The sequence below is a fragment of the Thalassophryne amazonica genome, chromosome 10, assembly GCF_902500255.1.
Source record: "Thalassophryne amazonica chromosome 10, fThaAma1.1, whole genome shotgun sequence".
Taxonomy (NCBI): Eukaryota; Metazoa; Chordata; class Actinopteri; order Batrachoidiformes; family Batrachoididae; genus Thalassophryne; species Thalassophryne amazonica.
Genome location: NC_047112.1, coordinates 35405463 through 35953328, shown reverse-complemented (window position 1 = coordinate 35953328; position 547866 = coordinate 35405463). Strand labels below are relative to the sequence as shown.

The 547866-nt window shown below is 42.1% G+C and overlaps 2 protein-coding genes and 3 long non-coding RNA genes across 13 annotated transcripts; 2 read left to right on the top strand and 3 right to left on the bottom strand.

The window, feature by feature from the left end:
• The first annotated feature begins 80622 nt into the window (after window positions 1–80622).
• Window positions 80623–228434, top strand: tle2a (TLE family member 2, transcriptional corepressor a). 5 transcript variants are annotated; one of them, XM_034179779.1, is made up of 20 exons: window positions 80623–81115; window positions 139436–139599; window positions 202350–202413; window positions 209384–209428; window positions 217943–218005; window positions 218294–218335; window positions 218779–218989; window positions 219297–219313; window positions 221014–221109; window positions 221370–221414; window positions 222167–222328; window positions 222558–222684; window positions 223600–223796; window positions 224042–224121; window positions 224684–224933; window positions 225035–225282; window positions 225422–225569; window positions 226938–227088; window positions 227291–227367; window positions 227529–228434. In XM_034179779.1, exons 1-20 carry the CDS (start codon window positions 81092–81094, stop codon window positions 227634–227636), a joined length of 2319 nt encoding a protein of 772 aa, XP_034035670.1. In that variant the 5' UTR covers window positions 80623–81091; the 3' UTR covers window positions 227637–228434. The 5 variants fall into 5 exon arrangements, with proteins under 5 accessions (XP_034035670.1, XP_034035669.1, XP_034035668.1 ...); XM_034179778.1 differs by having other exon boundaries at window positions 218776–218989; XM_034179777.1 differs by having other exon boundaries at window positions 218294–218368.
• On the bottom strand, window positions 225781–245833 carry LOC117518603. The gene is made up of 3 exons (XR_004563028.1): window positions 245723–245833; window positions 232759–232767; window positions 225781–225800 (listed from the first exon to the last, which is right to left on the bottom strand). It is a non-coding gene; the product is annotated as an uncharacterized LOC117518603 (long non-coding RNA).
• LOC117518604 lies at window positions 236214–253472 on the top strand. The gene is made up of 3 exons (XR_004563029.1): window positions 236214–236225; window positions 244424–244426; window positions 252679–253472. It is a non-coding gene; the product is annotated as an uncharacterized LOC117518604 (long non-coding RNA).
• Window positions 253473–253511: 39 nt separating this feature from the next.
• Window positions 253512–523968, bottom strand: tle2b (TLE family member 2, transcriptional corepressor b). 5 transcript variants are annotated; one of them, XM_034179780.1, is made up of 20 exons: window positions 523649–523968; window positions 465087–465184; window positions 449109–449172; window positions 405637–405681; window positions 337408–337470; window positions 334207–334281; window positions 330465–330645; window positions 324815–324831; window positions 319860–320000; window positions 311745–311798; window positions 300204–300371; window positions 299526–299664; window positions 292285–292454; window positions 278266–278342; window positions 277028–277277; window positions 265521–265768; window positions 264384–264531; window positions 263918–264068; window positions 263726–263802; window positions 253512–255000 (listed from the first exon to the last, which is right to left on the bottom strand). In XM_034179780.1, the coding sequence occupies exons 1-20, from the start codon at window positions 523670–523672 to the stop codon at window positions 254893–254895; spliced, it is 2298 nt and encodes a 765-aa protein (XP_034035671.1). In that variant the 5' UTR covers window positions 523673–523968; the 3' UTR covers window positions 253512–254892. The 5 variants fall into 5 exon arrangements, with proteins under 5 accessions (XP_034035671.1, XP_034035672.1, XP_034035675.1 ...); XM_034179781.1 differs by having other exon boundaries at window positions 330465–330642; XM_034179784.1 differs by lacking the exons at window positions 405637–405681; window positions 449109–449172; window positions 465087–465184; window positions 523649–523968 and adding exons at window positions 383553–383597; window positions 387267–387395.
• On the bottom strand, window positions 469405–481989 carry LOC117518602. Its single transcript, XR_004563027.1, has 4 exons — window positions 481901–481989; window positions 472940–472945; window positions 469674–469680; window positions 469405–469416 (listed from the first exon to the last, which is right to left on the bottom strand). It is a non-coding gene; the product is annotated as an uncharacterized LOC117518602 (long non-coding RNA).
• Window positions 523969–547866: the final 23898 nt, after the last annotated feature.

Sequence of the window (547866 nt, the reverse complement as noted above, 5' to 3'; positions counted from 1 at the left end):
ATAATGACAACATGAAGAAAGTTTTTTTTGAAATTTTTCCAAATTTATTAAAAATAAAAAAAAAAACTAAAATCACGTGTACGTAAGTTTTCACACCCTTTGTTCAATACTTTGTTGATGCATCTTTGACAACAATTACAGCCTCAAGTATTCTTTAATATGATGCCACAACCTTAGCACACCTATCTTTGGGCAGTTTTGCCCATTCCTCCTTGCAACACTTCTCAAGCTCCATCAGGTTGGATGGGGAGGCGTCGGTACACAGGCATTTCCAGATCTCTCCAGAGATCCTCAATCAGATTCTGGTCTGGGCTCTGGCTGGACCACTCAAGAACATTCACAGAGTTGTCCTGAAGCCACTCCTTTGATATCTTGGCTGTGTGCTTAGGGTCATTGGCCTGCTGATCTTCCATTGGCCTGCCAGAACAGTCACCCCAGTCTGACGTCAAGAGTGCTCTGGAGCAGGTTTTCATCCAGGATGTCTCTGTACATTAGATTAGATAGAACTTTATTAATTCCTTGGGAAGACTCCCTCAAGGAAATTAAGGTTTCAGCAGCATTGTATAGCATTGCTACATTCATCTTTCCCTCAATCCTGACTAGTCTCCCAGTTTCTGCCTCTGAAAAACATCCCCACAGCATGATGCTGCCACCACCATGCTTCACTGTCGGGATGATGCCTAGTTTCCTCCAAACATGACACCTGGCATTCACACCAGAGTTCAATCTTTCTGTCATCAAACCAGAGAATTTTGTTTCTCATGGTCTGAGAATCCTTCAGGTGCCTTTTGGTAAACTCCAGATGGGCTGCCATGTGCCTTTTACTAAGGAGTGGCTTCCATCTGGCCACTCTACCATACAGGCCTGATTGGTGGATTGCTGCAGAGATGGTTATCCTTCAGGAAGGTTCTCTGCTCTCCACAGAGGAATGCTGGAGCTCTGACAGAGTGACCACCGGGTTCTTGGTCGCCTCTCTGACTAAGGCCCTTCTCCCCTGATCGCTCAGTTTAGATGGGCAGTCAGCTCTAAGAAGAGTCCTGGTGGGTCAGAACTTCTTCGATTTACGGGTGATACAACCCACTGTGCTCATTTGGACCTTCAAAGCAACAGAAATGTTTCTGTACACTTCCCCAGATTTATGCCTTGAGACAATCCTGTCTCGGAGGTCTACAGACAATACTTTTGACTTGGTGCTTGGTTTTTGCTCTAACATGCACTGTTAACTGGGACCTTGTATGTAAGCAAGTGTGTGCCTTTCCAAATCATGTCCAGTCAACTGAATGTACCCCAAGTTGACTCCAATTAAGCTGTAGAAAGATCCCAAGGATAACCAGTGGTGTTTTTAATAAATTTGCAAAAATCTAAAAAAAAAAAAAAAAAAAAAAAAAAAAACTATTCACATTGTCATTATGGAGTATTTTGTGTAGAGTATTGAGGAAATAAAATGAATTTCATCCATTGTAGAATAAGGCTGTAACATAACAATGTGGAAAAGGTGAAGCGTGCGCACACACACACACACATACATATATATGTATATATGTATATGTGTGTATATATATGTGTGTGTGTATATATATATGTACAACCCCTGGCAAAAATTATGGAGTCACCGGCCTCGGAGGATGTTCATTCAGTTGTTTAATTTTGTAGAAAAGCAGATCACAGACATGACACAAAACTAAAGTAACTTTCAAATGGCAACTTTCTGGCTTTAAGAAACACTATAAGAAATCAGGAAAAAAAAATTGTGGCAGTCAGTAACGGTTACTTTTTTAGACCAAGCAGAGGGACAAAAATATGGAATCACTCAATTTTGAAGAAAAAATTATGGAATCATGAAAAACAAAAGAACGCTCCAACACATCACTAGTATTTTGTTGCACCACCTCTGGCCTTTATAACAGCTTGCATTCTCTGAGGCATGGACTTAATGAGTGACAAACAGTACTCTTCATCAATCTGGCTCCAACTTTCTCTGATTGCTGTTGCCAGATCAGCTTTGCAGGTTGGAGCCTTGTCATGGACCATTTTCTTCTATTCCACCAAAGATTTTCAATTGGATTAAGATCTGGACTATTTGCAGGCCATGACGTTGACCCTGTGTGTCTTTTTGCAAGGAATGTTTTCACAGTTTTTACTCTATGGCAAGATGCATTATCATCTTGAAAAATGATTTCATCATCCCCAAACATCATTTGAATTGATGGGATAAGAAAAGTGTCCAAAATATCAACGTAAACTTCTGCATTTATTGATGATGTAATGACAGCCATCTCCCCAGTGCCTTTACCTGACATGCAGCCCCATATCATCAATGACTGTGGAAATTTACATGTTCTTTTCAAGCAGTCATCTTTATAAATCTCATTGGAACGGCACCAAACAAAAGTTCCAGCATCATCACCTTGCCCAATGCAGATTCAAGATTCATCACTGAATATGACTTCCATCCAGTCATCCACAGTCCACGATTGCTTTTCCTTAGCCCATTGTAACCTTGTTTTTTTCTGTTTAGGTGTTAATGATGGCTTTCGTTTAGCTTTTCTGTATGGAAATCCCATTTCCTTTAGGCAGTTTCTTACAGTTCGGTCACAGACGTTGACTCCAGTTTCCTCCCATTCGTTCATTTGTTTTGTTGTGCATTTTTGATTTTTGAGACATATTGCTTTAAGTTTTCTGTCTTGACGCTTTGATGTCTTCCTTGGTCTACCAGTATGTTTGCCTTTAACAACCTTCCCATGTTGTTTATATTTGGTCCAGAGTTTAGACACAGCTGACTGTGAACAACCAACATCTTTTGCAACATTGCGTGATGATTTACCCTCTTTTAAGAGTTTGATAATCCTCTCTTTTGTTTCAATTGACATCTCTCCTGTTGAAGCCATGATTCATGTCAGTCCACTTGGTGCAACAGCTCTCCAAGGTGTGATCACTCCTTTTTAGATGCAGACTAACGAGCAGATCTGATTTGATGCAGGTGTTAGTTTTGGGGATGAAAATTTACAGGGTGATTCCATAATTTATTCCTCAGAATTGAGTGAGTCCATATTTTTTCCCTCTGCTTGGTCTAAAAAAGTAACCGTTACTGACTGCCACAGTTTTTTTTCTTGATTTCTTATAGTGCTTCTTAAAGCCAGAAAGTTGCCATTTGAAATGACTTTAGTTTTGTGTCATGTCTGTGATCTTTTTTTCTACAAAATTAAACAACTGAACATCCTCCGAGGCTGGTAATTCCATAATTATTGCCAGGGGTTGTATATATATGTGTGTGTGTGTGTGTATATGTATGTGTGAGAGAGCTGAAGCAACCTGCTAAAGATGGGCAGAGTGTCAGAGGCACAGTCTGATAAAAAGTAGAGTGGTCAACAACTGTGGTCTGACATTGTGGTGAGTGGGCACCTCCATCAGCGTGAACGTAGCTGCTGAGTTCCTCAGGTCACACCTCTGCAGCCCATCCAGTCCACAGCCAGTTCAGTGCAGGAGCGGGATAAATTTATTTCCTCCAACTTTACATTTGACTAGCTTTGTGTCCCAGTGACTCAGCTACAGAAGGACACTTTGGCCCTGCAGACCGAGAAGAAACAAGCCATGAAAGAAATTCACAGAATAAATAACGACAGAGGGGGACATGCACATGAACGAGCTTGAGGAAGAAAAATAATTATTTCAGAAGGTGATAAATGCTGTGAAGAGAGTTTAGCATCAGATCAAAGAAGTCTTCAGGAATGAGATGGCTCCTTCAAAGGAAAGAAGTGACCGGCTCCAGAGGACAGTCCAACCAAAGAGCCAACCACAGGGGAGGATGGTGCCTTCAAAAAACTGTTAGAAAACAAAAAGTGCCTCGAATCTCCAAACGGGGAGCTACAGGTTTGTTGAAGATCAGGAATAATAAATCAAAACATTTCTTTCTGTATTACGTAAAATGAGGTTTTACAAATGAAATAACTCTTTTCAGGAGCTTATCTTACAAAAAGTCAAGGGGCAGTTTGAGAATTTCCTGGATGGAGGACTTTGTAACACAGATCGCATCTTGGCTCGACTCTCCCTTGTTTCTTCGAGCAAACTTGCAGATGTTTCCATGCCACCATGAAGCTGCATAACTGCTGAGGTAACAGACAAACATTACACAAGGCACAGGACAGGAGCTTAAATACCGAGAGACACTAATCAGGCGAGTGTGCATATTCAAAATGAACACCACCAGCCAAGAGTGAGAGGACCACACACACAAATATACAGGAACACACTGAGTGGAAAATTCACAGAAGTGCATATCCCCTCTTTCAGTGAGTAAATGTCCTACCTATCAAGCGTGGTGGACAGAAATGGTTGGACACAACTGCAGGACTCAAAACACAGCTGTCTCGAGTAAAACGGTTTAAGAACTTAACTGGGGTCGGTACACAGTAAGGCAGTCCACAAGAAGCAACAGTACAGAAATCATCAGGCAAGGGTGTGGTCAAACAAACAGGATGAGACTGGAAGAACGAGAAAACACGAGACCAGAGCTGGAGAGAAGGCACAAGGCGTATTAATCTGGCGAGAGAGTGCAACCAGTGGAGCTTATATACATCCAGGTGATGAGTTACAGATTAGGAAGAGGTGTGTGGAAAGCATCAGAACAAGAGTGTAACCCAACAGCGTGAGATGCCAAGCACCAAGATTAGATAGGAACAGAGAAAGCCCAAGCAGGAAAAAGATCAGCAAGAGAATTAACATACACATAAAATAACTAAAAACAAGCACATACCAAATCCTGACACTACCACATATTTGTTCCATTTTAATTAGTTCAACTCTTCAGGCAGGTAGGTGTTAATTAGTAAACTAACCCATTTTAAGTGCACAGGTAGAAGCAATCCATGGTAGGACTTTTATTCACTGAAGCTGGGATTACCCACCTCTGATCACTGACCGAAAATCTTTTATGATGAAATACCTGAATTATGAAATTGAAAACCTCTGTACTGAAACTCCCAACAGGTCTCGTTATAGAGGTACACGATATAACAAGATAAATCTCTGTGTCAGTTTAAGTCGGTGAATGATTTACCATATTAAATGTATGTGCAAAGATGATGATACATAAATATATAATATTTCCAGTGTTCCATCATGTTGGCAACACAGTGCCTCACAAGAAGGCTTAGGGTTCGATTCCACCCATACCCAATTTCTTTTTCTTTCTGTGTGGAAATTGCACATTCTTCCTGCATATGCATGTGTTTCCTCCCACCATCAACAGTTATGCACATTAGGAGCAGCTCCTTAAACACCATTGACCAAGACAGCGACTCAGCATCTGGACTTACTCCCCAGGTGACAAACTGTGGGTGCCCACTGTTGTATCTAACTGTAATTAAAATTGGTTAAATGCAGAGGACAAATTTCATTGGCTGTACAATGACAATAAAGGCCTATCTCTGTTCTTCAAGCAAGTACACTGTGAAATGCTGATACATCCCATCTACTTGACTTTGACCGGTCAAACTATGTGGCAAGAATAAATCAGGAAGTGCAGTAGATTAGTAAGGATGAAGTGAGGAGAGTCATAAAGAAGAAAGAGTGGAAAGGCAGTTGGTCCAGATGACATAGCAACAGAGGCATGGAAATGTTTAGGGGAGATGGAAGGGAGTTTTATCCAGAACATTTAATAAAGTCTTGGAAAGTGAGATGATGCCTGAGTAGTGAAGAAGTGTGCTGATTCCAATTTTTTAAGAACAAGGGTGATGTGCAGAGCAGCAGTAACTACAGCGTCATAACGTTGTTCAGCCACAGCATGAAGTTATGGGATAAAAGTCATAGAAGCAAGGCTTAGAATAGAGGTGATCTGTGAGCAGCAAAATGATTTCATGCTGAGACAGATCACTACAGATGCAATGTTTGTGCTGAGTTTACTGGTGAAATGTAGAGAAGACTAGAAAGAGTCATATTGTGTGTTTGTGGATTTCGATAAAGGTTATGACAGGGTGCCAAAAGCAGAGTTGTGGTATGAGACATCTGGAGTGCCAGAGAAGTATGTGAGTGTAGTGCAGGACATGTATAAGGACAGTATGACCCCGGTGAGATATGCAGTAGGAATTACATGTATTCAAGGTGGAGCAGGGATTACATCAAGGATCGGCTCTTAGTCCTGTCTTATTCACAATGGTGATGGACAGGTTGACAGATGAGATCAGACACAAGTCTCCATGGACTTTGATATTTTCATATAACATTGTGATTTGTAGTGAGACTACAGGACAGGTTGAAACTAATGGAGAGGTGGCGATATGCTCTGGAGAGGAGGAGAAAGAGAGTCAATAGGAGCAAGACTGAGTGCATGTGTGTAAATAAGAGGAAGGCCTGGTGGAATAGAGTGGTAGTAGGGAGTAGAGGTGGTTAAGGTAAATGGGTTTGAATACTTGAGGTCAACTATCCAAAGTAATGGAGAGTGTAGTAGAGAGCTGAAGAAGAGAGTGCAGGCAGGGTGTAGTGAGTGGAGTAAGGTGGCAGGAGTGATTTGTGATAGGATATCTGCAAGAGTGAAGGGGAAAGTTGTACAGCTTAAAAGCAGTGGCACTAACAAAAAGACAAGCAGCAGACCTGGAGGTGGCAGAGCTGAAGATGTTTAAATTAACATATGAATTAACATATCAGAGGAGCAGCACAGGTAGAACAATTTGGAGACAAAGTCAGAGAGGTAAGATTGAGATGGTTTGGACATGTTCAGAGGAGGGACCCAGAGTATACAGGGAGAAAGATGCTGAGGATGGAGCCACCAGGTGAGAGTCTAAAGGCCTAGTTCAAAAATAAGGAAGCCGAACTGCAGATTTGCATTGCATTTGTCATGAACAAGACATTATCTTATTTAGCACCATCTAGATTTATCTGTGAGTTGCCTATAGTCTCTTTGACAGGTACTGAAAATTTCATGGAAAAATTCCACACAGTTCCAAAAAAAAAAAATCACTTTTTTCATCAATTTTGTGTGACAGTGATATTTAGCATTATCATTTAAAGTTGAATGTTAAAGAAATAACCTTGTATGTTGTCAGTTTGTTTGTTTTGTGCTTCATACTAACACATGGTAATATATTTTTGTAAAGGTAGAAATGTCATTTCCTAGAAAAAACATCATGTTTCTAAAGCAAGGTAAAACTGTCGCAAGCGTAACGCTAAGAATAAGTCCTTGATTTATTTGTGTCAAAACGTTAGCTATATCTCCTACTCTGCTTCAATAGAATAATTATATTACTTGTTCAATAATACCAGGAACTAATGGACAGAATGTCTTTGTTTCAGGCTTCTGCAGACTAAAGAAGATACCTCCAACTGCTGTCGCTAGCATTACGCTCTAGCACGTTATAGTATATGTGCACTGATAATTTCTAGCAATGACTGAACCGAGACCAACAGAAATATTGAAACTCTGATATATAACCATACCAAAAATGATAACATTTCACAAAAAAGACCACTTTTAAATTTTGATGGTTATGTCACACTTTGGCTTCATTATTTTTGAACTAGGCCTAAAGAGGATGACTATGGATGTTTTTGATAATCCGTCATTATGCCCAACAGTGAATTGTAAAGATGAGAAGCTCATACAGAACCAATACACACATGTCATCAGTTAAAAGGTTTATTTTATAATGATCGCTTTTTTTTTTTCTTTTTTTTTACTGCTTTAATATTATTCTCATGTATGGTTGCTGCAATAAAAACAGCAAAGAAAGAAGGAGGAGTCACTTAAAGAATTTGACCAAATAAAACCAAGCAATGAGGATTCAGGAAAGTTAATAATGACTCCCATGTGGTCTCAAGCCTCAGAATGGACAGTGGCACAAAAATAAATGCACTCGTATAACTAAATAAACACGAGTGGCATTTGTGGAAAATTCTTTGGCATGTGTTTTGGAAACCGCTGTCATCCCTCATTTAAAACAATATTCATAACTTTGTACATTGTGAAATGTGTGTATGTGAACTGGAGGAAAACAAGTGGAAAACTTGGAGCCATTTTTAAGTTTGCATTCTCTCTGATCTGTGGTAAATGCCTGGTGTGTCTCGAGAGATGGATACTATTGCTCCAAAATGTCACCCTGATCCTTGGTGGTAAAAACAGCCAATTATATCATGAGAGACTGTAATTTGGAACCAATTTACTTACAATTGGTCGTGGCTTTGGATTAAAAAATGTCCGTCAAATACATGTTGGATCAGATGTGCTGAATGTAACGCTGCAGCATCCTGTGGATTCATTTGAAATCTTAGTTATCAAAACATTAAATGCAACACAATCATAAATTATTTCTGGGATGTGGATGAATACCACCAAAACCCCAGACAGCCATAAGGCGCTGTGGTTTTGGAGCTGAGGGTCTGAGAGAAAACACCAAGATCACACTGCTGGTAGAAAATAAAAGTTAAAACAATAAGAATAAATGAAGGTAAAAGTGAAACAGACAAAAATTGAGCCAGGTGTCATCTCCAAGTTGTCAGATACCACGTTGTTATAAGAGTTTGAAATGGACAAAGTGGTGATTTCAGTCTGGTTTAGTTAAGAAATGTAACAGGCATAGACTCATTCTGGATTAAATTTAACTTATTTCATGGTTTTCACTTTGCTGGAACTCTGTTTATAGCTGCCTTTCAAAACGTCACAATAGAGTCGTACAACTCTGAGAAAAACATGTATTTGTACCTCCAGAACCAAACGAACCATTCAGTTCAAATCAGTGAGTGAACTGTGGCTGACATTTTTGGCAAATGTTCTCTCCCTCTCTCCAAAATGTTGAAATTTTTTGATAAAGAAGTCCATTCACAGTATAATCCAATTTAATTCATTCATTTTATTTATGTTTTGTGGTTAGGGCGGGGATATGAAAAAATGGTGATACTGACAAATAGATAAATAAATCACCCCACAGATGTGAGGGAATAATAATTCCAATAATCAATTCTCAGTAAAGTGGTGATTGCTTCGAGAGCGCTGCTGAAACCCAATCAGGCTCACATTCAAAGTGCTCTTGAGATACACTCATTTGGGATGTTCAGTTCAAATTTGGTGAAAATCTGATACGTTTTGTTGAAGTTATCACGAGCACAAGAAAGTGTGAATGACGCATGTCGGATGCACTTACAGCCAGCAGGGGGTAATAAGCAGAAATTTATTTAATGTCATATATTCACTCCTCCGGAGTCAAAAGTCATCTTCTACTCATCTTCTCTTTTATTTTCATTACTTCTAAATAACATACAGTTAATGCACAAACAGACCGAAGGAATAGAAAGCTACAAACTCATAAGTGAGACATTACTGTGCGCAACAGTAATTATGGAAACAAAACAGTTCTTTTTAAATGTATTCCACTTGTGCAGATTTGAAGGCGTCACACTAAGTAAAGTCTCGTACTTTCTCATGTAGGAGGACAGAGGAGACGTTTTTAGCTTGGCACTAATTTCTAGTAATTAAAATGCCTTCAGAAAGGAGCAGCCACTCTTGTTTTCTTCTTCCTGTTATAGACCCTGTGCTACTGTGGGTATATGAAAAAAAACAGCCCCTTACACACACACACACACACACACACACACACACACACACACACACACACTGCAGGTTCATCAGCCAGTACAGGGCAATTTGGAATAACGGTACAAACATTTTGTATTTCATAACAAGAATGTCGAGCATCCATTTGGCTTCACTTCATTTGATCAATTAGGAGATATTCACGAAGAATCACTTTCAGGTTTCAATGCTGTGTTTTGAAATAAAAACACTGAGCTGTGTTGCAGACCTAAAGCTCTGCTTTCAACACTTAAATCTATAAGTGGGCACTGGGCAGCCCTTAGAGGGTCTTCGTGAAATATATTGAGGCTCCAATTCCAACTCATCTGGGATGTCCAACACAAATTTGGTGAAAATCTGATACACTTTGTTCAAGGTATCATGGGTACAAGAAACAATATATTATTCAGTATTAAGTGGGTGGTCCTGAGAGGCTCTTGGTAAAACACAAAAATGGTTGAATTTGAGCTCATGTGACAATACACAAAGTTGTAATGTCCACAGTAAATTTGATGAAATTCAAATGAATGCTTGTTCATGTTATCGTGGATACTCAAAATCAATACCTTGTTCTTCAATAAAGTGGCTGGTTCTTAGAGAATCACGGTGAAACCCAATCATGATCAATTTTGCGCTCATCTGAAATACACTAATTTGGACTGTCCACTGTAAATTTGGTGAAAATAAGATGAATTTTGTTCCAGTTATCATGGGCACTCAAAGTCAATACTGTGTTCAATAAAATGGGCCGTCTTTAGAGGATCTTGGTCGAATGAGATCGTGCTTATATTCAAACTTGTCCAAGATACCTCAGGCATGTACAGTAGTGTTCAGAATAATACTAGTGCTATGTGACTAAAAAGATTAATCCAGGTTTTGAGTATATTTCTTATTGTTACATGGGAAACAAGGTACCAGTAGATTCAGTAGATTCTCACAAATCCAACAAGACCAAGCATTCATGATATGCACACTCTTAAGGCTATGAAATTGGGCTATTAGTAAAAAAAAAAGTAGAAAAGGGGGTGTTCACAATAATAGTAGTGTGGCATTCAGTCAGTGAGTTCATCAATTTTGTGGAACAAACAGGTGTGAATCAGGTGTCCCCTATTTAAGGATGAAGCCAGCACCTGTTGAACATGCTTTTCTCTTTGAAAGCCTGAGGAAAATGGGACGTTCAAGACACTGTTCAGAAGAACAGCGTAGTTTGATTAAAAAGTTGATTGGAGAGGGGAAAACGTATACGCAGGTGCAAAACATTATAGGCTGTTCATCTACAATGATCTCCAATGCTTTAAAATGGACCAAAAAAAAAAACAGAGACGCATGGAAGAAAATGGAAAACAACCATCAAAATGGATAGAAGAATAACCAGAATGGCAAAGGTTCACCCATTGATCAGCTCCAGGATGATCAAAGACAGTCTGGAGTTACCTGAAAGTGCTGTGACAGTTAGAAGACGCCTGTGTGAAGCTAATTTATTTGCAAGAAGTCCCTCTGTTAAATAAAAGACATGTGCATAAGAGGTTACAATTTGCCAAAGAACACATTAACTGGCCAAAAGAGAAATGGAGGAATATTTTGTGGACTGATGAGAGTAAAATTGTTCTTTTTGGGTCCAAGGGCCGCAGACAGTTTGTGAGATGACCCCCAAACTCTGAATTCAAGCCACAGTTCACAGTGAAGACAGTGAAGCATGGTGGTGCAAGCATCATGATATGGGCATGTTTCTCCTACTATGGTGTTGGGCCTATATATCGCATACCAGGTATCATGGATCAGTTTGGATATGTCAAAATACTTGAAGAGGTTATGTTGCCTTATGCTGAAGAGGACATGCCCTTGAAATGGGTGTTTCAACAAGACAATGACCCCAAGCACACAAGTAAACGAGCAAAATCTTGGTTCCAAACCAACAAAATTAATGCCTTGCAGATGTGAAGAAATCATGAAAAACTGTGGTTATACAACTAAATACTAGTTTAGTGATTCACAGGATTACTAAAAAAGCAGTTTGAACATAATAGTTTTGAGTTTGTAATGTCAACAGCAGATGCTACTATTATTGTGAACACCCCCTTTTCTACTTTTTGTTACTACTAGCCCTATTTCATAGCCTTAAGAGTGTGCATATCATGAATGCTTGGTCTTGTTGGATTTGTGAGAATCTACTGAATCTACTGGTACCTTGTTTCCCATGTAACAATAAGAAATGTACTCAAAACCTGGATTAATCTTTTTAGTCACATAGCACTACTATTATTATGAACACTACTGTACTGCAGACCTTCTCCTCTAAAGTGAGGGGGAGGATCATCGGTTCAAATGTCCACTTCCACTGTCACTGACACGGCTGACCACGCCTCTTTTCCTCCCGACTACATCCCTATTGTGACCATTTTTGCCGTGTCGGCCTGCTTTCTGCACATTCTGGCTATGTGTGACGGGGGCTTAAAGGCCCACAAGACTCAAATGTGATTAACTGTATGTTGTGGCTGAACAAATTAATTTGTGATCGCAGTTTTTGCATTTCAACTATGAAAACTTGGGAAGGCTAAATACATGCTTCATCTAACAAAAAATTTAATCTTTTTGTTTTTAATCTGAACTGATCTGATCTTCGACTGATGTAACACCAGAAACAGGACATAGAAATGCACTCTGTCAGTGTATCTTTGAGTCACTCACACATTCTCTGTCACTTGAACAAAATGCATAATTTTTCAACAAATTTAAACTGGACATCACAAAGGTCCACCCCCCAGAATTGATAGTTTATTTGTTGTTTGTTTGTTTTTTGTTTTTGTTTTTTTGTATCAGCTGACTCTTTTTCATATCCCCAACTTGACAAATCAACCACCAAAAATGTTGATATTTGGTCTTTATAAATTATAAACCTTACAGCTTCATAAGTGAAAGTAGAACTACCAATATTCTATTTGTCCAAATCCCAGTGTAGTAACTTGGTTATGCCAAATTCATAACTGGCTTTTTTTTGTTGTTCTTGTTGTTTGTTTTGCAAATACAGTATCAAAACACAAAAAAACATAATCTGGTGAATATCTCTTAATTTGTCTGCCAAAGTGATGAAGTCAACACAAAATCAATTGAATGCCATAGAAACGAATTACCAGCAGGGACACTTGCCACACAACCCTGAAAAAAAAAATAAAATAAAAATAGGAGTGATATTTACTTGGAAAAAAAAAAATCTAGGAAAGTTTTTTTTCACTAAGAAATTCCAAATCAATTTTACTTGTATATATTAGATTCTCTAAAAGAATAACTCAAGTAACATTTACTAGCAATCATCAATCCAACATTTTCATTGAATTTTACTCTCTTTATTAGTAAAAAAGTAAATTGCTTCGGCTGCTCCCTTGTTTTCACTCAGCAGATCTGCTGTGGCGAAAGTGAAATGTACTTGGAATTTCTGAGTGAAAAACTTTCCTAGGTTTATTCAATTAAATATCACTCCAAATTTTTTTCAGTGTATTAAAGCTAATACAGAGTTCTAGTTCTCAGGTTTGTTTAGTAAAATGTACTACATTTTAACAGTTTTACCCCTAAACTGAGTAAATCTCACCTGATAATGTCATTTACAGCTACAGTGTAAAAGGCTGGAAAAACAAAAATTACAGATAATTACAAAGTAGCACATTATAAAAATATGTATTTTTTAAAAGTAAATGTGGAGAATTAAAAACAATTGTCAATATAATTATGAAATCAAAGTGATATTTACAGAGCCAAAAAATAAATTCAGTATGTGTGTGTGTTCTTGTTTTCTTACAGGGACATTTCAAATTCTGTCCAAATGAACCTTAAATCGAGTACAGTGACTGAACTAAATGGCGGGTGGACATCTGGAATATCTTTTCTGTCAGCAAAGACAACAGTGGCTCACTGTTGTTCAGGCAGCTCGGAAAGCGCCTCCTTGTACTGTCAGTTGTCTTTGTGGTCCACAGACCTGGAAGTGACCAGACCTCAGTGGGAGGGTACAACTACTTTTGGTCTGGTCACTGCGCGGTCAGCGTGGTGAGGGAGTGGCTCTCGCTGTGGCGGACCAGCTCTTTCCAATGATGTCACTTATCACCCCGTCAATGAGTGTATTATGAAGCTCAGACGTACAGTGGATGTAAATTTACACACACCTTGAATAAAAAGTTTCAGGGATAGTTTTACCCTCCTGCAAATATTCCAATTATATTAAAGAATATATAAGCCAGTTCAAATATCTACTTTATTTAACTTAATGTTATGAATAAATACAAGTTCTAAAACAGATTTATTTCAGTTTTTCTTCACTATATCAGATTTCCGGTGGGTCACTAGATTCGGCTACACACACACAAAATCCTCCCCGCAGGTAGCCTGGGTGGTTGGCAGTTTTAGACCCAGTGTGGATTGGGGTGGTGGATGTGGTTCCAGGTCATGATCCCAGAACTGACAGAACCTGAGGAACTTAATTAACATCACTCCACTGTGGACCTGAACTTTTATCCAGCTTTACACTGAATCCTACACATTTGCAGATAATATGGTAACTGTGCATGAATTTTCTTCAGACATTAAACGTAATGTTTCTCAAAATATATAAAAAAAAATGTATTTTAAAAAAATGATCTTACCTCATAAAGGCAAAGAGAGTGAGTGTGTGTGTGTGTGTGTGTGTGTGTGTGTGTGTGTGTGTGTGTGTGGGTGGGTGTGGGTGGGATTCCGTCATCCCACTTATTTGTGTAATCTTGCTGACAGTCATAAAAAACAACAAATCGTACTGAACAAATAACCTCGTGCTACAATTCCAAGTTTTTTCACAGTGTTTAAATTCTTTTTTCTTTTCATTTTGACCAGAAAACTTTGTTCTTAGTCTTTAAATTAACAATGAATTTATCATGACTGAAAGCATTCTGTTTCGGATTTAAAAGTATTGAATTTTTTTTAATGTGTAAGAAATATCAAAAAATGGGTGGAAGGATTAAAAAAAAGATCCCATCCAATATTACAATGCATGATTTGATATTGACACCATTTTGCCTGAAAACAGAACAAGAGATTTGAGGGACACCCCTTTCAGTCTGGTCTGCTTGAGGTTTCTTCCTCAAATCATCAGAGGGAGTTTTTCCTTACCACTGTCACCAGTGTGCTGCTCTGGGGGTTAGTAAGGTTAGACCTTACTTGTGTGAAGCACCTTAAGTTAACTTTGTTGCGATCTGGCACGAAATAGATGAAAATAAATTGAAAAAAGTTTAGTGTATTTTCCTTGTTCTTTTTTTTTAAATTTGTGTTAACATTTTTGTCAATGATTCTTGTAAAGTTGCATTTGCATGTTGTGCTTCTTCAGATTTTTTCAGGAATGTAAAGCATGAAAACTTCCAACCTCATACTGGTGGAAATGATGACGAACGACTGAGTTTTCTATAAACACATGATCACATCAGACTTTGTGTGATTTATACCAAATTACTAGACTGATACGTTTTCTTTCTTAACTAATGCCGCGAACAGTCTGAGTAATACTTTATCCTCTGAGGGTCGGTTGAGGACAAATATTATTTGTGCCAGACATCATCTGTCATCGGTGCAGAGAGGGAGTCTTTATTAAAGGGATGGAGACAAACTGCAGCGAAGCAGCCTGTGTGTGCTCTTGTCTTGTTGGCAGCGTGTTACTGGAAAGAAGGAAGTAGTGAGGAAAAGAGCGAGGAGAAGCTTTTGGCTGTTATGCAGGTGAATGCAAACAGTCTGAGGAGGTATCTGAGTTCCCTCGTCTCAGGTTTTCTGGCCCCTGTGTGTTGGACAGCAGCTCTGTGCCGGGGGCCCTAAGTTCAGGGGTGTCACTGTATACTGGTGCATTTCTTTAAAGGTAGCTAAGGAGAGAAAGACAGTGAGAGAGACAGGACACAAGTAAATGATCTGGGCAGCACGGTGGATCAGTGGTGAGCACGCTTGCATCACATTAAGGTCTGGGGTTTGATTCCACTCTTTACCCAGTTAGTTCCTTTGTGTGTGGAGTTTGTATGTTGTCCGTGTGAGTTTTCTCCCATGCTCACAAATATGCACATTATGCTCCTTTCTCTGCGCTTGACTAAAGGGCAGAGAAAGGAAATTGGAGTTTGTTCCCGAAGACTCAACTGTCCCAGTACCCCTAGTGGTTGGATTGTGTCTAACTGATGGGTTAAATGCAGAGAGCACATGTCCTTTATGTATCCATGTTTGTACAAAGACAAGAACGGGTCTTTGCCTTATATGTTATCTATATTTGCACACACACACATATGCATATGCATGTGAACCAGAATGTGCGTGTGTGTGTGTGCACTTGCCCTGATCTGACTTATAGTATTTAACACTGAGTATCTGCCTGTATTAATCCTTGGTCCAATATGTCCTATATTCCAGCTGCGCAGGGCACACTGCATTAAATTTAATCCAGTGTATATGCTTGACAACTGATCGTCTCTGCAATGCACTTAGCTAAAATTTCCATAAAAAATTGCTCATTTTGTGATAAAAGCATGGAATTTGGCACACATATTCTAAATTAACTAATGGTTATTTTCAGATATGGATCCATCCTGGAGCTGACCTCTAATGAGCTACAGGTGTCAACAATTACACAGTGGTCAAAATATAAAAATGCTCCAGTCATGTTGAAAATATATACCACATTATTTGTCTGATCATAATGATTCCAAAAAGGTATAGTTTGGACTATCTATGACTGAATTCCATGGAGTTATGGGGTAAAAACAGCAAAAATGGTGACAAATGTTTCCGTTTGTAGAGGGGTCAAAAGTTAAAGTTGCTCCAATTTTGGTAAAAAGTGATGTAAAAACATCCAGGAGGTGAATTAATTTCAGTGGCCATCATGATTTTATGTTTTGGGCTTTGTTTTTTTATGTTTTATCATTTTATTTTTAAATGTTTGTGTGTGTTTGTGTGTATTTTGATTTTATTTTTTAATTTGTTGCCATGTATTTTATGCTTATGTATCGAGGGCACTGTTTCCATATCCAGAACTCTCGTGATCCTCCAGCCCACAGATGATCATTTTTCAGGGGTTGGTGGTGGGATTAGCTCTTTCATCCCTATAAAAAACACTTTGCACAGCTAAAAGATGAAAAAGAATTCTTTTTCCACTCTCACTGCCTTCCACTGGAAAGTAGTGAGCACTATGAAGGCAGATGGGGGAAAAGCCATTTGGAGCCTCATCTCCCTACAAGAAGAAACCACAGGAGTTTAAATTTAAGTTTAAGTTTAATTAGCTTATAATGCATCAAATCACAGCAAAAGCCGTCTCAAGGCGCCTTACATAAAACAAGTCAACATAAAATTGAATAAATAATTAAAAATGAATAAAAAAAATTCAAATACATAAATAAAAACAGAAGTAAAAGAATAAAACAAATAAAAATAAAAACTATTCATAAGAAAGAGAATAAAAATAGGTTTTGAGTCTTGACCTAAAAATGTCCACAGACTCAGACTGCCTCAGGAGAGCACCAAAGGTGTTGTCTTTGTGGGATGACGGCTAGTGCGGTGCTGAGGAGTCATCGACTGAGGAAGCTCATGAGGTTGGGCACCTGGAACATAATTTGAAGCAAAGCAGAGCATAAATATGCTTTTAAAGTGTGTATTGCGATGGTGCTGTTGACCTAGACACAAGCATCAATAGAGTGGTGACTGGTAGTTCCTTTGGCATGGATCTTATGAAGCTGAGCAGGTGGAACACATAACAAAAAACACCTTAACTGACTTTGGACAGCCATAGATGTAAAATTCTGGATGGATGTCTTATCTTCTAGTTCCTGTCAAGCCTTCCCCTGCAATATCTCACACACACACACACACGCACGCACGCACGCACGCACACACGCACGCACACACACACACACACACACACAGATGTGAGGGTGCTGTCATGGAAGGTGGTCACTACACACCAGGAGCAACTTGGGGATTAAGGACCTTGCTCAAGGGCCCTTAGTGATTTTCTGGCCAGACTGGGGTTTGAACAGAGGATCCTGTGGTCTCAAACCCAGCGCTTAACCAATAGACCATCACCTCCCTCAGATAAAAAGAGCACATGATGAGGTAGTTAGTTTGAGTAAACGGACTGCATTTATATCGCACTTTTCCATCTGCATCAGACGCTCAAAGCACTTTACAAATGATCCCTCACATTCACCCCGATGTCAGGGTGCTGCCATACAAGGCGCTCACTACACACCAGGAGTGATAGGGGATTAAAGATCTTGCCCAAGGGCCCTTAATGATTTTCCAGTCAGGCTGGGATTTGAAACGAGGATCTTCTGGTCTCAAGCCCAACGCCTTAACCACTAGACCATCACCTCCCCAATGATGCATTGTCACTCTGAAGTATTTTTGTCACAAGTGCCTGTGCCTTGGATAATAGACACCCTCGCTTTTGCCCCCACCTATTGTGTCTTGGCTACCTGCATCCTGGGGTCCAGTCTCGATTCTCCTTGGCTCGAACCACAACAGTTTGGTGCATTTTCAAAACTTTGTAAGACCAGTGCGCTGTGCTAAATGAGGCCTTAGTGTGTCAATTTTTTTTGAAACGTAGTTGATTTGCACCCTCTGGTGTTAAAACACAAAACACAAGTGAATGAACTGGGATGGTAGTGCTTTGATTCATAACCAATATTTATGTAACAATGAAAGGATAAGGAAAATATGAAATATTTATGGAATAGTCAAGGCAGGATTTTTTTTGTGCATGAGTATACATCACAAAACTCCACAGGGTTTTTTTTTTTGTTTGGTTTTTTTTTTTTGGCCTTCTGATGTTGCCAAATTCTTTGCTCATGAGGTAGGATGGGTGTCCAACTTGCTGTGTAGTGTGTAGTGCCTCGGGGTGGGGGTGGGGTGGGGGCGTTATGTCGTGATTTGTGGTCGTTTAAATCATCTGAAATGAAATGATTTACGTTGCTTGTCTTATTCAAGATTCCACCTTTACAAAGTTAAAGAACTCCTGAAAAGCATTAAATTAACACTGATGATTTAGAACAATTTCAACTGAGAAACAACTCCAGGACTTTGAAATGCTCAACACCAAGAATGTTAAATTAACACTTTAAGCATTAAAAACAAGTCTGTCAAGTTTTTAACACTCCAGCTTTGGCTGTGTAACGCAGTGAGGTTATTGTGGGCCAGTCCTGTAAGGGTCCCGTCTGTAATCAGGTTTTAGTTGGTTTGTTCTGCCCTTTGTCTCACTGTCTGTTTAGTCTTATTTCCTCTATCTTGTCTCAGTATTTTCTTGTCATTTCTTCTCAGTCACTCCCAGCTTCCTTTTCTGGTTCCACATCTTGTCATTTTCACATTACATCTTTTTTTTTCTCCTTCAGCCTGTCAGTTATTCTCGCTTGCATTCTGTTATGTTCCCTACACATCCCTAGTCTTTTGTCTTTGTGTTACGTCCCTCTGGTGGTCATGTTTATTCCTACATGTTGTTAGTCTTTAATAGTCCCCACCTTGGTTTCTCAGCAGCTGGAACTGATTAGTTAGACTATTTATAGTGACTCCAGTTTGGCTTCAGTGTGGGTCCATTGTCTCTCTATGGTTGTCTGTATGTGTATGTTTACTCATGGTGTGTTTGCTCATTGTAGCCTGGCTGCTTCATAGCTTCTGTGTTTCCTGTGGCCACTTTGATATTGTAAGTATTGAGTGACTATTTCACCTTGGAGTTGAACTCACTTTACGGCCCCTTCACACACAGTACGAATAAGTACACATCAGGGCAAATCACGGCGGAACAGCTCGTATGAGCAAACCATGAAAACATCGAGCCAACAGGCAGGCGTGAACAATCCTGCTGTGACGGTTTTGTGCATGCGACGGTGTTGTGTAACCACATTGTGCAGCTGCTGTGAAAAAAATAAATAAATAAATACCACTCCCGGGATTCCAACCTGCAATTCACAAAAGTTCAGATTACCAGTGGCATATTTGTCGCACTGTTGGCTTGTCATATAATCCTGCAGCGCACCACTCACATGGCATGCGTGTCGGGCCAGGCCCACGCATTCTGTCAGACAGATGTGACATTCAGATCACCTGCTGCGTGTCCACATGAACTGATAGTCTGTTTCAGCTGGGACAGCCTGTCAATGTGCGCGCTCTCCAGCCCGTCGCAAAAGCGATATATGTTTTTATGTATTTCCACATGAGGACAGCAAGCACACACACGCGTGTGTCCATCAAAACACGGTACGTGTTCTGTGGCTGTGACATCCAGGACCACAGATGTCAACAGTTGCTACTGTTGGCAGCCAGCCACAACCCCCTGTCTGGTCAGTGCACAGACCAAGGTATCACTCTGTGATCAGATGAGTGGCGCCACACCTGCGGGGGACGACAACCACATGCATGCCATGTTTTGGGGGGAGTGGGAGAGCGCATGGAACACACACACACACACACACACATGTTGTGGGGGGAGCCAACACTCTGGCATGCCACATGTGTGCTTGGCAACTTCACAGCCGTGGGGGCACTTTGACAAATTTCACCGCCAGTTTGAAAGTGATCGTCTACTGACTGTTTTCATGCTAACAGCGCGAAATGGCCACACATTTTCTAAGTACCAAGCAAGTGCTGTTAGATGTTTGTGTGTGTCACCTGGAATTTGGCCGACACCTGCCACGAGAGGGATCGAATGAGCTCTCACAGCATGCACTCTGTCTTTCAGCCACTGGTGTGCACATTTGTAGCAACAGGTGTACGAGGTGTTGGAGGCAGCTCAGATTTTTTACAATTGGCATGCAATTCCTCCTTCGTGTGCTAGTCGACGTAGATCGTGTTATGTGTGAAGGGGCCCTTAAGAAAGACTTTTGATTGAATCCTGTTTTTGAGAAAGAAGAAAGACTTTTGATTCTAATCCAATTACATTTTTTCTGCAAATCTAATTGGTTAATCGTGTGAGATTTCAGATCATAAAATATCGAGTAGACGGTGGCAAAATATTTGACCATTTCACATTTGATGTATAACTCTCCTGACCATGTTGTTGCGCAGGTGTCAACAATGGTGCTGTCAGCTGAATGCGACAGAAACTAGTGCAGCGACGATGACGACATGCATGGATTTAATGGATTTAACTGGATTGATTGATGGATTTAACTCAATGCAACTAACGAGATGAAGAAATCTGTTGGTCTGCTCACATAATTTCCAGTTTGGCATGAAGACACTGTTGCTAAGGTAAGCTTTCACGAGGCGACCACACCCTTTCATGATTCACCGACCAAATTACTTACAGAAATATAAACCGTGCAAACGATGGAAATTAGAATGGGAATAATCCTGTTGTCTGATGATTTACGGACGTTCATGCTGGATTTTTATGGTCGTAAATTGATTATGGATATTTGCAGCTGTAATCCAGCATGAAAGTCCGCAAATCATCAGACACTACAGGGTTATTCCCTAACTGAATCCTGTTTTTGAGCAAGAAGACAGACTTCTGATTGAATCTTGTGTTTTGTTTTGTATTACTCTTCAAGAAGCAAAGACATTGCTTGGCTTAGTCTAATCTCTGTTTGGTACTCACCTGTTTATGAAAGGACTTTTCACTCTCCTTTTTAGAAGGATTTCTCGCTGGTCTCACCTTCTATGAAGAGACTTCCTCAGGTAAAACTCTCTGTTATGATGAAGGATTCCTCAGTTGATATCACGTTTTGAGAAGAAGATATCCTCAGTTTTCCCAGCCACCTTATTGTCTGCGTTTTGACTCACCTTCTATGATGAAAGGAAATTCCCTGGTTAACCCTGTCTGCGTTGATGTTCACCAGTTCAGTCAAAGGTTCACTGGGGCTCTCACCAGGTTTTGGAAGAGGTCTTCCTACTCCTGATCTTGTGGACATGTTTTGACTGTGCCAACTCTCATTTGTCACTTGAGGTTCCCCTTATCCCTTGGTTCACCTCCCGACTGTAACAGAGGTGCTGTTAAAAAAATAACACTGTTAAAGAGCTAAAAAACAAAAAGTTCAGAAAACCTGCTTAAGTTAACAAATTAACTCGATGTTAAATTTTGCAACCTTATAACTGCAGTTAAGATCATCTCAGTATTAATTTCAGTGGAATTAAATCACTGTTTATTGTAGAATAAATACTTGTGCTGTGTAATGTTGAACACAATCTGACTGAGTTTTGTCAGGATTTGAACAGTTTAGGGTTCATTGTCTTGTTCAAGGTCAACTTCACAAACAACACAATTAAGAATCAATCAAACAAAAGTTGCTACCTTTTTGAAGTATGAATAACCTGCACTACTCCACAGCTCCAAGGTAAGAAGCAGGAAATGGATAGAAGGACAAATTGTATGTGTCTGAAGTTGTAGAGCAGGTTGTTCAAACAGCAGCAGGGTGCTGGATTGTTGCCTGACTACTCTGGCAGTGTTGTCCAAGTAACTTTGAAATGTTACTTTTTTTTAGCAGCTTTATGCAATTACTTTATTAGGATCTGCCGAAAACTTGAAACTAATGAGTAATGTAACTAATAAGGTAACTAGTAATCTAACTTGATTACTCTTAAGATTGAGCATTCACCAAAGTAACTAATAGTTACTTTTCTGAATACTAAATCTTAAAAATAACCAAGTTAGATTGAGTTACTTTATTAAACCTCATGTGATCAAAATAAGGACATATTAATGTGAGGAAATACCTAATGAAATATTCCAAGGGTTTGGAAAATCCAAAGCATGTACCCTGTAAGGTGTAGCTATTGGATAAATAAATAAATAAATTACTTTATTCCCTCCTGTTTGCTAACGTGATAACTCAGAAACATTAAACTGTATAATCTTATAGAGCACCTTGTTAAAAGGTCATATAATGATAACAAACTCATTAAAATTTGGTAAACTTTGATGCAAAAATCAATCCAAAAAGAAACTTTTTGAGAAGAGGATTTTCTTGAAATTGAAGACTTGAGATTTCAGACATACAGTTTGCACATGATGAAATTATCCTATGATCCACAAAAAAAATAATAAAATGAAATAATGTGAAAATACTCAGTTTTGCCTCCGTGTGGAATGGAGACAATGCACGACACCGTGCACGTATGCTCATCAATATAAGTGTTCCACCTGCCAATAAAGGGTTCTGCTGGCCAGACTTAACCGTTCTGACACATATAATACCGTGCAGCACTGACCTGAACCACTCGGTGGAAACGGGGCTGTCAGTAGCCTGTAACAATCCATAAATTTGCCCGATCATTGTTTAAGCCACAGTGTTCAGAGTGTGGGGGAAAAAGTGCCACTGGTCCACAATTCACGCACGTGATCCTTAGGAAACTGAAACCAGCTGACTCCACCTGCAAGTGCTTTAATAAAAACTTGCAGAAAACTCATCCAGGCGGCATAACTCCAGAAATAAAGCACTTAAACACAGAAATACGTCAGATCACCATCCAAGCAAATGGGGCAGTTAAGTAAATGGTTCTCCCGCTGTGATCACTTCCTCCTCCTTCTCCAATGTCGTGACTCGCTGGAGGTTCCTGGTTTTTAGTGGCGCGCAGTTCAAAATCTGAATATTTATTTCTGCAGTAACAACACACTGGGAAAGTATTCATTTCAAACTGTTGTTTAATTTTAGTCTTAAATACTCAAAAAAAAAAAAAACATTGCATATCATATCACCTACACTTTCAAACATCACCAAAATATGAAATCAGTACCATTAATTAATGGTGTTTTCATTTCATTTTCATTTATTTATACAGCGCCAAATCACAAGAAGCTGCCTCAAGGTGCTTCAGACAAGTAAAGTCTAACCTTACCTACCCCCAGAGCAAGCACACAGGTGACAGTGGTAAGGAAAAACACCCTCTGATGATAATAAGGAAGAAACCTCAAGCAGACCAGACTCAAAGAGGTAAACCTCTGCTTAGGTCATACTAAGACTTACAAGTTTTGCAAAGCTGAAGAAACAGAAAACAGAAAAACAACATAATAATTATGGCAATTATAGTTACTTATGGACAAATGATGACTAAGTATCTCAAGTCAGTAATGTTCTGTTAAGATCACAAGTGGGCTGATTAGAGGATTATCTCCAACAGGGTCATGCTTAGTCATGCATGAATGCAGGCTCTGTCTGTCACTGTGTCTGATGATAAGACGGAAGCCTGAAAGTTGCAGCCTGAACATTGTATATGGCTAACTAAGTACCAAATGGGACTAAAATGCTTTCAAATATTGAACAATAACATTTTCCAAACTGAGAATTTCCATTCAGATAATGGGACATGTTAGTTGTAGTCATTATATTTAGCATGGAATAGCCTAGTACATGGCCTAATGTGGACTTTTATGTTTTGACATGTCAATAAAGATTTTAAGTCATGATATTAATGTATCATCTCATTTAAAAGAGTGAAATAAATAAAAATGAAAAAGTACATTTTAATCAATAAAGGTCAATTTAAATAAAAAAAAAATCACAACTTCTTTCTTTATCAGCCCTGTATTGAAGTCTTTCTCTGTTTCACTTCACCCTGAGGCAACTGCTTATGCAACAGACAAAAATGATATCATCCACAGGTTATGCAGTCCCATCCACAGAAGCCTACAACTCCTTTAGATTTCTCATAGATGTCTTGATGGCTTTCCTCACTCGTCTCCTTGTATAATCACTATGTTTTTGAGAATTGCCTATTTCAGACAGATTTGCCACACAGTACCAATCTGTTTGTATTTCACAGTGATGAATATAAATGAAGTTCAATGGCCATGCATCCATCCTCTGAGTTTTCTTTTTATTATTATTTTATTTTATTAATTTATTTTTCATTTATATAGCACCAAATCACAACAGAGTTGCCTCAAGGCGCTTCACACAAGTAAGGTCTAACCTTACTAACTCCCAGAGCAACAGTGGTAAGGAAAAACTCCCTCTGAGGAAGAAACCTCAAGCAGACCAGACTCAAAGGGGTGACCCTCTGCTTGGGCCATGCTACAAACATAAATTACAAAACAATTCACAAAACAAACATACAAGAAATGCTGTTGGTGCACAGGACAGGAGGGTTTTCAGCACAATTACCACACCCATCTCTGGATGGAGCTGCACCTTAAACAGAGAGAAAAAACTGAATCAGGCATCAGAAAGATAAGAAATACTGTATAATTTATACAGTATAAAAAACAGGATACTAAGGTGATCGCCGGCCACTAGCCCTAAGCTTCACTAAAAGATCCAGAATTTAGGTAAAGTTGAGGCCGCGGCACGCTCCGTTTACTAATAAAATGAATTAAAAGAATAAAAAGCGCAGAACTATGCTATGACAGTATGCTAGCCATACAAAAAGGAAAATAAGTGCGTCTTAAGTCTGGACTTGAAAGTCTCCACAGAAACAAAGACTGTTTTATTGACGTGGGGAGATCATAGAACGGGGGCAAGATAAGAGAAAGCTCTATGACCCATAGACTTCTTATTCACCCTAGGGACACAAAGTAGTCCTGCACCCTGAGAATGCAGAGCCCGGGCCAGTATGTGAGGTTTAATTAGGTCAGCTAGACAGGGAGGTGCCAGTCCACGAACAATTTTATAGACTAGTAGCAGAACCTTAAAATCTGGTCTCACTGGGACAGGAAGCCAGTGAAGAGATGCCAAAATGGGTGTAATGTGGTCGAACCTTCTGCTTTGTGTCAAAAGTCTGGCTGCAGCATTTTGAACCAATTGGAGAGCCCTAATGCTAGACTGCGGTAAACCAGAAAATAGAACATTGCAGTAGTGCAATCTAGAAGAGATAAACGCATGGATCAGGGTCTCAGCATCAGCCATAGAAAGGATGGGATGAATCTTCGCTATATTTTGCAGGTGGAAGAAAGCAGTCCTAGTAATATTTCTAATGTGGATATCAAAGGACAATGTAGGATCAAAAATTACCCCAAGATTCCTCACTTTGTCATCACATGTGTGTCATACATCACACAAAGTGTGATGTATGACACACAAGCCTAGGCTAAGTGTTAACTGGTCAAATTGATGCCGATGTCTCACTGGAGCAAGAACCTTAATTTCAGTCTTATCAGAATTTAAAAGTAGGAAGTTTCTAGACATCCAACTTTTCACTGATGCAAGGCAATCTTCTAAAGATTTTATGTGAATTAGATTACCAGCAGTTATCGGCATGTATAAGTATCATCAGCATAGCAGTGAAAGGTAATCACAAAACACTGCAATATGTGCCCAAGGGGTGCTATATAAATGGAGAAAAGCAGGAGCCTAAGACGGACGGTGGAACCCCAAATTTCATGTCACTAAGGTTAGAGGTAGTGTTACTGTACAAAACACAGTGAGAATGACTGGTCAAGTATGACAGCAGCCATGCAAGGGCACTCCCAGTAATCCCAAAGTGATTTTCCAGCCTATCAAGTAGAATATGATGATCCACGGTATCAAATGCAGCACTGAGATCTAACAGCGCCAGAACCGTAGTGGTGTCCGAATCCATTGTAAGCAGGAGATCATTCATCACTTTAGTGAGAGCCGTCTCTGTGGAATGATATTTTCTAGACTGCAGTCGCTCAAAGAGATTATTCTCAGTAAGATAGTCCACGAGTTGCCGTGACACCACTTTTTCCAGAATTTTAGAGCAAAATGATAGATTTGATATCAGCCAATAGTTTTTCAATACACTAGGGTCAATATTAGGTTTCTTAAGTAATGGTTTTATCACTCCAGATTTGCAACATTTAGGAACAGATCCAGAAGTTAAAGAAAGATTAATAAGTTCCAGCACAGCCGGCCCAAGAGTGGGCCACAGGTCCTTAAACAGTTTTGTTAGTATAGGATAAAATAAACAGGTTGTGCTTTTTGTTGACGTTACGAGCTTCATCACCATGCCGAGAGAGATATTCTCAAATTCTATAAATCTAGGTAATACCTCAGTAATGGCGCCCACCTCAATAGCAGGGTGTAGTGGCTGGATTGAGGCATGTTGGGATATGTTTAACCTAATGTCTTCTATTTTCTTCTCAAAGTAATCCAGGAAATCTTGTGCTATAAAAGGAGAGCGAACTACAGGTGGTTGTCCATGAATAAGTGTTGCCACCGTGTCGAAAAGAACTTTGAGTTATGCTTGTTACTGTTGATCAAATCAGAGTAATAGGTCCGCTTTGTAGCCAACAATACATGCTTATAGTCTAAGATAGCATCATGCCACGCAAGGTGGAATACTTCTAATTTTGAACTATGCCATTTCTGTTCTAGACCTCTAGCCTTATGCTTGAGGTCACGGAGGTAATCATTGAACCAAGGTGACTGTGTTTTGGGGGAGTGCAGTTTTAACACAGGTGGCATAATCATGTCGAGTGTCGTTTTGAGCACTGAGTTTAAACTATCCACAAGACTGTCTACTAACTGGGTATTTGCCGAATGTGAAGCTAAGATATCCGGCAGTCTAGCTTCGAGTTCAGTCTTAGTTGAGGAGTTGATGCATCACCGTAGTGAAAAATAAGATTGTTGTTCCACTAAACACGGCAGTGAAACTGTAAACTTAATAAGTGAGTGATCAGAGACCACTGATGTAAGAGGCATGATGCCAATATTCGTGACAGCACTACCACGTGCGAGAACCAAATCCAGGGTATTTCCATTAATGTGCGTCGAGTTCTGAATGCATTGCTGAAATCCTAATGCATCCACAATTTCCATAAATGATTTGCAGAGGGGAGCACAAGGGGATCACTTATTTATAGGAACGTTAAAGTCACCAATGATCAGAATGTTATCTGCACTAGTTGACAAGTTAGAGATGAATGCACCAAATTCATCTAAGAATTCAGAATATGGGCCAGGAGGCCTATATACAGTGACAAAGTAATACGGCTAATTTTTATTCTTCTGACCTTGGCAATGCGTAATATCCTGAGCAGAGCGGAGAATAAGATGCTCAAACAAGTTATATTTGTGACCCCCAACAGCTAATAAGCTAAACCTAGATTTATAATGTGTTTGAAAAAACTGTTCAAGTTCAAGTACTTTCTCTAAATGGTAAACACAGCACACACAGTCACACAACCTAATTTGTTAAAATAGCACAACAATGGGATAAAATCACCAGGAAAGCAGCAAAAATAATTAAAATGCCAATGGTTTAATGACCAGCACAGGTTGAGGGAAATGTGCATTGAATAAGAGCAGCATAGTATGTGTTAGTTATTCAATAATTTTACAGATAGAAGCTGATTGTTTCTGTTTTCATAACTCTGGAATATTTGCCTGATACTTGAGATGACTTATATGGGAAAAAGCCCTTATATTTGCTTGTCCAGTTTCTTGTGGCCTCTGAAAATGAAGGGTTTGATAATAAATGGCTGTAATTCCTAAATGGTTAATGTGATATTTTTGTGTTTTTGGCCCCTTGAAATAAAGCTGATGGTTTTCACTACAAACACATCGTTGCATAATTTCCAATGGTGGCGCATAGATGCAAACTTAAAAAATTCTGTCACCGTTCAAATATTTAATATTTACCAAAATCTAGACGTGGTGAAGACAACTTGCTCAAGTTCAAACAAAGCATCAGAAGGGGGAAGAAATGGTATTTAAGTGACTTTGAACATAACATGATTGCTGGTGTCAGACGGGCTGATCTGAATATTTCAGAAACTGCTGATCTACTCTGTAAACCATCTCTAGGCTTTACAGAGAATGGTCCGAAAAAGAAATGATATCCCGTGAGCGGCAGCTGTGTGGATGAAAATGCCTTGTTGATGTTAGAGGTCAGAGGTGAATGGGCAGACTGGTTGATTGGGCGACTGCGTGATGCTGTCATGTCAATATGGACTATGAGGAATGTTTCCAACACCTTGTTGAATCTATACCATCTATATATTAATAGCCAAGTGGCCTCTCTGTGCGTGTATGTGTCTGTGCGTGTGTAGGGCTTCAACACAGACAAACTGGGGAGAGCTGACATTTGCTGTTTGGTATGCTTATGTGTTTTGAGTCAAAGATGAACGCTGCGAAAATGGAAAGTTGATAGGACTAATATTTTTTGGAGAAATTAGAGATACTAGCCAACAACAGAACAATGGACATTGTGCTGCAATGCACCATGGGAGTTCAGGTTTTGGGGTTTAAAATTATGTTATTGTGGTTTATGTTAGTTTAACAGTGATATTAGTATTATTGATTTATTGTGTCTGTAGTTCAGTTGGTTTAGTCACGTTATTAAGTGTCATGTTGGCATTACCATGAGTGAGAAGTGTAATGTGTTTCATGTCTTCCACCACTGTCTCTGTTTGTGGGTGCGTAAAAATGAAAGCACCTGCTTAGGACAGAATGCAGAAAAGACAAAAACCTGTGGCTCGGTTTTCTTTCTTCTGTGCAGCTCACCACAATATATTCAAAGCAAAGTGATGTCTGTGTACATGTATGGGTGCATGTGTGTGTATAACTTCGACCACTGACAAACTGGGGAGAGCTGACATTTGCCGTTTTGTATGTTGATGTATTTTGGGTCAAGGATGAACACCGCAAAAACGGAACGTTGATAGGACTAATATTTTTTGAGAAACTATGGATATTAACTAACATTTATGAACAATGGACTTCAATAATTACATTCTAGACTCACACGCCATTCCAACATGGGGCAGTAAATCATCTATATATTAAAAGCAAAGTAGTGTCTGTGTACGTGTATGCGTGTGTGCATGATTTTATTCAGTAAGTTCAATGTAAGTACATAATATAATTGTAAATATGTTAAAAATACATGAATGACACAAGAAAGTGAAAACACTTATTTCCATTGTGGTCCATTTAAAAATCAAATCAAATAGAAGTAATAATGAAGTAAAATATGAATAATAATGCTGATAATAACAATAATAATAGTGTGTATATGATAACAAGTACCTAAGCAATTCATAAATACATTAAGACAGGAAATTAACATTAAAAAATTATGTAATTAACAGGAAATAAAAGGGTTGAGTTCTTCCTCTAAAAACAGTTGAGGTCTACGGTTCTAAAAACATTCAGATTCACACTCCATTCCAACTCATTATAGAAACTTTGCATAATACATTACTACCCTTGAAAAATGTCAGTTACCTATTTTATAAACACTATCCAATCTAGAGCCCGTGGATCCCCACGGGCAACGCGCTAGTGAAGAATTAAGGCAGTTCTGAAGGCAAAAAGGTGAGCCGACCCAGTACTAGCAAAGTGTCCCTAATAAAGTGGCCGGTGATTGTATGTTATAGTATTTGTGAAACATAAAATAATTAATTTTCGTGAATCGCTGTCAGACGTGTAAGGTGCAGGTGTTAAACTCTGTAAAACCCTTCTAGTGGGCTGTGTCGGCATTTACACCCATAATTATTGCCATGTGATCAATTCTTGTGTTTAGAATAAAATATATAGATTTTTGTATTCTTCTGCTTTTAGCTCAGTTTTAGAATTCTAACATTTCTCTCTTCTCACATCAGAACACCATCTGACTGGAGGTTCTCAGGCGTGACACCTGATCACATCCTTCCTCTAAATTACACCAAATCTAATTTCACCTCCGTAGGCAGCCAGGAATGGAAGATATGGATCTGTAATCTTAAGCAAACCATCAACTAAAAATTTAATTTGGCTTTGTTTTGTTTTGTTTTGTTTTGCTGGTCCAGCAGGGAGAGGAGGATAGCAAGGAGAACTGGGAGTTGTGGGTCTGCTAAAAAGCCAGCTGGTCTCTCCTGGATATATCGAAGATACCTTTCTGTGCCAGAAAGCTGCAAAGAAAAACTGGCCAGTGAGTACAAGAAGGGAAAATGTTAGTGCTGATGCTGCCGGCCAAGAAGGAGAGTGGGATGGTTCATTTTTCTCAAGTAATCTTTTGTGACAAGTGGAAATGCTGGCAAGCGAGGGGTGGAAACAAAACATAGATGATTTTCCTTAACTACACTATTCAGGATCCAGACTTTTCACCGCCTAGATAATTACTGTGCTCTATAATTTATTGTGCTCTTCAAGAAAAATTAACATAATTATGTGAGTCGAAGACAAAAACTTTATTATGTAGTTTTTTGGTTGATGGTATTTAAAGCAAGACTTTAAAGGAACAAGAAACAACTACTATGTCACTAGGAATAAAAACTAAAGCAGAAACTTTATATTTTTTTATTATTCCAGAAGAAAAATGTTTATTTAAAATTATGGTAACCAGTTAATAACATTATGATTTTCCTTTTTTTATTACAAATGAAAATATTTTCTTCTTGCAACCTTCTGGTGTTGCGTTCACTTCCCGTCTACCTCTGAACATCACACACGTCTTTAAATACCAGCAGCAGGCGATTAAAGTAAAATGTGGTGTGGCCTCCCTGTTTCCAGATATGGTAAATATTCTGCTGTGTACCTTTATAAATCTTAATTTTAGACATTGACTTCATTGTTTGATGAAAATTCTAACATGCAAAGAAAAATTATGTTGGAAATGGCTAACTAGCTCTAATCAGGCTAAACAATGTGTCCAGTATTGTATGGGCGGGGTTGGGTAGGATTACTTTGAAATGTAATCAGATTACAAGTAATCCAAATGTATGTACATACATACATGTAATCCACATGTATTCTTTCAAAGTAATCCTACCCAACCTTGTGTATGGGTGTAAATCTCGAGGCACCTCATGATTCAATTCAATTACAATTCAGAGGGATTCGAATCTCTTATAAATCAGTTATTGGGGCATCTTTTTTCTGTACAGGATTTCTTTTTTCTTGCTGTGTAAAACACTTTTTAAACAAAGTATTTGTTGTGATTCACAATGAATTTACTGACAACACATTTTTTAACAAAAGCAATCAGAGATTTCTGACATCCGCCAATCCGGATCCGGATCAACTCCATGGCCTAATATCTATCTGCGGTGCAAAATTGGTAACAATCTGTGGAGTAGTTTTGACATAATCCTTCAAAGCGTATATAAAGTGAAATCTTGATCCAAAATCTGAATCTGAATCCGGATCACCTCCAAAATTTAATGGAGTCTTCCATGGCCTAATATCTACAGTGAGGAAAATAAGTATTTGAACACCCTGTGATTTTGCAAATTCTCCCACTTAGAAATCATGGAGGGGTCTGAAATTTTCATCTTAGGTGCATGTCCACTGTGAGAGACATATTCTAAAAAAAAAAAAATCCAGAAATCACAATGTATGATTTTTTTTTTTTTTTTTTTGTTCCGAGCACGTCCCATCAGGAGGAGGCCCCGGGGAATTCCCAGGACACTCTGGAGGGACTACGTCTCGCAACTGTATTGGGAACGCTTCTGGGTTCCCATGGAGGAGCTGGGGGAGGTGTGTGTGCATCGGGAGGACTGCATTTATTTTGCGCTTTTCCATCTGCATCAGATGCCCAAAGTGCTTTACAATAATGCCTCACATTCACCCCCATGTCAGGGTGCTGCCATGACAAGGCACTCACTACACACCGGGAGCAACTAGGGGATTAAGGACCTTGCCCAAGGTGATTTTCCGGTCAGGCTGGGATTTGTACCAAGGATCCTCTGGTCTCAAGCTCAACGCTTTAACCACTAGACCATCACCTCCCCTGTAGCTGAAATAGAAACACTGTCGGATGAAGAGCTCAACAAATTTCTGTCTTGATTTCTCACTGAACTGAGAAAAACAGACGGAAGTCGGTACAGGAAGAAGTCAGTGCACTGCATCAGGTACGGACTACATCTACAGGATTGTTTTTGAACTGTCTGTTTTTGCAAGTGGACTGAGAACAATTTCGGATTGGATTGGATTATCTTTAACGTTCGTGTTGGACTGTTTGGAATCTCTTGACCTCAAAGGCCCAGCGACACACACCAAAATGTAAGGGTCTTTTCTCTTGATTATAAATTAATAAAACATCAAATGACAAGGATTTATTTTAGGTGTTATATAAAACATGTTTTTTCATTTGTGCAATGGAACTTCTCGCTGAATGGAACAATCCATCTTTCACCTCATGAAATATTCTTACCATTGCACTCACAAACATTAATTATTTATATATTGTTATATATATTTGTGGAAATCAATCAATCAATCAATCAATCAACTTTTTTCTTATATAGCGCCAAATCACAACAAACAGTTGCCCCAAGGCGCTCCACATTGTAAGGCAAGGCCATACAATAATTATGAAAAACCCCAACGGTCAAAACGACCCCCTATGAGCAAGCACTTGGCCACAGTGGGAAGGAAAAACTCCCTTTTAACAGGAAGAAACCTCCAGCAGAACCAGGCTCAGGGAGGGGCAGTCTTCTGCTGAGACTGGTTGGGGCTGAGGGAAAGAACCAGGAAAAAGACATGCCGAGAAGGGGGGCAGAGATCGATCACTAATGATTAAATGCAGAGTGATGCATACGTAGCAAAAAGAGAAAGAAACAGTGCATCATGGGAACCCCCCACAGTCTACGTCTAAAGCAACATAACTAAGGGATGGTCCAGGGTCACCCGATCCAGCCCTAACTATAAGCCTTAGCGAAAAGGAAAGTTTTAAGCCTAATCTTAAAAGTAGAGAGGGTATCTGTCTCCCTGATCTGAATTGGGAGCTGGTTCCACAGGAGAGGAGCCTGAAAGCTGAAGGCTCTGCCTCCCATTCTACTCTTACAAACCCTAGGAACCACAAGTAAGCCCGCAGTCTGAGAGCGAAGCGCTCTAATGGGGTAATATGGTACTACGAGGTCCCTAAGATAAGATGGGACCTGATTATTCAAAACCTTATAAGTAAGAAGAATTTTAAATTCTATTCTAGAATTAACAGGAAGCCAATGAAGAGAGGCCAACACGGGTGAGATATGCTCTCTCCTGCTAGTCTCCGTCAGTACTCTAGCTGCAGCATTCTGAACCAACTGAAGGCTTTTTAGGGAACTTTTAGGACAACCTGATAATAATGAATTACAATAGTCCAGCCTAGAGGAAATAAATGCATGAATTAGTTTTTCAGCATCACTCTGAGACAAGACCTTTCTGATTTTAGAGATATTGAGTAAATGCAAAAAGGCAGTCCTACATATTTGTTTAATATGCGCTTTGAATGACATATCCTGATCAAAAATGACTCCAAGATTTCTCACAGTATTACTAGAGATCAGGGAAATGCCATCCAGAGTAACGATCTGGTTAGACACCATGCTTCTAAGATTTGTGGGGCCAAGTACAATAACTTCAGTTTTATCTGAGTTTAAAAGCAGGAAATTAGAGGTCATCCATGTCTTTATGTCTGTAAGACAATCCTGCAGTTTAGCTAATTGGTGTGTATCCTCTGGCTTCATGGATAGATAAAGCTGGGTATCATCTGCGTAACAATGAAAATTTAAGCAATACCGTCTAATAATACTGCCCAAGGGAAGCATGTACAAAGTGAACAAAATTGGTCCTAGCACAGAACCTTGTGGAACTCCATAATTAACTTCAGTCTGTGAAGAAGATTCCCCATTTACATGAACAAACTGTAATCTATTAGACAAATATGATTCAAACCACCGCAGCGCAGTGCCCTTAATACCTATGACATGCTCTAATCTCTGTAATAAAATTTTATGGTCAACAGTATCAAAAGCAGCACTGAGGTCCAACAGAACAAGCACAGAGATAAGTCCACTGTCCGAAGCCATAAGAAGATCATTTGTAACCTTCACTAATGCTGTTTCTGTACTATGATGAATTCTAAAACCTGACTGAAACTCTTCAAATAGACCATTCCTCTGCAGGTGATCAGTTAGCTGTTTTACAACTACCCTCTCAAGAATCTTTGAGAGAAAAGGAAGGTTGGAGATTGGCCTATAATTAGCTAAGATAGCTGGGTCAAGTGATGGCTTTTTAAGTAATGGTTTAATTACTGCCACCCTAAAGGCCTGTGGTACATAACCAACTAACAAAGATAGATTGATCATATTTAAGATTGAAGCATTAAATAATGGTAGGACTTCCTTGAGCAGCCTGGCAGGAATGGGGTCTAATAAACATGTTGATGGTTTGGATGAAGTAACTAATGAAAATAACTCAGACAGAACAATCGGAGAGAAAGAGTCTAACCAAATACCGGCATCACTGAAAGCAGCCAAAGATAACGATACATCTTTGGGATGGTTATGAGTAATTTTTTCTCTAATAGTCAAAATTTTGTTAGCAAAGAAAGTCATCAAGTCATTACTAGTTAAAGTTAATGGAATACTCAGCTCAATAGAGCTCTGACTCTTTGTCAGCCTGGCTACAGTGCTGAAAAGAAACCTGGGGTTGTTCTTATTTTCTTCAATTAGTGATGAGTAGAAAGATGTCCTAGCTTTACGGAGGGCTTTTTTATAGAGCAACAAACTCTTTTTCCAGGCTAAGTGAAGATCTTCTAAATTAGTGAGACGCCATTTCCTCTCCAACTTACGGGTTATCTGCTTTAAGCTACGAGTTTGTGAGTTATACCACGGAGTCAGACACTTCTGATTTAAAGCTCTCTTTTTCAGAGGAGCTACAGCATCCAAAGTTGTCTTCAATGAGGATGTAAAACTATTGACGAGATACTCTAACTCCCTTACAGAGTTTAGGTAGCTACTCTGCTCTGTGTTGGTATATGACATTAGGGAACATAAAGAAGGAATCATATCCTTAAACCTAGTTACAGCGCTTTCTGAAAGACTTCTAGTGTAATGAAACTTATTCCCCACTGCAGGGTAGTCCAACAGGGTAAATGTAAATGTTATTAAAAAATGATCAGACAGAAGGGAGTTTTCAGGGAATACTGTTAAGTCTTCTATTTCCATACCATAAGTCAGAACAAGATCTAAAATATGATTAAAGTGGTGGGTGGACTCATTTACTTTTTGAGCAAAGCCGATAGAGTCTAATAATAGATTAAATGCAGTGTTGAGGCTGTCATTCTCAGCATCTGTGTGGATGTTAAAATCGCCCACTATAATTATCTTATCTGAGCTAAGCACTAAGTCAGACAAAAGGTCTGAAAATTCACAGAGAAACTCACAGTAACGACCAGGTGGACGATAGATAATAACAAATAAAACTGGTTTTTGGGACTTCCAATTTGGATGGACAAGACTAAGAGACAAGCTTTCAAATGAATTAAAGCTCTGTCTGGGTTTTGGATTAATTAATAAGCTGGAATGGAAGATTGCTGCTAATCCTCCGCCCCGGCCCGTGCTACGAGCATTCTGACAGTTAGTGTGACTCAGGGGTGTTGACTCATTTAAACTAACATATTCATCCTGCTGTAACCAGGTTTCTGTAAGGCAGAATAAATCAATACGTTGATCAATTATTATATCATTTACCAACAGGGACTTAGAAGAGAGAGACCTAATGTTTAATAAACCACATTTAACTGTTTTAGTCTGTGGTGCAATTGAAGGTGCTATATTATTTTTTCTTTTTGAATTTTTATGCTTAAATAAATTTTTGCTGGTTATTGGTGGTCTGGGAGCAGGCACAGTCTCCACGGGGACGGGGCAATGAGGGGATGGCAGGGGGAGAGAAGCTGCAGAGAGGTGTATAAGACCACAGCTCTGCCTCCTGGTCCCAACGCTTGACAGTCACAGTTTGGAGGATCCAAAAAAATTGGCCAGATTTCTAGAAATGAGAGCTGCTCCCTCTAAAGTGGGATGGATGCCGTCTCTCCTAACAAGACCAGGTTTTCCCCAGAAGCTTTGCCAATTATCAATGAAGCCCACCTCATTTTTTGGACACCACTCAGACAGCCAGCAATTCAAGGAGAACATGCGGCTAAACATGTCACTCCCGGTCTGATTGGGGAGGGGCCCAGAGAAAACAACAGAGTCCGACATTGTTTTTGCAAAGTTACACACCGATTTAATGTTAATTTTAGTGACCTCCGATTGGCGTAACCGAGTGTCATTGCTGCCGACGTGAATTACAATCTTACCAAATTTACGCTTAGCCTTAGCCAGCAATGTGTCAAGGACCTATCTTCCTCCTGATGTGCTTGTAATGTGGCCCTGAATGCGTTGATCCTGACTTGTATTATTGGTTGTCTGTGGGCTGTGACCTCATTGTGCCCAGAAAATAAAGTGATCCTGACTCACCAGAACACAGCGGGTCAGGCTGATGCAGTCTTGGTTGGAGTTATGCTCCCCTGATGGCTACCGTGTTGATCTTGTGTACAGATCATCTGCCCACTCGGTTGCAGGAATGACTGCCCTCACTGTTGGAAGATATCCTCATCCAAATTCTATTTTGGGTAACAGAAAGTCATTCCATTTGTCCGCACAAATCATCAGTGCAAAGTCTGAAATCAACCCAGGAAAAGTAAACCAAACACAAAGAATTGTCGCAAACTACAGGCCCTGTGTTGGTCTCTGTGTTTTTCACCACATCCCTGGCATGTGTGTGTAATTATCACGTGTCATATGCAACTATCACATTTTGTCACACAAAACAACCTCGTACCTCAAATCACATGCTGGTGAGCGAAGGGTTTTCTCCCAAAGACATAGAAATCAGTTTGAAGCATAGTATTTGTCCCACCAACAGCCCCAAAGTGAATTAATTACAAGCTATATATATATGTGTGTGTGTGTGTGTGTGTGTGTGTGTGTGTGTGTGTGTGTGTGTGTGTGTGTGTGTGTGTGTGTGTGTGTGTGTGTGTGTGTGTGTGTGTGTGTGTGTGTGTGTGTGTGTGTGTGTGTGTGAAAATTCAGTAAGGTGTATACTAAGGTATATCTAAATAAAGAAAGTAGAATAGAGTAGAGCCATTTAGGTGCCTGGTCTGTATATATTGTGCTCAGTGTTGATTTTAAATCCGATTACACCTTGCACACCGCCTACGTGAGGGAAGCTTCCCAGACACGTGCCTCGCATCACACCTGCCATGTCCCTCTAGAGAACAGAGCTGGCATCAGTCGACAGGCACTGTGACGTCAAACCAACAACATGAAATAATTAACTCTTTTTATTGGAGTTTCTAAGACTAGGGAAGAAGTCACAAACATGAAAAATATAAATACATTTTGTCTTTAAAAAGCCTTTTTATGTTTGAAAATTTAAATTCATCTCCACATTGGATGACAGACAGCTCGACATTTGTGGTGAAATGGTGACACCTTGTGGTGTTGTCGACAACTATCTGAATGTGTTACTTTGTCTCTTATTTATTGACCTACTCCAATCAAGTTATTGGTGGGACAGTCCCACCCATTCTTAAAGTTTTATTTTCAAAGTACTGTTTTTTTTGTTTTTTTTTTTTTTTTTCCATTTTATTCCATTTTAAACAAACAACAAACACAGTTGCTCAGACAGAACAAGTGGGACTTCAACAATACAGTGTAAACAGAGTGTACTATGTCAAATGACAAACCATCTAATAATGAGAGGATAGACCTTTCATGATAAGAGAGGCCAAGTCTGGACCAATAAATTTTAAGTATGGGATCCAGGTAGAATAAAATGTATCTGAAGAACCACTGAGCATGTACAAAATATATTCACTCAGGATGCAGTTTAATTGCAGATTAAATTGTGCCCTGACCTCTTTGTGGGAGCAAAGTCCTTGATCCAGAAATGTAAAATGTTCTTTCTTGCAATAAGCGTCAAAAGACTGAATAGTCGATTACCCTTGGAATTTATATGTGGATATGAGAGACCGAGCAGAAAATACTTGGGATCCAAGGGTATGGCTGTTTTAAAAATAGAGAATAAGTCCTTAGCAACATCAAACCAATAATTTTGTATCTTCGAACATGACCACATACAATGAAAATAATCACCGATTTCGGTCTTACATTTCCAACAAAGTGAAGAGAGGGATGACTCCATCCTATTTTTCAGTAAAGGTGTAACATGTATCCGATGCAAGGTTCTAAATTGAATTGACTTGGTTCGATTACAGATGGAAATTCTAGCAGCCTTTTTCCATATTTCACACCAGAGTTCAGGATCTATCAAAAATGCCCATATCCCTTTCCCATGCCTGTTTTTACCAAAACTGACGTAGAGGGAATAGACGAAAGTATAGCTTTGTAAAATACAGAGATAGATTTTTTACCACCATGAAGAAGTATTGCATTCTCAACAGTAGACATCTTATTACTTAATAGTGCTGTGTCTCGAGTGATAAAATGTCTAACTTGCAAGTATCTAAAAAAATCTGATCTGTGTAGTCCAAATTTTAGCTGGGCTTGATTAAAAGGCGATAAGTATTGATTCTCAAAAAGGTCCCCTAGTTTTATGATGCCTTTCTCAGTACAAAGTTTGAAACCCAGATCCCTACAGCCTGGTACAAAATCAGGATTATCCAGAATTGGAGTGAGAGGAGAGGTACGCTCATGACTACCCTCTATTTTGCGGACCATTTTCCAAGCTTTAACAGTATTTAATGAAATGGGATTAGTACATATATTTCTGATAGGACTGTTTATAAAAAGGAGATTCCAGAGAGGACAACTACACTGAGAAGATTCAACATCAATCCATACTGATGTGGGACTATTCTTAAACTAATGTGTAATTGCATGCAAGTGCACTGCTAACTGATAATGTCTAAAATTAGGCATATCAAGACCTCCATCTGAACATGGTTTTTGGAGTTTAGACATTTTTAATCTAGGTTTTACTCCAGATAAAAGAGCTCAGCCAACCTTCAAGCAATTTAATTACCTTTTTTGTTAATAATAGAGGTATCATCTGCATAGGGTAAAGTAACCTGGGTAAAATATACATTTTAATAAGGGAAATCCTGCCAAGCCAAGATAAGGGTAGAGGAGCCCACCTATCTAAATCTACTTTTATGGCATCCAGGAGACATGGGTAATTAGCTTTATATAACAAATCAAATAATGGTGTTATAGTTATACCCAGGTAAACAAATCCAGACGGTGACCAGCGGAAAGGAAAATGACAAGACAGTTGTTGAACTGATGATAAAGATCCAAGAGGCATGGCTTCTGATTTAGAAAAATTAATTTTATAACCTGAAAACTCACTAAACAAAACTATGGTGTCAATTAGATTCAGAATAGAAAGCTGAGGATTAGACATAAAAATCAGCACATCATCTGCGTAGAGTGAGATTTTGTGTTCCCGGTCACTCACAGAGATGCCTGAAATTAGTTTATTCTGTCTGATTGCTTGTGCTAATGGCTCAGTGGCCAGATTGAAAAGCAGAGGACTTAAAGGATCGCCCTGCCTGTTTCCTCGGAAAAGAAGAAAACTATTAGATTTTAAACCATTTGTAATGACAGCTGCAGACGGGGAATTATACAGAATCTGAATCCAATGAAGAAAATTATTACCCAAGCCAAACCTAGTGAGGACAAAAAATAAATATGACCATTCTACACGATCAAACGCTTTTTCAGCATCTAAAGAAATCACTAAAGCTGGGTCAGTAGAGTAGAGCCTCTGAATAGATGAATGATATTAAGTAGACGTCTCATATTATCACAGGAGTGACGTCCTTTGATAAAGCCAGTCTGATCTTCACAAACAATATCAGGAAGCACCTTTTCCAAACGTAATGCCAAAATTTTAGAAAGTAATTTTAAATCTGAATTAAGTAAAGAAATTGGTCTGTAGGAAGTACATTTTTCAGGGTCTTTACCCTTCTTAAGAATAAGAGAGATGTTTGCCTCTCTTAAAGAAGGAGGAAGGATACCTGTTGTGAATGAGTGGTCCAACATGGCTAATAAGGGGTCTATAATAGTATCAGCAAATGTCTTATAATAGTCATAACCATATCCATCTGGCCCTGGGGCTTTCCCTGACGGCATTGATTTCAGTGCTGCAAGAGCCTCCTCTCTTGTGATTGGGGCATTCAGACTCTGTTTCTGGGCCTCAGTAATCTGTGGAAGTATAATATCCGAAAAAAAAAGAATGCATGAGATCTAACGCATTATGAGGTTACTCAGATAGATACAAATTTGAATAAAAAGAAGCAAATTCTGCATGAATAGATTTTGTATCTAAATACCTAGACCCATCTAAACCGCTGACAGAGACAATAATCTGAGCTGCTGATTGTTTTTTAACAAGACTTGCAAGGTATTTACCAGGTTTATCTCCAGATTCATAGAGCTTTTCCTTCGCAAGTTTCAGAGAATATCCTGCTTTTTCAATTAACAGAGTATTCAGTGCAGCCCTTGAAGCTAAAATTTCTTGTAATAGGTCAGGGCTAGGAGAAGATATATATCTCCTCTCCATATCAGTCAATCTACATTGGAGATGGTTAATATGTTAATTTCTTTGTTGCTTCCTGGATGCCGTAAATAAATAATGAGTCCCCTACAGTAGGCCTTACAGGTCTCCCAAAGAATTGAGGGGTCTTCAGCAGACTTGGAATTAATGTCCAAGAAAATCTTTAATTCGGAAGTTAGATAAGAAATAAAACGGTCATCTTTCAGAAAAAAAGAGGGAAATCTCCTAAATTTGGACATGGGAAAGTTATTGGCGATATTGTAAGTCATAAATACAGGAGCATGATCAGAAAGTATAATATTTCCGATGGAGCATGCCACAACTCGACCAATATTTACAGAAGGAACAAAAAAGTAATCAAGTCTAGAATAACTTTTATGAGGGGAAGAGAAGAATGTAAACTCCAAGTCTGTAGGATGTAAGCATCTCCAAACATCAGAGTAACCCATATTTCGACTTAAAGAGAAAAGCATCTTGGCCTGTTTGGACAGAGACAACTCATTCACTGGGAGCCTATCAATGTAGGGATCAAGAATGCAATTAAAATCACCAGCAATTATTAAATGATCAGATGTCAGAGTTACAAAGTCAGAAAAAACTTTTGAAAGAAAGTCAGCTGAATATCCAGGAGGACAATATAAATTTAAAAGTGAAATACTCTGACCAAAAAGTGTCCCTGTGACCCTTACAAAGCGTCCTAAATTATCTTTTATACAATCTGAAGCAGTGAAAGGTAATTTTTTGCTGACTAAAATAGCGGCCCCTCTAGAGTAAGAAGAATAAGAAGTAGCAAAAATCTGACCAACCCAGCTTTTACAAAATATAGCTGTATCCTTATTTTTAAAATGAGTTTCTTGAAGAAATGCAATAGAGATATCCTCCCTCCTTAGAAAAGAATAAACCGCTGCTCTCTTGGCAGATTTCTGTAAGCCTCTCACATTCCAAGAACAAAATTTTACATTTATATTTGACCTGGTCATGAATAAAAAATAAAAAGCACCAATATTGACATAACACACATGTCAAAAATAGGAAGATACTAAATGAACCAAATGAAAAATGTCCCACAGCTGAGCAACAATCAGATAAAAAGAACAAACACAAATGAACCATAGACAATAGACAAACAAGAGATAGTGGGGTCTTTCCCTAAAATAATAGGGTAACACTACCATAACTTACCATTAATCTCAAGCAGAATATAGCGTTGTTTACAAATGTAGCTAGCTACGTCACATGGCTTAAGCAATAGAATGTAGACAATCACTATATAGAACCTAAACACAAACTATACGGCACATAAATACTTTTATCCGTCAGTCAGAGAGTTTAGGAATGCCACAACCTCCTCCAGGGACGTACATTTTTTCTTCGTGTTGTTATGAGAGACTTGTAACGTGGCTGGAAAGTACATACCATAGGATATTCCTCACTCTCGTAGCTTACGTTTGACCACATCAAATGCCTTTTGCTTCTTCATGATGGATGAGGAGAAATCATTATAGAAGAAAAGACGAGACCCGTTGAAAACAAGAGCGCCACGCTGGCTCACCCTGCGTGCTGCCTCCATCACTTGTTGTTTATCTTGAAATATGTGAAAGCATAGCAGTAATGACCGGGGACGGTTTCCAGCTGGTGGGTCTGGCCCAGGTGCCCGGTGAGCTCTCTCCAGCCGAATCCGTCCTGTATCTGTTAGTATGTTGAGAAACTGGGGTAGCCAGGACTCCAGGAAATCATCCGGTTGACTCGTCTCGGTGCCTTCAGCCAGACCAACCAGTCTAATATTCAGACGTCTGCTGTAGTTTTCGGCCATATCTGCCTTCTCAGACAAAACACAGACTTGCCTATCCAAAGCTCCAATCCTCGCTTCATATGTCAACACCGTATCTTCAGATGCTAATATCCTAGCCTCCGCTTCATCAAGCCGTGTGTTTGCGGCTTTAATATCTTCGGAATGCTGACGAACAGTTTCCGACAATGGACCAAGCTTATCGTCAATTACTTTAGTTATGTTTGCAGTCATAATCTCAAAGGCCTTGGCCATGGCAGGGTCGAGGTTAGCATCGGCTGTGCTAGCATCGGAGTGAGAAGGTCCTTCGCCATGTTGAGTTGAGTCATCCCGCGAGGGCGCATTGTTTGCATCTTTTGCCCTCCTAGGTTTCCCCATATCGTCAAAGGATTGTGGCCAAAATGTTTCCAAGGACATAACCCGTGTTATCCAGAAAAAACAACCGGGAGATAGCTGAACGGATTGTCAGGATATTAGAAAAAATGTAGCCATGTGGCAGGGAGCCTCCACCGGAACGCTGCTTTCACCTCGCTGTCATCACGTGACCCCCCTTCAAAGTACTGTTTAAAAAAATCTTTCCAGTGTCATCTCTCACTGCAAACAACATGCATGTGTGATTTCACCAACCCGGTTACCAACATATCACAATACCAGCATATACTTTTGTCAACCCTGTCACCAACATATAGACAATATCGGTATATATAGTGTCCTCCAAAAGTATTGGAACACTTGGTATTTCACACATTTTAATTTGTTCATGTGATTTCAAATACAAAAAAAATTTAAATTTCTAAAATTATCTTCCTTACACTCAAACTGAAAGCAAATCTCTACAACTTGATATAAATTAATTAAAAATATAAAAGCCAAGATGACTGATTGCATAAGTAATAGACCGCTTTGGAATAACACCTGTAAATAATCAGGATTTTCTTAAAAGAAGACCTGAAAGTTCAGCTACAATTTGCCAGAAGGTACATCTGAGATGCAAGCCTAGATCTGATGTTTTGGTTAAAGAAAACCCTCCTCTGTACCACTTCATCGTGAAGCTGTATAACTGGGGATACAAAATGTAAAACATGCACTTTGCACATTTTCTCTAATCACAGCTAGAGAATCCTATAACTTCTTCTAGGTTGTCTAAGTGGCTTCCCTTACTCTTCTCCTTCTTGCACAGTCACTCAGTTTTTTGAGAACTGTCTACTCCACATAGTTTTACCATAGAGTGTCATGCTATTTGTATTTCTTCATAACTGATGTAAATATAGTCCAAGACATATTCAGTGACTTGGAAATGTTTATGTATCCATCCCATGACTTGTCTGAAGAAAACTGGAACTAAAACAGATTATTTACACTTATTAGACTAAAGCATTCCATTACGTATGCAACCCATCATATTGGGTTTTAGATTTTTAAGTAAATTATATCAAGTTGTAGAGATTTGCTTTGTGTTTGAGTTTAAGGAAGACAGTTTTAGAAATTTTTGTTTTTTGTATTTCTTTGTATTTGAAATGGCATAAACAAATTAAAATATGTGAAATACCAAACGTTCCAATACTTTTGGAGTGCACAATACCTTTGTCAACCTCGTTACCCACAAATTAATAATATCAGCATATACTTTTTTCAACCCTGTTACCCACATATTAACAATATCATCATATATTTTTGTCAACCTCGTTACTCACATATTAACAATATCATCATATATTTTTGTCAACCTCGTTACTCACATATTAACAATATCATCATATATTTTTGTCAACCTTGTTACCCACATATTAATAATATCAGCATATACTTTTTTCAACCCTGTTACCCACATATTAACAATATCATCATATATTTTTGTCAACGTCGTTACCCACATATTAACAATATCATCATATATTTTTGTCAACTCCGTTACCCACATATTAATAATATCAGCATATACTTTTTTCAACCCTGTTACCCACATATTAACAATATCATCATATATTTTTGTCAACCTTGTTACCCACATATTAATAATATCAGCATATACTTTTTTCAACCCTGTTACCCACATATTAACAATATCATCATATATTTTTGTCAACTCCGTTAACCACATATTAACAATATCAGCATATATTTTTGTCAACCTCGTTACCCACATATTAACAATATCATCATATACTTTTGTCAACCCTGTTATCCACATATTAACAATATCATCATATATTTTTGTCAACTCCGTTACCCACATATTAATAATATCAGCATATACTTTTTTCAACCCTGTTACCCACATATTAACAATATCATCATATACTTTTTTCAACCCTGTTACCCACATATTAACAATATCATCATATACTTTTTTCAACCCTGTTACCCACATATTAACAATATCAGCATATATTTTTGTCAACCTCGTTACCCACATATTAACAATATCATCATATACTTTTGTCAACCCTGTTATCCACATATTAACAATATCATCATATATTTTTGTCAACTCCGTTACCCACATATTAATAATATCAGCATATACTTTTTTCAACCCTGTTACCCACATATTAACAATATCATCATATACTTTTTTCAACCCTGTTACCCACATATTAACAATATCATCATATATTTTTGTCAACCTTGTTACCCACATATTAACAATATCAGCATATATTTTTGTCAACCTCGTTACCCACATATTAATAATATCAGCATATACTTTTGTCAACCCTGTTACCCACATATTAACAATATCATCATATACTCGTATTTTTGTCAACCCTGTTACCCACATATTAACAATATCATCATATATTTTTGTCAACCTCGTTAACCACCTCAACCGGCAACTTAGCCCCGCGACTGGACAGCAACAACGTCCGAGGCCCAACGTGGTGAATTCACTGAGGCCGCGCGCTGCGTTATTAAAGCCGCGCGTCACGAGTGCCGCTTCCCCGAGGCCTCGTGCAGCCACCGCGGATCCATCAGCGCGGAAACACCGAGGCCGCGCGGCACCAGCGCAGTGCAGATCCATCCCGGTGACAAACAACGCAGGCTGTTAACGTCGGCGATCGACAAGCTGCTCATAAGCCGACCATGGGGCCTAAGAAGGTTCTGACGGCGGAGGAAGGTGACGATATTAAAAAATCTCTGGACTTTCTATCAGAGGAGATTTCTGTTGTGAAGCAGCAACAGAAATCAATCATGGATCTGGTGGAGGAGGTGAAGGCACTACGGCTCCAGAACGCTGAGAAAGACCGGCATCTGGTGCAGCTGGAAAATAGAGTGGCTGAATTGGAGCAGTACACCAGAATTAACGACGTCATCATCACAGGTCTTCATATCAAACCACGGTCCTACGCACGGGCGGTAACAGATGAGAGCGGAGGGGAGCCCAGTGAACAGGAGGTCAGCTCTGTGGAAAAACAGGTTGCTGATTTCCTCCTATCTAAAGGTATAGAAATGGATTTAAATAACATTGAAGCGTGCCACCCTCTGCCCCGGAGAAATGACGGTGATAAACGAACCGTCATCATGAGATTCATCAACAGAAAACACAAAACAGCACTGTTAAAACAAGGAAGAAAACTGAAAGGGACAAACGTATTCATCAATGAACATCTCACCAAACGGAATGCCGACATCGCCAGGAAAGCACGCTTCTTGAAGAAACAGGGAAAAATCCAGCACACATGGACTTCAAACTGTAAAATATTCATCAAACTGAACGGATCACCAGAACAAGCAAAAGTCATGGCAATAAGGAACATCGAGGAGCTGGACAAATATGAACAATAGTGTTTCTTAAAGCGACGATCTGGACAAATATGACCAATAAGGTATGAGGACACAAACACATCACAACACCATGACACAGACCAGAAGAACCTATTCATCTACTACCTATTCATCTACATCTGGAGACAAGAAGGATATAACTCAAAAGGATTGCTGATCATGGAAAAGTAGAACTGAGAACATTTAAATACACAGACCACAATGTACTGGACTTGGAGCACGATATAGACCCGGACAATAATTTCTTCTCAAATATCAATGACAGTTGTTGCTATTATACAGATGAACAGTTTAATCGGATCATTAAAACGGATAACAAATTATCAATAATCCATTTCAACAGCAGAAGTCTATATGCAAACTTTAACAACATTAAAGAATATTTAAGTCAGTTTAAAAAAATATTTAACATAATTGCTATATCAGAAACATGGATCAATGAAGATAAAGGAATGGATTTTGAACTGGATGGATATGAATTTAATTGTGTAAACAGAAAAAATAAGAGTGGAGGAGGAGTGGCTGTGTATGTGGATAAGAACATGGATTATAAAATAGTAGACAATATGACAACTGTGATTGATAACTTATTAGAATGTATAACTATTGAAATATGTGAAGAAAAAAGCAAAAATGTATTAGTCAGCTGTATATATAGAGCACCAGGATCTAGTATTGAAACATTCACTGACTGTATGGGAAAAATGTTCTCAAAAACTAATCAAAAAACTGTGTTCATTTGTGGTGACTTAAATATTGATCTGCTCAATCCAAATAAGCATAAAATAACAGATGAATTTATCAGTATAATGTACAGTATGAGTTTATATCCAAAAATCACCAGGCCAAGCAGAATTACATCCCATAGTGCCACCTTAATTGATAATATATTCAGCAATGATATTGAGAATAACACTGAGTGGATTATTAATCAATGACATTAGTGATCATCTACCAGTTTTCATCGTTTATAATAGAAACCATCGGCGGAATCAGCCAGAGGAGAAAATAAAATACAGGCGAGTGCGGACAGAGGAAAACATGAACACACTAAAGAAGGATTTACAGGAGCAAAACTGGGAAAAGGTATACAGTGAAAGTGATGTTGATAGTGCATATGAAACTTTTTTACAAATATTTACATCATTATATGATAAAAATTGTCCAATTAAACAAGACTACAGAAAACAAAAAATCCAAGCTCGACCATGGATGACGAAAGGGTTACGAAATGCATGTAATAAGAAAAATACACTGTATAGAGAATTCATAAAACTAAAGACTAAAGAGGCAGAAAATAGATATAAGAAATACAAAAATAGATTAACTAATATTATACGGGTATGTAGGAAGGAATATTATAGTAACATATTATATAATAACAAAAACAATATTAAAGGAATATGGGATATATTAAATAGCATTATCAAAAATGGTAATAAAAAACAGAGTTACCCTCAGTATTTCATTGATAATAATGTCAAGAAGGAAAATAAGGATGAGGTAGTCAACGGTTTTAATAATTTTTTTGTAAATATTGGACCAAGCTTGGCAGAAAAAATTCCCGATTCCCAATCTGAGGATTGGGATAATAATCTTATAGAAAGAAATTCCTGTTCAATGTTCCTCACAGCAGTGGATGGAAATGAAATTATAGACATTGTGAATAATTGTAAATATAAAACATCTACCGATTTAAATGAAATTGATATGGTGGTGGTAAAACAGGTCATTGAATGGATTGTGGAACCATTAACATACATCTGTAACTTATCATTTCAAACCGGTAAATTTCCCAATCAAATGAAAATAGCTAAGGTTGTGCCGCTGTATAAGACTGGGGATAGACACCACTTCACAAATTATAGACCTGTTTCTTTGCTTCCACAATTTTCCAAATTATTAGAAAAGTTATTCAATAATAGATTAGACAAATTCATAAATAAACATAAATTACTTACTGATAGTCAATATGGATTCAGAGCACATAGTTCAACATCACTTGCATTAATAGAATCAGTTGAGGAGATTACAAACGCCATAGACCACAAATTACATTCAGTTGGAATATTTATAGACCTTAAAAGGCTTTGATACAATTAATCATGACATATTAATCAATAAACTTGAACAGTATGGGATTAGGGGGTTGGTGTTGCACTGGGTGAGAAGCTACTTAAGTAACAAAAAACAGTTTGTGAAGTTGGGGGAATATACATCATCATGCTTGGACAATGCTTGTGGCGTCCCACAGGGGTCAGTATTGGGTCCAAAACTGTTTCTAATTTATATAAATGATATTGTCAATGTTTCCAAAATATTAAAATTAGTATTATTTGCAGATGACACAAGCATTTTTTGTTCAGGGGGGGATTTGCAGGAGTTACTGAGGAGGATCAGTATAGAAATGGGAAAATTGAAAATATGGTTTGACAGAAACAAATTATCATTAAACTTAAGTAAAACAAAATACATGTTATTTGGCTATTGTAATACAGACATACAGGTTCAGTTACAAGTCGAGGGGGTAGATATTGAAAGGGTACATGAAAATAAGTTTCTGGGGGTGATAATAGATGATAAGATAAACTGGAAGACTCATATAAAACATATACAAAGTAAACTGTCAAGAAGCATTTCAGTTCTAAACAAAGCAAAACATATTCTGGACCACAACTCACTCCGCATTCTTTACTGCTCACTGGTTTTACCATATTTACAGTACTGTGCAGAGGTATGGGGTAATACTTATAAAGGTACAACACAATCACTATCAGTAATGCAGAAAAGAGCTATAAGAATTATTCATAATACTGGCTATAGAGATCATACAAATCCACTATTTTTACAATCCAAATTCTTATAATTCACAGACTTGGTTCATTTTCAAACAGTACAAATTGTGTATAAAGCAATAAACAATTTACTTCCAGCAAATATTAAAAATATGTTTTTTAACAGATCAGGGGATTACAGTCTGAGGGGGAAATTTAATTTAAAGCATCAGTGGGCACGAACAACATTAAAAGGTTTCTGTATTTCTGTCTGTGGGGTGAGGATGTGGAACAGATTGGGAGTGGGGCTCAAGCAATGTCCAAGCATGAACCAGTTCAAACAGCGGTACAAAAATATGGTTTTTTCTGGGTATAGGGAGGAGGAAGGGTAATGAGGGTTAGGGTGTTTTTGTTTTTTGCTTCGGCTTGTAAATATATAGTATTTTGTATGTAAGTAGGTATGTGTAGGTGTATATTTATGTTTGTGTATATATATGTGTATATATGTATATGTGTATATATGTGTATGTATATGTGTATGTATGTTGATGTGTGTATGTATATATATATGTGTATGTGTATGTATATATATATATATATTGATATCGGTTTAGGTGTGTAGGAATCTATGTGTATATGTGGCAAAGGGTATTACTGGTTGTGGGGAAGAAGGGGTAGGGATAAATAAGCTGATGCTTCACCCTACCCCTTTTCGGACATGTTGGGTACACAGTAGGAACTTTTTTGTTGTTGTCTTTACTGATCTATCTTGTAATTGTTGTTGTATCAAATGTTCGAAATAAACAGTTTTCATTTTCAAACCACATATTAACAATATCAGCATATATTTTTGTCAACCTCGTTACCCACATATTAATAATATCAGCATATACTTTTGTCAACCCTGTTATCCACATATTAACAATATCATCATATATTTTTGTCAACCTTGTTACCCACATATTAATAATATCAGCATATACTTTTTTCAACCCTGTTACCCACATATTAACAATATCATCATATATTTTTGTCAACCTCGTTAACCACATATTAACAATATCAGCATATATTTTTGTCAGCCTCGTTACCCACATATTAATAATATCAGCATATACTTTTGTCAACCCTGTTATCTACATATTAACAATATCATCATATATTTTTGTCAACTCCGTTACCCACATATTAACAATATCATCATATATTTTTGTTAACTCCGTTACCCACATATTAACAATATCATCATATATTTTTGTCAACCTCGTTACCCACATATTAATAATATTTTTGTCAACCCCGTTCCCCACATATTAACAATATCATCAAATATTTTTGTTAACTCCGTTACCCACATATTAACAATATCATCATATATTTTTGTCAACCCCGTTACCCACATATTAACAATATCATCATATATTTTTGTCAACCTCGTTACCCACATATTAATAATATTTTTGTCAACCCCGTTCCCCACATATTAACAATATCATCAAATATTTTTGTTAACTCCGTTACCCACATATTAACAATATCGTCATATATTTTTGTCAACCTCCGTTACCCACATATTAACAATATCATCATATATTTTTGTCAACCCCGTTACCCACATATTAACAATATCATCATATATTTTTGTCAACCTCGTTACCCACATATTAACAATATCATCATATATTTTTGTCAACCTTGTTACCCACATATTAATAATATCAGCATATACTTTTGTCAACCCTGTTATCCACATATTAACAATATCATCATATATTTTTGTCAACTCCGTTACCCACATATTAACAATATCATCATATATTTTTGTCAACTCCGTTACCCACATATTAATAATATCAGCATATACTTTTTTCAACCCTGTTACCCACATATTAACAATATCATCATATATTTTTGTCAACCTTGTTACCCACATATTAATAATATCAGCATATACTTTTTTCAACCCTGTTACCCACATATTAACAATATCATCATATACTCGTATTTTTGTCAACCCTGTTACCCACATATTAACAATATCATCATATATTTTTGTCAACCTCGTTAACCACATATTAACAATATCAGCATATATTTTTGTCAACCTCGTTACCCACATATTAATAATATCAGCATATACTTTTGTCAACCCTGTTATCCACATATTAACAATATCATCATATATTTTTGTCAACTCCGTTACCCACATATTAACAATATCATCATATATTTTTGTCAACTCCGTTACCCACATATTAACAATATCATCATATATTTTTGTCAACCCTGTTACCCACATATTAACAATATCATCATATATTTTTGTCAACTCCGTTACCCACATATTAACAATATCATCATATATTTTTGTCAACTCCGTTACCCACATATTAACAATATCATCATATATTTTTGTCAACCCTGTTACCCACATATTAACAATATCATCATATATTTTTGTCAACCTCGTTACCCACATATTAACAATATCATCATATATTTTTGTCAACCTTGTTACCCACATATTAATAATATCAGCATATACTTTTTTCAACCCTGTTACCCACATATTAACAATATCATCATATATTTTTGTCAACCTCGTTAACCACATATTAACAATATCAGCATATATTTTTGTCAGCCTCGTTACCCACATATTAATAATATCAGCATATACTTTTGTCAACCCTGTTATCTACATATTAACAATATCATCATATATTTTTGTCAACCTCGTTAACCACATATTAACAATATCAGCATATATTTTTGTCAGCCTCGTTACCCACATATTAATAATATCAGCATATACTTTTGTCAACCCTGTTATCTACATATTAACAATATCATCATATATTTTTGTCAACTCCGTTACCCACATATTAACAATATCATCATATATTTTTGTTAACTCCGTTACCCACATATTAACAATATCATCATATATTTTTGTCAACCTCGTTACCCACATATTAATAATATTTTTGTCAACCCCGTTCCCCACATATTAACAATATCATCAAATATTTTTGTTAACTCCGTTACCCACATATTAACAATATCATTATATATTTTTGTCAACCTCCGTTACCCACATATTAACAATATCATCATATATTTTTGTCAACCCCGTTACCCACATATTAACAATATCATCATATATTTTTGTCAACCTTGTTACCCACATATTAATAATATCAGCATATACTTTTTTCAACCCTGTTACCCACATATTAACAATATCATCATATATTTTTGTCAACCTCGTTAACCACATATTAACAATATCAGCATATATTTTTGTCAGCCTCGTTACCCACATATTAATAATATCAGCATATACTTTTGTCAACCCTGTTATCCACATATTAACAATATCAGCAAATACACAGTAAAATCACCAGTGTTATGTACTTTTGTCAATCCTGTTACCAACAAATGAGCACGTCAACCCTGGTAGGCAATGTACACCCTGGACAATACACCAGACTGTCACAGGGCCACATACAGACGAACCCATTCACACTTGCAGTCAAGTTAAAGTTTCCGGTTCACCTAACCTGCAGGTCTTTGCAGGTGGGACGAAGTCGGAGCACCCAGAGGGAACACACTCAAACACGGGAAGAACATGCAAACTCCACACATAGATCAATCAATCAATCAATTTTTTTTTATATAGCGCCAAATCACAACAAACAGTTGCCCCAAGGCGCCTTATATTGTAAGGCAAGGCCATACAATAATGATGTAAAACCCCAACGGTCAAAACGACCCCCTGTGAGCAAGCACTTGGCTACAGTGGGAAGGAAAAACTCCCTTTTAACAGGAAGAAACCTCCAGCAGAACCAGGCTCAGGGAGGGGCAGTCTTCTGCTGGGACTGGTTGGGGCTGAGGGAGAGAACCAGGAAAAAGATATGCTGTGGAGGGGAGCAGAGATCGATCACTAATGATTAAATGCAGAGTGGTGCATACAGAGCAAAAAGAGAAAGAAACAGTGCATCATGGGAACCCCCCAGCAGTCTACGTCTATAGCAGCATAACTAAGGGATGGTTCAGGGTCACCTGATCCAGCCCTAACTATAAGCTTTAGCAAAAAGGAAAGTTTTAAGCCTAATCTTAAAAGTAGAGAGGGTGTCTGTCTCCCTGATCTGAATTGGGAGCTGGTTCCACAGGAGAGGAGCCTGAAAGCTGAAGGCTCTGCCTCCCATTCTACTCTTACAAACCCTAGGAACTACAAGTAAGCCTGCAGTCTGAGAGCGAAGCGCTCTATTGGGGTGATATAGATAGAACCAGGTGGGAAGCGATCCCAGGACCTTCTTGCTGTGAGGCAACAGTGCTAACCACTAAGCCACCTGCCACACCAGATGTTATACACATGCATTTAAATGTTCAAATAAGCAACGTTTTACATTGTGCTTTTGTGGTAACCTCTGAAGAGGCAACAAGTTTGATGACAACATGGGGACACAACTACAGTAAATTGTTGGGGATTTGAACATTTTACACATATTAAAGCAGCATTTTGTGTGATTTAGTGCCATCTAAGGGTGAGGTTGCAGATTGCACTACACAGTCATCGTGATTTTGTTTTCCTTCACATTTTCGCTTCTTTGGCAAAGGGGATTCAGGCGCCTTTGTCTTCTCTTATGATTAAGTTTATTATGAAATCTGTATTCAGTTTCTGCTAAGAATGAAGCCTATTTATAAGTAATGAAACAACACTTGAGGCTTTCCGGAAGTTTAAAGAGTAAAACTAGAATAATCATACTGGGGAACGGGTGTTTATTTATTTATTTATTTATTTACAGGATATGTCATAATATGTATTTGTAAGATATGTGAAATGGGGCTTAAAACCCAAGCTAAAATCCACAAAATGGCATGTTTTCATGCAACCACCAATCTGTTTTCCTTCTTGGAGACGTTTACTTTGAAAACATTTGAAAATGTTTGAAAAGCAAGCGCTTGAAAAGGCTGCTATACCCCATTGTACCAGTAGGTGGTAGTATAATGCTGTGTTGCCTGCAGCTGCACACTTTGCAACAACACTGTGCAGCTGCAGAAGCATCAGTGAAATATGAAGTCACTGTGGTGCAAGAACAATCAAAATTCTGGGAAAGTAGTCCTGGGTTTGAATCCCAATCATGTCAAAGATACAGGCTAAAATCCACATAATTAAAATTGTCAACCAAAACTCAATATACATAAGGAAAGACTGACATTTTTGAAGAAGTACAATAGATTGTAAAATTAAACTTTTTTTGAGCACTTCCACAGTTCTAAGCGTTCTTGTCTCTGCAGGCTGACTCATATTTCTGCGTCATGAAGTCAGAGTCGGTCATGTCGAGCTCATGTGCAGCTGTCCAAAGATGTATCTTCCTCCACTCACATCTTGTTCACTTGTTGTTGTTGGCTGCATGCAGCAGATTACAAATAAAACATGCATGAGATAGCAGAGGATGTGAAAGAAGATAAGAAGTATAAGACCGATATAGGCCCTGAGGCCCATTGGAATGCTGCTTATCCCCAGATTCCATAATGTGAAGCAGATGGGAATCCGTGACGTTCCCTGGACTGAACAGACCAACGCAGGTAATTTCCACAGTCAAAGATGGTGTCCATTTATCCATTTATAGCTGGGTGGACTGAGATAATGCACATGAGGTGTTTTGTCCATAGACAGGTAGCATGACTTATGTACTCAATAAGTGCTCTGAGAGCACAATATTCCCCACTGGCCAATACTGCTTTGGTACAAGTTCTGATAACATTTCAAGGTATGTGATAGTTGATTTCAGAATGTAGACACTAACACATGAAACTGGTAGTATCTAGGTTTGTTAATCAAGAGCCATAACTACCAAAATGTTTCAGTCCTCTACACTCACTCATCTTCAACCATTTAGTCCAGTTAAGGATTGCCGGGTCTGGGGCCTATCCCAGCAGTCACGGCGTGAAGCAGGGTTCACCCTGGACAGGACGCCAGTCTGTTGCAGGGCCACATATGGACAAATAAACATACGCACACCAACAGACAGTTTAAAGTTTCCAGTTCACCTAACCTGCAAGTCTTTGGATGTGGGAGGAAGGCGGAGTACATGGAGAGAACCCACGCAAACATGGGGAGAACATGCAAACTCAACACAGAAAGGCCACAGGTGGGAATCAAACCCATGACTTTCTTGCTGTGAGGCTATAGTGCTAACCACTAAGCCACCATGCTGCTCCAATGCTGTACAATATTACAATATGTGTATTCCCCATGTAATCCCCCTTCGGGTCTTCGGCTTGTGGGTGATATAAAATCATGTTAGTTTGTCATAATAATAATTTTATATAACGGATGAGTGGATCCTTGTCATTTGATTGATGCTTTGTATGTCACATGACATGGATTATTCAGCCCATTTGTGGTGCATTGCATTGGTTCCATTTAGAGTGCAAATTTGGTTTGGTGCTGATTGGCTGAGAGCTGTTAGCTGTTGGACAAATAGGGTGATAGGGTGGACTTTTAGGAAAAGACTTATTTTGGCCATAGAAAAAGTAAAAATTCTGATTCAAATAACATAATGTTTAAAGGGGAGGTGATGGTCTCGTGGTTAAAGCGTTGGGCTTGAGACCAGAGGATCCTTGGTTCAAATCCCAGCTTGACCGGAAAATCACTAAGGGCCCTTGGGCAAGTTCCTTAATCCCCTATGTGCTCCTGGTGTGTAGTGAGCGCCTTGCATGGCAGCAGCCTCACATCGGTGTGAATGTGAGGCATTGATGTATCAAGCGCTTTGAGCGTCTGATGCAAATGAAAAAGTGCTATATAAATACAGTCCAATTAAACAAAAAGGTGAATGTTTTAAGTTATTGATGAAAAAGCTGTGTTTCTGGCAGACTACAGCGCACTCTGGTGGTCACAATCAAAATACATGTTTATGATCTGACGTGATGGAAGAATTTCTCACAGAGAAAAGCTTGACGGTTTATCTCTTGGTTCTTGCAGAACAGCTGTTCACACTGATTTTTTTGTGTCACTTCTTTTTAATTTTTCCTCTGTGCTCTCTCTCACTCTCTTGCTCTATCTAGTGCAACATTTAGCTCTTGCATGGACACAAAGTTATTTTTTTAACTCAAACCCCACTGACTCTTGTTGTCTTATGTTATTATTCATCTCTGTCAGCTGGAGTTTATTTTCATTCCTGACCTTCTCGATCAGTTTCAACATGTGCAGAGAAACAGTGAAGAGCTGCTTTTTTTCTCTCTTCACATTTTACTGAATTCCATTTAATCAGTTCACCTCCTCATTTTTCTTCTGGACGTTCTGAGTTCTTTGACAGCGTTCATCCACCTGACAGCAGTGGTTTATCAGCCTTTATAACCACTCATAAAGTCTTACTCCCCCACCAGATTGTCCAGCTTCATACCGGAGCTCTCACTGTGTTTCTCTGTATTTGTCTCTGTGTTACCAACCCACGCTGCCCTACATCCTCCCTGAGCCTTACCTGCTGATTCCTGATTCGGTTGCTTTGTATGACAGATCTGTGTGCATTGAACCTTTGTGTTTTTGAATACGGTGCATCCAGAAAGTATTCACAACACTTCAACTTTTCCACATTCTCTTATGCTACAGCCCAGTGGCGGTCCTAGAGTGATTTACTCCCCGGGCGAAACCCCCTGCGTGCCCCCCCCCGTGCACACTAACATGGCCACCACCTCCGCCCCACCACCCATGAAAACACTAACTTTGTCCAGAACACCCACAATCCCACAAATTAATTCACAACAGCTATTTTCAAGAACAAATTTCCGGTTTTAATGACTACTGCAATAACAAACACAAAGAAATTGGAACAGTCTAATGTGTCATCATCCATGGACTTATCTGCAGTGATCATCTCAAAAGTTTGCAGGAGGGCATCATAATTGTTTGCCACAGTGCTCACTGTCCATGATGTGAAATTTCATCAAGTAGGAGCATTTCTGGGCAACCTTGAGCAGCCTGCAGACTCAAGAAGACATCCTCTTTGTGGATTTTGAGAAAAATGTGGCAAACCCAGAGAGTGATGCAAAAAATATTCTGCACTCAGATAAGCATTTAGTCCCCTGAGACAGAACCAGATTCAGTCTGTGTGCATAGCAATGCACAAACATTGCACTGGGGGCTATTGCTTTAACTTTGCCCTGCAAACCATTGAGAGCTGAAGCCATGACAGCAGCCATGGCTTCTTCATAAGGAAGACTATCAAATGGCTTCACCAAAATCCGGTCCACAACATTCAAATTGTCTGCTATTATGTGCAGTTTGGGACTGGAGCGAGGCTAATGTGAAGTTTGTCCGCCTGTGAGTGCTTTGTGACGGTGAAGGAGCTCAGCAGCACCCGCTGCTCGGTAGGGACAGAAACTGCGATAGAAGTCAGAAAAAGTGATAGAAGTCAGTCTCCAAACACAAGCAGCTACAAAAAAAAACACCAGAAATAGAAGCTCGATTTGTCGCTAGTCGTTTTTAACAAAGAAAACGCCGCTAAGAGAATTAAGAAAATCTCCGGTTCAACTCAGAACAGAATGAAAATTAAAAAATGCTCCCACGGATGTTTACACCAAAAGATCGCTGATTCGCTCATTTCGCTGTCAATCAAAAAGGGATTCAGCCTCAGTCAGATCATCCAATCATCATGCAGAAGCTGAGCATCCGGGCCAGCCGAGGCCAGCCCACTGCCCCATAGACCCCCAGACACGCTGAGCGTCCGATGGGCGGGACAAAGCCCAGCATTTATCCAATGACTCGTCTCGTTTCGCTACATGCTTTGTGTCGCTATTGAAGTCTGTGGACTGTTTAAAGCACTGTGAAGCTGCGGGAATGAGTGAGGGGAAAGCCGCGTCATTACCAGTGATAAGAAGCTGATTCTGAACAAAAGTTGAGCGCGTTGTAACCACGGACCCCCCCCCCCCGGTCAGGACAACCCCCCACCCCGTTTTTTTGTTTTGTTTTGTTTTTATCCCCCCACGGTCGTGCTGCCCCCACCCCCATGATGCCGCCCCGGGCAGCTGCCCGGTCGGCCCGCCTGCAGGACCGCCCCTGCTACAGCCGTATTCCAAAATGAATGAAATATATCTTTGTATCTTGGAGGCTTCCCTCACTCATCTCCTTCCAGCATCGCCATTTAGTTTTTGAGAACTGCCTGCTTGACACAGATTTTTACCACACAGTACCACACTGTTAGTATTTCTGAATGATTGATGTAAATGATGTTCTTGTATCCATCCCCTGACATTTCTCAAGAAAACTGGCTGTAAAAGTGATTATTTCTTACATTTAGAATAAACTGCCCTGTCCCAACATTTTTTTTTTTGAATGTGTTGCAAACCTTAACTGTAGGAATGGGTGTATATTAACAAATAAAATAGAGCTGATGCCACAAAATATGAAATATGTTGGTACTGTCTGCAGTTACGTAAATAGAAGTCAAAGAAACCATCAGAATCATTATTGGCAAAAGCCTAGGCATTTACCCTGTAAACTGAAGTGACTGAATAGATAAAAGAGCCAATTCCCACCAAGTAATTCATATAAATGCTCAAAAATAACAAATACTATCATCTTTTAATTCTCCACATTAAAAGGACATTTGATGAAGATAATCAAATTAAAATTTAGTTAGAGTTGGTGCACAAGATCAATAAAAAAAGCCAGTTTATTTATCTTATTTAATTTACCATATACCTGTGAGCTGCGTGGACATAGTATTTTGTTGCAGAGAATAATCTTATCACCACATGCTTCTTCTTTCTATTTGTTTTTACTTTTCTTTTTTAAATCAATGTAATTGTGGTTGAAATGGATTCAGCACGTCAGAAAACGACAATTTTGTGTTTATGACATATACATTAAAAGAGAGCATTTTGAAGATAATCTGGAATAACACAGCTACCGTCTTGGATTTTGCCATTTATTATATATACTGGATATAAATCTCATTACATTTTCTTTGCAGCTGGGTACAATGCAGTTTTGTCCATCATAGTGTGTTGTGATGGTAACAGTGGGAATTTTCTCTCTGCTGCATCTTTTCCTTCCTTACAGCCAACAATTCCTTTACATTATTAGTGCATAAATGCACAAATTAGCAAATGACCTACACTTGACCTGCACTTGTGTAAAACGGAAGCCTATACTTCAAGACTACATACTACAAGAGCGCTTTGCTCCACAGAGTGAAGGCAGTGATGGCACAAGCAGTGTAAATACTGTCAGCATAACTGTCAAGTCGATTCTCACATTTAAAGGTCCTACAAATGGCATGTTTAACATTAATCTAGTAGCAGCAATTGCTTTCTATGTAAAAAATTTTGTGGCAATATGGCATCCTGCAGGGAGACTGATGCAACATTCCCTGTGTGTGTGTTGTAATCTGAGCTTTGTTTTCATAGCCACAGCTGCACGTGCACATTTAGTGCATGTGAGTCCCACCCTGTAAAACAGTTGCCCCTCCCCTTATTTATAAAGAGACAGTAGTGATAATCCACATAGCATTATGCATTCAAGATGGCAAATAGTAGCAAGTTTCCAAAAATTCTTCTCCTCCAGCAAACCATTTTAATAGACTAAAAATGCATCTGACCAAAGAATATGGTTGAGAGCCCATTGAACTGCTGAAAGGCTCCAACTTGCATTCCTTGTCCTTGGTGCAGAGGAGGGAGGGGGTACAGGATGGAGGGTTAGGGAGGAGCGGATGAAGGGAAGCCAATGTTTTGGTCAGAGCTGCAGGTGCTAGTATATCTAGTGGCACTAAATTGTTTGTGACATCCCTGCTGTGTGAATTTGTGAATCCACTGATTCTCTGCAATGAGAAACCATGAGGAAACACCATGCAAAAGCATGTATGGGTATTGTTTTCAGGCTCATGTGTCCATCTGTCCACGTGGGAACAAAATACCGTAGATTAATAAAATACTTTTACCCGATTTGGATCAAACCTGGTGGAAAGATTAAGGGTCAGTCAAGGAAAAAGCGATTTTATTTTGGGGGAAAAGTGGTCAAAAGTCAAGGTCACAGGGTAGAAGATGAAGATATTGGCCCATTGCCAATCAGTGCATATTTAGAATGGCTACTTCAAGAGATTCATTTTTTTTAAAAAGGACCAATGGATGCTATTTAACACTATATACATCACCTTTGTTGATCACATGCCCTTTGATGTTGAGTTCATGTAAAATGTCCAAATTTAGAGTAGAAATAAACATGTTTGCAGTCTGGTCCATGGAAAGGTTTTGGTCCATGTAGATAGTTTCCTCCTCCGTGTCAACTGTATGAGGCTGATTTTTTTTTCTAACTTCTTAGTTTAAGACATTTTAAGCCATAACGTTTTGTATAATTGTGGGCATGGTCACTTTGAGTAACAGCTGCTGAGCTCCACCTGTCACTGTCACTGTCGTTTGGAGTATTTTATTATAACTTGTGTGGTGAAACATCCCCATAGATCATCTGCTGCAATAGTCATACAAGTGAAATTGTCATATTTAATGTTATGTGCTAATGGCGTTAACAGTTGTAACAGCTGTCGATAGCGTCATCTCTGATGTCCACTTAATGCACAATTACTGAGAAAATAAGCGGCTAATAACTTTTAATGTCCACACCAAAGCAAATCGTTAGGAGAACCACAACACAGTCCCCAAAAATATGATTTAGTCTGCAACCTTTACTTTCAAAAGAGCCATGAGCCATTTGTTGTCTCTTCTTCCACAAACAGCTTATTAATGGTGCCTTGACACTTGCACGCATTTTGGCCCTGCACTCCTGCGCACTTCATCGTGACAATGCCACCTGCTGTGTTCCCAGCTGGATGCCGCGCTTTGTGCCGCTGGATGCTGGGTATATAAGGGCCCGGTCACACGGCATATGGCGATAGTGGAATGAAGGAAAAAAGTCACAAATCATCGAGAAAAATTGGAAGAATGAGCCTGCACTTCACCCATCACTGAAAAGCTTGCGAGTCCAGAGCGCATAAAGGAATTAAACAAAACCAAAACTAACAAAAGAAAAACGAAGTAAACGGTGACCTTGACGCTTTAAACAGAACATTCATGATGACGTGACTTGACAGCAGGAATCAGACTGAGCGCCAGCCTGTGATCAAGTCTGCAGCCAGTGTGCGCTCTCCATAGCACCTGCAGGTGTGAGAGTTGTCTTGAACACAGGTCTGTCTTCACAAAAACAATGGGACGAAATGGGACAAAAAGCAGCGTTGTCATACAGAAACAATAGTGGCAAGAACGTTTTATCAACTACTGTAACTATTTACGCATGTTGCAGTCGTCTGTGGCTGGAACGTTCCATGCAAATGTGCACACAGCCATTTGTGGCGCACAGCCATTTGTGTGTGTGTGCAGTCTCTCGAGCCACAGACGGCATGCGAATGTGTGTAAATACAGTAGTTGATAAAACGTTGTTGTCGCTAATGTTTCTATATAACTTTGCTTTTTGTCCCACACATGGACGAGTCATGTTCAGCTTATCGGATCTTTAGTTATTGATCCCTTCAGATATCGTCAATGTTTGTGCAAGATGTCAGACTTGGGAGGTTGGACAAAGTTGGACGACAGTCAAACGGAATGCTGACAGTACGGGAACTACGCAAATGATGGGGTACTGTGAAGACAGAAAGCAAAACGGAATATGGATGAATTGAGGTTGTCGTCAGATTCATTTACATTTTTCTACAGTTTGAAAATTCTGACGAAGTGCTAGCTGCAGGAATGAAGCTGGACGATGGTTAAACTGTCTCCAAAAGACAACATAAGTCCAGATTTCTTGTTTGGTTTTGGCTTTGGTGTCCTTCGTTAGTGCCGTGTGACTGGGGCTTAAAATAATTATTTCGTAGCGGATTAATTTTACTAAAGTCTTGTAATATTATTTATATTGTAATTGCTTGGTAAAATAGTTGCATGTTAATTCCTTCTTATGAGCAGCTGTAAAGGTATAAATCTTATGATAAGATTTAACATGTTGTTATAATCGTTCAGATGAGCTGCGCTGTGATGCGGTGCACTGATGCAATCACTCGCACGCATGTTTTTAAAAGTTTGCACAATGTTTACCTGAAGTTCACATAATTAATGCATCACAGAGATTTTAAACATTTCAAAATTTTCTTTGTGCACTTGTATGATGCCGCTCACAGTTTACAATGGTTTACAACGAGTTTACTCTCCCGCACTGTAGACTGTGTGCAAGTGCATGGGTCAAATTTGTGCTAGTGTCAAGGCACCTTTAAGCACAGCGTACTCGGCTCCTTAATGTGATTTCTGCTTCTGAACACCACTGCAAAGTTTCTCCACAACAGGTTTTTTAATGCACATGCATGATTTTTATTCAGTGTGTTCATATATATTCCCGTTTTTTAAAGGAATTTTGACCATTTCTTTTGTCTGTAATGACGCTGAATGCATTGAACCACATTTCCTCTTGTAATTTGTGTTATTAACAACGGAACATGTCTCAGCCTCATTATCTAAATTCTGGGATTGTTAGTGAAGCATGGGGTTAACTCTGGATGATCACATTAGTTCCCTTCTGCTTCTCTGTTGATCTACTGTTAGTGAAACTAATGCCTTAGTTGCTGGTAGTTCTGCCTGATTGATCTTGTTCTCTTTCTCAGAGAACAAGATCTGCAACGCTCGGACGGCGGTGTGATCTGGAATAACAAACTATTCCACTGGACTAGTATGAAGACTTGGACTTCGTTGGGACATTCACTAACTTGATAACGCCACTTGCACCCTATTCTGTTTGCTTTCTCTTGTCTGTTATTTGGTAGAATGGTCTAAGCAGTGGGAATATTTGGAATACCAAGGAAAGGTCTTATTCTGCTTTGCTTCATAAAAACAAAATCATTCTTACATTCTGCAGAGAGAAGAGGTGCATGTTGCCTGTTCCAAGTTTGCAACAGGTTATGCTGAAAATAGTGTCCTATTTACAAGAAGAAAGAACTATTTAGGTGCTTTGTATTGATCTCTTTGGTATCATGTATGTGTTCCGAGAATGGAGGAGACCCTGGAGTGAGGAAATACAACGTTAGAGCACAAAGCTGGAATGGCGTACACATGCCTGTGGGCGTGAATGTGTCCGTGTCTGTTTTATGTGTGCATATGTGGGCCACACGGGGTATTTATTTGTATCTGCCTGTGAGGAGAAGAGGTGGAGAGTTTGTGTGTGTGTGTGTGTGTGTGTGTGTGTGTGTGTGTGTGTGTGTGTGTGTGTGTGTGTGTGTGTGTGTGTGTGTGTGTGTGTGTGTGTTTGTGTGCATGTCAGCGTTGCTGCTGCTGATGTGGGTCATTACCTCTTCTTTTCCCCCGGGGGCCATGCAGCAGGAGAGTGTAGAGGAGGAGGGGGAGACAGGGCATGGAGGGGGGTGTATGGGAAAAATGGGAAGGGAATTCAAGGAGGTGGGGGTTGCTGGTGTGTGTGGGAGGGGGTGTTGGGGGGTGGGGGGGTGTCCACCAGAGGAGTAGAGACCAATAAATCACCATCCCGTCTCTCTGCACTGACACCCAGCCTGTCTGCTGAGGAACAAGGAGGTGGCAGGGAGTGAAGTGAGGCGGTACAGGAAGTTGAGGTTTTGGGGAGGTGGGGGCAACACAGGAACAATGCTCTGGCCTTGTCTTCCTGTCACTCAAGCTCATGATGGGCAACAGCCAATCTCCTCCACACAGCACCCCAAAGGGATTGGAAAACTGTGGAGTCACGGAGGAACCGGGAGGGACAAAGTTTATGACCCGATTCCAAACATGTTCTTCTAATCTCATCCCTTTTCCCTTGGGATGCAGTTTTCTGACAAATAAATTCTCTCTGCAGCTGACTGTGGCCTCACCACATCTTTGAGGTAGTTTAAAAAAGATTAGTGGTCTAGCACAGTTTGATCCTGCTGGTGTGCACGTCACCGCTATTTTCTTATGACATGTATTTGTTATTTTTGCATTAATATTTTACTTTTTTATGTCCCATAGAAGCATTTAAACATTACAAGAAAAGCAGAACGCACTTGTTGTATTCCGATGATATCAAACTGGAATTACACGAGCCTCTCGGGAGGCTCCTGAGGTCTCTTTGAAAGAGGGGTGGGGAGGGACTGGTTGTCTGCTTGAATCAATGTGGTTCCAGCAGCGTGTGCTCCTAGACCTTATGTGACCTCTCGTGGGGAGGGGCACATAATGCACATTAGAAAAACAAGTCCAGCGTTGCTGATACTTCACATATGGAATAAGTAGTACTTGGGTTCAACTTTGGTTTCCTTCGGTTTCCAATGGGACATTTTGGTGTCAGTGTGCAGCTCACTAATATGTGTTTGGAAGCCATTTACTTGTTTCTTGCCAATTACTGAATGTGAAATGAAATTTTTGTTTTTGTAACCTGATTTTGTAGCCTGTCTAGGAAATCAAACAATTACCATAAAATAAAAGCATATGTTGGGGAAAATATTTAATCATAAACTCTAAAAGTAAGACTAGTGCAGCAGATTGTTGTGTGTGGGCCGCCAGAAGAGGAGGTACTGCTGGCCCACCACCAGTGGGCGCCCTGCCTGAAGTGCGGGCTTCAGGCACGAGAGGGCGCTGCCGCCACGGACACAGCCGGGGGTGACAGCTGTCACTCATTATCTCTTGACAGCTGTCACCCATCTACTCAACATCATCTCACTCCATAAAGACCAGACGTCATCTCCACCTCGTTGCCGAGATATCGTACTTCATTGGAGGTAATATACTCAGCCGTTTGTGTTTTACACATCAATCTGTATACTGTGAGTCTTTGCAGGAGTACCTGTTATCCTCTGTCTGCGGGAGCTGATTGAGTGCTGGACTGCACTCTTTTCCCCTGAGGAATCACTGCGGTACTCTGCAGCATATTGAGTGAGAGGTGGAGGTGGCATTCCCACCGTTGTTGTTACGGGGTGTACACACACCCACACTTGACTGTCTTTGTTCTCGCCAGCAGTACCAGATCCGACAGTCGGGGACGGTGATCACCTGGGAATTTGGGACTTGGCGGCTCCAATATTCACCAGGTTCGGTGGCGGTGGAAATCGTGTGGTTCCGGCTCTTCTCGGGACAGACGTCTTCTATCCTCGAGCCTGCCCACACGTCACCTTTGTGGATTGACTGTAATCATATTCTGAGATTGTCTGTATGTTCGTTGTGCTCCTTCACAACATTAAATTGTTAATTTTTGGCTCATCTATTGACCGTTCATTTGCGCCCCCTGTTGTGGGTCCGTGTCACTACACTTTCACAACAGGATATCTCGGCCAGCGTCATGGACTCCGAGGGGCGTCACCCGGCTGTTGAACGACCAATGGAAGAGCAGGGAGCGCAGGCGTCTGCAGGAGGCGTGATTGGTGAGCTGCAGCACATTCTCACCGCCTTTACGGCTCGGTTGGATCAAATGACCGAGCAAAACATCCTCCTGAACCGCAGGGTGGAGGCTCTCTCCACGCAGGTGGCGGCGAGCGCTCAGGGTGCTGCTGCAGCTCCTCCTCCTGCCGACCCTGTGCAGGATATGAATGTTCCAGTGGTGGTTCAACAACCCCTCTCACCATCCCCTGAAGCATACATAAGCCCTCTTGAGCCGTACGGAGGTTGTGTGGAGACGTGCGCGGACTTTCTCATGCAGTGTTCGCTCGTCTTCGCACAACGTCCCGTCATGTACGCGTCAGATGCTAGTAAAATAGCTTATGTGATTGCTCTGCTTTGGGGTAAGGCACGCGCCTGGGCTACGGCGCTCTGGGAACAGAACTCACGGTTGTTATCAGCATACACTGGGTTTGTGGGGGAGTTCAGAACAGTGTTTGATCACCCTAACAGAGGAGAGACCACTTCAACAATGCTGCTGTCAATGCGACAGGGGCGCCGGTGCGCAGCCGAATATGCAGTCGACTTCCGCATCGCGGCTGCGAGGTCCGGCTGGAATAACGTTGCGCTCCGCGCCGCCTTCATACACGGACTGTCATTGGTCCTGAAGGAGCATCTGGTAGCTAAGGAGGAACCGCGGGATTTAGATGGGCTTATCGATCTCGTTATACGGTTAGACAATCGGTTGGAGGAACGCCGTCGGGAGCGAGGCGAAGGACATGGCTGGATACGCGCCACCCCTCTCCCTTCTGGGTTCGAAAAGGGGCCGCCCTCCCCACGCTCCACAGCCGCAGCGCTCCGTGGGGCAACAGGTCCCCCTGCTGGCGTTGTTAGGGAAACGCACAGGGCCAGAATGAGGAGGCTGGTCCGCGGGGAGTGTTTTCTCTGCAGCTCTAAGGAGCACACACAGAAAAACTGCCCCAAACGGCCACAACAACAACCGCCCTCAGAGACTGGGCTAAGGGGAGGTCAAAACATTCACGTGGGACACACACAGATTGCCACACGACTCCCAGTTACAATCCTGAGCGGGGATTTAACCCTTCAAGCCCCAGCACTGGTGGACACGGGGTCAGAAGGGAATTTGCTAGACAGCAGATGGGCAAGGGAGGCAGGGCTCCCTCTGGTGGCGCTTCCTTCGCCATTGCAGGTGCGGGCACTAGATGGCACCTTCCTCCCTTTAATCACACACAAGACACAACCAGTAACTCTGGTGGTGTCTGGAAACCATCGGGAGGAGATTGAGTTTTTTGTAACTCCTTCTACCTCCCGTGTGATTTTGGGCTTCCCTTGGATGTTGAAGCACAATCCCGGGATTGATTGGCCGTCTGGGGTGGTGGTTCAGTGGAGCGAAACCTGCCATCGGGTGTGTTTAGGATCCTCGGTCCCTCCCGGTTTACAGGCTAAGGAGGAGGTCAAAGTCCCGCCCAATCTGACGGCAGTGCCGGTTGAGTACCACGATCTTGCTGACGTCTTCAGCAAGGATCTGGCACTCACCCTTCCCCCGCACCATCCGTACGATTGTGCCATTGATTTGGTTCCAGGCGCTGAGTTCCCGTCCAGCAGGCTGTACAACCTCTCACGACCTGAGCGCGAATCAATGGAGACCTACATCCGGGACTCATTAGCTGCCGGGCTGATCCGGAACTCCACCTCCCCGATGGGGGCAGGTTTCTTTTTTGTGGGCAAGAAAGATGGCGGACTCCGTCCATGCATTGATTACAGGGGGCTGAATGAGATTACGGTTCGCAACCGATACCCGTTGCCATTGTTGGATTCCGTGTTCACCCCCCTGCATGGAGCCAAAATCTTTACTAAGCTGGATCTTAGAAATGCGTATCACCTGGTTCGGATCCGGAAGGGAGACGAATGGAAGACGGCATTTAACACCCCGTTAGGTCACTTTGAGTACCTGATCATGCCGTTCGGCCTCACCAACGCCCCCGCGATGTTCCAAGCCTTGGTTAACGACGTCTTGCGGGACTTCCTGCACCGATTCGTCTTCGTATATCTGGACGATATTCTCATCTTTTCTCCGGATCCTGAGACCCATGTCCAGCGTGTACGTCAGGTCCTGCAGCGGTTGTTAGAGAACCGACTGTTTGTGAAGGGCGAGAAGTGCGAGTTTCACCGTACGTCTTTGTCCTTCCTGGGGTTTATCATCTCCTCTAACTCCGTCGCCCCTGATCCGGCCAAGGTTGCGGTGGTGAGAGATTGGCCCCAACCAACAAGCCGTAGGAAGCTGCAACAGTTCCTCGGCTTTGCTAATTTCTATAGGAGGTTCATTAAGGGCTACAGTCAGGTAGTTAGCCCCCTGACAGCCCTGACCTCTCCAAAAGTCCCCTTCACCTGGTCGGATCAGTGCGAAGCCGCATTCAAGGAGTTGAAACGACGGTTCTCTACTGCGCCAGTTTTGGTGCAGCCCGACCCTAGCCGCCAGTTCGTGGTTGAAGTGGACGCCTCTGACTCAGGGATAGGAGCCGTGCTATCCCAGAGCAGAGAGACCGATAAGGTTCTTCACCCGTGTGCCTACTTTTCACACAGGTTGACCCCGGCTGAACGGAACTATGACGTCGGCAATCGAGAACTCCTTGCGGTGAAAGAGGCTCTTGAGGAGTAGTGGAGACACCTGTTGGAGGGAGCGTCTGTGCCGTTCACGGTTTTCACTGACCATCGGAACCTGGAGTATATCAGGACCGCCAAGCGGCTGAACCCCAGGCAAGCCCGCTGGTCACTGTTCTTCGGGCGTTTTGACTTTGCGAAGGACCGTGGCAGTTGTCCGGCAGCGCTTCTGGTGGGCGTCTATGGAGGCCGACGTCTGGGAGTACATCCAGGCCTGCACCACCTGTGCCAGGGGCAAGGCAGACCATAAAAGGTCCCAAGGACTTCTCCAGCCGTTACCTGTGCCTCATTGCCCCTGGTCCCACATCGGCCTGGATTTCATCACAGGCCTCCCGCCGTCCCAGGGCAACACCACCATCTTCACGATAGTGGACCGATTCTCCAAGGCGGCCCACTTCGTGGCCTCCCGAAGCTCCCAACAGCCCAGGAGACAGCAGACCTCCTGGTCCACCACGTCGTCCGTCTGCATGGGATACCCACCGACATCGTCTCAGATCGTGGTCCCCAGTTCTCCTCACATGTCTGGAGGAGCTTCTGCCGGGAACTGGGGGCTACTGTGAGCCTCTCGTCCGGGTATCATCCGCAGACCAATGGACAGGCAGAACGGGCCAATCAGGAATTGGAGCAAGCTCTACGCTGTGTGACGTCCGCACACCCGACGGCCTGGAGTAAACATCTGGCCTGGATCGAGTATGCGCATAACAGCCAGGTGTCCTCTGCCACCGGCCTCTCCCCATTTGAGGTGTGTTTGGGGTATCAGCCCCCGTTGTTTTCCGTGGTGGAGGGAGAGGTCGGTGTGCCCTCGGTCCAGGCCCACCTGCGGAAGTGCCGTCGGGTGTGGCGCTCCGCCCATTCTGCCTTGTTGAAGGCCCGGACGAGGGCGAAGACCCATGCAGACCGCCGGCGATCCCCGGCCCCTGCTTACCAGCCCGGGCAGGAGGTGTGGCTTTCCACAAAGGACATCCCCCTCCAGGTGGACTCTCCGAAACTTCAGGACAGATATATCGGACCATTCAAGATCCTCAAAGTCCTCAGTCCTGCCGCAGTGAAGCTCCAACTCCCGGCTTCACTGCGGATCCATCCGGTTTTTCACGTGTCATGAATCAAGCCTCACCACACCTCACCCCTCTGTGCTCCCGGACTGGCGCCGCCTCCTGCTCGGATCATCAACGGGGAGCCGGCTTGGACGGTGCGCCGGCTCCTGGACGTCCGTCAGATGGGCCGGGGGTTCCAGTACTTGGTGGACTGGGAGGGGTATGGACCCGAAGAACGCTCCTGGGTGAAGAGGAGCTTCATCCTGGATCCGGCCCTCCTGGCCGACTTCTACCACCATCACCCGAACAAGCCTGGTCGGGCGCCAGGAGGCGCCCGTTGAGGGGGGGTCCTGTTGTGTGTGGGCCACCAGAAGAGGAGGTACTGCTGGCCCACCACCAGTGGGCGCCCTGCCTGAAGTGCGGGCTTCAGGCACGAGAGGGCGCTGCCGCCACGGACACAGCCGGGGGTGACAGCTGTCACTCATTATCTTGTAGAAGAATTTTTAGGTCCATATTTGAACTGTGATGAACTATCAAGTGTCCTGATCCGAACTGTATGTCCTCTGGTTGAACTAGCAGGTGTTCAACCCAAAAAAAGGGCTCTATTAGTCATTTAGTCTGTCAGGGGCTTTCCAAGGCCTTTTAGGTGCTTTCCCGCAGGCCGCGTGCAGGGGCCTCAGGCCAGCTGCACGTGTGGCTGAGGCCACGTGCGGAGGGGGCCTCAGGCCAGCTGAGCTTTGTGTCGAAGGCTTAAATAAACTTAAAAGCTCTGTGCATTTTATCTTGCTTAAGGCTGAATTATTCTAAAGTGTTGTGTCATTTTCTAGCATATCACTTGCAATTAGTTTGTGTTATCTAAAAGACGACATCCTGAGAAGACTAAAGACGAGCCGCGACAATCTCTTGACAGCTGTCACCCATCTACTCAACATCATCTCACTCCATAAAGACCAGACGTCATCTCCACCTCGTTGCCGAGATATCGTACTTCATTGGAGGTAATATACTCAGCCGTTTGTGTTTTACACATCAATCTGTATATTGTGAGTCTTTGCAGGAGTACCTGTTATCCTCTGTCTGCAGGAGCTGATTGAGTGCTGGACTGCACTCTTTTCCCCTGAGGAATCACTGCGGTACTCAGTAAGATATTGAGTGAGAGGTGGAGGTGGCATTCCCACCGTTGTTGTTACGGGGTGTACACACACCCACACTTGACTGTCTTTGTTCTCGCCAGCAGTACCAGATCCGACAGTCGGGGACGGTGATCACCTGGGAATTCGGGACTTGGCGGCTCCAGTATTCACCAGGTTCGGTGGCGGCGGAAATCGTGTGGTTCTGGCTCTTCTCAGGACAGACGTCTTCTATCCTCGAGCCTGCCCACACGTCACCTTTGTGGATTGACTGTAATCATATTCTGAGATTGTCTGTATGTTCGTTGTGCTCCTTCACAACATTAAATTGTTAATTTTTGGCTCATCTATTGACCATTCATTTGCGCCCCCTGTTGTGGGTCCGTGTCACTACACTTTCACAACACAGATAACTGAAACAATCATGCAAATGGTGATAAAAGCATCAAATTTGGCAGAAATACTCCTTAGACACTCCTCTTTTGAAACAACCGATTGGCCACTTGACTTTTCAATCGGTGGTCAGGTAGAGGTCAATTGAAGAATTACACAGAGGTCAAAATTAAAAGATGATCCAATCATATTGACAAATATTCCACATTATTTGCCTGATAATAAAGATTCCAAAAAGGTATAGTTTGGACTATCTGTGACTGAATTCTATGGAGTTATGGGATAAAAACAGCAAGAATGGTGACAAAGGTCAGTTTAATTTTGTACAGGGGTCTAAAGTTAAAGTTACTCCAGTTTTGGGAAAAGTGATGCAAATTATTGGTTGACCTAATAGGATTAATAAATGTAATAGTTTTGACAGTGTTGAATGCTTGGTCTCCAAAGTAAAAGTCAAACAAGGTCTACGTCTATTGGATTCTATGACATGTGACATATGTTACCCTGTAACGGTGATAACTAAGGATGCTACATGGTCCAAAGTTCCTTTTTGGAATCTTTGTGATCAGGCAAAGGTGCTAGGCTTGAAGGTGGGTGCTAAAGGGTTAAAATATGATGCGTATGATGCAATAATCCTACATACAGGGACAGCCATCGTATGTCCCCATCAGAAACATGCCACTTTCTCTGAGTTTTGGGGCAAATTAAATGCCAGACAAACTGAAAATGCAAAGAAATGTGAGGATGCGGTGAAAAGTGGACATTGAGAACCATGCCTGGTTTTCAAGACCAGGCACCTAAGTGGCTCTACTTTACTCTATTCTACTCTTCCTTTTTTAGATATTTCTTAGTATACACTAGTAGAGTTCTACCTTAGAAATGGAATATATTCTAGAAGACATATCTTACAACATCAAGTGCAGTTGCAATGGCATACTCCTCTTAAGAGTGTCATAAGCAGAGGAGATGGCAGAAAAGACTGCGAGGAAGCAGAAATATTCTCTGTATGTAGGACTAGAAAAGTACCAGTCCTTCGGATGGTAAAGAAAGAGTGTACAAATCGTGAGTCACTGACCTGGGAAAGTGTGCAGCAGTATACTGAGACGACGTATTAGCTTCCAAAAGAAAGTTTTCAAAGCATTTTGAAGTAGTAGCTATGAGGTCTGTCCATAAAGTATAGGTCCTTTTTATTTTTTTCAAAAACTATATAGATTTCATTCATATGTTTTTACGTCAGACATGCTTGAACCCTCGTGCGCATGCGTGAGTTTTTCCACGCCTGTCGGTGACGTCATTCGCCTGTGAGCACTCCTTGTGGGAGGAGTCGTCCAGCCCCTCGTCGGAATTCCTTTGTCTGAGAAGTTGCTGAGAGACTGGCGCTTTGTTTGATCAAAATTTTTTCTAAACCTGTGAGACACATCGAAGTGGACACGGTTCAAAAAATGAAGCTGGTTTTCGGTGAAAATCTTAACGGCTGATGAGAGATTTTGAGGTGATACTGTCGCTTTAAGGACTTCCCACGGTGCAAGACGTCGTGCAGCACTCCCAGGCGCCGTCGTCAGCCTGTTTCAAGCTGAAAACCTCCACATTTCAGGCTCTATTGATCCAGGACGTCGTGAGAGAACAGAGAAGTTTCAGAAGAAGTCGGTTTCAGCATTTTATCTGGATATTCCACTGTTAAAGGAGATTTTTTTAATGAAAGACGTGCGGACGGGTCCGTGCGTCGGGACGCAGCCGGCGTGTTGATAACCATTTGTAAAATCCAGGCGGCTTTTGATGGCTTTCAGTGGAGTGAGTATATGAGAAATTGTTTAACAGCTGGACATGTTCCAACTTGTCCTTAAGGCTTCCAACAAAGGTGTTTTTCCTGTGGCGGAGCGTCGTGGCGGCTGCGAGCCGACGCTGCAATCCAGTCAGGCGGGGATTTGAACCCATGATCTTCTGGACTCAAGCCCAGCACCTTAACCACTAGACCATCACCTCCCCCCACTATTCTTATACTAAAACTAGTTAACACTATTTATCTTATAATAAATATAAGCCCATATTAATTTAAGTACAAAGCTTAGTAAATAATAATGATGACGTTTCCTCATCGTCCCCTTTAAAGTGTCTGATGAGCCCTTCTGGATCATCAGATCGAAGTGAAAAACATTTACGTTGGTGGTCATCTTGATGCAATTTACAACAGGAACAGTGGCTTTTTCTGAATTAATTTGTCCCTCAATGAGATCCACTTTTTTAGACCATCATCAACCTCCCTCTATGAATTGCAGGTCATTTGAGCATCTTTTTCAAACTCTGTGTTGTAAAGTTGGTCATATTTGCAGAATTTTCTGCCAGACTTCCCTCTATTTGATCCATGATGGAAATATAATCACCAGGGGCACTGCAAAAACTTTCAAAGTATGACAGGAGAGGAAGGAGTGAATCCAGAAAAATGACCAATCACAGCCCTTGCAGTCTTTGTCATTGATCTTTGGCTCTGATCTAAAGTGGTTTTCTTTGGTTTGCCACACTCAGGAAAATGTGTGAAGCACATACACCATATTACAGTGCAGCATTTTGTTTATAAATCACCAGCCTTGAATTGAAATTGAAATTGAAAAAACTGGTATTTCATTAAATTCCCATCTTTCAAGTGGTGTAACATTCAGTACCATCAAGTCCACAGCCATTTTTTAACAAAATTTGCAGGAGTGGATAAACCAGCATCTCTACTTTATATAACAGTTGGCAGAATTTTGGGGACTCCGCTTATACTGGTTTGATGCTCCTTTTTAATCAGGCCATTGAACATATGCTCGTGAACCAAATTGCATGAATTACCACATGGATGCATGTATGATCTGATGATATTTTCTTTTGATTCTCCTTCTCAAATGTACAGTCAATTAAAAAAAGGCTGATGGCGCGGGCCACCAGGTGGCACTAAACTTCCTCAAAATTGGGCAAGTCGACTACTTTAGCGCCCCCTGGTGGTCAGCGCCATCAAGACCCCAATGTTTTTCAGTTGCATTTGATAGAGTAGGGCCTATATTTGTTGATAACATTGAAATCTGGTTGGGGTCTTGATGGTGCAGAGGGTTATGTACCTTTAAATATAGTCAGTTTTGCAAAATGACCAGACTTTGAGCACCCCCTATATTCAGCGCCATTGATCCCCCAACCAAATATGTATATAAGATGATAGAGTTTGCCTGCCTATGTCATTTGATAGTTAAACTAGCTTGGGGAATTGATGGCACTGAATGTTACACCACTTGAAAGATGGGAATTTAATGAAATATCATTTTTTTTGCGTATTTTTGCCTTGAACTTTGATGACCCTTGGCAAGGGCACCATTTGGTTTTCGGTTGAGAAATTTTGGGAAAGTTCGTTTCTTGGTGGGTTCCATCTCTGTTTCATTGAAATCTGAGTCGGCTTGAATCACACCCTAATGTAAACCTGCCTGAACTTTAACAATATTGGCTTTTAATGTGTTTGCTTTAGAGATAAGTTAATAAGTGATTTATTTATCTCTGCAGTGACATACATGTCTCTGGGTCCTCTGTCTTTGAGACTGAGACATACCTGGGAAGAGCTGATGGAGTCATGAGGTCACTGGACAGAGGCATTTGGCCATTCCGAGAACGGAGCTCTTTAGGGTCCTGGTACTTCCTGTCTTACTGGATGGTTGTGACATTTGGACATGAACTAATAACGTGAGGTGATGACTAGATGTCTTTGGTACTGGGTCTCTCTGGGTACTGCTGGAATGAATGTCAAATGAAAGGTTAATTAAGGAGACTATCACTTGCATTGTGAGTGAGCATCAGCTTCGGCATTTTGGCCATGTCGCACGTTTCTCTGATTCAGCCTGCAGGTGCCTCAGTGGATGGACCACAGTGGCTGCAGAAGGCCAAGGAGAGACGTTTATTTCATCTGGCTGCCGTGGGGAAGTTGGGATGGCCCTGATGTCTGTCCTGCTGGTTGCTATGCAGGATCCAGGGTTTTGGATGTGGTGACGTGTAGCACCTGTGCATGCTCTCTGACCTGACCTTTTCTTTACAGTTACCTCTGCTTCTTTCTCATTGATTGAATGCAGCCCAATCATTTTTTGCCCTCTTTGTCAGCTTTGTGGTTGCGCTGCCAGCACTCATTTACCACTGCACGCCATCACCATGGTGGTACAGTGGTAATGTCCTCCTGCCTTACAGCAAGAAGGTCTGGTTTTCAACTCACACTACAATCTACTTGTACATTTACAATTGTGTCAGGAAGGACCTCTGACATAAAACTTATGCCAAATCAACATGCCGATCCACTTGGAAAGGTCAAAGCTTGACCCTTTGCCTCCTGAAATGGGAATAGACAAAAGAATCACATATTTTTGTAAATTCAGAGAACTTCCATGGAACTGTTGAATTAACAACAAATAAAAAATAAAATATAATGCAATGCTAAAATACCCTCAGCCTTATAAGCATTGTGTTCTTTATAATCTGCAGTTGTTTAACTGGCATCCCAGTGCAATATATATATATATATATATATATATATATATATATATATATATATATATATATAATGAATTATACACTTATTGTTATTTACATCAATTATTAAGATCATATTGTCTTATATACAATTTGTACATGTTCAATAAAGCCACTATGATTGACTGATTGGTTAATCAGTCAATCATAAACAATATTTACGTTTTAACGGTGTGTGCAGGAGGGCGTATGTGTGTGCATACATGAGCTTTTGACAAGAGTGGAAGCTAGCTTTGAGTTAGCGGAAGTTATCGTGCACACTAACGTTCAGTGTTTTCAGTTTTAGAAGTGTTTATTTCTCATTAGCTTTTATATACAAGGTAGTATATGACAAAGAGGTTATATTTACACACAAATGAAACAGAGTTTGCGGCTAGCTAGACCAGACACTGATGTCACCACACTAACGTCTGCAAAATGTCTTGAAAATCACTTCAGAGGTGTTATCAGGTTCCAAAAACAGTGTTTTCAGTTTTAGAAATGTTTATTTCTTGCTACCTTTCACATAATATATGACAAAGATGTTATATTTACAGACAAATGAAACAGAGTTTGTGGCTAGCTAGACCAGACACTGACGTCACCACGCTAACATCTGCAAAATGTCTTGAAAAACACTTCAGAGGTGTTATCAGGTTCTAAAAACAATGTTTTCACTTTTAGAAATGTTTATTTCTCGCTAGCTTCTACACAATATATGACAAAGTGGTTATATTTACACACAAAGAAAACAGAGTTTGCAGCTACCTAGACCAGCTACTGGCATCATGGTGCTGCTCTACTCTGACTGGCTGTAACCCCTGCCCCTACAAAAAACGGAACAGAATGAAACAGAATGGGACTTTTTGACCTCTTCAAATATCTCAAGGTTAGCCATCTTTGAACTTGTTCAAGGTTTGTGTCCCAAGAAAGTTCCCTGTGAATTTGAATATCCTGGCAGTAATAGGACTGGACTTATACTGAGCACAGACGGACGGACAGATGCAAAGTCTTTGCAATATCCGATATTTGATGGCCTTGAATAAAAATCAGCTACAGTGTGCAAAATGATGGAGTTCACCAAACAAATTATTTTAATTCGGCTGAAATTACTTTGCAGGTTAGGAGAATTAACAAAGAAGTTCAATTAAATAAGCCATCTTAATAAACTAAATGACGAGTTTATTCAAGCTTGAGATTGTTATTCAAAATAACACTATGTGGTGTGGGAAGAACAAACTGTCTTTGTAGACCTAACGTAAAAATTTTAAAGGCAGTTCTTTAAGGCAAGTCTAGGAGCCTGCTGCATGTGACCATGTCCACAACATTATGGAGTCACCTGTGGTACTGGATGGCAACCACCCAGGTATATAGAAACATGGTGTCTAACCAGATCCTTACTCTGGATGGCATTACCCTGACCTCTAGTAATACTGTGAGAAATCTTGGAGTCATTTTTGATCAGGATATGTCATTCAAAGCGCATATTAAACAAATATGTAGGACTGCTTTTTTGCATTTACGCAATATCTCTAAAATCAGAAAGGTCTTGTCTCAGAGTGATGCTGAAAAACTAATTCATGCATTTATTTCCTCTAGGCTGGACTATTGTAATTCATTATTATCAGGTTGTCCTAAAAGTTCCCTAAAAAGCCTTCAGTTAATTCAAAATGCTGCAGCTAGAGTACTGACGGGGACTAGAAGGAGAGAGCATATCTCACCCATATTGGCCTCTCTTCATTGGCTTCCTGTTAATTCTAGAATAGAATTTAAAATTCTTCTTCTTACTTATAAGGTTTTGAATAATCAGGTCCCATCTTATCTTATGGACCTCGTAGTACCATATCACCCCAATAAAGCGCTTCGCTCTCAGACTGCAGGCTTACTTGTAGTTCCTAGGGTTTGTAAGAGTAGAATGGGAGGCAGAGCCTTCAGCTTTCAGGCTCCTCTCCTGTGGAACCAGCTCCCAATTCAGATCAGGGAGACAGACACCCTCTCTACTTTTAAGATTAGGCTTAAAACTTTCCTTTTTGCTAAAGCTTATAGTTAGGGCTGGATCAGGTGACCCTGAACCATCCCTTAGTTATGCTGCTATAGACGTAGACTGCTGGGGGGTTCCCATGATGCACTGTTTCTTTCTCTTTTTGCTCTGTATGCACCACTCTGCATTTAATCATTAGTGATCGATCTCTGCTCCCCTCCACAGCATGTCTTTTTCCTGGTTCTCTCCCTCAGCCCCAACCAGTCCCAGCAGAAGACTGCCCCTCCCTGAGCCTGGTTCTGCTGGAGGTTTCTTCCTGTTAAAAGGGAGTTTTTCCTTCCCACTGTAGCCAAGTGCTTGCTCACAGGGGGTCGTTTTGACCGTTGGGGTTTTACATAATTATTGTATGGCCTTGCCTTACAATATAAAGCGCCTTGGGGCAACTGTTTTTTGTGATTTGGCGCTATATAAAAAAATTGATTGAATTGATTGATTGATTTCCACAAAAGTACAGTCATCTATCTGTCAGAGCCAGATAAAACATGGGTATTCCATTGGCCTTTTCTAGTTGTTGGGTTCTCAATAGTGAGGGACGTGTGTGCTAGAGAACAGAGAAATGCATATATTTAACCTTTATTTAACCAGGTTAGTCCCATTTAGATTGAGATCGCTTTTGCAAGGGAGACCTGGGCAATTATAAAGCTTACAATTCACCTAACCTACATGTCTTTAAATGTGGTGAGGAAACCAGAGCAGGAAACCCACGCAGAGTTGGGGATGGACTGGTTGTTTACCTGGGTGGTTGCCATCCAGGACCCAAGGTGATTTGGTGGTGTGTTGGATGCAGCAATGCATGGCACCTGCACATAGTTGACATACCCAATTTTTATGTCATATGTGGGCAGCACAGTGGCTTAGCGGATAGCACTGTTGTCTCACAGCACGAAGGTCATGGGATTGATTCCCACCTGTGGCCTTTCTGTGTGGAATTTGTATGTTCTGTGTGTGTCTGGGGGTTTCCTCCGGGTACTCTGGTTTCCTCCCACATTTAAGGACATGCAGGTTAGGTGAATTGGAAACTTTACAATTGCCCAGGTCTCCCTTGCAAAAGAGATCTTGATCTCAATGGGGCTAACCTGGTTAAATACGCTATTGGCAACCACCTATGAAAAAATTATATTCAATGAAAATTAATTTTTACATGGCACAATAGCTTGGTGGTCAGCACTACTGCCTCCCAGCAAGAAGGATCGCTTCCCACTTGGACCCTTCTGTGTAGAGCTTGCATGTTCTCCCTGTGTTCATGTGGTTTTATCTCCAGGTGCTCCAGCTTCGCCCTACTTCCAAAGGCATGACCTTACGGTGAATTGGAAACTTTAAATGGAGTGTAGGCGTGAACGTGTTTATCCGTCCCGTCCTGAGTGTACCCTGCCTCACGCCCTATGACTGCTGGGATAGGCTCCAGTGACCCTTGATTGGTGTAAGCAGGTACAGGGAATGAATGAAAACCTCTTTTCAGCACCTCGTTCCAATCCACTCCCACTATTTGGATAAGGTATTTCCTCATGGTTACAAGTGGATCCTGCTCCTCCAGGTGCTTCCCACCACTTTGCAGGATTGTCTTTTTACAACCTCACACATCCAAGCTAAAAAGGCAAAAAGCTCCTGCAGCATTGTCCTCTCATATGACAGCCGCCACACTTTGATGTGCTGTTGCTCCGAGCTTCTGTGAAGGAGTGAGGCTGGAAGGGCACCATGAACTATTTAATTACTGGAGCTGGGCTAGCACCCACACCTTGCACCCTCCTTCATCCGACCTGCCCATAGCTATAATAATGTCCTTCCCTCATCATGTCCGATCGTGTGTATTACTCCTCCACCCCTCAAAAGCACAGTGCGGCTGAACTTCATGCATCCTGTTCTCCCCCCCACACACACACACACCCGTGCAGCAGCAAACTGCAAACCATTCCTCATGACTTCTTCTTCTTTTTTTTTTTTCCAATAAATGTGATCCCAGAATTCGGGAGGGAGACCAGTGCTGTGCATTAAAATTCATGGGAAAAATGGCAATAAAATCTCTCTCTCTCTCTTATCTCTCTCTCTCTCTCTTTCTGTCTCCATCTCCGCCACTCTTTTTCATTCCGTCACTTGGTTGTGTGCAACACACATGCACCCTCACGCACCCACCCACTCACACGCACATCTTTTTCCCATCGCTCACGTGCACTCTCCCCCCCCCCCCCCATCCCCCGCCTTCTCTCGTTCATTCCTACTGGCTCCTCTTTCTCTGCATCCCCCCTGCTGTCCTTCATCTTTATTCTCTTCCCCCCCCCCTGCCTTTCCTCTTTCTGACTTTTTTCTCTCTCTCACACACACACGCGCGCGCGCACACACATGCATATACTCACACAAATGCACACGTCTATATTTTCCAACCCCACCTCTGGCAGGTTGTGATTTCCACTGACAGAAATTGCTTTTTCAATATCTCTCCCTCTAATTATGAGCCCCGCTAAAGGAGTCGTGCCACCAGAATACCAATTTTTCTACCATTTCTACCTTCTGCACAATAATTCACCTGTTCGTTTTTTTTTTTTTTTTTAAATGGCACAGAAATCCAAGTGTTGCAATCTGCGCTTGTTACCTAAATTTCTACTTTGAGGTGTCCTCTGATTATTTGCGACAGCGTGTGTGCAGAAGTTATGGAATAGTCTGATTTATACCCACACACCAACGTGCTCTAAATAAAAGAAATGCACCATTTTTATTTTTTTTCAGGGCACTGAGCAGGGTTTTGCGGCGAAAAAAAGGAAAACCACTGGATTTCATTGCAACCACCACACAAGCTCCTCACATCCTCAATCACTCCACTCCACGCACCCAGAAAGGGTTAACCGCACACAACACACACACACACACACACATGCATACAAAAAGAAGAAGAAAAAAAAAAGAAAAAAAACAAAACAAAACGTTGTAGAGACTGTGACTGACGTGCGAGACAACGTGTACTAACGCGCTCCAATCAGCAAACGGTCAGCTCGACCCCACGTGGGTCCTTCTCGCTTCTCATTGGTTCATTTTCAGCAGCGTTTACTGCGTCGAGGCTGAGCCCCACGTGGAGAGATTTCATTCAATCACCCAACAATTGTTTTTTCAAAAAACAAAAAACAAATGTTCGCCACTTTTTTAACGACAAACATATAAAATTAAAACTCTTCTATTTTAGCGACGCGAACTGTGCAGCACTAAAACGTGACAGCAGCACGCGGTGTGCATGTTTTTACTGTGAAGGACACGGAGGAGAAATTACATTTCATGAGCACTTATCGATAGAATTCTCACATTTGTGTGTGTGTATTTAATGGGGGGGTGTTTTTTTTTTTTTTTTTAGTCTCCCCCCTTCCTTCTCTCTCACACACACAACTCGGGAGGAGACGTGAGAGACTGAGCAGAAACAAAAGAGGCTGCTGGTGTCTCTGCCACATTCACTCCTCCTGTGGCCTTTTACGACGCAAAATACACCAGCAGACCGCCGCAGCGTAACCGCTGGGAGAGAGAGCCGCAAGTTTTGGAAGCTGGACGAGGAGCTCTGCTGTCCTCCTCCTCCTCCACCTCCTTCTTCTTCTTCTTCTTCTTCTTCGTCGTCTTCTTCTTCTTCTTCTTCTTCTTCTTCTTCTTCTTGTCCTCTTCCGTCGTCGAGCGCGCGGCGCGGCGACGTGTGGGAGCCAGAACAAAGGAGTCTCGGAGCGGGGAATGAGCGAGCGGAGACTAGCCCCGCTATTACACTTGAAACTGGGCCAAATGCCTCTCTGAAAGTAACAATAGTACACCGGCTGCTCGTATTTCTCCACCAAGCTTTCCGCCCCAAAAGGAAGAAGAAGAAGAAGAAGAAACAGACGCGCTCACGCAAGTCGGTGGCTACGATGTTTCCTCAGAACCGACCACCGGTAAGCAGACTGTTGTTTTTTTTTTCCTCGTCTTACGGGACTATTGTCTTCTTACTATTATTTATGTGCACTTTTCTTCCGGATTTGTTGGCCTGCTGTAAACTTTCGTGCTGGCTCCCATCATCTTTACTCACGTCGACGTCCTGTTATGTGTGTTTTTTTTTTATCTGATCTATTATCCTTCCTGGTCGGTGGGGCTTTATTAAGGTCAGCCGTCCTCATTGTTGACCAACTTTATAATGTGTGTGTGTGTGTGTGTGTTTTTAATGTGTGAATGGGGTGACACCATCCTCAGGTTGCAAACATGGAGCCCCCTTCTTCTTCCATCGTTGACCCAGATGATGAAATGTGCTGAGGGAAGAACTGAGTCAGCTTGTTTCTGTCAGTGATCTGTCCTCCTTGTTTTTGTTTTTTAATTTAAACTGTTTTTAACGTCCACGTTATCACCTGAAGTGACCTGAATGTCTTTTATCGCCTGTATAAGATCTGATGTCTTCTTGGAGTGTGAACATCTCAAGGCAGCGTAAATTTAGTTCACTTGTATACATGATTCTAGGTTTGATTTGTATGAACCCTCTTTCTATGTGATTGCAGTGATATTGGTCAGATTGCAACCAAATGATGGGTCTACAGTTAAAATGTTATATATATGCGTGTATAAGGTGTAACAGGAAGACAGAGGTCGGGAAGGAGAGGGACAGTAGTAGCTAGCCAGTAGCGGGCAGTATTTCTGGTATTTATGTTTGTATAGGTGTCAATCTGAGTAGAAAGGGCAAAGAGGGTGCTGGTTTCTTTGTAACCACCAACTCCACCAGGTGATTTCACTGATTAACAACAGGCGGGATCAGCAAATGGGATTTAATTTAATTTAACCTTTATTTAACCAAGTTAGTCCTATTGAGATCAAGATCTCTTTTGCAAGGAAGACCTGGACAATTCTAAAGTTTCCAATTCACCTAACCTGTATGTCTTTAAATTGGGAGGAGTGACAAAGAAACCTGCACCCTCTTTGCCCTTTCTGGACTCAGGTTGACACCCATGTATTTGTATTTACATTTTGCAAATTGTTTGTTACTTTCACTTTTGATACCCTGTGTGCAAAAAACAATGCAAAATACAATGCTACTGGAACCTCAATTTCCCTGAAGGAGTCTTCCCAGGGGATTAATAAAGATCTGAAATGGGTAGTGGCTATCTGTACTAGTAGGTATTATGCTGCATTCGAAACCCTCAGAAGGTGGGAGATTCTGACCTCTAGCTCTGGGAAAAATGTCTTGAACGCGCCATCAGGCAGGTAATTTTCATTCAGAAGCTTGTGAGGAAATTGAGCGACCCAAGGTATCAGAGTTGACGTCACAACCATGGCAGTGGCGTTTGTGACTAGTGAGACAACAATGTTGCTAATGTTGAAAATGCACCTTCTGAAATGAATTTTTAACATTACTGCTATATGTAATATATTCACATTCTATGTACAATTATTTATCAGCGCTACACATCAGCATAAACATCTTTGACGATTTCATTGAACCCAAAAGATAATGTTAGTGTGTGTGTGTGTGTGTGTGTGTGTATATATATATATATATATATATATATATATATATATATATATATAAAACCCAGTATCTCCAAAACCATAAACTTTTAGTTGAGGCCAACATGTACTTGGTTGTCAAGGGGACCATCAGTGTGCAAAATATGAAAGAATTTGAACAAACTGTTTTCATTTTATTGGTGAAAGTCTGTGCATTTCCGAATATGGTTACCTTTAAATCTCCATTTTCAACTGCATTTTCTCCATTAAAAATTAAAAAATTATTGTGATTATGGTATGCACTTTTTATTTTTCTAACCATATGGTAGGCCAAACGTACACTTGAAGTGATGATCTTAAACACTTTCTGTGTTTCTAAAAGATTTGTAATTATCTATCTAACTTTACCACAGTCATTTAATACTTGAAGTGGGAAAAAAAATGATTGGGGGGTGAACCTGTGCCACTGACTCAAAATTTAACACCCTACCAGTTAGGCCACAGTGTCTCACACTTTGCAACATGTCACAGTGTGAAGTCATCAACATACATACCAACGAGAAACGTTCATCTTAATTTGAAACCTAACCTTAAACCTAAACCTAACTCCTAGCCATAATCCCAAACCATAACTCCTAACCACAACCCCTAACACAGCTGTGCTGTGCATGAATGGAATTTTGTATTATTAACACAGCTACGTTGGGATAACCACATTGTATGAAATAAAACATCTTTGTGTAAACTTCACAGCTGGTATCAAAATTGTGTATCAAAATTGAAATAGACAGTACTTCATGTTTCTGATATTGTACAGCTGTGATCTCTGTGGAAACCATTACAACACACAAGGGCAAATTAAAGGATAAATTCAATTGTGTTTTTTATGTTCTGTCTTTTTTTTTTTTTTTTTTTTTTTACAACCTTTATCATATTAAGACATTGTTAGCAATAAAAGCTGTGATTGCTGTACCCAGATTTGACAACTGCTTTGATTGGGAGAAATCCTTTTTGTAAAATTTAGTTTAGGAAAATAGTCCTCAGACAGTCCATTAAGCAGCTATATAGGAATTATGATAATTCACCTCATATTCTAAAAGGCAAAGGAAATGGCACCAAGCAACCCACTTTTGTAATTGTTGGAACAGTAGTTGTACAAAATGTGTTAGTTATTTTTTTTTTTCCCTGACATACTTGTTTGTATTAATTCTACTTTGGTGTTTAGAAGAAAGTTCTTGTTATTTTTCGTTGAATAAATAGTCCCTATTAATCTAATAATATTAAAAGAAATCTGTGTTGTAAATCTTTAGAAAATTAACAGAAATGTTAACTGCACCATTTTAAGGTTTGAGAAAATGCACTTCAGAGTTAATTTAGAGCTGCGCTGCTGGTGCCCTATTGACACTCATTTATTTTATTTTAAGCAATATTTTTGAAAACCCGGTTTCTCAAATACAGTACAGTTATTAAAGGTGAATAAAGCACTCACAGCTTGATTTATTACAATAAATATGATGTGAAAAAGTGAACCTATCCATCTGTTCAGATAAGCCATGATCTGGATTGAAAAAAGACAATTCAGAATCCATTAGTGTACATTGTGAACATGGCCTAAATCACATCAAGGTTGTTACATAACCTTGATTTACTCGAGCGGCAGGTGTATATTAAAAAAGGCCTTCTGTAACAGATGTGACTTTAGCTGTAAGAACACTGAACAAAAGTGCTGTACAGTCCGCTTTTTGAGTTGTGTCTCTACAAGGTTAGATGCGAAATTCATGTTGTATGACTTTAATTTGTTTTATCTGAGTTTGGTAGAGAGCAGTTGAGTGTACTGAAATGCATAAACACGGGTCCTCCAGCACTGTGAAGTATCAATTAAGACCTGCTCATTTGCCTAACCCTCATCTGCCTCCCTCAGTAACGGCACCATGCACCCCGCTCCTGACACTGTTTTGACGTTCATGTCACGTGAACTGAAACCATATTACACACTGAAGTGCGTGTCTGTCTGTCTGTCTGTCTGAGAGTGAGTTGGATATAGCAAAGTTAGAGGGCGGAGTCACGACTGACCATGTGCCATCAAGGAGCATGCGCTGCCATTACCAAAGAGGGCAAAAAGCCACACAGTTCAGTGCTACAAGTGACACGGTATGATTGTGCTGTTGTGTTTTCAGACAGAAGATATCACCCAAAATGCCGTTTCATGTACCTGCATCAACCGTTGCAACCGCCGGAAACCAGGGATTAACATTTGCTCAATGAGAAAATTGCAATCATCCATGTTATACTCTGTGGGGATTTTGCTTGAATGCATGTATCCTTTCACTCTATTTAATCCCACGGTCAACTCCAGAGTGTGCAGTGAGCGTTATTTTGTGCCAAGCTGGAAATTTCATGTTATTAGGGTCTTGGAACAACTATATCACGAGAATTTATCTGTGGTTTATTTATGTTGCATGATGCACCGTGCTGTGTTTAGTGATAATCGAGTTGTGAGTGTGTTTTCACGTCAGTGATATGCCCGGTTGTTACAATCCCGAAAGTCCTTTGGTAATGGCAGCCGCGCCCTCATGTAGGCAATGTAATCTTAGCAGTATAGGGAGCACACACTCTAACTTCGCTATATCCATGTCTGTCTGTCTATCTATCTAATTGTGTGTGTGTGTGTGTGTATATGTGTGTGTATATATATATATATATATATATATATATATATATATATATATATATATATATATAATATGTAGTGTGTGTGTGTGTGTATAAATACTTAATATTTGATATTTTAGAAAATGAAAGCAGAAATGCTTAAAAACATTTCATCTTGAGTGACTTCACTATCAGAATAGTTTGATGAATTAAAATCAGTTAGTAATTGCAATTTAAAGTGAAAGCATTAATTTATTTGCAGCAGGACTGTGGTGTAGTAAGCTAATCTTTTTTTTTCTGATGTGTTCAATGTATAAAATGTTGAAAATAGTGAAAAATTTTGCCGCACGTTGACAGTTGAATGATTCCTTCATGTCTTACAACAGTCAGCTAACAGTTCTGAACCCAAAAATCTTTGTTTTCCAATGGAACAAAACAGAGAAAGCAACAAATCACACTTGGGAACCTTTATTCTTGTCAACATTTTGGTATTTTTGTTTGATTTATTAGTAAATGTTTGTCAGTCAGTAGAAACATTTTCAGCACTAACTCGCACCATCTACAGTTTGGCCTGTATGGCTTTTGAGTAACAGCAATGGTTGGATGGAGTGAGTGAGTACCTCCTCGTATTTACAAGATCACATGCACACAAGCAGCTGTGTATGTAGTGTAGCTGGATGCAGGAGTCAGTCTGTGGGTCTGTGGTTTGCACTGTAAACCTAATCCCTCTCATCCAGTCTCTCCTCACTGTGTTCGTGTGAGAGCTCCAAACCACATCTTAATGTATGGACAGGCTTCCCAGGGTGCAAGGAGAAGACTGCGGCAGGTCTAGATGGAATGTTTAGGCCGGCGGCTCTGTTTCATTTCAGCCCTCCACAGTGCTCCACAGTACAACATGAGGTACCCGTCCCCTAGAAGTCACCAGCCATGGTCAGCCCTCGGAGTGAAGGGCCACTCAGTGTTGTTAACGTTTAATCTCTGAAACGTTACACTGTCACCAATCTGTTGTTAGTTATTCATCTACAGATCTCTACCATGTTTAATAAATCATATATTGTCTTTAAAGTGTTAAAAAAAATTAGAATGAGTTTTTAATTATTGTGGACAGTTTGACTTCAGTGTTTCAAGATTCCATTGTCTTTTTTATGCTACACATAAAAATGACAGTTTCACATATCCACCACCAGTCAGTAGTTAGCACAAAAAAGCCTGTAAAATTATAAGTTGTAAATAAAAACATTAATAAATAAACAAACCAAGATGATGCTAAAATAGAATACAGTGAAATAATTAGTTTTACTAAAGTTTTTTTTTTTTTTTTTTTTAAGGAGCAGTCTCTTCTGTGCAGTTCACATTCTCTGGTTAAACAGTCTGATTGCTGTGGGAAAGAAGCTGTATAACAGCTGAGTAGTCCTTGATCTGATGCTTCTTTAGCTTTTCCCAGACTGCATGAGTGTGAACACGCCATGATAGGGATGAGTGAAGTCCTTTATGATGTTGTTTGCTCTATAGCTCTTGTGTGGATGTCCTGCATGTGGAGCATGAGGCACCAATTTTTTTGTCTTTTCTTTCTTTTTCTGTTCAGTTTGTGTCTCCTCTGCTGTGCTGTTGCCAGATCAGGAAAAGATACAGTAGGTGAGAATGCTCTCAATGGTGCCTCTTTAAAGCATGGTCATGGTTGGGATGGGATGGTCTATCCTCTGCAGCGTGCGATGGGAGCAAAGATGCTATTTAGCCATTTTGATGATAGCTGTGGCATTGTCCTTAGAGGTCAGCTTGTCTGTCAGATGGATCCCCAGGAACTTGGTGCTGTGAACCCTCCACCTCAAAGCCACTGATGGTCAGTGGGAGATGGTGCCATTGACCAGTCCTCCTGAAGTCAAATTGCCATCTCCTTCTCCTTGGTCTTATTGGTATTCAGTCAATCAATTCAATCAATTTTTTTTTTTATATAGCGCCAAATCACAACAAACAGTTGCCCCAAGGCGCTTTATATTGTAAGGCAAGGCCATACAATAATTATGTAAAACCCCAACGGTCAAAACGACCCCCTGTGAGCAAGCACTTGGCTACAGTGGGAAGGAAAAACTCCCTTTTAACAGGAAGAAACCTCCAGCAGAACCAGGCTCAGGGAGGGGCAGTCTTCTGCTGGGACTGGTTGGGGCTGAGGGAGAGAACCAGGAAAAAGACATGCTGTGGAGGGGAGCAGAGATCGATCACTAATGATTAAATGCAGAGTGGTGCATACAGAGCAAAAAGAGAAAGAAACAGTGCATCATGGGAACCCCCCAGCAGTCTACGTCTGTAGCAGCATAACTAAGGGATGGTTCAGGGTCACCTGATCCAGCCCTAACTATAAGCTTTAGCAAAAAGGAAAGTTTTAAGCCTAATCTTAAAAGTAGAGAGGGTGTCTGTCTCCCTGATCTGAATTGGGAGCTGGTTCCACAGGAGAGGAGCCTGAAAGCTGAAGGCTCTGCCTCCCATTCTACTCTTACAAACCCTAGGAACTACAAGTAAGCCTGCAGTCTGAGAGCGAAGTGCTCTATTGGGGTGATATGGTACTACGAGGTCCCTAAGATAAGATGGGACCTGATTATTCAAAACCTTATAAGTAAGAAGAAGAATTTTAAATTCTATTCTAGAATTAACAGGAAGCAAATGAAGAAAGGCCAATATGGGTGAGATATGCTCTCTCCTTCTAGTCCCCGTTAGTACTCTAGCTGCAACATTTTGAATTAACTGAAGGCTTTTTAGGGAACTTTTAGGACAACCTGATAATGAATTACAATAGTCCAGCCTAGAGGAAATAAATGCATGAATTAGTTTTTCAGCATCACTCTGAGACAAGACCTTTCTAATTTTAGAGATATTGCGTAAATGCAAAAAAGTGGTCCTACATATTTGTTTAATATGCGCTTTGAATGACATATCCTGATCAAAAATGACTCCAAGATTTCTCACAGTATTACTAGAGGTCAGGGTAATGCCATCCAGAGTAAGGATCTGGTTAGACACCATGTTTCTAAGATTTGTGGGGCCAAGTACAATAACTTCAGTTTTATCTGAGTTTAAAAGCAGGAAATTAGAGGTCATCCATGTCTTTATGTCTGTAAGACAATCCTGCAGTTTAGCTAATTGGTGTGTGTCCTCTGGCTTCATGGATAGATAAAGCTGGGTATCATCTGCGTAACAATGAAAATTTAAGCAATACCGTCTAATAATACTGCCTAAGGGAAGCATGTATAAAGTGAATAAAATTGGTCCTAGCACAGAACCTTGTGGAACTCCATAATTAACTTTAGTCTGTGAAGAAGATTCCCCATTTACATGAACAAATTGTAATCTATTAGACAAATATGATTCAAACCACCGCAGCGCAGTGCCTTTAATACCTATGGCATGCTCTAATCTCTGTAATAAAATTTTTAGCCAGCAATTCAAGGAGAACATGCGACTAAACATGTCACTCCCGGTCCGATTGGGGAGGGGCCCAGAGAAAACTACAGAGTCCGACATTGTATTAAGGGTAATATTGTGTTTTACGCACCAGGCTGTCAGTTGCTCCAACTCTTTTCTGTAGGTCAGCTCTCATTGTTGGTAATGAGGCCAACAACTGTGATGTCATTGGCAAACCTTCTAATATGGTTGGAGATGAAACTAGCAGAACAGTGATGTCAGCAGTGTAAACGGTAAAGGGTGCAGTACACATCCATGTGGTGATCCTGTGGTTGTTTTAGATGTTATGCTTTCTACTCTGGTTTTCATTGAGCTGTTGTGGCAGTATTATGTAAAATATATTGACTTCAGTAACACCATTCAATTGCACCGTTGTATCATCATTCTTATCCAGTTACGTTTTTTACACAAATCTGATTGGTTAAGTATAATACGTATTGGGATAATGGTGGCAAAATATTCAACCATTTCACATTTGGATGTATTACTCTGTGCCCTGTGTTCTGACAAGACTTCATACCTGTCGAATGTCAATCCTGTCCTCTGTGTAACTGCGCATGCGCAATATTGTCGGGACGTGGGACTGTCGATTTATGCGACAAGACGCACAATTCGACAGAACACCGGCTGCTCATGCTGCTAGCTGTTAGCCCTCTTCGCTGAGAGCGAGAGAAAGTCGCTTACTGCCGCCACTGCTAAAATGATAGATACTGTATTAATACTGTATTAAGATACTGTATTAATGTGGATTCTGATACAGAATTGCCGTTTCACATTTGATGGATTACTGCGCGCCCTGACTGCTGTTGGAACAATGCTGCCTCGGCTCAACGGTAAGCCTCGCAGACCGAATTACCTACAGAAAAATAAACCGTGCATACGATAGAATTGAATCAGAATGGGAATAACCCCCCGTGTCTGATTTGTGGATGTTCACGCTGTTATACGGTCACAAATAGCCATTTTACCGGCTCCGCTTACGTGTTGCTGGTAAAGCTCAATGTTCGACTGTATAATTACCATGAATGTCCACAAAACATCAGACACAACAGGGTTAATCCCTAATTCTAAGTCCCTATCAGCTGTATCATTATTATTTATTTGCATCTGGGTTGTGGCCTCAATTAACAATTTTCTACAGTGCCTTTGGGCCATATTGGCATTCCTGCCAACCGAGTCAAGATGGCATAAATACAGTGACAAAAGTTAGTCCACTAGGAAGTTATGTGTACACAGCATTTCATTTACAATCAAAAGATAAGTATGTTATCCTTCAAAACTATATTCAAACTCTGAACAACTTTTGTAAACAGTTTGGGAATTGTTCTGGTAGAGGACTATTTTACTTCAAGGGATGTTGCCAGTGGGTTTTACAGTTTTATTGGAATATTAAATAATTTAAATATAGTACTTAATATTGCTTTTAATAATGAACATATTTTCCTTTGATTTTGTTAAAATAAAACTTTGTAATATATGTTATTTAAAGTGCCTCAGATATAATTACACAGAACTTGGAGACTATTTTTAAAAGGTCCGTTTCCGCTGCAGGCACCTCACTTGCACCCCAGATTTCACGAATGTTTGAAGGAATGGCCTTCTCGGCCATGATGCCTCCACTGCTGTGAAGAACCACTGGGTTTGCAGTGACAGTAAGCAAGTTTAACCTTATTGCTAGACACAAGGCATTATAAAATAGTTTATTTGCAAGCTATTTTTAGTATCCAACATTAGCACGCAAGTCAGAAGGCAAAAGTGGGGAGTAATTTGTGTGTTTTTTTTTTTTCTTGTGGCACAGTATTCCACTGCTTTTGTGATTTGAGCCAGTTTTACTGTTGTGGTCATTCAGATGCTTGTTGTCCCTTTTTGTCAGCACTTTTTTTGCAATGTGTTCAGATGCTTGTAGTCTTCAGCTTTTCTCATTATTCTTTTCTCTTTGTACTGTTTTGCGGTGTGTAAATTCCACTGGCATCCAGGTAGGCTGACATAGATTTTTGCTTTCCTCCTTGAGGATTGGAATCCTCGTTAGACCTTGTCCATTGCTTGTACCTTCTCCTTAGTCCATGTGTTACTTTTTCTCTCCATTGTGGTTTTTCTGCGCATTTCTGTTTCCTTTCACTTTTACAAATGCTGCTTGATGTTGTTGCTTTCTCATGCGCGAGTCAGAAAAATCACTTTTCAGCAGTGGTCACTGCTGTGGAGACATGCACAAAGGTGTGTGACTTCCAAATGGCATGCAAGTTCCTGTGGTAGAAACAAGCCTAAACTTTGAGGGTGCACTCACACTAGGCAATCCATACCATGCACAGGTTGGTCCCCCCACCACCTAACTCCAGTTTGTTTGAATGCTCCCTTCCGTAGCTGGGCCTACTTGAACAGGTGGTCTTTGGTGTGGTTCAGTTGAACTCTGGCACAATACACCTGTAGTGTGATCGCTAACTGTGCTGGAGTATGGATCTTGGCTGTCACATCACCGGGGCAGCTGTTACATTTCATTTAATTAATATTGTTATCACTACTTGGATAGTACAGTCTTCAATTCTTTCACCAAGTTTTGGATTAAAAGTGATGCTGGTTTCTCATCTTATTGATGAGTTTGAATCGTGGTCAGTAATAGGGTTGTAAATAGAGCGACTTTGTCAGCAGCATTTTGCCAGAAGGTACATGTGAGACTGAAGCCTAGATTTAAGTTTCTTGTTTAAAAACTCTTTCTTTGGCCCATGAAGAACACCATGATATATTTAGGTGTACCTTAGTATACACTAGTAGGGTTCCGCCTTAGATTTGGAATGTATAATAGAGGATATACCGTACTGAATTTTCATGAAGCTGTAACTGGTGATACAACAGTCAACAGTTGCACTACTATGCATAGCTTCTCCAATCACAACCAGGGCTGAAACGAGTAGTTGAGTAACTCGAATAATTCGATTAAAAAAAATGTTTGAGGCAAATTCTGTGCCTCGAAGCTTCGTTTAACGTTGTAGTACATATGCCCGGCCTGTTTGTGGCGCTGTAATGTCCCCAGAAAAAAACACAAGAAGACTAGAGCATGCCCATAAACCGTGTAAAGGCTAATCCAAAAACTACCGCTTTTCCAAGTACTTTTTATCTGATTACTCGATTAATCACCAGAATAATCAATAGAATACTCGATTACAAAAATAATCGATAACTGCAGCCATAATCACAACCATATATGTGATTAGGGCTGAGTTGTCATGGGTGTTTTGGTGGGTTCCCTCACTTGTCTTCTTCTTGCACTGTTACTGTGTTTTGGAGAATTGCATACTCCAGACAGATTTATCATACAGGGCCATACTGTTTGCCTTTTTTAATGACTGATGTGAATGAAGTCCAAGACACAAAATGATTTGGAAATGTTATTGTAGCTATCCTCTGACTTGTGTAAAGAGAATCTAATGCAAGAGTGATGATTTACTGTAAATTCATCAAAAGCTGGCAACAACAGTTTCTTGCATACATTACATGTATATTTTTTATTTCACCTTTTTAAAACATTGTTTTATTGTTTCTGTTTAATAACTTTGGAGCTTAAAAAAGTATTGTACAAAATTAGTTATTTTCTAAGAGTGTTGGAAAAAATCCATTTATGTCAGAATGAAAATTTTTATCCATAACGAGTAACTATTGATTCAAAGCTTTCAAACATCGATTTTTAAAATAATGTCTCCGTTTTTATTCAGATGTAGAGTTGCTGTTGCGCTCCCTTCTCAGCTTCAACACAACTGTTTGCGGTGTGTTAGCAAGGTAGCTTGGAGCATCAACGCATTCAGCACACTTGTATGCATTTGTTTTCTGTATAATAATTAATGGCTCAGCGTTTGTTTTCGTAAAAGAGTCAAATGTATTACAAATTGTAATTTTTTTAAATTTATTTTTGTTTATATATTAATAATAATCATAATAGCAACAACAACAATAATAGTAATAATAACTAATAATCAGTGGTGGGCACAGCTAACCAAAACGTTAGCTTCGATAACGGGTAATCAGCTAACTGAAAAGTTATCTTTTTAAATGCTAAACCGATAAACTGCCTAAAAACTTATCGGAAGCTACAGATAACTGATAACTTTCAATTTTCAGTTTTGCCTACCATACGCTGGGGTCCGAGGGCATTTTTGTGGACAGTTCACTCGCCTGGCATAAATGTTTTATTATTGCTGTTAACAGCTCCCCCTGCATCCCACAATCAAGTTTTATGTCTCTTTTTTCAGGACAACCTATGCTTTCAGAATATATATATTTTTGTTGTGATTTATAAGTGTAATAAAGGTTTACAGTCAAAAATAGGCAAGTAAAAAATAAAGCGAAAAATAATTTTCCACACACATTTATTCAAAACACACAGCAAACTATAATAAACAACTTGTTGGGAAAGTGTAAGACACGGACCCACACAGGGGGCGTAAATGAACGGACAATGGAGATGCCAATGAATACAATTTAATATTGCAAAATGTGCACTACAGGTCAAATACTGCAGGTCAAATACTGCTTTAATCTGTCAATCAAAAGTTCCACAAGAAGGTGACGTGTGGGCAGGCCCGAGGATAGGAGACGCCTTATCCAGAGAAGAGCCGGGACCCACAAGGTTCCACCACCAACGGAGACCTGCACACACCGGAGCCGCCAAATCCCGAGTCTCCAGGTGGCCACTGCTCCCAGCTGTCAGATCTGGTACTGCTGGCAGGAAAAACAAAGAGGTTACGGTGGGTGTGTGTACACCCAGCAATAGTCAGCAAAATCACAGTTCCTTCCTGAGGGGAAAAATCCACCACTCCCAGAAAACAGGAACACTGAGAACGTGCAGTACCAACAGTATACTTAAAGATAAGTGAAGTGAGGAGTGGAAATGCCAACTCCCTCCAACTTCCACAAACCCAGCTCCAAGCTGCGAGTATACAACGGTTACGACTGCAAAAATCAGTAGCAATAATTGTGCGAACGGCACAAAACGGCTGAGTAGGTTACCTGTGTGGTAAGCTGATAACTCCGCTCGAAAGTCTGCGAGTTACCTTTTCAGCAAAAAATTAGTAAGTTTTTATCTCATATCATTCAAAAGTTATTTATAATTTAGTAAAGCTTGGTCTTAGCCATCGTATAAGACGGCGTTGGCCCCAGAGGGTTAATGACAATTTGTTTCGGTCAAACCATGTTTTCAATTTAATTTCTTCAGTGATTTCCTCCAGTACTATCTGCCAAGCTAGAAAACCGCTGCATCCTAGTAAGAGTAGAATAGTACTGGAATGAATTTGAATAAGGAAAGTTGGGTTTTTTCTCACCAAAATGAATGCTGCACTCACTGCAGTTTATTGTCTGGAATAGTCCCAGATTGCATTTCAGAGCTTCTAGAATTCAAACATTTTTGTGCCGGTGGTGTTGGGGGACAGTTTTGGGTTACAGCTTTTTTGTTTTTCACCACTTTCATCCCTGACTATGTCAATCGTGAGTCACTTTTGTGCGGATTAAAGTCACTAACTGGGACTCCTGTCTTGTTGCGAGAAAGAAACGAGAATTGTCCTCCTTTCTGTTCATACAGCTCCAAACACTGCGGAGTCAAGTTAGAACGATAGAGTCCAGTCAGAATTAATAAATTCAAAGGGAAATGCCATTGAAATCAGTTGACACCTCTTTTCAAATGTTATAATACAAAGAAACTGCAATCGATCAAAATGTTTTTTTTTTCTCCCAAAATGAGACATTCTGCACTGATGTGCAGCAGCCGGCTGAGTTCAGCTCAGAGGTACAGAGAGACATTCATGCCAAAATGTCTGAAAGAAAATGCTTTTGACAAAAACTACAGATTTTGTTTATTTTTATTTATGTCCAGAGATCAAGGATCCAGTGACCAATTTAAAATGTTGTTGACACAGAAAACCTGTAAAGCCTACTTTTAGTACACAGAAAATTCACAAGAGGTATCGATAAGGGAATTGATAAGGAATCGAATCGATAATAGCATTGATATCGATAAAATCTTATCAATACCCATCACTATTAGCCACTGTGGCTAATTAATGGCAATTTCGATTAGCCACCTGAAAAGTTAATTACCCACACATTGATTCAAAATATAAAATGTCAATATGCAAAAGTGCAAATTTAAAGCAACGTTTTAGACAACTCGTGAACTTTAATAGAAACTGGTCTTCAATAATAATGACAAAAACAAAAAAATTCAACAGCATTACAGCTTAAGGCCTGGTCCCACTGGGGAGGGGATTAATTGCACATGAATTGAGTATACAAATGTTGTGCGTTCGTTGTCGTCCGCAACAAAAGTGGCCAAAAATGACAGATGTCTCAGTATGAATTACAGATATATTAATAATAATACAGTAACATGCTTTTGGAGGGCGGTATGCATTTTCAGAGGCCCGACGTCCATGCCCAGTCGCCCAAAATGCCAGATATTCGGGCGAATATCTGTTTCTGGATCTGGATCTGTAGTCTCTGGACCTGTTGCCAGACAGGGGCGTGGTGCCGGAGTTGGCCGCAGCTCCACACAGCTGACAGGGGGCGGGGGGAGTGACTCGGTAAGCACATCTGAGGCAAAATATCTTGAGACTGGCATAAAATAGTCCCAAATACTTACGCATTTTTATCAAGTTCTGTTAACTTAAATAAATATTTGTGTGTTAGCTCACTGTGTGGGACCATGGTATCAGATGTTTGTCAGACTGCATGGCTGATATAAAGCTGTGGCTACAGCAAAATTTTCTCCATTTGAACGAGGACAAAACTGATTACATTTTGTTTGGTGACCCTGCTCTTCTAGGTTCTGGTTTGTTGTCTGCGTCTTTGAAACCTATAGTAAGAAATCTTGGGGTGGTATTAGACAATTCTTTTAGATTTGACAAACAAGTTTTTATCAGTTGCGTCTTTTATCTAAGGTTAAACCATTTTTAAATCACACTGACCTTGAAAAAACTATCCACGCTTTTATCAGCTCTACAATTGACTATTATAATGCCCTTTATGTTGGAGTTCCTCAGACATCTCTGAGTCGTCTCCAGCTGGTGCAAAATGCTGCAGCCCGATTTTTAACAAACATATCAAGACGTCAGCAAATCACCCCAGTTCTTTTTAATTTGCACTGGCTTCCAGTCTCTTTTAGGGTTGATTTTAAAATTTTTATGTTTGTCTTTAAAGCCCTTAATGGCCTGGCCCCTCCTTATTTGACTGAGCTTTTGCATCCTCGTGTCTCAAACAGGTCTTTGAGGTCTGTAAATCAGCTTTTACTGGAGGTGCCCAGGTCCAGGTCTAAACGCTGGGGTGATCGGGCCTTCTCTGTTGCTGGGCCCAAACTTTGGAATAAATTGCCCCCTGAAATGAGAATCATCTCTGACTTGGAGCTTTTTAAGTCCAGGCTCAAGACGTATTTGTTCAGGCTGGCTTTTAACACTCAGTAGCATGATGGCGCTTTATTTTATGTTATTAAATGTTTTTATGCATATTTTATTTAATTGTTTTTGTAATGGTTTTACTGCTGGATATTTGTTTTTATCATGTTTTGTTTTTAAATTTTGTTGTAAAGCACTTTGGTCACTTTGAGTGTTGTAAAGGGCTCTAGAAATAAACTTGATTGATGGTATAAGCGGATTAAACAACTCAAAGCCGTGCATTATACTGTTTGAATGCACGATGCGGAGTCTAAAACACCATGACGCGAAGCAGAGTGGTGTTACTCCGCAAAGTGCATTCAAACCGTATAATGCACGGGAGCTGTTTCGATGGCGAATTTGCAGAAAACATGATTAATCTGCCATGAAATAATTATTTGTATACGCAGCGTCCAGCACAGAGCGCGTGGCAGCCGTTAGAACAAAGAACGGCGTCCAGCTGTGAACACAGCGGGTGAGATCGTCACAACACAGGTCGTGCTGCTGCATGAAGTAAAACATGCTCGTGTCAGTGCACCTTTATGTTGTTGGATGGCATTTTTGGGGATCCATAACTACATCTGTACATTTCCACAGCTGGACTGGCACTGACTGGCAGGTATGTTGATGTCTGCCATGGTACTTTGGGTTTAAGTGGAGTGTTTGTTGTGCATTCGCAAATTGTCTGCAAATCAGATGCAAAGCTGATGTAATACAACGGCTTTATTCGCGGCCACTCTGTATGCATTCGCTACATCTTATCTTAGTTTGTGATGTGGACGTGATAGGCACACAATATATCCATTTTACATACTGTCCCAATCCTCTGCCAAGCCGCAAATCTCCGTCAGTTGCGGATAACGGCAGATATACTGCGCATAGATTGAGTATGTATTGAGTATGTAAGGCGGATGTCATCTGCAGCCAAAATTTTGTGCAGCTCAAAAAACCTGACAACGGAAAAACGTGCCTCTGCAGATAATTGTGGACGTGTGTGGGTGTCGGCCGACTCATACAAGCATGGATCACGGATATTGCAGACATTTAGGGAATATGAACCAATTCTGTCCGCAATTCATACGCAAATTATCCTAAACGCCAGTGGGACCGGGCCTTTAGACATGTCTATTTTGATTTCAGTTCACACCATACTGCTCTTTAGTGTAGAGGCTCCTTTGTGCCTCCCTCAGACTGTCTGTCTGAACTGTTACTCCTCGATACAGTCTGTGCGACAGTTGGCCGTATATGACATGGCAAGCGTGGATGCTTATCTAAAAAAACCCCAAAAAACTTAGATTTCTTTTAAATGTACTGCATTGTCAGAAAGAGGCAACATTGTGCAGGAGAGAGAAAGGAGTGGCTAAGTTAGAAGTAAACATGATGTCCAAGTAGTTTATCCCATGTGTGTGTTTTCTGTGAGAGAATGTCGTTTTTAAGAGCTTTCCTTTAATAGGTCAGCTCCTTAGGGAAATCTTTTGAAATCATGAGTAATTATTCCACAGTCACGAGGTTAACATGCAAGATCTACTGATATTCTCTGCAAATTTCATTCATGGCTCCATGCTTGCATGTGGCTCTCAAAGTGAGGTCCAATTTGGTCCATGATGAGTTTTATAACTGCTGACATAAATCCATTCACATAATTACTGGCAAGAGCATGCACACGATTACAACGAATTTTAATGCATCGTGCCTGAACCAGTCAGTGGAAAAGAAATTCTGTGTGCCTTTGCATTCAATTTTCACCCAGCCACAGCAGATACGCCACAGGGTAGTAAACGATTTTATTTTTTTGTGTGTGTGTGTGTGTGTATTATTTATAACTTCCTGCATTTGCAAGTGCTGCCCAGCAGATTGCAAAGCTGGCGTAATATTAATGTCCTTTCCATAAATGTTCTGCCATCTGAAGCGTCAATAAGGTGATTTTTGTTGTTTCAGAATCAAAATTCAGTTGTTTATGCTTGATGTGGGTTTAAGCTGTTAAACCTGTCTGGATGTCTTGAAGGTAAAAACAGCAGTTTGTATTTCTAAGACTTTTTCACCACCATTTTCTTTTTCTTAACAACAGCCCAGCCTGGGGGATGGTTTAAAGAGTTGCTCTGCTGAGGCTGATCAGTTAATGGTTTTCTTCAATTTTTGTTCCAGTGTATAATTTTTTATATTTTTAGAGATTTGCAGATGCATTGAATGGGTTTTGTTGAAGTCCCAACAACAATGAGCTGGATGAATGCTGAGATTTGGTGTTCTTGCAGCACATTCAGACATCATGTAGTAATGTCAAATTGAGGCCAGGAACACTGTTTAAAACATATTACCAAGTCTTCATCTACTCAAAACCCCATCCTAAGCTCCACACGAAGACATTCTTCACAAATTAATAGATGATTACTCTGTTGTGGAAGTAGTGACTGACTGAGGCGAGACCTTTTTGGCTCTTCCCATTCACAGCTTCCACTTCTCACATCCTGGCATGCTTTTAGCTCTTTATCACCACTGTTGTCCAGTGGCGAGCGTGTGGTTATCGATCAGCGGCTCCACAGCTTTTCCTCAGGCAGTGATTAGTAGGAGTGAAAAGGCGGGGGGAGCCTGGAAAAAAGAAACGGCGGCTGAAGGGATTTCAAGTTTACACAAGCTGTTGTGGGGGGTGCATCTTGTTGGAGGGAACAAACGAGCTGAGGGGGTAACCCTTATAAAAGGAGGCACCTCCAGCAATTAAGCCAGCTGACAAGCAAACTGTGGCGGTTCGCTAATGTGAGCTGACAGCAGGGAAATTTGAATAACGAGGCTTGCGGGAGGAAGAAGAGAGGAATGAGGAGGAGGCGGGACGGGGGGGGGGGGGTCTTGAGAAGGATTTGTGGGGCTAATGAAACAGGTGCCGCGGAGCCCTTTGCCTTATATGTGCAGGAATCATTGATGGATCACTAGCATGTTTCTGGAGCACAGAGTTCAGCAGATAGATATTTGATTTGCAGGATTTCAAATTCTTTAGAGGAAAGACTGAGTGTAGCTCTCTTTTTTTCTCTCTTTAATCTTTTACATTAGGAGGTGTGTTGGGTCTTTGTGGGAAGACATTCAGAAATGCTGTTCTGGTTTAGACATACTGTCACCATGTCCTTGGTAACAGTCAGAAGAGAGAAGGCGAGGGAGCTTGGCGGGTGTTTACTCTGATGATCGACTCTGTGGGTAAGCAGTGTAATTAGTGGCCTGACTAATGGTCAAACTATATGAAAGGAGGCAGCAGCACAGCATCTTCCCTGCTAAAGGGGAGAAAAAAAAAAGCCAATGACCAAGCTGGAAACACACACACAATGAACGCACGCTTTTGGCTTTGGGGAAGTCTGCAGCGAAAATGTATTTCTGTCATATAAATGGGTGTAATTCTATTTTTCATTTTAAATTTGTGCCCACACCAGTGGAATTGTGGTATAATGTAGTGTTTTTGTTTTTTTTTTTTTCTAGCCAGTTGAATACAATGGTGTTCAACATTTGTCCTGAACAAATGTACCTGGTTGTCTGGACGATCCTGTGCAAATGTTTTAAGCACATTTCGGTGTGTTCCCTAATGGTGGCAGCTGACAGGGTCGGTGTGTACACAGGGTGATTGTAGCACAGAGTGCTCTTTGATGCCTTGATTCAACATACTGTTGTAGGCTGAATTCAAAACAAGAAGCCATCCAGATTTTGTATCCAGAAATCTGCTGTCTTTAGCGAAGCATGACACTGTTTTAGCCCAATTTTAACTGGCTATGTGAATGCGCAGCTGGAACTCCGCACAAGGCTGTTTTTACAGGCTGCCTGAATGTGCAACTGCATTTCTTCCTCTCACACATTCCACTATTACTGCATCTACGACGGACACTTATGAGCATTGACCAACAGGCGGCGGTCATGACTGAGCAACGTGGACACACAGCGGCAGCCCCTCTTCTCACAGTGAACAGAGACTGCTCTTTTACTGTGACTGCATCTCTAGGGATGCACCGATCCCGATACCAGTATCGGGTATCGGCCCGATCCTGTATGAATTTACTTGTACTTGTAATCATAAAACTGCTCCAATACCAGAAACCCGATACTCCTTTACAGCAGCGTGACTTCAACCTCTCAATGCAGCCCGTGGGCAGGCGGAGGTCGTGGTTCAACTGATCTGCCCACTTCGCCCACAAAGTGTTTGATGCTGCGAGCTTTATATCTGTTTTCTGCAGTGCAGCTCAGAGTTGAGAACAGTTGTCGTCTCTGAAAGTGCGGTGATGGCAGCACACTTGCACTGAACTTTACAGACATTTTTACGCTTTTTTTCCTTTAAAACTCTGTGCCGCTCTGTGTGGGTCTTCGCTAAAAACAGCTCATCCGCACTCATTAACAAATGCTAACACTTGTTTTGTCCACCCAGATGCGCCTAAAGTCTCTTTCTGAGGATGACATGAAGTAAAATAAAAATGCTGAAAAACGTTAAAAAAAACAAACAAACAAACAAACAAAAAAAACACCTGTCAATCTGGTTGTGCTCTTTCCATAAATACATTGTCAATTCTTCCTGCTCAGACGGCCATCCAGGGGTGAATCCAGACGGAAAGGGGGGGTGGGCAGGCTTCCCCCTCCACACTCCGAGATTAAAGGTCCACTTTTGAAGACAATTTTTCATACTACTACTACTACGATAATAATAATAATTTTAGCAATTAAAATGTTGAGAAAGAATTTAAATGTTAGAAAGAATTTAGTATTTACATTTATAAACAATGTAGATTATAAATTGTAAGTTTTGCTGTTACAGTGCTGTCAGCATTTAAATATGAGGTCAAGAAAGATGTCATTTTATTTTTATAAAACAAGTATTTATGTTTATTGAAGTCAAGAAAGGGTGACAAAACTGGTTATCATTTTCATGTTGAGGTGGTGGGGGAGGTGTTGTCAGCAGCTGCTGAAAGTAACTAGTAATCTAACTTTTAAGTTTTTTAAGTTTTTAACTTTTCGGTTACTTTTAAAACTGAGTAATCTGTAAAGTAACAAAGTTACTTTTTCAAGGAGTAATCAGTAATTGGATTAGTTTCTCAAAGTAACTGTGGTAACACTGGTGCTCACAGACATAAATAAAGTTATTGATGAACAGTTTCAGTTCTGTTATTGGTGTTGTATATTTTGTAGTGCTGAAGTCCACAGGTTACCTTTCAGTGAGATGTCTGGCAGTGTCATGTTTGTTAAGGAACACCTGGTTAATGTTAAAGCACAATTTGTTGTAGTCAAAAAGTGAAGTTACATAATTTAAGTGAAATTATTGTAAATAAAAACAAAGCTAATGATATTGGTAGCAGTTATAGTCAAAAAGTAAGGAACAACTGATGAATAAAACACTTTCAAAGTCATCATAAAACTGTAATGGTATCTATCATTAAGTATTTGTATTGGTACTCGGAATTGACGAATATCCAAATGTAAGTACTCGTACTTGTACTCGGTCTGGGAAAAAGTGGTATCGTTGCATCCCTTGTTGTCACTTTAAAATGAGTCGGCGGGAAACAAAATCAGACTTATGTAATCTTTGCAATTAATGCACAGCTTTGAACCGTGGAGGATAGTACGTGTGGCTCATGTTTGATCCATGATCTGTTACACCAGTAAATGCGTGCTGTCCCCAAAAGCGCGCGTCGCATCAGACATGTCAGACACGTAATCTGAGCCCCAATTACCGTTATGATGTCAAAAGCAGCTAAATATTAAAGGAATCCTTTTTCCACATTTCTGTACATTCAGTTTGGATTGTGTGTGTGTGTGTGTCCCCTGCCATACGTCTGACAGCACCTGCCTGAAACACCTTGTGTGGAATGTTTTAATATATTAGTAGGTACATTAAGTTCATTGTTCATTTTCCCCAAAGAATTGTATAGTCCAGAGTTTGATTCGGAATGCCATGTGAAGAATACAAAAATGTGAGTTTTCTGAAGAGGACAACAGTCACGTGTCTTCTTTCAGTCCCTGTAATGGGTTTTTAAAAAGATCTGTTTTTTTTTTCATGGCTGTCAATTGTTTCTCAGCCATAGAAAGTCCAGCGAAAGGTGTCATTTGTCCAGTGATGTAATTTGTTTGGCATATTTAGCTGACGCTGCCTGTGAATGATGGGGAAATGCATGCACACACCTGCGTGCACCCACACAAGATTAATCCAAATTGACAACCATGAAAAATTAACCATTTAATATTTCTCATTTTGTTTTCTCTCTCTCTCCTCTCTCTCTCTCTCTCTCTCTGTGCGCATGAACAGTGAGAAAATATGAGGCAAACCGCTCAAAATCCAGCATACATGTCAAAAAAGTGGCAGATCTCTGTGGAAATGTGACATCATTTGTACCACACAAAGTCCACATGAGATGCCAACAGTGCACAAGTGCCTCTGAAACTGTTCCATAGAAAGGTGTTTTCGCGTCACCTCTGCGGATCAGGTGCGTTTTAAGCCGCACGGCAGATTCACAACTGCCGCTGTCCTGTGTAAAGGGAGTCTTATGTAATTTGTGTAACACCCTGACATCAAATATTTCTACAGTTTTTTTTCTACAGTGAAAAACTGCTATATATATTATTCATAAAGAGGCATGCACATAACAGTTTATAGTGCTTGTGTGTGGGCAAAAATAAATGATGTGCAGCAGAACACAAGGGGGGGAGCGCTTCTCAAGAGGAGCGATGATGACAAAATGTACTGGATAAGTGCATCGTTTATTTTCAGAATATAGGGGGCAATATGTGCATGCCTGTTTATAAACAACTAGAGCGCCATGCTCGTAGAGCGCAACCCTCCGCCAACACTTCCACAAATTCCACAATTTTTTACCTTGGACATAATTTTCAAGGTCAAAGTCCTGTTAGAAGTGGCTTTTCATAAGATAAAATATAATACAAAATATAGATCAAAAGGGCTTTTCAATGTTAAAATCAAATGTTTACTAAATCCGCAATACGGATTAGATCCAGATCAAGCTTTGCTAGTCGATAAAGGATACCATCCTACATAATGGTGTCAAATATGAAAGAAAGTTTATGTTTTTGGCTAGAATTATGAAGTTTTGAAAATTAATTCAACATTAAAGGATAGGGATTTTTTTTAATATTCCAAGATTTTTCCTGACTTTGACTTTTGTCCTATGATCCTGAAAATTGAATCAGTTTTTGCCTATCAGGATATGAATCCTGATGGACAGTATATGAAGAATTGTGGGTTACAGGCTGCTCACCAACTGACAAACAAACAAGTGAAAACATAATCTCTGCCCAACTTCATTGGTGGAGGTAATAATAGTCTCCATCCAGGAGGTAGTGTTTTCGGTGTTGTCTACTAAATCAGTTTTACTGAAATGTGGAAGGGTGGGGTATGCCTGATTATTTTTATTTTTTTAACAAAGATATTTGCATTATCTGTTGGAATTCCCACAATATGAGAAGCAGTAGTAGTCTTTCTTTGTAATCACGCAGCCGTTATGACTTGTACTGAATAGTGTTTGTTTTTTGTTGTAGTTTCTTTTTTAAATTTCAAAAATGAAGTTTGCATCTTGATAAATGAGTAGTTTCTTTGACTACGTAAAAGTTTATTTTCAAGAAATGTTTCTTTTTTTGGGGGTGGAGGGGACTAATATTTTGTAATTTTACAGTTCATCTTCTATAGACTTAAGGAAAAAAGGAGGAAAAAAAAACATGCACTACATTTTTATTATCAAAACTGTAAGGTGCACAAAATGTTTTCACAGCACTGCATGTTATAACTTGGTGAGTATCTTGTTCTTTGTTAAATGTGAGGAACAATTTTCTGCAATTGAAAATATGAGATGTAAGTAGGAAACATGTCAGCTGATGCAGGATAACTCTGTCTGTCCCATCACCCCCTGCATCAGCATGAAGAACATATACGGGACGGTTCTTTTAAGTGAACTTAATATTCTTACGGCCACACAACCACATAATAGCATTGATGGCTCAACTTCAAGTGCATTAGGAAATCCTGTATCAGTGTGGGTAGTGAGGACTGAGGCATGCCTTGTGGATTCCCATTAATACACTCAACAAAAATATAAACGCAACACTTTTGGTTTTGCTCCCATTTTGTATGAGATGAACTCAAAGATCTAAAACTTTTTCCACATACACAATATCACCATTTCCCTCAAATATTGTTCACAAACCAGTCTAAATCTGTGATAGTGAGCACTTCTCCTTTGCTGAGATAATCCATCCCACCTCACAGGTGTGCCATATCAAGATGCTGATTAGACACCATGATTAGTGCACAGGTGTGCCTTAGACTGCTCACAATAAAAGGCCACTCTGAAAGGTGCAGTTTTATCACACAGCACAATGCCACAGATGTCGCAAGATTTGAGGGAGCGTGCAATTGGCATGCTGACAGCAGGAATGTCAACCAGAGCTGTTGCTCGTGTATTGAATGTTCATTTCTCTACCATAAGCCGTCTCCAAAGGCGTTTCAGAGAATTTGGCAGTACATCCAACCAGCCTCACAACCGCAGACCACGTGTAACCACACCAGCCCAGGACCTCCACATCCAGCATGTTCACCTCCAACATTGTCTGAGACCAGCCACTCGGACAGCTGCTGAAACAGTTGGTTTGCATAACCAAAGAATTTCTGCACAAACTGTCAGAAACCGTCTCAGGGAAACTCATCTGCATGCTCGTCATCCTCATCGGGGTCTCGACCTGACTCCAGTTCGTCGTCATAACCGACTTGAGTGGGCAAATGCTCACATTCGCTGGCGTTTGTCACGTTGGAGAGGTGTTCTCTTCACGGATACATCCCGGTTCACACTGTCCAGGGCAGATGGCAGACAGCGTGTGTGGCGTCGTGTGGGTGAGCGGTTTTCTGATGACAATGTTGTGGATCGAGTGGCCCATGGTGGCGGTGGGGTTATGGTATGGGCAGGTGTCTGTTATGGACGAAGAACACAGGTGCATTTTATTGATGGCATTTTGAATGCACAGAGATACCGTTACGAGATCCTGAGGCCCATTGTTGTGCCATACATCCAAGAACATCACCTCATGTTGCAGCAGGATAATGCACGGCCCCATGTTGCAAGGATCTGTACACAATTCTTGGAAGCTGAAAATGTCCCAGTTCTTGCATGGCCGGCATACTCACCGGACATGTCACCCATTGAGCATGTTTGGGATGCTCTGGACCGGTGTATACGATAGCGTGTACCAGTTCCTGCCAATATCCAGCAACTTTGCACAGCCATTGAAGAGGAGTGGACCAACATTCCACAGGCCACAATTGACAACCTGATCAACTCTATGCGAAGGAGATGTGTTGCACTGCATGAGGCAAATGGTGGTCACACCAGATACTGACTGGTATCCCCCCCCCAATAAAACAAAACTGCACCTTTCAGAGTGGCCTTTTATTGTGGGCAGTCTAAGGCACACCTGTGCACTAATCATGGTGTCTAATCAGCATCTTGGTATGGCACAGCTGTGAGGTGGGATGGATTATCTCAGCAAAAGAGAAGTGCTCACTATCACAGATTTAGACTGGTTTGTGAACAATATTTGAGGGAAATGGTGATATTGTGTATGTGGAAAAATTTTTAGATCTAGATTAGATGTCAAAAGTGTTGCGTTTATATTTTTGTAGAGTGTATTTATGTAGAGGCTAAAGCCATGTGGAGACAATAATGTGCATGTGTGCTTGTAAATACTTGTGTAAAACTGCATGCACACATCCTTTTTTTAAGGGGTGGGATGAGGTTTAGAGCGGGATGTGAGGTCATTGTGGTTTTCTGCATGTGGTATAATTAAGAGGTACCTCAAATGAAAACAGCAACAATTTCATTCAGAGATTGCAGCACTTAGCAGTCACCTCACATCAGTGTGTGTCTGTGTATACTATTTATGCACTCGCAAACATTTTTTTTCTTCCTGCATAACTGTGTTGTAACCTTTACATAAATGGGTTTTTTTTACATGAGGTTTTGTTGCTATTACTATACAGTTATCTGCCACATGCAGTCCTGCTGGTATAGCTCTGTGGTTTTAGAAAACATCTTTGTTGGATTGTTTCTGCTGTTGTATTTGAAGGACATAGGGACTGATAAGTCATGGCTTTTGATTAGTGATTGCGTTCTCTGACTGTCTCTCATCGCACATTGTCAGGTCCTCATTTAATCACTGCAATTGCCATAGCCTGTCCTGCACCACAAGAGAGATTAGTGCAAATATGTACTCGTATTCTACACTTGCACCTCTGAGGTAGGGCAGATCAATTTTTAGAAAGTGTAATTTCAGTTTTTTTAAGAAAACATTTCCGCTAATATTTGGATTGCAATTTAATTTGTGATTAAAAATATATATCCTGTTTGCATGCTGTTTATAGCATAATCATACATTTATATTGTTCTTAGATGAGAGGTGATAGTTCAGTGCAGCGCTCAATGTGGTGACCTACTGGTTGCCAATTTCTCCTGGTAAATATGTTCCCACAACAGATTGCCAGTCAATGACTAGTATTTTTCATTTTACCAGGTCACACCACTTTTTTGTGTGCTTGTGTGTGGCCGCACTGAGGTCTGTAAGTTGAAAATATTTTCATAAAGGCACTGTGTCATTACTGATGTAGATGTAGCAATATTGTCACTCTCAAGGAAGGAAAATGTTTTTTTTTTTTTTTATGGCTGTACAGTCTGTTGATATCTCAAATAAGCTCCCACTGCTGCCCGCATTGGCAGCTGCAGCTTTCAACAGAAGACACTAGATGTCAGAATCTTACATCTGCTCCACAGATTATTTTCGATTTACTCCGATCAACATATAATAATAATAATAATAATTTATTAATTTATATAGCGCCAAATCACGACTAATCGCCTCAAGGCGCTTCACAAACATCATTTAAAAGCAGAATAAAATGAAATAAGATTAAAACACAATAAAAAAATTTAACCGTAAAAGGTAAAAGAAGTAAAATAAATAAAAGGAATAAAAAAAGACACACAATCATATAAAATACTAATGATAAAACAGGGAGAACAAATGTGTCTTCAGCCTGGCTTTAAAAGTCTCCACAGAGTCCGACAAATGTATCTGCGCAGGCAGATCATTCCACAGAGCTGGGGCGCGGTGATAGAAAGCTCTGTAACCGGCTGACTTTTTCTTCACCCTCGGGACACACAATAGTCCTGCACCCTGTGAACGCAGAGCCCTTGCCGGCACATAGAACTCAACCAGGCCGGCCAGATAGGGGTTTGCCAGTCCGTGAACAATTTTGTAGGCCAATAGTAATACAACCCCTGACAAAAATTATGGAATCACCGGCCTCGGAGGATGTTCATTCAGTTGTTTAATTTTGTAGAAAAAAAAAGCAGATCACAGACATGACACAAAACTAAAGTCATTTCAAATGGCAACTTTCTGGCTTTAAGAAACACTATAAGAAATCAGGAAAAAAATTGTGGCAGTCAGTAACGGTTATTTTTTTAGACCAAGCAGAGGGAAAAAAATATGGAATCACTCAATTCTGAGGAAAAAACTATGGAATCATGAAAAACAAAAGAATGCTCCAACACATCACTAGTATTTTGTTGCACCACCTCTGGCTTTTATAACAGCTTGCAGTCTCTGAGGCATGGACTTAATGAGTGACAAACAGTACTCTTCATCAATCTTGCTCCAACGTTCTCTGATTGCTGTTGCCAGATCAGCTTTGCAGTTTGGAGCCTTGTCATGGACCATTTTCTTCAACTTCCACCAAAGATTTTCAATTGGATTAAGATCCGGACTATTTGCAGGCCATGACATTGACCCTATGTGTCTTTTTGCAAGGAATGTTTTCACAGTTTTCGCTCTATGGCAAGATGCATTATCATCTTGAAAAATGATTTCATCATCCCCAAACATCCTTTCAATTGATGGGATAAGAAAAGTGTCCAAAATATCAATGTGAACTTGTGCATTTATTGATGATGTAATGACAGCCATCTCCCCAGTGCCTTTACCTGACATGCAGCCCCATATCATCAATGACTGTGGAAATTTACATGTTCTCTTCAGGCAGTCATCTTTATAAATCTCATTGGAACGGCACCAAACAAAAGTTCCAGCATCATCACCTTGCCAAATGCAGATTCGAGATTCATCACTGAATATGACTTTCATCCAGTCATCCACAGTCCACGATGGCTTTTCTTAGCTCATTGTAACCTTGTTTTTTTCTGTTTAGGTGTTAATGATGGCTTTCGTTTAGCTTTTCTGTATGTAAATCCCATTTCCTTTAGGCGGTTTCTTACAGTTCGGTCACAGACATTGACTCCAGTTTCCTCCCATTCGTTCCTCATTTGTTTTGTTGTGCATTTTTGAGACATATTGCTTTAAGTTTTCTGTCTTGACGCTTTGATGTCTTCCTTGGTCTACCAGTATGTTTGCCTTTAACAACCTTCCCATGTTGTTTGTATTTGGTCCAGAGTTTAGACACAGCTGACTGTGAACAACCAACATCTTTTGCAACATTGCATGATGATTTACCCTCTTTTAAGAGTTTGATAATCCTCTCCTTTGTTTCAATTGGCATCTCTCGTGTTGGAGCCATGATTCATGTCAGTCCACTTGGTGCAACAGCTCTCCAAGGTGTGATCACTCCTTTTTAGATGCAGACTAAGGAGCAGATCTGATTTGATGCAGGTGTTAGTTTTGGGAATGAAAATTTACAGGATGATTCCATAATTTATTCCTCAGAATTGAGTGAGTCCATATTTTTTTCCATCTGCTTGGTCTAAAAAAGTAACCGTTACTGACTGCCACAATTTTTTTTTCCTGATTTCTTATAGTGTTTCTTAAAGCCAGAAAGTTGCCATTTGAAATGACTTTAGTTTTGTGTCATGTCTGTGATCTGCTTTTATTCTACAAAATTAAACAACTGAATGAACATCCTCTGAGGCCGGTGATTCCATAATTATTGCCAGGGGTTGTACTTTAAAATCCGATCTCAAAGAGACTGGAAGCCAGTGAAGGGATGCCAGAACTGATGTAATATGGTCAAACCTTCTGCTTCGTGTCACGAGTCTGGCAGCAACATTTTGAACCAGTTGAAGATCCCTGATGCTGGACTGTGGTAAACCAGAAAACAAAGCATTACAATAGTCCAATCTAGAAGAGACAAATGCATGAATCAGAGTCTCAGCATCAGCCATAGACAAGATGGGACAAATCTTTGTAATATTTCTTAGATGGAAGAAAGCAGTCCTCGTAATGTCCCTAATGTGTCCCAAAATATGATCTGTCCGCTGGAAGATCATATTTTGAGGCTTTACATATGCACGTAAAGCCTCAAAATATGTTTTTGCTTTGCAGACATTTGTTCATGAAACACTCTCTGTTCACGCAGCGTGTTGGTGCTGGCTTACACGGTCTCAATCAGTCCTGTTCACACCAGACATCTGTACTGCTGAATCCAAAAGTATAATTTAAAAAAAGTCTAAAACTTTGTGATTCTTAATGTGGTTTGCGGGATGTTTTTTCAGACAGCAACAGCTTATTAACTCTGCTGTGCCGTACCTGAAGCAGGTTTGCCAGCTATCACCCGAGGAGCCACATCTCATTTTATGTGGACATGCCTTACCAGGGTGTCTGGAGTTACATTTTGGAGAAGCAAAACATGGTTGCACATGCACCCTAAGTGACACGGAGTGAGTACAAATTTAATTAATTGAAAATTGGTGTCTGGTTTTTCTATTTGAAATGAAAGAATAATGTTTTATACTAATTTTCATGGAATGTATTGCAGCCTTCATGTGTAAGTGACTCGTATACCCAATCATGATACTCACAATTAGTGTCCTCAGTTCCCAAATGCTTACTGAGTGTTGTTAGAAGGAAAGGTGATGTAACACAGTGGTAAACATACCACTGTCCCAGCTTTTTTGAAACGTGTTGCAGGCATCCATTTCAAAATGAGCAAATATTTGCACAAAAACAAAGTTTATCAGTTTGAACATTAAATATCTTGTCTTTGTGGTGTATTCAATTGAATATAGGTTAAAGAGGATTTGCAAATCATTGTATTCTGTTTTTATTTACATTTTACACAACATCCCAACTTCATTGGAATTGGGGTTGTACAATGTAACATGCCTACAATGTCTCCAGAAAAAGCATCCGTTTTAACATTCAAGCAAGTACCTTCATCAGACCAACAATAGAAAGTGTTTTCTAATAAAATTTTGGTGTTTGGGTAAGGATGTTCTTTGATGTAGTAATTTACATTTCAGTGTAAAAAAACAAACAAAACAAAAAAAAAAACATGATTTGGAATGAATAATGAAAGCACGAGACTGAGTTAGCACTCTCGCCTCATGGCAGGAAGGAGTGGAGTTTTTTTTCGCCTGTACCCAGTTACTTTCTGTGTGGAGTCTGCATGTTCTCCCCGTGTCTGTGTGGGTTACCTCTGGGCACTTCGGTTTCTTCCCACTGTCAAAAACCTGCTCATTAGAGTCTGCTCCTTTCACCGCCGCTGAAGGCAGTGCCTCTATGTATGTAGTTCCCTTGGAGCTGCACTGTGGCTGCCCAATGCTCCCAGTGGATGGATTGTGTCTAACTGTAATTGGGATGGGTTAAATGGAGAGAACACATTTTGTTGTATGTACAGTGACAATAAAAGGCTGCTTTATAAGTTGCTTAGCAGCTCTTTGAAATTTTGACTGGCTCCTGAAGTTTTTTAACTTAATGGCCAGCTAACCTCTAGCAAGAAATTTAGGAATCGATGACTGGAGTCGGTTAGAGCAGTGGTTTTCAACCTTTTTTGAGCCGCGGCACCCTTTTTATATTTACAAAATCCTGCGGCACACCACCAACCAAAATAATATTATAATGCTATTACCTCTGGTTTTGCGCAAAACCCAAATATCATTATTATTATTATTATTAATAGAAAATCGATACAGAAAACACTGCATTTCGAAAATCCTGAAGCATTTTGCGCTCTGATCTCAAGTAGGGCTGTCACGATTAGGAATTTCTGGAGACGATTAATTGTCAGACAAATAATTGCGATTGACGAATATATTGTCTATTTTTTTCCCCTTCTTTATATTCTACTATTGTAGTATAATTACACAACTCTGGAAGAACGTTTGGCTTCTGTGAGTGGAGAAACTGGGAATGGTGCAACATTTTTATTTTATCTTCATTTTACATACAGTCCCAACTTTTTCTGATTTGTGGTTGTTTCTGTTGCATTTCTGAAATTGTTTCTCCTCATCAGTCACGTTTTGTGCTTAAACACTGCATTAAGCTCAAGATTGAACAAATAAATACCTTTGGAAAGTAACAGCTGTTAAAGTTCAGAGTTTTCTTTTTTTGTTTGTTTGTTTGTTTGTTTTTTTGTGGCTCAGTTCATTCATATATTCTCATTTTTTAAATATGTTTTTAAAGATATTTGACCGTTTATTTCATCTCATGATCTCATAAATTCAGCATACAACGCGCACATGGTGTGAACAGGACGGTAACGGCAGAGTCACACCTTTAGAGAAAGTTCAGAGAGAAGTAAAAGCAGCTTCACTTTTCCGTTTTGTTAACGTTCACTCGGGTTTACAATCCTCTCTCTGCTCCGCTCGCTGCGCACTGAACGTGTCGTGCCTGCATTCAGGAATCTCCCTCACCCACCCCCTCCCTCGCTGTCTGCAGCCTGTTAACTCCGCGCGCGCACACACACAGGCACGGACACACACACCGACAGCTCCGCATTTTAGACAGCTTTTGAAGATGGCACTGTTTTAATCGGCCGTCAGCCTCCTTGTTATTGTCCCGCCTTAAGACGAGAGCGAGACTGCAGCACGTTTGACGTCAGATTCTGAGTCGTTTTATGCTTTGTGGATAAAATAAATAATTCACGGTAATCGCGAATATGAAAAATAATCGCGAATATGAAAAATACCCACGGCACCCCGTGGCACCCCGGTTGAGAATCACTGGGTTAGAGTTTAGTTCCTGGTCACGCTACTGGCTTGTGTCCTTGGGAAAGACACATCTGCAGTGTCTCAGTTCACTCAGTTGCAAACAGATGTTGGAATTGGCTGGGGAAGTAACTTTTGTCAGACTGGTGTTCCATCCTGGAGGAGTCATAGACTCATTCACTTCATGCAGTGGATCCAATGATAAGCACCAACACCAAATAATTTACCTACACAGTAGAGGCTGAGTTTTCTTGGCAATCCCACGGGATGGGAGTCAACTTTACTATTCATCACGTGATTGGGAAGGTACAGGATTAAAGTTACCGGGAGCAGACAAGACCAGGAACTGACTAATCGGGGGAAAAAAAGGAAAACAAAGGACCGGTGCCGCCATTCTGTAGTTTTTTTTCAGTAAGCCTACACTGTAACGCAAGTCAAAAGAACTAAACGGCTCAGAAGTAAGCAGTGTTTCTGGCTGCTACTTTCTGCCGGAATTCAAAGAAAAAGAGCAATGGAGGGAGCAAACACCAGCAAAGAAACCAGTATGTTAATAAATGATTTTCAACACAAAGTCAGAAATAACGACTTGTCTGTTAAGCTCACAGAAATGGTAGGGACATTGCAAATACGAGGTCTGTCCAAAAAGTATCGGACCTTTTTATTTTTTGCAAAAACCATATGGATTTGAATCACGTGTGATTGCATCAGCCAAGCTTAAACCTTTGTGCGCATGCATGAGTTTTTTCACGCCTGTCGGTTGCGTCATTCACCTGTGAGCAGGCTTTGTGTGAGCAGTGGTCCACCCATCTCGTCGGATTTTTATTGCGAATAAATGTCTGAACGATTTGGAGCTTTGTTGCATCAAATTTTTCCAGAAACTGAGAGAGACCTCCAGCTGGACACCATTCAGAAAATTTAGATGGCTTTCAGCGACGATTTTATGGGGATTATACAGATTAAGGAGTGCTCCAGCCGGTTTAAAGACCGCCCACAGCGTCTGAGAGCGCGGCGCGCTCCGAGCGCCGATCGACAGGCTCAAACCCCGCTCAAACAACCAAATCATTTCCAACGTGAAGGCTTTGTTGATCTGGGACATCGTCTAACTTTCACAAAAAAGGCAGAAGGCGTGGACATCAGCACTTTTTCGGCACATTCTACTGTTACAGGAGTTTTTTTTCATGAAAAGAGAAGTGGAGGATTGCGCCACCATACCGCTCATGGCGCGGGACAAAACCACCTCCGTGTTGGTCTCACAGGATGGCTTTCAGGTGGCTTTCAGACGGCTTCCGGTTGCTTTTCAGTCGTATGAGTATCCGAGAAATTGTGCATGAGCTGGACATGCCCCAACATGTCCTGTGAGGCTTCATCACGGCAGTGCTTTGCGCCATGCAGGTCTGCCACGACGCGTGGAGTTCCTCCGCACGTCTGTCTCAGTGTGCCGAAAAAGTGCTGATGTCCACGTCTTCCGCAATTCCTATGCTAGTCAGACGACATACCGGATCAAGACAGCATCCAGTTTAGAAATGAACGGTACATTCCACTGTTACAGGAGTTTTTGTCATGGAAAGAGGAGCGGAGGAACTCCGAGCGTCGTGGCGGAGCCGCATGGCGCAAAGCAACGCCGTGATGAAACCTCACAGGACATGTTGGGGCATGTCAAGCTCATACACAATTTCTCGGATACTCACACAACTGAAAAGCAACCGGAAGCCGTCTAAGCCATCTGAAAGCCGTCCTGTGAGACCAACACGGAGGTGGTTTTGTCCTGCGCCATGAGCGGCATGGTGGCGCAATCCTCTGCTTCTCTTTCCATGAAAAAAAAACTCCTGTAACAGTGGAATGTGCCGAAAAAGTGCTGATGTCCACGCCTTCTGCCTTTTCTGTGAAAGTTAGACGACGTCCCGGATCAACAAAGCCTTCACGTTGGAAATGATCTGGTTGCTTGAGTGGGGTTTGAGCCTGTCGATCGGCGCTCAGAGCGCGCCGCGCTCTCAGATGCTGTGAGCGGTCTTTAAACCGGCTGGAGCACTCTTTAATCTGTGTAATCCCCATAAACTCGTTGCTGAAAGCCATCTAAATTTTCTGAATGGTCTCCACCTGGAGGCCTCTCACAGTTTCTGGAAAAATTTGATGCCGCAAAGCTCCAAATCGTTCAGACATTTGTTCGCAAGAAAAATCCGACGAGATGGGTGGACCACTGCTCACACAAAGCCTGCTCACAGGCGAATGACGCAACCGACAGGCGTGAAAAAACTCACACATGCGCACGAAGGTTCAAGCTTGGCTGATGCAATCACATGTGATTCAAATCCATATGGTTTTTGCAAAAAATAAAAAGGTATGATACTTTTTGGACAGACCTCGTATTACCGAACTTCAGGAGAATAGAGTGTGACGGTGTTAACATGCTGCTTGTGAAACGTGAAGAGAGGCGCGCCACCCTCAGTCCAGAAAATGTAGATGCCCTTTTTTCCTACATAGCAACAGTTGAATGTGATGATTCTGATAGTTAGTAGGCCTAATTAGTTTCTGGGCAGTGTTTTCTTGCAAATAGACAAATATTCAAGTGTGCTCAAGAGTGTGAAAGTAGACTGATATGGTTGTTGCATTTTTTATTTAATATTTGCATCATATGCACTTTTGTTTTCTAAAACTCAGGTACAGTATGTGAATAGTGAAGGTAATGATGCCTTTATGCACTTTTGTTCATTGAGGACACTTCTCGTGCTTGTTAAAGTTTGTTGTTGTTTTAGCAATTTAAAACATAAAAGTAATGCCACTGTTTTAATGGAAACCATTGCTCAATAAATTAGTAGAATGCAACTTTATATGTTATGTTTGGGTTTATTCAACTTAGGTAGGCATGGTGTGACCTGTGTTTTCTTTTTTATTATTTTTTGCTGTAACTGACCTCCAAAAGAGCTAGAAACAGGCACTTAGCAGCTGGTCCTCCATTGAAAAGCTATAAGATCACAGGCCATGCATTATTTATGTTTTGTGCCTAGTGACTTTTAGGTTTTGTTTTTTTTTTGGATTTAGGCAATACGTGCCTCCCTATATCACGACAGACAAACTGTCCCTTTGTCATATCTTTTGAAATAAAACTGCAGAACACAAAGTAATCTAAAAATGAATGGAGAGAAGATCAAATCAAATTCGGTGTTGTTGTGAAAGTGTAGGAACACGGACCCACAACAGGGGGCGCAAATGAACGGACCGGAACCAACCCGATTTCCTCTGCCACCGAACCCCGGGAATACTGGAGCCGCCAAGTCCCGAACTCCCAGGTGGCCACTGCCTCCGCTCGTCGGATCCGGTACTGCTGGCGAGGAACAGAAACAGTCAGGTGTGGGTGCGGCTGCACCCAGCAACACGGAGGGTGGAGACACCACCTCCACCTCTCGTCAAAAACAATATGGAAATGTAGGAAGGTGAGTACTTATCCAAATATGTCCAGTCCAGTAGTCAGCTGTCCTACAAACAAGCAACAAGTATTACGGCTTCAGTTAATAGCACGTTTGGCTGAGATCGTTACCTCTTTGATAGAGCGATATCTCGGCAATGAGGTGGAGATGCCGTCCAGCTGATATACCCCTCCGCTGATGGATGTCAGCTGTTTTGGTTAATGGGTGACAGCTGTCACCTTGGCTGCTCCTGTGAGGCGGCAGCGCCCTCTGGTGCCTGGAGCCCGCACTCCAGGCAGGGCGCCCTCTGGTGGTGGTGGGCCAGCAGTACCTCCTCTTCAGCGGCCCACACAACAGGTGTATTACATAAAATCTAAAAGAAGGAAAAAATGGGAGTTGTACAGGAGCGGGAGTCATTTTACCAGGAGTGGGATGGGACAGGAATTTTTCTATATGAGTGGAATGGGATATTAGTGAAAATCTACTCCCATGTCACCCTCTGCTACACAGGATTTAGTTCCTCTTATTCTTCCTGCATGAAAATAATCAGATAAAATGGTGCTTTAGGAATAGCTTGGAGCAAAAACTCCACTTTTAAACTTTTTTTTAAATTAAAGGAATTATTTTAACTCACTCAGTGGTAGTTGTGACTTTCCAGTTATAATTACAGCATTTTATTGTTCTTCATCTGATGGTGTGTTAGCAGCAGCACTGGTCTTAATCTGCAAGACTGGATGTTAGTGTCACACACCAGCTGGATGGCCTTAACGTTGGCGTCACACACTGGCTGGACAAACTGCTGGAGATTCAATCATTCATTCATTTAGCCGGGTCCAAGTCGCGGTGGCTGCAGAGCAAGCAACTCCAGACTTACTTATCATCTGCGAAGTCCTGTAACTCTTTCCAGGGGATCTCCAGGGGATCCCAAGGCATTCCCAAGCTTGGGTGTGCCTAGAAGTCCTTCCTTGGGAGATGACCGGGGGCATTCCTCCACCTCAGCTGGCTACTTTCGATGTAAATAAGCAGCGGCTCTGCTTCAAGTCAAACAATTAGGGATGGAGTCACCTCGCCCAGATTAGGGATACCGGGGCCTCCTCCTGGTGGTAAACAGGAGGATGTGGTGTGTGCAGAATCTTCAGTGTCTCACTCAGGTTGCTGGATTGAGTTGTGTCATGATAAATCTCATTTATTGACAGTAGAGACTTTGCTGCTCCTTTTAAAACAACTTTTCTTCTCACACATTGGTGTAAAACCATTAGCTACCAATTTAATATCCTGTAGTAACAGACACACCCAGTTATGTTCTGTAATACTCTGAACACATTAAACACAACTGGCCCGAGTTCAACCAGGAAAAGTGAGGAAAGGTTGACAGGTGCTTTCACACATACCTTATTTGATTTGAACATTTTGACTTTTCAGTTTTGCATCATACCATGGTCTGAACCTAAATTTGGTCGAACCAAAAGAGGTGGCCTGAGTCCCCATCAAACTGAAACATGGTCTGGTGTGTTTGCAGTGTAGGGCAAATTACAGGAAGGAGGCAGGTTATCCTCACCCATTATACAGTAGAAGAAGGAACGAAACTGAAAACCATTTGATACATTTATCTGATAAAAGTGGATGACTGTGCTCGTTTCTGTCTTTTCTCCAAGTTAAAGATGAAACATCAGTTTTGGGTGTTGCTGCGGCATACAGTAAGAGTTGAAAAGTATTTGAGCTTTGATGGTAAGTGCAAGTGCTGCTGGTAAAAATAAGTGTCACCACTGCAGGGTTTGAGCAGAACATCTGAATTAAATGAGGACTTTGCAGTTATACACATCCAGGACTGCAAGATCAGAGTTAAAGTGTGATGTTGACTGCTGGGCTCATTGACTGGACTCAGTTTATATGTATGGATGCTCATAGCACATTTATCCAAATGATCAACATCATCCATTGATTATTTTTTTTCACCATTCAAATGAACTTTTGTGTATGTTCAAATGAAACTATGCACCAAATTGACAGCAAGTCGACATCAAACACACACAAAAGCCAGTCGATGTCAAGAATGGGGAGATGTAGCCTACATTGACGATTATGTCAGGACTTAAATAGAAAAGTTCTTTGGTGTGATGGCAGCATAGCAGTGGGACACCAAACTAAACAGACCAAGCATATACCAACATGAACCTTGGTTTGTACCTTGTTCTGGCTTTTCATGTGTGAAAATCAAGGCTTTGAACTGCTTTGTGGATGTGTGAACTACAAAGGCAAAAACCAGAACCTTTAGATTTTTTTATGTTCCAGAACAGAACCATTTATTTAAAATGATGGTAACTGGCTAATACCATTATGTATTTTGTCCTTGAAAAGGTTTCCATTTACAATGACTGTGAGGACGTCAGACTGCATTAATGCTCTACACCAAAACAGCTTGTGGCAGAAATGCACCCTGTCAGTTTGCAAACTGTCGGTAAGGTCGACAGAAGAAGGCGAAGACACAGTGAGGTTCACTTCCACCTGTCATTTATTTTGGATGATGTTGGCAGGACAAAGCACTGCCATCCTGTGTTTCATGCTGAGAAACACACCCGGAGCAGAGAAACATTGAGGGATTTCTTTTAAAAATGCTGTGTTTCTTCTGTAATTTCCACAATAAAGAATTAAAGTATTTCCCAGATGTCACATTCCAAAACAAGAGCGTCTTCTCATCAGGCTGTGATGATGAATCCAAGTGAAATTATGTAACAGGTCAAATTAAGACTTTATATTTACTCAGTCATATTAATAACATTCATACACAGCGCAGCCTGGTTATGGTTATGGTTAGGGATTACTCTTATGTTTATGGTTGTGTGAGGACTGTAGTTTTTGCTGCTGAGCCAGTCAGTGGCCAGCAGTGGATTTGCACAGGTTTCCCTGCGAGGCTGAGAGCAACACAGCACCGTGTCTTTTAAAAATACAAAAAACACACTGCTTTAAATACACAATAAGTCTATATCAGGTGATCAGCACAGACCCTATTTCTCTTAAAAGGCTTTATTTTACACAGTGTCTGTTTTGAAAAGTTCTAGCTTCTGCTGCCTGCTACTATGCTGTATTGTTTTTTTTTTTTTTCCATTTTTTGCAGGAGCATTATAGCGCCACATACAGATCTGGCATATACAGTGTTTTCAGTGTGTCACAGCAGACATGGAATGTTGTCAACTGATTCAGGAACAATATAGGGAACGTCAATTTTGATGTGGAACCCAAAACACCTTTGTATAATTTCAAAGTAGCGCTTTTTTCTTATGGTAAAATATTAAATGTTGGGCAGTGCTGTGTGGTGACTGTGTTATATCTGGGTTTTCCTCCTAGTGTTTGTGCAAGTAGTGGTTTTAAATGTCTAACTTTGGCTTTCTTAGCTGGCCTTCTGAACCAAAATAGGTAAGTGCTGCACTTGTAACCAAACGTTGCTGCCTAAGGCCTGTAATCACCTTCCCAGTGATTTCTGTAAACAGTTGAGTCATGAGATGATCTCTAATCATATCAGGGAAAATCTTCCTTGTCTTACCTCATGCCACCTCACGTAATCCGCCTCATGACTGAAGAATTGTGTCACAGCTCTAGAGAAATCTTTATTTTCTTTGTTTAAACACAGATATCACGATTGTTGTTTGGACTTGGACATAGATGAGAGGGAGGGAATAAATGGGCAGTGTGATACGTTACATCGATTCTCGGAGGACAACGTGAACTTTCTTACCCGACTCTCATTTTAAAGCCTGCTTAGCTGTTGGATGGAGCAGCTGCAGTGTTCAATAAGAGGTGTAAACATCTACTGAAGAAGGATAGAGACAATGCGTATGGGAGTAGAACCTACGCTTCACATGAATTTCAGGAGCTTCATCTTTGCCCTGCACTACTCTGACCTGGTCTCACGATATTATTTTTTGAGCGCAATTTATATTGTGATGTGGAAAAAATAGAGGCATTTTCACACATAGCTCTATTTGGGAAAGAATGACTCTGAAATGATTAGGGTGATTTTGTAGGAGAATTTAAATTAAAAGAAAAATTGGAACACTGCATGTATCTCCAGAAAAAGTTTTTTGTCAACATAATCCTTTTTGTACTCGACCTAACTGATGTTGATTTTGTTTTTGTGCTCCATTTCTGTATTTTTTTTTTCCAGTTTTTGCTCATTTTCAGCACAATTCTGACCAAAGATGAGTTATGCTAAGCTAAAGCACCTATCACACTGTGACAGATCAAGGAGGAACTAAAGATTAGATAACGGTTTGTGGCCATTTTTGTTATGTAGGAATCCTTATTCACTAAATGCATTCCTTGTCAGCTAATATACAGCTAGACCATCGGAAAGTTTGTGTGTGCTCAAAACCTTGGAGCAAACATCACGTAGAGGGCTTTCCCTGGGATTGCACATTTGCTTACCGTTTTGTCCTGTACTTGTTTGCTACTTTTATGATTTTTTCCTTGTGACTTCTGCATTCATATCCTGTGGCTGTCAAATGCTTCCTACTGGTCTTCTGATTGCCCAAAGTGCTGGCGTGGGGTGTGAATCCAGCGTAAGGGGAGAGAGGGCTGTTCCCGACAGCAACATGCAGCATGGCTGTGTGCGTTTTTTATCTTTACGTGCACTAGGCAAATTTCTCTTGGTGAGAAAATGCCTTAAAGAAGGTCCTTTATGGTCCTCGCTGTTGCACCCGCATTGGCTGCCAGCACAATGGAGAAGACACCGTCAGCACATGCACGTAGTGAGAATGTATGATCCCTGACTGAGCACGATTCTGGCTACATTTGTGTTCAGACTTCTGGGAACCCCGTTCAAATCCGGCTCCCCCCGCCAGCGTGCATACATGTCTTAACTTCTGCTGTGTCACCACTGAGCTTCATTCATAGCTGGATATAAGATTGGGTGTGCCCTGTGTGTCTGTATCTATTTAATACAACCCCTGGCAAAAATTATGGAATCACCGGCCTCAGAGGATGTTCATTCAGTTGTTTAATTTTGTAGAAAAAAGCAGATCACAGGCATGTCACAAAATTAAAGTCATTTCAAATGGCAACTTTCTGGCTTTAAGAAACCCTATAAGAAATCAGGAAAAAAAAATTGTAGCCGTCAGTAACGGTTACTTTTTTAGACCAAGCAGAGAGAAAAAAATATGGAATCACTCAATTCTGAGGAAAAAATTATGGAATCATGAAAAACAAAAGAACGCTCCAACACATCACTAGTATTTTGTTGCACCACCTCTGGCTTTTATAACAGCTTGCAGTCTCTGAGGCATGGACTTAATGAGTGACAAATAGTACTCTTCATCAATCTGGCTCCAACTTTGTCTGATTGCTGTTACCAGATCAGCTTTGCAGGTTGGAGCCTTGTCATGGACCATTTTCTTCAACTTCCACCAAAGATTTTCAGTTGGATTAAGATCCGGACTATTTGCAGGCCATGACATTGACCCTATGTGTCTTTTTGCAAGGAATGTTTTCACAGTTTTTGTTCTATGGTAAGATGCATTATCATCTTGAAAAATGATTTCATCATCCCCAAACATCCTTTCAATTGATGGGATAAGAAAAGTGTCCAAAATATCAACGTAAACTTGTGCATTTATTGATGATGTAATGACAGCCATCTCCCCGGTGCCTTTACCTGACATGCAGCCCATATCATCAATGACTGTGGAAATTTACATGTTCTCTTCAGGCAGTCATCTTTATAAATCTCATTGGAACGGCACCAAACAAAAGTTCCAGCATCATCACCTTGCCCAATGCAGATTCGAGATTCATCACTGAATATGACTTTCATCCAGTCATCCACAGTCCACGATTGCTTTTCCTTAGCCCATTGTAACCTTGTTTTTTTCTGTTTAGGTGTTAATGATGGCTTTCGTTTAGCTTTTCTGTATGTAAATCCCATTCCTTTAGGCGGTTTCTTACAGTTCGGTCACAGATGTTGACTCCAGTTTCCTCCCATTCGTTCCTCATTTGTTTTGTTGTGCATTTTCGATTTTTGAGACATATTGCTTTAAGTTTTCTGTCTTGACGCTTTGATGTCTTCCTTGGTCTACCAGTATGTTTCAATTGACATCTCTCCTGTTGGAGCCATGATTCATGTCAGTCCACTTGGTGCAACAGCTCTCCAAGGTGTGTTCACTCCTTTTTAGATGCAGACTAAGGAGCAGATCTGATTTGATGCAGGTGTTAGTTTTGGGGATGAAAATTGACAGGGTGATTCCATAATTTATTCCTCAGAATTGAGTGAGTCTAAAAAAGTAACCGTTACTGACTGCCACAAATTTTTTTCCCTGATTTCTTATAGTATTTTTTAAAGCCAGAAAGTTGCCATTTGAAATGGCTTTAGTTTTGTGTCATGTCTGTGATCTGCTTTTTTTCTACAAAATTAAACAACTGAATGAACATCCTCTGAGGCCGGTGATTCCATAATTTTTGCCAGGGGTTGTACATCAGAGTTCCCAAAGGTGGCACAGGGCTGCTGAAGTTGGGGGGGGTGAGCTGAGATGGTACTACACTGGGTTCATTGTACTGCAAGGTGTAGTTAAAGATGATCCTGCAGTGTGATTATTACACATGTGCACATATGTTGAATAGTCATGTTGTGCATGCCTAGAGTCAGTTCCTCCATCATAAAATATTTTCTCCTTAAGCATAAAAAAAACTCACAAAATCGTAGCCTCCACTGCCTCCAGGCTGAGATGATAGAATAGCTACCAACTTCCTCACTGCCTTCTCATCTGAGAAGGATGCTGTCTGTTGTATTGTCTGTCCTTTACAAATGTGCCACTGCAGAAAAGTCTTGAAATATTTGTGAAAAGAGGCTGACTGAAAAAGATTGGCTGCTCTTACTTCCTCCTCGTCTTCCTAAACCAGCCTTGGTGCTCATTTACCCCCATGAACAGTAATTGCTGTGTGCGTTGTGTGGAGACAAAAAAAAAAAATAGGGGCGAGAGAGTGTTTTTATTGTGGGTTTTTGTGCGAAAGGGGAGTGTATGTTTGAGCTGGACTGACAAAATGGGTCCGTGTGTATTTGTCTGTAATTGTGGTTGGCTGTCTGAGCTCTTGGAGTGGAATCTGGCCGACAGATTGAGAGCAGCTTGTTAGAGAGAGGAACAATAAGGCCACAGCCCCTCTCTCTTCCTTTTTTCCTTTTTTACTCCTTCTCTATTTGTATCTTCTTGGAAGGGATCCTGTTTTCTCCTCCTCTGCATTCTCTCAGTCTCCAGTTTCATTTGTCTTATCTGTCAATATTCACGTTCCATTCATCTTATCTTTTTTCCTTCACCCTCACTTCCCGATCCCACTGTCCTCTTTGTCTCTTTCACTCACCTTTTCTCGTCTTTCCTCAGTATGGGTTGTTTTCATTTTCTGGAATACACCTACTCCATTTCCAGTGTCATTTTCTCCCACGTTATAACTTGCTCCATCACATGCTGAACATATTGTTTTCTTTACATACTGTTGCTGAGATTTCTGCTCCTCTCATCACTTCAGTGGTTATATACCATCCATATCGCATTCCTTCAGAATTACAGCTGAGTGATGTTGTGATTAGGAGTTAATTAATCATTATTAATGTGGAAAATAATCTCTGATGTGAGCACATCCAGATGTGTTTTTAAGGCAACTAAAAGACTGCTCTAACACAATGTATTTACATACAGTACTGTGAACAACCTACAACAAGTATGTCTGTATAATGGCTCTTTCACACAGAATGAGGCTTGCACTGAACTTCGCTCTGATGCCCATTATTTTCAATACTTTGCGTCATGCAACAGTGCTGTTTAGCAATACAGCAGGTGCAACATGCCACTCTGCACTTTGTGACGAATACTCATGCAACCAATAGAAACAAAGCGTCCAGCCCAACACAGACGACAACAACATGAAGAAGCTGAATTGGTTTGTGTGTTCTTGCCAACTTTTACAATATGTGAGAAACGATGTCAAACATATTACAGTTTTACAGAAATACAGCTGTTTCAGAGTTTATTTGCCATCTTGGATTAATGTGTTTGAGTAACAAACCAGCTGACGTCATACTTCCTTCACTTGGGTTGGCAGTCGCCGTGTTGCATCTCTTAGTATTTACGTGTAATAGACTTTTCATCTGTTTTGGTCCCCTTAGCTAGTGGAATAGCGACCGTTGTCTCTTGTCTCTCCAAAGTACTCGCTCTGATTGAAAATTAGGGGCAGCTCGTTGCTTGCTGTCGCTTACTGTCGCTTGTAGATAATCTGACCGTAGTGTTAAAGTAGTGATTCATGATGAATTTAATCAGTGACATGTCATGAAAATGATGTCATAACAGGCTGCTACCAGGATAGAATTGGCATGTGGTGAGTACCTGTGTGTAGGGCTGTGGGATGTGACTGTACGTATGTATTGTATGGTGATAGCAAAAACGTTTTGTGGTTTCATATTATGCTCGGTTGTTTATTTTGTGGTGTGCATTGTTTTGCAAAATGCTCTGATTTTGCCTGGTGAGAAAACAAGACAAGATGATGGGTTGTTCCAGGAAAAAGAAAAGTTTCCCGAATGGCTTTGCAGAGATGGCTCTGTACTTAAACACTGTAAAACATTCAGAGATTAAACTGTTTTTGATTCCATCACACACTTTATCTCACTCAGTCATTCACTCACACACACACACAGTCCCTTGAGGTGTGTGTGTGTGTGTGTGTGTGTGTGTGGTGTGTGTGTGGGTGTGTGTGTGTGTGTGTGTGTGTGTGTGTGTGTGTGTGTGTGTGTGTGTGTGTGTCGGTGATGGTATCACCATATCAGTTGGAGCTGTTTAAATTTTAGTGTATTTGTATTGTATATTTTTACTTAGTTATGTTTCAAGAAATTCCACTGTTGAAATTGGGGATGGGTATTGATAAGATTTTATCGATATCGATACCATTATCGATTCTGCTTATCGATCCGATTCCTTATTGATTCCCTTATCGATACGTCTTGTGAATTTTGTACTACAAGTAGGCTTTACAGGTTTTCTATGCATTTTATTGAGTCTTAAAGTAAATAAATATGAAATTGGTCACTGTATCCTTGATCTCTGGACATAAATAAAAATAAACAAAATGGTGTTTCAACTTGAAGTTATTAATTTCGACTGGACTCTATCGTTCTAACTTGACTCGTCAGAGAGCCGCGCAGCGTTTGGAGCTGTGTGAACAGAACGGAGGCCGATTCTCGTTTCTTTCTCGCAACAATACAGGAGTCCCAGTTAGCAACTTTAATCCGCACAAAAGTGACTCACAATTTCACATATTCAGGGATGAAAGTGGTGAAAAACAAAAAAAAGCTGAAACCCAAAATTACCCCCAACACTACCTGCACGAAAATGTTTGAATTCTACAAGCTCTGAAATGCAATCTGGGACTATTCCAGACAATAAACTGCAGTGAGTGCATCATCCATTTAGTGAGAAAAAAAACAACTTTCCTTATTCAAATTCATTCTAGTAGTATTCTGCTCTTACTAGGATGCAGCAGTTTTCTACTTTGGCAGATAGTTCTGGAGGAAATCACTGAAGAAATTAACAAATTGAAAATATGGTTTGACCCAAACAAACTGTCGTTAAACTTAAATAAGACAGGGATGAAATGGAGGTGTAAGAGTCACTAGGTGTTCACAGGAAACACTTATTTATTTCTGTATGTATTTATTTATTTATGTTCATTGTTGGTTTTATATTTTCTGTTGTGTTTCTATTCAGGTTATTTTTGCCTCTTTCTCTAAAATTGTATATAATAATCATTAGATTATTAATATATAAACAGAAACAAATTTAAAAAATATTACAATTTGAAAACAAATGCACCCGAACGTGATGACAGCTGCAACTGCTTAATGCTAACTTTTAACATTGAAAATGCCATAGACATGCTAACGTGTTAGCATCGCTCCCGTTTTTAAGTTATAAAATACATCTATCAACTGTTTCAGAAGACCATAACAGGTCAGTTAACATAAAAAGGTAAATAATACTCACAGACGTATGCTCTTTAGGGTTTTAGTGGGGGAAAATTAAGCGAAAGAAAGAATAAACAAAGCAATAGATCGACGCACTGAAGATCGACTGCTTCAGTCTGCGAACCACTACTTCGATTGGTTCAAGGTTCAAAGCAAAGCCGCGCTGCAGAAAAGTTGATTACGGACCCGCTGCAGGGTCTGTAATCAATGTAGAGAAATGATCATTTTCCTGACAAACACCCCCCAAAACAACGGCCACTCTGAACCAATAACAGAATCGTTAAGCAAAAAACATTGATGTCGGTGGATCGAATCATTTCTTAACGATACCGAAAGGAACCGGTTCTTGATACCCATCCCTAGTTGAAATGCAAGTTAAAAACTTAAGTAAACACAGGATATTTCCAAGTAAATTTGTGACATCAATATTTGCTCAAAGATTTGAAATGACAGAAAAAAATAATCACTCTGCTTTTAGAAAATATCATTCCACAGAGATGGCTGTCACTAAAGCGGTGAATGATCTTCTGCTTACAATGGATTCGGACACCACTACGGTTCTGTTGCTGTTAGATCTCAGTGCTGCATTTGATACAGTGGATCATCACATCCTACTTGATAGGCTGGAAAATCATTTTGGGATTACTGGGAGTGCCCTTGCATGGCTGACGTCATACTTGACCAGTTGTTCCAGTGTTTTGTACAGTAACACTACCTCTAACCTTATTGACATGAAATTTGGGGTTCCACAGAGGTCTGTCTTAGGCCCCCTGCTTTTCTCCCTTTATATAGCACCCCTTGGGCACATATTGCGGCGTTTTTGGGGATACCTTCACTGCTATGCAGATGATACTAAGTTTATATGCCGATAACTGCTGGTAATCTCGTTCACATAAAATCCAAAGAAGATTGCCTTGCAGCAGTGAGAAATTGGATGTCTAGAAACTTCCTACTTTTAAACTCTGATAAGACTGAAATGGTGGTTCTTGGTCCAGTGAGACATTGGCATCAATTTGACCAGTTTACATTCAGCCTAGGCTTGTGTGTCATACATCACACTGACAAAGTGTAGAAACCTTGGGGTAATTTTTGATCCTTCGTTGTCTCTTTGGCCTCCATATTAGAAATATTACTAGGACTGCTTTCTTCCACCTGCAAAATATAGCGAAGATTCGTCCTATCCTGTCTATGGCTGATGCTGAGACCCTGATCCATGCGTTCATCTCTTCTAGATTGGACTGCTGCAATGTTCTGTTTTCTGGTTTACTGCAGTCTAGCATTAGGGCTCTCCAATTGGTTCCAAAATGCTGCAGCCAGACTTTTGACATGAAGCAGATAAGTTTCGACCACATTCATGGCTTCCTGTCCCAGTGAGATCAGATTTTAAGGTTCTGCTACTAACCTATAAAATTATTCATGGACTGGCACCTCCCTACCTAGCTGACCTAATTAAACCTTACGTACCGGCCCAGGCTTTACGTTTTCAGGGTGCAGGACTACTTTGTGTCCTAGTGTTGTGAAAGTGTAGTGACACGGACCCACAACAGGGGGCGCAAAATGAACGGCCAATAGATGAGCCAAAAGTAACAATTAATGTTGTGAAACATGCACAACGAAATGCAGACCATCTCAGAAATATAATTACAGTCAAATCACAAAGGTGACGTGTGGGCAGGCTCGAGGATTAGAAGACGTCTGTCCTGAGAAGAGCCGGAACCACACGATTTCCGCTGCACAGAACCTGGTGAATACTGGAGCCGCCAAGTCCGAATTCCCAGGTGATCACCGTACCCGACTGTCGGATCTGGTACGCTGGCGCGAACAAAGGACAGTCAAGTGTGGGTGTGTGTACACCCAGTAACAACAACGGTGGGTAATGCCACCTCCACCTCTCACTCAATATTCAGTAGAGTACCGCAGTGATTCCTCAGAGGAAAAGACTGCCGTCCTGCACTCACTCAGCTTCCACAGAAAAAAGGAACCAGTTACTCCTGCAAAACACTCACAATATACAGATAATTGCCAAAGAACGGCTTGAGGATATTACCTCCAAGGAAGTACGATATCTCGCAACGATGGGTGGAGATGACGTCTGGTCTTTATGGAGTGCGATGATGAAGAATGTGTGACAGCTGTCAGGAATTACTGAGTGACAGCTGTCACTCCCCGGCTGTGTCCGTGGCCGGCAGACGTCCTCTCGTGCCTGAAGCCGCACTTTCAGGCAGGGCGCCTTTGGTGGTGGGCCAGCAGTACATCCTCGCTGGCGGCCCACACAACTCCTAGGGTGAATAAAAGTCTGCGGTCATAAAGCTTTCTCTTATCGTGCCCCTGTTCTGTGGAATGGTCTCCCATGCATCAATAAAACAATCAGATCTGTGGAGACTTTCAGTCCAGACTTAAGATGCACTTCTTTTCCCTTTCATATGACTAGCATACTGGTACAGTTTTGTTTTACGCTTTTTACTCTTTTAATTCATGTTATTAGTAATTGGAGCAGGCCATGGCCTCAACTTTACCTAAATTCTGGGTCTTTTAGTGAAGCTTAAGGCTAGCGGCCGCCGATCACCTTAGTATTTCTCTGTTTTTCTTGTTGTTTAATGCTGGCAAATTATAAAGTATTTTTTGTCTTTCTGATGCCTGATTCTGTTTTTTCTCTGTTTAAGGTTCAGCTCCATCCAAAGATGGGAGTTGTATTTGTTGTTGGCGACCCTCCTGCCCTGTGCACCAACAGCAATTCTTGTATATTCGTCCGTAAATTGTTCTGTGAATTGTTTCTGTAATTTATGTTTGTAGCATGGCCCAAGCAGAGCGTCACGCCTTTGAGTCTGGTCTGCTTGAGGTTTCTTCCTCAGAGGGAGTTTTTCCTTACCACTGTTGCTCTGGGGGTTGGTAAGGTTAGACCTTACCTGTGTGAAGCGCCTTGAGGCAACTCTGTTGTGATTTGCCGCTATATAAAGGAAAATAAATTGAAAATTGAAAAATCAAATATGAATGTGTACCGTTTACTTTTGTAGAAAAAACTTAAAATGTCATAGGAAATGCATAGATTTTTTTTCCATGTGGTCATTACATATAGCCTATAAATTCATTGAAATTATGGAAAAAGTACTTTAACATTTCATCAGGATATGAAATGAGTTATATTGGCCCTACCTATGTGTACATGTGCCTTCAGAGCGCTAATTGTCATGTGAGATGCAGAGAAACCAGTTTGATTCTGAAAATGCAGACGGTGCTATTTTTGTGTAGAGGCCCGGGCATACGTCGATAGCTGAGCGAAAGAAAAAAAAAGTCAGAAATCTTCAAGAAAGAGTAGACAAATGAGCCTGCACTTCTCCCATCACCAAAAAGCCTGCGAGTCCAGAGCGCACAAAAGAACAAAACTAAACCGAAACTAACAAAAGAAAAAACGAAGCGAACGGCAACGTTGACGCTTCAAACAAAATCAAAACGAAACATTCATGATGACATGACTTGACAGCAGGTATCAGACCAAGTGCCAGCCTGTGATCAAGTCTGCAGCCAACGTGCGCTCTCCACAGCACCTGCAGGCGTGAGTTCTGGTTGTCTTGACAACAGGTTTGTCTTCACAAAAACGTGTGCGTAAATGGTTAGAGTTCTTGCCGCTATTGTTTCTGTATGACAACGTTGCTTTTCATCTCACACATGGACAAGTCATGTTCAGCTCTTCAGATCTTTAGTTATTGATCCGTTCAAATATCATCAATGTTCCTAAAAGACGTCGGACTTGGGAGATTGGACGAAATCCAACGGAATGCCAATGTAGGGAACTACGCAAACGATGAGGAAACCCTCAAGACAGAAAAAAAAAAACAAAACAAGACAGGCAAATGAAGTGTCTTCGGGATTCATTCACATTTTTCAGCAGTTTGAAAATAAATTGTGATGAAGCGTCAGCTACAGGAACGAAGATGGATGACAGTTAAACGCTGTCGCTGAAAGCAATTAAGTCAGGTTCTTGTTTCGTTTTGGCTTCGTAGTTTCGTGTGATCGGGGCTTTGGAAAAACCTACGTGCTTAAAAACAAAGCAACAAACAATAGAAAAACAGTTGAAGTATTTGCTGGCGTCATTAGCTCAAAATGATAAATGCAATGTGTGCAAATAACACCACATATACATGAAATCTTGGAATGATTTGAATTTACTCAGAATTTAGAAAATACAGTTGAGGCAAATAAGTATTTGACACACTGTCAATTTTGCAAGTTTCCCACCTACAAAGAATGCAGAGGTCTGTAATTTTTATTGTAGTTATATTTCAATTGTAAGAGATGAAAATCTAAAAATAAAAATTCCAATAAATCCCATTGTATGACTTTAAATAATCATTTGCATTTTATGCCATCACCTACCAACCACCAAGAATATCCTGCTCTCACAGCCCTGTTAGTTTTCTTTAGAAGCCTCTTATTCTGCACTCTTTACCTGTATTAATTGCACCTGTTTGAACTCGTTACCTGTATAAGATACCTGTCCACACACTCAATCAATCACACAGTCGGGGCTGTGAAAACTCAGCGGAATTCCTTGGATTTCGTCATGCTGAGGGGGCTGGAGTTAAGCCCTGGTCCCATCAAGAGCCACGCAGCATGTTTTTTTGGTATGAGAGGAGGTATTCAGCAAACGTGGGAGAATAATGGCTTTGAGAGGGTCTTAGAGGCAGGCTATTCGGCTAACGAGGCTCATCTCTGAGCGTGGCGCTAATTTCAAGAAGTTCAACAGCATGGTGCAGTTTGTGTGCGAGTTACTACAAGGACAAATGAGGATTTTAGAGGCATGTTTGTGGTGAGTACGAGGCTGTAAATGCCCATTATCCGAGTGCCTGGCCTCTACGAAGGACTGGAGAGGCTATTTTTGGACAGGCTCAGCCGTCTTGTGCACACAATTCCACCTGGTTTGCGCTCCGGACGCTGTATATAAAATAGTTATTTTGTAGCGGATTAAGCATTTTCTGTTAGTGCTTGGATCTTGAAAACACCTCTAATCGCTTCTGGAATCACAGAGGACTGTTTCATCTGGACCTTTTTTTCCTCTCTCATGCACTGATGTGGAGAATGGATTTGAAACGGCTTAAAAGGTAATTATTTGGAATATTTTTTTATTGTAGTAGCTTGGTAAAACAGTTGCATGTTCATTCCTGCTATATAATAAGCTGTAAAAGTATGTCTATGATAGATTTAATATCTTGTTAACGGATCAGGACCTCCACTTTGTGTGCGCACTGACTCAATGACTTGCACTCAAAACGAGCATTTACGCAGAACGCCAGCTCACAAAAGAGTGATTTTTGCACTCAGTAATGGATGAACACAAGTTAAAAGTTGGACCTCAGTGTCAAAAGAAATAAAGCCAGTTAGAGTTAGCACAGAGGTGACTGTCCAGGAACGCAGAACGGCCGCACGTGCCCAAAAGAGCATTTTTGCAGACATCGATGGACGAACACAAAGTAAAGTTGGATCACGGTGTCAAATGTGTATTTAAAGGTGCGGAAGAAATAAAGCTAGCGAAGGAGCACAAAGCCGGCTGTCCAGGAACGCAGAATGGCAGCGCATGCAAAAGAGCAATTGTACAGACATTAACGGACGAACACAAAATTAAAAGTTGGGTCACAGTGTCAAAAGAAATAAAGCCAGTGAGAGGAAGTGCAGAGGCGACTGTCCAGGAACGCCTGGTTCGATTCTAGCTTGTCTGGTGCATTTAATGACTCTGGAACATAGGTGAACAGCTGCCTGATGTACAGAGCAGACCCCATACAAATTTTTCCTCACATTTCCCAATTTAATTTCACAACCCTGCACACTCCAACCTATCCACCATGGTAAAGACCAAAGAGCTCTCTAAGGACACCAGGGCCAAAATTGTAGACCTGCACAAGGCTGGGATGGGCTACACGACAATAGGCAAGCAGCCTGGTGAGACGGCAACAACTGTTGGTGTAATTATTAGAAAATGGAACAACCACAAGATGACTGTCAATCTTCCTTGGTCTGGGGCTCAATGAAATTTCAATTTATTTTCATTTATATAGCACCAAGTCACAACAAGGTTGCATCAAGGCGCTTCACACAAGTAAGGTCTAACCTTACCAATCTCCAGAGCAACAGTGGTAAGGAAAAACTCCCTCTGAGGAAGAAACCTCAAGCATACCAGACTCAAAGGGGTGACCCCGTGCTTGGGCCATGCTACAGACACAAATTACAAAACAATTCACAAAACTTACATTCAGGAAATGTTGCCGGTGCACAGGACAGTTTCTGAAACGGATACCACACCCATCTGTGGATGGAGTCGCACCTGAAACGGAGAGAATAGGAAAAAAAGCAGAATCGAGCATAAAAAACAACAAATACTGTATAATTTGCCAGCATTAAACAACAAGAAAAACAGAGAGGTACTAAGGTGATCAAAGCATAGAAACATACTATGCCAGTATGCTAGCCATACGAAAGGGAAAATAAGTGCGTCTTAAGTCTGGACTTGAAGTCTCTACAGAGTCTGACTGCTTTATTGACGCAGGGAGATCATTCCACAGAACAGGGGCACAATAAGCAAAGCTCTGTGACCCACAGATTTTTTTATTCATCCCAGGGACACAAAGTAGTCCTGCACCCTGAGAACACAATGCTCGTGCTGGTACGTAGGGTTTAATTAGTTCAGCTAGGTAGGGAGGTGCCAGTCCATGAACAATTTTACAGGCTAGTAGCAGAACCTTAAAATCTGATCTCATTGGGACAGGAAGCCAGTGAAGAGATGCAAAAATGGGTGTAATGTGGTAAAACTTTGTGCTTCCTCTGGTCATGACCAGAGGAAGATCCAGTGGGATTGAAATGTTGTCACATTAAAGGCAGTAACAAAGGAGTAAGTGTGCAGATATCCTTATGTCACAAATCACTCCTGCCACCTTTCTTCGCCCACTCCCCCCTGTCTGCACTCTCTTCTTCTCCTCGCTACCCCACTCTCCATTAGCTACTTTGGATAGTTGAACCCAAGTATTAAAACTCATCTACCTTCACAACCAGTCTATTCCATTTGGCTCCCTCTCATTCACACACATGCACTCAGTCTTGCTCCTACTGACTTTCATTCCAGTTCTCTCCAGAGCGTATCTCCACAATACATCTCCAGGCTAGTCTCAACCTGCTCTCTACTCTCATGACAGATCACAGTGTCATCTGCAAACATCATAGTCCATGGAGACTTATGTCTGACCTCGTCTGTCAACCTAACCATCAGCATTGCAAACAAGAAAGAGTTCAGAGCCGATCCTTGGTGTAATCCCATCTCCACCTTGAATGCATCTGTCATTCTTACTGTGCATCTCACTGCTGTCACACTGTCCTTGTACATATCTTGTACCACCCTCACATACTTCTCTGACTTCGGCATACAGTACCACAGCTCTTCTCTTATTATCCTATCATAAACTTTCTCTAAATCCACAAACACACAAAGCAACTCCTGGCCTTCTTAAGAGTTCTTCATCATCACTTTTAGAACAAACATTGCACCTGTAGTGCTCTGTTTGGACGTGAGTAGGGCTGCAGCTATTGAATGTTTTTGGAATCGAGTATTCTATCGATTATTTTATCGATTAATCGAGTAATTGGATAAAAAAGTACTTTTGTATTTTTAAACAATATCAGTCGTGGCAGGGCTTTCCCTAAGCAATGGCACAATGTCGCTGTGCTATCATGCAGATTTTTAAGTTTAGGATGTTCCCTCTCTCTCTGTTTTCCCAGGTAATTATTTATTTTTTCACATTATTAAGAGTTTTGGAGCTTTGCCAAACCATAAGCCCAGGCGCTCTGTGAACTCTTCAGTCTGCGGACAGGATATTCTTTTTTTTTTTTTCTTATTGCACATTTCATTTGCACTTTTTATTATTGTGATTTATTCAGTGCTTAGTGTATATTTCTACATGCCGTACAGAGTGAGTGCAGCTCAAACCGAAGTCAAATTCCTTGTTTTTTGTGGATACTTGGCGAATAACAAAGCCTTTGAAAAAACGGCTATGGAGTGCAACATTTCCACAACAGCCGCACTGATAAATGAACTTTACAGCCTGTTGATAAAACTCTTATCAGATCTCAATATAGGCATTATTTTAAATACTTAAACATGATTAATTTAAAGTGCGCTTCCTTTCGCTTCATCTGCGGAGGTGGAGAGCAGCCAGTGGAGCAAATCACGTTTTAAAAAATATATATAAACACACTGCTTCACTTTAAATGCATAATAAGTCCATTTCAGATGATCAGCACAGACTCTTTCTCTTAAAAGGCTTTATTTTACTTAGCATGTGGCTTTGTAAACTTGTAGCATCTCCTGCTACATTAATTAGCGCTTACATTAGTTATGGGCATGCTCTACGGTCTTCTTCGCAGTTTTTTGTGGGAGCATTACAGTGCCACCTACAGGCCTGGCATATGTACTACAGGTTTAACAAAGCTTTGAGGCAAAGAATTTGCCTCCAACATTTTTTGTAATCAAATTATTCGAATTACTCGATTAATCGTTTCAACCCTAGATGTGAGCAGCCTTTTCTCTCTCTGATTTTATTCATTCATCAGCTCCTCAAAATATTTCCTCCACCTTCTTTATATACTATCCTTTTCTGTCAGACATTACCATCTGCATCCTTTATCACTTTAACCTGCTGCACATCCGTCTTAGTCCCTTTGATCAATCGGTACAAGTCCTTTTTTCCTCCTTTCGTGTTTAATGTCTTGTACAGCTCAGTATATGCCTTTTGCTTAGCCTTTGTCGCTTCTCTTTTCACCTTACACTGGATTTCTTTGTACTCCTGTCTATTTTCTGCATCTCTCTGACTATCCATATTCTTTTTTGCCAACTACTTTCTCCTTATAGAAAGCAGTTGTATCTGTCCAGCTGAAAAACAAGCTCGCTCACATCCATAAAACAGCCATGAAAGTTGTAGGGCTAAAAGATTACCTGCCTATTCAAGCCTTATATGAAGAGGCAGTGGTAGGAAGAGGGAAAATTATTTCAAAGGACCCAGAGCATCCTCTTCACAGCGAGTATGTCCTGCTGCCTTTGGGACGGAGACTGAGGGTGCTATAGTGTAGGACTAACAGATTCAAGTTGTCTTTTCTCCCGTCTTCTATTAAACTGCTGAACTCTAGATCTTCATGTACAGCAGATTCTCTGCACAGCACTTAATCTGCAGTTTACTAACTCTGTGGCCAAATGTGTGTTGTTTGTATTTGTTTTATTGTTTTCTGTATGTTTTTAAGCAACATGTAGCACTGTGCCCAGGACAAATTTCCCTTTGGGGACAGTCAAGTTTTTTTCTGTTCTATTCTGTACCTTCCTGAACATCTTCGTTCCAACACCAAGTCTACTGGTCTTTCTTCCACTGACAGTCATCTCACCTGGCACTTTCCTAGGTGTCTTCCTCACGACATCTGTGGTCCTTTTCCAATTTTCCAAAATCACTTCGCCTCCATTTAGTGCCCTTCACATCTCCCTGGATTTCACACAAGGTTTCCTCTTTTAGCCTCCACCATCTAATCCTTGGTTGAGCTCTCACTCTTTAACTCTTCTCCCTACAAACCACCACTCGATGCTGTCTAGCTACACTCTTTCCTGTCACCACTTTGCAGTCTCGAGTTTCTTTTAGGTTGTATTGCCAACAAAGAATGTAGTCCACCTCTGGACAGTACACCTTCCTCCACTCTTATATATGTCACCCTGTGTTCCTCCTTTTTCCAAAACTAAATATTGACCACTGTCATTTCCATCATTTGTGCAAAATCTACTACCAGGTGCCCTTCCACACTCCTCTCCTTAACACCATACTTAACCATTACTTCCTCATCACCTCTGCTCCCTTCACCAACGTGCCTATTGAAGTCTCTCATGCTTGTGTACACTCACCACCTCATCTAACGTAGGGCTGAAACGATTACTCGAATAACTCGAATAATTCGATTACAAAAAATGATCGAGGCAAATTCTGTGCCTCAAAGCTTCGTTTAAATGTTGTAGTACATATGCCAGGCCTGTGTGTGGTGCTGTAATGTCTCCAGAAAAACAACAGAAGAAGACTAGAGCATGCGCTCAGGCCGTGTAACAGCTAATAATTTAGCCCTTAAAGCTACTGCTTTCCAATGCCACACAGAGTAAAATAAAGCCTTTTAAGAGAAAGAGGTTCCACACTTATCATCTGAAATAGACTTACTGTGCATTTAAAGTGAAGCAGTGTGTTTGTCTATTATTAAAAAACACACGGTCTGCTCGACATGGTGAGTGACTGTTGACCCGACGGCCGGGTACCCACAGTCGAAGCCGGCTGCTGTTCAGACTCGCACTAAGTGTTTCGCTTTTTCTGGGCAACACACAGTGCTTCACAAACACGGTAACTGAAAACAAAAAACAAAAGTAACTGCGATGCAAAAAAAAAAAAAAAAAAAAACAGTAACTGCGAGGCTGCATGTTCAACCTCTTGCTGAAATTCTTCTGCTGAATCACAGAGAAACAAGGATAAAAATTTAAAAAAAATCACGTAGGGATGCAGTCCACCAACCTTAAAAAAAAATCTCAAAATGGTTACATTTTACAAGTTGGGGAAAAAACAGAACAGAAAGCCACATCCCATCTCCATTTCAGCAAAACATTTTGGCACAGGGACATTGTGCCATTGCTTAGGGAGAGTCCTGGACTATTAATGTTGTTTAAAAACGTACTTTTTATCCAATTACTCGATTAATCGCCAGAATAATCGATAGAATACTCGATTACAAAAATAATCGATAGCTGCAGCACTAATCTAACTCACTCCAGGACTCGTCTTTCTCCTTCATCTCACAACCTACCTGTGGGACATATGCACTGATGATGTTCATTATTGCCCCTTCAATTTCCAACTTCATACTTTAACCTTGTCAGACACTCACTTATCCTCCAACACTTGCTTATCCTTAATATGGCCCCAACATCATTTCTCCTACCATCCACACCATGTTACAACAACTTGAAACCACCTCCTGGCCTTAATTCCCTTCCAGTTGGCATCTTGTATGCACAATATGTTTACCTACTCTCTCCCTTTACCTGTCATACTACCACCATTCAAAATCCAGACTCACTTCCACCCTTCTGGTTTTCCTCCTCTCCTGCTGTCTCTGGACATGTTGTCCTCCTGCCCAGCAGTAACCCAATGTCCACCAGCACCCTGTTGGGCAACAGCATGGGTGGCAGTCACTGGTAACCTGGGCCTCGACTGATCCTGTATGGAATTTCGATTTCTGACCTAGATTAGATGAAGTAAATTCTTTCTTACCCAGGTGGCCAATTAGGTCAGAGTTTATTTCTGATTCCTGTAACATGAATCAAATGAAAGTCTGTGAACCTCCCATGGATGGGATGCTGGCCAGTACCCATTTACAGCTGGGCAAACATTGTCTTTCCAAGGACATTAGCACGTGGATTCATAAAACATCACAAGGTTTATGCTGTTGAATTTTGAAATGGCTGGAATACTCAGTCGTGTCATCCTCCCTGCAGCTCCATGTTGTAAAGGCATCCTGTTTCAGTCTGCTTTTGTGTGTGTTAAAGTTTAATTTTGGGCAGTTGGACGTCATGTATATGAAAGATGGATATTCGGCATAGTTCATAAGTGACACAGATCAAGATTTAACAAATGACAGCCATTACAGTTTCACAATACGGATGTGCTCTCAACAGCTCCTGCTTGACCTGTAATAAAAACTAAATTTGTTCTCCATATGCACAAAAATATGGCTGCTTCCTATTAGATATACTTCAACACCATTTGCATCAGGTTATGTGGCTTAATATAAAACAATATCTTTTTGTCTTTACTAATTAAGAAATGTAAGCTTTATCACTCACTCACTCACTCACACACACACACACACACACACACACACACACACACCACACACACACACACACACACACACACACACCAACACACAAAGGAATACATTTTCCAATACTAAATAAACACCTCTTTTGTATTTTGCTAAATATTGTGTAATATGAGATCCTTTTGTCACCCGTGGTTTTACACAAGCTCTGGGAGTGTGCCTTGGTGCCATGTGCAGACCCACCTTTGGTCCTGGATGGCAAGCAGACAGGCACCAATCCAATCCAGTTTATTTATAGAGCACATTTAAAAACAACAAAGTTGACCAAAGTGCTGTACAATGACATAAAATAAATAAATCAATAAATCAATAAATAGATTGGCAACAGTAAAAGTTTTTAAAAACAATAAAATCATCAACCCTCTAGTCAAAAGCCAAAGAAAACAAGTATGTTTTAAGACGAGATTTAAAAACTAGAGGTGACTCCGCCTGTCTGATACAGAGAGGCAGGTCATTCCACAATCTGGGCCCAACAACAGAAAAAGCTCTATCACCTCTACGTTTGAGCTTTGTCTGAGGAACTACAAGCAAAGCTTGATCTTGTGACCTAAGAGAATGTGGTGAGGAATAAGACACCAGGATCCAGGAAGCCATTGAAGGCCTGGATCTTCTGTTGATCCAGGGCAATTGCAAAGCCACACACTTTGAGCTAATTGCATGGAAAAAATGCCAGAATGCATACACTCACTTGCTGTGAATCCACTATTCGCACATGGGCTCAGTTTGACAGTATACAGACTTTGTACTCGAAAGGTGGCAGTTTAAATTCTGTTTAATGTCTTTCTTGCTTACAGCTGGTCTGGGTAATGTCTACTCAAGTTCAGGGTTGCTTTGTGTTTGTAAAAGTAGATGTGCACAAGAAAATGAGGTACATTCAAATAAATCTTTCAAGGAAGGGCGGAGCTATACAAGAACCATAGTTTGGGGGTGGGTGAGGATATAGATTTGGATTTTTTTTATCCATCGCCAGTTTACTGTGGCACGAATTTGCTGGATTTCATTGAATGGAATTATGTAGCGTTTGGATATTTGTAGGGCTTTCTTTCTGTCTGTCTGTGATCTTGCTGTTTTTGGAATTTAATCTAAATATATCTACTACTTCCTTTTTGTTTTCTTTTTAAAAATACCTTCCATCAGAGGAAAGATTATCCAAAACAATAATGAAAATTTTTGACCTTAGTATTGCACCTCTTCTGACAATTTTATCCTCATAATGAACTAAGAAAATCATATAAAAGCCTTCGGGTATGAAAATTGTTCATTTGTCACTAAACCTCACCTTTATATCATATTTGACCATCGGCTATCACAGAAGCAGCCATCTCTGGCCATGTCAGCAAATGCACCCTTCTAGTTTGACAGAGAGACAAAGCTGTCAGACAAACGGACAGCCTCTACCACCCTCTAGTCCAATTCTCAGCTGCCTTTGTCTGCCTGTCCTGCAGCATTACTTCTCTAGTTGTACTCTCCTAATTGTGCTGAACCCTGCAGAGAAGGAAGACTAAGCACAGGGGTGGGGAAGGATTCTCAGCCAAGACGGGGACGTGTTCCCCCCCCCCCCTTTTCTAACCCCTGCTGTTCTATTTAATTCTGTATTTCCTCATTTTACTCAGACTTGTAATTAAAGTATGTTCATTTGGATCAGACACTCAGGTAGTCTCCACCCTCTTCTTTGTCTGGCAAAAGACCGCGCCAACAGTACTTGGGTATGCATGTACTTGCACAGATCTGCTGTGTAAGTGTTTTTGATGGTTTGTAATGTTTTGTGTACACCAAAAGACTGATAAGTCGTTAGTTTAAATGCTCACTGTCCAGGTGGGGTTGTTCCTTTGCCAAATAATATTAGTCATGTACAAAAAAATTGACTGTTCTTATTTCATAATAAAGTTCTGAAATTCTTAACTTTTGATGGCTGAAATGTGTTCATGAATATTCAAAACGTCATATACAGATCTTTAAAGTGAGCCATCTGTTGTCTCGTCAGGCACCTCTGCAGCCGCCTCCAGGGCCCTCGGCCTCAGTCGTGGCAGCTGCCGCAGCGGCAGCGGCAGCAGCATCGGGGACATCTCAGTCGCTGAAGCTAACCTACTCAGAAACACTGGACCGTATCAAGGAGGAATTCCAGTTCCTTCAAACCCAGTACCACAGGTGGGTGTCTATCTTTTTTTTTTTTTTAAATATGCTCCTCCCCAAAGTCCTCAGTTGTTCCAGGTCATGCTTGTTTGTAGATGTTTGTTTATGCTTTACATGGTAAAAAGGTTTCTTTTCAGCACTGTAGCCAGGCTGACAAAGAGTCAGAGCTCTATTGGGCTGAGTATTCCATTAACTTTAACTAGTAATGACTTCATGACTTTCTTTGCTAACAAAATTTTATCTATTAGAGAAAAAATTACTCATAACCATCCCAAAGACGTATCGTTATCTTTGGCTGCTTTCAGTGATGCCGGTATTTGGTTAGACTCTTTCTCTCAGATTGTTTTGTCTGAGTTATTTTCATTAGTTACTTCATCCAAACCATCAACATGTCTATTAGACCCCATTCCTACCAGGCTGCTCAAGGAAGCCCTACCATTATTTAATGCTTCGATCTTAAATATGATCAATCTATCTTTGTTAGTTGGCTATGTACCACAGGCTTTTAAGGTGGCAGTAATTAAACCATTACTTAAAAGCCATCACTTGACCCAGCTATCTTAGCTAATTATAGGCCAATCTCCAACCTTCCTTTTCTCTCAAAAATTCTTGAAAGGGTAGTTGTAAAACAGCTAACTGATCATCTGCAGAGGAATGGTCTATTTGAAGAGTTTCAGTCAGGTTTTAGAATTCATCATAGCACAGAAACAGCATTAGTGAAGGTTACAAATGATCTTCTTATGGCCTCGGACAGTGGACTCATCTCTGTGCTTGTTCTGTTAGACCTCAGTGCTGCTTTTGATACTGTTGACCATAAAATTTTATTACAGAGATTAGAGCATGCCATAGGTATTAAAGGCACTGCGCTGCGGTGGTTTGAATCATATTTGTCTAATAGATTACAATTTGTTCATGTAAATGGGGAATCTTCTTCACAGACTAAAGTTAATTATGGAGTTCCACAAGGTTCTGTGCTAGGACCAATTTTATTCACTTTATACATGCTTCCCTTAGGCAGTATTATTAGACGGTATTGCTTAAATTTTCATTGTTACGCAGATGATACCCAGCTTTATCTATCCATGAAGCCAGAGGACACACACCAATTAGCTAAACTGCAGGATTGTCTTACAGACATAAAGACATGGATGACCTCTAATTTCCTGCTTTTAAACTCAGATAAAACTGGTTATTGTACTTGGCCCCACAAATCTTAGAAACATGGTGTCTAACCAGATCCTTACTTTGGATGGCATTACCCTGACCTCTAGTAATACTGTGAGAAATCTTGGAGTCATTTTTGATCAGGATATGTCATTCAAAGCGCATATTAAACAAATATGTAGGACTGCTTTTTTGCAGTTACGCAATATCTCTAAAATTAGAAAGGTCTTGTCTCAGAGTGATGCTGAAAAACTAATTCATGCATGTATTTCTTCTAGGCTGGACTATTGTAATTCATTATTATCAGGTTGTCCTAAAAGTCCTCTAAAAAGCCTTCAGTTAATTCAAAATGCTGCAGCTAGAGTACTAACGGGGACTAGAATGAGAGAGCATATCTCACCCATATTGGCCTCTCTTCATTGGCTTCCTGTTAATTCTAGAATAGAATTTAAAATTCTTCTTCTTACTTATAAGGTTTTGAATAATCAGGTCCCATCTTATCTTAGGGACCTCGTAGTACCATATCACCCCAATAGAGCGCTTCGCTCTCAGACTGCAGGCTTACTTGTAGTTTCTAGGGTTTGTAAGAGTAGAATGGGAGGCAGAGCCTTCAGCTTTCAGGCTCCTCTCCTGTGGAACCAGCTCCCAATTCAGATCAGGAGACAGACACCCTCTCTACTTTTAAGATTAGGCTTAAAACTTTCCTTTTGCTAAAGCTTATAGTTAGGGCTGGATCAGGTGACCCTGAACCATCCCTTAGTTATGCTGCTATAGACGTAGACTGCTGGGGGGTTCCCATGATGCACTGTTTCTTTCTCTTTTTGCTCTGTATGCACCACTCTGCATTTAATCATTAGTGATCGATCTCTGCTCCCCTCCACAGCATGTCTTTTTCCTGGTTCTCTCCCTCAGCCCCAACCAGTCCCAGCAGAAGACTGCCCCTCCCTGAGCCTGGTTCTGCTGGAGGTTTCTTCCTGTTAAAGGGAGTTTTTCCTTCCCACTGTAGCCAAGTGCTTGCTCACAGGGGGTCGTTTTGACCGTTGGGGTTTTACATAATTATTGTATGGCCTTGCCTTACAATATAAAGCGCCTTGGGGCAACTGTTTGTTGTGATTTGGCGCTATATAAAAAAAATTGAATTGAATTGAATTGAAAAAGTAAGTTCCTTTGGCAGCTCCCTTGTTTGCACCACAGCAAATCCCACGTGGCTCTGCATGTTGAATTGGCACAAATTTTGCACCGAATGCCCTTTCTGAGGCAGCTCCACGTGAGATGGAGAAATGTTGCAGCGGTGGGGTTTGAACTGGGAACCTTCCACACTGAAACCAAGTGCACTAACCACTTGTGCACCACCTCCGCCTAGCTTATGTTTTACATGGTGTTTGCATTTGTTTTTGTTCTGTCTGATGCAAATTTCAACAGAACTGTATTGGACTGTGTGTCTGTGTGCTGCTGGATTAGCAGGAATGTGCCTGGAATGCTTTTGAATGTGGGATTTGGGCTTCTCTTACCCTGTCTTTGTGCTGGCACACCTTCACAGGATCTCCATCCTTCATGCTCCTCCTATCATCCTGCTTTGATTTATCCAGACAGAAACGCTCCTCCCTTCTGCCCTACTTCAAACTTCTGTTTGCCCCCCACCCTTGTCCACAGCACCTCTAAACCCTGTGTTTACTTGCTTCCCATGTGCACCCAAACTCATTGGTGTGTTTCTGGATGTATGTTTTTGTACATGTTCTTTCTACTGTCTTTGTCACAAACTCAAAAAAAAAAACAAAAACAACAAAAACAACATAGAACTGTTTTAGCACAGTTGAATCCACATATACTGGTAGATCTTTGTGTGGACCAGAAACCATGCCACATCTTTATATGCACACATGGTAAATTAAGTGACATTAAGAAGACATACACTTGAGGTGCACTGATACTTGCATGACTTTGATTCACGCACTTGGACGACCTGTTTCATGCAGGAGAGTAAACTTGTCTTTAACGGGTGTAGACTGAAGGTGAGATGGGCGCCAGCACGTGCAGTTGTGCAAAGAGAATTTTGAAATGTTCAAAAAATCCTTCATGCGTAAATGTCATGCTACGTGACGTGATCTGCTCGCCAACACGACGTGCAGTTTGTCAAGTGAGTAAAGAAGTGAACAGAGCGAGTGGTTGCGTCAGCTGATCGCATCACAGTGCAGCTTGTCTGAAGGGTTATAAGCAGATGTTAAATCAATCATAAACATACTTTAACAGCTGCACACAAGAAGGAAGGAACATGCAACTGTTTTACCAAGCCATGACCATGTAAACATGACAAATAATTACCTTTTTAGACTGCTCCAAATGCTTTGGGGGACATTTATGGGACATTCTTTTTTCAAAAATCCATATTACCAGCTGGCATCGGTGTTGTCTTGTAGACCATGTGCAATCACAGGACTTAGGTTGGGAAAATTAATCACACTGAATCAATCAACTGAATTTACCCCAGGTGGACTCCAATTAAGCTGTTGTAACATCTCAAGGATGAACTTTGGAAACAGGATGCACTTGAGCTTTTCAGCTTCCTGGCGAAGGCTGTGAACACTTAATCTACATGTGATTTCTTAGGGTTTTTTTTTTTAATAAATTTGCAAAAAAAAAAAAAAACTTTTTTCACATTGTCATTATGTATAGAATTGTGAGGGAAAAATGAATTTCATCCATTTAGAATAAGGCTGTAACGTAAAATGTGGACACAGTTAAACCCAGATCACTGCCGATTACAAGTAGCATTGAATGCAGCACCAAGTGCTCACGGTACTGTCTGCATATACACTAATGTCTGTGGTTATAACAAGTTACAAATCTAAAATAAGTCAGTTAACAAATACCCCAAACATCCTATGTGCAAAGCTCCACATTGCTCTTCTTTTTTTCTTCAAGATGCAGTAACGAAATATCAACCAAAGCAGTCTGTAAAATATGCATATCATCTCTTGTTCACACAATTTACAATCTGATTAATCACACACATGGATCACAAAGGGTCACAGTTCAAATTTTTGTGATTTGTCATAACATTTTGCCATGCCATTATGAGCATCCGTTGCACAATTACATGCCCCAGTTGGGTATCTGAATCCCCCCCCCCATCACTATAGTAACCAACCTGGTGCCAGAAATCAGCAATGGGAGACTGGTGTTACAGTGTATACACAAAAGCTTGCTGTTTCAGCAGGTGTGAGCTTGTAAGTTGGAAGAGCAGGTTTGCTGTCATAGACTTTTGAATTCAGCGTAAAATTTATGTTTTCATTGTGACATAATTTCAGACACTACCAACTACTTTTGGCACATTAAAGTTCAGTGTGTGGATTTAAATGATGCTTTGTGCATTAGTAGCCAATGCTTTGCTGTGCATAGTTGACTAGTCCTCACTAGGCAGTCCAGTCATGCACACCAGCTTTTCTTCAGGCATACGATATGGGTCATAAAAACCACCATTATGTCATAACAAGTGGAGCTTGCCCTTTGACGTCTGAGGACACACACTTAACATTTTCCATGACACTGCTTCTTGGAAACTCCTGGATGCTAGTTTCCTAAAATCAAAATGGGTCCACCACTAATTACCTCTGCCAGCAAAGTTTGAGGAGGTTATGTCATCGCCCCATTTGCTTGTCTGTTTGTGAACAGCCTGGAGACCACAGTTTAAGAACTGATTCAGTTTGCAAGGTGCAGCTCAAAGGGCAAAGTCAGGAAAAACCTTGGAAATCTTGAAAAATCCCTATCTTTAACATTGAACAAATTTTCACAAATTCATAACATGTCAAAAAAGATCAAATCTATTGGTTTTCAAACTGAGAGACCCTGCAGCGGGTCTGTAATTGCAGCTTGAAGCAATGAAGCAGTGCTCCAACCCACTGCTTCGTTGTTCATTGCTTTGCCCCTTTTCAGAACTGACAAGTCCGCTTCTTAACCCCCCCTCAAAGCCATTTAAAAATGTCGATCGTGATTCACTTTTGTGTGGATTAAAGTCACTAACTGGGACTCTTGTCTTGTTACGAGCAAGAAACGAGAATCGTCCTCCGTTCCGTTTGTACCGCTCCAGATGCTGCACCACTCTCTGCCAGTCAAAGTTGAGTCCGGGGTTGAGAAATTGAGTAACTTCAAAGCGAATCACTGTTTTAAATCAAATGACACCTCTTTCCAAACGTTGTAACAGACAAAAACTACAACAGACTAAAATGTTTTTTTTTTCCTCCCAAAATGAGACGTCCTGCATTCTTTATGAATTACATTGATGTTGACATGCAGTACAGCCAGTTGCACGAGCTCAGCTCAGAGGTATGGAGTGACATTTTTGCCATTAATGTCTGAAAGGAAATGCTTTTGAGAAAAACTACAGCTTTTGTTTAATTTTATTTATGTCTAGAGATCAAAGATCCAGTGACCCGTTTCATATTTATTTACTTTGACTCAATAAAATGTTATTGACATAGAAAACCTGTAAAGCCTACTTTTAGTACACAGAAAATTCACAGAAGGTATTGATAAGGGAATCAATAAGGAATAAGATCAATAAGCAGAATTGATAATGTCATCTATCGATAAAATCTTAGCAATACCCATCGCTAATATGTGTTAGTTATGCCAAAGACATTTAAAAACACACAGATGTTTAAATGCGCCTTGTATGGCAGCACCCTGACATTGGGGTGAATGTGAGGCGTTATTTGTAAATTGCTTTGAGCGTCTGACTCAGATGTTTTTTAAAAATGTTTAAAATATGACAAAAGGTAAAAATAGAAGAATAGAAAGTTCTTTAAAAACATGTTTAAAATGTTTACAGAGGCTTTAAAATGTGTAAATACAGACAGTTCCTTAAAAACGCACAAATACTTTTAAAATGTGTTTAAGATGCGTAAAAGAATGAAAAGAAATACACGAAGGTGTTGAAATTTTGTGCATGTGTGTTGTTGGGGGGGGGGGGGGCACAGCTGTTCATTTGTTCTCTGAGGGGGAGCTCACTCTCCCACATTTTGAAAACCCCTGATCTCATTTCTTTCATATTTGAGAGGATTATGTAGGATGGTATCCTTTATCGACTGATAAAGTTTGATCTGGATCTGATCCACAGATTAGCATTTAAATTTAACATTAAAAACCCCATTTAATGTATATTTTACATTATATCTTAATCTAACATGCCCCAATCACTCTCATATTTGAAAGTGAGATGCAGACTGCCACTCACTCTCGCCTGACAAAGTTTGATCCAGATCTGATCCGGATTGTAGAGTTTGTGGACATTGTAATTTAATATTGAAAAGCCCATTTGATGTACATTTTTCATTATATCTCAATCAAAAGTGCCTCAATCACTCTAATATGCGTCAGTAAGGTACAAAATGGCACTCTCAATGAATACACAAAGTTTGATCTGCATCTGATCCGTATTGTGGATTTAGCGGATATTTGCTTCCTTTTAACACTGAAAAGCCCTTTTGATCTATATTTTTTATGTTTTAGTTTATGAAAAGCCACTTCTAACAGGACTTTGGCCTTGAAAATTTTTTCCAAGGTAAAAATATGTGGAATTGGAAACTAGTGTTGGCGGAGGTTTGCGCTCTACATGCACGATGCTTTAGTTTTATTTTTGTCATGCAGGCAGAGTTTTCAGCAGGATTAGCAGTGACCTTGTTGAGGGGAGCAGCAGGTGGGTCAGTTCACAGGTCCACACCTGATTAAAGTCTACTCTTGGAGTTAGTTGAGCCCTCCTCACACAGCACAACACCACCAAAACAGACACGCATTCAGATACACTCACTTTGAGATGCATGAGATTAACATACGGTTGCACACGCGCATGGGCTTCCCCAGAACTGTGCACACAAATAGATGTTGTCTAGAAATAGCAGGGCTTAGTTGTGTATTTTGGCTGCAGAGAAGGTGTCTGGATTGTGATAGATGTTGGATTAGATGGCAGGAAAGATGGCGCATGAGGATTAGCGCTAAAGAGCATGTGTGGGCGGTTGGTGGGTGGCACGGTGCATTTCTAAATTTGCATGTGGCTTGTTGGTGTTGAGGCTGTCAGTTTTTTAACGCTGTGTGGTTTGTATGGGGGATGGTAATTACTGGGAAGACTAAATAAAGAGAAGGGTAGATTAATTAAAGGGTCACTGGATGGTCATCCACTCTGATTTGGCGTTAGCTATCTGAACAGGCTGTAATCAGCAGACTGGGGGAGATGGGAGGAGGTGCTGACACAGAGCTCTCATTACTGTGAATTCTCTCTCTCTCTGCAAACTCTTGCTCACACACAAGTTGCTTGTGGCGGATGCAGACATGCCTACTGTATGACTGATATATGCCTGTGCGTGTGTGTGGTCTCCAGAGTAAGACAGGCTCTCCACTTACCACTAACATGCTGCCACTCAGCACTTGAGAGCTGCACACTCATTTCTACCAAATGGTGATTGCCACACACACACAGATGTATAATGTATGTCACATGATCACCACAATAGATTTTGGAACACACCCTGACACATCTTTTTTTCATGATGCACCTCAATACATTTGTCTCCTCGATGTTTATCCTAATTAGGTGGCAGTGTGTTGGGAAGCTTACAAAAACGGCACCATGGATACAACACAAATTCATGAGAGATGGCACTAGTGCCCAAAGATCAGGTTTTTAATAATTTAATTAGCCCCCCCCCCAAAAAAAATGCTTGAGTGCCTTGCGTTTTGCGCAAGCTTGGCTGTGATTGGCCCAGCTTGCAGAGGTGTGCTGTAGCATGGTACAGCTTGGACCATGCACAAGACAAATAAAATACTGACAAAACACCCCCCACCGGAGTGCTCATTTAAAGAGATTTTCCTTGGTGCCATCTAGCTGACTGTTGCCTGCATGTGTACATGAGCACCTGTCACTGACAGCTGTTTGAATTTAACAGTTGCAACTAATATTATTAATACTACTTTGATAATACAGTTTTCAATTAGTTTATTTTGCGCTACTTACGGCAGTGGCAGTAGACCAAGCATCTCACCCCACACCTCACTATCCTCAGCCAAGTCCTCTAGCTCTTCCTGTGGGATCCCAAGGCATTCACAAGCCCGCTGGGAAATACAATCCCTCCAGCATGTTGTGGGTCTTTCTCTGGGCTTCCTTCCCAGTTGGATGTGCTTGAAAGACATCCCTGGGGAGACAGCCACGAAGCATCCTCACCTGTCCTGGAATGTAAGCCCAGATACTCAATGAAGTAATCTCAAATTTCATTGCTTGTATTCACGGCCTTGTTCTTTCAGTCAATACCCAAATTCATGACCATAGGTGAGGATAGGAGAGTAAATCAACATAAAATGAGTCTTTCCTTCTGGCTCAGCTCTTTCTTCACCATAACAGCATGGTAGAATGTTTGCAAAACATCAGACACAGCCCAAATTCATCCATCAATGTCGTACTTCATCTTACTTGTACTGGTGAACAAGACCTTGAGATACTTGAACTGCTCCATGTGGGGCAATAACTCTTCTCCTGACCCAAAGGGAACAATCCCCCCATTTGTGACAGAGGGCCATGGTCTCAGACTTGGAGGTGTTGGTCCTCATCACAGTTGCTTCGTACCCTGCTTCAAACTTGCTGAGTGCACATTGGAAGTTACTGTCTGATGGAGCCAATAGAACCACATCATCTGCAATACGCAGAGATATAATTCTGAGGTCACCAAACTGGACACCTTCTCGACTGTGACCCTTGAGATCCTGTCCTTGAATGTTTTTAACAGCCTTTCTTTCACCAACTTGAAAAACAGGTGTCGTTTCTCATCTTATTATGAATGTGAGTCATGGCCGGTGCACAGAGCCACAAAAAATTAAATTTTCCCTCTATGAAAACCTTTTGAGTGCCGCGTGATTGATCCACAAATCCCTTATTTATTTGTGCAGGACATGATGTATATGGCTTTATATGGGGAGGTGGACAAAAATCCTCAGTAATTTGTAGCATCTGGATGAGTGTGCATCTCCAAGACAAGGATTATATCGAAATTACCTCAGGTTGTATTAACCTTGTGTGAACACAAATATTTGTGTAAAAATTTTTGTTGTTGTTTGAGCCATGCGGCACAAAGAAAATCACTGTGCCTCTTTCTGCATGCAAAATAGTCCACGGTGCAGATAAAAACATCCAAACAAGCCTTTTATGTATGTATGACATATGAGCTTGTTCTGTGTACAGAATCATTGAATGATTGATTGACAAATACCGTATTGCATAATTTATTCAGGCGAGACATGCGGAAGTGGCAGAGTGTGTGCATCTAGTTGCGTCTTTTCCCTTTGCCTTAAAAAAGAATACTGATGGATGGAGTGGCAGACAAACCAACTGCCCTAAGAAATGGCGGGTTCCCAACACATCTGGCATGTTTTTTTGTTGCAGACCTCCTTAGAGTAAAATCCACTTTTTCTGCACCTACATAGTAATAATGATGATAGAGCATACATCTGGAGCTGCTTGGAAACCTCATCAGTGATGGTACTCGTACCTGGAGTCCTCGGGGGTTTTGAGTTTTTCAACTTCAGACCCCCTCACTCTAGCGACCCGACAAAGAGTGATCAATTCCCAGCTTGTGTCCAAGTAGCATTAGTCCACGGCTTATCCCTCTTGATCCACAGCCATTGTCAAGCTTTCTCTGAAGCCTTTGCTGTTCTGATGATGGCTCATCTTCTGCATGCCCCAGTGATGCCCACGAGGTTACAGGCCCTGCACACTGATTTCCCTGCAAAGCCCCTCACACCCACTTAAATGGGTATACACCTCCTTGTTCACCCCCTCCTGTGGCCTTCCTCCTCCAGTTCAGCATATTTTTTCCCTTTTCACTCACTGTTTTCCCCCAGCCAATTCTCCCAAGACACCATGAGTTCCAGCATAATCACTTGTTTTGATGTTTTTGAGAGTAGCACACTGTCCAGCCCAAAGACACCTTGACACTTGCACAAATTTTGGCTCTGCACTGCCATGCAATTCATCGTGCCAATGCATGTCATTAGATGGTATGCACTTTGACACTTAAATGAATTTGATCCCCGCACTGACACAGAATCTTGTGTGCATAGTTCACTGATAGTTTACAGTGACTTTACTCATTGGCATGTTAAATTATGTACCAGTGCGGGGATCAAATTTGTGAAAGTGTCAAGGCACCTTTAGACTGGTCTTCAAGATGTCCTCATGGAATTGAAGTTGGTTCCCTAGTTCTGCCCTCATTTACTGTTACCAAGAGGCCTCCCTGTGCTTTTGTACCAGTGTTTGGATTTTCCCCTGCACTCACAAATATTATATTGGAAATTGGTAATCAGAGATTGATTATCTTTAGCACCTGGCTGTTGTGCCAACAGTAGCAACCCTCCTCTGCATGTACTGTCGGACATCTGCTAAAGATGTAGTCCAGCATTTGACTTCCCTGGCACAAGGGACATGCTGCTGTTTTAGGCTTGCCACAATAGATGAGGTTTGATGGACTGGGCAGAACATCATACACTGACTGGAGAAGGAACTTAATGCCAAAGGGTTCTTTCTACCTTCCACAGCTCAGACCATGAGATTTTCCAGCCTGTTGCTTGTTTCCATCTTGTCCATGCACTCTGGTGCCACTGGCCCACAGTCCTGCTTGTGTGCAGGTTTTTGACCTCTGTTCTCAGTTACCTCTCTGTACCAGGTCCCTTCTCTTGTCTTTATAGTGGATCATTGGTATACTGCTCAGACCAGCTGGGCCAATTGCCACAACTCTCACCAACACAGTGTTACAACTGGGATTCCGCCTGGTTGATTGGCACTTGTGCCCTCCACTTCCTTCCAGTTCTCACTAGGATGCCAGCCTTGGAGACTTTTGGGTCATTGAAGTCTTTGTATTGCAGCACCTCTCTCCCTTGGCTGAACACGTACTCTTCACTAATTTTGTTAAATGGGAGTATTAATTTATTCATGCTGCCGTAGAAGGTAGTGATGTAACTGATCACAGGTTACAGCTTGCACACCATCTGCATAAGGGAAAGGTCCCAGTCACATGTCTTGCGATGTAGCTGCCGCACCTCTTTGGAGATTTTGACCAGCACCTAATTTTCATATATGCTGCAAACAGTACTCAGCAAAAGTAAACAGTGACATGAACTGTACGCAGTCATATTTGCATCATGCCTGCAACATTAAGTCACACCTTCTACTGTAGTTTCTGTTAGTGGTGTAATAGATCATAGCTGATCCATGGTCCATATGGCCCGGACCCCATGCATGTGAACCGCAGATTATTTGCAGCGTTTACATAAGCATGATTTTCTGTCATGGTGACTTGCTTTTAAATTGATAACTGTGTTTATCTCTATGCGTTTGTGGTAAAGCACAGTCCTGAGTGGAGGAGCTGCAGCTGCATGTGCACATCGTGAACGTAGTCTGTTAAAAACAGCCTTGTGTGGGGCTGTGGAGTGCAGCTTTTCTAAGTCACTTATCCACGTTAATTTCCTCAAAAGCCACATTGATAAATCCGCCATGCACCCTGTTGACGAATGGATCAAGACTGTGATCAAATCTGATAATCAACCTGATAAAGGCATTTTTTGATTCGTTGAAGCCTGGGCGTCCTCTCATTGCATCTGTGAGGTGCAGTGAGCAGCCAGTGTTTGCTGAAATGAATCATTACCCGCATTGTCAAAATCTCAGTTACATTTTTTAATGCTTGTACATATGTAAATAAATCTGTAAATATTACGCCAGTTGTTGTCGCGTGTCCAGTTGAAGAGACATGTTTAATCAATCGTATCCAGAACTTAATAACTTTCAGATCAAAGACTGATTAATATAAATCATAACATAATCAAGTTCCTGCAGTATGCAAGTGATGCCCCTTTTGAGGTATTTACACAATTCATATTTGACTAAATATTGTTTTAACTTATTTCCACTACAGTGTTCACGCTGCCAGTTAAAATTGGGCTGAAACAGCCTTGTGCTCCACTACAGACTGCATGCTCTGCACACATGTACGAGGTCTATTAGAAAAGTATTCAACCTTATTATTTTTTTCAAAAACCATATGGATTTGAATCACGTGTGATTACATCAGACATGCTTGAACCAGTATCCATCCATCACGTCATCATGTAGGATTACATTGAATGAATGAATGAATGAATGAAAACTGTTTATTTCAAACATTTGATACAACAACAATTACAAGATAGATCAGTAAAGACAACAACAAAAAAGTTCCTACTGTGTACCCAACATGTCCGAAAAGGGGTAGGGTGAAGCATCAGCTTATTTATCCCTACCCCTTCTTCCCCACAACCAGTAATACCCTTTGCCACATATACACATAGATTCCTACACACCTAAACCGATATCAATATATATATACATATATATACACATACATATATACATACACACATCAACATACATACACATATACATACACATATATACACATATACATATATACACATATATATACACAAACATAAATATACACCTACACATACCTACTTACATACAAATACTATATATTTACAAGCCGAAGCAAAAAACAAAAACACCCTAACCCTCATTACCCTTCCTCCTCCCTATACCCAGAAAAAAACATATTTTTGTACCGCTGTTTGAACTGGTTCATGCTTGGACATTGCTTGAGCCCCACTCCCAATCTGTTCCACATCCTCACCCCACAGACAGAAATACAGAAACCTTTTAATGTTGTTCGTGCCCACTGATGCTTTAAATTAAATTTCCCCCTCAGACTGTAATCCCCTGATCTGTTAAAAAACATATTTTTAATATTTGCTGGAAGTAAATTGTTTATTGCTTTATACACAATTTGTACTGTTTGAAAATGAACCAAGTCTGTGAATTTTAAGAATTTGGATTGTAAAAATAGTGGATTTGTATGATCTCTATAGCCAGTATTATGAATAATTCTTATAGCTCTTTTCTGCATTACTGATAGTGATTGTGTTGTACCTTTATAAGTATTACCCCATACCTCTGCACAGTACTGTAAATATGGTAAAACCAGTGAGCAGTAAAGAATGCGGAGTGAGTTGTGGTCCAGAATATGTTTCGCTTTGTTTAGAACTGAAATGCTTCTTGACAGTTTACTTTGTATATGTTTATATGAGTCTTCCAGTTTATCTTATCATCTATTATCACCCCCAGAAACTTATTTTCATGTACCCTTTCAATATCTACCCCCTCGACTTGTAACTGAACCTGTATGTCTGTATTACAATAGCCAAATAACATGTATTTTGTTTTACTTAAGTTTAATGATAATTTGTTTCTGTCAAACCATATTTTCAATTTTCCCATTTCTATACTGATCCTCCTCAGTAACTCCTGCAAATCCCCCCCTGAACAAAAATGCTTGTGTCATCTGCAAATAATACTAATTTTAATATTTTGGAAACATTGACAATATCATTTATATAAATTAGAAACAGTTTTGGACCCAATACTGACCCCTGTGGGACGCCACAAGCATTGTCCAAGCATGATGATGTATATTCCCCCAACTTCACAAACTGTTTTCTGTTACTTAAGTAGCTTCTCACCCAGTGCAACACCAACCCCCTAATCCCATACTGTTCAAGTTTATTGATTAATATGTCATGATTAATTGTATCAAAAGCCTTTTTAAGGTCTATAAATATTCCAACTGAATGTAATTTGTGGTCTATGGCGTTTGTAATCTCCTCAACTGATTCTATTAATGCAAGTGATGTTGAACTATGTGCTCTGAATCCATATTGACTATCAGTAAGTAATTTATGTTTATTTATGAATTTGTCTAATCTATTATTGAATAACTTTTCTAATAATTTGGAAAATTGTGGAAGCAAAGAAACAGGTCTATAATTTGTGAAGTGGTGTCTATCCCCAGTCTTATACAGCGGCACAACCTTAGCTATTTTCATTTGATTGGGAAATTTACCGGTTTGAAATGATAAGTTACAGATGTATGTTAATGGTTCTACAATCCATTCAATGACCTGTTTTACCACCACCATATCAATTTCATTTAAATCGGTAGATGTTTTATATTTACAATTATTCACAATGTCTATAATTTCATTTCCATCCACTGCTGTGAGGAACATTGAACAGGGATTTCTTTCTATGAGATTATTATCCCAATCCTCAGGTTGGGAATCGGGAATTTTTTCTGCCAAGCTTGGTCCAATATTTACAAATAAATGATTAAAACCGTTGACTACCTCATCCTTATTTTCCTTCTTGACATTATTATCAATGAAATACTGAGGGTAACTCTGTTTTTTATTACCATTTTTGATAATGCTATTTAATATATCCCATATTCCTTTAATATTGTTTTTGTTATTATATAATATGTTACTATAATATTCCTTCCTACATACCCGTATAATATTAGTTAATCTATTTTTGTATTTCTTATATCTATTTTCTGCCTCTTTAGTCTTTAGTTTTATGAATTCTCTATACAGTGTATTTTTCTTATTACATGCATTTCGTAACCCTTTCGTCATCCATGGTCGAGCTTGGATTTTTTGTTTTCTGTAGTCTTGTTTAATTGGACAATTTTTATCATATAATGATGTAAATATTTGTAAAAAAGTTTCATATGCACTATCAACATCACTTTCACTGTATACCTTTTCCCAGTTTTGCTCCTGTAAATCCTTCTTTAGTGTGTTCATGTTTTCCTCTGTCCGCACTCGCCTGTATTTTATTTTCTCCTCTGGCTGATTCCGCCGATGGTTTCTATTATAAACGATGAAAACTGGTAGATGATCACTAATGTCATTGATTAATAATCCACTCACAGTGTTATTCTCAATATCATTGCTGAATATATTATCAATTAAGGTAGCACTATGGGATGTAATTCTGCTTGGCCTGGTGATTTTTGGATATAAACTCATACTGTACATTATACTGATAAATTCATCTGTTATTTTATGCTTATTTGGATTGAGCAGATCAATATTTAAGTCACCACAAATGAACACAGTTTTTTGATTAGTTTTTGAGAACATTTTTCCCATACAGTCAGTGAATGTTTCAATACTAGATCCTGGTGCTCTATATATACAGCTGACTAATACATTTTTGCTTTTTTCTTCACATATTTCAATAGTTATACATTCTAATAAGTTATCAATCACAGTTGTCATATTGTCTACTATTTTATAATCCATGTTCTTATCCACATACACAGCCACTCCTCCTCCACTCTTATTCTTTCTGTTTACACAATTAAATTCATATCCATCCAGTTCAAAATCCATTCCTTTATCTTCATTGATCCATGTTTCTGATATAGCAATTATGTTAAATATTTTTTTAAACTGACTTAAATATTCTTTAATGTTGTTAAAGTTTGCATATAGACTTCTGCTGTTGAAATGGATTATTGATAATTTGTTATCTGTTTTAATGATCCGATTAAACTGTTCATCTGTATAATAGCAACAACTGTCATTGATATTTGAGAAGAAATTATTGTCCGGGTCTATATCGTGCTCTAAGTCCAGTACATTGTGGTCTGTGTATTTAAATGTTCTCAGTTCTACTTTTCCATGATCAGCAATCCTTTGAGTTATATCCTTCTTGTCTCCAGATGTAGATGAATAGGTTCCTGTGGTCTGTGTCATGGTGTTGTGATGTGTTTGTGTCCTCATACCTTATTGGTCATATTTGTCCAGATCCTCGCTTTAATAAACACTATTGTTCATATTTGTCCAGCTCCTCGATGTTCCTTATTGCCATGACTTTTGCTTGTTCTGGTGATCCGTTCAGTTTGATGAATATTTTACAGTTTGAAGTCCATGTGTGCTGGATTTTTCCCTGTTTCGTCAAGAAGTGTGCTTTCCTGGCGATGTCGGCATTCCGTTTGGTGAGATGTTCATTGATGAATACGTTTGTCCCTTTCAGTTTTCTTCCTTGTTTTAACAGTGCTGTTTTGTGTTTTCTGTTGATGAATCTCATGATGACGGTTCGTTTATCACCGTCATTTTTCCCAAAGCAGTTTGCAAAATGCTGCACCAGCTTCAGCCAGGGCATCTTGTGGTCGGTCCAGTGGCCTGTGGCGCGCAGCCGTCAACCTTGCGTGATGTCATCCATGTCTCGGATAGAGAGAAAAACAGTAGAATCAGTTGGCCAGAAATTACTACACCTAAGGTATGAGTTCACCAGCAGGAAATCGACAGGGAAACAGAAAGGATATTAAGGTGATCGATGGCAGCTGGCTCTGAGCTTCACTAACACACCTAGGATTTCAGTGAAGTGAGGCCGAGACCTTGCTCTGTTGCTAATGTTCCATTGCTGATGAGATGAGTTAAAGGGATAGGAAGCATAGTACCATACCATGCCACTGTGCTAGCCTTACGAGAGGGAGAATAGATGCGTCTTCTGTCTGGACTTGAATGTCTCTGGAGATTGTGTTTGTTTTATCTCCGCAGTGAGATCATTCCACAAAACGGACATGATGAGAGAAGACTCTGTGGCCTGCAGACTTTTTATTCACCCTAGGGACACAAAGTAGTCCTGTCCCCTAAGAACGCAGAGCCTGGGCCAGTACATAGGATGTAATTAGGTCAGCTAGTTAGGGAGGTGCTAATCCGTGAATAATTTTATAGCTTAGTAATGGAACCTTAAAATCTGAACTCTAATGTGTAGGTCAAAGGACAGCGTGGGATCAGAAATCATCCCAAGGTTTCTCATGTTGTCCGTGTGATATATGATACATGAGCCTAGGTTATGGTCAAACCTGGTCAAACTGATGTTGATGTCTTGCTGGATCAAGGACCATCATTTCAGTCTTGTCTGAGTTTAAAAGTAAGAAGTTGCCGGGCATCCATCTTTTTACCGAGGCAAGCCAGTCCTCTAAAGACTTTATGTATGAGATTAACAGCAGTTATCAGCATGTACACCTGAGTGTCATCAGCATAGCAATGAAAAGTAATCGTAACATATATAGCTGTGTGAATGCTGTTAAGTGGTGGTAGGACTAAAGCCCCTTTCACACCGGGGCTGCTTCTAGTTGCTTCCTGTGGTGTCATGTCTGCGTCAGGTGCACGCAGCAGGGGGCAGAGAAAAGGTGAGGATGCAGCCTGCAGGTTCTCTGCACAGAGGAATCAGAGTGCACAGTTTGGCTGCAGCTAGACTGTGCACTCTGATTTCTCTTCTACTTTATATGTTTTTATGTGCAGGCTGCAGGTCTGTGGTCTGAGTTCTTTTATAGTTTATCTTTCCTCCTTTGACCACAAGATGCGCGAGCGAACCGTCCGTGAGTAAATGTGGAGATGTCTGGAGTTATACTTGATGTGGACATGTCCTGTCTCTGGCAATCAGTCTGTAAGCAGGACTTATGTCCTTTATTTAACACATGTGCACGCGTGAATGAATCGTCCGTGAGTGAACTGTAGATGTGTGGACTTTTTACTGGATGTGGACATGTCCTGTCTCTGGCAATCAGTCTGTGAGCAGGACTTTTATGGACTTTATTTAAACACATTTGTGAGATAAGAGCGAGCAGCTGCAGCATTTTTTTCTGTGCTCTTTGAACGTGTAGTTTTTACTGCATTAAGTACACGGTATAAAAACAATCCTGCATGATTTATACTTCGGGAACAATGGAACACAGCAGGAATCATACATTGGTATCAGGTAACATTGTATTGTGAGGGTGTGGCTTCCAGTCACATTGAGTACCGTCACGTTGCTCTGACTTGCGCTGAAACCACTTAATTTCTGCATCGACACAGGATGCAAAAGAAATGAAACGTTTAATTTTTGGTGTCCGATTTGCTTAGTCCTTTGCGTCCCTCGCGCTGTTGTGGTGTTGAGCTGCATCGTCACTGGGTTGCTTCCACGCGGCGGCGTCATGACACCGCACGACGCCCCTTTCACACTGGACCCACTTCGAGTTGCGTCGATGAACTATAACAGAACTCAGAGCACAGCCCTGCAGCCCTGCACAAGAACGCATGACGCAACACAAAACAACTTGAAGCAGCACCGGTGTGAAAGGGGCTTAATAAATAACATTATTGTGCTCCTCTCACCAGACAGTGTGGACATCCTCATCATTTTGAAAAAGAATTTGAAGTTTATGTTTACAACTTCAAATTTGCTTTGCTCCATTTCTTCATATTCATTTTTTTTACTTTTTATGATTTTGACAAAACTATTTTTATTCACTATTTACTGTTCATTTTGGAAGTTAATATAACAATGAAGTATTTATATTTTGAAATATTATGTAAAACATTGGACACCTTGTTTTCCTTCAGGACCACAGACAAAAGTTTCTTGTTTTCTTTGCCCATTAAGTTCTTTTTAAAAATGCAAAGCAAAGTAGTATTTGTCTGGGTGTTTTGCTTATTTTTTTGCTGATTTGAAAAATGGTCCAATCTGTGGCTTAAAAATTGTATCTGATCCGAACTGTGGCTTTTGTGGTACGTGACACCCCTGTTAAAGGGTGATGTTGCTCAACTCCATCCACCTTCGGAGGCTATTGCAGATTCCTCTCTCAAAGCCCTTCACAGTGCAGAGTGTGAACTCGTACACCAGCAGTGGTCAGTCCAGGGCAGGATGCCATGCTGGTATATCCAGGCTCTTAATTTCCCCCGGAGACTTGATTTATCTGTAGCTGTCAACCACCCTTCCAGTTTTGGTTTCTTGCCCTGTTTGAAGCAGTGTCCTTCAGACTGCAGTCATATGTTTTACTGAGGCTCTTTATGGGTTTCTCTGTGACTGATGGAATGCGGGTACCACCAAGAGAGAAGTGTAATCGATCTATCACGTTCCCTCTTTTCAGAACCAAGGGCCTGGATTTTGCAGGTTTGAAACAGATCCATGCCCATGTGATTAGCCTCTCTAGCCCCTAGAGGATCCGTCTGCTTTCTGGGACTAATGATATAGTTACTGTCAAGTCTTCCATAAAAGCGCTGATGGAGGGTTGCCGGACTCCAGATTTAGTTAATGGGCCTCTGCAGTCTACTATAGCCAAGTTGATCAGCATGTTCATGGCCGGATGATTCAGCTGTTAGTGGAACTGAGGAGCCAAAAAAAAAAAAAAAAAAAAAAAAAAATCTGTCTAAATCAAAATGCAAAACTTGAGCTGTGCACAGTTTCTCCAATCACAGCCACATAAGCCTTTAACTTCTTCTGGGTTGTCTCTGTGTCTTGATGGCTTTGCTCACTTGTCTCCTTGTACAGTCAGTTTTTGAGAACTGCCTCCTTCAGAACGAGTTACCATACAGTACGATACTGTATTTCTTAAAGACTGATGCAAATTAAATCAAATCAAATCAATTTTATTTATATAGCAATCACAACAAATCACAACAAACAGTTGCCCCAAGGCGCTTTATATTGTAAGGCAAGGCCATACAATAATTACGGAAAAACCCCAACGGTCAAAACGACCCCCTGTGAGCAAGCACTTGGCGACAGTGGGAAGGAAAATCTCCCTTTTAACAGGAAGAAACCTCCAGCAGAACCAGGCTCAGGGAGGGGCAGTCTTCTGCTGGGACTGGTTGGGGCTGAGGGAGAGAACCAGGAAAAAGACATGCTGTGGAGGGGAGCAGAGATCAATCACTAATGATTAAATGCAGAGTGGTGCATACAGAGCAAAAAGAGAAAGAAACACTCCAGCAGTCTAAGTCTATAGCAGCATAACTAAGGGATGGTTCAGGGTCACCTGATCCAGCCCTAACTATAAGCTTTAGCAAAAAGGAAAGTTTTAAGCCTAATCTTAAAAGTAGAGAGGGTGTCTGTCCCCCTGATCCGAATTGGGAGCTGGTTCCAGAGGAGAGGAGCCTGAAAGCTGAAGGCTCTGCCTCCCATTCTACTCTTACAAACCCTAGGAACTACAAGTAAGCCTGCAGTCTGAGAGCGAAGCGCTCTATTGGGGTGATATGGTACTATGAGGTCCCTAAGATAAGATGGGACATGATTATTCAAAACCTTATAAGTAAGAAGAAGAATTTTAAATTCTATTCTAGAATTAACTGAAGGCTTTTCAGGGAACTTTTAGGACAACCTGATAATAATGAATTACAATAATCCAGCCTAGAGGGAATAAATGTACAAATTAGTTTTTCAGCATCACTCTGAGACAAGTCCTTTCTAATTTTAGAGATAATGCGCAAATGTAAAAAAGCATTCCTACATATTCGTTTAATATGCGCATTGAATGACATATCCTGATCAAAAATGACTCCAAGATTTCTCACAGTATTACTAGAGGTCAGGGTAATGCCATCCAGAGTAAGGATCTGGTTAGACACCATGTTTCTAAGATTTGTGGGGCCAGGTACAATAACTTCAGTTTTATCTGTGTTTAAAAGCAGGAAATTAGAGGTCATCCATGTCTTTATGACTGTAAGACAATCCTGCAGTTTAGCTAATTGGTGTGTGTCCTCTGGCTTCATGGATAGATAAAGCTGGGTATCATCTGCGTAACAATGAAAATTTAAGCAATGCTGTCTAATAATACTGCCTAAGGGAAGCATGTATAAAGTGAATAAAATTGGTCCTAGCACAGAACCTTGTGGAACTCCATAATTAACCTTAGTCTGTGAAGAAGATTCCCCATTTACATGAACAAATTGTAATATATTAGATAAATATGATTCAAACCACCGCAGCGCAGTGCCTTTATGGTCAGTATCAAAAGCATCACTGAGGTCTAACAGAACAAGCACAGAGATGAGTCCACTGTCTGAGGCCATAAGAAGATCATTTGTAACTTTCACTAATGCTGTTTCTGTACTATGATGAATTCTAAAACCTGACTGAAACTCTTCAAATAGACCATTCCTCTGCAGATGATCAGATAGCTGTTTTACAACTACCCTTTCAAGAATTTTTGAGAGAAAGGGAAGGTTGGAGATTGGCCTATAATTAGCTAAGATAGCTGGGTCAAGTGATGGCTTTTTGAGTAATGGTTTAATTACTGCCACCTTAAAAGCCTGTGGAACATAGCCAACTAATAAAGATAGATTGATCATATTTAAGATCATGAAGTCATTACTAGTTAAAGTTAAAGGAATACTCAGCTCAATAGAGCTCTCACTCTTTGTCAGCCTGGCTACAGTGCTGAAAAGAAACCTGGGGTTGTTCTTATTTTCTTCAATTAGTGATGAGTAGTAACATGTCCTAGCTTTACGGAGGGCTTTTTTATAGAGCAACAGACTCTTTTTCCAGGCTAAGTGAAGATCTTCTAAATTAGTGAGACGCCATTTCCTCTCCAACTTACGGGTTATCTGCTTTAAGCTGCGAGTTTGTGAGTTATACCACGGAGTCAGGCACTTCTGATTTAAGGCTCTCTTTTTCAGAGGAGCTACAGCATCCAAGGTTGTCTTCAATGAGGATGTAAAACTATTGACGAGATACTCTATCTCACTCACAGAGTTTAGGTAGCTACTCTGCACTGTGTTGGTATATGGCATTAGAGAACATAAAGAAGGAATCATATCCTTAAACCTAGTTACAGTGCTTTCTGAAAGACTTCTAGTGTAATGAAACTTATTCCCCACTGCTGGGTAGTCCATCAGAGTAAATTTAAATGTTATTAAGAAATGATCAGACAGAAGGGAGTTTTCAGGGAATACTGTTAAGTCTTCTATTTCCATACCATAAGTCAGAACAAGATCTAAGATATGATTAAAGTGGTGGGTGGACTCATTTACATTTTGAGCAAAGCCAATTGAGTCTAATAATAGATTAAATTCAGTGTTGAGGCTGTCATTCTCAGCATCTGTGTGGATGTTAAAATCGCCCACTATAATTATCTTATCTGAGCTAAGCACTAAGTCAGACAAAAGGTCTGAAAATTCACAGAGAAACTCACAGTAACGACCAGGTGGACGATAGATAATAACAAATAAAACTGGTTTTTGGTACTTCCAATTTGGATGGACAAGACTAAGAGTCAAGCTTTCTAATGAATTAAAGCTGTGTCTGGGTTTTGGATTAATTAATATGCTGGAATGGAAGATTGCTGCTAATCCTCCACCTCGGCCCGTGCTACGAGCATTCTGGCAGTTAGTGTGACTCGGGGGTGTTGACTCATTTAAACGAACATATTCATCCTGCTGTAACCAGGTTTCTGTAAGGCAGAATAAATCAATATGTTGATCAATTATTATATCATTTACTAACAAGGACTTAGAAGAGAGAGACCTAATGTTTAATAGACCACATTTAACTGTTTTAGTCTGTGGTGCAGTTGAAGGTGCTATATTATTTTTTCTTTTTGAATTTTTATGCTTAAATAGATTTTTACTGGTTATTGGTGGCAGGGGGAGAGAAGCTGCAGAGAGGTGTGTAAAACTACAACTCTGCTTCCTGGTCCCAACCCTGGATAGTCACGGTTTGGAGGATTTAAGAAAATTGGCCAGATTTCTAGAAATGAGAGCTGCTCCATCCAAAGTGGGATGGATGCCGTCTCTCCTAACAAGACCAGGTTTTCCCCAGAAGCTTTGCCAATTATCTATGAAGCCCACCTCATTTTTTGGACACCACTCAGACAGACAGCAATTCAAGGAGAACATGCGGCTAAACATGTCACTCCCGGTCCGATTGGGGAGGGGCCCAGAGAAAACTACAGAGTCCGACATTGTTTTTGCAAAGTTACACACCGATTCAATGTTAATTTTAGTGACCTCCGATTGGCGTAACCGGGTGTCATTACTGCCGACGTGAATTACAATCTTACCAAATTTATGCTTAGCCTTAGCCAGCAGTTTCAAATTTCCTTCAGTGTCGCCTGCTCTGGCCCCCGGAAGACACTTAACTATGGTTGCTGGTGTCGCTAACTTCACATTTCTCAAAACAGAGTCGCCAATAACCAGAGTTTGATCCTCGGCGGGTGTGTCGCCGAGTGGGGGAAAAACGGTTAGAAATGTGAACGGGTTGGCGGTGTACACGGGGCTTCTGTTTAGGGCTACGCTTCCTCCTCACAGTCACCCAGTCGGCCTGCTTTCCCGGCTGCTCGGGATCTGCTGGAAGGGAACTAACAGTGGCTAAGCTACCTTGGTCCACACCGACTACAGGGGCCTGGCTAGCTGTAGAATTTTCCACGGTGCGGAGCCGAGTCTCCAGTTCGCCCAGCCTGGCCTCCAAAGCTACGAATAAGCTACACTTATTACAAGTACCATTACTGCTAAAGGAGGCCGATGAATAACTAAACATTTCACACCCAGAGCAGAAAAGTGCGGGAGAGACAGGAGAAGCCGCCATGCTAAACCGGCTAAGAGCTAGTAGCTGCGCTAAGCTAGCGGATTCCTAAAAACACACAAAGTGAATAATAACTACGCAGATTAAACAGCTAACAGATACAGCAAAACACCGCTGTGCTCCGGAACAGGAAGTGATACAATACCGCAGTGAGAGCCAACCACCAGTAGAGGTAAGCCAAATTACATCTAAAGTATATTCAATGACTTGGAAATGTACATGTATCCATACCCTGACTTGTCTGCAGAAAACTGTCAATAAAACTCATCATTTTCATGTGTTATACCAAAGGGGACCATTACTTATGCAACCCATCATCTTGGCTTTGATATTTTTATTTAATTTATATCAATTTGTAGAGATTTGCCTTGAGTTTGAGTTTAAGGAGGATAATTTTAGAAATCTTCATATCGAGAAACCCGAGTTGCGTTTTGTATTTGAAATGGTATAAGCAAATTCAAATATGTAAAATCCCAAAGGACTGAAGTTTTTCTAGTTTTTCAAGGCACTGTATTTCCTCTGTTATTTTGTGATCCTCAAAGGTATTCAAAATGTTGACCATGGTGCTTCTGGATGTCTTTGGAACCTTCGATGGTCAAATCAGTTTTGTCCTTGGTCACTTGGGTTAAGCACATGTCTGGCAGACATCACAATGTGGAGCTGCCATCATGATGTCATGCGCCAGACCTTGCCACACTAAATCCACTGTCCCTGCTACAATATATAAAATATTTATTTGTTAGTGCTGAGAATTTTCTCCAGACATCAATTTGAGCACCAGTGTATTTTGCAGCATGTCAACTAAAGTGTGCAAAAATGTGAGCTGTGGACATGCCTTTATTTTATGTGAAACAGTGGAAATTTTGCCGGGACTGGGACAGTCGGTCAAGAGTCCAGTACAGGGTGGCTGAAGGCAGGGAATCAGAGCATCCGGGTGCTCCGGGGAAGGTACTGTGACAGACTCTACAGCGTTGGGCAACTCTGGGTCCAATTTTTAAGGAAGAGAATACTTAAAATTAAACAAAGGAAATTTTCTGCTGTGTGACAGTTTGGCCTTTTAGGGGGAAAAAGGCCTTCCTTTGTCATCTATTAGCAACAAAGTGGATGTCTGTTCTGTATTAAATGAAATATTATGTTACAAATTTAGGTCCAATAAAGATTTGATCTTGGCTATCCAAAGGGATAAATGGCACCATGAAACCACTGTTTTAGAAGGCCGGCAGGACATATATTCCATAATGTTTAGCTTCCAGGCTTGACATCCGCCTAATGGACAATCATTCACAGAGAACACAATAGTTATACAGTTACATTACCTGTGGTCAACATCAAGATTAGCAGAATATTAGCAAAAGAAGTTAATAAAGTTGAAGACATGCAGTGGAAGGTAAACATTTTTTTATAATTCTTTCCTGATCCTGCACAGTTGTCCAGTTACTACAAATCAAAGCTTGAGAATAATACAGGAATACTGCCTACTGGTGTCACTTCTCCCTGGTGCAGTGAAAAGAATTATGTGTAAACCGTTCATGTAGAGGCTTTTTGATGGAATGATGTGCACTCCTCTGCACGCTCAACCTCGTGTTGTCAAGCTGCGTGGAGAAAGAGGTTGATTGGTTTAATTGGTAAAGTTAGACCATACCTGAGTGAAGCACTTTGAGGCAACTCTGTTGTGATTTGGTGCTATATAAATGAAAAAAAAATTTCCAGCTGTGGTCCGGTGACATGTCATCAAAATTCTTATTCATTAAATTCTTACAGGCTGAAAACTGTTTACACTTCAGGCTTCTGTTGTGTATGTTGTGGTGGAACATGTCACTGTCCATAGTAACGAGGTATATGTTGATCAAGATTGCGCTGGCATGCAGCATTGCTGCACTCTCCCCAGGCCTTTACACTTCACACACATTTAAGAGATTTGTCAGGTATTCCCCTTTTTCATCAAAATGAGGCCTCCATCTCTTTTTGATGATTTGAAAAGTCTGGTAGATGAAGTGTGTCACTGCCTCCAGCCTACATGTTGGTCTGAAAGGGTTATTGGCTTTGCACCACATTAGGGATGCACCGATACCAGTATCGGGTATCAGCCTGATCCTGTATTAATTTACTGATACTTGTAATCATAAAATGTCTCAGATACTCCGTGACCTGGTACGTCTTTACAGCAACGTGATGTCAACCTCTCAATGTGGGATTTTCATGCTCTGTAATTTCCAGACGATAACCCGCTACTTTTCTCATACGTTTTGAACATTGCAGCTTAAACAGTGATGTGGCTAATGTATGGATTTTTACAGGCATTCATGTAATTTACTCATAAGTTGAAATACGTCCATCAGTGCTGTCAATCATGCTGTCAGCATGAGGACTGTGGCTGAAAGCGGCTGTCCATCATGTGGAGTAAATTCACACACACTGTAAATAAAAGTCTTACCTGTTTGTTTCAGTGGAATTCATTATCAGAAAAATCCACACAAAGCCTCCTAAGTTTCGAAAGCGACAACTGAAAATTCCTTGTGTGGCTGAAAAAAGTTCCTCTGTGACTTCAGCACTTTGCGCTGCAGTTCCTCCATCAGAACTCAGATCAGGGTTTCAGCGGCAGAGGTTGTCCATCAGGTTGTTGAGTTTCAGCCCTTGGTGTGGGTGTTCAGGCCGATGGGAGACCTGCTTGGTCCACTACAGGTGTAATCCATTTGCGGAATGTCTGTGGCACTGTGTTCGGACCCTCCGCGAGCTGCAGTTTGGGCAAGAAGTTGAGTCACTGCACGTCTCATTCATTAACGACTCAGTTACCACAGGCAAAGGGCCATTCTGTCTGAACATGAGGAAATTATCCCATCCACAAAGAAAAAAATAAAATAATGCTAAAATTACTCAGTTTTGCCTCCGTGCGTGTGTTGCAGAGATACCGCCTGACGTATGTGTGTGTGGGTGTGCGTGCGTGACGCCATGCTCATCAGTATTACATGTTCCACTTTTGGGGGGAAAAACATTTATGGTTTGTATTTGTGTATGTTATGTACGTATTTAATTAAAAGTTAAAAAATTAGTGTGGAGAGTGAAAGGCTGTTTAGCTCAATGTCTCACACATTGTAGATAAAAACACAAACAGGCTCACAGCTGATAACACAGAGAAGCTTCTTTTTATCAAAAAGAATCCATCCCCCATGTTTCCAAAAAGGCTTTTAGTCGTCACAGACATAAAGTTAATGATGGACAGTTTCAGTTCAGTTATTGGTGTTGTGAGATGTCTGGCAGTGTCATGTTTGTTAAGAAACACACAATTAATGTTAAAGGACAATTTGTTGAAGTCAAAAAGTGATGTTACATGATTTAAGCGAAATGTTTGTAAAGCAAAACAAAGCTAATTATATTGGTAGCAGTTACAGTCAACTGATGAATTAAACATGTTTTTAGTCATTATTATAAAACTGTAATGGTATCATTAAGTATTCATATCTGTACTCTGTATCAACGAGTAAAATATATGTACTCGTACTTGTGCTCAGTCTGGAAAAAAGTGGTATCAGTGCATCCCGACACCACATGTAGTTTGATAAGTTTTGCGTTTACAGACATAACTGGATGAAATAGTCCAGAATTCACAGCATGCTGCGTTTTGCTGCCTGTCACTCACCAAATAATGAAATTATATTTGCTGTAGGGAGGGCTGAGGTTTTGTGGTTTGTTTATAGATGTGTGCATTATATTTGTGGATTGGTGTGTGTGTGATACAGCTGCTCTGTTCTGCATGTGTGTGGCAGCATATGGAATGTTCAGGTTGTTATTGTGCGACAGCATCACAGTTTGGTTTAGTGCATGTGTGCTTTTGTACATTCCCTTGAGAGTTGACAGACGACACAGGCAAGATAGATGGGAGGTGTGTGTGTTTTTGAGTGTCTGTGGAATATACAGTGTTTTAGTGTAGCAGAGGAAAGGCTGATCAGTAGTTAATGAAATGTAAAGTGAAGAGTTAAGTCACCTTGATACTTGCACAAAATTGATCCCCGCACTGCTGCGCAATTCGTGGTGCCAATGCGCATTGTCCCGCTGGATGCCATGTTATATAAAGTAATAATTTTGTTGCCGGTGATGCATTTGCTCTCAGAACTTGGCTGGTGAAACCATTCTCTCATCGCTCCCAGAATCACAGAGAAATGATCTGCAGCTTCAGCTTTTCTCATGCGCTTTGTGTGGGGGAGAATGCATTTGGGATCGTCTGAAAGGTAATTCTTTATAATATATATATATATATATATATATATATATATATATATATATATTGTAATGGATTGGTGAAACTGTTGTATTTTCATTCCTTCTTATGAGTTTGATAATTATCTGTAAAATTATGTTTGTTATAGATCTTGTCTATAATCGTTCACATGTGCTGTGGCAATGAGATGTTTTTGAATAGGTTGGGCAATGTTCACAACTCGTTCACAAAATGAATGCGTGCCAGAAGTTTTCTTTCCACACTGGCTCACAGCCGCGCACAGTTCACGCACGGTATACAACAGTTTACAATGAGTTTACTCACTGGCATGCCATATTGTGTGCCAGTTCGGGAATCAAATTTTTGCAAGTGTCAAGGTGCCTTTACCCACCTGTAGATTTCAGCCCCTTTCACATCAGGCCAACATAGAGTTGTGTCATGCGGCGTCATGACAATGCCGGGTTTTGAAGCCTAATAAGGAGAAAGATCAACTAGAACAGAAATCAGAGTGCACACCTGCTCATTACAACTGGAGGTTTAAAAGTTTAACGAGTGCAGCGTTTCATTCAGGGCAGCCTTTACCACAGCCAGACTCAGCAGCATCTGGACACAAAGAAAGTGATCCACCAAGACAAAAAAAAAAAAAAAATTAGTAATAATAATGTTAAATGACTGTTTTTGAGCCGCACCACACCTGCAGTAGAGAACAGAGCGCACTTCCACAGAGGCAGAAAATAGCACTGAACTGGTATAATAGCGGCAAGGTACACGTGACGTGTGTGCACACATTAAAGCGAACACATGCAGCTGCAAGTATGAAACGAACACAGAAAAAGGCTGAGTATGCGCGCATTTCGGGCGTATTTAAATGAAACTCAATGCCGCAATCCGCAGCTCTACATACGCCAATGTGAAAGGGGCTTAAGGGTGTGTGTGTGTGTGGGGGGGTGCTCTTTACTGACTGGTGTATATTTGCATACAGGCAACATTGCACTTTGTTTGTCTGTTTGCAAATGCAAGGTTGACTTGCACAGACTCAAGACTTTAAATTCAAAAGTGGCAATGGTGGAGCCAAATGGTGAAGGTGGCATGTTAGTACTATGTATGTAACTTGATCTTGGAGCCAGGTAATCTGTAAAATAACTTATTAAAGGAATTAAGTTATCCTATGGATTGTTCAGAAGTATCAGACATTTAGAGAAAATGTTACATGGGCTTTTAACCCTCCTGTGGTCGATGGACGTGGCCGCATGTTCAACTTTGTTATTAATCATGTTTCTATTAGTAGATCAGTGACACAAGGTCACAGATACTTTGAGACCACTTCTGAAAGTACAAACTATAAGCTTTAAAATGGACCCTCCCAGTAGACAATATGTGGGACACAGCCGATCCGAGGTCGTCACATGGGCATGTCTCCTCAACTTCCTCCTCCTCCTCTGCTTTCAGCAGACTGACTGTGCTTAGTCTGTTGCTACAGAAATTCCTCATTTTCCAGACCGAACATGGGAACAAATGCTTGTAATTTTAACAAAAAAAAGAAGAGCCTTTTCAACTGGAATTGGAAAGCACTTTAATTTTTATTCATTCATTCACCAAAGGAAATTGTTGTGGAAAAACGTGTGGGGGAATTGTTTTTGTTTTTGTTTTTTTTTTTGTTTTTGTTTTTTCTTAAGGATAGAGTGCACAGAGCAGCTTTAGATTCATGCTGGCATGTCTGTGAACCATGGGCTCATTCTTCTTGTGGCCTTATTAATTCTTACAGACTTATTTTACACCCGGTTGATCTGGTAAGTGGTTCATTTTTACCCAAAGCCATCAAAATATGGCCATCGGGTATTGCAAAGGCTTTGCGTCAGTCTCTCTGTGCTCAACGCAAATCCAGTCCTACTCCCAGAGTCTTCAGATTCACAGGGAACAGAAAATTGATTAACCTTGACCAATTGTAAGAGGTCAAAAGATCACATTCTGTTTCCTATTTTTATGCTGTGAATCATGTAAATCTGCTTTTTTTGGGGGGGGGGGGAGCAGCTAATCAGAGTAGAGAGGCACTGATGTCAATGGCTGGTCTCCCTAGCTGCTAATTCCGCTGCGTTTCTGGGTAAATCTAACATCTTTCTTATATGCAAAAGCTAGCAACAAATAAACGCTTCTAAAACTGAAAAGGCTATTTTTGTAACCTGATAAAACCTCTGAAGTGATTTACAAGCCTTCTTGCGGATGTCAGCATGGTGACGGCACTCGATGGTCTCACTAGCTGCTAATTCCGCTGTTTCTGGGTAAATCTAACATGTTTCTCATATATTATGTAAACATTAGCGAGAAATAAACACTTCAAAAACTGAAAACCCTGTTTTTGTAACCCGATAACACCTCTGGAGTGCTTTACAAGACATCTCGCAGATGTCAACGTGCATGCACATCACACGCGGTCAAAGGTAACTTACGCTCTTTTCAAAAGCTCATGTATGCACACACGCATGCCCTCCCACAGATGCCGTTAAAAAGTAAATAAAATATTGTTTATTATTGATTGAGTTTGTTCTGCAACATCAATATATAAACATACAGAGGTGAATATATCAGTGTTACACACATGACACAATACAGCATAAACGCTTTATTCCATTGTAGCAGTGTAGACAAACTGTGCAGCCAAAACTGAGTTGAAAACAAAATTAAGGCAATGACAATTTGATTGGTTGAATTAATGTTATGCCTGTGATAAATTAACATAGTAAATGCAACCCCTTTGTGCCCTGCTCCTTACTTTACGCTTACACTTATCGTGTAAATTGCAAAGTGGAGTTGGATATGCTCCAAATGGTTTTGGGCTGTACGTTTTAGACCGTGCAATTTAGATCAAGACAGGGTCCTCAGTGTTTTTTGTGGATTGAAAAATGGTATGTAGCAGAACTAACAAATGCAAAATTTCAGAATTTCGCACTGTTTAAATCCAGTTAGGTTCCTGTCGATAAGTTTAAGCAGACACCCTGGGATTATGGTCTAGGTTATTTTTAGAAAAAAGAACTTGCCCAGGCTCAACAGTGATATTCAGATGGCTTGATGTGTTTTAAGACAAATCATATTGAAGTTGCAGTTATAAGAAACAAGTAAAAGGTGCAGTATACTGTTATAAATTCCCTCAAAGATTATCTCAATATTCTTTCTTTGGCATCCTTCCGTCTCGGGAGATGACAGATGCGCACTGAAGAGAATCACTTGGGTGCAGCATTTCCTTCTATGGCTGTATCAGCCAATGTAGGAATTGCAGTCTTTGAAGAAGGCTGGACAGACGTAGGCTGTGGCTGTTGGGTCCACAGAGCTGGACTTGCATGTGGCTCTTTTACTCTTCAGAGTGTCCATATGTTCTGTTTTTGGCCTGCTCCACTCTGCTCCGGACGCCAGCTTTCCAGGGTCGACGGTCCGCTACGAGTCGCTTCCATGTCTGGACATTGATGCCTGTGCTTTTTAGGCCACGCTTGCAGGTGTCCTTGTAGTGAACTTGGGACCTGGCTCCCTCAGCCATCTCTCCATAGAGCAAGTTCTTAGGGATGCGGCCGTCGTCCATGCGGTGTACTCTTCCCAGCCAGTGGAGGCGCTGTTGGCTCAGGAAAGCAAAAACAGATAGAAGCCCTGCTCACTCCAGCACTTCGGTATTGCCAATCTTCTCCTGCCATTGAATACCAAGCATACCAAGCAGAGGTGGAAACTGTTGAGTCTCTTCTCCTGGGCGGTGTATGTTGTTCATGTTTCACTGGAGTAGAGCATGGTGCTGAGAACACAAGTTCTGTACACCTGCATCTTGGTGTTCTCCAAGTTCTTGGTGGACCAAACCCTCTTGTGGAGCTTGGACATCACCCTCGCAGCCTTGGTGATCCTCGCGTTGATCTCATGCTCAAGGAAAAGGTTGGATGAGATTGTCAACTCCAGGTACTGGAAGTGGCTGACAGGGTTGAGTTTGTAGTTGGGGGGAGTCGGTGCCCTGTGCTATCACTTCAGTCTTCTTAAGGCTGATGGTGAGGTCAAAGTCGCAGCATGTGTGCACAAGGCGATATCTCAATATTGGTTTGTTGATAAAGTAATTGATTAATGGTGAATGGACTGCATTTATATAGCGCTTTTCCATCTGCATCAGACACTCAAAGCACTTTACAATTATGCCTCACATTCACCCATTTACACAGACACACTCCCATGTCATGCACACCGATGTCAGGGTGCTGCCATGCAAGGTGGTCACTACGCACCGGGAGCAACTCGGGGGTTAAGAACCTTGCCCAAGGGCCCTTAGTGATTTTCTGGTCAGGCTGCATTTTGAACTGATCCTCAAACGGATCCTCTTGTCTGAAGCCCAACGCTTAACCACTAAACTATCAACTCCCAATGATCACATTTTTTTGTTTGTTTTACAATAGCTAATGTTTTATCAGCTGGTGGTGGATGTCTTGTTTAGAAATGCTGTTTTAATCCAAGTTTAATATTTAGTTTTTAGTTTTAGTTTTTCTACATGCATAACCAAGAAAAAATTTGAAAATGTCCCATTTTTCGCAAAGTAACCGAATAGTGAACTACAATTAAAATATCATCTTGTAAGGACAGAGTTCGAATTTTACAGTAGCTGTAAGACAGTATTAATTAAACAAAAACTAAATATAAAACTTATGTGTTTGTGCAACATACAGACATGTTTTTGTGGATGTGCTCATGTCCATGTCTTGTGTGCCAGCATAGTCGACTGTGCATTGGCTACACATCATGCGCTCACTATTTAGTTAAATAGTTATAGTTATTTGAGTTATTCTCTACTGGCCTCTACTGGTGGTTGGCTCTCACTGCGGTATTGTATCTCTGTTCCGGAGCACATCTGTGTTTTGCTGTATCTGTTAGCTGTTTAATCTGTGCAGTTAGATTGATCTAGTTAACTAGATAACGATTTGTTTCACAGTGTAATCTTCACGTGCCTTAACTAAAGCACTCCCTCTGCTGAATCACCTCTAAATTATTTACACATTATTCACTTTGTGTGTTTTTAGGAATCCGCTAGCTTAGCGCAGCTACTAGCTCTTAGCCGGTTTAGCATGGGGGCTTCTCCTGTCTCTCCTGCACTTTTCTGCTCTGGGTGTGAAATGTTTAGTTATTCCTCGGCCTCCTTTAGCAGTAATGGTACTTGTAATAAGTGTAGCTTATTCGTAGCTTATTCGGAGGCCAGGCTGGGCGAATTGGAGACTCGGCTCCGCACCTTGGAAAATCCTACAGCTAGCCAGGCCCCTGTAGTCGGTGCGGACCAAGGTAGCTTAGCCGCCGTTAGTTCCCCTCCAGCAGATCCCGAGCAGCCGGGAAAGCAGGCCGACTGGGTGACTGTGAGGAGGAAGCGTAGCCCTAAACAGAAGCCCTGTGTACACCGCCAACCCGTTCACATCTCTAACCGTTTTTCCCCACTCGGCGACACACCCGCCGACGAACAAACTCTGGTTATTGGCGACTCTGTTTTGAGAAATGTGAAGTTAGCGACACCAGCAACCATAGTCAATTGTCTTCCGGGGGCCAGAGCAGGCGACATTGAAGGAAATTTGAAACTGCTGGCTAAGGCTAAGCGTAAATTTGGTAAGATTGTAATTCACGTTGGCAGTAATGACACCCGGTTACGCCAATTGGAGGTCACTAAAATTAACATTGAATCGGTGTGTAACTTTGCAAAAACAATGTCGGACTCTGTAGTTTTCTCTGGGCCCCTCCCCAATCGGACCGGGAGTGACATGTTTAGCCGCATGTTCTCCCTGAATTGCTGGCTGTCTGAGTGGTGTCCAAGAAATGAGGTGGGCTTCATAGATAATTGGCAAAGCTTCTGGGGAAAACCTGGTCTTGTTAGGAGAGACGGCATCCATCCCACTTTGGATGGAGCAGCTCTCATTTCTAGAAATCTGGCCAATTTTCTTAAATCCACCAAACCGTGACTATCCAGGGTTGGGACCAGGAAGCAGAGTTGTAGTCTTACACACCTCTCTGCAGCTTCTCTCACACTGCCATCCCCTCATTACCCCATCCCCGTAGAGATGGTGCCTCCTCCCAGACCAACAATAACCAGCAAAAATCTATTTAAGCATAAAAATTCAAAAAGAAAAAATAATATAGCACCTTCAACTGCACCACAGACTAAAACAGTTAAATGTGGTCTATTAAACGTTAGATCTCTCTCTTCTAAGTCCCTGTTAGTAAATGATATAATAATTGATCAACATATTGATTTATTCTGCCTTACAGAAACCTGGTTACAGCAGGATGAATATGTTAGTTTAAATGAGTCAACACCCCCGAGTCACACTAACTGCCAGAACGCTCGTAGCACGGGCCGAGGCGGAGGATTAGCAGCAATCTTCCACTCCAGCTTATTAATTAATCAAAAACCCAGACAGAGCTTTAATTCATTTGAAAGCTTGTCTCTTAGTCTTGTCCATCCAAATTGGAAGTCCCAAAAAACAGTTTTATTTGTTATCTATCATCCACCTGGTCGTTACTGTGAGTTTCTCTGTGAATTTTCGGACCTTTTGTCTGACTTAGTGCTTAGCTCAGATAAGATAATTATAGTGGGTGATTTTAACATCCACACAGATGCTGAGAATGACAGCCTCAACACTGCATTTAATCTATTGTTAGACTCAGTTGGCTTTGCTCAAAATGTAAATGAGTCCACCCACCACTTTAATCATACCTTAGATCTTGTTCTGACTTATGGTATGGAAATTGAAGACTTAACAGTATCCCCTGAAAACCCCCTTCTGTCTGATCATTTCTTAATAACATTTACATTTACTCTGATGGACTACCCAGCAGTGGGGAATAAGTTTCATTACAGTAGAAGTCTTTCAGAAAGCGCTGTAACTAGGTTTAAGGATATGATTCCTTCTTTATGTTCTCCAATGCCATATACCAACACAGGGCAGAGTAGCTACCTAAACTCTGTGAGTGAGATAGATTATCTCGTCAATAGTTTTATATCCTCATTGAGGACAACGTTGGATGCTGTAGCTCCTCTGAAAAAGAGAGCTTAATCAGAAGTACCTGACTCCGTGGTATAACTCACAAACTTGCAGCTTAAAGCAGATAACCCATAGCTAGGACATCTTACTACTCATCACTAATTGAAGTAAATAAGAACAACCCCAGGTTTCTTTTCAGCACTGTAGCCAGGCTGACAAAGAGTCAGAGCTCTATTGAGCCGAGTATTCCTTTAACTTTAACTAGTAATGACTTTATGACTTTCTTTGCTAATAAAATTTTAACTATTAGAGAAAAAATTACTCATAACCATCCCAAAGACATATCGTTCTCTTTGGCTGCTTTCAGTGATGCCGGTATTTGTTTAGACTCTTTCTCTCCGATTGTTCTGTCAAAGTTATTTTAATTAGTTATTTCCACCAAACCATCAACATGTCTATTAGACCCCATTCCTACCAGGCTGCTCAAGGAAGCCCTACCATTAATTAATGCTTCGATCTTAAATATGATCAATCTGTCTTTATTAGTTGGCTATGTACCACAGGCTTTTAAGGTGGCAGTAATTAAACCATTACTTAAAAAGCCATCACTTGACCCAGCTATCTTAGCTAATTATAGGCCAATCTCCAACCTTCCTTTTCTCTCAAAAATTCTTGAAAGGGTAGTTGTAAAACAGCTAACTGATCATCTGCAGAGGAATGGTCTATTTGAAGAGTTTCAGTCAGGGTTTAGAATTCATCATAGTACAGAAACAGCATTAGTGAAGGTTACAAATGATCTTCTTATGGCCTCAGACAGTGGACTCATCTCTGTGCTTGTTCTGTTAGACCTCAGTGCTGCTTTTGATACTGTTGACCATAAAATTTTATTACAGAGATTAGAGCATGCCATAGGTATTAAAGGCACTGCGCTGCGGTGGTTTGAATCATATTTATCTAATATATTACAAGAAGCATGGTGTCTAACCAGATCTTTACTCTGGATGGCATTTCCCTGATCTCTAGTAATACTGTGAGAAATCTTGGAGTCATTTTTTATCAGGATATGTCATTCAATGCGCATATTAAACAAATATGTAGGACTGCTTTTTTACATTTGCGCAATATCTCTAAAATTAGAAAGGTCTTGTCTCAGAGTGATGCTGAAAAACTAATTCGTACATTTATTTCCTCTAGGCTGGATTATTGTAATTCATTATTATCAGGTTGTCCTAAAGGTTCCCTGAAAAGCCTTCAGTTAATTCAAAATGCTGCAGCTAGAGTACTGACAGGGACCAGAAGGAGAGAGCATATCTCACCCATATTGGCCTCTCTTCATTGGCTTCCTGTTAATTCTAGAATAGAATTTAAAATTCTTCTTCTTACTTATAAGGTTTTGAATAATCAGGTCCCATCTTATCTTAGGGACCTCATAGTACCATATCACCCCAATAGAGTGCTTCCCTCTCAGACTGCAGGCTTACTTGTAGTTCCTAGGGTTTGTAAGAGTAGAATGGGAGGCAGAGCCTTCAGCTTTCAGGCTCCTCTCCTCTGGAACCAGCTCCCAATTCGGATCAGGGAGACAGACACCCTCTCTACTTTTAAGATTAGGCTTAAAACTTTCCTTTTTGCTAAAGCTTATAGTTAGGGCTGGATCAGGTGACCCTGAACCATCCCTTAGTTATGCTGCTATAGACTTAGACTGCTGGGGGGTTCCCATGATGCACTGAGTGTTTCTTTCTCTTTTTGCTCTGTATGAACCACTCTGCATGTAATCATTAGTGATTGATCTCTGCTCCCCTCCACAGCATGTCTTTTTCCTGATTCTCTCCCCTCAGCCCCAACCAGTCCCAGCAGAAGACTGCCCCTCCCTGAGCCTGGTTCTGCTGGAGGTTTCTTCCTGTTAAAAGGGAGTTTTCCTTCCCACTGTCGCCAAGTGCTTGCTCACAGGGGGTCGTTTTGACTGTTGGGTTTTTTCCGTAATTATTGTATGGCTTTGCCTTACAATATAAAGCGCCTTGGGGCAACTGTTTGTTGTGATTTGGCGCTATATAAATAAAATTGATTTGATTTTGATTTGATTTATGCTGGTTTATCTATTCACATGCATTCACCTACACTTCTATGCTGCGTGCGTGCATTTGTATGTGCACTGACTCTCGGTGCAGCTCCGACAGAGCTGTCTGAACGCTGGCAGCCTGTAGATTTGTAGTGCATTCAGCTGATCATCTTATCTCCTGTCACTGCCAGTGAAAGATTGGAGGAACCGAGCCCACCATCACACACAGACACACATGCACACACACTCTGGCTCTCTCTCTCTTGCTCACTCATTCAGGCTTGTTTTCCACTCTGTATTGCTGTGGCTTTCTCTTCACCCTCTCCTTTTCTTCCCCTCCCTCTCCTCCATCTTTCTCAGTAAATGGTGCTGAGCCAAAGACTAATTATTACAGGCAATCATTTCGACATTAAATACCCACTTCCTGCTCATCCTCCTACCCCCCCCCCCCCCGCCCCCACCCAGCTCTTCTTCATTTTCTTCCCCCCACCTTTTTTGTACTCCTACATAATGGTCCACACACACACGCACGTGTGCACACGCGCATGCACAGTAATTTCATTCCTTGAAGTCCATTTTGTGGGGAGCGGTTATTGCTTTCTGAGTGTGACCTTGGGGTCTTTGCTGTAAGCACAAGAAGTGGCTGTTTTCACCCTCGTGTGTCTACGTTTACTCGTGTGCAGCACGGTGCTGCCATTGAGTGTTGTGACAAGAACAGGGGATTTATTAAATTCATGTTTTATTTATTTATTTTGTTTTCAAATGTATGGAAGCGTATTGCATTCACTGGATAAAAAATTTTGACCACTGATCTCGTAATTATGAGATCTTTTCTCGTAATTATGAGAAAAGCCTCCGCTCCTCTTTCCATGACAAAAACTCCTGTAACAGTGGAATGTGCCGTTCATTTCCAAACTGGATGCTGTATTTTATCCGGGACATCGTCTGACTAGCACAGGAATTGTGAAAAGACGTGGACATCAGCACTTTTTCGGCACATTGAGACAGACGTGCGGAGGAATTCCACGCGTCGTGACGGTGCCGCATGGCGCAAAGCAACGCCGTGATGAAGCCTCACGGGACATGTTCTGGCATGTCCAGGCGCATCCACAATTTCTCGGATAATCACTTGATGGAAAAACCACCGACAGCTGTCTGAACGCTATCTCAAAGCCATCCTGTGAGACCAAAACGGAGGTGTTCCTTTGTCTCGCTCCATCAGCAAATCGGTCGTGACACGCTAAGCCTCCGCTCGGCTTTCCATGTCAAAATCTCTTGTTAAAAGTGAAATCTGACGGAAAATGGCTGATGTCCAGCTCTTGTGATAACCAGAGAAAGTGCACACGACGGTGCCGGCTCCACAGAGCTATCCGTTGAGAAATGATCCGGTGGTTTGTGGCTCTCGATGGCGGCACGGAGCGCGACGCGCCGAGCGTCCTTAAAGCTGTACTAACAGTCCTTATTCTCTGTAAAGCCCGTAAAATTTTCACCGAAAGCCAGATACATTTTTCTAATGGTTTCCAGCTGCCAGTCTCTAACAGTTTCTGAAAATTCTGATGGAAAAAAAGCCCAAATCATTCCGCCATTTCCTGACAATGAAAATCCGCCGAGGGGGTGGACCACTCCTCACTCAAAGCCTGCTCACAGGCGAATGACGCAACTGACAGTCGTGGAAAAACTCACGCATGCGCACGAGGGTTCAAGCTTGTCTGACACAATCACACGTGATTCAAATCCATATGGTTTTTGAAAAAAATAATAAGGTCGGATACTTTTCTAATAGACCTCGTAATTTGCAGAACAATATCAGGAAAGAAAATATTCATTTTAGATCCAAATTGAATCTTTGCTGACTTCTTTTTCCTCCTAATTTTACTGTTGCATTTGATATTTCTTTTCCATGTTTGCCTTTTGAATGAGTCTGCTGTGGCACATTTTTGTTGTTGTTTAAATTGGTGTATATCTGCTGATTTTGTTCTCTTTTTGTGTTTTTTTGTCTTTGAGGAGCAAAGTACTTTTGAAATGTGTTTTGAAAGGTGCTACATAAATAAAATTGGTACTTCTCCTTCATCTCAAATGCAGCAGGTCTCTCTGACCCACAGAAGATGCTCTAGGGATGACCTAATATTATTGTCAACACACATCTTAGCAAGCGCAGGAAAAACACAAAGTATTCTACTACAATCACTCTCATTATCTCGACATCCATTCATAACAACACTGGTGTGTGTGCGTGTCTGTAATCATGGCTGTGATTTTCCAGGCTTTTCCAAGCTCATCTAGTTATGAAGGCACACACACACAAATACACACAATGGCAGTTCTATGCTGTGAGTGACTTGTGCTTGGAGGCAATTTCAGTGTAATAAAATCTATAGGGTGGAGGGTTTAATCCTCAGCCACTAACAGGCTCTCCCACTGTTCGTCTCCCTCCTCTCCCTCATCTTTCCTCTTCTCAACTGGCTGGCAATGATAAATGAGTCAATTACGTGTGTGTGTGTGTGTGTGTGTGTGTGTGTGTGTGTGTGTGTGTGTGTGTGTGTGTGTGTGTGTGTGTGTGTGTGTGTGTGTGTGTGTGTGTGTGTGTGTGTGTGTGTGCGTACACACGGGGTGCTGGAGAACATGAGCGGATAGGGCTGTTATTACCTGTTGCAGCTGCAGGTAATGTTGCGGTATTAATCATATTCTAATTTTCCTTCCACCAAACGACCCCCCCCAAACCATCCAACCTTCACCCTTCCAATCACTCTATCTCCTGCCCACAAACAAGTCTGCATAAACTGCCAAGGGTCTAAAATATACTACTTCTCTGGGGAGCAGCAGCCAGGGTGAAGTAGGAGGTAAGGTGGGGGTGTGTAGTATTTGTGTGTGAATTTTGGGGGGGGGGGGGCGTTGGAGGGGAAAAAGCTGTGAGGTAACAAGGGAGGTGTTTTGGGTGCCTAAACCTGATTGAGAGAGATGGACAAAAATATAGGACACATGGGAGAGGTGATTGGGAGTGGCTGAAATGAGTTTTCGCAGCTGGTGTGGCTCGGCGCCGTGCGGAAGAGGCAAGATGCTGTGACTTTTGAAAGAAAGTTAGAGTCGAACACATTTAATTCCTGGTGAATATAACCAGCTGCGATGATTTGAGCAGTTGATTAGGCGTTTTATGGACATGCCTGTTTGAGAGGAGACATGGGAGTAGACCCAGAATCTCTTCCATGCTTGAGGGTTTATATATCCCATTTGGACCGCACCAGTACCAGCATCGATATCTGCGCCACATCTAATATCATTTGCTGCTCAGTCCTCAGTGATAGGACAGTGACAGGATTTTCAGGCACAGTTTGTTTAACTGTGAAAATGGGAAATGCACTGAAACTTTGAAACAACTGCTACTCAAACCTTCCATCCATCCATCCATTTTCTTCCGCTTTATCCGGAGTCGGGTCGCGGGGGCAGCAGCTCAAGCAAAGCTGCCCAGACCTCCCGATCCACACACACCTCCCCCAGCTCCTCCGGGGGAACCCCAAGGCGTTCCCAAGCCAACCAAGAGATGTAGTCCCTCCAGCGTATCCTGGGTCTTCCCCGGGGCCTCCTCCCAGTGGGACGTGCCCGGAACACCTCTCCAGCGAGGCGTCCAGGGGGCATCCGGAAAAGATGCCCGAGCCACCTCAACTGGCTCCTTTCGACGTGGAGGAGCAGCGGCTCGACTCCGAGCTCCTCCCGAGTGACTCCTCCCGAGTGCTACTCAAACCTGTTCTGTTTTAAAAACTGATGCAAGTTTTCCCTGCACATCTTGTTGTAACACTTTGAAATGCTGCATAGCCGAAGCAGATTGCTTGTGTGACAAAGCAGGAAAGAATCAAAACAAAGGACTGGTGTATTATTTTAAATGCCAATTACTGCTAATGTTTACCAGTCAGAGCTCATTGAGAATAGACAGTACTGTATTCTGACAAAGGTTTGTTTTGCTGATTAAAAAATAGAAAACTTAACATTGATACATAGAAATGCACAATATTTTTGTAGTCTGTGAAGTTTTTAGCCTGTAATGAAGTTGGGGTAGGTTAGATTGTAACCAGTAGGTTATAGTTTCCCGATCAGACAGGAAAATCACTCAAACCCTGTATTTCAGCTGCCCCAGATGAAAGACTGGCATTCTGAAAGAAATGTGGCATGATTGTTGTCTTGGCTCTGAAAGGGTGGTCCCACGTCACACTGTGTGACAGGGTCAAGGAGAGCAGTTGAAATTGCATATCCAACATCTACAAATGCAGCTTGAAATAACACTAATCATTTTGCCTGTCTACAGCCTTTTTCCCCCAACTTCTTTCTGGTAAAAAAAAAAAAAAAAAAAGTGTGGTCAAGGTGTCGAGCCATGTTTTCATTTTAAAATAAATTAAAGTGCACATGGAATGTGTTAACAGTTGATGAAAGTAGACGCAAACTATTACAAATAATCTGTAGTAGTATGGCTTGTTGTGTGGTTAAATATCCAAGATCATCTGAGACATCTGTGCATTAGTATTTGTCTCAAGTGAAATTATTGTGCGATTTAATTTTGGGTGCTTACGGTGTTAACATTTTTAGCAGACTGATTTTTTTGGGGGGGCATTTGACCGGCTTCAACTGGGGAAATAGCCTCTCTAGGGGGAGTCGTAGACACTAATGGACTTGATGCTATGGGATCTGGAGATAAGTGCTAGCACCAATGCACCTTAGGGCCTATATAGGACTTACACGAAAGCAAATAGTCATGTGAGCCACCACTCAGTCCCCAAAAATATGATTTAATAAACATCCAAACTGAGTTTAGCCTGTTAGCTTAATGTGTCAGTATTTCTTTATATGGGGGTTGTGTTTGGGCTTCATTCATGTCACCCAGGTCATGCATGGTGTCACCTATGCTCTGCCTGTTTATCCAAATATGAGTTGGCCCTGATGTAGGCAGAGTCAGCACTGCCATCAGGGTGACACCCAGAGCAGCAACTTTTGGTCTTCGAAATGGCTTTTCCGTGTCTCTATAAACAACCTATGGGTGACATCACAGGGTCCAACCTGCTATCAAAAATGAGCTTTATTCTCTCTATTGTGACAGATTTTGTGTGACATTTCAGCAAACACAAGATTCTTCCTCCGTTGTCTTGGTTGTCAGGGTGACAAGATGGCATTTCATCCCACGATTCTGTGTTGCATTGTACAGTCTGCATGCATTAAATTTGGATTTAAAAAAAAAAATCTCTTGTGCAGTGTGTTGTTCAGTGAACTTTATAAGACTGTGGGAATGTCAGTGTATAGTGGGCTTTTAAGATATTCTTGAGCAAAGTCCTTAATCTCCAAGTTGCTCCTGCTGTATCACTCTTAAAGGACTTTGAGCATCAGCATCAAGTGCAAAAGTGCTATAGAAATTAGAGCTGCAGCGATTAATCAATTCTGAGTCAAGTATTAAATTAATTGACATTGATCATTTGAGCCATTTTTATTTCCAAATTCTCTGATTTCAGCTTCTTAAATGTTATTTTTTTCCCCTCCCTTTTTTGTTTCTTCGCACCTCTGACAGTAAAGTAAATATTGTTGGGCTGTGAATAAAACAAGACATTTGAAGGCATCATCTATTCTCTGGAAAGCATTGAGTGACATTTTACACAGACATTTTATGTACCTAACAGTTAATTGATTGAGAAAATAATCTGCCAATGAACTGTTCATGCAAATAATTGTGAGTTGTGAGTAGAAATGCAGTCCAGTTACCATTTATGTTACCTCATTTCTATGAATATGCGCATCACCATCTGTTGCTGGAAAGCATTCATTCATTCATTCATTCATTCATTCATCTTCAACCGCTTTTCCGGGTTCGGGTCACGGGAGCAACAGCTCCAGCAGGGGACCCCAGACTTTCCTTTCCCGTTCCACATTGACCACCTCTGACTGGGGGATCCCGAGGTGTTCCCAGGCCCGTGTGGAGATATAATCTCTCCACCTAGTCCTGGGTCTTCCCCAGGGTCTCCTCCCAGATGGACACCTCCCTAGGGAGGTGCCCAGGAGACATCCTTACCAGATGCCTGAACCACCTCAGCTGGCTCCTTTCAACATGAAGGAGCATTGACTCTACTCCGAACTCCCCAGGGTTGACTGAACTTCTCACCCTATCTCTAAGGGAGGCACCAGCCACCCTCCTGAGGAAGTCCAGTTTGGCCGCTTGTACCTGCGATCTAGTTCTTTCGGTCATGACCCAACCCTCATGACTATAGGTGAGAGTAGGAACGAAGATTGACCAGTAGATTGAGAGCTTTGCCTTTTGGATCAGCTCCCTTTTCATCAATCAATCAATCAATCAATCAATCAAACTTTTTTTTTATATAGCGCCAAATCACAACAAACAGTTGCCCCAAGGCGCTCTGTATTGTAAGGCAAGGCCATACAATAATTATGAAAAACCCCAACGGTCAAAACGACCCCCTATGAGCAAGCACTTGGCTACAGTGGGAAGGAAAAACTCCCTTTTAACAGGAAGAAACCTCCACAACCAACTAACAAAGATAGATTGATCATATTTAAGATTGAAACATTAAATAATGGTAGGACTTCCTTGAGCAGCCTGGCAGGAATGGGGTCTAATAAACATGTTGATGGTTTGGATGAAGTAACTAATGAAAATAACTCAGACAGAACAATCGGAGAGAAAGAGTCTAACCAAATACCGGCATCACTGAAAGCAGCCAAAGATAATGATACATCTTTGGGATGGTTATGAGTAATTTTTTCTCTAATAGTCAAAATTTTGTTAGCAAAGAAAGTCATGAAGTCATTACTAGTTAAAGTTAATGGAATACTCAGCTCAATAGAGCTCTGACTCTTTGTCAGCCTGGCTACAGTGCTGAAAAGAAACCTGGGGTTGTTCTTATTCTCCTCAATTAGTGATGAGTAGAAAGATGTCCTAGCTTTACGGAGGGCTTTTTTATAGAGCAACAAACTCTTTTTCCAGGCTAAGTGAAGATCTTCTAAATTAGTGAGACGCCATTTCCTCTCCAACTTACGGGTTATCTGCTTTAAGCTACGAGTTTGTGAGTTATACCACGGAGTCAGACACTTCTGATTTAAAGCTCTCTTTTTCAGAGGAGCTACAGCATCCAAAGTTGTCTTCAATGAGGATGTAAAACTATTGACGAGATACTCTAACTCCCTTACAGAGTTTAGGTAGCTACTCTGCTCTGTGTTGGTATATGACATTAGAGAACATAAAGAAGGAATCATATCCTTAAACCTAGTTACAGCGCTTTCTGAAAGACTTCCAGTGTAATGAAACTTATTCCCCACTGCAGGGTAGTCCATCAGAGTAAATGTAAATGTTATTAAAAAATGATCAGACAAAAGGGAGTTTTCAGGGAATACTGTTAAGTCTTCTATTTCCATACCATAAGTCAGAACAAGATCTAAGATATGATTAAAGTGGTGGGTGGACTCATTTACTTTTTGAGCAAAGCCAATAGAGTCTAATAATAGATTAAATGCAGTGTTGAGGCTGTCATTCTCAGCATCTGTGTGGATGTTAAAATCGCCCACTATAATTATCTTATCTGAGCTAAGCACTAAGTCAGACAAAAGGTCTGAAAATTCACAGAGAAACTCACAGTAACGACCAGGTGGACGATAGATAATAACAAATAAAACTGGTTTTTGGGACTTCCAATTTGGATGGACAAGACTAAGAGACAAGCTTTCAAATGAATTTAAGCTCTGTCTGGGTTTTTGATTAATTAATAAGCTGGAATGGAAGATTGCTGCTAATCCTCCGCCTCGGCCCGTGCTACGGGCATTCTGACAGTTAGTGTGACTCGGGGGTGTTGACTCATTTAAACTAATATATTCATCCTGCTGTAACCAGGTTTCTGTTAGGCAGAATAAATCAATACGTTGATCAATTATTATATTTTTTCATCACAACAGTATGGTAAAGCGAATGCAATACCGCCCTGCTGCACCGATTCTCCGGCCAGTCTCACACTCCATCGTCCCCTCACTTGTGAACAAGACCCCGAGGTACCTGAACTCCTTCACTTGGAGCAAGGCCGTATTCCCTACCCAGAGTAGGCAATCCATCGCCTTCCTGCTGAGAACCATGGCCTCAGATTTAGCGGTGCTGATCCTCATCTCAGCCGCTTCACACTCGGGTGCGAACCGATCCAGTGAGTGTTGGAAGTCACCTCTGCAAGAAGCAGTGATGAGACCCTGAGCCCACCAAACCGGAAACCTTCCTACCCCTGACTACGCCTCGATATCCTGTCCATGAATATCACAAACAGGATTGGTGACAAGGCACAGCCCTGGCGGAGGCCAACCTCCACCGGAAACGAGTCTGACTTACTGGCGATCACCCGGACACAGCTCTCACTTTGTGAGTACAGAGATTGGATGGCCCTGAGAAGGGACTCCATACTCCCGCAGCACCTCCCACAGTATCTCCCAGGGTACCTGTTTATACGCCTTCTCCAAGTCCACAAAACACATGTAGACTGGTACACATGTAGACTCTTCAATCAGAGGTTCGACTATCGGCTGAGCCCTCCTTTCCAGCACCCTGGAGTAGACTTTACGAGGGAGGCTGAGTAGTGTGATGCCCCTGTAGTTGGCACACACTCTCTTGTCCCCCTTTTTAAATATGGGGACCACCACCGCAGTTTGCCACTCCTTGGGCACTGTCCCAGACCTCAACGCAATGTTGAAGAGACTCATCCAAGACAATCCCTCCACACCCAGAGCCTTCAGCATTTCTGGATGGATCTCATCAACCCCTGGGGCCTTGCCACTGCGAAGTTGTTTGACTGCCTCAGTGATTTCCACCAGAGAAATTGATGAAAATCCTCCATCAGCTTCCAGCTCTGCCCCTACTATAGAGTGCGCTCCGGTCTGATGCAGGAGTTCCTCAAAGTGTTCCTTCCAGCGCCGGATTAGATCCTCAGTTCAGGTCAACAGAGTCCCATCTTTACTGTAGACAGCTTGGATGGTTTCCCGTTTTCCCCTCCTGAGGTGCCTCATGGTCCGCCAGAAGCACCTTCGTGCCGACCGAAGGTCCTTCTCCATGGTTGCTCCAAACGTCTCCCACACCTGCTGCTTTGCCTCCCCCACAGCAGAGGCTGCTGCCCTTCAGGCCTGTCGGTACCTTGCAACTGCCTTTGGAGTCTTCCGAGATAACATATCTCGGAAGGACTCCTTCTTCAGTCGGACGGCTTCCCTGACCACCGGTGTCCACCACGGTGTTCGAGGGTTGCCACCCCTTGAGGCACCTAAGACATTCAGGCCACAGCTCCCCGCTGCAGCTTCAGCAATGGAAGCTTTGAACATTGCCGATTCTGGTTCAATGTCCCCAACCTCCACAGGGGTGCTAGAGAAGCTCTGCAAGAGTTGTGAGTTGAAGATCTGTCGGACAGTGGGCTCCTCCAGATGTTCGCAGTTCACCCGCACTATCAGTTTTGGCTTACCAGGTCTGGCCAAAGTCCTCCCCCACCCTCTGAACCAACTCACCACCAGATGGTGATCAGTTGACAGCTCTTCCCCTCTTTTCACCCGAGTGTCCAGAACATGTGGCCTCAAATCAGGTGATACGATCACAAAATCGATCATCGATCTTCGGCCTAGGGTGCTCTGGTACCATGTACACTTATGAGCATCCTTATGTTCGAACATGGTGTTCGTTATGGACAGTCCGTGACTAGCACAGAAGTCCAATAGCAAACCACCATTCATGTTTAGATCAGAGAGGCCGTTCCTCCCAGTCAGACCTCTCCAGGTGTCTCTGTCATTGCCCACGTGTGCGTTGAAGTTCTCCAGCAGAACAGTGGACTGGAGCCCCATACAGGACTCCATTCAGGGACTCCAAGAAGGCAGAATATTCCAAAATGCTGTTCAGTGCATACGCACAATCAACAGTCAGAGTCCCCTCCCCCACCACCACCACCACCCAAAGATGCAGGGAGGCGACCCTCTTGTCTACTGGAGTAAACTCCAACATAGCGGTGCTCAGCCAGGGACTCGTGAGTATCCCCACACACGCCTGGTGCCTCACCCCCTGGGCAGCTCCAGAGAACAATGAGGTCCAGCCCCTATCAAGGAGAGTGGTTCCGGAGCTGAGGCTGTGCGTGGAGACAGAGCCCACCAGATCTAATGGTATCGCTCCACCTCCCGCACCAGCTCTGGCTCCTTCTCTCACAGCGAAGTGATGTTTCACACCCCCCAGAGCCAGCCCCTGCTACTCGGGTGTGGTCCGTTGAGACCCTCGACTTTCACTGCCACCCATGAGACAGTGCACCCTGCACCAGCGCTTCCCCCTGCGGGTTGTGAGCACACAGGAACAGAAGAAAACAAAGAAAGCAAAAAATGAAACAATTTCCCAGATTCGTACAGCTGAAAGGGTGTAGGCTGAAGCAAAAGCTTATAAACACCCCCACCAGTTGCTATATACACATATATGTACACTCATGACAATAAATACCAAAAAAGACAAGAAAGACAAGCAGAGACAATATAGATTAATTAGTAAACTAAAATATCTGTACACAGCAAAACAAACAGCAGTATAACGCACAAATAAAACAGAAGAACAGTAACAAAGTCAGTTAACCTAATAATCGTACTATAATAAGTAAGTATATTATAGTACGATAGATTAGGTTAACTGGATGAACCTTCTAATACTTTCTGGATGAGCCTATATATAAACTGCATGTAATGTATGAAAACTCTGTATGTAATAAACAATATCAACAAATTTCAGTTGAGTGTTTTTGGTCTTGTCTGCTCCCAAACTCTGTGTCTAAAAAATTATGGCAGTGGAGGAGTCCACTTACGGCAGCTAAAATAAGTATTGAATACATCACAGTAAACATATTTGTAAAGATGCTGTTGACATAAAATTTTCCCCAGGTGTTGGTAATAACCCAAGTAATCCACACATACAACAAAATCAAAACAAATAAGTACAAAAATTAAGTTATGTGTAAATAAAATGGAATGACACAGGGAAAAGTACTGAACACGCTTACTGAAATTTTTTTTATATATCCATTGTCGCGGCTCGTCTTTAGTCTTCTCAGGATGTCGTCTTTTAGATAACACAAACTAATTGCAAGTGATATGCTAGAAAATGACACAACACTTTAGAATAATTCAGCCTTAAGCAAGATAAAATGCACAGAGTTTTTAAGTTTATTTAAGCCTTCGACACAAAGCTTAGACAAACTGAGTCCTCTAGAGAGACTGAATATGACAACCGCGCTCGTCTATTTATTGGAGACCCGCGGGCATCGCTCCTCCTTCGACTTTTTTATTTATTTCATTCCCAAGACATGGTTTTCTATTGGAAGCGTCCTCTAGTGAACCCTAAGCAGGTGTTAGGCCATTATTTCAATGTGACAAACGCTCCCATTAAAACATGAAGGATTTACAACTGATTTTTTTAAAAGACCTTCAGCCACAGGTGCAGCTGGCCTGAGGCCCCCTCCGCACGTGGCCTCAGCCACACGTGCAGCTGGCCTGAGGCCCCTGCACGCGGCCTGCGGGAAAGCACCTAAAAGGCCTTGGAAAGCCCCTGACAGACTAAATGACTAATAGAGCCCTTTTTTTGGGTTGAACACCTGCTAGTTCAACCAGAGGACATACAGTTCGGATCAGGACACTTGATAGTTCATCACAGTTCAAATATGGACCTAAAAATTCTTCTACAGTCCCTCCTCTGGGACTCGAAAGAGTCCCATTACATCAACTATACTCTTGGGTTGTTTACTGACAAGACATCCTCATTTGTGCATTGCAATAAAAAAGAAAAACACATCACTCGACTTACTGATAACTCTGGTGCGGATATGAATATCAGTGATACTTCACACGGTAAATATATTGCAGTGCAGGTGAACCTACATACTAAGGCACAAGGTGAGCAATTAGCCGGATCATATCAACGCAAGGTGACATTCAAACAATGAGTTTTGGTGTAATTCAAGGCACTTAAAATGGCCACATAAAACAAGTTACAGCAACTTCTTAATCATGGCAAAGTAAAGGCTTTACATTGACATCAGTGCAACCAATCATCTTCTGGCATCTATTGACTCACTCAACCAGAGGCTCCAACCCATTATACTTGGTTCTACATATTATTTTGTTAAAGAGTCACACATGTATTACTTAAATGCATCAAATAACGCCTACGTTACCACTATTTAGTCGACCAATCAAGAAACTATTCTAAGGTTAGCGCAGCTATGTCTAATTAAATGATAAAACACAATAAATGGTTTCCCTTCATGTCCGTCCTTAAGTCATTTGCCTTAGTCAATCATATAATGGTTTTCATTATAGGCCATTTCTCAACATTTTCCACTTTGTTTTTCTTCTTTTTCAGCTTGTTTTCTAATGCCCTTTTTGGCTAGACGCCAAATTTAGGCGATGCATGTCTCTTGAGGCATGCTATAATTTAAGAAAAAAGGGGTCCCTATGGTGCATCTTTACTACTAAATCTACAAACACACCGTGTAAGGGTCCCCTTTTTATAACTTTGCAGTGTGATATCTATGTGTATGCATTTAGCTTTATCTGTGTTACGCAGATGATGGTAAGGACAGACATTTACCCAACCTTCGTTACTAACATATATCCTTCTTTGTTTTATTTACACTCAGATTTCTGAAACCAGTCCGCAATTCAAACTCAAGAACCAAGATCATAGTCCGTGTTCAGTGCCATTACGTCAGTCCGCGCTCCTCAGCATTTACTCAGCATCTGAAGTTTTGGGAGAAGTTGGGGAACATGGGGAGGTTGGCCTTTCAGGGGTAGTGGGGGGAGGATCAGGAATTCTGGCTTTCAGACAGTCGTGCAGTTCTTTGATGGATCTTTCCAGCTCCTTGTGCTGCTTGGCCAGGTTGTACAGGGCCCCCAGAGAATTCTTGCCCACATTCAGGGTGGTGGTGGCCAGTCCTAGCTGCTCCCTTTCCATATGCTCCATCATGCTGGCTAGCATGTCCATACTAGACTGAAGACCACACAGTTGAGTATGGAGGCCCTCCTGAGCACAAGAGATGTTGGCATTGTCACGGTGTATCCTGAACAGGTATGCAGCTGTCTGACTTAGTTGTGGCATGATTTCCTCAAATAGCTCATGGGGAATGTGATTTGTGAGGGGCAGGAGCTGCTCCAAGGTTTTTGGAACAGACTCTTGTGGAAGACGAAGCTCTCGAACCAAGATTGCCATGTCCAGTGGGGTGACCATGACCAGATTAAGGTTGTGCAGTCCAGGGGACAGGAAGTACAAGGGGGAAGGCATTTCGTGTGTGGGGGGAGTATTGTTGATGTCGCACAGGCAAGTGGTTGGGACACTCTGGGCATTTAGTAGCCTGTACAAAGCTCCCCTCTGTCCTGGTGGGTGAGTTCACTAAGGTCCACCCCTGCTGATCCTCCTCCAGAGGTACTGGGCTGATCAGAATATCTCTCCTGCCTTGGGGGTGGAAAGCTGGGGACAGGTCCTAGCAGTGAATTGGGTCTAGGATGCACTCGGGCAGTTGCTGCATATGGCCGACCTTGGCTGCCTCCCCTGGAGGGTATCGTTGCCACTGGCACATGTGACTGTCTCCATGGCATCTGCGGAAGGGGTGTGTTCCTGAGTCCAAAGGGTCCTTCAGGTGATGGTGGAGTCCTCGGGCCGACTCTTGCTGCAGGCAGATTTTGTGAAGCCGTCATCGCCAGGTGCTGGAACGATGAAGATCCTTCTGTTGCCAACTGGTTTAGCTGCTGGATGGATGGCGGCTGTGGCGACCAATCATGTCTCGACCATCCCTCCTGCATATCCTCTTCTCCAAACAGTTCTGAGAGTCCAATCAGACTTGATAGAGGCAGATCAGGCATAGGTCCCTGATCAGGGGAGTCTGGTCTCTCAGCCATACTCCTGTGTCCTAGTAATATACATATACGTTCATTATTACAGCTCCATGTCATTCTTTCAGATATTGTCTATCCTATCCCTCATTTTTGTGGGTGCATGTGTGTGAATGTAAATGTGCGTGCATGTCTTCTTCCTCGTCTACAATATCACCAAGCACGGTCCATCCCAGTCCTCCCTTTCTGGGGTGTACGCCACAATATTAGGGAGCTGGGGGCTGTCGGGGAGGATAATTGGTATTTCATCCATTTCCATATATTCTGGTTCTCTGTCTGTTTCGTTTGTGCTTTCTTCTAGGGCTCGGATGGCTAACAGTGGGAGCTGTCCTACTGTGGATGAAATCAATTTATTGACCAGAAATTTTATCAAGGGAATACCACAACATATTACCAGCAAGACCGCCACCCCTGTTAGTGCCAAGATTACACCTATCTGGTATAACCAGTCTTTCCATGATATCCACCCTCTCCTTAGAGTCCCAAACAGTGAAAACAGTGGGCCAATATTCATTCCATTCCCTACAATGTATCCAGAATCGTCAGTTTCATTTCTCCCTCCTATGGAGTTACTTAATAGTTCCTGTTGCATCTCTTCAAGTGTGATTAAGAGCTCTGTCAAATTTCCGTCTTCCCCTGTACGCATGGGAATAGCTGTGCAACATTCGGTGGCTTTGATCATAATACAAACTCCTTGTTCATCAGCCATCATCATCTCAATAGCTAATCTATTTTGCATTGTCATTAGCGAGGTGGCGTGCAGTTGTTCGGTTAAGGCTCCTACAGCTGCCAATGTCCAGTTCAAATATCTTTGTTGATTATACCACAAGTAATTAATCCACTGCACCTCCTGGAACCTAGAACGGATTTTTGGAGTAACCCCGAACAGAGCCAATGCCCATCCCCATTTATCCGCATCTTCATCTGCTTTAACTCTGCTACTGTCTATGGCTTCTAACTGTCGGGGTATCCCTTCTGGTATCCTGTTTCTTACTGTGATGTTGTAGTCTGTTTTAAACGTCATTATTCCTCTTTTCTTACGAAGTTTCTGTGGCATGGGTTGTATTGAATTTGGCATTTCAATTACTGTTATTGCTCCTGTGAGCATCACAGGAGCACAAAGGCCTTTCCAATTCGGGGACAGCGATGACAGGAGTTTCCATTTTTGTCCGCATATCCAAAAGATGTCAGCTAAGGGTACCGTTCCCTTAGCTAAATTTGGAGTAGATACCCATGAAGCATGGGTGAGATTCAGTCCAATTACAGACCCCCCTGTGGCCGGTACTATTTGTTCACACTGTATGCCTGCTGCTGGCAGGGTGTGACAGACGGTAATGTTCCATGCTGTTTTGGCCGGTTTGTATTCTTGCTGCTTTTGCATACACTGTATGTGGTGTTTTGGCTGGGTCGTCCCTACCTGCCAATCGCTTATGCATTGTGCTACTAAGCCTTTAGCTATACAGAATGGGTGTATCATCCCTTTCTCTATTTTAATCATAGGTGGAACGGTTCCTTCTGTACTTAGGGGCACTGGACAAAGTTTACTGTCGGCAGCATATTTTTCATCACCTACTGCCATTTTCATAACACATTGTGTATAGCATTCTGCTTGGTCTGAGTTATGTTGGGGACTCCTATAACAGTTGTTGATATCAGGTAGGGGTTTAGCCTGAGGTATCACACCTTTCCGGTGACAGGCTATGCAAGGCTTTTCACTGATCTGCCTAGCCGAAAATTTCAACCATTGGTAAAATAAATTGGTCTTCAACCCTTGTGTGCGGGCTAGGTCTGTACTGGGATCCCATCTCCCTAAGTGACTGCTTGTTTCTAGGCTTCTAATTGTCCTCTTTTTCCTTGGTTTGATTTTTACCCATTTTGTGGCTTCATGTACTGTAACAGTTACGTCTTGCTTGGTTTCCCTGCATCCTCTTTTATCACAAATTACCTCTATGTTGAGTGTTCCCTCCTCTTCACATTTGATGCTAATGGCTTCGCCTAATATGTAATCCCCCAGCTTTCCCTGTATTCCTATGTTCTTGTAGGCTTTTGATTTAATGTATACCAAATTATATGTTTTTCCTGTGTTTAGAATGCCTTGTTTAGCTGCTATTGCGGCCATGGCCACGGCACAGTCCGTTGTATGTTTTGGATGTCTATTTTCTCCCATACTGACCACCAGTAGTATTGTCAATCCCTTGAATAATTCCTTAATCATTGCTCTGATGACTGTTGAGATGTGCTACTAGATGTGCTACTGAGTGAGCCGTCACTAGATGAGCTGTCACTAGGGATGTGTGGTGTATCTGTGCTTTGTCTGGGTTGTACTTCCTGTGGTTCTTCTGTCGGTAAATCTACTGAGTTGCTGTCCGAGTCTGATGTCTCCTGTGGCCTGTCTATGTGTCGGTCTGTATTTCTGTCTGTCTGTTGGCCTGCGTCTCCAGTTGTCTCTGAGTCTGCATCTGAGTCTGTCGCTGCTCTATCTGGCAGGGATCCACTACTCTCTGAAGCTGTGTGTCGTCTTTGTTCAATCAGTCTCTGTGAGCGCCTTGGCCAGTGTTCGCCTGGCTGCAGGGAGGCGTGGCCTTCCCTCGGTGCTTCTTCTGGCTGCAGGGAGGCGTGGCCGTCCCTCGGTGCTGCTGTAGGGTCTCTGGCTTCTCCTGCTTCCCCCCTTGGCCCGGCGGCTCTGCCAAGACGAGCTTGCCGAGGCCGCAGGGGCGCTGGGCCACCAACCCTACAGCAGTGGTTTAAATGAAACCAAGTGTCCTTACCGTCTACTTTGACTGCTGTACGTGAGGCAAGAATAACTTTAAAAGGACCTTCTCGGCGGGGCCTGTCCCACTTATTTTTGAACACCTTGACATAAACCAGATCACCAGGCTGGATGCTCTGATTTTCGAGTGGAATCTCTGCTTCTCTGTCTTCTGTAGCACCTTTGACCTGCAAAAAGATAGTTTTGTGTATTTGGGTTAACTGTCTCAGATAATTATGCCATTCGTCTTGTAGCTGCTCCAGCGATGGTCCTTCGTAGGGTCCTCTCAGGTATGGAATAGGCATCGGCCGACCTGTAAGAGCTTCAAATGGTGTCAAATGGGTTAGTCGGTTAGTTTGTGAGCGCATTGACAATAAAGCAAGCGGCAACGCATCCAGCCAGGTTAGTTTGCCATTGCTGTCTGCTATGATTTTTGCTAGTTTGTTCTTTAAAATGCCATTAGCCCGTTCCACCACCCCATTTGATTGGGGGTGATAAACACATCCAAACTTCTGTTTGATACCCAATTGTTTGAATGTTTCTTGTGTAACCTTGGGTACAAAAGCCCTACCGTTGTCAGATGAGATAGTATCTGGAATGCCAAATCTTGGAAAGACGTCTCGGCACAAGAATTTGCCTACCGTTTTATGGTCTTGATTTGCAGAGGCTACTGCCTCAATCCATCGGCTGAATCTGCATATCACTACCAAAACATATCTCATTCGTTTAACTCGGTTTTCAGCTCCCATGTCTATGAAATCCATCATAAGATGTCTGAATGGCCCATCAGGGACCGGAATGTGGGCTAAAGGGGCTGTGAATGATTTCCGGACATTGTACTGTGCACATACCTCACACTCATTCAACAAACGGTCCACTGTTGCTGCCATATATGGTGACCACCAGACAGCTTTTAGTTTGTTCATAATTTGGACTCGCGAACAATGATCGGGTCCATGGGCCCAAATGATTGCATGTCGTAATAAATTGGTGGGTAACACAAAATGTCCATGACTACTGTGCCACAGCTTGTCCGCTGGCCCCTGACTGCGTGTCTCAATAGCGCCTCGTTTAACCCACATTCGTTTTTCTTCTCCACTGGCCCTACTTTGAGCCACTATCAGTGCGTCAAGTGAAACCAGTGGGGCACAATCTTGGATGGTTAGCAGGGGAAACATATTTTCTCCTTGTGCTCCTTTGCGCGCTGCGTCATCTGCTAGGTTGTTACCTTGAGCTATGATGTTATTATTCTTTTGATGACCTACACATTTAATGATGGCTACCTCAGACGGTAATTGGAGAGCTTGTAACAGTTGGGAAATCGCTTCTCCATGAGTGACAGGGGTGCCATCTGCTCTCAGGAATCCCCTTTGTTTCCAAATGTTTGCATGTACATGACATACGCCATAAGCGTAGGCTGAGTCTGTGTAGATATTAACACGTTGATCTTTAGCTATCTGGCAAGCCATAGTTAAGGCTTTGATTTCTGCCAGTTGGGCTGAACAAGGCTGATCAATTCCTTGGGACTCCAGTAATTCAAAGGTCTCGCCATCCGTGTTTAGTTTAACAATCCCCATACCCGCATGCAATCCCGCGGCATCCCGAAAGCATGAGCCATCCACGAACAGGGTTAGATCTGCATCTATGGCGTGATTATACAAATGTTCTCTGGCTCTCAAAAATTTCTCTGTCTCTGCCACACAGTTATGTGGAGTACCATCTAACGGTGTGGTCAATTTGGTGGCGGGATTCACCGTGTGACAACGTTGTATTGTTATTTCTGGAGCGGACAACACAACTTCATATCCAGTGCGTCTAGCTTGTGTTAAGACAAAACGTTGACTGGTTAGCAGGGCATGTAACTGATGCGACGTGTACAACGTTACTGCATGTCCCATGATTATGGATGATGCTTTTTGAAATGCAAAGGCAGCTGCTGCTAGACCCTGATAGCATGGTGGCAATCCTGTTTCAATGTTGTCAAGCTTTGTACTATAATAGGCCAATGGTTGTTTTCCTTCATTTGTTTCCTGCATTAGTACAGCACAAGCATATCCAGCTTTTTCAGTAACATACAAATGGAAAGGTTTCCCATAATCTGGGTTACCTAACGCGGGAGCAGATTGCATGTCTGTTTTTAGGGCCTCAAAAGCTCCCGTTGCCTGATCTGTCCAGACGAGGAGAGCTGCATTGCTTGTTTGCCCCACTGCTCTAATCATGGCACGCAAAGGTGCAGTTTTTATTGCATAATCACAAATCCACGGCCGACTGTACCCTGCCATCCCAAGGAATGAAAGCATCTGTCCCACTGTTTGGGGTTTGGGAGCCTTGACTATAGCCTCCACTTGGCTTGGGGCTATACATCGCGTGGTCCCACACAACTGTCTTCCCAAGTATTCTACTTGTTGTTTGCAGAACTGCAATTTGTCCTTACTTACTTTATGACCTCCATCTGCCAATGCATGCAATACAATTAATGAATCTTTTTCACACTGTTCTTGAGTCTCTGATGCAATAAGGAGATCATCCATATATTGCACCAATGTACTGGGTATGTCAAGGTGTTGTAAATCTTCAGCCAGGACTTTGTTAAAGATGGCTGGGGACAGGTTCAGTCCCTGAGGTAGCCGTGTATACGTTAGCTGTTGTCCCAGAAATGTGAATGCAAACAAATGTTGTGAGTCTGGGTGCACAGGCACACTGAAATAGGCTGAACACAGATCGATTACTGTGTACCATTTTGCTCCAGCAGGGATGCTTGATAGTATAGTATGCGGATCAGGTACTATAGGTGCATCCATTTCTATTATTGCATTGATAGGACGCAAATCATGTACCAGCCGATACTCTTTGGTATTGTTTTTAGGGATAGGATAGATAGGAGTATTGCATGGGCTTGCAGTTTTTATTAAAACTCCAGCTGCCATTAGTCCCTTAATTACTGGTTTTATGCCTTCAATAGCCTGAGGTTTTAATGGATACTGCCTTTGGTGAGGCAGTTTTGCTCCCGGTTTTACTTTTATTTTTACTGGTAAGGCTGTTTTTACTAGTCCTACATCTGTTTTGCTTTTGGACCACACCACTGGTGGTATTTTCTCTAACAATTTCTCTTGTTGGGTCGATAACACCATCTGTCCCTCTGATCTAGGATTGAGCTCCACTTTTTGAGCTATAGCCTCATCATTTACTTTTAAATTAATTCGTATAAACTGCTGGTCTTTTGACAGATGTACTTGTGGACTTTCCATGTTTTGCCATTCTTCAACTTCTGAGGCTGTCTTTACCATTGGACCTAGGTCATGGGATTCATACTTTTCTGAGACTAAAAGGGTCACATGAGGTGTGGCATTCGGCACTTGATACCATTGTTGTTCAGCTGAAGTTAGCTTGACAGAAGCTGCGGCCCCTTGGGGGCCTAAATAAATTTCTGTAGTGGTTATGTGAAGCAGCCGTTGATTCATCAATGCATCCCAGCAGCATGCATAGTCAGTTTGTTCTTGTTTGGCATCGAACATCAGGGTGACATGTAAAGGTAAACTAGGTGTATATACTGCTTCATAGTGTTGTTCGGCCCAGGGCTTCCATTTTTCCCATTGCAGTTGAAGATTTGAATTTTCTGGTTGTAACTTCAGCCAGTATACCATGGGTTGCACAGGTCGGCATGACGTTTATATGGGGGTGGCTCTGCTTCCCAGCTCGGTGCACTGGCTTTAGTCTCTTTGGATCTTTCCTCTGTCATTTTTTCTCTTTTCTGCTGTAGCCTCTGTGCTTCCTGCTTGAACAAGGCCAAAACTTCTTTTTCTTCAGTGCGTTTTTTGTTGTTATTTACGTTCTTCTGCTGATCTTTAATTTCTTTTTTCTGTATTTCTACCGCAACTGCTTCACACATCACCGGATCAAATGATCCCTCCAAAGGCCATTGCCTGCCCCCATGTGACCTTTTGTGCCACTTTCTCATACATTGGTTGGCCTTAGTGCGTTTTCCTGGATATTTTCTTAGTACTAAGTCTAGCGGGGTACTTTCCCGACCTTGACCTTGAGAGTTACCCATGTAACCCTGACAAACGCTATGTGAGGTGTTTCTATGGTGTTCTGGTAGTCCCTCAGGGGCTGTCCTGATCCAGACCAATAACTTGCTGGCTGTAACACCTGTTTTGTATTTTAAACCCTTAAAAGGATTAAATTTCCAACTGCTTTGCCCGTCTTCTTTTTCTTTAACTAAATATGAAAATTTACCTGTTTCCCACTGAACCTTCCTTGGGACCACAGTCAGAGTCAACCTAGGAAACAGTTCTTCACCTGGATCGGTTGGTAGTGTTACTAAATGATTTAATGGTATGCTAAGTTCTTTATTAGGGTCAGCACAAAGCAGCTCCAGCCACGGGGTTAAACCCTGATGCCACAGACGTCTTATCAGCAGCTCCCAATTAATTAGAGGGAATTGTTCTTTCTTTTGCTTCAGATTGATTACCTTAGTAATCTGCCATAATTTCTGATTGATCTCTTGTTCGTCCTGCCAATGTTCTGCTCCTACCCTGTCAAAATAGGTCCTTTCCAGCCAAAAATGTGTCCTGATTCCCTGGGTTTCGATGTCTCCGTCAGTCAAGTAATGTTCTGGGAGTATTATTTCATCATCACTTAAGTCTCCCATCAATGACTGTCCCAAGCATTGATCAGTCTGTCAGCTTTTTCACTATAATCTAAGCTTTATCTCTTTTGATTTATAACCAACTTTATTTATTTAATCCTCTTACAACCCTAACACCTCCTAATGTCTTTGCTCCCGACTTTCTATTTCCCTTCTAATTTAATTTTTTTTTTTTTTAACTTTCTGCTTCTCGTCTTTTTCTGCTATGTTTGTTTATTAGTTTTCTCTCTTTGAAATAATATCTACCTTCTCTGTATTTACATAGCACTCTTCTCCTGTCTTTTTCTTCACTGTCTGTTTCACACTTTCCTCTCTGCCTGTCATGCACCTCCCAAGTCCTCCTGTTGGGTCTAAATACCTCCCCCTCGTACTCTTTCACATTAATCTTGTATGTCAGCCAGCCTGCAAGTTCTCACAGCTTTACACAGATTACTCTCCACTCTCCCACACACCAATCTTCAAAAGCTTTATACACAAAAATTATTAAAAACAACTTTCTATATATCTCTCTCTAGACTTCTGCCACTTTTCACTCCGCGGCTTTAAACAACCTTTTTATTCACTTAACACCAATGTGTTCTGTTTAAGCATGTATCTCTTCTTCACGTTAGACAGCTTCTCCGGCGCTGTCAGCAACTTCATATATTACTTTTTCAAGCCCTCTTTGAGCGTACAATATTTCATTTACTTCTACGCCTTACCGCGCCTCGCGTGCGTATCCTGTGCTTAATATATTATTTTCCACCAGCTCCTTTCTGAGCATACAATATTTCATTTACTTCTACGCCTTACCGCGCCTCGCGTGCGTATCCTGTGCTTAATATATTATTTTCACAAGCTCCTTTCTGAGCATACAATATTTCATTTATTTCTACGCCTTACCGCGCCTCGCGTGCGTATCCTGTGCCTTTCTGCACTTTCTTCTGCCTTTTTTTTTTTTCACTTACTGAGCTCCTCGTGAGCTTAATGTGCCTTTGCACTGAAAATATTCTCTTTTTCTTTTCTTATAAAAAAACTCATATTACTGTGTACTTAATTACTTATTCTTCTCCCACGCCCCACAAGCGTGTATTTGGTGCCTTACTGCACTATTTTCTGCTTCATTAATTCTCATGTATTCTGCACTAACTCTCTATTTATTTTATTATTTTTTTATAGTTTTTCTCTTTTCTTAAAAAATGACGTCCTTTATTGAGCTCTTTTACTTACTGTCAGCTGTGCTTCTTTGCACTTTTCTCTTTAAATCTCTTTATCACGTACGGTATTTCTACTGCGCCCCCTCAGGCGCTTATCTTGTGCTTTCTCTGCACGTATTCTCTTGTTAAACTCTTTTTTCTCACTTATTTCACTTCAGTCTCTGTTAAACTCTTTAAATAACCTTGTATTACCTTGTATCTATTTGTCAGTATACTCCCCTAAATTAACCCCTACAGCGCATGCTATCAGCCGGCACGTTAGTAACGAATTTCAACACCAATTATTCCCCAAGCATCCAGGTTAGTTCTTCACGCACTCTTTTTCCGCACCAGAGTTCATGAACATTCCTGACCTTTCACTCACATAGACATTCTTTTTCCCGGGAACACACACACCTTCTGAGCATTTTATCTACAAGGCCTGATAATTTTCAATCTTATCTTTTTTTAGTCTCTTATCAATTTTCTTAGTCCAGGTTCTTTTGGGTAAGAGGCAATTAAAAAATATCACCTGTCAACTTGGGCGGAAATCCCGACTCACTCCTCCAGATCGTGCAGAAATTATAAAAGGTTTCTGCTTACCTTTTAGTCGTGATCACTGTTATTTACGGTCTGGAGGGATGAGCTGGACTGCCCCAGGCTGCCGGAATGCCCCTGGACCCTCCTGAAGCTGGCTCGCCAAGTTCTGTCGCGGCTCGTCTTTAGTCTTCTCAGGATGTCGTCTTTTAGATAACACAAACTAATTGCAAGTGATATGCTAGAAAATGACACAACACTTTAGAATAATTCAGCCTTAAGCAAGATAAAATGCACAGAGTTTTTAAGTTTATTTAAGCCTTCGACACAAAGCTTAGACAAACTGAGTCCTCTAGAGAGACTGAATATGACAACCGCGCTCGTCTATTTATTGGAGACCCGCGGGCATCGCTCCTCCTTCGACTTTTTTATTTATTTCATTCCCAAGACATGGTTTTCTATTGGAAGCGTCCTCTAGTGAACCCTAAGCAGGTGTTAGGCCATTATTTCAATGTGACAAACGCTCCCATTAAAACATGAAGGATTTACAACTGATTTTTTTAAAAGACCTTCAGCCACAGGTGCAGCTGGCCTGAGGCCCCCTCCGCACGTGGCCTCAGCCACACGTGCAGCTGGCCTGAGGCCCCTGCACACGGCCTGCGGGAAAGCACCTAAAAGGCCTTGGAAAGCCCCTGACAGACTAAATGACTAATAGAGCCCTTTTTTTGGGTTGAACACCTGCTAGTTCAACCAGAGGACATACAGTTCGGATCAGGACACTTGATAGTTCATCACAGTTCAAATATGGACCTAAAAATTCTTCTACACCATCCATCCATTTTCTTCCGCTTCATCCGAAATCGGGTCACGGGGGCAGCAGCTCAAAGACATTTGTTGGTAATGACAGCTTCAAGATGCCTGCTGTATGGAGAAACTAGTCGCATCTATTGCTCAGGTGTGATTTTGGCCCATTCTTCCACACAAACAGTCCTCAAATGTGGAAGGTTCTGTGGACTTCTTCTATGAACTCTGATCTTTGGTTGTTTCCATAGGTTTTCTGTTTGATTCGAGTCAGATGATTGGCTGGGACATTCTAGCAGCTTTATTTTCATGAAAGGAAACCAATTGTATTTCCTTGGCTTTGTGTTTGCGATCCTGGTCTTACTGAAATATCCACTCTTGTTTCATTTTCATCATCCTAGTAGATTTTTTTTATCAAGAATGTCTTGGTACATTTTTACATTTTCCATTTTGCCAGTGCCATATGCTGCAAAACAGCCCCACACCATGATGTTCCCACCTTCAAACTTCATTGTTGGTATGGTGTTTTTAGGGTGATGGGCAGTGCCATTTGACCACCAAACATTGCATCCAAAGAGTTCAGTTTTGATCTCATTTGACAAGACTATGTTGTCCCACTATTTCACAGGCTTGTCTACATGTTGTGCAGCAAACTTTAAATGAGGGTCAGCAAGCTTTTTCTTCAGCGATGAAGTGAGTGTGCATAGAGACCATGGCAGTTGAGTGCATTACTTATTGTTTTCTTTGGAACAATTGATAACTTTCTCTCCATAAGTGCTCCTTGGATCTTGGACAAGTCTTCTGATAATTCTTTTCAGTCCTCTGTCAGAAATCTTGCAAGGAGCACCTGGTCGTGGCTAGTTTTTGGTGAAATGATGTTCTTTGCCCGTCCTGATTATAGCCCCAACAGTGCTCACTGGAACATTCCGAAGTTTAGAAATCCTTCTGGAACCACTGCCATGCATATTTGGCAACAATAAGGTTGCAAAGATATTGAGAGAGCTCTTTGCTTTTATCAATCACAAGATGTTTCTTGTGTGACACCTTGGTATTGAGACCCTTATTTATAGGCCATCAATTTAATTAATCTTGCTGATATTAATTTGCACTGACAAGGGGTAGGATTGCTTTCTAATTACTGATAGATTTCACCTGGTGTCTTGTCTTTCCATGTCTTTTTGCATCCCCTTTCTTCAGTTGTTGAATTCTTTTATCCTGTGTAATTTCACATTATTGCACATAACTTAATTTGTGGACATCTATGGTTTGACTTCTTTGTATGTGTGGATTACTTGGGTTGTTATCCACATCTGGTGAAAATTTCATGTCAGTTGTATCTGTACAAATATATTTACTGAAAAAAATGGTGTTCAATACTTATTTTGCTCACTGGATATTTAAAGACTCATCTGTAGTTACACCCTTCTTCTCAGATTGATATCAGTTGATACTATGAGTTTCAGGATTTGTGCATCCCTGAACTGACCTCGGACCATGTTTTAAGATCCCCAAGAAGTAGCTGTGGCTTTGGTAAAAGGGAACTGGGCTGCCTTACCTTACCTGCTGCCACCACAACCTGTGCAAGAAGTGAACAATTGACAGATACATTTAAGAGGGGAATCGACTTTGTGCCAGGCCTCACAGTACCTGTGAATCACATTCTTGTGGCAGTCTGACATGCACATACATAGAGGATCAGAGAAAGGAGTGATGGTTAAACAGTGAAAAGACAGTTATTCCTTTCAGCATATCAGCACATTTGACCTAATGCAGCCAAAGCTTCAACTAGTTCACTGAAACTTGGCAGTGAGTCCTGCTGAAGGTTGAAGTAGAAGCGGACAGACGCTGAGACAGACAGAAGAATGGGCTGGTAATTGGAGAGAAAGAAGCAACAGATTGAGGAGGAGTAGAGGGCAAATAGATAGATTGAAAATTATTGTGATAGGAAAAGAGAGAGACACCTTGGATGTGCCCGCCTGCAGTCTTGGCTGGATTTCAGGCTCCAAACGTGACTTTGTCTATTTCTGCTCTGCTCTGAGGTGATAATGGGCTGTCAGCACCCCAGTCACCCTTCTCCACCTCTCCACTCTGTATGGGAGGGAGAGGGAGAGCGAGGGAGAGAGAGAGAGGCAATTTCTTGTCATGTTGCTAATTGCATTATGCTCTTTTAATTGGAATGTGACACAAAGCAAACCCACTAGTTCTGTACACCCCCCACCCCACTAATTTCTCTCATTTCTGCTCATCCTCTTGTTCTGTTGCAGTTTGAAACTGGAATGTGAGAAACTGGCCACAGAAAAGACTGAGATCCAGAGACACTATGTTATGGTGAGAGACGTGTAAACACATACACACACACACACACACACACACACACACACACACACACACACACACACACACACACAGCCCTGTATCTCGGCACACACTGAAAGTTGTTGCCAAGACCACTGAATCCCTTTCATCTTCGAACAGCTGCCAAACACCACCCACCAAAATACACACACACACACACACACACACACACACACACACACACACACACACACACACACACACACACACACACACACACACACACACACACACACCACAACTGCAGAATAAACAGCATTTAGCTGGCCCTTCAATCTTGTGCTTGGTTTTCAGTATATCTTTCTGTGAGTTTGATTATGTGATTGGCTGTTTTAGTTGGGTGATCACGTGCATGCATTTGTCTAATGCTAATGATCAGCATACTGTCAACTCACTGCTGTTAAAGAGGTCATATTATCCATGTTTTATTGTTCCATTGTTTTGGAATTCATATTAAATAGTACGGTAGCTAAATCCCACAATTCTAAATTCTGTACATGCAGAATTCCTCCTGCCATAAACAAAATTCAGGGTTGAAATGACTTTTTTTTAATAAAGATAAGGCGGCTATCATCATCACCGATTAAACAGTAAACACAGAAAAGAAATTGACAATAATTGAATCAATTTGCCTGATTAAAACCGGGTGACTATCTGCACTGCTGCCCATTTTTTTCTCTTTGTTAAAGATAAAAAAAACCCTTGGACTGGGAAAGATGGATCTGGAGATTGGAGAAAGTCGCATGACAATGACGTCAGTTTGAAAGTTTGGCATTTGAAAGTTGCAGCATGCACAGTTAGGGATGGGTATTGATAAGATTTTATCGATATCGATGCCATTATCGATTCTGCTTATCAATCCGATTCCTTGAAATGGATGTTTCAATGACCCCGAACACACTAACAAGGGCACAGCATCTTGGTTCCAGACCAACGAGACTAATGTTATGGAGGGGCCAGCCCAATCCCAGGACCTTAATACAATAGAAAACTTGTGGGGTGACTTAACAAATGCTGTTTCTGAGGCAAAACCAAGAAATGCAGAGAAACTGTGGAATGTAGTCCAATGGTCCTGAGCTGGAATACCTGTTCACAGGTGTCAGTAGTTGGTCTAATCCATGAAACACAGATATGAAGCAGTTCTCAGAAACGGTGGTTATACAACTAAATATTAGTTCAGTGAAAGCTAAATCAAACATTAGTGCGCTACTCAGCTGTCAAAGGTAGGAGTCACTTATGCTTATTTTTAAAATTTGGCTTCCCACTGTGTTGTTAACGTGGTATAGTGTGAGGTAATGCAAACTCTTAAAGCATCTGTGTCCTCAGTTGCAGCGTCTGTGGTCAAAGCAAACGCAGTGAGTCTTTGGTCCCCACGTTGCTGGTGTGCATGGCAGTGAGCCACTTGTATTTCTACAAATCCTTCTCATCTGTGTTGTGCTGTGGTGTGTTTATTTCTAAGGCCATCCATGTGTGCTGACATGCCATGTAGATTTTCTTATTCCTCCTCGAGGACTCAAATCCTCGGTGGAACTCGTCTGTTGAGAAGAAAGCCAAACAGTGCCTGTACTTCATACTTTGCTTTCATTTATTCTGTTGACTTTTACAAAATGTGCTTTTTGCTTCTTGTTGTCTCCTCGACAATCGGCGTCAAGCCCCGCCAAGTGATTCTTCTTCTTTTCTTAATTTTTTTATTTTTTCCCCACGGGCTGCTGAGAAGTAGCTATACCACTGCAGAGAATTATTTTGCTCCCAAATAAGGCCCAGGAAATCACCTTTCAGGGGTGGTCGCTGTGATGGAGACACATATCAAGGTGTCGGATCCACTAAAATGGCCTGCGAGGTCCTATCCTGGAAACAGAGATAATCGGAACTCTTTTGGTGCCTCTTTTGGTTTTCTGCCTTCAGCATGGCTGCAGAAGAAACCAGATTTCCACAGATCTGGAGAACTTCTGCTGTGACTGTTCTTAAATAAATGGACTGCATTTATATAGCGCTTTTCCATCTGCATCAGATGCTCAAACCGCTATACACACTAATGCCTCACATTTATCCCGATGTGAGGGTGCTGCCATACAAGGTACTCACTACACACCGGGAGCAACTAGGGGATTAAGGACCTTGCCCAAGGGCCCTTTGTGATTGAACTGGGAATTGAACCGAGGACCCTCTGGCCTCAAGCCCAACACTTAACCACTAGACCATCACCTCCCCTAAATTCTTAATTTGCTTTTCCCCTACCTACACCTGCTTATTTAATTTGGGTGTGTTTATTGTAGTTGGTAAATGTAGGTTTCTACCAGGTCTTAATTGACTGTGCACATCTGACAGTTCATTAGGCACGAACCGCAGGATCTAGATTGAGAAGCTCTGATACAGGAAACCATAAATCCGTAGAATGCTGACAAACCTTTGTTCTTGTTTGGTTTTTTTATGTGGAAATATTGTCATCACATGTATTCCACGTTTTCATCTTTTAGATGATGCCACTGTTATCAAAACAGGGATTGCACAGTTTCCAAATCAAATGCAGGTTAGAAACTCAGTTATTGTCATTATGAGATATCAACCCAAATTTACCACTACTTATTCAGTTCCTGCACATAACAAACACACAAAAAAAATTCCTTCTGGCTATTACTTTGTTCTTGAGCAGTCTCTCTGTTTCTGCTGTAGTCGACGTACTGCCATCACCTTTATTTTATTTTTAACACACACTTTTGGCATAGTGTGCACATTTAATGTGGCTGGCTCCCGTATGCATCAAACTTTCCAACAGTTGCCATATTCCACCCACTGAACTGTGCAGACCTCTGATGTTTTACCGCTGTCTTACAGTTATTTCCTCCTACACGTCCCCATTAGTGCGTGCACATGCTTGTGCGTCTGATCCTGGGGTTTAATTTGCCTTCTTACTGCAGATAGTCATCCGTGTTTTAAGAGAAAAAAAAAAGGCTCAGTGTCCCTCTGGGTTTTTTCTCTTCATTTTTTGTACCTGTAGCCTTGATTTACCTGTCATCAGAGCCACACAAAACCACAGCTGACGGTGTGTGTTTGCGCTGCTCAGAACCCGCTGCTCCACAAAAGAGCTATGTGGCAATCTTGGCACAGAGTGAGGTCTTGTGGGGGATTGATGATTGGGATGCGGTGTGTGTGTGTGTGTGTGTGTGTGTGTGTGTGTGTGTGTGTGTGTGTGTGTGTGTGTGTGTGTGTGTGTGTGTGTGTGTGTGTTGGGGGGGGTGGAGTGGGTAGCTGGCACAGAGTACAGGCCAGGTCTTCTTTCCTGGCTGCTGATTTGGGGGAGTTTGGATGTTGCTAAGCAACAGGCAAAACTTGGCAGAGCTGCCAGGAAAGACGTCTTTTATGGAGGCACACAGACAAACACACAAAGACGAGCACACACACACACAGACGCGCACGTGCTAACTGCCAGAAAAGCTGTCTGGAGAGAGAGGACCCCTGCCTTCTTCTCTCCCATCCTGCCAGGATATTCTGGCTGCCCAACTGCCAATCTCTTCTTTCCACAACCAGCCACACTGAAAGCAAATGTCAGCCTGTCACTTTTCAAAGCATCTGACTTTAAAATGCTCTCCTGTGGTCCATGTCGGAAGGTAGAGAGAGCAGAAGAGAGATGTTCACCTACTTCTTTCTGGTGTAAATCTCCTCCTGTGTTCCTCACAGACCCCTGTACTTTCAGATAAAAGCCAGGGACAAATAGCCCACATTAGACATGATTATTGCCTTTTTCTCTGTCCGCTAACATTTTGCCACCTCTTTTGACATATTAAATGTGCCTCTGGGTCATTTAAGTGTCACTGAATTTCAGTGAAGTTGAAATGGAATTGGTGATGTAATTTTATTCCTATTAAAGTGTCAGCATCATCTGAAAATGGAAATAAAATTGGACGTTTTGTTTCGTGGCGTTTGTCATTATATCCAAATTTTGTCTTCTTATAAATGTAATTATTTTTATGAACCTATATTTATATAATAAATAGCTCATATTTATAAATTGATTTTAAATTGTTGGAGGTATTTGAGCTCTATTTCAAGATTTTTTTTTTTTTTTTTTGTCTGAAATTTTTTGGATCAGAAGGCAAAGAAAATAATGTCCCGATGTAAAATTCTCTTAGCAGCTATTTTTCCTCTTTGTAGTGCTGGAAATTCACTGTCTCACTTGACAGTTGACAGTATGGAAAAATGTTGTTCTGTGGGGCCATTATTGTAGCAAAAGCATTTGCAAATGTGTATTTTGATCCACACGTGTAAAATAAATGACTAAATCTGTGCATGTATAACTGTGTGTCTGTGAAAATTGGGCCACTCGATTGGATGTGTTCTTAAACATGACTTTTGTGACAGCTGTGCAATGTGTAGTTCAAAATGAAACAATACCAGTTTGTCCTTGTAGTGGCAAGTGGAAAAAGTTGAAAATTTTAAACTTTTCATGACAAGTGCCATTGCGGTACATTGACACTGTGGTCACAGCCAGCGGTGGCAGAATATTCTGTTGTTGTCCTCTCATTGAAAACAACAGAACATCCGGTTTACCATCTGCCTCTTTGCACCAACTCTCACTCTTCCTTTCAATCAACATGCTAATTAATTACTAATTAATAGCAGAGAATCCACAATGACAATCAACAGCAATGTACGGCAAACACATAGTATTAACAAATACGAGGTCTGTTAGAAAAGTATCTGACCTTATTATTTTTTTCAAAAACCATATGGATTTGAATCACGTGTGATTGCGTCAGCCAAGCTTGAACCCTCGTGCGCATGCGTGAGTTTTTTCATGCCTGTCGGTTGCTTCATTCACCTGTGAGCAGGCTTTGAGTGAGGTGTGGTCTACCCCTCTCGTCTATTTTTTATTGCGAATAAATGTCTGAACGATTTGGATCTTTGCTGCATCAGTTTTTTTCCAGAAACTGTAAGAGACCTCCAGGTGGACACCATTTGAAAAATTAATATGGCTTTCAGCGATGATTTTATGGGGATTAAACAGATTACAGGGTGTTACTGCCCCTTTAAGGACAGTGGCTTTTTAAAAGCTTGTTTTACATTTTAAATTAAAAGACCTGAGATGGAAACATGAAGTCACAGGTGCAGCAGCTCAGAGACGGGACAGTTTGTGTAACTGTTATCCCACATTATGAGATTAACTAGTTTCTTCGAAAGCTGCTGGACTACTTACTTAGTCTTCAGCATGTTTCGCAACTCATCCAAGTGAGTTTTTCCGTTTTAAAACAAGTTCCTGTGGCCGCCCCAATATGTACTGAACTACACAGACCCTCGTAAGAGTTCCAAACCAAGTTCATTGCTTGATGAGCAGCTGGCAGCAGGCAGCACGGTGGGAGCAGTGGTTAGTTAGCACCCTTGCTTCATCGCAAGAAGGTCCTGGGTTCAGACCTGCCCATTCTGCTTGTAAATCTGGAGTCGCGGCTCTGCTGTGGTGACCCTAAGTGAACTGGAACAGCTACAAGAACCGCATCCCACCCACCATGAGTGACTGACTTCACCAGCTGAGGTTTGCTGCCTCAGGCATCACAGCACTCAAATTTTAACTTCAAATGGACCTTATATGTTGTAAATTAGGAAGGAAGACAAGAATCCATTTGTAAGTGATGTATTGTCTAGTGTAATAGTGTGACATGGGTACAGTTAAATATGGTGTGGGCGGTGACTAGGGCACAAGCACAACACACTTTGTTTCTTTTCTGCCTGCTGTGTATGAGCGAATATGCCCGTAGTCACACGTTACCATGCTTAGCTGCTGGATTATTTCTTTTTCCACAGTCGGCACATGGGCATCACAGGGTTAATAGATTAAATCTGGTCAGACTGCTTTGGTGAAGGGCCAGACACGACCATGGTCTTTGTAATGGGCCTTGTATGGTTTGCTTGTTCTACATCTGGAGTGTGATTACAGTTTTCACATCAGTCCAAGAAAATCTCAAGGTGTTACTAATCACATTGGATCATTAACAAGGTCATAGTTGCCCAGGGGAAGTGCATCAAAATTCATCTGGGACTTTGATGTGGTCGTTTTTTTGGATAAGTTGTCTTCCAGTGATCAACAAGATGTAAACATGAATACGTCATGAAACTGAAGCTATAGCCCCGTGTACACATAGACGGTAAGAGCTCCCGGAAGCGTCCCGGAAGAGTTTTTGGCTCCTCCGGGCCGTCTTAGGAATCAAACGGCGTTGTTAACGCCGGCGCTAGGGTGCGTGGCTTAGTTCCGGCTTCACCGGGAATCGTCGAAAAAATTATTCAACATGTCGAATAATTCCGGGAGTGCTCCCGGAGAATTCGCGTGACGACAGAGACAACGCGAACAACGGCGTTTGATACTTTTTAATCGCTGTTTCATCCTGTCCCTTCCTGTAGTGCCGCAGTTTACACTGCCGTTATTCGGCAGCCGGCGTTGTATCCCTAATCAATGGCGCATAAAATGGAGATAGAGCCCACATCGGCGTACACAACAGTGTTTTAACCGGCGACAGAGGCAGACAAAACGGCGGCGCTAGTGGACAGTACGCCGTTCTGGTTCAGGTGTTGTGATTGCTTGAGTTGCCCCGTTTTACTTTGAACTCACTGTTTTTTGTTTCATCAGGTCTAATGACTCCTGTAAAATTTCCATTTCTTTAAGAATGCAGTACTTGAAAGCACAGACCATAATTTATGCTTTTATTGTACACTATGTATTGAGTTTGGATTAATAAGTCATTATCATTGAGTTTTTGTTTTGCTTCACAATGAGTTTCTTTTTCAGACTTATTCAGTCAAAATATGACAGTCTGTAGATAAGCGCATTCCTAATAATTAAAAACTGTTCTAGCGTTACCTTGTTTCTCACAAAGCTTCTGTCTGTCATTTAGTTTTCTCATTCTTGTCTGTGTACACTTTTGTGTAATGACTGATGTCCTCCTGTGTGTTTCAGTATTACGAGATGTCGTACGGACTCAACATTGAAATGCACAAACAGGTCAGTGAATTCTCTCTCTCTCTCTCTCTCTCTCTCGCTCGCTCTCTGTCTCTCTCTGTGTGTGTGTCTCTGTCTGTCCCTCCTAAAATCTTGTTTTAATCTCTGCCACATTGGGTTGAAAGATGTTGACTTGGTTCGAAAATCACGACGTCTACAGCAAAACATCACAATGGACAATGAACGTAGGATGGGGGTTGTATTTATACAGTACTTACTTTTTTAATGCTCAAACTGTCTACTTATAAATTAAATGATTAATTATTATGTATTTCCTTATTTAGTACTGCTAATGTACTAATTTACTTTAACATGTCTGGGGGGGCCATGGTTAACGTTTGGGGAGGGCACACACAATGCTATGGTTATGGTTAGAGTTAGGAGAAGCGGAAGATTATAAATAGTAACATTAAAAAAAAACGTCTCAGGAAAAGCGGATGCTTTCCGTGAAGTGGGAAAGGGAAAAAAAAACCTGAGACCCTGCCGGGTGGCTCCACATTGCAATGTCTATCAGCCATTGGCGATGACCAATGGAATCGTCCAGCTGCCCGACCCCACTGGCACATTATTAACCCATTCAGCTGTAGTCTAAATAACTAATACTTCTCAGGGAAGTTTCTGTCTCTTTAACATTGCAATGGAAAGCTTGTCTTTGAGAGACATGTATAGTAAGTTCTTTTGGCTTCTCCATTTTTCACCACATGTATGTTTATTTGCACAGGCTTTACACCGGTTGCCCTTCTTGATGTAACTCCACATTAAATGGAGAGTGGGCAGGTGTGGCCTTGAACCAGGAACCTTCTGCTCTTGGGAACAAGCACGCTTACCCGGTTGGCCACCACCCTGCCTATATAGCACAAACATTAACAGCAGACATATTGATGAAAACCACAAACAAAAATGATGATCACACACAAATGGGTGAGAATATTGTCTGTGTAGGTTCTCAGTCATCCAGGTGATAGTCGTCTCTTGAAAAAGGGCGACTGGGTGAGAATATTCTACTTGTCCCTGACCCTCCAGAACACCTTCTCCAGTCCATCATAAATCCTCACTGTTCCTTCCACTGCACTCTCACTCCCCGAGTCCAACTCATCACTTGCTCTTTCCTCTTATCCTATGAGTGCTGTATTTTTTTTTTTTTTCCGTCCATGTAAAATTTTTAACCATTCTGTCTGTTTCTATTGATTTCTTTCTCTCTTAATTGCACGCCCTCCGTCTCCTCTGTCTCCTTGCAGACATGCAGTCCATGCTGAATTTCACTTTAAATCAGGTCACTGCCTTCTCTGTGTCGACTGTCTCTTCCTTTTGCTCTCTCAATTTTGCCATAACAAATGCTCCGCTTTTTGACATGACCCCCGCCAGTCACCCCCACCCTCACCCCAGCTTGCTTTTTTCCTCTGCCTTCCTTCTGTCGCTTCCTGTCTTTCTTAATTCCGTTCTCTGTATCTCTTCTCTTCCTCTCACATCCCTCAGTCATGGGCTGTCATTTCCTCAAACCAATCTGGCCCTTTGCTCCTTTTCTTCCTCTCCTCCCTTCGCTCGTTCTTTTCATTTCCTCTCTCCCATTTCCTCCTCCATCTTTATCTTCATTCTCATGTTCTCCTACTCTCTCTGTCCTGAAGATGTCATTTAGTAGTTGGAGTTCTCTAACAAAAAATCATTGTGTCTCCCTTGGAGCCGGGAGTGATGGATTCAGAGAATGGAGTAAAGGAGGGGGTGCACGCAGCCTGGCAGAAAAATAGAGATTGAAAGAGTGAAACGAGGGAGGGATGTGGGCAAGCAAGAAGAATGAGAAAGAGTGCATGAGGGAGGAAGAGCGAAGAAAAAGGAGGGGGTGGAAGTTCAATCCGGCATCAATAAATCACTTGGGAAAGAGAATGGGGTGGGGAGGGTGCATGTGTGTGTGTGTGTGTGTGTGTGTGCGCGCACGCATGTGCACAAACATGTTCTCACGTATGCTAGCACACACAGCAAAATATAGCAGTAGGCAAGCAGCCTGTGGCCATAATGATGTTGTCATGATCTCTGCATGCATATCATTACTGGTCCTAACAGCCCTGTTGGGTCTGCTGCTAAACATGTTTCAATTTTTTTTTTTTTTTTTCGATTTTTTTTTCATTTATATAGCGCCAAATCACAACTGATTTGCCTCAAGGCACTTCACACAGGTAAGGTCTAACCTTACCAACCCCCAGAGCAACAGTGGTAAGGAAAAACTTCCTCTGAGGAAGAAACCTCAAGCAGACCAGACTCAAAGGGGTGACCCTCTGCTTGGGCCATGCTACACACATAAATTACAGAACAATTCACAAAACGAATATACAGGAAATGCTGTTGTTGGTGCACAGGACAGGAGGGTAGCCAGCACAAATACAACTCCCATCTCTGGATGGAGTTGCACCTTAAACAGAGAGAAAAAACAGAATCAGGCATCAGAAAGACAAGAAATACTGTATAATTGGCCAGCATAAATCAACAAGAAAAACAGAAGAAATACTAAGGTGATTGCCGGCCACTAGCCCTAAGCTTCACTAAAAGACCTTATAAAAATGAATTAAGAGTAAAAAGCGTAAAACAAAACTGTACCAGTATGCTAGCCATATGAAAGGGAAAATAACTTCGTCTTAAGTCTGGACTTGAAAGTCTCCTCAGAATCTGACTTGTTTTATTGACGCAGGGAGATCATTCCACAGAACAGGGGCACGATAAGAGAAAGCTCTATGACCTGCAGACTTTTTATTCACCCTAGGGACACAAAGTAGGGACACAAACCCTGAGAACGCAAAGCCTGGGCTGGTACGTAAGGTGTATTTAGGTCAGCTAGGTAGGGAGGTACCAGTCCGTGAACAATTTTATAGACTACAACCCCTGGCAAAAATTATGGAATCACCGGCCTCGGAGGATGTTCATTCAGTTGTTTAATTTTGTAGAAAAAAAGCAGATCACAGACATGACACAAAACTAAAGTCATTTCAAATGGCAACTTTCTGGCTTTAAGAAACACTATAAAAAAATCAGGAAAAAAAATTGTGGCAGTCAGTAACAGTTACTTTTTTAGACCAAGCAGAGGGAAAAAAATATGGAATCACTCAATTCTGAGGAAAAAATTATGGAATCATGAAAAACAAAAGAACGCTCCAACACATCACTAGTATTTTGTTGCACCACCTCTGGCTTTTATAACAGCTTGCAGTCTCTGAGGCATGGACTTAATGAGTGACAAACAGTACTCTTCATCAATCTGGCTCCAACTTTGTCTGATTGCTGTTGCCAGATCAGCTTTGCAGGTTGGAGCCTTGTCATGGACCTTTTTCTTCAACTTCCACCAAAGATTTTCAATTGGATTAAGATCCGGACTATTTGCAGGCCATGACATTGACCCTATGTGACTTTTTGCAAGGAATGTTTTCACAGTTTTTGCTCTATGGCAAGATGCATTATCATCTTGAAAAATGATTTCATCATCCCCAAACATCCTTTCAATTGATGGGATAAGAAAAGTGTCCAAAATATCAACGTAAACTTGTGCATTTATTGATGATTTAATGACAGCCATCTCCCCAGTGCCTTTACCTGACATGCAGCCCCATATCATCAATGATTGTGGAAATTTACATGTTCTCTTCAGGCAGTCATCTTTATAAATCTCATTGGAACGGCACCAAACAAAAGTTCCAGCATCATCACCTTGCCCAATGCAGATTCGAGATTCATCACTGAATATGACTTTCATCCAGTCACCCACAGTCCACAATTGCTTTTCCTTAGCCCATTGTAACCTTGTTTTCTTCTGTTTAGGTGTTAATGATGGTTTTCATTTAGCTTTTCTGTATGTAAATCCCATTTCCTTTAGGCGGTTTCTTACAGTTCGGTCACAGACGTTGACTCCAGTTTCCTCCCATTCGTTCCTTATTTGTTTTGTTGTGCATTTTCGATTTTTGAGACATATTGCTTTAAGTTTTCTGTCTTGACACTTTGATGTCTTCCTTGGTCTACCAGTATGTTTGCCTTTAACAACCTTCCCATGTTGTTTGTATTTGGTCCAGAGTTTAGACACAGCTGACTGTGAACAACCAGCATCTTTTGCAACATTGCGTGATGATTTACCCTCTTTTAAGAGTTTGATAATCCTCTCCTTTGTTTCAATTGACATCTCTCCTGTTGGAGCCATGATTCATTGTCAGTCCACTTGGTGCAACAGCTCTCCAAGGTGTGATCACTCCTTTTTAGATGCAGACTAACGAGCAGATCTGATTTGATGCAGGTGTTAGTTTTGGGGATGAAAATTTACAGGGTGATTGCATAATTTATTCCTCAGAATTGAGTGAGTCCATATTTTTTTCCCTCTGCTTGGTCTACAAAAGTAACCGTTACTGACTGCCACAATTTTTTTTTCTTGATTTCTTATAGTGTTTCTTAAAGCCAGGAAGTTGCCATTTGAAATGACTTTAGTTTTGTGTCATGTCTGTGATCTGCTTTTTTTCTACAAAATTAATCAACTGAATGAACATCCTCCAAGGCCGGTGATTCCATAATTATTGCCAGGGGTTGTAGTAGCAGAACCTTAAAATCTGATCTCACTGGGACAGGAAGCCAGTGAAGGGATGCCAAAATGGATGTAATGTGGTCAAACTTTCTGCTTCGTGTCAAAAGTCTGACTGCAGTATTTTGAACCAATTGGAGAGCCCTAATGCTAGACTGCGGTAAACCAGAAAATAGAACATTGCAGTAGTCCAATCTAGAAGAGATAAAAGCATTGGGTCAGGGTCTCAGCATCAGCCATAGACAGGATGGGACAAATCTTCGCTATATTTCGTAGGTGGAAGAAAGCAGTCCTCGTAATATTTCTAATGTGGAGGTCAAAGGACAATGTAGGATAAAAATTACACCAAGGTCCCTCACCTTGTCAGTGTGATGTATATGACACACAAGCCTAGGCTGAGCGTTAGCTGGTCAAATCGATGCCTATGTCTCACTGGACCAAGAACCATCATTTCAGTCTTATCAGAGTTTAAAAGTAGGAAGTTTCTAGACATCTAACGTCTCACTGATGCAAGGCAGTCTTGTAAGGATTTTATGTGAATGAGATTACCAGCAGTTATCGGCATGTATAACTGAGTATCATCTGCATAGCAGTGAAAGGTAATCCCAAAACGCCGCAATATGTGCCCAAGAGGTGCTATATAAAGGGAGAAAAGCAGGGGGCCTAACATGGACCCCTGTGGAACCCCGAATTTCATGTCACTAAGGTTAGAGGTAGTGTTACTGTACAAAACGCAGTGAGAACGACTGGTCAAGTATGACGTCAGCCATGCAAGGGTACTCCCAGTAATCCCAAAATTATTTTCCAGCCTATCAAGTAGGATATGATGATCCACTGTATCAAATGCAGCACTGACCTCTAACAGCACCAGAACCATAGTCATGTCTGAATCCATTGTAAGCAGAAGATCATTCACCACTTTAGTGAGAGCCGTCTCTGTGGAATGATATTTTCTAAAGGCAGACTGCAGTGGCTCAAAGAGATTATTCTCAGTAAGATAGTCCACAAGCTGCCGTGACACCACCTTTTCCAGAATTTTAGAGCAAAATGATATATTTGATATATTGGCTGGTAGTTTTTCAAGACACTAGGGTCAAAATTACGTTTCTTAAGTAATGGTTTAATCACTGCAGATTTGAAATATTTAGGAACAGATCCAGAAGTTAAAGAAAGATTAATAATTTCCAGCACAGTCAGCCCAAGAGTGGGCCACAGGTCCTTAAACAGTTTTGTTGGTATAGCATCAACTAAGCAGGTTGTGCTTTTTGTTGACGTTATGAGCTTCGTCAGCATGCCTAGTGAGATGCTATCAAATTCTGTAGATCTAGGTAAGCATCCCAAATGACGCCCACCTCAATAACAGGGTGTAGTGGCTGGGTTAAGGCATGCTGGGATATGTTTAACCTAATTTCTTCTATTTTCTTCTCAAAGTAGTCCAGGAAATCTTGTGCTGTAAAAGGAGAGCGAACTACAGGTGGTTGTCCATGAATAAGTTTTGCCACCGTGTCGAACAAGAACTTTGAGTTATGCTTGTTTTTGTTGATCAAATCAGAGTAATAGGTCCGCTTTGTTAGCAATAATGCATGCTTATAGTCTAAGATAGCATCACACCACGCAAAGTGGAATACTTCTAATTTTGAACGACGCCATTTCCACTCTAGACCTCATGTTTGTGTGCACGACTGCATGTGCGAATTAGACAGTAACACTGTGAAGGAAGAAATAGAACTATAGATGGTAACTGTGCTCATGGACAAGGCAAGAAAATTGACAAGAGGCCAGAGGTCAGGTTGCTTCATCCACTCTATAGACCTGTCTTGGGTCCTGATGCCACTCACAGTGATCAGCACTCCACCCCCCACCCCCCAAAAAGGTACCCATCTATCAGCTAAGTGATATGCGAGCATCCACCTGGCATCTTCCAGCTGGGGGGCAGGGGATCCTCGGTATAGAGGTGCCTCTGTACTGAAACACTATGAAATTACATGGCCATGAAGTCAAAACTGATCTTCCCTTTTAATGGAATTGTTATCATGACCATACAGTAAGGCTTGAAGTACCAGAAACCTCAAAATGTAGTCTTTCCAGATATTTGCATTTCCAAACATGCTCATCCAGTGACCTCACATCACGACTCCGTAATCTTTTCTCAGACATCTCTCGAGCCCATAGGCCACGCTGCACAGATAAGTGAATCTCTCCGGTTTGACACTTACAAATAAGACTTCCAATGGCTCAGTCCAGGAAGTAAGTGAAAGTCTGGATCTTTATCTTGATCCAGGACAAAACCAAGCCCGGACATTCCATTTCCTCGCTCACTCGATATAGCCTACAAATAAGACCAATCGGTATTTACACTTTACATTTAGGGAGTGCTTGCTGAGCTAGGATGTGGTTGATGGTTAACCTTGATAGTTGACTTTCTGGGTGTGAAACCAGACTGCTCTTGTCGCTGAGCAGCATACAGCAGGCACTGATGTCTATTGAGAAGAAACCGTTGCAAGTCTTGCCCTGCACAGACAGCAGACACCGCTGGAATTGTTGTAATTCATGTGATCACCCTTTCCTTTGCAGGGAGGGACATCAATTTATATACCTGTGCAGTAAAGTAGGGTCATCTGTTTGGACCGTGATGAGATAGGGTGTAGATTTGATTTGACGTAACGTAGTGCTTTGTTCTTCTGTAAGAAGGCTGAAGGCGATTAGACCACACATGGTGTGTTACTTGCTCACAGATTCCTCTAACAAATTTCCCCTCATTGCTGCCTGTTTTCTTAGCATAATATACAGCCAGAAATTTGTTACCGTGGGTAACTCAGTGGATAGAAGTTGGGTTACCAATATGCACACTTGGGTTCGATTACCAGTCATGCCATATGTAGTATTTTTTGTTTCACTTAATGAAAGCATTTTGTTTTGTTGTTGTTGCCAAATAACTAGACATTTTTAAAAATATTTTTGATTAAACAAAGTTGCTTTGTTTGCATTTATTTCCTACCATATATTGAAATTGGTACATAAAATATAAGGGTACCAACAATTTTGTCCACATGTGTATAAGAAGTAGGGTGATGATTCAGGTTTGGATTTCTTTTAAAAGGGAGTTTTTGATTATATTGTAATGCCCTGTTCTGCTGACAGTAGCTATAATGTGAACAACAATAAAAAAAATTGAAAATAACACAGTCCAACCAATAATACACTGTCCAGACATTTTTGGCAGCCTCTAAATGTAGTAACAACAGTAATAATAGTAATGACACATTGTAATGTTGTCTTCTGCTGACACAAGATATCTCATCGCATTGATTTCACAATACGTCAAGTGATTAAAAAAAAAATCCCCAAACAAACACAAATTAGTGCAATATGAGTATTTTAGAGGGAGAATTCATTCTTTGCCGGCAACTAACGACAGGTTCACAAAAAATGAATGCAGATGGGGAAAGCCCATTTCTTTGCTTCTCACAGGCACACAAGGACACTTCATGCACACACATTCTGATGGCACGGTGCTCTGAGGAAGTGTGGCTGTTTAACATTGTGAGGATGAGTCTGGGTGGGAGGGAGGAAGAACTGTTGTTGGTGTAGTGGAGCTGATCAAGACTCACACACACACGAGATACACTTACACATTTGGAAACTGTGTGCATGGACACAGACACACTCTGTGTGGGCCGTCTGCGGCCACAGCAGATGCTGTCCATGAATATTTTAGCCAAACTCGCTGGCAGAGTTTCCATTTGCATGGAGCAGATGTAAGCAGCTGAAATATTTACCACAGCCCCAGTGTGTGTGTGTGTGTGTGTTTGTGTGTGTGTGTGTGTGTGTGTGTGTGTGCGCGCACGCGCGCACTTGTGCCTGACCTTTTGAGAGTGTCCGCTGTCTTCTAGTTCATCCTCGATCTTGGCTATGTGTGCGTTTATTCATCATAGTGAGTGACGGTTTATTTCTCGCCTTCTTTCTTTCAGACGGAGATCGCCAAACGGTTGAACGTGATCTGCGCTCAGCTCATCCCATTCCTGTCACAGGAGGTGAAACGTGCACTCACACGCGCGCATACACACACACTCTGTTGTAAATGAACAGAACTTCAAAGCACATTAATTTTCTTCAAAGGCCAAATGGCTGCGACTGTTCGCGTGATTTAAAAAAAAATCTAAATTTCAAATAAAGTCATTACATCAAAACAGTGATATGCAACACGTTATTAGTATTTAATTGCATTTTCCAAAAAAGAATGCTTTAGAATCTCGAACCATTATAACCTCTTCAATGTGTACTTGTTTGTTAATCCCTCTATTTGTTTATTTTTGGCACAGCACCAGCAGCAGGTGGTCCAGGCGATGGAGCGCGCCAAACAGGTGACCATGGGGGAGTTAAATGCATCCATAGGGGTACGTGGACTCCCACCTCTGCCTCATACCGTGTGTACCTTATCCTCCCATACATTTATTTTCCTCCGTTAGTGTTCTTTTGTTTCGGCTCTCTTTTGCTGTTGTACAGGATTCACTTCATATGTCTGGTTTCTCAGTGTGATTTAAATGATTGAAGTTCAGATGGCATTGCTTGTTGTGTCACAACGATCAGACCTTTCTGTCACTTCATTTTCCAATCATTTTGTTTTGGCTGCAGTGTTTCCTGCAGAGCCGCTGTATCGATTCCCACATTCCTCCTCTGAGCACTTCACAGCACTTAGTTGTTCTTTCTTTCCTTCTCCTCCTGATTACTTGCTGTGAAACGGCTTCCTGTGCTGCCCGTAAGTCACCCCAGTATCTTTCTTCTGTTCTGCTCCTCTCTACAGCAGCAGCTTCAGGCCCAGCACCTCTCCCATCATGCCCAGGGATTGCCAGTAGGTCCACACCCATCAGGATTGCCCCACCCAAGCTTGGCGCTTGGAGGAGGGTCTGGACTGCTGGCCCTGTCTGGAGCTCTAGGGGCCCAGCTGGCTGCCAAAGATGAGAGAGCCCATCTTGAAGCAGCAGCAGCCGCCGCCGCCGCTGCAGAACACCACAGAGGTTTGTGAAGAAGGGCATGATGGGAAAGAGCAAATAAAAAGGAGTGGTGGGGCTAGAGAGGGTATTTGATTTCAGATTTCAAAGCAAACCATGTAAAATTGTAGTTGAATTTAAGTGTGGGTCTGGATTCTGATAATCGGGGTTTTTGGCAGAGTGTCCTGAACAATAACTCTCTTCATGGGGACGTTTTTCCACTCATCTGTACAGTGACATAAACTTACAACATGATGTTTGTGTCTCTGTCTACATGCGCTGTCCTCTGGCCTGATCCCTGGATGCGGGGCGTCACTGCACGGACTGAACACAGATCGTGAAGCAGGACCAGTGAGTACAAAGCTGCAGCACATCGCGCTTAATCAGACACCCAGAACCCCTCACGTTCAGTGTTGCTTCACTTGACAAAGTAAACCTCCCCCTCCCCACCTTGATGCCCCAAGCGCGTGTTGCAGATTTTACTCAGGATGGGGCAACAGCAACAACTGTTTGATACCAAAAAAGAATGGCACATTTTTCCGGAGGTGGATACAGTGATCGGTGATGTAATGCCGAGTTGCTGATTTCAGTGTGTTGTGAGAGAGAAGTCTAATGATGTGCAAAATATTTCACCACTATTACACTGAGAAATAACAAAACCTTCGACTGGTGCGGCCAGGTGTTGGTGCGGCCGGCCTGGCGGGTGGTCCGTCAGCCGACACACAGACCATGTCTGGATTAGATTTTTTGTTATGGCTGTTGATGAGAATCTACAGAATTTTTCCATGGGCATTCACCGTAGCATGAAACTTTGCAGACGTGCCATTTGTGGTTTGGCCTTTGATCTTAATGTAGTAAGCAGAACTTTACCAATTTTTTTTTTTGTGTGAAATATATACACCCTTGATTGGGCTGGTTCCATCTGGCTATTGGTGGCAGCCTTTTAAAAATGTTTCTTGTGCATATATGTGCAGTACCTTGGCCTGCAACTGTGCCTGAGCATACTATATTTCCAATTTGACCTTTGACCTTGGTGCAGTAAGCAGAGATTTGCCAGTGGCTGCTGAGTTTTCTTTTGGAAAAAAAAACCACAAACAAAAAACAATCTGAATATTGAATTTTTTAAAGTCACAAAAAGAGATTCTGGGGTTTAATTAAATGTATCATTCAGCAATATTACATTGTGGTAAATCTTACTCAAAGTCAGAGTAAGTGTGCATGTCTACTGTGTTTGGAGACTTCGGCCTGTTGATTCACTCGTTGCAGAAGTGCAGACATGTACACATTAAGATGTCTATTTATCCCAACTTTAATCCCAATGGTATGTTTATTTTTTTAGATGAGGGAATTGTTACGCAGCCCATTATTTTGGTTTGATAGCTTTTATTTGGTTTTAGATTAGGTTGTTGAAATTTATGTAAAATCTTGATTTCCAGATTCCAGATCTCTATTTTACTTATGCTATAAATTGTGGAAAAGGTAAATGCCAAAGGGATTGATCTTCTTTTTATAGGCTGTGTAATTTTAGTGTTTCTGTCTGTACATTCTCACAAGCTTAGATGAACCATGGTTTTTGTTGTTGTTGTTGTTTCCTTCCACATAATGTGGTTTAATAAGTGGAACTATCAGGTCTATATGATGTTCTGTCTTTTGTAAGATGTTCCAGTTTTGTTTGGATTTAAGAACATACATTTGGTGTTTCAGCACCATTCATAAATTAATAAAACAACAAATCCTTATGAATGTAGTCTATTCTCCTGCTGTGAATAAAACCAGGAGCACTTCTTTTCCTCTCACTCGTACACGGAGTTGACTGATGGATGCCGGCTGATATTCTTTCGCATTTGTCTCCCACAGCTCATGAGGCTGGCATGATTTATGCAGTCCCTCTCACCTCATTATCACCCTCTTCCTTCCTCACTGCCCTCATTGCATCTCTTCACTCCTCTCTTTCTCTCTCGCCGCGCCTCCCGAGACACTTGCCTCCTCTTTTGGTCTTTGGCTCCTCTCCTCCCCTTCTGAACTGGTCCTCTCGTCTCTGTTCTCTGCAGAGCTCCCTGTCCAACGGGGATAAGGGTCGGCCAGCAGACTACCTCAGCAACGGCAAGAAGCGGAAAGCTGATGAGAAAGAGTTCATGACAGACTATGTAAGGATATTCCCCCCGCCCCCCAAAAAAATCATGTAACTATGTGAATGAAACCAGAATCATAAACAAAGTAATCAACAAAAACATTAAAAAGTTTTCAAAGCTGCGAGGGAGAAAAAAATGCAAAAGAAAAGTTTTGCAAATTTCACTCCTTTTGTTGGCACGCGCGCACACACACACAGCTGGAGTTTAAATGTTTATGTGTTGTATATTTCTACATGTAATCTCCATGCATCAGCCAGCTTTCTCTCTCTTCACAGGGCAGCGATGCAGATAAGAGCGATGATAATTTGGTGGTGGATGAGGTTAGTAGGCAGCCGCTGGCCTCTGTTGGCCTGACTTTCCATCTTTCATCAGCATAAATCATGTAACGCGCTCAGCACCATCATCTGAATAACAATAATGTCCACCTCTGCCTGCGCCACCTTTCCCAACATGCACCATCATAAACACACGTCTGAGTGTAAATCCTGCTGTCTGCATTTTTATGCACATTTTTTTCCCCTAGTGGTGTTTTTGGATGTTTTAAGTAAATGGAGGCAAAATTTGTATAAATGTGAAGAGCAACAGCCGCAGTTGTTGTGTGACAATCCATCTTTATGCCGGAAGTCAAGGGTCACCAGCTCTGCTCCTGGAGATCACGACCCTGCATGTTTTCCAACTTTTCTGTGCTCCACCCACTGCTAATTAACTAAGTCAGATGTGCTCAACCAATTGAGAGTGAGGAAATGCCAGATGTGATGAATCACCTGTGGCTGCAGCAGGTGGGCGTGGAGACCACACATTGTGGGTGACCTCCAGGAGCAGCGTCCTGACTCCTGCTCTGCTTCTTCATATTTGTTGCATTGCTCGGGGGTGTTGTGCTGACTTATCTGGTGCCACGACGTGTTGCTAATGTTCAGATTGTTTTGAGTCGGTACTGAAAAAATCAAAATAGAAATGCAACTAAAAGCAGTGCTGTAGTCTGCACTTATTCCCAGATGATCTGTGGTGAGCGCAGATGAATCATCACCTTTTATTTCTGCTGTAGTTTTGAAGTTTTATGATCTCAATTCAGGACCCGTCGTCACCCCGCAGTGTGCAGTCCTACTCGTCCAGGGAGAACGGCCTGGACAAGATGCCCCCCTCCCGAAAAGACGTCCCCCTGCAGGCCAGCCCCACCTCCCTGGCCTCTTCCAGCAGCGCTGCCTCCCCCTCCCGCAGCAAGGAGCCCCCACAGGTAGAACAAACACACGCTGATGCTCTTCTGTCCTGATTGGTGATGGTGTCGTGATGCTGAATCGTTCAGCATCCAGATCAGTTTATTGGTGGCTGCTGACGGGTTTTTCAGGCATCTTTGTCCTCTCTTTTTAGATATTTAGATCATTTTCATGTATTAATTCAAAAGATGTTCTCATTTCAGTTGTTCCAAATTTTTGTTCACTGTTTTTTCTTTCTTGCCTTTTCAGAGGGAGAAGTCCACCACTCCAGGGATGAAACCAGGGACCCCAATGTCTCAAGAGTCAAACACTCCAGGACCTAGCGGGCCACCTCAGTTTCGCCCTGTTCTGGGAAAGCCAGGAGTCGACCCCCTCAGTAAGAGCTTCCCTAAAAGTTGTCTGTCCAAGATTCATCTCATCGGACACATTTTCAAACGTCCGTCAGTTATAAAGGTTGTCCATATGAGAGGGATGCAAATGTTGTTTGTAGCTGCTCTGCAGTGTGTCTCATGAGGTTAAAAAAGACACACGTTGTCCTGCACCCGTCTGAAGTATTCCGTGCACACAGAGGAGCAGTTTAAAATATGAAAGTCCATGTGTTGAGAAGGAGCTAATCGTGCACTCGCTTTGTTACATGAAGTGTAACAGTCTATCAACATCAGAACCACTAGTTGTTATGGATACGGGCCAGCTTCCCACCACCGAGCGCCATCTGGACTTCATAAGCAGCTGTTGGCAAAAATATTCAGCACACCTCCATTTATTTATTTATTTTTTAAGGAAAGATTAGCAGAGGTGATGGACTGTGACTATGAGCTGGTTCATAATGAGCCTTGTTTTTTTTTATAACTCTGATCACCTGTTAGCTGCTGCCCCCCCTCCACACACACACACACACACACACACACACAAACACACCATTGTGCAGGCAGTGTCTCATAGATGCACGTGTGTAGAATGTCATTACATGTATGCTCGCATGCAGCATACACTGCACGTGTATGCATTTACTGCAGGAAGCCATGCTGACCAGTAGGGGTCAGTAGTGGTCCAGTACTGCAGCATTGTCCTGATTTTATTTATTTTTAATTTTTTCCATTTCTCAAACACTGAAGTCTGCAGAGGGAATCACCCTCACACGTGGAGGGTTTTTTTAAAGCCTCTGCTAAGATAAAACTCTTTCAATGTCACATTGTGTTCTTGACCTTTGTCAACAGTTTGTCCAATTAAATAATCCTGAACAAATTAACTCGCTGTCACCTGTCTTCCTCTTGTTCTTGTCCTTGTGTAGCTTTGGGGCTGAGGAACCCCCTGTCGGTACAGGGAGCGTACACTGCAGGTGCTTTTGGCCTGCCCCCTCCAGGGGTGAACGGTGAGCTGCCTGCGGCTGCGGGATATGGTGCCGGTCTCCATTTGGTTTCTCCTCAGATGAACGGCGCTGCGGCTGCTGCAGCGGCAGCAGCTGCTGGCTACGGACGGTCCCCTGTGGTGAGACTCTGAACATTTCAGTGTCACTGTGTCCTCGCTTTATAACCCTGTCAGAGCAGCAGAGACTAGCTCTGATTAGAGAAGAGGACGCTCCTAATTTAGAGCGCCACGGCAGTCATTTATCATCGAGAATTTGTCAGTTTGGCAGATGATCATATTTCTCTCTGTTGCTGCTCTTTGTGTATTTGTATATGTATTACCTAAAGTTATTGGTGATTTTTTTAAGGTGTTTCTGTCTCTTCCAGGTGGGCTATGAGTCTCCACACCCACACATGAGGGTCCCAGGTTTACCTGCCAGCCTGCAATCAGCCGCCTCAGGGAAACCGTGAGTCTGCTTTTCCTCTCACCTGTTCACTGCTGATATCCACTCAAAGTTTAAGATTGTGGGGTACTCAGTTGAGCTCATACCTCCAGATCTTTTGTTGGAACGTTTGAGCCCCAACACATGGTCCAACTCACTGACCAAATAATTATTGCTATTGAAGTCCACACATTATACCATGTGTCTGTTGTTTTCAGTATTTCATAGTAGACTGGGAGCTGAGATAGCCTACCATGCACCCCCTCCCCCCACAACAAAACGGCACTTGATTTTTTTCAACCTCTAAATGTCCTTAGTGGAAATTTGAGTGGTAACAGGAAAATAACTCATTTCGATGTACCTTTTGGCGCAATATTCACCTAAAGGTTAAAAGCTACTCATGAGTGCTGTACGTGGGCCGTATTTTTGCACTTTTTCATTTATATTCATTGTTTGAACAGTTTGTCAAAGTCTTCTTAAAAACAATAAAATCTTCGCCGTCTCTCCTCTCCAGCTATTTGTTCCATCTGGTTGTTTTTGCTGCAGCTTTGAATTATTCATCTGTTTTTCGTTGGCTTCACTCCAGCGCCTACTCGTTCCATGTGAGCGCAGACGGCCAGATGCAGCCGGTGCCTTTCCCCCCTGACGCCCTGCTGGGCCCTGGTATCCCACGGCACGCCCGTCAGATCCACACCCTGAGCCATGGAGAGGTGGTGTGCGCCGTCACCATCAGCACCTCGACACGCCACGTCTACACCGGTGGCAAGGGCTGTGTCAAGGTGTGGGACATTAGCCAGCCAGGTAGCAAGAGTCCCATGGCCCAGCTGGACTGTCTGGTGAGGCACAGGGTGGGGGTTGAATCACTGTTCCTAAGTAACCCTCTAGTGTCTCCATTTGTTTGATTGACACCATTTCTCCTTTTATTGTGACCAATCAGAACAGAGATAACTACATCCGTTCATGCAAGCTGCTTTCTGACGGGCGAACTTTGATTGTTGGCGGGGAGGCCAGCACATTGTCTATCTGGGATTTAGCCACACCCACTCCTCGCATCAAGGCGGAGCTGACGTCATCAGCTCCTGCGTGTTACGCTCTGGCCATCTCCCCCGACAACAAAGTCTGCTTCTCCTGCTGCAGCGACGGGAACATCGTGGTCTGGGACCTTCACAACCAGACGCTGGTCAGGTGAGAGGGAGGAGGGGGCGAGAACGCCAAAATTACAGGACATATTTGTTTGCTTATTTGAAGAAAATGCATTGCCGGTAGAGATCTGTATGTGTGTATTTGTCCATCTCTGAAGCTCTTCTGTGCCTTGTCCCTGCAGGCAGTTTCAGGGCCACACGGACGGAGCCAGCTGCATTGACATCTCCAACGACGGCACCAAGCTGTGGACGGGGGGGCTGGACAACACGGTCCGCTGCTGGGACCTCAGAGAGGGACGACAGCTGCAGCAGCACGACTTCACCTCACAGGTAAAGTCGTGCCCAGAAGGTGCACTTTAGAATGTGTTACAGAGTTAAAAGTCAGTCACATTTGTCTATTTGTCTGTGCATTCATACTCTGATGTACAACCCCAATTCAGTAAAAGTTGGGACCAAATAGATAATGCAAAAAAAAAAAAAAAAAACCTGCAGTGATTCTTACATTTACTTTGCCTTCTGTTTCATTTGCAGATGGCATGAACCAAAAATATTTCATATTAACTTAATTGTATTTGTTCCTATACATCCATTCTTGCATTCGAGGCCTGCAAATCATTTCAGATAAAATTGAGTTGGGGCAATTTATTCTGAGGATTAAAGCATCCCTTTTACAGCCAGTTATCTTGCTACAAGTCAGGGGATGGATACATGAACATTTCCAAGTCACTATTTGTCTTGGACTTAATTTGCATCTGCCATTAAGAAATACATACAATATGGTACTGTACACTAAACCTTTGTTAAGAAAGTAGTTCTCAAAAATTGAGTGACCGTGCTGGAAGGAGACTACTGAGGGAAGACACCCATGATAGCTCTGAAAGAATTCTAGGCTTCTGTGGTTGTGGCTGGAGAGTGTATGTATAATTACTTTATTCTTCTGATTTGGAGTTATATTAATTCGAGCCTGACTAATATGGATTTTTGGGGAGCCAGTATGACACCAGTATTAGAGAGTAAAAAAAATTACAGTACTGATACATATTTCAATATATACACAAAAATGGCAGTGATTCCTTATGTTTTGTTATCAAACCCTTATGATAAAAAAATGTCATTGAGTCTTGATGTTTCACAGTTTAAACATGAACTTCACTGTGAATAAATACAAGTATAACCAACAACCAACCACTGTACATCACACTGCTTTTTCTCTGATTGGCAGTCACATTTGCACTAAATAGACCTCGTCTGTTTTGGGCCCCACCGAGCTGAAAGCAAAGTAACCACTTGTGTCTTTTCACTGTAATATACCCACTCTGATTGAAAATGAATGTCAGTTTGTCGCTTTTCTTCTGTGTTGTGGCTCATGTGACCAAAGGGTGATGGAGGTCCTGGCCATGCTTGACACCATTGTAAACAATGCCATCAGACCGGCCTCTGCTGGAGAAACTACATAATGACACCATTTCTAACAGTCTGCGTTTTTTGGCGGGTGGGGAGGGGGTTTGCATTGTTTATTCTGTTAACTAAGTTTTCATATCAGTAAAAATAACTCAGATACCGATATGTTGATGAAAGGCATATCAGCCGATATTACCAACCAATATATCATTTGGAGCCCTGGTACCGTATTCACAGCAGTTTCTTCTGTATCTGTTTTGCTTGATTAAAACCTTTTTTCCCCCTCTGCCTCTCCAGATCTTCTCTCTGGGTTACTGTCCGACAGGCGAGTGGCTGGCTGTGGGGATGGAGAGCAGTAACGTGGAAGTCCTGCACGTCTCTAAACCCGACAAATACCAGCTGCACCTCCACGAGAGCTGCGTTCTCTCTCTTAAGTTCGCTTACTGTGGTATGCATGCACACGTGCACACGTAGGAGATTGATGGTTTGGTTACATCACGCAGCCTGAGGGCGTTTAATCTGCAGGCAGCTGAACAAATCTATAGTTCTCTCATTATTCAGGAGCAGTTCAGCGCTTTTCACCTCATTCTTTATAAAAGCTTCTTCATATCTCTGCTAAGCAGACTTTTATCTGCTGTTTCGTCCTGTAGGTAAATGGTTCGTGAGCACAGGCAAAGATAACCTCCTGAATGCGTGGCGGACACCTTATGGCTCCAGCATATTCCAGGTAGGCCAAAAAAAAAAATGCTGTGTTCATATGAGCAATATATGAGCAAATATGAATCTCCAAACAAATCCTACAAGCTAAAATATTTCCAAGAATACATCAGCGACTGTGTCTCCTTTTTTGTGACTCGCTAATGTGGCTGCCTTTGTGTCCATGTTCAGTCGAAAGAGTCGTCGTCTGTTCTGAGCTGTGATATCTCTCCCGACGACCAGTTCATCGTCACTGGCTCAGGGGACAAAAAGGCCACCGTCTATGAAGTGATCTACTGAGAAAGACGCGTAAGCGGCTCAGACAGGTGTCACCGGCGGAAACAAAGAGACACTCAACATGTACTTTGTTGTTTTGTTAACGTTTGTGAAAGAAACGCGAGGCAGCGAGAAATGCAAAGAGGCACAAAGTCACATCTCTGGAAAAAAAGCAAACAAACTGAACTTTGTTTTTTATGCTTTGTGAACGCAGGTTAGTCTGTAGCTGCACAGTTGTGAGATTTCTCCAAAGAACTTTTTTGTTTTTTCTCCTTTTTAAAAAAAATAAATAACAAAACCTCTGTAGTGAACAAAAATTAGCAAGAAAACATATTTTTTTAGCTTTGGGATTTTTCAGTCAGATGCGATCGAGTGGATGGCAGAGATGAAGAGACAAAAGACAGAGATGACAGGATACGAGCTCCAGCAGGTGGGGACTGAAGGTCCCCAGTTGGACTGGCCCGGTCCGGCACAGGCCACGCTGGGTTAGGAGGCGCAGTGCTTCAGCAGCTACATGATTGTATTATTTCCAAACACGACAGAACAGACCTCTGAACTGTCCCCAGAGCGATGCAGATGCTTTTAGTGGAAACCATTTTGGAACAGAACACAACAACCACAAAGACAGAAAACTTCAGACTCACAACAGGAACCTCTGCAGCTTTCAGGGGATGTGATTTATCTTCGTTCTCAATATGATTTTTTTTCTTCTGTTTTATTTGTTGGGCCACACAGGCAAAGAGGTATTTTCACAACTGCATCATCAAACCTGACAATGCTACTATATATATGGACATGTAAATAAAGTTCTTTAAAGACAAACATTGTATCTGTCAGATTTGCTTTGTGAAAACATGGCAGGAGGATGGAAGTGTCTTGGATTTACATACATTTTGACACACCCACCCACAAAGGTACAAAGAATCAAGTATTTAGAGTCAAGTCTCTAAACAGGTTAAGGTGCAGCACATCACCACATCCACCACACTATAGAGCCACCCTAGTTCACCCAGACAGACAACTGGTCCATCCTCACCTCAAAAATAATCCTCGATCTGCCACAGTCAGGTGAACTGTAGGTGTCCCTAGTCCTTCTCCAGCCACGTGGGTCCTCGACACTGAAGCGTTAACGGTACATGTTGGATTGTGTACAGAGAAACGAGCCACATGGCCAAAATGTTGTAGCCGATGCTTCCTCACAATGTACGTGATACTCCTCAGCTGACTCTCCCAAAGTAGCAGATTATTTGATGCAAAGTCATTCCAGTGATGCCCAAGGACAAGTTGAAGAGACCTACTTATCACCTTAAGCCACTAGTTGGTGTACAACTGTCTCAACTATATAGTAAAGCCACCTTGACACTTGTACTAATTTGATCTCCGCACTGGTACGCCAATGAGTAAATTCGTCATAAACTGTGTGCGGCTGTGTGCCAGTGCGCAAAGAAAATTTTTAAATGTTCAAAATTTGTGACACTCATTAATTTCATGCCACTTGCATGAACTAGTCGTGAACATTACGCAACCTATTCAGAAACACTGCATGTCACTGCACGCAGCACATCTGAACGATTATGAGATGTTACATCTACAATAAACATAACTTTACAGATACATTATCTAACTCATAAGAAGGAATGAAAATGCAACTGTTTTACCAATCCATTTACAATATAAATTAGTATATAATTACCTTTGAGACAAGATTCCAAATGCGTTCTACACAATGTGACGTGCGCGAGAAAACCTGTAGCTGTAGATCATTTCTCTGTGATTCTGGGAGCAATGAGAGAAGAGGGACGCATTGGCACAATGGATTGTGCAGCAATGCAGGGATCAAATTTGTGCAAGTGTCAAGATGACTTAAGGTGGGAAGTATGAGCATCCTAAAGACTTTAATCTTTGTTCTCTTGCAAGGAGATCTGCATTGCCGAACACCTCTGTCCAGCGACCTCATGACTTTGTGAGCTTATTTGTCCAAGTGTCTATGAATCTCAAAGGGCAAGGACCCATAGGCATGAATATCACTGCAGATGTCTCTACAAGTTAAACATTTTCACCGTATATACAACCCCTGGCAAAAATTATGGAATCACCGGCCTCGGAGGATGTTCATTCAGTTGTTTAATTTTGTAGAAAAAAAGCAGATCACAGACATGACACAAAACTAAAGTCATTTCAAATGGCAACTTTCTGGCTTTAAGAAACACTATAAGAAATTAGGAAAAAAAAATTGTGGCAGTCAGTAACGGTTACTTTTTTAGACCAAGCAGATGGAAAAAAATATGGAATCACTCAATTCTGAGGAAAAAAATATGGAATCATGAAAAACAAAAGAACGCTCCAACACATGACTAGTATTTTGTTGCACCACCTCTGGCTTTTATAACAGCTTGCAGTCTCTGAGGCATGGACTTGAGTGACAAACAGTACTCTTCATCAATCTGGCTCCAACTTTCTCTGATTGCTGTTGCCAGATCAGCTTTGCAGGTTGGAGCCTTGTCATGGACCATTTTCTTCAACTTCCACCAAAGAATTTCAATTGGATTAAGATCCGGACTATTTGTAGGCCATGATATTGACCCTCTGTGTCTTTTTGCAAGGAATGTTTTCACAGTTTTTGCTCTATGGCAAGATGCATTATCATCTTGAAAAATGATTTCATCATCCCCAAACATCCTTTCAATTGATGGGATAAGAAAAGTGTCCAAAATATCAACGTAAACTTGTGCATTTATTGATGATGTAATGACAGCCATCTCCCCAGTGCCTTTACCTGACATGCAGCCCCATATCATCAATGACTGTGGAAATTTACATGTTCTCTTCAGGCAGTCATCTTTATAAATCTCATTGGAATGGCACCAAACAAAAGTTCCAGCATCATCACCTTGCCCAATGCAGAGTCGAGATTCATCACTGAATATGACTTTCATCCAGTCATCCACAGTCCACGATTGCTTTTCCTTAGCCCATTGTAACCTTGTTTTTTTCTGTTTAGGTGTTAATGATGGCTTTCTTTTAGCTTTTCTGTATGTAAATCCCATTTCCTTTAGGCGGTTTTTTACAGTTCGGTCACAGACGTTGACTCCAGTTTCCTCCCATTCGTTCCTCATTTGTTTTGTTGTGCATTTTCGATTTTTGAGACATACTGCTTTAAGTTTTCTGTCTTGACACTTTGATGTCTTCCTTGGTCTACCAGTGTGTTTGCCTTTAACAACCTTCCCATGTTGTTTGTATTTGGTCCAGAGTTTAGACACAGCTGACTGTGAACAACCAACATCTTTTGCAACACTGCGTGATGATTTACCCTCTTTTAAGAGTTTGATAATCCTCTCCTTTGTTTCAATTGACATCTCTCATGTTGGAGCCATGATTCATGTCAGTCCACTTGGTGTAACAGGTGTGATCACTCCTTTTTAGATGCAGACTAACGAGCAGATCTGATTTGATGCAGGTGTTAGTTTTGGGGATGAAAATTTACAGGGTGATTCCATAATTTATTCCTCAGAATTGAGTGAGTCCATATTTTTTTTCCCTCTGCTTGGTCTAAAAAAGTAACCGTTACTGACTGCCACAATTATTTTTCCTGATTTGTTATAGTGTTCCTTAAAGCCAGAAAGTTGCCATTTGAAATGACTGTAGTTTTGTCATGTCTGTGATCTGCTTTTTTTCTACAAAATTAAACAACTGAATGAACATCCTCCGAGGCCGGTGATTCCATAATTTTTGCCAGGGGTTGTAGATGTCCTTCTGTAGCCTGAGTGTAGGAAGTCATGGAAACCCTGGATCGTGATTCGGGCCAATTGTAAACAAGGCACTCCCATCTCCTTATTCAGCTTCTCAAGCACCGCAATCAGAGTATCCACTGTTTCTACAAAGATCACAGCGTTGTCGTCGAAGTTGAGGTCAGTAAACCTTTTATCGCCAACAAAAGCACCTACACAGCAAAATCACCAGTGTTAAATTAACACTGACAGTGTGATTTTGCTGTGTAAGTCGTTGGTCTCCACAATCTTGCTCCACACCCAGTCCATGGATACATGAACACATCCCTGAGGAATGCCCACACTTTTTTCCGTGCTCTTGTCGCGAAAATGGGACGCTTTTCTCCTAACCATAACTTAAGTGCTTCCTGGTCACCCACATTTTGTGGCCCTGTTGCTCAATATATTGTTGATGCACCTTTGGCAGCAGTTAAATCAAGTCTTGAATATGAACAAGCTTGGGGCATGCATCTTTGGGCATTTTTACCCATTCCTCTTTGTAGCACCTCTCAAGCTCCATCAGGTTGGATGGGGAGCATCGGTGCGCAGCCATTTTCAGATCTTTCCCGAGATGTTCACTCAGATTTAGGTCTGGGCTCTGGCTGGGCCACTCAAGGACATTCACAGAGTTGTCCTGAAGCCACTCCTTCCATATCTTGGCTGTGCTTAGGGTCATTGTCCTGCTGAAAGATGAACCATCGCCCCAGTCTGAGGTCAAGAGCACTCTGGAGGTTTTCATCCAGGATGTCTCTGTAGATTACTGCATTCATCTTCCCTCAATCCTGACTAGTCTCCCAGTTCCTGCCGCTAAAAAGCATCCCCACAGCATGATGCTGCCACCACACTTCACTGTAGGGATGGTGCCTGCTTGCCTCCAAATATGATGCCTGGCATTCACACCAAAAAGTTCAATCTTTGTCTCATCAGACAAGAGAATTTTGTTTCTCATGGTCTGAGAGTCCTTCAGGTGCCTTTTGGCAAACTCCAGGCGGGCTGCCATGTGCCTTTAACTAAGGAATGGCATCAGTCTGGCCACTCGACCATAGAGGCTTGATTAGTGGATTGCTGCAGAGATGGTTGTCCTTCTGGAAGGTTCTCCTCTGTCCACAGAGGAATGCTGGAACTCTGACAGAATGACCATCGGGTTCTTGGTCACCTCCCTGACTAACGCCCTTCCCCAGGTTTGTCCCTTGAGACAATCCTGTCTTGGAGGTCTACAGACAATTCTTTTGACTTCCTGCTTGGTTTGTGCTCTGACATGCACTGTTAACTGTGGGACCTTTTATGTAGACAGGTGTGTGCCTTTCCAAGTCATGTCCAGTCAACTGAATTGACCCCAGGTGGACTCCAATTAAGCTGTAGAAACATCTCAAGGAAACAAGATGCACCTGAGCTCAATTTTGAACTTCAAGGCGAAAGCTGTGAATACTTATGTACATGTGATTTCTTAGTTTTTTGTTGTTTCTTTTGAATGAATTTGCAAAAAGCTCAAACTTTTTTCACATTGTCATTATGAATTGAATTGTAGAATTTAGAGAAAAAAATTCATCCATTTTCGAACAAGGCTGTAACATAAAATATGGAAAAAATGAAGCGCTGTGAATAGTTTCTGGATGCACTGTAAGTAATGGTCCACTTTGATATAATGCATAAATAATGAGCGAAGCAACGCGTAGCGGCACAAAGCTTGCTCATGGTGCAGGGAGTCTCAAACAGGAAGTGCCACATTTTTAGTCCACAGTGAAACAGGAGTGTTGAACACTTCCTGGATCGACAGATGAGATCTCATGGAATCTCACAGGAACTCAGTGGCAAGTTCACACTGAAACAGGAAGTGCCAAATTTTGAGTCCACAGTGAAACAGGAAATGTCAAATGTTGAACACTTCCTGACATGGGTGGAGCTAGAGCGGAGGCTGGAGTTGCGCTGAACTCCCCTGAAATCTGATTGGACACCGATGACTGACATGTCACGGCATATGCAAAAGAAAAGCTGCATTTTGAAATCGGTGACACATATTGACTGCTAGGTCTCTCCTGTCCAGTAGTTGGCGATGTGTAAAACAAGAAGTTGTAATTCACATTATTAGAAGAAGAAAAATTTTTCACCCAGATTTGAACCTGAATTCGCCGATTTCCCAACCCAAATCACACGCCTCGCGAGATTTCACTCAGACAGGTTCTGGTCCAACACTGCATTAAGATCTCGGTTCACCATCAGTTGTTTGCTTTGTGATTTCTCTCACATTTCCTTGAAGATGAGTATGTAACTTGGGTATAATATCCACCTTATTCCCAGCCCTCATGGGGCTTTGCGTGAATTATGGGTGAGACTTACAGTATGACCTGGAACCGGCGTTTGTTTACATGTAAACTGTTCACGCGAATCCACTTTCTATGAGATTTAGAGACATAAACAGCAGCTGTCGCAGCTCAAACGAGACAACATTACAATCATGCTGTCTACAAATATAAAGAGGTGGGAGGACGACATGAAGAAGTGACCTAAGATAACATACGGTAGGTAGCATTTTTAGCTCTTAGCTCTTGCTTCCAACGGGCAGGCAGTGAACAATCTGAAAAGCTCTGAGGTGCATCAGGACCTGCACTGTAATAAAGTCAGTCCCGTTCTGCTAAAAGATGTTTTAGGGCACAACGTATTTACCTGAAGGCAGACGTAGAGTCCAGCAGAAGCCTTAAAGTCCCGGATCACTGAGCCTGGATTTGAGTTTCAGCATCAGGTGAAATAAACAGCAGGGTGTTTATGCAGCACTGGTCAGAGCAGATCTCCAGGTGGGTCACTTTAATTAATTATAATGTATGAACTAATGTGATAGAATACATGAGCCTTCATTAAAATAAACTCTAAGACATATTTTTACATCCCTCTAGGTCCAGCTGACAGTGATATGTCTTTCTGCAGCTGGTTATCTGGACACCAACTGAGCACCTGGAGTTGGACATCATTTCATTTGACAAATTCTTTACAGACACATGAAATACCTGCAGAATTTCTACTTTTCTCATATGCTTCCAACATTAGTGGGTTAATTTGTTGCAAAGAAGGTTCTGCTCTGCCCCAAATATCTGAATCTTTTAAAAATGCAGTCATCACTTAAGAGGTGTAATGTGTGTTACAGGCAACAAAAGAGCACTGTAATAAGGAAACTATAGGATGGAAATACGACACTTTTATCCATCCATCCATTTTCTTCTGCTTTATCTGGAGTCGGGTCGTGGGGGCAGCAGCTCAAGCAAAGCTGCCCAGACCTCCCGATCCACACACACTTCCCCCAGCTCCTCCGGGGGAACCGAGCCAACCGAGAGATGTAGTGCCTCCAGTGTGTCCTGGGTCTTCCCCGGGGCCTCCTCCCAATGGGACGTGCCCGGAACACCTCTCCAGCGAGGCATCCGGAAAAGATGCCCGAGCCACCTCAACTGACTCCTTTCGACGTGAAGGAGCAGCGGCTCAACTCCGAGCTCCTCCCGAGTGACCGAGCTCCTCACCCTATCTCTAAGGGAGCGCCTAGCCACCCTGCGGAGGAAACTCATCTCGGCCGCTTGTACTCGCGATCTCGTTCTTTCGGTCATGAGCCAAATCTCATGACCATAGGTGAGGATCGGAACGTAGCTCGATCGGTAAATCGAGAGCTTTGCCCCCCTTTTATCTGTTTTTTTTTTTATTATTATTATTATAGGAAAACAGTGTTTAATACATTTTCAAGGTAACCGGACAATTCATAGACACAGATCATTCATAGACAAAAAAATAAATAAATAAAAAAGACTATTCATAGACACAATGTGCAAAATTCAGACAAAAAAAGACCATTCATAGACACCAAAACTATAAAAATAAAATTATTTACTGATCAAATGTGTCAGTGGAAGTGTGAAGATGTCAACTCAAACTTCTGAGAGATCACACCTGTGTGATCTCCACCACATATAAAAAGAGCTGCCATCTGCCATATAGTGCAGCAGATAAGAGAATATTTAAAGCAGAATCCTGCAAATGGTGATAAAAGCATCAAATTTGGCAGAAATAGTCCTCAGACAATACTCTTGAAAAAACCGATTGGCCACTTGAATTTTCAGTTGGCGTTCAGGTAGAGGTCAATTGAAGAATAACACAGGAGTCAAAATTAAAAGATGCTCCAATCATACTAAAACCTATGCCACATTATTTGCCTGATCATAATATGGTTATCGGTTACACAGGTGTGCCTTAGACTGCCCACAATAAAAGGCCACGCTGAAAGGTGCAGTTTTATCACACAGCACAATGCCACAGATGTCGCAAGATTTGAGGGAGCGTGCAATTGGCATGCTGACAGCCGGAATGTCAACCAGAGCTGTTGCTCGTGTATTGAATGTTCATTTCTCTACCATAAGCCGTCTCCAAAGGGGTTTCAGAGAATTTGGCAGTACATCCAACCAGCCTCACAACCGCAGACCACGTGTAACCACACCAGCCCAGGATCTCCACATCCAGCATGTTCACCTCCAAGATCATCTGAGACCAGCCGCTCGGACAGCTGCTGAAACAATTGGTTTGCATAACCAAAGAATTTCTGCACAAACTGTCAGAAACCGTCTCAGGGAAGCTCATCTGCATGCTCGTCGTCCTCATCGGGGTCTCGACCTGACTCCCGCTCGTCGTCGTAACCGACTTGAGTGGGCAAATGCTCACATTCGCTGGCGTTTGGCACGTTGGAGAGGTGTTCTCTTCACGGACGAATCCCGGTTCACACTGTTAAAGGCAGATGGCAGACAGCGTGTGTGGCGTCGTGTGGGTGAGCGGTTTTCTGATGTCAATGTTGTGGATCGAGTGGCCCATGGTGGCGGTGGGGTTATGGTATGGGCAGGCGTCTGTTATGGACGAAGAACACAGGTGCATTTTATTGATGGCATTTTGAATGCACAGAGATACCGTTACGAGATCCTGAGGCCCATTGTTGTGCCATACATCCAAGAACATCACCTCATGTTGCAGCAGGATAATGCACGGCCCCATGTTGCAAGGATCTGTAGACAATTCTTGGAAGCTGAAAATGTCCCAGTTCTTGCATGGCCGGCATACTCACCGGACATGTCACCCATTGAGCATGTTTGGGATGCTCTGGACCGGCGTATACGACAGCGTATACCAGTTCCTGCCAATATCCAGCAACTTTGCACAGCCATTGAAGAGGAGTGGACCAACATTCCACAGGCCACAATTGACAACCTGATCAACTCTATGCGAAGGAGATGTGTTGCACTGCATGAGGCAAATGGTGGTCACACCAGATACTGACTGGTATCCTCTCCCCCCCCCCCCCCCCCCCAATAAAACAAAACTGCACCTTTCAGAGTGGCCTTTTATTGTGGGCAGTCTAAGGCACACCTGTGCACTAATCATGGTGTCTAATCAGCATCTTGATATGGCACACCTGTGAGGTGGGATGGATTATCTCAGCAAAGGAGAAGTGCTCACTATCACAGATTTAGACTGGTTTGTGAACAATATTTGAGGGAAATGGTGATATTGTGTATGTGGAAAAAGTTTTAGATCTTTGAGTTCATCTCGTACAAAATGGGAGCAAAACCAAAAGTGTTGCATTTATATTTTTGTTGAGTGTAATATAAATCAACTTCAGCTCCAAGGGACAAAAATAGTTAATCACACCTGTCTCTCCTTTGAAAGTAGTTCAACACACCTGTCTCTGCTTTGAGATTAATATTTCCGTCAATAAGAAGCCCAAAATGAAAATGCAAACATCATTGGTGGCGCCTGTATTTCTGAAGAAGACAGGTGAGTGGGGTGACAGTGAGACTATACTGTGCAAATTGGCCACAAAACTGAGAGTACTAAACCCATAATGCTGAAGAACGGTCTGGTAGACCGTAAATTCACGGGATGGCTGAAAAAAATCGGTTAGAGAGAGGTATTGGGCAGTGATGGGCCCCAGCAGTCCAGTGCTAAAAAAATCGTCCATGTAAACAAACATTTCCGTGACTTTTTTTTCCATTTTGTAAGCACGTAAACAGTTTTAAAAGACATAAAATGTTAGGAGAGAAGATACTACTTACATTGCAGTACTTCTGATCTTTTGCTTGCTAAAACTTCCACAGTTGAGTCGGCGGCGAACGAAACCGGAACCTGTCTGACGCCGCAAAGGATTATGGGATATGGGAAAGGGGCGAATACATCATCTGAACTGTGGACTCCTAAAGACACATCTGGTCTATTGGTGAGTCAATGGCCGTATTTTATGCTACAGATGAGGTCCAGGTTGTTAAAAGCAGCATTTTCCCTTTATTTCAGGTTTCCTTATATACGAGGTCTGTGAGAAAAGTAACGGACCTTTTTATTTTTTTTCAAAAACTATATGGATTTGATTCATATGTTTTTACGTCAGCCAAGCTTGAACCTTTGTGCGCATGCGTGAGTTTTTCCACGCCTGTCGGTTGCATCATTCGCCTGTGGGCAGGCTTTGAGTGAGCACTGGTCCACCTCTCTCATCGTTGTTTCATTGCGAGGAAATGGCGGAATGATTTGGGCTTTTTTTCCATCAGAATGTTTTCAGAAACTGTTAGAGACAGGCAGCTGGAAACCATTCGAAAAATTTATCTGGCTTTCGGTGAAAATTTTACAGGCTTCACAGAGAATAAGGACTGTTACTACAGCTTTAAGGACGCCCCACAATGGTGCATGGCGCGGCGCGCTCCAAGCCGCCATCGAGAGGCAGAAACCACCACATCATTTCTAAACGGATGGCTGTGTGGAGCCGGGACCGTCGTGTGCAATTTCTCTGGTTATCACAAGAGCTGGACATCAGAACATTTTCCGGCAGATTTCACTTTTAACAAGAGATTTTGTCATAGAAAGCCGCGCGGAGGCTTCGTGTATCACGACAGAGCTGCTGATGGAGCGAGACAAAGGAACACCTCCGTTTCGGAGTGTTAGAGCACAAGTTGGGACATGTCTATCTCGGCTTTCAGTGCTTACCAGTCAAGTGAGTATAAGAGAAATTGTGGAGAGCTGGACATGTCCCAACTTGTCGTCTGGCACTCCGAAACGGAGGTGTTCCTTTGTCTTGCTCCATCAGCGGCTCTGTTGTGACGCGCGAAGCCTCTGCGCGGCTTTCCATGACAAAATCTCTTGTTAAAAGTGAAATCTGCTGGAAAATGGCTGATGTCCAGCTCTTATTATAACCAGAGAAATTGTAGACGACGGTCCCGGCTCCACACAGCCATCCGTTTAGAAATGATGTGGTGGTTTCTGCCTCTCGATGGTGGCTCGGAACGCGGCGCCCCGTGCGCCATTGTGGGCCGTCCTTAAAGCTGTAGTAACACTCCTTATTCTCTGTGAAGACCGTAAAATTTTCACCGAAAGCCAGATAAATTTTTCGAATGGTTTCCAGCTGCCTGTCTCTAACAGTTTCTGAAAAAATTCTGATGGAAAAAAAGCCCAAATCATTCCGCCATTTCCTCGCAATGAAACAATGACGAGAGGGGTGGACCACTGCTCACTCAAAGCCTGCCCACAGGCGAATGACGCAACCGACAGGCGTGGAAAAACTCACGCATGCGCACGAAGGTTCAAGCTTGGCTGACGTAAAAACATATGAATCAAATCCATATAGTTTTTGAAAAAAATAAAAAGGTACGATACTTTTCTCACAGACCTCGTATACATGTTTCTCCAGTGATTTTAATGAATGAAACGAGGCAGCAGCTGATTCATGTTCTGTTTGCTGATATGAGATATAACTTGAAGATGCTCAGGCTGACAGAAATACAGGTAATTTACTCCTCTGTTCTGTATAAAATGTGTAACCTCTTAATTTTGCTCTCTGAAGGACTTTTTAAATGACCTCTTAATTTTGCCCCCTGTGTGACACACAGTGACACAACTTTAGATAAACAAATCTAAAGTTATCTTCCTTAAACTCAAACTGAAAGCAAATCTCTACAACTTGATATAAATTAAATAAAAATATAAAATCCAGCTTCCTGATGAAGTGGTGTAGAGGAGGAGTTTCTTAAAAACAAGACCCCATAGTTCAGGTACAATTAGCCAGAAAGTACATTTGAGATGAAAGCCTAGATTTGATGTTTTGGTGAAAGAAACTTTTGTATTCCTTCATAATTGATGTAAATAAAGTCCAAGACATATTCAGTGTCTTGGAAATGTACATATATCCGTATATCCTGAGTTGTCTGAAGAAAACTGGCAATAAAACTGATTATTTACAATTACTTATGCAACTCATTGTCTTGGCTTTGATATTTTTATTTAATTTATAACGTTATAGAGATTTGCTTTGAGTTTGAGGATAATTTTAGAAATTTTAATATCGAGAAGCCTGAATTACTTTTGTATTTGAAATGGCATAAACAAATTAAATTTGTAAAATCCCAAAACATCCATCCATCCATCCATCCATTTTCTTCCGCTTTATCCGGAGTCGGGTCGCGGGGGCAGCTGCTCAAGCAAAGCTGCCCAGACCTCCCGATCCACACACACCTCCTCCAGCTCCTCCGGGGGAACCCCAAGGCGTTCCCAAGCCAGCTGAGAGATGTAGTCCCTCCAGCGTGTCCTGGGTCTTCCCCGGGGCCTCCTCCCAGTGGGACGTGCCCGGAACACCTCTCCAGCGAGGCGTCCAGGGGGCATCTGGAAAAGATGCCCGAGCCACCTCAACTGACTCCTTTCGACGTGGAGGAGCAGCGGCTCCACTCCGAGCCCTCCTGTGGGTTCACCACCTGCAGAGGGGGCCATGGGGGTCGGGTGCAGAGAGGATTGGGTGGCGGTCGAGGGCGGGTGGCCCGGCGGCCCGGTCCATGCTCACAGCCCCTGGCTGTTGGGACGTGGAAATCCCAAAACACTCAGTACTTTTTCAAGGCACTATGTGTGTGTATTGGAATACAAGTGTTTGGACATTTCAGGTTTTTATCAACATACTGTGCCTGATACGTTTGCATTGTATGATACTTATGCATGTTGTGTTTCTACTTTAGGATTCTCTGTAATTAACCATTTGTTAGATAGAAAGTCATCTTTCAGGTACCTTCCATTCCCTCATACAGTATCATCAGACACAATATGTGGAAGAAAACAATTCTGGAATTCAAGTCCAGGTTATAATCTGGTTGGCAGTGTTTGTTTCCTGCTGACTTGGCCATCCTGCTGTGAGAAAGAGATGAATCGTTACAGCAATAATACCCATGAGGCACTTCTTTAGTCATTATGGGCGAACCGGTGATTCTCCCCCTGTCAAGAAAGATTTAACAAAGAGGAGTGAACCTCTCTTGGCTGGAACAAATGATTATTGGTGTTCGGGTAGACAAAATAATGCAGCTTTGTTTTTAGTATAATGTTCATGTGATCAGATTTAAGTTAATGTGTGAAAAGTAACCAGCAATGTTATGGCGCCATTCTCTTACATTCAAATGCAGCGACACTGAGCGGTTCATGGACTCTGTGCTGCTGCAGAACAGCTCAGCTGATTGCATGCTTCAGCCTCCCTGATTAAATGTCCTTACCAGCGTGTTACCCGTGGGGATCCATGGGCTCTAGATTGAGTAGTGTTTATAAACTAGGTAGCTGACATTTTTCAAGGGTAGTAATAAATTAAGCAAAGTTTCTATGAGTTGGAAGGGCACTCTACAACTGACACCATAGTCCTCCCCTGAAACCTTTTTCTGCACCATGTTTTTAGAACCTTAGACCTCAACAGTTTTTAGAAGAACCCTTTTATTTCCTGTTAATTATGTGGTTTTTTTTAAATGTTAATTTCCTGTCTTAATGTATTTACAAATTGTTTAGGTTCTTGTTATCATATACACACTAATTATTATTATTACCTGAGGCCAAAATATGGCCATCGGGTATTGCGAAGACTTTGCGTCCGCACATCTGTCGATCTGTGCTCATCATAAGTCCAGTCCAATGGGGGATTTTCAAGTTGCGATAGAGCAGCGCCTACACACATGTGGGATAACGTCACAACTCTATCCGGTTAGGGAGACGTGGTTTTGTTCAACAACAAGAACTGTCAAGAAACTTTCTGGTCTCTGTTTGGAGTTGTGTGAAGGTAGGAATAGCCTTCCAAATGCTTGAATAGCGATGTCAGTCACACAAAGAAATCAAATAATAGTGAAAACATGCTCATTGCGCCCAGAATGTTGGTATTTTGGTCGTTGAACTTTCCTAGCAACGAATGTAAAGCCCCGGTCACACGGCACTAACAAAGGACACCAAAGCCAAAACGAAACAAGAAATCTGGACTTACGTTGACCTTCGGAGACATCGTTTAACCGGCATCCAGCTTCAATCAGTCAGCTGCTCCGTGAGGCGTCATAACACCGGATCGGTTAGCACCTTCGTGAGGCGTCACAACAACGGATTTGTTAGCAGCTCCGTGAGGTGTCATAACACCCAATCAGCCAGCCGCTCCGTGAGGCGTCATAACAACTGGGAGTAACTATTGACCCGACGGGCACCCGCAGTCGAAGTTTGTTATTCGCCCGGGTGCTGTCTCTATGGCCGGTGTGAGGGGTTCAGCACTCTCCTCACACCGGGACCACACTGATGAACAGTCTCTGAAAGAAGCTCCTGTCAGCAGAAGTCCGTCACTCTCTGTTTTTTGCTCAGACTCGCAGGCTGAGTGTTTCGCTTTTTAATTTTCGCCTTTTTGGAGAACACACAATGCTTCACAAACACGGCAAGTGGCCCATAACAACCGATCGGTTAGCTGCGAGGTGTCACAACAAGCTGTTGTTGCCAAACACACAAGCGAGAGGCTCACTAACCAGAAGTCTTGGCAACGCAACTTGAAAATTTTTCTTTACTGCCAGGATCTTCAAATTCACAGGGAGCATTCTTGGGACACAGACCTTGGACAAGTTCAAAGATGGCTAAGGAGTCTATGAGTCTTCTAAGGAGTCAAATGCTCACATTCTGTTTCCTATTTTTATGCTCATATGGCCGAGGGTATTTTAGCGTTGCGTTATGTATTTTTTTTTATTAATATGCATATATGTCACGGACATATATGCATATCTTCAGCATCTCACCATTTAGGTCCTTCAGACTTTTTTTTTTTTCAGTAAATGCTTCTCGGGAGCATTATCATGGCTAAAAATCTTCAGCTTCTGGGGGGCTTTGGCCCCCAGACACCAGCTGCGGTCCTCTAACCACCATTTTAAATATTTTTCTTTATTTGCCTCTCACATGTCTGGAAAGTGCTCACCATCTAAATGAGGTCCTTCATACTTTATTTTCAGTAAATGCTTCTGGGGAGCATTAGCATAGCTAAAAATCTTAATGCAATTAGGGCAGTGCAGTATTGTTTGAAGCTTTGCATGATATCGCGGGATTTTACCACTTATTAGGACAGCCGCTCCCATTGCCCAATACAAACACAGCATAATTTCACATAGAAAAATGGTGTACTGTTTTCTTTTTGGCTGCAATCACCAAAGCAGTTGCATTTTTTTTTCAGTTCTCAGTGAAGAAGGGAAGATGAGGCAAATGGGAGAGGCCGTGTCGCTAAGTGTTAGCCTACACAGCTGACCAGAGTAGCTGCGTTGTCTCACCTGCTCAACCACCTCAACATGTTTGAGCTCCAGGTCATAAACAAACCGCAACACGTCCACTTTCCACCACATCATCACATTTTCTTTGCATTTGCACTTTGCCCAAAAACTCCTGAGAGGGCTGTTCCCTGTATGTAGGATTATTGTGTCATAGGTGTCCTATTTTAACCCTTTCACGCCAAACTAGCTCAATTTACACACTAGTCACCAACTTGTGCTGTCACGGTGCACACTGTCTCTCACTTTAGCGTTCCCAGATTCATTGTCGACTCGACATTTAGCATTTCATGTTTCCAATTCCAGCAAGATCTCTTCTATTCATGTGATATCTCCTGTTTCTTTTTTACATTTTATTTTCTTTTTTTTTTTTTTAGACAAAAAAAGTTACACAAAAAACTTACAGAGGATAAACATAAAGACTGCAGGATGAAGAACACACCGAGTTTTATTACAGCTGTACACCTATTCTCGCTCACTCTCATGCTCCACCAACCACTTTCCCTTGCTGCAGTCAACCAGCCTCTTTTATATTAGAGGAGCAAGCTCCACCTGCTGGTCTCCTTCAGACACCATAGTCCTCCCCTGAAACCTTTTTCTGCACCATTTATTTTTTTTATTTTACACACACTGGTGCATTAACCTGGTTTACCTCACAAGTTCAGTCTATCCGGAGGTTTTGTTGCCCTTTTGGGTCTTGCGCCAGTCTATGCTGCTGGAACAGTTTCCACGACCTGCAAAGGTACTGTGTCTCTGCAACCTCAGAATTCTTAGATTCCCTTTGAAGGGGATACCCTCAGCATCGACCATATGCCCCAAATATGTCACACTGTGCTGAAAAAAGTCACACTTGTCACTGTTTACTTTCAGAGTGTGAGTTTTCAGCCATTTTAGCTCTTCTTCCAAATTTTTCATGTGCTCCTTTCCCATAATCAATATGTCATCCACATAACATGTGACTCTGTCTAACCCGTGCACAGTGTTGCCACAGTTACTTTGAAAAAGTAATCCAATTACTGATTACACCTTGAAAAAGTAACTTAGTTACTTTACTGATTCTCAATTGTAAAAGTAGCAAAGTTAGATTACTAGTTACTTTTTTAGTTACTTTTCCCAGCTGCCGACAACCCTCTGCCACCTCAACATGACAATGATACTTGTTTTGCCAAAACTCACTTTATAGTCACCCTTTCTTGACTTCAATGAAAATAAATACTTGTTTTATAAAAAATAAAATAAAGACCTCTTTCTTGACCTCATATTTAACTGTTGACAGCACTGTAACAGTAAAACTTGCCATTTCTAACCTACATTGTTTATAAATGTAACTATTCAATTCTTTTTAACATTTTTTCTAACATTTAAATTCTCTCTAAACATTTTACTTGTCGAAATTATTATTTTTATAAGTAGTATTATTTGTAGTAAAAAAAAGGCTTCAAAACTGGACCTTTAATCTAAGGGTGTTGTGGGGGGGCACATCCTTGTCCCACGCCCCCATTCCATCTGGATTCACCCCTGCTTTGGCGTTTGAGCACAAAGAATGGATAACATTTATTTATGCAGAAAACATGACCAGATTTTCAGGTAAGAAAGTTTTATTGTGTTTTCACATCATGTGGTCCTCAGAAAGAGAGTTTAGGTGCATTTGAGTGGAAAATAGTGTTAGTTGTTGACGCCTCGCGGAGGATCAGCTGTTTTTAATGAGCAGATACGGAGCGGCTCAGCTCAGAATTCTAAATAAAGGAGAAAAAAGCATAAAAATGTCTTTGTAAAGCTCAGTGTAGGTGTGCTGTTGTCACCGCGCTTTAAGAGGTGAGGATGAGTTGTAGCTGCTGCAGAAAACTGTGGATGAAAAGCTCACAGCTCGCTTAAAGTGGGCAGTTCAGTCAAACCCCGACCCCCTGCCCACGGACCAAGTTTAATGCTGCTATCGACCCACAATGCAAAAATAATAGTAGCGTACAGTGACTTGGAGAAATAACTTTAATCTGATTACTGATTTGGAAAGATTAACGTGTTAGATTATTCGTTACTAAAAAAGTGATTAGATTACTCGTTACTAAAAAAAGTGGTTAGAGTAATGCGTTACTAAGTAACGCGTTACCGGCATCACTGCCCGTGTAACACTTGATCCATTAGCTTTTGGAATATAGCAGGTGTGCTTGCAACCCCATAAGGAAACCTATTTACTTTGTGTAAGCTTTTATCAGTGTTTATGGTCAAGAACTGTTTTGAATCATCGTCCAATTTCACATGTTGATACGCTTGAAACAGGTCTGACTTCGATAATCTGTCACCACCTGCTAGTTTTTTGAAGAAATCCTGTGGTTTGGGAATGGGATAGTGATTGACTTCCAACCATGGGTTAATTGATACCTTGCAATCCCCACAAATCCTAACAAAATTATTCTCTTTGGGAATGTTAATGGTGGGTGAGGCCCACTCACTGTAACTTACTGCGGTTATGACCTCTTTCCATTTTATTCAACTGGACTTCCACAGCATCCTTCGTGGCACAGGGCACAGATCGAGGTTTCAAAACTTTGGAATGACCCCAGGTGCAACTTGCAGTTTGATTTTGACTTTCCCCAGGTTCTCACGAAACTCCCCAGACTACCTCTCACAGAGTTCGTCAACACTTTCAGGTGGCACTCACCGTCTAACTGGTCTGTGAACCCAATATCTTCTCATTTTGCACTCATCATAAGGTTATGATACAGTGCCCTCCAAAAGTATTGGAACACTTGGTATTTCACACATCATCGTTCCATGCGCAAGCCATAACCAAAAGCTGAGGCCAATCTGACAAACGGTCAGAGAGACATGCAAGCCACATACTCGCACTCACACAGATGTTTCTTGCTTTATAGATAGACTATCTGAGTTACTCATTCTATGCACGGGTAATAAAGAAGAATTTTAGCCATGTCATTGTGTATTTCATATCGCTTTAGTTAACGTAAGGTAAGTTGCATTGCATTGTGTATGTTGTCATCAATTTTCATACAGCAATTTGTGACATTCATGCGACATGATAAAACGGTGATGGCATGTCATGTCACGGCAATGCTGCGGGATATATAATGTTCTTAGTGTCTCTGCAAATGTTTTCCCAGCTCTATTACATTTCATATGTTTAGCACTTAGGGTTTTACGACCTAACGCCCCCTGCTTCTTGGGAGGTATATTGACAGTCTGCATGCTGTACACAGCAGGTACATTTTAAGTCAAAAATGCACATCTTAACTTGCATGCAGTGCGTACGGGCCCATTCGGATTCTAATTAAAGTCCATCCTCACCGGCCACTACTACGTAGTAAGTAAAGTGTGATGCTGCTACCTGACCTGAGTACCATGTGAACTGTGAAAATAAGGTCTCCAGTGAGCGGGTTGTGATCTAATATATAAGGCTGACTGTGTGTGTATGTGTGTTTGCACACATGCATTTTCAACCTAAGGGCCCCAGTGACCATACTAAGTTTGGTGTTGATTGTTTAATTACTGTGGCTGTGCACAGCGAACACAAACCGTGCCACATACATAATTGCCTTTTATATATATAGATGAACATGATTTTACAGTATTGTTTATTTTACTTAAAAATGTACATTTAAAGCTCAAGGAAAAGACAAGTGATGTCTCAAAGGATGAACACACTTTGTTTATTTTTCCCCACACGTTTTTGTACATTATATGGGAAAAGCATTGAGGGAAGACACAGTGCATGAAAAAAATACTTCCTTGGCTTTTTTCCCAACTAAACATTAGCTTGTACAACAGTAAAGCCTTTTTTACTGCTGAGAGAGAGAGAATACTGACAATATGATCCAAATATTCAGGCTTTAACACCGAGTGCATAGCCATTACACAGCGTTGTTCTCATCGTACACAAGCTTCTGTGGGTGACAATGAGCTGCCTGTGGCAGTGAGGCAGTGGGGGGGAAAGCGGGTAAAGGCATTACAACATACAGATTAACCTCCTCGCTGGTACAGTAGCCATTTTTCAAGGCCCAACCCATGTTTTTCTTTAATAAACACTGTAGTGGTGCTACGAATGTGGCTAAAAATTTACACAAACTAAATTCCTCCTCCAAAGAAAACTTTCTTAAAATCAGAATTATCTTCTATTGGGTGGAAAATAAGTGCAACAAGCATGCATTGAAAAGTCCTCGTGTCCCAGCTGACACCTGCTGCTGTACAAGAACAAAAAAAGTATTTTTGATTTTTAAACAGGAGTTAAAAAAAAAACAAAACAATCCAGGGATGCTTCTCCTAAATGGACGGTCTTTTTTATTTCTCTTTCTTTTTATGCACAGGTAAAAGCCAGTTTTCACTTTTTCTACTCCACATTGCTGCACGTCGGCGTCTTCTTGACCAACATGCACATGTCGATCAAACACTAAAATTATGGGCCGAAACTGGATTGCATACAAATTGGAGTGTGCAGTGAAGTATTCAGGATGTCACTGATGGCAGCTGTGCAGGCAGGAGGAGAAACACCGCTGAGGTGAAGGATATGACTGTGTTGGAAAAAATGTGACCGAACATCCTGACCCTGACTCCACAGAACACATACTGTGGGATTGGACTGGACAAAAACTGGCACAGGTACTGGCTTTGACTTTAGGGATGTTTAGCAAACCAAGTGGTCAGTTATTTCAATTCAGTGTCTGTATAGGCACCTTCTCTATGCATGAGCCAGCACATAGGTGTCTGAGTGTTGAAGATCCCAAGTGACTGGAGAAGCCCAAGGAGACACCCAAACTTCAGCAGATAGATGGTGGCTACTTTTGAGATGAAATCAAATCAAATCAATTTTATTTATATAGCGCCAAATCACAACAAACAGTTGCCCCAAGGCGCTTCATATTTCAAGGCAAAAGCCATACAATAATTACAGAAAAACCCCAAAGGTCAAAACGACCCCCTATGAGCAAGCACTTGGCGACAGTGGGAAGGAAAAACTCCCCCTTAACAGGAAGAAACCTCCAGCAGAACCAGGCCCAGGGACGGGCAGTCCTCCGCTGGGACTGGTTGGGACTGAGGGGAGAGAATCAGGAAAAAGACATGCTGTGGAAGAGAGCAGAGATTAATCACTAATGATTAAATGCAGAGTGCTGCATACAGATGGGGAATAGAGCAGTTGTCTACCTGTGTGGTATCCAAGACCCAAGGTGGCTAAGTGGTGCCATGCATGCGCAGTACATGCTCCCAGACTTGACATGTTGGAACTGGTGACACCAAGGAGGCAGGCAAAATGGTTAAGCAAGTGTTTCACAGAGATGGCAGTGGGTGTGTTCACGAGACAAAGAAATTTATATACATATACAACAACCAACAGGGGTAATACTTGCCCTACCCTGCATTGCAGAACCTATCCCCAAACTTGTGCAAGATGCTAACGAGGTATAATTTGCAGGAGTAAGACTGGTCATGAGCCATGAAGTCTTTGTGTTATTGTGTACACTGGGTTTCAGAGACTTAACTCAATGGTGTCCACAATTATCAATCAATCAATCAATTTTTTTTATATAGCGCCAAATCACAACAAACAGTTGCCCCAAGGCGCTTTATATTGTAAGGCAAGGCCATACAATAATTATGTAAAACCCCAACGGTCAAAACGACCCCCTGTGAGCAAGCACTTGGCTACAGTGGGAAGGAAAAACTCCCTTTTAACAGGAAGAAACCTCCAGCAGAACCAGGCTCAGGGAGGGGCAGTCTTCTGCTGGGACTGGTTGGGGCTGAGGGAGAGAACCAGGAAAAAGACATGCTGTGGAGGGGAGCAGAGATCGATCACTAATGATTAAATGCAGAGTGGTGCATACAGAGCAAAAAGAGAAAGAAACAGTGCATCATGGGAACCCCCCAGCAGTCTACGTCTATAGCAGCATAACTAAGGGATGGTTCAGGGTCACCTGATCCAGCCCTAACTATAAGCTTTAGCAAAAAGGAAAGTTTTAAGCCTAATCTTAAAAGTAGAGAGGGTGTCTGTCTCCCTGATCTGAATTGGGAGCTGGTTCCACAGGAGAGGAGCCTGAAAGCTGAAGGCTCTGCCTCCCATTCTACTCTTACAAACCCTAGGAACTACAAGTAAGCCTGCAGTCTGAGAGCGAAGCGCTCTATTGGGGTGATATGGTACTACGAGGTCCCTAAGATAAGATGGGACCTGATTATTCAAAACCTTATAAGTAAGAAGAAGAATTTGAAATTCTGTTCTAGAATTATCAGGAAGCCAATGAAGAGAGGCCAATATGGGTGAGATATGCTCTCTCCTTCTAGTCCCCGTCAGTACTCTAGCTGCAGCATTTTGAATTAACTGAAGGCTTTTTAGGGAACTTTTAGGACAACCTGATAATAATGAATTACAATAGTCCAGCCTAGAGGAAATAAATGCATGAATTAGTTTTTCAGCATCACTCTGAGACAAGACCTTTCTGATTTTAGAGATATTGCGTAAATGCAAAAAAGCAGTCCTACATATTTGTTTAAAATGCGCTTTGAATGACTCCAAGATTTCTCACAGTATTACTAGAGGTCAGGGTAATGCCATCCAGAGTAAGGATCTGGTTAGACACCATGTTTCTAAGATTTGTGGGGCCAAGTACAATAACTTCAGTTTTATCTGAGTTTAAAAGCAGGAAATTAGAGGTCATCCATGTCTTTATGTCTGTAAGACAATCCTGCAGTTTAGCTAATTGGTGTGTGTCCTCTGGCTTCATGGATAGATAAAGCTGGGTATCATCTGCGTAACAATGAAAATTTAAGCAATACCGTCTAATAATACTGCCTAAGGGAAGCATGTATAAAGTGAATAAAATTGGTCCTAGCACAGAACCTTGTGGAACTCCATAATTAACTTTAGTCTGTGAAGAAGATTCCCCATTTACATGAACAAATTGTAATCTATTAGACAAATATGATTCAAACCACCGCAGCGCAGTGCCTTTAATACCTATGGCATGCTCTAATCTCTGTAATAAAATTTTATGGTCAACAGTATCAAAAACAGCACTGAGGTCTAACAGAACAAGCACAGAGATGAGTCCACTGTCCGAGGCCATAAGAAGATCATTTGTAACCTTCACTAATGCTGTTTCTGTACTATGATGAATTCTGAAACCTGACTGAAACTCTTCAAATAGACCATTCCTCTGCAGATGATCAGTTAGCTGTTTTACAACTACCCTTTCAAGAATTTTTGAGAGAAAAGGAAGGTTGGAGATTGGCCTATAATTAGCTAAGATAGCTGGGTCAAGTGATGGCTTTTTAAGTAATGGTTTAATTACTGCCACCTTAAAAGCCTGTGGTACATAGCCAACTAACAAAGATAGATTGATCATATTTAAGATCGAAGCATTAAATAATGGTAGGGCTTCCTTGAGCAGCCTGGTAGGAATGGGGTCTAATAAACATGTTGATGGTTTGGATGAAGTAACTAATGAAAATAACTCAGACAGAACAATCGGAGAGAAAGAGTCTAACCAAATACCGGCATCACTGAAAACAGCCAAAGATAACGATACGTCTTTGGGATGGTTATGAGTAATTTTTTCTCTAATAGTTAAAATTTTGTTAGCAAAGAAAGTCATGAAGTCATTACTAGTTAAAGTTAATGGAATACTCAGCTCAATAGAGCTCTGACTCTTTGTCAGCCTGGCTACAGTGCTGAAAAGAAACCTGGGGTTGTTCTTATTTTCTTCAATTAGTGATGAGTAGAAAGATGTCCTAGCTTTACGGAGGGCTTTTTTATAGAGCAACAGACTCTTTTTCCAGGCTAAGTGAAGATCTTCTAAATTAGTGAGACGCCATTTCCTCTCCAACTTACGGGTTATCTGCTTTAAGCTACGAGTTTGTGAGTTATACCACGGAGTCAGGCACTTCTGATTTAAAGCTCTCTTTTTTAGAGGAGCTACAGCATCCAAAGTTGTCTTCAATGAGGATGTAAAACTATTGACGAGATACTCTATCTCACTTACAGAGTTTAGGTAGCTACTCTGCACTGTGTTGGTATATGGCATTAGAGAACATAAAGAAGGAATCATATCCTTAAACCTAGTTACAGTGCTTTCTGAAAGACTTCTAGTGTAATGAAACGTATTCCCCACTGCTGGGTAGTCCATCAGAGTAAATGTAAATGTTATTAAGAAATGATCAGACAGAAGGGAGTTTTCAGGGAATATTGTTAAGTCTTCTATTTCCATACCATAAGTCAGAACAAGATCTAAGATATGATTAAAGTGGTGGGTGGACTCATTTACTTTTTGAGCAAAGCCAATAGAGTCTAATAATAGATTAAATGTAATGTTGAGGCTGTCATTCTCAGCATCTGTGTGGATGTTAAAATCGCCTACTATTATCTGAGCTAAGCACTAAGTCAGACAAAAGGTCTGAAAATTCACAGAGATACTCACAGTAACGACCAGGTGGACGATAGATAATAACAAATAAAACTGGTTTTTGGGACTTCCAATTTGGATGGACAAGACTAAGAGTCAAGCTTTCAAATGAATTAAAGCTCTGTCTGGGTTTTTGATTAATTAATAAGCTGGAATGGAAGATTGTTGCTAATCCTCCGCCCCGGCCCGTGCTACGAGCATTCTGACAGTTAGTGTGACTCGGGGGTGTTGACTCATTTAAACTAACATATTCATCCTGCTGTAACCAGGTTTCTGTAAGGCAGAATAAATCAATATGTTGATCAATTATTATATCATTTACCAACAGGGACTTAGAAGAGAGAGACCTAATGTTTAATAGACCACATTTAACTGTTTTAGTCTGTGGTGCAGTTGAAGGTGCTATATTATTTTTTTCTTTTTGAATTTTTATGCTTAAATAGATTTTTGCTGGTTATTGGTAGTCTGGGAGCAGGCACCGTCTCTACGGGGATGGGGTAATGAGGGGATGGCAGGGGGAGAGAAGCTGCAGAGAGGTGTGTAAGACTACAACTCTGCTTCCTGGTCCCAACCCTGGATAGTCACGGTTTGGAGGATTCAAGAAAATTGGCCAGATTTCTAGAAATGAGAGCTGCTCCATCCAAAGTGGGATGGATGCCGTCTCTCCTAACAAGACCAGGTTTTCCCCAGAAGCTTTGCCAATTATCTATGAAGCCCACCTCATGAAATTAAATGCGTCCAACGTCACACTTGTACAAGGTCTTCATGAAATGACCTGAAATGATGAGAAGCAGATCTTATGTAGAGTGGAAGATTAGAGTGTGCGGTCAGGTTCATGTGGAACAGCTAATCGTAATCATACTCAAGTTAAGTAGGTGGAAGTAGTAGAGCTACAAGCTTTTGGTTGACCACCTGTAAGACAAGAAGGAAGTGACTGCATATCTGCCTGACCGCTTCCCTCCCTCGTTCCACAAGGTTCCATGTTGCCAGTGGGGGCAGTGCACTGCAGCAAAGAAGAAACCTGGAGCATAAACTATTTAAATCTGAACATCAGGCGTTGACTGGACATTCTCGGAGAAGATTATTTTGGACCCTTTCCAGGTGACTGCAGCTCCCTCTGGTGGCCAGAATCTTTTCGCCAGTCTGTTATCTTGGCAGAATCGGTGGCTACACTCAGCTCTTGATAAGGTAAGTTTCTGGGTTCGTAAATGTTCTGGACCAAACATTAGAGCCAGGCTTTTAATGACTTATCTAAGCAGTGACGTTCATGTCTCTGGGTCCTTGGTCTTTAAAAGTCAGAAATGCCTGGGAAGAGCTCATAGACAGAGGGTAAAGCATGTGCGTAGCAAACATTGGCGAGCTATATTTACCACTACTCGCTGCCAATCCTGGCAACCACAGCATGCACGTGGTTTCAGTGATGTTTAACATAGCATATAGAACCTGGGCATTGTCTGCTGCTTCCTGGTCATTGTTTTATCAACTTTGACTGCCCCCCCACCACCACCACCACCATTTTATTATGGATGCAGAGTTCGTCAGTGACCTAGTGCGTTCCAGCCTCTCACACAGAAGGTGTGTGTGGGCCCAGTTAGTGGCATGTAAGGGGCAACCGCACGACAAGTGAAAGCAAGTGAACATGTTCAAAACCCTCCTCACAACCTGCCAAGTGCAGTAAACCATGTGGTGTTTTTGTGAGTAGTGGCGTGTTTGTGGTGGATAGTGATAAGTTGGGTGCTACATTCACCACTAAATGCCACAAACCAAAGTGGTTAATTGAACCAATCAGCTTCTTTCCACATGCAGCACGACAGCGTGACATTGAGGGCTGTACATCATCCACTGAAAAAGGGTAAATCTCCATGGAAACCATTAAACCAACCATTCTGTAGAGTAAGTCTTTGTAGAAAACATAGAGTTCAACTTTTTTGGTGAAAACCTCACTTTTTACATGATTTATACAAATACAATTTAAAAGAGGAAAAACTGTCCGACCAAACATGACGCTGGCGTGCAGCCATGCTGTATAGTGAAAACCGGCCTTGAGGATACGAGCCCAGTTCCTGCCACCATCACCAAGGATACAGGTACACTGATTAAAAAAAAAAATAATGCAAAACTTTCCCCCTGTGTCTTAATTGATTTTCTGAGCCTGCATTTGCGAAACCCAAAACCCATTTGCAGTTAAAGCCCCCAGTACATAAACATATCAATACATAAGACGAGCAGTCACTATTCATAAAAAATACAGAGATAAATGGTTAATGAAGCTGGAAATGTGCCTCTAACTGTACAGGTTGGTTCTACATAGAGCTTTGATATACAAGAGCTGTCAGAGTGGATACATGAAGGACTGAAAATAGCATTTTGATATCAATCAATAGCTTATCAAAAGAGGTTTATCCGGCGCGGTGATGGAGATAAAGACTCTGATGAACAGGTGATCTCATCTGCTTTCTAAATGGAACACCAACTGGTTGCATAAGATGACTTGGCTGCTGACGGCGTAATTGCGTGGCGTTTATTTGCCCTCGCTGTGCCTTACAGTGAAGTTGGCGTGCTGCTACTTCATCTCGCTGACAGCGCCTTTAATGAGAGTGAGTGCAGTGCCCGGTGTCAGGAGAACAATCCGGAGGAATTAGAGGGAACAGCTCGGCTAATGTTCTGTTTGTGTGTCTGGGCCCGCCAAGAATCCCGTCGACTCGGCTGCTCATTAGACGCCGCCTTTGTCAGACCAAAATAAAACAGATATTAAGCGGTGAGACAGCGAGCGCGCCCGTGAATGTATAATTGGGGTGCTCTGTGTGTTTCTCACTCCGTGCGATTACCTCAAGGGGGGGACCATCTGAGTGTGTGCGCATTTAAGTGTTTGTGTATGTGGACATCTAAAGCGGCCTTGTCTCGGTGTGCCGTCGCTCCCGGGCTCCTGACACCTTTCACTGGGGAGCGGGAGCTGCGGCGTCAGCCTCATTAAGGCCTTCACTGTCTGGCTAATGAATCGATTGTGTGGTATCAGTGCTCCTGGCTGGCACTCCCACAGCGCCGCGCTACGCCTCCTCTGGGGGCCTCCCTTCCGCTGAGCTCTTAATCAGGAAACAACCCTAATTACCCTCCCTCCCTTCTCCTCTATTTCCTTTCCCCCGTATTCTCACGTTCTCCGCTCCTTCTTGTCTTTCTCTTTCTCATCCTGACGTTATCTTTACGCTCCACCACCCTTTCCTTTGTCCTTCTTATCTGCTTGCTTCTCTCGCTCTCCTATCAGGCCTCTTCCTTTGGCTAAAAGTCGGCGAGAGGAGGGAGGGGGCATTTGGGCGCTTCCGCAGTAGCTTATGTCACAGAAGGGGGGGGGGGGGGGGTGATGCATTCAGGGTTTAAGGTTCAGGAGGACTCCATCGTGTGGAAGGAGTGCAGGAGTGAGGAGGAGGAGCCAATGTACAGCGGACTGGGAGCGGTTGGCAGGGCAACTGGTTGCCTCCTTTAACAACCCCCCATCCCCGCCCCACTCCCACAGTCTCCATGCGCTCTCCTCTCAGTACACCACCTCGTACACCGTGGCCTTCTTGTCCCCGGAGCCCGTCACGATGTACTTGTCATCCGGCGAAACGTCGCAACTCAGCACAGACGAGGACTCCTTAGACTGGATATGAGAGAGAGAGAGAGAGAAGGAGAGTGGGGGGGGAGAGCAATTACAAAGTCAGAGCTGTTAGAAGACTCATCACTTAATTCTCAATCACACAAGAGAAATTTGCATTTGGAAACAGTCATTAACTGCATGTTTAAGCCTCACTAAGAACAAAAATCAGATTGTCTGACAAAAAGCACAGCCGGACACTGCGTCTACTCCTCTACTGCGATCATCGTTTATCTTCTTCAACTCCGTCCTCCTCTCCATCCTTATCGGCTCTGCTTTCACTCCTCCTCCTCCTCCTCTCTGAACCTCATCCCCTCCCTCCCTGCAACAGGCACAGCAGAGCTGTCAATCATCGAGCCACCGGTGAGAGGCCATTTCACACGGGATCCCTCACGCCCCACCAAGACAGCAGCAGGGAGGAGAGGAAGAGACACAGCCAGAGGAGGAACCATGTGAAAGAGAGGAGAAGCGAGGGCTTAGCGATAGAAGATAGAAAGAGGCAGATACAACAAACCAGCCAAAGGGTTGGAAAAAATGCCAACAAGAGGGAGGAAAGTAAAGACGTATGTGAGACGGAGTGAAAAAATATACAGGGGACAGAGAAGAAGAAAGACAGCAAAAGGAGACTGAAGGGACAGGAATAATCAGAGAGTCAAGGACGGAGGAGAAGACGGAGCGGAACAGGTGCCGAGAGATCGGAAGAGACAGATAAAAAGGAGTAAATGAGCTGAGGGAGAACAGGCTACAAGAAAAACAGCAGCAAGTGAGAGAGAAAGATGGAGAGGTGAAAAGGAGAGTGATAAACAGAAAGACTGTGTTAAACAGGAGGGAGACATTTGGCAGCAGGAACGTTTGGCATTTGGATAACAAAGCTTTCAGTCCGCAGAGCCGCCAAACCTTCATCTCCCCCGAACTAGTTTCACTCGCACCTGGACACAAACTGGCTGAGCTGAAAATGTTCCTTCTCTGCACTTTCATGTCTTGACATCACGTTTGTTGTGTGTTCCGGATGTTTGGCAGTCAGCAAACTGTGATAAACTTCAGATAGTCACCTTGAATCGACAAATTTGTTTAGATTTCTCCCTGTGTGAAAACACCCCAGTCTCTTTATTCTGTCCACAGAGCTCAGAGCCGCTGTGATCCAGAGAAACTGCAGAGATAACTTGAAAAACATTATCAGACCCAACACAAACACACACTGTGTGTACTCTGCAAGATATAACAGTAAATCCTCCTCCGCTAAAATCCCTCCGGTTAAATCTGTGCTGATGGCTCCTGCCATGCACTTCCCCCATCACCCCATTACCCTCAGGTTATTAGATTTCTAGTTTATATATATGGACATTTAAGATGTACTTCCTTTAAAAGTTTTATTGTTGACTCATGGTCTAGCTTCCTCAATGCTGGAAGATCTTGTTAATAAACCCTATGTGCCATCTCGTACTCTGTGTTCTCTGAATTTGGATTACTCTGTGTCCCAAAGATAAAGAAGAGGTCTGTGTGCCACAAAGACTTTTCATATCATCTGTCTGTTCTATAATTTGGGAGGCACAGTCCGTCTACACATTAAAGAGCACTTTTTTTTTTACATTTACTTCCTGAACCATCCCTTAGGGTACTATCTCACTGTGCTGCGACAGAATGCGAACGGAAATTGTGAGACAAATCTCTTGATTTCACACGGCGTTCGCTGGGTGGCGCTCTTCCCTCACTTGCCTCGCAGGGTGTTGCAGGTGTCACATGTGCCATTGCAGGATTTTGAACTGTTCAAAGTTGGTGAGACGATAAGGGTCCTTCCAATATGCTCCCAGAGCCATCACTGGTATTGCGCGACCCTCTGAATGCACTCGCTGGGACTCTGAATGTGAGTGATTCGAGAGAGAACTGAGAGGGGTGGGTGACACGTGTGAGCTGGCTTGGGAACACCCCAAAATAGTGGAGATGATACGTGTGGAACTGCCATTTCTGGAAGTGGCTGAGCTGCTGCCGGCCTGGCTGCAGTTACAGCAGGCTTTGGGATTCCCATTTGAGCTTTCTAGACTTATGCACATAATGTTTTTTTTTTTGAGGAGCACAATGCTGCTGAAATTGAGCTCACCAACCAACAGTGTTCCAGGTCAGACAGCGCTGTCAACAAGGGAACAGCCAAAGGAACTTGCAATGTTTTTGATAAATAATTCAAATCAATGGATGGACACCCCCGAAGCACTGCTGGACATCGCAGCATCACGGAGGAGAGGCTAGTGCACGGACACTCACTGTGCGTGGATCTCGGAGCTGAGAACGAAAGGATCATATAAGTGGGGGATTATATACTGGACATGTAGGAGAAGACCAGCAGAGACATCTTCCAGCAGGGACATCATTCTGCAAGTTGGTGAGTGCACTGTACACACTTTCGTTCCAATCCCCACCTCTGTGGAGCTTTATTGTTATTATTTATGTATGGACTTAATTTATTTTGTCCTTACTGGGTACAGTGGGTACAGCATTTCCACAATGTCTATTGACATGGATAATACCAGGATAATAAGAGCTGAACACATTTTCTGCAGAATTGTCATCATTTCAGCCGCTAGTGGCATTAGACATCTGTAAGTGCTGCATGGCATTCACAGGCAAATCAGCAGATCATTGCATCTGCAAGGACTGCACGAGAGTGCCGTGCAGCATTCATGTGGCCAACTTCGCCGCAACTCTGTGCAATATTCCACTGACATTCGGCCGACATACCCTGACATGTAGTTTTTACCTCTTCAGTGAAATAGCAACTGCGAAATTGTCACTTGTTCACATGTTTGGTCTCTAATTCACATCTCCAACTGCTCTCCAACAGTTGCAGCCCAGTGAGATAGTACCCTTAGTGAGGCTGCCAGAGACTGAGGCTGCTGCAGGACTTCCCATGATGCACCAAGCACCTTTTTACCTTCCTCCCTGCCTTCTCTCTTCTTCTCCCTCTTCATGTAATGTAATCACCCTATGTAATGCACCAGGTAAATGCATGTCATTAACTCTCCTTCTTCTTTCTACTGCAGCTGCGTTCTCTCTGCCCCCCTCTTTCTGCAACATACTGCAGTATTTACGCCTCCAAAGCTGCATGATCCAAATCAGTGCTAACAGTCCTCCTACAGTCCACACACAACATTATTATTGTTGCTACTGTTCTCTGTTCTTGTTTCTCCTGCTCTCGTGGATCCCTGCACAATGTTTTAATTTTTTATGGATGCAGCTATTTTATATATATATATATATATATATATATATATATATATATATATATATATATATATATATATATATAAAACCCCAATTCCAATGAAGTTGGGACGTTGTGTAAAATGTTAATAAAAACAGAATACAACAATTTGCAAATCCTCGTCAACCAATATTCAGTTGAATACACCACAAAGACAAGATAGTTGATGTTCAAACTGATAAACTGTTGTTTTTGTGCAAATATTTGCTCATTTTGGAATGAATGCCTGCAACACATTTCAAAAAAGTTGGGAGGGGGCAACAAAAGACTGGGAAAGTTGATGAATGCTCAAAGAACACCTAATTGGAAACAGGTGAGTGTCATGATTGGGTATAGAAGGAGTATCAGCCATTCACAAGCAAAGATGGGGCGAGGATCACCACTTTGTGAACAACTGAGTGAAAAAATAGTCCAACAGTTTAAGAACAATGTTTCTCAATGTTCAATTACAAGGAATTTAGGGATTCCATCATCTACAGTCCATAATATAATCAGAAGATTCAGAGAATCTGGAGAACTTTCTACATGTAAGCAGCAAGGCCAAAACCAACATTGAATGCCCGTGACCGTCGATCCCCTCAGGCGGTACTGCATTAAAAACCATCATCGTTGTGTGGGCCGCTGAAGAGGAGGTACTGCTGGCCCACCACCACCACCAGATGGCGCCCTGCTTGGAGTGCGGGCTCCAAGCACGAGAGGGCGTCGGAGCCGCTGGAGGTGACAGCTGTCATCTATCAACACCAGCTGTCACCCATCACCACCACTATAAAGACCGGACTGCAGCTCCACCTCCTCGCCGAGAAATCTTCTATCATACAGGTAATTTTCTCTGCTGAACAAAACCTTGTGTAATAGTCTGAACTTCTTTTGCAGCCGTTTTCCTGTGGTGATTGCCTTATCTGTGGGATTGGCGTTTGGTGTGATCAGCGACGGCTTCGCTTCACACCCCAACCAGATAAGTGGTTAGACAGGAGCTGCACGAGTGTGTGATTGGAGGTGGAGGTTCTCCCTCCTTACTGAACACAGACTGTGGGATTACTGAGTGTGCGAACTCACACTCATCCAGAACTGTTTCTGTTTTCTGCCAGCAGTACCGGGTCTGACTGCTGAAGACAGTGGCCACCTGGGGCGCAGGGCTTGGCGGCTCCAGTGTTCTTCAGGTCCGTTGGTGGTGAGGCTTGTGTGGGTTCCGGCTTTTCTCTCACCGGACGTTTCCTATCTTCGAGCCTGCCACACGTCACCTTTTTATATCCGGATAAAATGCTGAAACCGACTTCTTCTGAAACTTCTCTGTTCTCTCACGACGTCCTGGATCAATAGAGCCTGAAATGTGGAGGTTTTCAGCTTGAACAGGCTGATGACGCCACCTGAGAGCGCTGCGCGACGTCTCGCACCGTGAAAAGTCCTTAAAGCGACAGAATCACCTCAAAATCTCTCATCAGCCGTTAAAATTTTCACTGAAAACCAGCTTAATTTTTCGAACCATGTCCACTTCGATGTGTCTCACAGGTTTAGAAAAAATTTTGATCAAACAACGCGCCAGTCTCTCAGCAACTTCTCAGACAAAGGAATTCCGACGAGGGGCTGGACGACTCCTCCCACAAGGAGTGCTCACAGGTGAATGATGTCACCGACAGGCGTGGAAAAACTCACGCATGCGCACGAGGGTTCAAGCATGTCTGACGTAAAAACATATGAATGAAATCCATATAGTTTTTGAAAAAAATAAAAAGGACCGTGACTTTATTGACAGCCCTCGTATTTACATATACGAGGTCTATTAGAAAAGAAACCGACAGTTTTATTTTTTAAAAAACTATATGGATTTGAATCACGTGTGATTACATCAGCCAAGCTTGAACCCTCGTGCGCATGCGTGAGTTTTTTCACGCCTGTCGGTGACGTCATTCGCCTGTGAGCATGGTCCAGCCCCCTCGTCGGATTTTCATTGTCTGAGAAGTTGCTGAGAGACTGGCACTGTGCTTGATCAAAATTTTTTCAAGAACTGTGAGGCACATCCGAGTGGAGACCATTCGAGAAATTCAGCTGGTTTTCGGTGTAAATTTTAACGGCTGATGAGAGATTTTGGATTGTTTCTATCGCTGTAAGGACTTCCCACAGAGCGGGACATCGCGCAGCACTCCGAGGCGACGTCGTCATCCTGTTTCAAGCTGAAAACCTCCAAATTTAAGCCTCTGTTGACCCAGGATGTCGTGAGAGAACAGAGAACTTTCAGAAGAGGTCGGAATCAGCAGTTTATCCGGACATTCCACTGTTAAAGGAGATTTTTTTAATGAAAGACGTGCGGACGGATTGGCGCGTCGGCTCGCAGCCGGCGCGCGCCCGCCACAGGAAAAACACCTCCATGTTGATAACCATTTGTAAAATCCAGGCGGCTTTTGGTGGCTTTCAGTTGAGTGAGTATCTGAGAAATTGTTTAACAGCAGGGCATGTTCCAACTTGTCCTTAAGGCTTCCAACGGAGGTTCGAACGCCAATCCGTCCACACGTCTTTCATTAAAAAAATCTCCTTTAACAGTGGAATGTCCAGATAAACTGCTGATTCCGACCTCTTCTGAAAGTTCTCTGTTCTCTCACGACATCCTGGGTCAACAGAGGCTTAAATTTGGAGGTTTTCAGCTTGAAACAGGATGATGACGTCGCCTCGGAGCGCTGCGCGATGTCCCGCTCCGTGGTAAGTCCTTACAGCGATAGAAACAATCCAAAATCTCTCATCAGCCGTTACAATTTTCACCGAAAACCAGCTGAATTTCTCGAATGGTGTCCACTAGGATGTGCCTCACAGTTTTTGAAAAAAGTTTGATCAAGCACAGCGCCAGTCTCTCAGCAACTTCTCAGACAAAGGAATTCCGACAAGGGATCAGTGAGAAGTTGGATGTCTAGAAACTTCCTACTTTTAAACTCTGAAAAGACTGAAATGATGGTTCTTGGTCCAGTGAGACATCGGCATCAATTTGACCAGTTAACACTCAGCCTAGGCTCGTGTGTCATACATCACACTGACAAAGTGAGGAACCTTGGGGTAATTTTTGATCCTTCGTTGTCCTTTGGTCTCCATATTAGAAATATTACTAGGACTGCTTTCTTCCACCTGCGAAATATAGCGAAGATTCATCCCATCCTGTCTATGGCTGATGCTGAGACCCTGATCCATGCGTTCATCTCTTCTAGATTGGACTACTGCAATATTCTATTTTCTGATTTACCGCAGTCTAGCATTAGGGGTCTCCAATTGGTTCAGAATGCTGCAGCCAGACTTTTGACACGAAACAGAAAGTTTGACCACATTACACCCATTTTGGCGTCTCTTCACTGGCTTCCTGTCCCAGTGAGATCAGATTTTAAGGTTCTGCTACTAACCTATAAAATTATTCATGGACTGGCACCTCCCTACCTAGCTGATCTAATTAAACCTTACGTACCGGCCCGGGCTTTACGTTCTCAGGGTGCAGGACTACTTTGTGTCCCTAAGGTGAATAAGAAGTCTGCGGGTCACAGAGCTTTCTCTTATCTTGCCCCTGTTCTGTGAAATGATCTCTCTGCGTCAATAAAACAATCAGCTTCTGTGGAGACTTTCAAGTCCAGACTTCAGACACACTTATTTTCCCTTTGATATGGCTAGCATACTGGTGCAGTTTTGTTTTATGCTTTTTACTCTTTTAATTCATGTTATTAGTAATTGAAGGGGGCCGCGGCCTCAACTTCACCTAAATTCTGGGTCTTTTAGTGAAGCTTAGGGCTAGCGGCCGGCGATCACCTTAGTATTTCTTCTGTTTTTCTTGTTGATTAATGCTGGCAAATTATACAGTATTTTTTGTCTTTCTGATGCCTGATTCTGTTTTTTCTCTGTTTAAGGTGCAGCTCCATCCAGAGATGGGAGTTGTGTTTGTGTTGGTGATCGTCCTGTGCACCAACAGCAATTCTTGTATATTCGTCCGTGAACTGTTCTGTGAATTATTTCTGTAATTTATGTTTGGAGCATGGCCCAAGCATTGGGTCACCCCTTTGAGTCTGGTCTGCTTGAGGTTTCTTCCTCAGAAGGAGTTTTTCCTTACCACTGTTGCTCTGGGGGTTGGTAAGGTTAGACCCTACCTGTGTGAAGCGCCTTGAGGCAACTCTGTTGTGATTTGGCGCTATATAAAGGAAATAAATTGAAATTGAATTGAAATTGATATATATATATATAAAAATACCGTATCTGCACATCTGAAGGCCCAGGGTCGTACATAAGCCTAACCCCTTTTTTGAAAAAAGTTGGTTAAACAACCACCCAAACTTTATTATTTTTAAATTAATGTTTATTAAACAGCTACCTAAAATGAATTAATTCTGTGACCCCCAACACATTGTAAAAAGCAAAAAATAATGAGTTTCCACAATGTTTTTCTCATCTCTTCCACGTCTGACTTGTAATGATGTCATCTGTTTGACCTGTGCTCTTATAGTGAAAGGTTTGTGCAAGAAACAAGAAGTGTTCTGTGACAATGTGGCTAGCTTTATACAAGCCCCAGTCACACGGTGAAGGAGCTAGTATCAGTTTGTGTTAGTTTTTGTCTGACAAAAGTCCCCTTTGCATCCAGCAAAATGAGGTCCTTGTCTGCAAAGTTGGTCAGAAAGTTTTGTGCGTGTTCAGAACTTTTTGGGGAGCTGAGATGGAGATCTTTCCTGTTGCCTGGACGTTTGTTTGCCGTTTTGAGTGTGACAGAGTGGGATACAGGGACACACGCAGCACTTGTAGATGCGAACACGGAGAAACCTGAGTTCACATGTTGACAGCGACAGACTGAATGTTCCACTGTTTTCAGTGAGAAGCTAACAGGAAAAATTATGGCCGTTTTATCTTCATGAGCAGGAATCACGGACAGCAACAAATGGATTATTTAACTGCAGAGTCACCCGGATTTAAACGGTTAGGAACTTCTTGAAGCTTCCACGGGTTTTCTGCTTTAATATAAAGGCTGTGCAAAATGTTTCAGTGAAGTAAATTATTGTCCACGTGGTTACTATTGAAAACTGACTGCGCACATCACTTTTTTTCTGCCAAGATGAAGAAGCAGTTTAAGAGCTAGAGACATCAGCTGACAAGTAACACATTTAATAAATGACAAAAGGATAGGACAAAAACAAACAGGCAGGTGATTTACTCATTATTTGTGAGGAAATCAGACATTTTATTTAATTTGGCGATACAACAAACGCAATATTTGGTTGAGCCCATGGAACCCTCAGGAAGCTCAAACTCTGCCATTAGTTTAGTTTTGCCTTTAGCAAAACATTAAAGCCCCATTTATTTATGTGTACGTGCTTATCTTTGACTCCAAGAGTTGACAAGCTTTGCATTTTCACAGTAATTCATTGTGTTGACTAGATTATAAAAGAAGATGCATTCATGTATCCCACACTAATAAATTAGAGAGAATGTAAACATTGCGACAGCATGGATGTGGTCTCTCACCTGGAAAATGCTCGCTCCGTACGGCGTCCTCCATGCATTCAACAGATTGTCTTTCCCTGTGCTCACAAACCACTTGCCTGCAGTAACAGACACACACGTCATTTTTAACAGGAGTGTAGAGATTAACAGCAAAGAGAAGAATGAGAGATGTAGAAATAGTTTTTGGGTTGAGTCATTCCGGTTTGTGCATACCGCAGTAAGCAAACTTGAGGGAGAGAACGCAGCTCTCATGGAGGTGCAGCTGGTATTTATCGGGTTTGGAGACGTGCAGGACTTCCACGTTACTGCTCTCCATCCCCACAGCCAGCCACTCGCCCGTCGGACAGTAACCCAGAGAGAAGATCTGGACACGAGGGGCGGTGGAGAGAGATATTGACATGAATAAGTGACAGATTCAATTTGAAAGACATGTCAAAACAGGAAACTGAGGTAAATCTAGAGTGAATAAAGAGACAGGAAGTCATTACGTGGTAAATCGAACCTCATCTGAAACAGTGGGTCGATTCTGAGTGAATGGTGTAAAGTCATGCTGATGTATGTGTGTGTGTGTTCATGTGCGTCTCTTTACTCTGCAGAGCATCACTTTTTGTGTCCCCTTGAGGTACCTCTGATAACTTGTTCCTCTGGGCGTGCATGACTACGTATGTGGCGTGCGTACCTGTGAGGTGAAGTCGTGCTGTTGCAGCTGTCGTCCCTCTCTGAGGTCCCAGCAGCGGACCGTGTTGTCCAGCCCCCCCGTCCACAGCTTGGTGCCGTCGTTGGAGATGTCAATGCAGCTGGCTCCATCCGTGTGGCCCTGAAACTGCCTGCAGCCACAGAAGAGATGAATCTCTGTGCGTCTTTTCCTCAGAAATTAGTTGTGGAGTTGTCACACCACATTTATTTTAATTGCTCCTTCCTTCCTCCTTCACCTGACACACCTGAATCTCTCCGTTCCTCTTTACTGAACCACAATCGTTCCTCTCCTCCTCCCTTACCAGAGTGTTCTTGTGGAAGTTCACACTGTGCTATTTTATCCCTCCTCCCTTTGTTTCTCGGCTCCTGATCACAGGGTTGGGTGAGCAGGATGCACACTACAATTACCTTTCTCCTTCCTCCCTTTTGCCTTGTTTTATTTCCTCCACTTCTGAAGGTCCTGAAATATTACTCCATAATCCAGGCTCTCTTCTTCTCTGAGTTTAGAAGCCATCCAAATGTTTTTCCACCACTAAAAAAATTTATTTGCGTGCTCAACATATTGCTGGCGTGGCGATGTCATCACTGCAACAGCATCAAACACACTATAAATACATTACATTACATTACACTTATCTGAAGCTGCTCCTATTACGAAGGATGTGCAAATAGATGTGGACACATACAAATAGACAGGAAAAAAACAAACCCTAAAATATGGCCAGAGTTTTCTGACATTTTATTACGTTAGCGTAGAATTGCACGACTTTGCCGCCAAAGCTGTGGAGCTCTTAAACTCAAACCTCAGTCTGACTACTGTTCAGTGTCCACTCACACTTCATCACTCCAGACCAGTGCAACATTTGGCTTCGTGCAATATTTCCCCCCAAAACACATTCAATTTTTATTTATTTATTTTGGCTTGTTATGGCACTAAACTAAAATGAGGGAAGGAGTTGTTTGTAATGTGCGACTTCTACATGCTACACCACTGAGAATTACACAAATGCTATTTTATTGTCTGTACATTGACAATAAAGTTCTTGCATGTTGCCTCCAGAAGAAGCTTGTGGATGGTTTACGCCTCAGAGGACATTTGCACCAGAATGAGTCCTCTCACCTGACCAGCGTCTGGTTGTGAAGGTCCCAGACCACGATGTTCCCGTCGCTGCAGCAGGAGAAGCAGACCTTGTTGTCGGGAGAGATGGCCAGAGCGTAACAGGCAGGAGCCGACGACGTCAGCTCCGCCTTGATGCGAGGAGTGGGTGTGGCCAAATCCCAGATAGACAGCGTGCTGGCTTCTCCACCAACGATTAAGGTTCGTCCATCTGGCAGGATTTTACAGGAACGGATGTAGTTATCCCTGTTCTGATTGGACAAGACAAAGTAGTTAAGGTGACGCCTGTAATAATACAGAGGAGACAATGATGTGGACACTTTGATGATGTAATCAAAATAATGCACAAAGTCCACTCTGAAAATTCTGTATGAACATGAAAACATGCATGTGTTTATATTTTATTTTATTTATTTTTATTTTCATTTTTGTTGCGTTGCTATAAATCAACCATCAGTTTTAGCCTGAAAGCTAACTACACTTCCTGTACGAATCGGTGAATATGACATCAATTCTTAGTTGGAAGCTTAATTTGTTGGTTTGTTGTTTCCAATAATTCCTCAGTGCAGTGGGCGGGATTTGTGCCAATGAAAGTTTAATTCTTGGTCAAACCTGGTTTTGTTTTCTTGCAGTATTTGCTTTCAAGTAGAATCCATACCTCATGTTTTCCCAGGACGTTCTTTTTTTTCTTTCTTTCTGAAAATTCCTCCATTCTTCCAAAATTCCACCAGCACGCGCAAGATCTATCTCAGGTTAATGTTCGGGTCTGCGTAGTCTCTGCTGTTATTTTATGTGTGGCACATGCAGTGGTGGGCACAGGTAACCAAAAAGTTAGCTTCAATAACAGATAATCAGCTAAGTGAAAAGTTATCTTTTATAAAGCAAAACTGATAAACCACCCAAAAATTTATCGGAAGCTACAGCTAACTGTGAACTGTGGCTTGAATTCAGAGTTTGGGGGTCATGTCACAAACTGTCTGCGGCCCTTGGACCCAAAAAGAACAATTTTACTCTCATCAGTCCACAAAATATTCCTCCATTTCTCTTTAGGCCAGTTGATGTGTTCTTTGGCAAATTGTAACCTCTTCTGCACGTCTTTTATTTAACAGAGGGACTTTGCAGGGGATTCTTGCAAATAAATTAGCTTCACACAGGCGTCTTCTAACTGTCACAGCACTTACAGGTAACTCCAGACTGTCTTTGATCATCCTGGAGCTGATCAATGGGTGAGCCTATTGCCATTCTGGTTATTCTTCTATCCATTTTGATGGTTGTTTTCCATTTTCTTCCACACGTCTCTTGTCTTTTTTGTCCTTTTTAAAGCACTGAAGATCATTTTAGATGAACAGCCTATAATTTTTTGCACCTGCATATAAATTTTCCCCTCTCCAATCAACTTTTTAATCAAACTGCGCTGTTCTTCTGAACAATGTCTTGAACGTCCCATTTTCCTCAGGCTTTCAAACAGAAAAGCATTCAACAGGTGCTGGCTTCATCCTTACATAGGGGACACCTGATTCACACCTGTTTTTGCCACAAAATTGGCAAACTCACTGACTGAATGCCACACTACTATTATTGTGAACACCCCCTTTTCTACTTTTTTACTAATAGCCCAATTTCATTAAGAGTGTGCATATCATGAATGCTTGGTCTTGTTGGATTTGTGAGAATCTACTGAATCTACTGGTACCTTGTTTCCCATGTAACAATAAGAAATATACTCAAAACCTGGATTAATCTTTTTACTCACATAGCACTACTATTATTCTGAACACTACTGTATGTGTATATATATACGAGGTCTGTTAGAAAAGTATCGTACCTTTTTATTTTTTTCAAAAACTATATGGATTTGATTCATATGTTTTTACGTCAGCCAAGCTTGAACCTTCGTGCGCATACGTCAGTTTTTCCATGCCTGTCGGTTGCGTCATTCACCTGTGGGCAGGCTTTGAGTGAGCACTGGTCCACCCCTGTCGTCGTCGTTTCATTGCGAGGAAATGGCGGAATGATTTGGGCTTTTTTTCCCATCAGAATTTTTTCAGAAACTGTTAAAGACAGGCAGCTGGAAACCATTCGAAAAATTTATCTGGTTTTTGGTGAAAATTTTACGGGCTTCACAGAGAATAAGGAGTGTTACTACAGCTTTAAGGACGGCCCACAATGGCGCACGGCGCGCCGCGCTCCGAGCCACCATCGAGAGGCAGAAACCACCACATCATTTCTAAATGGATCGCTGTGTGGAGCCGGGACCGTCGTGTGCAATTTCTCTGGTTATCACAAGAGCTGGACATCAGCCATTTTCCTGCAGATTTCACTTTTAACAAGAGATTTTGTCATGGAAAGCCGCGCGGAGGCTTCGTGCGTCATGACTGATTCGCTGATGAAGCGAGACAAAGGAACACCTCCGTTTCAGAGTGTTAGAGGACAAGTTGGGACATGCCCAGCTCTCCACAATTTCTCTTATACTCACTCGACTGGTAAGCACTGAAAGCCGAGATAGGCAAAAATTCTGATGGAAAAAAAGCCCAAGTCATTCCGCCATTTCCTCGCAATGAAACAACGACGAGAGGGGTGGAGCAGTGCTCACTCAAAGCCTGCCCACAGGCGAATGACGCAACCGACAGGCGTGGAAAAATTCACGCATGCGCACGAAGGTTCAAGCTTGGCTGACGTAAAAACATATGAATCAAATCCATATAGTTTTCGAAAAAAGGTACGATACTTTTCCAACAGACCTCGTATATACGAGGTGTATTAGATAAGAAACCGACACTTTTATTTTTTTTTTAACTATATGGATTTGAATGACGTGCGATTACACCAATCATGCTTGAACCCTCGTGCACATGCATGAGTTTTTTCACGCGTGTCGGTGACGTCATTTCCCTGTGGGCAGGCCTTGAGTGAGATGCGGTTCAGCCCTCTTGGCTGAATTCCTTTGTTTCATACGCTGCTCGAGACGGCATGCGTTGCTTTATCAAAATTTTTTCTGGACCTGTGAGGGATATCCAAGTGGACACTATTCGAGAAATTTAGCTGGTTTTCGGTGAAAAGTTTAACGGCTGATGAGAGATTATGGGGTGTTTCTGTCGCTGTAAGAACTTCCCACGGAGCGGGAAGTCACGCAGCGCTTCCAGGCGCCGTCGTCGGCCTGTTTCGACCTGAAAACATCCTAATTTAAGGCTTAATTCACCCAGGACGTTGTGAGAGAACAGAGAAGATTCAGAAGAGGCCAGCATGATGACTTTATGCGGACATTCCACTGTTTAAGGACATTTTGTAACGAAAGACGTGTGCACAAATTCGCCGAGTTGTCACGGAAACGACTCGGCGTGTGCGCCACGACAGGAAAAACACCTCCGTGTTGAAAACCATTTGTAAAATTCAGGCGGCTTTTGATGGCTTTCAACAAGTGAGTAACTGAGAAATTGTTTAACAGCTTGGGCATGTTCCAACTTGCCCATTAAGGTTTCCAACGGAGGTGTTTTTCCTGTCGCGACCCCCCGCGGTCGGGTCCGGCCCGACATGCGACTCTGCCCGCACGTTCTTTCATTACAAAATGTCCATTAACAATGGAATGTCCGAATAAACTCCTCATGCCGACTTCTTCTGAAAGATCATTGTTCTCTGACAACTTCCTGGGTCAACAGAGCCTGAAATGTGGAAGTTTTCAACTTGAAACAGCGAGACGCTGCCGCCTCGAAGGGCAGATCGCCGTCAGGCGCCGTGGGCCGTCCTTAAAGCGACACTACCAGACCAAAATCTCTCATCAGCCGTTAAAATTTTTACCGAAAACCAGCTGAATTTATCGAATGGTGTCCACTCAGTTGTGCCTTACAGTTTTGAAAAAATTTTGATCAAACAAAGCAGCAGTCTCTGAACCATTCCTAAACAATGAAAAAATCGACGAGAGGGTGGGCCACTCCACACTCAAAGACTGCCCACAGGTGAATGACGTAACCGACAGGCGTGAAAAAACTCTCACATGCCCACGAGGGTTCAAGCATGTCTGATGTAATCACACGTGATCCAAATCCATATGGTTTTTGAAAAAAATAATAAGGTCGGATACTTTTCTAATAGACCTCGTGTATGTATATATATATATATATATATATATATATATATATATATATATATATATATATAAAAATAAATAAGATGGAACAAAGACAACAGACAGTGTTTGACATAAGCAGAACTCTAAATTGCAAAGAGGAATCGATTGCAATGATTCCAATTGAAAATAATTGAAGAAGCAACCTGAGCTTCTTCTGGCATTTTTACATAAAACAAACACAATAACAATGTCTATAAACCCAGAGAATATACTGACAAGAGTTTTAGGCACAATACACAAAGAGTTTAATGCTGTTGTCTCTGTGGAGCCTGATCAGAGTGTCTCAAATGCATTTCTTCTGTCGTGAATGTACTGAGATTTCCCATAGTGCACTGGGCACAGCATGTCCACACTAAAACCTTCAAAATTAGTGCATTACTTTAAAACTAAAACATCTGATATCATATCTGATATTTTCACTTTATAAAACTTCAGACGTGATGTTAATTTAAATAACTTGTCCGAAATTAGTTTGGTTAAAATTTTAACCATAAGTTGAAATGTTCCTTACAGGTGTTGAAAGACATGAGTTTTTTTTTTTTTTTTTTTATATATCTTTTCTGTGACCAGTTCTCCTTTGCCTGCAGAGGATAAAGCGGTTCCTTTGAGAACCAGCTCTCTTCTGTTTGCAGAGGATAGAACTGCACAACTGATTTTAGACTTCATAAATGTTTATAACTATTAAACTTTGTTTACCACGTCTGCAAAAATATGTTGGCAGTCTAAAAATGATTGGACCAAAACTTATCAAAAGATAATTAGTCCGATAATGGTTTTCAGAGTTATCTGAAAAGCTAATCCGATAATGAAAAACAGTTAGCGGAATAACGGAACTGTGCCCACCACTGGGCACATGTGAGAAGTACAACTAGCTCTCAAGCTAAGCTTCCATAAAACAGTTACGCAGCTCTCTTACACCTGGTTGAGCTTGGCGCACCTCGGCTGTTTTCCCAAAGCAACTTGATAAACATATTCTCAGGTCTTACTATCTCTATTTTACATTTCTGTGTACAACTTTAAAACTGCATTGTGCCGAGGCTGCATGGACCAAAGCTTCAGTTAAAACCAATACGTCTGAGAGTGGTAGGCGGTATCATAGACATTATATACATAGACGCCTCATAACGTGCTGCAACGTAATCCAATGTGCATATTGGATGGGTTTCCTCACAATAGGCTTGCACCAGAGTCAACTGGAGTGAATGGAGAGTGAACAAATTTGCTGGTATTTTGTACTGCTTACAGTTGCAATAACCGGCGCAGTGTAGAAACCAGATCAATAACAATAATTTTGGTTATTTTACCATTTGTAATATTATGTCATCATAACAAATGATACTTACATGTAACATTATTACAAAAGGAACTCATATTCTCCCTCATTAGCTGTGTCTCCATCCAACTAGTATCTTAACTCTTAAGCAAATTTTCGTTAATGTGGCAAAAGGAAGAGTGTATTTGTGCACATTTCCATCCACTTGTTGTGCGCTTTTGTTTCACAGTTCTTTGGAATTGAGAACCATCGTTTCATGCCTCAGTCATCACAAAGTAAGGCTGCACCACATCGCAAAATTAACTACATTGGTGTTACAGAGTGCCAGCACACACAAGAAGCTGTGCAAAACAGTTATTTTTCAAGGGTTTTAACTCTCCAGCCCCAGTTGCAGTTCCAGCCTAACAAGGTAGTTTAAGACCCTGGACTGACCTGGAAATTTCTTTTCCTGGCACTGAAAAAAATGTTAATCTTTGTAACAAAACCTGGTGAGCGAAGCAGAGAAAATTAAAGTGATGTCCTCTGTGTGTGTGTGAGAGAGAGAAATAAATTCAAATGAACAATCCAAACTTGTTTCTTTACTAAATTATAAATTCATTTATACATTTATCTATATGCCATAGAATATGTCTTTGTTAAAGAGCATAATTCAAAGTCTTTTAGCATGAAAGTACGTATTTTTAATGTGTGACAGCATCCTGTATCGTAACTGAATCTGTGCTGTTTCTAACAAACCAAACCGTGGGAAAATCAGGTCAAAATTTGGGGAGTTATGGATTATTGTAGTTGCGGAAACACCTTCCACAATACAGATAAATGCACTGGGTGCGAAACAGTGACCCATCCAAGAGGCAGCGGCAGTCCATCAGGCATCTACGTATATAATATATGAGGTGGGCTTCATAGATAATTGGCAAAGCTTCTGGGGAAAACCTGGTCTTGTTAGGAGAGACGGCATCCATCCCACTTTGGATGGAGCAGCTCTCATTTCTAGAAATCTGGCCAATTTTATTAAACCCTCCAGACCGTGACTATCCAGGGTTGGGACCAGGAAGCAGAGTTGTAGTCTTACACACCTCTCTGCAGCTTCTCTCCCCCTGCCATCCCCCCAATACCCCATCCCCGTAGAGATGGTGCCTGCTCCCAGACCACCAACAACCAGTAAAAATCTATTTAAGCATAAAAATTCAAAAAGAAAAAATAATATAGCACCTTCAACTGCACCACAGACTAAAACAGTTAAATGTGGTCTATTAAACATTAGATCTCTCTCTTCTAAGTCCCTGTTAGTAAATGATATAATAATTGATCAACATATTGATTTATTCTGCCCAATGCCGCGTTCACACCGGGCGCGATCAGACGCTACAAATTCGCTGGTGTCGTGTGGCGACGGACGCGCCTCCTTCGCCCAGTGTGTCGTTCTGCTTGGGTGGACTTTCGCTGCGAAAATTCACCCCGGTGTGTCATCAAATAGGAGGAGCTTCCATTCCACTCGGCGTCAAGTCATCATGACGGACCTTGATCACACGGAGCGTGTTGTTGTGAAAAGCTCCCAATACAGAGAGTATCATTATTTGCAGCAGGAGCTGCGTCTGGATGACGGCCGCTTTCAGTGGTCCTTCCGCCTCTGAGGGATCCAGTTTGAGGACCAACTGTCCAGTTCACGCGCACATGTAAACAATTAAAAAAAAAAAAAAGAAACTCCGCTGCTTGCTGCAGCTCGCTCCTCCCCCCAAAAACTCTGTCATAATTGTGTTTAGAAACCAGTCACCATTTGTTTGATTATACATCTGTGTAGTTAATTAATAAAATATTCTCCACACAGATGATTCGCTCGCGTGCGCACGTAGAAAAAAAAAGAAAGAAAGAAAGAAACTCCGCAGCTTGCTGTGAGGCTGCTCCTCGCTCTTTCCCCCCCAAAAAAACTCTGTCATAATTGTCTTTAGAAACCAGTCACCATTTGCTTTATTATACATCTGTGTAGTTAATAAGTAAAATAATCTCCATGGATGATTCTCTCGCGCGCACGTAAAATAAAAAAGAAAAACTCCGCTCCCCCTGCTGTGGGGCTGCTACTCGCTCCAAAAACTCTCTCATAATTGTGAAATAAAGGACAAAAGAGACATAAGTCCTGCTCACAGGCTGCTACCAGAGACAGGACATGTTCACATCCTCAGTCAAACTCCAGACATCTCCACGTCACTACATATTCAGTCCCTGATTGGTCATCACGGCGCGAAGAGACGAAAAAGTTCAGATTTTTCAAATTGGGGAGGAGGGCAACACGATGTGATGCGACGCAATATCGCGCCACAAACGCGCAAAATGCTCAAAATCGCTTCACTCGCGTCGCGCTGCGCAGTTTGGCGCCAAAACGCGTGGTTACAGCAGGATAAATATGTTAGTTTAAATGAGTCAACACCCCCGAGTCACACTAACTGTCAGAATGCTCGTAGCACAGGCCGAGGGGGAGGATTAGCAGCAATCTTCCACTCCAGCTTATTAATTAATCAAAAACCCAGACAGAGCTTTAATTCATTTGAAAGCTTGACTCTTAGTCTTGTCCATCCAAATTGGAAGTCCCAAAAACTAGTTTTATTTGTTGTTATCTATCGTCTACCTGGTCGTTATTGTGAGTTTCTCTGTGAATTTTCAGACCTTTTGTCTGACTTAGTGCTTAGCTCAGATAAGATAATTATAGTGGGCGATTTTAACATCCACATAGATGCTGAGAATGACAGCCTCAACACTGCATTTAATCTATTATTAGACTCAATTGACTTTGCTCAAAATGTAAATGAGTCCACCCACCACTTTAATCATACTTTAGATCTTGTTTTGACTTACGTTATGGAAATTGAAGACTTAACAGTATTCCCTGAAAACCCCCTTCTGTCTGATCATTCCTTAATAACATTTACATTTACTTTAATGGACTACCCAGCAGTGGGGAATAAGTTTCATTACAGTAGAAGTCTTTCGAAAAGCACTGTAACTAGGTTTAAGGATATGATTCCTTCTTTGTTATGTTCTCCAATGCCATATACCAACACAGTGCAGAGTAGCTACCTAAACTTTGTGAGTGAGATAGATTATCTCGTCAATAGTTTTACATCCTCATTGAGCACAACCTTGGATGCTGTAGCTCCTCTGAAAAAGAGAGCCTTAAATCAGAAGTGCCTGACTCCATGGTATAACTCACAAACTCGCAGCTTAAAGCAGATAACCCATAGGATGGAGAGGAAATGGCATCTCACTAATTTAGAAGATCTTCACTTAGCCTGGAAAAAGAGTCTGTTGCTCTATAAAAAAGCCCTCCGTAAAGCTAGGACATCTTACTACTAATCACTAATTGAAGAAAATAAGAACAACCCCAGGTTTCTTTTCAGCACTGTAGCCAGGCTGACAAAGAGTGAGAGCTCTATTGAGCCGAGTATTCCTTTAACTTTAACTAGTAATGACTTCATAACTTTCTTTGTTAATAGAATTTTAACTATTAGAGAAAAAATTACTCATAACCATCCCAAAGACATATTGTTATCTTTGGCTGCTTTCAGTAATGCTGGTATTTGGTTAGACTCTTTCTCTGCGATTGTTCTGTGTGAGTTATTTTCATTAGTCACTTCCTCCAAACCATCAACATGTCTATTAGACCCCATTCCTACCAGGCTGCTCAAGGAAGCCCTATCATTAATTAATGCTTCGATCTTAAATATGATCAGTCTTTCTTTATTAGTTGGCTATGTACCACAGGCTTTTAAGGTGGCAGTAATTAAACCATTACTTAAAAAGCCATCACTTGACCCAGCTATCTTAGCTAATTATAGGCCAATCTCCAACCTTCCTTTTCTCTCAAAAATTCTTGAAAGGGTAGTTGTAAAACAGCTAACTGATCATCTGCAGAGGAATGGTCTATTTGAAGAGTTTCAGTCAGGTTTCAGAATTCATCATAGTACAGAAACAGCATTAGTGAAGGTTACAAATGATCTTCTTATGGCCTCAGACAGTGGACTCATCTCTGTGCTTGTCCTGTTAGACCTCAGTGCTGCTTTTGATACTGTTGACCATAAAATTTTATTACAGAGAGTAGAGCATGCCATAGGTATTAAAGGCACTGCGCTGCGGTGGTTTGAATCATATTTATCTAATAGATTACAATTTGTTCATGTAATTTGTTCTTCACAGACTAAGGTTAATTATGGAGTTCCACAAGGTTCTGATCTAGGACCAATTTTATTCACTTTATACATGCTTCCCTTAGGCAGTATTATTAGAAAGCATTGCTTAAATTTTCATTGTTACGCAGATGATACCCAGCTTTATCTATCCATGAAGCCAGAGGACAGACACCAATTAGTTAAACTGCAGGAATGTCTTACAGACATAAAGACATGGATGACCTCTAATTTCCTGCTTTTAAATTCAGATAAAACTGAAGTTATTGTACTTGGCCCCACAAATCTTAGAAACATGGTGTCTAACCAGATCCTTACTCTGGATGGCATTACCCTGACCTCTAGTAATACTGTGAGAAATCTTGGAGTCATTTTTGATCAGGATATGTCCTTCAATGCGCATATTAAGCAAATATGTAGGACTGCTTTTTTACATTTGCGCAATATCTCTAAAATTAGAAAGGTCTTGTCTCAGAGTGATGCTGAAAAACTAATTCATACATTTATTTCCTCTAGGCTGGAGTATTGTAATTCATTATTATCAGGTTGTCCTAAAAGTTCCCTGAAAAGCCTTCAGTTAATTCAAAATGTTGCAGCTAGAGTACTGACGGGGACTAGAAGGAGAGAGCATATTTCACCCATATTGGCCTCTCTTTCTTTGGCTTCCTGTTAATTCTAGAATAGAATTTAAAATTCTTCTTCTTACTTATAAGGTTCTGAATAATCAGGTCCCATCTTATCTTAGGGACCTCTTAGTACCATATCACCCCAATAGAGCGCTTCGCTCTCAGACTGCGGGCTTACCTGTAGTTCCTAGGGTTTTTAAGAGTAGAATGGGAGGCAGAGCCTTCAGCTTTCAGACTCCTCTCCTGTGGAACCAGCTCCCAATTCGGATCAGGGAGACAGACACCCTCTCTACTTTTAAGATTAGGCTTAAAACTTTCCTTTTTGCTAAAGCTTATAGTTAGGGCTGGATCAGGTGACCCTGAACCATCCCTTAGTTATGCTGCTATAGACTTAGACTGCTGGGGGGTTCCCATGATGCACTGAGTGTTTCTTTCTCTTTTTGCTCTGTATGCACCACTCTGCATTTAATCATTAGTGATTGATCTCTGCTGTCTTCCACAGCATGTCTTTTTCCTGATTCTCTCCCCTCAGCCCCAACCAGTCCCAGCAGAAGACTGCCCCTCCCTGAGCCTGGTTCTGCTGGAGGTTTTTTCCTGTTAAAAGGGAGTTTTTCCTTCCCACTGTCGGCAAGTGCTTGCTCATAGGGGGTCATTTTGACCGTTGAGGTTTTTCTGTGATTATTGTATGGCTTTTGCCTTGCAATATAAAGCGCCTTGGGGCAACTGTTGTTGTGATTTGGCGCTATATAAATAAAACTGATTTGATTTGAAATTGATAATGTCTATAGGCGGTATAACCCATTTTGAACTTTCCATTCAGTTCACTATTAGTTAATACTAACATACTGGTTCAGAATAGGAAAGTTATGCTTTGCAATTTATGTTATGCTAACAGGCTACAAACCGGTGGCCACTCCTTCTGTGCCTTGTTTTCTACCACTGTATGGGATGTGATCCCCAGTTGAACAAAAGGTGAGTGGAGGCAGCCCCAACGTGCCGCAGCACAGTAGTAAAAACCAGAAGGTCCCGGTCTTTCATTTGAAGTGAAGCAATGCCACTTTTGGCTTAATTGAATTAGTCAAGGAAAATGAATGTCTACATTAAACAAGGAATTGCACCGGATTGCATCATACGGCACCAAATCGAATCATTCCATCATAAAAGCTATCATCCCTGAATTGTGTCTTAGCCCAGATATGCTCTCGATATGTATCAGCTTGTCTTATAAGGGAAAAATGCACACCCCTGTATATTAGCTTGCTGAAATAGTGTATAATGTGAGGCCTCTAATTTTTCCCATGTCTCACCAGACAGTCCAGCTGCGCCATGGGACTCTTGCTGCTGGGTTGGCTGATGTCCCACACCTTAACACAGCCCTTGCCACCAGTGTAGACGTGGCGTGTTGAGGAGCTGATGGTGACGGCACACACAACCTCTCCATGGCTCAGGGTGTGGATCTGTCGGGCATGCCGTGGGATTCCTGGGCCCAGCAGGGCGTCAGGAGGGAAAGGCACTGGCTGCATCTGGCCGTCTGCGCTGACATGGAACGAGTAGGCGCTGGATTGAAGTCAAAGACAGAGAAAAGAAATAAATCAATACTTCAGAAGTACAGCTAAATTTAAAGTACGACAGAAGCAGTAGGTACTGCAAAGAAGATTGAAAGGGTGGAGGGATGCGGGCCAGAAACATAAGGGAGGAGGTGGAACAAATCAATGAACAAGTGAGTGAAACTGGACAGGTTAGAGGTAAACACAAAACTATGCCAGTGTGCAAGTTGTAAAGACTGACAATATCATAATGGCCTTGGAAATCCAGTAATATTCGTGCAAATTCCTGCAATTACTTGGCTCACTGTAGCTGTAGGCAGAATGCATTAAGGCAGATTGTGTTACAGGGCAGCCTCAGTGTTTCCGTCACTAATGGCTGATCAATACTGTAGCAGTTGGAAGTCATGGCTGTTTGATGATTCCAAATTAGCACTGGAAAAAATGAACAGCTAGTCTGTGGCAAACAACAACAACAAAAACAATTCAGACACCAAAGAAAGAAATGCATGCAGGGTAGACAGTATACAGGCGAGAAGGAGCTGTTATTGTTCCTGATCGCTGTATGGATTATTTTAATTACATTTTTGAAAAAATAATTCATCATTTCCATAGTAGTTTCAAAATGTTGTCTTGTTTAGTTTTTAATTAGTGTTGTTAGAGGGTGGAAATGTTAAAATACTCAGTTTACTTCAAAAGTCAGAGGACAATAAGGGTGTACATTAACCGTCCATATTATGAATGTACATAATGTGACTTTAATATTCATTCATTTTATGCCATTTATCCCTTGCCTATGAATATATACCCACAAAATGTAACAAAGGTCTATAGAATCAGTCCAAGCTCAGCATTTTGAAGACAGCTTTGCCGTGTAATTTGGTAGAAAGTAACAAGTTGCTGTAATACAAATTAAGTGAATGATGATATCTGTGTGTTAACATTTTGTTTCATGTTGGATATCTTTTTGTGTTGCAATCATGTTGGAGTAGAGAACTTACGGCTTGCCACCGGAGGAGCCGGGCAGAGAGGACGACAGTCCCGGAGCTCTTAAGTGAGCCCGAGAGTCATACGCCACCTGGTCAAGGAAGCGGACAAGAACCAACTTCAGTGTGACACAACTGAGCTCCAAATCATTTTCATTAGAAGGAACAACAAAACCACACAAAATGTCTGTATATGTATTCAAGCCTAATCACATTTATAAAAGAAGCCACATTTTAGCATGACGACGGCAGAATACACCAGTGACGTGGAAATCATCTTGACTGCTTTCTTCCACCTTCGTAACATAGCGAATATTCTTCCTGTCCTGTCTGTGGCTGATGCAGAGACTCTGATTCATACATTTGTCTCTTCTAGACTGAATTACTGCAATGTCCTATTCTCTGCTTTACTGCACTCCAACATTAGGGGTCTCCAACTGGTTCAAAATACTGCTGCCAGAATTTTGACAAGAAGCAGAAAGTTTGACCACATTACACCGATTTTGGCGTCTCTTCACTGGCTTCCTGTCTCTGTGAGGTCAGATTTTAAGGTTCTGTTCCTCTCATAAAATTATTCACAGACTAGCACCTCCCTACCTAGCTGACCTAACTGCACCCTACCTACTGGCCCATGCTCTGCGTTCTCAGGGTGTAGGACTACTCTGTGTCCCTAAGATTAAAAAAAAAGTCAGCAGGCCAAAGAACCTTCTCTTATCATGTTCCTGTGTTGGGGAATGAACTCCCTGCAGAGATAAAACAGACAGATTCTGTAGAGACATTCAAGCTCAGAATAAAGACAGATCTATTCTTCCTCTTGTATCGCTAGCATACCGGTGTAGTATGGAACTATGCTTCCTCTCCTTTTAATTCATAGCAACGGAACAGATCTCAGCCTCATTACATCTAAATTCTGGGTCTGTTAGTAAAGCACACAGCTAGCTGCCGTTGACCACCTTAGTATTCTCTCTGCTTCCCTGTCAGTCTGCTGCCGGTGAATTAATGCCTCAGGTGCAATTATTTCCAGCCAACTCTGCTCTTTTTCTCTCTGTCTAAGGCACTGATGATACCCATGATGGATGCTGGCCCTACACCCCAGGGCTCCAGACTGACCTGCATTTCCTGCTGCGCTAATGATTGGCGATCACAACTCTGGAGCCTACTGGTGCTGAACGTGGATTAGAGACCCAAGATGGACTCTATTTTAGTTTCAATTTTTAAGGACTGTTTTTGCTGTTCTTCAGTTTTTTTCTGTTTCCTGTTTCTTCTGTTTAAGAAATTCTTGTACAATCTGTAAAAACCTTGGCACCTCCCTACCTAGCTGACCTAATTAAACCTTACGTACCGGCCCGGGCTTTACGTTCTCAGCGTGCAGGACTATTTTGTGTCCCTAAGGTGAATAAGAAGTCTGTGGGTCACAGAGCTTTCTCTTATCATGCCCCTGTTCTGTGGAATGATCTCCTTGCGTCAATAAAACAGTCAGATTCTGTGGAGATTTTCAAGCCCAGACTTAAGACGCACTTATTTTCCCTTTCATATGGCTAGAATACTGGTACAGTTTTGTTTTACGCTTTTTACTCTTTTAATTCATGTTATTAGTAATTGGAGCGGGCTGCGGCCTCAACTTTACCTAAATTCTGGGTCTTTTAGTGAAGTTTAGGGCTAGTGGCCAGCGATCACCTTAGTATTTAAATTATACAGTATTTTTTGTCTTTCTGATGCCTGATTCTGTTTTTTCTCTCTGTTTAAGGTGCAGCTCCATCCAGCGATGGGAGTTGTATTTGTGTTGGCGACCCTCCTGTCCTGTGTGCCAATAGCATTTCTTGTATATTCGTCCGTGAATTGTTCTGTGAATTGTTCTGTAATTTATGTTTGTAGCATTGCCCAAGCAGAGGGTCACCCCTTTGAGTCTGGTCTGCTTGAGGTTTCTTCCTCAGAGGGAGTTTTTCCTTACCACTGTTGCTCTGGGGGTTAAGGTTAGACCTTACCCGTGTGAAGCGCTTTCAGGCAACTCTGTTGTGATTTGACGCTATATAAATGAAAATAAATTGAAAATTGAAATTGAAAAGTGTAGAATGCCCTAAGCAATAGGTCATCACTCTGGGTCTGGTCTGCTTGAGGTTTCTTCCTCATTATCACCAGAGGGAGTTTTTCCTTACCACTGTCATCTGTGTGCTTGCTCAGGGGGGTTGGTGAGGTTAGACATTACTCATGTTAAGTGCCTTGAGGCAGCATTGTTGTGATTTGGCACTATACAAATAAAATAAATTGAATTGAATTGAAATTGAAGCTACGTGAGGCAGATAAACACAGCTAATTAATGGGTCCTGCCACAGTTAACGGCCTTTCAGATTGCGGCGTGCTGTGAATGCTGCAAGTGGATACAGAAAATGGGCGGAGTACTGTTTGTGTTCTGGAGGCTGAACAAGATCAAGCGGACACACTCAGTCTGACATTTTTCACTTTTGGTCACATACACAAACCCAGTTTGAGCAACAGAGGTTCTGCAAATGTACGTACGTAAGTAATCTGAAAATAAAATGTTATATTGGTGCACCACTGGCAGTTTTATCAGCTAACATTAGCTTAGCTTTTAGCTGCAGTATGCTAAATCAATCAATCACTCAGTCGAGTGCAAGCTTTGCATTTTGTATCACCACTTATCCATCTTCATGATGAAGTGATATAGAGGAGGATTTTCTTAAAAAGAAGACCTGAAAGTTTAGCTACAAATTGCCAGAAGGTACATCTGGATTTGATCTGTTTTGGTGAAAGAAAACCCTTCTCTGCTCTACTCCACTATGAAGCTAAGAGTAGTAATGCAAAATGCAAAGCTTGCACTGTGCACAATTTCTCCAATCACAGCCACATAAGCCCATAACTTCTCCTGGGCTGTCTGGATGTCTTGGTGGCTTTCCTCACTCTTCTCCTTCTTGCACAATCACTCAGTTTTTGAGAACTGTCTACTCCATGCAGATTTACCATAAAGTGCCATACTGTTTGTATTTCTTTGTAATTAATGTAAATAAAGTCCAAGACATATCCAGTGGCAGCTTTACCATCAGAGAGCCTCGTCCACAACCACCACAAAAGACTCCAAGCTGTCATTGATGTTAAAGGGGGCAATACACAGGATTAAGAACAGGGGTATGTAAACTTTTGATCAGGTTCATTTGGGTAGTTCTCTTGTCATTTTGATTTAAGAGGAAACACAGTTGTTTGACAATAAATGGCTTCACCCAACCACTAACCACGAGTGAAAAAAAAGTTTGTGTTGTCATTCATATTCTCTTAAAAATGTCCAAAAAGCAAAAATTCTGCCAGGGTATGTAAACTTTTGAGGACAACTGTATTTGCTGTGCAGGGAATCTTACAAATACAGATGCGTTTCAAAACTTCCAGTGATGGAGCTGAACACCAAAACCTGAAGTCCAGAAGGAAGAAGAGAACATCTCTGCTCCTCAAAATGTGAGGAAAGTGTCTCCAAAAACTCCACCAAGAGGTTGAAGCTGCAGAGAACACCATCTATATTAAAATAGCCAAGTGGCCTCTGTGTGCATGTATGCATGTGTGTATATGGCTTTGATCATGGACAAACTGGGGAGAGCTGACATTTGCCGTTTGGTGTGCCTATGTAATTTGGGTCAAGGATGAATGCAGCCAAAACGGAATGTTGATAGGACTAATATTTTTGGAGAAACTATGGATATTATCTAACAACACTGAACAATGGATGTTGATAATTACATTCTGGACTCACATGCCATTCAAACAGGGGACAATAAATCATCTATATATTAAAAGTGCGCATGTGTGATTTTATTTAGTAAGTTCAATGTAAGTATATAATATTACTTGTAAATATGTTAAAAATACATGAATGACACAAGACAGTGAAAACACTTTGTGGTCCATTTAAAAATCAAATGACAAAATACAAGTAATAAAATATAATAATACTGATGATAATAATAAATAATAATGTGTATATGATAACAAGAACCTAAACAATTTATAAATACATTAAGACATAAAAGGATTGAGTTCTTCCTCTAAAAACTCACTCACACTGTTACAAATCAGAGACTTTGCATAATTTATTACCACACTTAAAAATGTCAGCTACCTATTTTATAAACACTACCTAAATTAGAGCCCATGGATCCCCACAGGCAAATGTGCTAGTCAACTGGTTAAATGTCCTGAGAGTCCAGCTCACCTGTCGTCTCTGCAAACTCACACTTGCTAATATGCTTATAAATAAAACAAAGGCTCTTTAAAGAGCAACTTTTATTATTTGAAAAAGCTGTTTCCTTTTATATTTTAACATTAAATGAATGACTCATTAAACATGTCCAGGAAGTCAAAGGTCAGTCAAAAAGACACTTGCACAGGTAGAAGAAACTCTGGCCCTATTGTGCACAATTTCAAAGCATTCACAATCACTACAATAGTCAAATTCATATTTTAGAAAGTCCTGATTACAACATTAAAAACAATCACATAGTCAATATGAACGTAATTAAATGTTGAAATGGCTAAATTAAAAAATTATTTCATCATGAGGTTTGTCTCACGTGTTGACAAATCGCCATCAAGAGTAAACGAAATGCGACCGTAGAAAATATACATTAATCTTTAACAGACACACTGCAGTCATTGATACATCATCTCCTTTTTTTTATTTATAATGAATTTTTAGATTTATTTACAGTGTTTTTTTCCTGGTTGAAATGCAGATATGAATCTACCAGACTTCAAAATGTACACATTACTTTTCATCCTAGTTTAGTTGTCTAAAAATAAATGTCCAAGGTTCATTCTTATTTTAATTAACCAATCAGCTCATCTGAAACAACAACAACAGATAAGTTATGGTTTTAATTTACAGAGAAACATTAAAAATTTCTAAAGAAACTTTTTTTAAACTGTATTAATTACATTTTTAAAAACATTTAAAAACATTTTTAACTTCAAAATGTACAGTAATCAGAAAATAATCTTGAGGTTAAAAAACATTTGTAAGGATTTTCTTTAGAAAACTGCTGTGTAGAAATGAACAGTTCTCATGTTCCTCTGAAACACATTTCTGCACTCTGTTGTCTTCCGTATTTTGGTCTGATGCCTCGTTTCTATTGGATGCATGAAGCTATGTCACAACACACAATGGTGAAAGTTGGACTGAGTTAAACTTTGACCACGGTGATTTGACATCAGGTGGCAGTGCGCTCTCCCGACGGAACGTCATGCAAGCTTGGTTTTTTCGCGCCTCAGTGCTATGCGCCCTTTTGTGTGATGCTTCTTGTTGAAAAAAAATTAGTTTTAGAGTCGGTGTGAAAGGCCCTTTAATCTTCAAAGAAATAATTCTTCAAAACTCCTAGACACTGTAAAGGTGTGTTCACATTATTAGGGTCCTATGGTCTGTGTGCTGTATTGGTACACACAAATCATTACCACCCCAAAGCTATTGGTGGTTCTATATATTTCTTCTGCTTTGATTCCACTGGTAAACACGAGTAGCATAAGAGACGTCATTAGCTTGACTACATTAGCTGCACTTATTTCAAGCTTCAAACTTTTTAAAATAACAAACCAACCTGCTACATTTAAAAGCTGATATTTCCACATGCATATTTGTTTTGAAAAATAACTTGTTGATGCACAACAATACAAATTACAACACTTTTGTTATTAACATTAGCTTATCCTTCTTTTTGAGTACAGTCTGGCAATAAATCCAAAAGACACAACACATTATTTTAATAATTTAGTCAAGAATTTTTGGGTTTGATGTGGAAGATTTTATTTTTGTTTTGTTTTGTTTTGTCAAGAACACTTGAAACATTAAAGCTGGTAGTTCAGAAGGATAAGTTTCCAATATGTAAACCTTAGTTTGATTCCTGGTCATGCTAACAGTCTGTGTCCTTGGAAAAGACGCTTCATCTGCACCGTCTCAGGCTCTCCAGCTGCAAATGGGTAGTGGTCTTATCTAGGAAAGTAACCAGTGTTGGACTGGCGTCCTATACAGGGAGAATCACAGACTACACTCCACGCTATGGAATCTGGAGATAAACTCCGGAACCGATGGGCCTGTATAGGATCCACTTCTTCAGTGACACTTGAAATATCTGTGCCTTTTAAATGTGCTCAGACTTTAAATTTAATGCAACTCTTCCACCGTGTTTGATTGATACTGGCTGTGAACTGCTTGACTTTAACAGTTCTGAGTTTGAGTTTGACCCTTCAAGGTCATCCAAGATCAAAGGTCTTGAGACCAACAGAAAAATAATATGACTTCAGGTTAGAGTTTAGTCGTAACCACACTGCCACCGAATATTATTGTGTATATAAATATTAGGCCAAAATGTTTGACCTTTGCCTGCGACAGCTTTTAAGTGACTTATTATATCCGCCAAGGACATAATAAAATCATCTGTTGTGTGGGCCGCCAGAAGAGGTACTGCTGGCCCACCACCAAAGGGCGCCCTGCCTGAAGTGCGGGCTTCAGGCACGAGAGGGCGCTGCCGCCACGGACAGAGCCGGGAGTGACAGCTGTCACTCATTAATTCCTGACAGCTGTCACACATTCTTCATCATCACACTCCATAAAGACCAGACGTCATCTCCACCTCGTTGCCGAGATATCGTACTTCATTGTAGGTAATATCCTCAGCCTTTTTGTGTTTATCTGTAATCTGTACATTGTGAGTGTTTGCAGGCGTACCGGTCCCTTGTTTTGTGGAAGCTGAGTGAGTGCAGGACGGCACTCTTTTTCTCTGAGGGATCACTGCAAACACATCAGCATATTGAGTGAGAGGTGGAGGTGGCATTCCCACCGCTGTTGTTACTGGGTGTACACACACCCACACTTGACTGTCTTTGTTCTCGCCAGCAGTACCAGATCCGACAGTCGGGGACGGTGATCACCTGGGAATTCGGGACTTGGCGGCTCCAGTATTCTCTGGGTTCGGTGGCGGAGGAAATCGTGTGGTTCCGGTTCATCTCAGGACAGACGTCTTCTATCCTCGAGCCTGCCCAAACGTCACCTTTGTGATTTGACTGTAATTATATTCTGAGATTGTCTGTATATTCGTTGTGCACGTTTCACAACATTAAATTGTTACTTTTTGGCTCATCTATTGGCCGTTCATTTGCGCCCTCTGTTGTGGGTCTGTGTCACTACACTTTCACAACAGGATATCTCGGCCAGCGTCATGGACTCCGAGGGGCGTCACCCGGTTGTTGAACGACCAATGGGAGAGCAGGGAGCGCAGGCGTCTGCAGGAGACGTGATTGGTGAGCTGCAGCACATTCTCACCGCCTTTACGGCTCGGTTAGATCAGATGACTGAGCAAAACATCCTCCTGAACCGCAGGGTGGAGGCTCTCTCCGCACAGATGGCGGCGAGCGCTCAGGGCGCTGCTGCAGCTCGTCCTCCTGCCGACCCTGTGCAGGATATGAACGTTCCAGTGGTGGTTCAACAACCCCTCCCACCTTCCCCTGAAGCATACATAAGCCCTCCTGAGCCGTACGGAGGTTGTGTGGAGACGTGCGCGGACTTTCTTATGCAGTGTTCGCTCGTGTTCGCACAACGTCCCGTCATGTACGCGTCAGATGCTAGTAAAATAGCTTATGTGATTGCTCTGCTTCGGGGTAAAGCACGCGCCTGGGCTACGGTGCTCTGGGAACAGAACTCACGGTTGTTATCAGCATACACTGGGTTTGTGGGGGAGTTCAGAACAGTGTTTGATCACCCTAACAGAGGAGAGACCGCTTCAACAGTGCTACTGTCAATGAGACAGGGACGCGAGAGCGCAGCCACTTATGCAGTCAACTTCCGCATCGTGGCTGCGAGGTCTGGCTGGAATAACGTTGCGCTCCGCGCCGCCTTCATAAACGGACTGTCGTTGGTTCTGAAGGAGCAGCTGGTAGCTAAGGAGGAACCGCGGGATTTAGATGGGCTTATCGATCTCATTATACGGTTAGACAATCGGTTGGAGGAACGCCGTCGGGAGCGAGGCGAAGGACGTGACCGGATATGCGCCGCCCCTCTCCCTTCCGGGTTCGAAAAGGCGCCGCCCTCCCCACGCTCCACAGCCACAGCGCTCCGTGGGGCAACAGCTCCCCCTGCTGACGTTGTTAGAGAAACGCACAGGGCCAAAATGAGGAGGCTGATCCGTGGAGAGTGTTTTCTCTGCAGCTCAACTGAGCACACACAGAAAAACTGCCCCAAACGGACAAAACAACAACACTCGCCCTTAGAGACTGGGCTAAGGGGGGGTCAAAACATTCAAGTGAGACACACACAGATTGCCACACGACTCCCAGTTACAATCCTGAGCGGGGATTTAACCCTTCAAGCCCCAGCACTGGTGGACACGGGGTCAGAAGGGAGTCTGCTAGACAGCAGATGGGCAAGGGAGGTAGGGCTCCCTCTGGTGGCGCTTCCTTCGCCAGTGCAGGTGCGGGCACTAGATGGCACCCTCCTCCCTTTAATCACACACAAGACACAACCAGTAACTCTGGTGGTGTCTGGAAACCATCGGGAGGAGATTGAGTTTTTTGTAACTCCTTCTACCTCCCGCGTGATTTTGGGCTTCCCATGGATGGTGAAGCACAATCCCCGGATTGATTGGCCGTCTGGGGTGGTGGTTCAGTGGAGCGAAACCTGCCATCGGGTGTGTTTAGGATCCTCGGTTCCCCCCGGTTTACGGGCTAAGGAGGAGGTCAAAGTCCCTCCCAATCTGACGGCAGTGCCGGTTGAGTACCACGATCTTGCTGACGTCTTCAGCAAGGATCTGGCACTCACCCTTCCCCCGCACTGTCCGTACGATTGTGCCATTGATTTGGTTCCAGGCACTGAGTTTCCGTCCAGCAGGCTGTACAACCTCTCACGACCTGAGCGCGAATCAATGGAGACCTACATCCGGGACTCATTAGCTGCCGGGCTGATCCGGAACTCCACCTCCCCGATGGGGGCAGGTTTCTTTTTTGTGGGCAAGAAAGATGGCGGACTCCGTCCATGCATTGATTTCAGGGGGCTGAATGAGATTACGGTTCGCAACCGATACCGGTTGCCATTGTTGGATTCCGTGTTCACCCCCCTGCATGGAGCCAAAATCTTTACTAAGCTGGATCTTAGAAATGCGTATCACCTGGTTCGGATCCGGAAGGGAGACGAATGGAAGACGGCATTTAACACCCCGTTAGGTCACTTTGAGTACCTGGTCATGCCGTTTGGCCTCACCAACGCCCCCGCGACGTTCCAAGCCTTGGTTAACGACGTCTTGCGGGACTTCCTGCACTGATTCGTCTTCGTATATCTGGACGATATTCTCATCTTTTCTCCGGATCCTGAGACCCATGTCCAGCATGTACATCAGGTCCTGCAGCAGTTATTACAGTACCGACTGTTTGTGAAGGGCGAGAAGTGCGAGTTTCACCGCACGTTTTTGTCCTTCCTGGGGTTTATCATCTCCTCTAACTCCGTTGCCCCTGATCCGGCCAAGGTTGCGGCGGTGAGAGATTGGCCCCAACCAACAAGCCGTAGGAAGCTGCAACAGTTCCTCGGCTTCGCTAATTTCTATAGGAGGTTCATTAAGGGCTACAGTCAGGTAGTTAGCCCCCTGACAGCCCTGACCTCTCCAAAAGTCCCCTTCACCTGGTCAAATCGGTGCGAAGCCGCGTTCAAGGAGTTGAAACGACGGTTCTCTACTGCGCCAGTTTTGGTGCAGCCCGACCCTAGCTGCCAGTTCGTGGTTGAAGTGGACGCCTCTGACTCAGGGATAGGAGCCGTGCTATCCCAGAGCGGAGAGACCGATAAGGTTCTTCACCCGTGTGCCTACTTTTCTCGCAGGTTGACCCCAGCTGAACGGAACTATGACGTCGGCAATCGAGAACTCCTTGCAGTGAAAGAGGCTCTTGAGGAGTGGAGACACCTGTTGGAGGGAGCATCTGTGCCATTCACGGTTTTCACTGACCATCGGAACCTGGAGTATATCAGGACCGCCAAGCGGCTGAACCCCAGGCAAGCCCGCTGGTCACTGTTCTTCGGACGTTTTGATTCCGGATCACCTATCGCCCCGGGACCAAGAACCAGAGATCGGATGCCTTGTCCCGGGTACACGAAGACGAAGTCAAAACGGTGCTGTCGGATCCACCGGTGCCCATCATCCCGGAGTCCGCTATCATGGCCACCCTCACCTGGGACGTGCAGAAGACCGTCCGGGAGGCCCTGGCACAGAGCCCGGACCCCGGAACCGGTCCGAAGAACCGTTTGTACGTCCCACCAGAGGCCAGAGCTGCAGTCTTGGACTTCTGTCACGGTTCCAAGCTCTCCTGTCATCCAGGGGTGCAAAGGACCGTGGCAGTTGTCCGGCAGCGCTTCTGGTGGGCGTCTATGGAGGCCGACGTCTGGGAATATATCCAGGCCTGCACCACCTGTGCCAGGGGCAAGGCAGACCATAAAAGGTCCCAAGGACTTCTTCAGCCGTTACCCGTGCCTCATCGCCCCTGGTCCCACATCGGCCTGGATTTCGTCACGGGCCTCCCGCCGTCCCAGGGCAACACCACCATCTTCACGATAGTGGACCGATTCTCCAAGGTGGCCCACTTCGTGGCCCTCCCGAAGCTCCCAACAGCCCAGGAGACAGCAGACCTCCTGGTCCACCACGTCGTCCGTCTGCATGGGATACCCACCGACATCGTCTCAGATCGTGGTCCCCAGTTCTCCTCACACGTCTGGAGGAGCTTCTGCAGGGAACTGGGGGCCACCGTGAGCCTCTCGTCCGGGTACCATCCACAGACGAACGGACAGGCAGAGCGGGCCAACCAAGAACTGGAACAGACCCTCCGATGCGTAACATCCGCGCACCCGACGGCCTGGAGTAACCATCTGGCCTGGATCGAGTATGCGCATAACAGCCAGGTGTCTTCTGCCACCGGCCTCTCCCCATTTGAGGTGTGTTTGGGGTACCAGCCCCCATTATTTCCCGTGGTGGAGGGAGAGGCCGGTGTGCCCTCGGTCCGGGCTCACCTTCTGAGGTGCCGTCGGGTGTGGCGCACCGCCCGTTCTGCCTTGTTGAAGGCCCGGACGAGGGCCAAGACCCATGCAGACCGCCGGCGGTCCCCGGCCCCTGCATACCAGCCCGGGCAGGAGGTGTGGTTGTCGACGAAGGACATCCCTCTACAAGTACAGTCACCAAAACTGATGGACAGGTTCATTGGACCCTTCAAAATCCTCAAAGTCCTCAGCCCTGCCGCAGTGAAGCTCCAGCTCCCGGCTTCACTGCGGATCCACCCGGTGTTCCATGTTTCCAGGATCAAGCCTCACCACACCTCACCCCTCTGTGCTCCCGGTCCGGCGCCACCTCCTGCCCGGATCATTGACGGGGAGCCGGCTTGGACTGTGCGCCGGCTCCTGGACGTCCGTCGAATGGGCCGGGGGTTCCAATATCTGGTGGACTGGGAAGGGTATGGACCCGAAGAACGCTCCTGGGTGAAGAGGAGCTTCATCCTGGATCCGGCCCTCCTGGCCGACTTCTACCGCCGACACCCCGACAAACCTGGTCGGGCGCCAGGAGGCGCCCGTTGAGGGGGGGGGTCCTGTTGTGTGGGCCGCCAGAAGAGGTACTGCTGGCCCACCACCAAAGGGCGCCCTGCCTGAAGTGCGGGCTTCAGGCACGAGAGGGCGCTGCCGCCACGGACACAGCTGGGAGTGACAGCTGTCACTCATTAATTCCTGACAGCTGTCACACATTCTTCATCATCACACTCCATAAAGACCAGACGTCATCTCCACCTCGTTGCCGAGATATCGTACTTCATTGTAGGTAATATTCTCAGCTTTTTTGTGTTTATCTGTAATCTGTACATTGTGAGTGTTTGCAGGCGTACCGGTCCCTTGTTTTGTGGAAGCTGAGTGAGTGCAGGACGGCACTCTTTTTCTCTGAGGGATCACTGCAAACACATCAGCATATTGAGTGAGAGGTGGAGGTGGCATTCCCACCGCTGTTGTTACTGGGTGTACACACACCCACACTTGACTGTCTTTGTTCTCGCCAGCAGTACCAGATCCGACAGTCGGGGACGGTGATCACCTGGGAATTCGGGGTTCGGTGGCGGAGGAAATCGTGTGGTTCCGGTTCATCTCAGGACAGACGTCTTCTATCCTCGAGCCTGCCCACACGTCACCTTTGTGATTTGACTGTAATTATATTCTGAGATTGTCTGTATATTTGTTGTGCACGTTTCACAACATTAAATTGTTACTTTTTGGCTCATCTATTGGCCGTTCATTTGCGCCCCCTGTTGTGGGTCCGTGTCACTACACTTTCACAACATCATCTGCATTTATTTATTTGTTTGTTAGCAAGATTACATCAAAACTACTGGATCCGGATTCTGGATCAGGTTTCACTTTATATAGGCTTTGAAAGATTACTGTTAGCAGGATTACATCTAACCTACTGCATGGATTTTGACAAAATTTTCAACACAGATACATATTAGGCCATGGAAGACTCCATTACATTTTGGAGGTGATCTGGATCCGGATTCTGCATGAAGTTTCACTTTATATAGGCTTTGAAGGATTATGTCAAAACTACTTCACGGATTCTCACCAAGTTTCACCACGGACACATAGTAGGCCATTGAAGATTCTACTGAATTCTGGAGCTGATCCGGATCTGGATCCGGATTCTGGATCAAGATCTCCCTTTATATAGGCTTTGAAGGATTACTTCAAAACGACTTCACGGATTCTCACCAAATTTGCACCACAGATAGATATTAGGGCATGGAAGAGTCCACTGAATTTTTGAAGTGATCTGGATCTGGATTGGTGGACATCAGGAATCTCTGCTTGCTCGTTTATATATATTTTTAAATTTTCAAAGTCAAATTCATCTGTCATGGGCTGACCCTCTATCGTTTTACCAGGTTTGGTCTAAGTTGGATCAAAACTCAAAAGTTATTTTGTTCACACACGGAGGGACACACAGGGCCAAAAACAACACACCAACATGTACTACCATGTGCGTGTGGATGTTAAAAATCTAAATGGCCTCTAAGTAAGAACACATTTTTTTCCATTTTCAAATGATAAAGTACAACCCTAGATAAATCAAAGCAGTTAAAACACACACACACACACTGGTATTTTTACATGTTGCTGTTGTGCACTGACTGAGATGACATCATACTGGCCGTGGCTCATTGTTTTTCTGTTATGTCACACAGAATGAGGAGTTTGGGGTTCAGATGTGTCATTTTCAGTGTAAAGTCATTCTCTATGACAGAGTGAAACACAGGAAATGTAAGCATGATTACTTTTAAAATGGAAGGAACACACGACACACCAGCCTGGAGTTGAGCCGGTGCTACAACACCGAGTCGAATCCTGCGCCGAACTATACGAGGTCTGTCAATAAAGTAACGGTCCTTTTTATTTTTTTCAAAAACTATATGGATTTCATTCATATGTTTTTACGTCAGACATGCTTGAACCCTCGTGCGCATGCGTGAGTTTTTCCACGCCTGTCGGTGACGCCATTCGCCTGTGATCACGCCTTGGGAAGGAGTGGTCCCGCCCCCTCGTTGGATTTTCATTGTCTGGAAATGGCGGAATGAAAAGGACTTTTTTTCCATCAGAATTTTTTCAGAAGCTATTAGAGACTGGCACCTGGAAACCATTCAAAAAATTTATCTGGCTTTCGGTGAAAATTTTACGGGCTTCACAGAGAATAAGGTCTGTTAGTACAAATTTAAGGACCCCTTTAAGGACGCCATTTCCAGATAATGAAAATCCGATGAGGGGGCGGGACCACTCCTTCCCAAGGCGTGCTCACAGGCGAATGACGTCACCGACAGGCGTGGAAAAACTCACGCATGTGCATGAGGGTTCAAGCTTGTCTGACGTAAAAACATATGAATGAAATCCATATAGTTTTTGAAAAAAATAAAAAGGACCGTTACTTTATTGACAGACCTCGTAAATCAAACAATGACAGAGAGACAGACTCTTCCTGTACTCACCATGGGGCTTCGAGAGTAGGCGCTGGCTGCGGCACTGATTTGGGGGGAGAGCGTAAGTGCGCCCCCGAAGCCTGCCGGGCTGGCCAGCTCCCCGTTCAGGCCTGCGTGGGACACCACGCCAAAATGAGCCGGATATGAACCGGGGGGCACAGACATGGGACTGCGGAGAGCTGGGAGGGACAGGGAAGAGGGGTGTATGAGAGGAAGGAAGGTTCGAAGGATAGAAAGAAAAAGGAGCAACAGCACATAACACTCAAGAATGACCACAGTCACAGAGGAAAAAAAATAGTTTTTTTCTCTTCTATCAAATACAATCGACACTGAATCCACACAGATTTGTCAGTTAGAACCACAATGTGCACTGTTAGACACAGAAATTGTTATGTGTCGACGCGGGTTGAGGAGCGGACCTGCGTCAGACGGAACCCAGCGCTACAAATAACCAGAAAAGCGGTTCCAAAAACAATATATTTATTTCACCCGCTGCATAAAAAGTGTAAAAACAAAAATAGCGTCCTTCTGGTGGAGTGACTGCTGGCACGCTCTCCAGCGCCCGTAAGGATCAAAGCCCGGTGCTCCTGGACCCACTACCACCGCCAAACACTCCCCAGGTGGACACGACAAACTGACTCTCTGTGAAGCAAAGAAGAGGTGAGGTAAGTCAGCAGTTCAACAATATCTTTCAAAAGACACACGCTATCAGCAACACATTCAGGTCTGTATCTTTTTTAACTTTATGCAAATGAGCAGCCTCTCACAACAGGTGGAGGATCACTTATCCGCACGCCACAGCAGTGAGAAGCAAGCTGCACAATTCTCATCACAATTCAAGTATACTGTGTAACAAAACACCAAGTTACTATCAACAATTAATCAAACACTTAATCACCTTTAATGTGTGCTGACAGCATGTGTCCTCACCCTTCCTTGCTTCACGGGCTCGATGTGTCAAACCCAGGCGCGGTCCTCAGCGTCTCACAAACGAACATCACAAGGTCGAGTTCCCGGCAGTTCTGCTTGAATCACACATGACTTAAATGCAGAACGCCATCCAATTATCTGCTTCAGCTGAAAGTCTTTAAGGTTGCATGTGAGCACCAGTCACAGGTGCTACACATGATGTTGATGAGGGTGAGGACTCTTCAGCCAGCACCTTCTTCACAGACAAATCAGTTTCCATGCCACCTGAATAGCAAAGAAAAGAAAACCACACCAAAATATCCAGCCACACCCCCCAACACACAACAGTACCCCCCCATCAACGGGAAGCCTCCCGGCGACCAAACAGACCAGGCCCGAGAACAGCACCTCCCTCCAGGGTCCACGTCAGGAAGCAGACAGCACCACGCTCCCAAGGTCCACCACAGACAGCAGGACAGGCACCGCAGCTGGAAGGCCGGCTGGCATCAACAAAAGCCCCAAAACATTCCCCAGTACAATTCAACACAGAAAAAAACATAAAACCCACCCAAAACCTCCCCAGGGGACCATCCCATCAAACCCCGGGAAGAAAAGAAAAACTCCCAAACGCAAAAACCCAACACAAATACAAACGTAAATGCATAAAAGAAAAACAACAAACAACCCCCCCAGAATGACCTGCAGAGCCCAACCCCCCCCCAGAAGGCCTTCATCGCCAGTTCCAGGAGGAACAGCCAGAACCATAATCCCACAAAGGTCCCCAGGTGTACATGGAGCAAACGGCGCCCCCCAGAGGACCGTACCATCAACCCCAGGAGGTACCCTCCCCACAACCCCGGAACCCCAGACCCGGTCACACTTGGCTAGTTGGCCCCAAGCCAATTCCCCCCCAGAGGACCGTCCCATCAACCCTGGAGGTGGAACCCGGAAGGAAACAGAACAAAATCAAAAATCAACCCCCGGAGGACTACCAAAAACAACCCCGGGGGGATATAAAACGACCGTAAACCCTGTTACCCTCCCCAGCACCCCGAAAGACCCCAGGTCCCTCCCAGAGCCCCTCGGCGGCTCAACTTTGGCGAACGGCTCAAAACATTAAGCCGGAGAAGGGAACAGGAAAAAACTAACCCAGCTCCAACCCCAAGGCGCAGCAGAGAACCGGAAATACGTCCGGTGCCCCAACTCGACCATACCCCAGCCTCTCGGGAGGGGTGGAACTACCGAAATGGCGAACGGCAACAGATCGGCCCACCCCTCCGACTGAGGTAAGTCTCCGCTGCACCACACCCCGGCAACACCAATGACGAACGGTACAAAGGCTCACCGAGGCTGGAGTGGAACCGGGCCCTAACCAAACCAAGAAAAACGCCTCTAACACCCCCAGGTGCAGAGGTCTTCTGAGAATGCTCAGCGTGACCAACCTGCACCACCCCACAACCCACAAGACAAACGGTCTTGGGGCAAGTGAGGTTGGGGTTAGGGATGTAGAGAAATAAAAAACAACAAAATAAAACGACCCAACAACCCAAACAGAAAATACCTAAAAACACATAAAAAATTAACAATTAAGTGAGCCCAGGCGGACTTCTAACTGCCTAACAATCACTCCACCAGATACGCCTCTGACTCCCCATACAATTATAACCCCTATTTAAAGAAAACAAAACATTTACTCATGCTAGATTTTTTTTTTTTTTTTTTTTTTTCTGTGTGTTATTTTGCCTGTCCCAGAACACCTGGAGATACGTCACCATTATTTTTCTTGACGTTTATATGTCGGGGCAATACAGTAATCTCTGCTCGTCCGAGCTGCATGGGCTCGTCAACAGGAGGAGCCAGAGGTCCCGTCGGAGGAGCCTCAGTGGGGCGAAGAAGAGGCGGCCCAGATCTGTGTCGGGGAAAGCCCCGAGACGAAAAAACCCGCTCTGATGGGCGTCCTCTCTCGCGTCCATGCTCCTTCATCCGATCATCTAGACGAATCACCAACGATATTAGCTCATCTAAATCGTTTGGCTCGTCACGGACTGCTGGCTCGTCTTTTAATGACTCATTTAACCCATCTACAAACATTCCTCGTAAAGCTGCGGCGCTCCAACCTGACTGAGCAGAAACCAGAGAACATTGCATCACCACACAAGGCTCCGGACGACAAACAATCGGTTCGGACGCCGAATCTCTGGGTGACGGAGTTATCTGCACTAGTATCGATGATGCCGCAGCTGGAGCAGCAGGAAGCGGAACGGCTTGCGCTGCAAGCTCCGTAACACGGGCGTCTGTTTGTTTAATTTGGTTTGCGAGATGCTGTAATTGCTCCCATATTTTCTCCAAGTGTTCTTGAACTTTTTCGGCAAAAGGAACCGCCTCTGCCGCTGGGTCCATTATGGAATGGCCGGGAACTACTGTTATGTGTCGACGCGGGTTGAGGAGCGGACCTGCGTCAGACGGAACCCAGCGCTACAAATAACCAGAAAAGCGGTTCCAAAAACAATATATTTATTTCACCCGCTGCATAAAAAGTGTAAAAACAAAAATAGCGTCCTTCTGGTGGAGTGACTGCTGGCACGCTCTCCAGCGCCCGTAAGGATCAAAGCCCGGTGCTCCTGGACCCACTACCACCGCCAAACACTCCCCAGGTGGACACGACAAACTGACTCTCTGTGAAGCAAAGAAGAGGTGAGGTAAGTCAGCAGTTCAACAATATCTTTCAAAAGACACACGCTATCAGCAACACATTCAGGTCTGTATCTTTTTTAACTTTATGCAAATGAGCAGCCTCTCACAACAGGTGGAGGATCACTTATCCGCACGCCACAGCAGTGAGAAGCAAGCTGCACAATTCTCATCACAATTCAAGTATACTGTGTAACAAAACACCAAGTTACTATCAACAATTAATCAAACACTTAATCACCTTTAATGTGTGCTGACAGCATGTGTCCTCACCCTTCCTTGCTTCACGGGCTCGATGTGTCAAACCCAGGCGCGGTCCTCAGCGTCTCACAAACGAACATCACAAGGTCGAGTTCCCGGCAGTTCTGCTTGAATCACACATGACTTAAATGCAGAACGCCATCCAATTATCTGCTTCAGCTGAAAGTCTTTAAGGTTGCATGTGAGCACCAGTCACAGGTGCTACACATGATGTTGATGAGGGTGAGGACTCTTCAGCCAGCACCTTCTTCACAGACAAATCAGTTTCCATGCCACCTGAAGAGCAAAGAAAAGAAAACCACACCAAAATATCCAGCCACACCCCCCAACACACAACAGAAATGTTCTAATGCAGCAGATGCCTTGCTCAAGAAGAGCATATTGGAATGATTTTTTTTTTCTACTGAGGAAATGTAGTTTTCCTTTCAACATATTTAAATTATTCAAATATGTAAATGACAAATGGACTGCATTTATGTAGCACTTTTGCATCTACATCAGACGCTCAAAGCTCTTTACAGTAATGCCTCACATTCACCCCGATGTGAGGCTGCTGCCATACAAGGCGCTCAAGACACACCGGGAGCAACTAGGGGATTAAGGACCTTGCCAAACGGCCCTTAGTGATTTTCCGGTAAGGCTGGGATTTGAATCAAGGAGCCTCTGGCCTCAAGCCCAACGCTTCACCACTAGACCATTACCTCCCCTACGCACTATCCTTAATATATATATCTTTTTTGGGACACCCCATATATACAGTGAGGAAAATAAGTATTTGAACACCCTGCAATTTTGCAAGTTCTCCCACTTAGAAATCATGGAGGGGTCTGAAATTTTCATCTTAGGTGCACGTCCACTGTGATAGACATAATCTAAAAAAAAAAAAAAAAAAATCCGGATATCACAATGTATGATTTTTTAAATAATTTATTTGTATGCTACTGCTGCAAATAAGTATTTGAAAACCTACCAACCAGCAAGAATTCTGGCTCACACAGACCTGTTAATTTGTTTTTAAGGAGCCCTCTTATTCTGCACTCTTTAACTGTATTAACTGCACCTGTTTGAACTTGTTACCTGTATAAAAGACACCTGTTCACACTCTCAATCAATCACACTCCAACCTGTCCACCATAGCCAAGACCAAAGAGCTGTCTAAGGACACCAGGGACAAAACTGTAGACCTGCACAAGGCTGGGATGGACTACAGGACAACAGGCAAGCAGCTTGGTAGAAGACAACAACTGTTATGATTATTTATTAGAAAGTGGAAGAAACACAAGATGACTGTCAGTCTCCCTCGGTCTGGGATTCCATGCAAGATCTCACTTTGTGGGGTAAGGATGATTCTCAGAAAGCTCAGAACTACACAGGAGGACCTGGTCAGTGACCTGAAGAGAGCTGGGACCACAGTCACAGAGATCACATTAGTAACACATGATGCTGTCATGGTATAAAATCCTGCAGGGCAGCAAGGTCCCCCTGCTCAAGTCAGCACATGTCCAGGCCTGTTTGAAGTTCACCAGTGACCATCGGGATGATCCAGAGGAGGCATGAGAGAAGGTCATGTGATCAGATGAGATCAGAATAGAGCTTTTTGGAATCAACTCAACTTACCATGTTTAGAGGATGAGAACAACCCCAAGAAAACCATCCCAACCGTGAAGCATGGGGGTGGAAACATCATACTCTGGGGGTGATCTTCTGTAAAGGGGACAGGACGACTGCACAGTATTGAAGGGAGGATGGATGGGGTCATGTATTGTGAGATTTTGGCAAACAACCTCCTTCCCTCAGTATTGAAGATGGGTCATGGCTGGGTCTTCCAGCATGAGAATGACCCCAAACACACAGCCAGGGCAACTAAGGAGGGGCGCCGTAAGAAGTGTTTAAATACTTATTTGCAGCAGTAACATACAAATAAAATATTAAAAAATCATACATTGTGATTTCTGGATTTTTTATTTTTTTTTTAGATTACATCTCTCACAGTGGACATGCACCTAAGATGAAAATTTCAGACCCCTCCATGATTTCTTAGTGGGAGAACTTGCAAAATTGCAGGGTGTTCAAATACTTATTTTCCTCACTGTGTGTGTATATATATATATATAGCTTCTTTAACAGTTTGGCAAAATTTTGTATTATTGCCATAAAATATTGCTATATGAGAATATGGCTGGAAATAACAGCTTGAGGAAATAGAAATAATCTATGTCAAACTGTATGAACACAAGCACTTAACAAATGTTAAGTGCGTAAAGTGTCTTATATGGTGAACTAAGCAGTAACACCTTGTTTCCGAATAGCATGTCCACGCGTAGCCTTGACATCCATTTACCCATTCATATCTGACATAAAGCGAAGCTCCTGTTTATGTTTTCTTTTTTGTTTATGTGCACAATCTGCATGAGTCCATTGAAAAAAATTCAGCTTTTGCTGTGAATTTCAGCAAGACGGTATACGCTGTGTGCCAGGAAGCTAGCACTAAAAAGCTGATTAAAGCTTTGGCAAGCTAACAAGTTAGCTCCTTTGTTTCAGTTGCTTTACTGTGGATGTTCAAAGTTCTGTTCCCATATTCCACAGAACTGGATGATGAAAAACAGAGAAAAATCAGCCTCTTATGGCTGCTGTGGTCTCTGTAATGAGAATGCATTTCTTTGTATTGAACACTAGATGATGGATTGCATATTATTATGGACACAATTCATACATGGAAACAAGGCGTAAGTAATCTCACAACACTTAGTAATCTCACAACACTTAGTAATGGATAACACTGCATAGCTCTAAATGTAAGAAGCAAAACAGAAGTTTTTGCTATATTATTTTATTACACATTAGCACTGTTGCCTTACAGCGAGAAGGTCGTGGGTTCAATTCCCGTGGCCTTTCTGTGTGGAGTTTGCATGTTCTCCTCGTCTTTGCATGGGTTTCCTCTGGGTGCTCCAGTTTCCTCCCACATCCAAACACATGCGGGTTAGGTGGATTGGAATCTTTAAAATTCTCCGTAGGTGTGTGTGTGGGTGTGTCTGTGTTTGTTTGTTTATTTGTGGGCCTGCGACAGACTGGCGTCCTGTCCTGGGTGTACCCCGCCTCGCGCTCTATGACTGCTGGGATAGGCTCCAGCCCCCTGCGACCCTTAATTGGACTAAGTGGTAGAAGATGAATGAATTAATTAATTTTATCACACATTTCAAAAACAGCTGTCAGAAAGTGCTTCACACTCAAAAACAAAGACAACAAAACAATGACTGGCATGCAATTAACCAAAGACAGACCTGCACAGGTGAGTGTTAAAGAGTCCACAGCATCCCCTAAATTATTAATTTTACTGAGCTGCTATAAAGCCCTCATTTAAATTTTCATGATGTTCCTGTAAGCCTCACCAAGTGGATCCGCTTTACTAACAAGACGAAGGCAGGAGGTGCTGGTACCAGGGGCTCCTGATGCTCCAGGGGTGAGGGCCTCACGGTGGGATGGGGACGGAGTGCCAGACTTAGACAATGGAGACTGTGACTTGTCCATCTGTGGAAAAAAGTCATGGACAAGGGGAATGGTTCACTAATCGAAGGTTCACTAGGGCAAAAGTTCAGTAGTATGTCTGTGTATTTACTCCAAATTAAGCCAAACATCACAATTCAGAGTCACCCGTGAAGGTTGGATAATTGGCATTTGAATGAAATGCCAAAGTCTTAATTACGGAATATTATGTATGACATTTACATTGTGCGGTGCATATTTATAACCAGCAAAGTTAAAAACAAAGTGACATGTTATTTTTATTAAAGTAACATTCACTCTTGCATCACAGATGATACTTCTTTTTAATTAAAACGAAAAGCACATGTAAGTATTGTAGCCACTTTTGTCCTATTTTGGACATAATTCACCATAACCGAGTGGTCCTCTGTCTGTTCTCTGATATGTTAACATGCTCAGATGTGCAGAGCACAGACAATGTGTCTCATGGCCTGCATGTGTTAACACACTATGCATACAAAGGTCTCTGTTTCCACCTATGCAAATGGAAAGACCATGCTCTTTACACCAGTGCTGTATTGTACCTGTGCAGGGTCCTTGGGCTTTCCTGGGGTGGGGCTGCGTGGATTTGGGGTGGAGGGGGCTTCTACTGCACCTGAGGAACCTGGAACCTCTTTTCTTAGTGTGGGGGCCCGGTCTAAACCGTTCCCATGTGGGGAGTGAGGAGGGCTGCCAGCAGGAGAGTTTGGCTCCTAAATGACAAAAAAAGAAACAAATGTCAAAGTTGTTCATAGAGTTCACAATAATGATAATTTATTTTTAGTCTTAAATCTCTCTCACAGTGCTGTTATTCAATTAATGTGCTTCAAGCCTCCCTAAAATCTTACAGCTTAATCGTTGGTGTAAACAATTAGTATGTTGATCTCCAAATGAGGTGCGGTCAGGCTCAGTGTTGGTGCATTGTTTTTGTAAAGAGGCACAAAGTGATTGTACCAAAGCCCAGCAAGAACCTGGTCTAAAGTCAGAGTTTTTAGGGGTTAGTACGGTCACCCCCACCAAGAAGATCCCCAGTTTAAAAACCAACCATGCCCCTTCTGCTTGTGCATCTGAAGTTGTGTCAGCAAGGAAATCTGATGTCTGCAAATACACTCTGCTTCAACATGTGGATTAGTGCTTTGTTGCGTCAAACTACAACAAAATCAAAACTATCCTAAAACAAAAATGACTAAAAAATAAAAATAAGCTCAAATGAAAAAACACAACACTTTAGGAACACCAATTTTCTTCCTCACAAGATGAGGCTTGCCATGGGATGATGCAGTTGCTAAGAGGAGGCAGGGTCTGTATGAACTCAGGTGGTCGGAAGAGAATGAGGAGAGGATGAGGACGGTGCCTTTTGGAGCAGACATTCGTATGCTGCACCTCAGACAGCGGTGTGGTTTCCTTGCCAGAAAAACTTGTAATTCTGAGTTCACCATCTAAACAGCATTGTGCCAGTTACTGGTGCACCTGTCTCTTAAGAACAGGAGACACTATACAATTATAGATTTTGCTGAGGTGTACCCGTGATTATGCGGTGTACCCGTGATTATGGGATTCACCGAGGCCTCGGTGAACCCTATCCTGACCAGGTCCGCATAATCACAGGTACACTGAAATACTGTCATACTGCACCAACTGACATCCCATCGATCGACTGGAGATGCCTGTTAAGTCCGTGACGAAGAGTCATCAGGCTTGTTTTCTTATAAAGTTCGCCATTTGCCTGTCTAGCTTCCGCATAAAATCGACCAAGTACTCCATCAAGCATCCGTCTGTCGTAAGTTTCAAAGTTGTCCCTTTTCAGTGACGTACTTGTGAAACAGGTTGGCTGCTGACTGTGTATTTCTGCGGGTGTTCTTCGCATCTTTTTCATGTAAAATTCGTTTTAAGTCAGAGTCGCTAACAGACGCAAACCTGTCTTCTGCCATCTTGTCAACAAACTGACAGCCAAAGTAGGCATTGTATTGCATTATCTGATTGGTCATTATCAATAGAAGGCGCCGCTTGCTTAGCTAGTGCTACGCTGCACGCGAGGTGTACTCGTTTTGCACGCGCAATTTACTCGGCTCCACCAGCGGTCAACTCGGCATGTGGTACAGCTCAGAAAGTGGCAAATGGGCCAATCAGAAGTTGGCAAAATCCCATGCCATATAATAATCTGATTGGTTTATTTCATATTATACACAAAACACAAACATATTTAACTGACTAACCCCTAACTTTTTATTTTTCTCTCGTGTAAATATCAGTGGAGTTGGACACGCCCCAAATACACTTTACATACCTACTTTAGGCCGCGTGCTATAGATTGTCTAGACAGGGCACGAGATGATTACTCTAAAAGTAATCTACACAGTAATTAGTTGAAGTTGTTTGTCAGATCCTTAATTGTGAAATGCAAGTGCACTCGGTGGTCTTAACCCTCGTGAGATTACATGAAGCGGATGAGCTTGTCGCTGTTGGAGCTGCCATGTACAGGATGAGGTGTCGCTGTTCCAGGCTGCTTTCATCACCGTTCAGCCACTCAGAACAGAGTGCTGGAGTAAGCGCTTCTCACCGGGTCACCACCATCAGCACAGATATTTCAGAGTTTACACACACACACATCACATGCTCACATATCCACTTATAAACACGGCACGCACACACACTTGCTCGCCTGCATGATCAAACGTGCACAAATGCATGCGCTGTACAATCATTTCCCTCCCTTTCTCTGCTATTACCCACATTTGTCACATGATTTTCTTCTCTTGTACCACTTTCCAAATCACACAAGAGACCAGCTCTGTCTTTGTGTGTAATATAAAAGTACAGAGTGCTTAGATAAAACATATTTTGGTACACTGTGTGAAGTATTTAAGGAAATAAAATGTTCCAGAGGCATAAACGGCTTTGCATATATTAAACCATCCCGACTGCGGTTATCTAACGTGAGAGAGGAGGAGAAGAGGAGGAGCTGTCCAGGGCGAGAGCAGAGCAGAAGAGTCAGGAGAGAGAGAGAGAGAGAGAGAGAGAGAGAGAGAGAGAGAGAGAGAGAGAGAGAGAGAGAGAGAGAGAGCAGCAAGGACAGAGAAAAATGTTTTATAGAGATTGGAAGGAGGACAACATTCAAACACAAGAGGCAGATAAAACGTGATCAGAGAGCAAGTACTTGTGAATGCAGACAAAAAGAGAACACAAATGGTGATGGCAGATAAACAGCTTACACACTCCTATTGACAAGAAAACTGCAGTGGAACACTGAGTTAGCAGCGCACCTGCTGACTCTTTTCATATTATACATTTTGTCACACACTGTACACCCGTGCACACAACTGTCAAGGTTACAAGGCTATGGTGCATCTGCAAAGTATTCACAGTGGTTCACTTTTTCCACATTTTGTTGTATTACAGCCTTATTCCAAAATGGAGTAAATTCATTTTCCCCTCAAAATTCTACTCACAACACCCCATAATGACGGCATGAAAAAAGTATTTTATTTATTTATTTATTTTTTACAAATTTAAAAAAAAAAACAAAACAAAAAAAAAAACAACTATAAATCACATTTTCACACACTTTGCTCAATACATTGTTGATGCACCTTTCATAGCAATTACAGCAGGGGTGGGCAATGAGGGTCGAGACAGTGCAGGTTTTCCTTGTAACCAATCACCTCACCTGGTGGGTTGCTGATGAGCTTCTCCCCTGCACATAAACACCTGGTCATCAATGAAATCACCTGCTGAGACACCTGAACATTAATGAAATCACCTGCGAAGGTGAGTGGTAGCAAGGAAAACCTGCAATGTCTCTGCCCTTTATGGCACATGATTGCCCACCCCTGGATTACAGCCTCAAGTCTCCTTGAATATGATGCCACAAGCTTGGTGCACCTGTCTTTGGGCAGTTTTACCCATTCCTCTTTGTAGCACCTCTCAAGCTCCATTAGGTTGGATGGGGAGCATCGGTGCACAGCCATTTTCAGATTTTTCCAGAGATGTTCAATCAGGGGGCCCTAAGTGATTTTCCAGTCAGCCTGGGATTTGAAACGAGAATCCTCTGGTCTCAAGTCCGATGCTTAACCACTAGACCATCACCTCCCCAGAGTTGTGCTGAAGCCACTCCTTTGATATCTTCTCTGTATGCTTGGGTCATTGTCCTGCTGAAAGATCAACCGTGGCCCCAGTCTGAGGTCAAGAGCGCTCTGGAGCAGGTTTTCATCCTGGACGTCTCTGTACATTGCTGAATTCATCTTTCCCTCAATCCTGACTAGTCTCCTAGTTGCTGCTGCTGAAAAACACCTCTACAGCATGATGAAGCCACCACCATGCTTCACTGTAGAGTTGGTGCCTAGTTTCCTCCAAACACAACGCCTGGCACCTCCCTGACTAAGGCCGTTCCCACCCCAATCGCTCAGTTTAGACGGGCGGCCAGGTCTAAGCAGAGTCCTGGTGGAGCAGCACTTCTTTCATTTACAGATGATGGAGGTCACTGTTCATTGGGACCTTCAAAGCAGCAAAAATGTTTCCGTACCCTTCCCCAGATTTGTACCTCCAGACAATCCTGTCCCGGACGTCTACAGACAATTCCTTTGACTTCATGCTTGGTTTGTGCTCTGACATGCACTGGCAACTGTGGGACCTTAGGTGTGTGCCTTTCCAAATTATGTCCAATCAACTGAATTTAGAACAGGTGAACTCCAATTAAACTGTAGAAACATCTCAAGGATGCTCAGTGGAAACAGGGTGCACCTGAGCTCAATTTTGAGCTTCATGGCAAAGGCTGTGAATACTTATGTACATGTGATTCTTATATGTGTGTGTGTGTGTGTGTGTGTGTGTGTGTGTGTGTGTGTGTGTGTGTGTGTGTGTGTGTGTGTGTATATGTGTGTGTGTTTTAAATAAATTTACAAAAAAGAAATTGTCATTTCACATTGTCATTATGGGGTGTTGACTTTTTTGTTTAAAAAATGAAATGTATTCACAGATTTGTTTCCTAAACTGGAACAAACCACAGGCAGTGATGGTTTGGCACCATGTCATCTGCTGGTGTTTGTCTGTGTTTGAATATGTCCAACATTAACACAGCCATTTACCAGGAGGTTTTAGAGCACTTCGTGCTTCCAACTGCTGACAAGCTTTATGAAGATGCTGATTTCCTCTTCCAGCAGGACTTGGCACCTGCCCACAGTGCCAAAACTACTAGTAACTGGTTTGCTGACTGTGGTGTTACTGTACTTGATTGTCCCCATACACAATCCCTCATAGATTTTCTATGGGGTATCATCAAGAGGAAGAATAAAGACACCAGAACCAACAATCCGGACAACCTGACGGTTGCTATCAAAGCATCCTGGACTTCCAGAACACCCCAGCAGTACCACAGACTGATACTGGATACAGCGCTGATACAGGAATTCTTTCAAAAGGAGCCACAACCAAATACTGACGTTAAACATTTCTGTATTAGAGATCCTTTAAAAAACAAAAACAAAACAAAAAACTGATCTGCTGAAATATTCGAATATTTTGAGATATGTAGTTTCAATTCTCATTTTGAGCTGTAGGCTGTAATTATCAAAATTAAAATAAAAAAAATGACTAAAACATTCTGGTTTCTATGTACTGAAACTAGAATATTTGCCTCTGAAATACCTGACAAAAATACGGAACTTTTTCATGATATTCTAATTCTTTGAGCTGCACCTGTAGAGCCACCCCAGATCTGCTGTGGTGACTTTGAAAGAATTACCCAGTTTGTGAAAATCAGGGAATGAGGGCAGAGTGAGCCCCCCCTCAGAGAACAAATGAATAGCTGTGCCCCCCCTTCCTTTTATTCCTTTACACAACTTAAACACATTTTAAATATATTTATGTGTTTTTAAGGAACTGTCTATGCATTTACACATTTTACAGCCTTTGTAAACATTTTAAACATTTTTTTAAAGAACTTTTTATTCTTTCACACATTTTACACCCTTTTCAAACATTTTAAATGTGTTTTTAAAAAACTTTCTATTCTTCTATTTTTATCTTTTGTCATATTTTAAACATCTTTTTTTTAACATTTAAACATCTCTGTGTTTTTAAATGTATTTGACATAACTAACACATTTTAACATAAATAATACTAAATAAACTTTTATACATATTTAGTCTCTTATCTAGTCTCACTTCTTGTTTAACGTGAGCAGTGAGTCTAGGTCTTTGACGTGCACAGGCGGTTGATGTGGGGATGCACTGTGGAGAGGAGCAAACGAAGATCGTCCTCTACTTTCTTCTTTTTTTTGGTTGCCCCAAACTCTGTCTTCTCACTGGTAGATTTACACACAAAAAATGTATCCATTTTGCTTCTGGCATGTTAGCTAACAATGTTTTCTTTTTCCTTTTTATGCCCCACGCGGTGCTTGCGTCACGAGGCGGGGCATAAAGCATCCGGGTTGTCCGTCCGTCCATCTGTCTGGCTGCAATTCTTTCGCCGCTACGTAGCTCGGCACCTTTTGCTCGTAGAAACTTCATACTTGTTGGGTACATGCCTTGGAGGAGTACATACATGGGTTCGAAGGCCAGTGACCTTGACCTCCGTTTCAAGGTCAACAGTGGTTGCATTTGTTTTGAAGGCTGGCGACCGTGACCGACTTTTTATGGTCACTGTTTGTCACATCCTCTAAATAAATATTATGCTAATCTCCAATTTTTTCATTGTATATCCCACTTTACATCAAACACATAAGGCTTCAACCAAATACCCACCCCATAGTAAGTCCCTTCGGCTGCTCCCTTGTTTGCACTTGGGGTCGCCACAGCAAATCCAAGGTGGATCTGCATGTTCAAAGTTTTACGCCGGATGCCCTTCCTGACGCAACTCCACATTACATGGAGAAATGTGGCAGGGGTGGGATTTGAACCCGGAACCTTCTGAACTGAAACCAAGCGCATTAACCACTTGGCCACCACCCTGCACCCACCCCATACAAGTACATATTACTGCACTTTGCATGGAAAATAATGCTACGCGTGGGGCATTTCGTGATGAATGTCTCTAGTTTCCCCTTCTTTTTTGTTGGTTAACAGTGTTTACAGTTATCTTTTTGCCATGTTTTTTTGCACAGTTTGAAAACCACTGGTGAAAATGCATTGCTGTAGCATGCCTATTTTTTCCATTTTGAAAATACTAGAATTCCTTGGTTCCTCCCCTTTTTGCAAAGCTTTCGAAGACTGTAATTAAAAAAAATGGCAGGTGAACAGTACCATGCTATGGACAGAACAATAAATAACACTGCTTTTGTTTTGTTTGTTTGATTGGTAGTGTTTTTTGCAAAGCTGCTCCAAACTAATGTTTTCTTGTCGAAATCACACCCAGCTTTCTCGTCAAGTTTGGTGAAAATGGATTAATTACATTTTAACCAATACGGCTAACAAATCAACAAATTCAGGCTGAGAAATAAAACATCACATGTATTAAAAAAGAAAGAAACTTGAAAAAATAAACAATATGCTGAAAATAAAAACACAAACCTGGAAGAAGAACACTGTCTTTCATAGAATCATGCAAACAGCCAGACAGATAGGGTTACAGAGAGGACAGATGGTGCATCCAAGCTGTGTCGAGGCCCGTGTACACTGGAGCTCCTGATGTTGGAGTCATGCTTTATTCATGTGTGGGCTGCAGCAGTGTCAGAGAGCCTCTGTCAGATAAAGGCTGCATGAAACTTGGGGCTTTGCAAAAAAAAAAATCAAAGTTTTTTTTTTTTGAAGCGTGGTGCAGTGAGATGTGTGGGATCAAAATGAAATGTGAGTTTGGTCTGTTAGAGATGGAAAACTATGTGAAAACATATCAGGTGAAAGTGACATATTGTGAAGCTCCCAGTGCAAACAAGGCTAATTACTAATTTCATATTTGCAACATTTTTTTTAGATTTATCCATTGCTTCAGTGACATGTATGATTTCTATAGAGGATAACATGACACATCCAAGGAATTAAGATTTTATAAGATCAAAGATTGAAAATCATAATATAGGTTTGTTGTTGGACTGATTTCAGGTGGCGTCCATTTAGAGATTTTTTATTATCCAGTTATTTTACCCACTAGGTTCACTTACTGTGGAAATGATGAAAGCAGCTATTAACCTCTTATTCAACTGCAACACTTGGACCACAGTATTGTGTGTATACACATACATAGATACAATACACATACAGAGGTGATCGAAGGTATTTAATATCTTGTAGGATGATGCGTGACCTCCACATACATTTCAACAAACCATATCATCACATGACATCATTTACATCATAGGTCTGACACATATGTTAGCACCAAGACAGCACAGGTCTGTGTAGAAAACCACATCTTAGTATCTCCATTAGTTCCTGAGATATGTTCTTTAATATATTTTAGATGCTTACCTCTAATTTGACCTAGACATTTGATCTATCACCTTGATATGACCTGTGTTGTGAGAGGACCGTCAGCCAGAGGTGGGACGAAGTCACCAGCAAGTAATGAATCGGCAAGTCTCAAGTCAAATCTCAAGTCAGCTTGCAAACAATTGGTGGTCACTATGACTTGAGATTTGTCAATTCATGACTTGAGAATGACTTGCTGGTGACTTCGTCGAACCTCTGCCATCAGCCCACTGAGTTTAACCATCATGTTTGATTGAAATTGTTCTTTTGAGTTTTGATGATATCACTGTGGACAGACAAGTAAACAGAAAAACAGGGCCATTACAACAACCTCGTTATACTCCACGGTGAGGCGAAACAAAATTCTAGAAATCATGTATTATTAGAAATCATGTATTAGACTTGTTCTCAAGCAAACGTAAAAGCCAACTTTGTATTATATCTGAATCAAAAGGTTGAAGGGTTCAATCCCTCAAAATGGCAGTGTACAGAAGTCTGGAGACTGAACCCCAAACTGTGGGTTCACACACATCAACTACATATAGAGGTGAGAAGAAGACCTAGGAAACTAAGACATTGTTCATACAGACCAGATTTTAATGCTTTTGTCTACGAGTGAGGCAAATATAGGCTCTGTGCATACATTACCGTATTGGGGGCAGTATCACATGCAATACCAGAAAGCACATTGTCAAATAAAATCAGATAAAGAAGTCTGGCATGTTTAGCCGGGCAGCACACCATAGCATCTTATTTCTGTGTGCTGAAATTAATCCATTCCTTAATGTTTTATGTAAACATAGAACTAATCAATTTTGTTTCACCCTTGTTTATTTGTGTCTGTTTGTTTGTTTGTGAACAGCTTGGAACAGATTTTCATATATCATGTGATTTTTTTTTCTTTTTTTTTTACTGGAGATTCATATCCTGATAGGCAAGAACTGATTCAAGTTTCAAGGTCATAATTCAAAGGTCAAAGTCAGGAAACATCTTGAAAAAACCCTATCTTTAACATTGAATTTTCAAAAAAGAAGTTCTGTCATATTTGAGTGTTATGTAGGATGGTATCCTTTATGTACTGGCAAAGTTTTATCCGGATCTGATGCAGATTGTGGATTTTGTGGACATTTGAATTTAATATTGAAAAGCCCACGTGGTGTACATTTTGCATTATATCTCACTCAAAAGTGACTCATCACTCTTATTTTTCTGCTATGTATTTATCTCCACCACAAAAATTGGATGGAGGTTCCAATTTTTGCCTGTCTGTCTATCTTCCATTTATCAGTCGGAAAAGAAGCTCTAAGAACCAATGACAAAATGTGCATAGCAGACATAACCAATGTTCTGTGAAAATTATCTGAAAAAAAAATCAAAAACTGAACAAGTTAAAAATCAAAACCTGACAACACCACAAAAAAACAAAACAAAAAACTTTGATTCAAGTGCATGAACTAAATATATACTCCTGACGTTTGATCACATCTAATTCAGCTTATGAAAAGACACTTCTAACAGGATTTTGACCTTAAATTTTTTCCCCAAAGTAAAATTTTGGAGAATTGGAAACTATTGTTGGCAGAGGTTTGCACCCTACGAGTGCAGTGCTCTAGTTTATTTATTTATTTATTCATTTATTTCTGTGTTTCAAGCTTGTCGTGTAGCAGTGTGCTGTTATGAGTTGGTGGGGTGCATGTCAACTTGTAAAAAAAACCATCATTCGCTTCTTTGCCTCTGCCAAAAATGGCGCAATGACAAATGGTGTGGAGTGACACAACAGCACAAACTGGCCTTTGGCATAAAGGAGTGGGTTTTCAGAAAATGAAGGACACTCCATTTCAAGTTGGAGCAACTTAAATTAGAATAAACGTACTCAACAGTGGTTTGTGGCATGGCTTTCCCTTCTCTTATACCTATCCAAACTCTTAACATTGTATTTACCTTTTATCTTTTTATTTTCACATTTTCAAATGTTTGCATATTATAGCTTCTTTTAAGGCCCTCCATCACACTCAGACAATGACCATGAAGATGACAGTGCATCCTAACAATTTCAATAAATGCAGCAGGAACATGGTCAAAATGGAAAAAGGTGCATTTGTCAAGTTCCCACTAATTTCTTACTATGCGCATACAGCATCCAGTGTGTTCTTACTGTGACCAATCAGAGCACACCACTACATCTGTTCAATCCTTATAAATACTGCACTTTTTACTAATTCTGCAAGTTTTCTTGTGTCCACATTTACATCCAACAGTCAACTACAGTCTGTAAGTATTCCATCAGTGACATCAGGAAAGTCCAGGAGAGGCTGTGTTGGAAAAGGCAAAGGCCGGATAAAGTTGCAGAAGAAGCCTTCCATGGACAGCTCATCTTCAGGACCACTTATGGCTCATGCACACTTTCTGTATCACAAGTTGCTTTGAGAAATGTGCATAAAACTTTAAATGTTTGCAGTTACAGTAGTGTTCAGAATAATAGTAGTGCTATGTGACTAAAAAGATTAATCCAGGTTTTGAGTATATTTCTTATTGTTACATGGGAAACAAGGTACCAGTAGATTCAGTAGATTCTCACAAATCCAACAAGACCAAGCATTCATGATATGCACACTGTTAAGGCTATGAAATTGTGCTATTAGTAAAAAAAAAAAGTAGAAAAGGGGGTGTTCACAATAATAGTAGCATCTGCTGTTGATGCTACAAACTCAAAACTATTATGTTCAAACTGCTTTTTTTAGCAATCCTGTGAATCACTAAACTAGTATTTAGTTGTATAACCACAGTTTTTCATGATTTCTTCACATCTGCGAGGCATTAATTTTGTTGGTTTGAAACCAAGATTTTGCACATTTACTAGTGTGCTTGGGGTCATTGTCTTGTTGAAACACCCATTTCAAGGGCATGTCCTCTTCAGCATAAGGCAACATGACCTCTTCAAGTATTTTGACATATCCAAACTGATCCATGATACCTGGTATGCGATATATAGGCCCAACACCATAGCAAGAGAAACATGCCCATATCATGACGCTTGCACCATTATGCTTCACTGTCTTCACTGTGAACTGTGGCTTGAATTCAAAGTTTGGGGGTCGTCTCACAAACTGTCTGCAGCCCTTGGACCCAAAAAGAACAATTTTACTATAATAAGTCCAAAAATTATTCCTCCATTTCTCTTTAGGCCTCTCTTTAGATATGGTAAATGCAGAAAGAAAAGTATTAACAAAGTCTTTTGTAATGTGGCATGGATGTACCATGCACATACCACAAGTGTGAAGAGGTCATATTCAAAACGCCAGTGATGTAGCAAGATTGCAGTGACAATTCAGTGACTATGCAGTGTACACTGTACAGTTTTTCCCTTTAGCGCCACACTTGTATGTCAATGGAGTCCAAATTTGGATTTACTTACACTGTTACTTCATTAATGTCATTATAACATCCTTATTAAGGTTTTATTGTGTCCTGATTCGACCACGTCCTCTCTATGTTTCTTTTAGCATGTCCAAAGTTCGACCATGTCCTCTATGTCCATGGAAACCACATCATATCTATATTAGTTTCAATTTTTTTTAGTGGGAACATGGCTGAGTGGAACAGTGGTTTAAGGAAGTGCAGTATAACCTAGGAAGCAGTGGTACTACATTCATGCCCAGGGACTAAAACAGGGCTCAATAACTCACTTCATTAGAGACATCCACTACCAGATTGTCTTCACTCTTGTCTCCATCACTGTCCTGCAGAAAGAATGAGACATGAAAAAAACAACTGTCTCAATATTCACAGGTAGTCTGCTCTCTTCCTCATGTACTGCATGAATACATCAACAACTTTAATAAAGGAAACTCGCACAGACACAAAAGTGGAAACACAGATCAATAGATCAATATCACTGTCTGCTTTTCACTTCCTTCCACCGTCTGTCCACTATACAATATTTAACACACAGATATGCGATATATCCTCAAACATCTCTCTCACACAAACACTCTCTCTCTCTCTCTCGTGCACACTAAAGCTCTTTGCTCATCCACAGCACATTTTCACTTGTCTAGCCATTTCTCCCTCTTCTTTCTTTCTCTCTTTTTCTGGGTTGAGAATGATGGCACTTAGTCACCATGGCAACAGTGCTTTGATGTGATCATGGCCTGAGATTCCTGTTGACATGAGTGCGGAGTGACATCAGCACCTAATTACACAGAGCCAAAATAGGGCTATGACTATATCCTATTCCTAGAATGAAAATACAAACAGAGAAAGAGAGCTAGAGCTAGAGAGAGAGAGAGAGAGAGAGAGAGAGGAACAGAAAATAAAAAAAAACATTAAAGGATGGAATGAGAATATCTCAAATGAAAGCTGGAAAGAAATGAAAATGAAGAGGAAGAAGCAAAAGGATATTAAATGTGAATGTGATAAAGACACAGCGAGATATAAAAGAGCAATCAGACAGAAACTGGAGCTGGAATGTAGCTCAACAGAGAGAAAGAGGGAAGAAAAATATTTTGGGAAAGTGGAAACTATCTGTGCTTTTTGTCGCACTGAACTAATGGGAAGATCTGGACTATCGTTGATGCCAAAGTGATTTAGCTAGAGGCCGTCTTGCACAGACAGACTCCCAATGTCAATCAATCCTCCAGACTGCAAACACGCACACAGTCATCTAATTCATTACAACTATCAGCTTTGGCCATCTCTCTTCTGGCATTACATCCCCTCTGGCTCCCAGCTCTTTCTGATTGGACGCATCCAAAACAAACACCGCTTTAACTGGCCACAGGCCCTCGGCCCTTATCTGGCTCACAATATCATATGCAATATACATATTATAGAGTTGGGAAAAAATACTTTTAAATGTAATCAGGTACTAAATACAAAATACAGTATAGTGCAGCGGATAACTGAAAAAATCGGTCCAGTGGTGATGCAAGCACCAAATTTGGCACAAATACACTTCAGACATTACTCTTTTGAAAAGGCAGGGTTCATTCGGTAGCCAGGTAGGGGTCAAAATTATAAGATGCTCCAATCATATTGGAAATGATACCACATTATTTGTCTGATCACAGAGATTCCAAAAAGGTATAGTTTGGACTATCTGTGATGGAATGTTATGGAGTTATGGGGTAAAAACAGCAAGAATGGTGACAAAGGTCAATTTCAGTTTGTACAGGGATCAAAAGTTAAAGTTGCTCTAATTTTTGAAAAAAAAAACTTAATGCAAATTATTGGTTGAGTTAATAGGGTTTTTTTTTTTTAAAGGAATAATTAGCATGTATCATACTTAGTTATCATGTTACCGAGTAACATATGTCACATGTCATAGAATCCAATGGATGTCAACATTGTTTAAGCTTTACTTTGTAGACCAGGCACTCAACACAGTCAAAACTATTCAATTTATTAATCCCATTAGGTCAACCAATAATTTGCACCACTTTTTACCAAAATTGGAGCAACTTTAACTTTTGACCCCTGTACAAACTGAAATTGACATTTCTCACCATTTTTGCTATTTTTTACACCATACCTCCAGAGAATTTAGTCAGATAGTAAAACTACACCTTTTTGAAATCTTTATCATCAGACAAAAATATGAAATACCTTTCAATATGATTGGAGCATTTTTAAACTTTGACTCCTGCATAATTCAATTGACCCCTACCTGCCCACCTATTGAAAATTCAAGTGGACACTCTGCTTTTTCAAAGGAGTAATGTCTAAGGAGTATTTCTGCCAAGTTTTGTGCTCGCATCATGATTTGAAGGGTTCCTCTGTAAATATTCTCTTATCTGCTGCTCTAATGGGAATGCATTTGGATTCATTACAGTGTAATCTGAATACTTTTGAATGACTTCAAAATCAATCACTGAAAATGATGTGCTTTGTGATAACAATGGACATAATCATAAATAATCATTTTTCTTGTCTGACAAACTATAGATTAAATTATAAATGAAAACAAATTAAGCGTTTAGAAAATAAATGGCTGGATGTTTGGAGATAGTTTTCACCTGCACCTCTCTCAAAAACTAAACATGAAAGGCATCAAAGGGCTGATGCATTCACTGTATATATTCATCTATGGACAATGACAATAAAAGGCCCTTCTTCTTTTCCTCTTCTTCTCTACACACCATGAAATAACTGAACCTGCGTGACTTCATTATGAAGTCATACATACCAACCAATCACAAATATTTTGCTGATCAATATATGCTTTGGATCAATCAGCAGCGTCTTGGTTGTTGATGTGTATAAAGTGTTTTCTTTGACATTTGACCAAATTTCTCCAAAATATAATCACCTCCAGATATCTATCCAAGTCATATCCCTAACTTGATGTATCTAGGATCATTGGTTGTTGAGATATATACAAAAAATGTGTTTTTCAGGCCATATTTTCTTTGACCTTAAACTTTGACCAAACTACTCCAAAATTTAAACACCTGGCGATAACTAGACAAATCCCCATCCCAGAGTCTGAAGGAAATCCATCCTGCCATTTTTGAGCCATCTTGTCCACAGACACACAGACAACACACAGACAAACACACTCATACACGCCAGTGAAAAAAAACACCCAGTTATTGTCACTTCACTGACATGCAGAGTGAAGGTGATTCTGATTTCATGTGGAAAAAAAGATGAAATATTGTGGTTAAAAAAATGTCTAGACAACAAAAGTTAGGTGTTGCTAAATATGGTGCGATACAGCGGTATTCCATTTGAAGGTGGATTCACACCACTGGAGTAGAACCATGAAATTCAGAAAGTACATCACAGCACCAATTTCAAGAAAATATTGGATCTAGCCTGGAACAGATGTATTTTGGGGTAGTTAGAGTGCACACCTCTGCCAAGAACCCAACAATCCTTGGTTTACCTGGACAGGTGGAGGTGCTAGTCTACCAAAGGACACATCACAGGTTGTACAAAAATACATTCCCAGCTCCACATCTGGTTCAAATCCTATCTGATGTTTCATTGATCAACACCTATCACTTCACCAAATTTTACTAAAATCCATTCCCGATTTTTCAGATATTCTGCAAAAAGACAATGAGACAACTAAGACAAAAACATTTAAGAGTAAACCCAAATATAATGGTGGAAGCAGGAAATATTAAATGGCTCGAGGTACATAACATTTCAGTGCAGAGGCACACTGACGAGTGGCTATGACAGAACATCCTTGTTTTTGCTTTCTGTGGCTACGACATGTGCAAAGAAAAGCTGCACAAGTAGCTAGAGAAGACTAAGGGGACATCAACATTTCACCTGGCTGCAGCAGGTAGATGGTTATTTTAGAAATGTGGGAACCGACCGGCTGTCTGCCTGGGTGGTTGCCATTCACTACCCAAGGCGGTTCCATGGTGTCATGGATGCGGCGAAGAGACGCAAAAGCAAATGCTGCCAGACTTGACTTGACTTGTTATTATTATTATTGTACTTGGCCCCACAAATCTTAGAAACATGGTGTCTAACCAGATCCTTACTCTGGATGGCATTACTCTGACCTCTAGTAATACTGTGAGAAATCTTGGAGTCATTTTTGATCAGGATATGTCATTCAAAGCGCATATTAAACAAATATGTAGGACTGCTTTTTTGCATTTACGCAATATCTCTAAAATCAGAAAGGTCTTGTCTCAGAGTGATGCTGAAAAACTAATTCATGCATTTATTTCCTCTAGGCTGGACTATTGTAATTCATTATTATCAGGTTGTCCTAAAAGTTCCCTAAAAAGCCTTCAGTTAATTCAAAATGCTGCAGCTAGAGTACTGACGGGGACTAGAAGGAGAGAGCATATCTCACCCATATTGGCCTCTCTTCATTGGCTTCCTGTTAATTCTAGAATAGAATTTAAAATTCTTCTTCTTACTTATAAGGTTTTGAATAATCAGGTCCCATCTTATCTTAGGGACCTCGTAGTACCATATCACCCCAATAGAGCGCTTCGCTCTCAGACTGCAGGCTTACTTGTAGTTCCTAGGGTTTGTAAGAGTAGAATGGGAGGCAGAGCCTTCAGCTTTCAGGCTCCTCTCCTGTGGAACCAGCTCCCAATTCAGATCAGGGAGACAGACACCCTCTCTACTTTTAAGATTAGGCTTAAAACTTTCCTTTTTGCTAAAGCTTATAGTTAGGGCTGGATCAGGTGACCCTGAACCATCCCTTAGTTATGCTGCTATAGACGTAGACTGCTGGGGGGTTCCCATGATGCACTGTTTCTTTCTCTTTTTGCTCTGTATGCACCACTCTGCATTTAATCATTAGTGATCGATCTCTGCTCCCCTCCACAGCATGTCTTTTTCCTGGTTCTCTCCCTCAGCCCCAACCAGTCCCAGCAGAGGACTGCCCCTCCCTGGGCCTGGTTCTGCTGGAGGTTTCTTCCTGTTAAAAGGGAGTTTTTACTTCCCACTGTAGCCAAGTGCTTGCTCACAGGGGGTCGTTTTTGACCGTTGGGGTTTTACATAATTATTGTATAGCCTTGCCTTACAATATAAAGCGCCTTGGGGCAACTGTTTGTTGTGATTTGGCGCTATATAAAAAAATTGATTGATTGATTGATTGATTGACTTGCTACGATATATGAGCTCTCAAGGGATTTCCCTCATGTCAAATGGGATTTCCACCAAAATTCAAAATGTAACATATGTAAAAAATAAATAAATTTACATTGTAAGTTTTTAAAAACCAAATCTACCATGCAGTAGTAGCACTAATATGTTTCATGTCACTGACATTAATGACCGAAGCTCCTCACATCACACCATGTCATTTAGGTCTTTCAGACTTTTTTCAGTATAATAGCGTTATAAACTTAAATGCTAAAAAATGAAATTGCTAATTGAGAGTCACAACTAATTTAGATAAATCAGTTTTTCAACATTTTTTAACGTACTTTTAGATTTTTTATTGATTTGATTAGAAAATAATACGAGCGAAGCGACATGCCTGAAGCTCGCTCATGGTACAAGGGGGCCCAAACAGGAAGTGCCAAATTTTGAGTCCACAGTGAAACAGGAAATGTCAAATGTCAAACACTTCCTGGATTGACAGATGACATCTCATGGAATCTCGCAGGAATACAATAGCAAATTCACAATGAAACAGGAAGTGCCAAATTTTGAGTCCACGGTGAAACAGGAAATGTCAGATGTTGAATTGGAGCTAGAGCGGAGGCCAGGGTTGCACTGGACTACCCTGAAATTTAATTGGACTTTGAAATTTGGAAAATTAAATTAAAATTAAAATTAAATTGGAAAGTTAATTGGATTGGCATGTCCGTACGTCTGGTTGAAAACAGCTGCATTTTGAAATCAGTGGCACATACTGACTACTAGGCCCCTCTTGTACAGTAGCTGGTGCTGTGTACCACAAAATGTTCTAATCCACCTTAGTAGAAGAAGAAAAATTTTGACTCATGGACTCCAAATGACACCAAACTTATATTGGTAAGTAAACAACCATATTTTATGCCAGATATGAGGTCCAGGTTGTTAAAAGCGGCATTTCTCCTTTAATTTGGGTTGTCTTATATATACGTGTTTTTCCAGTGATTTTTAAACAAGCAGGCAGCTGTTGACTTATGAGATATAATGTGATGTAATGTAATGTTCAGTGTGGAAGAAATACAGGTAATTTACTCCTCCTCTGTTCTGTATAAAATCTGTGTAACCTCTTAATTTTGCTCTCTGAAGGACTTATTTTTAAATAAACTCTTAATTTTGCTGTGCGAGTGACACAACAGTGACACAACTATAGGTTAATAAATCTAAAGTTATCTTCCTAAAACTCAAACTGAAAGTCAATCTCTACAACTTGATATAAATTAATTAAAAATACAAAATCCACCTTCCTGATGAAGTGGTGTAGAATATTTTCTTAAAAAGAAGACCCGATAGTTCCGCTACAATTTGACACAAAGTACATTTGAGATGAAATGATGAAAGCCTACATTTGATGTTTTGGTGAAAGAAACTTTTGTATTTCTTCATAAATGATGTAAATAAAGTCCAAGACATATTCAGTGACTTGAAAATGTTCATGTTTCCATCCCCTGACTTGTCTGAAGAAAACTGGAAATAAAACTGATTATTATTTACAGCTATTATCAAGTTTTAGAGATTTGCTTTCAGTTTGAGTTTGAGGAAGATAATTTTAGAAATTTTTATTTTCTATATTTTTTGTATTTCAAATAGCATAAACAAATTAAAATGTGTGAAATTCCAAGTGTTCCAACACTTTTGGAGGGCACTGTATCCTAACCTTATGATGAGTGCAAAATGAGGGTGGTATTATTATTGTTTTGTTTAAGAATGTTTAATTTTCACTGTTGCTGCACTTTGTGTGAAATCATAGTCATATCGTATATCATACTGATATGACAATACTGAGATATGATAATTTGGCCATATTGTACAGCCCTGCTGTCAACTAGCTGAAAACCTGGAATATTAATTTACATCTACATTAAAAAAATACTTAAAGTGGCAGGGGGTTAAAAGGGCTGTAATTAGAGGGTCTGGGGGGGGGGGTGGGTGGGGGGCGGAGCCCCCAGAGAAACTGAAAGGCAAAAAAAAAAAAAGAAAAATGCCCCAGAAGCTGAAAGGTTGTAGCCATGCTAATGCTCCCCTGAAACATTTGCTCAAAAAAAGTCTTAAGGACCTAAATGACATGAGATGCTGAAGAGCTTTGCTCGTTCATGTCTGCAACATATACATCTAAGGAAATTGACCAAACACAGATGTGTGGATGATTACAGCCTTTCTTCAATAGATAATGCAAGAGTTATCAATTTTGATTATTCAGGGTAGATAAATTTACTTATTTTCAAACATCCAAATCTTTTCACATGTAATTTACACGCTAGATAGTCACTGACTGACCTCAAGGGCTGTCAACGTGCGTGTCGACTGTTCATTGATTTCGCACAAGTTCTCCTCTACTGTCGCTCCAGGAAGAGTTCAACATTTGGCATTTCCAGTTTCGGCTTCGCTTTACCATAGAGCGAGTTTGTGCCGGCACCTGCGGCGCCTTCGCTTCACTCATATAATACACTGTTGATCCCTGCGTGGTCCTGTTTGGTTCTGATGTAGCTGCTCAGTGTTGAGAAAGTCTCGTACCTGTAATGTACAATATAATGTACAATATAGAAAGAAATTCCTAACATTGTGGCCTTGGCTGTTGTACTAACAAAGTAATTGTGCAGCGCAGTCTTGTTTGAGGGCAGGCGCTAAAGGGGTCAAATATGACACATATGATGTAGTTTCTCTACTTCCGGGGGAAAAACACGACATTTTCTCTGAGATTTTGGGCAAATTACACGCAAACAAAGTGATAATACAAAGAAAAAGTGACAATGCGGTGGGAAAGTGGACATGTGTTGTGGTTTGTTTATGACCCGGAGGACAAACGTGTCGAGGCGGTTTTGCAGACAAGAGAACGGAGCTACTCTGGTTAGCTGTGTAGGCTAACACTTACCGACACAACATCTCCCATCTGCCTCGTCTTCCCTTCTCCACTGGGAACCTAAAAAACTGCACTTTTCGCAAGTGCGTCGGTGATTGCAGCCGAAAACAAAACAGTACACCATTTTTCCATGTGAAGTTATGCTGTGTATATACTGCGCAACTGTAGCGGCTGTCCCCATAAGTGGTCAAATCCCGTGATTTTTTAAAGATACCTTCTTACTGTAAATGAGACAGATAATTAGAAACTAGTCAAGCCCGTGCTAAGAGATGAAAGCTTTCTGGAAACTACAGAATCTCCAGATATTAAAGGACAAGAGACGTACGTAAGAGTGGGGTGGGAGAGGTTCTTTATCCTCGCAGCGCCTCCTCTTGGCTTCGACTCCCCCCTGCGTAGAGGAGTAGCCACCTGACGGGCCCTGGCGCTCCTCAGTAGGCTGACTGTCTGTTGAAGACACTGACTTACTCTGAAGGAAGAAACAGATGGAAATACATCAGTGCTGAAATACAATTACACGAGTACAGGAAGGTGCACACTGAACAGAAATCACACACGCAATCGCTCAGGAGGTTAGCTTGTAAAAAACTGAAAATATGTTCAGTACAAACACATCGCATTACAGCGTGCACTGTAGGGTCGCACGCGGCAGACAGCGGAAGTGCACAGGACAGCCCATAAGGCTAATTAGTGCTCCCCCCTCGACACACCAGTCCTCATTTAAAATATGACTCTCATTATTGGACAATAAAGCTGTGCCGGCATATTTACAATACAGCCTGGCTCGGTGCTCGGCTCCCAGAAAAAGCCCATCAAAGCATTGTGTTGTTTCCGTCAGAGCAGGGGCCAGAGGTTCAGTGAGGACCACTTGTCATTCCCCGTCCCCCCATGGGGAGGACAAGAACAGCGAGGTTTAACACACCAATGAGTCACACAGGAAGGAGCCGTGCACAGAGGAGGGCAGAAAGCACACAATGAACCTCAGTGCAGCTCAACAAACTTCCCTCTCTTCTTTCTTTCTTCTCTGTCTGACCATGTCTTCTCCCAATTTAGAATTCCAAGATGCTGTAGTGGTGCAGCAGCAGCAGCGCGCTCGCTGATAAAGGCCAAATTGATTTGCATCTCCCTCTTGACTCCCCCCCCATCTCTGTAATGTTCGGCCAAGTTCAGCACGAACTATTTTCCTGGTGCTTAACAATCAGCATTGTGTTTAGCAATTAAATTATGCTGAGGGTTTCACTGCGGATAGGGAGAGGGAGGGAAAGTAAAGTCAGTAGCTGTCTTAAATCATTTTCATTTTGCAATAAAAGCCAGAACAAAGACTTCTTTTTAACAACCTTGCCTTCCTATCTTACTTGTTCTTCTATTTGGTCTCTGTCTTTTCTTTTCCAATTTCATTCTCCATCTCTCTCTAATCCTCCTCCCCTCTGTTATCAACAGTTACACTGATGAAGACCAGCTGTCCGTTGCAGCCAGAACAGTGAGGGAATGTTCACACAGCTCCCACAAATCAATCTGCAACCAGACACGCAAAAAAAAAAAAGAAAAAAAAAATCTCAGACGTCCGCTGGAGTTCAAACAGCCACTTTACACTGTATTCAGTCCGCAGGCAATTAACTGGAATTTTTTTTAACTACAGTTGCACAAAGTGTGTGTAATATTGAAAGGCTATGTGAGGACAGTTGAACTTTAGTCATTATACAGTTCATGTTTCACTTTTTCCAGAAACGACTAAGTGCTTTAAAAAAAAAAAAACACTTACTTAAGGTAACCTGAAGGACCATCATCATTTCACATCGCACATTTACACAACATTTAATTAAGGGAGAGATTTGAAATATGTTCTGCCTATGACCACGCCTGGCCTCAGTGCTTAATTTGTACAGTGGGAGGTCCCGGAGCGCAGAGGATGAAAAAAAAAAGAAAGGCGGGGAGGGGGCTTGCGAACAACGCTGTGCGCCACACCAAAAATAAACTGGGCATGTATTGTAGGCCTAATAACACTAATCACACCAAATCCGGATAGAGTACAAATTCCTCAGTGGTCCCTCGTTTATCGCGGGAGTTATGTTCTCCACATTCACACCGGGCGCGATAAGAGCGACTGCAGCCACAGGTTGCCATGTAATCCCTATGTAAGGACGCGTTTTGGCGCCAAACCACGCAGTGCGATGCGAGTGAAGCGATTTTGAGCGTTTTGCGTGTTTGCAGCGTGATATTGCGTCACATCACGTCGTGTTGCCCTCCTCCCCAAGTTGAAAAATATGAACTTTTTCATCTCGTCGCACCGCAATGACCAATCAGGGACTGAATATGTAGTGACGTGCAGATGTCTGGAGCTTGACTGAAGATGTGAACATGTCCTGTATCTGGTAGCAGCCTGTGAGCAGGACTTATGTCTCTTTTGTCCTTTATTTCACAATTATGACAAGAGTTTTTGGAGCGAGCAGCAGCACCACAGCAGGGGGAGCAGAGTTTCTTTTTTTTTTATTTTTACGTGCACGCGCGAGGGAATCATCCATGGAGATTATTTTACTTATTAACTACACAGATCTATCATAAAGCAAATGGTGACTGGTTTCTAAAGACAATTATGACAGATTTTTTTGGGAAAGTGCGAGGAGCAGCCTCACAGCAAGCAGCAGAGTTTCGTTCTTTTTTTCTATTTTTACGTGCGCGTGCGAGCGAATCGTCTGTGTGGAGAATATTTTATTAATTAACTACACAGATGTATAATAAAACAAATGGTGACTGGTTTCTAAAAACAATAATGACAGAGTTTTTTGGGGGAAGAGCGAGCTGCAGCAAGGAGCGGAGTTTCCTTTTTTTTTAATTGTTTACATGTGTGCGCATGAACGGGACAGTTGGTCCTCAAACTGGGTCCTGCAGAGGCGGAAAGACCGCTGAAAGCGGCCGTCATCCAGACGCAGCTCCTGCAGCAAATAATGATACTCTCTGTATTGGGAGCTTTCCACAACAACTTGCTCCGTGTGAAAGGTCCGTCATGATGACTTGACGCCGAGCGGAGTGGAAGCTCCTCCTATTTGATGACGCACCTGGGTGAATTTTCGCAGCGAAAGTCCATGGTGATTTTTAATATTTTGCTAGTCAAGAGACGTGGCGGATCACGGATCCAGTATGAATAGCTGGCGGAGCCAACGTCAGAGGTTCCGGAGCGCGTGTCCGAGGTTCCGGAGCACGCTCCGGCTTGCTCCCCCTCAAATTAAGCCCTGCCTGGCCTGTATTATTGGAAAGTGATGAATTCGGTACTTTAACGTTTCCCATAATCCCCCTGGTGGCCCCCTGCACTTCCCTGAATGCTCCAACATCTCACAGCGCATGTAAACAATGGCTAGCGAGGATGTGGATAGCGTTGATCCAGCGAGTTCATGGGTGAGTATGATGATACGTTCTCCTGAGTTGAGAGGGTTATCTAGAGGAGGTGTCACACCTGTGAAGAAGTTCTGTCGTGCCCGATGTTGTCTGGTTGTCCATACTTCACGAGGTGTGTTTACACTGTGCCCTAAATCGGAACTCTGCGGAAACCGACCTCTCGTGTGAGTCACAGACTGTGAGATGGCGTGAGATTCATAACTGCGAAACAGCAAACGCTGAATTCATACTAAAATTGAAAAAAAAAAAAAAAACACAATTCTGAATCTGAGTGACACATGATTTTGAACTCCCAGTATGTTCTTGGTCAACATGGATGTTCACAGCATGGACAACAATAAATTAGTACTGCACTTTTAAGTCAAGATTTTTTTCAGATTTGTTATATAATAGTTAACAAGCACAGTTGTTGGTTGAACTTACAGCTTAACAACGTGTCCACTTGTTGTGAAAGGCAGGAAAATTTGACTAAGGCCTGTCTCCCAATGATGACTGTTGGCCCCCATCTGTATCCTGATTTTAAATTTGAGGAAATCAGGCCCAATTTATTAAATTAGCAGGAAAAATTTGTATTTCCTACTTTTGATATGACTGCTTACAAAGAAGTGTAGCAGATGAATGCAGAGTACCAGTCACTGCCAAATACCAACCCAATCTCACACCATTTCATGATATAATCTACTGGTTCATGATACCATAACATTTTTGTGACGGGAGCATGAATTCATTTTGTGACAGTTTTACAAAATGTGGGGTGATGTGGGGGTTATGGCTAGGATTAGGTGAAGGGAGAGGGTTATGTTGTGGTTAGGGTGAGGTGAGGGGGTAGGGTCAGAAATAGTAAAACAAAATACAATGTCACGAAAATGTGACTCATTTCATGTCCCCCAGACAGATTTACCAAACAGTATTTGTATTTCATAATGATTGATGTAAATAGTCACCAGCTCTGATCCTGTAAGGCACCTGCACTTCAAATTTACAACTCTTGGTGCTCCACCGACTGCTAATTAACTAAGTCAGGTGTGATCAGCCATTGAAGAGCTAGTAAAAGCCAGACTAAACTAATCATACATGGTTGCAGCCAGGAGACATATAAAACACGCAGGGCAGGATTGATGATTCCTGAGATATCCAAATTTGCCATAATTTTTAATTATTAATGTAATATTTTTGTTGAAACCCTTGAATTAAAGTTGGCAGTCTACAATACAAGCACACCTTCATTGTTTCATTTCAACTCCATTGTTATGGTGTATAGAGGCAAAATTACAATAAAAATAAATAAAAAAAAAGTACTCACCCTCTACAAATACTTATGTACCTGACTGTGGGATATTGCACTAGTTTAAATGTTAAAAAACTACATGCATAACATAATCAAGTGAACATTCAAGAGGAATTGTTTTCTCCACTGCTGACTTGGCTGCTGTGTTTTGGGCACTATTCACAATTAACTCAGATTTTATCCGATCATTTGTCCTGTAATTTGTCAGGATTAAGAGAACATTTGTGCTGCTGATAAACAAATTGTTGACTGTTCACTCACTCAGACTGTGTTTCCCCTCCAGATAACGGCAAAATGTTGAGAGCCGAGATGTTAGTGTGATGTAGAAAACCTTGAGAAGCTCAAGGTTGATGGCGCCGAGCAGCTATTGTGCGGGTGTAGAGCTGGCTGCGCTCCAGCAATACGCAGCCTTTTTTTCTGAGAGGCCACTTTACAGTGTCTCCTTTTCCCTCAGTTTAACACTGTCACACACACACACACACACACACACACACACACACACACACACACACACACACACACACACACACACACACACACACACACGGTGAATGCACACAACACTTACTAACGTGCACGAGCATGCATGCACAGCTACTCACCCTGCTGGGTGCTCCCTCTGGGATGAGGTGCAGGAAGGGGAGCGAGAGAAAAAGGAAAAGAGAAAAAGTTTGACGTCAGTCCTAATAATAATAACAACAGTCATGCACGGTTAGACTAAACTATGACGGCTTCTCTCTAATAAGGATACAGACCTGCTATTGTGCTGATAGCATTCTCCTTTCCCCTCCCTCCTACTTTCTTCTCCTCTCCGTTCTCGGACCAGACAAAGCTCGGCGTCTTCCTCTACTACCTCTTTCAACACTCACTATCTGTTTATTCTTTCGTTCCTTCTCATGTAAGAACAGGAACACACAGCTGCCCACGTGCAACAAACTCACACGCACAACACGGCAGTACACAGATCCTTTTTTTCCTTTCTGATTCTCGGTTTATTCATGAGAAAGTCTCTCTTGGCTCATTGCCTGAAACAGAGCGCGAAGATAAGATATTCAATCAGGGTGAACCAAAGTTCATTGAGAGAAGCCGATTCCACTGCGTTTGCACAACTTCCACAATTGTGCCCGTCCATATGTTGACAGCAGCGTAAACAAGAAAGGTCAATGTCAGTCGAACACAACTTGGTGAACAAATAAAGCAAACACAGAGGCAATATAGCTTTATTCTATATTTGCTCTGAAATGACAAAAAGCAGTTCTTAATTTCTGCAGCTGAAATATGCATTAAGCTTATTGTGCTCATTCTGTTGCAAAGTTAAATTAGTTACATGAAAGGCAAATGAACACATGCGCACGAGGCAGCCAAGTATTTTATCAGCAAACATTTTTTTTTTTTTTGCGCAAAATCTGGTTATTTCAATCTGGACAATTTCACAGCATTTTCTCTGTGATTTGCAGGGCCTGTGTTGGATTAATGGAGTCAGTGGGTCTGCAAAAGTTCTGAAAGTAATGCTGTAAAAACTACTGCATATTCATCTTAGACATTTTTGAGTCCTGATAGACACAGATGAGGACCACCGAACCTCTTGTTCCTGGCGATGTTGGCATCTTGTAACACATAAAAGAACATAAAAGCAGACGGGGATATCAGGTTGCTATATGTGCCTTGTTGCTGCCCTAGCGTCCACTATTCTATGTTCATAGTAATTATTATTTTATCCTATTGGCCTAAATACAATGTGGTTTTCATGCACCCCCGCCCCTGCAAATACACCTGAAAAACACAGTTTTGTCTGACAATGAGGGACTTGACTTTCACTTGCCATATACATTCACAACAGCAGGTGGCAAGAGTAAACCTCAAACTACATTTTGTTAACAAAAACACTCACTACAGCCAAACAAGAGGTGAAGGCCGGTGTCACTGACCCAACGGTCCCCTAAAACGGTCCACTGCACCTTCACTGCGCATGCGTCTGAGACTGACTCTCTGAGTCTGACTCTCTGGACTCAAAGTGATCTAGGGGAAAAATGTGATTATTAATCATCAGATGACAAATTAAAACCTCTTAAATCATTCTAAAGTCAGTTGTTCGGTCGGCGACATCAGTCTGTGAGATAAAATTGACACTTGTGACACCACAAGAACCAGTATAGAACATTCTCAAATAACAGAATATTCATTCTGTCATTCATCTTCTATCCTGCTTATTCCATTTAAGAGTTGCGGGGGAGCCAGAGTCTATCCCAACAGACATTGGGCTTGAGGCAAGGAAAAGCCTGGACAAGACGCCAGCTGTACGAGGGCTGTCAATAAAGTATAGGTCCTTTTTATTTTTTTCAAAAACTATATGGATTTCATTCATATGTTTTTACGTCAGACATGCTTGAACCCTTGTGCGCATGCGTGAATTTTTCCACGCCTGTCGGTGACGTCATTCACCTGTGAGCACTCCTTGTGGGAGGAGTCGTCCAGCCCCTCGTCGGAATTCCTTTGTCTGAGAAGTTGCTGAGAGACTGGCGCTTTGTTTGATCAAAATTTTTTCTAAACCTGTGAGGCACATCGAAGTGGACACGGTTCGAAAAATTAAGCTGGTTTTCGGTGAAAATCTTAACGGCTGATGAGAGATTTTGAGGTGATACTGTCGCTTTAAGGACTTCCCACGGTGCGAGACGTTGTGCAGCACTCCCAGGCGCCGTCGTCAGCCTGTTTCAAGCTGAAAACCTCCACATTTCAGGCTCTATTGATCCAGGACGTCGTGAGAGAACAGAGAAGTTTCAGAAGAAGTCGGTTTCAGCATTTTATCCGGATATTCCACTGTTAAAGGAGATTTTTTTAATGAAAGAATGTGCGGACGGGTCCGCGCGTCGGGACGCAGCCGGCGCGGTGCGGCGGCACAGGAAAAACACCTCCGTGTTGATAACATTTGTAAAATACAGGCGGCTTTTGATGGCTTTCAGTGGAGTGAGTATATGAGAAATTGTTTAACAGCTGGAAATGTTCCAACTTGTCCTTAAGGCTTCCAACAGAGGTGTTTTTCTGTGGCGGAGCGTTGCGGCGGCTGCGAGCCAACGCTGCAATCCGCCGCTGCAATCCGCCCGCACGTCTTTCATTAAAAAATCTCCTTTAACAGTGGAATATCCGGATAAAATGCTGAAACCGACTTCTTCTGAAACTTCTCTGTTCTCTCACGACGTCCTGGATCAATAGAGCTTGAAATGTGGAGGTTTTCAGCTTGAAACAAGCTGACGACGGCGCCTGAGAGCGCTGCGTGACGTCTCGCACCGTGGGAAGTCCTTAAAACGACAGTATCACCTCAAAATCTCTCCTCAGCCGTTAAGATTTTCACCGAAAACCAGCTTCATTTTTCGAACCGTGTCCACTTCGATGTGTCTCACAGGTTTAGAAAACATTTTGATCAAACAAAGCGCCAGTCTCTCAGCAACTTCTCAGACAAAGGAATTCCGACGAGGGGCTGGACAACTCCTCCCACAAGGAGTGCTCACAGGCGAATGACGTCACCGACAGGCGTGGAAAAACTCACGCATGCGCACGAGGGTTCAAGCATGTCTGACGTAAAAACATATGAATGAAATCCATATAGTTTTTGAAAAAATAAAAAGAACCTATATTTTATTGACAGACCTCGTATATAGACAGAGAAACACAGTCACACTCACACATACATACCATCACTTTTGAGTCACCAATCCACTTAACCTGCATGTCTTTGGAAGTGGGAGGAAGCCAGAGCACCCAGAAGGAACCCATGCAAACCCGGGGACAACATGAAAACTCCATACAGAATGAACAGAAAGGACTCTAAGCCCACCCCGCAGACCTGCGACAACACCCCCTCTCTGCTAAATCAGCTGACTGACTTCATTGCTCGTTTTGAGGCTGACAACAAAACTCCAGCACAGAAGATCCCTCTGCCTTCTGACGACCAGGTGCTGTCACTATCTTTGGATAGCGTGAGGTGAACGCTCAGAAGGATCAATGCTAGGAAAGCCCCCGGTCCCGATGATATTCCTGGTTGTGTCCTGAGAGACTGTGCTGACGGGCTCACAGATGTCTTCACAGACATCTTCAACATCTCGCTGAGACAAGTTGTTGTCCCGACATGCCTCAAAGCCACCACCATCATCCTGGTCCCGAAGAAGTCGTCTCCCTCCTGCTACAATGACTACTGCCCGGTTGCATTCACTCCCATCTTTATGAAGTGCTTTGAGTGGCTAGTCATGGACCACATCAAATCTGTCCCCCCCCACTGGACCCCTACCAGTTTGCATATCGGTCCAACCGCTCGACCGACGATGCTATCTCCACTGCCCTCCACTCAGCCCTCACTCACCTGGAGACTAAGGACCCACATGTCAGAATGGAGTTCATCGACTTCAGCTCAGCATTCAATACAATCATCCCCCAGCAGCTCATCCTCAAACTAGTCCAGCTGGGACTCAACACATCCCTGTGCAACTGGCTGCTGGACTTTCTGACGGGGAGACCACAGGCAGTTCGGTTCGGCAGCAACACCTCCAGCACCCTCACGCTGAACACAGGGGCCCCCAAGGATGTGTGCTGAGCCCCCTCCTCTTCACTCTGCTGACCCACGACTGCACACGTACATCCAGCTCCAACCTCTTCATCATGTTCGCAGACGACATGACTGTGGTGGGTCTCATCAACAACAACGATAAGACTAGCTACAGGAGTGAGGTGAGCCTCCTGGCTACGTGGTACACGGACAACAATCTCCACCTGAATGTAGAGAAGACGAAGGAGGTTGTCATGGACTTCAGGAGAGAGCCTGCTCAGCATGTTTCACTAACCATCAATGGTGCTGAAGTGGAGCGGGTGAGCAGCACAAAGTTCCTGGGTGTACAGATCTCCCAAGACCTGTCCTGGAACATCAACACCACATCTCTGGCCAGAAAAGCCCAACAGTGACTCTACTTTCTACGGAAACTGAGGAAAGCAAGAGCCCTGACCCCCATCATGTACTCCTTCTACAGGGGTACCATTGAGTGCATCCTGACCAGCAGCATGTGGTACGGTGCCTGCACCATATCCTGCCACAAGACCCTGCAGCATACTGTGAAAGCAGCTGGTAAGATCATCGGTGTCCCTCTCTCCTCTCTGCTGGACATCTACCACACCCGCTTCACCTGCAAAGCCACCAGGATCGCAGGTGACCCCACCCACCCAACTCACAGTTTTATCAGCCTGCTGCCATCGGGGAGGAGACTGCAGAGTCTCCGGGCTAAAACCAGCAGGCTCAAAGACAGTTTCTTCCACCAGGCAGTCAGGATTCTCAACTCTCTCCCTGCTCTGCTTTCTACTTTTTTTTTTTACTAATAGCCCAATTTCATAGCCTTAAGTGTGTGCATATCATGAATGCTTGGTCTTGTTGGATTTTTGAGAATCTACTGAATCTACTGGTACCTTGTTTCCCATGTAACAATAAGAAATATACTCAAAACCTGGATTAATCTTTTTAGTCACATAGCACTGCTATTATTCTGAACACTACTGTATTAGGGCTAATACACATATAACTTGGGTGGCTAAGACATCCTGTGTAGATGAATCAACCTTATGGGCTGTTCCACAGAGCGCTGTTCCTTCCTGTTTCATCCCAAATATCAAATCAGGGCACATTTTGAAGCATCATAATAACTTCTTGCTCCATCTTTGTCAGTCTTGAACAAACTTGGTATATGTGAAGTTACAGCCATCATCTGCACCAGTTTTGAAATCGGGGTAAAATTTTATTCAAAAATTTTATCCCGATTTGCCAAATTGTAGCTAGTGCACGGTAACTTCCAGGTGTTCATAGTCTTAACAACTTCAGTCATGTTCGAATGTCTTTAATTGGGGAATTCCTAGTGAGTACAACTTGAAGTTTGTTTGATCGTGCTCCATCAGGCTAAAAATTTGAAGGAGAAGCAGCGATTGTTGCGGTTCTAGCCAAGGGCGCAGCTCCTTACTTTCATTTTCAGGAGAGTTGCCAGGTCTACACTTTATAATCCAGATAGTTGCCAGGTCTGCACTTTATAAACCAGCCTGTTAGGAGGCAAGCCGTAGTAAACCATTTTGTCTAATTTTTTGCACTTTTTTTGTTGTGAGTGATCATAATAGAACAGCAACCTGTGGAATAGGGGTGTTACTTTAGACAGTGAAGACCACTGTGAGCTACAACAGTTAAGCTTGTTTTACAAAGTCCATAGTCTACATTGTACAGCTTTTTACCTCGAAGATGTTCAGGGTCAAGGTGATTTCGTTCGTCTTTGGAGGCAAGGTGGGCTGAGACCCCCAGGGCCCCAGTTAGCGCCAGAAGCCCTGAGTTCCCCACCCCCAAAGGCAGGCCTGATGGGTGTGGCGTCAGAGGGATTCCGGGGGTATGATGAGACAGGTGCTGGAGTTGCTGCTGCTGTGGCCACAGGGACAAGAGAGAATGGGGAGGAAGGGGTTGTGGAGGGATAGTGACATACAAAGGAAGGGGTGGGTGTTCAGAAAAGGCCGGGAAAAGAAGAGAACAGAGAGAGAGAGAGAGAGAGAGAGAGAGAGAATAAAACAAGCAGAGAGAAAAGTGACAAAGATCAAGAACAGTGTGGAAAGAGGATCAGGGTTACAGTAAGCAGGGTTGAGTTTAAGATTTGGAAGGTGAATGTTGGGCGAGTAAAGCGAGATGCGAGATGAGAGAGAGGGAGAGAGAGAGAGAGAGAGAGAGAGAGAGAGAGAGAGAGAAAGTGAAATAAGCCAAAGTCAAAAATGAGTTTTACACTCAGGGAGGACAATAAGACAGTGGATGATAGAACATTCAAGAGATTAATGAATTAAGATGCAAGAGAGACAAACACGAACAACAAGAAACAGGAAAAGGAAAAACTGAGAAGCAAACTGAATGATAAGGGATGCATAAGGAAATAATGAGACATAAGTCAAGAAAAAAGGTCAAACGTAAACCAATGTGAAAAAGGTGAGATATTGAGGTAAAGAAGAGGCTTTATTACACTGGTCAACACGATTTTTCTTGCATGGAGTTTTTCAATGGAATATGGATAATTTGGAGGTGCTGAATCTGAACCTGGTGTTAGTTTTTGCCAATCACATCACATTTTTGAGATATGAAAACATATTACTGGTATCAAGCATTGAACCAAAAGCTACTGTCTCACACACCTCTATGGCGCCATAAACGATATTACAGCTCTTGTTCTCATTTTGCGAACCTGGTTTAAAAACTATGCTTTTGAAGCTACTTTTCTGCACGATTAGTGACGTCAAACTTGTGAGTGAACAAACAACTTATGCATAATCCATTAATATGGAACATGCAGATTGCAAAAAAAGTGATGTGATAGAAGAAATCTGAGATCAGATTTGGATTCAGCACCCCAAAATGACATTAAATCAGTTCTCAAAGTCCATGCAAGAATTATTAGTATTTTTTTTTACCAGTGTTATGGAAGAAAGACAAATGAGAGAGTGAAAGAGAGAGAGAGAGAGAGAGAGAGAGAGACAGAGAAAGAGGCCAAGAGAAAACAAAGTGAAGAGAACATATGAGTCAGAAAGTAAATGATGTGTATGAAGAAAGGGAAAGTATGATGGAAGGAATGGAAATCCAGGTGGGGACGGATGAATCAGAGCATTAAAAAGATAAACAGAAAGAGTTAATGTGTGCAGGAAGAGCAACGGGAAAGTGTGCCGCTCAAAAGATAAGACATGGCAAAAACAAGTAAAAGGAGAAAACAAGGACAGGCATGAAGTGGCAAAAAAACAAACAAACAATTAAATAAATAAATAAAGGTGACAAATTGATGGATGAGAAAACCCAGAAATAAACTTGTGGCACACAGAGAAAGAACACAAAGAGAGGAAAAAGAAAGACAAAGAGAAAGAGGGATAAAAGAAGAGTATGAGGATAGAGATAGTGGAAAGCAAAAGAGCAGAGAGATAAAGAAAGGCAATTTTCCTGAGGGGCAGCATTATGATGTGTTTTGATGTGCGCTTTGTCAAGGTAGCACACCCACACACACCTTAGAGACAGGAGTGTTTGTAGCGCCGGGAGGAACAAAAGGCTTTAAGTAGACAGTAATGTGATCAGTGCTCTGACAAGCTCTGGAAAGCCCCATCTACCACAGCGCTCTCAACTATCACCACGCACACATGCATGTGTGTGTGTGTGTGTGTGTGTGGATACACACACCTTTCATTGACCATTTGCACACACCAGCATGTCTGTGCATAAAGTGTTTTGTGTTTGGGTTGATGTTTGAAAGCTATTGCATGGACCTGTCACCAGGGGTAGAATGATTCATAATAGTACATACCACGAGCGATTTGACACATATCACAATATATAATCGTTGTTCACAATAATTACGCAATTTGTAGTAAATGTTTAAAAAAGGTAATTCTTCTGAAGTATAAATTGTAATCAATGTTATTTATTTCCTATTTGTATATTTAAAAAAATCATTTATGATTCTTCTGCATGAGGTCATTATTACATCCACCAAAGAAGTAATAAAATCATCGGTGTGTATTTATTTATTTATTTTAGCAGGATTACTTCAAAACTACTGCACGGATTTAGATGAAATTTACACCACAGATAGATATTAGGCCATGGAAGACTCAATTCCATTTTGGAGGTGATCCAGATTCTGGATCAAGATTTCACTTTATATAGGTTTTGAAGGATTATGTAAAGAAAAAAAATACTTAATGGATTCTCACCAAATTTTTTTAGGGGATGGAAGACTCCAATGAATTTTGGAGTTGAAACGGATTCTCGGATTGCTCTTGTTTCTTCCATGCAGTAGCTGACTTTTTATAATATCACTATACTCATTTCAAAAACCGATATAATCCAATACAGGCCTCACAATGTGATTATCATGACACATGGTGTATCATTCCACCCCTATTCATCAGGATATGTACTGTGCATGCGTGAACATCTGAAGGGCTCCAGATAGATGTATGCAAATGTGTATAATTTGGAGCCAGTCACCTGCTGTCCTCTGATTTGACCTTTAAGTGTATTCATCCATTCACTAGGTGACAGTGTCGGGGTTTAACCAGCAAAAAAAATCTAGAAGAAGTACAAAAAAGACCTCCCTTTTTACCTCAAATGAAATTAACAAATTGCATATGGTTCCAAAAGTTATAAAAATGTGAATGAAACATTGCTGCATCATCTGTTTTCTCTGCACAGATTGTAAAACCCACTTTCACAATATTAATCCATAAAAACAAATGCAAATTGAGTTGATTAGCATAACTGGGCAAGACGGTCAAACAATTTAACTAATTGTTTCACATCACAGGCTGAATAACGCGCTTAGGAATTTAGACGGCTGCATGTCGGTGCTTCATTTTCTGTGCAGCTTCAAAGTTGACTAACATGCTGCAGTATGCTATCATGTAATTTTTACTTCTTGTCAATAAGAGCTGTCTGCTGTACAGACAGTGCGGAAAAACCAAGTGGCGCACAACAGCTGCTTAAAATCTAACACTGTTCTCTGTGGATATTAAAAATTCACATATGAAAATGAATCATTTAAAGACAGTTAAAAGAAATCAAAGTTGGCTCAGTTCATGCAGTGCTGATCACAGGCCCTCAGCTTTCACTTGACCCAGCCCAAACACAATCCCTGCCTGACTGCTCCTCCAGGCCCACAGTAATGAATGGTGCCAGAAAGCATGCGTGGCAGGAACAATAACAACCTGCTGCAGACGTGTCTACTGGTGAAGACTGGCTGTTAGATAAGAGAGTAAAAATACTGATGGAGCAATGCTTTCTGTTTTAATAAGCATTTTATCAGAATTAAGACCGGAAGTCAAGTCTTTCAAACAAATATCCCACGATTCACACCAGTTACGGACTGAAACATCTATTGTTTTTATGCATGTGCATGTGTATGTGCATAGATGTCTGCGCATGCCTGTATTTACTTTGCCATGGTGAATGGATGGAACTCACCCCGATAATGGCATTGAGTTCAGCCATAGTGACTTGCTTGGCCCTCTCCACTGCTTGGACTACCTGCTGTTGGTGCTGCAAACAGACAGATATCCAGTTACACAGTGACACCATAAGACACAAGCATAGAAAGGTGTATAAAAAAACAGTTGAGGCTGCAAATCCAGGGCCTGATTTACTAAAGGTCTGTGAGTGCAAAAACATGTCCAAACACATTGCACTCACAAATATACTTGCATGCTGAGTTACGCATTTATTAGTGCACAACAAGGATACTCTATGTCAAATGCAGAAAATAGACCATATTTTCCATGAACGTTTGCATTCATTTACATGCAATTTTGGGTGTGTCCACCCGAATGCACAAAAATCTGGAGGGAGCATGCCAAAAGGAGGTGTGATAGCATCTCTATTTAGTGTATTTAAAACCTTGCCCTTAACTAATTACACTTGACAGAATGTGTCAGAAGCAGCACAGATTAAAATTTTTTTTAATTAATTATAAATGTTGGACAAATTTAAAGAGGTAACAGTTTACTTCATATTTTTTTCTTTAAGACTAAATGTCTACATGTGTAACAGGAGGCCAACACACAGATACATATATCAGAGTCTGTTTGGGACGTCACAGCTCTGCACGCAGAAGGCACAGTGCTTTAACATGCTCATGTGCTGGTTAGTGCAACAAACAAACAAACATAAAAAAATCTCCTTTATCAGGGATTTAATTATTGTTCCATCCATGGTATTGAAGTAAACATGAATAATTATGCTGCGTTCTGCCGGTGGAACATACAGAGGACCGTGCGCATAGTTGCCTGTGTGTGTTCAATTGGCAGAACACAGCATAATTATTCACCAGTTTGCTTAAAGACCATGAACTGAAGGCACAAGGGACCAACTATGGTCCGTCACACCACTCCACACAAGCCTAAATGGTATCCAATTAATTGTAGAGTGACTTGCATGTGCACAAGTCCGCCAGACAGGGCTGCCCCACCTCCTGTCACATTTGGATTTGCAATGCTCATTAGGATCCCATCATTGTTGCACTACAGGTTATGCTCAGTATAAATAAAGCATCTGTCCAGACTGAATAATACATTCAACTATCATCTGACAAGTAATGGCCTAAAACATGCACACACAGACACAAATGCAGTAAATACAAACGTTGCCATCGATGTATATAGACAATCACACACTGGCAAAACTACAATGACTAAAGTCTCACTTCTGTGTACAAAGTCACAAAGTAATCACACCCGCAAATGCAAACACGTGCACTATAGCAGAAACACACTTTCACACAAACACAGAGACCATGTCAATATTGATCAAACTGATGGTGCTGTGCCATCCTACCTTCAACACATAAGTGCACACTCACATTCACACAAAAACACATGAGTGTCTGCAGAACTGTATTTCAGTCTTTCCCCATGTACAACCACACACACAGACACACAGAAACACAAACACACCCACACACAGACATGCTGGGAATAAAGCTCATATACTCAGGTTTTACTGTCAGTCTGTTTAATCATCATGCTAAAGGTGACAGAAACTGTAAAATAATGTATTTCTTTTGTGCTTTGACTTGTTAGATCTGTACTGAGCAGCTATACAATTAAAAGTAGCTATTAGAAGAACTTAATGGAAGCTGAGCCAAAATGCAAAAATAATAACAATGTTTAACATTTAAAATTGTTAAAGTTTTTTTGTTTTGTTTGCTGTTGGATTTTTGTTTGTTTGCTTGTTTGTTTTTTGTATGGTTTTATATAATTTGTTGACCGAGTGATCTAGATTATCAGCTCCCAGCCGTTTGTGTTAGCAACGTGGATATTTACCAGATCATTGACTCCGGATGGACAATAGACAGAATGAAGCAACGCAAACGTGAAGACAGCTACAAGATGTTTACTGAATTCACACAATTTGGAAGATTTGAAAGGAGATAACTTTGTTTGCATGCAGAGCTGTGTGAAAGCGGAGGAACACAGACAGCAGAATGATATTCTACATCACTGCTCTGTATAAACACAGGAGGAATAAATCAGCAGGCGCAGTTGTCTTTCAAGGTATGTATTTATTACTTATTTGTTTGTGCCTATCCAATCTTATTTCAATGTATTTCATTGTTTTTCTGAATACACCACGGGTTACAAAAGGAGGCAGAGATGGAAATAGACTGATCAGCAAAATACAAGAATTTGACTTGAAAGCCATATTAAAGCCATAATACATTTGTAAAAAAAAAAAGCCCCCCCCAAAAAATCGGTCCACTCTACCTTCACTGCGCATGCATCATTTCGGAGCTCAGCTCAGCAGCGTCACTTCTAAGTGTCACCAGCGACTCACCGATTATCACCTGGTTTCTGCTTCAAACTGCACTCCAGTCATCATCTATCTCAGTGACAGATATCTGAAGCTTTTGTACAACAATCATTTTCACATAAATTCAGCATTATTTTATAATAAAAGACGGAGGAAGCGATCAGAGCGCCACAGCAGCACGTCTGAGTCTGACGAGCTGCTGCACCTACGTAATTTCAGATCATCAGTAGCGACTCACTGATTATCGCCTCGTTTCTTCTTAAAACAGCCTCGTTTCTGCTTAACACTGACTTTAGAATGATTTCAGAGGTTTTACTTTGTCATTTGATGCTTAATAATCACAATATTCCCTTTGATCACTTTGGGTGTAGAGAGTCAGACTTAGACGAACTGCTGTGGTCCCAAATGACACATGCGCAGTGAAGGCAAAGGGGGACCAATTTTCAGGGGGGGACCGCTCAGTTGGCAACACCGGATTGACCGTGCGTACTGGCGTTATTCTGAGCATGAAGTGGTCTGCAGCTGGCCACAGGCTGAGCGTCAGGCAGCTAAAAGATGTAAACGGTTCCATCATGATTCTGGATCAAAATGGCTGTGAATCTGCCTTTTTAAGCATTTTTAAGATACACTCTGGCTTATTTTATTTTAATCAGCTATATCAGGGCCTACACAAGTTAAAGACTTGGAAGAAATGATTTATAATTTGGTACAGATTAAAAAAATAGTGTTGAGTGGAGTGAGACATGAACTTTAAAATGCACTCCAGCAAAAAAGAGTTCTAAAAATTAAAAATTCAACATATTCTGATTCCTTCTCTTGAACGACGTGAGTTTGCACGTGTCTAGCAGTGGTGACACATACCTCTTGAGAGAGGAAAGGGATGATCTGAGCACAGATGGCACTGAGACGCTTGACAATCTCTGCCTGCGAAGGAGAAAGAGAAGTAGAGTGAGAGAAGGATATACTGCTCGATCATGTTGCATACCATAAGGTAATAAGAGCACAATGAAGACAAAGCTAATGATACACCTTCACAGCACATTAAGGCTCGGCTGCATTAAAATCCATTTCTAATGAGTGAGGAGTTCCGCCAGTGACAGGAGAGAAAGAAAGAAGGAACGAGGGAAAATGTGGGCGGATGAGCAAATGAATGGAAGCAGCATTATCTGGTGTTTTTTGCACCGAAGTACCCCCATTTAAGTCGCCCTCTCTCACTTTTATATTCACAAACATACGAGCAAACAAAACAAAGAGCACACACGCCAGATTCCTCTCGTTATTTCCATCATCGGGTCAGAGCTGCAACACAAGCGCCATGTTTCCATTTCCTAAACTAGTACAATTCATAAAAAAATAAAAAATAAAATAATGCTCTTTGGTGACAAATATTACCTTGCTGTTAGTCTGCAAACACACACGCACACACGTGCAGATATAAACCTCACTTTTCGTGGTGCACACACACAGACACACCCTCTGTGGTGGCTCTAATTCTGTCTGAGCGCCTTCAGCCTCATTTTGTTCTCTTCTTCAAACAGCCGTTCTTTCTTTTTCTACAACAGCTCCCACACTGAGCCATTATCACCCAATTCATCCTCTCTCTCCATCCCTCCCTTTCCTCCCTCACTAAATTTTGCTTGTTTTCTTTCATCTTTCGCTTTTTATATTGTTCTTTTCTGGGCTTGTTTTATTTCTTTTCCTACAATTTTCCTCGGCTATTTTCTTTATCTAACAACAGCCTTTTGGCTTTTTTGTGTCACAGTGGTGACACTTCATCGGTGCCACATTCTGTGTGTAGGTGGCTGATTGTGGCCAAGTGCCTCAGTGTTTTGAGAGTGATGTGCCTGCGAGTATTATGATGAGTGTAAAAACGTTCCACGAAAAAGTGTGAGAAAGGAACAGAGAAAGAGAATTTTATTAATATTATTCATGTTTGAGGAATACTGATGACGTGATGCAATTGTGAAAATTTGGAAAAATTAAGGAGCTGCAAACCTGCTCTTGTTGTACACTCTTGGTCAGAATTATTGCACTTTAAATATGGTTGGGAAAAATGCAAATTAGCTAGTTTTGTCCAGTCAGAATTTTTAATGAAATGCACAAAGTTACTGAGTAACAAGAAAACAAAATGTTACATGTGAAATAAAAAAAAGACATAAAATATACACGTGACACAATCATGAGTATTGTTTGACAATTTTTCACTAAATCATTTTTACAGCCAGTTTTAATTCGGAGATGAATACTTGAACAAATGTCCAAGTTACTGACTATGTCCTAAGTCATTAACATAAATGATAAGACAAGAAGAACAAAAGGAGAAAAAAGAACAAAATCACATAATTCTACAATGTAAACTGATAATAAAGATTATTAACAGAGTGCGAGGTCTGTACGGGAAAATACCAGAGGGAGATGTAAGTACGGACCAAGCGATAGCGAGGTCTGTGCGAAAAACACAGAATATGAAAGCTGCTGACGGCTAATAGTCAGACCTGTTCGCTTCACCTCCGTGAAGAACGTGCTATCAGATGGTCCGGTCGTTAGCTGGTAAGCTTTCAATCTGTGTGTTTTTTCTGATACTGTTTAGATATTTATGGAGCATGTTCATATCTGTCTTGGTTTTTCTAATTGTGTTTTTAGCTTCCTGGTTTATAACGAATGTGATATGCGTTCTGGACAGATTGTCATGGTAACCGGTCTGATATGGGAAAAGATCAGACCGGAAATCAGCCAATCAGAGTGCATGTAGCATTGCAGCCATATAATAAAAGGAAATTTTGGGAGGTTAGGCAAACACATCATTAAAATTGCAAGTTTTGTGTGACACTCCAAAGATCAACTATTTTCAATTTACAAAGTCAAAAAAAGGTTTATGGACATTTTCACCACCTGAATGTCTGGAACAAAGTCTGAATCAAGGTTCATGTTTATGTATGTTTGATTAAATTGGTTTCACGTGGCCAAACAAAGGGCTTTTCATGACGTACTTACGTCCTGACGTCATCATCTACGCATGTCGGCTGTGTCCCCATATACTTGACTTTGATTGGTTTGTCGACATGCGTGTGTCTGATGATGACTTGTGGTCAAATGGGTGGACAGAAACCTCTGTTCATACAGATCAGTGATTTGAGCGGGAAAAAAGTTCAGCTTGAACAGAGAAAAATGAATGAACAGATTCCTTTTTGTTGGAACTATGTTATTATTGTTGAGGTATTTTCACCAACACCACATGATGGCACATGCTGTTAACAGTTAAACATTTTTAACTTTTACCGCCTGTCATAGCAACACACAAAACATGTTATTTGGTCTTTGGCGAAACTAACAGAGGAGCAGCCCAGAAAGTCAACAGGTTTAATGAATTAAAATATTGTCCGTTTCTATACTGTTTAATGAGAGACAATAATTTGCCTCACCTTCCTGTAATTGGTCCGAAAGCCAGAACCATCCAAAAAGTGTTTTAACACTGCTAAGAAATGGATTACGGTTAGACTTGATCCGGAATGAGACCACCTCTTTGGGTTGGACCAAATTTCAAATTTTAGTCCTTTAGCTTGCCGCATGAGAAAAGATCAATTTTGCGGGACAACTGATTAAACAGTGAATTGGGCAATGCAGTCTCTTTTGAGGGCGGGCGCTAAAAGTGTAAAATATGACACACGATGTATTTCTCTACTTGCGGGGACAGAAACATAGCACTTTCTCTGAGTTTTTGGGCAAATTACCCTCAAACAAAGTGAAAATGAAAAGAAAAAGTGATGATGTGATGTGTTGCGGGCCACGGTCCAGTGAGACATCGGCATCAATTTGACCAGTTAACACACAGCCTAGGCTCGTGTGTCATACATCACACTGACAAAGTGAGGAACCTTGGGGTAATTTTTGATCCTTCATTGTCCTTTGGCCTCCATATTAGAAATATTACTAGGACTGCTTTCTTCCACCTGCAAAATATAGCAAAGATTCGTCCCATCCTGTCTATGGCTGATGCTGAGACCCTGATCCATATGTTCATCTCTTCTAGACTGGACTACTGCAATGTTCTATTTTCTGGTTTACCGCAGTCTAGCATTAGGGCTCTCCAATTGGTTCAAAATGCTGCAGCCAGACTTTTGACACAAAGCAGAAAGTTCGACCACATTACACCCATTTTGGCGTCTCTTCACTGGCTTCCTGTCTCAGTGAGATCAGATTTTAAGGTTCTGCTACTAACCTATAAAATTATTCATGGACTGGCACCTCCCTACCTAGCTGACCTAATTAAACCTTACGTACCGGTCCGGGCTTTACGTTCTCAAGGTGCAGGACTGCTTTGTGTCCCTAGGGTGAATAAGAAGTCTGCGGGTCACAGAGCTTTCTCTTATCGTGCCCCTGTTCTGTGGAATGGTCTCCCTGCGTCAATAAAACAATCAGATTCTGTGGAGACTTTCAAGTCCAGACTTAAGACGCACTCATTTTCCCTTTCATTTCCCTTTGAGTCTGGTCTGCTTGAGGTTTCTTCCTCAGAGGGAGTTTTTCCTTACCACTGTTGCTCTGGGGGTTGGTAAGGTTAGACCTTACCTGTGTGAAGCGCCTTGAGGCAACTCTGTTGTGATTTGGCGCTATATAAAGGAAAATAAATTGAAATTGAAAATTGTGGTTTGTTTATGACCCAGAACTCAAACATGTCGAAGTGGTTGCGCAGACGAGAGAACTACTACTCTAGTTAGCTGCACTTACTACCGACACGATCTCTCCCGTTTGCCTCGTCTTCGTTCTCCACTGGGAACTGAAAAAAACTACACTTTTTGCGACTACTTCGGTGACTGCAGCCAAAAAAAACAAAACACTACAGCATTTTCCCTTTAGAATTGATGCTGTTTGGGGGAAGAGACTAATCCCCGGGTGGAGTGTGGGAGTGTCGGCACAAACCATTCGGAGGATGGGGGTTTCAATGGAAGCCATTTTAAACTGGCACGTCTTAAACCGGCAAGTCCACTTGGTGACAGCGAGTATTAGCCGGGCTGAGTGGTTTGTGCTGAAACTCCCACACTCCACCCGGGGATTCTCTGCTGTGTTTGTGCCAGCTGTTCCCATATGTGGTCAAATCCTGCGATATCATGCAGGCGTTCAAACAAGACTGCACTGCCCTACTGATAATAATACAATTCTTGACAAATTGACTATTATGATAGCGACTTGCAGACATTGCTTCATGTGTTATCTTTTTTTCCAAGTGCTTAAGGTTAATACGCTACCAAACAGTGTCTAGTTTAATCCCGGCCAGAGACACTGATATTCAGTCTGACTATGCAATTAAGTAGCATCCCACTAACTTCATGTCCCAATAAAACAGGCAGTGGCTGGTTGTGTGAGTAAAACTGACCACTCAGTGAAAGCATTTTCACAGCAGAATGAAATTTAGTTGGTCTGGACCGGGCTGAGTCAGGCCGGTCAAAAACCCAACAAGGCACAGTGTTGTTTCCCAGCTCTGCCAAAGCAGAAGCACCAGGGAGTGCTGGCAAAGACTGTCTGGAAAGAGGGCAGAACGGATGGAGGAGTGGGTGTATAAAAGAAAGCAGCGGGCTGGTCAAACACCTGAGGGCACAGATTCTGCCAAATGGCATAAAGTTGGAGACGGAGACAACAAAAGGCTTTATGTCTGTCATGTGCAGCTGAGAGAGAAAATATAAGAACCAAACAAACTCCAGAGAATATGAAACTACACAGAATGGAGGGGCGGGTCCAAATATTCTCCAAAACAAAGACAAGAAGAAGAATGGAAGTAAGATCAGGAGGATAAATAATAAACAGCAGGACAAGGACAGTCTGCTCCAAAGATGGTTACACGTGCAGTGTTAGATCAGGAGGTCCCCCTGAGGGACAAACAACACACACAAACAGTGGCAGCGTGCTCACGTGTCACTCAGCCACGTCGCTGACAGGATGGTAATCACAACCGGCAAAACATTTATACGATCACAGCATGAGGTGTAATCACACACACACACACACACTTGCTCCGGTGGCAGAGTCTGCCTTTGTCACTGGATCCTCGCTGTCTGTATGCTGCTCACCATCACAGTACATTACCGATGTATACACACACACACACACACACACACACACACACACACACACACACACACACACACACACACACACACACACACACACACACACACACACACACACGTTTACATGACATAACAGGACATATGACAGAAATGTGACAAATGGGAACATGCCTTTCCTGAGGTCCTAGAGGTCTGGGGATCAAACTCATTCTGACCCATGTGTACAGGAATCTGTCCATCTGTTGAGATTTTGGCTAAAGCTATATTTTGGTCAAACCTGATTTTTATGCTACATACGAGGACGCTGTCAGCTTTATGTAACTTATGAGTACAATAACATCACCCTGAAAGTGTGAAAAGAATGTTAAGTTCCAAAACTGGCCACTAGGCGGTGAAATATGATAAACACACTTGCACACTTATTTTACAAAGATCCTGAGTTTGACACATAGGTTACTGTTTGACAGATGTACTGCCTTAAGTCAAACTCCTCACCTGACACTGTCCCCAGAGCGGGATACGCCCAGCGGGGTCAGGCGCTTGACATCAGAAGCCAGATCCTGCTCGGATCACCTCCCCACCTCACCGGTTGTAGTGACCACCCCAGCTGATTCATGCTTTAGGGGTTAACAGCGTGCATGTGTGTGAGTGTGAAGCATTGCAAAGAGCTTGGAGCCTCTGAGGCACTGAAGAAACACAGCTCATTTAGTCTTTAGAGCAGAGCGTTGTTGTCATTAAGTCCACACACACTTTTACTCCTGCACTGATGGTCAGTGTATCAGATCACAGTATTAGCTGGTTGTCAGTGCACGAGAATAAGGAAAAAGCATTTCAACAGTCCTTCCTTTCCATTATCAGTCTAATACATGAAATGCAAAAGGGGATTCTTTTCTTCATGAGTTTTCTGCCTTGGGCTCCTAATTTCTAGGGATTATTTGGTGGGAAAAACATCCTTAGAGACAAAGTAAGCGAGACTGATTCACTTGAATAATTTGGTGCCTGTGTGTTCCCAAACACGTGTAAATGGATATGAAAACTCTGAGTAATATCAAGGCAATGCATAACAGCACTATTTCAATTATACAATACAAATACCAACAAAGAAACAGAAACTGACAAAATAACTGCTGAAATATGTTGGAGATATAGACTAGGTTATGACCAAACATGTTGAAAATACTGTAATAACTATTGAAGCTTGTGGGTGGGTTGCAGCCTTGTTCGTGTTGTGGTGGCATATTTTTGGACAAATACTTTATATCTATATACGTGGTCTATTAGATAATAAACCAACCCTTTTATTTATTTTTTTTAACTATATGGATTTGAATGACGTGCGATTACACCAATCATGCTTGAACCCTCGTGCGCATGCGTGAGTTTTTTTACGCGTCAGTGACGTCATTTGCCTGTGGGCAGGCCTTGAGTGAGATGTGGTCCCGCCCTCTCGGCTGAATTCCTTTGTTTCACACGCTGCTCGAGACGACGCGCGTTGCTTTATCAAAATTTTTTCTGGACCTGTGAGGAATATCCGAGTGGACACTATTCGAAAAATTAAGCTGGTTTTCGGTGAAAAGTTTAACGGCTGATGAGAGATTATGGGGTGTTTCTGTTGGTGTAAGGACTTCTCACGGAGCGGGACGTCCTGCAGCGCTTCCAGGCACCGTCGTCGGCCTGTTTCGACCTGAAAACATCCTAATTTAAGGCTTAATTCACCCAGGACGTCGTGAGAGAACAGAGAAGATTCAGAAGAGGCCGGCATGAGGACATATGCGGACATTCCACTGTTTAAGGACATTTTTTAATGAAAGACGTGCGCTCAAATTCGCAGAGTCGTTTCCGTGACGACTCGGCGAATCTGTGTGCGCCGCGACAGGAAAAACACCTCCGTGTTGAAAACCATTTGTAAAATTCAGGTGGCTTTTGATGGCTTTCAACAAGTGAGTAACTGAGAAATTGTTTAACAGCTTGGGCATGTTCCAACTTGCCCGTTAAGGTTTCCAACGGAGGTGTTTTTCCTGTCTCGACCCCCCGCGGTCGGGTCCGGCCCGACATGCGACTCTGCCCGCACGTTCTTTCATTACAAAATGTCCGTTAACAATGGAATATCCGAATAAACTCCTCACGCCGACTTCTTCTGAAAGTTCTCTGTTCTCTGACGACTTCCTGGATCAACAGAGCCTGAAATGTGGAAGTTTTCAACTTGAAACGGTGAGACGCTGCCGCCTCGAAGCGCAGATCGCCGTCAGGCGCCGTGGGCCGTCCTTACGGCGACACTACCAGACCAAAATCTCTCATCAGCCGTTAAAATGTTTACCGAAAACCAGCTGAATTTATCGAATGGTGTCCACTCAGTTGTGCCTTACAGTTTTGAAAAAATTTTGATCAAACAAAGCAGCAGTCTCTGAGCCATTCCTAAACAATGAAAAAACGATGAGAGGGTGGGCCACTCCTCACTCAAAGACTGCCCACAGGCGAATGACGTAACCGACAGGCGTGAAAAAACTCTTGCATGCCCACGAGGGTTCAAGCATGTCTGACGTAATCACACGTAATTCAAATCCATATGGTTTTTGAAAAAAAATAATAAGGTCGGATACTTTTCTAATAGACCTCGTATATGACTAAATATGACTCATTTGACTGTAAGTGTGTGTGTGTGAATGGGTTTGTCTATCTGGATGTAACCCTGCGATAGACTGGCATCTTGTCCAGGGTGTACCCTGCCTCCTGCCCTATAACTGCTGGGATAGGCTCCAGTCAACCAAAATGCATTTTAGACATGATTTGTTGTTTGAATGAGAGGCAGAACTACACCCGCCCCCCCACCAAGAGTGGATAAACCAATTTTCTTACACTTACTATGTGATTTCTATCACAATTGCTACTGATCACTGACATTTAACCCACAGCTCAAATGCAACACATTTTTGCATATTTCATGAAGGCATTTCAGGAAACTGAAGCAGAAATAGATGAGCTACAGTATGGAAGACAGTGGGCACTCTACAAAGGTAAATACTGTAACCTAACAAATAAGCGAGTGCAGGCTCATGTGAATTTGAAGGTGGAACCATAAGGCCCCCTTACACTTACATGACTTTAATTTGCGCACTTGCACACACTCTGCCGTGCAGGAGAATAAACTCCTCTCAGACTCATTGCAAACCGTTATAAACTGTGTGGCTTCATGCAAGTGCACAAAGAAAATTTTGAAATGTTCAAACTCTCCATCATGCATTAATAATGTGCACGTCACATGAACATTGCACAAACAACTAAAAAACAGTGTGTTAGTGCGAGTGATTGTGTCAGTGCACCGCATCACAGCGCAGCTCGTCTGAACGATTACACTATGTAACACAATTTTTGTTCCTGGCTTCTAAGTGTTATATTTCAACTGCTTATGTCTAAAGTCTATGGAAAAATGACTACATTCAGCACAAACTTTGATTTTATTTTTTTTTTTACATTCTAGAAAGTTCTAAAAGTTTCTTGAAATTTCTAGATAATTCTGGAAACTTCTAGAAAATTCTGGACAGTTCTAGCAGTTAAAGAATATTCTAGAAGACTACTCAGTAGTAGTGAAGGCGAATCGAGAATATTCTTGAAAACAGACAAATTTCAAAATATCATTGTCCTGATCACAGAAGCAAAGTTTCTGTGGAATAACAGCTATTTTCTATTTATTTAAGGCATAACAGGTTAGGAAAACACACTTTGTACCCAGGAACAAAACAAAAATAAAAATTTGTTACATACAAGGTCTGTGAGAAAAGTATCCGACCTTTTTATTTTTTTCAAAAACTATATGGATTTGAAGGCCAGGAAGGCCAGCTTGCACTCGACCGAGACGGACGCACTTTTCTCCTCTCCCTCCTTCCTTATCTTTCCTGCTTCTGTGGCGTGTTGTCTGTGAGGCTGCAGCTTTGCTCTTCTGGAAACGACAAAAATGGATCTGTTAAAGTGGTCTCTGAACGCAATTGACACTATTTTTTCTACAAGACATTCGGGAGCGGAGGACCCGACCTGTCCTGCTGGGACGCATGTGATGGGTTACGTGATGGACTCGTGGAGGAGATGGCAGGTCATGTGCCTTTACATGCTTTCTGTGGAGGACGTCGAAGATGTGTACATATTCGGCTTGGTGGTGACCGGCTTTCTGATGTGTGGTGCAGGCACTCTGCTGGTTTACCGGAAAATCAAGAAAGTGGAAGCAGCTTTGATTGGTCGCTCCAGGCTGCCCTATATGATTGATTCGATTGGGAGGTTAACCGGCGCGTTGGAAGACATCTCGAGCAAGATCGCAGCCCTGGAAACCCGCTATGACCGTCTGTGAAGACCACATTCTACATTCAGATGCATTGAGAGCCACTCTGTTCTCAGAACTGTGGAATCTTTCAGGCGTCTGTTAATCTGGCTATTCATTTGGCTTCCCCAAATACAGCTGCACTTCAAGGTCGCTGTGATAAAAAAACCTCCTCAGAAGATCAACACTTAAGCCTCGCTCCCTGGTCTTCCCCCCTCCCCTCAGCTTCTCCAGCCCTGACGTGAACTGTGTTAGAACTGCCCAGGACTTCTCAGACTGCACAGGGCTGTTCCCTCCCCCCTCCAGACTGTCGGACAAGGCCGTTGACGGCGCCGAACAGGCTGCCTTCCGGAGTGTTCTGATAAACTGGTCCTTTCAAATCTCGGTTGTCGTCCTGTGTCCTTGTTTTGTCTCTGTGATTATTGTTTTTTTGTGCTGATGGGATTTTTTTTCCTCATTGCCGCGGCTATGAGGGTTTTTTTTTTCTTCTCCTTTTCCCTCATGTTTTGCTTTCATATATATGTCTTATGTACCGGGCCGGCCTATGTGTTGTGTGTTGTGTGTGTTGTTTGTTATGGGTCGGTGTTGGTTTGCTCAGCCCTGCTGTTGACCAAGGCAGGGATGTACATCTGGAGCTGGTCCCCGGGCGCCTAATGGCGACTTCTGCTCCTACTGGCAAATAGGATGGGTTAAATGCAGTAGCCACATTTCATTGTGCAGGGAAGATGTTCTTCTGTTCTGTGCATATGACAATAAAATTTCTTTGAATCTTTGAATCATGTGCACTTGCATCAGACAAGCTTGAACCTTCGTGCGCATGCGTGAGCATTTCATGCCTGTCGGTTGTGTCATTCGCCTGTGGGCAGGCTTTGAGTGAGCGCTGGTCCACCCCCTCGTCGGATTTTTATTGTTTAGGAATGGCGGAGCGACTGCCTCTTTGTTCCATGAAAATCTTTTCAGAAACTCTGCCAGACAGCCAGATGGAAACCATTTGGAAGATTCAGATGGCTTTCAGTGAAGATTCTATTGGTATCACACGGATTAAGGACCATTAAAACTGGATTAAAAATGGCCCATGGAGGCGGAGGGCGCACCGCGCCCCGAGCGGCCATCGACAGGCTGGAAAGAGCAGATCACTTCCAAATTTAAGGCTCTGTTGATGCAGGACGTCGTGTGACTAGCAGAGAAGTTTCAGAAGAGGTCGGGATCAGCACTTTATCGGCACATTCTACTGTTAAAGGAGATTTTGTAATGAAAGACGTGTGGACAGATTCGCGCGTCGGGATGCAGCCGCTCATGGCGTGGGACAAACAACACCTCCGTGTTGGAAGTCTCACAGGACAAGTTGGAACATGCCCAGCTGTTCAAGAATTTCTCGGATACTCACTCGACTGAAAAGCCACCGAAAGCCGTCTGAATCTTACAAATGGAAATTTGAATCGTTCCAGCCTGTCGATGGCCGCTCGGGGCGCGGTGCGCCCTCTGCCGCTGTGGGCTGTTTTTAATCCAGTTTTAATGGTCCTTAATCCGTGTGATACCGATAGAATCTTCACTGAAAGCCATCTGAATCTTCCAAATGGTTTCCATCTGGCTGTCTGGCAGAGTTTCTGAAAAAATTTTCATGGAACAAAGCGGCAGTCGCTCCGCCATTCCTAAACAATAAAAATCCGACGAGGGGGGTGGACCAGTGCTCACTCAAAGCCTGCCCACAGGCGAATGACGCAACCGACAGGCGTGAAAAAAACTCAGGCATGCGCACGAAGGTTCAAGCTTGTCTGATGCAAGCGCACATGATTCAAATCCATATAGTTTTTGAAAAAAATAAAAAGGTCGGATAGTTTTCTTACAGACCTCGTAGTGTTATAATGAGATGTTAAATCTATCATAAACATAATTTTACAGCTACTCATAAGAACGAAAGAACATGCAACTGTTTTACCAAGCTATTGCAATATAAACATTACAAATACTTAGCTTTTAGACAGCTCCAAATACATTCTCCACCTCATGCAGTGGACGAGAGTGGGAGAGAGAAAAAAAGGTCCAGATGAAATGGTCCTCTGTGATTCCGGAAGTGATTAGAGGTGTTTTCAACAGCCAACTCTGACAGAAAATGATTAATCCGCCACAAAATAATTATTTTATATAAGCAGCGTCCAGCACACTAAAGCTCAGTGTCCTGCAGAAAAATGCTTGATGGTCTCACAGCGGGTGGGATCATCACGGCGAAGTGCGTGCGTGCAAGTGCATGGATCAAAGTTGTGCAAGTGTTAGGGCACCTATATTTAAATGGTAAATGGGCATCTGATTGCTCAGACAAAAACAAAGCATGTCTCAGTGTTGGGGGGTGGGGGGGAGCAATCTGCTCCCAGCTGTTTTCTCTCCAATGCTTGGAATTACATGGCGTGTTGTGTTGTGTAAATGCAGCATCCTGGCAGCCTTGTAGATAGTGCTATAATGAGAGACACATGCAATGCTTCCTAATTAAGACATGAAATGTGGGGAGGAAAAACACAAAAACACACTCATGTTTTTTCTTACTCAGCGATCACATATGAAACTACAATAAGCTGAAGAAGAATCCACTTCAATGCATAAGATCATCACTGTCTCCCAGGATGATGACAAGCAACAGTGATCACCTTCCTCTGTCCAATAAAGCCTGCTGAATTTGAATGTGATGAGTGGGTTGAGACTGGCACAGGAGAAAGGAGATGGTGCCCAGTGTGCTTGGGCAGTGCCAGCTGTGCCAGTCTCTCAGTCCCACTGCAGCTGAGCAAGCCAGCTTTAAGGAGGGCCGGCATGTGTTTATATGTGTGTTCGATATCCCGACCTACTCAGTTAATGTTTACTTGAAAAATAATTTCCTCTGTGTTTGTAGTTTCAATTCTCAAACTGTTTTGGGGAGACTGTGGGTTCCATAAAAGAATAAACAAGACTTTAGTGCAACCTCCAACTGTACAGATTCAAATTGTGCATCACACAGTGTGTCCATAACGCATTATGTAGGGAGGTGCTGTAGGCCAGGCTTCTGTCATTTTGCCCCAGGGCAGCTGTGGCTACACTAGTAGCTTGCCACCACCAACGTGTGTGAATGTGCGAGTGAATGAATAATGAAACTTGTAAAGTATTTTGGGTGTATTGGAAAGATCTCTATGAATCCAAGTCATTACTTTTATTATGTCATGAAGAAAAAAAAGTCAAGAAATGGTGTCTGTTTTGTGCCAAAAAGGATTTTTAGTACAGACACCAAAACAAATAAACAAACAATAAGCAGATCAACTGCATCAATCAACACACTGAGCAAATCTGTTACTAGTCCACTGTCAAATTAGAGACAAGGTGGCCCATCTTCCATCTTCCACCAACACCAATCGTTTTCAGAAATGACACAGAATTCCCATAATCCCTTGTGACCTAGTAGAGCAGTTAGTTTAGTGAATAAGGAGCTGGGCTGCTGATCTGTAGACCTGGGTTCAAATCCCGCTAATGCTACCTGTCTGTGTCCTTGGACATGACATTTAATGTGTGTATTCTCAGTCCACCCAGCTGTAAGTGGGTACCAGCCTCGGCTGGTCAGTAACCTGTCATGGACTGATGTCCCATCCAGGGAGAGTCAAAGACTCTCATCAACTTCATGCTACGGAGTCTAGAGATAAGTGCCGGGCCTATACAGGACTTGCTTTTTTGTGACCTAGTTCCACTGTTGTGGACTATCCAAACTGTTACCATAGACACTTTGCACACATACAACTGAAAATTGGGAACTACTTGTTTTTAATTAAATACTTACTTTAATTGGCTGCTCTCAAACAGGAGTCTGACAGTCAGGCCAGTTACTTATCAGACGTGTGAATTTTGAGAGGTTCATGACTGCATCAAAGCGATTGCATGGCCATGGAGTTATGGAGTAGAGGAGGCTTAAAAAAGGCCTTTAGCCAGCCAACATTAGCAAACTTGGCTATGCTTCGTCTCTCTCCCTCCTAAATCACTTTCTGTGTGGAACGATACTTTGACCTGATGTTTAATGATGTTGACACTATGATATGCCAAAGGATCTATACAGATGACCACTTGGTCATACTGTCCTTGTACCTGACTGTGTTTGAGTCGGGATCTACTCCATTATATAACTAAAGTTTTTCTCCATACCTGACCATATCCATATCATTTAATTCGTTGACATATTATGAAAAATGTGTTTACTGTTTTGGTTTCATGCATTGATTATAGTACAAAGGATGCACAGATGGCACCACATATAGGCTCATTAGTCATGTGACATCATATGCAAATGTTCTATACAGCCACCATTCCCTGTTTCCACCAGATAGTTAATGTTTTCATTCCTCGTTTTGATGTTCTTTAAGTACTAACTATTCTTGTGCTGGTCTGCATACCCACTGACGTATTGGTCTAAAAATGATGTGTGATCACGTGCACATTTGGTACATGCTTATCGTATGTGACCAGAAAGCATTTGCGTATTTAAACAGCACTATATTCCTACATCAGCAGTTACAGAACGAGAGGTGGGGTCCACCCCAGACAGGATGCCAGTCTATCACACAGCCATTTATCACAATCCAAAATCAGGCGCTTTTTCTGGTTCATCAGGCAGTGCATCACTCAGCACCTGCAGCTGCTCCGCATACTGTCTTTACCAGATTTAGAACAAAATGGTTGTACATTACCGGCTTAAATATGACTCAGGTAAAAGCAAAAATACAGGTTTAAAAAAGGAAAGTGAAACGAGCTTGTTAATGGTGGCTGGCACCTGCCTGGCAATTAATGCTCATAAAATAGATTTTTGACACTTGTAATTTGATTCAGAGTTGCTGATGTCTACATCGCGATGCATCTTTTTTTTCCCCCCCACCCCTAACCTGTACGCAGCTGGACCCGCCCCGCCGCCGGCTGCACTGGTTTTACGGTGTTAAAGCTGATTCTTCTGATGCTACTATGGATGAAACCCATCAACTACACGTTGACATTAAAATATGCATGTGACACACTAGCATGTGCAAGTCTGCAAAATATTGTGTTACACTCGTCACTTGGCGCATGCGCTGTTTGTGTGTGGCATGCGTAGACGGTATCACATAGTGATGGAGTGAGTCTCCTGCTCTCTAATTGGTTGCACTCCACTCTGTGAACAGTTAAAGCTAAATATTTGTTGCCTCTGACGTACTAATCACCCACTGATTGGGGTTGCAGCTACAGAGCTGTTCAGTGAAAACAGCTCTCTTTTATCCCCATCATTTCTCTTTCATCTCCCCTCTTTTTTCGCCATGCAATCAGCCTCCTTTTCCTATTCTCTTGGCTCATTCATCTCCCTTCTACAGTATCACCCTCTCTCTCCATCCCCTCGCTCCGTTTTATCTCAGTGCACTTGGCCTTGCTCTTTTCCTCTCTCTCTCTGCCCTCCTTCTCATTCGCTCTCTTTTCTTTCTTCATCTCGCTGCACTGTTTCTCTTTCCCCACTCGCCCTCTCTTTTTTTCTTGCTCAGTCTTGTTTTTTCCTCTCTCCGCCCTCCATCCTTCTCCTCTGGGCAGTGTGCCAGCTCCTCTTCTCTGGCACAGAGCCAGCTCCTCTCCTCCTCCTCCTCCTACTTCTTCTCCTCCTCCTCCTCCTCCTCCCCTCCCTTCCTCTATTCCCCTTGCCTCTGATTGATGGCGCCTCTATTTGGGAAGAAGAGGAACAGAAACAGAGAAGGAGGCGAGCGGCAGCAAAGCACACATGAGCATCAAAAACACACATGTTTACACACAACAGTGAAAAACAGTCAAAAGGCGCACGCACACACACACACACACACACATGCACACACACAAACATGCATGCACACACACAAACATGCATGCACACAGTCAAACTCATGCACACAATAGCCAACCCAGTCTCACACAAAACCAATCCAAACAGAGCAGAGAGCTGTGTGCACAGCCTCCCAGCATGAGGCAATGCAGCCTTCAGTGCACAGCCAGGACAAGATAGGCAGCGGACCAGGCAGACTGAAAAATACAGACAGACAGCTCACTTCTACTCCAACACACACACACACACACACACACACACACACACACACACACACACACACACACACACACACACACACACACACACACACACACACACACACACACAGGGAATCTTTCTAGGGCATGTAATGGTGAGAAAAAAAAATGTGGTTCACAGTTGGGGATGTAGTTTTACAACCACCTAGATCTCTCTCTCTCTCTCTCTCTCTCTCTTTCTGTGCCCCCCCCCCCCCGCTCACTCACTATATAATACACTAAGCTATTAGTAATACTCACACTGTGCCAGCTCACCAGCTTGCATTGACAGACCGCATTCTGTTTCAAACCCGCGCTGTCTGCAGCGGAATCAGGCGCAGAGTAGCAAAGCTGGCTGCACAGCGTGAACGCCTACAAACTCATGCATTTACAAACACGTACTAACTACAGATGTTATAAATCCACCTTTACTTCCAATCCAAGTCCTTTATTCTGACTAGATTTTTAAAATATTTTTAAGTACTCGTGCAAATGAACATGTGTGTGGCGTCAGATTAGTGCCATAAGGACTCACGCGATAAAACATGCATTCAGGCATATTATATTATTTCACACGAGTAGATATTAAGCGTGAGCGTGCAAATTATCTCTGCGCGCGCACTTAGAGGAAACTGCTCCTCGAGCGAGAAAAAAGGTGCTGCAAGTTAGGAAGAACATGCGACCAGCGCGCTCCGCCTATCTCAAAGTTGATTTCTGTTCACGCGAAGTGGATTTCTGGTCTCTCGTTCAAAACTTATGGCACTATGGGGGAGGGTTTTGGCACTATGGGGGAGGGAACCAGGGGGTCGGTACTGGCTCTGCTGTGATTGGTTGTTTCTGAAGAGTGAGATTTGATTGACAGCTCTCTTCTCAGACATGGAAGTCTTCTGAAATAAAGAAGACAACCTGAAGGAACCTCTGCCCAGACACCAAAGAAGAAGAAGAAGAAGAAGAAGAAGAAGAAGAAGAAGAAGAAAGGAAGAAGAAGTTCTTATTTAATGTGGGTAGCCAACGAAAGCCCTAAGCATATTCTGAGAAGGGTCCACGGCATGTGTCTCTCATTCCTCCCCAGCACTCCTGTTGAAAGTGCCATGTAGCGAATCGCAGTCTGATCAGTCCCGCAGTCTGATCAGTCCCCCTGCCTTCACTGCACACACGTCAGATGCGCGGAGATTAATGAAACTCCACGCATCTGACTCTCTGCAGCCAAACTGAACAAAGGCAATAATGTGTTTGTTAACCATCAGTGGACAAAGTAAAACCTCTTCAATAATGTGCAAACAGCATCTGGGCAGAGGTCCCTTCAGGTAAGAAACCTCTGCCCAGACGCTGCTGTCTTCTTCATTTCAGCAGACGCCCGTGTCCGAGAGGAAGGCTGTCAATCAAAGCTCGCTGGGGCACGCTGGTCACATATTCCTCCTCGCTCGCAGTACTTTTTTCCTTGCTCAAGGAGCAGTGTCCTCTGAGTGTCACGCATACGCATAGATAATTTGTGCTCTCGCAGTTAAGTGTGAAATAATATAATACGTTATGGCACTAATCTGCCGCCATACATGTGAATCCACATCAGCTCCACTGTGGTAACGCTGAGCAAAAAGGGAGAACCTAAAAGAAAGAAAAAATATAGCTGCACACTGCGATCACAAAAACTATTAGTAACCAATGAAATTTGTAAAACAATTCAAATAATTTAATTCTTCATAAAACAATACAATAATGATTCATATTTTATTTTGTGCTCTACAGTATTTTACAACATATCTGTGAATGAGATGTGTGCAGGGGGGTTAGTGGACTTGGCTTCATTGGGGAAGGTTCCCAGTTCAAACCCCACCCCTGCTACATTTCTCCATGAAATGTGGAATTGTGTCCGGAAGAGCATCCGGCGTAAAACGTGTGCCAATTCAACATGCAGATCCACCTTAGATTTGCTATGGCGACCCCGCGTGAAAAACAAAGGAGCAGCCGAAGGGATGTACTTACCTGTGGATGAGATGTGTTGTGTGAGCCTTTCTTGATAACTGATTAAACTTTATTTCACATATAAGGAAAACTCTGATAAATGTGTTGTTTGAGACAAATTGCCTCTAAATTGTTATACACTAAGGACAGACTGAATTAAATTGCTTTGAATCCACTTCAAACATGGTTCTAGACCATGTGCAAGGTGTCGGATTTTCACTGGCTTTCAAGAGATACAAAGCAAAAATGTCTTAAATTCACTGTAATATTTTAAAATGATGAATTAGCCAGTCTGGCTTAGAACTGTGTTATGCCAGCTGCTTTAAAGTGCTTTTATATGTAGTTCAAATAATCTTAAACTAGCTAAAGCAGATATTTGTTTGCTTAATTTAGTATGTTTAATGTTTCCAAACGAACAAAATGTCTCAAATTTTATAGGAAGCATTAAAAAGCCTTTCACTGGGTTAAATTAGAGATAAATCAACACCACTTCAAAGAGTTCTTTGAAGTGCTTTTCAGCAACTATTAAAAGGGTTTTAAACCAGATATTTGCTGTGTTTAAACATCTTTAAGCCAATGGTTCAGCCAAATTTAGATAAACCTTTTTCAGTACACTCAAAAAACAAAAACAACAGCAAAAAAAAACTGATGCATTGGATGAATTCAATTAAATTATGAGCTGGATCTCCATCTAATAAATATATGTAGCCCCAACTCAAAAAAATGCATCCATGCAAGATAACTTAATTTAATTTAGTTGGGACTACATATATTTATTAGAGGGAAATCCTGCCCATAATTGAATTGAGTTCAGCCATTTGTTTGAGTGATACACTCAAAACAATTAACACACTGGATTGGATTCCACCTAATAAATATACATAGTCCATCTAAATTAAATTACATTATCTTGCATGGATGTGTTTTATTTGAGTTGGGGCTACATATTAGATGGAAATCCTGCAAATAATTGAATTGAGTTCATTCAAAGAGCCATTTTTTTAGTGTATTTATGAAAACTGAAGCAAATATTTTAGATTGTATTTTGGATAATTTTTTTCACTTGCATGGTACTGTCTCGTCCTTACTTTGGAAAATCTTAGAAGGTCCAGTAGGGGGCAGATTTTGATGTGGGACATTCAGTCATTATGCCGTGGTCTTGTTTTAACAATGGCTGACTTTTTGTGATGTTAGAAGGTGTCTTTTATTTCCATTGCGACCGGTGATGTACTTTGTTAATCCCTTGTACTTCCATGGAACCCCTAACATAGTTGTACAAACGTAATACCAGAGGTCCTCTGGAACGGCCACCAAGATGGCTACTGGTGTGCAAAAGTTATACTACGTGCATGCTGTGGAGTCTACAGTTAGGCTACAATTATGTTAGCATACATCATGTAGTACAAACCTGGTGTATCACGTCCTGACACCACATGCTAGACCAGCCCAGTCTCACGTTTTTTTTCATGCTCCTGTGAAGAAATGAGTCAAATTTTCGTGACTTTTTTTTAACTCACTATTACTAACCCTACTCCTTCCCCCCACCCTAACCATAACCACCCCGACTCCCCCCCGCGCTTCACTTTAATTTTGTGCAGCCATCATGGAATGAATTAGAATGAATTTGTGCTGCCGTGATGAAAATTAGGTGCTTTTCGTCACAATATCACGAACCAATAGATTAATGTATATTTTGTGCTGCTGAATCACGACTTGCCGTGAGACTGGGTTCGCTAGATCCCATTCATGAAAAAACATAATCTTCACACGCTGGTTTGTCACGGTTATTGACCATGGCCTTCAGGGATGTGTATCTGAAAAAGTCAGAATGGGGTTTAAGGTAATATTTAAAATAGCTTTTTTAGGTTGTAAAACAATTTACACTGCATAGGTAATATAATTCATCTTTAAAATGAACTGACAGATTAATCAGGAATAGAAAAAATGCTTAGGTGTAGTCTTACAAGGAATAAACAGGTTTAGAAAATGAATGAATGAAAATGTATGTTTTTTATTTTTTATTTTACAACCATAATGGCAAGTGTGTGCTAATTGCAACACATGGAAAAAGACACACACACACACACACACACACACACACACACACACACACACACACACACACACACACACACACACACACACACACACACACACACACACACACACACACACACACACACACACACACACATACACAAATACTGTAGCAATCTGTATTACAGACCCATTATAGAATGGGTTGGAATTTCTTTGGCCCTATGCGAAAATGGCAAATCATCTTGCGACGTTGTTTTGTTTTTTATTCTCATTATATTAATGAATCATGTTTAAAAACCAATATTGCTTTGAGCAGTATTACTCTGTCACATGTGACCTCACACTTGCGACATACATTAAATAACAAGAACCAACCTGAGAGCAGCTTCTCTGCCACAGCCACAATCACAACCTCACTCACTCACTCACTCACTCACCTTCAACCGCTTAGTCCAATTAAGGGTCGTGGGGGGCTGGAGCCTATCCCAGCAGTCATAGAGCGTGAGGTGGGGTACACCCAGGACAGGATGCCAGTCTGTCACAGGGCCACAAACAGACAAACAAACACATTCACACCCACTCACACACCTACGGACAACTTAAAGATTCCATTCCACCTAATCTGCATGTCTTTGGATGTGGGAAGAAACCAGAGCACCCGGAGGAAACCCATGCAAACACGGGGAGAACATGCAAACTCCACACAGAAAGGCCACAGGCGGGAATTGAACCCATGACGTTCTTGCTGTGAGGCAACAGTGCTAACCACTAAGCCACCGTGCTGCCTAATCAAAACCTCACGCTATGATAAAAGACTATTTACCTGAGAGCTTAATCACTCGCTGTCATCTTTCCCCCCTCTTTTCAGGTTTTTTTTTTCTTTATTCTAGTGTATTGTCTATTATTCAGAAATTGGCTTTGTATGCACACAGTAAGAGAAACAGAGAGTCACAGGAGAGATGGACAAAAAAAAAAGAAATATCAAACCTGTGTTCACACAACAAAGACGCCTCACAGTGTGCAGCATGCAGCAGATCAGACCGCATACAAGCACAACTTCAGCCTGAGAAAGCCATTTGACCTCTACAGAGCTTTTTGTTGTCGTTGTTGTTGACCTACATAACCAGCCTGGTCCTAATCCAGTCGTTTAAATAAAAGCAGCTACAAACTAGGAGAAAAAAATAAATCCAACCACTACCATGGGATTATCATTTTACTGGGTGGTGGGAATGACAGGCAGACGGGATGGAAAGAGCGAGACTGACAAAGAAAAACGAAGTGAGAGAGAAAGTCAATCCTATTATGAGCTAAAGGAGTTGAAAATGAAGGCAATGCTCACTTGCACTCGCTCTCCTTCATTTGTGTTCACTTTGTCCTCCGTCCCAAATGAGACGAGGATTCAGGTCACGACTTCAGCCAAATATACCAGCGCGTGTGCACGCACATAAGAAACGACTCACAGTAATTAGGTACAAAACCTCACACAGGCTTTCATTTTAAATACAGATAAATTTCCTCTCATACAATCTCCCTCTCCTACATGTAGTCTATTAATCTTCTACCGATCCCTTCATTTGCTTCTGTCTTTACCTTCTTTTTTAGATCATTTTCTTTATTAATTGCATGACTTTTGCCAATAATGGCCATGTAGTTTACAATACTAGTTATTGCATGGAAAAGTGCACAAGGACCAGGATGCTTTTTCTTCCTGCCACTCTCACATGCACACCTTCAGCCTCATGTGGGTAGTGATGAAATGAAAGCAGAGAGCAGGAAGGAAGGATAGCCAGCTGCTTCATCAGTCCTCAGGAGTCCGCAGGGGAAATAGTCAGGCTGCCAAGCATCCTGACTATCAAAAGCAGCTTCCTACAATATCCTGCCTGCTCTGTGAACTTAGCAGTTTCTCTAACATTCTGTTACAATGGAAAAAAGCTGGATGCTTTCTAACTGACTCTTTGAATTTCCTGTACACAGTGTATAAAACAGAGTGCACTATTCAGCACTGCAGCATGAAGAAACTATATAATATATACCAGGGCTTCCCAACCTTTATGACTACATGGGCCAGACAGTAGTTATCATGTTTACAGACATGGCAGTAATCCACTATTAAAGTAGAACTAAGTAACTATTTGTCCTTCATTTTACAGTCTGGGAGTAATTGTAATGGGTAATGACTTGTTTTGGGGAGAATGGGGGCTCTGTCTCCCCCACCAGGGGTTTCGTAAGAGAAACTCAGCCTTGCAAATTCAGGAAATTCAACCCAGAGTTGTGTGACCCATAGTCTTGGGTCTCATGAGTAAAACAAAACTGTTATGGCACTACAGCAACAACACATACACACTCCCCTGTCAAGGCACCAACGCGCAAGTGGCTATAAGAGCAAGCCAACAAAGGCTTTATTTCTTAAATGAAGTCCCTTTGGCTGCTCTCTTGTTTTCACTTGTCACCACCACAGCAGATCCAAGGTGGATCTGCATGTTTATTTGGCACAATTTTTACGCTGGATGCCCTTCCTGATGTAACTCCACATTCCATGGAGAAATGTGGCAAGGGTGAATCTGGAACCTTCTGCACTGAAACTTAGTGCACTAACCACTTGGCCACCACCCCTGCCTCGAAGGCTTTATTTCTTACATGTTCATAATAATAACAGAGCCAGCAAGAAAAAAGCAAAAAAAAAACAAAACAAAAACAAACAAACACAAAAACAAAAGACCTATGTTAGCAGAAGCGTGAAAGAGAAAACCAGCGTGACACAGTGAGGGGTCACACACAGGTCAACCTCGGTTGGACTTTCTTGGAATAGCAGAGCTGAAAGATAAAGAAGTGTGAAAAACAGATGCAGGCTTGTGGTCCTGCTGCTGGAGGAAGCTTTAAAGCAGAGTTCACCGTCAAAGCATGACATATTTCCTCAACGATCAGGCATGTCCTGGCAGAGAGAAAGAAAGAAACAGGAGTGAGGGAGCAGAGCAAGAAAGAGAGGAGCAGACAGAGCAACTGTGTACACAAGACAGGTGGAGAGATAGAGAGAGAATAGCAGAGAGAGAGTGAGAAACAGAGAGAAAGAGAGATCCGTCTGAGATGAACTCTGTTCTCTGTGTATTTCTGGATTGTCGTTTTCTTGACATGGTTCCATGGGTTGCGTAAAACCAAATGCGCATGCAGAGTGGGGGCCAGCACTGAGGGTTTTTTTTATGACAAATTTGTGACATATGTACATGCAGGCTGTTGGGAGAGCTCCACAGAGAAGAATACGACCAAAAAACAGCAAAAAATCTTATATTTCAATCTTCACTCTACAAAGCACACGAAAATCAATTCCTAACTCACCATCAATGCAAGCCCCGAGTCTGTTTTCTGGAGACAAGGCAGTCATCATGGCAATGTGTGTGAGTGAGAGTGAGTGACAGGTGCAGCATGTTTTTTTGTGGAGGCCAGAGAAGAAAAACTTGCCTCACTCACAAAAAAGGGGCAATTGAGAACTTTTGAGCCTGGCCCCGAAAAAGTCGGGCATGGTTCTCCATCTGCTGCAGTCTGAGAAACCAACATTTCTCAAGAAAGTGTGAAATTCTGACTCACTGGGTGAAATGTTGAAAAATGCTGGCTTTTTAGAATGCAAAAGATCACATCCTACTTTTTCTGGGTCAGGCTCAAAACCTCTCAATCCCCCATCATACACTAGAGTAGAAGTATGGAAAAGAGCCTTATTGTGTGATACTATTGGATCTCAGTTATTTTGAAACACTTACAGTAAATCCTTTGACACTATACAGCAAACTAATCAGATCATCATTTTCATTTCATCAGTTCCTTCAGAGTGACAAACCAGATGTTGATCACCTACGTATCATAAAAGAGTATCTAAGACTGGAATAGCTGTGTTGTGGTCCTGTATTTTCTACCACTGAACAGTTGTGGAGTCTGACCTATGATGAAACTCCTTCACTTCCACACCTTCTAAATTTTCACATTTGTCCAGGTGGCACTCTTCTCGCAGGATTTTGTGTTGCTGCTACACTTTGGACATGAGACATGAATTTTAAAATGTAGACAATTAATTAAAACAAAAACAATTTGAGTCATTTTGGAAATTTACGAGTTTCTTAAACATAAATGTTTTCTTAGATTTATCATCATGTGCACTGAATGTCTTGATTTTGCTTTAGTGGTTCAACAAATAAAGTACTGACTGGCTGATTTCTGTTTTTTTTCTCTGTCCTGCCTGGATGGGAATGTGGACAGCAGACAACCATCAGGATCAGCAGATTCTGCAGCTGCACACCAAGGATGGACGAGAAGAGTTTTGAAGAGCATGAGTTCCTGTTAGGAATTGTGGAGCTGCATGTCTGAGGGATCCATCCAGGACTGGGACATGTGAGGTCAACGTGGGAGCTATTTGAAATCTATAACGTGTTCGTGGAAGTTTTTCTTTGCCATTGTTGCCAGTGTGCTTGTTCATGGGGTGGGGAACATATTGTAATTTCCCCCAGTTCTTTCTGTAATATACTGCCCCTTTACCAAGAACCACATTGATATAGTCCTCATTTTGAATTTATTGAAAGTTATGTTGAAAACCTGCCCTGGGTCTTCACAGAGGGCGTCCATCTTGTCAAAAGATGACAAAGATGGCTCGCACAACACTTTTATACAATGTGGGCGTTACAGTGGGTGTGGTTTAGTCTATATGTTACTGGCTCTCACAGATAGGGGGCGCCCTCCTTGTATCTCAAACTTGCTCAAGCCTGATGGAAGTGAAACTTAACTCTTATGTTTAAACTTTAAACCAGATCTCAGAGACTTCCAATCAAACAACAAAGGCTAATACTTGATCACTAACATAATATAAGGAAATAGCACAGATATTATCTAACAGTACACTTGGGTCAACTTATGTTATGATTTGGCCCCTGTATAAATAAACTGAATATAAATGAGTTGAATTCTTCCTATTGCATATTATCAACATCCAGTGTTTTATTTAGCTTTTGTTTCCCAGCAGTTGAACCTCCGGTCTAATTCACACAGCACCTGGCAATTCTGTTTTATCACGTCCACAAGCATGTAATAAAATCATCTGTGTTTATTCATTTATTTGTTTATTTGTCATAGCTGTTTGTTAGCAGGATTACGTCAAAACTACTGTGTGGATTTTGATGAAGACTCCATTAAATTTTGACAAAGACTCCATTAAATTTTGGGATCTGGATTCTAGATTGAGATTTCACCCCATGAACAAGCACACTGGCAACAGGCTTGAAGAATTACGTAAAAAAAAAAAAAAAAAAACGACTGCACAGATTTTGATAAAATTTACACCACAGATAGATATTAGGGCATGGAAGACTCCACTGAATTTGGAGGTGATCTGGATCTGGATCCAGATTTTGGATCAAGATTTCACTTTATATAGGCTTTGAAGGAGTACGTCAAAACTACTTCAGAGAAAATTGAGAAAATTGTAAATACCGAAGTGCACAAAGTGAGAAACGGCATTGGACAGCAGCTCAGTATTCTCTGTGGCTGTCGAGGGCCACCTGGTTGGGTTGCAAGGTATTCGTTTATTATTTATTACTTAATTTGTCCAAGCTTGTTTACAGTGGGATGCATTTTTAATGCAAATCGCAATAAAATTCATAAATTGTTTTCTGACAGTTCTAACACTGATCGATTGACTGACTCATCATTTAAACAACCAACAGATTATTCAAAACTAAAATAATCTTTGCTGATCTAGATGGATTAGTTGCAGCCAAAGACAAGCCTGTAAAAACCTTCTGTTTTTCCACTTCCTATCATCATCTTTTTTGTTATTCTGCTGCTACTATCAGTTGTTTGCTCAAAGCAGCTTATGAGGGCATCAATCTGTTATCCAGACACCTTGCGTCATCATATCTGCAAGCTTCCCTCTGCCAGCTTCCGTGAACCCACAATACACGGCTGTCTTACACTGAATGTACTGAGCGTTTAGACAAAGTAGGGGATGGAAGCAATAACGGGCCGGGCCCCAGAAGTGCCATATCAATTAATATAGAACAGCCACGGAGAGAAGTGTCCTTATAGCATCCCTCTGTCCTCATGGGGATACAGTGAGTATACGTACATGATATGAGAATGGAAGTGATGCACGTGTGGTCGTGTGTGTGTGTGTGTGTTTTCATACAACTTAGAGCAGGAGGAGCGACAGAGATGCTGCTGTCTTGTATGTGCCTTCATATATGAACTTTGATTAAAATTACCTTAACTAGGGGAGCTACGACCACTACCTTTGCACCCCCTCCCAGGACTAAACCAAACCAACTGCTTTAGGTTCCTTAGATGACCCCAAAAAACAATCAGGATGTTCCCAAAAATAAAAACTGGCCTCAAGCCAGTTATCCAAGATGGCCACCAAAATAGGGTTTTTTTCATTAAAACACCTTTACACAACATATAAACAACTTAAATATCACAGAGATTCAATGGGAAGACCATTGCAGGTCACAGCAAACTCATTTGTGCCTAAACTAAATTCATTCATGGGTTTAAGATTCAAAATGGTGTCCAAAATGGCCACCAGTACACCCTTGTCATTAAAATACATACTTGTAGTAGGAACAAACAATAGACTTAATAAGCAAGTAAGTAAGTAAGTAAACTTTTATTTATATAGCGCTTTTCACAGACAGGGGTCACAAAGCGCTTTACAAGGTAAAACAATAAAATATACAGTAAACACTCAGTACTAAAAGATTATTGGCATGAAAAGCCTGTTTAAAAAGTAGTCTTTAGTTGCTTTTTGAACATCTCAACAGAGTCCAGGATCGCAGGGATGGAGGGAGTTCGTTCAGAGACGAGGCGCTACTGCTTTAAAAGATCTGTCTCCTTGAGTTTTAAAGGAGGTTCGAGGAACCATCAACAGGTTCTGACCTAAAGATCTAATGACAGAAATCACTGGTGTTTTAGTGTAAACAAACCCATCTTGGACGCCATCTTGGATAATGGCTTGAGGCCAGTTTTCATTTTGGGAACATCCTGATTGTATTTTGGGGGTCATTAAGGAATCTAAAAAGTTGGTTTGGTCTAGTCCTGGGGGTTGCAAAGGTAATGGTCGCTAGCTCCCTAATACTTCATTAGAGAAAGCAAAAGAGGAGCAGAAGAGACAAATGGAAAAAAAGGAGACTGGGGGAGCAAATAGCAAGGGAGGAACATAAAGGTGAGAAAGAGAGAATGTGACATGTAGAGAATGAAAGCAGAAGAGAGGCAATAATGCAAGAGAGAAGGAAGGCATATGATGACTCCTATATTGTAGCGCAGTTAATGGTGGGACATGAGACGGTCCAGCTACTGAGAGAGAGACAGAGAGACAGAGAGAGAGAGAGAGGCCAGAGGAGGAGGAGAGGAAATAGAAGCAGATACTGTTAAATCTATCATAAATCTATCAACATGCAGATCCATCTCGGATCTGCTGTGCCGAGCCCAAGTGAAAAAAGAGAGAAAGCGAAGGAACTGTTAAATCTATTCATGATTCATTATTTCTCAGTGTAGCTCAAAGCTCCCCTCCCTCCCTTCATATCCCTTCATATCTCTCTCTCTGCCTTCTCATTTCTGTCCTTTTTATCTGTCTCTTCTAAGCCTCCATCCTTCCTGTTTACTCTCTCCTCTTTCATCCTTTTAATCTCTATTCCTCTTGTCCTCTCATTCTTACTCGCTCTGTGCTTCTCACACTTCTTCCAATATTAGCTCTCCCCTCCTCTTACTTTTTTCCTGCTTCTTTTCTGTCTAAACTAATTCTTTCCTCAGCAGCTCTCTCTCTCTCTCTCTCGTGGTCTGTTACATCATCAGAGCTCCCATTTATTTTATTTATTTATTTTTAAATCATCTTTGCCTTTTCACAAACCAATCCCACTCGCGCTCTTTCGTAACATCCTCTTGACTTTAGCTGTCTTAAGCTTCTTTCCCACGTGGAATTGTTTATAGTTTGTAAACAACAAACAAACTCTCAGGCAAAGGACCCGGCATTCCCACATGGGCGCTCCATACGGGGAACGTCTGGATTAGTCTGTTTCCACAAGAACTCCTGCTTGAAGGAGACCAGTGATGGAAGTTACTAAGACAACATGACTACTCTGAAGGATTGATTGGCCTCTGTGACTGTGATGGAAAGTTTGTCATCACATCACACTGGAGTGGCACAGAGAAGGATTTTCTTAAAAAGAATCCTTAAAGTGCCAGAACTCATACGGGAGAGCTGAGCCTAGATTTGATCTGTTTCACTCCACCATGAAACTGTGACTGGTGGTGCAACAAACAAAAGTGGCACTATGCACGGTTTTTCTAATCACAACCACAGATGTCTAGAACTCCTTCACTGGGGTTAAAGGATTCTTGGTGGCTTCCCTCACTAGTCTTCTTGTTGCATGGTCACTCCGTTTTTGAGACCTCCCTACAACAATACAAACAGTTTTAGCATACTACGCCATACTTTTTGTATTTCTTAATGATTGATGTAATGAAGTCCAGGAGATATTCAGCAGTTTAGAAAAGTTCATCTATGCATCCCCTGAAGTATACAGACAAAACTGTTTGCAAAGTGATGACTGCTATTGACAATAATCCATATATTTAGTTTGTGCAATTATGTATGACCTCTTTTAAATGGAGCAATATAAAATTGGCTGCAATTCCAAGAATTGAGTCACATTAAATAAAAAGCCAAACTCAGTTAGTGATGATATCTGGCTAATCTTGCAATAGAGGTTAGTGTTATTGTATATCTACTATACTTTCTGGAATATAAGTCACATCCAAGTATAATTTGCACCTGTACCAAGGTGAAGTCCAGATTGAAAAGATGTTCTTACTGGCTTGGCTAGTGGGGAATTCCCCTTTGGCTGACCTCGTAGAGCCTTTGTCTCAAGTACAAGCAATCTGGGCCTGTATCCACGAAGCATCGTAAGGCTAAAAATAGCTCTTAGTGACGTTAGTCTAAGAAAATCTTAGAATCCCTCAAATTCTTAGACATTTCTTAGAATTTTCCTTCAGTAAGATGAAAGTTGTTCGCAAAGCACCTTAGGCCTTAAGAGAGCTCCTAAGGTGCCAAACTGGTAAGAGTAAGAAGCAGGACTTTTAAGAAGCCTAAGAGTGTCTTAAGCAGAGAAGATGGCAGAAAAGACAGAGGATGCAGATATATTCTCTGTATGTAGTATGACAGTGATTCAGTAACACACTACCCGCTTGATCTACATAATCATTTTATGTTTATTTACTGTCTTAATGTATTTAGAAATTGTTTAGGTTCTTGTTATCATATACACACTGTTAATATTATCATTACTATTATTATTATGGTATGATTAATATTGTTATTTCTTTTATTATTACTTCTATTTTGTCATTTTTTGTCAACAATGGAAATAAGTGTTTTCACTTTCTTGTGTGATGCATGTATTTTTAACGTATTTACAATTATATTATGCACTCACAATGAACGTACTAAATAAACTCACACACGCACACATGCATGCGAGCAAGCTTTTAATATACAGATATTTGACATGTGAATGACGTACATTTTTAAGTTGTGTAACAATTCATTTAATTTTGCTGACTTTCATCACCATAGCAAAGTTATCCTCACGATTACACATTACTTAATGCAGTTCAGGTTATATGATCAGTTGATTTCACTGTCCATTCATGACTAGGAGGATTAAACGCATTTGTTTTTTTTTATTTTCCCTCCCCTTTCCGTGACAACCAATCACAGCTCTTAGAAGACTGCATCATACCTAGCAACTGGGTCAACCCCAACAGCGGTTAGAGTCAACAGGATGTGCTCCACCTCTGTAAATCCAGCACACCCAGAAAAACATTCATTATTGATGGGCAAATTTGATCATTTAGCTTGTATGGGTTTGACAATACCAGCATATAATGTATGCTAGTGACATTTTCACTCTGAGATGTAAAAATACTAAATAAAGCCAAATAATTATATTCATCATCATTGAATTACTGAAGTGATGCACTAGGTTATGTGATTGTGGCATTAAAGGAGATATCGCATGTTATTTATTGTCTCAGTTAGCAACACAACCTCAAAGTACTCATGATTGTAAGTCTAGCCACACACATAGGGTAATAATTGGTGGTCACTGATGTATTTTATTGCTAATTATCCCCCTTGCTCAGCAAGGTGCATTTCTAGAAAACATGTTACTCTGCATTTCTCACCATTTCTCAGCATGTGAAGTACATTTTAGGAAAAGCAGAAACATCCCAATGGCCGACAGACAAAGTAAAACGAACGCTGCTATGACAGATAGCGAAGCTCCTGAGCTTTCATTTGAAAGTGATGGCTCAGATTTACATAGAATGTACAGAGAGGAGATGACACACTTCACCCCAAAGCTCTTAATTTTTCAGAGTCGGACGGATTTTAGATCCTAATGTGTGCTGACGCTGCTGTCTGTGTTGCAGGACGTTTAATCCCGCCATGATAGGCGCACATGGAATATCTCCACGGCAATGTTTTTACAGGCTGCCTGAACATGCAGATGTATTTTTTACATTGGAAAAGTTGGAATATGTATTTTCAGGAGATAATGGACTTTCTATCTAATGTGACAGAATCATGAGAGAACTTTATGAGGAGTTGACGGCGGAGCTGCCGTGGGACATTATTCTCTGGCTGGTGATCGCACGCCATCCGTACATGATGACTTCTTTGATGGAGTGGACCTGGACATTATTCTCGGCTGGTGATTGCACACAGTCTGTGCCTGATGACTTCTTTGATGGTATGGGCTTTACATATTTTATCTGGAAATCATTCTACAAATGGGCAAGTGCCCCTGTTCAGTTTTTTCCTTTTGTATTTTTTTTCTCATCAGTGTAATTTTACTCTGAGAGAGTCTATTGGATTTTGGATCTCGATGTGTGCAGAGTCTATTCTCTGTACCAGAACAGCACACTGTTTTAACCCAATTATAGCTCCCACTATGAATGTGCACATGGAACTCTCCACTGATCTTCAGGCTGCTTGATCACACAGATGTATTTCTTAGATTGTTCACAGTTATATCGATGACAATACTTATAAGCATGGACAAAACTGAGCCTCTAGCAGAGACTGTTTTTAACAGGCTACATTCATCATGGACGTGCACACAAGTCTTCTCACAGTGGAGAGCGACTGCTGCTTTTACCATGACTGCATCAAAATTAACAGTTATCACTTTTAAAAATGAGTCATCATAACACAACATCACAATTATGTAAACTTTGCAATTAATCTGCAGCTCTGTTCTTAATGTTAGCAGCTACATTCCATTCAAGTGTGTGCTGGAATATTTTCTCCAAAGCTATGTAAACCCTGTTGGAAACACTCGGAAAAACGAATACTCGTGAGTACTTTGTTTTTTCGACAGTCTCTAGCTGTTTAATGTGAACGCTGTATACTTTGAGACCGGTCACAGAAGTGCACAAGTAATCCCGGTGTATCATCCGATGGTCACTCACAGCCTAATCTAAGTGTTGTGATTTCAATGCAACATGTCTTTTAATGAAGGCTGTTTCAGGGATCAGAAGTAGAAAAGCTAAAGATTTGACTTCGATCTGAGAGAAACATTTTTGTTCTGCAACTTCTACCTCCTTTGAACTAGACAGGTGCCTTTTCTCTCTCGATGTGAATTTTATGTCATCAGATTACTTGTCATCTTTTTTCTATCACCCTCCTTTTTCCTTCCTGTTCTATCATTTCATTCATTTTATATTCTCACTCACATTCTCCGGTCACCACGCTTTCCTGTCTTCGTGTTTTGACACTCTCTCCTGCCCGTTTCTGTGATTTTTAACTTGCTTTTCCCCATCTCCATCATAAACACTTTTCAGTACTTTTCATACCATCTATTCTTTATCCTTATTTACAGCTCTCATTTTTCTTTCTGATTCATTGTTTTCCAATTCAGCCTTTCAAGCTTAGCTACGCCTTTTCGCTTTTGGCTTTCTTTCTCTCCGGCAGTTCCCTGGTCTCTCCTCCCATAGGACTCATCCACAGACATCAAGCCTCTTCATCTGGTTTTCCAGTGTCCTTTGTCATTTTTCTACCTGTTTCCTTTTCCATCTTTCTCCTTCACCCCATTCCTCCTTTCTTTCCATTTTCCATGCAATCCCCACTTTGACTCCCTCTGTCATCAATTGCCACCCTCCCTCTGCTGCTCTTGGGTTCAGCTAACACCTTGTCCATTTTCTTCTTTCTGGGTGACACGAGCTGACCGTTCAGTTCTGCCCGGATTCCCTGCAGAGAACCCCCGCCCCGATCCCTACCACCACCACCACTGCCGCCGCCGTGTAATAGTTCCTTTTCCTGTAACACTTTCAATGCACTGCATGTTCAACTCAGCAAAATTTAAACATGTATATAGCAATTTTAGTAGTAGTGGCAATTCTGGAGTCTGTTGGGGCCCGAGGCAAAAAATTCACACTCCAACCAGCCTTCATCACCATTATAAGTGTAGCTCTTGTCTTGTTATCACCATTACGACAAGGCCTTTACCCGATTTCTGTACAGCTTTGCCACCTGATTAATTTTAATGATGTTACCCTATTTGCTTAAAGTGAGTGCAGACCATAAAATACTTAGAATTATCTATTTATCTGAAGTAATAAGTATTCACTATTTCATGATAAAGGACAGTGATTCTACGTGTATTAGAAGATAGACATGTTCATTAAGGCTGCTGTGTAAGAAACTGAGAAAATGTATTACAATTGTGCGGCTCCTTAAGAAAATGAGTAAGCTGTGTCAATAGGATTCACTTAAAAATTATAATTGATTGTTACTGTTCATCTCTCAGCTGCTCCTATTTGTTCAAGGTCACCACAGCAGATCCAGCACAGCTCCACAGTGGGATTTGGCACAAGTTTTACATGGGATGCCCTGCCTGGCACAACTGCAGTTTTACCTGGAGAAACAGGCACAGTCCCTTCTGAAGAGGTCTATAACCAGGACCCACTCTGCTTAGCTTCTGAGATCTGACAGTATCAGTGTCACACAGAGCAGACTGGCTGCACAATAACTAATTGTTATAGTTGTATGTAAAAGAAAAAAAGAAAAAAAAATATATATATATATATATATATACACACACACTGGTAACACTAGTGCGTTACCAGTGGGGATCCATGGGCACTAGATTGGGTAGTGTTTATAAAATAGGTAGTTGACATTTTCAAGGGTGGTAATAATAAATTATGCAAAGTCCTTTATGAGTTGGAATGGCGTCTGAGTCCAGAATGTTTATAGAACCTTAGACCTCAACAGTTTTTAGAAGAAGACTCAACCTGTTATGTAATAACAATTTTTTAATGTTAATTTATTGTCTTAATGTATTTAAATGTTTAGGTTCCTGTATCATATGCACACTATTATTATTATTATTTTTTTTTTATTATTATTATTTTTTAGTACTTCTGTTATTTGATTTTGAAATGCACCACAATGGAAATAAGGGTTTTCACTTTCTTGTGTCATCCCTGTATTTTAATGTATTTACAATAATATTATGTACTTACATTGAACTTCCTAAATAAGATCACATACGCATGCTCTTATAGATGATTAACACCCCTTGCTGTAAATGGTGTATGAGCCCAGAATGAAATTATCAACGTCCATCGTTCAGTGCTGTAAGCTAATATCTGTAGCTTCTCCAAAAATATTAGTCCTATCAATGTTCCATTTTCGCGGCACCCATCCTTGACCCATAATACATAAGCATATCAAATGGCAAATGTCAGCTCTCCCCAGTTTGTGTTGTGTAAAAGTGTAGTGACACGGACCCACAACAGGGGGCATAAATGAACGGTCAATGGAAAATAAAAAGTAACACTTTTAATGTTGTGAAATGTGCACAACGGATACAGCTACAATTCAATACTACAGTCAATTATACAGTTGGTGTCGTGTGGGCAGGCTCGAGGATAGGAGAAGCCTGTCCAGATAGGAGTCGGGAACCCACCACGATTTCCACCGCCAACGGATCTGGAACACACGGAGCCCCAAGTCCCGATTCACCAGGTGGCCACCATCTCCAGCTGTCAGATCGGGTACTGCTGGCAGGAAGCAGAAACAGTCAAGAGTGGGTGTGTGAGCACACACCCAGTAAACAGTCAGCAGAGTTCTGATAAAGGGGAGAAAACACCTCCACCTCCAGTTTCTCAACTCAGTGTTCGTGCAGAATCCAATGTCACACTAATTAATGTAGTAGTGAGGAGCGGGAACGCCAACTCCTCTCGACTGCCACAAACTCAGCCTCAAGCTGCGAGTGTACAAAGGAAATATCTACAAACTCAGAACACAGATTAACAGCTTCTCGAGCTTAGAAGCAAAATACGTTGCGACAATAAGCTTAGCTGATCAAAACACAAGACGGCTGAGAGTTTACCTGAATACTTCAGATGATTTCTCAGCAGGGGTGTGGTGTCTTCTCCAGGCTTTTATGGATGGCATGATGAGGTGATGAGTGACAGCTGTCAGGGTTCCTGAAACTCCTGGCGGCGAACTGCGCCCTCTGGTGCCTGAAGCCCGTCTACAGGCAGGGCGCCCTCTGGTGTTGGCCAGCAGTACCTCCTCTTCGGGCGGCCCACACAACAGTTTGTCTGTGATCAAAGTTATATGCATGCATGTATGCACACACAAAGGTGCAGCTTTTAGTCTTTTCTGCATTCTGTCGCAAGCAGGTGGTTTTATTTTTACGCACCCACAAACAGAGGCGGTGGTGGAAGACATCAAACACAGTACAGTTTTCACTTATGGTAACAGCAACATGACACTTAACTAAACTGAATAAACCATTTAACTACAAAACACAATAAATAAATAATACTAACAACACTGTTAAACTATCAGCAAGCACAATAACAATATTTAAAGCCCCAAAACCCCAAACTCCAACGGTGCATTGCAGCACAATGTCCATTGTTCACTGCTGTTAAATAGTATTTGCCAGCAGCTTTGCAGACAAAAGATCAAGAAGGCTCTCCCTCCCTCCCGCAGAGTGTTGACTACTTACAGAAGTGCATTCCATTCACCACACACACACACACCCACACACACACACACACACACACACACACACACACACACACACACACACACACACACACACACACACACACAAAATGAAACACCTTATCTCGTAATTATGAGAAAAGATCTCGCAATTATGAAATCAGGAAATAAGGTGCCCACTGACCACTGCTTCGCTCAGAACCACATACTGCACATCCACGAAGAAAATGTCTTTAATTTCATTGCTTCCAATCCCTTAGTAAAGACAAGCATGAGAATTTCTGAGTCATAATCGAAAATTGGCCGATTTGTAAGCGCCGACGGTGCACTGTAATCGAACACAAAGTGTGTATTTTTCCCCCAAGGTGTTCCTGGATGAATAAAATTCCAGATCTTTTCTCATAATCACAACATTAAGTGTCTATTTTTTTTTTTAATCCAGTGAATGCGATGCGTTTCCATAACTACTGGACGTAGCTGTGAAGGAGAGTGAGAAGTGAAAAAACTACACTGAACGAAAAGTGGAATACTGCATTTCCTTAATTAAGGACCATGGAGGGTCCTAGAAGAGAGTGAAAGAAACAGTGAATTTCACTGTTATGGATAACTCGCACTGGATATGAGTTGCATGTCCTACTTGTAACAATAATAAACAGTCTCCAGAGAATGTTTAGCCTATACTTGCATTTGGTGCATAAAGGAGGTGTATGAAGTCTTTAAATCCTATTCAGTAGCCCATGAAAAGATTGCTCTTTCCTTCTCAAACTACATCATAATTGTATTCAACAGTTAAATCTGCCGAGGGGCCTGGACCACTCCTCCCACAAACTGTGTTCACAGGCGAATGACGCAACCGACAGGCGTGAAAAAAACTCACGCATGCGCACGAAGGTTCAAGCTTGGCTGATGCAATCACACGTGATTCAAATCCATATGGTTTTTGCAAAAATAAAAGGTCCGTTACTTTTCTAACAGACCTCGTAGAATTTTTTCATGTTTACAGAATTACAGTTTCTAGGCAGGGGTGGTGGTCAAGTGGTTAATGCACTTGGTTTCACCCTGCCACATTTCTCCATGTAATGTGGAGTTGCTTCAGGGAGGGCATTCGGTGTAAATCTGTGCCAATTCAACATGCAGATCACCATCAACATCAACATGCAGATCCACCTTGGATTTGCTGTGGTGACCCTGAATGCAACAAGGAGCAGCCGAAGGGACTTACTTACTTACAGAATTACAGTTTCTCAAATTCAACTTTCAGCGGCAGCATATTGTTATCTGCTCCACTTAAACACTGCCTTGTCTTTATCTTCTCTTTCTTTTTTCACTCAAGGATAACTTCATTTTTTTTTGAGTGGTTTCTAATCACTTTGCAAAAGGAGTGAGTAGAGTCAGGCTGTAAACTTTGCGCTCTTGTAGTTTAAACTTTGTCAGCCCTTGGGGGCCTCCTGCTGGCTTTGGGGTCCCAAGCTGTGGTCTGCATTGCTTGCCAGCATGGGCGCACATTCGTGAACTGTCCAGCAGGAGTCAGTGTTTATTAGAACTTCCTTTTGATATGAACTCCAAAACAATGTTCAAAGGCTTTGAAATGTTTGCTCGAGTTAGCCGTTATTAGCATGCAGTTTCGAAAAAGCTGTGGCATACAGTTGGCATATTATACAACCTCAAACCAGAAATTGTTGGGATGATGTAGAAAATGCAAATTTCGAAACAAACACAAAATGCCAGTGATCCTTAAGGTGCATTGACACTTGCATGCATTTAACCCCCGCAATGCCGCACAATTCCGTCATGACAATGCAACCCGCTGTCTGGCACCTGGATGCCGCGCTTTGTGCTGCTGGACGCTGCGTATATAAAATAATTATTCGTAGTGGATTACTTCATTTTTTCTCAGAGTGTGACTGATGAAAACACACTAATTGCTTCTTTTCTCTCTCTCTCTCATGCACTTCACGTTTATGATAGATTTAACGTTATAACTGTTCAGATGAGCTGCACTGTGTTGTGGTGCGCTGATGAAATGACTCGCACTGACACTCAGTTTTTAAATTGTTTTAACAATGTTCATGTTGAAGTTCACATAATTAATCCATGCCAGAGATTTTGAACATTCAGAATTTTCCTTGCGCACTTGCACAAAGCCGCCCACAGTTTACAACGGTTTACAATGAGTTTTAGATTGCGTACCAGTACGCAGATCAAATTCGTGCAACTGTTCAAGGCTTCATATTTCTTTGACCTCTCTTTCATTGTATTCCTATTCGCCTTATGACGTTTCAAATCCCGCAAAACCTCGGAGAGGTCGCCGCGCTGCGAGATCTCAGAAACACTGAGAACTGCATTGAGACGCTCTGATTACACTGCTACTGCTAAGGTTTCTGCTAAGGTTCTGCTACTAACCTATAAAATAATTCATGGACTGGTACCTCCCTACCTAGCGACCTAATTAAACTTCGGTACCGGCACGGGCTTTACGCTTCCAGGGTGCAGGACTACTTTGTGTCCCTAGGGTGAATAAGAAGTCTGCGGGTCACAGAGCTTCTCTTATCGTGCCCCTGTTCTGTGGAATGATCTCCCTGCTGTCAACAAAACAATCAGATTCTGTGGAGATTTTCAAGTCCAGACTTTAAGACGCACTTATTTTCCCTTTCATATGACTAGCATACTGGTACAGTTTTGTTTTACACTTTTACTCTTTAATTTCTGTTATTAGTAATGAGCAGGCCGCGGCCTCACTGCACCTAAATTCTGGGTCTTTTAGTGAAGCTTAGGGCTAGCAGCTGCGATCACCTTAGTATTTCTTCTGTTTTTCTTGTTGATTATAATGCTGGCAAATTATACAGTATTTTTTTGTTTTTCTGATGCCTGATTCTGTTTTTTTCTCTGTTTAAGGTGCAGCTCCATCCAGAGATGGGAGTTGTGTTTGTGGTTGGCGACCCTCCTGTCCTGTGCACCAACAGTAATTCTTGTATATTCGTCCATGAACATAAATTAACAGAAATAATTCACAGAATTATTCTGTAATTTATGTTTGTAGCATGGCCAAGCAAAGGGTCACCCCTTTGAGTCTGGTCTGCTTGAGGTTTCTTCCTCAGAGGGAGGTTTTTTCCTTACCACTGTTGCTCTGGGGTTGGTAAGGTTAGACCTTACCTGTGTGAAGCGCCTTGAGGCAACTCTGTTGTGATTTGCCGCTATATAAGGAAAATAATTGAAAATTGAAATAATTTGAATTGCACTTTAACTGCTGCACACAGACAACACCATTAACATCGCAACATAAAACTATTTTTATATTGTGCCTAAAACTCTTGTGAATATATTCTCTGGGTTTATACACGTTGTTATTGTGTTTATTTTATGTAAACATGCGAGAATCACAGGGCTGTCTCTCCGTTATTTTCAATGGGAGCTGCTGTGAGCTACAATCGCTTCCTGATCAGGTCGTTCTGGGGGAAAGTGAGTTTGCTCTTTAACGTCCTGATTATTGTTCTTTACAACACTGTTTGTCCTCTTTGTTTCTGACTATGTCTGAATTCAGTTTGCGTTTATTGAAATTCCACGCAGATTAAACGTAACAGACACGGATTATTTGTTATAATTGTTTTAGCAAGTTTTTCAGGGTATCATGCAGCAGGTCTCTTATTAACGTGACAAAAAGCATAAAAAATACATTTTGTAGTATAATATTAATTTACAACTGTCATTGTGTTGATTCTCTATATGTTGCTGACCTGCAGCGACTCTCTGGCACGCAAGGGATATGAGATACGTCAATAGGGTGAATGACATGTCATGTTTTGTGCAGTCTACTTCAATTCCCTTTTTAATATATACCCATTCCCACATTTAAATGTGCTTTGTTCAATTCAGAGACGTTATTATCTGCAGTTACACTTCAAAATATTCAAACGCGACTGTCTACGTAAGAAACCATTTAGGGTATTTGGGTAGCAACCCTCTGCTCAATGGCTCTGTGTCCTAATGTCCTGATATGAAATGACAACGCTCATGTGTAAGTGCACAGTACATAACTCATTTGTTTTCACAAAATATTTCCAACAGCGAGATGCTTCCTAAATGCAAATAATGGACATTTTTGGGAGCCAAGAGTAAAATGTCAGCCCAATCCCACTTGTCTCCCCACCACCAGTGCAGAGGTCACCGCCGTGAGATAGCAGACAAATCGAGCGAGAGTGTGAGAATCACCTTCAAGGAAGATGCCATTCAAACAGATAATAAGACTGTCTCTGCACGGCGCACTGACAACACAAAAGATCTCATCATGCTTGCTGTCTGGCTGCCTTTTTTCACATCTGTACCTACAGTTATCCGACCGTCTGCATTTCTTTCTGGCGGTAATTTGACTCGACTCCGCTTTCTGCAATATGACCCAGACAGCAAATTAGCAGGAAGTGTGAGGACAGACAGGCAGTCGCTGTCTCCTGAGAGCACACGCCACTCATCAAACGTATAAAGTGTTGTCTTTTTACTGATCCTCTGAAGAGTATCGGATCTCAGCCACACTGAATGGAAATGATTCACACGTCATAATGACACCTCTGTTGTTGGCTTTTATCTGGCTTTTATCTTGGCTTTACACTGTGCAGAACAGGTGGCGTTTTTACATCCCAGTCACGTGTAGTCCACATAGTAAAAATGCAATAATTTAACCTCATTCAAGAAAGACAAGTTCTGTAAGCAGTAAAGTGTCCACTGCAATAGTCAGTTTCTTACAGCAAAGATCTCTTTCATTTACGTGCATGAACTATTTATTTTTTCTCATTTGTTATAATCTTTACATTTTGTTGTTCACATGATGTTTTGTTCAATAAGCATTCTCAATTATTTCTTTATGTTCCCACATGAACACGATTAACTACTCTACTTTTCCTCCCCCCCTTTGCTCATCTACTTTGTGTGGTCATTATTCTTGAACACCAAATTAATTTCACTCTCTTTGGTGCCTTTTAATTTCCAAAATAATTTCAGCTGAGTTGATGGAATCTTTTTGTGGTACATTTGTTATATTTACTCTGGATACATTTGGCTCAGATCTGATCCTACTGCTGTGTCATGACAATTTCTTTCCTGTGTCATCATTTTTACACAGCAAGAACAGATCCTCCTTCATCCTCCCAATACAGAACTCACACACACACAAACACACACACACAACACACACACACACACACACACACACACACACACCACACACACACACCACACACACACACACACACACACACACACACTCACACCCACACACACACACACACACACTCATCGTCAACCACTTCGTCCAATTAAGGATCGCGGGGGGCTGGAGCCTATCCCAGCAGTCATAGTGCACGAGTCGGGGTACACCCTGGACAGGAAGCCAGCCTGTCACAGGACACACAGAATTCAGTGAGAGAAAATAAAAATTCTTGCACAACATAAATACAATTCTCATGCACCATTTCTTCACGGAATAAAAATCACATTAAAATATTCTGTTTTGTGGCATTACAGCCTAATTTTTTTTGTGGTTTAAAAGGTGTCAACCAGCATTATATGACGTTTTTAGTAAGCTAACCCAGGTCACCACGGTCTCTAAGAGCAGATAAAGGTGGCAGTCATAATCAATCAATCAATCAACTTTTTTCTTGTATAGCGCCAAATCACAACAAACAGTTGCCCCAAGGCGCTAATGAATCATAGACATGGAGGTGAGGTCAGCCTAAAAATATTTTCACTGTTTCTAAGGAATGACCTGTTTTTAGCTTGTTGCTTTAAATGGAAAGAACCCGTTGTTTTATAAATCTGCTCTCTCTGCAGAACCAGGGAGCGCCTACTAACTCAGTGTGTCTCACAGAGCAAGCAGGATTAAGGCATAGACTTTTGTTATGTATGACAAACATCTAAAATGAGACATTTCAGGGTGAAATTTTTCTCAGAGCAGGAGATTTCACTCTGAACATTTGAGACTAGAAATAATACACATGAAACTCCAAACATATGTGCCTGTAACGCCTGTTTTAAACCAGATGCATGGTGTGTGTGTGTGTGTGTGTGTGTGTGTGTGTGTGTGTGTGTGTGTGTGTGTGTGTGTGTGTGTGTGTGTGTGTGTGTGTGTGTGTGTGTGCGTGTGTGGCGGCTGAGTTATTGAACTGCTGCAGCTCATGGATGTATATGTTTTCACACTGGCAGCATTTGTGCTGTGTTTCTGTTGCAGCATTGCCTCCGCTCACTCAGTATTTGTTAATACCCCCGCCAACGTCACACTAGGGGCCGAATGAGCCCGAATCCCGTCTGAATGAAAATTCAACCCACCTTCGGGAAATGTCGTTCTACATATCTCACAGTGTCAAAACAGCATTCGGAACAGTCTGATCGTGCTCGAGAGACATTCGCCATGATCAGGCATGTCAAATCCTGCCAGCATGCCGAGAATGTGGCAAGGATGAGCCGTACGTGCACCTCCACTAGATCCTGTTTGGGGTTTGGAAAGGAAATATTTGTATGTGCAATGTCTGTGGCACGCATTAATCTTGTGAACTACATGTGAACATTGCACAATGAAACCGAATGCACCATGTGTCCCTGTGACTCAATGCGTCCCACAGCCATGGGGCACCGCAGACATATCTGAGGGCCCCTTCACACTTCACACATAGTGCGAATATGTACAACTCAGAGCGATTCACGGCGGTAGAGCTCGTACGAGCGCACCACAAAACATTGCGCCGACGGGCAGGTGTGCACAATGCCAGTGCAATGGTTCGTGCATGCAACAGTGTCTTTTGAGCAGGAACACAGTGCGAGCTGCTGCAACTGCTCGCACTGTGTTCCATGGGACAAGGTGCACCACATCGATGTGGAGGAAAATAAAATTAAAACCAGCTGTATAATTACTGAATATTACTTGGTTGATATACATAATACATAAAAGGGGATGCAATACAGAAGCCTGCGGTTAAATAACCCTGGTTAAATAAAAAGAAAAAAAAGCCACAGGATTCAAACCTGCACACTCTGATTTACCAGACAGAAACTTTATCACTGCAGTACAATCACTGTCTTGTAACAGGAGCGTGAAATGGCTAAAATCAACAAGCAGATAAACTTTTCTAAAAAAAAGAAAAAAGCGCTGTGATAACTGACCAAACTGCGTTTGGTACGGCGTATTTCTGCTGATACGTGACTGAAAGTGGCGTATTTGTCATACCTTTGTCTTGTCCTCGTCCTGTGGCGCACCGCTAACAGCCCTCACGGCCCAACATGTGTGTCCTGGCAGATGTGACATTCAGATCACCTGCTGCATTTCCAAACGGACTGACGGCCCGTTTCTCCTCCCATCGCAAAAGTGATATGTTTTTATGTATTTCCACACAAGCACACACACACCCATCAAAACACCGGGCGTGTGCTGCAGCTGTGATGTCCAGGACCGGAGATGTCTCAACAGCTGTAGGCGGCCAGCCATGCACCCTGTCCAGTCAGCGCACAGATCAAGATGTCACTCTGTGATCAGCTGAGAGATCACAGAGTGACCACACCGGGGGACCACACTCACAGATGTGTTGGGGGGGAGCGCGTGAAACACATGCACACGTGTTGTGGGGGGGCGACACATCAGGAGAGGCATCAGTCCCATTGATAGGAGGGACAGCTGCCCTGTCATTAGGAGGGAGCTAACTAGAGCACAATAGGTGCTAATTAGAGCAATTGATAGTCACTATCCAATAACAGTCTGCCTCTCGGTAGGAGGGGTCTGGTTAGGTTTAAAACTCCAGCTTTTTACTGGCTTCTGTTATTCTTCTCTGCAAGAGTCAAGACAGATGTCAGACTACCAGAGCAAGAATTTTAGCTGAGGAAGCTTCTTCCATTAGAAGCGAAATGTCCTCGTGTCAAGCAACCCACTCCAGTCGAAGATTCAAGCTTCTCTACTATGGAAACCACCTGGACAACTGAGAGCCTTCACAGAAACATACCCTCTCATGGGTTACATAATGTATGTGATAATGTATGTTGAAGTTTAGCTTTTTTTTAACCATTCTGGCTGATTCGGCTTGGGTCCTACTCATTCGTACTAAGTGTGACAGGATTCTAATAGCTTTCTCCACATCTTGTCTTCTGTGGAGTAATGTTTTTTTTAAAGCGATTCTTCAGGATCCTATGGCCCTTAACTAGAATGAGCAGACTTAGAAAATCGATGGATGGATTTTACAGGGTGTAAATAGGCTTGTTTGTTTTCTTTTCTTTTGCATCTTATCAGTGGTCATCTGGCAGCTCCTCACAGGTACACATCTATCTGAACAAGGTTTAACATAAAATTAAAACTATAAATATATAAACACACAGAGACTCACCATCTGAACCAGCAGCTTTGCCTTTTTAAGATTATTTTATAATCTGGAGCCTGTAGGTCACAGACCTCCATGTAAACTTCTCTGAGGAGCATTGCGAAACTCAAGGCATCAAACTGACTTGCTGTAATCAGAAAGCAGTGAAAGGACTTTTTCAACCCCCAAAATGGTTTATAAATTTAGTATCTATAATTTTCATGTCTGAGACAAAAAAAATGAATATTTTTTGGAGATACCCACTGTTTTGGACTGGATATGGTTTTTAATCCAAAGATCGGATCAGTTCTGGATCATCCAAAAAATACTGTTATACATAATATTTTAAAATAAACTACTTAATTGTTATATGAAATTGCAATATGAACCATATCAACCATATTTTACTGATTACCATTTCAGGATAAATACAGCTGTTTGACTCTCTGATCCAAATTCATTCAGGTCATTGGTCCTGATGAGCAGACTCAGAAAAAGTAATAAATATTCATTTTCTGGGGCTGTGGACTTTTAGCAAGCTTGGCTGTGTACACACTTTTGAGTGTGATGCTCAGTTCAGTGGGCTCACAGCTTCACAGGAAGAGACGGCGGACACTTTGTATTCAGTTCCTTTCATTTTTGAGAGATTTTGTCAGGTTGTTTTTTCGGGGGGGGGGGGGGCATCCTAAAGCGTGATGTACATACATGAAGCAGAGCACGAAGCTGTTTTTAACAGGCTGCATTCACGATGGCACAACGTACAAGCATAGCTGCTATAACCCCCATTCAGACTGTGATTTCACCACAACAGCATCAAAATTAACACATTTATCACTTTAAAACAAGTCCCCATAACACAAAATCAGACTTATGTAAACTTTGCAGTTAATCCACAATTCACATGGAAAATCCACAATTCACCACATCCCTGGTTCTCAAGACCAGGCACCTAAGTGGCTCTATTCTACTCTTTTCTACTCTTCTATTTTACTCTTCCTTTTTAGATATTTAGATATACCTTAGTATACTAGCATAGTTCCACCTTAGAATTGGAATATAATATATAAGATATACCTTACTGAATTTTCATGTGTATCACATGGCCATGCAGGCAGTGTGCAAGCTGTAACCTGTTATTACAGCCACCAAAATGAAAATCAATGCCTTCCATAACCATGCATCCGCAAGCCATCCATCCATCCATCCATCTTCTTCCGCTTTATCCAGAGTCGGGTCGCGGAGGCAGCAGCTCAAGCAAAGCCACCCAGACCTCCCGATCCACACACACCTCCCCCAGCTCCTACGGGGGAACCCCAAGGCATTCCCAAGCCAGCTGAGAGACGTAGTCCCTCTGGCATGTCCTGGGTCTTCCCCGGGGCCTCCTCCTAATGGGACATGCCCGGAACACCTCTCCAGCGAGGCGTCCAGGGGGCATCCGGAAAAGATGCCCGAGCCACCTCAGCTGGCTCCTTTAGACGTGGAGGAGCAGTGGCTCGACTCCGAGCTCCTCCCGAGTGACCGAGCTCCTCACGCTATCTCTAAGGGAGCGACCAGCCACCCTGCGGAGGAAACTCATCTCGGCCGCTTGTACTCGCGATCTCGTTCTTTTGGTCATGAGCCAAATCTTATGACCATAGGTGAAGGTCGGAACGTAGATTGATCGGTAAATTGAGAGCTTTGCCCCCCTGCTCAGCTCTCTCCACCACGACGGTCCAATACAGCGACCGCATCACTGCAGACGCTGCGCCGATCCGCCTGTCGATCTCACGCTCCATCTGTCCCCCGCTCGTGAACAAGACCCCGAGATACTTAAACTCCTCCACTAGAGGCAAAGCCACTCCACCGACCTGAAGAGGGCAAGGCACCTTTTTCCAGTCGAGAACCATAGCCTCGGATTTGGAGGTGCTGATTTTCATCCCGGACGCTTCACACTCGGCTGCAAACTGCCCCAGTACACACTGAAGGTCCTAATTTGACGAAGCCAACAAAACCACATCGTCCACAAACAGCAGAGATGAGATTCTGTGGTTCCCAAACCAGACCCCCTCTACAACCCTGGCTGCACCTAGAAATTCTGTCCATAAAGGTAATGAACAGAACCGGTGACAAAGGGCAGCCCTGGCAGAGGCTAACGTGCACTGAAAACAGGTTTGACTTACTACAGGCAATGCGAACCAAACTCCTGCTGCGATCGTACAGGGGCCGGATAGCCCTTAGCAAAGGACCCGTACTCCCTGAGCACCCCCCCATAGGGTGCCCCGAGGGACACGGTCAAACGCCTTCTCCAGATCCACAAGGCACATGTGGACTGGTTGGGCGAACTCCCATGAACCCTCAAACACCCGATGGAGGGTGTAGAGCTAATCCAGTGTGCCTCGACCAGGACGAAAACCACACTGCTCCTCCTGAATCCGAGGTTCGATTATGGGTCGAATTCTCCTCTCCAGTACTCTGGAATAGACCTTACCGGGGAGGCTGAGAGAGGAACCCGCAACGCATCTGGTATAAAACAGGCCTGAAAGGTAGATAAGTTTCCTGTGTGTAATTTGCTTGTGTGAATTCTCTCTTGGTGCTCTGAACTTCATTTAACAATTCACATACATGCAAGCAGGTGAATTGGTGAGTATAAATTCCCCGTAAGTTTGAATGTGAGAGTAAATTGTAGTCTGTCACTGCATGTAATCCGTCTGTTTGTTTAGCACTCTACTATACCCACTGTATATCCCATCTCATACCCAGTGTGTGCTGGGATACGTTGGAGCCCCCTGTGACCCACAAGTGGACATGCTGGTACAGACAGTGAATGAAAGGAGCAATATATTTTAAACACCCGAATATAAAATGCAATCAAATAAAACAGCTTAAACTACAATCTCACAAATGATAGCAAAGTTACAGAGTGTGACAAAAGTTTTGCAAAGGCAGTATTTATCATACGGGCTGCTGCGTCACACTTTTTCTCAAAGAAACACTTGTTTAAAAGCACCCCCAAAATACAGCACACAGTCACAAAGTAAAATGTGGGCCCACATTTATGTTCACAAAACATCACTCACATCTTCCTGCCCACTCAATACATAACACTTCCAAACATAAATCTAAATGCGCGCACATCACATCATCCTACGCAGCAACAATCACACAATGAAAAAAGACAGAGCGCCCAACACATACAGATTGCAGAATTTTTTTACCTGTTTGTGCATCTCGATGTTGAGACCGTAGGACATTTCATAGTACTGCAGAGAAACACAAATAACAGCTTCGTTAAGATTTTAGCCACAGCACACATTAACATTCAGAGTCTCCCATTAAACATCTGTTGCACAGCATCACTGCAGATGCTGCCGTTTGTCACAGTTTTAGTGGAAGAAAGGGGGAAAAAAGCTGAAAAAGTTGAGAAAGTGTGTGTATAACGAACGTGTGTGTGTGTGTGTGTGTTTGTGTGGAGATAATGAGGTAGTTATGTTGCCGCGTGAGTTATGTGCGATCAGGATCTCAGTGTGTGTGTGAGTGTGTGCATGTGTTGGCCACCAAATGATCATGACTTTGTGTGTGCTTTCCCATGTGATGTGCTGCTACCTTTGTGTCTATGTGCATGCTCATACGTAAGTGCATGTGTCTGTGTATGGAGCTCATGTCTGTGCATGCTCGAATGTTATATGCTGGGGGTGTGTGGGTGTGTTTGTGTTGCATATCTGTGCATTTTTACTCAACGAGTCTTACTTGGCACTGAAATGAACAGTCACCCAGAAAAACACTCAGAGTGCATACCCAGGGGTTCCAAAAAAAAGAAAGGAAGAAAATACTCTATACACTGAAAGACAGGAGTCAAACTCTGAGTGTGAGGGCACTAGCTCGAGCAAGAGACCCATTAAAAATGACAAGGAGTCTGAGGTCCTGAGTGGCCCCGACCACATAATGTTATTGTACAGGGCAACCTAAAAAACTGTACACTCAGTAAACAAAACAGCAGACGAAAATGTTATGTGCCTGGTACCAAGGATCCCTACAGAGGTAAAATTGTACATTTACCTCACTAAATGTAAAGAAACGTTTTAATATGACCGATACAGTTAATCGCTTAACTTAGCCTTGCTGTCATCCCCTGGCACTACTCGTCAGTGAGTCAATTCAAGTTAAGCTTACTCCGTCCATTAACATTATGTAGCTGGTTACCCTGCCATAGGGCCCCTTCACACATAGTGCGAATATGGTCGAATTACGGCGAAACAGTTCAAATTAGTGCACCATGAAACATCGCGCCAACGGGCAGGCGTGCACGATCCTGGTGCAACGGTTCATGCATGCGATGATGTATTTCGAGCAGGAACACAGTGCGAGCTGCTGCAGCTGCTCGCACTGCGGGATGAGGTGCACCACATCGTGCTGCTGATGTGGAGGAAAATAAAATAAAAACCAGGTGTATAAGTGAATATCACTGAGTTAAATAATACATAAAAACGGATGCAACACAGAACCCTGCGGTTAAATAACTCTGGTTAAAAAAATGCCACTCACAGGATTTGAACACACACCTCTCTGTTTACCAGACAGAAACTTTACCAATGTGCTACAATCACTGTCTCACAACAGGAGCGTGAAATGGTTAAAATCAACAAGCAGGTAATGTATTTTCTACAAAACGAACAAAACTACTGTGATAACTGACCAAACAATGTTTGGTACAGCATATTTCTGCTAATATGTGACTGAAAGTGGCATATTTGTCATACTGTTGGCCCTGTCATATGGTCCTGTGGCATGCCGCTTACTGTCCTGTCAGACAGACATGACATTCAAATCGCCTGCTGCATGTCCACATGAACTGGCAGTCTGGTCCAGCTGGAATAGCCTGTCAATGTGCACACTCTCCAGCCCGTCACAGAAGCCATATGTTTTTATGTATTTCGATGTGAGGAGAGCAAGCATACATACGCGCGTGTCCATCAAAACACTGTGTGTGTTCTGCAGCTCTGATGTCCAGGACCAGTGTTGTCAACAGTTGCCACGCCCCTGTTCATTCAGTGCACAAACCAAGGTGTCCACTTCAGACATTTCTCCAGTTTTTTTAATGTACTTTATAGTATTGCATGTTTGCTCAGCAGTTTGAGGTCTTGCCCCACAGAAGGAAGTTCCTGGGTTCTAGGGCTTTTCTACATGGGGTCCTCCCAGTGTCTGCACCATTTATTCCCACAATCAAAAGTAGAACCGGTCTCTTGTAGATCTGAAGTTGTGTCAGAAGGGGATTAAAACGTGCCAAATAAAGACATGGATCCATACAAAGACATGGATCCATACTGGATTGTCTATGGTGATCCAGAGCTGGGAGCAATCAAAAGAAGACTACATCACAAAAAGCTTTTTTTTTTTTTTTTTGTATTTTGGAATGTTACTTGGACAAACTATACAGAATATGGTGTGAGTGTAAGCTCAGGAAAAGTGTGATGGCCATTTTAACCCTTCTGTCACATGTTATAGAAAAAATTAAAAAGAAAAGCTCTTATCTGATAATGACAATAATCACGGGCAGCACAGTTAGTGGTTAGCACTTAGTGGTCCCAGGTTCTCTTCCGACCTGGTCCTTTCTGTGTAGAGTTGGTACGTTCTCCCTGTGTTTGCTTGAGTTCCCTCTTGAGTTCACTCTTGGTGCTCCTGCTTCCTCCAACTTTTCAAAGACCTGCAGGTTTGGTGGCCGTGGGTACGAGTGAGAACATGAATGTGTTTGTCTGTACTTGTTGTGCACTTGTCTGTATCAGTGTTGTGTTTGATACCTGAAGTTTCCTTACCATCATTGGTATGTGAGTTCTTTCTATTGTATTACCGTTGTTGGTAACATTGTTCTTACCATTGTTGGTATGTAGCTTGTCATTTCTTATATGAACATTTATTGTATTTACTAATCTACTCTTCATTTAGTTATCAATATTTTCGATATGAATGACTTTTTTCTTATTTTGGTGTGTTATTTATTTTGTTTTTTTGTGTGTGTTTTTTTTTTTGTTTTTCTCAACTGATATGGAAATTGGAAGTGAAATATAGTTTAAGTTAAGTATTAATGTAAGATAGGGGTGGGATTTAATAAGTTTTCTTCTTCCCACTCCTTTTCGAGCAAAAATGAAATGTATCTGATTGTTTAATATATACTAGGTTCATGTATTCTGTTACACTGCTCGAAATGAATTAATAAATGAAATGAAATGTGCGTGGCTCTGCTGCAGACTGGTGGCTGGGCCACATTCTGACCCTCAACGATAATAAGGCAGTTTAACAAGTGTGGACAACAATCATATCCACATTATTGTGTCATAAACTACTGTATTAAAACAAAATCATACAAAATGTTTGTGTAAGTTCTTGTCAGGCATCCTGCTGTTACTTGATAGGTTTTGCGGATCTTTGTGCCTCTATAAGAAAAGTCTGTCTTTGTGTGTTTGCTGAATGCCTCGTGCGCTCACCTCTCGATGTGTACTTGCTAAATAGGTTCTCTCAGTCTCCTGTGTGTGTGTGTGTGTGTGTGTGTGTGTGTGTGTGTGTGTGTGTGTGTGTGTGTGTGTGTGTGTGTGTGTGTGTGTGTGTGTGTGTGTGTATACACATCGGTAATGTGCTGTGATGGCGTTGGTGGCGAGCAGCATACAGACAGCGAGGATCCGTCACGGTGACAAAGGCAGCCTCTGCCACCGGATGAGCAACGCTCTGATGGATGAGAGTAAGGCATGACTCTCTCTCTTTCCCTTCATCATTCTCTTTTCTCTCCATCTCTTCCTGCCTCATTCAGTCCCTCCCTCTCATCTCTATCTTTCAGGCGCTCATCAGTCCACCTTTCCTCCATCTCATCATTCCTTTCCATCTTTTTTCGAGCTGTCGTATGTTCTTTCTCTCTCCATTTCCTTTCTAATTTTACCCACTTGGTATTTCTGTCTGTTTTGTCCTTTGCGTCCATTGTTATCCTCTTTGTCACCTGCTTCCTTCTCACTCTCATCAACACCTTTTCTGTCTTTCTTGTCAGTTATCGTTTCACTTTTCTCCCCATTGAATTCTCCTCTCTGTCTCACCTTGTTTTTTCTGTATCTTTTTTGCAGTAATTCTTTTCTTCTTTCCTTTCCCTGTCTTTGTCACATCTGTCAGTCCTCTTTCTCCTTTATGTTCTCTGTCAATTTCCTACTTTGTCTATTGACATTTTCTCCTTCACTCCCTCGCTTTGTTCCCTCGTCTGCTATTCGAGCGCTACATGTATTTCTCTCTTCTCTCTCTTCATCTGTTTGAGCTCAAGTTTGCTCTTCAGTCTTTCTACACTCCCTCCAGGAAAGACGTGCACACACGCCACACACACGCAAACATTCTCAAGTAAGCTCTTTGCATTTCCACATCAGCCTTTCTCCAGGCCTCTTAACATAAAGGACATGCAGCGTCTCTGTGCTCTTTTTTCTCCATCGCTTTCATCAGGCTTCCTCTTCACCTCCATTATGCACACCTGTTAATAACTCTGTTTTCATCTCTCCTTTCTTATTAATTCTGGATTCATCTCACCCACCTCTCCCTGCATCATTTTCACTTGATTCCCCTTTCACTTTCTACACTCCAACACCCTCCTCCTGTTGAATCTGTCTTTTCGATGTTTCCAAACAGCTGAAACTTCCCGCCAGTATTTGAATACAACCTTGGAAAATGGCCCCATTTATCAGCAAGCTTGAGTTAGAACTCTCAAATATGAGTGGCCGAGAGTGCATGTGTAGCATGAGTTCAGGGTAGGGAATGTGGAAAAGGTATGGCAGGAACGCTGCTGTGAAGGCTGGAGTAGAAACAAGCAGGATTGAATAAGAGGACCTTGATGCATTATTGAGAAAACCTGTTCAGTCTTTTCTGTAAAGTCAGACTGCAGCTTAACTAAGGTTTGTACTAACAATACAGTCAAGACAATTTTGTTCTAAATAAAGTATCTCTGAAGCTCATTAAAATGAAAAAAAAAAATAAATAAATAAATAAAAGACATCACAGTGGTACACAAAAAACACATTGAGGATCTATATTTTCTACATCCTGAACATTCTATCTGAAACTTTTTATTATTGTACTTTGTGTATTCACTTAAAAACATCTGAACATGACAAATACGTATTATCTTTGGGAATGTGGGAAACCTCATGGATTTTCTATAATTCACAGATTAGTACACCTATTGTTATATAAAATATGCAGGTTTTAGTTTTCACCACCCTCCACCTATTTCACCCTAGTGCTGTACATACCCGGACAGTGCCCACTAAGCCAAGACTAGAGACATTGTCCAATAAAATATTTCCAAGCCTTTAAATGCCTATAAATATAATAAAATTGTGTACTGTTCCTTGACCGATCCCCACAAAAAGTGACAGGTTAATTCAGGACAGTGTTCACCATTGTACATCTTACATTCCACATAAAATAATTAATTAATGTGTTCTCTCTAAGCTCTTAGAGTTGGGCACATTATTTTAAAAAAGTAATTAATCATAGTTACTTTTCCCAAAAAGTAACTGAGTTAGTAACTGGGTTACAGCATTATAAAAGTAATTAGTTACTAGGGAAAGTACCTATTGTGTTACTTTTTAAAAAAATGTTCAAATATGCCAGTGAGTTTGAATCCCCCCTTAATGAAATTGAAATTCAACTGTAGTTCAATTATTTACAGTAAAACCAAATATTAAATATGTTTAGTGAATATGCAAAGTCACTAAATCTCACCCTGCACAATGAATCACGGGTACGCCCAAAGGCCATTCAATAAATTTGGCCTGTAAAGTGATAAGCTGCCAATGTTTGATAGAGATGTCGAAATGGTCAATGCAAAAGTGAAGGAAAAGTAAAAAGTAGAAAAGGGGGTGTTCACAATAATACAACCCCTGGCAAAAATTATGGAATCACCGGCCTCGGAGGATGTTCATTCAGTTGTTTAATTTTGTAGAAAAAAAGCAGATCACAGACATGACACAAAACTAAAGTCATTTCAAATGGCAACTTTCTGGCTTTAAGAAACACTATAAGAAATCAAGAAAAAAAGATTGTGGCAGTCAGTAACGGTTACTTTTTTAGACCCAGCAGAGGAAAAAAATATGGAATCACTCAATTCTGAGGAAAAATTATGGAATCACCCTGTAAATTTTCATCCCCAAAACTAACACCTGCATCATATCAGATCTGCTCGTTAGTCTGCATCTAAAAAGGAGTGAACACCTTGAAGAGCTGTTGCACCAAGTGTACTGACATGAATCATGGCTCCAACATGAGAGATGTCAATTGAAACAAAGGAGAGGATTATCAAACTCTTAAAAGAGAGTAAATCATCACGCAATGTTGCAAAAGATGTTGGTTGTTCACAGTCAGCTGTGTCTAAACTCTGGACCAAATACAAACAACATGGGAAGGTTGTTAAAGGCAAACATACTGGTAGACCAAGGCAGACAAAGCGTCAAGACAGAAAACTTAAAGCAATATGTCTCAAAAATCGAAAAATGTACAACAAAACAAATGAGGAACGAACGGGAGGAAACTGGAGTCAACGTCTGTGACCGAACTGTAAGAAACCACCTAAAGGAAATGGGATTTACATACAGAAAAGCTAAACGAAATGCATCATTAACACCTAAACAGAAAAAAACAAGGTTACAATGGGCTAAGGAAAAGCAATTGTGGACTGTGGATGACTGGATGAAAGTCATATTCAGTGATGAATCTCGAATCTACATTGGGCAAGGTGATGATGCTGGAACTTTGTTTGGTGCCTTTCCAATGAGATTTATAAAGATGACTGCCTGAAGAGAACATGTAAATTTCCACAGTCATTGATGATGCATGTCAGGTAAAGGCACTGGGGAGATGGCTGTCATTACATCATCAATAAATGCACAAGTTTATGTTGATATTTTGGACAATTGAAAGGATGTTTGGGGATGATGAAATCATTTTTCAAGATGATAATGCATCTTGCCATAGAGCAAAAACTGCAAAAACATTCCTTGCAAAAGACACATAGGGTCAATGTCATGGCATAGGGTCAATGTCAATGAGCAGATCTGATATGATGCAGGTGTTAATTTGGGGGATGAAAATTTACAGGGTGATTCCATAATTTTTTCCTCAGAATTGAGTGATTCCATATTTTTTTCCTCTGCTTGGTCTAAAAAAGTAACCGTTACTGACTGCCACAATCTTTTTTTCTTGATTCTTATAGTGTTTCTTAAAGCCAGAAAGTTGCCATTTGAAATGACTTTAGTTTTGTGTCATGTCTGTGATCTGCTTTTTTTCTACAAAATTAAACAACTGAATGAACATCCTCTGAGGCCGGTGATTCCATAATTTTTGCCAGGGGTTGTAGTAGTGTGGCATTCATTCAGTGAGTTTGTCAATTTTGTGGAACAAACAGGTGTGAATCAGGTGTCCCCTATTTAAAGCCCCGTTTACACAGAGACAGTAAGAGCTCCCGGAAGCGTCCCGGAAGAGTTTTTGTTCTTAAAGATCAAACGCCGTTGTTAATGCCGGCGCAAGGGGGCGTGGCTTAGTTCCGGCTTCACGGGAGTCGTCGAAAAAATTATTCAACATGTCGAATAATTCCGGGAGCACTCCCGGAGAATTCGCGTGACGATGGAGACAATGATACTTTTTAATCGCCGTTTCATCCTGCCGCTTCCTGTAGTGCCACAGTTTACACCACCGTAATTGGCGGCTGGCGTTGTATCCCTAACCAACGGCGTGTAAAACGGCGATAGAGCCCACATCGGCGTCCTCAACGGCATTTTAACCAGCGACAGAGGCAGACAAAACGGCGGCGCTAGCAGACATTACGCCGTTCTAAACACCACCTCCCAGTTAAAACGGTGTTCAAAATGGCCGATAGGCGGCGGTCAGTATAAAAACAGTAGCGCGCTGCATGCAGGCCTCTCAGCCAGAAGAAGATGGAGGAAGAACGAGGCTCCGGTTTTTTTTGAAGAGAAAAGGTTTTTTAGATATTTTGCAGAGAAAGAATGAGGCTCCAGATATTTTTGCTGAGAAAAGCATGAGGCTCCAGATATTTTTTATTGAGAAAAGAACGAGGCTCCAGATTTTTTTCAGAGAAAAGAACGGGCCTCCAGATATTTTTGCAGAATGATGACAATGTGTGCAGAACCAGCTTATTATACAGGATACTCTGGGGGCGGTGCCTAACATTCAAATGATCCTGGAGTAACGCAGGATTTACCCTGTTTGCCTGGGTAAAACCTGGGTATTAACCAGCGGTATACAGGGCAGTATCGGCGGGCAGCAGAACACCGCCGTTCTCACCCGCGTCTTAACCTGCGATTGTAAAGGATAGAACTGGGTATTAACCCCCGTTGCCTGACGTGTGCCGGATGCTACGGCGTCAAAACACCGCTTTATTCGGCAGATTTAGCGGCGTTTTATCCGCCTATTTGCGGATAGTACGGCGGTCAAAACGCCGGCGAAATGCTCTGCCCCTTTCCACCAGGAAAACAGCCAGAACTACTGCAAACTTCGGTCTACGTACTACCTGCCGACAAAACTGTCTATGTGTAAACGGGGCTTAAGGGTGAAGCCAGCACCTGTTGAACATGCTTTTCTCTTTGAAAGCCTGAGGAAAATGGGACGTTCAAGACATTGTTCAGAAGAACAGCGTAGTTTGATTAAAAAGTTGATTGGAGAGGGGAAAACTTATACGTAGGTGCAAAAAAAAATTATAAGCTGTTCATCTACAATGATCTCCAATGCTTTAAAATGGACAAAAAACCAGACGCGTGGAAGAAAATGGAAAACAACCATCAAACTGGATAGAAGAATAACCAGAATGGCAAAGGCTCACCCACTGATCAGCTCCAGGATGATCAAAGACAGTCTGGAGTTACCTGTAAGTGCTGTGACAGTTAGAAGATGCCTGTGTGAAGCTAATTTATTTGCAAGAATCCCCCACAAGGTCCCTCTGTTACATAAAAGACATGTGCAGAAGAGGTTACAATTTGCCAAAGAACACATCAACTGGCCTAAAGAGAAATGGAGGAATATTTTGTGGACTGATGAGAGTAAAATTGTTCTTTTTGGGTCCAAGGGCCGCAGACAGTTTGTGAGACGACCCCCAAACTCTGAATTCAAGCCACAGTTCACAGTGAAGACAGTGAAGCATGGTGGTGCAAGCATCATGATATGGGCATGTTTCTCCTACTATGGTGTTGGGCCTATATGTCGCATACCAGGTATCATGGATCAGTTTGGATATGTCAAATACTTGAAGAGGTCATGTTGCCTTATGCTGAAGAGGACATGCCCTTGAAATGGGTGTTTCAACAAGACAATGACCCCAAGCACACTAGTAAATGAGCAAAATCTTGGTTCTAAACCAACAAAATTAATGCCTTGCAGATGTGAAGAAATCATGAAAAACTGTGGTTATACAACTAAATACTAGTTTAGTGATTCACAGGATTGCTAAAAAGCAGTTTGAACATAATAGTTTTGAGTTTGTAGCGTCAACAGCAGATGCTACTATTATTGTGAACACCCCTTTTCTACATTTTTTTTACTAATAGCCCAATTTCATAGCCTTAAGAGTGTGCATATCATGAATGCTTGGTCTTGTTGGATTTGTGAGAATCTATTGAATCTATTGGTACCTTGTTTCCCATGTAACAATAAGAATAACTCAAAACCTGGATTAATTTTTAGTCACATAGCACTACTATTATTCTGAACACTACTGCATATTTTAATATGTATCAGTAATTAAATTAACTGTTTAAGAAAGATAGACTCGTGTCCTTTCAATTTTTGTAAACCATTTTAAAATAAATTCTCCCGGACATAAAGCCGTTATATTTTTTACTCTAGAATTCATAAAACTGATTTAAAATGTGTACAGATAGTATCCACTTATGCATTCTATACCAATGATTAATATTTGAACCAAGACTGATAGACATTACATTTTAATTATTCCAGAATTGCCAATTGTTGGTTACCCCATGTGACAGGTGGTCGCCCTAAATGATGAGAAACAGCGGGCAGTTTAGGCTATTCAATAATTTACAGAACTGAGACAAATTTTTTATGAAAATCTTTTATAAAGAATCAGCATATAACCATTTTCATTTAATTTTCATTTGACACAATAACATCATAACATTAGCATTTTCCTTACCATTTCATATAACACTTGGACATAACAACATTGCATTTCCTTACTATTTCATTTGACACTTGAACATAACAACATTAGCATTTTCCTAACTCCAGACACATTATAGGCTTAATCTGGATGCATTTCTTTAACCACAGGCATTTCTGAACGTTACCCAGTCTTGGCAGGTCAACTTCGAGAAACATGAGGTTGCTGGCTCAGGCTCTGAAATGACAACATGAACATCTTTCCTAAAGTAGAAAGTAACATTGTATTTTGTGGCCACAAGAACAAGTTCTTGTCATCAGACTGTCGCATACAGCTGATCTGCAGTTCCTCTTCCACAACCTTTAGGACCTGGCCTACATATGGAAGGTCATCGTAGGTTACTATCACAAACCTGCCACATAGATCTAGGACACTTTCTTGTTCCCTAGGTGGCTCAGGTGGAGAGCTTGACGGGTTCTCAGAACACTTTCTTGTTCCTTAGGTGGCTCAGGTTTCTCAGTTTGGCGTATGGTGGCTTTCAGGTCTACAGTTACTGGCTTGTAACAAGGGCATGGACTCATCTTTAAGTGCTCACAGAAGCAAGACACTTCCCTGTGCGTGATCTTTGCAGGCTGTGATGACAACTTGGTGCATCTTCATGGTGCCTTTCAAGAAGAAGTGTCAAGAAGGTTAAGAAGTGGTCATCTCGAAAGTAGTATGGAAATGATTGAAATTTAGAAAAATATGTTGAAATATAGAAAGAGTTATGTTAAAACAAATAACTAAATGTATATCATGAATGAAAACATAAGCATACAGAAACTACAAACACAGGACATGTATTTTCTATCATTTAAACCGTCGGCGGTGGTCGCCCCACACATGCTCGGTCGCCCCAGATGACGTTTTCAAGTTTAATTAAATATAACAGGCTAATGGTTTGCTGTAGAATCCAAGCTAGCTACTTCTTACCACATATCACTAACAATTTACCTTCAAAATATAGATTTGCAAAAAAACTCATTATTCACAGTTTAGGGTGGTCGCCCCACATGATATCCAAATGTGACGTATACGTTGCAGCAGTTAGAAAGAGGATTTATTTGTAAAGATGAGAGAGACTACTGACCTGCAAGTTGTCTCTCTGGGACCCTCACGGTGTGACTGGCTGATGCAACATCCTCCTTGAATAATTCTCAGAATAAAAGTTCCATAATTGTATTTTCTTGATGGTCACCCCAGATTATATTTCAGACAATGAACATATTCGGACGAGATTTGTTTGTGTATTATGATTAAAATGTATGTAAAAACGCTTCATAACTTTATCAATAAATGGAAAACAAGTTTGAAATTATGACAAATAGGGCAAGGATTATATTTAAATTGTTTTACTGTGATTTAAAACCAGTTATCCAAACAGACGTCAAGGTTTGGACGGTCGCCCCACATGATGTTTTCACACATCAGATGGCAGAAAATGACCAATAACCAACATGTTTAAAGAAATAAGAGGGGCACATGTATAAGGACTCAGCATGCGCACGAAGGTTCAAGCTTGGCTGATGCAATCACACGTGATTCAAATCCATATGGTTTTTGCAAAAAATAAAAAGGTCCGTTACTTTTCTAACAGACCTCGTAGAATTTTTTCATGTTACAGAATTACAGTTTCTAGGCAGGGGTGGTGGTCAAGTGGTTAATGCACTTGGTTTCACCCTGCCACATTTCTCCATGTAATGTGGAGTTGCTTCAGGGAGGGCATTCGGTGTAAATCTTGTGCCAATTCAACATGCAGATCACCATCAACATCAACATGCAGATCCACCTTGGATTTGCTGTGGTGACCCTGAATGCAAACAAGGGAGCAGCCGAAGGGACTTACTTACTTACAGAATTACAGTTTCTCAAATTCAACTTTTCAGCGGCAGCATATTGTTATCTGCTCCACTTAACACTGCCTTGTCTTTATCTTCTCTTTCTTTTTTCACTCAAGGATAACTTCATTTTTTTTGAGTGGTTTCTAAATCACTTTGCAAAAGGAGTGAGTAGAGTCAGGCTGTAAACTTTGCGCTCTTGTAGTTTAAACTTTGTCAGCCCTTGGGGGCCTCCTGCTGGCTTTGGGGTCCCAAGCTGTGGTCTGCATTGCTTGCCAGCATGGGCGCACATTCGTGAACTGTCCAGCAGGAGTCAGTGTTTATTAGAACTTCCTTTTGATATGAACTCCAAAACAATGTTCAAAGGCTTTGAAATGTTTGCTCGAGTTAGCCGTTATTAGCATGCAGTTTCGAAAAAGCTGTGGCCATACAGTTGGCATATTATACAACCTCAAACCAGAAATTGTTGGGATGATGTAGAAAATGCAAATTTCGAAACAAACACAAAATGCAGTGATCCTTAAGGTGCATTGACACTTGCATGCATTTAACCCCCGCAATGCCGCACAATTCGTCATGACAATGCAACCCGCTGTCTTGCCACCTGGATGCCGCGCTTTGTGCTGCTGGACGCTGCGTATATAAAATAATTATTTCGTAGTGGATTACTTCATTTTTTCTCAGAGTGTGACTGATGAAAACACCACTAATTGCTTCTTTTCTCTCTCTCTCATGCACTTCACGTTTATGATAGATTTAACGTTATAACTGTTCAGATGAGCTGCACTGTGTTGTGGTGCGCTGATGAAATGACTCGCACTGACACTCAGTTTTTTAAATTGTTTTAACAATGTTCATGTGAAGTTCACATAATTAATCCATGCCAGAGATTTTGAACATTCAGAAATTTTCCTTGCGCACTTGCACAAAGCCGCCCACAGTTTACAACGGTTTACAATGAGTTTAGATTGCGTACCAGTACGCAGATCAAATTCGTGCAACTGTCAAGGCTTCATATTTACTTTGACCTCTCTTTCATTGTATTCCTATTCGCCTTATTGACGTTTCAAATCCCGCAAAACCTCGGAGAGGTCGCCGCGCTGCGAGATCTCAGAAACACTGAGAACTGCATTGAGACGCTCTGATTACACTGCTACTGCTAAGGTTCTGCTAAGGTTCTGCTACTAACCTATAAAATAATTCATGGACTGGTACCTCCCTACCTAGCTGACCTAATTAAACCTTAGGTACCGGCACGGGCTTTACGCTCTCAGGGTGCAGGACTACTTTGTGTCCCTAGGGTGAATAAGAAGTCTGCGGGTCACAGAGCTTCTCTTATCGTGCCCCTGTTCTGTGGAATGATCTCCCTGCGTCAACAAAACAATCAGATTCTGTGGAGATTTTCAAGTCCAGACTTAAGACGCACTTATTTTCCCTTTCATATGACTAGCATACTGGTACAGTTTTGTTTTACACTTTTTACTCTTTTAATTTATGTTATTAGTAATTGGAGCAGGCCGCGGCCTCAACTTCACCTAAATTCTGGGTCTTTTAGTGAAGCTTAGGGCTAGCAGCTGGCGATCACCTTAGTATTTCTTCTGTTTTTCTTGTTGATTAATGCTGGCAAATTATACAGTATTTTTTGTTTTTCTGATGCCTGATTCTGTTTTTTCTCTGTTTAAGGTGCAGCTCCATCCAGAGATGGGAGTTGTGTTTGTGTTGGCGACCCTCCTGTCCTGTGCACCAACAGTAATTCTTGTATATTCGTCCATGAACATAAATTACAGAAATAATTCACAGAATTATTTCTGTAATTTATGTTTGTAGCATGGCCCAAGCAAAGGGTCACCCCTTTGAGTCTGGTCTGCTTGAGGTTTCTTCCTCAGAGGGAGTTTTTCCTTACCACTGTTGCTCTGGGGGTTGGTAAGGTTAGACCTTACCTGTGTGAAGCGCCTTGAGGCAACTCTGTTGTGATTTGCCGCTATATAAAGGAAAATAAATTGAAAATTGAAATAAATTGAATTGCACTTTAACTGCTGCACACAGACAACACCATTAACATCGCAACATAAAACTATTTTTATATTGTGCCTAAAACTCTTGTGAATATATTCTCTGGGTTTATACACGTTGTTATTGTGTTTATTTTATGTAAACATGCGAGAATCACAGGCTGTCTCTCCGTTATTTTCAATGGGAGCTGCTGTGAGCTACAATCGCTTCCTGATCAGGTCGTTCTGGGGGAAAGTGAAGTTTGCTCTTTAACGTCCTGATTATTGTTCTTTACAACACTGTTTGTCCTCTTTGTTTCTGACTATGTCTGAAATTCAGTTTGCGTTTATTGAAATTCCACGCAGATTAAACGTAACAGACACGGATTATTTGTTATAATTGTTTTAGCAAGTTTTCAGGGTATCATGCAGCAGTCTCTTATTAACGTGACAAAAAGCATAAAAAATACATTTTGTAGTATAATATTAATTTACAACTGTCATTGTGTTGATTCTCTATATGTTGCTGACTGCAGCGACTCTCTGGCACGCAAGGGATTATGAGATACGTCAATAGGGTGAATGACATGTCATGTTTTGTGCAGTCTACTTCAATTCCTTTTTTTAATATATACCCATTCCCACATTTAAATGTGCTTTGTTCAATTCAGAGACGTTATTATCTGCAGTTACACTTCAAAATATTCAAACGCGACGTCTACGTAAGAAACCATTTAGGGTATTTGGGTAGCAACCCTCTGCTCAATGGCTCTGTGTCCTAATGTCCTGATATGAAATGACAACGCTCATGTTGTTAAAGTGCACAGTACATAACTCATTTGTTTTCACAAAATATTTCCAACAGCGAGATGCTTCCTAAATGCAAATAATGGACATTTTGGGAGCCAAGAGTAAAATGTCAGCCCAATCCCACTTGTCTCCCACCACAGTGCAGAGGTCACCGCCGTGAGATAGCATGACAAATCGAGCGAGAGTGTGAGAATCACCTTCAAGGAAGATGCCATTCAAACAGATAATAAGACTGTCTCTGCACGGCGCACTGACAACACAAAAGATCTCATCATGCTTGCTGTCTGGCTGCCTTTTTTCACATCTGTACCTACAGTTATCCGACCGTCTGCATTTCTTTCTGGCGGTAATTTGACTCGACTCCGCTTTCTGCAATATGACCCAGACAGCAAATTAGCAGGAAGTGTGAGGACGACAGGCAGTCGCTGTCTCCTGAGAGCACACGCCACTATCAACGTATAAAGTGTTGTCTTTTTACTGATCCTCTGAAGAGTATCGGATCTCAGCCACACTGAATGGAAATGATTCACACGTCATAATGACACCTCCTGTTGTTGGCTTTTATCTGGCTTTTATCTTGGCTTTACACTGTGCAGAACAGGTGGCGTTTTTACATCCCAGTCACGTGTAGTCCACATAGTAAAAATGCAATAATTTAACCTCATTCAAGAAAGACAAGTTCTGTAAGCAGTAAAGTGTCCACTGCAATAGTCAGTTTCTTACAGCAAAGATCTCTTTTCATTTACGTGCATGAACTATTTATTTTTTCTCATTTGTTATAAATCTTTACATTTTGTTGTTCACATGATGTTTTGTTCAATAAGCATTCTCAATTTATTTCTTTATTGTTCCCACATGAACAGATTAACTACTCTACTTTTTCCTCCCCCCCTTTGCTCATCTACTTTGTGTGGTCATATTCTTGAACACCAAATTAATTTCACTCTCTTTGGTGCCTTTTAATTTCCAAAATAATTTCAGCTGAGTTGATGGAATCTTTTTGTGGTACATTTGTTATATTTACTCTGGATACATTTGGCTCAGATCTGATCCTACTGCTGTGTCATGACAATTTCTTTCCTGTGTCATCATTTTTACACAGCAAGAACAGATCCTCCTTCATCCTCCCAATACAGAACTCACACACACACACACACACACACACACACACACACACACACACACACACACACACACACACACACACACACACACACCACACACACACACACACCACACACACACACACACTCATCGTCAACCACTTCGTCCAATTAAGGATCGCGGGGGGCTGGAGCCTATCCCAGCAGTCATAGTGCACGAGTCGGGGTACACCCTGGACAGGAAGCCAGCCTGTCACAGGACACACAGAATTCAGTGAGAGAAAATAAAAATTCTTGCACAACATAAATACAATCTCATGCACCATTTCTTCACGGAATAAAAATCACATGTAAAATATTCTGTTTTTGTTGGCATTACAGCCTAATTTTTTTTGTGGTTTAAAAGGTGTCAACCAGCATTATATGACGTTTTAGTAAGCTAACCCAGGTCACCACGTGTCTTAAGAGCAGATAAAGGTGGCAGTCATAATCAATCAATCAATCAACTTTTTTCTTGTATAGCGCCAAATCACAACAAACAGTTGCCCCAAGGCGCTAATGAATCATAGACATGGAGGTGAGGTCAGCCTAAAAATATTTTCACTGTTCTAAGGAATGACCTGTTTTTAGCTTGTTGCTTTAAATGGAAAGAACCCGTTGTTTTATAAATCTGCTCTCTCTGCAGAACCAGGGAGCGCCTACTAACTCAGTGTGTCTCACAGAGCAAGCAGGATTAAGGCATAGACTTTTGTTATGTATGACAAACATCTAAAATGAGACATTTCAGGGTGAAATTTTTCTCAGAGCAGGAGATTTCACTCTGAACATTTGAGACTAGAAATAATACACATGAAACTCCAAACATATGTGCCTGTAACGCCTGTTTTAAACCAGATGCATGGTGTGTGTGTGTGTGTGTGTGTGTGTGTGTGTGTGTGTGTGTGTGTGTGTGTGTGTGTGTGTGTGTGTGTGTGGTGTGTGTGTGTGTGTGCGTGTGTGGCGGCTGAGTTATTGAACTGCTGCAGCTCATGGATGTATATGTTTTCACACTGGCAGCATTTGTGCTGTGTTTCTGTTGCAGCATTGCCTCCGCTCACTCAGTATTTGTTAATACCCCCGCCAACGTCACACTAGGGGCCGAATGAGCCCGAATCCCGTCTGAATGAAAATTCAACCCACCTTCGGGAAATGTCGTTCTACATATCTCACAGTGTCAAAACAGCATTCGGAACAGTCTGATCGTGCTCGAGAGACATTCGCCATGATCAGGCATGTCAAATCCTGCCAGCATGCCGAGAATGTGGCAAGGATGAGCCGTACGTGCACCTCCACTAGATCCTGTTTGGGGTTTGGAAAGGAAATATTTGTATGTGCAATGTCTGTGGCACGCATTAATCTTGTGAACTACATGTGAACATTGCACAATGAAACCGAATGCACCATGTGTCCCTGTGACTCAATGCGTCCCACAGCCATGGGGCACCGCAGACATATCTGAGGGCCCCTTCACACTTCACACATAGTGCGAATATGTACAACTCAGAGCGATTCACGGCGGTAGAGCTCGTACGAGCGCACCACAAAACATTGCGCCGACGGGCAGGTGTGCACAATGCCAGTGCAATGGTTCGTGCATGCAACAGTGTCTTTTGAGCAGGAACACAGTGGCGAGCTGCTGCAACTGCTCGCACTGTGTTCCATGGGACAAGGTGCACCACATCGATGTGGAGGAAAATAAAATTAAAACCAGCTGTATAATTACTGAATATTACTTGGTTGATATACATAATACATAAAAGGGGATGCAATACAGAAGCCTGCGGTTAAATAACCCTGGTTAAATAAAAAGAAAAAAAAAGCCACAGGATTCAAACCTGCACACTCTGATTTACCAGACAGAAACTTTATCACTGCAGTACAATCACTGTCTTGTAACAGGAGCGTGAAATGGCTAAAATCAACAAGCAGATAAACTTTTCTAAAAAAAAGAAAAAAGCGCTGTGATAACTGACCAAACTGCGTTTGGTACGGCGTATTTCTGCTGATACGTGACTGAAAGTGGCGTATTTGTCATACCTTTGTCTTGTCCTCGTCCTGTGGCGCACCGCTAACAGCCCTCACGGCCCAACATGTGTGTCCTGGCAGATGTGACATTCAGATCACCTGCTGCATTTCCAACGGACTGACGGCCCGTTTCTCCTCCCATCGCAAAAGTGATATGTTTTATGTATTTCCACACAAGCACACACACACCCATCCAAAACACCGGGCGTGTGCTGCAGCTGTGATGTCCAGGACCGGAGATGTCTCAACAGCTGTAGGCGGCCAGCCATGCACCCTGTCCAGTCAGCGCACAGATCAAGATGTCACTCTGTGATCAGCTGAGAGATCACAGAGTGACCAACACCGGGGGACCACACTCACAGATGTGTTGGGGGGGAGCGCGTGAAACACATGCACACGTGTTGTGGGGGGCGACACATCAGGAGAGGCATCAGTCCCATTGATAGGAGGGACAGCTGCCCTGTCATTAGGAGGGAGCTAACTAGAGCACAATAGGTGCTAATTAGAGCAATTGATAGTCACTATCCAATAACAGTCTGCCTCTCGGTAGGAGGGTCTGGTTAGGTTTAAAACTCCAGCTTTTACTGGCTTCTGTTATTCTTCTCTGCAAGAGTCAAGACAGATGTCAGACTACCAGAGCAAGAATTTTAGCTGAGGAAGCTTCTTCCATTAGAAGCGAAATGTCCTCGTGTCAAGCAACCCACTCCAGTCGAAGATTCAAGCTTCTCTACTATGGAACCACCTGGACAACTGAGAGCCTTCACAGAAACATACCCTCTCATGGGTTACATAATGTATGTGATAATGTATGTTGAAGTTTAGCTTTTTTTTAACCATTCTGGCTGATTCGGCTTGGGTCCTACTCATTCGTACTAAGTGTGACAGGATTCTAATAGCTTTCTCCACATCTTGTCTTCTGTGGAGTAATGTTTTTTTTAAAGCGATTCTTCAGGATCCTATGGCCCTTAACTAGAATGAGCAGACTTAGAAAATCGATGGATGGATTTTACAGGGTGTAAATAGGCTTGTTTGTTTTCTTTTCTTTTGCATCTTATCAGTGGTCATCTGGCAGCTCCTCACAGGTACACATCTATCTGAACAAGGTTTAACATAAAATTAAAACTATAAATATATAAACACACAGAGACTCACCATCTGAACCAGCAGCTTTGCCTTTTAAGATTATTTTATAATCTGGAGCCTGTAGGTCACAGACCTCCATGTAAACTTCTCTGAGGAGCATTGCGAAACTCAAGGCATCAAACTGACTTGCTGTAATCAGAAAGCAGTGAAAGGACTTTTTCAACCCCCAAAATGGTTTATAAATTTAGTATCTATAATTTTCATGTCTGAGACAAAAAAAATGAATATTTTTTGGAGATACCCACTGTTTTGGACTGGATATGGTTTTTAATCCAAAGATCGGATCAGTTCTGGATCATCCAAAAATACTGTTATACATAATATTTTAAAATAAACTACTTAATTGTTATATGAAATTGCAATATGAACCATATCAACCATATTTTACTGATTACCATTTCAGGATAAATACAGCTGTTTGACTCTCTGATCCAAATTCATTCAGGTCATTGGTCCTGATGAGCAGACTCAGAAAAAGTAATAAATATTCATTTTCTGGGGCTGTGGACTTTTAGCAAGCTTGGCTGTGTACACACTTTTGAGTGTGATGCTCAGTTCAGTGGCTCACAGCTTCACAGGAAGAGACGGCGGACACTTTGTATTCAGTTCCTTTCATTTTGAGAGATTTTGTCAGGTTGTTTTTTCGGGGGGGGGGGGGGGCATCCTAAAGCGTGATGTACATACATGAAGCAGAGCACGAAGCTGTTTTTAACAGGCTGCATTCACGATGGCACAACGTACAAGCATAGCTGCTATAACCCCCATCATTCGACTGTGATTTCACCACAACAGCATCAAAATTAACACATTTATCACTTTAAAACAAGTCCCCATAACACAAATCAGACTTATGTAACTTGCAGTTAATCCACAATTCACATGGAAAATCCACAATTCACCACATCCCTGGTTCTCAAGACCAGGCACCTAAGTGGCTCTATTCTACTCTTTTCTACTCTTCTATTTTACTCTTCCTTTTTAGATATTAGATATACCTTAGTATACTAGCATAGGTCCCACCTTAGAACTTGGAATAATAATTATAAGATATACCTTCCTGAAGTTTCCATGTGTATCACATGGCCATGCAGGCAGTGTGCAAGCTGTAACCTGTATTACAGCCACCAAAATGAAAATCAATGCCTTCCTACATGCATCCGCAAGCCATCCATCCATCCATCCAGCTTCTTCCGCTTTATCCAGAGTCAGGTCGCGGAGGCGCAGCTCAAGCAAGCCACCCAGACTCCCGATCCACACACACCTCCCCCAGCTCCTACGGGGAACCCCAAGGCCTTCCCAAGCCAGCAGAGAGACGTAGTCCCTCTGGCCTGTCCTGGGTCTTCCCCCGGGGCCTCCTCCTAAGGGACATGCCCGAACACCTCTCCAGCGAGGCGTCCAGGGGCATCCGGAAAGATGCCCGGCCACCTCAGCTGGCTCCATTTAGACGTGGAGGAGCAGTGGCTCGACTCCGAGCTCCTCCCGAGTGACCGAGCTCCTCACGCTATCTCTAAGGGAGCGACCAGCCACCCTGCGGAGGAAACTCATCTCGGCCGCTTGTACTCGCGATCTCGTTCTTTGGTCATGAGCCAAATCTTATGACCATAGGTGAAGGTCGGAACGTAGATTGATCGGTAAATTGAGAGCTTTGCCCCCCTGCTCAGCTCTCTCCACCACGACGGTCCAATACAGCGACCGCATCACTGCAGACGCTGCGCCGATCCGCCTGTCGATCTCACGCTCCATCTGTCCCCCGCTCGTGAACAAGACCCCGAGATACTTAAACTCCTCCACTAGAGGCAAAGCCACTCCACCGACCTGAAGAGGGCAAGGCACCTTTTTCCAGTCGAGAACCATAGCCTCGGATTTGGAGGTGCTGATTTTCATCCCGGACGCTTCACACTCGGCTGCAAACTGCCCCAGTACACACTGAAGGTCCTAATTTGACGAAGCCAACAAAACCACATCGTCCACAAACAGCAGAGATGAGATTCTGTGGTTCCCAAACCAGACCCCCTCTACACCCTGGCTGCACCTAGAAATTCTGTCCATAAAGGTAATGAACAGAACCGGTGACAAAGGGCAGCCCTGGCAGAGGCTAACGTGCACTGAAAACAGGTTTGACTTACTACAGGCAATGCGAACCAAACTCCTGCTGCGATCGTACAGGGGCCGGATAGCCCTTAGCAAAGGACCCGTACTCCCTGAGCACCCCCCCATAGGGTGCCCCGAGGGACACGGTCAAACGCCTTCTCCAGATCCACAAGGCACATGTGGACTGGTTGGGCGAACTCCCATGAACCCTCAAACACCCGATGGAGGGTGTAGAGCTAATCCAGTGTGCCTCGACCAGGACGAAAACCACACTGCTCCTCCTGAATCCGAGGTTCGATTATGGGTCGAATTCTCCTCTCCAGTACTCTGGAATAGACCTTACCGGGGAGGCTGAGAGAGGAACCCGCAACGCATCTGGTATAAAACAGGCCTGAAAGGTAGATAAGTTTCCTGTGGGTAATTGTGCTTGTGTGCATTCTCTCTTGGTGCTCTGAACTTCATTTAACAATTCACATACATGCAAGCAGGTGAATTGGTGAGTATAAATTCCCCGTAAGTTTGAATGTGAGAGTAAATTGTAGTCTGTCACTGCATGTAATCCGTCTGTTTGTTTAGCACTCTACTATACCCACTGTATATCCCATCTCATACCCAGTGTGTGCTGGGATACGTTGGAGCCCCCTGTGACCCACAAGTGGACATGCTGGTACAGACAGTGAATGAAAGGAGCAATATATTTTAAACACCCGAATATAAAATGCAATCAAATAAAACAGCTTAAATACAATCTCACAAATGATAGCAAAGTTACAGAGTGTGACAAAAGTTTTGCAAAGGCAGTATTTATCATACGGGCTGCTGCGTCACACTTTTTCTCAAGAAACAACTTGTTTAAAGCACCCCCAAAATACAGCACACAGTCACAAAGTAAAATGTGGGCCCACATTTATGTTCACAAAACATCCACTCACATCTTCCTGCCCACTCAATACATAACACTTCCAAACATAAATCTAAATGCGCGCACATCACATCATCCTACGCAGCAACAATCACACAATGAAAAAAGACAGAGCGCCCAACACATACAGATTGCAGAATTTTTTTACCTGTTTGTGCATCTCGATGTTGAGACCGTAGGACATTTCATAGTACTGCAGAGAAACACAAATAACAGCTTCGTTAAGATTTTAGCCACAGCACACATTAACATTCAGAGTCTCCCATTAAACATCTGTTGCACAGCATCACTGCAGATGCTGCCGTTTGTCACAGTTTTAGTGGAAGAAAGGGGGAAAAAAGCTGAAAAAGTTGAGAAAGTGTGTGTATAACGAACGTGTGTGTGTGTGTGTGTGTTTGTGTGGAGATAATGAGGTAGTTATGTTGCCGCGTGAGTTATGTGCGATCAGGATCTCAGTGTGTGTGTGAGTGTGTGCATGTGTTGGCCACCAAATGATCATGACTTTGTGTGTGCTTTCCCATGTGATGTGCTGCTACCTTTGTGTCTATGTGCATGCTCATACGTAAGTGCATGTGTCTGTGTATGGAGCTCATGTCTGTGCATGCTCGAATGTTATATGCTGGGGGTGTGTGGGTGTGTTTGTGTTGCATATCTGTGCATTTTTACTCAACGAGTCTTACTTGGCACTGAAATGAACAGTCACCCAGAAAAACACTCAGAGTGCATACCCAGGGGTTCCAAAAAAAGAAAGGAAGAAAATACTCTATACACTGAAAGACAGGAGTCAAACTCTGAGTGTGAGGGCACTAGCTCGAGCAAGAGACCCATTAAAAATGACAAGGAGTCTGAGGTCCTGAGTGGCCCCGACCACATAATGTTATTGTACAGGGCAACCTAAAAACTGTACACTCAGTAAACAAAACAGCAGACGAAAATGTTATGTGCCTGGTACCAAGGATCCCTACAGAGGTAAAATTGTACATTTACCTCACTAAATGTAAAGAAACGTTTTAATATGACCGATACAGTTAATCGCTTAACTTAGCCTTGCTGTCATCCCCTGGCACTACTCGTCAGTGAGTCAATTCAAGTTAAGCTTACTCCGTCCATTAACATTATGTAGCTGGTTACCCTGCCATAGGGCCCCTTCACACATAGTGCGAATATGGTCGAATTACGGCGAAACAGTTCAAATTAGTGCACCATGAAACATCGCGCCAACGGGCAGGCGTGCACGATCCTGGTGCAACGGTTCATGCATGCGATGATGTATTTCGAGCAGGAACACAGTGCGAGCTGCTGCAGCTGCTCGCACTGCGGGATGAGGTGCACCACATCGTGCTGCTGATGTGGAGGAAAATAAAATAAAAACCAGGTGTATAAGTGAATATCACTGAGTTAAATAATACATAAAAACGGATGCAACACAGAACCCTGCGGTTAAATAACTCTGGTTAAAAAAAATGCCACTCACAGGATTTGAACACACACTCTCTGTTTACCAGACAGAAACTTTACCAATGTGCTACAATCACTGTCTCACAACAGGAGCGTGAAATGGTTAAAATCAACAAGCAGGTAAATGTATTTTCTACAAAACGAACAAAACTACTGTGATAACTGACCAAACAATGTTTGGTACAGCATATTTCTGCTAATATGTGACTGAAAGTGGCATATTTGTCATACTGTTGGCCTGTCATATGGTCCTGTGGCATGCCGCTTACTGTCCTGTCAGACAGACATGACATTCAAATCGCCTGCTGCATGTCCACATGAACTGGCAGTCTGGTCCAGCTGGAATAGCCTGTCAATGTGCACACTCTCCAGCCCGTCACAGAAGCCATATGTTTTTATGTATTTCGATGTGAGGAGAGCAAGCATACATACGCGCGTGTCCATCAAAACACTGTGTGTGTTCTGCAGCTCTGATGTCCAGGACCAGTGTTGTCAACAGTTGCCACGCCCCTGTTCATTCAGTGCACAAACCAAGGTGTCCACTTCAGACATTTCTCCAGTTTTTTTAATGTACTTTATAGTATTGCATGTTTGCTCAGCAGTTTGAGGTCTTGCCCCACAGAAGGAAGTTCCTGGGTTCTAGGGCTTTTCTACATGGGGTCCTCCCAGTGTCTGCACCATTTATTCCCACAATCAAAAGTAGAACCGGTCTCTTTGTAGATCTGAAGTTGTGTCAGAAGGGGATTAAAACGTGCCAAATAAAGACATGGATCCATACAAAGACATGGATCCATACTGGATTGTCTATGGTGATCCAGAGCTGGGAGCAATCAAAAGAAGACTACATCACAAAAAGCTTTTTTTTTTTTTTTTGTATTTTGGAATGTTACTTGGACAAACTATACAGAATATGGTGTGAGTGTAAGCTCAGGAAAAGTGTGATGGCCATTTTAACCCTTCTGTCACATGTTATAGAAAAAAATTAAAAAGAAAAGCTCTTATCTGATAATGACAATAATCACGGGCAGCACAGTTAGTGGTTAGCACTTAGTGGTCCCAGGTTCTCTTCCGACCTGGTCCTTTCTGTGTAGAGTTGGTACGTTCTCCCTGTGTTTGCTTGAGTTCCCTCTTGAGTTCACTCTTGGTGCTCCTGCTTCCTCCAACTTTTCAAAGACCTGCAGGTTTGGTGGCCGTGGGTACGAGTGAGAACATGAATGTGTTTGTCTGTACTTGTTGTGCACTTGTCTGTATCAGTGTTGTGTTTGATACCTGAAGTTTCCTTACCATCATTGGTATGTGAGTTCTTTCTATTGTATTACCGTTGTTGGTAACATTGTTCTTACCATTGTTGGTATGTAGCTTGTCATTTCTTATATGAACATTTATTGTATTTACTAATCTACTCTTCATTTAGTTATCAATATTTCGATATGAATGACTTTTTTCTTATTTTGGTGTGTTATTTATTTTGTTTTTTTGTGTGTGTTTTTTTTTTGTTTTTCTCAACTGATATGGAAATTGGAAGTGAAATATAGTTTAAGTTAAGTATTAATGTAAGATAGGGGTGGGATTTAATAAGTTTTCTTCTTCCCACTCCTTTCGAGCAAAAATGAAATGTATCTGATTGTTTAATATATACTAGGTTCATGTATTCTGTTACACTGCTCGAAATGAATTAATAAATGAAATGAAATGTGCGTGGCTCTGCTGCAGACTGGTGGCTGGGCCACATTCTGACCCTCAACGATAATAAGGCAGTTTAACAAGTGTGGACAACAATCATATCCACATTATTGTGTCATAAACTACTGTATTAAAACAAAATCATACAAAATGTTTGTGTAAGTTCTTGTCAGGCATCCTGCTGTTACTTGATAGGTTTTTGCGGATCTTTGTGCCTCTATAAGAAAAGTCTGTCTTTGTGTGTTTGCTGAATGCCTCGTGCGCTCACCTCTCGATGTGTACTTGCTAAATAGGTTCTCTCAGTCTCCTGTGTGTGTGTGTGTGTGTGTGTGTGTGTGTGTGTGTGTGTGTGTGTGTGTGTGTGTGTGGTGTGTGTGTGTGTGTGTGTGTGTGTGTGTGTGTGTGTGTGTATACACATCGGTAATGTGCTGTGATGGCGTTGGTGGCGAGCAGCATACAGACAGCGAGGATCCGTCACGGTGACAAAGGCAGCCTCTGCCACCGGATGAGCAACGCTCTGATGGATGAGAGTAAGGCATGACTCTCTCTCTTTCCCTTCATCATTCTCTTTTCTCTCCATCTCTTCCTGCCTCATTCAGTCCCTCCCTCTCATCTCTATCTTTCAGGCGCTCATCAGTCCACCTTTCCTCCATCTCATCATTCCTTTCCATCTTTTTTCGAGCTGTCGTATGTTCTTTCTCTCTCCATTTCCTTTCTAATTTTACCCACTTGGTATTTCTGTCTGTTTTGTCCTTTGCGTCCATTGTTATCCTCTTTGTCACCTGCTTCCTTCTCACTCTCATCAACACCTTTTCTGTCTTTCTTGTCAGTTATCGTTTCACTTTTCTCCCCATTGAATTCTCCTCTTCTGTCTCACCTTGTTTTTTCTGTATCTTTTTTGCAGTAATTCTTTTCTTCTTTCCTTTCCCTGTCTTTGTCACATCTGTCAGTCCTCTTTCTCCTTTATGTTCTCTGTCAATTTCCTACTTTGTCTATTGACATTTTCTCCTTCACTCCCTCGCTTTGTTCCCTCGTCTGCTATTCGAGCGCTACATGTATTTCTCTCTTCTCTCTCTTCATCTGTTGAGCTCAAGTTTGCTCTTCAGTCTTTCTACATCCCTCCAGGAAAGACGTGCACACACGCACACACACGCAAACATTCTCAAGTAAGCTCTTTGCATTTCCACATCAGCCTCTTCTCCAGGCCTCTTAACATAAAGGACATGCAGCGTCTCTGTGCTCTTTTTCTCCATCGCTTTCATCAGACTTCCTCTTCACCTCCATTATGACACCTGTTTAATAACTCTGTTTTCATCTCTCCTTTCTTATTAATTCTGGATTCATCTCACCCACCTCTCCCTGCATCATTTTCACTTGATTCCCTTTCACTTTCTACACTCCAACACCCTCCTCCTGTTGAATCTGTCTTTTCGATGTTTCCAAACAGCTGAAAACTTCCCGCCAGTATTTGAATACAACCTTGGAAAATGGCCCCATTTATCAGCAAGCTTGAGTTAGAACTCTCAAATATGAGTGGCCGAGTGCATGTGTAGCATGAGTTCAGGGTAGGGAATGTGGAAAAGGTATGGCAGGAACGCTGCTGTGAAGGCTGGAGTAGAAACAAGCAGGATTGAATAAGAGGACCTTGATGCATTATTGAGAAAACCTGTTCAGTCTTTTCTGTAAAGTCAGACTGCAGCTTAACTAAGGTTTGTACTAACAATACAGTCAAGACAATTTTGTTTAAATAAGTATCTCTGAAGCTCATTAAAATGAAAAAAAAATAAATAAATAAATAAAAGACATCACAGTGGTACACAAAAAACACATTGAGGATCTATATTTTCTACATCCTGAACATTCTATCTGAACTTTTTATTATTGTACTTTGTGTATTCACTTTAAAAACATCTGAACATGACAAATACGTATTATCTTTGGGAATGTGGGAAACCTCATGGATTTCTATAATTCACAGATTAGTACACCTATTGTTATATAAAATAATGCAGGTTTTAGTTTCACCACCCTCCACCTATTTCACCCTAGTGCTGTACATACACGGACAGTGCCCACTAAGCCAAGACTAGAGACATTGTCCAATAAAATATTTCCAAGCCTTTAAATGCCTATAAATATAATAAAATTGTGTACTGTTCCTTGACCGATCCCCACAAAAAGTGACAGGTTAATTCAGGACAGTGTTCACCATTGTACACTTACATTCCAATAAAATAATTAATTAATGTGTTCTCTCTCAAGCTCTCTAGAGTTGGGCACATTATTTTAAAAAAGTAATTAATCATAGTTACTTTTCCCAAAAAGTAACTGAGTTAGTAACTGGGTTACAGCATTATAAAAGTAATTAGTTACTAGGGAAAGTACCTATTGTGTTACTTTTTAAAAAAATGTTCAAATATGCCAGTGAGTTTGAATCCCCCCTTAATGAAATTGAAATTCAACTGTATGTTCAATTATTTACAGTAAAACCAAATATTAAATATGTTTAGTGAATATGCAAAGTCACTAAATCTCACCCTGCACAATGAATCACGGGTACGCCCAAAGGCCATTCATAATAAATTTGGCCTGTAAGTGATAAGCTGCCAATGTTTTGATAGAGATGTCGAAATGGTCAATGCAAAAGTGAAGGAAAAGTAAAAAGTAGAAAAGGGGGTGTTCACAATAATACAACCCCTGGCAAAAATTATGGAATCACCGGCCTCGGAGGATGTTCATTCAGTTGTTTAATTTTGTAGAAAAAAAGCAGATCACAGACATGACACAAAACTAAAGTCATTTCAAATGGCAACTTTCTGGCTTTAAGAAACACTATAAGAATCAAGAAAAAAGATTGTGGCAGTCAGTAACGGTTACTTTTTTAGACCCAGCAGAGGAAAAAAATATGGAATCACTCAATTCTGAGGAAAAATTATGGAATCACCCTGTAAATTTTCATCCCCAAAACTAACACCTGCATCATATCAGATCTGCTCGTTAGTCTGCATCTAAAAAGGAGTGAACACACCTTGAAGAGCTGTTGCACCAAGTGTACTGACATGAATCATGGCTCCAACATGAGAGATGTCAATTGAAACAAAGGAGAGGATTATCAAACTCTTAAAAGAGAGTAAATCATCACGCAATGTTGCAAAAGATGTTGGTTGTTCACAGTCAGCTGTGTCTAAACTCTGGACCAAATACAAACAACATGGGAAGGTTGTTAAAGGCAAACATACTGGTAGACCAAGGCAGACAAAGCGTCAAGACAGAAAACTTAAAGCAATATGTCTCAAAAATCGAAAAATGTACAACAAAACAAATGAGGAACGAACGGGAGGAAACTGGAGTCAACGTCTGTGACCGAACTGTAAGAAACCACCTAAAGGAAATGGGATTTACATACAGAAAAGCTAAACGAAATGCATCATTAACACCTAAACAGAAAAAAACAAGGTTACAATGGGCTAAGGAAAAGCAATTGTGGACTGTGGATGACTGGATGAAAGTCATATTCAGTGATGAATCTCGAATCTACATTGGGCAAGGTGATGATGCTGGAACTTTTGTTTGGTGCCTTTCCAATGAGATTTATAAAGATGACTGCCTGAAGAGAACATGTAAATTTCCACAGTCATTGATGATGCATGTCAGGTAAAGGCACTGGGGAGATGGCTGTCATTACATCATCAATAAATGCACAAGTTTATGTTGATATTTTGGACAATTGAAAGGATGTTTGGGGATGATGAAATCATTTTTCAAGATGATAATGCATCTTGCCATAGAGCAAAAACTGCAAAAACATTCCTTGCAAAAAGACACATAGGGTCAATGTCATGGCATAGGGTCAATGTCAATGAGCAGATCTGATATGATGCAGGTGTTAATTTGGGGGATGAAAATTTACAGGGTGATTCCATAATTTTTTCCTCAGAATTGAGTGATTCCATATTTTTTTCCTCTGCTTGGTCTAAAAAAGTAACCGTTACTGACTGCCACAATCTTTTTTTCTTGATTTCTTATAGTGTTTCTTAAAGCCAGAAAGTTGCCATTTGAAATGACTTTAGTTTTGTGTCATGTCTGTGATCTGCTTTTTTTCTACAAAATTAAACAACTGAATGAACATCCTCTGAGGCCGGTGATTCCATAATTTTTGCCAGGGGTTGTAGTAGTGTGGCATTCATTCAGTGAGTTTGTCAATTTTGTGGAACAAACAGGTGTGAATCAGGTGTCCCCTATTTAAAGCCCCGTTTACACAGAGACAGTAAGAGCTCCCGGAAGCGTCCCGGAAGAGTTTTTGGCCTTCTTAAAGATCAAACGCCGTTGTTAATGCCGGCGCAAGGGGGCGTGGCTTAGTTCCGGCTTCACCGGGAGTCGTCGAAAAAATTATTCAACATGTCGAATAATTCCGGGAGCACTCCCGGAGAATTCGCGTGACGATGGAGACAATGATACTTTTTAATCGCCGTTTCATCCTGCCGCTTCCTGTAGTGCCACAGTTTACACCACCGTAATTGGCGGCTGGCGTTGTATCCCTAACCAACGGCGTGTAAAACGGCGATAGAGCCCACATCGGCGTCCTCAACGGCATTTTAACCAGCGACAGAGGCAGACAAAACGGCGGCGCTAGCAGACATTACGCCGTTCTAAACACCACCTCCCAGTTAAAACGGTGTTCAAAATGGCCGATAGGCGGCGGTCAGTATAAAAACAGTAGCGCGCTGCATGCAGGCCTCTCAGCCAGAAGAAGATGGAGGAAGAACGAGGCTCCGGTTTTTTTTGAAGAGAAAAGGTTTTTTAGATATTTTTGCAGAGAAAAGAATGAGGCTCCAGATATTTTTGCTGAGAAAAGCATGAGGCTCCAGATATTTTTTATTGAGAAAAGAACGAGGCTCCAGATTTTTTTTCAGAGAAAAGAACGGGCCTCCAGATATTTTTGCAGAATGATGACAATGTGTGCAGAACCAGCTTATTATACAGGATACTCTGGGGGCGGTGCCTAACATTCAAATGATCCTGGAGTAACGCAGGATTTACCCTGTTTGCCTGGGTAAACACCTGGGTATTAACCAGCGGTATACAGGGCAGTATCGGCGGCAGCAGAACACCGCCGTTCTCACCCGCGTCTTAACCTGCGATTGTAAAGGATAGAACTGGGTATTAACCCCCGTTGCCTGACGTGTGCCGGATGCTACGGCGTCAAAACACCGCTTTATTCGGCAGATTTAGCGGCGTTTTATCCGCCTATTTGCGGATAGTACGGCGGTCAAAACGCCGGCGAAATGCTCTGCCCCTTTCCACCAGGAAAACAGCCAGAACTACTGCAAACTTCGGTCTACGTACTACCTGCCGACAAAACTGTCTATGTGTAAACGGGGCTTAAGGGTGAAGCCAGCACCTGTTGAACATGCTTTTCTCTTTGAAAGCCTGAGGAAAATGGGACGTTCAAGACATTGTTCAGAAGAACAGCGTAGTTTGATTAAAAAGTTGATTGGAGAGGGGAAAACTTATACGTAGGTGCAAAAAAAAATTATAAGCTGTTCATCTACAATGATCTCCAATGCTTTAAAATGGACAAAAAACCAGACGCGTGGAAGAAAATGGAAAACAACCATCAAACTGGATAGAAGAATAACCAGAATGGCAAAGGCTCACCCACTGATCAGCTCCAGGATGATCAAAGACAGTCTGGAGTTACCTGTAAGTGCTGTGACAGTTAGAAGATGCCTGTGTGAAGCTAATTTATTTGCAAGAATCCCCCACAAGGTCCCTCTGTTACATAAAAGACATGTGCAGAAGAGGTTACAATTTGCCAAAGAACACATCAACTGGCCTAAAGAGAAATGGAGGAATATTTTGTGGACTGATGAGAGTAAAATTGTTCTTTTTGGGTCCAAGGGCCGCAGACAGTTTGTGAGACGACCCCCAAACTCTGAATTCAAGCCACAGTTCACAGTGAAGACAGTGAAGCATGGTGGTGCAAGCATCATGATATGGGCATGTTTCTCCTACTATGGTGTTGGGCCTATATGTCGCATACCAGGTATCATGGATCAGTTTGGATATGTCAAAATACTTGAAGAGGTCATGTTGCCTTATGCTGAAGAGGACATGCCCTTGAAATGGGTGTTTCAACAAGACAATGACCCCAAGCACACTAGTAAATGAGCAAAATCTTGGTTCTAAACCAACAAAATTAATGCCTTGCAGATGTGAAGAAATCATGAAAAACTGTGGTTATACAACTAAATACTAGTTTAGTGATTCACAGGATTGCTAAAAAGCAGTTTGAACATAATAGTTTTGAGTTTGTAGCGTCAACAGCAGATGCTACTATTATTGTGAACACCCCCTTTTCTACTTTTTTTTTACTAATAGCCCAATTTCATAGCCTTAAGAGTGTGCATATCATGAATGCTTGGTCTTGTTGGATTTGTGAGAATCTATTGAATCTATTGGTACCTTGTTTCCCATGTAACAATAAGAAATATACTCAAAACCTGGATTAATCTTTTTAGTCACATAGCACTACTATTATTCTGAACACTACTGCATATTTTAATATGTATCAGTAATTAAATTAACTGTTTAAGAAAGATAGACTCGTGTCCTTTCAATTTTTGTAAACCATTTTAAAATAAATTCTCCCGGACATAAAGCCGTTATATTTTTTACTCTAGAATTCATAAAACTGATTTAAAATGTGTACAGATAGTATCCACTTATGCATTCTATACCAATGATTAATATTTGAACCAAGACTGATAGACATTACATTTTTAATTTATTCCAGAATTGCCAATTGTTGGTTACCCCATGTGACAGGTGGTCGCCCTAAATGATGAGAAACAGCGGGCAGTTTAGGCTATTCAATAATTTACAGAACTGAGACAAATTTTTTATGAAAATCTTTTATTAAAGAATCAGCATATAACCATTTTCATTTAATTTTCATTTGACACAATAACATCATAACATTAGCATTTTCCTTACCATTTCATATAACACTTGGACATAACAACATTTGCATTTCCTTACTATTTCATTTGACACTTGAACATAACAACATTAGCATTTTCCTAACTCCAGACACATTATAGGCTTAATCTGGATGCATTTCTTTAACCACAGGCATTTCTGAACGTTACCCAGTCTTGGCAGGTCAACTTCGAGAAACATGAGGTTGCTGGCTCAGGCTCTGAAATGACAACATGAACATCTTTCCTAAAGTAGAAAGTAACATTTGTATTTTGTGGCCACAAGAACAAGTTCTTGTCATCAGACTGTCGCATACAGCTGATCTGCAGTTCCTCTTCCACAACCTTTAGGACCTGGCCTACATATGGAAGGTCATCGTAGGTTACTATCACAAACCTGCCACATAGATCTAGGACACTTTCTTGTTCCCTAGGTGGCTCAGGTGGAGAGCTTGACGGGTTCTCAGAACACTTTCTTGTTCCTTAGGTGGCTCAGGTTTCTCAGTTTGGCGTATGGTGGCTTTCAGGTCTACAGTTACTGGCTTGTAACAAGGGCATGGACTCATCTTTAAGTGCTCACAGAAGCAAGACACTTCCCTGTGCGTGATCTTTGCAGGCTGTGATGACAACTTGGTGCATCTTCATGGTGCCTTTCAAGAAGAAGTGTCAAGAAGGTTAAGAAGTGGTCATCTCGAAAGTAGTATGGAAATGATTGAAATTTAGAAAAATATATGTTGAAATATAGAAAGAGTTATGTTAAAACAAATAACTAAATGTATATCATGAATGAAAACATAAGCATACAGAAACTACAAACACAGGACATGTATTTTCTATCATTTAAACCGTCGGCGGTGGTCGCCCCACATGATGCTCGGTCGCCCCAGATGACGTTTTCAAGTTTAATTAAATATAACAGGCTAATGGTTTGCTGTAGAATCCAAGCTAGCTACTTCTTACCACATATCACTAACAAATTTACCTTCAAAATATAGATTTGCAAATAAAACTCATTATTCACAGTTTTAGGGTGGTCGCCCCACATGATATCCAAATGTGACGTATACGTTGCAGCAGTTAGAAAGAGGATTTATTTGTAAAGATGAGAGAGACTACTGACCTGCAAGTTGTCTCTCTGGGACCCTCACGGTGTGACTGGCTGATGCAACATCCTCCTTGAAATAATTCTCAGAATAAAAGTTCCATAATTGTATTTTCTTGATGGTCACCCCAGATTATATTTCAGACAATGAACATATTCGGACGAGATTTGTTTGTGTATTATGATTAAAATGTATGTAAAAACGCTTCATAACTTTATCAATAAATGGAAAACAAGTTTGAAATTATGACAAATAGGGCAAGGATTATATTTAAATTGTTTTACTGTGATTTAAAACCAGTTATCCAAACAGACGTCAAGGTTTGGACGGTCGCCCCACATGATGTTTTCACACATCAGATGGCAGAAAATGACCAATAACCAACATGTTTAAAGAAATAAGAGTGGGCACATGTATAAGGAAGGTATCAGACATACATGTTATATTTTTATTCACTTTAATGTTTATTATTAGGTAAAAAGTTCCATCGGACAGAAAAAGCGAGCGTCACGTCTTTGACCCAGTTCCATTTGAAAAATGCAAATGATGCGTGTGTGTCTTGGTCGCTGGTGTGAGCGAATGCCTGTGTTTGTATTTGTGCGTGAACACTCACCCATATCTGCCTCTTGTTGGCTTACCATGAAATTTTGCTCTTCCTTGGCCAATCACCATCACTTATATGGTTGCCCCGCCCCCCCACAAGAAAAAAGAAGAAAAAAACTTTGCAGTTCAGCTGTAGCTGAGAGATGAAAATGGCTTCGATGAACGTAATTATGGTAATGCGCCACATTTTATTGTTCAGGACGATAACAGCATCATAACGATGAAGACAGTGATTAGTTAGATTACCCGTTACTGAAAAAAAAACACAGTTTGTAACGGCGTTATTATTTTATTATTTTATTTTAATGGCATTATTCCCATCAGTCTCTCTCTCTCTCACACACACACACACACACACACACACACACACATACACATATATTATGGTTTCTTTTGAACATTGCACATTATTTATTCGGCTAAATGGTCGCAGGGAAATTTAAATAAAGCAACTCATATCAAACCCGAAGCTCAGAAATGATCAACCTCACGTGTGAGTGAATGAAATGATGATAAATTATGCATAAAGTGACAGACACGCATGTACGCTCCATGGCTTTATCTGTATCCATAATAAAAGTTAATGAGAGAAATAACAGATCAAGAAACAAAACATTTCTCAAATAAATCAATCAATCAATCAATTTTTTTATATAGCGCCAAATCACAACAAACAGTTGCCCCAAGGCGCTTTATATTGCAAGGCAAGGCCATACAATAATTATGTAAAACCCCAACGGTCAAAACGACCCCCTGTGAGCAAGCACTTGGCTACAGTGGGAAGGAAAAACTCCCTTTTAACAGGAAGAAACCTCCAGCAGAACCAGGCTCAGGGAGGGGCAGTCTTCTGCTGGGACTGGTTGAAATGAAGATTGTTTTTGGTCTGTCTTAAGGATAACAGGAGCTGATGAGCTTGAAGCGTCCATCTGCCCAAATGAATTATTTTCTCTGATATCATAACAGAAATAAGCTCTTACTTACTGTGTGTTATATTGGTATCTGGGTGTTAACTTTAACAATTAGAGAATGTGCTGTTTTGAAACATTCCCACGTGCACAGTAATGTACACTGGCATGCATAATTGTGCACACAGACTGCTACAAATATTGTTCATATTTAAGCAGAAAAACTAAAACCTGTAGCTCTAAATTCAACAGGACAGAAAAAAATCTCTAGGGCAAGCAAAATTAATATTTTAGCTTCTGAAATACACACACACACACACACACACACACACTAGCATGTTGCCTGTGGGGATCCATGGGCTCTAGACTGGGTAGTGTTTATAATCAGAATCAGAATAACCTTTATTGTCATTGCACACAGTAAAACAGCTCAACCAAATTTACTTGTGCAGCCTCAAAAACAATGCTCGCACTCACACACAACTTAACATTTTGTGGATATGGAGAAGACCACTGAAAAAGTTGGGAGATTTAAATAATCAAAATCTCACAGATACTCTGTTTTATGTGTAAATGTGGACAGCTTCCGTTCACAGCTCTACTCACTACAATATTAAAGGATCATTAACCAAGCAAGAGGTCTGTACGGGGAAATATCAGACCGAGGTTTTGACAGCACGGACCGAGCATTAGCAAATATGCTGCTGACGGTGTTGGGCTCGTTCGCTTTCTTCAGCTCCACTTGCTTAACAGATGGTCCGGTCATTAGCTGGTAAGCTTTCATTCTGTGTATTTTTTCCGATGCTATTTAGATATTTATGGAGTACGTTCATGACCAACTTGGTTTTTAAATCGTGTTTTTAGTTTCTTGGTTTGTAATGAAAATACGTGTTGTGGACCGATTGTCGTGGTTCTCTGTGTATTTCTGTTCATTGTCGCTCCACTCAGCGGATTGTGTTTGCTGGCTCTGTTGACAACAAATGCACATGGAGAGCGGGGGAAGAGGGGAGGAGTGAGGGCTGGCAGTGAGTTTTTAACAACATATTTGTGACAGATGTATTCCCAAGCTGTAGAGGGAGCTCCGTAGAGAAGAATGCAACCAAAAACAAAAAAACAGAAAACAATGAAAAACTAACCAAAGTTGCATAGTTCCACTTTAACCAGACAATAATCCTTTCACTTGCATCAGCTTCCTGGGTACCACATCACTGTGTGCTGGTGCAGCCCAATTTAAAGGGAAGGAGAGATGCTAAAATTCATTCATTTTCAACCGCTTATCCAGGCCTGGGTCACAGTGGCAGCAGAGCAAGCAGCTCACCCCACACTTCCCTATCCTCAGCCAAGTCCTGTAACCCTTCTGGGGGGATCCCAAGGTGATCGCAAGACAACTGGGAAATATAATCTCTCCAGCGTGTCCTAGGTCTTTCCCAAGGGCCTCCTCCCAGTTGGACGCGCCTGGAAGACCTCCCTAGGGAGAAGACCAGGGCTCATCATCACCAGATGCCCAAACCACCTCAACTGGCTCCTTTTGATGGAAAGAAGGACCGGCTCTAGTCCGAGTCCCTCCCAGATAGTTGAGCTTCTCACCCTGTCCAGGAGTGTAAGCCCAGATACTCTATTGAGGAATCTCATTTCTGCTGCTTGTATCCATGATCTTAGCTATTCTTTCAGTCATTACCCAAAGCTCATGACCATAGGTGAGGATAGGAGCATAAATCGACTGATAAATTGAGAGCCTCGCCTTCTGGCTCAACTCTTTCTTCACCATGACGGTCCGGCACAGCATCCATAAGATTTCAGATGCTGCCCCAATCTGTCTATCGATCTCACACATCAACTTACCCCCACTTGTGAAAAAGTACTTAAACTCCTCCACTTGGGGCAGTAACTCTCCCCTGACCCAGACGGGACAATCCACCCTTTTCCGACAGAGGACCATGGTCTCAGATTTGTAGGTGGTGATTCTCATACCAGTCACAGTGCACATCGGAGGTCAGTGCCTGATGAGGGCAACAGAACCACATCATCTGTTTTGTGGACTTGGAAAAAGCATATGACCAGGTCCCTCGGGGTGTCCTGTGGGGAGTGCTGTGGGAATATGGGGTACCGGGTTTGCAGCAACTTGGGATCTGGTCTCTATATGGCTAAAGTAGGAGCTGTGTCCACATTCTCAGCATTACATCAGACCTGTTTCCGATGTGAGGTGCCAAAATACTCAAGATTAATGAGCAACGGTAAACCCAAGCCTTTCCTGCACAACACCGGCTCTGTGCTGGTATTTCCCGCTGCTAAACTAGCAATGTGTACTAGAACACACCCCTAATGGGCTAGTATAATATAATGGGCCTCAGCAGAAGTCTGTTTAAGATCCGCCATTAAAATAGGGCCCTTAAAGCTTGTGACTATGAAAGCTGACTGTGCAGTTATACCTCATATGAAAGCATGTGTCCATAAACATCACACCAGTGTTGCCTTGGACGTTTTATTCCCTCAATATTAAATACACAGAGCTGTAAGAGTATATAATGTATATAATGTCACACACTGCTATGCAGCAAAAGTGACAAACTGGCTGTGAACAGAGGGCTAGGTGATATTTCAATGTCTTCATTCACTGACTTTAGATGTTGTAGCATCATGATGTAATATTGTGTCATTCCACAAAATGCTGTAGTCAGAATTTATGATTCCAAGCAAACTGCATTAAAAACTAACAAAATGAGCTGGAAGATTTCCTGTGTAAACCTTCTGTAAATTAAATTTTAAAAATGCATGGATGCACGCTGTAACTCTCACTCACTGCCACGATGGCTGCTTGAATTTTTGCCAATTTTTTGGCTGTAATGTCAGTTCAGCAAGCGCTTACTTTAGATAAACAAGGTAGCAGTTTAATTCTTTATCTGATCGCACTGCAACACTCCACTCTTATGAACAAGCTCCTTATCTAACGTCTATCTGCGGCTAATAACACACACACACACACACACACACACACACACACACACACACACACACACACACACACACACACACACACACACACACACACACACACACACACACTGCATTAGGGCAAGACAAACAAACAAAAAGGATTGTTTTTTTTACTGTGTGAGCTGCTCTCTCCAGTTTGTACACCTTCTCCCTCACTTTCATGCACCCCACCCCTTTCCACTCCTTTCTTCTGGGACTTTTTGCTGTTTTAATTCCCCCCTCCCTCTCTCAGAGTGTTGACAGAGGTGCCAGACTCTCTCTCTCTCTCTCTCTCTCTCTCTCCTACTCTTCTATGCATTCTGCAAAGAATGCTGGCAGGCTTTAAAATGGGTTTTGGGAAGTGGGTCTAATCCAAGGTGATTCATCTAAATGGGACATTTGTCTGTGTGCGCACACATACATTAATTTGCACGCACGCATCTGTGCGCGCACGTGACTCCTTAACAAAAGCATTGTTCCTCTGTGTCTCTCAGACAAGCTCGTCTCTTTCATCTACCCACCCACATGCACATGCTCGTGCACACACGCACAGCGATGATGTTAAAACATTTATTAGTGCGCTGCTTCAGCCCACAACAGAGGTTAGTTAAGCAGACTCTGACTTCTCTATTGTGTCCTGTCAGTGGGTGAGGACTACATCAGCAGACACTGAGACTCGCTGCAGCCTCTCTTGCAGGCTGTTTCATCAGAGGGAGAGCTGGTGCGACCACTGGACAGGGCTGACCTTGAATTCGTAGGGTGTGGAGCGGTGGGTGCGGCGTACTTAAAAGCACCCATGTTCTGCATGCACCCGGACAGAGATTCAGTTCATCCTTGTAAATTCTGCTAGTGCTTGTTTTTTTTTCTCTTCCAGACAGTTCAGACAGGTTTAAAACTCTTAAAACAAACTCAATCCCTCCCCTTCATCTGGCCCTGTGTAAATCCTCCAGTAAACTCCCACTATCTTATGTCACAGGAGCATTTATCTTAGCGAGGAACAATCCTTCTCCAGATTCTACCCTTTTGATTTCTGTGATCTTGCGTCAGTCTAATTTTCCCCTCTTTCCCCCTTCATCTTCAATCTAAATCAGAGGTCTCAAACTGATTCCAGAAAGGGCCAAGAGGGTGCAGGTTTTCTTTGCAACAACCACTGATCTTAATCAGTGAAATCACCTGGTGGAGTTGGTGGTTGAAAGAAAACCTGCACCCTCTTGGCCCTTTCTGGAATCAGTTTGAGACCTCTGCTCTAAAACATCATTTAAGTTCTTATATATATAGATATAAACATATATAATATATACATGTGTTTCATATGAAGTAACCGTCACTGCTCACATGCTTGCATACTTTGCTTATGTTAGCACAGGCGTTAAGCAATACATCCACTAGAGGGCACTGTGGAGTCTCAAACATTTGGTGACATCAAACATGGCAACGTCAAAGAGGTCATAATCAGACAGACAGAAATGTAAGCAGCGGTGAGCTGGGATAGCTAAATACACCACAACATGATCATATTATACAAATATATATATACAGTAGTGTTCAGAATAGTAGTAGTGCTATGTGACTACAAAGATTAATCCAGGTTTTGAGTATATTTCTTATTGTTACATGGGAACCAAGGTACCAGTAGATTCAGTAGATTCTCACAAATCCAACAAGACCAAGCATTCATGATGTACACACTCTTAAGGCTATGAAATTGGGCTATTAGTGAAAAAAAAGTAGAAAAGGGGGTGTTCACAAAAATAGTAGTGTGGCATTCGGTCAGTGATTTTGTCAGTTTTGTGGAACAAACAGGTGTGAATCAGGTGTCCCTTATTTAAGGATGAAGCCAGCACCTGTTGAACATGCTTTTCTCTTTGAAAGCCTGAGGAAAATGGGACGTTCAAGACATTGGTCAGAAGAACAGTGTAGTTTGATTAAAAAGTTGATTGGAGAGGGGAAAACTTATACGCAGGTGCAAAAAATTATAGGCTGTTCATCTACAATGATCTCCAGTGCTTTAAAATGGACAAAAAAAAACAGAGATGCGTGGAAGACAACAGAAAACAACCATCAAAATGGATAGAAGAATAACCAGAATGGCAAAGGCTCACCCACTGATCAGCTCCAGGATGATCAAAGACAGTCTGGAGTTACCTGTAAGTGCTGTGACAGTTAGAAGACGCCTGTGTGAAGCTAATTTATTTGCAAGAATCCACCGCAAAGTCCCTCTGTTAAATAAAAGACATGTGCAGAAGAGGTTACAATTTGCCAAAGAACACATCAACTGGCCTAAAGAGAAATGGAGGAATATTTTGTGGACTGATGAGAGTAAAATTGTTCTTTTTGGGTCCAAGGGCCGCAGACAGTTTGTGAGACGACCTCCAGACTCTGAATTCAAGCCACAGTTCACAGTGAAGTCAGTGAAGCATGGTGGTGCAAGCATCATGATATGGGCATGTTTCTCCTACTATGGTGTTGGGCCTATATATTGCATACCAGGTATCATGTATCACTTTGGATATGTCAAAATACTTGAAGAGGTCATGTTGCCTTATGCTGAAGAGGACATGCCCTTGAAATGGGTGTTTCAACAAGACAATGACCCCAAGCACACTAGTAAACGAGCAAAATCTTGCTTCCAAACCAACAAAAGTAATGCCTCACAGATGTGAAGAAATCATGAAAAACTGTGGTTATACAACTAAATACTAGTTTAGTGATTCACAGGATTGCTAAAAAAGCAGTTTGAACATAATAGTTTTGAGTTTGTAGCATCAACAGCAGATGCTACTATTATTGTGAACACCCCCTTTTCTACTTTTTTTTACTAATAACCCAATTTCATAGCCTTAAGAGTGTGCATATCATGAATGCTTGGTCTTGTTGGATTTGTGAGAATCTACTGAATCTACTGGTACCTTTTTTCCCATGTAACAATAAGAAATATACTCAAAACCTGGATTAATCTTTTTAGTCACACTTAGGGCCTCTTCACACATAACAGGACTGAAGTTGACTAGTGCACGAAGGAGGAATTGCATGCCATTCGTGAAAAATCGGAGCTGCCTCTAATGCCTGTCACTACAACCATTCGCGCACACCAGCAGCTGTAAGAGAGAGTGTCCTGCGAGAGCCCATTTGATGCCTCTCGCGGCAGGTGTCGGCCAAATTCCAGGTGACACACATGAACATCCAACAACCGCTCGCTGGGCACTTAGGAAATGCGTGGCCATTCGTGCTGTTAGCACGAAAATACTGAGCAGGCGATCACTTTCAAGCTGGCTCTGAAATTTGTCTAAGTGCCCCCATGACTATGGCATTGCCAAGTACACATGTGGTGTGCCAGAGTGTCGGCTCCCTCCACAACACGTGTGCATGTGTTTCACGCCCCCCCCCCCACACAGGTGATGCACCTCTCATCTGATCACAGAGTGACACCTTGGTGACACCTTGGTCTGTACACTGAATGGACAGGGAGCGTGGCTGACTGCCAACAGCAGCAACTGATGACATCTCTTGTCCTGGATGTCACAGCTGCAAAACACGTACTGTGTTTTGATGGACAGGACTTTACAACTATCCACCATGACGCACATGTGTGCTTGCTGTCCTCACATGAACATACATAAAAACATATATCGCTTTTGCAATGGGCTGGGTAGCGCGCACAGCACGCACACAGACAGGCAGTCACAGCTGAAACGGACCGTCAGTTCATGTGGACACGCAGCAGGCAATCTGAATGTCACATCTGTCTGACAGGACACGTGTGTCAGGACACGCATGTGGGCCCGGCCCGACACGCTTGTCCTGTGAGTGGCATGCCGCAGAGCAAGCCAACAGTGCGACAAATACACTACTTTCAGTCATGTATCAGCAGAAATACGCCGTAACCAAAGGGTTTGGTCAGTTATCATGGCACAGCCTTTGCTGTAATTAAAGACAACGAAAACCTCCTCTTCTATACATCTCAAATTTCTCAGTTTTTAAAAAAAATGACATTTAACTCCTTGTTGATTTCAGGCATTTTACGCTCCTGTTATAAGACAGCGATTGTAGCACAGTGGTAAAGTTTCTGTCTGTTAATCACAGCTTTTGTAAATTGCAGTTTCGAATCCCACGTGTGGCAGTTTTTCCTTACCACTGTTGCTCTGGGGGTTGGTAAGGTTAGATCGTACTTGTGTGAAGCACCTTGAGGCAACCTTGTTGTGATATGCTGCCATATAAATGAAAATAAATTGAAAGTTAAACTGAAATTTATTTTTATTTAACCAGGGTTATTTAACTGCAGGGTTCTGTATTGCGTCCCCTTTTATTTATTAATTATATCAACCCACACAGAAAGGCGGCAGGCGGGAATTAAACCCATGACCTTCTTGCTGTGAGAAAACAGTGCTAACCACTAAGCCACCATGCTGCCTTTCTGTGTGGAGTTTGCATGTTCTCCCCGTGTTGGCATGGGTTTCCTCCGGGTGTGCTGGTTTCCTCCCACATCCAAAGACATGCGGGTTAGGTGAATTGGAATCTTTAAATTGTCCGTAGGTGTGTGAGTGGGTGTGGATGTGTTTGTTTGTCTGTTTGTGGCCCTGTGACAGACTGGCGTCCTGTCCTGGGTGTACCCCGCCTCGAGCTCTGTGACTACTGGGATTGACTTCAGGCCCCCATGACCCTTAATTGGACTAAGCAGTTGAAGATGAGTGTGATAAGAGTGTATATCAACCCAGTGATTTTCACTAATTATGCAACCCCAATTCCAAAGAAGTTGGGATGTTGTGTAAAATGTAAATAAAAACAGAATACAATGATTTGCAAATGTTTTTCAACCTATATTCAACCGAATACACCATAAAGACAAGATATTTAATGTTCAAACTGATAAACTTTGTTGTTTTTGTGCAAATATTTGCTTATTTTGAAATGGATGAATGCAACACATTTCAAAAAAGCTGGGACAGTGGTTGTTGTGAAAGTGACGTGACACGGACCCACAACAGGGGGCGTTAATGAACGGACAATGGATAAGCCAAAAAGTAACAATTTAATGTTGTGAATCGCACAACAACGTACAGACAATATCAATATGGTGGACTGTCAATCATACACCAGGTGACGTGTGGGCAGGCTCGACGATAGAAGACGCCTGGAGAGAGAAGAGCCGGATCCCCACACAGCTTCCACCACCAACGGAGCTGAAGAACACCGGAGCCGCCAAGCCCTGCGCCCCAGGTGGCCGCTGTCTTCAGCAGTCAGACCCGGTACTGCTGGCAGAGAACAGAGACAGTCCAGATGAGTGTGAGTTCGCACACTCAGTAATCCACAGTCTGTCTTAAGTAAAGGAGGAAAAACCTCCACCCATAATCACACACACTCGTGCAGCTCCTGGTCAACCACTTATCTGAGTTGGGGTGTGAGGCGAAGACGTCGCTGTCACACCAAACGCCAATCCTCCAGATAAGGAAACACTCCAGGAAAACGGCTGCAAATAGAAGTTCAGGTTAAACACACACAGTGTCAGGCAGCAGAGAAATTACCTGAATGGTAGTTGATTTCTCGGCGAGGAGGTGGAGTTGCAGTCCAGTCTTTGTAGTGGTGATGATGGGTGACAGCTTGTGTTGATTGTTGACAGCTGTCACCTCCAGCAAAGCCAACGCCCTCTCGTGCTTGAAGCCCGCACTTCAAGCAGGGCGCCATCTTGTGGTGGTGGGCCAGCAGTACCTCCTCTTCAGCGGCCCACACAACAGTGGTATGTTTACCACTGTGTTACATCACCTTTCCTTCGAACAACACTCGTAATAAGCCTTTGGGAACTGAGGACACTAATTGTTGAAGCTTTGTAGGTGGAATTCTTTCCCATTCTTGCTTGATGTATGACTTCAGTTGTTCAACAGTCCGGGGTCTCTGTTGTCATATATTGCACTTCATAATATGCACCACACATTTTCAATGGGCGACAGGTCTGGACTGCAGGCAGGCCAGTCTACTACCCGCACTCTTACTATGAAGCCACGCTGTTGTAACACGTGCAGAATGTGGCTTGGCATTGTCTTGCTGAAATAAGCAGGGACGTCCCTGAAAAAGACATTGCTTGGATGGCAACATGTGTTGCTCCAAAACCTGGATGTACCTTACGGCATTGATGGTACCATCACAGATGTGTAAGCTGCCCATGCCATGGGCACTAACACACACCCATACCATCACAGATGCTGGCTTTTGAACGTTGCGCTTGTAACAATCTGGATGTTCTTTTTCCTCTTTTGTAAAGAGGACATGACGTCTGTGATTTCCAAAAACAACTTGAAATGTGGACTCATCAGACCACAGGACACATTTCCACTTTGTGTCTGTCCATTTCAAATGAGCTCGGACCCAGAGAAGGTGGCGGAGTTTCTGGATGTTGTTGATGTATGGCTTTCGCTTTGCATGGTAGAGTTTTAACTTGCACTTGTAGATGTAGCGATGAACTGTGTTAACTGAAAATGTTTTTCTGAAGTGTTCCTGAGCCCACGCGGTAAAAATATTTACACAATGATGTCAGTTTTTAATGCAGTGCCGCCTGAGGGATCGAAGGTCACGGGCATTCAATGTTGGTTTTCGGCCTTGCTGCTTACATGTAGAAAGTTCTCCCAATTCTCTGAATTTTCTGATTATATTATGGACTGTAGATGATGGAATCCCTAACTTCCTTGCAATTGAATGTTGAGAAATATTGTTCTTAAACTGTTGGACTATTTTTTCATGTAGTTGTTCACAAAGTGGTGATCCTCACCTCATCTTTACTTGTGAATGGCTGAAACTTTTTGGAATGCTCCTTTTATATCCAATCATGAGTGTCCTCAGTTCCCAAATGCTTATTGTGTGTTGTTTGAAGGAAAGGTGATGTAACACAGTGGTAAACATACCACCGTCCCAGCTTTTTGAAACATGTTGCAGGCATCCATTTCAAAATGAGCAAATATTTGCACACAAATAATAAAGTTTATCAGTTTGAACATTAAATATTTTGTCTTTGTGGTGTATTCAATTCAATATAGATTGAAGAGGATTTGCAAATCATTGTATCCTGTTTTTATTTACATTTTACACAACGTCCCAACTTCATTGGAATTGGGGTTGTCCACCAATATCTACTCTATCAGTGTCCGATGATTGTATTAATTATTTATATAGCCGGCTGGACATAATAAGAGATAATGAGCGAGCACTGCTTCATTCATGTCATTTTATGACTGTACGTTTGTGACCATGGGTCATCTACAGAGGAACAGACGGTTCATACTTGTACTGTCCACTCGATAAGAGGGATTCAATAAATTGTGTTGTTTTTTGTGGTGTGTGGTTTAAATTTTTTTTATCCACAGCAGAGGCGTGATGTGGTGCCACACGTTCCAGCTGCTCACACTGTGTTCATGCACGCGCACGAGCGTACATGAAATATCACCATTACATATCATTCAAGTCCAATAAGGTGTCAGGATTATATAGCATGGAGTTCAAAAACATGCATAGAAATAATGATAATGTATGAATACTCACTTCCCCAATAACTGTGCATGCAGTGTACTCTTGTCACAACTTAAATGCCTTTGTTATATCCTATTACCTAAGATCACATCTCTTGCAGTACTTGAAGTACTGGCTACGCTACCCAAGGATTTCCCGTCATACTACTCTGTTTTGTCTCTATCTGACAGCTTTCATAAAACAAACAGAATGAATGCATAGTATTGTGGACAGAGGTTTCGGTCCATATCTGTATTTATCTTTGAGCAACAATGAGGCTTTAAAGTCAAATCAGTTCAGGTTTCAAGGCATGCGCAGGCGTTCTGCGTCACCACAACCACCCCACCACAGGACCTCCTTGGGTCATCCAGGCAGTCAACTGGTCAATCCATCTGCTGCAGCCAGGTGAAACATGGTCATTCCCGTGGCTTTTTCAAGTTGTTGCGTTCTTTAACACTGAGGCGCCTACATCATGGATCATGCCCTGATAAGAGCATCACACAGCCATAGTGTTGCAGCAGACATTCTCAATAAGCAAGGAGTACCCCTCACCTGAATCGTTCTGATTAAATACTTGTTTGATAGAAACAACGAGTATCAAGACCGGGCCTGTTCAGTCATCTCCATTTCCACCATCCCATCCAGGTACCTACCAAGAGACAATCTTCCTCACCACCAGGGGATTTCCACCATCACCACGACAAAATACTTGTTTGACACAAAGTCATTGCAGTGGCATCCAAAGATTCTCCAAAGATACGTACCACCAAAGACATCCAAGAGTCAACTTAGGTCACTGGTTAGCATCCAAGTCTCACAACCATAAAACATGAAGCACTAAGACCCTATATACCAGAGACATGCACCCTTTTTCCCCCCTAGCTGTGGATTCCTTCTCCCTTTCCCTCTGTCGTTACTAGTACCCTTGTTCTTTTTTTTTTTTTTTTTTTTTTTACTTTTTCATTTCTGCTGGCTCTGCCAAAGCCCTTGTGCCCCCATTCTCTCTCAAATTTATCTTTCATCTCTGTCTGTTTTGCTCACCCTCTCTCGTTCTCTTTATCTCACTGTCTCCATCTCTCATCTCACTCCCTTATTACCTCCCTCCCTTCACTTCTTTCTCGCTCCCTCTATCCTTCCCTCTTTCACGAGAAGACTGTGACTGTAATGTTGCTGAAGAGAACACAATGTGTCAGCCTGAAGCAGACAGATGAGCTCGGAGAGGAGTAAGAGGCTGACAGCAACGCATTAATCCACACACACACACACGCACACATGCACCAGAGGAGTCGTGCTGAATGAGCAACACACACAAAGTATTACAACAAATGAGTGCATGGCAGGTATTAAACAATACACTATATATGTGATACAGAATCCATGTAGCCCTGATAGAGGTTTCTCAATATGATATTAACAGGAATAAAACCCCCACTATTATCAGCAAACTAAATACATTTTTCCTTAGACAACCACAGGCTGTTTTAAATTTTGTCTCTTTAGACAGTTTGAATTACTTTCTTTTCATACAACCCCAATTCCAGTGAAGTTGAGACATTGTGTAAAATGTAAATAAAAACAGAATACAGTGATTTGCAAATCCTCTTCAACCTATATTCAACTGAATACACCACAAAGACAAGATATTTAATGTTCAAACTGATAAACTTTATTGAGGTGAATGGAAATACACATTTGCAAATATTTTTGCTACAGTAATAAACTCATAGAAATTACACTGCATTAAACCAACATTATTAGCACTCATCACTCATCTTCAACCACTTATCCGGGATCGGGTCGCCGGGGCAACAGCTCCAGCAGGGGACCCCAGATTTCCCTTTCCTGTGCCACACTGACCACCTCTGACTGGGGGATCACGAGGTGTTCCCAGGCCAGTGTGGAGATATAATCTCTCCAGTTAGTCTTGGGTCTTCCCCGGGGTCTCCTCCCAGATGGACGTGCCTGGAACACTTCCCTACTGCCCAGGAGGCATCCTTACCAGATGCCCAAACCACCTCAGATGGCTTCTTTCAACATGAAGGAGCAGCGACTCTACTCCGAGCTCCCCACAGATAACCGAACATCTCACCCTTTCTCTATGGTAGACACCAGCCACCCTCCTGAGGAAGCCCATTTCAGCCGCTTGTACCCGCAATCTAGTTCTTTCGGTCATGACCCAACCCTCATGACCATAGGTGAGAGTAGGAACCAAAATTGACCAGTAGATCGAGAGCTTCGCCTTTTGGCTCAGCTCCCTTTTCATCACAACAGTATGGTAGAGCGAATGCAATACTGCCCCTGCTGCACCAATTCTCCGGCCAATCTCACACTCCATTGTCCCCTCGCTCACATTATCATAATGTTAAATAAATTTGATTAGAGTATAAAATTCATATGGTATTGATAAAACTTTAAACACTGTTTTTATTAAAAAGCCTGTTTGGTCATTATTTGCAGAAACAACACAGACCGTGGCCCCAGGGTGGGTTTGAACAGCACCATCATACCACGACCACAGAAAAACACAGCACGTTTCACAACAATTTTACTTATTTCTCAATCAACACATAAACAGACTTGGAATTAAAGAATCAGAGAGCTGAATCAACTTATATGATAAACTCTGACACACAACTCACATAAAACAACATTTTGCATGGTTGCCATCTGCAAGCATTAAAATAACACTCAAAGATTTTAGATCTACTTTGAGTAGCTGCGGTTATATTTATTTTATATTGGACAGCTGACCATGAAACATGCAAGTGTAAAATTTAAGGTTTTTACCCCTCAAATAACCTCAGGCTCTGGTCACACTGACAGCTTCCCCAAGATATAAGTGACATTTTCATTTTGTTTGAGCAGATATCCTTTCATTTCTTGTTAAAACTATCTGCCCAACTATTTTTTTTACACTGTTTGTCTTGTCCAACATGCAGTGTAAATCGACTACAGTCCCATTACAGAGAACCTATGTGGTGTTCCAAAATCAAATGCTCTGCAATGACTTTGTGCCTTCCATAAAAGGCAATATAATAAACAATATTATAGTACATGAAAATAATGCTTATTGCCTCCTTTCTTTACTTGACATAATGAAATTTGGTAAAACGGAGTAGTTTCTCATGCAAACAGCATGGCATTCATTTACAGCAGACCATGCTGTGTCTGTGTACCTCATTTAAATGCAAACATCAATACAGAGAGGTCACCTAATCTAATTTCTGACTACAAGCCATCACCTTCCAGAGGATTTTTTTAAATGTATGTATTCATTTATTTTCAGATTTATGTTCATGGAGCATTGTGGATCCATTCCCCTGTAAAGTATTTGTGACAGGGGCAATGAACTACAGGGCTGTGCAACAATTAAAAAATTCTTATTCTGATATGAATTGTAATATTTTCAAATCTGCATGTATCATGATATGGAAAGCATATAAAAATTCAAGAATAATATAATATAATGTTTGATGCAAAGAACTGTGTGTCACTATTTGAATCATATATCACATGATACGAAGCTCTTATCTACAAATACGAAATTCTGATAACAATAATAATAATACCACGACAAACAGGGCTGGATCCAGAGTGAAAATCTGACAGATGCATTTTTGCCCATTGATAAAATAAAAATCTACATGTCTTGTTATTCAATAATATTCATTCTTTTATTCGGCTTTGTGTTATCGTGTACCCGCTCTGTGGAACAGTCTTCCTGCGACCGTGAGGCAGTTGGAGTCCATGGACATTTTTAAGTCAAGACTTAAAGCCTATTTTTACTCTCTTTCTTATGAATAGTTTTTTATTTTTAGCTGTTTTATTCTTTTACTTCTGTTTTTAATTATGTATTTTAATTTTTTAATTTTTATTTATTTATTTTAATTTTTTTATGTTGAACTGTTGTGAGGCACCTTGAGACGGCTTTTGTTGTGATTTGGCGCTTTATAAGCCGATTAAATTGAAATTGAACAACATTTTATTGAGTTTTAAAGTAAATAAATGTGAAATTGGTCACTGAATCCTTAAACTTTCTGTAGTTATTGTCAAAAGCATTTCCTTTCAGGCATATATCTGAGCTGAGCTCTTGCAGCTGTGCTGGGCAGCACGTCAGGAATTTGTAAAGAAAGCACGTCTCATTTTGGGAGGAAAAAACGTTTTAGTCGATTGTAGTATTACAATGATGTGATTACAACATCGTTGTCTGTATTACAACGTTTGTAAGAGGTGTAATTTTATTCAAAGCGGCGATTCATTTTGAAGTTATTAATACCGACCGGACTGTCTCAGCAGAGAGCCGTGCAGCGTTTGAAGCTGTGCCAACGGAATGGAGGACGAGTCTCGTTTCTTGACGGCAACAAGACAAGAGTCCCAGTTGGTGACTTTAATACACACAAAAGTGACTCACGGTATTTTAATGGCTTTGAGAGGGGTTAAGAAGCAGACTTGCTGGATCTGAAGGGCGGGAAATCAAAGAACCAACGAGCTATAGTGGATCGAAGCATTGCTTCAATGGTTCACTCTTCAAAGTGCAGTCACGCTGCAGAAACGGTTGATTACAGACCCGCTGCAGACCAAACCCTGAATATCTGACTTTATATGTACGTCCGCATGACTGTGAAACTTGGAAAAATCCATATCATTTAGGGACAATCCGTATAGGTTGACATGTATTGTCGGAGAACCACCGAAAATGTAATTTCAGTCATCATAGAATGCCTTTCAAACACACCGTTTCTTGCTGAAATAAGCGTGCAATTTTCCTTGCACATCATTTTTCCTGGATGCCATGATCATCGACTGGACTGGACTGAAGCTATGTTTGTTTGATCCAGTTTGAATTTTCCTGCATACACCTGCGTGGTGCATTGTGGGATCAAATCAAAAGCTGCGTTCACTGCGCAGACACATCCGGCACTATTCGGTATTATTCGAGAATTTTTTTTTTCCCCGATAACGAATGATGCGTAAAAAAATCTGACCGATGCAACTGCATCAGTCCAAACCGGTCTGGATCCAGGCCTGACAAATATAAATTTGACACTAACTCAACTACAAGATATATGTAATCATAAAACAGGAGTTGTATGGACCAGTTGATTAGTCAGCTTTACTGCTCTGCAGTAAGACTTTAATCTTGACACTGACTCATCCTTGATCCCTGTCTGCCAAACAGTAGCATCAGCATCCGCAGTGGTTAGACTCGTTCCCACTCAGTGAGGCCTCCCCAACACATGAGAGACCCAGGTGAGGGGCCAGACCAGCAACACCAGGGACCAACGGAAAACCACTTTACACTTCCTGCCTACTGTCACCTCGTGGCATTAAACACTACCAACATAAGGATGTAAAAAGCAAAAACTGTGACTGTGATTCGGCTTGGGACTCCGGCGAGGGCGGTCGCATCTCCTCCTCTCTCCTCTATCTCTGCTCCAACCTTCAAGTCCCTACTTCACTGGACTGTGAATTCTTCAAACTATATTGGATTAACCATGGAATAGATCATTTGGTCTCTGAACGCTATTGACACCATTTTTCAACAAGGAAATCAGGGCCGGGGGATCCTGCATGCCCAGATGTAACCTACCCTGCGGGCTATGTTCTTGACGCCTGGGAGAAATGGCGTGTCGTATACTTGGTGCCATTCTCTGTGGAGGACGTCGAAGATCTATTTATATTTGGTTTTATTGTAGGAGGGCTGGTACTTATTGGTTCATGTGCTGCCCTGATTTCCCGAGAATTGGCAAGACGGCTGCCACCAGAACCACCACTCCTCACCTGTCCATCATGATTAATGAGTTGGGCAAGTCGATACATTCTCAGACTGTGTTAACCCTTGAACTCAGACGCAAATTGGATAAAATCTCGGAGCAAATGCACGTTTTGCAAAGGAAGATGTCAGAGATCAGGGAATACTCATGAATTGGATCGGGTTGTTCATGTGAGCTGCAAAGGTGTTTTCACTGCTCAACCATAAACATAGCAGGCTTATCAGCCTCTGAAGGACTAAACGCCCCGTTGTTTTCCTCCAGAAGAATTTCTACGGCCTTGGTGAACCATTCGGCTGCCTTCTTTCTTATCTTCTGCAACTCCAGCACACACGGACAGAAACTGACATAAACTTAACTTATTTGTCACTCACACATGGACAGAGACTGATACGCAGACTGATAGGCAGCAATTACAGCCTCAAGTCTTCTTGAATATGATGCCACAAGCTTGATGCATTGACACAAAGTCAGTGTAGACAACAGCACAGAACATACCACTGATGGCTGGTGTCAGACAGAAAAGTGACCCACCCACAATAAGCCTTAAAAATTTATAAAAAATGTATTTAAATATATACAAATGAAGACAACATGAATGAGTATAAATAATATAAAGATTTCTAATAAATAAATACAGTACAGTAGGACATTCTTATATATAAAAGGTAAAAATTCATAAAAGGGGCCAAAATTATATGGGGTGGGTCAGTTTTCCACACTAGAAAAGCAACCCACGGGTCACAATTCTGTATAGAAAAGTGACTCTGGGTCAGATTTCAGCAGGTCAGAGGTCTAATCACAGGATTGGAAAAGGGTGATATTCTAAACTTCAAAAACATCACAAAGTGTAACTGGATGTCCTATTTCTCCCAATAAATAAGATGAGTTTAGCGCAATCTAGTTTCTCTGATGCACACATGACAGACTGAGCCATCTGTGAGTTAAATTCAAATTCAGTGCTTTATTATGTTGCCACAGGGCAAATAATCTGTAGCCAACAGTTAAAATAGGCACACACTCACATCTGTCCAACTTAAAGCATTTCAAAAACAAATAAAATTTATATTAAATGTAGTAATTAAAAAACATACTGTTTAAAAGCTCATCACAAGTAATAAATCAATTAATTTTATTTAAAAGGTCTATTACAGCTAGGATGAAAGAGTTCCTAAAAATTTTTGTTCTGCATCTTGGTATTCTGTATGTCCTGAGCAAAGGAAGCACCTGAAACTGTCTGCACAGTTGATGACTTGAATCTGCCAAAATTTTCCTCGCCATCTTCAAAGGCCTGACATCAGATAAGCTTGTCAAGCCATTTAAGGGTATGCCCACAGTTCTGCTGCATACTTTAATCATACTTTGAAGCCTGTTTCTGTTCTTTAGGGTCAGCAGACCCATCCAGAACACCATGGAGAAGGTCAGGACTGATTCAATAACACATGAATAAAATATCTTCATAAAAACACTGTCAACATTAAAACTATGAAGCTTACGCAGGAAGCACATCTGCTGATGGGTTTTCCTATCTACTTGGGCTTCAAAAGTAAGTTTACTATCAATAAGGGTGCCCAAGTATTTATACTGCTGTACCACCTCTACAGCATGGTCATTGATCACCACTGGGGAGATGGACATCTCTCCTTTATTGTGGGCACATTAATACCCAGTCCAACAAATCAGATGCTACTGGACCATGATCTTGGTCATCATCCATCAGCGGTAACAGCAGTAGCAGTAGCAAATTTAAATATAATGCAATGCTAAAATACCCTTGGCTGTATGAGCATAAAAATAGGAAACAGAATGTGATCTTTTGACCTTTTAAAATAGGTCAAGGTTAGTCATCTTTGAACTTGTCCAAGGTCTGTGTCCCAAGAATGCTCAGTGTGAATTTGAAGACCCTGGCAGTAATAGGACTGGACCTATGCGGACAACTGGATGGTTGGACAGACGAACAGACGGACAGAAGGCCTTCACAATACCCGATCGCCATATTTTGGCCATCAGATAATATACTCAACAAAAATATAAACGCAACACTTTTGGTTTTGCTCCCATTTTGTATGAGATGAACTCAAAGACCTAAAACTTTCTCCACATACACAATATCACCATTTCCCTCAAATATTGTTCACAAACCAGTCTAAATCTGTGATAGTGAGCACTTCTCCTTTGCTGAGATAATCCATCCCACCTCACAGGTGTGCCATATCAAGATGCTGATTAGACACCATGATTAGTGCACAGGTGTGCCTTAGACTGCCCACAATAAAAGGCCACTCTGAAAGGTGCAGTTTTATCACACAGCACAATGCCACAGATGTCGCAAGATTTGAGGGAGCGTGCAGTTGTCATGCTGACAGTAGGAATGTCAACCAGAGCTGTTGCTCGTGTATTGAATGTTCATGTCTCTACCATAAGCCGTCTCCAAAGTCGTTTCAGAGAATTTGGCAGTACATCCAACCAGCCTCACAACCGCAGACCACGTGTAACCACACCAGCCCAGGACCTCCACATCCAGCATGTTCACCTCCAAGATCGTCGGAGACCAGCCACTCGGACAGCTGCTGAAACAACCGGTTTGCATAAACAAAGAATTTCTGCACAAACTGTCAGAAACCGTCTCAGGGAAGCTCATCTGCATGCTCGTCGTCCTCATCGGGGTCTCAACCTGACTCCAGTTCATCGTCGCAACTTCGCACAGCCATTGAAGAGGAGTGGACCAACATTCCACAGGCCACAATTGACAACTTGATCAACTCTATGCGAAGGAGATGTGTTGCACTGCATGAGGCAAATGGTGGTCACACCAGATACTGACTGGTATCCCCCCCCAATAAAACAAAACTGCACCTTTCAGAGTGGCTTTTTATTGTGGGCAGTCTAAGGCACACCTGTGCACTAATCATGGTGTCTAATCAGCATCTTGGTATGGCACACCTGTGAGGTGGGATGGATTATCTCAGCAAAGGAGAAGTGCTCACTATCACAGATTTAGACTGGTTTGTGAACAATATTTGAGGGAAATGGTGATGTTGTGTATGTGGAAAAAGTTTTAGATCTTTGAGTTCATCTCATACAAAATGGGAGCAAAACCAAAAGTGTTGCGTTTATATTTTTGTTGGGTGTAATATGACACCCCCAATGCTGACTCCAGCACATGTTTGTATACAATGCAAACAAGAGGGGTGCACAACACACGACATGAGGTCAGATAATGTGCCATTAACTTTAAAATGCTGGGACCTATTGGGCAAAAAATCAACAAGCCAACAGATCAGAAGTGGCTCAATGTCATGGGTACGACTTAAACTATTTGCAAAAATGTGAGGCCGGATGCAGTTAAAAGCTGAAGGCAAACTGGGGTGGATCTATGTTTGACTGAAATATTTCCACTCATGCGCCCTTGATGATTTTCTCAAACAAGTAATGTGAGGGTGATGGGTCTGAAGTCATTAAGCACCATTGATGACTTATTTTTTCACACAGGTACAACAGTGGATGATTCCCAAAGACCAGGTACCTTGCAGATTTCAAGGGACCTCCTAAAAGCAAAACAGAATATATCTGTTGATTTTCTCTTATACCCACATTTCAGTCTTTTCTATTTCTCACATTTAAATGGAACTTGAAGCATACAAATGTTGTTCCTCTGTTTCTGTAAACGATATGTGTTATGAGCCGCCAGCATATGCATTAATTTTTCTGGCTAATGACATCATCAGCGGTTACTCAATTATGACTCAACTTTTCTGACATAACTCTATACTTTCAAAAATCGCAAGTTGTGCAACCCTTTGAGTTTTCTAGGTATTTTTCACTGCAAACCTCTATATCTGTTTGAAAGGCACCTCATAGCTTACAATAGCTTTAGGAAAAGGTGCATAATACAACCCTTCAAACTGCCAATTACATTCCAGCAGTGGGAGCCAGAGAGAACTGTAAAAATGGAAAAGAAAGGTCTCTTCAGGTTAAAAAGTTGACTTCTGGGGTACTGGAATATAATATAAAAGATAAACATTTTATCTCCTGTTCTTTCCCCATTTACCAAGCTCAGTGTGTGCTAAAGCCAGGTGTGCAAGCATGGTCCACAACTCGATGCATCTCCTGATTAGCCAGCGACAATACAACCTTATTTAAAGGTACACAGTGGAATTCCAGGACAGCAGTGCAATCTGAGAGTCATGAATTATATACAACAGCCGCAGGTGGGGAAATAAAACAAGGCACCCACAGCCACCAATGTATGACTCGATATGTGTACGTCTGTAGCTCCCACTACAGTTACACACCGCCAATGTCTCTCTCCACATGCAAAAACAGAATCCAGGCTACCAGAGCAGCCAACGTACGATACACTCAATCCAAAAACAGACCAAAACAGACAGATACACTCTATTCAAACCAGGATATAGCACTGTCATGCTGCAGGAACACACCCAACAAGAGTAATTTCAGAGTATGGCATCACCTCTCCGAAGTGTGAAATATAAATCTTGCCAGCTACAGAATTAAATTTGAAGGGAGCAAACTTCAAAACTTGGAAAAGTGTAATGCCTTGAAAAGTATATCTTCTTGTCAGTAACACATAAAACATCTGCCACAAAAAGTATTGGAACTATACGGTCAATTAATTAAAAAATTTTTTTCCTATACATTGACAATGTTTGGGTTTGAGGTGAAAGGATGAATATGAGAAGAAGGTAGAGCATATCAGCTTTTATTTCTTAGAAGTGATAAGCAATATAGAGCGTAGCAACTTTTGTATCTGACCATCTAAAGTTTGAGGAAGCAAACAAATTTCAATAGATTGCATATATAGATAGATTAGATTGTTGATTCAATAATCAACACTTTATGATGATGATTAATGATGACTACAAACAGACACAGACCACCTGTGAGAGGCTGGGATTTCCTGTGCTGTATGCTATCACTGCATTTTAGAACTTCATTGATCCTTCTGTCTATTCATCTGCTCCTCCGAGATTCTTCCAGAACTGGGACATGCGAGATCTACAAGGAACTGTGGAAATACGGAGAAATGAGAGGATTTATCACAGCATCACAGGGATGAAATCCAGGGAACGTTCTTTCAAGGACTCATCTGGCACTCATCACGGACATGCCAACTGTAGCCCATTTAACAAGACTTTGCTCTTCACTGTTTGGATATCCTTTGAGCCAGCAGCCATTGGACTCTTGCATGGCTGTCTTTGCATGTGTGACAATTCGTTGTTGTGCTTTGTTTTAATTGTATTTTGATATTCTTACCATGGCCAAAGCAGATGGTCACCCCACTGAGCCTGGTCTGTTTGATATTTCTTTCTATATAATGCCTGAGGAAGCTCTTCCTAACCAAGGTTGCCAATGTACTTGCTAAGGGAGTAGGTAAGGTTAGACCTTACTCATTTGATTTGGTGTGGTACAAATAAGTTGACCTGTTATGTTTTGCCAGACTTTTGCAGTAGCCTCTCTTAGTCGGTGTCTGTTTCATTGAATTTTCCCTTCAGTCTGCTCTCAGGAGATGAAATTACTGCTCAGTTGGATTAAGGGCTGTTGATTTGGCGAGTCTAGAGCCTTACACCTTACATTCCCACCGCTCCACCCACCCCACCCTCGATGAAGTACACTTGTTGAGTTGGTTGTGTGTTTTGTGTGTTAAAACAAAAAAGGTGAATTTTAAATAAACAGAGAAAACAAATCTCAACAACATTCATCCATTTTCTTAATTTCCAATTAAGGGTGGGGGGTGGAGCCTATCCCAGGGATCATTGGTGAGAGGGGTGTACATCCTGGACAGGCCGCTGGTCTATCGCAGGGTCAACAAATATAGACATTCGCAGTCTCACCTATGGTCAATTTGGAGTCAGTAATTCACCCATCCAGCATGTCTGTGGAAATGGGAGGATGCCAGAGCAACCACAGAGAACCCACGCAAACATGCTGTTGTGAGGCAACAGTGCTAACCACTAATCCACCGTGTTCCCAATCTCAACAAGATGAAAAGCTTAGACTCAATATTGCAGGATGGAGTAGTGTGTTTGATAAGGCATGGGGACCTGTGCTGAGACATTTGAGGACAAAGGTGAGGGATGAATGATGGATGATACTAATCCTGTAATAATCATAGACCCGCCCTTTTTTGAAATTTACCTAACCCAATAATTTGGTATATAATCCACCACACAATTTGCAACAAAATGTACTTTTTTTAAACCACTAGGTTGTTCCTGTAAGAAAAAGAGAATAAGTTCCAGATAAGAATGTATCTCACATTAAGATACAATAAAATATTAAACACAAAATAATGACTGCATAAGTGTGTGCACACCTTTAAGTATAACACAATTACATCATCATTTTTACACCCAGGACAAGTCAGAGGATAGACACGTGAACATTTCCCAGCCTCTGAATATGTCTTGAAGTTAATTTACATCAATCAAAACAAACAGTTTGCTACTATGTGGTGAATCTGTCTGCAGTAGGCACATAGATTCTCAAATCTGAGTGGCGATCATCTAAGAAGAAGACGAAGTAAGGGTTGGTGAGGTTCGACCTATGATTTGGCACCATATAAATAAACCAAACTGAACTGAAGTCACCAAGACGCTCATAACAACTCTGAAGGTGTTATATGCTTGTGTGGCTGTGATCATAAAGTTTTGTCTGTTGTTGCACCACCAGCGTCACAGCACAGCGGCACACATACTAATTTTCTTATAATAAAGAAATATTTGTTATTCATACATTCCAGTATTTTTGCTCACCTTCACATTTGATGGCCTGATTAAAACAAGCAAGTTCTGTGTTGTTTGAGCATTTTGCTAATAATGTTTAAGACGCAGCTGCTGGTGCGGTGTAGCGCAATGGCTATGCATAATTCAATGGACCATTTTACAAAACAATACTACAGAAAATGAGCGCTTGAAGAAAGAAAACTGTTCTACCTAAACAAACACAAATGACTCTGACATTGCTGAAAATTGTCAAGATTTGGATTTTTTTGTGTCTTGTTTGAATCATGTGTTCCGTTTGGTTATTGTGTTTTGTTAGTTTTCTAGGTTGTTTGTTATCTTGCTGGTCTTTTTCTGCTTGGGTTTTCTCTGGCTCTTTGTCTCTCATCTTTTCCTTGGTGCTTGGTGGTGGGCGTTTCACTCTGTCTGGCCACACCCTTGTTCTTGTGCTTTCCACGCACACCTGTTCCCAATTTGTAGCTCATCACCTGGGTGTATTTAAGGTTCTCTGGTTTCATTTGTCACTCGCCAGATTGATGCGCCTTGTGCCTTCTTTCCAGCTCTAAGTCTCAGTGTGTTTTCTCAGTCCTGTTTTGCCTCATCATTTTTTTGACCGCCTGGCTGCGTACCCGACTCTGCCTCAGCCTGATGCTTTTTGTACTGCTGCTTGTTTTGGACTGCCTTAATGTGTACCGACCTCTGCCTGAATCTCTACTAAACCTTTTTGAACCACAGAGCTGTGTGCCTGAGTTTTGCATTTGCATCCAGACGTCTTTAGCCACCAAGCCTGATAAAAATCAGCACCGTCCCACCTTACGGAGAGATAACACCTCTTTTTTTAATGTGCTAGAGTGATAAAGTTAATGAGATAATATCCCTGTATAAAGTGCAGAAGAAGCTCCCCACTTTACCTGGCTGACTGTGGTGTTTAAAGAGCCTCAGAGTGATGAGCGGCAGAGTGAGGAGCAGTGCAGCGTGGTGAGCAGAGCCGCAGCCTGTGGAAACAGGCCTCGCTGTGGATGACAAGCCTAACGAGCTAAATATAGCCTTCTGGGTTATCTCCTCTGTGGGTGCAGTCACTCCGTTGTTGCTTCACATTATTTACGTGTCTGTGCACGCTGCATCCTCTCTCTCGCCCTCTCTCACTTTCATCCCCCCCTACACACACACAAGTATCTCTTTCTCCTCTGTGCCCTTTCATGCTATTTCTTCTTTTCTCCACATTTTTTTCATACTATGCAATTCCCTCTTTCCTCTTGTTCCTTTCAGCATTCCCTCTGTTTCTCTGTCTTTTTAGTCTATTTATCTCATCCTCCCTTTGTGTCCTTCCTCTGCTCCCCAGCAGCTCGATGTGTTTTTTTTACGTCTGACACTCAGCCTTTTTCCTCTCAAGCCATCTTTCTCTTTGAGCTTCTTTTCACTCCCATCCCTCTCATTTTCTTTCCCTCCCTCTCATTTAGCTGTCCACTACACCAGTGTGATCCTCAGTTCAAATACTATATAGTACGGACAGTCTGCCGTATTAGCCCGTGTCACCTGCAGCTCCCTGACCTCCTGCTGTGCTGCACTGTCATACTGAACAGTTTCAACCTGCAGTCGGCCTTTAACATGTAACAAAGGACACTAAGGTCCGTGCACTGGGGGCACAAAGGTCACATTTAATAAGGTCAATTAAATGTCACTTATTCCTGTTATTGATGAAAATATTGTTACATCGAAAAGTGGGAAGTTTCAGTGGAGGACGTGTTTGCACGGTTAGTTTCTGTGAAACCACACTTACTGCAATTAGGGAGCGTCTGAGATTTGGCAAATGGGTGTTTTTGAGCACTCTGTGGTTTCTCAATGTTTTTCTCTGTGTTTTCCATTGCATTCATATGAATATGGTACATCTGGAAAGTATTCACAGCACCTTTTTTTTTTTACATTTTTGCAAATTTATTAAAAATAAAAAACTAAAAATTGTACATTTGTATTCATGGCATGAAGATCAAAACTGAGCTCAGGTGCATCCTGTTTCCACTGATCATCCTTGAGATTCTTTTACAACTCAACTGGAGTCCAGCTGGGGCAAATTCAGTTGATTGGACATGATTTGTCCTGCTATGGGCTTGGTCATGCAGTGTCATCGTGGCGGGATTTTTGCCATTCAGACTCCTTGCCTACCTCCCGACAGCACTGACATCCACACAGGTGTTGCCATAGACAACACTCACATCGTTGATAAATGACCCTGGGTGCACAGCACTTTGTCGTTTGACGAAGCACATTGCTAGAAAAGTACATCCATGTACGCCACTATTTTTTTTTTTACTGATTAGTGTGCACATGCGTTACACTGAAGGTGATTCTGCACATCCCTGAAATTACAGGGCGAAAACTGTTTGGTGTAGCGACAGTCAATAAGTAAAGGATTATTCTCGTACCAGTTTCACTTCAATATCTTGCTTGTTACTGAAATAACTGTGTTGGATGCAGAACTTTTCAGCTGACCATTGTACTTGTGGAGTTGTGTCTGGAAGGCCATCTGGCATAAAACTAGCACCAAATCTCTGCATAAATTACATTTTATTATTTCAGAATCTGAAACAAGTGATTTACAAACATGAAACCAGAGGATTCTCTTCAGGCACAGACTGCTCCTTCCCAAGTGCAGGACTAACAAAATGAAAAACTCCTTTGTCCGTCAGGCCTCACTGGGAGGGAGGAGGAGTAACAGGAAGACAGAGGATGGGAAGGAGAGGAACAGTAGTAGCCAGTAAGCCAATAGTGGGCAGTATTTCTGGTGTTTATGTTTGTATTTACATTTTGTAAATTGTTTGTTACTTTTTATACTCTGTGTGCTTATTACCCTGTGTGCTCTTATAAAATGCTGCTGGAACCTCAATTTCCCTGAAGGTGTCTTCCTAAAAGATTAATAAAGTTCTATCTAATCTAATCTAATGAATGTAAATCATCATAACAAGAAGTGTCAGGTTGTGAAATTTGAGCACAGATGAACTCTGCAGCATCGGGGTCACTTTGGACAGTTTAATGGGTGCTGAACTTGTAAATGGAATTCTTAAAAACCATTAATGAAGTGTCCTCATAATCCTGTACATACATGAAGTAGTGTTGATGAAAACAGATTTTGAAGTATTAGAGAACTGAATCTAGGCATGTGTGCTTCTATCTGCTCATCTTGCATCTCTCTCCATTTGTCTTTCTGCAGGTTCCATCTGCCTACTTTTTCCTCACACTGTATCTTTTAGTCTGTTTGCCTTTCTGTCTCTGTCTTTCTCTCACACTGTCTACCCATCCGTGTGTCTATCTAGCTTACGGCCCTGATCCTGCCTGTGCTCCCAGGTTTATGAAATGCGAGCAGCTTAGCAGATGGTGCATATCGTATTCTGGTCGGCTCTGGGTGTGTTTCATACCACAGACAAAGGCTTACAATAAATGCGAGCCTTTAGTCGCACAAACACACACACGGACACAGAGGGAACTCAGGCTGTTAGCACTCAAGAGAAAACGGTGAGGAAGAAGAGCGAATGAGCAAGGGAGGGCATCTGAGGAAGAGAAAACTGAAAGAAAGGGATGGAAAATAGCAAGTCAGAGACAGAATGCCCTCCCGTGACCCTAAGCGGCTATAGAAAATGGATGGATAAATGAATGGATGTCCTGCAACAAACTGGCGGTCGATCCAGGGTTTATGACCATCCAATAACCACTGGGTTAGGCTCTAGCTTTTACATGATCCTTAACTGGCCTAAGTAGGTAAATAAAATGAATATAAATAAATGAATAAAAACCTTATCACAAAAAACCCTAGACAAATAAATAAATAAAAGTCAGATTATGATCATATCAAGCTAAACACAATCCAGCACCATCCAGATTGTTACCAGCGCAAAGTTCAAAGCCAGCATCTGTGATGGTATGGGGGTGTGTTAGTACGCATGACATGGGCAACTTACACATCTGTGATGGCACCAACAATTCTGAAAGGTACATCCAGGTTTTGGAGCAACACATGCTGCCATCCAAGCAATGTCTTCTTCAGGGACGTCCCTGCTTATATCAGCAAGACAATACCAAGTCACATTCTGCACGTTTTACAACAGCGTGGCTTTGTAGTAAAAGAGTGCGGGTACTAGACTGGCCTGCCTGCAGTCCAGACCTATTGTCCATTGAAAATGTGTGGCACATCATAAAGCGCAAAATATGACAACGGAGACCCCGGACTGTTGAACACCTGAAGTCATACATCAAGCAAGAATGGGAAAGAATTCCACCTACAAAGCTTCAACAATTAGTGTCCTCAGTTCCCAAATGCTTAGTGAGTGTTGTTAGAAGGAAAGGTGATGTAACACAGTGGTAAACATACCACTGTCCCAGCTTTTTTGAAACGTGTTGCAGGCATCCATTTCAAAATGAGCAAATATTTGCACAAAAACAATAAAGTTTATCAGTTTGAACATTAAATATCTTGTCTTTGTGGTGTATTCAATTGAATATAGGTTGAAGAGGATTTGCAAATCACTGTTTTTATTTACATTTTTCACAATGTCCCAACTTCATTGGAATTGGGGTTGTAATTCACACTGGTCAATAATTCACATTTACCTTTGAAACATGGTGCTACTGCTTCATGCAACAAGAAATGAAATTAATTGAATCAACGCATCATTTATTTATAATGCAAACACTGCATTAGTGAGCAGAAACTATCGGGCTAATTAATGTTATTATATGCTCTAGAGAGCAGGGGCATGAAAGTCAGTAGGAGCAAAACTGAGTACATGTGTGTGAATGAGAGGGAGTCCGGTGGAATAGTGCAGTTACAAAGAGTAGAAGTGGTGAAAGTAGATGAGTTTAAATACTTGAGGTCAACTATCCAAAGTAATGGAGAGTGTGGTAGAGAGGTGAAGAAGAGTGCAGGCAGGGTGGAGTGGGTGGAGAAAGGCGACAGCAGTGATTGCAGAAGGCGATCTGACTGTCACGTCACCCACGTGAGCTCTGTTCACATGACACAGTGTCAGTCCTGTGGCGTGCCATCAACAAGACACGCGTGTCGGAAAGTACACACGTGCAGGGCCGGCTGGACACGGTGCCAGCAGATGTGGACATGATCAGAGCACCCTGCTTCTCATTCATGTAATTTCATGACTGTACGTCTGTGACCATGGGTCATCTACAGAGGAACAGATGGATCATACTTGATAAGAGGGATTCAATGAAATGCGGTGTTTTTTATGGTATGTGGGGTTTTTTTGTTTTTTAAATCCGTCCATCTCTTTCTTAATTTCAGGCATTTTCCAGCACTGTTTATAGGCCAGTGACAGTAGCTCAGTGGTAAAGTTTCGGGCTGGCAATCAGTAAAGTACAGGTACAAATCCCGCAGGTGACATGTATTTTTTTACCACAGCAGCGGCACGATGTGGTTCCACATGCACCAGCTGGTTTTTATTTTTTATTTATTCTACAGTAGCCGCGCAATGTGGTCCACAGCTGCTCAAACTGTGTTCCTGCTTGAAAGACACCGTCACATGCACGAACCATTGCACCGGGTCATGCACGCCTGCCCATAGACACAATGTTTCGTAGTTCGCTCATACGAGCTGTATCACTGTGAGTTGCCCTGAGTTGTACTTATTCACACTATGTGTGAAGGGGCCCTTTGGTTAAAAGCAGTCCACAGTAATGGGGTAAACTGGACACCCTGGATTCCAAAAAAGCATTCAAGATTCTGCAGTGTACGCTTTGCCAATGGTATGTTTATAAGGCTAATTTTATTTCTCTTCTATTGTTCAAAATTAAAATCACATTTTAATTTTCAAAAGAAGCAGAAGATAGCTCCACTTTCAGACTCAGTAGCAAGAGTGATACTCGCATAATTCTAACTTGACATGAAACAAAGCCAGGTGTAACACATTTAACAAAAAATATTTCTTGTCTAGTTGAATATGAAACTGAAAGAGTCACACATGATTAACAGGGATTAACATTATGAATTTACAGAGAATAAATGAGGGAAACCTACCGATACGATGACATTTCTTCATCAGAAAATTTAATCCCATTTGCTGCCATTAGGTAGGCCGGTACATGTAAATGGACTACATTTATATAGCACTTTTCCATCTGCATCAGGCACTCAAAGCGCTTTACAATGATGCATCACATTCACCCATTCACACAAGCACACACACACACACAGATGTCAGGGTGCTGCCATGCAAGGCGCTCACTACACACCGGGAGCAACTGGGGGGTTAATGACCTTGCCCGAGGGCCCTTAGTGATTTTCCAATCAGGCTGGGGTTTGAACCGAGGATCCTCTGGTCTGAAGCCCAACGCTTAACCACTACACCATCACCTCCCCTTTCCCCTTCCGTTCGGTTACACGACTTATGAGCACAACATCCATCTTTCTTCAGCCAGCACTGTTCCCAAACCTCGGCACGTGGCCTGTAAAGAGCCTGTAAAAGCCTGTAACATGTCCAGTGTCAGTGGCAGGTATGCCCCTGATGTCTTTTCTCCACTGTCTTACCTTTATCACACTGGTAGGAACCTAAACTGGCTATTTCTGCTAACTGTTCAGCACTGTAAACTGTGCAATTTTCACTGGGACATTTCAGTGGTTCATTCATTTTCAGGCTCAGCAGATTCAATCCCACAGTGTGAATTGGTGAACGTCCCGTCCACAGGTAGAAATAGCAAAATCCTGCATAAGAACCACTTTTAACCCCTTAATCCCACACGATGAAGCAAGCGCTCTTTGCTTTTTGCTCAAGCCACCGGCCTGGACGTACTGCATATGCGTACGTCAATATGTGTTATTGCAAAATCGACAATGAATGTTATATGCCCTCTTTTTATCCAAGCATGTGGTCTTTCAGTTTGAAAGCATCATTTATTGAACTCATTTCTTGTCTAAAACACAGAAAGTCTTTCATTCAGATCTTCTTCTTCTTTTTACGTGGTTGGTGCCCAGATTAATGGTGCATTACCTCCACCTTCTGCTTCAGGGTGTAAATCCCAGCACCTCATTCAGAATATAGGAGCAGCTTGTCACGTGTGATGCAGTAGTTTTTCACATGTAAGTCGTTTTGTAATACGTCGCATGACATATTCTTATTCCAAATTAGCTTAGAAAAAAAAAACATGACTTGGAAAATACAGTTAATGTGCATTCTGTTTTGTATCCATTTTAAATATAGCTTTTTGTAATCAACAGCACAGCAATTTAATGTTGTTAACAGAAGCAGACGGCAGCACAGTGACTTAGTGGTTAGCACTGTTGCCTTGCAGAGAGAAGGCCATGGGTTCGATTCCCACCTGTAGCCTTTCTGTGTGGAGTTTGTGTGTTCTCTCTGGGTGCTCCGGCTTCCTCCCACATCCAAAGACACGTAGGTTAGGTGGATTGGAAACTAAATTGTCTGTAGGTGTGTGTGCGGGAGTGAAAGTGTTTGTTTGTCTGTATGTGGCCCTGCAACAGACTGGCGTCCTGTCCACAGTGTACCTCACTTTGCGCTCTATGACTGCTGGGATAGGCTCCAGCCCCCGCGACACTTAAATGGACTAAGAGAATGAAGATGGATGGATGGGTGTGTGTGTAGAAGCAGACAGTTAATAGCTGCAGAAAGTTTATGACAAACAAAGCAGGAGAAAAAGAGAGTGAAAGAGAGAAATGGCTGCTACTAATAATGATGAAAGATACACAGCATCAATCCATCTCATCAACAAACACAAGACTCTGAGAGCCAGAGACTCTCTCTAACACACACACACACACACACACACACACACACACACACACACACACACACACACACACACACACACACACACACACACACACACACACACACACACACACACACACACACACACACTCTACGGCCTTGTATAAATCTGATTGGACTCACCATGATATAGTGCCTCTGCATCTCTGTCTTCTCACTGGCCAACTTCTCACACTCCAGCTTCAGACTGTACGAGGGCAAAAATCACATTCACAAATTAAATTGTTTATTTACATGCACTAAAATAAATTAGAATATTATAATTCCCACCACAGATATTGCAGAGTTCAAACACATTTTACAGCTGTATAAAGATACCACAAATATTTCATAAATGCTGTGTACAGATAGAGTCATTACTGTGAGAAATGATGTGGAATTATTCACTACACCATTAAAAACACCACCTTAAGTATACATTATAGACCTGAACAACAGGACAGCAATTATTCAAGCAATGCTTAATTTTGGTTTCAATGTGACATAGTACAACTAAATATGTGTTTGAAGACAACCCGGTTCTACTTTATAATAATAATAATAATAATAATAATAATAATAATAACGGTAAATGGCAAATGGTAAATGGACTGCATTTATATAGCACTTTTCCATCTGCATCAGACGCTCAAAGCGCTTTGCAATTATGCCTCACATTCACCCTGATGTCAGGGTAATAATAATAATAATAATAATCAGTGGTGGGCACAGTTCCGATAATCCGATAACTGATAATTCACAAAGATTATGTTTTCATTATCGGATTATCTTTTTAGATAACTTTAAAAACCATTATCGGACTAATTATCTTGCGATAAATTTTTGTCCGATAATTTTTAGACCGATAACGTGATAAATAAAGCTGAACAGCTACAAATATTTCTAAAACTTAAAAAAAGAAAATATATTCACAAGAGTTTTAGGCACAATATAAAAATAGTTTTATGTTACGATGTTAATGGTGTTCTGTGTGTGCAGCGTGATCAGAGTATCTCAATGCAGTTCTCAATGTTACTGAGATCTCGCAGCGCAGCACGTTTTACAATATAATAAAATGTGTGCACAATATAATAAAATGTGTGCACAACATCATAAAACGTGCGCACAATATACACTCAACAAAAATATAAACGCAACACTTTTGGTTTTGCTCCCATTTTGTATGAGATGAACTCAAAGATCTAAAACTTTTTCCACATACACAATATCACCATTTCTCTCAAATATTGTTCACAAACCAGTCTAAATCTGTGATAGTGAGCACTTCTCCTTTGCTGAGATAATCCATCCCACCTCACAGGTGTGCCATACCAAGATGCTGATTAGACACCATGATTAGTGCACAGGTGTGCCTTAGACTGCCCACAATAAAAGGCCACTCTGAAAGGTGCAGTTTTATCACACAGCACAATGCCACAGATGTCGCAAGATTTGAGGGAGCGTGCAATTGGCATGCTGACAGCAGGAATGTCAACCAGAGCTGTTGCTCGTGTATTGAATGTTCATGTCTCTACCATAAGCCGTCTCCAAAGTCGTTTCAGAGAATTTGGCAGTACATCCAAGCAGCCTCACAACCACAGACCACGTGTAACCACACCAGCCCAGGACCTCCACATCCAGCATGTTCACCTCCAAGATCGTCTGAGACCAGCCACTCGGCCAGCTGCTGAAACAATCGGTTTGCATAACCAAAGAATTTCTGCACAAACTGTCAGAAACCGTCTCAGGGAAGCTCATCTGCATGCTCGTCGTCCTCATCAGGGTCTAGACCTGACTCCAGTTCGTTGTCGTAACCGACTTGAGTGGGCAAATGCTCACATTCGCTGGCGTTTGGCACGTTGGAGAGGTGTTCTCTTCACGGATGATGCGAAGGAGATGTGTTGCACTGCATGAGGCAAATGGTGGTCACACCAGATACTGACTGGTATCCCCCCCAATAAAACAAAACTGCACCTCTCAGAGTGGCCTTTTATTGTGGACAGTCTAAGGCACACCTGTGCACTAATCATGGTGTCTAATCAGCATCTTGGTATGGCACACCTGTGAGGTGGGATGGATTATCTCAGCAAAGGAGAAGTGCTCACTATCACAGATTTCGACTGGTTTGTCAACAATATTTGAGGGAAATGGTGATATTGTGTATGTGGAAAAAGTTTTAGATCTTTGAGTTCATCTCATACAAAATGGGAGCAAAACCAAAAGTGTTGCATTTATATTTTTGTTGAGTATAATAAAATGAGCGCACATTCTCTCCACAATGCAAAACATTTTGCGATGACACTTCCAGGGCTCCGTAAAAATGCCTGTTTTTATAAATAAAAAATGGAATATTTTACAAAAGCACATTTACCTGTAAACACCAACACACGACACACGTCACATTAACGTGTTGGTTTATATAATGAATGACTCAACCAATCAGTGTTTAGCAGAAGAGGCACATTTTACCCAGAATCCTTTGCGATCTGTCTGTGTTTTTTACAAAAATTCAGAATTAGTGCATTATTCAACATTAAAAGATGTATGTTATATTTTAACTTTGTACAAATGACCGAATTCACATTAATGGAGTTATTCTATCCGTATTCATTTATTTATACACCAAACCATAAGTCAGCATGGCTTTATTTTCCAAGACCTCCGCCTGACCGGAGCGTTGTGATTGGGTAGAGAGCTGGGCTTTGCAGCTGTTCTCAGCTTGCTTCTGTGGTGGAAGCCATGTAGTAAATAAGAGCTTCCAGCAGGGGGCAAGATGTTCAAAGACAGAAGTGTGGGCTCATTGTTTGGGTCTGTTGTCACTTTTGATGCTACCAGAAGCGATCGCAGTGTTAAAACTCAAATTCAGTTTGTTAGTAGTTGCAAATGTACCAGAGACAATACTGGAATTTATCGGTTATCGGCTATCTGTAACTTCTGATACATTTTTGGGTGGTTTATCGTTTTATCTTTATCAAAGATAACGTTTCAGTTATCTGATTATCTGTTATCGAAGTTAATTTTTTGGTTATCTGTGCCCACCACTGATGATAATAATAATAATAATAACACATTCATTTGCATAATGCTTCACAAAACAGTTATAACAAAATAAGACAACAAAACACAGTGGATTGAAATAATAAGAAATATTACTAGATGTTAAATTGATATCCAAAAAAAAACAAATTAGCACACCCTTGATAAATATAGGCAGCCAAGAATATGTGAGTTTTGATTATTTTGTTAAACACAACTCAGTCGAACTAAACTGCGTAGACCATTCCAATACAATGGTGCCCAATAGGAAAAGCTATAAAACCCACAATTTTCTTGTCAAACTTGGAGACACACAGCAGACCAGCCCCCTGTGATCAAAGTGTACGTGTGGGCACATATGACTCAACCAACTCAGCCATTCAATATCTTATACATTAATTGTAGAATTTTAAAATCTGTTGTCGTCTGAACAGGCAGCCCATGGAGAAAAGCCTGGGATGATAGTCAAAAGAAAATACCAAAGAAGCTCTTGAGTTCATTCAAGAGAGTCTCATGATCAACGATGACAAATACAGCACTATGGTCCAACAACAACAACAGCATAGATACAGACTCCAAATCAATAGTCATTAACCATTAATCATTTACCACTTTTGTAATTGCTGATTTTGTCAACTGATGTGCCCTGAATGCCAATCCCAACTGCTAAGGTTCCAACGGATCATTTCCAGACAAATATTTCAGGAGCTGATTTGACACAACTTTCTACAGAATTTTCAACAAAATGCCAAATTGAAGACAAGCTTGTGATTTTCCAGAGTCTCTGCATCTAAGGTAGATTTGTGTGTTGACAGTTGATGAGGTTTGACTATGCACAGCACTTCAGTTTTTCCACATTTTATTATGTTACAGCCTTATTCCAAAATGAAGTAAATTAATTTTTCCTCAAAATTCTACACACAATACCTCATAATGACAATGTTAAAAGTTTTTTTTTTTTTTGGAGGGGGGGGGGGGGGGAATTGGTGAATTTATAATAAATAAAACAAACAAACAAAAAACTAAGAAATCACATGTATGTAAGTATTCACAGCCTTTGCCATGAAGCTCATAATTGAGCTCAGGTGCATCCTGTTTCCATTGATCATCCTTGAGATGCTTCTAAAATTTAATTGGAGTCCACCTGGGGTAAATTCAGTTGATTGGACATGATTTGTAAAGGCACACACCTGTTTACATATAAGGTCCCACAGTTGACAGTGCATGACAGAGCACAAACCAAGCATGAAGTCAAAGGAACTGTCTGTAGACCTCTGAGACAGGATTGTCTCAAGGCACAAATCTGAGGAAGGGTACAGAAACATTTCTGCTGATTTGAAGATCGCAATGAGCACAGTGGCCTCCATCATCTGTAAATGTAAGAAGTTGAAATCCACCAGGACTTTTCCTGGAGTTGGCTGCCCGTCTAAACTGAGTGATCGGGAGAGAAAGGCCTTAGTCAGGGAGGTGACCAAGAACCTGATGGTCACTCTGTCAGAGCTCCAGTATCCCTCTGTGAAGAGGAGAGAACCTTCCAGAAGGACAACCATCTCTGCACCAATCCACCAATCAGGCCTGTATGGTAGTGTGGCCAGACGGAATCTACTCCTTAGTAAAAGGCACATGGCAGCCCACCTGGAGTTTGCCAAAAGGCACCTGAAGGACTCTCAGACCATGAGAAACAAAATTCTCTGGTTTGATGACACAAAAATTGAACTCTTTGGCGTGAATGCCAGGCATCATGTTTGGAAGAAACCAGGCACCATCCCTACAGTGAAGCATGGTGCTGGCAGCATCATGCTGTGGGGATGTTTTTTAATGGCAGGAACTGGGAGACTAGTCAGGATTGAGGGAAAGTAGAATGCAGCAATGTACAGAGACATCCTGGATGAAAACCTGCTCCAGAGTGCTCTTGATGTCAGAGTGGGGCGACGGCTCATCTTTCAGCAGGACAATGACCCTAAGCACACAGCCAAGATATCAAAGGAGCGGATTCAGGACAACTCTGTGAATGTCCTGGAGTGGCCCAGCCAGAGCCAAGACCTGAATCTGATTGAACATCTCTGGAGAGATCTGAAAATGGCTGTGCACCGACGCTCCACATCCAACCTGATGGAGCTTAAGAGGTGCTGCAAAGAGGAATGGGCAAACCTACCCAAAGATAGGTGAGCCAAGCTTGTGGCATCATATTCAAGAAGACCTGAGGCTGTAATTGCTGCCAAAGGTGCACCAATAAAGCATTGAGCAAAGGGTGTGAATACTTATGTACATGTGATTTCTATTTTTAATTATCATTTTTAATACATTTGCAAAAATAAAAAAAAACTTTCATCATGCTGTCATTATGGGGTGTTGTGAGTAGAATTTTGGGGGAAAAAAATGAATTTACTCCATTTTGGAATAAGGTTGTAACATAACAAAATGTGGGAAACATGAAGTGCTGTGAATACTTTCCAGATGCACTGTAATACATTGAGAGTCACTGAGACTATCATGCCAATCACAACAGGATGCATGAAGTTGTGAGGTTCGTCATTTGCGCTCCAGTTTCCTGTAAGTTTTCCTTTGTATTTGAAGATTCTCTGTGAGCCAAGGCATCTGTTTATTCATGAGCAAGAACATTTGCTGAGGTGGTCTGTTCTTGCAATGACCCCAGCACTGCTGTTAACTTAAGGTCAAACCTCCTTAAAGTACCTGGGCTGATATGGTGCGTTAATGTCAGTGTCCTTTCCATAAAAGTTGAACTATTTTGTTCATGAATAAAAATTTCAAATAAAATCATCCAGTTGTCCAGGATGGGTAGCGCACAAATATCTCTGATAGTTGATCCATAGGACAAAACCAATTCAAGGATATATCCATTTTCAGGTGTAGAACCTGTCACTGATTGTGTTAGATTAGGTCATTTTATGTGTCATGAGCAGTTGGGAAAACAAGGTTACCCAATCTATTTCAACTCTAGATATTATTAGAAAAAGGTGAAGTTGTACTTATTGAGAAACAGGTCAGACTCCTTATCATAAGAGGTTTTGACAAACTGTGTTGGGAGTTGGCAATAATTTGTGTTGCATTATCAGCAGTAAACATACAGTGATCATACATCAGTACTGTGTTAATGTTTGTGTGTGGGCATTTACAACCCCTGGCAAAAATTATGGAATCACCGGCCTCAGAGGATGTTCATTCAGTTGTTTAATTTTGTAGAAAAAAAGCAGATCACAGACATGACACAAAACTAAAGTCATTTCAAATGGCAACTTTCTGGCTTTAAGAAACACTATAAGAAATCAAGAAAAAAAGATTGTGGCAGTCAGTAACGGTTACTTTTTAGACCAAGCAGAGGAAAAAAAATATGGAATCACTCAATTCTGAGGGAAAAACATTATGGAATCACCCTGTAAATTTTCATCCCCCAAATTAACACCTGCATCAAATCAGATCTGCTCATTGACATTGACCCTATGTGTCTTTTTGCAAGGAATGTTTTCACAGTTTTTGCTCTATGGCAAGATGCATTATCATCTTGAAAAATGATTTCATCATCCCCAAACATCCTTTCAATTGTCCAAAATATCAACATAAACTTGTGCATTTATTGATGATGTAATGACAGCCATCTCCCCAGTGCCTTTACCTGACATGCAGCCCCATATCATCAATGACTGTGGAAATTTACATGTTCTCTTCAGGCAGTCATCTTTATAAATCTCATTGGAAAGGCATCAAACAAAAGTTCCAGCATCATCACCTTGCCCAATGCAGATTTGAGATTCATCACTGAATATGACTTTCATCCAGTCATCCACAGTCCACAATTGCTTTTCCTTAGCCCATTGTAACCTTGTTTTTTTCTGTTTAGGTGTTAATGATCCCTTTCGTTTAGCTTTTCTGTATGTAAATCCCATTTCCTTTAGGCGGTTTCTTACAGTTCGGTCACAGACGTTGACTCCAGTTTCCTCCCATTCGTTCCTCATTTGTTTTGTTGTACATTTTTTGATTTTTGAGACATATTGCTTTAAGTTTTCTGTCTTGACGCTTTGATGTCTTCCTTGGTCTACCAGTATGTTTGCCTTTAACAACCTTCCCATGTTGTTTGTATTTGGTCCAGAGTTTAGACACAGCTGACTGTGAACAACCAACATCTTTTGCAACATTGCGTGATGATTTACTCTCTTTGAAGAGTTTGATAATCCTCTCCTTTGTTTCAATTGACATCTCTCGTGTTGGAGCCATGATTCATGTCAGTCCACTTGATGCAACAGCTCTCCAAGGTGTGTTCACTCCTTTTTAGATGCAGACTAACGAGCAGATCTGATATGAGGCAGGTGTTAGTTTTGGGGATGAAAATTTACAGGGTGATTCCATAATTTTTTCCTCAGAATTGAGTGATTCCATATTTTTTTCCTCTGCTTGGTCTAAAAAAGTAACCGTTACTGACTGACACAATCTTTTTTTCTTGATTTCTTATAGTGTTTCTTAAAGCCAGAAAGTTGCCATTTGAAATGACTTTAGTTTTGTGTCATGTCTGTGATCTGCTTTTTTTCTACAAAATTAAACAACTGAATGAACATCCTCCGAGGCCGGTGATTCCATAATTTTTGCCAGGGGTTGTATGTGTATGCTGCTCACTCAATCCACCAGACTCTTGAAATGCGGCAAAATATACAACTTTCTAAATGACACATTAACCAGAAGTGGGTTGTGTATCACTGCAAAAAACACAAATTATAATGAGACTATTAATGACCTCTGGCTATCTGAGTTACTGAAACATGAAACCTCAGTTAGCCAAAACTTCACTGAGACTGCCCAAAAATGTTCTGTGCTGGGCTGTTTAAAGTAATTAGAGGGAAAATGGTCAAAGGATGTTATAATGATCTGTGCAAATAGCATATACAGGATAAAAAGTCTTGGAAATACTTACTCACATATACACAGTCCGAACACATGGAAATAATTTGGTGAGTCTTGGATGAAATTTAGATATGAAAAATTTGACTGGAGATCTAAGACATTAGTCTCATATTTACTTAACGTTTTGACAAAATTAGCAAATATTCAAAGCAACATAAACCTGAAACCATTGTATTTGCTACATATTTGTTCTTGTTTTTAACATAATGTAATTCCGTTTTTGCTTTCAGTATTTTATATACTCTAATACTACTTACATTCATGATGTCATTACATGTGCGCGGCATCCATACTGGAATAAACAAAATATCACTGAGGTCATGACTGCTGTAGTCAATTCAAGCAAAGGCTGTGAATACTTAGGAGCATGTGATTTCTTAGTTTTTTCTATTTTTAATACATTTGCAAAAATCGAAAAAAAAAACTTTTTTCACATCGTCATTATGGGGTGCTGCATGTAGAATTTTGGAGGAAAAAAATTATTTTATCCATTTTGGAATATTGCTGAAACATAACAAAATGTGGAAAAAATGAAGTGCTGTGAATACTTTCCGGATGCACCGTACATGGAGAATGGGCTACAGGCGGCTTGGAACCAGGGAGGCAAGCATGTGAACCCCTTGCACCACCATGATGCAAATTTTATTTATGTGGTCTAGAATGGAAGATTAGCACTGCAGTTATTGTGTTGTGAATTTCAAGCTCACCATACCAAAGTATGTAAACTGCCTAAACTAACATGGAGAAGCATTGTATTGTCTGATACAAATTGGAAATCAGTTTTAAAGTAACAATTATATCAATATATGGACCCTTCCAGAACCACAGGAATCCCTGGGAAGATCTAAAGCACCCCATTTTCGTGATGTTATCACAAAGCCATAGATTAATTTAGTTTTTGCAATGTCATCACAAACTGCCATGAGACTGGGTTGAAATGTACCATGAACTGGTCAATGGCCTGATTTTAACTATGTGAATAGGTTGAGATAAGCTGTTGTGCTGCCAACACAGTCTCATGGCAGTTTGTGGTGGCATTATAAAAAGGACATCAATCTATGGGTTCGTAACAGGGAAATGAAAACGGGGTGCTTTTCGTGACAGGGCACGAAATGTGGGGTGACGGGTGGGCGGTATGGGGGGTTGTGGTTAGGTTTAGGGGAGGGAGGGGACACACTTATGCTATGTTTATGGCTAGAGTTAAGAGAACGGGGAGGATTATAAATAGCAAAATTGCTGTGTGGGCTGCCAGAAGAGGAGGTACTGCTGGCCCACCACCAGAGGGCGCCCTGCCTGAAGTGCGGGCTTCAGGCACGAGAGGGCGCAGTCGCCTCACAGGAGCAGCCAGGGTGATAGCTGTCACGCATCACCTGCAACAGCTGTTACCCATCATCTGATCAGCAGGGGAATATCAGCAGGACGACGCCTCCACCTCTTTGCCGAGATATCGTTCTACCTGGAAGGTAACGTGCTCAGCTGACTGGATAACAGTGATCTTTTGTGACTTTTGGGAGTTGTTTAGCTGACTCCTTTTCCAACGAGTGGTGGAGGTAGTTTTCCTGCCGTGCGGATTCCTGGGTGCAGACGCACCCACATTTAATTGTTCTTTTGTTCCTCACCAGCAGTACCAGGTCCGACACGCGAAGGCAGTGGCCACTTGGGAGTTCGGGACTTGGCGGCTCCAGTATTCCCGGGGTCTGGTGGCGGAGGAAATCGTGTGGTTCCGGTTCTGCTTTGGACAGACGTCTCCTATCTTCGAGCCTGCCCACACGACACCTTTTGTGATTTGGCTTTGTCTATTGTTGTAATCTGATTGTATTTGTTGTGCCCATTCACAACAGTAAAGTGTTGTTATTTGACCTCATCCATTGTCCGTTCATTTGCGCCCCCTGTTGTGGGTCCGTGTACCTACACTTTCCCAACAGGCTATCTCGGCCAACGTCATGGACCCCGAGGGGCGTCGACCGGCCATTGAATGGCCAATGGAAGAGCAAGGCGCACAGGCGTCTGCAGGAGGAATGATCGGTGAGTTGCAGCGAATCCTCACCGCTTTTACGGCTCGGCTGGATCTGATGACCGAGCAAAACGTCCTCCTTAACCGCAGGGTGGAGGCTCTCGCCGAGTAGGTGGAAGCGCGCCCTCAGGGCGCTGCTGCGGCTCTCCCTCCTGTCGATCCTGTGCGCAATAGTGACGTTCCACAGGTCGTTCAACGACCCCTCCCACCTTCCCCTGAAGCATACATAAGCCCTCCAGAACCGTACGGGGGTTGTGTGGAGACATGCGCAGACTTTCTTATGCAGTGTTCGCTCGTCTTCGCACAACGTCCCGTCATGTACGCGACTGATGCTAGTAAGATAGCTTATGTGATTAATCTGCTTCGCGGCAAGGCACGCGCTTGGGCTACAGCGCTCTGGGAGCAAAATTCACGGCTCCTTCTGACATATGATGGGTTTGTGAGGGAGTTCAGAACAGTGTTCGATCACCCAAATAGAGGAGAGACCGCTTCAGCCGTGCTGCTGTCAATGAGACAGGGGCGCCGGAGCGCAGCTGCTTATGCAGTCGACTTCCGCATCCGGCTGGAATAGCACTGCCCTCCGCGCCGCCTTCGTAAACGGACTATCGTTGGTCCTGAAGGAGCACCTGGTGGCTAAGGACGAACCGCGGGATTTGGACGGGCTTATTGATCTCGTTATACGATTAGACAATCGGTTAGAGGAACGCCGTCGGGAGCGAGGCGAAGGACGTGACCGGATACGCGCCGCCCCTCTCCCTTCCGGGTTCGAAAAGGGGCCGCCCTCCCCACGCTCCACAGCCGCAGCGCTTTGTGGGGCAACAGCTCCCCCTGTTGACGTTGTTAGGGAAACGCACAGGGCCAAAATGGGGAGGCTGATCCGTGGAGAGTGTTTTCTCTGCAGCTCAACAGAGCACACACAGAGAGACTGCCCCAAACGGCCAAGACGTCAACACTCGCCCTTAGAGACTGGGCTAAGGGGGGGTCAAGACATTCAAGTGAGTCACACACAAATTGCCACACGACTCCCAGTCACAATCCTGAGCGGGGATTTAACCCTTCAAGCCTGAGCACTGGTGGACACGGGGTCAGAAGGGAATCTGCTAGACAGCGGATGGGCAAAGGAGGTAGGGCTCCCTCTGGTGGCGCTTCCTTCGCCATTGCAGGTGCGGGCACTAGATGGCACCCTCCTCCCTTTACTCACACACAAGACACAACCAGTAACTCTGGTGGTGTCTGGAAACCATCGGGAGGAGATTGAGTTTTTTGTAACTCCTTCTACCTCCCGCGTGATTTTGGGCATCCCATGGATGTTAAAGCACAATCCCCGGATCGATTGGCCGTCTGGGGTGGTGGTTCAGTGGAGCGAAACCTGCCATCGGGTGTGTTTAGGATCCTCGGTTCCTCCCGGTTCCCAGGCTAAGGAGGAGGTCAAAGTCCCTCCCAATCTGACGGCAGTGCCGGTTGAGTACCAGCAAGGATCTGGCACTCACCCTTCCCCCGCACCGTCCGTACGATTGTGCCATTGATTTGGTTCCAGGCGCTGAGTTCCCGTCCAGCAGGCTGTACAACCTCTCACGACCTGAGCGCGAATCAATGGAGACCTACATCCGGGACTCATTAGCTGCCGGGCTGATCCGGAACTCCACCTCCCCGATGGGGGCAGGTTTCTTTTTTGTGGGCAAGAAAGATGGCGGACTTCGTCCATGTATTGATTACAGGGGGCTGAATGAGATTACGGTTCGCAACCGATACCCGTTGCCATTATTAGATTCCGTGTTCACCCCCCTGCATGGAGCCAAAATCTTTACTAAGCTGGATCTTAGAAATGCGTATCACCTGGTTCGGATCCGGAAGGGAGACGAATGGAAGACGGCATTCAACACCCCATTAGGTCACTTTGAGTACCTGGTCATGCCGTTCGGCCTCACAAACGCCCCCGCGACGTTCCAAGCATCAGTTAATGATGTCTTGCGGGATTTCCTGCACCGATTCGTCTTCGTATATCTAGACGATATACTCATCTTTTCTCCGGATCCTGAGACTCATGTCTGGCATGTACGTCAGGTCCTGCAGCGGTTGTTGGAGAACCGGCTGTTTGTGAAGGGCGAGAAGTGTGAGTTTCACCGCACATCTTTGTCCTTCCTGGGGTTTATCATCTCCCCCAACTCCGTCGCTCCTGATCCGGCCAAGGTTGCGGCGGTGAGAGACTGGCCCCAACCCACTAGCCGTAGGAAGCTGCAACAGTTCCTCGGCTTTGCAAATTTCTACAGGAGGTTCATTAAGGGCTACAGTCAGGTAGTTAGCCCCCTGACAACCCTGACCTCACCAAAAGTCCCCTTCACCTGGTCGGATCGTTGCAATGCCGCGTTCAAGGAGTTGAAACGGCGCTTCTCGTCTGCACCTGTTCTGGTGCAGCCCGATCCTAGTCGCCAGTTAGTGGTTGAAGTGGACGCCTCGGACTCAGGGATAGGAGCTGTGCTTTCCCAGAGCAGGAAGACCGATAAGGTCCTTCACCCGTGTGCCTATTTTTCCCGCAGGTTGACCCCGGCCCAACGGAACTATGACGTCGGCAATCGAGAACTCCTTGCGGTGAAAGAGGCTCTTGAAGAGTGGAGACATCTGTTGGAGGGAACGTCCGTGCCATTCACGGTTTTCACTGACCACCGGAACCTGGAGTATATCAGGACCGCCAAGCGGCTGAACCCCAGGCAAGCCCGCTGGTCACTGTTCTTCGGCCGTTTTGACTTCCGGATCACCTACCATCCCGGGACCAAAAACCAGAGATCGGATGCCTTGTCCCGGGTACATGAAGATGAAGTCAAAGCGGAGTTGTCGGATCCACCGGAACCCATCATCCCGGAGTCCACTATCGTGGCCACCCTCACCTGGGACGTAGAGAGAACCGTCCGGGAGGCCCTGGCACGAAGCCCGGACCCCGGAACTGGGCCGAAGAACAAACTATATGTCCCACCAGAAGCTAGGGCTGCAGTCCTGGACTTCTGTCACGGCTCCAAGCTCTCCTGTCATCCAGGGGTGCGAAGAACCGTGGCAGTTGTCCGGCAGCGCTTCTGGTGGGCATCCCTAGAGGCTGACATCCGCGATTATATCCAGGCCTGCACCACCTGCGCCAGGGGCAAGGCTGACCATCGCAGGGCATCAGGACTACTCCAGCCGCTGCCCGTGCCTCATCGCCCCTCGTCCCACATCGGCCTGGATTTTGTCACGGGCCTCCCGCCGTCCCAGGGTAACACTACCATCCTCACGATAGTGGACCGATTCTCCAAGGCGGCCCACTTCGTGGCCCTCCCGAAGCTCCCAACAGCCCAGGAGACAGCGGACCTCCTGGTCCACCACGTCGTCCGGCTGCATGGGATTCCAACAGACATCGTCTCCGATCGCGGTCCCCAGTTCTCCTCGCAAGTCTGGAGGAGCTTCTGCCGGGAACTGGGGGCCACGGTGAGTCTCTCGTCCGGGTACCACCCTCAGACCAACGGGCAAGCAGAACGGGTAAACCAGGAGGTGGAACAGGCTTTGCGCTGCGTGACTGCCGCGCACCCGGCGGCCTGGAGTACCCATTTGGCCTGGATCGAGTATGCTCATAACAGCCAGGTGTCTTCAGCCACCGGCCTCTCCCCTTTTGAGGTATGTCTGGGGTATCAGCCCCCGTTGTTTCCGGTGGTTGAGGGAGAGGTCGGTGTGCCCTCGGTCCAGGCCCACCTACGGAAGTGCCGTCGGGTGTGGCGTGCCGCCCGTTCTGCTTTGCTAAAGGCCCGGACGAGGGCAAAAGCCCATGCAGACCGTCTGCGGGCCCCGGCCCCTGCGTATCGGCCAGGGCAGGAGGTGTGGTTATCCACAAAGGACATTCCCCTCAAGGTGGACTCCCCCAAGCTACAGGACCGTTACATCGGCCCAACATAATTATTGTATGGCCTTGCCTTACAATATAAAGCGCCTTGGGGCAACTGTTTGTTGTGATTTGGCGCTATATAAAAAAATTGATTGATTGATTGATTGATTTAAGATCCTTAAGGTCATCAGTCCAGCCGCGGTGAGGCTTCAGCTTCCGGCCTCACTGCGGATCCATCCTGTGTTTCATGTGTCCCGAATAAAACCACATCACACCTCACCCCTCTGTACTCCGGGTCCGGCACCGCCTCCTGCCCGGATCATCGATGGCGAGCCGGCTTGGACTGTACGCCGGCTTTTGGATGTCCGTAGGATGGGCCGGGGCTTCCAGTATTTGGTGGACTGGGAGGGGTACAGCCCCGAAGAACGCTCCTGGGTGAAGAGGAGCTTCATCCTGGACCCGGCCCTCCTGGCCGATTTCTACCGCCGCCACCCGGACAAGCTTGGTCAGGCGCCAGGAGGCGCCCGTTGAGGGGGGGGTCCTGTTGTGTGGGCCGCCAGAAGAGGAGGTACTGCTGGCCCACCACCAGAGGGCGCCCTGCCTGAAGTGCGGGCTTCAGGCACGAGAGGGCGCAGTCGCCTCACAGGAGCAGCCAGGGTGACAGCTGTCACGCATCACCTGCAACAGCTGTTACCCATCATCTGATCAGCAGGGGAATATCAGCAGGACGACGCCTCCACCTCTTTGCCGAGATATCGTTCTACCTGGAAGGTAACGTGCTCAGCTGACTGGTTAACAGTGATCTTTTGTGACTTTTGGGAGTTGTTTAGCTGACTCCTTTTCCAACGAGTGGTGGAGGTAGTTTTCCTGCCGTGCGGATTCCTGGGTGCAGACGCACCCACATTTAATTGTTCTTTTGTTCCTCGCCAGCAGTACCAGGTCCGACACGCGAAGGCAGTGGCCACCTGGGAGTTCGGGACTTGGTGGCTCCAGTATTCCCGGGGTCTGGTGGCGGAGGAAATCGTGTGGTTCCGGTTCTGCTTTGGACAGACGTCTCCTATCTTCGAGCCTGCCCACACGACACCTTTTGTGATTTGGCTTTGTCTATTGTTGTAATCTGATTGTATTTGTTGTGCCCATTCACAACAGTAAAGTGTTGTTATTTGACCTCATCCATTGTCCGTTCATTTGCGCCCCCTGTTGTGGGTCCGTGTACCTACACTTTCCCAACAAAAATAGAAAAGAAAAAAAAAAACCTGTGTCACGAAAATGGGGTGCTTTTTGTGAGGTGAGGCTGTGGGCTGCTGCTTCCACATCTTTAAAGTCTCTTAAAATTCAAAGGTCAGTGTGAAGCCCAGTGGTGAACAAAGACAAGCAAAGACAGCACCAACATGCTGCAGCACAGTAGCAAAAATGTGAAAAAGATCCCTGGTCTTTTATGAAATATGTGAAATGAAAATGAAATTTGGCCTACTGTATTTTATAATGGAAAATGAACATGTATATTAAACAAAGAATTTTATTGCATCTGCATCATATTACACCCAGTGGAATGGTTCCATCATTAAAACATACCATCTATGAATCATGTAGCCCATGTATCTAGATACATATCAGATCCTTTTACAAGGATGAGATGCACTTCCATACTACCTAGGTGGAGAGCACAGCCACATTCTAGTAATAAATTCACAATTACATGAAGGAAGCACACTTGTAACATTCATTTTTATCCTATAAATGACTAAAACTATCCTCACCTGTTTTTACGATAGTTTATATTACATAGTGGGACAGAAATTTATCAAATCAGATAATGCAGCATTGCTACCTAATATGACAGCTGCTCTCATTTTGGTAATTTCTGCACCTGCAGCAAGAATGAAAACAATATAATAATCAGGGGTGCACTGATGCAATATTCTGGATCAGTATCGATAGATTATCAAAGTATCTCCAGACAAGTAAATTTATTAACAGATTACTTGAAATATGCATCAGATTGGTAGTGGTGGATACTGAAGGTTCCAGTATCGGTATCATATCATACCTGAAAAAGTGGTATTGTACCATCATTAGTAATAACATCTAACACTGTGTAACACACAGGCCAGGCACGTACGCACGCACGCATGCATGCAGGCAGCCAGAGGAATTAACCTTGAGCTTGCACCAGGGTGCTGGCAACTCAGGTAACCTTTGCAGTCGCCTTCATCTCTTGTCAGGGAATTATTACAGCTTTACGCTGGTGTGGTGTGAAGAGAAAGTACATATGTAATCCTTACAGGCGTAAAGTATACATTGTGTGTACCTGTGATACTGTGCCTGGAGGAACTGAAATTCCTCCTTTATACGGTCCAGAGTTTCCAGGACTGTGAACTTGAAAGACTGGCCTGGCTGCAAGGGGACCTGCACAGGAGAGAGAAAGAAATAGAAAATGAATAAGAGCTGTTGAAGAGTGCACGTCATGCACAATCTGCGTGCATGAGTATATGGATATGCATGTGTCTGTGCGCACTTCAAGTGTCTGCTCGTATGTGCAAGCATGTATGTGCGTCGGAGAACAAGGAGAGGAAAAAGCTAAGATGAAAGTGAGAGGGAAGGTCACTTCCCCTTCCCACACATCATAAAGCCGTGTCCTCTCTCTCTCTCTGTTCTCCTCCTCCTCTAATGACTCTGCCTCCTTCCCTCCACTGGCTCCATCCTTTCTTTCTCTCCTCTCTCTCTGCTTCTCTCTCACATTAGCATCCTCTCCATTCTGACAGGGTGCTAATGTATTCCAGCCTACAAAGAGCTGCAAAGGGAGAAAACATCAAATGAATAACTTATAGGGAATCACGGTAGCGTCTCTCACCTGCTAAAAGCTAAAGAAGGCCCAACAAAACAAGCACCTCCCAGGAGTCCTCCTCACCACCACCTCCTCCACCAGACCTCCATGTCTGTCTAAAGCACTATCGACAGCCGCCCTCCTCCTCCTCTACACGCTGTGTGAAGTTGGAGAAAGACACTGAGGATGTTTTTTTTGACGCTGCAGTTGTTGATATTTGGGGATGAGGGAATTCTGGAGTAAGCAGATGCAGCTATTTTTCTTCTCTCCACATGCTGGTTTTGAAGTTGTGATTTCCCATAAAAATGTAATTAATGATCCACAAAATTTTTATGTAAGAACAGTAAGTCTCTTTGGCTGCTCCCTTGTTTTCACTTGAGGTTCATCTGCATGTTGATTTGGCACAAGTTTTACACTGGATGCCCTTCCTGATGTAGCTCCATATCACATGTCAAATGGGCAGGGGTGGGTTTTGAACAGGAACCTTTCGTATAAAATTTTTATTTTTATGTACGAATATGCAGCCTATTTTTATAAGCAGACTGCCAGGTGTTTAAGCTGCTTCTGACTTAAAGACTTAAAACTAAAGAGCTACTTTTGTATAAATCAAGCAGCTGTAGCCACCGGACCTAGCCTCTGAACGGTAATGAAACTGAAAAACAAGCTCATTTTACGTTACATGTAACTTCAAAACCACACATTTTTGAGAGACAGCTACAATCATTCAAGCTAAATCCTTTTTGTAGGGTTGTGCGGACACGGCACTGTTCTGTTTGAGCATAGCCACTGTTAAAGAAAATCTCAAAACAACAGTTTACTTTTCTGATGTAGTGCAGCAGCAGGTGGCAGGTAGGTCTATGCGATATTATAAAAACAAAACAATGTTGCTTTTTTGATTGATCTCATGCATGAAAGTTCAGATTTTAAGCAGTTTGTCCTCATTATATTGCCCTTTTGATTTAGAGCCATGCAACATTCAGAAATTTACAGTATTCACAGCACTTCATTTTCCCCACAGTTTATGTTACAGCTTTAATTCAGAATGGATTTTTTTCCCTCAAAATTCTACACACAATACCCTATAATGACAATGAAAGAAGTTTATTTGAGTTTTTTTTTGCAAATTTATTAAAAATTAAAACTAAGAAATCACAAGTAGTATTCACCAACCAAATATTCACAACTTTTGCCATGAAGCTCAAAATTGAGCTCAGGTGCATCCTGTTTCCACTGATCATCCTTGAGATATTTCTACAGCTTAACTGGAGTCCACCTGGGGTAAATTTAGTTGATTGGGCATGAATTGGAATGGCATACACCTGTCTGCATATAAGGTCTCACAGTTAACAGTGCATGTCAGAGCACAAACCCCAAGCATGACGTCAAAAGAATTGTCTGTAGACCTCCAAAACAGGATTGTCTCGAGGCACAAATCTGGTTTAAGGGTGCAGAAACATTTCTGCTGCTTTGAAGGTCCCAATGAGCACAGTGGGCTTCATCATTTCTAAATGGAAGAAGTTCAGATGTATCAGGACTCTTCCTAGAGATGGCCGCCTGTCTAAACTGAGCGATCAGGGGAGAAGGGCCTTATGGAGGTGACCAAGAACCTGATGGTCACACTCTTTCAGAGCTCTAGCATTCCTCTGTGGAGAGAGGAGAACCTTCCAGAAGGACAACCATCTCTGCAGCAATCCACCACTCAGGCTTGTATAGTAGAGTGGCCAGACGGAAGCTACTTCTTAGTAAAAGGCACATGGCAATGGCCTGGAGGATTCTCAGACCAGGAGAAACAAAATTCTCTGATCTGATGAGTGAATGCCGGGCGTCACGTTTACAGGAAACCAGGCACCATCCCTACAGTGAAGCATGGTGGTGGCATCATGCTGCGGGGATTTTTTTCAACGGCAGGAACTGGGAGACTAGTTAGGGTTGGGGAAAAAAAGATGAACGCAGCAATATACAGAGACATGCTCAATGAAAACCTGCTCCAGAACACTTTTGACCTCAGACTGGGGCAATGGTTCATCTTTCATCATTTCTTTGAACACCTCTGGGGAGATCTGAAAATATCTGTGCATCAACGCACTCCATCCAACCTGATGGAGCTTGAGAGGTGCTGCATAGAGGAATGGGGAAAACTGGCCAAAGATATGTGCACCAAGCTTGTGGCATCATATTCCAGAAGACTTGAGGCTGTAATCGTTGCCAAAGGTACATCAACAAAGTATTGCGCAAAAGGTGTGAATACTTATGCACAGGTCATTTCTTAGTTTATTTTTTAATAAATTAGCAAAAAAAATTTTTTTTTTTCATATTGTCATTATGGGGTGTTGTGAGTAGAATTTTAAGGGAAAAAAATAATGTACTCTATTTTGGAAAAAGGCTGTAACATAAAATGTGGAACAAGTGAAGCACTCTGAATACTTTCCGGATGCACAGAATCACAATACTTGGGTTAAAATTTAATATGTATTGTGATTCTTAAGAAATACAATTCTACCTGTATTGGAGTTTGGTATTACAATATATTGTGATTTTTGTTTAATTCTCGTAAACACTTGACCCAGGGAAAAAGTTAAACAATACACTTCAATAGTCTGTACATCATAAATCATATTTATAAAAACAATGTTCATCACATTTTAATAAATAAATAGTTATAAATAGTTTGCATTATGGTTGGCTGCTGCCCACTTAATTGATCTCCTTAAATGGTATATCATGTCTGCTACAGCGCATCAGGAAGGCAAACTCTTCTTGTTATCTTCATTTAATTTTCTTCAGTTCTCATTGGAAAAACTGGACAGCGGGTTAAGCGCTGTCTCTGGGTCTGCAGTGCATCAGACCGGGACACTTATATGCAGTGCACCTAGCCCAGCCCATGTGAGAAATGCATTTCAACTGTTTCAAACACAAATAAAAACTTGCCAACCTCTTTAGTTTTTGCACTCTGTGATTGCTTTGCATTTTGTATCACCAGTTATCTATCTTCATGATGAAGTGATATAGAGGAGGATTTTCTTAAAAAGAAGACCTGAAAGTTTAGCTACAAATTGCCAGAAGATACATCTGAGATGCAAGCCTAGATTTAACCTGGTTTGGTGAAAGAATATCTTTCTCCGCTCTACTCCACCATGAAGCTAAGAGTGGTGGTACAAAATGCTAAATTTTCACTGTGCACAATTTCTCCAGTCACAGCCACAGAAGCCTATAATTTCAATTTCAATTTATTTTCATTTATATAGCGCCAAATCACAACAAAGTTGCCTCAACGCGCTTGACACAAGTAAAGTCTAACCTTACCAATGCCCAGAGAAAGCACACAGGTGACAATGGTAAGGAAAAAACTCCCTCTGATGATTTGAGGAAGAAACCTCAAGCAGACCAGACTCAAAGAGGTGACCCTCTGCTTGGGCCATGATACCGACACAATTTACAAAACAATTTATAAAACGAATATACAGGAAATGTTGCCGGTGCACGGGACAGGAGGGTCTCCAGCACAAATACCACACCCATCTGTGGATGGAGCTGCACCTCAAACAGAAAGAAAAAAAACAGAATCAAGCATCAGAAACACAAGAAATACAGTATAATTTGTCAGCATTAAACAACAAGAAAAACAGAAGAAATACTCAGGTGATCGCCAGCCACTACCCCTAAGCTTCACTAAAAGACACAGAATTTAGATAAAGTTGAGGCTGCGGCACATTCCGTTTACTAATAAAATGAATTTAAAAAAGTAAAAAGCATAGAAACATACAAAGATGAGGTTTACAGATGTGGTGACGGAGGTGATGTGACAGATGATCTACTGTGACAACCCCTAACAGGAGCAGCTGAAAGGAGAAGAAAGAACAAGAATACTGACATACTAAGAAGAATATACTTTTAAAAACAAATTAAAAATAAAAATTATAACAATGTAATATTAACAGTAATTGTGTTAAGTGACGTGACATCAGTGTGTCTGTGTTGTTTGTGCTCACATTCCATGTGGCCACAGCTGAGTACCTCCAGATCACCTCTGGAGGTTGGAACAGACCTGCCCCAGTGGGCCAGGACACTCACACTGGACCTTGGGGGTATAACGCAGTCTGTGCTTAATCCAAAGTGCACTGTGTGAGTACACCCTAAGACCGGAAGCATCAAGACGTTAAACATTAGGACCTTTGTTCTTGTCCTTTGGTTTGTTGAGGACTTATAATGAATGGCTCTACAAGTTCAAAACTTTCACCACACACAAACACAATTCTGATAGACGAGTGCAGGAAATCATTGATGGGCTGGATCTTTGTTATGACCCAGGACAATTCCAAAACCAGTCACTCAACTTCCTCACTCAACTTCTGAAGTGCTGCAGTCAGGACGCCCATTGATTCCATCAAGATCACAGCATTGTCCACAAAAGACAAAGTCAGTAAATATTTTCTTGCCAACACAGTTACCTAAGCGGGTGGGTTCCAGTGGCCTCATGTGCAAAGACTTGTGTGGATTTCCTACTGAAACATGCATACGCAAAAACCCAGAAGCTGGCAGAAGCACAAAAATATTCAGATGTATCAAAGTGTGCGTACACATGGATCCACACACGTTCTGTTTGTACATCCCACTGAACGTGGAATTGAGCGCACATGCACACGCACCAAACTCCTCCCTGGCCACACCCCCTGTTTTAATATGCAATTTCATGTAAATAGGTCCTTTAAGCAGGGATTCCTCACAGGTCACATCAGACAACATGAACACAGGAAAGAAATTATGCTACAGATGACTGGAAATTACATGGAGACACACAGGGATAGTTTATTTGGTTCACTGTTAAATGGATTCATCATGAAACTGGAAAAAATGTTCATGGATGCGACGGTGCATGTGTGTGTGAGAGAGACCACGTCCAAATGTGGCTGTGCTGGTTTACGTTCGGAACAATTACAAGAATACACTATTTACACAGCAAGCAGCCACCCATCGTGCACCGTGCCAGCCTCTAGTCTGATGCGCATTTGTGCATCACATATGATGTGAATCTGTGTGCAGTCAATAGCTCCAATTACATTCGGGAAACCAGCTCTCACTGCAAGTGGTGCTTTAATGTTGGAATGTGATGTACCTGGATGGCATTTGGATGATTGCGTTCCACACAGCTGGCATGGCTCGGCTCAAGGTTGACTGGCACACTCCTGACTGATTGGCCAGCTCATGTTGGAATGCCCCTGTTGCCAGGAAGCCCAGCGTGGTCAGCACCTGTATGAACACAGACAATCCCTGCTTCTTGCCGTATTGCGCTCTGGGCCGGCCACAGTTCTGCGTGCAACCCCAGTATCAGTGGCCTTGGTAAACGACATCAGCTTGTGAGTCAATTATCGTCATTTGCAAGAAAATCCTCACATTCCCTGAATACCCGTTCAAATCAGATTGTACCCATTTGCAAGGTCCACTGACAGTAACACAGCCACTGTTACAGCCATTTTACACATCGCTTTGTGCATGCTTCTATGTGCACCCATATAACTGCAAACACGTGTGTTAATTGCTCATCAGTGTGTCGCTGATGTACACATCACTCTGATGACTTCTTGTTTCCACACTACGTGTCAGCAGAGGAACAATAGCTGAAGAAACATGCGTATGCCGGTCAGAAGTTTTGCGTGACACACAGCACATTTCCACAGTCATTTCACTTTTGATACATCTGAACATTGGCGTGGAGACGGATGTACGCCACGTTTTAGTGCGCACGCACGCTTTGTACATGAGGCCCCAGAACTCTACTCAACACCCAGGCCACACAAACCAATGTAGGAGCCAGAACACATCCCCAACCTACGCCAATGTTCACTGGGGAGACGTAGATGCTACTCCACCCTCCCGCCCCGACTCCACACAGCACTCACAGTACCTGTGCACAGTCCAACTTTGATGTCCAGCAACTTGTTGGTGATCCTGCAAATTCTCAGGATGTCCCAGAAAGCAGCTTGTTCAAGCAAATACTTTGTGAAAATTAACATAAGCATAAATAAACATAATTGTGACTCAGTGCAACTGCTAAGTTCTTTTATTGTGATTATTAAATCTGTTCATTCATCCATCTGTCTAGCTAGCCATGCAGTCATGTAAGAGTGGTACAGTGCAGCTTTTGGCCTGCAGCTACAGCTAAAAGATTGGAGGTGTCTGTGGTAGGGCTTCATTAGTCTAGACAAGCACAATTCAATTAGATTTCAATTAGTCCGACAGTGGAGGTCAGAGACGCGGCGGGTTCCCCAGTAATTAATCCACAGAGGCGAGCTGAGCTGAGCTGAGCTAAACTAAGCTGAGGCAAGCATAGCAGGGACATCTTGATGGCTGGATGGCCACAACTCACCCAGACCCTCTGGGTGTGTGTGTGTGCAGGAGGGATGAGGCGACCTTGATTCACACCACACACACTCAGAGGGAGGCAGTCAGTGGAGGGGTTGGTGAGGGGTTGTTTGCGGGGGGGTTAGATAGCAATCTGGCACACACAAGAAGACACACAAACATGCCCATGTATCCATGAGCACGTGGCAAAACGTACATAGACACAAAAAATATATATAAACATAACCAATGGCTAAAGTGCACACATAAAAAACAGAAAAAAAACAGCAAAGAAAGCTAGATACTCATCTGACAGACAGACAGATGAATGGACTGAGGAACGAAAAGAGTGAGAGAGCAGTCAGACTTCCTTACATAGGAGTGAGAGAACGAGCAGCGAGACAGATGATGAAAGAGCAGCATGGCTGCTGACTGAGCGATAGTCAGCCATTCATCCATTTGACATCAAGGGGATGGAGAGAAGACAGAGACAGAGAGAGAGCACATGCTGTGTTTGCTCCTCAGTCTGCCCTGTGCACAGTCCATCGATCTGTGGCAACAGTGCTCCCGCCATCTTCTACCACCAACATACGAACACACAGACACATTCTGACGCCGACGCACACTAACATGCTGCTGGCAGGTTCCATCAGCAGCATGAGGTCACACAACGAAGCCCACAGCTACACATCAGGATTATATGAAAGCTGTACAAGTGACAACATGGCATCTCTTTACCGCGCTGATACACAAGACGGAAATTTCTTTAATATTACACCCCCCCCCCCAAAAAAACCTCTTGAATGTAATGTGGTAGTTTTGAATGAGCTCATTGGTAATATTGTGCTGTTCGTCTGTTAGCACCACCTGCAGGATGTCCTGCAGGGAGATGAACATGACCGCGCTAACCCTACGGTCACATTAGCTACAGACACAAAGCGACAACTTGCCATTCATTCTCAAACAGAGTGGGCATTTTGATTCAACGGCCCCTCTACTGCCACCTAGGCAGGGCCAAAAGAGGCCAGAAGTCTATATATGCAAATGCTGAGCGACGCTGCGGCTGCATGGAGGCAGCATGACGTCAGCGAGCTGCTTGGTTGAACAAAATATGATGGCAGATACAAACCAAAACAGATGTATTTCTGTATAAAACAAGCATTTCTTATATATATGGTAAACGTTAGTGAGAAATAAACACTTCTGAATTCTGTTTTTGCAACCAGATAACTTCTGTGAAGGGCTTTACAAGACATTTTTCAGAAATAGTAGCATGTAAGCCCCAGGAACACCCATCAAGTGACAAAGCCAACTGCTTGTCGCCGTCATGTTCAAAATTCTCAAAGAGTTGTTATGTTACAGCTTTATTCCAAAATGGATAAAATTTATTTTTTATACCCCATAATGACAAAGTGAAAAAGGTTTTGAGTTTTGCAAATTTATTAAAAATAAAAAACAACTAAGAAATTATAGGTACATAAGTATTCATGACTGAATGGCATCCTGTCCAGGGTGTACCCCACCGGGTGCTCTATGACTGCTGGGATAGGCTCCACCCCCTGGGACCCTTAATTGGAGTAAGCAGTTGAAGATGAGTGTGAAAGTATTCACAGCCTTTGCAAAGAAGTTCAAAATTGAGCTCAGGTGCATGTTGTTTCCTTGAGATGTTTCTACAGCTTGGAGTCCACAGTTGACTGGACATGATTTGTAAAGGCACACACCTGTCTACATATAAGGCCCCACAGTTGACAGTGCATGTCAGAGCACAAACCAAGCATGAAGTTAAAGGAATTGTCTGTAGACCTACAAGACAGGATTGTCTCGAGGGACAAATCTGGGGAAGGGTACAGAAACATTTCTGCTGCTTTGATGGTCCCAATGAGCACAGTGGCCTCCATCATCTGTAAATGGAAGAAGTTCAGATCCACCAGGACTCTTCCTGGAGCTGGTCGCCCATCCAAACTGAGTCATCGGGGAGAAGGGCCTTATCAGGGAGGTGACCAAGAACCTGATGGTTGCTCTGTCAGAGCTCCAACATTCCTCTGGGGAGACAGCAGAACCTTCCAGAAGAACAACCATCACTGCAGCAATCCACTAATCAGGCCTGTATGGTAGAGTGGCCAGATGGAAGCCACTACTTAGTAAAAGGCACATGGCAGCCTGCCTGGAGTTCACTAAAAGGCACCTAAAGGATTCTCAGACAGTGAGAAACAAAATCCTCTGATCTGATGAGACAAAGACAGAACTCTTTGGCGTGAATGCCAGGCATCATGTTTGGAGGAAACCAGGCACCATCCCTACAGTGAAGCATGGGGGTGGCAGCATCATGCTGTGGGGATGTTTTTCAGCAGCAGGAACTGGGAGACTAGACAGGATTGAGGGAAAGATGAATGCAGCAATGTACAGAGACATCCTGGATGAAAACCTGCTCCAGAGTGCTCTTGACCTCAGACTGGGGTGATGGTTCATCTTTCAGCAGGACAATGACCCTAAGCACAGGGCCAAGATAGCAAAGGAGTGGCTTCAGAACAACTCTGTGAATGTCCTTGTGTGGCCCAGCCAGAGCCTAGACCTGAATCAGATTGAACATCTCTGGAGAGATCTGAAAATGGCGCCGACGCTCCCCATCCAACCTGATGGAGCTTGAGAGGTGCTGCAAAGAGGAATGGCCAAAACTGTCCAAAGATAGGTGCACCAGGCTCATGACATCATATTCAAGAAGACTTGAGACTGTAATTTTATCCATTTTGTAACAAGGCTGTAACATAACAAGGTGCAGAAAGCTGTGAATACTTTCCAGATCCAATGTAGCACTTTCACTCATAAAATTTCAGTGTTCTCCACAGTAAAAATATTGAAACATTTCAACAAAAAGAAAATAAATCCAGCATAAAAGCCAAGTTAAAATTCAAATACCAAATTAAAAACATATCATATAAACCAACAAATATAATTAGCATGAGATATTATCATGCCCTAAATCTAACCAACAAAAAATAAAAATATTTCAGAATGAATCTTAAAGCCTTAAAGGCCTTTCAAATTTCACAAAACTGAGGAAATTTAATTTCTACTGAAATCCAAGCATCATAATGTAGGTTTATTTTTGTAACATGTTGCAAAACTACAGCTCATTTTAATGAACAGGACATATTTATCTGGGGGGAAATTCCATAATGAATATTGTCTTTTCCTTCATTGGTGTCATGCAGACTAACTGTAGGAGGAAGCGTGTGTGCGCAAGTGAGTTTTTGAGATTACCTGTGACTCATCTTACGTAAACATCCATAAGATTTCTTGTAAATCACTTCCAAATCTACCAAATGTTGGACATAGCATCTGATCCCTTGAATTTCTCCCCTCAGGGGTTGAAATTCTAAATTGTTTCCAGGCAGCATGAATTTTGATCATATTGGCAATATCATATTATGAATCCCTCATGTAAATGCTAAGAAATAAAATTATAGTGGTGCCAAAGAAACGTCTATTATGATGTAAACCCAGTGGCATTATACCTTTAAAAGCAGTGGGGTTTCTTATGTCTGCAGGCAAACCTTTCTACAAAGTTGATGCACGATGAGCAAATGTGTGTGTGCGAACACACACACACACAGACACTAAACAATGTTCCACGTTGCTGCTGTCTGGAATAGTGGAATCCAGTCATTTAATTTCTGATTATTAGGGGTAATGTGAAACTCAGTGTCTTGCATAAGTACACATCAACAGCACACATGCTTATTACTGGGTAAATATTTTACAGATGGACAGTAATTATGATCTGTGTATTTTTAGAATGTAGTTGAAATACAAAAGAGATTGTTGTAATTGATTGGGGTGTTAAAATGTTGCATTGCAATTTCTCTTTAAATAATTTGGCATTCTTTATTTTTGTCTATTTGAAAGGCTCTTCTGGCTTCTCCCTATTTTTTTCACTTGGGGTCACCACAGCAGAAATATTGTTCACTTTGTGGTCTTAATTAAAATGTGAACAATTATAGCATTTTTTTTTCCCCAATTTTACAATAACTGATACAATCTTAAATATTTCTTGACATCTGCAATAAGTGTTTTTAAAATTCAAAAAATTTGATTTGTATTGGACACATACCTTATTGATTTCTCAAGGTTTTTTTTAATTCTCTGACTTTATACATTTTTAATCAGTGTGGTGGTCAATAAATCAAGTGAGTTTTTGTAGACACAAGGTTTTTGATTAACTTTAATACATTTCACGATACTGGTATTTTATAGTTTATGTTGACACATTTACAGTTTAAGAATTTTGTAATTTAAATCTAAATACATTTTTGCACATCTTTGCCTGCTAACTAAGGAATATAGTTCCATTCTCATGTTGTAATTTAGTACTGCTGAAAGCCAAAGATGTAATGATAAAAGAGCATTTCCAAGTCAGAATAAAAGTGAGCCATGATGGTTGATGTGTTGATGTGTTTACAAAGACGGATGCATCAGCAAGTCGTACCGTATGTGTACGCCACAGCAAACATTTGTTTTTTGTGTGCGTGTTTGGTCTCTCCTGTACTGTGACAGATGGCAGTCCAGACTGTTTAGGGGTCTAATAACATGTCACCATGGGCCAAAAAACAGCCTTCCACAGCTCTCATCTCCTATATGTGTCTACAGTTTGTGCACGTTTGTGTGTGTGTGTGTGTGTGTGTGTGTGTGTGTGTGTGTGTGTGTGTGTGTGTGTGTGTGTGTGTGTGTGTGTGTGTGTGTGTGTGTGTGTGTGTGTGTGTGTGTGTGTGTGTGTGTGTGTGCATTTTAGAAGCCAGCACAGGGGATTTTGAAACCCAAAACTGATCCGGTTAATCTACGAGGTGGAGCTACAGTAGAGGGGCAGGGGAAGGATAGGATCACTCATGCACAAATACAAACACCATGTGGGACAGCAGTCAATCACAATTTGAATGAGCTGGCATGGGTGCGCAGCGAATTAAGAAGGATTATCTGTGGGGTGGTGGTCAGACGCAGGGGTAGGGGCGGGAGGAGTGAGCAGAATCACATATCAGAAGGTAGAACCCACTTGGTGAAACTGGAACCTTTTTTTTTTTTTTTTTTGTATGATGTGGATGAGGATCTTTAACTCCCCTTGGATGTGAAGCTATTCAATAACAGGTTACTCCCCAGTACTCAATTACATTTTGGTCGACCGGGACAATATAGATGACTTATCCTGTCCAAGAACATAGACAGGTAACCTTAAGTGGACACACCTGTAATCAAACCACAGTCTTTAAGGGCAGCAGATCAGCTTGTAAGGGCCCTGTCCCACTGGCGTTTAGGAGGATTTGCGCATGAAATGAGGAGACAAAAGCTGAGCGTCCGCAACAAAGGTGGGCGGAAATGACAAATGTCCCGGGGTGGATCAGCGAATACATGAGGAAGAAAAGTGGATATAACAGGGAACAGAAGCGAAGGCGACCACGGAGGCGCCCCCATAAGGGGCACAGCGGCCGTGATGCACTCGCTTCATCTGTGCCCACTCTGTCTGCATGCGCGACATACCATTTGCGACCGTGATGTGGCCGTGCTGGGCACGCGTCATATCTATTTTGCACGCTGTCCCGGTCCGCCGCCAAGCCGCGCCAACCCGTTGGTTGCGGATATCAACGGATGACAGGGGATATGCGGCGCGTTGGTTGTGTATGTCCTGCGTATGTCTTCGGTATGTGTTCAGGCAGTGATGCGGATCTCATCCGCAGCAGGATTTTTGAGCCGCTCAAAAATCCTGGCTGCGGACATGCGTGCCTCTGCGGATGATCACGGACGTGTTCGGATGGCGGCTGACTCATACAGGAATGTTACACGGTTATTGCGGATGTTTGGCGGATGTGGGCCACTTTTGTGTGCATTCCATCCGCAAATCCTCCTAAATGCCAGTGGGACAGGGCCCTAAGCTAAAGAGCCACAACTTTAACAGCGAGCAGTAAACTGCCAAAGCACATCTGACTGCACTTCACACCAACCATTAACCAGGGCCCTGTTTCATAAAACAGTCTAATCTTTTAGTCTATTAAACTTACTTAGTCAACTACGGTTAGTTGCCCAACATTATCCGTCTAATCACTAATCACTTTTCACATCGATGGCTAAACTTGTAGATTAGCCATCTTACATTCGTCAACTATTTTCAAGGTCATAATGGCCTCACAAGCGCCGTTGCCAAGAAATGCCTCCAATGCGTGGCAGTTTTGTTTACTTCCGGTGTCACAGACCGAACGGTCTGCCCCTAAAAATTGGTCTGCCTTTTGCACCTGTGCATGCGTCATTTCGGATGACAGCAGCACATCTGAGATGGATTGTCTTCACCCATAACAATCAAATGGATTAATGGGATTATTAATCATGAGATGATTAAAGGTAAAACCTCTTAAAACATTCTAAGTCAGTTTTAAGCAGAAATGAGGCCGTTTTAAGCAGAAACTAGGCAGAATTCCGTGATGCTTTGAAATGTCCGATGCGTGGTGAACGTATCAGTTAGCATCTCATTTAGCTGCGGCGCTCTGATTGCTTCTGCTGCCTTTTATTATGAAATAATGCTGAATTTATGTGGAAATGATTGTTGTACAAAAGCTTCAGATATCTGTCGCTGAGATAGATGATGACTGGTGTGCAGTTTGAAGCAGAAGACGAGGTGATAATCTATGAGCCGCATCACTGGGGGACTGATTTTTAGGGAGAACTGTTCAGTCGGCGATACCAGGTTGGTTGTTGTCACGAACTATCCAGCTTTGTTTCGTTAACTCACTTTATTAACATTTATGGTCACATTTGAACTGCAGAACGATGTGCTTGGCTCTGAGCCCAGCAGTCTGTCTTCTACACTTCCAACAAGCCTTTTTGTGCACACAACACTGCTCAGTGTAACAGCGACCCAGGGTGGATAATGTGAGAACTGTCACAAACACATAATGACAGTCATCGTCTGCTGCAACCACGGCCAAAAGTGGAGGAAGCTCTCCTTTTGGTGGAATACGAGTGATGTAGGGGTGCTCTTGAGTGTTCCATCAAGTGGTGGTACGTGATAGCTGCCGTTTTTTGAGGTAAGACACTTGGGTTTTGTTGAATAAAATAAGATAAAAGATTAGCCTCCTCTGTACAAGGCTAAACACTTTAGTCAGGTAACACAAAACTTTAACTGACTAAGCGCTTTGTGCAACAACTAACATCAACAAATTAGTCAACCAAGTGAGTTTATTTGAATAAACAAGATTAGACTGCTTTATGAAACCGGGCCCAGGTCAGCTAACACAAAAGCAATGACTTTCTGCACCGCAAATACACTCAAAAATATAAACGCAACACTTTTGGTTTTGCTCCCATTTTGTATGAGATGAACTCAAAGATCTAAAACTTTTTCCACATACACAATATCACCATTTCCCTCAAATATTGTTCACAAACCAGTCTAAGTCTGTGATAGTGAGCACTTCTCCTTTGCTAAGATAATCCATCCCACCTCACAGGTGTGCCATATCAAGATGCTGATTAGACACCATGATTAGTGCACAGGTGTGCCTTAGACTGCCCACAATAAAAGGCCACTCTGAAAGGTGCAGTTTTATCACACAGCACAATGCCATAGATGTCGCAAGATTTGAGGGAGCGTGCAATTGGCATGCTGACAGCAGGAATGTCAACCAGAGCTGTTGCTCGTGTATTGAATGTTCATTTCTCTACCATAAGCCGTCTCCAAAGGCGTTTCAGAGAATTTGGCAGTACATCCAACCAGCCTCACAACCGCAGACCACGTGTAACCACACCAGCCCAGGACCTCCACATCCAGCATGTTCACCTCCAAGATCGTCTGAGACCAGCCACTCGGACAGCTGCTGAAACAATCGGTTTGCATAACCAAAGAATTTTTGCACAAACTGTCAGAAACCGTCTCAGGGAAGCTCATCTGCATGCTCGTCGTCCTCATCGGGGTCTCAACCTGACTCCAGTTCATCGTCCTAACCGACTTGAGTGGGCAAATGCTCACATTCGCTGGCGTTTGGCACGTTGGAGAGGTGTTCTCTTCACAGATGAATCCCGGTTCACACTGTCCAGGGCAGATGGCAGACAGCGTGTGTGGCGTCGTGTGGGTGAGCGGTTTTCTGATGTCAATGTTGTGGATCGAGTGGCCCATGGTGGCGGTGGGGTTATGGTATGGGCAGGCGTCTGTTATGGACGAAGAACACAGGTGCATTTTATTGATGGCATTTTGAATGCACAGAGATACCGTGACGAGATCCTGAGGCCCATTGTTGTGCCATACATCCAAGAACATCACCTCATGTTGCAGCAGGATAATGCACGGCCCCATGTTGCAAGGATTTGTAGACAATTCTTGGAAGCCGAAAATGTCCCAGTTCTTGCATGGCCGGCATACTCACCGGACATGTCACCCATTGAGCATGTTTGGGATGCTCTGGACCGGCGTATACGACAGCGTGTACCAGTTCCTGTCAATATCCAGCAACTTCGCACAGCCATTAAAGAGGAGTGGACCAACATTCCACAGGCCACAACTGACAACCTGATCAACTCTATGCGAAGGAGATGTGTTGCACTGCATGAGGCAAATGGTGGTCACATCAGATACTGACTGGTATCCCCCCCCCCCCCCCAATAAGACAAAAATGCACCTTTCAGAGTGGCCTTTTATTGTGGGCAGTCTAAGGCACACCTGTGCACTAATCATGGTGTCTAATCAGCATCTTGGTATGGCACACCTGTGAGGTGGGATGGATTATCTCAGCAAAGGAGAAGTGCTCACTATCACAGATTTAGACTGGTTTGTGAACAATATTTGAGGGAAATGGTGATATTGTGTATGTGGAAAAAGTTTTAGATCTTTGAGTTCATCTCATACAAAATGGGAGCAAAACCAAAAGTGTTGCGTTTATATTTTTGTTGATTGTAAGAGTGAGGAAATACACTTTCCTCATTAATGCTTACTAAGAGCGAAACAGCCAACAGCGTCGATGTCTTCTGTGACTTACAATTTACAGTGCAAATATTGTGTTCACCTGATTGCTGTAGGTTACAATCATTGGGTTTAGACCATCTCTAAAAATAATATTTTCAAAGGCAGTCAACAATTTTCAACATTGTTACTGTTTACTTCCATCCAATAACTTACAAAATCTGTTCTTCACATTTGACTGGCCACTTCTTTGATCACCAAAGAGAGGAATCCCAACAAAGGAGGACAGAGGAAGGTGTACAAGTAGACACGCCCCTCTGCTACACCAGTGGTTCCCAAACTTAATCCTGTACCCCAACTGCAAATGCAAATTTCAGCGTCACACTAAATATTTCTTAATTATTACGTTTTGTCCTGGTTTTCCATGCATCTGATATAATAATCTTTTATACTCATTCATCGATGTCAGAATGTTACCAAGCACGGGAGCATATCTGCACACCAGAAGGAACCTGGGAATAAACAACCTTGCTCAAGGGCACATCACAGCTCTTCAAGACAGTGAGAAAAGTGCTGTTCTTTCACCTTCAACATTTCAATGTGCAGTCAAGGAAATGAACTTCAACCATCTGGCAGCAAGACTGCTTTTGAGGTCTTTATGCCACCATACTCTGTATTTGCATAGTGACACGTAGTCTTCAAGTATTTTCACATTACTTCGGTAAACTTCGATGCATGTCCTCATTTTGTCTGTCTGTGATGCGTTGCAAAACGTAAGATTATACGACCTCCTTTGAGGAAGTGTGACAAATTTAATGTTCAAATCAGCTGAACATTGCACTGATCTATATGTGTGCAGCTGGTGTCTGCAGAAGACTGACAGAGAAATTGGACACCCATCTGGCAAACAGAGTGGTTTATTTTTGCTGACCAGTGCAACATGCAGACCACAAGGCTGCATTAATGTTAACACATTATTACAGACAGTAAAACATGAATGAAAATCAAGTGAGTCGTTCTTAACACCCCGACGATTTAGCCAGCGTATGTCGACCATATTAAAAATGCTGACGTACGCTGGCGTACATCTAATAATTTATAGGTAAGTTAAGAGCATGTCAAAGCACACTGATACACATCATAATACAGCAAGTACCTTGAAAAGTTTTGGGTATGCACAATATTTTCGAAATATGCGAGCATATGACTCATACAGCCCACACATGCAGGACATAAGTTGCAGGTAAGTTTGTTGAAACACATTTCTTGTAATTTACTCATAAGTCGAAATACGTCCAGTGATGCTGTCCATTGACTGGCTGAAAGCTGCAGTCCTCATGCGAACAGACTGTTTCAAACATTAAAACCGTTGACACATGGAGTAAATATAAAGTCTTAATCTTAACTGTTCGTTTCAGTCTGATTCATCATCACAGTCTGATGAAAACTTATCTACATAAAGCAGAGGTCTCAAACTGATTCCAGAAAAGGCCAAGAGGGTGCAGGTTTTCTTTTCAACCACCCACTCCACCAGTGGTGGGCACAGATAACCAAAAAATTAACTTCGATAACAGATAATCAGATAACTGAAAAGTTATCTTTGATAAAGTTAAACCGATAAACCACCCAAAAATGTATCAGAAGTTACAGATAACCGATATATTCCAGTATTGTCTCTGGTACATTTGCAACTACTAACAAGCTGAATTTGAGTTTTAACACCACGATCGCTTCTGGAAGCATGAAAAGCGACCGAAAGACCCAAACAATGAACCCACATTTCTATGTTTGAACATGCTGCCCCCTGCTCGAAGCTCTTGTTTACTACAAGGCTTACAGTACAGAAGCAAGCTGAGAGCAGCTACAAAGCTCAGCTCTCTACCAATCACAACGCTCCGGTCAGGTGGAGGTCTTGGAAAATAAAGTCATGCTGACTTATGGTTTGGTGTATAAATAAAATGAATAATGAATAACTCCCATTAATGTCAATTCTGTCATTTGTACAAAGTTAAAATATAACATATATCTTTTAATGTTGAATAATGCACTAATTCTGAAGTTTTGTAACAAACACAGACAGATCACAAAGGATTCTGGGTAAAAGTGCCTCTGCTAAACACTGATTGGTTCAGTCATTCATTATGTAAACCAACACATTAATGTGACATGGGTTGTTTGTTGGTTTACAGATAAATGTGCTTTTGTAAAATATTCCATTTTTTATTTCTAAAAACGGGCATTTTTACGGAGCCCTGGAAGTGTCAGTGCAAAATGTTTTGCATGTGGAGAGAATGTGCACACGTTTGATGATGTTGTAAACCGTGCACTCAATATTGTCTTGACACATAAATGTTGGGTTTATACTGTGTGGGTTTTGGCCCTTTTTCAGATGATTTTTCATTTGTGCGAGACTTTTTTGGACCGAGTTTCAGGTTAATCACGCCCCCTGCATCGTGTAGTGTACATGGAGTAAGAAGCTGCGTTTAACATCTCACAACCACCTCCTGATCGCCGATCGTATGGTCGAATGAAAATCAAACCTGTTTGATATTATTCTGGTCGGCCGTCGTGAGGGTATCCTGCTGCTGAAGAGCAACAAGCATCCAACCGCTCGCACTGTGCATGTGCAAACACCGCAGACCTGTATTGTAATGTTTTTTCGTTGTTGTTTTGTTTTTAAACTTTGATGTCTCCCATCAAGAGTTTTTGTAAATTAAGTTGGGAAAAAACTTAACTTGTGATTAAAAATATCATACAGCGTCGGCTCAGCTTCAGGATGAATACTACCATGAACTGCAATGAACACTACTGGCCAATAGATGGCAGGAGAGGCCTTGAAAACTTGCCAAAACAAAATTCCAGATAATCCGTGTCTGCTACATTTAAGATGTGTGGAATTTAACAAACGCAAATACAATAACGTCTATAAACCCAGAGAATATATTCACGAGAGTTTTAGGCACTAGAGTTTAATGCTGTTGTCCGTGGAGCCTGATCAAAGTGTCTGAAATGCATTTGTCCTGTCGTGAACGTACTGAGATTACCCTATCCTACCCATAATGCACTGCTGGTCACAGCATGTGCTAACTAAAACCTTAAAAATTATCACATTACTTTAAAACTAAAACATATATCTGATATTTTCACTTTATAAGACTTCAGATATGACAGTAATTTTAAATAACTTGTCCAAAGTTAGTTTGGTTAAAATTTGAACCATAAGTTAAAAATGCATGCCTCTGGATGACTTGGGTGATATTGCGAGCGTATCAGTATGGTGTTAAAGGAAATGATTTTTTTTTTTTGTGACCAGTTCTCCTTTGCCTGCAGAGGATAGAGTGGTTTCTCCTGGAAGCAGCTCTCTTCTGTTTGCAGAGGGTAGAACTATACATCTGTTAGGCAACTTTTACATTTTAAAAATGTTTGCCACTGTTCAGTTTTTTACTACGTTATCAGTCTAAAAGTTATCGGACAAAAATTTATCGGAAGATAATTGTCCGATAATGGTTTTTAAAGTTAAAAAGATAATCTGATAATGAAAACATTATCTTCGATAGTTATCGGATTATCGGAACCGTGCCCACCACTGCACTCCACCAGGTGATTTCACTGATTAACATCACTTTGAGCAGATGGAATCAGTTAATCACCCTCTTGGACCTTTCTGGAATCAGTTTGAGACCTCTGACATAAAGCGTCCTGATTTTGAAAAACTACATCTGATAATACTTGAATTCCTTACCGTGGCTGAAGAAACATAGCATAACATATTTTAAAAGTAGTCCCTCTGTGGTTTTTCTGTTCCAGGTGCAATTCTCAGCCTGAGGATGCCAGTCTCGCAGTCTCATCGCCCCACCCCCGTCTGATCAGTCAGACTGTGGGACCAATCAGGCCGCAACCGGCGCTTTTACAATTGAAAATGTCACAGTGTAAGTAAGTAAGTAAGTAAGTAAACTTTATTTATATAGCGCTTTTCGCAGACAGGGGTCACAAAGCGCTTTACAAGGTAAAACAATAAAAATATACCGTAAAAATACACACTCAGTACTAAAAAATTATTGGCCATGAAAAGCCTGTTTAAACACAAACCAAGCCAGACTTAACTGTTCCAATCTATATCATATCGTACAATACCCACCCGAACCACTCACTGGAAATGAGATGCATACGCTGACTAAATCATCAAGGTGTGATAGGGCCTAAAGAATGAGCACAAATAGATTCAAATAATGACTTTTATGTATAGAGATTTTAAACAGAATTTAAAAATTTTTTTAGATACTGGGTAGCTGTAGTTGGAAGTAAACAATTCAAGAGAAAAATAGAAAGGTCACTCAAAGAGTACAGCACCCGGGCCTTACATGTTTGACACTAATTCATGCAAATTAAGTCTTTGTAATTCAGCGATATCATAATATGTGGTTCATGTTTGTCTACTGCACAACCACTCACAGCTTAACGGTGGAGTGGAAAAGAGAAGGATTTTCATACTTCTTCTTTGTCTTTTGGCTGTTCCCATTACAGGTCGCCACAGCAGATCAATCGTTTCCATCTCACCCTGTCCTCTGTATCTTCCTCTGTCACACCAACCACCTGCATGTCCTCCCTCAGCACATCCATAAACCTCCTCTTTGGCCTCCCTCTTCTCCTCCTGCCTGGTGGCTTCATCCTCAGCATCTTTTTCCCTATATACCCTGGGTCCCTCCTCTGAACCTCAATCTCACCTCTCTGACTTTGTGTCCAAACCATCCAACCTGAGCTGTCCCTCTGATATGTTCATTCCTAATCTTGTCCATTCTTCTCACTCCCAAAGAGAATCTCAACATCTTCAGCTCTGCCACCTCCAACTCTGCGTCCTGTCTTTTTGTTAGTGCCATCGTCTCTAAACCGTACAACATAGCTGGTCTTACTACTGTCTTGTAAACTTTCCCCTTCACTCTTGCTGATATTCTTCGGTCACAAATCACTCCTGCCACCTTTCTCCACCCACTCCACCCTGCATGCACTCTCTTCTTCACCTCTTTACCACACTCTGCATTACTTTGAAAAGTTGACCCCAAATATTTAAACTCATCTACTTTCACCACTTCTACTCCTTGTAACTGCATTATTCCACTGGGCTCCCTCCCATTCACACACATGTGCTAAGTCTTGCTTCTACTGACTTTCATTCCCCTTCTCTCCAAAGCATATCTCCACCTCTCCAGACTAGACTCAACTTGCTCTCTACTCTCACTACAGATCACAATGTCATCTGCAAACATCACAGTCCATGGGGACTTCTGTCTGATCTCATCCGTCAACCTGTCCATCACCACTGCGTACAAGAAAGGACTCAGAGCTGATCCTTGGTGTAATCCCACCTCCACCTTGAATGAGTCTGTCATTCCGACTGCGCATCCCACCACTGTCACAAAATTCTTGTACATTTCCTGCACTACCCTAACATACTTCTCTGCCACTCTAGACTTAATCATACAATACCACAGCTCTTCTCTTGGCACCCTATCATAAGCTTTTTCTAAGTCCACAAACACACAATGTAACTCTTTCTGGCCTTCTCTGTACCTCTCCAACAGTATTATCAGAGCAAACACTGCATCTGTAGTGCTCTTTCTCGGCATGAAACCATATTGCTGCTCACAGATGTTCACCTGATTTAAAAGCGTAGCTTCTACTGCTCTTTCCCATAACTTCATGCTGTGGCTGATCAACTTTACACCTCTGTAGTTACTGCAGCTCTGCACATCACCGTTGTTCTTGAAAATAGGAACCAGCACACTTTGTCTCCACTCCGCAGGCATCCTATCACTTTCCAAGCTATTATTAAACAATCTGGTTAGAAACTCCACTGCCATCTCTCCTAGACATTTCCATGCCTCCACTGGAATGTCATCTGGACCAACTGCCTTTCCACTTTTCATCCTCTTCATAGCAGCCCTCACTTCTTCCTTACTAATCTCTTGTACTTCCTGACTTACTCTCACCACATCATCCAGCCTTTTCTCTTGCTCATTTTCTTCATTCATCAGCTCTTCAAAATATTCCCTCCACCTTCTCAGCACACACTCCTTACTTGTCAGCACATTACCATGTGCATCTTTTACCACCCTAACCCGCTGCACATCCTTTCCAGCTCTGTCCCTTTCTCTGACCAATCGGTACAAGTCATTTTCTCCTTCCTTACTATTCAACTTTTTGTACAGTTCACAATATGCCTTTTCCTTTGCTTTTTCCACTTCTCTTTTTGCCTTACACCACATCTCCTTGTACTCCTGTCTACTTTCTTCATCTCTCCGACTATCCCAAAACTTTTTCGCCAACCTCTATCTCCTTATGCTTTCCTGGACGTCTTCATTCCACAACCAAGTCTCCTTGTCTTCCTTCCACTGTCCAGATGTCATACCCAGTACTGTCCTCACTGTCTCCCTCACCACATTTGCAGTACTTTTCCAGTTGTCCAAAATTGCTTCCCCTCCAACCAGTGCTTCTCTCACCTGCTCGCTAAATTTCACACAACAGTCTTCCTCCTTCAGCTTCCACCATCTGATCCTTTGTTGAGCTCTCACTCTCTTCTTCTTCTTTATGTTGTGAAAGTGTAGTGACACGGACCCACAACAGGGGGCGCAAATGAACGGTCAATAGATGAGCCAAAAATTAACAATTTAATGTTGTGAAGGTGCACAACGAACATACAGACAATCTCAGAATATGATTACAGTCAATCCACAAAGGTGACGTGTGGGCAGGCTCGAGGATAGAAGACGTCTGTCCTGAGAAGAGCCGGAACCACACGATTTCCGCCGCCACCGAACCTGGTGAATACTGGAGCCGCCAAGTCCCGAATTCCCAGGTGATCACCGTCCCCGATTGTCAGATCTGGTACTGCTGGCGAGAACAAAGACAGTCAAGTGTGGGTGTGTGTACACCCCGTAACAACAACGGTGGGAATGCCACCTCCACCTCTCACTCAATATGTTGCAGAGTACCGCAGTGATTCCTCAGGGGAAAAGAGTGCCGTCCTGCACTCACTCAGCCTCCACAGAAAGAGGGACCGGTACTCCTGCAAACACTCACAATATACAGATATGTTGCAAAATACAAACGGCTGAGTCTATTACCTCCAACGAAGTACGATATCTCGGCAACGAGGTGGAGATGACATCTGGTCTTTATGGAGTGAGATGATGTGAGTAGATGGGTGACAGCTGTCAAGAGATAATGAGTGACAGCTGTCACCCCCGGCTGTGTCTGTGGCGGCAGCGCCCTCTCGTGCCTGAAGCCCGCACTTCAGGCAGGGCACCCACTGGTGGTGGGCCAGCAGTACCTCCTCTTCTGGCGGCCCACACAACAGGACCCCCCCCACAACGGGCGCCTCCTGGTGACGGTGGTAGAAGTCGGCCAGGAGGGCCGGATCCAGGATGAAGCTCCTCTTCACCCAGGAGCGTTCTTCGGGTCCATACCCCTCCCAGTCCACCAAGTACTGGAACCCCCGGCCCATCCGACGGACATCCAGGAGCCGGCGCACCGTCCAAGCCGGCTCCCTGTCGATGATTCGAGTAGGGGGCGGCGCCGGTCCGGGAGCACAGAGGGGTGAGGTGTGGTGAGGTTTGATACGTGACACGTGAAAAACCGGATGGATCCGCAGTGAAGCCGGGAGTTGGAGCTTCACTGCAGCAGGACTGAGGACTTTGAGGATCTTGAATGGTCCGATATATCTGTCCTGAAGTTTTGGGGAGTCCACCTGGAGGGGGATGTCCTTCGTAGAAAGCCACACCTCCTGTCCGGGCTGGTAAGCAGGGGCCGGGGATCGCCGGCGGTCTGCATGGGTCTTCGCCCTCGTCCGGGCCTTCAACAAGGCAGAACGGGCGGAGCGCCACACCCGACGGCACTTCCGCAGGTGGGCCTGGACCGAGGGCACACCGACCTCTCCCTCCACCACGGGAAACAACAGGGGCTGATACCCCAAACACACCTCAAATGGGGAGAGGCCAGTGGCAGAGGACACCTGGCTGTTATGCGCATACTCGATCCAGGCCAGATGTTTACTCCAGGCCGTCGGGTGTGTGGACGTCACACAGCGCAGAGCTTGCTCCAATTCCTGACTGGCCCGTTCTGCCTGTCCATTGGTCTGCGGATGATACCCGGACGAGAGGCTCACAGTAGCCCCCAGTTCCCGGCAGAAGATCCTCCAGACATGTGAGGAGAACTGGGGACCACGATCCGAGACGATATCGGTGGGTATCCCATGCAGACGGACGACGTGGTGGACCAGGAGGTCTACTGTCTCCTGGGCTGTTGGGAGCTTCAGGAGGGCCACGAAGTGGGCCGCCTTGGAGAATCGGTCCACTATCGTGAAGATGGTGGTGTTGCCCTGGGACGGCGGGAGGCCCGTGACGAAATCCAGGCCGATGTGGGACCAGGGGCGATGAGGCACAGGTAACGGCTGGAGAAGTCCTTGGGACCTTTTATGGTCTGCCTTGCCCCTGGCACAGGTGGTGCAGGCCTGGATGTATTCCCGGACGTCGGCCTCCATAGACGACCACCAGAAGCGCTGCCGGACAACTGCCATGGTCCTTCGCACCCCTGGATGACAGGAGAGCTTGGAACCATGACAGAAGTCCAAGACTGCAGCTCTGGCCTCTGGTGGGACGTACAAACGGTTCTTCGGACCTGTTCCTGGGTCCGGGCTCCATGCCAGGGCCTCCCGGACAATCTTCTCCACGTCCCAGGTGAGGGTGGCCACGATAGTGGACTCAGGCAGGATGGGCTCCGGTGGATCCGACAGTGCAGTTTTGACCTCCTCTTCATGTACCCAGGACAAGGCATCCGACCTCTGGTTCTTGGTCCCGGGGCGATAGGTGATCCGGAAGTCAAAACGCCCGAAGAGCAGTGACCAGCGGGCTTGCCTGGGGTTCAGCCGCTTGGCGGTCCTGATATACTCCAGGTTCCGATGGTCAGTGAAAACCGTGAACGACACAGACGCTCCCTCCAACAGGTGTCTCCACTCCTCAAGAGCCTCTTTCACCGCAAGGAGTTCTCGATTGCCGACGTCATAGTTCCGTTCAGCCGGGGTCAACCTGCGTGAAAAGTAGGCACACGGGTGAAGAACCTTATCAGTCTCTCCGCTCTGGGATAGCACGGCTCCTATCCCTGAGTCAGAGGCATCCACTTCAACCACGAACTGGCGGCTAGGGTCGGGCTGCACCAGAACTGGCGCAGTAGAGAACCGTCGTTTCAACTCCTTGAACGCGGCTTCGCACCGATCCGACCAGGTGAAGGGGACTTTTGGAGAGGTCAGGGCTGTCAGGGGGCTAACTACCTGACTGTAGCCCTTAATGAACCTCCTATAGAAATTAGCGAAGCCGAGGAACTGTTGCAGCTTCCTACGGCTTGTTGGTTGGGGCCAATCTCTCACCGCCGCAACCTTGGCCGGATCAGGGGCGACGGAGTTAGAGGAGATGATAAACCCCAGGAAGGACAAAGACGTGCGGTGAAACTCGCACTTCTCGCCCTTCACAAACAGTCGGTTCTCTAACAACCGCTGCAGGACCTGACGTACATGCTGGACATGGGTCTCAGGATCCGGAGAAAAGATGAGAATATCGTCCAGATATACGAAGACGAATCAGTGCAGGAAGTCCCGCAAGACGTCGTTAACCAAGGCTTGGAACGTCGCGGGGGCGTTGGTGAGGCCGAACGGCATGACCAGGTACTCAAAGTGACCTAACGGGGTGTTAAATGCCGTCTTCCATTCGTCTCCCTTCCGGATCCGAACCAGGTGATACGCATTTTTAAGATCCAGCTTAGTAAAGATTTTGGCTCCATGCAGGGGGGTGAACACGGAATCCAACAATGGCAACAGGTATCGGTTGCGAACCGTAATCTCATTCAGCCCCCTGTAATCAATGCATGGACGGAGTCCGCCATCTTTCTTGCCCACAAAAAAGAAACCAGCACCCATCGGGGAGGTGGAGTTCCGGATCAGCCCGGCAGCTAATGAGTCCCGGATGTAGGTCTCCATTGATTCGCGCTCAGGTCGTGGGAGGTTGTACAGCCTGCTGAACGGGAACTCAGCGCCTGGAACCAAATCAATGGCACAATCGTACGGATGGTGCAGGGGAAGGGTGAGTGCCAGATCCTTGCTGAAGACGTCAGCAAGATCGTGGTACTCAACCGGCACTGCTGTCAGATTGGGAGGGACTTTGACCTCCTCCTTGGCCTGTAAACCGGGAAGAACCGAGGATCCTAAACACACCCGATGGCAGGTTTCGCTCCACTGAACCACCACCCCAGACGGCCAATCAATCCGGGGATTGTGCTTCAACGTCCATGGGGAGCCCAAAATCACGCGGGAGGTAGAAGGAGTTACAAAAAACTCAATCTCCTCCCGATGGTTTCCAGACACCACCAGAGTTACTGTTTGTGTCTTGTGTGTGATTAAAGGGAGGAGGGTGCCATCTAGTGCCCGCACCTGCAATGGCGAAGGAAGCGCCACCAGAGGGAGCCCTACCTCCCTTGCCCATCTGCTGTCTAGCAAATTCCCTTCTGACCCCGTGTCCACCAGTGCTGGGGCTGGAAGGGTTAAATCCCCGCTCAGGATTGTAACTGGGAGTCGTGTGGCAATCTGTGTGTGTCTCACGTGAATGTTTTGACCCCCCCTTAGCCCAGTCTCTGAGGGCAGTTGTTGTTGTGGCCGTTTGGGGCAGTTTTTCTGTGTGTGCTCCTTTGAGCTGCAGAGAAAACACTCCCCACAGAGCAGCCTCCTCATTTTGGCCCTGTGCGTTTCCCTAACAACGTCAGCAGGGGGAGCTGTTGCCCCACGGAGCGTTGCGGCTGTGGAGCGTGGGGAGGGCGGCCCCTTTTCGAACCCGGAAGGGAGAGGGGCGGCGCATATCCGGCCACGTCCTTCGCCTCGCTCCCGACGGCGTTCCTCCAACCGATTGTCTAACCGTATAACGAGATCGATAAGCCCATCTAAATCCCGCGGTTCCTCCTTAGCTACCAGATGCTCCTTCAGGACCGATGACAGTCCGTTTATGAAGGCGGCGCGGAGCGCAACGTTATTCCAGCCGGACCTCGCAGCCGCGATGCGGAAGTCGACTGCATATTCGGCTGCGCACCGGCGCCCCTGTCGCATTGACAGCAGCATTGTTGAAGCGGTCTCTCCTCTGTTAGGGTGATCAAACACTGTTCTGAACTCCCCCACAAACCCAGTGTATGCTGATAACAACCGTGAGTTCTGTTCCCAGAGCGCCGTAGCCCAGGCGCGTGCCTTACCCTGAAGCAGAGCAATCACATAAGCTATTTTACTAGCATCTGACGCGTACATGACGGGACGTTGTGCGAAGACGAACACTGCATGAGAAAGTCCGCGCACGTCTCCACACAACCTCCGTACGGAGGGCTCAGGAGGGCTTATGTATGCTTCAGGGGATGGTGGGAGGGGTTGTTGAACCACCACTGGAACGTTCATATCCTGCACAGGGTCGGCAGGAGGAGGAGTTGCAGCAGCGCCCTGAGCGCTCGCCGCCTCCTGCGCAGAGAGAGCCTCCACCCTGCGGTTCAGGAGGATGTTTTGCTCGGTCATTTGATCCAACCGAGCCGTAAAGGCGGTGAGAATGTGCTGCAGCTCACCAATCACGCCTCCTGCAGACGCCTGCGCTCCCTGCTCTCCCATTGGTCGTTCAACAGCCGGGTGACGCCCCTCGGAGTCCATGACGCTGGCCAAGATATCCTGTTGTGAAAGTGTAGTGACATGGACCCACAACAGGGGGCGCAAATGAACGGTCAATAGATGAGCCAAAAATTAACAATTTAATGTTGTGAAGGTGCACAACAAACATACAGACAATCTCAGAATATGATTACAGTCAATCCACAAAGGTGACATGTGGGCAGGCTCGAGGATAGAAGACGTCTGTCCTGAGAAGAGCCAGAACCACACGATTTCCGCCGCCACCGAACCTGGTGAATACTGGAGCCGCCAAGTCCCGAATTCCCAGGTGATCACCATCCCCGACTGTCGGATCTGGTACTGCTGGAAAGAACAAAGACAGTCAAGTGTGGGTGTGTGTACACCCCGTAACAACAACGGTGGGATTGCCACCTCCACCTCTCACTCAATATGTTGCAGAGTACCGCAGTGATTCCTCAGGGGAAAAGAGTGCCGTCCTGCACTCACTTAGCCTCCACAGAAAGAGGGACCGGTACTCCTGCAAACACTCACAATATACAGATATGTTGCAAAATACAAACGGCTGAGTCTATTACCTCCAACGAAGTATGATATCTCGGCAACGAGGTGGAGATGACGTCTGGTCTTTATGGAGTGAGATGATGTTGAGTAGATGGGTGACAGCTGTCAAGAGATAATGAGTGACAGCTGTCACCCCCGGCTGTGTCCGTGCCTGAAGCCCGCACTTCAGGCAGGGCGCCCACTGGTGGTGGGCCAGCAGTACCTCCTCTTCTGGCGGCCCACACAACACTTTACCTCTAAAGTCATCCTACAAACAACCATCCTATGCTGTCTAACGACACTCTCTTCTGCCACCACCTTACAGTCTCTGATTTCTTTTAGCTTGCATCTCCTATAAAGAATGTAGTCCACTTGTGTGTAGTTTCCTCCATTCTTATATGTTACCCCGTGCTCCTCCCTTTTCTTAAAGTAGGTATTCTCCACAGACATTTCCATCCTTTTTGCAAAATCAACTACCATCTGTCCTTCCCCATTCCTATCCTTGATACCATATCTACTCATTACTTCCTCATCACCTCTGTTCCTTTCACCAACATGCCCACTGAAGTCGGCTCGTATCACCACTCTTTCATGCTTGGGCACACTCTCCACCACCTCATCTAACACACTCCAGAAATCTTCTTTCTCCTTCATCTCACAACCTACCTGTGGGGAATATGCACTGATGATATTCATCATCACTCCTTCAATTTCCAACTTCACACTCATCACCCTGTCAGACACTTGATTTTCATACAACAGAACAAATCTAAGCCAGAGAATCCCATGTCCCTACTGACAAACTGGATCTGAGATTTCATAGTTTTCAGAAAATTCTTCTCTGTGCCACTCCACCAAGTATAACTGGTGATGCAGTAGATAAACGTAGCTCAATCCACAGTTTTTCTGATCAAACCCACTGAAGCCTGTAACTCCTTCAGAGTTGTCTGGGTGTCTTGGTGGTTTCTCTCACTAGTCTCCTTCCAGCATTGTCATTGTTTTTGAGAACTGCCTGCTTGACACAGATTTACCCACAGTACCATACTGTTTGCATTTCTTAATGGCTGATGTAATTGAAGTCAAGACACATTCATTGACTTGGAAATGTTCTGTATCCATCCTCTGAATTCTCTAAAGAAAACTGGGTGCAAAAGTGATGACTTTATTAAAAATTGTCCTGATATTTAGACAGTTCTATTATTTATGGGCTAAAACTGGAGGGAGTACATACATATATATATACACATATACATACATATATATATATATATATATACATATACATACATATATATATATATATATATATACATATACATACATATATATATATATATATATACAGTGGTCCCTCGCTATATCGCGGTTTACCTTTCGCGGCCTCGCAGTTTCGCAGATTTTTTTAGTGCAATTTTGCTTCTTTTTTTTTTAACAGCGCATTGTGTTCTGCGTCCTTATCAGGCGGGCCGGTCGCGGCACCAGTCGACATCACCGCGATTGCTCTCACTGCCTCCGATGCACTTACTGAGTCTGCGGGCTCGGTAAACGCAGCAGCGGACCACTCACACTGCCCCTCCTGTCTGCTATGCGGGGCTGCGCCAAATCTGGCAACAGGTCCAGAGATTACGCTCACTGTTTTGATTCGGATGTTGACTGCAGCCGCAGAGCTCCATGGCCACTGAGAGAGGACTTGGATTCTTTGCGGGTCCCGCATCCGTACCTCCGGAGGCAGTGAGCAAAGGGAGAGCATGCGCATTGTGTTCTGTGTGTGTCTGTTTATAATCTTCTCACACAGAAGAAAAAATAGAGTGTTTACACAGGAGAAAAAAGTGAGAAAATGTTAATGTCTGTTTGAGAAAAGTGTATAAAATGTGTAGTGAGGGGTTTTACAGCCTTAAAACAACTATAATAATTGCAAAATATAGCGCTAACTACTTCGCGGATTTTGCTTATCGCTGGTTCTTTTTAGAACGTAACTCCCGCGATAAACGAGGGACCACTGTATATATACACACACACACACACAAACTAGCACAATGCCCGTGAGGATCCACGGGCTCTAGATTGGATAGTGTTTATAAAATAGGTAGCTGACATTTTTCGATGGTGGTAATAAATTGTGCCAAGTTTTTTATAATGAGCTGGAATGGTATGTGATTCCAGAATGTTTTTAGAACCTTAGACCTTGGACCTCAACAGTTTTTAGAAGAAGAACTCAATCCCTTTATTTCCTGTTAATTATGTAATCTTTTAATGTTAATTTACTGTGTTAATGTATTTATAAAATGTTTAGGTTGTTGTTATCATATACACACTACTACTAGTACTACTACTATTATTATTATTAGCATTTTATTTTTACTTCTATTTTGTCATTTGATTTTAAAATGGACCACAATGGAAATAAGTGTTTTCACTTTCTTGTATCATCCATGCATTTGTAACGTATTTACAATTATATTATGTACTTACTTTGAACTTAAAAATCACACACACATGCATGCACAGACCCAAGCTTTTAACATATAGAACATTTACTGCCCGCTGCTGGATTGTCATATGAGTCTAGAATGTAAATATTAATGTCCATTGTTGATAATGTCTTATCAACGTTTGGTTGTGTGTCATTCATCCTTGGCCAAAAATACATAACCATACCAAACTGCAAATGTCAGCTCTCCTCGGTTTACGCATGATCAAAATTGAGACACAGAGCTTTTTGTCTTTTCTACATTCTGCTGTAAGCAGGTGCTTTTAATTTGACAAACAGAGACTATGGCGGAAGACATTAAAAGCAATACACTTTTCACTTATGTACCGGGAGCATTACACTTAAGTCACTCATAGTAACAGCAACATAACACTTAACTAAAGTGACAGTGACAACTGAACTACAAAAACACAATAAATCAGTAACACTAACAACTGTTAAACTAACACGAACCATAATAACAACATTTAAAACCCCAAAACCCAAACTGCCATGGTGCATTGCGGCACAATGTACAGTGTTTACTGGTTAGGTAAAATCGCTAATCCCTCAAAAAATATTTAATGGCAAATGTCAGCGCCCCCTGATTTTGCAGTGATCGAAGCCATACACACTTATGCATGCATGCACGCACACACACAGAGGCCACTTGCCTATTATAATATAGATATATAAAAATATATTGTAAACTACAAACATCTTTAATGTATAAAAATGACAGAAATTGTGTCACTTTCCAATTACTTACATTTGGACTTGACTGTATATGACTTCATATTAGTTTTTAAATGTAGCCACTAGTGTTTTTCTAAGTAATTCCCCAAAACAGTTGATCTAAATATCCTCCATCAGCACTTGCCTACACTTTTGACCTTGGCCTACCCGAGACCAGGAATTTTAATGAATTTCAGTCAATATTAAATCTTGTTGTCCTTGACTGATTTGAGATTTTATTCACACGACAGACACAGAGGACTGAAAACAACACCCCAGCATGCATTACCATGCATGGGTATAACGAAAACCACACCACAGTGTTACAATTAAAGCAACAGAATCATGTACTATAAACTAACAGGATGAAATATTTCTCACACCAACATTTGATATTTCATATTGCTTAAAAACAAACATTATTCTGTTACAGCTCTACAATCCTCTGAAAAGACGATTCAGAGCTCTGCTGCATCACTGTCCACCAGTATAACGTGTGCTACAATTACAAATCATCATCATCTGTTGAGTAAATTTGCTGAACAAGCAGAAATGACTGTTGCGATTTTCTGTGAAGAATGGAATCACTGGGGCTTGAACACCATTTTAAATTTCAACATTTTGATGTGAATACAACCACTAGCAATACTGTTTAACTACTCTGACCATCTGGCAAATAGGGAGCACAAACTTTGTGCATCAGGCAGGACTGTTTTCACATTAAGCCACTGGCATGCCAGATAATAAATATGACAGGTGTTTAAACCAGTAGCATGCAAAAGTACTGTGCTGGCCTGAATATAAGACAGCCTCAATTATATGACAACTCTTCTATTTCAAGACATGTTTTCTGGAAATAATTTTATTTGAAAATAATGCTAATAAAAAACAGAGGAAAAAACAGGTAAGACTGCATAAATGAGAACTGCAATAATGTTGTGCAATAAATGATGAAAACTGGTCTTCCTTAGCTTCTCATATCATCGTGTCATATCCTCATGCAATTCTCAACAGGTACGCCTATATCAGGTGTTTTGTGCTGCTTACTGTTGTGAAAGTATGACTCGTAAACATCCAGCCTGCAATTATTAGATGGGTCCATATTTTTGTATTTGTAAGAAAAACAATAACCCCTGGTGGCAGCTGCATGATACAGCAGCAACTGTTTGACGGATGCACATCTGGAAGTTATTGAGAAATAAATGATTCTGTGTTTATCTGTTTAGCCCACGGCATACTTTTTACTCACACACCAGAGTTCAGGCTGACATGCCTATTTACGCATAGATGCCTCCATCCAAACAAAACCCAAATTAACCCTTTTTCCCTCTTTCTTGTGCCCTTTGTCCTGCTGTTAAGGTTCATCCCTCCCACTTTTTTCCTTTTCACTTCTCCTTTTTCTCTCACTCTGCTCTTTCTTATGACGCCTTTGTTCTCCCTTTTTGCCTGTCTCCTTCAGACAAGACGAGGCACATTCAGATAGCGCTATGAAATAATAATTGGCTGGTGAAATATTTAGGGACAAGGCACACGAATAGATGAGAAACACCAAGTGTGGCACAAAAGTGTCAGTGCCCCCTGTGTACATGACATTGTATGCACTAAATGTTCAAAGAAAACCAAGCAACAGCTCCCTAGAAGAATTAAAATGTAAGTTACATGAGTAGCTGGATAGTTTGCCACGTCTCTCTCACCGCTGCTTTACTTATGAGCCAGAATCCTCACAGCTCAAGCACAGTGCACTTAATTGTTTTGATAACTGAAGCTGAGATCAGACTACATGATATCAGTCTGAAAATGTTCAGGTCCGCCCACACAACAATTTCTTGTGTTATTCTGTCTCATGTATCATTGTGTAAAGAAATTCAGTTTTGACGTGTGTTAGCCTGCTCATTGCCCATTTGGAAGCATCCACATCTTCGGTGATGTCATGGCTGTTGGCACTTCATGTGCAACACGTTTCTTGGTGAAGTGACAGCAAGAAGGAGGTGGTAATATGAACACCAAATTCACTGGAGAGGTTTAGTTGAGCCCCTAGAGTGGTTTGTGAAACTATTGTATTCACTGTGTGTGTGTGTGTGTGTGTGTATGTTTGTCCATGTATGTCCACACAAACATCTCAGCAAGCGCTTCATCAATTTAATTCATATCGCAAATATGAAATGATAATGATCTCAGCATGACATTAAATGTCAAAGGTCAAGGTCACTGCAAACAATGCGAAAAATGAGACTCAGTTTTTCTCATTTTCTCTCACATGATGTCATTTGCAGGTATGATACAGTAATTTCCATTTGCAGTGGCTCGCAATTATTAGTGGAAAAACTTGCACGTCCTTTTTCTTTCTTATATCTCTCTTCTTTTGATTGTGGTTTGCTGTGCTCAGTAATAATTTTCCATCGCTGTTAACTGTGTTTGTAATATTCACCTACACACATACAGCAAGATGGCGAGGAGCAAGACTATGAATTCTCTGATTGCTAGTTTTGTTTTTTTTTTGGGGGGGGGGGTATTTGAGGGAGGGTTAAAGTGCAACAGAATTTAAATTAATCTGATTAGAGTGTGCACAAAAAAGACAATTCACCTGATTGTACAAACCTACTAAGATTTAAATTAGAAAGATGCAATTCAACAAGACAGCACAGGGGGCCCTGTATGTTGATGACACATGGCTCACAGTCTACAGCACATAGTAGCAGGTGAATTTGGGGCTTGCCCAACTCCATTTTTTCATTTAGAGGATGTGTCATCTGAGTGCAAAATAGGATACTTCATTAGTTATGTGTGTGTTTTGAGCAGAACATGAAACAAAAAAAATCAGCATGTCACCTGTCATTCATTTTAAATTCACAATCAGAATCACAATAGCCTTTATTCACCAAGTATCCACAAGAATACAAGGAATTTGACTTTGGCTTGAGCTGCACTCTCTCTGTACGGGTGTGTATAAATATACACTAAACACTGAATAATTCACAGTAAAAAAATGTGCAAATGAAATGTGCAAGTAAAATAAAATGTGCAATAAGAAATAAAATGTGTGAAACAGACAAACAGATTGTACATGAGGTATGTGAATTTTTGGCAGGTCAAGTTGTTCATCAGTGTGATGACCTGCGGAAAGAAACTGTTCCTGTGTCTCCTTGTTTTGACGTACAGAACTCTGTAACATTGACCAGAGGAGAGGAGTTTAAACAGTGTGTGTCCAGGATGTAGGGGTCTGCAGAGATGTTACCAGCTCACTTCCTGGTCTTAGACCAGTATAGGTCCTGGATGGAGGGCAGGCTGGCTCCAGTGATTTTTTTCTGCAGACCTGGCAGTTCATTGAAGTCTGTGCCTGTCATGTTTGGAGGCAGAGGGAAACCAAACAGAGATGGAGATGCACAGAACAGACTGGATGATGGAAGTATAGAAGATGATGAGCAGTTCCTGGGGCAGGTTGAACTTTCTCAGCTGCCTGAGGAAATATGTCCTCTGCTGTGCCTTTTTCCTGAGATGTTGGATCCCAGGAACCGGAAAGTGGCCACTGTGTTGTTGAGGATGGGTGGGGGAGGGAGGGTGGAGGGGAGTTTTCTTCTGAAGTCCACTATCATCTCCCCAAACTTCAGGAGTTTAACAGAGGGGTTCCCTAAAGTGCAGTTGTTTGTATAGAGGGAGAAGAGCAGTGGGGAGAGCACACACCCTTGAGGGGCACCAGTGCTCATTGTCCGTGTGCTGGATGTGATGCTCCTCAGCCTCACCTGCTGTGTCCTGTCCATCAGGAAGTTAGAGATCCACTGACAGGTGGAAGCTGGCACAGAGAGGTTGGAGAATTTTTGGTGGAGAATGTCAGGGATGATGGTATTGAACACTGAGCTCAAGTCCACAAACAGGATCCTCACGTACGTCCCTGCAGAGTCCAGGTACTGCAGGATGTAATCAATCAATTCAATCAATTTTTTTATATAGCGCCAAATCACAACAAACAGTTGCCCCAAGGCGCTTTATATTGTAAGGCAAGGCCATACAATAATGATGTAAAACCCCAACGGTCAAAACGACCCCCTGTGAGCAAGCACTTGGCTACAGTGGGAAGGAAAAACTCCCTTTAACAGGAAGAAACCTCCAGCAGAACCAGGCTCAGGGAGGGGCAGTCTTCTGCTGGGACTGGTTGGGGCTGAGGGAGAGAACCAGGAAAAGACATGCTGTGGAGGGGAGCAGAGATCGATCACTAATGATTAAATGCAGAGTGGTGCATACAGAGCAAAAAGAGAAAGAAACAGTGCATCATGGGAACCCCCCAGCAGTCTACGTCTATAGCAGCATAACTAAGGGATGGTTCAGGGTCACCTGATCCAGCCCTAACTATAAGCTTTAGCAAAAAGGAAAGTTTTAAGCCTAATCTTAAAAGTAGAGAGGGTGTCTGTCTCCCTGATCTGAATTGGGAGCTGGTTCCACAGGAGAGGAGCCTGAAAGCTGAAGGCTCTGCCTCCCATTCTACTCTTACAAACCCTAGGAACTACAAGTAAGCCTGCAGTCTGAGAGCGAAGCGCTCTATTGGGCAGTAATGCAGTTCCATGTTGACTGCATCCTCAACCGACCCGTTTGCTCGGTAGGCAAACTGCAGGGGGTCAAGCAGGGGTCCTGTGATGTCATTCAGGTGGCCCGATCAAATCATTTCATGACTACAGATGTCAGGGCGACGGGCCTGTAGTCATTTAGTCCTGTTATAAGAGTGATAAGAGTTAGACTAAGAGTAATCCAGGAAGTTTCGAGAGCAACTCTGAGCAAGGAGTGGACAGAAACTTTTATCTGTGTGACGGGTGGAGTTGACCCCATTGCTAGGTATGCTGCAATCTTCTAAGAGCTGTCATTGGTTGTCACAAAAAGGGAAAGAGAAAAAAACAAAAACAAATGTGCTCTGACAGCAAAATCAACCAATCATATAACCTGTACTGTATTAAGAAATGTGTAATCATGAAAATAATTTAATGTCATGATGATGTAACTCAGCAAAATTAAATGAATGAACACAGCTTCAAACTGTACCTCACTGACTACGTTTACATGCAGCCAAGAACCCTTTCATAACCGGAATATTAGCAATTACCCGGTTGCACACGGCCATGTAAACACCCGCAAAAACCTGAATATGCTCATATTCCAGTTTTTAAAAACTAACGCTGACTACTTCGCAGATTTCGCCTATTGCAGGTTATTTTTAGAACGTAACTCCCGCGATAAACGAGGGACCACTGTACTTCATTAGTATCATGAAAGACATGAATATAATGTCTTTTATTGATGGTAGAAAGTACCAAGATAGCGACATTTACAAGATGTTGGCCGAAAAGTTACACGAAGCAGGATTTGCACAAACACCAGACCAAATCAAGCACCGGTGGAAGATGTGCGTCGCTGTTTAGATGGGGATATTACAAATGATACCAATGACCATATATACAGGAGTAACTCTGTCTGCTTAAGCATGTAAACGGGTTATTCCTAATGTTTCAGAAACCGGAATATTGACCTTATCCCGAATATTAACGGCATGTAAACGTAGCCATTGAAATGCAGATTATTATATTGATTATCTTATTGTTATGTTTACTTCATGCTGGTAATTGTACACAAGCGACGAGTGTGAGAAGTGCTGGTACATGCTGCAATCCAAAGCGAGAGTGAAGATTGCAGCTCACAAACCAAGTTCTTCTCAAACAGGTGAGTGTTGTAGGATATGGCTGCTGACATTGATTACTTTGATATTCATAATTGTATGAATGTTACAGAATTTACATGGAATTTTAATTTTTTTCCGTAGCTAGGTATCGCAATCTTGTGATGACCTGCATGTAAGGCGCTAATGGGAAAGTAAGCTCAGTACTGATGAGGTTAACCACAAACATTATCCCTGCACAATCAAGCAGGTTACTGAATCACTGCCGTTCAACACATGGAGAATGTCTCTCCTTCCTCTCTGTCTTTCTGCTGTCTCGTCTGTTTAAGACATTCTTAGGCTTCTTAAAAGTCTTCTTCTCTCCTCTGAACATTTTTTTTCTTTAGGACCTCTCTTAAGGCCCAAGATGCATTGTGAATAACTTTTTATCTTACCAAGGAAAAATTCTAAGAACTGTCTACGAATTCAAGGAATTCTAAGATTTTTCTTAGAATGATGTCCCTAAGAGCTACTTTAAGCCTTCAGATGCTTTGTGAATTCGGTCCGTGGATTGTTAGTCAGAGAACAGACTTATCTCTGTGTCTGCTGATGGTTGTGTGACATTTTGCTGTTGTGTGGGTTGTGTGACTGCAAACCATATTGTTGTTACTTGACAGTATGACATTTGTGGAGCCGCCCATGAAATTTTGAACGTAATTAAATGTAAACAAAGAAAAGGAGAGAGAAAGTCATTTACAGGCGATGACCGCAATACGTTGTGCTGTTGCTGTGCATGCCTGTCGTTGCAACCACAAATGATGAAAAAAATAAATCAAACTGCCAAAATAAAAAGACTAGTGCCATATGCACAAACTCAAAGAACAGACAAATCCTAGACAACACACACACAGACACACAAATGTGTTTATTATGAGGCTAAAATTTAACATGCATCAAGTGCAGACCTACAAACTCCGCTAAATGAACACAAAAACTACAAGTCAAAAGGCAAGTGAAACACAAAGAGACACAAATCAGGCCTGATTAATGGAGCATATGTGATTTTTGTGTGCGCATATTTGGCCTTGGTTTACATGGCCATAAAAATAAAATATTACCCTCCTCATAGCCAGAGGAGAAGGAAGCCCTCACAGAGGACACATTCGCACACAAACCGGATGATCCAATGAGGATGAAACATACGTCTGTGTGCCATACGTGCAAGATTTACTTTCTCGTTTCTAACATTTCTCTGACTGTCTCTAAGCTGGAGCTAATTTCGCTTCCTTATTAAAAGAATAAACACTGTTTGATGTCCACAGCTCCTAGGGTGAGGAGAAATGGCTAGCATACGCATAACCCCACCCACAGTCAGGTCCAGAAGTATTTAGACATGGAATATAGTTTTTGTAATTTTTTCACTCTGCACACAACAACAGCAGAGCTGAAATGAAATAATCAAGATGTGTAGACATTTAGCTTTAATTCAATTATAAATAATTAAATGTTAAACAAAATTAAACAAATTAAATGTTTAGGAATTATAGCCGTTTATATACACACTGTCCGTCTTCACAATCAATCATTAACAAATGCAAACAGTATGGTAGTGTTTGGTAAATCTGCCTGGAGGAGGCAGTTCTCAAAATCTGAGTTACTCTACAAGAAGGAGAATAGGGAGGGAAGCCAACTACATACTGTGATACAGGCACAGCTTCATGTTGGGATGGAACAGAAAAGGATTTTCCTGCACAAAAATAGATCAAATATAGGCTCAATTCTCCCATGTAACTTCTGGCAAACTGTAGCTGCAATTTCATGACTTCTTTTTAAAAACAAGTCTTTCTGTGTGCTACTCCACAATGAAGGTTTATAACTGGGCATGAAACAGACAAAAGATTCACTACGCTTACAGCGACAGAAGACTGTAACTGCTTCAGAGTTGTCTTCGGTGCGTTGGTGGCTTCCCTCAATAGTCTCCTTTTTGCACAGTCAATCAGTTTTTGAGAACTGCCTACCCAAGAGAGCTTTATCATGCAGTACAACAGTGTTTGTATTTCTTATCAAATGAGGTAAATGAAGCCCAAGACATATTCAGTGAACTGGAAATGTTCATGTATCCATCCCCTGACCTGTCTAATGTTAACTGGTTGTAAAAGTGATTACCATATCCACAAGCTGTATCGCTCCTGGCTGAGCATCAGTCCCCCGCCCTTTTTTCACCCGAAATAAAAACTTTTGTATCAAAATATATGAAAATTAAATTTGCATTCGACACACATCGTAAAAGGTTTTGGAATGGATTTAATTTATAATTTGTCGGGGAGCAAAGATGGTCTAATGTGTCATGTTTTGGTGGATTTCAGGCTCTGATGGAATGAGTGGACAAACACTGACGTCTGGTGTCCAGTGCTTCTGGACATGAACAGAAGAAGAGATAACACGGATAAAACTGCCATCACATGTTGGCAGTCAGCAACGGGATCAAGTGGATTTTCCATTATTTTCAGCGAGAGGCTGACAGGAAAATTCCACATCCTGTGGCAAATTGATATTGTGTTAACTTTAATGAGGATAAAAAAGAGATGGATTATTTAAGTACTGAGAGTCGCCTGGTTTTAAACAGGTACGAATAATGTATGTGATATTTCAGAAAGTAATGAATTCATAACCTCACAAAAAGTTAGGTTTATAAGCTGCTATTAGAGCCAGGGTTTCCTGTTTTTATATAGCACTATACTAAAAGTTTCAGTGAAGTAAATTATTGTCTGTGTGGTCCATCCATCCATCTTCCGCTTTATCCGGAGTCGGGTCGCGGGGGCAGCAGCTCAAGCAAAGCCGCCCAGACCTCCCGATCCACACACACCTCCCCCAACTCCTCCAGGGGAACCCCCCAAGGCGTTCCCAAGCAAGCCGAGAGATGTAGTCCCTCCAGCGTGTCCTAGGTCTTCCCCAGGGCCTCCTCCCAGTAGGACGTGCCCGGAACACCTCTCCAGCGAGGCGTCCAGGGGGCATCCAGAAAAGATGCCCGAGCCACCTCAACTGACTCCTTTCGACATGGAGGAGCAGCGGCTCGACTCCGAGCTCCTCCCGAGTGACCGAGCTCCTCACCCTATCTCTAAGGGAGCGCCCAGCCACCCTGCGGAGGAAACTCATCTCGGCCGCTTGTACTCGCGATCTCGTTCTTTCTGTCATGAGCCAAATCTCATGACCATAGGTGAGGATCGGAACGTAGATCGATCGGGAAATCGAGAGCTTTGCCCCCCACTCAGCTCTCTCTTCACCACGATGGTCCGATACAGCGACCGCATCACTGCAGATGCTGCACCGATCCGTCTATCGATCTCATGCTCCATCCGTCCCTCACTGGTGAACAAGACCCCGAGATACTTAAACTCCTCCACTTGAGGCAAGGACACTCCACCAACCTGAAGAGGGCAAAGCACCTTTTTCCGGTCGAGAACCATGGCCTCGGATTTGGAGGTGCTGATTTTCATCCCGTTTCATCCCATTTTCACACATCGTCTGTGTGGTTATCAATGAAAAATTACCACACCTCACATCATCTCTTCCAGTTTGCTGCTGTAGATGGAATTCTTCTGTGACGGTTTTTCTGCTGCCGACATGAGAAAGTATTTTAACGTCAACTGAAAATCCACTAGCAGGCTACAAACAAGTACAGGACAAAACAAATGCACAACCATCAGGAAAGTTCACTCTCTGATGTCCACTTAAAGTTTTGGACATGCACACAACTTTCAAATGGACTCGGCAGACATCAGCTAATGAGGAACACATTTAATGAATGAAGAATTTGTATAGGACAGAAATGGACACAAACGGGTGAGTTATTTGTGATAAATTTTTTATTTGTGATGGAATCAGACATTTTTTTGAAATGGACGTTCTGACAAATGTAATATTAGTATTGCCCATGTATTGGCTCACCCCCTCTTCAGGCATAACTTCACGCAAAGCTCCCTGGGCACTCAGATGCACGAGTATGGTATTTATATTAACCATAATTATTATATTTAGTCTGTCCAATTACTTATGGCCTCTGAAAATTGAGAGACTGTGTATAACACTGTCTGTTCCCTTAAATACTGTAGTATGAGGTTTATTAGAAAACTAACCGGCAGTTTTATATAAAAAAAAAAAACTATATGGATTTGAATCACATGCGATTACACCAGACATGCTTGAACCCTCGTGCGCATGCGTGAGTTTTTTCACGCCGTCATTTGCCTGTGGGCAGGCTTTGAGTGAGCACTGGTCCAGCCCTCTTGGCTGAAATCCTTTGTCTGAGACGCTGCTGGAGACGGCGCGCGTTGCTTTATCAAAATTTTTACAGGACCTGTGAAGGATATCCAAGTGGACACTATTCGAGAAATTCAGCTGGTTCTCGGTGAAAGGTTTAACGGCTGATGAGAGATTGTGGAGTTTCTTTCGCTTTAAGGACAGCTCACAAAGCCGATCGGCGCAGCGCGGTCGGAGGTGGCGTCCGTCTGGCTGTTTCGAGCTGAAAACATCCTAATTTAAGGCTCTGTTCAACCAGGTCGTCGTCAGAGACCAGAGAAGTTTCAGAAGAAGTCGGCATGAGGAGTTTATGCGGACATTCCACTGTTAAAGGAGATTTTGTAATGAAAGAACGTGCGGGCAAATTCACCGAGTCGGTTCCGTGACGACGCCGCAAATCCGTCTGCGCCGCAACAGGAAAAACACCTCCGTGTTGAAAACCATTTGTAAAATTCAGGCGGCTTTTGATGGTTTCAACAAGTGAGTATCTGAGAAATTGTTTAACAGCTGGGCATGTTCCAACTTGTCCGTTAAGGTTTCCAATGGAGGTGTTTTTCCTGTCGCGACCCCCCGCGGTCGGGTCCGGCCCGACATGCGAATCTGCCCGCACGTTCTTTCATTACAAAATCTCCTTTAACAGTGGAATGTCCGCATAAACTCCTCATGCCGACCTCTTCTGAAACTTCTCTGTTCTCTGACGACGACCTGGGTAAACAGAACCTGAAATGTGGAAGTTTTCAGCTTGAAACAGCGAGACGACGCCGCCTCGGAGCGCAGATCGCCGTCAGGCACCGTGGGCTGTCCTTAAAGCGACACTTACAGACCAAAATCTCTCATCAGCCGTTAAAATTTTTACCGAAAACCAGCTGAATTTATCGAATGGTGTCCACTCAGTTGTGCCTTACAGTTTTTGAAAAAAATTTGATCAAACAAAGCAGCAGGCTCTGAGCCATTCCTAAACAATGAAAAAAATCGACGAGAGGGTGGGCCACTCCTCACTCAAAGACTGCCCACAGGCGAATGACGTAACCGACAGGCGTGAAAATATCTCGCATGCCCACGAGGGTTCAAGCATGTCTGATGTAATCACACGTGGTTCAAATCCATATGGTTTTTGAAAAAAATAATAAGGTCGGATACTTTACTAATAGACCTCGTAAATGCCACATTTTGGTTAAATCCCTTGAATTAAAGCTGAAAATATACACTACAAGCCCAGTTTGAACATTTCATTTCATGTCCATTGTGGTGGTGTTCACAAGTAAAATGACAAAAAGAAAGAAAGAAAAAAAAAAAAAAAAAAAAAAAGTCCAAATACTTAAGGACCTAAGTGTATATTCTTGTGCTTTGCGTATAGACAAACCTCATCTGAACCCTGGAAATATGAGAAGGGACAGATTTGATTATGAAGCAATTTTTCTCAATATGTGCAGTATGTTTTTGTAATATGCATATTTAGGTGCATATTGATGCACTGGGGGCAATACACCTGCAACTACCAATTGTTTATACTGACTTGAACAAGGGTGTGCGTGGTTTACTGTGGAAAGCTGAATGATTTATTTATTTTTTTATTGTTTAATCCCCCACTGGCCACGACAGAATGAGGGTTCTGGAATTGCTCTCCAGCCATGCGAGTTTACAGCCATCATGTTTTTCTTTCAACACTATAACTTGTGAATGCCTTATGCAATTCATTTTGAAATTGATATGCACAATCACATATTGAGTTTCGTCACCCTGTGTACGTTGGTCCATCTAGCAGCCAGGATTTTTACAACAGAGCCTCTTCAAACATTGTCGGCTCTGTACATTATATCACTGTTAAACAATGTTCATTAACTCTGACTGATGGATTCCAAACTATACATGCATCAACTCATATACTAGGTTCCGGTGTCGCTGACCGAACAGCCCCCCCTAAAAATCGGTCCGCACTGCCTTCACTGCGCATGCGTCATTTCTGAGCATCACCAGCGATTCGCCAGTTATCACCTCGTTTCTGCTTAAAACTGCACTCCAGTCATCATCTATCTCAGCGACAGATATCTGAAGCTTTTGTACAACAATCATTTCCACATAAATTCAGCATTATACCATAAGAAAAGATGGAGGAAGTGATCACAGCGCCGCAGCAGCACAAGCTGCTGATGCTGCGTTCACTGCGCCTCCGTCATTTCAAAGCGTCAGTAGCGACTCACAGATTATCGCCTCGTTTCTGCTTAAAACTGACTTTAGAATGATTTAAGAGGTTTTACTTTGTCATCTGATGCTTAATAATCTCATTATTCCCTACGATCGCTTTGGGTGAAGAGAGTCCGTCTCAGACGAGCTGCTGAGGTCCCAGATGACGCATGCGCAGTGGAGCCAGGGCGGACCAATTTTTAGTGGGGACCGTTCGGTCTGCAACACCCCCACCCTATGAACGTCTGGGCCGTAGAGCATTGTGATCAATCTGTGCGTGTGTGCATCTGTCTGTTTCTGGATTATGAGTGTGATTTTTACATGAATGCTTCAGTTACTTCTAGCGGGGGATGCTCAGACTTGTGGTGCCATGTTTAGAATTACTTTAGGTGTACATAAAATCACCTTGTTCATGAGACAAGGAGATAGTGGTCAGCCTGAAATCAGGTCAGCTACAGGTGTAGGCTGTACACAGCAGCTGAAAGAAACATTAAAGTGGGCAGACATTTCCCAGATCTACCTGTAGCATAATGTCCAGTGTGTTCCACTGAGCTAATAAGCTTAATATATTGAATAGTTTTGACCGTGCTGAATGTTTGGTGTCCACAGTAAAGGTCTAACAATGTCGACATCCACTGGATTCAATGGCATATAACATATGCCACTGCACATATGATAACTAAGATAACTTAGATAACTAACTAAGCACGACAGATGGTGCAAACTATTCCTTTTTAATACTCTATTTGCTCAACCAATCATTTATGTCACTTTTTTTTTTTTTACAAAAATTGGAGCAACTTTAACTTCTGACAGCTGTACAAACTGAAATCTACCTTTCTCACCATTTTCGCTACATTTTACCCCATAACTCCATAGAATTCAGTCATAGATGGTCCAAACTATACTTTTTGAAATCTGTATGATCAGACAAATAATTAGGTAACCAGTGACCCGGTGTCACTCCTGGCAATTACCCCTCAGAGAACACAGCCTCTGGACAGCAACCAAATCGATGTGTTTGCTCTTAATCACAATAACAGGCATGTGAATATTTGTATTGAACAGTAGTCAAGGTTTGTGTGTAATTTTGGTCATTTTGTATGTCATTAGTGACTGTCACAGATCAGAATGTGGGCTATGTGTATGCACGCTCGTGAATGTGGCAGAGGTGTAGCAGAGAGCTGTCACCCATAGCAATCTCATAAAAATGCCAAACTCCCCCATAGCACCTGCAGAAAAAAATCTCTGGAGCCGCCACTGTATACACTTCCTAGTTCCTGCTAGTGTTACCATCAAGTTAGGAAGGAAGCATATTTATTCATATTGTGGAAAAAGAAACATGCTGATGATGCAGATACGTAGACGGTGCATCAGATAATTATGCTGCATTAGCAGTATTACAAGTTGTCACAGATGTTCTGATAGCTTTTCCCAAATCTTGGGGCACAGTTCAAAACAAACACACTTGTGCATCAGTTACAAACTGTCCATGCAGTCTCTGCCTGTGTGCAATAGTTCCATGAATGAATCGATTCCAAGTGGCATAAAATTTGCCTCAGTGATTTTAATTATTTGAATTATCTGGCTCGATCGATTCATCATTTCAGCCCAATGTGTGAAAGCGAACAGAGGCGAGATTTATTTGACCCGATCAGTCATGTTTGCAGACTCGAACAAATAAACACTTGTGCCATTCTTTGTGCACCGTGGAAATACACTGTAAATTCTCTTTTTCTCGGGTGTGGCAGCCAATCAAGCGCGCATACAGTCACAGCAATGGTCCAGGTTGGGCTGGGATATTATTTATTGTTACTGTTGTTGGCACATAGTGCACACACAAACCACCAAAATGCTGCTTTCCTCTTACCATCTCATAGCCGAGCACACACACATACAAACACACACACACAATGCACTTAATCTATAAACAAATGCAAGGACAAATACAAATGCAGTCCATGGACACAGGTATATACGCTTTAAAGCAAAATGTGTACATGAGGCAAAATGGCACGCACACCTCATATGGAGGAATGATTACAAGTGCTTTCATTTTTCATTTACACACATAAAAACACAGAGAGGCATTCAACAGACACAAACAGAAAGCCGACACACTGTGTGCACAAGAACACCTCACACATAACTACACACATTCACACATTTCTGATAACGCTTGGCGCAAAAAAAAAAAAAAAAAAAATCCAATGGAACCAATTACAGCTCCATTTGCCAGTCAAATCAACCCTGAATTTTAACCCTTTCCTAACAGACTGCAAGTAGAACAAAGTCTGAACTTTCTCTGATAAAAATTAATCCTGCTTGAGCTTTTAAAGTACATTTTATCTATTTATACTGATGATACCTTTCATATCGTTTCCAGAGAGACACGGAGAAGCCTGAAAGGAGCTCTGGCCTCTGTGGGTGTCAGAAATATGAGCACAATGTTTGAATGACACCACAAGGCTGTACCATACTAACAGCAGCTCAATATATTCAGACTGGTTGCCAGGAAATCACTGAAGTCATGTTTGGATGCGTGATCACACAGGACAAGAAACACTCAGGAGTTTAACTCCAAAAATACTGTACATCCTATATAATATACTGCAGATATGTTTTAAATTACTCAACTTCAACTTCAACTTTTTTCTTGTATAGCGCCAAATCACAACAAACAGTTGCCCCAAGGCGCTCCACATTGCAAGGCAAGGCCATACAATAATTATGAAACACAGTCTACGTCTAAAGCAACATAACCAAGGGATGGTCCAGGGTCACCCGATCCAGCCCTAACTATAAGCCTTAGCGAAAAGGAAAGTTTTAAGCCTAATCTTAAAAGTAGAGAGGGTATCTGTCTCCCTGATCTGAATTGGGAGCTGGTTCCACAGGAGAGGAGCCTGAAAGCTGAAGGCTCTGCCTCCCATTCTACTCTTACAAACCCTAGGAACTACAAGTAAGCCCGCAGTCTGAGAGCGAAGCGCTCTAATGGGGTAATATGGTACTATGAGGTCCCTAAGATAAGATGGGACCTGATTATTCAAAACCTTATAAGTAAGAAGAAGAATTTTAAATTCTATTCTAGCATTAACAGGAAGCCAATGAAGGGAGGCCAACACGGGTGAGATATGCTCTCTCCTGCTAGTCCCCGTCAGTACTCTAGCTGCAGCATTCTGAACCAACTGAAGGCTTTTTAGGGAACTTTTAGGACAACCTGATAATAATGAATTACAATAGTCCAGCCTAGAGGAAACAAATGCATGAATTAGTTTTTCAGCATCACTCTGAGACAAGACCTTTCTGATTTTAGAGATATTGCGTAAATGCAAAAAGGCAGTCCTACATATTTGTTTAATATGCGCTTTGAATGACATATCCTGATCAAAAATAACTCCAAGATTTCTCACAGTATTACTAGAGATCAGGGAAATGCCATCCAGAGTAACGATCTGGTTAGACACCATGCTTCTAAGATTTGTGGGGCCAAGTACAATAACTTCAGTTTTATCTGAGTTTAAAAGCAGGAAATTAGAGGTCATCCATGTCTTTATGTCTGTAAGACAATCCTGCAGTTTAGCTAATTGGTGCGTATCCTCTGGCTTCATGGATAGATAAAGCTGGGTATCATCTGCGTAACAATGAAAATTTAAGCAATACCGTCTAATAATACTGCCCAAGGGAAGCATGTATAAAGTGAATAAAATTGGTCCTAGCACAGAACCTTGTGGAACTCCATAATTAACTTTAGTCTGTGAAGAAGATTCCCCATTTACATGAACAAACTGTAATCTATTAGACAAATATGATTCAAACCACCGCAGCGCAATGCCTTTAATACCTATGACATGCTCTAATCTCTGTAATAAAATTTTATGGTCAACAGTATCAAAAGCAGCACTGAGGTCCAACAGAACAAGCACAGAGATAAGTCCACTGTCCGAAGCCATAAGAAGATCATTTGTAACCTTCACTAATGCTGTTTCTGTACTATGATGAATTCTAAAACCTGACTGAAACTCTTCAAATAGACCATTCCTCTGCAGGTGATCAGTTAGCTGTTTTACAACTACCCTCTCAAGAATCTTTGAGAGAAAAGGAAGGTTGGAGATTGGCCTATAATTAGCTAAGATAGCTGGGTCAAGTGATGGCTTTTTAAGTAATGGTTTAATTACTGCCACCTTAAAGGCCTGTGGTACATAACCAACTAACAAAGATAGATTGATCATATTTAAGATTGAAGCATTAAATAATGGTAGGACTTCCTTGAGCAGCCTGGCAGGAATGGGGTCTAATAAGCATGTTGATGGTTTGGATGAAGTAACTAATGAAAATAACTCAGACAGAACAATCAGAGAGAAAGAGTCTAACCAAATACCGGCATCACTGAAAGCAGCCAAAGATAACGATACATCTTTGGGATGGTTATGAGTAATTTTTTCTCTAATAGTCAAAATTTTGTTAGCAAAGAAAGTCATGAAGTCATTACTAGTTAAAGTTAATGGAATACTCAGCTCAATAGAGCTCTGACTCTTTGTCAGCCTGGCTACAGTGCTGAAAAGAAACCTGGGGTTGTTCTTATTTTCTTCAATTAGTGATGAGTAGAAAGATGTCCTAGCTTCACGAAGGGCTTTCTTATAGAGCAACAAACTCTTTTTCCAGGCTAAGTGAAGATCTTCTAAATTAGTGAGACGCCATTTCCTCTCCAACTTACGGGTTATCTGCTTTAAGCTACGAGTTTGTGAGTTATACCACGGAGTCAGACACTTCTGATTTAAAGCTCTCTTTTTCAGAGGAGCTACAGCATCCAAAGTTGTCTTCAATGAGGATGTAAAACTATTGACAAGATACTCTAACTCCCTTACAGAGTTTAGGTAGCTACTCTCCTCTGTGTTGGTATATGACATTAGAGAACATAAAGAAGGAATCATATCCTTAAACCTAGTTACAGCGCTTTCTGAAAGACTTCTAGTGTAATGAAACTTATTCCCCACTGCAGGGTAGTCCATCAGGGTAAATGTAAATGTTATTAAAAAATGATCAGACAAAAGGGAGTTTTCAGGGAATACTGTTAAGTCTTCTATTTCCATACCATAAGTCAGAACAAGATCTAAAATATGATTAAAGTGGTGGGTGGACTCATTTACTTTTTGAGCAAAGCCGATAGAGTCTAATAATAGATTAAATGCAGTGTTGAGGCTGTCATTCTCAGCATCTGTGTGGATGTTAAAATCGCCCACTATAATTATCTTATCTGAGCTAAGCACTAAGTCAGACAAAAGGTCTGAAAATTCACAGAGAAACTCACAGTAACGACCAGGTGGACGATAGATAATAACAAATAAAACTGGTTTTTGGGACTTCCAATTTGGATGGACAAGACTAAGAGACAAGCTTTCAAATGAATTAAAGCTCTGTCTAGGTTTTTGATTAATTAATAAGCTGGAATGGAAGATTGCTGCTAATCCTCCGCCCCGGCCCGTGCTACGAGCATTCTGACAGTTAGTGTGACTCGGGGGTGTTGACTCATTTAAACTAACATATTCATCCTGCTGTAACCAAGTTTCTGTTAGGCAGAATAAATCAATACGTTGATCAATTATTATATCATTTACCAACAGGGACTTAGAAGAAAGAGACCTAATGTTTAATAGACCACATTTAACTGTTTTAGTCTGTGGTGCAATTGAAGGTGCTATATTATTTTTTCTTTTTGAATTTTTATGCTTAAATAGATTTTTGCTAGTTATTGGTGGTCTGGGAGCAGGCACCGTCTCTACGGGGATGGGGTAATAGGGGGATGGCAGGGGGAGAGAAGCTGCAGAGAGGTGTATAAGACCACAGCTCTGCCTCCTGGTCCCAACGCTAGACAGTCACAGTTTGGAGGATCCCAAAAAATTGGCCAGATTTCTAGAAATGAGAGCTGCTCCCTCTAAAGTGGGATGGATGCCGTCTCTCCTAACAAGACCAGGTTTTCCCCAGAAGCTTTGCCAATTATCAATGAAGCCCACCTCATCCTTTGGACACCACTCAGACAGCCAGCAATTCAAGGAGAACATGCGGCTAAACATGTCACTCCCGGTCTGATTGGGGAGGGGCCCAGAGAAAACAACAGAGTCCGACATTGTTTTTGCAAAGTTACACACCGATTCAATGTTAATTTTAGTGACCTCCGATTGGCGTAACCGAGTGTCATTACTGCCGACGTGAATTACAATCTTACCAAATTTACGCTTAGCCTTAGCCAGCAATTTCAAATGTCCTTCGATGTCGCCTGCTCTGGCCCCCGGAAGACAATTGACAATGGTTGCTGGTGTCGCTAACTTCACATTTCTCAAAACAGAGTCGCCAATAACCAGAGTTTGATCCTCGGCGAGTGTATCGTCGAGTGGGGAAAAACGGTTAGAGATGTGAACGGGTTGACGGTGTACACGGGGCTTCTGTTTAGGGCTACGCTTCCTCCTCACAGTCACCCAGTCAGCCTGCCTTCCCGACTGCACGGGGTCTGCCAGGGGGGAACTAACGGCGGCTAAGCTACCTTGGTCCGCACCGACTACAGGGGCCTGGCTAGCTGGCTACTCCTGAAAACTGTCACTGTTGCTGCAATCACTCATCACCTGGTATGAATACAGAGAGGCAGCCACTTAAGAACATCCTTTCAAATGCAATAAGGTAACAGAATGTACAGTGCATATTTGCAGATTTGTCCTAATTGAGGCACTCCTCCAATCCTGCAGGTGGTGCTAGTTTGAAGTGCATTAAACCATTGCCAATGTAGTGTCAATGTTCTAGCCTCTCTTTCTAACACAACCCTCCAACAAGAGTGCTCAGATTCAAGCTCCAGTGTGAGGAGGCAATATCTAAGTGGACTTTTGATCATGTTTCTATCAACAGATCAGCGATGCAAAGTTACAGAGATTTAATTCGACCACATCCTCAAACTACAGCACCGCGCTCGTGCAGCACAAACCTCCACCAACGCTAGTTTCCAATTACACAAATTTTTACCTTGGAAAATATTTTCATGGTCAAAGTCCTGTTAGAAGTGGCTTTTCAAAAGCTAAAATAGATGTGATCAAATATCAGGAGTATGTATTTAGTTCATGTATTTGAATCAAAGTTTTTTTGTGTGATGTTGTCAGGCGGGGTGGGGGTTCCAACTTTTCCAGTTTCTGAAATCTTTTTTCAGATCATTTTTACAGAACATTGATCATCTTTGCTATGCACAATTTGTCATTGCTTTTTGGCACTTGGTTTCTGACTGATAACTGGATAATAGACAAAAAACATAAAATTGACATAAAATTGGAACCTCCATCCAATTTTGGTGGCTGAAGGCCTTTTGATTGAGTTATACTCCAAAATGTACACCAAATGGGCTTTTCAATATTAAATTCAAATGTCCACAAAATCCACAATCCGGATCAAATATGGATCAAACTTTGTCAGACAATAGTGAGTGGCAGTCTGCACCTCAAAAATATGAGCGTGATTGGAGCAGGTTTGTTTAAGATATAATGCAAAATATACATTAAATGCGGTTTTCAATGTTAAATTTAAATGGACACAAAATCTGTAATCTGGATCAGATCTGGATCAAACTTTGTCAGTCAATAAAGGATACCATCCTACACAAAGCTGTCAAATATGAAAGAATTTTGATCTGTTTTGACAGTTATGAATTTTTAAAAAATTGTTCAATGTTAAAGATAGGGATTTATTTCAGTTTTCCGAGATTTTTCATGACTTTAACCTTTGACCGATGACTTTGACAACTGAATTACTTCTTGCCTATCAAAATATGAATCTTCAATAAAAATTTAATAACAATATATGAAAAATTGTTGGCTCCAGGCTGTTCAAATCAGACAAAGAAACGGGGCAAAAACATAACATAATTACAAATTCTCATCTGTAAAATGGATCACTCCTCCAGATGATCTCTAATTCACAGCCAATCCTAGAGGCCTGAGAAGGTCACATGCTCAGATTACTGTACCTTCTCTAGAAGACTGACCACACTCAGTTTGTGTGAGATTTTACTGCAGAAAGTTAATCATCAGAACATGGGAAGAAATTATTATAATCTCAACAAAAAAGAAAGAAGAGCCTTTTCAACTGCTGCAAAACACTTAAATTTTTTATTCAGTCTTTCACAAAAGGAAACAGACGTGGGTAAAACTCATGCAGTGGAATTATTTTTCCATGCAGCTGTATCGACATAACTGTGGACTCATCCTGAAACGTCAGGGCTTTACTGACTGATATCCATGGTTTAACAAGAAAGACGGCATCCAGCTGAGTTGGTTGAAAGCTACAAAAATGAGCTCTAATGAATGTTTGGGCCAGATGTGCACAGTGTGGAGCAACAGCTGTTTTTGTCAGAACATGTCTGATTGTTTGTTTGTGTGTTTGAAAAAAGTGACTGTGTATTCATCTTACCATTTCAAAATCATGATGAATCCCTCTACGTTAGATATAAAAGTGAAGATCAGTGATGGATGTGAATGGTGAATAATTAGGAAGGAAGTAGGATGCAGACTTTATTTTGGGTCATTTTATTTAAATCTATCAAAAGTTTGGTACTATATACTGACTGACATCATTTCACTTCATATAGGAAATTACATATTTGGTAAACCCATTTATAGCACTAAAACAGTTCATTCACCTGAATAAATGGGTATTTCCAACAAAGATTTGAATCATTTTCTAAAAATGCAGTTCAGAGTTTCAGCTTTAGAGCAAAATTATTTCAGTATACAGTGTTGTCGACAAATATATATCACATTTTGACATGTAATACATGGGCATTATACTAAAAGAAAGTACCTTTAGAGAGATATTACTTAAAACATGGTAGAACTGACAAAATACCCTTGAACCCCAGAAAGTTAACTCAAACAATGAGCACTGTTTGACTTAGAGCCAGTGGCGTAGGGATAGACAGTGCTGTATGTGCCATCGCACTGGGGCCCGGGACATACAGGGGCCTGTGAATTTGTCCAGACTAATTTATATGATCACAGTGAATCACACTTTTTAGATTATCTTTAGAGCCATCATGACAGTATGGACTTCCTTAAGATTGTGGGAAGGGGAAGACTGCATCAGAAATTGGCATAATTATCTTGCCGTGTGAACCAGGCATTACAAGGCAACACCTCAGCAATATGAAGTCTACCCCAAAAAATGTGGAATTATAGTATTTATTTCAAACTATTATCATGCTCACACAGATGATAACTAACTTCCCTGGAAAGATGATAATGCATGAATAAAGTGGAAACTATGATGACAAATAATACAATCCAGCAGGCCCAAAATACAGGAATGGATTAATATTAAATGAAATGAAGTTCACCACATAAAACATTAAAATATTTTGTTCTTTGTGTCTGCAAAGAAACACAAGTCAAAATAAATGTAAGAATCAATGTGTTTCCATCTACTCCATATTGTTATTCTCTTGATGCTTTTATTTTGGCAGCATGGTGGCTTAGTGGTTAGCAGTGTTGCCTCACAGCAAAAAGGTCATGGGTTCAATTGCCACCTGTGCCCTTTCTGTACGGAGTTTGCATGTTCTCCCCATGTTAGTGTGGGGATGCTCCGGGTTCCTCACACATTTAAAGACATGCAGGTTAGGGGAACTGGAAACTTTATAATTGTCCAAATCTCCATTACAAAAGAGGTCTTGATCTCAATGGGACTAACCTGGTAAAATAAAGATTAAATTTCCACGGTCCTGCCCCTTGTGCTTTATGCCCTGCGCACACGTTTACTTCTCAGTTATTTTAATTGTACACTATTTAAGCACCACAAACCTTTCACTCCAGCACTTTTGTGTGTATACCAGGTTTCTCGTGTTCATTTATCAGTGCTTTGATATCAAGTTATCAACCTCCATTCCTTCTTGTCCCTTCTGAGTTTAGCCTGCCGTCTATTGGATTTCCTACATGGTATGTTTTATTACTGTTTACTGACCCCCTGCTGACAAGCACTCAACACACAGACCTACAGGGCAGGTCTGGGAGAATGTGCCTGTGCCACACATTGCAGCGTCCACCAAACTACAGAGCCATCCTGGATCGTGAGGGCAACCACCCCAGGCAGACAACCAGTCCACCCCCACCTCTCAAAAGTAGCCATCTATCTGCTTCAGCTAGATGAAACACAGGCTGACCTACAACTTAAGTTAAACTGAGGGAAAATGAATGGATGAAGAGGTAACTACAATGGAATGTGATCAAACATCTAGTAAAACAATAAGTCATGTTTAGGGACTAACAGCTGGTTATACAGATGGAAAGCTTATATTTTTGAAAACATGGTCAACAATAATATTTAACCTGGGAAGTATTATAAATTGTTTAAAACATGCAAAGTCTCTGTGCTGATTTTATATTATCACACAATAAATTTAAACCTACTGCATCTACAAAAGGTTGTGACTTCAATAAAAATACAATGACACAATGTGGAAAAACAGCATTAGAAAGTGCTCTGGTTGTGCTAAAGAAAGCAACGGGTGGAAGCAGACTTTCACATACAGTACAATACATGCATTCTAAATATATGGAGGCAAACATGTGCACTCAAACATAGCCACAAACACACAAACACTTTAAAAAGTGGGCAAACACAACACATACACACACGTGTGTATGCACACGTACACAGACAACTGTTCTTTGCAAGCTCACACCTCTCCCCAGATCACATTTCACAGCAACACGAGAAATAAAGTTCCACTGCAGAAAGGGGCTGAGGGAGAAAGAAGTAGAAAGAAAAAAAAAACAGAGAGAAAACCTTATGAAAGAGAAAGAAAGAAAGAGAGAGAGAGAGAGATGGAGGCTATCGATCGGTGGAGCTGGCTCTATCTGAGATTGAACTTTTATCACAAACGCCGAACATCGCAGCAGGAAGCTCTCTGATTCGCCTCTAAAGGAAAGAACAGAGGAATGTTCACGCTCTGTTCTTCCTTCACATCTCTCATTCATTTTCATTTCTTCTTCCACCCTCAGTTGTGCCTTTTTTAAAAAAAATTATTTCTCCCATTTTACTCTCCTTTTTTCTCGGCTCTTACATCTTTCACTTTCTCCCTTTGTTTTTTTCCCCACTTCTGACTTTCTGTCTCCTATTCCAGCAGCTGCCTTATTAGCATTCTCTCTGTACATATAATTGATTCCTCATGCCTTCCTCTTGTGAAAGTGTCATTCATAATTCTGAGTGATAGCTGGCAGCGTGGTTATAGCTGCAGTTGGCTGACTTGAAGTTAAAGTGACCACTAATCCATTTGTAGTAGATACAAAGAGAATAACAACCACATCTGAAGATAACAACCGGACCAGGTCCCTGAGGAACTAATGGCTTCAACCAGACTGCACTGAAGCTAGAGCACTCCTCTCTCTCTTTCTCTGTCTCTCTCTCTCTCTCACACATTCTCTCTCTGCCATTTGGTCTCCATATTTAACCTTTATTTTACTGTGGCAACAGCAAATTCTCTCTTGTTGATGAACAGGTAATGGACCTTCAGGAGGTATTAAAGAGAAAGAACTTCTGGTTTCTATCTTTTTTCGGCGACATAATGCGAACAAATGAATTTTAATTTAATTAACTGTTTTGTGTAAGTGTGTGCTCAGATTGATCAGGCATGTTCTATTGAAGAAATGCACGCCTGGCAAGTCTTGGCAAGTATGTTTTCTGTGATAACACTTGCTGAAGATAACGTGGAAGAATTTCACAAGGTTTCACAAGTATCTTCACAATGAGCCCCAGTTACATTGATGGTCTGGATAACAATGTAAGATGATGTTTATCTAAATTTGAGGTTTAATGCTGGACACCTGTCATAACCACACAAGCATCAAGCAGATTTTGAGTGGGCGAACAAAAATATGTTCAAAACTATGAGAAAATATACTGCTAATGTGTCCTGGTCAGTAGGTCTGTCAGGTTTTCAAACAAATTTATTTTTCCGGCACATGAGCCAATCGAAGCCTGTGCATATGTGACACAAATGAATGATAATGCCTTTTTTCACCCACTGTCCTTTTATGTGACTGATCAAAATATATCCTAACACATAAAAATCACAAGTATAGTACGGAAAGGCTATTATGAAATGCTTTGTTTTTGACTTCAATGCCTGCTGTCAAGTCTCTGCTTGTTGACTGCGACCTTCAACATTTCACATTAACATTCATTTCAGAACACTCTGTGATATAATGAGGCACCATTTAGCACAGCATGTGATGTTTCCTTTTGATATATACTCTGAATTGCTGCAGTTTCGAAACATTCTGGAATATGTGTTTTTAGTTTTGCATCACTAATTTGCAGTACCAACAAAAGGTTTTGGTATTATCCGAAGTCAGACACTCTATCCATTCTTTAATTCTCATTTTCTGTTGTACGAGGGCTGTCAATAAAGTATAGGTCCTTTTTATTTTTTTCAAAAACTATATGGATTTCATTCATATGTTTTTACGTCAGACATGCTTGAACCCTCGTGCGCATGCGTGAGTTTTTCCACGCCTGTCGGTGACGTCATTCGCCTGTGAGCACTCCTTGTGGGAGGAGTCGTCCAGCCCCTCGTCGGAATTCCTTTGTCTGAAAAGTTGCTGAGAGACTGGCGCTTTGTTTGATCAAAATTTTTTCTAACCCTGTGAGACACATCGAAGTGGACACGGTTCAAAAAATTAAGCTGGTTTTCGGTGAAAATTTTAACAGCTGATGTGAGATTTTGAGGTGATACTGTCGCTTTAAGGACTTCCCACGGAGCGAGATGTCGCGCAGCGGTCCCAGGCGCCGTCGTCAGCCTGTTTCAAGCTGAAAACCTCCACATTTCAGGCTCTATTGATTCAGGACGTCGTGAGAGAACAGAGAAGTTTCAGAAGAAGTCAGTTTCAGCATTTTATCCGGATATTCCACTGTTAAAGGAGATTTTTTTAATGAAAGACGTGCGGACAGGTCCGCGCGTCGGGACGCAGCCGGCGCGGTGCGGTGGCACAGGAAAAACACCTCCGTGTTGATAACCATTTGTAAAATCCAGGCGGCTTTTGATGGCTTTCAGTGGAGTGAGTATATGAGAAATTGTTTAACAGCTGGACATGTTCCAACTTGTCCTTAAGGCTTCCAACAGAGGTGTTTTTCCTGTGGCGGAGCTTCGCGGCGGCTGCGAGCCGACGCTGCAATCCACCCGCACGTCTTTCATTAAAAAAATCTCCTTGCGCACGAGGGTTCAAGCATGTCTGACGTAAAAACATATGAATGAAATCCATATAGTTTTTGAAAAAAATAAAAAGGACCTATACTTTATTGACAGACCTCGTATATTTGGTCCCCTATTTAGGGGGCATCATGCTTCTCCTGGTAGGTTGCTAGCATAACCTGTTTGCTGACACTCATGTCAAGGTGTGCAGCGGTCAGTATTGCACACCGACAAGTCCACAACATGCCCACTGTTCAGCTGGTCGCAGATAAACTACATGCAAGTTCAACCATGGCTGTTCATAAACTTCCATAATTCATTCACCATCCACCATCCATCCGGCAGGTGGCATCATAGTAACCCAATTTATTCTCATTATGTGCCATTTTAATTTGGCAACTAATGGACAACAACAACAAGATGATGGCACTGATGACCCATTATTTTTTCCTTCTATTGACAATGAAAAGTCTCTGAGATGGTTAGATCACAGGGTAGCGAGTGAAGTCACCCAACTGCGAACTCATCCCAGGTAAAGTCACCCCAGTCCAGGTGAAGTCACCCCACTGCAAGCTTGTCCAAGGTAAAGTCATCCCAGTCCAGGTGAAGTCACCCCACTATTTTCAATGAAGTCACCCCCCATGCATATTTTTAAAATAATTAAATGGTAAATGGATTGCATTTATATAGCGCTTTTCCATTTGCATCAGACGCTCAAAGATGCTTACAATTATGCCTCACGTTCACCCCGATGTCTGGGTGCTGCTCACTACACACTGGGAGCAACAGGGGATTAAAGGCCTTGCCCAAGGGCCCTTAGTGATTTTCCAGTCAGGCGGGGATTTAAACCCATGATCTTCTGGACTCAAGCCCAACACCTTAACCACTAGACCATCACCTCCCATCACTAGACCAATTAAGAATGACTAGTTTAAAGTTAGGGACCTGCCAGTGTGACATATAGAACTGGGCAGTGCTCCCTGCTTCTCCCATCAATGGGCTTTTTAGCTTACAATTACATTCCAATACCTTAAAAAATCATCTCACTAACAAAACTTAAATAAGAACAGTGTATTATGCCACTGGTGTGTATAACTAAGTTATTACATAAAGATATCAGAATTTAAATATTGTGATACTAGAATCGGGTGATTTCAACTAGAGTGGGGTGACTTTACCTGGGGCGAGTTTGCAGTGGGGTGACTTCACTATGAATCGGTCACAGCAGGGCCGCTGACAGTGGTACCAGGCATAACAGCCTCATGGAATTGCCCACAACTCACTCATCCATGCATCAAAATTTTTGCTGTAGTAGACCTGCACTGTTAGCAGTGCAGGGAATTTGGATTTGTGTTTTGGTCAGAAGGATGACTGTTATCACTATTAAACAACTACTACTACCACTCAGTTGTGTGTTAAACACATATGTAGGGACACTTGAAAATTACTTTAAAATGCACATTTGCATATATAATATGCAAATAATTACTCATCCATCAAAAAAGAAACCTCTGGAGCCACCACGATTGATTTCTCTTTGGAAAAGTGACAGATCATCCTTTTTGAAGATTGTTTGAAGTGCAACAGATGTCACAACTTTTCCGCATGATGAAAACCCAAATTAGAGGGTGTAAGAGCAAACTGTCGGGAATGAAAGCACAGCACGAAACCTGCAGATTTCACATTTCTGCCAGGATGCAGACTGAAATCCTCAGGTGACCACGGTCATCAATACTGTGCAGAGTACGGAACCTCTTAACTGAGACCCCCACCCCCCACCACTACCCTTTCCCCATGTACGGTTCCAGTTATTAAGCAAAACAGAGACAAAACATGACAGGGAAATAGAAAGAGAATATCTGATAGCAAGAGAAACTGAGGAAAAATGGAAGATCTAAGAGGAGAGAGAAAGTGGCAGAGACAGAGGTGACATGAAGAGATAAAGATACAGCCACAGACAGGAAAAGAGATTCAGGAGTGGGGGGGGGGGCTTACCGGATGCCTGCCCTGAGGGTACATGATCCCAGGAGAGGAGAGGCTGCCAGTCCGTTTGATGGCCAGGTTACTCCCCTGGCCCTCCACTCTTCTGCCCTCCACCGGTTACACACTGATTCCAGTCCCTGCTCCTGAGCTGGCTTGAAGATAAGTAGTTTTGGTTTTTTTTTACTGCCCCGGAGTTGTGCTTTCTCTCCTTTTCTTGCTTGGTCTCTCTGTCTCTTCTGAGGCAAACTGCTGCTGACAGAAAACTGAAAAGCGTTCACTCCGACTGTTCATTTATCCAACAATGTCATGACAGAACACAGCGTTTGACTACGCCTCCTTTTCCTGTGTTCTTCAAAGTCTCAGGATCTCTGTTCCCCTCCGCCTCTTCGTCTCAGTGTCTCTCTCTTCTCCCTGTTACTTACCCAATGATCAGGCAAGGTCCACACATAGTGACATAGGAGAGGATCTCATCTGGGGGAGACTCTCGCCTTCTTCACCTCCGCCTCCTCCTCGTGCCTCTTCGCCTGGCTGTCCACTGGTGAAATATACAAACATAAACACACAGCTCTGTCCAATTAAACACAGTCCACCTCTCTTCTTCTCTGCCTGCCTCTCTTCACCTCCTCTATGACACACTGAAGCCTCTGCCTTGACTGCTGCTGCAGAAAAGAAGGATAAGGAGGAGGGAGGGAGGGAAGAAGAGAGAGCTTTGGTTTTAATTTAAATGTGGAAAAAAAACAACAGAGGAAAGCAGGAAAGAACAGCAGGTCAGTGAAGGATCCAGCGGGCTTTTCAGCAGCAAGCCCTAGACTGTAATATATTGTGCCTGTTGGCTTCAACACAAACAGGACAGGCTGCTAAAGCTCCTCTTAAGGTGGAACTGAGCAGATAGAAACAGCCAGAGAGAGAGGGGAGAGAGAGAGAGAGAGAGAGAGAGAGAGAGAGAGAGAGAGAGAGAGAGAGAGAGAGAGAGAGAGAGAGAGAGAGAGAGAGAGAGAGAGAGAGAGAGGGAAAAAGAGGGAGATCCATTTTCAATTGTGGTCAGACACACAAAGCATGCTCACTCAGATATGCCGCCTGACTTTACATACACACACGACATAAATCCATAAACATATCCATGACTCTTTACGCCTAAAACGTGCAGGGGGACACGTGCATGCAGCTGCAAGTTCATCGCCTACTTTGGTATATTAAAATGCATCTCATTTGGCTGCAGAGCAACCTGATCAGGCCCAATCGCATGAAAATCCAGGTGTAAAACACACGGGTGATGGGATTGCTCAAACCTCTTCAGGAAGTCGTCTGAGACGTGCTGCGTTGTGTGTTAATTTCTCCATCATTTCAAATGAGCTCTGAGCTCCTACCAAACACATGTCTAAAATTTACTCGTCATCCGTTCCAATTAATTTAAATAGTTCTCGCACCTGGCCGAGATTGGTACAGAGTTCTACCGAATGATGGCACAAATCAGGAAGGGTCCATTAAACTCATACCAGGAGATTGGCTGGACTCCCAGTCACCCTGGGCCAACTAGGACTGTGCAGGCTTGGTGCAACTTGGCATCCAATTTTCATGCTGAGCACAGAAAGAATGACCGCTATCAAAAATTGAATACTAGTTGATCTGGAGTGTACAGACTCCCCGAGCTGCACTTGGCCAGTGCTCAGGTCATCCGGAGCTGAGCACGATTGGTAAAGGGAGCTGGGAAGATGACTGAGCACAGGTAAAAATTGGCTGGTCCTGTCTTTTGCAGAAAGCTGTGCCTGCTCAGCAGGACTTGGTGGCAAATGCAAGCAAACACGTGCTGCTTGGGAAAAATCAGTCGAGGTGTATCAGGTTTTAACTCAGTATATTATGCTATGAAATGGCTCCAAACTTGGGCAGGTGCAAGACTCCCTTGAGTTTTATTAGACACCAAATTGGCAAGCTAATACGGGTCATCAAGTGCCTTATAAACACTTATCCAAATTTATACACAAAAATACAACTTATACAACAAAATGATGCATGCTAAAAACATTTCTCTGAGAAACACTCTGTTTGTGTGCCTGTTACTTTAAATGAAAAGAAACTGCTGCTTGCCACACCCTACTGCACTTTAGATTCACACAAAGTAAGCACACTTTACTTTTTAAGCTTTTCTCCATAATTTTCAAAAGGTGAAAAAAAAATTCTACACTACATGACCCCTTTAATAGCCACTGATCTAGGTGGCACAATAGCACCACAACAAAAGCGTTCAAGAAAAATTAAGTTATTCCTTTCTTGCATGAATGGAGGAATTTTCCACAGAGACAGATGGATAAGTAATCAAAGGAAGAACCGGAATAAATGAGCTGAGAAACATAATTGCAGATGCTTCCATAGCAGTGTATGGTACAATTAAGTAATTAACATCCCATCAGTCTCTGGTTTGGGTTGAGTCATCTCCTTAATCTCAATCATTACGAATTTATTCTGAGTGAACACCTTTGTGCTGTGGTACACGTTTTTATTCTGATCTGTTCCAGGGCGACAATGTCCCCATCTACAGAGTGTACGAGCTCACTGAATGCTTTGATAAGGAGTTATTTAAATCATCCAACCATCACATTCATTAGATCTCTACCCAGCTGAACACCAATGGACACGTTTGGATGCTGCTCTCTGTCATTACCAAAACAACAAATGAGGGGCTATCTTTTGGGAGGATTGGAAGGATTTTAGGGGCTGGTAGAATCTACGCCAAGAAGAACTGAAGCTCCTCAAACAATTTACGTCCGATTCTCCTTTAATTTGACTCTCATATGTAACATGGAGTTGTTTATGTATGAAAAGGTCACAGCACATCTGACTCACTGTGTGACCTTCCAGAGTCAGTCACATGATCAAAAACCTCAACATAATCACATGACACAGATGATATGATTATCAAAAGATTGACAGCGCAGCGACAGTGTTAATCAGGTAACAACATTTGCATTTCAGGTGCAGAATCATTAACTAATGCTTAAATTGGAATGTAGTTTGTATCATAATTATCAAGTTGTGAGACAGTTATATAGTGCTGTGAAAAAGATTGTGATCCCTTGAGCTTTTGCACATTGAATTTTTATGAATCAAACTTAAAAAAAAGAATTCATGCTTCTTTACATTAAAATTTCAAAAATTTTTAAAAATCAAAGCTAAAAGAGTGAGAAGCATAACATTACCCACTCCTTGTATGACAACTAAATAATAAAGGATTATTAACCGAGTGTGAGGTCTGTACGGGGAAATATCAGACCGAGGTGTTAGTACGGACCGAGTGCCAGCAAGGCCCGTGCGACAAACACCAAGGTCTGATATCCACGTACATACCAAGCAAGCAAGGTTAATAATTTGGTTATTATATGGCTATTGTCAGGCATGGGCCGATGCGGGGCGCAAACAGGATTGGACACAAATGCAAGACTCACACTGCAGGCTTAGGAGTAAAATCTGAAAAAACAAGCAAAGGTTCGGTACACGGGTGGTCAATCACCCAAGCACACAAAACTGGAAGGAGTAGGCAGGGATGTTGTCAAAAACAAGCAGGTTTCTCTAATACAGCAATGCAGGATACAGAGGCTGAGACTAATGCAAGGTCAAAAACAAGGCAAGGTCGATACACGAACAGACAAAAGAGCAAGACTCATGGAGGGCTGATAAGTGAATGTTGAAATTCAACAACTGGCAGTGAGGTGGCAAACACAACGGACTTAAATAGAACCAGTGGTAACTAGAGAACAAGACACAGGTGCTGGAGAACAATCTGCAACGGGGGTGTGGCAATCTGCAACGGGGGTGTGGCAAACACAAGAGAAAAGACACACCCACACCAAACCCTGAACACCAGACAAGAGAGTGCAGTAAGACAAAAGCAAAGTGAACAGGGCCAAACTCAAAGGTCATCACCGTAATCTAAACAAAATGTCAAAAACCACTAATGAACAAAACCCAAGTTCAAATAAATAAGAAAATAAAGAAGTCCTAACATGAAAAAACAAAGAATTAACAAGAAAACAAATGGAAGATCTGAAAAGACATCAACAACAGAAATAAAGACTCATATTAAACTGGAATGGACCTCACGAGAGGCAACAGTAAAATAAACTAATAATTCAACATATGATTAACAACAAAACAAACAATTCCAGAAATGAATACACAATGGGAAGAACAAAAGCTGGGCACAAACTAGACTCATGACTAAAGAATGATGAACCGCAAATATGTGATAAATAGAAAACAAGACCAGTGACCTCAGTATAACAAACAGCAAATTAAAGACAGAGGATCGAAGACAGATACACACAAGAGTCCAGATCATAACAAGAGCCCAGAATGGGCTGAATCATGACAACTACTATATACACTCAACAAAAATATAAACGCAACACTTTTGGTTTTGCTCCCATTTTGTATGAGATGAACTCAAAGATCTAAAATTTTTTCCACATACACAATATCACCATTTCCCTCAAATATTGTTCACAAACCAGTCTAAATCTGTGATAGTGAGCACTTCTCCTTTGCTGAGATAATCCATCCCACCTCACAGGTGTGCCATATCAAGATCAATCAATCAATCAATCAATTTTTTTATATAGTGCCAAATCACAACAAACAGTTGCCCCAAGGTGCTTTATATTGTAAGGCAAGGCCATACAATAATTATGTAAAACCCCAACGGTCAAAACGACCCCCTGTGAGCAAGCACTTGGCTACAGTGGGAAGGAAAAACTCCCTTTTAACAGGAAGAAACCTCCAGCAGAACCAGGCTCAGGGAGGGGCAGTCTTCTGCTGGGACTGGTTGGGGCTGAGGGAGAGAACCAGGAAAAAGACATGCTGTGGAGGGGAGCAGAGATCGATCACTAATGATTAAATGCAGAGTGGTGCATACAGAGCAAAAAGAGAAAGAAACAATGCATCATGGGAACCCCCCAGCAGTCTACGTCTATAGCAGCATAACTAAGGGATGGTTCAGGGTCACCTGATCCAGCCAGTGAGATATGCTCTCTCCTTCTAGTCCCCGTCAGTACTCTAGCTGCAGCATTTTGAATTAACTGAAGGCTTTTTAGGGAACTTTTAGGACAACCTGATAATAATGAATTACAATAGTCCAGCCTAGAGGAAATAAATGCATGAATTAGTTTTTCAGCATCACTCTGAGACAAGACCTTTCTGATTTTAGAGATATTGCGTAAAAGCAAAAAAGCAGTCCTACATATTTGTTTAATATGCGCTTTGAAAGTGGCCTTTTATTGTGGGCAGTCTAAGGCACACCTGTGCACTAATCATGGTGTCTAATCAGCATCTTGATATGGCACACCTGTGAGGTGGGATGGATTATCTCAGCAAAGGAGAAGTGCTCACTATCACAGATTTAGACTGGTTTGTGAACAATATTTGAGGGAAATGGTGACATTGTGTATATGGAAAAAGTTTTAGATCTTTGAGTTCATCTCATACAAAATGGGGGCAAAACCAAAAGTGTTGCATTTATATTTTTGTTGAGTATATATATATATATATATATATATATCAGATGCTGTTTAGATATTTGTACGTTCAGGTCAGACTTGGTTTTTCTAATCGTGTTTTTGGTTTCCCGGTTTGTAACGAAAATACGCGTTGTGGACTGACTGTCACGGAAACAGGTCTGCAACGTGTATTTATATTTATTTATATCCGACCGGTAATCAGCCAATCAGAGCGTGCGTAGCATCGCAGCCATATAATAATCAGTTTTACGGACAGTTTTAAGATAGGTCAGGGGATGCAAACATAAAGATTTCCATTTCCATTTAAATTAAACATTCATACAAACAGTATGATACCTGATGGCAAATCTGTTTGGAGTCTTATGCAGGCCGGAGACTAGTAAGGGAAGCTCAGCCCAGTCTCACTTTTTTTCGTGCTCCCGTCACAAAAAGTGCCCCATTTTGGTGACATGGTTTTTGTCTTGAGTAAATTTTTAAAAAAAGAACCCCAAAACATGTAAATATAGAGCCAAAGTTCAGAAATACAGGATTTTGCATTAAAACAGATCACAACGTTTGAAGATTTGTTTAAAAATTAAAAAAAAGGTTACTATCTTTGGTGTACTCATAAATTTAAATCTATCTCTACTTTTTTAAAGCAGCAACTTGTCACGTTTGAGAACCTGAATCAAGTCAAAATTCAGCATTCAGTAGATGACAAGAAGATGAGAATTTTTGAGGGCTGATCATTACAGTATCACAATGGAGTATCTTTGTAGTTCTGCTGAATATCTTCCACAACAGTGAGATTAAAAATATCTGCCTCTTTAACTGCTGGCTCTGGTATACGTTATTTACAGGAGTGCCTGGAATGGACCTCTTATTTAAAGGTTTTCCTTGTACAGTACAGCAGTGTGAAGCAAGCGTCTACGGTGCTGTTTATAATGAGTTTATTCAGGGCAGGCCTGCTTTGAACTTGAGCAACAAGTGATTAATTCGATACTGTTGAAACAGACAAAGCCAGTCTTGGCACCCATGGAGGATTTCTAGCAAGACACAAGCTGGATTTGATAACAAACAAGTTATCCACATGGCAGCCCCAAAATCCCAGTTAAGTTAACAAAAATATATTATATATCTATATATTATTATCTAATGCATTGTGTTCATAAACACCAATTATTCTTTTAGGGAGCATCCAAAGCATCAACTTCCAAAAAAAAAAAAAAAAAAATCAGTGAAGCTGGTTTCAATTCATGCTGTCAAATTTTTCAAACATCTTACAAATTACTGACAGTCAGAAGGTTCAAACTGCAACCTACCCAGAAGTATTAAACAGTGATTATGTGTACATCTGCGGCACACTGCAAAACACCATCAGAATAAATGTGACTTTTTTGATGCATGGATAATTTGTATGCAGGCTGCTTTTTTGCTCCCACTGACTGTTCACAGGGCAGCACGGTGGCTTAGTGGTTAGCACCGTTGCCTCACAGCGAGAAGGTCATGGGTTCAAGTCCCATCTGTTTGCATGTTCTCCCAGTGTTTGCGTGGGTTTCCTCTGGGTGCTCCGGTTTCCTCCCACATCCAAAGACATGCGGGTTAGGTGCATTGGAATCTTTAAATTGTCCGTAGGTGTGCGAGTGTGTGTGAATGTGTTTGTTTGTCTGTTTGTGGTCCTGCGACAGACTGGCACGGGGATTCAATGTTGGTTTTCGGCCTTGCCGCTTACATGTAGAAAGCTCTCCAGATTCTCTGAATATTCTGATTATATTATGGACTGTAGATGATGGAATCCCTAAATTCCTTGTTCAGAAAGTGGTGATCCTCACCCCATCTTTGCTTGTGAATGGCTGAGCCTCTGGGGTATGCTCCTTTTATAGCCTTTTCTGTTGCCAAAGGGAATACCCCATAAAAACTATGTAGATCTGACAGACAACAACAAAGCAGATACCATTTTTACTGTTGGGCTTCAAAGGATGAAAAGAAAAAAGAAACAACACAGGAAAACCACTATAAGGGGGTGGGGGAGGGAAAATCAAGGATCACTATGGTTGATAGATTATAATGAAGAAAATTCTTTGATTATCTATCCATGCCACTGATTTATTTTTTTTTTCTTTTGGAAAACGCATAGACCATTTCTTTTGGAAAACAGACCAATGACTTGGCACTTCACTTCAGTAATAAACAAAAATAAACAAACATTCCTGAAAACATAGGCCAATGCATGGTATATTCACTCCTAATAATCTGTTCACTCAAATTTTCAAATTATGCAGTATTTTAAGTTGCAAACAATAAATACACTATACTACCACTTAGATAAACACACTACACCATCAATTTTATGAATCCATCCAATTTTAATTTTATAGGCTGTTTGTTGATACAGACGAAAGGCATATGATCAGTGATTAAGTGGTTATGACTTTGAGGCAGTGACTGATGAAGTCCTATTATTCAGTAAGAATTATGATTTTCTTCAGTGTGTTCCAGCATAAAAATGTGTGTCCAATTTTATATAATGTATCACAAAAACAATCAAAATAATTCTTCTATCAATTCAAAAAGCTCCCTCCATTTTTTTATGTATTTTGTAACCAATCCTTTACATGTTACATGTGCTTTAAAAGGAAAAAAATACTTCATTTTAGACCTTCAAAATTACAAGGAAACATACATTAAAAAGAAAATCTACGGAAAGTTTGCAGCACACAAAAGTAGGAAAAAGTTATCAGCTGAAGCAAAGGAACAACAGGCAAAGCAAAGGGAAAGTATGATAAAGACATATTGTCCAAAAAGAAAATCAAAATCAAATCAAATTTATTAATTTATATAGCGCCAATTCACGATGAAATCATCTCAAGGCGCTTCACACAACATAATACAACAACAAAAAAAATGAATTAAAAATTGAAAACACAATAAAAAGACAACCATAAAAGAATACAAGAATAAAAGCACATCAATACACTAATGAGAAAACAGGGAAAACAAATGAGTCTTTAAACGTGACTTAAAAGTCTCCACAGTATCAGACTGCCGAATGTGTGCCGGGAGATTGTTCCACAGAGCTGGGGCATGGTAGGAGAAAGCTCTGTGACCGGCAGACTTTTTATTCACCCTGGGAACACACAGAAGTCCTGCACCCTGAGAACGCAGGGCCCGAGCTGGTACATAGGGGCTTACCAGGTCAGCCAGATAGGGAGGTGCAAGTCCATGAACAATTTTATAAACTAATAACAGTACTTTAAAATCCGATCTTGCAGCAACTGGAAGCCAGTGCAGGGACACCAAAACAGGCGTAATGTGGTCAAACTTCCTGCTTTGTGTCAAAAGTCTGGCAGCAGCATTTTGAACCAGTTGATGACCCCTAATCCTAGACTGCAGTAAGAAAACAGAGCATTACAATAGTCCAATCTAGAAGAGACAAATGCATGAATCAAAGTCTCAGCATCAGCCATAGACAGGATGGGACGAATCTTCGCTATATTTCGCAAATGGAAGAAAGCAGTCCTCGTAATGTCTCTAATGTGGAGATCAAAGGACAGCGTATGATCAAAAATTACTCCAAGGTTCCTCACTTTATCCATATGATGTATAACACACAAACCTAAGCTAAGTGCTAGCTGATCAAATTGATGCCGATACATCGCTGGACCAAGAACCATAACTTCAGTCTTATCAGAATTTAAAAGTAGGAAGTTACTAGACATCCAACTTCTTACTGATACAAGGCAATCCTCCAAAGATTTTATGTGAATAAGATTACCAGCAGTTATTGGCATGTACAATTGAGTGTCATCACCATAGCAATGAAAGGGAATCCCAAAGTGCCGCAGTATATTCCCAAGGGGTGCTACATAAAGGGAAAAAAGCAGGGGGCCTAAAACGGATCCCTGCGGAACCTCAAACCTCATGTCCCTACGATCAGAGGAGGTGCCATTACACAATACACAGTAAGAACGACTGGACAGGTATGATGTTAACCATGCAAGAGCAGTTCCAGTAATCCCAAAGTGATTCTCCAGCCTATTGAGTAAAATATGATGATCCACAGTATCAAATGCAGCACTAAGATCTAACAGCACCAAGACTGTAGTGGTATCTGAGCCCATTGCTTCCTTCCCACTGTAGCCAAGTGCTTGCTCACAGGGGGTCGTTTTGACCGTTGGGGTTTTACATAATTATTGTATGGCCTTGCCTTACAATATAAAGCGCCTTGGGGCAACTGTTTGTTGTGATTTGGCGCTATATAAAAAAAATTGATTGATTGATTGATTGAAAAGGTCATTCACTACTTTAGTAAGTGCTGTCTCCACAGAGACAGCACTTACTAAAGTAGTGAATGACAAAAAGAAGAGCTCTTGCAGGATGAAAGAGAAAGGGCATCCAAGCTCATGAAAGAAAAGGTTAATCCAAGAAGTGCCAGACAAAGAGCCGCTGACATCTTTATGTGAAAGACAATGCAACAAAAAACACTGTATATAAAGAGGCTTTAACATGATAATATACTTCTCTTAATAGTTAATAATCAATACTTGCATTTGCCTTCACACAGTGATGAATAGTTATCACACTCATTCAAAATATTTATTAAATGTATATTTAAATATGTATGTGCAAAGTTATTAATTGAGATGAGATATGCTTTATTGATCTCACAGTGGAGAAATTGTGTTTACACTCCAGTTACCTCAGACAGCAATTAGTCCACAATTATTACTTGTTTACCGTAATAATGGCACACATCAGAATTAAAGACAGCACATACACATTTGACATTGTTTATGTGCACTAAGTTTGAAGAAGTCCATTATCCGAATTGAGGCAAGTGGGTGAAGGTCACGCAGCAACCCTGAGATGTGCCGCCGTCAGCTTGGGGGGAAGAACAGGGGCTGCAGCTAAAACTGCACCACCCCCGCAGAAGGGGAAAGGAGTGGCGTGAGCAGACACTGGAGTGAGGAGTGTTGATGGGGAATAGGAGGGGGGTGGGGGGAGGGAATGGAGCATGCTTCAGTCCTGTGAAAAGCAGTTTATTGTCTTTGTGAGTTGAGATAAGAAACAGCCAAATGATCCCCAGGTCAAAGAAATTCCTCTGGAGGAAAAACAGTCGGGCAATTTGACCTTCAGGCTTGATAAGCCTGTAGTGTTATGGTTTGAGCAGTGAAAAACACTTTTAATAGTTCCACTTGAACAACCAAATCCCAATTATGAATTAAGAATAGATGTCATCCAATTTGCGTCTGAGTTCAAGAGTCATCGCAGTCTGAGAATGCACTGCCTTGCCAACCTCATTAATCATGACGGACAAGCGAGGGGGCCGTGGTTCTTGATGCTGCCGTCTTGCCAATTTTCCGGTAGATCAGGGCAGCACATAAGCCAGAAAGTACCAGCCCTGCTACCATAAGACCAAAAATGAATAAATCCTTGACGTCCTCAATGGAGAAAAGCGCCAAGCATGCCACACGCCAGGAACTCCAGGAGTCGAGAACATAGCCTGCAGGATGCATTCCATCTGGGCAGGTAGGATCCCTCTGTCCTGACCTCCTTGTAGAAAAAATGGTGTCAATAGCGTTCAGAGACCAGCTGATCAATTCCATGGTTAATCCCGTAGCAGTCCAATAGATCCAGTATCCAATATAATTTGAGGAATTCAGTCTGGTGAAGTAGGGACTTGAAGGTTAAAGCAGAGAACAGAGATAAGGGAGAGTGGAGGAGATGCGACCACCCTCATCAGAGTCCCAAGCTGGATTATACTTACATTTAATTATTAAAAAAGTATTTTTACCTGGATCACCAAAGACATAGCAACTCCAGGAACTTTTAGACTCCATGTGTCTTTCCAGTCAGTATCTGGTGTGACCACCATTTGCCTCATGCAGTGCAACACATCTCCTTCGCATAGAGTTGATCAGGTTGTCAATTGTGGCCTGTGGAATGTTGGTCCACTCCTCTTCAATGGCTGTGCGAAGTTGCTGGATATTGGCAGGAACTGGTACACGTTGTCGTATACGCCGGTCCAGAGCATCCCAAACATGCTCAATGGGTGACATGTCCGGTGAGTATGCCGGCCATGCAAGAACTGGGACATTTTCAGCTTCCAAGAATTGTGTACAGATCCTTGCAACATCAATCAATCAATCAACTTTTTTTTATATAGCGCCAAATCACAACAAACAGTTGCCCCAAGGCGCTTTATATTGTAAGGCAAGGCCATACAATAATTATGAAAAACCCCAACGGTCAAAACGACCCCCTGTGAGCAAGCACTTGGCTACAGTGGGAAGGAAAAACTCCCTTTTAACAGGAAGAAACCTCCAGCAGAACCAAGCTCAGGGAAGGGCAGTCTTCTGCTGAGACTGGTTGGGGCTGAGGGAAAGAACCAGGAAAAAGACATGCTGTGGAAGGGGGCAGAGATCGATCACTAATGATTAAATGCGGAGTGATGCATACAGAGCAAAAAGAGAAAGAAACAGTGCATCATGGGAACCCCCCCACAGTCTACGTCTAAAGCAGCATAACCAAGGGATAGTCCAGGGTCACCTGATCCAGCCCTAACTATAAGCCTTAGCGAAAAGGAAAGTTTTAAGCCTAATCTTAAAAGTAGAGAGGGTATCTGTCTCCCTGATCTGAATTGGGAGCTGGTTCCACAGGAGAGGAGCCTGAAAGCTGAAGGCTCTGCCTCCCATTCTACTCTTACAAACCCTAGGAACTACAAGTAAGCCTGCAGTCTGAGAGCGAAGCGCTCTAATGGGGTAATATGGTACTACGAGGTCCCTAAGATAAGATGGGACCTGATTATTCAAAACCTTATAAGTAAGAAGAAGAATTTTAAATTCTATTCTAGAATTAACAGGAAGCCAATGAAGAGAGGCCAACACGGGTGAGATATGCTCTCTCCTGCTAGTCCCCGTCAGTACTCTAGCTGCAGCATTTTGAATTAACTGAAGGCTTTTTAGGGAACTTTTAGGACAACCTGATAATAATGAATTACAATAGTCCAGCCTAGAGGAAATAAATGCATGAATTAGTTTTTCAGCATCACTCTGAGACAAGACCTTTCTGATATTAGAGATATTGCGTAAATGCAAAAAGGCAGTCCTACATATTTGTTTAATATGCGCTTTGAATGACATATCCTGATCAAAAATGACTCCAAGATTTCTCACAGTATTACAACCCCTGGCAAAAATTATGGAATCACCGGCCTCGGAGGATGTTCATTCAGTTGTTTAATTTTGTAGAAAAAAAGCAGATCACAGACATGACACAAAACTAAAGTCATTTCAAATGGCAACTTTCTGGCTTTAAGAAACACTATAAGAAATCAAGAAAAAAAGATTGTGGCAGTCAGTAACGGTTACTTTTTTAGACCAAGCAGAGGAAAAAAATATGGAATCACTCAATTCTGAGGAAAAAATTATGGAATCACCCTGTAAATTTTCATCCCCAAAACTAACACCTGCATCATATCAGATCTGCTCGTTAGTCTGCATCTAAAAAGGAGTGAACACACCTTGGAGAGCTGTTGCACCAAGTGGACTGACATGAATCATGGCTCCAACACGAGAGATGTCAATTGAGACAAAGGAGAGGATTATCAAACTCTTAAAAGAGAGTAAATCATCACGCAATGTTGCAAAAGATGTTGGTTGTTCACAGTCAGCTGTGTCTAAACTCTGGACCAAATACAAACAACATGGGAAGGTTGTTAAAGGCAAACATACTGGTAGACCAAGGAAGACATCAAAGCGTCGACAGAAAACTTAAAGCAATATGTCTCAAAAATCGAAAAATGTACAACAAAACAAATGAGGAACAAATGGGAGGAAACTGGAGTCAACGTCTGTGACCGAACTGTAAGAAACCGCCTAAAGGAAATGGGATTTACATACAGAAAAGCTAAACGAAAGGCATCATTAACACCTAAACAGAAAAAAACAAGGTTACAATGGGCTAAGGAAAAGCAATTGTGGACTGTGGATGCCTGGATGAAAGTCATATTCAGTGATGAATCTCGAATCTGCATTGGGCAAGGTGATGATGCTGGAACTTTTGTTTGGTGCCTTTCCAATGAGATTTATAAAGATGACTGCCTGAAGAGAACATGTAAATTTCCACAGTCACTGATGATATGGGGCTGCATGTCAGGTAAAGGCACTGGGGAGATGGCTGTCATTACATCATCAATAAATGCACAAGTTTATGTTGATATTTTGGACAATTGAAAGGATGTTTGGGGATGATGAAATCATTTTTCAAGATGATAATGCATCTTGCCATAGAGCAAAAACTGCAAAAACATTCCTTGCAAAAAGACACATAGGGTCAATGTCATGGCATAGGGTCAATGTCAATGAGCAGATCTGATCTGATGCAGGTGTTAATTTGGGGGATGAAAATTTACAGGGTGATTCCATAATGTTTTCCTCAGAATTGAGTGATTCCATATTTTTTTTCCTCTGCTTGGTCTAAAAAAGTAACGTTACTGACTGCCAAAATCTTTTTTTCTTGATTTCTTATAGTGTTTCTTAAAGCCAGAAAGTTGCCATTTGAAATGACTTTAGTTTTGTGTCATGTCTGTGATCTGCTTTTTTTCTACAAAATTAAACAACTGAATGAACATCCTCCGAGGCCGGTGATTCCATAATTTTTGCCAGGGGTTGTACTAGAGGTCAGGGAAATGCCATCCAGAGTAAAGATCTGGTTAGAGACCATGCTTCTAAGATTTGTGGGGCCAAGTACAATAACTTCAGTTTTATCTGAGTTTAAAAGCAGGAAATTAGAGGTCATCCATGTCTTTATGTCTGTAAGACAATCCTGCAGTTTAGCTAATTCGTGTGTGTCCTCTGGTTTCATGGATAGATAAAGCTGGGTATCATCTGCGTAACAATGAAAATTTAAGCAATACCGTCTAATAATACTGCCTAAGGGAAGCATGTATAAAGTGAATAAAATTGGTCCTAGCACAGAACCTTGTGGAACTCCATAATTAACTTTAGTCTGTGAAGAAGATTCCCCATTTACATGAACAAACTGTAATCTATTAGACAAATATGATTCAAACCACCGCAGCGCAGTGCCCTTAATACCTATGACATGCTCTAATCTCTGTAATAAAATTTTATGGTCAACAGTATCAAAAGCAGCACTGAGGTCCAACAGAACAAGCACAGAGATAAGTCCACTGTCCGAAGCCATAAGAAGATCATTTGTAACCTTCACTAATGCTGTTTCTGTACTATGAAGAATTCTAAAACCTGACTGAACCTCTTCAAATAGACCATTCCTCTGCAGGTGATCAGTTAGCTGTTTTACAACTACCCTCTCAAGAATCTTTGAGAGAAAAGGAAGGTTGGAGATTGGCCTATAATTAGCTAAGATAGCTGGGTCAAGTGATGGCTTTTTAAGTAATGGTTTAATTACTGCCACCTTAAAAGCCTGTGGTACATAGCCAACTAACAAAGATAAGTTGATCATATTTAAGATTGAAGCATTAAATAATGGTAGGACTTCCTTGAGCAGCCTGGCAGGAATGGGGTCTAATAAACATGTTGATGGTTTGGATGAAGTAACTAATGAAAATAACTCAGACAGAACAATCGGAGAGAAAGAGTCTAACCAAATACCGGCATCACTGAAAGCAGCCAAAGATAACGATACATCTTTGGGATGATTATGAGTAATTTTTTCTCTAATAGTCAAAATTTTGTTAGCAAAGAAAGTCATGAAGTCATTACTAGTTAAAGTTAATGGAATACTCAGCTCAATAGAGCTCTGACTCTTTGTCAGCCTGGCTACAGTGCTGAAAAGAAACCTGGGGTTGTTCTTATTTTCTTCAATTAGTGATGAGTAGAAAGATGTCCTAGCTTTACGGAGGGCTTTTTTATAGAGCAACAAACTCTTTTTCCAGGCTAAGTGAAGATCTTCTAAATTAGTGAGACGCCATTTCCTCTCCAACTTACGGGTTATCTGCTTTAAGCTACGAGTTTGTGAGTTATACCACGGAGTCAGACACTTCTGATTTAAAGCTCTCTTTTTCAGAGGAGCTACAGCATCTAAAGTTGTCTTCAATGAGGATGTAAAACCATTGACGAGATACTCTAACTCCCTTACAGAGTTTAGGTAGCTACTCTGCTCTGTGTTGGTATATGACATTAGAGAACATAAAGAAGGAATCATATCCTTAAACCTAGTTACAGCGCTTTCTGAAAGACTTCTAGTGTAATGAAACTTATTCCCCACTGCAGGGTAGTCCATCAGGGTAAATGTAAATGTTATTAAAAAATGATCAGACAGAAGGGAGTTTTCAGGGAATACTGTTAAGTCTTCTATTTCCATACCATAAGTCAAAACAAGATCTAAGATATGATTAAAGTGGTGGGTGGACTCAACATGGGGCCGTGCATTATCCTGCTGCAACATGAGGTGATGTTCTTGGATGTATGGCACAACAATGGGCCTCAGGCTCTCATCACGGTATCTCTGTGCATTCAAAATGCCATCAATAAAATGCATCTGTGTTCTTCGTCCATAACAGACGCCTGCCCATACCATAACCCCACCGCCACCATGGGCCACTCGATCCACAACACTGACATCAGAAAACCGCTCACCCACACGACGCCACACACGCTGTCTGCCATCTGCCCTGGACAGTGTGAACCGGGATTCATCCGTGAAGAGAACACCTCTCCAACGTGCCAAACACCAGCGAATGTGAGCATTTGCCCACTCAAGTCGGTTACGACGACGAACTGGAGTCAGGTCGAGACCCCGATGAGGACGACGAGCATGCAGATGAGCTTCCCTGAGACGGTTTCTGACAGTCTGTGCAGAAATTCTTTGGTTATGCAAACCGATTGTTTCAGCAGCTGTCCGAGTGGCTGGTCTCAGACGATCTTGGAGGTGAACATGCTGGATGTGGAGGTCCTGGGCTGGTGTGGTTACACGTGGTCTGCAGTTGTGAGGCTGGTTGGATGTACTGCCAAATTCTCTGAAACGCCTTTGGAGACGGCTTATGGTAGAGAAATGAACATTCAATACACGAGCAACAGCTCTGGTTGACATTCCTGCTGTCAGCATGCCAATTGCACACTCCCTCAAATCTTGCGACATCTGTGGCATTGTGCTGTGTGATAAAACTGCACCTTTCAGAGTGGCCTTTTATTGTGGGCAGTCTAAGGCACACCTGTGCACTAATCATGGTGTCTAATCAGCATCTTGATATGGCACACCTGTGAGGTGGGATGGATTATCTCAGCAAAGGAGAAGTGCTCACTATCACAGATTTAGACTGGTTTGTGAACAATATTTGAGGGAAATGGTGACATTGTGTATGTGGAAAAAGTTTTAGATCTTTGAGTTCATCTCATACAAAATGGGGGCAAAACCAAAAGTGTTGCGTTTATATTTTTGTTGAGTGTATGTGTCTGTGTGGTCATGCTTCATCTGGCTGCAGCAGATAAATGGTTATGACATATGGAGACTGACGAGTTGTCTGTCTCGGAGGTTGCCACCCACAACCCCAAGCAATTCTGTGGTGTCATGGAAGCAGTGAACTGCAGCACCAGTGCATTTTCCCAAACTTGACTTGACTTGTGATGAATGTGTATATCTTACCAAAGACTTTGTATATCAAGGTGCAACTTTGTACAGAAAGTCACTTCACAAAGACCTCAGACAACTTCAACCTGGGGTGTGTTTCAGTTCAAACTGTGGCCATCAGGAGGTCAAGGCTTTGATACCTTGTGCGTGAAATATTTTGCCAAAGCATTTGTGCATTAAGGTGAAATTTGGTGCACGCGGTCAACTCACAGATACCTCAAAACAGTTTGATGCTTGGCTTGGTGACACAGATTACGGTAAGTATTGCCCTTGTTAAAATATTGTTTTAGACATCTTACTTATTTTATTCCTTTTAATACTATGTATTATATTAAAGTCTATCTCACAAGTTATTAATTTTCTAGTTTACAGTTATTAGTTTGTTTCTTCTACTTTAAATTTCATGCAATTAAACCTAACATCAGATGACACTCGAAGAGTCCTGACTTTTGTCAAAGACCAAGAATCAGAATATTTAACAATTTCAAAAAATTATGAACAGATTTCAATGCCTTTTTTTTTTTTTTTTTTTAGATGAATGGGATCCACAACAATCAAAATGTTTCCCATAACTTGAGGCCTAGCCCTCCACAAAGTATGCTTAAAATCCACTTATAATTTGGTGAGCTATTCACAGTCCAAACAAGTGTTGTGACAAGCCATATGAAAGTTACATTCCATCTTTTTATTTCCAAAGACTGGTCTTTCAGTTTGAGAGCATGATTTCTTAAATGTACTCATTCTCTAAGATGCAGTACCTCTCTCTCATTCAGATCTTGTGTTTGGCATCCAGCTTAATAGTGCATTACAATAACTTTCTGCTCCAGAGTGTAAATCTCATAAACTAATTCAGTACACAGTAGCAGCTTGTCACGTATGAAGACAGTGCCATCATATGCCTAAAAATGACAATGCAGTATTGTTTTTTTTTTTTTTAATATGATACTTCAGAATATAAGACACAATACATCCCAAACTGGTAAAAAATAATAAATAACGGTTCATGGCGTATAGTCAGGAAAATACAAGCTTTGAGATCACACATGAAGACGCCATCATTGCCCATGAAGGCCAATGAACTAATCAGCATTATCTAAATGGATTAGGAAGGTAATTATTCCCTGGACTCCTCGTACTGAGTTTCAGAGACAGATGGGGAAAGCACACAACCAGACAGAAATACAGTCATTAGTACTGCTAGTGTTGGAGAAGTGACGAAATACACCATGAGACAAGATTAATCAACTGTCAGAGATTTTAACCAAACTAGCTACCACATTAATATCTCTGCTTTATTTGATCCCCGTGAGCAACATTATAAATTAGTAGGCAGAAACACTTGATGGTCATACTGGTTTTACAGGATTTTTGCAAAAATGTGACAGCATTTTTTGGAAAAAATTAATTTACAGAAAATTCACTATAAGATTACTAGCGGACAGATCTGCAAGCGAGGTAAAATGATGGCATACAGATACAAATGATACCTTACCCCAAAAACTATGCTCAATCTAAGCTTGTTTTGCTTAACGTGGGAATATCATTGCACACTGAGCAACATACAGAGCCTTTGCCTGTTCTGATGAATGGGAAACCTCTGAAGACCTTCTGCAGCCTTCATCCGCCTTCACAGCTGTTGAGTGACAAGCCATTACCTCCTCGGCCTGATCCACTGTTGAGGACATCTTGTTTCACCGGAGCCCCGTTAGCCATCTCATGTTCAGGGTTCTTGTTGGGCCTTCATCATTACGGTCATGGGCCACACAACGTTCCCGCCGTATTTCACCCCATATAGTGGTTTTTCACACCCCAACACCACAATTCCCTACGTGATCCATTACCCAGGTGTCATGATGGGGATGAGGGGTTGAACTATGACATCCCTCGCAGGCAAGACCACAGGCAAGTATAACTGTAAGCTCAGGGTTATAATGGGTCAGTACTTTTACTTGCCGACTGTTCTTTTGCCTTGCAGAATGCCTCCTCATACTCGTGCACCCATTCCCATGTTATCCCCTTGTACAGCAAAGCATTTAATTGGAAGAGAAGTGTGGACATGTTTGGCACAAAATGTTGATGAGTCCTAGAAAAGAGTGTAGCTGGCTTGTGTTGGTAGGCACAGGAGTATCCATTATAGCACAGATCTTATCAGGTGACTTGTGGAGTCCTACAGTGTCAATTGTGTGGCCAAAGTATTCAAGCAAGTTTTTGGTTTTGTTTTGTTTTTAATTCACACTTATCCATCTGGACTCAAAATCTGAATTTTTTAAGATGACTCAGCACAGCTTCCAGATTTTTCAAATGATGAGCATCATCCCAACCTGTAACAAGGATGTGGTCCAGAAAACAGTGGGCACTGGGGAGTCCTGGTTGCACTTATTCCATTATTTTCTGAAATATGGATGGGCCTGATGTAATCTCAAAGGGTAACCACCAAAACGCCCTTGTGCGTAGTTATGGTTAAGTATTTCCAAGAGTTTTCACTTTCTAGTATCTGCAGATACATAGGCCTGTGAGAGGTCCAGTTTGCTTAAACGATGTGCCCCAGGCAGGGGTGCACAAAGGTCTTCAATACAAGGTATTGAGTAGTGTTCACTCGGGAGGAGCTCGGAGTCAAGCTGCTGCTCCTCCATGCTGAAAGGAGCCAGTTGAGGTGGCTTGGGCATCTTTTCCGGATGCCCCCTGGACGCCTCACTGGAGAGGTGTTCCGGGCACGTCCCATCGGAAGGAGGCCCCGGGGAAGACCCAGGCCACGTTGGAGGACTACGTCTCTCAGCTGGCTTGGGAACGCCTTGGGGTTCCCCCGGAGGAGCTAGGGGAGGTGTGTATGGATTGGGAGGTCTGGGCGGCTTTGCTTGAGCTGCTGCCCCCACGACCCGACTCCGGATAAAGCGGAAGAAAATGGATGGATGGATGGGTAGTAGTGATGGGATGAACAACACTGGTGCATCAGCACTGTGCCGAGCACACAACAGTGAAACCCCGTATTGGTGCGTGTATCGCTTTAAGAAAAAATCATGTGACCGATACAGGAACTGTGTTGTTCGACTGCGCCACACCAAATTGTGTTCATAAGGAAACAAACTGTATCGAGATACTGCGGATTTGTTGGATGGAGTTTTGCTGTTGGATTTTTGCTTGCCCTCACCTTGTTCCACTGACTTCATGGATCGTTCAAAGACGTTTCCCAGGTCTGGAATAATTTTGATCTTTTGGCGCTAAATAAGGTAAATCTTTGTTTACTGTTATTTTTCCAATTAGATATGTTTGTACTCCTTTACAATACTGGAAGAATAACCAGAAAACATATCCACACCTTTATAGATAGATAGATAGATAGATAGATAGCTTTTATTATCATTGTCATTACAACAAAGAGATGTCCGCACACACATTCCACATACAACAGCAATTGATCTACAATTATTACTTGTTTACTGTAATAATGGCACACATCAGAATTAGGACAACACATATACATTTGATATTGTTTATCTGCACTAAACTTGAAACAGTCCATTTCCCAATTGAGGCAATGCGAGTGTGTTTGTAGCAGCTGCAACTGTCAAGTCGCGCCACCAGGCCAACTTGAGAGGATGAGGCCTGCCGCAGGGAGGGAGGGGCAGGAAGAGTGATAAGAGGAGAGGCTGGGGCTGGAGCATGCTTCGGTCCATGTGTAAGTCTGTCAGTTTATTGTCCTTGTAGGTTGAGATAAGAATGGAGCCAAATAATCTCACCAGAGCCTGGATAAATTCCTCTGGAGGAAAAACAGTGGTCAATTGACCTTGATGCCTGTAGTGTTGCAGCCGAGCAGTGAAAAACACTTTTTACAGTTCCACTCACTCAGACAAATCCCAATTATGAATTAAGAATATTCCTAATTTTGAATTAAGAATATTCACCGGCCTCCGAAACCTTCAGCTTCAACTGCAAGGCACGCATCAGCTCCAAGGTGTCATCCAATTTCCGTCTGAGTTTAAGAGTCAACGGAGTCTGAGAATGCGCTGCCTTGCCGACCTCGTTAATTATGATGGACAAGTGAGGGCCCATGGTTCTTGATGCCGCCGTCTTGCCAATTTTCCGGTAGATCAGGGCAGCACATAAGCCAAAAAGTACCAGCCCTACTACCATAAAACCAAAAATGAATAGGTCCTCGACGTCCTCCACAGAGAAAGGCGCCAAGCATGCCACACGCCAGGAACTCCAGGAGTCGAGGGCATAGCCCGCAGGATACGTTCCATCTGGGCAGGCAGGATCCCCTGGTCCTGACCTTCTTGTAGTAAAAATGGTCAATAGCTTTCAGAGACCAGCTGATCAATTCCATGGTTAATCCAATAGTAGTCCAATAGATCCAGAATCCAATATAGTTTTGAGGAATTCACAAGTCTGGTGAAGTAGGGACTTGAAGGTTAAAAGCAGAGAGATAAGGGAGAGTGGAGGAGATGTGACCGCCCTCGTCGGAGTCCCAAGTCAACTCGCACTGAAATGTTTATGCTCACCATCTTCATCTGTACCCTGTCTTGGAGCAAAGACACTTCAGAAACCTTTGTTCCTCAATAAAAATGCATAAATGAATCTAGGAGGTCTGTCCAAAAAGTATCGTACCTTTTTATTTTTTGCAAAAACCATATTGATTTGAATCACATGTGATTGCATCAGCCAAGCTTGAACCTTCGTGCGCATGTGTGAGTTTTTTCACGCCTGTCGGTTGCGTCATTCACCTGTGAGCAGGCTTTGAGTGAGCAGTGGTCCACCCCTCTCGTCGGATTTTATTGCAAATAAATGCCTGAACGATTTGGAGCTTTGCTGCATCAAATTTTTCCAGAAACTGTGAGAGACCTCCAGGTGGACACCATTCGGAAAATTTTGATGGCTTTCAGCGACGATTTTATGGGGATTACACAGATTAAGAAGTGCTCCAGCCGGTTTAAAGACCACCCACAGCGTCTGAGAGTGCGGCGCACTCCGAGCGCCGATCGACAGGCTCAAACCCCACGCAAACAACCAGATCATTTCCAACGTGAAGGCTTTGTTGATCCGGGACATCGTCTAACTTTCACAAAAAAGGCAGAAGGCGTGGACATCAACACTTTTTCGGCACATTCTACTGTTACACCAGTTTTTTTCATGGAAAGAGAAGCGGAGGATTGCGCCACCATGCCGCTCATGGCGCGGGACAAAACCACCTCCGTGTTGGTCTCACAGGACGGCTTTCAGATGGCTCAGACGGCTTCCGGTTGCTTTTCAGTAGTGTGAGTATCCGAGAAATTATGCATGAGCTGGACATGCCCCAACATGTCCTGTGAGGCTTCATCACAGCGTTGCTTTGCGCCATGCGGCTCCGCCGCGACGCGCGGAGTTCCTCCGCTCCTCTTTCCATGACAAAAACTCCTGTAACAGTGGAATGTGCCGTTCATTTCTAAACTGGACGCTGTCTTGATCCGGTATGTCGTCTGACTAGCACAGGAATTGCAGAAGACGTGGACATCAGCACTTTTTTGGCACATTGAGACAGATGTGCGGAGGAACTCTGCGTCGCGGCGGCCTTCACGTTGGAAATGATCTGGTTGTTTGAGCGGGGTTTGAGCTTGTCGATCGGCGCTCAGAGCGCGCCGCACTCTCAGACGCTGTGGGCGGTCTTTAAACCGGCTGGATCACTCCTTAATCTGTGTAATCCCCATAAAATCGTCGCTGAAAGCCATCTAAATTTTCTGAATGGTGTCCAGCTGGAGGTCTCTCACAGTTTCTGCAAAAATTTGATGCAGCAAAGCTCCAAATCATTCAGACATTTATTCGCAATAAAAATCTGACAAGAGGGGTGGACCACTGCTCACACAAAGCCTGTTCACAGGCGAATGACGCAACCGACAGGCTTGAAAAAACTCACGCATGTGCATGAAGGTTCAAACTTGGCTGATGCAATCACACGTGATTCAAATCTATATGGTTTTTGCAAAAAATAAAAAGGTCCGATACTTTTTGGACAGACCTTGTATTTGTAGTCTTTTATTTCGTATGCTTTAACACTTAAGTTAACAAATTTTCATACATAAGTTACAAATTTGCTATATTTTACAAACCAACTCAGTTTAGCATTTACACAAACAAGGTTTTAAGCAAATTTTAAACTCTTCTTATGAACAGCTTAACTCGACACACAAATTGAGCACATGAAATTTATGCTCAATTTCTTTTGAATTTGAAGAGGACTGGCGATTAACTATTTCACGTTAGCTTTTCCATCTTATTTTCATTTTATTTACCTGCAATGATTTTATAACTACTGCAGGGGTCGCTATTGAGCGACCAACACAGTGTCAATATGGTGCCGACAGTTTGTGTAGGGTGTCAATACACTCCTTGAGGTATCATTATCCCATCACTAATGGGTAGTGTTCACTGCATAAAGCGGGATGTATGACAAGCTTGAAGTCTGGACAGATTCTTAGACCACCCTTTTTCTTAATGAATGGCACATTGGAGGTTACCCACTCATTAAACTGAACTGGAGAAATTTATGCTTCCACTTTGGGTCTTAGTGCATAAGGGACAACGAAGGCCTGACAAAACTTTGGTTGTTGACCCAGTTTTTAGAGTCAGAGATACTTCCAAATCTTTTAGTGTTCCTAATTTCTCATCGAAAACATTGGCATGACATTCAAGCACCATTTTGAGGGTCTCACTGGCCTGGTGCCCTGACCTTACTGTTTTGTTCTCATGCCAATTCAGCTTGATGTTCCTTAGCCATTCACAGCCGAACAATGGTGGTGACTTCCCTTTCACTACATTATAAGGGCAGTCTGACTTTGTTTGTTCAGCTTGACCCATACTTTCAGCATTCCCTCAGGTAAAAGCACGTCTCCTGTGTATGATTTCAGTATTACATGGGTTTTACATAAACCTAAATAGACTAATTTTGCTTGACATAACTCCCACAAAATCAGGGACACTGCTGTACGTGTATCCAGCTGCATATCAGTCTGCTGGCCTTCAATCTTTGGTTGAATCATGATCAAAGACGATGCTGCATTAACCTTTAACACTATATGCAATGTCAGCTCTGAATCTGAATCCAGATCTGAAACATGCTCCTTCTCACTACTAATGGACTATGGACAATGTGACCTTTAT

Coding starts and splice junctions, on each gene's coding strand:
- tle2a (XM_034179774.1), top strand. CDS start 81,092: ATGTTTCCTCAGAACCGACCACCG. Junction 221,110..221,369: donor AAGAGTTCATGACAGACTAT/GTAAGGATATTC, acceptor CTCTCTTCACAG/GGCAGCGATGCAGATAAGAG. Junction 227,368..227,528: donor ATGGCTCCAGCATATTCCAG/GTAGGCCAAAAA, acceptor GTCCATGTTCAG/TCGAAAGAGTCGTCGTCTGT.
- tle2b (XM_034179780.1), bottom strand. CDS start 523,672: ATGTACCCTCAGGGCAGGCATCCG. Junction 337,471..405,636: donor ACATCGAGATGCACAAACAG/GTAAAAAAATTC, acceptor TCTCCTTCGCAG/GCAGAGATTGTCAAGCGTCT. Junction 299,665..300,203: donor AGCCCAAGGACCCTGCACAG/GTACAATACAGC, acceptor TTTTTTCCACAG/ATGGACAAGTCACAGTCTCC.